Below are 576,716 nucleotides of genomic sequence, written 5' to 3' on the forward strand. Positions count from 1 at the left end.
GCTGATGACACTACCCTTATGGCAGAAAGTGAAGAGGAACTCAAAAGCCTCTTGATGAAAGTGAAAGAGGAAAGTGAAAAGGTTGGCTTGAAGCTCAACATTCAGAAAACAAAGATCATGGCATCTGGTCCCATCACTTCATGGGAAATAGATGGAAAAACAGTGGAAACAGTGTCAGACTTTATTTTTGGGGGCTCCAAAATCACTGCAGATGCTGATTGCAGCCAGGAAATTAAAAGACGCTTACTCCTTGGAAGGAAAGTTATGACCAACCTTGATAATATATTAAAAAGCAGAGACATTACTTTGCCAATCAAGGTCCGTCTAGTCAAGGCTATGGTTTTTCCTGTGGTCATGTATGGATGTGAGAGTTGGACTGTGAAGAAAGCTGATCGCCAAAGAATTGATGCTTTTGAACTGTGGTGTTGGAGAAGACTCTTGAGAGTCCCTTGTACCGCCAGGAGATCCAACCAGTCCATTCTAAGGGAGATCGATCCTGGGTGTTCATTGGAAGGACTGATGCTAAAGTTGAAACTGCAATACTTTGGCCACCTCATGCGACGAGTTGACTCACTGGAAAAGACTCTGATGCTGGGAAAGGTTGGGGGCGGGAGGAGAAGGGGACGACAGAGAATGAGATGGCTGGATGGCATCACCGACTCTGTGGACATGAGTTTGAGTGTACTCCGGGAGTTGGTGATGGACAGGGAGGCCTGGCGTGCTGTGATTCATGGGGTCGCGGAGAGTCGGACACGACTGAGCGACTGAACTGAACTGAACTGATGTATTATAAAAATAAGTCATCTATCGGCAAAAGAACCTTGTGAGATAAACGCTGTTTTCCCTATATTACACACAAGAAAACTAAAAAGTAAAGTAAAGATCACATAGCAGGAAGTAGTGAAGCCTGGATTTAAACTCAACTCTGATATTCAAATCTCTGGTCCTTTCACAAAGCAATAATGTTGCTCTCTTTGTTAGCCTTCACTGAGGTCTCACCCAATATAGAAAATTATACTTATGTCTTGAATACACCATCATTCCAGGTGGCCTCTTCATTTAACACCTCCACTGAATTAGTCAAAGCAATCAACCTTAATTGTGGGAGCAAACCACTCTTAAAACCTCAGTGGTACAACACAATAAAGGCTTATTTCTCACTCTATTTAGTTGACTTCAGTTGGGCAATTCTCCAAGCAGTCACTCAGGAATCCAAGTGACTTCCAGCAGGAGACAGTCTAACAAGTAGCTTTCAATATCACCTTGCGAGAAGAAGAGGATGGGGACAATTGCACAGGAGTTTATGGCCAGACTTGGAAGCAACTTCCCTGGTGGCTCAGATGGTAAAAGTGTCTGCCTACAATGTGGGAGACCCGGGTTTGATTCCTGGGTTGGGAAGATCCCCTGAAGAAGGAAATGGCAACCCACTCCAGTACTCTTGCCTGGAAAATCCCATGGATGGAGAAACCTGGTAGGCTACAATCCATGGGGTCACAAAGAGTCGGACACGACTGAGCGACTTTACTTTCTTTCTTTCTTTGGAAGTGTCACACATGATCCAGTGCAAGTAAGATTGGAAAATGTAGGCTTCCTATGTGTTCAGGAAAAGGAAATAGGATGGGCAGGCCTTAGTCAGTCTCTGACACATCCACTGTATCAGTCAGGTTTCTTGTAGGAAACAGATGGCACACCTAACTGGGATTTTGAATTTAATGAAGGTGCTATTTTACAGAGGTGTGAATGGGGTGAACAGAATCTTTGAGGGATTTTGACACATCCAGGGACTAGCAAAAACAGGAAGTTTATACCTCCCTTGTTTATGAAGTTTATAGTCCAAGGGCAAGGAGAAGAAAGCATATTATTAGAGCTGAAAAGAGCTGGAGCCATGGAAGGAGGGCTTCCTGGCAGAAGCTATGGTTGTAGAAGGATGCTACCAGTGCCAGAAGTGCAATACCTAAACAGGAAGAGAATGGAGGAGGAAATAACCCAATCCCTCTCTCCTTCAACCCGCAGACCTCCAGTCAAAGCCAGTTGCGAGCCAAAGGGCAAGAGAGCCTGGGTGATGCAGTCCACAGAGGTCATCTTCCCAGGGCGCAGATTCACGAGAATAGCCCACATCCTAGCCACTGCACCTGAAATCTGCTGTCCCTAGGAGGTGTCTCTCGCAGATCCTGCCCTGTGTGCCCTCCCCCCATAATCCTGCCTGTCCAGATTCATCCACCCCAGCCGGGCACACTGAACCACACACCCCACATGCTTCCCTGCCCCCACCACGTCCTCATCAGTGGGATGGGCGAGGATGTAGACTACCGAGAAAACTCAGTTTTCTTCCAATATGACTTGCAGAACCCAGGAGAAAGAAGGCTTTATAACAAATTACATTTCACCCTGTAAGTCAGCTATTCTCTGTGAGGAGAGGGGAGAGGGCCAGAGTGGAGAGAACCCTCTCCTGAGCGACTTGACCCTCCGGGCCCTGAATGACACAGGCCTTCACTGCTCCCCCGGCCACTCCCCTCCCTCATCCTGTCCCTGTGTCTGTCCGTCTCCACCTTCAGTAACCGCCACCACCCCGAACCTGCATCAGACCCGGCTCAGGGCTGATTGTGATGAACTGTGCAGATACGTTCACAGGAACTCAGTGCTCTGGCAGGGCCTGGAGAAGCAGCTGCAGTAATTACAGGGTCTTTCTGAAATGGAAACTAATGATGCAGGTTCAGATCTAAAATACTTTTGATCCTCTTCATCATTAAAAGACCATTAAAGCTACAACACATATATTATTGGACATCAAATCTATATTGATATAAAAAGAAATTAGGCTGATAATTGTTCCCAAGGCCATTATCTCCAGTGAGTGAGGGCACATTGTACCTGGTGTGGCTCTGCAGAAGGGCTTTCACTGACCCTGATCAGTTCAGTTTAGACAACATTGATTACACACATTCTCCATGCCATCCTAGTCAGAGGTCTGCTTCTGTGACTGCCCTGATTGAAACTGACTTTCAAGGACTTACACTCTGCTTTCATAGCCCCAGAGGAAAAATAAACTCATAGGCCTTGAAAGACCACAAAAGTTCATGGCAACACGAAGGAAAGGGGTGGCAAGGCCTAGTGACTCCAGCAAAAGAGGAAAAATCACAACGTGTACAATGAAAACCAAAACAGAAGAGAACTGAGGCTGCAGAACCATCTGATAGGCTGCTTTGCACACAATAGACATTCAATCAATATGAGTGTAATTAAGAAATTCACCAATGACCTAAAAGATCTTTTTTTTTAAATAGACTTCACGTAAGGATGGGGATTAAACCATTCTTACTGGCTTTTAGATCCTAACTACTTCCCCTGAAGCCCCACCAAAGGAATTCTCATTCAGAAGCCCGACCATAGGCTAAACCCTCCTCACTTAACCCCATGGGTCCACATTCCTAATTATCTGACAGGGCTCATAGATTCAGCTACAAACCCCTTGAGTCACCACGGCACTCCTGGCCTGGCTCCTCATTGTCCCCATGCTCCATTTGTCATCCAGGGTGTGAGGTTAGGTGGCAACACCGCAGTCCTATTTCCAGGTCCTCAATAAAGAGGACGAGGGATATAATGATGTGGGAGAGTGGGTGGGCCACTGACTTCTCCAGAAGTAAGCCTGAGAGTGGGAGATGGGGTGGAAATCAACAGGCTTGTTGTTGTTCAGTCACTCAGTCATGTCCGACTCTTTGTGACCCCATGGACTGCACCACGCCGGGCTTCACTGTCCTCATTATCTCCCGGAGTTTGCTCAAACTCATGTCCGTTTGAGTCAGTGGTGCCATCCAACCATCTCATCCTCTGTCACCGCCTTCTCCTCTTGCCCTCAATCTTTCCCAGCATCAGGGTCTCTTCCAGAGAGTCAGCTGTTCCCATTCGGTGGCCAAAGTATTGGAGCTTCAGCTTCTTCAGCACCAGTCCTTCTAGTGGGTATTCAGGGTTGATTTCCTGAAATAAGAGTGAGTGTGGGAGACGGTGTGGAAGTCAAGAGTGCTACAGAGAGAGACCAGGTCATTTAAAACATGGCACATGGCTTATCATTTCTTAGATCCTGGACAAGAATATCTTCAGTACCATGCCTGATCCAGTCACAGCCAAAAAAGAAATAGGTAACAAGATTGTGACCAGTACAGGGTCTCCTGAAGCCCCTCAGAAGCTGGGACCAAGAAGCGACAGGAACTTAGGGAGATGATGATGATTGCAAGGGCAGAAGAGACCAGGGGCGTGAAGGTCATTCTTAAGGTGCGGGCTGTTCTATCCAAGGCCACCTTCAGAAGGCATCACCAAGTTTAATATTAACCACTGGGGAACTGGTTAAATCAAGGATACCTCAGTTGCCAATTATTGTATTGTCTGTATATTTGATATAGAAAGGTCATCAATAAATGGAAAATAAAAACACAAAGGGGCATAAAATTGTATAATCTACTATTTGTATAAATAAGGAGAGAAAAAATGGATAATTTTATATGTTTGCTTATAAAGCATACATTTTCTCTAAAAGATATGGAAAAAACCAAATAATGTTGATTTCCCATAGGAAAAGGAAGTGAGTGGCTGCATTGAATGAGGGAGAATTTACATTTTTGGATGTGACTATTAATATATTCAAAATATAAAAGTAACACCATTCTTAAGTGAATGGGAGAGGGAACTATCCTTTGTTGAAAGTGTGTCAGGAACTCTGCAAGTATTGTCTAATTTATTTCTCTCACTCATTTTGAATCCTACTTTTTATTTTTATATGTATTTTTAATTATAAAAGTAATACATACTCAATGCAGAAAATATGAGAAACTTACACACATATGAAAAACAAACAAAAAATCCCTACTTGTATTCCCAACTACATTCAGAGAAAAGTACTGTTAAAACTCTGGTGCAAAGTCTTTCACTGCTATAGCTGTTTTTTATAAAAATGGAATCCTATTGAGGAGAGTCCTGAGTGTACGGTAGAAACTAGCACAACACTGTAAAGCAAGTATACTCCAATAAAAAATTTAAAAATGTACTGTCATAGAGAACAAACTTGTGATTGTCAAGGAAAGGAAGGTGTCGGGGAGGGAATGACTAGGAGTTTGGGATAAGCGATGCAAACTAATATATACAGGGTAGATAAACAACAAGGTCCTACTGGATACCACAGGGCACATACTCAGTATCCTGTGATAAACCACAATGGGAGAGTATGCACATATACAGTTGCTGTTGTTCAGTTGCTCAGTGGTGCCTGACTCTTCGCAACCCATGGACTGCAGCTCGCCAGGCCTCCCTGTCCTTTACCATCTCCCGGAGCTTGCTCAAACTCATGTGCATTGAGTCAGTGATGCTGTCCAACCATCTCATCCTCTGTCATCCCCTTCTCCTCCTGCCTTCAATCTTTCCCAGCATCAGGGTCTTTTCTAATGACTTAGCTCTTTGCATCAGGTGGCCAGGGTATTGGAGTTTCAGCTTCAGCATCAGTCCTTCCAATGAATATTCAGGATTGATTTCCTATAGGATTGATTGGTTTGATCTCCTTGCAGTCCAAGGGACTCTCAAGAGTCTTCTCCAACATGACAGTTCAAAAGCATCAGTTCTTTGGTGCTCAGCCTTCTTTATGGCCCAACTCTCACATCCACACATGACTACTGGAAAACCATAGCTTTGACTAGACTGACCTTTGTCGGCAAAGTAATGTCTCTGCTTTTTAATATGCTATCTAGGTTGGACTGTGAAGAAAGCTGATCGCCAAGGAATTGATGCTTTTGAACTGTGGTGTTAGAGAAGACTCTTGAGAGTCCCTTGGACTGCAAGGAGATCCAACCAGTCCATTCTAAAGGAGATCAATCCTGGGTGTTCATTGGAAGGACTGATGCTAAAGCTGAAACTCCAATACTTTGGCCACCTCATGTGAAGAGTTGACTCATTGGAAAAGACTCTGATGCTGGGAGGGATTGGGGGCAGGAGGAGAAGGGGACGACAGAGAATGAGATGGCTGGATGGCATCACCGACTCGATGGACATGAGTTTGAGTGAACTCCAAGAGTTCATGATGGACAGGGAGGCCTGGTGTGCTGTGATTCATGGGGTCGTAAAGAGTCGGTCACGACTGAGTGACTGAACTGAACTGAACTAGGTTGGTCATAGCTTTTCTTCCAAGGAGAAAGCATCTTTTAATTTCATGGCTACAATCACCATCTGCAGAGATTTTGGAGCCCGAGAAAAGATAGTCTGTCACTGTTTCCATTGTTTCCCTTTCTATTTGCCATAAAGTGATGGGACCAGATCCCGTGAACTTCAGTTTTTTAATACTGAGTTTTAAGCCAGCTTTTTCACTCTCCTCTTTCACCCTCATGAAGAGGCTCTTTAGTTCCTCTTCACTTTCTGCTGGTATCATCTGCACATCTGAGGTTATTGATATTTCTCCCAGCAATCTTGATTCCAGTTTGTGCTTCACCCAGCCCAGTATTTCACATGAGGTTCTCTGCATATAAGTTAAATAAGCAGGGTGACAACATACAGCCTTGATGTACACCTTTCCCTGTTTGAAACCAGTCTGTTGTTCCATGTCTGGTTCTAACTGTTGCTTCTTGACCTACATACAGGTTTTGCAGGAGGCAGGTAAGGTGACCTGGTATGCTCATCTCTTTAAGATTTTTTATACACACATATATGTATAATTGAGTCACTACACTGTATGGCAAAAATTAACACAACAGTGTAAATCAACTATGCTTCAACACAATTTTTAAAAATGCAAAAAAAGGAATCCCAGTGTTCACTGTTTTGTAACTTGCTTTTCTCACTTCTCACCATAACATAAATATTTTCTCATGTCAACATTATTCTTGTATAAGATAATTTCAAGTGGATGCATGATACTATTTAATATGGGGATATCATACTTTATTTAACAAATTCTCCAAAAATACTGTTGTAAACATTCTTTTATATGTATTTTTATACATGGCTCTGATTATTTTATAATCCTCATTTTTTTTTTCCAGAAGAACTAAACAACTCTTTAAATTCACATGGCAAATAAACAGTACATCTGAGATTAGCATTTGGTATATCTGCTTCCAAAACTGGAGTCTTTTCTGCCGCTTGACACTGCCTGGGTCTGCTTACTACACAGCAGAGTTTCATGAGCTGGTTGTATGGAAATGTTTTAAGTGTTGTACTGTTCCAGGAGGAAGACATTTGAATCAAACACGACAGCTTTCGAGAGGTAGGGAAAGTAAAACTAGATGTTACCAGAGCTGTGCAAGCCTCTGTTCTCAAAGGTGAGACACGGGAAGCCATCTGTGCTGTGCTGCCTGCTGCCGCGCTGTACTATGTCAGAGCAGCATAGTCACTGCCTTCTGAAATCTCCTCTTCAGTGCAGGAGGGAAGTCTGGGCCTACATTGCTGAGGATCCTCCTTCCTAAAAGGTTCTGGCTTATATGCTGCCAATGAGAAGCGATTATGAGAGATTAAGAGAAGTAATTTTTGTCTGGTGGCAACTGGGGGCAAATATATAGGCAGACGGCAGAACTTAAGTTTGCACTGATTTCTGGGCAAGTTTCTGCAAATCACCTGCTTTGGTAGTGCGAGCAGTGGCGATGGGAAGTGGCTTCTTTGAGAGCCTGGCACATTTTGATCTTGTAACCTCCAGCAGTGTTCTCCCTGACCTTCACTTCTCGAGCTTATCCAAAGTTACTCTAAGTCTCTAATTCCTCATTTTAAACCCTTCCTACTTGGAATAGCAAGAGTGGTTTCTGTCTCCTGACCATCCATCAGCAAGGCTTTAGATTATAAAGCTAGTGTGTGTTTTCATTTGCCACTTCAGGTCACTTTTTAAATGTATTCTGCTTCTTTTTTCCTGATAAAAATTAAAAGAGCAGTTAACATGTATCGGGGGCTTCCCTGGTCTCTCAGGGGTAAAGAATCTGACTGCCAATACAGGAGTACGACTCCTGGGTTGGGAAGATCCCCTGGAGTAGGAAATGGCAAACCACTCCAGTTCTTGCCTGGATAATTCCATGGACAGAGGAGACTGGTGGGCTACAATCCATAGGATCGCAAAGAGCTGGACACAACTGAAGTAACTCAGCACTTTGTTGTACATCTGAAATTAATACAACACTGTAAATCAAGTATACTCCAATAAAAATTAAAAAAAAACTTTTCTTGTTTTCTGTTCTATCTCTAAGGCTTAGAACAGATGTCGAGCACATAGTATGCATTCAATAAATATTTGTTCAATTGTTTCCAAAGTCCTTCCAAATACCACCATGTTCTTGGTCACATTTAAAGTAACCAGTGAGCACTGTTTTGCTGCTCTCTAGGTACACACACAGGCGGTGGGGACTGTCAATCACTACCTTATTTGTGTGGGACTAAGATAGCATATTAAAAAGCAGAGACATTACTTTGCCAACCAAGGTCCATCTAGTCAAGGCTATGGTTTTTCCAGTGGTCATGTATGGATGTGAGAGTTGGACTGTGAAGAAGGCTGATCGCCGAAGAATTGATGCTTTTGAACTGTGGTGTTGGAGAAGACTCTTGAGAGTCCCTTGGACTGCAAGGAGATCCAACCTGTCCATTCTAAAGGAGATCAGTCCTGGGTGTTCATTGGAAGGACTGATGCTAAAGCTGAAACTCCAATACTTTGGCCACCTCATGCGAAGAGTTGACTCACTGGAAGAGACTCTGATGCTGGGAGGGATTGGGGGCAGGAGAAGAAGGGGACAACAGAGAATGAGATGGCTAGATGGCATCACCGACTCGATGGAGGTGAGTTTGAGTGAACTCCGGGAGTTGGTGATGGACAGGGAGGCCTGGTGTGCTATGATTCATGGGGTCTCAAAGAGTCGGACACAACTGAGCGACTGAATTGAACTGAACTGAAAGGGAACAAGGAAGGGGAGGATAGGGAAGGTAAGGTGAGGTGTGAAGAGCTCTGGGCCATCAAGCATACCCAGTCTTCCCTAGAGGTACCAAGACCTGCCTTATTAATACTTCCGTTCCGTTCCGTTCCGTCGCTCAGTCGTGTCCGACTCTATGTGACCCCGTGGACTGTAGCCTCCCAGGCTTCTCCGTCCATGGGATTCTCCAGGCAAGAATACCGGAGTGGGTTACCATTTCCTTCTCCAGGGGATCTTCCCGACCCAAAGTCCTGCATTATTAATCACATCAGTGTCATAAGAATATATTTCAAGATTGAAAACAAAACAACCAATTGTTCCATCAAAGCTTATTACTTTTTTGTTAGTGGCTTCTTCCACAAAAAGGCTTGGGATTGACTTTTCTGGGCTACGTGGCATAGCCTTAGTCTGTGAATTGGAGGAGTGCTGGGTTCTAGGAGACCTTTGGAGGGTAGGATCAAATCCAGGATAACTAATAAAATCTCAGATAGCCTGGTTTTCTTAAAATTGGTTTTGTGTCATGACTCAGAGGGAACTATCTTGGAACAGTTGACTTTCCACTTTGACTTTCCAACAGTTGTCTTGGAACCCCTTGCTGGAGGGGTTCCAGGTGGGCTTGGAAGGCTTGGACCCAGGAAACCATGAGACTGGAGAAAGGGATGAAATAAGTTAAAAAGTTGGGCAAAAACCACCAGAAATGAATAGTTTTGGGGCAGAACAATCAATCAGCTGGGCAGGTATCTTTTCTGAGGGACCCTGAGGTATCTTGGATGTAAACTGCCTTAGTACGGGAAGCATGAAGCATGATGGACTTGATAAGATAAAGTCCTCCTGGCCCCTGAACAACTTCTTCCAGTTGCGCAGCCTCCCTGGAAAGCCAGGATGAAATCACATCATCAGCGTTCAGGGCTGAACATCCTTCTTCCCCAGGTAGGCCGTGAGGTGAGCAGACAGGGGCGCTCAGCTGCCCTGCCAGGGCACTGGCCCAAAGAGACGCAGCCTTGAGAGGCCAACTCTGTTGGTCAGTTGTCCCTCACCCCAGCTTCTCTTAATTTTTAGGTCTTTCTGCCCTTTTCCCTTTTTCTGCTACTGCTAGCTCTATGAGTCTGAACAAGTTACTTACATTCCTTCTCTGAGCTACAGCTCCCTCATCTATGCAACAGTGTATAAATATACAGCTCATGGATTGTTGTGTGGATCAAATGAGGGGTATGTAAAGCACACAGTAGGTACTCAATAAATGAGTGGCGGCTGATGGTGATGGTGATACCAGGCATAGAAATAAGACAGAAGGGGGCTGTTTGGCAGAAATGACCTTAGGGTCTTCCTGGAGGCTCACAGCCTCAGGTCACAAGCAGGTCTTTGCATGTAGGCTGAGGCCACAGAGGTGCCTGTTTGTGCCACCATCACGATGCCCACCCCCTTCCTCCTCTGCCATGCGTGTGCTGTGCCCTGCCTTGTCTCACAGCCTTTCCTCTCTACCCCATTTCCCTATGAAAGCAGCTGAAGACGCAGATGTTATGGCCCCTCTGAGCTCAGTCTAATTGCCAAGCTCATAAGTGCTCAGCACCGTGCTGGCAAACGAGGCAGTGGGGATGCATAATGTTTAAGCTCTGGTATATTAATAAGGAGACACGGCCAAGTGATAAATAAGCCAACTCAAGAAGAAAAATAATATTAGGGAGGATAATATGGGAGAATAAAGGAAAGACTGTGGTAGAGAAGGAGGGAGGAGCGGAGGAGGGGGTGGGAGGCAGTGCCGAGCTCAGCTTGCTTCAGCACGGACAGTGGAAAGGGCGCAAACTCAGGAGTCAGACTGTTTCAATTCTGCCTCAGACATGTCAGCTATGTGACCCTGGAAAAGTTGCTTAAATTCAGTTTTCTCACCTAAGGAAATAGGACTAATCAGAATATACCTCCACTAGATGGCTATGGGAATTAAGTGTTGTAAAGAGCCCTGCAGGTTCCAGGAACATGGTAGGTGCTCAGCACATGTTATTTTCCTCTGCATGCTCTGAATTCCCATAGCCTCACAGTCAAGCCCAGAAGAGGTACCCCAGATGCTTAACCTCAACCCTATCTTGGGATGGAGAGAGGAGCTCAGCCTCTGGGAAATGAGGTAGGTAAGAAAGCCAGGAGGCAGTGGTCAGGGCTACTGCCAAGTCAAGACAGAACCAAGGCTGCTCATCCTTTCAAGCAACCCCCAGCCCTTGCTTACAAAGATGGATAAAAATGTGGACTCTATCCCAGAGAAGCCAGAGGGAGGGAGGAAGAGACAGATACATAGACACAATAGCTATGGAGGGAGTAAGGGTTTCGCTTATTTACGTATCCTGACTTCAAAGAATCTGCTTTATTGTCCCTACCATCTAATGTGATTCAGAGTTTGGAAAAAAAATCCTGACAGTTTCCCCAGAGATCTGAGCAAAGTGCTTCGAAAGTGCAGAGGATACTGAATTCTGCGTAGGAGAATCGGGAGGCATTTGATCAGAGTAACAACAATGATGAGAGCTCATGTCTACCAATGTTCACTGAGCACTAACGTGTCGGGTGCCGAGTGCTTTACACATACTAACTCATTTAAGCCTCATAACAGCCTAACGAGGGGAATAGTATTCCTATTTTACAAGGATAAGGCCGCACAGTTTCAAAGTGGCAAGATTTAAAGCCAGGGGATCTTATTTTGCTTCCCAGGTGTCACTAGTGGTAAAGAGACTGCTTGCCAATGCAATACAGGAGATGCAGGTTCGATTTCTGGGTCAGGAAGATCCCCTGGAGGAGGGTATGGCAACCCACTCTAGTACTCTTGCCTGGAGAATCTCATAGACAGAGGAGCCTGGCGGGCTACATTCCACAGGTCACAAAGAGTCAGTAGGACACGACTGAAGTGACTTAGCACATGGTCTTATTTTAGATCCTACATTCTTAATGTCTATGCCAAATCGCCCCTCTGAATCTTGCAGAATAAATATTGTGACCATTCTGAGATCAAGACCAGTTTCCTATCCTCCCACTGGAACTACACCCTGACCAACAGAGATCAAACCATCCATCTATTCTTCTCACTAAGCACCTCCTGTATGCAAGGCGTTGTAAGACTCAGAACTGTGGGACTTGCAGGGGGAGCAGCAACCCGTGGCCCCATTCTCCACCCATGCTCTGTTCTGCTGTAATCTCCCTTGGATCCAGAGCCTAGAGGGTGGAACTAGGACAGTCAGCTGGGCTTCTTTCCACTTCCGTTCCTGGTGGGCAGGAATGGTGCGACCTGAGAGGCACAAGATGAAAGACGGGCTCAAAGGTTTGGCCACTCAAAGGAACTTCCAGGGATTTTTTTTTTTTTTTTCCTATTTCCAGAGTGGAACAGTTCTCTCCACGCAATCTCACATGAGCAGACAAAGTGAAATTGCTGCGACAGAAGCTGAGTTAGGGTTTTAGATACCCACTCATTCAATATTCTCTGTATCTTCTCCCATGTTTTCAGGTGACTTCTAAAGCCTCTCCATAGAATGCAGTTTAAAACCCCTGTCCTGGGTAGCTTGACGGTGCCCCCTTCTCAGGTCTGCTGGCTGTTGAGGACTGGCAGCATCTGCGGCAGGCAGCTGAGGTCAGGAAGCAAGGCAGTTATCAGTTACTACTGTCATTTGGAGGTTTAATGAGCATTAACATGATTCTCTGCCCCAACATATGCCCTGAACAGCTTGGGAAGGAGGAGAGACATAGGTTCTGGGTTGGGACCAAGGAGAGAGAGGGTCACAAAGGGTGGGCCAGGTGGGGCCTGTGGGCAAGTAGGGCTTATGGGTGGAGCAAATGGCAGACATGTTCTCCTTGTGGCAGATACAGGAGAGGTGAAGGTTGAGAGGAGACGAAAGAGAATTATCTCAGAGAGCAATTCAGAGTGAATGAAACCCTCACACTTGGTTTTATCCCAGATGATCAAGGATCCCATCATTAAATTCTGTCCATCAGGACACCATTTACAAGGGCAGGGGAAGAGCAGACTTTGGTTCTTTTCTGTTCTGCATACTCTTTCCCAGAATGAGGGTCTGGCACTGCTTCTATTGGTGATACATCATGCTGCTCAGAAATGATTAATACTTCATGCCAGTATTCATTCCCCATGGGGAGGTCCAAACTATTTAGGCAGTATTACAGGCCGGTACAGAGACAGAGCTTGAGAGTCAGACCTGAATTTGAATCTTGGCTTTGTTACATAATTTGTTTGATGTAGGCAAGTTACTTATTCTTTCAGTTCCCTCCTCTACAAATGCAAATACTAGTTTCTCCTTTATAGGGTTGTTCTGTGGAATAAATGAGTTAACACATATAAAGCACTTAAAACAATACCTGGCATATAACAGTAAATGTTATCATCAAAGCTAAAAGGCCAAATAACTAAAAGCCCTCCTTCTATGTCTAAAATAGCTAACCTGGCTGGCCAGATTAATGGCAATTCAAAGCTGTATATATATATATTTTAAAGCACGATAAAGGCTTATCTCTCAGTCACATCACAGTCTACTACAGGTTCATCAGCAGAGTGTGGGATGTGGTTTTGTTCCATGAAGTCACTCAGAGGTCCAGGCTCACTCACCTAGACTCCATCATTGCTTAGGAGCCAGAGGTCTTCACTAACTTGCATCCAGCCTGGAGGCTAGGGATGACAGAGAGCTTAGAGGATGGGGCAGGATTAGGTTCACACTTGGAAGGGCCTTTACATTCTATTGGCCAGAACCTACAAAGTGGAATCTAGCACAGAAAGCAAGCTAGGCTTGGAAAAAGATGAGATGTTAGGAGAGCACTGGGCCAGTCTTTGCTTCATTTTTCAACAATTTTTATATTAAATTCAGATATTCATAAAAAGTTTCCATATGGAAAACACTGAACAAAACTGGAGAGAATAGTATAACAAAGCCCCATGACCTACCACTCAGCTTAAACAGCTTTCATCTCATGACCAGTCTTGTTTTATCTATACTCCCACCCAATTCTCCTTTCCTCCTGTATTACTTTAAAGCAAATTCAGGATAGTGCATCAGTAAATCTATGATAACTTCAGCACAGAACGTTTTTAAGCACTTACTACATGCCAGTCACCATGCATGCACTAGGAATATGATAATGAATCAGATACAATTTTTGCCTTTAAGGAGCTGCAGCTGAGTGAGGAGCTTATAGACTAAAGCTTACTGAGATAAGCTGCACTGAATCACAACAATAGAAAACAGAACTCTTTACTTGGGAGGATACATCCTCTAGCATGGGCTCAAAAAAAAAAAAAAATCACCCTTGAAACAGGCAAAGTGACCACAATAATTAATACGCTTATTTCCCCTGACCTCCTTGCCTCACCAGTGGTTTTCCATAAGCATCTTCCCTCTTCCTTGAGAAGCTGCTCCTCGGAGAGCCATTGTCGCTCAGGAGCTCTGTAAATCACAGGGCATGAGCTCACCTGTCAGTAGGGGAGTCTGATGATGGAGCGGCTGCTGAGAGTGGCTAAGAGAGGCCCTTTCTGGCCACATCAGCTCCTGGGGCTTACACTAAGCAATGACCTCAGGCTTTAACTCTGTCTTTTCTTGGAGGTGGGAAGGATAAGCGGCCTCCAGGGGTTAAGAGGCAGAATCTTAATCAAAAAGATACTGAGTGTTGACAGCTCTGCTGGCTCCAAGCTCTCTCTAATCGGAGCTCAGGACACCTTAATGGGTCACTAACCTTGCCCCAGATGTCCTGCCACATATCATTGCCTGTACACCAGTCATTTAGCATGCCAGACAAAGCCAGGAATAAAATACCATCCTTATCTTCCACCTCCTTCAGCTTTCCTACTGTGCAGAAGGCTGAAGAATGAAGTTCAAAAGCAAGTAGGCTTGGAAATTAGACAAACCATCATTAGGTAAAACCTACATTCAATATCAAGGGCATCCCTGGTGGCTCAGACAGTAAAGAATCCACCTGCAATGCAGGAGACCTGGGTTCGATCCCTGGGTTGGGAAGATCCCCTGGAGAAGGACATGGCTACCCACTCCAGTATTCTTGCCTGGAGAATTCCATGGACAGAGGAGCTTGGCAGGCTACAGTTAATGGGGTTGCAGAGAGTCGGACACAACTGAGTGACTAACACACACACATGCAATATCAAGCTTCGCAGTAAAACAACGTTTCTATATGTATATGTAAATTCCAACATCAGCTTCAGCCACAGAACAGTCATCTGCATGAGACTGTGAAGCACACCTGAGAAGACTGTTTCTGCTCAGAGGTGTATCTTGTGAAGCACAGAAGGCAGACAGAATCACATCCAGAGTTCTTTCTGCATGGAGATGCTGAGTAAGTAAGAGTTAAAACAGTCTTCTATTATAATCCAGCATCTCCGTGTGAGCGCAGAAGGCTGAGCTGGGAATCCCACTCTGCAAGGACTTGCCCTCCCGTGGGCGCAGATAAGCAAAGGCAAAAGCGAGAGTGAAGCCCGCAGGAACCTCGAGAGTACAGGGGCAGTCTGCTGCCTGTCACCTCTCAGCATCTTCACTGTGTCACATGCCCATCTATTTCCTGTTTGGGATATGAGTAGAGATATGGACTTCCCTGTAGCTCAAACGGTAAAGAATCTGCCTGCCATGAAGGAGACCAGGGTTTGATCCCTGGGTCGGGAGATCCTCTGGAGAAGGGAACGGCAATCCACTGCAGTTTCTTGCCTGGGGAATCCCATGGACAGAGGAGCCTGGCGGGCTACAGTTCCTGAGGTTATGAAGAGTCAGACACGGAGAGAGTGACGAGAGACGAGGACGAAACGCTGGTTCCAAACCGTCAGGAAGAGCTTGGCGGGGGAGGTTTAGCTTAATTGAGGACCATGGTTAATGATAAGCTTCCCCTTAGTGCAAGCCTGGACGACCAGACTATCCAAAAATCGATATGCTAAGGATAAATGGGGTCTGGGTCTCATAGTCTGGCTCCTCACAGAAGAAGGGCAAGATTTCACAGAGACAAGAAGAACAGACTGAGGACTCAGTCCTGGATTCAAGACTTGGTTCTACCTAGCCACCACCAGCCATTTACTTTGTAAAGAAAACAAAACGAAACAAAAATCTCAGAGTTTGCCAGGTGGGAGGAGTACCGCAAAATGCTGTCAGTTTTAATTTTCTTATAATCATAAAATGCTTAAAGCATTTTTAAAAACTAGTCAACAATTTATAACAGTTGAAGTTATACTTAAGCAATATTCCTACAGCTCCTTGTGATATTTCTTGAACACGGCAATTGTTATTTTACTGCACACTACTTATACCTAGTACCCACTGCCAGTGAGCAATGAATTACTACATCATGTATACCTTTCCCGATCCTCCACTAAATATCTTATCAAATTTTTAATATAGATGTATTGAAGTTTTCATCTAACCCATATAGATGCTCTAAAATGCCTCAAATGCCAAACAAATATTTTTTTATGTGTGCCATCTTGTGAAAAATATTGGAAAACATTGATTTCATCTCTGAATAAGTTTCCTCATATGGGAATAATAGTACATATAGGGCAGTGTAAGGATGAAATAAAATACATAAAGTACTAGAATAGTGTCTGGAACACAGTAAATGAAAAATAAATGCTAGTTCTTATTTTTCCTTTACTTTAAAGATGAGGATAATAACACCAACCACTCATGGCTAATGTGAAGATCATACATGTAAGATAAAGCATGCTAAGGGCTTAGTCCAACACATGGGACATAGTAGGAGATCAGTAAATGCCAAGGATCACTAAGTTACTTGTGCTCTAATTATTCAAATGTACATAACTTTTTATGTTAGGTTGTAACTTTCCAGTGCAGTTCATATGTGTACAGCTTTCCAGGTATGACTGTAAGTTCTTTAAAGTAATTTCATTCTAGTCAGGACCTATCATAGTTCTAGAACTATCGTAGCTGTCCAAAAAAAAAAAAAAAAATTACTAGAGATTGATTTTGCAGAGCTGTAAGCCTTTACAAAGCAAATTCATGTCTACTCGTCTTATTTTCTCGAAACAACTAACAGCTAACTAACTTACCTACATTTTAAAGTTAAGAAAATCGAGGCCTAGACAGACTATGCAGCTGGCCTAAGGGATCAGCAGGTTAGGTCCTGAGCTAGGGGCAGAACCCAGGTCTATTGACTACACGCAGAGTTTCCTTTCCATTCTGGCACTGGGACTGCTGCTGCTGCTGCTGCTGCTAAGTCACTTCAGTCGTGTCCGACTCTGTGTGACCCCATAGACGGAAGCCCACCAGGCTCCCCTGTCCCTGGGATTCTCCAGGCAAGAACACTGGAGTGGGTTGCCATTTCCTTCTCCAATGTGTGAAAGTGGAAAGTGAAAAGTGAAAGTGAAGTTGCTCAGTCATGTCCGACCCTTAGCGACCCCATGGACTGCAGCCTACCAGCCTCCTCCATCCACAGGATTTTCTAGGCAAGAGTACTGGAGTGGCTTGCCATTGCCTTCTCCACTGGGACTGCTACATATGGCTATATAGGGGGAGTGCGATACATGTTGCAGACATTGCAGATTTGTAGCCTTACGTAATTTTCCTGGTATATAGCGGTTAAGAGTTTTGTTATACAAATAAATATATTACAATAACTGTCTACAGATGCACCTTCATCTAATTTTCACAAGGGTTTCCCAGGTGGTGCTAGTGGTAAAGAATCCGTCTGCAATGCAGGAGACGTAAGGGACTCAGGTTCAATCCCTGGATCAGGGAGATACTCTGGAGGAGGCATGGCAACCCACTCCAGTATTCTTGCCTAGAGAATCCCTATGGACAGAGGAGCCTGGTGGGCTACCGTCCATGGGGTCACAAAGAGTCGGACACAACGGAAGTGACTTAGCACACATCTTATAGATTATTGGAGGGCCTAATACACTACTCCCACAGCTTCCCAGGTAGTGCAGTGGTAAAGAACCCACCTGCCAATGCAGGAGACGCAGGAGACGTGGGTTTGATCCCTGGGTTGGGAAGATCTCCCGGAGGAGGAAATGGCAATCTGCACCAGTGTTTTGCCTGGAAAATTCCATGGGCAGAGGAGCCTGGTGGGCTACAGTCCACGGAGTTGCCAAGAGTCAGATACAACTGAGCACACATACACACACACTATACTGCTTCTGCAACCAGATTTTCCTCTGATGGCTCAAACAGTATTTTGGAATATTGAGCTCCTCTGGATGATCAACTTGAAGCTAAAAGACAGGACTGCTTAGAGCACGGGTCAACAAACTTTTTCTGTAAAAGGTCAGACAGGAACTATTTTAGCCTTGTGGGCCACACAATCGGTCTTTGTCAGAACTACTAAACTTTGCTCTTGTAGTCTTTGAAAGCAGACATAAACAATATGTAAATAAACAGGTGTGTCTGGGTTACAGTAAAATTCTACTTACAAAAAAAGGGCCTTAGGCTATACCTTGCCAATTACTGACTTATAGAACTCTGGTTATCTGAATTATCAGTGAGAATATCTTGAAAGCGCATTACCTCAGTCAAATTGAACCTGAACAGATCAACAGATGTGTCCTCAACACATGTGAAGCCAGGACGTGAAACTAGAGTTATCTGATTTCAAACTCCTTCTTCTTTAACTTGAACACACATATGTCCTTACCCTTGGTGTGGTCACCCACCTGTATATGGTGATCAATTGTGAGATATGTCTGCAAATAGTTACCAATGTTTATGGATATTACTTTAAAATAATAAGGTAGGTCAGAAGGGACTCACACTCGTTTTCTTGAATGGAAGGAAAAGTCAGGTCTAGTCCAGAGGGGCATGTCACCTCCACTCTTGGCCTCCAAGGAAACTCCTGACTTCTCAGTTCTTTTGCCTTTCGTTTCTACAAAATCCTCTTCCCTTGACTTAGATGAAAATAAAGCTGTGATTCTATGAAAGAAGGTTTACCAGCAAACAAAGGCAGGTAAGAAAACAAACAAAAGAGGAGTTTCTAAATTTAAACAGATTGATTTACAAACCCTGTTGTGTTACATAAGAAGTTAAGTCTCTTGATTGTAACTGATATCCAGAAAAAGACCCAGTCAGCTGGTCTAGCAAATAGATAGGCCCTTGTTCTTCTTTGCTACCAGATTAAGCTGTCCAGTCTTCTAACCAGGCAACTTCAGGCTGGCACCACTTATGACCCAGATGGAATTTCAGTCTCCACAATGTGACCATAAATCAATGACCATTTTAGAAATTTAAGGGCCGGAAGGAACTTGGAGATTATCTAACCTGTTATATGCTTGAAGTTCCCTTTAGCATCCAGTTTTGCTTGGACGCCCCTGAAAGGAGAGGGAACTATCATCTAAATTAGCTTGTGTCATGATCAACAACACAATTTATTACAAAGTTCTTTCATGTGTTGAACTACTGTAATATTGTTGCTTCTGTACTTTGCAGTCACATAAAATAAGTCTACTTGCTGCTTCACACAGCAGCCTCACCAGTACCTAAACATGCTACCACGGAGTACCCAGCACAGGATTCAAAGTGACATTCAAGATTCCAATACCTTCCGTCTGGAGACTTCTGTTTTTGAGGGGTACGGTAGAGTGGGAGGTGATGTCACGGCACTTCTATTGGCAACTAAATTCTCTAAGTCTTTAGTTAGACTAAAGCTGACCTGAAGCACAACTGACCTTCTAGATATAAGCATAAACTATGTTTGTAAGTTGTACACTATGTTAAAAGTGAAAGTGTTAGTTGCTCTGCTGTTGCTGCTAAGTCACATCAGTTGTGTCCAACTCTGTGCGACTCCATAGATGGCAGCCCAACAGGCTCCTCTGTCCCTGGGATTCTCCAGGCAAGAACACTGGAGTGGGCTGCCATTTCCTGCTCCAATGCATGAAAGTGAAAAGTGAAAGTGAAGTCACTCAGTCATGTCTGACTCCTAGCGACCCCATGGACTGCAGCCCACCAGGCTCCTCCACCCATGGGAGTTTTCAGGCAAGACTACTGGAGAGGCTCAGTTGTGTCCAATCGTTGCGACTTGCTGGGCTGCTCTGTCTATGAATTCTCCTGGCAAGAATAGTGGAATGGGTACCCATTCCCTTCTCCAGGGGATCTTCCAGACCCAGGGACTCCTGCACTGCAGGCAGATTCTTTACTATCTAAGCCACCAGGGAAGCCCATGCAGTATGTTAAGTGCTCTAGTACTTTATTATTCAATGCAGTGATTCTCAGCCCTGAGTATATGCTAGATTTACCTTTTAATTTCATTTTTTTTTTCAAATTCTTATTTTTTTTAAATACTGAAACATGATTAAAACGTCACATGAACACAAGTTACACACACATTTTTACTCATTAACAATGGTGACACAGCACCTGGCATTAATTTGAAATGAATGAATTAATCAGTACCAGAAAAAGCAATCCACATTTCTGGATGAAGACAGCAAACTGAACATATGGGCCTAATATTGCTCCACCCCAAGACTCTCTGTAACTGCAGTGAAGGAACCTTTTTAAAAGTATAAACCCTCAGGGCAGGGAGGACAGGAGGGGAGATGACAAGGCGCTGGAAGGTGGAAAGCACGTGGTCCGGGTGGGACCGCGAGAGCCCGGGGCCGTCCACCTCTGCTCCAGCCAGGGACCACCATGCTGGACAGAGTGGGTCCACATCACCCTCAAGAGTCAGGAAGGGAATCACCACGGAGGGTCCGGACACACACAGTCACGGGCAGCGTGAGGGACACTGGAGATCTGGCACAGCATCGCTTCCAGGAGCGTCTGTGAGGTGTCTCAGGGAGAGATGAGCAGTCAGGACCGAGCAGAGTATTTTCAATTTTTAAGCAACTTTTAGGGACCTTAATTTTCCCAAACAATAGAATTTTCTATTATCTCAGGTTTTAGTCACTAAAACTTATGATTAATAATGCGAAAAGAATAGCTCACATTTGTTGAGCTTTGTGCAGGCACAAGCTAAGAGATTTTCATGTGTTAACTTGTTTAAACCTCACAAAAACTTTATGAAGTAGCTATGTACTAGTACTATTTTCATTTAATAGATGGTTAAGCAAAGGCGCAGAAAAGTTACTTGCTCAAGGTCACAGTGCCAATAGGTAGAGGACCCAGGATTTGAACCCAACAAAACTGACAGAACTCATACTTTTAACTACTACATCACATTGTTCCCATCACTGTCCTTTCTCAAAACATTAATAAACTATGTGAACAAGTCAGCCTAGAGCTCTATGATAAACCAGAAGACACTGAGTTAATCAAACCTTTTGAATAAATGCTCATGTAGCCTCAGCTGCTCTGTTTTGTCCACAATAACAGTTATTGCCAAGCTGAAATACTAGAGACAGTATGCCGCAACACAGCATTCCTTGAGTGTTCCAGGCATTCTGCATTTGCATCCTGGCTCTGTCACAGCCAAAGCTTCAGTTTCCTAGTTAATAAAATGGAGTAATAATAGTACCTGCTGCTGCTGCTAAGTCACTTCAGTCGTGTCCGACTCTGTGTGACCCCATAGACGGAAGCCCAACAGGCTCCCCCGTCCCTGGGATTCTCCAGGCAAGAACACTGGAGTGGGTTGCCATTTCCTGCTCCAATGCATGAAAGTGAAAAGTGAAAGTGAAGTCGCTCAGTCATGTCCGACTCCTAGCGACCCCATGGACTGCAGCCCACCAGGCTCCTCCACCCATGGGGGTTTCCAGGCAAGACTACTGGAGAGGCTCAGTTGTGTCCAATTCGTTACGATTTGCTGGGCTGCTCTGTCTATGAATTCTCCTGGCAAGAATAGTGGAATGGGTACCTATTCCCTTCTCCAGGGGATCTTCCAGACCCCTAGCGACCCCATGGACTGCAGCCCACCAGGCTCCTCCATCCATGGGATTTTCCAGCCAAGAGTACTGGAGTGGTTTGCCATTGCCTTCTCCGATGACAGTACCTACTTCATGATTATGGTGATCATAAGTTAAGTACCTGGACAAACCCCAGGTACACAGAAAGTGCTCAATAAACGATAGCTATTATTGCAATGCTCATTACTCTAAAGTGTATGAAAGTAAGAAATAGCATTAGTCTATGTCTGTTTTTTATAATAGTTATCACTGTTAACTTTTTAATAATCTAGTTTGAAACCTTACTTGCTGCTGCTGCTGCTGCTGCTAAGTCACTTAGGACTTGTCAAATTTATCAATATATATGGTGGTAGTCTCTCTTCTTCTTGTTTTTAAAAATAAAAAATATCTGCTCATTTTCAAGCATTTAACACCTCTTAGTGCATCATACTTTCTTAAAGACTACCAAAAATCCCCGTAAATATTCCCCAGAGTCTGCATCTGGCATAAATTAGGGTATTATCGACAAGTTCCCAACCTCTCTACACTGTGAACCAGAGACTTGAGGCATACTCTGATATCCTGGTATTTGGATGTAATGGAGAAGAAGAGCAGGGACTTCCTGAGGTGACAGCTCAGTTTATGGGCTGTAGAGTCTTCACTAGTCTGTGAACCTGACTGCAGGAAAGCAAGACTGGTGGTCAGGGTGGCTGGAACACAGCCACTGAGGATCCTCAAGACCAAGTCTGAGAGGGACTCAGGGTTTGAGCTATCACAGCAACAGCTGTCTTCAGCATGTTTAGTTACTTCTGAGCCCAGGATGAGAGCCAGCTGAGTAGATACTGCCCAGGAATTGGGACATACATAGCAATTGAACCTGAAAGCACTGTACAGCTGTTAGCCATCTGACCAATCCTTTCCAGAGACAGAGTCTTGACATTAGTGCTTTCCAGATCTAGCCCAGAGGTTGTAAACTAATGGACCTGGGACTGAAAGTAGCCACTGATGTCTCTTCTTTAGTGTCTTACATTTTTTAAATTAGATACTAGTATTTAAAATTTTGTATAAAAATAGATTTGGCTTCTCTCGAAAAACAAGGATCTGGCTACATTATGCCTTAGCACAATAATCTGCTGAGGCTGAGTAGTAGCTACCCAATTTAGACACATGGAACCCAAACAGACAGTAACATTTACAAACTCTGATTAAATCCAAACAATTCAGTTCACAGATGAAGAAAATGGAACTCTGAGAATGATGTGACGTTCAATGGCAGAGACAAAATGGAAGGCCAGTTGTTTTCAACCCCAGTTCAGAGATTTTTAGTATTACTGATCTTTCCTCTAGAGAATCTGGGGCACAGGAACGTGTCAGCTTGTGGGCACTATGATAAGGGGAAACAAAATGGAGAACTGGTCTTCTGACTTTGCACACACTTAACTTCCCTTCATGAGTTTGAGTGAACTCCGGGAGTTGGTGATGGACAGGGAGGCTTGGCGTGCTGTGATTCATGGGGTCGCAGAGAGTCAGACACAACTGAGCGACTGAACTGAACTTCCCTTCATTTTCTATGCTGGGCCAGAAAATTCTTACGGGCTGCAATGCACTAGGGAGCTTAAGACTAGCCAGAAACCCCAAGTCCCAGCATTGCTCAGACTGCTGACCACACCCGCAGTCCAAACTATCTGTACTCTCTGCACAAAGCAGCGCACATTCCCAGCCTCCACCAGATGCTCTCATGCCCCGCTGGGTGATAAACAAACATGCTGCTTTTTCTTGCTTAATGGCCTTTTCTCTACCCACACAGGCAGTTAGGGAACAATAGCCTCCACAGGACACTGACTCAAAAAAGGAGGAGAGGTTACAGTTACAGATGACAGGTCAGTAGGAGCTCTGAACTCTCTTCCTGGCTCTCTTCCCAAAACATCAAATGGTTATGGCCATGACCTTTGATACACTGCTTTTTAAAAAAGTGCAGGTTCTGTTCTGATTGACATAGTTTTTAAGCAAAGGATGCCCTGACCACATTCCCCTTGAGTATAAGGACACTGATTTGTTAAAAACCTTTGAAGTGTTTAGCTTAAGTTAAATGGCCACAAATACACAGTATTAACAGCACCATTATATCTCAGATTCAGGCCTATATTACCCCAAACTGGCCAAGGGGGCTGATGTTTCCTTGTTATCTGGGAGATGCCAATGACAAAACTATAGTCTAAGTAATTAGCATAGGAACTGCATGAACAATGGAACAATAACAACGGAACCATTCACATGAGATCATTTTCTGTAGACAGACAAACTCAAGATTGTCTTAAGAATAAGGAGAGGAAAAAGCAGGTGGCAACTTAACTGGACTGCAGATGGCAAGGCTGAACAGTTGATTAGGTACTCAGAGATTCTGACTTGTATGAAGGAAACAAAAGTGAATGTACTGTTGAAGGGCAACTTCAAACATGCATTAACGTCAGTGAAAGTTGAAGCCAAAGAACTTGCTGTGGCCTGCGTCTGCCCTGCCAAGGATCCTGGAACAGCTTCTCCCTGTTTCCAAGACAGAAACTGCTGTCAGGAACCAGTAATCGCAGAGGCAACTTCTCCTTCGTGCTTCCTTTTGGGCACTGCATTTAAAAAATTACCCAGAGTCTGCATCTGGCATAAATTAGGATGTTACTGCCAAGTTCCCAAGCCATGCAACTATTCTGTACAGACTATTGATCCTGGCTATTGTACAGCCTCCCAGGAGAACAAATGAAGTATCAGGCAGTTGGCTGTGGTCAAAGAGGACATGTCTGCTGCACCTCAAGTAAAAGAGAGTTATTTTCACTGAGACAGAGGACATTCTTCTAAAGGCACCATTTAGACTCCAATACTTTTCCTGCTTAAAGAATACACAGTGATTACATTCTAACTAAAAGATGACACAATAGTCACTCCGTGAGATAGCTTTTTAGATGTGCTCTTTTTCTTATAAACTCTCAAGCCCCTCAGAAGCTGAGGCTATTCATGTTCTCAACAGGCTACACTCTATATGATAGGAAAAAACCTAAAGATCAGAGAGGGAAGCAACAAGTCTCATTCACTTGGGACACAAAGAAATCCTGGAAGAGGGCTGACAGCACTTTGACAACAGGCATGAGCTCTTTAAGTTCAGCTCAGCACTAAATCAGACTTGAGTGGCAGGACCAGGAAGAACTTTTGTAACTGTTTTGTCTTTAGCGTGCAGGATGCTGGTATCCAAATTCAATGAGACCAGGCTAATAACTTTGTTCTAGGTAAGGCTCTTTGAGAAATGGGTCTAGTAACAAGGAAAATACCCAAATCTTCTTAATTTTGCCTTGGCCACTTGATTCAAAACCATGCAAACTTTTAAAGTACCAGATTTTCATGGAGAAATTACAACAGTGGTGAAGAAATGTCTGTCCTCCCAACAGGGCAGCCTGTATGACATGTACTTGATGATTTGCAAAAACATGGCTCAGAAAAGCTTTTCAGAAGGCAGGGGTCAGCGGTATTCATTAGCCATTCACACCTGCAGGTTGAACAATTTGGTAGTTTTGCTTTGCTTCCTGCTTAAAGCTATTGGCTGCTTAGCTATTAAGGTAAGAATCTAAACAGAGACTCTTCCCTCCCCCACCATACTTCTTCATTTAAATCTCTGCTTCAGAGTTTCACTTCCTGTGTGACAGAGTTTTAGCACCTACTGAACAGATCTTCCAATGGATAACAATGATCAACATTTGACAAAATACGAAAAAGCTATTCAAAGCCACTGAAGTAGCAGATGAACTCTGGAAAGAGGCTGAAACTTGGAAGAAGGAAAGGTACAAGATGAGTTTTCCATTTTTATGGCTTTCAGGTGGATAGAAAACTGCCATCTTTCTGGAGGAAGAAGCAGGGGACGTCACAGAATCAGAGCAATGCCAGCTGCTGGAAAGTGAGGATGGAAATCTCAGAATCCAGAAAGCCAAAGAAAGGGCTTCAAATTCTATGTGTAAAATGTACCCTCATCTCTAGTTGACTCCTAAACCATATATGTGTGGGGCAGACTCCAGGTAAAGATAAAATAATTTAGATTTTGTGCTGTTGTCCTAGACACAGTTTACGGTTTGAGTCCAATGAAGTTAAATGTCTGCACAAACAAAACTATCAGTGCTTTTCAGAGGAATATAACAGAATCCACAACATAAACACTGATAATATTCAAGATACAATCTAAATTTAGTTAATATTTGAATAACCATAAAAATGTGATTCTTTCTCTAGAGAAAAGACAAATAGAGACCGATTTTGAGATTAATTAGGTATTAGACTTAGCAGAAAAGGGTTTTAAAGCAATTATTATAACTATGTTCAAAGAAGGGGAAGAAAATGAGCTAATAATGAATAAAAACAAGAGATCTCAGCAGAGGAAATAAAAACCCATAGTTACTGATGCTCTGATGACAAGTGAGATGAGAATTAAAAAATAACTTATATTTCAAAGTACCTCTGCTCAGTTGGAAATTTTTGTCTCAAATGACTTACTTGTACCAAAACTAAATTGAAAATTGCTTACTGATACTGGACAGTTAGATCTGGGAGACTTGACTAGAAAAGTAGGAAGAATTTAGGGAAGTTTGGTGGGGATATTTTATATACAGGAATTTTCATTTAGAGATGATGTGAAGGACAGGATTTTTTTTTTGTCTAGGATTTCTAAAATTTAATCCCAGGCCTGCTACTGGTTCCTACATGGATCAAAATTTTCTTTCAGAAGGTAAAACAATGCTATGAAATACTCCTACCAGGCATCTAAAAAGAGGCAGGCCGCTGAAAAGAGGAAGTGATCTTATAAGGAGGAAAGTGACGTTCAGAGAGAAAGCATAGGGGGCATCAAAGTCTTGTCTTTTGAAGTGATTCTGATGTAGAATTACTAAAAAGAAATACGTGGATGAGATAATGCCAAATTCATTTTTGGTCTCATACTGGTTCCCCTCTACTTTGTTCACCAAACTCTATACACTGTTGGACACGCATTTCAGAAACAGAGCCAGCTTCCCAACACCACAGATTCCTGGTACTCTCAAAAGCAGGACATGATAGCAAAGGGCACAAAATCATTTCTTGGGTGAAATAACAGGACTCAACTCACAAAAAGTGACAATAAGAAAGAACAAGCCTGAAATTATTAGTTTGGAAATGGAGGGGAGAGTTCCTCTGACAGCAAGGGGTTTGATTATTTGATTAATTAAAACGAATAATGTCAAAAATATTCATAATAAAACAAAAACTCCCAAAGAATGTTCTGAGCAACTCTATAACGTGCACCAACTAAACTCAGTGTTCAGTGTTAAAATGGACCAATGACTCTCTGAGCTAAGTCATTCAATCCAAAACAGAAAAATAAAAAAGTAAAGCAGAACAACTGTAAAACTCCTCTTTTTATCATCATCTTCCATTATAATGCCTACTACATCATCATCTGATATAAAATTCTAGAAACTCCACAAAATTCCTCTTTTTAAAATTTATTTTTTGTTATCAAAGAGAATGTCCAGAAACACTGAGTACTAAAGAATCTGTTCATGGCATTGTTTTACAAAAGTTCCTAATGGAGTGTGAATATTTTATTTTCTGTTGTATCCTTCACTTATTAATGATGAGGTGGATGAACCGGTGCAATTACTTAAAAAAAAAAAAATTCCAGACAAAAACATCCATTCTCATTCTGAATCTGTTGACTGGAGTGAATTCAGTGGTTATAATACCACCACTGGCTAAGAATCAAGCTCCCCACAAGAGGGAACTATTCAAGTCATCTCATTTGGTCACACAGGTCTCTCAGGTATAGGCACCATGTTTGAAGTCTCAAACAAAATGTCTGTGTCACTTAAATTACACAATGTGGCAGTGTTTGTTTCATGGGGACATAGTCTTGAAAGAAGGGGTAACGTAGAAAACAATCTGTTTGTATGTTATACGTGAGTACATTATTGGACTGTGCATGGGTTTAAGGGCACTATAGCCCCTATTAAAGAGCAATTCCACCAATGAAGCATCTTGTCAGATCCCAGCTGCTCCTGATGCTGAAGATGTTGACTCATTTTAACCATGGGCTGTTAGGTTGGGGCCTTCTTCATCTACCGTTTGGTTCAAATGGTTTGAACTGAGTTTGGTGGTCTTTCTGGTCCATCTAAGCTTTATTTCTCAGCCTCAGGGTATGTAGGGTACTTGACCGTTTCTATCTTCTCTCGAACTTTGTAGGAGGGATACAGGCCCGTCCTTCCCAGTTTTCTGTTGACACCTTTAGAATAGCCATCCCAATGATTTCCAGCCACACCAATGATATCTCCAGGTTCCATGGGGATTTCATCCGCAGTTCGAGGTTCGTGAGGATAAATGGCAATCTGGTTGTGGGCATTTTGGCCTCCAAAATAGTAGATGTCATCCAAAGAATGGAAGTTTGCAGAGGCATCGGGATGCAGTGTCTGCATGATCTCATAAGCAACTCGACAGACCTTGGGAAAGCATGAAAAAAAAATCTGTTAGTATGTGTAAGATCGCCTTCGTAGCAATCTGAGAGCCCTTGCCAAAGAGACGAGGACTAAACGAGGACCGGGACTGAGAGAATGAGTAGTAGATTCTAGTCACAGGTTTTCAGTCCATTTGCTCTCAGGAATGACGGTACAAAGTCATTCTTCATTTCTTTGCCTTTATCTTTTTTTTTTAAACATAAAAGATAATTACAATTAGGATCTCGCAGAGAAAAAAAAGTATGTGTATATATAGTGTAAAGTATTTTGAGAATAAACACTTATTAAGAGCCACAGAGTGCTGTGCCCTTGGTGAACTTTAAGGTTCAGGATTATAAATACTTTACACAAATGCTGCAGGTCCCTTTCCTTCATTCAGTGTTAATAAATCACATACTCTTTTCTGCTAATTTAGATCTGGTCTGAGAACTCGATCTCAACAGAAACTCATGCAATTACTGAAAATCAACTATTGCCAAATGAGCTAAAACATATCTGCCACTTCTGTTCTGAAGAGTTTTATGTGTGATGTGTAGATAGCAGCAGTCTAGATTGAAACAAGATGAACTAGCCTTTGGGGAAGGTGCATCTACCTGATGCATTTAAGGCTACTTAAAGATTCCTCTGTCCAAAGAACACCTACCATTCTCATTGGATGGCAGCTGAAATTTCACAGTCCTTGACCTTCAGACTTTCTAATAAAGGTAAACTATCTTAATGGAAGGACTGATGCTAAAGCTGAAACTGCAATACTTTGGCTACCTCATGCGACGAGTTGACTCACTGGAAAAGACTCTGATGCTGGGAAAGGTTGGGGGCGGGAGGAGAAGGGGACGACGGAGAATGAGATGGCTGGATGGCATCACCGACTCTGTGGACATGAGTTTGAGTGAACTCCGGGAGTTGGTGATGGACAGGGAGGCCTGGCATGTGGTGATTCATGGGATAGCGGAGAGTTGGATACGACTGAGCGATTGAACTGAACTGATCTTAATGGAGGTATAACATTTTAAACAACTAACAAATACATTCATTACATAGTAAATGTGTTTCAGAAACTTTTTTAAGAATAAGTGAAAAGAAAAGAGAATACTATCATTTTGCTTAGAAAATTCTTCCATTATATACTATAAACACAGGACACAACTGCGGTCAAATTTTTCTACATCTCCAGTTGTAGTTATCTCAGTTAATGAAGTTTTATTGTCCCTATATCAATACTTTTGTACATATTTAAAATGATGCTAATAATAACTCTTAATCTTCTCAGTGGAGCAATTTAAGATACCCAGTAGTTCTTAAAAACTTAGGCATTCACAATACCAAAACTGAATTCTTAAGTGTTATGAGTAAATGGAATCTGATTAGGTTAATCATCAACTTAAGTCTTTTAAAAAATCTGAATTTCAGGAACTGGAGGGGCACTTTTTAAATGCCATATGTAATTTGCAAATAAAACTAAGTTTAGATAGTATTTTTAATTTTGCAGATAGGGACTAATTCTAGTGCTAGGATTTCAACTAGACATAGAACCAAGAGAATACGTTTGCTTTCAAATCTGCTACTTTGTCAACAAACTAATTTTATATTGAGAATGTCACAGTATGATTGACATCACTGATAGAATACTGAAACTATAACAAAATGAGGCTAAAAAAAGATTTTGAACTTGAACTTCATATTTAGTGAGAGGCCCATACAGGGCACGCAAAATCAAGTCAAGACTTTGGAAAGAATCTAGATAATTAAAACAAAGCAGCTCCAATAATAGCAAAGTACAATAACAATGACAGAGGTTAATATTTACTGAGTTTTACTTAGTTTTTTCTGTCGGACATTGCTTCCAAGGTCTAATTTAATTGTCTCATAATATTCTATCATGTTTGTTTTATAGATGTCAAAGATCAGTTAAGGAAAATGGCCGGAGTTATACTATTATTAAGTGGCATATTCAGGTTTTGAACGTAGGCAGAACGTGTATACTTGTTAACTGCTAAGCATATTTTTTCTTGCAGATCCTATTCTCCACGCTCACATTTTAGATAGCATAAGGCCAAGGCAGGCCTTGGGAAAACCTGAGTTGTATTTTCAGGGCCCCTCCACCCCCTTTTCAATTATCCCTAGTCAGGGGTGCTAGACCTTGTACTGCCTTGGGATGACCACAATGTCCACCATGGCAATGGACCCTGATGTGTCTTCTCCTTTCACTAATTAACTTCTCATTCTCATAAAAGCAACACTGCCTTCAGTCCCACAACCTTGGGAACGTGCTTTCTTTTGACAGTATTCCTAATGATCAGTTTATGTTTGGTAGCAATAGTTGCTCCGATACTTTGGCCACCTGATGCAGAGAGCCAACTCACTGGAAAAGACCCTGATGCTGGGAAAGACTGAAAAGGAGAAGGGGGTGGCAGAGGAATGAGATGGTCAGACAGCATCATTAAACTCAATGGACATGAATTTGAGCAGACTCCAGGAGATAGTGGAGGACAGAGGAGCCTGGCATAATGCAGTCCACAGAGTTGCAGAGTCGGTCCTGACTTAGTGTCCGAACAACAACAATCAATAGCTGCTGATGTATCAACCTGATGGATAACATACATACTTTCTTAAGCCAAAGAAATTACGAATGGTAGAGCTTTCAGTTACAGAGGTGGGCCAATAAAAGGCTCCTTCTTATAATAATGGCAATAATGAGAGCAGCTGAGCCTACCGGCCACTGTTCTAATAGCTGGGCTTGTACACACACTTTTTCTCAAATCATTTAACTCTCACAACAGCCTTATGAGTTGGTTACTATTATTATTTATATTTTATAGCTGAAGAAACTATACCAAAGAAAGGTTAATTTTCAAAAATTAAACAAAATGAATAAAGGGGGTTAGTAAATGGCAGAATACTGTGGCCACCTGATGTGAAGAACTGACTCATTGGAAAAGACCCTGATGCTGGGGAAGATTGAAGGCGGGAGGAGAAGGGGACAATAGAGAATGAGATGGTTGGATGGCATCACCGACTCAACGGACATGAGTTTGTGTAAGCTCTGGGAGTTGGTGATGGACAGGGAAGCCTGGCGTGCTGCGGTTAATGGGGTCACAAAGAGTCGGACACGACTGAGCGACTGAACTGAACTGACCGAAATGGCAGAAGTGTAATCAGGACTCTGTCTCAGTGTGTGGTTTAACACACTGAGCCGCCTTAGAGTGCTAGGATAAGAACCTAGAATAGCGTCTGCCTCAAAGTAGCCATTCAATAAATACCTTCTGAGTGAATGCTGCTCCATGTATAATACCAGTCCAGCAGCTGAGATGCAAGTCTACTGGTGACATTAATCCTTAAGATCCACATATAACATTCTGAGTAATTAAATTTTTTCTCTATGTTAACCAGGGGGCAATTTACTGTAAAGAGTTAGAAAGCTGACTATAGTGTCAATGTGTGCATTTAATCACTCCAGTTGTCCTCTCTGGGTTTTACAAATCCAAATCACATAGCAGGTAAATGACGCCTTCCAGCTGATGTCAATACTTTTCTTTGATACTTGACAGGTAGCATGATTGAGAGAAGCAGTCTCTGTGGTCTGCAGAGCAGTGGATGGCCACACGTAGTATGCTTTATTTCACTCACTGTTGACATGTCACTGTATTGTTTTTAGAACACTACTGAGCACACAGTTATGAGTAAGAGCAAAAATCCTGCCAAAGGATAAAACATAGATATGACTGCATTAAGGAAAAAAAAATTTTAAAGGAACGAAAGTCCAAGGAAAGTCTGAATTTTGTCACTAACAACCAGCTGAGCTTTGCATGAACCTCCAAAGCTTTCTGAGAGCAGATGGGATATTGGTTTTTTGTCAAAATAGACAGGGCCAGAAAGATCTCCCAAGTGTGAAAAATTGGAAGTGGGTTTGTGTCTCTCTGTGTGAGGCTGGGGTATCTGTGCATTTTTACTGTAAACTGCTCTATTTTGCTCTTCAGTGAGAGGACAGTATCCACTGCTGTTTCATAACCACACCTCCATGGAGATCCCTATCCAGAGCTGTCTGTCTGGAAATAAAATAAATTAGTGTCTGGCTTCTCCTTCTGGGCTTTCCAAAATCTGATGCAAAGTGTTACCAAGCCAGTTGTGTTGTGTGTGATTTGGAATGAGACAACAGAAAATGCCACAAGAATGTTGCATTAAGTGCCACCCAGGAAGTGTCGCAGGGGGAAAAAAATTTGTCCTATGGTGATTTTAATGACTGAGAAACTACTGAACAAATATTGACTGCTTCTTAAAAAACATCAATTACCTATAGTCTTTAAAATGGACATCTACAACCATTTTTGTAAATGAGATTCCAAGTGATAAAACCTGATTCTAAAACTTGATAGGCAGTATTAAAAAAAAAAAAACTTCTGATATTTTGCCCATCTGCAACTGAGTGAGCTGTCAACTGCTGTTATTTCTCCAAATGTAATTTCTTTGCTTCAGATCTGAGATGGATTCGTTAAATATGAAAATAAATGACATAGTAGATGCTTAGGGCATACACAACTTCCAGTAACACAGGACAAGGTTAGAGTATTTGGTAGAACAGTCTGGAATGTGACTCACTGCATAGCTTTCAAAACTTAGTTGATGTTCTTGAAAAATACTGCCTTTAAATTTCAGACTAAATCCTAAAGCTTGTTTTCTTCAATTTATGAAGCTTTTAGGACAAACCTGGCTTTGAGAAACAGTTTGATGAAGGAGTTCAGAAAACTAAGCGTAACAAACTTAGAGAGCAGAGTCATATTCTTGACTTTTAAAAACTTTTCACTTACGGAGAGAGAATTCCCAGATCTTATTTGTGGATATAAATCCAAGGATGTTTAGAAGCCCTCAGGCTGAGAAGAATGGATCCGAAACCTTATGAAGAATCCTGGAGTCATGGCATTTCTGCCTTTAGTTTCTCAAACATCAACCAGGCCTTGCAATTTCCTTCCAACAATGCCTTTTATTCTTCCAGGATTTTCTACAATAGCACACCGTCAACAGGTAAACTCTCACTAGTTAAATAGCATAAACGCTCTCAAAGGGTAGTAGTTTACAGGAGACAGAAAGTTTACATGACTGAAACTGCAGGATTGCCAAAGCATTATGAAGAAGAGTCTAAACTTTTATTCCTTTTCACCATCTCTTGAATTGAGACTATCATCAAGGAAAATTTGAAAGTTGGTTGTCCATATTTTATTCTGAGCTGAGATTTGGTTCTCATTGTTTTATTTTCTTGTCCCTCTTCCCACTTTCCAGTATGCCTGTGGCATATATAAGAAAGCCTGCAGATTAATTTCCCTAAAGTTAAAACTATACATAAGTTCACCTACATTTGCTATAGCAAATACTGTTACTTACCACTCACCCTTTGGGAATGAAGAGTTTTTGTTTTTTAAAATTCATTGTATGGTGATGCTGTCCTTGAATAAGCTAAAGAAAGTTAAGATGGTGTCTTGGCATAGAAATTAACATGCTGAATGTTACTGTTTGTTCTTCTTTATGAAGAACTGTTACATGCATCAACGCACACAGTGACTATGTGGATCCCACACGTTACCTGTGACCATAAGCAGAGGTAATGGTGTCCTTGAATAGCACGCTTCATGTTCCTTCTAAAATATGAGAACATACTGAAATGGGGCCATGTGAAAGCGCTGCTTAAATAAACACTGTAGATCTAATGGGCAAAGATAATCCTATACCCATTCCTATATAAACAAGAGCAGCTAACATTGCGTTTAATATATTGCTAGGTACTATTCTCAGTGCTTTTTACCTACAATAACTCTTTAATCCTCACAAAAACTTTATGCAGTAGGTATTATTATTGCTATTTTTACAGGGAGGGGAAAAAAAAGTCAGTGATAGTCTAAGTAAATTGTTCAAATGCCACAGTCACTAAGTGGTCAAGTTCAGTTCAGTTCAGTTCAGTCGCTCAGTCGTGTCCGACTCTTTGTGACCCCATGAATCACAGCACGCCAGGCATCCCTGTCCATCACCAACTCCTGGAGTTCACTCAAACTCATGTCCATAGAGTCGGTGATGCCATCCAGCCATCTCATTCTCTGTCGTCCCCTTCTCCTCCTGCCCCCAATCCCTCCCAGTATCAGACTCTTTTCCAATGAGTCAACTCGTCGCATGAGGTGGCCAAAGTATTGGAGTTTCAACTTTAGCATCAGTCCTTCCAATGAACACCCAGGATTGATCTCCTTTAGAATGGACTGGTTGGATCTCCTTGCAGTACAAGGGACTCTCCAGAGTCTTCTCCAGCACCACAGTTCAAAAGCATCAATTCTTCGGCGATCAGCTTTCTTCACAGTCCAACTCTCACATCCATACATGACCACTGGAAAAACCATAGACTTGACTAGATGGACCTTTGTTGGCAAAGTAATGTCTCAAAGTAAAGTAAAGTAAAATGCTTTTTAATATACTATCTAGGTTAGTCATAACTTTCCTTCCAAGGAGTAAGCGTCTTTTAATTTCATGGCTGAAATCAGCATCCACAGTGATTGGATTTAAAACCCAGGCAGTGTAACCCCAGAACCTACAATGCCTCATTCTTATTCCCTGCCTTGTAAAGTTAAAGGCTCAACACTTATGCCGTCAGTGAGTTTTTCTCAAACTCCACTGCTGCTGCTGTTGAGACATTTTGGAGGCATTTTTCAAAAAAAAATCCCGATTTTAATTTATGGCGAGAAACTATGAGTGAGCAACCAACGTCATTCACATCATAAAAATATTAAACTGTATCAAATGCCTTTATACTAAAAATATTTTCAAAAAATACTGAAGTGCAACTAAGCTCAAAGATTTATCACCAAGTGTGGAATTATTCCACAATATCAAATGCTAGAGTCATTAGTCATCAAGAAAGGAGGTGATCACATTTAGCAAACTGCTACTTATTATATAAATATAAGGTATTTTTACTATTAAACTTTTATTCTGAACCCTAACATAAAATGTCTGAGATATTCAAATCTATTTTGGGACACAAAGTATTGGTTCAAATTAGAGTTCTTTTGGATGAACTTTGACTTGCCAAGAGTCTTAACGAACAATATAATATATAATCACGAATCTTATTCCTTTGGACACAATCAAACCTCTCAGTACTGTTTCTTCAAGTAAACTGTCTTTCTGGATCTGAGGTCTGAAGAACACGCTGAGGTTGACATTATGCATAAAATAGAACAAAAAAGTATGAACAATATGCTCTTCAAATCTGGACAGGTTTCCATTATTATGAAGTAACAGAGCTCCTGACTTTTGGGTCAAAAGAGTTGTGAGGCTATAAGGATCAAAAATTCTACAGCACCATCACTGAAAAGGAAAAAAAAATTTTTTTTTTTTTTCCCCAGAATGAACCTAATGGCCTAATTAAGGAGAGCTGGAAGAAAGGAAGCAAAACACAGAGCACTTACAAGTCTCACTGTCTACCTGTATCTAAGATTTGCCAATGTTTAGACATGCTTATATTTAATTTTGAGTGTGTGTGTGTATGTGTTCAGTTGCTCAGTGTGTTAAACTCTTTGCGACCCCATGGGATTATCTAGGCAAAGATAAACTCCTCTGTCCATGGGGTTATCTAGGCAAAAATACTGGAGTAGGTTGCCATTTCCTCCTTCGGGGGGTCTTTCCCATCCAGGTATTGAACTGGCATCTCCTGCATCAGCAGGTGGATTCTTTTACCACTGAGCCACCTGGAAAACCCTTTATTTAATTTTAGAGCTTTATAATTAGAGCAGTGGTTCTCATAAGGACCATTTTGCGCTCCCACTTCCCCCACCTGGGACATTTGGCAATGGTCTGGAAACATTGTTGACAGTTACAGCTTGAGATGGGTCTACTGGCCAAGGATGCTGCTAACCATGCTATAGTGCACAATACAATGGCCGACAACAACTTATCCAGCCCCCAAAGTCAATGGCGCCAGATTGAGAAACCCTGGACTGAAGGAACAGACTTTAGGCCTAAAATTTATGCCTAAGGAGGAGGTGGTGCATCTGGAAATTCTTGATTCAATCGCTCTAACAACAACTATTCGAAAATGTGTTATTTGCACCTGTTGGTCACACAGGCACACAGCCAGATTATCAACAGCAGTTGAGAGGGACTGCTACTGCTGCTGCTGCTAAGTCACTTCAGTCGTGTCCGACTCTGTGTGACCCCATAGATGGAAGCCCACCAGGCTCCCCCGTCCCTGGGATTCTCCAGGCAAGAACACTGGAGTGGGTTGCCATTTCCTTCTCCAATGTGTGGAAATGAAAAGTGAAAGTGAAGTCGCTCAGTCTTGTCCGACCCTTAGCAACCCCATGGACTGCAGCCTACCAGGGTAAGAATAGAAAAGGGACCTTCTCAACAATAGGATCCTAACCCCACTTAGGGAGAAATATCAGCTATGGATGCCTTCATGTTTCGCTTCTGATGAGGACTGCTGCTTTGTGACTCCTGTTTTGGGTAGCTGTCTTTGAGTCTTAAGTTGTAGACTTATTCCACACTGAAGGAACTCATACAGCCTTTGTTGGGCTAAGTATCTTTCCAACAATCATAACACCACACCATTGTGATAAAGTGCATTGTCACATAAGAAAAACTGGCTATTTTCTTTATACTCTCTGCAGTATATTCCCATGTAAATGATGTGACTTTCCTTTTCATGTTTTCTTTTCTCTGCTTCTTCAAGCTTTCAGGCATATATTTATCTTACATGGTTTATATTTCTTGATAATTATTCTCTAGTTATTTCATGTGAATATTTTTCTCACTAGATTCTGGAGCAGGCTAAGATCTGTATCTTCAATCCCATGAAATTCCCTCTACCCCAGCATAAATCTGAGCACAAACAACCATTTAATAGCTTGTTGAATAAACTAACCAATAATATGCACATAAATAGGAGAGCTGAATAAAATCCACAACAAATATTTCTATGTTGATATGCCACCGGGCAAATAATAAGGCTGATTGGACACTCATAAAAACACATACACCAAACCAATAACATATAATTTTCTGTAACAGTTAAAGAATGATTATAATATGGTATTGCTTAAATATATTGTACTGTTTCTTGCTAGGTAGAAATGTAAAAGGACTTGAAAAGGAATTACATTTCCTCTTTCTTATTTTCTACAAAGCAATGAAGTAAGGCAAAATGCTGAGCATTTAAGTCTCTCAGTATCTGCACTGATGTGTAGAAATGGATGGATTCTGGTTACATATTGATTGTATGCAAAATCAGAAAGTATTAAGTAAACGTACTTGCTGTTTCTGTTAAATGCTGTGAATAAGCCAAATACTTTACAACAACCCCAGTAGCTGGCTTCATTAGAGATGTATTCAACAATTGCCTGCAAACAACTAAATGTTCAATGTAATCAAAAAGCTATGCTTTCTGGAATCTTCTCATCTTTTCACAAAAGAGATCATTTCCCAATATTAAAACACTGCACTATCATGTTAGAATCATGATAACTAACATTTTTAAAAAAGATCCAAGAACTTCCTGACCTAATATAACCACAGAGTATTGACCATTTAAAAATGCTTACCTGGGATGAAAAAGTACACACCAGGAAGTCTGCCTGGGAGAGAAAGTGTATATCCAGGATCACACCTCGAAGTGAATTTTCTGTGTATCGATTATGCAGTCCAGCTGACCAAGAGATAGAGTTATCACTAATAAATTCATAATTGGGGTACCTGGAAAAAGAAACAAGATCACTGAAATCATAGGATTCTATCAAGAAGTAGTATCCTATCAACAGGAGGTGGACTTCCTTAACACGGGTGTGCCTCTCTTTCCAACAGTAGGGAGAGCTTTAACTCTGGCACTCAATAGAGGAGCTGACAAAGCATCTTTGTATCCACTGATGGGGCAGGAATCATTCTGGGGTGTCCTGTATGTTAAAAGTTATTGGCATGTCATATAAAGTACACATATGCATCAGAATGTCCCTTTTAGTTCATGAAATAATTGAACACAGAAAGCTCTTTCTTTTTAATGGGTGACCTTGAAGAGCCTTTTCAACCTGCTTTCCTTTTTTTTTTCACATCGACACATTTTCATTTAATGGATTCTTCTCCCACTTTTATCCTTAAACTATCCTTTGCATCTTTTTTAAAGTGCAATGTATGCATTGTCTTTTTCTTCCAGTTTTATTGATATATAATTGACATACAGTACCATATAAGTGTAAGGCACAATGAACTGACTTACATACATCACGAAATGGTTATCACAATGAGTTCAGTCACTATCCCTTATCTCCTAAAGAGACAACATTTTTTAAAAAGGAAAAAAAAAATTTTTTTTCCTTGTGATGAAAACTCTCGGGAAATAATGTCTTAACTTTCAATTGCTGTGGCAATTAAATACTATGTTGAATAAAAGTGGTGAGAGTGGCCATCTTTGTCTTCTTCCTGATCTTAGAGGAAAAAATTTCTGCTTTTCACTGCTGAATATTATGCTAGCTGTAGGACTGTCACATATTACAGCCTTTGTTATGTTGAGGTACATTTCTTTTATACCCACTTAGAGTTTTATTTAAATAAATGTAGAATTTTGTCAAATGCTTTTTCTGCACCTATTGAGATGATCATATGATTTTTATCCTTTGTTTTGTTAATGTGGTGTGTTGCACTGATGGATTTGCAAATATTGAACTATCCTTGTATCCAGACGATCATGGTGTTTGATCCTTTTAATGTATTGTTGGATTCAGCTTGCTAACATTCTGTTAAGGGTTTTTTAATCTTATCAATGATATTGGTCTGTAAGTTTCAATTTTTGTGGCATCTTCATCTGATTTTTGAATCAGGGTGACCTTTGCCTTGTAGAATGACTTCAGAAGTCTTCATTCTTCAATTTTTTGAAAGTACACATTAATTCTTCTTTAAATATTTCATAAAATTCAGCCACGGGGCCATCTGGTCCTGGACTTTTGTTTGTTGGAAGTTTTTTTGATAAATCTTGATTCAGTTCCATTACTGGTAATTGATTTGTTCATATTTTCTATTTCTTCCTAATTTAGTCTTGGAAAACCAAAAATTTCTAGGAATTTATCCATTTCTTCTAGGTTGTCCATTTATTCACATATAGTTGTTTGCAGTAATCTCTTCTGATCCTTTGATTTCTGTGGTGTTGGTGTGGATAGACTGCTCATCTATGTTTTGCTTAGTTCTTTTGGGATTTGTTCGTCTGAAACACATTATTTGTCACTTCATTTTTGCTTAATTCTCTGTGTTTATTTTTATATATTAGGCAGGCCAGTTATGTTTTCTGTTCTTGGAGAAGTAGCTTATGTAGGAGATGTCCTATGGGGTCCAGCTACATACTCCCCTCTGGTCAACAGAGGTTGTATGTGGGCTGAGGGGGCACTTCAGTTGTGGTGGGGCCAACTACTGTGGGCAGACTGGGACAGAAGGCTAGCTCTCAGCTTGGTTGGCTGTCATGTCCTGGCTTATGCTGGGGGCTGCTGGCGGCTGGGTCCTGACACAGCTGGCTACATGGTCTGAGGAACCCTAAGGCTGGTGCCAGCCCACTGCCGGATGGGCTGGGTTCTGGTGCTCCTGACTGCGGTCTGCAGGTCCTAAGGCTGGTCTGGTCTTGTTGATGGGCAATGCTAGGTCCCAGCACAGCTGGCTTTGGGGCCTGGGGATCCCAGTACTGGAAGCAATCACCTCAGTTCAGTTCAGTCACTTAGTCGTGTCTGACTCTTTGCGACCCCATGAATCACAGCACGCCAGGCCTCCCTGTCCATCACCAACTCCCAGAATTCACTCAAACTCATGTCCATCGAGTCGGTGATGCCATCCAGCCATCTCATTCTCGGTCGTCCCCTTCTCCTCCTGCCCCCAATCCCTCGCAGCATCAAAGTCTTTTCCAGTGAGTCAACTCGTCGCATGAGGTGGCCAAATGATTGGAATTTCAGCTTCAGCATCAGTCCTTCCAATGAATACCCAGGACTCATCTCCTTTAGAATGGACTGGTTGGATCTCCTTGCAGTCCAAGGGACTCTCAAGAGTCTTCTCCAACACCACAGTTCAAAAACATCAATCATTTGGCGATCAGCTTTCTTCACAGTCCAACTCTCACATCCATACATGACCACTGGAGAAACCACAGCCTTGACTAGACGGACCTTTGTTGGCAAAGTAATGTCTCTGCTTTTTAATATGCTATCTAGGTTGGTCATAACTTTCCTTCCAAGGAGTAAGTGTCTTTTAATTTCATGGCTGCAGTCAGCATCCACAGTGATTTTGGAGTCCCAAAAATAAAGTCTGACACTGTTTCCACTGTTTCCCCATCTATTTCCCATGAAGTGATGGGACCAGATGCCATGATCTTCGCTTTCTGAATGTTGAGCTTTAAGCCAACTTTTTCACTCTCCTCTTTTACCTTCATTAAGAGGCCTTTTAGTTCCTCTTCACTTTCTGCTATAAGGGTGGTGTCATCTGCATATCTGAGGTTATTGATATTTCTCCCAGCAATCTTGATTCCAGCTTGTGCTTCTTCCAGCCCAGCGTTCCTCATGATGTACTCTGCATATAAGTTAAATAAGCAGGGTGACAATATACAGCCTTGATGTACTCCTTTTCCTATTTGGAACCAGTCTGTTGTTCCATGTCCAGTTCTAACTGTTGCTTCCTGACCTGCATACAGGTTTCTCAAGAGGCAGGTCAGGTGGTCTGGTATTCCCGTCTCTTTCAGAATTCTCCACAGTTTATTGTGATTCACACAGTCAAAGGTTTTGGCATAGTCAATGAAGCAGAAATAGACGTTTTTCTGGAACTCTCTTGCTTTCTCCATGATCCACTGGATGTTGGCAATTGGATCTCTGCTGCCTCTGCCTTTTCTAAAACCTGCTTGAACATCTGGGAGTTCACGGTTCACATATTGCTGAAGCCTGGCTTGGAGAATTTTGAGCATGACTTTACTAGCGTGTGAGATGAGTGCAATTGTGCGGTAGTTTGAGCATTCTTTGGCATTCCCTTTCTTTGGGATTGGAATGAAGACTGACCTTTTCCAGTCCTGTGGCCACTGCTGAGTTTTCCAAATTTGCTGGCATATTGAGTGCAGCACTTTCACAGCATCATCTTTCAGGATTTGAAATAGCTCCACTGGAATTCCATCACCTCCACTAGCTTTGTTCGTAGTGATGCTTTCTAAGGCCCACTTGACTTCACATTCCAAGATGTCTGGCTCTAGGTGAGTGATCACACCATCGTTATTATCTTGGTCGTGAAGATCTTTTTTGTACAGTTCTTCTGTGTATTCTTGCCACCTCTTCTTAATATCTTCTGCTTCTGTTAGGTCCATACCATTTCTGTCCTTTATCGAGCCCATCTTTGCATGAAATGTTCCCTTGCTGCTGCTGCTAAGTCACTTCAGTCGTGTCCGACTCTGTGTGACCCCATAGATGGAAGCCCACCAGGCTCCCCCGTCCCTGGGATTCTCCAAGCAAGAACACTGGAGTGGGTTGCCATTTCCTTCTCCAATGTGTGAAAGTGAAAAGTGAAAGTGAAGTCGCTCAGTCGTGTCCGACCCTTAGCGACCCCACGGACTGCAACCAGGCTGCTCCATCTATGGGATTTTCTAGGCAAGAGTACTGGAGTGGCTTGCCATTGCCTTCTCCTAATGTTCCCTTGGTTATCTCTAATTTTCTTGAAGAGATCTCTTGTTTTTCCTATTCTGTTGTTTTCATCTATTTCTTTGCATTGATCGCTGAGGAAGGCTTTCTTATCTCTCCTTGCTATTCTTTGGAACTCTGCATTCAGATGTTTATATCTTTCTTTTCTCCTTTGCTTTTCGCTTCTCTTTTCACAGCTATTTGTAAGGCCTCCTCAGACAGCCATTTTGCTTTTTTGCATTTCTTTTCCATGGGGATGGTCTTGGTCCCTTGTCTCCTGTACAATGTCATGAACCTCCACCCATAGTTCATCAGGAACTCTATCAGATCTAGTCCCTTAAATCTATTTCTCACTTCCACTGTACAATCATAAGAGATTTGATTTAAGTCATATCTGAATGGTCTAGTGGTTTTCCCTACTTTCTTCAGTTTAAGTCTGAATTTGGCAATAAGGATTTCATGATGTGAGCCACAGTCAGCTCCCAGTCTTGTTTTTGCTAACTGTATAGAGCTTCTCCATCTTTGGCTGCAAGGAATATAATCAATCTGATTTTGGTGTTGATCACCTGGTGATGTACATGTATAGAGTCTTCTCTTGTGTTGTTGAAAGAAGAAGCTTCGCAGAAGGGACGCTGGCAAAGAGTGTGCAGAAGTGACGCTGGTTCCGCGACCGACCACGTGCAAAAGCATGGCTGAGAGGAGCTACCCCCCATCAGAGGCCAGGGGTGGCGGCCAAGAGGAGCTACCCCTCGCCCGAGGTCAGGGCCGGCGGCCGAGAGGAGCTACCCCACGCCTGAGGTCTGGGCTGGTGGCCGAGAGGAGCTACCCCATGTCCAAGTGGCAGTGGCTGCGCGGGTGCAGGAGGGCCGAGAGGACCTACTCCATGTTCAAGGTCAGGAGGGGCAGCCGTGAGGAGATAGATACCCCTCGTCCAATGTAAGTTGCAGCAGCTGCGCTTTGATGGAGCAGCTGTGAAGAGATACCCCACGACCAAGGTAAGAGAAACCCAAATAAGACGGTAGATATTGCGAGAGGGCATCAGAGGGTGAACACACTGAAATCATAATCACAGAAAACTAGTCAATCTGATCACATGGACCGCAACTTTGTCTAACTCAATGAAACTAAGCCATGCCGTGTGGGGCCACCCAAGACGGGCGGGTCATGGTGGAGAGGTCTGACAGAATGTGGCAATCACCTAGTGGGCACATAATCCCCAGTGCTAATAGGCTAGATGGAGGACTCAAAAATGGAGCTTGCTAGCATCAGGGGCTCTGCCGTAGAATGAGCTCCCTCCCCACTGCCTGTGGCCAGGGTCTGTAACATCAGGGGGAGTCCCAGTTGCCTTCTGCCTCTCTTCTGCCTGCTTTCAAATTTGGCTATTGAGCTTTTCCCTTAGAATATAAATATCATGATTAAATCTCATTTAAATTTTTAGTTTAGAATTTGTGATACTTCAGACTTGTCTTCTTTAACTTCCATATGTAGGTCTGGCACGCATGCATGCTCAGTCACTTCAGTTGTGTCCGACTCTTTGCAACCCCAGGGACTCTAGTCCGCCAGGTTCCTCTGTCCATGGATTTCCCAGGCAAGAATACTGGAGTAGATAGCCATTTCCTCCCCAACCCAGGGATCAATTCCGTGTCTCGGGAATTGCATGTAGATTCTTTACTGCCAAGTCACTGGTGAAGCCCTAATCCCCATTAGCACCATCTTAACAAATAATGGTGATAAAGAAACCATTTTAATAAATTTATGTTAGTAAATTCCATGTAGGTGTCCAGCAACTAATATTGTGGCAGTCCTGAGAGGATATGTGTTAAAAAAAATTGAAATAGGATGTCTTTAAAAAGTCTACCATACATTCAAATGATTCTACTCTGAATTAGAGGTTTAATTAGAGTGAATAAATTTTCTCAGTACATGTAATAGATCAGAGTTAAGTTGTAAACTTTGAGAAGTTACATGCAAAAGGGATAATCATTGTACTTACTTTATATAATTTTTAAATAATTAAGTACTGTAAACGGTTTAGAAGAGTACCTGGTATACAGTCAATGCTCAATAAATTTAGCTAATCAACTAGCTGTGACTGTCAAACATTCTTTCTTCAGATATCCACTTGGTTTTATCTCTTACTTCCTCCTTGTATCTCTGCTCAAATGCTAGCTCTTAGTGAGGAGTTTGGCAAACCTTAACCCTTCTACTTGTTTAATTTTTCTCCATGGCTCTTATTATCACTGGACATAATATTTATTTACAGTTTATTTTGGGCTTCCCTGGTGGCTCAGTGGTAAAGAACCTGCCTGCTAAGCAGGAGATCTGGGTTCAATCCCTGGGTCAGGAAGATCCCTTGGAGAAGGAAATGGCAACCCACTCCAGTATTTTTGCTTGGAGAATCCCACGGACAGGGGAGGCTGGCAGGCTACAGTCCATGGGTTCACAGAAGAGTCAGACATGACTTAGCAACTAAATAACAACTGTTTACAGTCTGCATTCATTCCCACCTCCGCTGCCGCCGCCGCCAAGTCACCTCAGTAGTGTCCAACTCTGTGTGACCCCATAGACGGCAGCCGACTAGGCTCCGCCGTCCCCGGGATTCTCCAGGCAAGAACACTGGAGTGGGCTGCCATTTCCTTCTCCAATGTGTGAAAGTGAAAACTGAAAGTGTAGTCGCTTAGTCGTGTCCGACTAGTAGCGACCCCATGGACTGCAGCCCACCAGGCTCCCCCGTCCATGCGATTCTCCAGGCAAGAGTACTGGAGTGGCTTGCCATTGCTGCTGTCCCTTAGAATGTAAACTCTATAAAAAGAGAGGTATTTCTTCTGCTCTGTTTACTCTGTTATTCTCAACACCTAAAAGTGAATCTAGAATGTAACAGAAGATCAATAAATATTTGTTGAATGAACAACAGTTCCTATTCGTAAGCCCTGAGACAGCAAGCATCAGTTTACATGGCTTTTTCCACACAGTATTTCCCAAAGGTTAGAACTATACCTTATTTTCCTCTGCATCACAGCATCTAGAACTCCACATAAAGTCACAGTGATAAACACATGAACAAGAGAGTGCTACCCACGACTGGGACGTTTTCCTAATTCCCTAACAGCTGCTTCAGATTTCTCTTCATTCCACAGCCTCCAAGGAGTTTTCTCTCACTGCCTCTAATAATGACTGGAAGAAAAAGTCTCTGAGCACTGTTTCAGACTGGTATTCAGTGATCAGATCTGTTTGGCCTCATTATTTTTGACATTTTGCCCTCCCAGCTCTGAATCAGGGAGATGAAGGAAATGTCACATTTGTTCTATAAAGAAAACAACCAAAGAGACTTTTAATGTGATTCCTGTGAAGATGCATATATCCAGGTATGGGGCAAAAACAGAAACAAATAAATATGAAAAGGCTGGAGGGTGAAGGAGGAGGGAAATTGTTAAAACACACCAGTACAGATTGTTTCCTAAAGACTAACTCTGTCAGCATGGTATGGGTACTCAGTGGAACAAACAGAGTGATCCTTTTATTGAGAAGTGACACCAACATTATGCCCTTCCGAACTTAAAGGCCTCTTCCTGGCACCAAACCAAAAGGGCACCTAAGTTCCTCAGGCCTTATCTCTATATGCAAAAGAGCTTGATGAAGGATACTAAGTGCTGAAAGAAACAGAAACAATGGAAATAATGAAGGAAGGAGATTCTGTACTTCCAACAATGAACATGGAAAACTCCACACAAACATGCTTCTTTCTTGTCTTATGCCCACAAGTACACAGCAGAAGAAGTCTTCCACTGTGAGGTTGCAGAGACTGGCAATGATTTAAAAAAGTATCTTTTCTTCTTCCATGTTGTAAACATTTATTTTTTATATCACCCACAAAGAACTAACTTGAAATTAAAAATAGTATCAAATTTTCTTTAGTGAAGTCTTCCTTCAGACTGAGGGAAAGACTACTCTTGACTTCACTACCTAGTATACAACTCCTTCAGGACAAGTACTAATATATGATGACACTGTGATTAAAGGTTACATGTATACTGCCTATCAGTTAGACAGATACTCCCTGAGAGGAGAAGCTACATATTATTTTTGGTTTCTTTGTGTATTCCTAATGTGAGGAATGCCAGGCTGGACGAAGGTGCAAACTGGAACCAAGACTGCCGGGAGAAATATCAATAATCTCAGATCTGCAGATGACACCACCCTTATGGCAGAAAGTGAAGAGGAACTAAAGAACCTCTTGATGCAAGTGAAAGAGGAGTGAAAAAGTTGGCTTAAAACTCAACATTCAGAAAAAAGGAGATCATGGCATCCGGTCCCATCATTTCATTGCAAATAGATGGGGAAACAATGGAAACAGTGACAGATTTCATTTTCTTGGGCTCCAAAATCACTGCAGATGGTGATTGCAGCCATGAAATTAAAAGACACTTACTCCTTGGAAGAAAAGCTATGACCAACTTAGACAGCATATTAAAAAGAAGAGATCACTTTGCCAACAAAGGTCCATCTAGTCAAAGCTATGGTTGTTCCAGTGGTCATATACGGATGTGAGAGTTGGACTATAAAGAAAGCTGAGCGGCAAAGAACTGATGCTTTTGTACTGTGGTGCTGGAGAAGACTCTTGAGAGTCCCTTGGACTGCAAGGAGGTCCAACCAGTCCATCCTAAAGGAAATCAGTACTGAATATGCACTGGAAGGACTGATGCTGAAGCTGAAACTCCAATACTTTGGCTACCTGACTCACTGGAAAAGACCTTGATGCTGGGAAGGAGGAGAAGGGGACAACAGAGGATGAGATGGTTGGATGGCATCACAGATTCGATGGACATGAGTTTGAGCAAGCTCGGGGAGTTGGTGATGGACAGGGAAGCCTGGCATGCTGCAGTGCATGGGGTGCAAACAGTCGGACACGACTGAGCGACCGAACTGAACTGAAATGAATGCCCTGTAACTGTGTCTAGTAAATAGTATGTAGTTTGATAAAATAGCGAAGACATTTACCACTATGGCTGATTCTTCATTTGACATGGCAACCAAATGCTTTAGAAAACCTTTTTAACAGATTTCTCTTGCTTCTATTCATTTAAATAAACTAAATTTTAGGAAGAGCTCATCCAGCATTTTTCATAAAGAGCAAAATAAATATGTAAATATTTTATCTGAGAGATTTTTAATGGCTTATTTTTTTCTCCTGTTTCACTCCTACCCTCAGTCTCCATTATCTCAGAATACAATATTGGATAGACAATTTTAACAGTTCTTATTTCTTTGACTGCCAAAGATTTTTAGATTTAAACACTCTAATACTGAATTACCTGAGGAGATCTCCATGTTAGCAATAGCTGTCATGGTCACTGGGATGCTGGTGCTAAAATCTTGTGAATGAAAGAGAAACCTGAGGTGTAATATAAGCAACAAAGCATTAACTACCGGAGTCACAAACTAATCTTGACCCCTTTTACAAAGAATAAGTTACTCAGAAAAAAGGTTTCTTCTCTGTATGAATCCTATGCATCACTTAAGTTTAAATTTCCATCTCTTCACCCTCTTGAGGCAGAAAAGTCTTATAATCACCTTGGATACTATATACCTTGTTGAGAAATTAATTCATGTTTTTGGTCTTCTGAAACAATAACAGAGGTTTTATGATTTGTTTAGGATCAAAACCAGTCATGAGAGGTCAAAAGAAGAGTTAATTCAGAGTGGAAAAAAACATTTAAGTAAAATAATGAAGGCGAGACACAGCATTTAAGATTCCTGAGAAAATCTTTAAATTGAGTCAGAAAAACCAAAGGATTTCCAAAGAGGAACAAATATATATAAAATGCTATTGCTACATTTCTTACAGGAATATGGAGGAAAATGCTGCCTGAACTACCATGGGGAGAGGAGTTACTAGCTACTAACCAAAAAAAAAAAAAATCAAGTGTTTCTATTCCCACAATCCAAGTAGATATACTACTGCCAACTGTACTATAAGGATTGTTTGGTGTAAGAATATCATGCTGTGCTATGGATCACAGCTGTAAAATGTTCATATTCTTTTATCTAAATACTTTCAAACCCAGAAATCTAGATTAAGGAAATCATATGGATAATTTTCAGCACACCTCATAGCACTGGAAACAACCTGTCAAATATTAGGAGGATGGTCAAGTAAGCAACGGAATTTCCATTCACTGGATATTTAATCACTAAAAAAAAAAAGAGAGACTGACAATGGCTTTTTTTAAGCAACCTGTGAGAAGGGATCTATTGCTGTATTAAGAAAAGGAAGAGTTCAAATTATATAGAATATGATCAACTATTAAAATGTATAGCTATATAAATATCTGAAGGAAATATGTTGATATTTAAATAGTTGTTATGACTGAGTAATGAGATTATGAGTAATATTTTTTCCTTGTTTGTATACTCACCAACTCCATATTTTCTAATGAACATGAACTATTTTGTTTATCAAGGGGAAAATTTATGATGCATTCAAGAACAAGTAAAAGAGTAAATAAAGTTTTAATATTTTAATATTTTTTCAACTAAGCTACAAATTCAGTTATTTTAAAATGAAGGACTAAGATGAACTATTTCTACTTTGTTTCTAATAGATCTGCATATCAAACTGGAATAGTATCTGTGGAATTTTTTTCTTATGTTTTGTGTTCAAATGTTCATTTAATCCCTAACTCTTATATAAGAATTATAAGTATAATATATAACTTGGCTTATAACTGCCTGATGAATTTCTTGCCCTTTTGGCTTGTATGTGTGTATATGTGTGTGTGAGAGAGTGTGTGTCTGTGTGTATAATCCATAGAGGGAGCCTAAAGAAAAAGCAATTTATATCAGGTTAATTTGCATTCTTATAAGGTAGAAATAGGGTTTAAAGGATTATCCAGTGATTTGTATAAATACTTGCATTATAGTATTCATTCCAGATTTGTTTTTCTTCTCAAAATTTGTTTTTCTTTGTGACATAAAAAGGATTGAGAAACAAATTAATTAAAAGTCAAATAGGTCAAATGACTAACTGCTAATAAAATGTTTTCAAAGTGACTGGACTGAAATGAAAATAACTCAGGACTTATTGAACACTTACTAGAACTAGGTACAGTTTCAAAGTGCTTATAATGTAAGGGAACCAGAAATAAGCAAGTGCTAAATACTAAGATAAATGCACTTAGGTGAGGAACACTTAGTCAAGGGTTCAGGGATGATTTCTGGAGTAGGTGGTATTACTGAAATGCAAGGAAACTAAACCTGTCAATCCTAAAGGAAATCAATCTTGATTATTCATTGGAAGGACTGATGCTGAAGTTGAAGCTCCAATACTTTGGCCACCTGATACAAAGAGCCAACTCATTGGAAAAGGCCGTCATGCTAGGAAACATTGAGGGTAGAAGGGAATGACAGAGGATGAGATAGCTGGATGGCATCACCGACTCAATGAACCTAAGTCTGAGCAAACTCTGGGAGACAGTGAAGGATAGGGAAGCCTGGCGTGCTGCAGTCCACAGGGTGGCAAAGAGTCAGACACAACTCAGTGACCGAACAACAAAAGCACTACTCATACTGTCCATTCCCCTATGAGATTAGGAATTCCTTGAGAGCAGAGAGTGTCCTGCGTATCATGGACTCCCCAGCACCTAGAACAGTGCCTGAAATACAGGCGGGAGGGCTCAGTAACGATGGTGTTGCTCAGTACAAGCTAGCAGTCCTTATTCTTTCACTGACAAAACTCCTCTTTTGATTCTCTTTTTAAAAAATATAATCTCCAAATTCCAGAAGTTTTTACAAGGTGAAAACTTGTATCTTACACATGGTTTCGGTTGCCTTTGATTCTTAGTAAAGGCTGTAACAGCAAAAGGACAAGTACGTGGTGTGCTTTAACAGTCTTTTGAATTGGTTAGTGTTATGGACTGAATGTTTGTGTCCCCCCAGAATTCACATGTGTAAGCCCTAACTCCCAATGTCAGAGATGGGGGCCTTTGGGAAATCCTTAGTGTGGGGCCCTCATGATGGAATGAGCGTCCTTACAAGAGACACCAGAAAGCTTGCCCTCTGCCTTCCAAGCACACAAAGGTCGTGTGAGTATATTACGAGATGACTGCTGCCTACAAGTCAAGAGGAAGGGTTTCAGAATGAAGTCTACACCTTGCTGGCACCATAAATATGCTTCAATCATAATAACAGTTGCATGAGCACAGAGTTGTTTGAATTTAAAACCCCTAATAATCAGTAATAACATTCAATGTAACAAGAATCACCAGTCATGGGAATTAAGGATTCATTTTGACTGAAAAGAGATGGTCTACTGTAGAATCATTAGTTCATCTAACTTACTTTGTTTTTGCCTCCTTTAATAAAGAAGGGTCATCTGTGGCCAAATAAACTCTTTTTTTATCCACTTGCATTCGGCGAGCAAGAAGCTGAAAATGTTCTTCAACATGCACCATGTATTCTTCAATGGGATGGAAGGCTGCTTCTGTTCCCACTTTGTCTGTGCGTCTGACATGAACTCTGCAGGGACAAAGAGATAAAGTAAGATTCCGCTGAAAATGCTCCAATCCACAGGGTACTTTTAGGGTATTCAGTTTAATACCTCTATTCATGGTGGCATTATGGACATTTCATTTTCTTTTAAAAAAAATTATTTGTTTTAATTGGAAGATAATTACTTTACAATATTGTGATGGTTTTTGCCATACGTCAATATAAATCAGCCCTTCTCTCACATCCCTTCCCACCCTATCCCTCCAGGGGGGTCACAGAGCACTGGCTTTGGGTGCCCTGAATCATACATCAAACTCGCACTGGTTATGTTTTACACCCAATCATCCCACCCTCTCCTCCCACTGAGTCCAAGTCTGTTCTTTATGTCTGTGTCTCCTTTGCTGCCCTGCATGTAGGATTGTCAGTACCATTTTTCTAGATTCCATATATATGTGTTAATATACAGTATTTGTTTGACTTATTTCATTCTGTATAGTAGGCTGCAGGTTCATCCACATCACAAGAACTGACTCAAATGTGTTCCTTTCTATAGCCGAATAATATTCCACTGTGTATATACACCACAACTTTATTCTGTGGATGGACATCTAGGTTGCTTCCATGTCCTAGCTATTGCAAACGGTGCTGCAGTGAACATGGGTACATGTGTCTTTTTCAATTCTGGTTTCCCTATTTGTGTACATTTAAACTAACTTTTATTTCATTTTCAACATTAGAAAAAATAGAACCAATATTAAAAAATTCAAACACATGTATTCCAAATATATTTACATATTAATACAAGTGGGATTAGAAAATAAGTCTTTGAAAAATGCTTTAAAGAGAAAGTAATTGGCAAATCAGAAGTAAATGGGAGATTCTAGAGTTAGACTGTATATAAGGCAGCAAATAACAACCAAAAACCTAGAAATAATGTTTAATATTTTTGACAATAAAGGATGCCAAGATTCACAGTTATTATTATAGAACTTTAAATATATCATTTGTAATGTTTTGATGCCAAGTTTTCTTTTTCTTCATTTTATCCTGCATCATCACTGTAACACCAGCTTGTGGAGTTTAAAGCTAAGGAAAACACAGACCTGCAAGGATACTCCCTATAGCACAATCAAGGCAAGGCAAACCTTTCAAGAGTTCTTACTATTTTAAGTTCATGGAACCATTCCAACCTTTTTTTGTTGTAGGTATAATGAATTTCCTTTCTCTGCTGTTTTACCCTACCAAATACAAGCAGATAATAATCTCATCTGTCCTATTTAAGAAAAGCTCAAGAACTGTGAAATTGTAGAACTGGGGACACAGAGTTACACTGTCTTGCACTGAATAAGGCCTCAACTTTCAACAGTATTTTAATCAAAATAAAAATAATAGTAATCATAGTTGGTTTTCATAAGTTAAAACACTCCTTACATTTGCCCTTTCTACAACCCCTCTCTTCCCAAGTTACTAAACCACTGCTCATAAAAAGAAAAGAAAAGGCAGATTTGTTTTCTTTTAGGTCATAATATATGAGCAAGTCTTAAGTCAAGCCTGGGTGTCCCTGGTGGCTCAGATGGTAAAGGATCTGCCTGCAATGAAGGAGACCCAGGTTTGATCCCTGGGTTGGGAAGATCCCCTGGAGAAAAGAATGGCAACCCACTCCAGTATTCTTGCCTGGAGAATTTTATGGACAAAGGAGCCTGGCGGGCTGTAGCCCACGAGGTCACAAAGAGTCAGGCATGACTGAGCAACTAACATTTTCACAGTAAGTCAAGCCTAGGGCCAGCCATTTATTATGAATCTGGAGTGAGGATTCAGTTTCACTGGAGTTACTCTGTCATCTTCATGGCTGTTCTTTCCTTTGCATTTCAGATGACAGTCCAGATTGAATACTAGCATATGAGCACCTATTGTATCACATCTTTTCCTTTTCACAGTCATCTTATCACTGGTTCTCTCAGGAAATTTGGAATTGTTCACTGTGCTCCGGAGATGAAATGGGACAGAAAGAACAATTCCACTGAATTTCAATGAGAAGTTTCATAAGAAGAAACACTACTTGAAATTCTGATTTTTACCATGCATTTGTTTTAGTACCATTTAGAACAGGGGTCAGTAACTTATATACATATGAAGACGAAGACACAAGAGGAAAAATGGGAGGGAGATATGAAGTTAAAAAAAAAAACAAAGGACATCTATAACAAAAAGGAACAATCGAAGAGGAGCAGAGTACTACTAAGCAATTCTCTCAATTCTCCAAGTATTCCTAACACTAGGCCTGACCAGTAATTTGAGAGAGGACCTTAAATGGAATTTAATGAAAGAATTAGAATGTTAGATCTGTGTAGAATATTAGAATGTAACTCTTTCATCTAACAGTTAAAGAAACTGATGTCTCTGAAGACATTTCAGGAAACAAAATGACAACACAAGGCAAAAATGAATGTTGGTTTCTTTCACTTGCATTTCAGCCCAGACTTGTAAAGTACAAGTTATTTGTGTACTAGCCTGATCTTCATTATCACAGCTCCTCTAGGACAAGGAATCTGATTTTATTTATTCCCAATTCCACCAAACACAACAAATGAATGAATGAATGAATGATTCAGTTCAGTTCAGTCGCTCAGTCGTGTCTGACGCTTTGCGACCCCATGAATCACAGCACGCCAGGCCTCCCTGTCCATCACCAACTCCAGCAGTTCACTCAAACTCATGTCCATCGAGTCGGTGATGCCATCCAGCCATCTCATTCTCGGTCGTCCCCTTCTCCTCCTGCCCCCAATCCCTCCCAGCATCAGAGTCTTTTCCAGTGAGTCAACTCTTCACATGAGGTGGCCAAATGATTGGAGCTTCAGCTTTAGCATCAGTCCTTCCAATGAACACCCAGGACTGATCTCCTCTAGAATGGACTGGTTGGATCTCCTTGCAGTCCAAGGGACTCTCAAGAGTCTTCTCCAACACCGCAGTTCAAAAGCATCAATTCTTCGGTGATCAGCCTTCTTCACAGTCCAACTCTCACATCCATACATGACCACTGGAAAAACCATAGCCTAGAGGGACCTTTGTTGACAAAGTAATGTCTCTGCTTTTTAATATACTATCTAGGTTGGTCATAACTTTCAAAGAGTAAGCGTCTTTTAATTCCATGGCAGAAATCAGCATCTGCAGTGATTTTGGAGCCCAGAAAAATAAAGTCTGACACTCCTTTCCTGTTTCTCCATCTATTTGCCATGAAGTGATGGGACCAGATGCCATGATCTTAGTTTTCTGAATGTTGAGCTTTAAGCCAACTTTTTCACTCTCCTCTTTCACTTTCATCAAGAGGTTTTTCAGTTCCTCTTCACTTTCTGCCATAAGGGTGGTGTCATCTGCATATCTGAGGTTATTGATATTTCTCCTGGCAATCTTGGTTCCAGTTTGTGCTTCCTCAAGCCCAGCATTCCTCATGATGTACTCTGCATATAAGTTAAATAAGCAGGGTGACAATAGACAGCCTTGAAGTACTCCTTTTCCTATATGGAACCAGTCTGTTGTTCCAGGTCCAGTTCTAACTGTTGCTTCTTGACCTGCATATAGGTTTCTCAAGAGGCAGGTCAGGTGGTCTGGTATTCCCATCTCTTTCAGAATGTTACACAGTTTATTGTGATCCACACAGTCAAAGGCTTTGGCATAGTCAATAAAGCAGAAATAGATGTTTTTCTGGAACTCTCTTGCTTTTTCCATGATCCAGCGGATGTTGGCAATTTGATCTCTAGTTTCTCTGCCTTTTCTAAAACCAGCTTGAGCATCTGGAAGTTCACGGTTCATGTATTGGTGAAGCCTGGCTTGGAGAATTTTGAGCATGACTTTACTAGTGTGTGAGATGAGTGCACTTGTGCGGTAGTTTGAGCATTCTTTGGCATTGCCTTTCTTAGGGATTAGAATGAAAACTGACCTTTTCCAGTCCTGTGGCCACTACTGAGTTTTCCAAATTTGCTGGCATATTGAGTGCAGCACTTTCACAGCATCATCCTTCAGGATTTGAAATAGCTCAACTGGAATTCCATCACCTCCACTAGCTTTGTTCATAGTGATGCTTCCTAAGGCCCACTTGACTTCACATTCCAGGATGTCTGGCTCTAGGTGTGTGATCACACCATTGTGATTATCTGGGTCCTGAAGCTCTTTTTTGACAGTTCTCCTGTGTATTCTTACCACCTCTTCTTAATATCATCTGTTTCTGTTAGGTCCATACCATTTCTGTCTTTATCAAGCCCATCTTTACATGAAATGTTCCCTTGGTATCTCTAATTTTCTTGAAGAGATCTCTGGTTTTTCCTATTCTGTTGTTTTCCTCTATTTCTTTGTATTGATCGCTGAGGAAGGCTTTCTTATCTCTCGTTGCTCTTCTTTGGAACTCTGCCTTCAGATGCTTATATCTTTCCTTTTCTCCTTTGCTTTTCGCTTCTCTTCTTTTCACAGCTATTTGTAAGACCTCCCCAGACAGCCATTTTGCTTTTTTGCATTTCTTTTTCACGGGGATGGTCTTGGTCCCTGTCTCCTGTACAATGTTATGAACCTCCATTCACAGTTCATCAGGCACTCGGTCTATCAGATCTAGTCCCTTAAATCTATTTCTCACTTCTACTGTATAATCATAAGGGATTTGATTTAGGTCATATCTGAATGGTCTAGTGGTTTTCCCTACTTTCTTCAATTTAAGTCTGAATTTGGCAATAAGGAGTTCATGATCTGAGCCACAGTCAGCTCCTGGTTTGTTTTTGCTAACTGTATAGAGCTTCTCCATCTTTGGCTGCAAAGAATATAATCAATCTGATTTTGGTGTTGATCATCTGGTGATGTCCATGTGTAGAGTCTTCGCTTGTGTTGTTGGAAGATGGTGTTTGCTATGACCAGTGCGTTCTCTTGGCAAAACTCTATTAGCCTTTGCCCTGCTTCATTCCATACTCCAAGGCCAAATTTGCCTGTTACTCCAGGTGTTTCTTGACTTTCTACTTTTGCATACTGGAGATCAGTGGAGAAATAAATCCAGAAAGAATGAAGGGATGGAGCCAAAATAAAAACAATACCCAGTTGTGGATGTGACTGGTGATAGAAGCAAGGTCCAATGCTGTAAAGAGCAATATTGCATAGGAACCTGGAATGTTAGGTCCAAAAATCAAGGCAAATTGGAAGTGGTCAAATAGGAGATGGCAAGAGTCAACGTCAACATTCTAGGAATCAGAGAACTAAAATGGACTGGAATGGGTGAATTTAACTCCAATGACCATTATATTTACTACTGTGGGCAGGAATCCCTTAGAAGAAATGGAGTAGCCATCATGGTCAACAAAAGAGTCTGAAATGCAATACTTGGATGCAATCTCAAAAACGACAGAGTGATCTCTGTTCATTTCCAAGGCAAACTATTCAATATTACAGTAATCCAAGCCTATGCCCCAACCAGTAATGCTGAAGAAGCTGAAGTTGAATGGTTCTATGAAGACCTACAAGACCTTTTAGAACTAACACCCAAAAATGATGTCCTTTTCATTATAGGGGACTGGAATGCAAAAGTAGGAAGTCAAGAAACACCTGGAGTAACAGGCAAATTTGGCCTTGGAGTATGGAATGAATGATGGGTAGACACAAAAGTCTATTCTTGTGTTAAATAGATACTTATCTAACCCGGTGCTTTTTTTTTTTTTTTAATACATAAAGAAAGAGTGACAATTAACGAAGGCCAAGAATGACCAAGTAAGTTGTCCAAAGTCACATAACTTGCTAAGTGGTAGAAACTAGTCTAGACTCCTAGATTCTTGAATTCTAGTGCACCCCTCTTTCAGACAACACACTACCTCAGTGTGCAAATAACGTAGTTGTCTGCAGAACTTCAAGTTTCTATATTTGGCCAGTTCTCAATGTGGGGGATGCTCCATGAAAAATTAATAAAGGTAGCTTTCTGCTATGTAAAACTACAGCTTATCCAAACAAAGTTAAGAAGCTTTAAGTCCTGGTTTTGCCTTTATAAACTCTGGAACTTTGGGAAGAGATTTTCTGTAAAATGGTTATCTCTGCCTACTTCACTGGACTGTGTTAGAGGATCACTGAGATAATGCAGTTGAAGTTATCTTAGTAATGTAACTACTATCCTGCATCTTTCTCCACCTTGAAAATTCTGTTCTAACACTGTGGTTCTGAAGGGTTTCTTGGTCCAGAAAGTACATTTCCCCTTCCCTGACTTCTCATAAGACTTTTATGCTTTTCCTCAGGGCATTAATCACATTCTCCCAGTATAATGTTAGTTGTTAAGTCTCTTTTCCCATGGACTGTAATGAGTTGAAAGGAGTCATTAAAAAAAAATTAATCTTGGTCCCCCACAGTAGCAGGTATTCAATAAATGTTCTGCAGATAGGTGAATGAATCAACACATGTATTAATATTAATCAACAGCTGACTTTATTACAAACAATAGAAGCTGCAGAATGCCATAGTCTAGCCTACAAATCTGTTTTCAGGAATTACTTAAGCATCAGTCTCTCTGAAAGGTAATAACATTTTACAGTGCATTTTTTCCCTATAGAACCAAAATCCTTTTTTCATTCTTATATTATCACATCATCATTTTTAGGGGAGGTATTACCTTCCTTATTTTACAAATGGAAAAAAATCAAAGCTCAATAATACTATAATTAAGTAACTTGACCCAGAATTAGGCAACGGGCAGTAGTATTACCAAGGTCACTTAACTCTCATATTCTTTCCTTTAGGCAAAGAACATTTCCTGTGGTGTGAAACCTGGCATCAGAACACAGAAAAACTCCTTATTCATAACTTTTTATGTATGGGTATAGGACAGAGCACATGCTTGTGAGTGAAGGTGTTCTTTTGGATTTTTTTTTTGCTTCCAGGATTTCCTGATAGATTTCCTGATACATTTCCCTTAACATAAGCATGAGACTGAATACACACACACACAGCAATTACTAAGTGGGCTAAGAGACAACTTTAAATAACAATTTTAACATTAGATTACAAATGAAATCTTTATTCTCAAAATGGCTTCCAAAACAAAAAAGAAAACAGAATATCAAAAACGCAAAATAATCACCAGTGGCAATGAAAGCAACCTAAGAATAAGGTGTGAAAGAAAAGCTATAAATGTGAGAGCCCCATCTCATGGCCCTCTTAGAGTAAGATAGGAAGCATGTATAGTATCTAAAATACTCCCAATAAAATAAAATTTTGCTCTTTTCCCCAGGAGAGACAGCTAATTTCAGAAATATGTTTTAATATATTTGCTGAACGAATAAATGAACCAATTATTAAGTGACTAAATTATAATGACTCAGCTGTTCTAAGTGAAGAAAGGAAGAATGATCTCCCTGTGGCCTACGGTAAACACTGGAACCTCTGTTTTGGGGTGTGGCTGTGAAAATTATACTAAACCTTGTAACGTTCATACTGTACTCTAAAGTTATGCACCCCTGTCACTACATATCAGTTTAGGAGGAACAAATCAGGTTCTTACCCAATAACTGGATGTTTGAAGCCTAGCTTCTTGGTGGCCTCTTCTATTTCCTTTTCTAGCCAAGGTTGTGGGCGGATCAAGTATTTGACGAACTGGGACACCCACCACACTGCAGGATCACCATGGACTCGTACAAGTCGATCTGCAAGGTCTTCTGGTACAGCCAGGGGTAAATATGGAGGACGAGGATGAAGACTGTCCACAATGGGGAGCTCGACTACCTGTACATTTTTGTCCTTTACTTCACCTGAGGGAATATCAAAGCATATCATCACATTGTATTGCGTCTACAACTACCATTTGACAAGAACTCACTCTGGGTGCTTTTATTGTCATAGAAACTCCAAAGTATTATAATTTTCATTTTATAGAGGAAGTTAAGTAATTTGCCCTTGGTACCAGAGTAAAAGTGACAGAGCTGAATTTCACATTCAGGTTGGTCTGCCTCTCAAGTATGTGGCCTTTTCTTTTTTACCATAATGGGCTGCCATATCAATACCTCATAACCCAAATAAAGATGGTTTCCAGAACTCCAAGCATCTAATCAGGGAATAAGCATATTGTCAGTGGACATGTTCCCCTAGGCAAAGACCTATTTTTCATAACTGTTTTTCTTTTTTAAATTTGTATTGCAGTACAGTTGACTTACAATACTGTGTTACTTTCTGCTGTATGGAGGACAAATATTAAATGATAGCGCTTACATATGGAATCTATAATTGTTTGTTTTGAATTAAACAAAGAGTTCTCAAAACTTCCAGCATGTCATGACAGCAAATGGCTCTTGCATACTTTCATGACAGAGCACAATGACTCTAGAGATATCTAAAGATTACAATTTTAAGACAAGCATCTCTCTTTTAAAGAAACAAAATAACGATAGTTCTAAAATCTTTTTGGCCTGGCCAAAATTAGACCTATTATATTTTCAATGGTGACCATAATAGAATCTGTGTTGACTGTATACCTGAATAATTTTAATTTCAAGTTAGAAAAGAGATAATTGCTGTAAATTATGATTAGTTTTGAAATTCAACTTCTATGTACCATTAATGTTACTGCAGTTCTATCAACTTTATAATGCATTGAGAACAAACCAAGATGTTATAACCAGCATCCTCAGAGTTTATGTCACATTTTAAAGACCACATAGTATTAATAATAACTAGAAAACACAAACATACTAGGCAGAAAGATTTCACAAATATAAAATATAGTGACTTCAATTTTCAGTAACAAAACATATTAACCTAAACATACAAAATATCTCCAGTTAAGATGATGTCATTGTGCATAATAAATTAGAATCACAGTTAATCACTGGGCCATTAAAAAAAGAATGTACTTGTAGTGAGCAGACCTAGAATATGTTTGAAATATATTCACTGAAATGAAACACAGTCCTTAAATTTTGTTTTTCTATATATGGAAAAAGTGTTTTAAAATAAATTACATGATCTGGGTATGCTACTCAAACCAACTGCATGATTATTAGAAAGTCAGTTGTAAAACTAAGGATTAGAAGCATCTGGTTAATATTCTCACTGATATGTAAAACTCAGGAGTCTTAGAACAAAACATTTGACACATAATAAATGTTGAGCGAATAAATTAGAATAGACAAATTTACCACCAGCATTGCAGCACACGTCGTATGCCAGTTCAGAAAGAGCTGGGCACCTTTATCAGATGAGAAACTGTAATTAAGAGTGCTTAGGGAAACAGTGAGCGGTATTTTAAATTAAGCTCTAATATCTCCCTAAGGCAAGGAAAATTAGGGTGCTTTCCCCAAGGTGGAGATGATAAGTAGTATGTGTATGAGAAAGAAAAAAGGTAAGGTAGAAAGCTAGCCTTTTCTTATAAAAAACAAAGAGAAAAAAGAAAGGAAAATCCTAGCTTCTCCTATATGACCATAAACAAAAGCAAAATTAGCAGAGCTACTTTCTTTTTGTAATTTCTTCCTGAAAAGGTTATGTTAAATTTCCCATGTAACTAGCTCCACACTTCACTCAAGAGAAAGTATTACCTTCTATAAATAATTGTCCCAAGGCCTTAATTTCTGTGTAGCTAGCTCTATTGACTATTTCATTTCAGAAGTGAAAACTATGCTTGTACCTTCAAGACACAGAACTCAGTATATTTGTATTGACTTATTTGTTCATTCACTTGTTCAAATATTTACCGAATACTACACTATGCCAACGGAGAAGGCAATGGCAACCCACTCCAGTACTCTTGCCTGGAAAATCCCATGCGCGGAGGAGCCTGGTAGGCTGCAATCCTTGGGGTCGCGAAGAGTCGGACAGGACTGAGCGACTTCACTTTCACTTTTCACTTTCATGCATTGGAGAAGGAAATGGCAACCCACTCTAGTGTTCTTGCCTGGAGAATCCCAGGGACGGGGGAGCCTGGTGGGCTGCCGTCTATGGGGTCGCACAGAGTCGAACACGACTGAAGTGACTCAGCAGCAGCAGCAACACCATGCCAAACACTGTACTAGTCAGAGCACAGCCTATAGAGTGACGACATGGTTACTGACTTTCATGATTTCCAGTTCAAACACCTCACTCAGAACCAGACTGCTTTTGGTGAAACAAAGGAACAATACAACAACATCATCACCAACAAACATGCTATCCAAAACATATCAATACTCGGTTATCCTGTAAAGTATTAAGAAAGGGGTATTCATATTTATAAATGAAAAAAACTGTCATAGAATAAAATTTTAGCCTCCTCAATAATGACATATTTCTAAATGAAAGAAAATTACATAGTACATGCTAAGTTGGAAGTTCTTTTCTTTTACTTGGTTTGCCATAAAACATTTTTATTCTATTGGAATACACATTCAAAAGAATTTAAACCTGGAACAGATCCTAGAGATAATCTTATTCAGTTTTCTAAACTTCAGTCATTTATGTACCACCTTTGTAATTTCTGCCATATCCGTAAGTACCATGTGTACTATTTAATGTTTAAAAATTCACTTTTTAAAACTTAAATTGATTTATTTTATATATGGCAACTGAAACTATAACTTTGCTACAAACAAAACTATGTTATTAAATTCTATACAAATTCTCTTGCTTATAAAGGGCTCCAAGTTCAAGCCAGACTTCTATTTTTTAAGAAATTTATTTGGCTTCAGTGGCACACAGGATCATGGTTGGATCATGTAAGATCTTTTGTTGCAGTGCCTAAACTCTCTAGTTGCGGCGGGTGGGCTCCAGAGGGTGCAGGCTTCAGTAGTTGGCATGTGAGCTCTCTAGCTGTGGCATGCAGGCTCTGGGGTGTGGGCTCAGCAGTGGTGTGTGGGGTTAGCTACTCTGCAGCATAAGGGATCCTAGTTCCCTGACCAGGGATCAACCTGCATAACTCTGTACTGTAAGGCAGATTCTTAACCACTGGATCACCAGGGAAGTCCTCAGATTCTATTAAAAGACTGAAAAAGGAATAACTCAGCTATGTGAGTCAAGTGAGTCAATGTTTAATTTTTTTTTTTTTTCATAAAACTGCCTGACAGTATCTCACATGCCACCTAAAGTCACCTCTAGTAATCTGTGGTAGGTTTCAGAATTTTGGGAAACACACATTTATTTAAACGCCCTCATTTTCCAATTTTTCAGAGGAAACTGATTAAGAGTAGTTAAGAGAATTTCTCAAAGGTGAGCTAACTATCAGACTCTAGTGCTTACTCTACTATACTGCATTCTGCTTTCTGGAACACACATTTTTTAAAAAAGCATTTAAGTACATCCCTGTTTACCAATGAAGAGTGCTCTGCCATTCTATTAAGACTGCTATTTAGCTGCTAAATTGTGTCTGACTCTGCGACCCCACAGACTGTAACCCGTCAGGCTCATTTGTTCATGGGGTTTCCCAGGCAAGAATACTGGAGTGGGTTGCCATTTCCCTCTCCAAGGAATCTTCTTGACCCAGGGACTGAACTCTCATCTCCTGCACTGCAGGCAGATTCTTTACCAGTGAGCCATGACAGAAGCCCAGATTAAGACTTCAGCGTTGGTTTAAAAAAAAAAGACAGTGCTGCATCAGTCTTCTAGCAAGAGAATATTTTAGATATACAAATTATATGTTAAGTTAGCACCATTCATCTGTAAAGAACCAGTGCAAACTAGCCTGGGTGTTACACAACTGACTGCCCAGTTCAACCTGAATTGATACGGTCCTTATTAATTATCTCATATTTCAGATGACCTCTTTTATCAGGTCATTCTCTTTGCCAAGGGCAGATTAAGACTCAAAAATCTTGTTTAGTACACAACAAGCCTGTTCTCTGTCAGGAGCATAGATAGTTCTTGTAAGGGATGATCTTCACAGCTACAAGCAAGTACCTCTAGAAGAGCCCTCCTCTCTGCTAGTCAATTCATAACAGCTCCGTTTAAAAGCATTACTCTGCTACTATTTTATGTAACATAAGTCAGAGACACTAGCCCTGCAGATAGTCAATTAGAATTATTGGTTTTCAAAAGAAAGGGCTTTAGAAGCTTAATATCCACCTTAGCTAGACAACATATTAAAAAGTAGAGAAATTACTTTGCCAACAAAGGTCCGTCTAGTCAAGGCTATGGTTTTTCCAGTAGTCATGCAAGGATGTGAGAGTTGAACTATAAAGAAAGCTGAGTGCCGAAGAATTGATGTTTTTGAACTGTGGTGTTGGAGAAGACACTTGAGAGTCCCTTGGACTGCAAGGAGATCAAACCAGTCCATCCTAAAGGAAATCAGTCCTGAAAATTCATTGGAAGGACTGATGCTGAAGCTGAAACGCCAATACTTTGGCCACCTGATGCGAAGAACTGACTCACTGGAAAAGACCTTTATGCTGGGAATGATTGAAGGCAGGAGGAGAAGGGGACAACAGAAGATGAGATGACTAGATGGCATCACTGACTCGATGGACATGAGTTTGAGTAAACTCTGGGAGTTGGTGATGGACAGGGAAGCCTGGCATGCTGTAGTCCATGTGGTCGCAAAGAGTTGGACACGACTGAGTGACTGAACTGAACTGAGAAATTAATGGGCTTTGCTGTAATGAAAGATGTTTCAAGGATGGAAAGATTTTGGGCTCCAGTCCATAAGACTTCTTCTGTAATTACTGTCTTGTTGTGAAAGAAGCAGAACTCAGGAAGGGGGACTCTCCTAAAAACAGAATTCATAGAGCTCAGACTGGTCAAAGCAAAGAGGACTGGAATAGGGTTGTCAGTTGAGAAAAATCTTCAATAAGACATCACTATCTAGAACTTAAATTCACTTGGGGGGAGAAGGGAGTTGCTGCTGCTGCTGCTAAGTCACTTCAGTCGTGTCCGACTCTGTGTGACCCCATAGACGGAAGCCCACCAGGCTCCCCCTTCCCTGGGATTCTCCAGGCAAGAACACTGGAGTGGGTTGCCATTTCCTTCTCCAATGTGTGAAAGTAAAAAGTGAAAGTGAAGTCGCTCAGTCGTGTCTGACCCTTAGCGACCCCATGGACTACAGCCTACCAGGCTCCTCCATCCATGGGATTTTCTAGGCAATAGTACTGGAGTGGCTTGCCATTAGTAACTTTTTGGTGATTCTGAACCAGAAAACCTGTCTACTTTTTGAACTCAAGCTTCCTAAAGAGATTTCCCTCAGTACCCGCATAGGTTCTAGCTTCCTCCAAATAAGTACAGAGAGATAGAATAAGGTTTTAATTCCCCTAAGTGTGGTCTTGAATGGGTCTAGCAGCTAGGTGCCACCCCATTCAACAGCCATTCCAAAAACAGTGTCAACAGCTGGGATTCATGACTCCACTGGAGGCTAGAGCAGGGAGCAACATCAAACAAAATATAGCAAAACAAATGCCTATTCATACAGTACCATGAATGTGTGCATAGTGATTAAGAGTATAGGCTCTGGAGTCATAAAAATTGGAGTTCATATTCTCTATCACCTAACTGTTGTGTGATCTTGGATAGGTTATATTTAACTTCATCCCTTTTACTTCATCTGGAAAATGGCATTGATAACAGCAATTTTCTCATGCGTAAAATAGGGTTAATAATAGTATCTTACTCATCAAGTTATTCTGTGGATGAGATATTGCATGGAGAAAGCTGAATACAATGCCTGATTCACAGTAATTCTCAAAAAATGTTAGCTCTTATCCTGGGACCAATTCTGCTGAACAATTCTCAAGAACCTGGCTATTGTTAGGTCTAGGAAGAGATTATTTGCCAAAATATCATATTCTTTGAAAAATATATCAAAGAGCCCCATTTCAGTGAGCCAAAGATATGCTCCCAATTACAGCAGATACGGACATATAAGATATACACCCAAAGTAAATCTTGTTCATACTGTTTACCACAGGCAAAAACAACTGAACACAGAGTGAACAGCAATTCTGATCTATGTGAAAATTCTGATGTTCTATCATCACTATCTTGATCAAAATTCTGTGCTATACTGAAAGCTCAGAATAGCAGTAAGTTGTCTAAACTGGTAATACTTCCTGCTCACGTCACAGGAAGGAATTTATATGCTCAAATTACATCCACAAAGACTATCAGGACTTTGGGGATTTACATTTTCTTTGCTACAGTGTGGCCAAATATGACTGATTAAATTCTTACTCAACTCTCTGAGACTTGTTAGAGAAGGCATGAGTAAAAAGACCAAAAGTTAACCACCTGTGTTGATACCTCCAGAGGCACGGGGAAGGGGGGGCGGTGGTTTCTTTGATTTTCTTTAATTTATAGGTGGCCGTTTAAAAAAAAAAAATTACATAAATGTGTGAGCTCTGTTCTTTGGGATTTTAACATGACATTAATATTTATATCCTCATTTAATGGATGAGCTCTGTTCTCATTTAAAATATGAAGGAAAGATATACTATTAAAAAGTGAACATCTGGGCCACTTTCCTTTTGTTTTTCAACCACAGTGGCTGATAGAGATCTCTTCCTGAACTTGAATGAACAACTGTCACCTGTCAAATGAATTCCGTCACTGCTCTACTTAAGCAACAACTCAAAAGACTGTTATTACTGCCAGTCTGAATGCTTGGACCAGTTGAGTGAAAAGTTCCAAAATCAATCATATGAAACACACTGCAGTGTTAGCAACATTCTTAAGAATTAGCATATCACTATGTGAACGACTATGCAGCATTCTTATGAGGTGTTTGCTGCTTTTACTAGCAACAGAAATGCCTTGCAAAAGCAATCAGGCTCATGGTTCACTGACCTCAGTGATATTCTGACAGACTTAACTCTGAATTGAGGACTAAAAGAACAGTTAATGGAAAATATGTAATATCTTAGTGAATTATGCAGTGCAGGATAAGGTAGGCAGGACAGTGTCAAAAGAAAAAAGTCCAAAGATATTTGTTTGCTTTGTGGCACTAAACAGGACTCCTGAAGTCGTTCTTAATGTTTCTGAAACAAATTTAGTCATTTAACTTTTATATACATATATGTTACTTTTGCAAGAGGTTTCAGACAGTCCACAGACGGTATGTTCATAAAGGGGATGCTGACTACAGTTTTTTTTTTTTTTGATGATTCACATTGCGCAGGTCCTATAACTCCATGACTAGAGGTTTGGGGGAGTTTTTGGTTTTTCAGGAAGACTTTCTTCTAACTTAGAACCTCTTTCTAACACAAAGGATCCCAGAGAATCCTAGAACCGCTTTTCTCATTGGTAAGAAACAAAAGAACAGAGAAGAGAAAAGCAGTAGAAACAAAGACAAACCTTAATTTCATCAAATTTAGTAAAGAGCCAAACCCCAACCTCTCTTTCCCCCATGACTGAAAAAACAAAACAAAAAAAATCGCGATTCCACTCTCATATTCCTCTTATTCTTTCATCACATGTCATGTCTCCTTGAAAGAAAGAGCCAGGAGGAAGGACCTCAAGGTAATAATAGCCTTTCATTTCTTGAGAATCCCTAGAAGAAGTGAAGGGGTGAGCAGGTGTGCTGTCAGGATCTTGCAGAATAGAGCTGTCAGTTGGCACGCTGTGCTCCCTTTTGCTGTGGGGGAGTTTTATAGCTCTGTGGTCAGCACAGAGTTGAAGAGTTAGGAATGCGATGTTTCATGTTGGCTTTACAGCTACTTGTAATTTTACACGAAGTTATCATCCAATTATGTTACATCAGAAAAGCCTAATTAAGGTTCCCTGGTGATAGGATAACGGTCCATCCTAAAACCCTAAGTTGCAAGAATTATAACAAGAAATTTTGGTTATTTCATGAGAGAAGAAAATGAAAATACACCCATGTTGGAAGAAGGAAATAATAACAAAACAGTTAAGACTTTTGTAGGATGTGAGGAAAAAAGACAACTTAATCAAGTATGGTGCTGTGTTAAAGTACTACAAATTACTGATAAAACAGACAAATATCTTACTAAAACAGGAACAATAAACCTTCCTTACAGTGTATGCTGTGTGCTTAGTCGCTCAGTCGTGCTGGACTCTTTGTAACCCAATGGACTGTAGCCCACTTCCTTGGTGGCTCATATGGTAAAGAATCTACCCACAGTGCAGGATACCTGGAGTTTGCTCAAACTCACGTCTACTGAGTTGGTGATACGGTCCAACCATCTCATCCTTTTTCATCCCCTTCTCCTCCTGCCTTCAATCTTTTCCAGCATCAGGGTCTTTTCCAATGAGATGATCCCTACTGTTTCCTATTATATGCAACATATTTTGCAACCTGTAGACAGTTATCTATCAATAGGCCACAAAGTCTTAATCTGGTATATCTCTAAATCAGAGGCCGCTATTTATCATAATCCTATCTTCATTTCAACTGATAAAGAGTTTGGCAGGGATGAAGGTCCAGAGTCTGTTCTTCCCATATGCTTTGCTCCTTCTCAATGACCTCTGCCATAAGCCATTTCTAAAATAGCTCCCACATCCAGCCCCTTCCCCATGGGACTTCTCCATCAGCACCCTGAATCAAGAGGTGACACCTGCTGAACACCAACCATATGTCATAGGTTCTACACTAAACATTTTCCATAACATTATCCTAATTAGTCTACAAAGTCCTTATGTGGTGAGTACTCACTTATCCCCATTTTATAGATGAAGTTAAGTAACCTGTTTAAGGTCATTTAGCAAGCACTCAGAAGTTGAACTTAAGACATTCTGATTCCAGAGTTTAAAGTCTTACTCCATTCCTATTCCACTCCCTTAAAGTTTCAGAGAAGGCCAAAATACCTCTCATGGAATGAAAGAGAGAGAGGGGAGAGGGCCAGGTGTGAGTTTAAATAGCAAGACAAAGGAAGAGGTAAGACAACTCCCATGGGTAAGATCTAGATCTATCTCTGCAGAGTGCACTGGATCTAGAAATTTAATGTTAGGTGAAGGACATAAAACACTGATCATGTGTACTCATAAAACTATCAGAAGATGTGAGTTGTGGCTTAAGAAAACGATAACATTCACTGTCATTTTGGGTTTATACTTGGGATCTCCCAAGAAATGAAACAGTAACTAAAGACAGCTGATCTCAACTTTTAATTATTCATATGAAACAAAGTGCATGTTCATCAATTTAAAGCTCGTGGTTAAGAGTTAATATCTTCACAATTTGACTGTAAAAAGAAAATATGAATCAGCCAACCAATGAAAGTCTTATTTCCTAAAAATGATAAAATAAGCTTTCCATGAAGAAGAAATAGCCTACTTCATAACATAGAATATGGAAGCAAAGTTGTTATAAAAGATTTATTAAACTTATAAATCATTCTCATTATTTACATACTTTCAACGATTAAACATTAAAGCAAAAAATATTCTGCAATCTAAAATACTTCTGTCCTTAAAAAAGCTTCTACTTTTAATTTCTTAAGTGGTATATTAGGGATAAATAGAAGTAAACAAATTTCAACTTATTCACGAAAACCTTATAAACTGAAGTATCTACTATTGATGATATGATCCAAGAATTATGGTATAATAACTGATGGCATCCAAAATAAATCATAAAATAAATACAAGTATTTGTATTTTCAGAAACATTTCCAGCCTTGATTATTATAAAAATTAACTTTATTCATGTCAGTGGAATCTCTGAAAAATTAAAAAATATCACAAAAAGAACTTCTAGAGATGATACAAAGTAATTTTTACTAGGCTGAACATACATGAAAGAGGAAATCACAATTATGTTTGTATGTGAATAAATCTGTGAAGTTCAACTACTCCATCTTATGAATAAGGAGAAATAATGTTTTTTTAAGAGGATAGAGATCTTCCAAATGACAAGAGGAGAAGAAGAGAATCATTCTCTTCTACCTGACAAAATGAGAGCTAAGAGGGGACATGTTCAAAGCCTATAAAAATATGAAAGATTTAGATAATGTGTTCAAGATGTACTCCCCAAATCTTAGAATTAGGAATGCTTCACTGGTGCTTGAAAAAATAACTTCAAGAATAAATAAAGTCTAATTTCACACAATAGGTGAAATTCTTACAGAACTCATTACCCCAAGAGAAGATAAAGCCAGAAATAGTATGTTTGGGGAAAAATAAAAATGTTCAGACCTTGATATCGTGGATGGCAACTATATCTCTTATGAAATGTCAGTGAGAACTGCTGCTAAATCAGAGTTCTGAATTGGATGAATCAATAATATGATCCCAAATGCCCTTTTTAGGCTTCAATGCACTGGAAACAATATATACAAGATAATAAGACTACATTACATTTTGGTTCTAAAGGATGCTTTTTCTTTGTGTACTAACAAACTTATTTCTTTTCCTTTCAGTTGGAGATAAGGGGTAGATATACCATTGAAACAGAAGAAGATAAAAGGAGGAAGAATATAATATTACTTATGCCTGCTGATACTGCTTGCTTGGTTAGAAAAGATTATAAAATTCATAAAATAAAGGATATTGGAATTCTGACCTTGGTACCTCATAGTTAAGTTTTGTAGGACAAAACTTGTACATGATAATTTCCTTTCGTCAGTATCAAAAAACCAGAAAAAGGATTCACTGAGAGGTCACTGGTAGCAGGACTAGAAACCTGGTCAAACTAGCTCAAGTGAAAAGGAAAGAATACAAGGGAATTGCAAAAACAAAACAAAACAAAACAAGAAGTACAACTGTATTTTACAGAAACCGAGAAACCTGAAATTGTTTTCACCGTGGTCTATGCAGGTCAGCTACACTCTTTGCTAAGCGACTTCTCTCTTGCTCAGTGACCCATCTCGTAGCCATCAGCTTGAGTCTACAGGATTTTATAACTTAGTCTCACCCTCAGATAAGCAGAGTCTCTTGTAACGATACTAACGTTTGCTGAGATCATGTGCTGAATACTGTGCTAAATGCCTATGAATATTATTTCTCTTAATTACAAAAATTACCCTACAGGGCAAGTACACTTACACATGACCAGTGAAGGAGTTAGCAGACAGATCCATCAGACTCCAGAGCTGGTTTGCTCAAGTGCAAGATTAGATTACCGGCCAACAGGTAACTTGTTGGCACAGCCCAGCCTAAAGGGTTAGTTTCTCAGAGTCAGATACTCATTCTGGCCTCTACATCTGTGAATATACCTGTGTGCATGTGTGTGTATGGGTGTATGCAGGAGGGGAGGAGTGGTTACACGATATCCGTAAAACAGTAAACGGCTGTATTGCCCAAACAGATGTTTTCAGATGAAGTGTGGGGACATAATAACTGATGTATAGTAAATCTTTGACTTTTAGGAATTTATTATTTTTTTCTGTTTCAAAAATTTTATTTTTTTCTCAGAGAAAAAATGTATTATAGGCATGAATCACATTATCATCTCAACAGTGTTCATGTAGATTTGTTCCTATTATCATAATTATAGTAAAAATATGACTATAAATGTCTAGTCACAAGTTGCTCTCCTAACCTAAACTGAAGATCAGTAAAGAGGAAAAATATCTACCTTCCAGAAAAACATCTACTTCTGCTTCACTGACTATGCAAAAGCTTTTGACTGTGTGGATCACAACAAACTGTGAAAAATTCTTAAAGAGATGGGAATACCAGACCCAGATTAGGGACAGGAGGAGACAGGGTGACAGAGGAAGAGATAGCTGGATGGTATCAGAGACTCAATGGACATGAATTTGGACAAACTCTGGGAGATAGTGAAGGGCAGGGAAACCTGGTGTGCTGCAGTCCATGGGGTCACAAAGAGTTGGACACGACTTAAGAGACTGAACCAACAACAGCAGCTAAGAAAACTGCCTATTTAAGGAGTGTCTAAGAAAACCTACAAACAAGGGAGACAAAAAAACAAGGATACTAGAGGAAAATTTAACATTGGATACCACAGCTACCACAGTTTAATACAAAACACAGCCTAAATCCTAGCCAGATTAACATAAAACCTCACACTAAAGGCCTATGTATTTCAGTTCTATATTTACATAATTCATTATGTTCAGTTTTCAACACAAAATTGTAAGATATGCTAAAAGGCAAAAAAAAAAAAAAAGAAAAAAAATCAGACTGAAGGAACAAAGCAACCACTAGATCCAGATTTATATATGGCAGACATTTTAGAATTATCAGACCAGGAATTTTAAATAACTATGATTAACATGTTAAGAATTCTAACGAAAAAAGTGAACAATTTGCAAGAAGAGATAAGTAACATAAGCAAAGAGATAAAGACTCTAAGAAAGAACCAAAAGAAAATGCTAGAAATGAAAAACACGAACAGAAATGAATGTGTTTGATGGGCTCATCAGTAAACTGGACATGACTGAATGAAAGAATCAGTGAGCTTGAAGATAATGACAATATAAACTTACTGGAAAGAGAAAAAAGATGAAAAGAATGAAACAGAATATCCCCAAACTGAGACAATTACAAAAGGAGAATATACATGCAATGGGAATGCCAGAGGAGAAAAAAGAGAGAAAGAAAGAGAAGAAATATTTGAAGTAATAATGCCATAGAAATTCCCAAAATTAATGATAACAACAATCCACAGATCTTGAAAGTTCAGAGAACATACTAAGCAGGATAAATAAATAAAAAACCTATATCACGAATGTTATATTCAAACTATAGAAAATCAAAGAAAAAGTCTTACAAGAAGTCGAGGAGGTGGGGGGAATCTTATCAATAAAGGAACAAGAATAAGAATTACATAGGCCTTCTTTTCAAAAACCATGCAAGCAAGAAGGGACTAGAGTAAAAGACTTTGCTTTTAAAGAATGAAAAATCAGCTGCTTAGAATTCTGTATTCAGTAAAATTGCCTTCAAAAGTCAAAAAGAGACTTTCTCAGACAAAAATTGAGGGAAACTGTCACTAGGTTCAGAGAGAAGATAATATGTCAAAAACTCATATATACATACATACATATATAGCAAAGAGTGTTAAAGAAGGAATAAATGAAAGTAAAATAGAATCTTTTCTTTTTCTTATTCTTTATTAATCTAACAGATAACAGTTTGTTTAAAGTAATAACAACTAAAAAATATTTCATGATCATAACTTATGGATAAGTTATGCTTCAAAAAACTAAGATCATGGCATTCGGTTCCATCACTTCATGGTATATAGATGAGGAAAAAAATGGAAACATTGACAGACTTTATTTTCTTGGGTTTCAAAATCACTGAAGGTGACCGCAGTCATAAAATTGAAAGATGCTTGCTCCTTAGAAGAAAGGCTATGATAAACCTAGGCAGTGTACTCAAAAGCAGATATATCACTTTGCTGACAAAGGTCCACATAGTTGAAGTTATGATTTTTCCAGTAGTCATGTACAGATGTGAGAGTTGGATCATAAAGAAGGCGAAGCACTGAAGAACTGATGCTTTTGAAGCCTGATGTTGGAGAAGACTCTTGAGAGTCTCTTCGACAGCAAGGAGATTAAACTAGTTAATCCTAAGGTAAATCTATCCTGAATATTCATTGGAAGGACTGATGCTGAAGCTCCAATACTTTGGCCACCTGACATGAAGAGTCCACTCATTGGAAAAGACCCTGATGCTGGGAAAGACTGAAGGCTAGAGGAGAAGGGGACGACAGAGGATGAGATGGTTGCATGGCATCACCAATTCAATGGACATGAGTTTGAGCAAACTCCAGGAGATAGTGAAGGAAAGGGAAGCCTGGCGTGCTGCCTTCCATGGGATCGCACAGACTCGGACATGACTGGGTGATTGCACAACAACAAGCTTATGGATAAGTGAAATAAATGATAATAGTGTTTTAAGGAATGGGAGGGAAGATTTGGGACTACTCTGTTATAAGGTATTTGAAGTGCCCATGCAGTGGTGGTATACTGTTATTTGAAAGTAGACTTGTAGTAGTTATAAATGTGTGTTATAATCTTTAGGGTAACTACTTAAAAGAGAAGTTGTAATTTATATGCTAAGATAAAAGAGAAAATGGGGTCATTATAACGATCAATTAAAACCAGAGAAGGTAGATGAATAGAGGAAAGTAATAAACAAACAAGGTCAACAAATATAAAAGTCACAAGTATGGTTTATATTAATCCAACTTTATCAATAATCACTTTAAATGTATGTGGCCTAAATACACAAATTAAAAGATAAGAACTGTCAGAGTGGATCAAAAAAAAAGGTCCAACTACATGCTGTCTACAAGAAACCTACTTTAGGTATGAAGACACAGAAACATTAAAAGTGAAGGTATACAGAAATATATACTGTGCCAGTAGTAATCAAAAGAGCTGGAGTATCTCTGAGTTTCAGACAAAGCAATGAAAACTATAAGTGATAGAGAAGTGCTGTGTAACGCTGTTCAGGCACACAGTCGTGTCCGACTCTTTGCGACCCCAAAATGACAGAGGGTCCATTCTCCAGAAACACATTATGATCCTTAAAATGTATGTGCCTAATAAACAGGTATAAGATTATATGAGGCAAAATCTGTTAGGACTGCAAGAATTCGTTATTTATTTTAATTCAAAGATTACTCACAAGTTCACTATTATAGTCAGAGACTTTAACATCACTCATTCAGTTACTGACAGAACCAGGAGGCAGAAAATCAGTAAAGATATAATTGAACAGGACGGTATCATCCATCAACTGGATCTAACTGACTTTCATGGAATACTTCATCAAGTAACAGTAGAATGCATGATCTTCTTAAGCTCAAAGGGAAGATTCACCAAGTTAGAGCACACTCTAGGCCATAAAACAGAATAGCTACAGCAATCTTGAGAAAGAAGAATAGAACTGGGGGAATCAACCTGCCGGACTTCAGGCTCTACTACAAAGCCACAGTCATCAAGACAGTATGGTACTGGCATAAAGACAGAAATATAGATCAATGGAACAAAATAGAAAGCCCAGAGATAAATCCATGCACCTATGGACACCTTATCTTTGACAAAGGAGGCAAGAATATTCAATGGAGAAAAGACAATCTCTTTAACTAGTGGTGCTGGGAAAACTGGTCAACCACTTGTAAAAGAATGAAACGAGAACACTCCCTAACACCATACACAAAAATAAACTCAAAATGGATTAAAGATCTAAATGTAAGACCAGAAACTATAAAACTCCTAGAGGAGAACATAGGCAAAACACTCTCCGACACAAATCACAGCAGAATCTTCCATGACCCACCTCCCAGAATATTGGAAATAAAAGCAAAAGTAAACAAATGGGACCTAATTAAAATTAAAAGCTTCTGCACAACAAAGGAAACTATAAGCAAGGTGAAAAGACAGCCGTCAGAATGGGAGAAAATAATAGCAAATGAAGTAACTGACAAAGGATCAATCTCAAAAATATACAAGCAACTTCTGCAGCTCAATTCCAGAAAAATAAATGACCCAATCAAAAAAATGGGCCAAAGAACTAAACAGACATTTATCCAAAGAAGACATACAGATGGCTAACAAACACATGAAAAGATGCTCAACATCACTCATAATCAGAGAAATGCAAATCAAAGCCACAATGAGGTACCATTTCACGCCAGTCCAAATGGCTGCTATCCAAACGTCTACAAGCAATAAATTCTGGACAGGGTGTGGAGAAAAGGAACTCTCTTACACTGTTGGTGGGAAAGGAAACTAGTACAATCACTATGGAAAATAGTGTGGAGATTCCTTAAAAAACTGGAAATAGAACTGCCATACGACCCAGCAATCGCACTCCTGGGCATACACACCAAGGAAACCAGAATTGAAAGAGACACATGTACTCCAATGTTCATCGCAGCACTGTTTATAATAGCCAGGACATGGAAGCATCCTAGATGTCCATCTGCAGACGAATGGATAAGAAACTGTGGTACATATACACAATGGAGTATTCAGTTCAGTTCAGTCGCTCAGTCATGTCCGACTCTCCGCGACCCCATGAATCACAGCACACCAGGCCTCCCTCTCCATCACCAACTCCCAGAGTTCACTCAAACTCATGTCCATAGAGTCGGTGATGCCATCCAGCCATCTCATTCTCGGTCGTCCCCTTCTCCTCCCACCCCCAACCTTTCCCAGCATCAGAGTCTTTTCCAGTGAGTCAACTCGTCGCATGAGGTGGCCAAAGTATTGCAGTTTCAGCTTTAGCATCAGACCTTCCAATGAACACCCAGGATTGATCTCCTTTAGAATGAATTGGTTGGATATCCTTGCAGTACAAGGGATTCTCAAGAATCTTCTCCAGCACCACAGTTCAAAAGCATCAATTCTTCGGCGATCAGCTTTCTTCACAGTCCAACTCTCACATCCATACATGACCACGGGAAAAACCATAGCCTTGACTAGACGGACCTTGGTTGGCAAAGTAATGTCTCTGCTTTTTAATATACTATCAAGGTTGGTCATAACTTTCCTTCCAAGGAGTAAGCGTCTTTTAATTTCATGGCTGCAATCAGCATCTGCAGTGATTTTGGAGCCCAAAAAAATAAAGTCTGACACTGTTTCCACTGTTTCCCCATCTATCTGCCATGAAGTGATGGGACCAGATGCCATGATTTTCGTTTTCTGAATGTTGAGCTTCAAGCCAACCTTTTCACTCTCCTCTTTCACTTTCATCAAGAGGCTTTTCAGTTCCTCTTCACTTTCTGCCATAAGGGTGGTGTCATCTGCATATCTGAGGTTATTGATATTTCTCCCAGCAATCTTGATTCCAGCTTGTGCTTCTTCCAGCCCAGCGTTCCTCATGATGTACTCTGCATATAAGTTAAATAAGCAAGGTGACAATATACAGCCTTGACATACTCCTTTTCCTATTTGGAACGAGTCTGTTGTTCCATGTACAGTTCTGACTGTTGCTTCCTGACCTGCATACAGGTTTCTCAAGAGGCAGGTCAGGTGGTCTGGTATTCCCATCTCTTTCAGTATTTTCCACAGTTTATTGTGATCCACACAGTCAAAGGGTTTGGCATAGTCAATGAAGGAGAAATAGATGTTTTTCTGGAACTCTCTTGCTTTCTCCATGATCCAGCGGATGTTGGCAATTTGATCTCTGGTGCCTCTGCCTTTTCTAAAACCTGCTTGAACATCTGGGAGTTCTCGGTTCGCATATTGCTGAAGCCTGGCTTGGAGAATTTTGAGCATGACTTTACTAGCATGTGAGATACTCAGCAATGAAAAAGAATACATTTGAATCAGTTCTAATGAGGTGGATGAAACTGGAGCCTGTTATACAGAGTGAAGTAAGCCAGAAAGAAAAACACCAATACAGTATACTAACGCATATATATGGAATTTAGAAAGATGATAACGATAATCCTGTATACGAGACAGCAAAAGAGACACAGATGTATAGAACAGTCTTTTGGACTCTATGGGAGAGGGCGAGGGTGGGATGATTTGGGAGAATGGCATTGAAACATGTGTATTATCATACGTGAAACAAATTGCCAGTCCAGGTTCGATGCATGACACAGGATGCTCGGGGCTGGTGCACTGGGATGAACCAGAGGGATGGGATGGGGAGGGAGGTGGGAGGGCGGTTCAAGATGGGGAATACATGTACACCCGGGGCAGATTCATGTCAATGTATGGCAAAACCAATACAATAATGTAAAGTAATTAGCCTCCAATTAAAATAAATAAATTTTTTTAAAAAAAAGGGAAAAAAAGAAATGAGGGGAGAATGAATATAGGTATATATACATATAAAACTGAGTTCCTTCACTGTCCACCTAAAACTACCACAACATTGTTAATCAGCTATACCCCAATACAAAATGTTTTTTTGATGTTAAAAACAAATTTTAAAGAAATATATCAGAAGTTGCTTGTATATTATATAATTTGAATGTGAATGTCAAGAAAACCTTCTGAAACATCAAACAAAAAAAACACAACAAATTTAAAAGAATAGACATCATAAGAAGTATGCTCTCAGACAACAATAAAATTAGATGAGAGATCATTAACAGAAACATAGCTAGAAAATACTGAGTTATTTGGAGATTAAACAGCACACATAAATAATACAAAAATCAAAGAAGAAATCTCTGGAAATTAAAAAACTTTTTGAACTAAATGAAAAAAAAAAGACATCAAAATTTGAGGGATGCAGCAAGAGCAAGACTTAGAGAAAAATGTATAGGATTAAATGCATTAAAAATAAAAAAGAAGAGCCAAAATCAATCATCCAACTTAGGAAACTGGAAAAAGAAGAATTAAGTCCAAAGTAAGAAGAAAAAATATCAGAGAAATTGAAAGCAGGAGAAAATAGAGAAAAATCAACAAAATTAAAAGTTCATTCTTTGAAAAGGGCAAAGAAATGGATAAACCTCTAGTCAGGGTACAAAGAACAAAAGAAGAGAAGACACAAATAATATCAGTAATGAAAGAGGGACCATTTACTACTGAACCCATGGACAGTCAAAGGATAATAAAGGAATATTATGAACAACTCGATATCCACAAATTTGGTAACTTACGTAAAATGAAGCAATTCTTTGAAAGACACATTTACCAAAATTCATACAAGGAGAATAGGCCTATATTGATCAAAGAAGTTGAATAAATAGTTGATAACTTTCCAAGACAGAAAGCACCAAACCCAGATAGTTTCACTGGTGAATAATACCAAATATTTAAGGAACAAATGATATCAGATTCTCTACAATTTGCTCCAAAAAACAGACACAGAGTGAACACTTCCTAACTCATTTTATGAGGCCATCATTATACTAACACCAAAACTGCACAAATACATTATAAAAAGAAAGAGACCAATATTTCTCATTAACATAGATGCAAAATTCTCAAGAAAACATTAGCAAATCAAATCTAACAATATGTAAAAAGTATTATACCACATGACTTAGTGGGATATACTCAGGTTATTCAAGGCTGGTTCAACATTTGAAAATCAACTAATGTAATCCATCAAATCAACATATTAATATATAAAAATCATATATAATATCAACAGATATAGAAAACGTATTCCACAAAATCCAAAATCTATTCATGATAAAACTCTTCACATGGGGAATTTTCTCAACTTGGTAAAGAATACCTAAAAACAACCTACAGCTACATTCATACATAATGGTGAGAAACGTGATGTCTTTTCCCTAAGAAAGGAACAAGGCAAAATGTCTCATCTCACCACTTCTATGCAACACTATACTGCAAGTCCTAGCTAATGCAATAACACAAGAAAAGGAAACAGATTGAGAATGAAGATACAGAAAGATCTTTTTTCATAGATGATATGATCATTATGCAAAAAATTCCAAGGAATCACCAAAAGAACTGCTGGACCAAATAAGTGATTAAGTCAAGGCTGCAGGATGCAAGGTTAATATATGAAAGTCAATAGCTTTCTTATATACCACCAACAAGCAACTGGAATTTGGAATTAAAAATATACTACCATTTACAAATGGAGAGAGGAAGGGAGTGAAAGAGTGTTGGGGGAGGAAGAAAGAAGGGAAGATGGAAGGGAGGAAGGAAAAAAATCTAAGTCAACCAAAATGTATGCGATCCATAGGAAGAAAACTATGAAACTCTGAATAGGAAACCAAAGAATATGTAAATGAATGAAAATCATAGATAGGAAGATGAAATATTGTTATGATGTCAATTCTTCCAACTCAATCTGTAGATTTAGCACAATCCCAATAAAAACCCCAGCATACTACTTTCTGAATAGCAACAAAATAATTCTAAAGTTTATATGGAGAGGCAAGACTCAAAATAGCCATCACTGCTGAAGAAACAGGACAAAAAGGACTGATACTACTTGACTCACTAAAAACTGACAGTGATCAAGACTGTGCTACCAGTGAAAGAATACACAGACAGATGAATGGAACACAACAAAGAGCCCAGAAACAGACCCACACAAATAAAGTCAACTGATCTTTGACAAAGGAGCAGAGGTAATCCAACAGAGAAAGGAGTCTTTTCAACAAATGGTGCTGGAACAACTGCATACCCACATGAAAAAAAAAAAAATCTAGACCCTGACGTTATATCTTTCACAAAAAATAACTCAACATAGATCATAGACCTAATGTAAAATGCAAAACAGTTTGAGAAGAAAAAAATCCAAGTGGTCTCTGGTTTGTCAATGAGTTTTCAGATGTAACATGAAGAGCATAATCCATAAAAGAAAAAATTGAAAAGCTGGACTTCATTAAAATTAAAAATTTCTACTCTTTGAAAGACACTGTTAAAAGAATAAAATGAAACCTACAAATGGAAGAAAATATCTGATAAAGAACTTATATCCAAAAATTTAAAAGAGCTCTTAAAACTCGACAATAAGAAAACAATCCTATGATAAAATGGATAAAGAACTGAACAGATATCTCAACAAAGAAGATATATAGATGGTGAATTAGCATATGAACTGATGTTCGACATTAGAGGTCATTAGACATTGCAAATCAAAACGGGATACCACTACATGCCTATTCAGTTCAGTTCAGTTCAGTCGCTCAGTCGTGTCCGACTCTCCACGACCCCATGAATCACAGCACGCCAGGCCTCCCTGTCCATCACCAACTCCCGGAGTACACTCAAACTCATGTCCACAGAGTCGGTGATGCCATCCAGCCATCTCATTCTCCGTCGTCCCCTTCTCCTCCCGCCCCCAACCTTTCCCAGCATCAGAGTCTTTTCCAGTGAGTCAACTCGTCGCATGAGGTGGCCAAAGTATTACAGTTTCAGCTTTAGCATCAGTCCCTCCAATGAACACCCAGGATTGATCTCCTTTAGAATGGACTGGTTGGATTTCCTTGCAGTATAAGGGACTCTCAAGAGTCTTCTCCGAATGGCTAAAATCTAAAACAGTGACAAATACCGGGGACAATGTGGAGCAACAGAAACTCTCATTCATTGTTCAGCTGGGAATGTAAGATGGTACAGCTACTGTTACGGACTCAGTGCTGTGTCCCCTCGAAATTGATACATTGAAGCTCTAACTCCCAGTGTGATGATATTAGGAAGTAAGGTCTTTGGGTGGTCATGATGTTTAAATGAGGTAATGATTCAGGGCCCCAATGATGGGATTAGTGCCCTTAAGAAGAACAAGAGACAACAGAGATTTCTATCACTAAAGACACAGCAAGAAGGCAACTGCCCACAAGACAGGAAGAGGACCCTTAAGAAGAACCAAATTTGCTGGCATTTTCATTCTGGACTTCCCAGCCTTCAGAATTGCAAAAAATAATGTTTTGATTAAGCCACCCAGTCTGTGGAATTTTGTCAGAGCAGCCTAAGGAGACTAATACTGCCACTTTGGAAAACAATCTGGCAGTTCCTTACAAAGCTAAATATAGGCTTACTATACAAATCAGCAATCCCTCTCTTAGGTCTTTACCCAAATTAGTTAAAATTTACGCCAACCCAAAAACCTGCACATGAGTGTTTATACCAGCTTTATTCATGATTGCCAAAACTGAAAGCAGCAAAGTCGTCCCTCAACAGGTGAATGGATAAACAAACTGTGGTACTTCCACACAATTCAGTGTTATCAGCAATAAAAACAAATGAGCTGTCAAGCCACAAAAACGCAGAGGAATCGTTTATTTTTTTAAAAAGCAATCAGAAAAGACTTCATAACATATGATTCCAACTACTTGACATTCTAGGAAGCAAAATCATAAAGACAGAAAAATCAGTGATTGGCAGAGATGGTAGGTAAAGACAGGAGTGAACAGGTGGAACATGGAATTTTTAGGGCAGTAAAACTATTCTGTATGATTATGTAATGGTTGATTCAAGACATTATGCATTTAGCAAAACTCACAGAACTATACTACACAAAGACTGAACCCCAAGGTAAGTTATGGACTTTAGTTAATAATACATACCAATATTGGTTCATCAATTGTAACAGATGTACTGCATCAGAGCAAAGGTTAATAACAGGAGAACTGGACCACGGAGGGAGAAAAGGTGAGGAAACAGAGCAAACACTGTACTTTCTAATAAATATTTTTATAAACCTAAAACTGCTCTAAGAAATCTTCAAAGTCTATAAATTAAAAAATACAGGTTCAAAACAGACTAAAAGAATACACATACTATATTTTAAAAATTATTTAAAAATAATTATGTCAAGTAGAATGAATAAATTTAGCATTAAGAGAACAACAATATGATCCAGATGAAATTATATCCAGAAAATTCTAATTGCTGGCACTTTATCCAGTTAACACAATCTCTAACCCTTCTTTTTTGTTGTTTTATATTAATTAAAAATCATGCTACCTCCCCTTGGTATTGTTTTCTAGAGAGAACAAATGAAGAAAATGCGTTAAAAATTTAAAAAGAGGTATCCTAGAAACTATTAAAGATTATTAATGATGAGAAAAGATAAGATGTTTCCTTTGAATGAAGAGGGAATTAGGCTTGGGAAGGATTCAATGAAACCTCTAACTAACTAATGAAGGCTAAACTTATCACAAATTACAAGCACAAAGAGAGTGTTCTATTAAATCAAAGGCTTTTTCAGTTGAACTGGAAGGCTACGTGGAGAAGCAGCTTAAATTCAATAAAGTATGAGTCACAGGTTACCCGAAACTTCTCCCCGGGGAAGAAAATTGTTCTATCTAGAGGTATTTAATTTCTACGTCAATGTAGGTACTTTTAAGTTCATGACTTTAAGAATTTTCTGGTCAATATTGATATGAAAGCTATAATTTGATTCAAGTGGAAAAACAGCTTTCTCTTTCTTCTATGGCAAACAGACACAAAAAAATTGCCCTTACATATAATAGTTCCTTTTTGCTAACTGATAGAACTGGAGAAGGAAATGGCAACCCACTCCAGTGTTCTTGCCTGGAGAATCCCAGGGACAGGGGAGCCTCGTGGGCTTCCGTCTATGGGGTCACACAGAGTCGGATACGACTGAAGTGACTTAGCAGAATTTTAAGGCTGAAAAGAAATCAAAGAGATAATCAAGCCCCTTTATTTACTGTCTCCAGACTCTTGTTAATAAAACAACTCTTAAAATTAACAACACTAATCCTTTATTGAAATGGATTTCATGTAATAATGTCATACCCATTAATAGACCTCAGCCATTCACTTAAGCCCATATAAGTAGCTTGATCAGATTCCATTAAAATAATGTATGATTTCTTTAATTCCAGCGTGACTTAGCTACAGATTTGTTTCATACTGAACTTTAAAAAAAAAATGGATTCAAGAACAGGTGTCTCAGGCTAGATTTGGGGCTGCATAAATAAGCTTTGTGTTAGGGGATGATAAGAATACATTTAAAATTTTAATTGAAGAATGCCAGGCACCAGAGGCAAAGAGCGTGCAATTTTTTTAAATGCTAAATAAAGCCAGCTGCCAAAAAGGGCAAGCTCACTGAGATTACAGCTGTTCACTATCATGAAACAATAATACAAAAGCTCTCTACTTCTTGAGGTATGTCTTATCCAATTGGTAAACTATGGCCTCTGCACATCATTTCTGTACCCTGGGGTTAGGTTACCATAGCATGGCATAAAACTATTCAAAGTGAAGGAAAAATGACTTTTTGCATATCTACCATTTAATATTATCTATATTCATATCTTTTCTAATTAATTTAGGAGATTGAAAATATGTGTTGTCTCTCATTCCTATAACAGGAGACTGTAAAATAACAAGTAAGGGGGAAAAAAAAAGAACCTGAGTTTTTCACTTTCTCCTTATTTCTGGTAGTCACTAATCAAACCACAGAAAAGAGAAAGGGGAGGAGAACAAGAAATGGCCTTTCAAAAATTTCACAAATCAAAGTCTTTTTCTGTAAGTAGCTCTTACCTGTGGTCTCTGTTACAAATTAAACTAATTAAACATGGAATTGAATAACAATATATTACGTTTTATACTAAAAAGGCAGTAACTTTAAAATGTTAGTTTGCTCTTGACAACAGATAATTTTCTCAAAATACAGCTTGCAGAATCATTTATTTCCAAAGAATGACATAACAAGATAGAGGGTTCAGGCTGTTTCTTAGCCACAATGCAAAGATTTCATTCAAAATTTTCCCAAAGGATTCTTTTCCCTCCTTCTTCCTTTAATTTGCTCTGCATACTCTAAAGACCCAGGCAATTCATCTCAATGAGACAGAACTGCAAGGCAGTCTATAAGAAATGGTATGGCAAATGCATCAATTTACGTAAGAATTTTCTTATACATCTTTGGCCACTCCTGATTTTATTCAAATACATAGATAATTCTGCTGCTAAAACAGAGAGAAACATGTTTAAATAGTTAAGGACATATTACAGTTGTTATATTAAAACATGTTATTAGTCTTTTTGTTAAACAACTGAAAATGCCATTGAATATACAGCTTTATATAAAACCAATTCTAAACATTTATATCAACATAGAACATAGAAACCACAATCGCTATTTATCACTAACATATATTTCTTTTCAGGCTAAAAAAAAAGTTCAAACAGATTTCGTTTAATCAAACGAGAAACATTTAAATTATCCACAGCAGACCAGGGAACAGTGATTTGTCCATATATACATTAATTAGTTCAATACTAACATATTAACATTAATGACCCAGAAAAAGAAGGAGTTTAAAGCTATTATCAGATTTTTAAAATGTCACAAATATAGACATAATATTTACTATTCATATAATGGATGCCTATCTGCACATACTACAAAATTAGGGAATCTTTATGCCTCTCTTGCCTTTATTTTTGGTGTCTGAAATAGTGTTCAACTGACATGGAGCAATTTATCCTTTTTTCTCTTTGAAAAAATTCCCCCATATCCAACCATTTGATTAATAATTTAACGTCATATTCTAAATTACATTAGCAGAAAATGCACCTCTTGATGTAGTTTAATACTTTCATGTGTATTTAATTTAAAAAGTACAAATCTTTCAGGATGACATTCATTGTTTATATTTTTGGCGCTATTTGTAACACACAGTTGAGTAATAATAACAATGTCAATCCTATGTCATATCCTCAATTTAATCAAAACATTTCCTAATAAGCAATTCTATATTAACTTACTTTTGCTGATATTCTTCAAAAGCATGGTTACATTTATTTACTGTTTGCCATAAACTGTTGCTAATAAGTGATAAAATTATATGTTGAATTCCTATAAATACAAAACCTATCACAAAAATTGCAATTATTCTGAATGTAAACATTGCTTTTCAGTTTTACCTATTCAATGACAGTAGTGAATAAATGTAAAATGTATTATGTAAGGTTTAATTTAACTAAAGCACAAACATTTTCATACCTTTATAGCTGAAAAAATACCTGCATCTAAGCATCTTCTATCAAATTTGTTTTGGAGTCCCTTGAGAAACACAACATAATTAGCTGTCCGACTGATTTTTCAGTCATATTCTAATAAACTGAGAAGCAGATGGTTTAGTGCTCTCTTCCACATAACTCAGCAAATCACGGGCAGAAGGGGAAACGATGCTCAGGAGTTCTGATACTTTGGCACTGCTCTAAGTAAGATACAATAGGCACATAGCATTTAAAAAAAAAAAAAACACAAACACATCATTCCAAGGACTTCAAGTGTGCAGAATTCTATATATAAGATTTCTGGTCATTTTATAGCTTTTCCAAGACCAGTTCAAATGCCTTTTTTCCATTATTTTGGCTGGACTGACTGTACCTCCCAGTCTTGGGAAGGTTTGTACCCTGGTTTCTTGTTTGTACCTTTATAAATTACCTGTTCATTGGAAGGACTGATGCTAAAGCTGAAACTCTAATACTTTGGCCACCTCATGTGATGAGTTGACTCACTGGAGAAGACTCTGATGCTGGGAAGGATTGGGGGCGGGAGAAGGGGACAACAGAGAATGAGATGGCTGGATGGCATCACCGACTTGATGGACATGAGTCTGAGTGAACTGCGGGAGTTGGTGATGGACAGGGAGGCCTAGCGTGCTGTGATTCATGGGGTAGCAAAGAGTCGGACACGACTGAGCGACTGAACTGAACTGAACTGAACCACATGTTGCCTCATGAAATAAATTTTGAAAAATGTTTGTGTTAATCTGTTATTTAGACCGAAAGCTTCTTGAGAACAGGGACTCTGTCTTAAGTATTTACACTGAGATTGGCAAAATTTTCAGGTTCTGAGGTCAGACTGGGGATTTCTTATTATTTCTGGCAAATGATTAGTCTATATAAAATGCGAATAATGATGGCACCTATCATAAAGGTTTATTGTGAATATTAAATAACATATTCAAAGTTCTTAAGCACTTTTATGTAGTAAAGTTCACTGAATGTTAGCGATTGCTGTATATAATATTGCTTTCATAATACCTGAACTGAGGAAGTAGTCCATAAATATTTACTGAATCAAAGATATCCAAAGAGACAGACATATACACATATAGCTGAGATCTCATATATGAAAATGCTTTAGTTCATAAAGTACTTTTAAACTTTGTTATTTTTAAAATTAGCATTTTTTCAGTATAACAACAATTAGGCCATCATATTTTAAAAACATTTTCCAAACATTACCATGCCTGTGATCTCATGTGCTCTGCATCAAGAGCCTGTGAATCATATAGATTAAGCTATATTTCCTTTAGTTGATATAACTGGAAATGGAAAGCAAAAACTTTCAAGGATCATTTTGCTTAGTAGAAGTAGTTTAGTTGCTAAGTTGTGTCTGACTCTTTCGACCCCACAGACTGTAGCCTGCCAGGCTCCTTTGTCCATGTAATTCTCCAGGCAAGAATACTGGAGTGGGTTGCCACTCCAGGGGATCTTCCTGACCCAGGAATCGAACCCGGGTTTCCTGCATTACAGGCAGATTCTTTACCAACTGAGCTATGATGGAAGCTACCTCATTTTGCTTAGAGGTGATTTAATAAAAAAAAAAAAAAAAAAAAGGCTCCACAACAACTGAGTAACAATTATTGGCTAGGCATTATTATGTAAAAAGGGGACACAATAAATCAGACAAGAATCTCAAAAAAGTCACAATATACTTAAATAGACAAGTAAACAAGCTATTTAAAGACTATATTCTTAAGTGAGAACATGAGGTCAAATGGATAGAAAGGTCACAAAGGAAGTGATACTAAAAGACAAACAGGATTTCATGGGATGAAACAGAGGAAAGAGTTTCTAGAAAGAATAAGTATGCTCCCAGCATAAAATACAAGTACACAGAAGTTTGAAGGAATAAATTTGTTGTTGGGCTGGTGAGACCAGGAATCCAGGGCAAATTCTGATAAGTGGGCAGTACAGAATGTTTTCTAAGTAAGGAGTTAATATGCATCTCTCTGGAAACTGTTCAGTCATGTTTAATTTTGGAACTATCACTCTGTTGGCAGGGTGGAGAATGGGTTAAAAGGGGATAGCTTCTGAAAGCAAAGGGGACAGTTAGGAGACAGAGAGAGATTAGGGATATGACGATAACTTAAAGATAAATATATTTCACTATGACCGAGCAACACACTTCTAGGCACATGTACAGCTTTCCAATCAATACGCTGCAAAATATTTGATGGAAGATAAAAACTTAAGCAGTAAAGACAGATATAAAAAGAACAGAAGAGAGAAAGCGCAGAAATGGATCCATACATTGTCAATAGATTTTTGACAAAGGCACCAAGATGATTTGATATTGAAAGGTCAGTTTTTCAACACGTAAGTCTGGAACAACTGGATGAACATATAGAAAACAATAAACCTCAACCCTTACCTCACACTTCACACAAAAATCAATATGAAAGGGATCACAGACATAAACATAAAAGCTAAAAGCATAAGGCTTCTGGAAGAAAAAACAATATCTTTGCAACCTTAATATAGGCAAAGATTTTTCTTAGGACACAAAAAGCACTAATTTATATAGTCACAGAAAAAAAATCAATTAAGTGGATTCTAGTAAAGTTAAAAATTTTGATCTTCTAAAGATACTATTATGAAAATGAACACTGAGAGAAAATATTTGTAAATTATGTTTCTGATAAAGAATTTGTATCTAGAGTACACACGCCCCTCCTATAAATTAAAAAATAAAAAGTAAAAAATAACCCAATTTTAAGAATTAAAAAAGACTTGAACAGACTGAGGTGTTGGTTACATTATCAAAATGCATTGAATTATACATTTAAGATCTGTTTACTATAAATTGATTTCATCTCAAATTAGTAAGTACACGAAAAAGACCAAAAAAGAAAAATGATTCACAAATTTACAATAACTGAAACTATATATTTGGTAATTATTATCGTAGAGTAGGAGTCAGCAAAAAGCTACAGAGTAAACACTTAGGCTTTGCAGTCAGATGGTCTCCACTGCAACTATTCGACTCTGCCACTGTAGTATGAAAGCGGTCATAGACAATATGTGGACAAATGGACGTGGCTGTGTTCCAGAGAAACTTTATTTGCAAAACAGGTGGAGGGCTGAGTTTGGCTGAGGACGACTGCTTCCTAGCCTCATTTTCAGAGTATAACATTTTATTTGTAACACTCCGCCATAGAGAACTCTGTGGCTTTGCCATATGTCACCATCTCCCAGGTGATAACACAAGCAGGAAAAATATCTTCTACATACAGTATGATGTGGAAAAGTTTGATAAGCACTGACCTAGAGAAACTAACACATGTGAACAAAGAGACATACACAAAGGTATTCAAAGATATATCTGTTTATAATGGCAAAAACGTGAATAATTTAAATGTCCATCAATGTGGGAATCATGATACAAAGGTACAATAGACACAGTAGGTGAATGAACTAAATGTCCACTTATTAACATATATATAATACAAATGGGTGCTTCTAAAATGGTCATTCATGACAAGGCATAAGATCATCTTTCCTCTGAAACAGATCTACCACATCCCTTTAAAACACAGATATCATATTCTTAAAAGACTATCTGACCTTCTAGAGTCAATCCAGGTACTACTGGCTAGACATTTCCAAAGGATGCTGCATATGGGCTGCTCTATATATTTTAACATCTCAATTTGTATGTTAGTCACTCAATTTGGGTGGCACCATGGTTGGTACTGAATATACTCTAGAAAAACAGGGGACAAAGAATGCAATGTCTACTTTTGTCAACCCTATTGTTAGGTATTCTGAACTGCATGGATCAAGACTGACAAGATGTGGCCATAGAAGCAGTATTCTTAATATTAAAAGAATCAATTCTTGATTCCCTTAGTATTACCTCCATATTGGAGCTCCAAACAGCATGTTTTAATCCACATCCCCTTCTTCCCTCCCCGAATCATCATCTATCAGCTTGGAGAGCTAAAGAACTAATAGAAGACTAATGTTTTGTCAGGAAGGTTGTGACTGGGGTCAGCGACGGCTTCAGCTAAGAAGGTAACACAGTCCCCCAAACTAAAAGGAAAAAGGTTAGGTCTCCTTGACAGGATCATATTCCTAGCCCCTAATCAGCCCAGACACTGGGATTTCATTGGGCCAATGAAATAAAACCCAGATGAACAGAGGAATGACGTTCAGTTGGGCTGGGACTGCAGTGGAGCTAACCTGATTCTCAGTGAGAGGCTGAGTAAAGTGTGTGGATGTCTTCACCGTGCTCCTCTATCATAATGTCCTCTTCTCTTTTCACTCACATTTCTGAATGAGCTTCACAAGAAGCCATCAAATACTTCTAAGTTTCATTAACGTCGGTTGTTATGCCCTTCTCCACTTCCTTAAAGGTCCAGCTTACGCTCCCAGTTCAGTCCAGTTCAGTCGCTCAGTCGAGTTCAACCCTTTGCGACCCCCTGAACCGCAGCATGCCAGGCCTCCCTGTCCATCACCAACTCCCGGAGTTTACTCAAACTCATGTCCATCGAGGCGGTGATACCATCCATCTCATCCTCTATTGTCCCCTTCTCCTCCTGACCTCAATCTTTCCCAGCATCAGGGTCTTTTCCAATGAGTCAGCTCTTCACATCAGGTGGCCAAAGTATTGGAGTTTCAGCTTCAACATCAGTCCTTCCAATGAATACCCAGGACTGAACTCCTTTAGGATGGACTGGTTGGACCTCCTTGCAGTCCAAGGGACTCTCAAGAGTCTTCTCCAACACCACAGTTCAAAAGCATCAATTCTTCTGTGCTCAGCTTTCTTTATAGTCCAACTCTTCACATCCATACATGACTACTGGAAAAACCATAGCCTTGACTAGACAGACCTTTGTTGACAAACATGCTGTCTAGGTTGGTCATAACTTTCACTCCCAGAGATGTCTTTAATACTTCAGCCAGAAAGTTTCTCTGATTTCTGATGACCCAAAAAATTCCAAACCTTTTTTATGACACTTAACATATCCTACCTTTGTCACACTTACAGATCTCTCTGTTTTAACATATTCAATGCAAGTTCCTAAAAGGCAGAGGCTGGATCTTATTTCCTTTAGCATCTGTTCTGTTCTGTGCAGTAGCTCAGTCGTGTCCGACTCTTTGCGACCCCATGGACTGTAGCCTACCAGGCTTCTCCGTCCATGGGATTCTCTAGGCGAGAATACTAGAGTGGGTTACCATTTCCTTCTCCAGGGGATCTTCCCAACCCAGGGATAGAACCCGGGTCTCCCGCATTGGAGGCAGAAGCTTTAACCTCTGAGCCACCAGGGGAGCCCCTTTAGCATCTAGAAACACTCAAATTTTTACATGATGACTAATGCACTTCCCTGCTTTTGAAGGTGACTCACATATATATAATTCTACTAAAGGCGATGGCCTATTACTATTTCTGACTCCATGGAATTAGTCTACAATCTATAAAAACCAATGGGAGAGAGAGAAATAAATTATAGATTTTTATCATACCCAGAGCTCTGGCACATAAAACTTGCCAAAAGGGTTAGGTGGCATTTAGCTTTCTTTAGCATTTCAACAATTATCTTAATTATTGAATCACTCTAAACTTGAATGTGATCTAGACTGTAAACAAATAAGACTCTTATCACAATGTAATCGATTGCATTTTAAAGAGAATATGAGAAGGAGAAGAAGGGAGAAAGATCAACGAACCAGGAGACTAAGAGTTCATATTAGAAAAAAGTCTTTATGAAAAGATTTCCTTTGGAATTCTTTACATAGTCCCACTGGAAAACATAATTATAACAATTCAATTTACAGCAAATTTTAAGAACACACTTTTCACATAAAAGGTGTATGAGTACTTAGAAAAACACTGATAATTTCTGATACAGGTATCAAGGTATCAAGGTCAGAGCCCAGACATTCCCACAGGAAATTGAGAGAGCCTGGATTCTATTTCTAGAAAACTTGGGTAGGTGCTAAAGAGACATAAGAGGATTTTTCAAAAACTTTTCCAATGAAATTATTTCCACTCCACAATGACTTCTTATGCTAATTATGCTGCTTCCTCAATCATACCTCTTTTCATCTCTGAACTCATTCTGCCAGATCTTTGTACAAAAGGGGCAGGATATATTGCTAAAAAAATTCATTCTTAGCAACAGACCATTTAAAAAAAATGACAATTTAGTAAAAGTGACTCACACAGCTTGCAGGGTAATAGTCAAATTGGACCAGGATACAGAAGAGATGCCTGCAATGCAGGAGACCTGGGTTCGATTCCTGGGTCAGGAAGATCGCTGGAGAATGAAATGGCAACCCACTCCAGTATTCTTGCCTGGAGAATCCCATGGACAGAGGAGCCTGGCAGGCTACAGTCCATGGGGTCGCAAAAGTCAGACGTGACTTAACAAATAAACCACCACCACCACCACAAGAGATGGGTTTTGTTTTTTTATTACATTTATTGTGTGTTGGTCAAGTGCTTGACATTGTGTAAATAACCCAGAAGACCTAGGCCCTGCTGTCGTATGTATTCGCCTTCAAGATAAAATAAATAGCTAAAAAAATGCAAATATATTGGGTTGGCCAAAAAGTTCATTTGGGTTTTTCTGCAAGATGTTAGGGAAAATGTGAACAAACCTTTTGGCCAACCCAACAGAACGGTACTGCTTAAAGTTTTCCTCAAAATGCTCCCAACAGCAAAGGAGGGTAAACTTCTACTACTAAGGATATGAAGGCTGAACTAAACCTATGGATTGAATTTGATGTTTTATCAAAATTTTCATTTTACACCATTATATATTCTGTTTGTTTTATCATCTGAAAATGATTTAGCTTACATACCAGCAAATAAAATTGACAGTCCAGAAATATGTACCGTGTTTATCCCGGCAGTTTGCAAACCTCTGACTCACTTTCTCCACATTTACTCATATCTCAACATAAGAAGCATATGTAAGACAAATATGGAAATAAACATCAACAGCCATGTTTAAGATGTGGCCGCACTCTGGGCAAAACTGTTGTGTGGACAAAGCTTCAGCTCTCTACTCCCATATTTCGTAACTATAAACAAGATACCATAGACTCCTTTCTCTCCACAGGTGGGAAGCTAAAGATAAGAAGTTATCAGAGGGAAAGGTAATTTGAGTTCTTCTGAGATACACATATATTCTAACTGGTATTTTATATTCCTGAGACAAAAATCTTTCTTTTACGGACCATGAACAGCAAAACACTCTTGCAAAGGCTGAAATGAAAGTCTTTATGTACCTGTAAATGACATGTGTTTAAGTCAGTAGTTCTCAAAGAGTAGGGTATAGGGCAGAGAGACCTATTAGAGTCTTGAAGTAGGGATAGCTAGCTCAGTCTTCAGATCATCTCCCTGTACCACCATCCCACTCCCACAGTCATAGCCAATTTTAAAATCACTAATTATAGTGAGCCACTGTTATAGGTAGGAGTATAGAGATCCAACCAGTCCATTCTAGAGGAGATCAATCCTGGGTGTTCATTGGAAAGACTTATGCTAAAGCTGAAACTCCAGTACTTTGGCCACCTCATGCAACGAGTTGACTCACTGGAAAAGACTCTGATGCTGGGAGCGATTGGGGGTAGGAGGAGACGGGGACGACAGAGAATGAGGTGGCTGGATGGCATCACCGACTCTGTGGACATGAGTTTGAGTGAACTCCGGGAGTTGGTGATGGACAGGGAGGCCTGGCTTGCTGTGGTTCATGGGGTCGCGGAGAGTCGGACACGACTGAGCGACTGAACTGAACTGATACCTTCTATCTCAGGTATACTGGTATAGAAAAAAATATTAAGGCAGCTGCAGAGAGACTATCTGACTGGTCCAGAATTTTACTATGTTTAATTGGTGGGTTTATTAAGCAGAGCGAGTCTAGTGCTTAGAGGTGATTCTCAGAAGTTATTTCTCCTCTCTGGATCTCTTTCAATTTTTCCCTGTAAGTTTATAATTTTAAAAGGGAAAACTGTCTATGAAGTCCTTATAAAGGTCTAGTTTTCATCTCAGAATAAAGGATAACTTTTCTATTTCTGCAAATTATAATCTAATAATATATTCCATGACAACATTTTTGTTTTAAAACTTGGGGACCAAACACAGACAATGAAAAGAAACTGTATGAAAATCATCTTAATACCTAACACAGCTTTTAATCTATTTTTTTTATGATCAGTTCAGTCGCTCAGTTGTGTCTGACTCTCTGTGACCACAAGAACCACAGCACGCCAGGCTTCCCTGTACATCACCAACTCCTGGAGTTCACTCAAAATCATGTCCATCGAGTTGGAGATGCCATCCAACCATCTCATCCTCTGTCATCCCCTTCTCCTCCTGCCCCCAATCCCTCCCAGAATCAGGGTCTTTTCCAGAGAGTCAACTCTTCGCATGAGGTGGCCAAAGAACTGGAGTTTCAGCTTTAGCATCAGTCCTTTCAATGAACACCCAGGATTGATCTCCTTTAGAATGGACTGGTTGGACCTCCTTGCAGTACAAGGGACTCTCAAGAGTCTTCTCCAGCACCACAGTTCAAAAGCATCAATTCTTTGGTGCTCAGCGTCCTTCACAGTCCAACTCTCATCCATACAAGACCACGGGAAAAACCACAGCCTTGACGAGCTGGACCTTTGTTGGCAAAGTAATGTCTCTGCTTTTTAATATCCTATCTAGGTTGGTCATAACTTTCCTTCCAAGGAGTAAGCATCTTTTAATTTCATAGCTGCAATTAGCATCTGCAGTGATTTTGGAGCCCCAAAAAATAAAGTCTGACACTGTTTCCACTGTTTCCCCATCTATTTCCCATGAAGTGATGGGACCAGATGCCATGATCTTAGTTTTCTGAATGTTGAGCTTTAAGCCAACTTTTTCACTCTCCTCTTTCACTTTCATCAAGAGGCCTTTTAGTTCTTCTTCACTTTCTGCCATAAGGGTGGTGTCATCTGCATATCTCAGGTTATTGATATTTCTCCCGGCAATCTTGATTCCAGCTTGTGCTTTCTCCAGCCCAGCATTTCTCATGATGTACTCTGCATAGAAGTAAAATAATCAGGGTGACAATATACAGCCTTGACATACTCCTTTTCTTATTTGGAACCAGTCTGTTGTTCCATGTCCAGTTCTAACTGTTGCTTCCTGACCTGCATATAGGTTTCTCAAGAGGCAGGTCAGGTGGTCTGGTATTCCCATCTCTTTCAGAATGTTCCACAGTTTATTGTGATCCACACAGTCAAAGGCTTTGGCATAGTCAATAAAGCAGAAATAGATGTTTTTCTGGAACTCTCTTGCTTTTTCCATGATCCAGCTGATGTCGGCAATTTGATCTCTGGTTCCTCTGCCTTTTCTAAAACTAGCTTGAATATCTGGAAGTTCACGGTTCACATATTGCTGAAGCCTGGCTTGGAGAATTTTGAGCATGACTTCACTAGCGTGTGAGATGAGTGCAATTGGGCGATAGTTTGAGCATTCTTTTGCATTGTCTTTCTTTGGGACTGGAATGAAAACTGACCTTTTCTAGTCCTGGGGCCACTGCTGAGTTTTCCAAATTTGCTGGCATAGAGTGCAGCACTTTCACAGCATCATCTTTCAGGATTTGAAATAGCTCAACTGGAATTCCATCACCTCCACTAGCTTTGTTCGTAGTGATGCTTTCTAAGGCCCACTTGACTTAACAATCCAGGATGTCTGGCTCTAGGTGAGTGATCACACCATCGTGATTATCTGGGTCGAGAAGCTCTTTTTTGACAGTTCTCCTGTGTATTCTTGCCACCTCTTCTTAATATCCATACCATATCTGTCCTTTATTGAGCCCATCTCTGCATGAAATGTTCCCTTGGTATCTCTAATTTTCTTGAAGAAATCTCTAGTCTTTCCCATTCTGTTGTTTTCCTCTATTTCTTTGCATTGATTGCTGAGGAAGGCTTTCTTATCTCTCCTTGCTCTTCTTTGGAACTCTGCATTCAGATGCTTATATCTTTCCTTTTCTCCTTTGCTTTTCACTTCTCTTCTTTTCACAGCTATTTGAAAGGCCTCCTCTCCTCAGACAGACATTTTGATTTTTTGCATTTCTTTTCCAAGGGGATGGTCTTGATCTCTGTCTCCTGTACAATGTCACAAACCTCCGTCCATAGGTCTTCAGGCACTCTATCAGATCTAGTCCCTTAAATCTATTTCTCACTTCTACTGTATAATCATAAGGGATTTGATTTAGGTTACACCTGAATGGTCTAGTGGTTTTCCCTGCTTTCTTCAATTTGCAGTCTGAATTTGGCAATAAGGAGTTCATGATCTGAGCCACAGTCAGCTCCTGGTCTTGTGTTTGCTGACTGTACAGAGCTTCTCCATCTTTGGCTGCAAAGACTACAGTCCCATAAATGTGGGTAGGGAGATAAGTATTGAATATCATGGGCTCTATTAAAGCAAATCTGAGGTTCAGAAGCGATAATTAACTGCTTACGTTCAGAAGGCTAAAAACAACACAACTGAGATCAGACACAGTTAAAACTCAAAGACCGGTATCCTTTCCTTTCCCTCACATTACCTAAACAGTAATAAAGATTTTTTTGCAGCACAAGGGATCTAAAATATTAAGTGCACTTATTTCATATTCTACTTAATTAATCACCAAAGGCTGCAAATACTACTGTAAAAATACTATGTAGAAGCAGGTCCATAGTCTATCTTAACAGGTTATGTCTATAGATTATCAAACATATTATTACTTTATCAATCGGTCCATCTGAGATCAGCCATTGTTAAGGATACGAGCTTGTTAGATTATTTGGATGACTTCAATAGACATCTGAGTAGTTTTGTAAATGTCACAAATATTAGTTTCACAGAAAGAAGTTAAAGTATAATTTAATTTGTCTAAGCTTGCTAAAAATTTTCCTTTTAACTTTAGTGAGGTATTTGCTTAAAGAGTTTAATGATAGAATAACATATTCCAGCAATCTCATCTCTGGGTATGTATACAAAGGAAATGAAATCACTATCTTGAAGAGATATCTGCACCCTCATGTTCACTGCAGCATTATTTATAACAACTCAGCCATAGAAACCACTCAAACGTCCATTGGTGAATGAAAGGATAAAGAAAATAATACATATATACTCACACATGTATATGTATACATATACCCACAATGCCATACTATTCAGCCATGAGAAAGAAAGAAACCTTGTCATTTGCAACAACACGGACAGGCCTTAAGGATATTATACTAAGTGAAATAAGCCAGTCGGAGAAACACATGCACTGTATGATCTCCTTTATACGTGGAATCTAAAAAAAAACCAAACTCATTGGAAAAGAGAATGGATTGGTGGTTGCCAGAGGTAAAGAGAGGTGAAGGCAGGGAAAGTTGGGAGAAAGGGGTGATGGTGGTCAAAAGTATAAATTTCCAAAAGAAAAGGATATATAAATTCTGAGGGTGTGCTGACTTTATTTTTCTGGGCTCCAAAATCACTACAGATGGTGACTGCAGCCATGAAATTAAAAGACGCTTACTCCTTGGAAGGAAAGTTATGACTAACCTAGACAGCATATTAAAAAGCAGAGACATTACTTTGCTAACAAAGGTCCGTCTAGTCAAGGCTATCGGAGAAGGCAATGGCAAGCCACTCCAGTACTATTGCCTAGAAAATCCCATGGACGGAGGAGCCTGGTACGCTGCAGTCCGTGGGGTTGCTAAGGGTCGGACACAACTAAGCGACTTCACTTTCACTTTTCATTTTCACACATCGGAGAAGGAAATGGCAACCCACTCCAGTGTTCTTGCCTGGAGAATCCCAGGGACGGGGGAGCCTGGTGGGCTTCCGTCAATGGGGTCACACAGAGTCGGACACGACTGAAGTGACTTAGCAGCAGCAGTAGCAGCAGCAGTCAAGGCTATGGTTTTTCTAGTGGTCATGTATGGATATGAGAGTTGGACTATAAAGAAAGCTGAGCGCCAAAGAATTGATGCTTTTGAACTGTGGTGTTGGAGTAGACTCTTGAGAGTCCCTTGGACTGCAAGGAGATCCAACCAGTCCATCCTAAAGGAAGTCAGTCCTGGGTGTTCATTGGAAGGACTGATACTGAAGCTGAAACTCCAATACTTTGGCCACCTGATATGAAGAGCTGACTCATTTGAAAAGACCCTGATGCTGGGAAAGATGGACGGCAGGAGGAGATGGGGATGACAGAGGATGAGATGGTTGGATGGCATCACCGACTCAATGGACATGGGTTTGGGTGAATTCCGGGAGTTGGTGATGGATAGTGAGGCCTGGCGTGCTGTGTTTCATGGGGTCGCAAAGAGTCGGACACAACTGAGTGACTGAACTGAACTGAACATACAGCATGGTGACTATAGTTAACAATACTATATTGTAGAGTTGAAGGTAACTAAGAGAGTAAATCTTATAAGTTCTCATTACGAGAAAAAACATTTGTAACCATGTGAGAAGATGGATTTTTACTAAACTCATGCTGTATATCTTAAACCAATAAAATGTTATATGTCAATTACATCTCTAATATAACTGGAAAAAAACTACTCAACCAAGGCAGAAAACTAAATTACCTTCCTATTCTCTCTACATAAAATGGTAATGCAAAATTGTCGTCCTACAGACAACAATTATGCAAATTTTAAATAAAATGCAGGAAACATAGCATTATGTAAATGGTCAGGCTTCCCAGGTGGCCCAGTGGTAAAGAATCTGCCTGCTAAGGCAGGAGACCCAAGAGACGCTGGTTAGACCCCTGGGTTAGGAAGATCCCCTGGAGCAGGAAATGGCAATCCACTCCAGTGTTCTTGCCTGGAAAATACAGTGGAGCCTGACGGGCTACCGTTCGTGGGGTCACAGAGTCGGACATGACTGAGTATAAGGTAAGGGGCCTTAGACAGAAGAACCCCAAACACATGATAGATATATACTTTACAGTACTATGGACTTACCCATGTCACAATAAATTTTAATTGTTCGTTTTAGTTGTCTGCCTTTCCCCCAGGCTGACCAGATAGTATGTAGTCCAGCATGGTGCCTAGCACAAAGCAAGTGCTTTTATTAAATTAGTTTAAGCTTGCCTCCATGAAGGATGCCAAATAAAACCTTTTGACCAAATCTTTTTTGAAATAAGGCATGGAGAGAAGGTAACAATCCAATTTAGGTAATTAAATAAAGCAAGCAGATCAGTTCAGTTCAGTTCAGTCGCTCAGTCGTGTCCAACTCTTTGCACCCCATGAACCGCAGCATGCCAGGCCTCCTGGTCCATCACTAACTCCCGGAGTTTACCCAAACCCATGTCCATTGAGTTGGTGATGCCCTCCAACCATCTCATCCTTTGTAGTCCCCTTCTCCTCCTGCCCTTCATCTTTCCCAGGAGTCAGCTCTTCACATCAGGTGGCCAAAGTATTGGAGTTTCAGCTTCAATATCAGTCCTTCCAATGAATACTCAGGACTGATCTCCTTTAGGATGGACTGGTTGGATCTCCTTGCTATCCAAGGGACTCTCAAGAGTCTTCTCCAACACTACAGTTCAAAAGTATCAATTCTTCGGCACTCAGATTTCTTTATAGTCCAACTCTCACATCCATACAGGACCAACAGCCTTGACTCGACGGATCTTTGTTGGCAAAGTAATGTCTCTGCTTTTTAACATGTTGTCTAGGTTGGTCATAACTTTCCTTCCAAGGAGTAAGCAGCTTTTAATTTCATGGCTGCAGTCACCATCTGCAGTGATTTTGGAGCCCCCAAAATCAGCCACTGTTTTCACTGTTTCCCCATCTATTTGCCGTGAGGCGATGGGCCCAGATGCCATGATCTTAGTTTTCTGAATGTTGAGCTTTAAGCCAACTTTTTCAAGCAAGCAGCAATCTATTTAAACATACACTTAAATCAGATACCTCTAGGGCATTAATTTTTTTCATATTTATAAGCACTGTTTCTTACTAGTCATTATTTTCATTAAGTTTTTCAATTAGATTTATCAAATTAAGTAATTCAGTTAAATTTATGACAATGAAACACAAGAGATGGAAATGCAAAACACCCAAATGGTTTAATTGCTAATCTGAATATGATGGGTTCCCTACTGCTAAATCAATGTATTGGAGAGTAAACAGCAACCAGAAAAGTATCTTGGAAACTAGTAGTCATACATAGCCTAAAACAGTCAACAAAATTTAACAAATCAATTACTGTTGAAAGATACTTCAAACTATTAAATGCCAAGATTCCCATTCTAAATTTTCATAAGGAATCTATTTGGAAGAATCAAGCCTATTACATGTAGTTAGTTCAGGTTTAGGAAACATTTTGAGATACAGAAAAATAACTGACCATTTTATCAACAACTTTAGAACCGACATGACAGCTGTAGGTAACAAGATTACTATTTACAATTGGAAACATAATTTTTATAATTTGCTTCACTAAACCAAATTTTTGGAGATAGAAATGGCAACCCACTCCAGTATCTTGCCTGGGAAATCTCACAGACAGAGGAGCTTGGCAGGCTATAGTCCACGGGGTCACAAAGAGTCAGAAACAACTTAGCAACTAAACAGCAGCATTTTACTACAAAGGGTGGTTTCATACACAAATATTAAAAAATGAAAGAGAAAAACAAAGTATTCAACTTACAACAAGCTATGATTTGGCTATTCAAATGATCAAATGTGCATACCAATTCCTATACTGGTGACAGATTTGCACAGAAATCACTAAATTCCACCTTCAGGCACATCGTGTCAAGTGAGTACAAACAGTAATAATTTCATGGCAGTCGTGTCATAATATCCTAAAAATCTTTGTACAAGTCAGAACAATAACAGATTTAGTTGACTTATGGTTAACTGAAGGATTAATGTCAAAGAGCTTATTAAAATTCATTCTGATTTCTCTAATTCTAGAAATAGGTTTCTCCGAAAGGTACATATACAGATAGTGTATATAAACAGACACAGAAGTGGATGGCAATCATACTTTTCATAAAAATTAAAGTATTCCAAGTTCTAAAATAAACCTCTTCCTTTGGATATAAGATTAGCATCTAAATTATTTTACTTATAATGAATTCTGAAAGAACACTGAAAATAACTACTAGTTTAATTAAAGGTGTCCAACAGGCATAGGTTAATTCATTTGCATGAAGAAAGATGTATGACTTTATACAGTATCTGTAGTGAAAAAGCAAAGATATATTTAATTAAAATTATAATTCTATGATACCATGATAAAATGATTTCTTTAATCAGGGACAGAAAATGACTAAGAAGAAAATATCACTGGTAACTCTTCAGTACCTAAAATTATATAAAAGATTCAGGAAAAGTTACAGGACAGAGGGAGGAAAGAGGATGGAGTTATTAAATTCATCATATTATTTAGTTCCCAGACATTACAGACCTTTCTATGCTTCTAATCATTATTCTGGTAGGTAAGGCATTTGACAATAGTGAACTAGGAAGGACTGAGATTGGAGGTAGGTAGAGTGAATGTATTAACCAGAGTTCTGTCATTTATAAGCTGTGTGATTGTGGATAAGCCACTTAGTATCTACCAGGTCTTAGAGTCCACATAAAAAAAAGTAAGGATGATTTTGAGAGTCTGTTTAACTGTAACATGAAGAAATTCTGAATGTTTCACATTCAAGCCTTTTCATAAAAATATTTTAGTGGCATATAGTTGCTTTACAATATTATTTTCTGCTATACAGCAAAGTGAATCAGCCATATGTGGATATATAACCCCCTTTTGTGGATTTCCTTCCCATTTACATCACCAGAAAGCATTAAGTAGATTTCCATATGCTATACAGTAGGTTCTCATTAGTTGTCTATCTGATATATATATATATTTTTTCCATTTATTTTGGTCATCTTTATTGGCTGTCTATAGCACGTTATAATTTCCAGCCTAACAGTCATCCTTAGCTTTTGTTAATTATTATTCCTAAGAATATTATATTTTTTGTGCAAAAGTAATTACATTTTCTAACTGTTGTTTTTTAGATGTATAAAAATACAATTGACTCTTTTCCAATAATATCATGTCTACTACAACAGGTATTGTTCAAAGTAAAGTGAAAGTCTCAATTACTCAGTCATGTCCAATTTTTTGTGACCCCATGGACTGTAGCCCACCAGGCACTTCTGTCCATGGAATTCTCCAGGCAATAATACTGGAGTGGGTTGCCATTCCCTTCTCCATATTTTATATTTTTAACCTTCATGTTCTATAGTTGCTACTACATAATACAAAATATATAAGGAAGGAGTACAATCAAACAAACCAAATAACTACTTGTAGCATATTGGCATGGCCAACCTATATACAAAATTGGTAAGTCTAGTGTGGCTAACTTTTCACTTTTTTATTAACTGACTCATAAAGTTACCTCTCCTTTGAAACACTGAAACTTATTATTTGCAGGCTTTATGTTTCCACAATCAAAGAAGCTTGAAACTGAATTAAGTACACAAAATGAAAAAGTCAGCCACAGTGAGACTGATAAGAGTTGCTTTTCCTGTATCTCCCTAACCTTGACACCTAATCTGTTTGTACCAGCTATAAACCACAGAGCAGATCAATGGAAGTGTGTGTGTGTTAAGTCGCTCAGTCATGTCCGACTCTTTGTGGCTCCATGGACTGAAGCCTGCCAGGCTCCTCTGTCATGGGATTTTCCAAGCAAGAATACTGGAGTGGGTTGCCATCTCTTCCTCCAGGGGATTGAACGTCTCCTGTGTCTCCTGCACTGGCAGGCAGATTCTTTATCACTGAGCGACCTGAGAAGCCGGATCAATGGAAGAGGAAACCTCAAAACTAAAGCTCAGCTAAGCTTTAGATTAAGAGGTTCATTTTAAATTTGAAGTGAGCTACAAAGAAAAAACAAATGCTGATATACAGAATAAGGTTCCTAAAGAAGACAAAATTCATATCACAAGATGATACTTTAAAACCATAAAGGACATTTTATAGAGCAACTTAAAGCATTTTACAGAAGAAATTACCCAATTAACTTTCTTGACATTTCTGTGAAGTATTACCTGTATTTCCCAAAGGAGGCAAAAAGAAACAAAGGAACTGAAGTTACTCCCTTTGTCAATGACATAGCTCCTTATTTCACATCTAGTGTTTTAATGTGTGAAAAACGGTGCTCAGCTCCATAAGAAATTACATTAACTGAAATGCCTCAGCATTTTGAAAAATACTGGACTTCTCATAAGATGTGAGTATAGAGATAGCATACTGACTTACTACGCATTTCACCTACTCACTTAGTTCCATATATGTCACACTGTTGGCACTCAATGAATACAGGTATTAAAGTCATCTAACAATTACTTGAGCTTATATGTAAGGTACTGTGCTAAGTGCGTTATACATATCAGTGCATTTAATCCTATCAACAACTCAAAGAGGTAAGTAAATTGTTACTCTTCATTTTACAGATGAGGAAATGAAGGCCAAGTTAAGTTTACTTGCCCAAGATTACAAAAAGATACAGCAAAGACTTTAACAAAGGCAGCCCAACTTTGGACCTTATTTAAAGATCATCACTGGAGAGAAAATGAGAGACTAGTGGTAAGAAACTCGATCTATACTCTATCCCTTCTATCCCCAAGTCCTTAGAGAGAAATTTCTTGCTCAACTTTGCATCTCTTTTCATGCCTAGCATTGTACCTTAAACACACTGTTCCTCATTAAATGTTTCTGGAATAAAATTAAAATCCCATAAACAAATTAGGCTTCATTGTCCTCAAGTATAAAATGGAGATAAAGTAACCTGCACTGTCTAGGTGGTTCTCATGGTCCCTGAACCTGGAAACTTTGTCAGAAACACAAATTTCAGGCCCTGTCTCAGGCTTACTGAATCAGAAAATAGTATTTTAATAAGCTTTCCAGATAATTCTCATGCATGCTGAAGTCTGAGAACCAGCAATCTATGTTATAATTATGAGGATCAAATGAGTACAATAATGTGAAAGCACCCCAAAAAGAGAAGGTACATCATCATCATTGAAAGAATAAATTATGTTCCTTGAAAAACTTAGTGGTTTTGATAGATCCAGATAAAAATGAACATTAGAAATGAAACTGATCTTGAGGGAATTCCCTGGCAGTCCAGTTATTAGGACTCTGCACTTCCATGGCAGAGGGCACAGGTTCAATTCCTGGTTGGGGAACTAAGATTCCTGCATGCTGTGTGGTGTGGCCAAAAAATAAGACATTTATCATAAAACACTTTGTGAATAAAATATTACTATTCCAGATTTTATCTGAATAATGTATAGTATTCACAATGCAGAGAAAAATACTATGATCCATAAGGTTGTAAGTAGAGATCCAATAACTTGGTTATGCAGTAGTTCAACCCAGAGAGATGACAAGTTGCACAGGCTTCTTACCTGACCAGTGTCCAGTGGAGACACCAGATCTGTCTGTGCAGGTCTCACTTACAGGTCTAAACACCGTTTCCCATCCTCCAGTAGCATAGCGCCAATTGTGAGATTCCAGGATGAGTGTTCGCTGGGTGCCATATGCAATCATGAAGCAGTAGACCACATGATGGAGTTGACAGCCATAGCCACAGCCTTTGTTGATGTTACACACCAGCTTTTTGGCTTTGCTGCAGTCCTTGGGATTCTGTCAGTAAGGAAGAGAAACAAAAGGAGACAATAAACTATATGGAGAGGTTAACTTCTCTTTATAGGTGGCAAATGTCAAAAATCAATATAATAAGCCAGGACCAGTCTAGTATATCTTATTAAGCAAGGAATTTAGTTTTCAGGATTAGATTTCAAAGAATCCACTGAAAATTTTATGTGCATACTTTGGGAGATGGCAATGAAAAAGACCAGTTACTTCAGAAACATCACCAACAAATGTGAAATTAAGCAGTTACATAAAAACAAAATACTAATAATACTCTTTCACTTCTCTATCACTCAGAACATGTAAGTATGATCCTCTTTGAATTCAAAGTTGCACACATTGAAATCTTTATAAAACGAGCAAAATAGTTCATTTACTCCAGCTGCACTTCAGCATTCTGAGCTTATTACCTTCACAGATGAAACTCAAATTATCTTAAATGAAAAACTATAATTTATCTAATAATTCTATCTATTCCAGGTTTCGAGATGTCACCAACAAAATGGACTTTTTCATTATGGAAGTCAAGCTACTGAATACTGTAAAAGGATACGAGTTCAAAAGTTAAGAAATATCAGTCATAGGACTTTAAGAAAACAAAATTGATGCTAATGGTAATTTTCAAAATAAAATGTAGAACATGCTTTATATCAGATATATTGAGAGTGTGTTATGCCAATTTTTAATCAGGTTATCCATTTTTTTCTTATTTACATACTTTGATATAAGATGACTAGCAATTGGTTAAAACACTTTAATATTATTTGTATTATCTAACAACGGGTCCAGTGGGGTTAAGCAAATGTGAAAAATTCTTTTTTCCCATTCCAAGGTTTCAGCCCTATCGTATTCATTTGGGTTATTTGTAAATACCCTAGGCAGCTTAGTTCTTCAAATAAAAATCTGTTTTGACAAGAACTCCTTAGCCTGAGAAAATTTTCAAGCTGTTCTGTCTGCAGGTCCGGGAGAGAATGAACGGGTACTTTTAGGAATAGCATCTTTTCTTCCACATAGCAATAAGAAAGGTAATTAGTTCTCAATTTATGTCAGCCTTTAATAAAGCAGTTGCCAAACCACAAATCTACAACTATTTTCTAGGGACATCATCTTGTCATGTCATCATCATACTTGTCATGTCAAGTAGAGCCCTAGAAACAAAAGCTAGGATGATAAGGCTATAAAATGATTCGGGGGGAAAAAAAAGATGAGAAGGGAAATTACAACACACAATTACTTTCAGAATTATCTTTCATATTCAGATGTGCCACTGCAGGCTAGTCCTTTCAGATCAAAGAAGAACCTATATCGTCAAGAGTCTTGTAAAGAGTTAGAGCCCTTAAGAATTCAAGAAAGCCCAGATAAAATTCAGCAAGATGTGGTCAATGCTGTTTCCTCAATCAAGTTCTAGAGTTGCTGATTCTCTTTGCTTGAGACTGAACTCATGGACAGACTCCTCAGGCTATAAAGATTCCCACTTCAGCCACGGAAGATCTAAGAAGAACAGAGCGGGTCTGATGTCCAGAGACCAATTCATCATTAAGTTTCTTACAATATTATACAAGGATCTGGGAGTAAATAATGTTCTCAAACTGATTCAAAGCTTTATTATTATTATTAATTCATAGTTAAGAGAGCAAAGAGTATTGACATTTGTTAGATTTTTCATGATTTGTAAGAAATAAAACACTCTGAATAATTCTGAAATTCATACGAATCAAAATGTCCTTCACATATTTTTCAATAAACATTTTCTTTTAGAACTGCTTTGAGATGTACAGAGCTATTGCAAAGTTAGTCCAGAGATCCCACATACCTCACAACCAGTTTTTCATATTATATCTTACATTAGTTTTAATATTTTTTAAGGAAAAAAGACAGTAAAGGAATATAATTAAAACATCTGACCTTTAGTTTTCAAACTGTAGATTTTTTTGCTGAAAAGAAGACTCACATCTACATTAAAAAATATATCTGTATTTCTTGAGAAAAGAGTTTAATTAGAACCCAATGTTTCAAGAACTGAAGTCTAAGGAAAAGAGGATAATTTATGAAATGAAGCATAATTCAAGAGTCTTAATGTGTCTTCAAGTAAGTTGGTGACAGAATATATTAAATCTTTCTGTAATGTCAAAGATAACACAGAGAAAGGGAAAAAAGTCTATTATGTTTGCTTCTGGAATGAGAAAGGTCTACATATACGCGTAACCAATGGAAGACTCTAAGGCAGAGAGTGATAAGAGAAAATGAATGGCTGTTTGGAATGATAATAGTTAGACAAAACACTGAAAAGACTCAGAGCTATAGCCCATTTTTTTTTTTAAACTAAAATGATATTTAAAAGTCCGCAAAATTCAAAGGGTCTTGTTCATAAAATATTCAGAAAAAAGAGAGAGATAGCAAGAAACAGAAAAAGTTATTTTCTAACACAAGATTAGGCTCATCAGAATAAATATCTAGGAAAAAAAAAGCAGATATATAATAGGTAAACAAAGCAACAACTCTGAGATGGATAGGAACTTATTCTGATGGAAAGGAACCTTACATAAGAAAACCCCTTATCAGAGCTGAGTCTTCGTTATCCACCACTGTTACAAAGTAGCAACAAATAAAGAGATTTATGGAATTCTATTAACGTGAAACAGAGCCATTGTTATACATACATACATTCACATACATAATCTCCGAATTTCTTACCAAACAGACTTTGTCAGTTACCACTGATCCTGGTTTTAGACTTTTCTGTTGATGTCTGCAAAAAACTTGAAATGTGTATGTATCATTCGTAAGCAAGAATATAGAGAAGGGCTTCATTACTAAAAGCTTTACTTTAATCATGTTATCATTCTATCAGGGTAGCTATTTCTGATGATAAAATCTGGTTTTGTTTGCTTCTTGAGTGCCTAATGCACTCTCTTCTATATTTCTCTACTAGAAATGCCAAAATGCAGGCAGGATAATTCTGTTCTGCGCTCTAATTCTTTTGCTTTTTCCCCTCCTTATGGTTTTACGCTGCTCCCTCCACTCATCTCTTCCTTTCTCATTCCCTCCCTATCTCCCCTTCTCTCTCTCACACACACATCACGTACACACACTTGGAATATGATACACTTCCAACAGATGGAGGCTCACTAAGAAGCAATTCTTGTTGGTGAGTGGGAGACGGGGAAATATAGAATGAAAATGTTCCCCCATAAGTCCCCTGGGAGAGAGTCTTACTTCTCCCTCCTTTGGCCTTGATTATCACTGAGTGATCAAGTATAGGTGAAACTTTTTTCATTTAATAAATATTTACTAAGCACTTAATGTATACAAGGAAACATGGGATATCACAATAGAATAAGAAATTCTACACATAAATAACCACAATAGTAGACAATTTAAATGTTTTAAGATCGTGGTAAACAAGGAATTAAGGAACAGAAGAGGGAAAAATCACTTTCAGTTGGACTGAAAGGGTTATGAATAAAACTGCATTTAAAATAAACCTTTAACATATAATTTATTGTGTTTTTGAAATGCTAAGTAAATGTACTTTTTCCATTATTCAATGGAAGTCCATAATGCAAAGAATAATTGTGAAGGGCAAAGTGAAATTACTTTACAAACTCTATAAATTATATTTATAATGTAGGGTTTTGTATACCAGGTCTTCTTAAAGTCAGACTCATCAATAGACACATGTATTCTTGCTCCTTTCAATGATGATGTTATTTAAGTTTTAGAATAGGAGGTAAATTTGTCAAAATTACTTAAGACATTCTGTTCTACTTGAAGAACTGCAGAGAGGTTTAAGATACAAGTTTTTTTTTCTAATTCAAGCTCTGTTATGAATTCAATTTTGTGATTTTGCTTCAATTTGGTAATTATAATTGATATAAAAATTACCTCTCTCCATAACCTCTCCCTGCTCACCCATCCTTTTATCTCAGAGATAATATGAGACTAAAATACATGTATACGCTCAAAGCTAATTCAAACACACTATCTCATTTATCCTCATAATCTCAAGAGACATTACTTCGCACTGGATTAATGTTGTACTATCTGTATTTAGTGCTATGAGGTGGCCCAATCACAGGCCCTTATAAGCTAACAATGTTATGTAACAATTTTACAGTTATAATTCTGCAGTAAAGCTGTCACCATAGTACATATAAGAAGGACTTCAGATAAAACAGACTTAAGAGTCCTTTTGTTCAGTTCTTTTTTAAAAAAACACTACCTGACACTGTTAGTTTCTGAGAATGACTCTATCTCAACAGAACTGAAATATGCATTTGCTTTCACTGTCCTGTAAATAAACACTGGGAAGCATATTTAAATCAATATTCCTCTAACTAATACAGTGTATTAAAGGAAGCAGCATCTGTTAAGCCTAAATGATTACTAATTCACTAAAGGCACCACAAAATGCTAAAATACTTATTTTACTTGGGTTACAACACAAAAATAGTCACTCTGGGATGTGAAGAGCCAGTTTAATTAGGAAGCCAGTTCAATTTCTATTTTGCTAAAAAAAAAAAAATAATAATAATAATAATTTTGAATCAGTTAGTAAACCATAAGCATTATTATATAACTTAGGCACTGCTAGGATTGAGAGATTTCTACTTCCTTCACTTAGTAAATTAGTACTAATTGAGAATTGATGTAATATTACAAAATAGTATCAATTCTGTGGCTTTTAAATCACAGATAAAACCTTTGCTGGGAAAGGTTGGGGGCGGGAGGAGAAGGGGACAACGGAGAATGAGATGGCTGGATGGCATCACCGACTCTGTGGACATGAGTTTGAGTGAACTCCGGGAGTTGGTGATGGACAGGGAGGCCTGACGTGCTGTGATTCATGGGGTCGCGGAGAGTCGGACACGACTGAGCGACTGAACTGAACTGAACTGAAAACCTTTTGCCAAGATTATTTAGATTTTCCATACAAATAAAAGCATCTTCAGAGGAAAATTTTCCACAGTGTGACTTCCTAGATGAAAACACTGAAGAAAACGGCTAAATCAACAACAAACAAAAACATTTAGTCAATATAAACTGGATATAAAATCTCCAGGCATCTCTTGCAAAGAATAAGTGCTCACTAACTGTTAGTTCAACAGGACTGCACGTACAAGACAAAGGTGATGTCAGATCCATTGTCGCAAAAATACACTAATCGGCGGCAAGCCAAAATTCAGAATTCAGGTCTTGATCCATTGCTCAGTGCTCTTATTTGCCCCCTCCCCATGAAGTCTTCAACAAAAGATGCAGTGGAAAGTGTGGGCTCACAGCAATGAGCTGGTCAGTGTTTTCTCAGCTTTATGAATGTCTACTTGAGAAATAAGAACTAAGTACATTTAAGGTGTACAATAGGATGCTTTAAAATATGTAAAAACTGAAATGATCACCAAAGTTAAACTAATTAACATATCCATCATCTCACACAGTTATAATTTAGTTTTTGGTGAGGAGAACAGTTAAGATCAACTCTCTTAGCAAATTTCAAGTACACAAAACAGTGTTATTATTAACAACTACAGTTACCAAGCTGTACATTAACTTTTTAGAACTTATACATCCCACGTAACTTAACCTTTGTACCGTCTGATCAACATCTCCATTTTCCCCACCTTCCTGACTTTGGTAACTACTGTTCCACTCTCTGCTTTCATGCATTTGAGTTTTTCAGACTGCACATATATGTGAGTATTTGTAGTATTTGTCTTTATGTGTCATATTTCATTTACCATAGTGTCCTCCAGGTTCATCCATATTGTTGTAAATAGCAGGATTTCCTCTTTTCTACTATGGCTGAATAACATTCCATTGCTGTTTGTATATACACATACTTTCTCTATCCCTTCATCCACTGACAGAACCATAGGTTGTTGCCATATCTTGGCTACTGTGAATAATGATGAAATGAACATGTGTGTACACATATCTCTTTGAGACACTGATTTTATTTTCTTCAGATACATATTCAGAAGTGGGCTTGCTGGAGTTATATGGTAGTATTTTTAATTTTTTGAGGAACATCTTGTTTTCCATAGTGGCTATACCAATTTACATTTCCACCAACCGGAATGGGTATAAAGGTTTTCTTTTCTCCACATACTCCACAACATTTACTATCTTTTGTCTTTCTTGATGGTAGCCATTCTAACGATTTTAAGGTGATCTGGCTTATCGTGGTTTTCACTTGCATTTTCCTAATGATTAGGAATATTGAGCACCTTTGCATATACCTGTAGACTCCTCGTATGTCTTCTGATGTGCAGAAGTTTAGTTTTATATAGTCTCATTATTGATTTGTTGTTGTTGTTTCTTAGGCTTATGGTGTCATAGCTAAAAAAAAAAATCACTGCCAAGTCCAATGTCAAAGAGCTTTCCCCTCTGTTTTCTTCTATTAGTTTTACAGTTTCAAGTCTTACAGTTAAGAATCAAAACCCTATGAATCCTTCCAGCTTCTCTCTAATAACATTACTTCTATAGGGAGGAATTAAAAGACAAATAGCTATTTCCAATAAAGAAAGGTCAGTAAAAACTAGAGGACTGAGTCAGGTAAGTTAAGTTTTATTGTGCTCTTTGTTTACTATAATCACAAGACTAAATAGTTTTTAATTTGCTTATTTAAAAACATTTGCAACATCTAGGTTTGTGGTGGTAATGAAGAAAAGATTCATTAATAGTGTGGAGAAGACACTTCATTGTACTGGAAACAATTTGGTTTTATTTCTCTAAAATTATTTTCAGAAACCAAAGCAGAGAACGTAATGAAGCTAACAGCGGAATTAAAGTACTGCATAGTGGTAATTAAAATAAAGACTCTGGGCATAGTTAACCATGAAAGAGCAAGTTAAAAAGCATTCTCATTTTCAAAAGCCAACACCGGAAATCACTGTCTTTTAACATATCACGAATATTTTCATAGCAAAGTTACAGTAGTATTCAGGTGTGTTTTTCACACCTCTAGACACCTGCCAATGCAGGAGACATGGGTTTGATCCCTGGGTTGGGAAGATCCCCTGGAGTAGGAAATGGCAACCCTCTCCAGTATTCTTGCCTGGAAAATTCCACGGACAGAAGATCCTGGAGAGCTACAGTCTATAAGGCTGAAAAGAGCTGGAAAGGACTGAGTGCACACACACAGCGAAGAACAATCTGTTGTAAATATTAATAGTAAGGAAAAAACTAGCTTACCCACCAGTAGACCACCCAGTGCTTCAGGAAATCAATTTCCCTGTGGGTATTTTGTAACATTTTAAGAGTAAGAGATCAAGATACATAGTTTACAGACTGTTATCCTGATGGATTGAAGCAAAAGGTAGGTAGCTATTACATGGTTATAGAAGAGAAAAGCTCTTCTTCGTAAGTAAAGCCAGTAACTGGCTTACTTTAAATGCATTTTTTAAACTTTTGCCCTTTGCCTAGAAATCTCTACTGAATGTCTGAAAATCATCTTTAAAAAGATGGAAATTCTACAGACCCAGTAGAAAGCAACAAACAAAGTGGAGAATTTCTTCCACTGATAGTCTCTGAGACAGTGTTCTGTCACCTCTGGGTATTCCAGATAGTCCCTAAAAGACCTCTGTGTCAAGTTCAGTACACCAGAGCAACCTCAGGAACACTGTCTGCTTCCATAAGGGCCACAGAGAAAAGACAGAGAAAGAATGAGATGCATCCAAGCTTAATTCTCTCATTCAAAATCACAACTCCCTCCAAGGCTAGAGAGGAAAAGTTGTTACCTGAGGAGCCTGATTCTGCCAATCCTACATGAATGCACAAAAAATGACTTCCTCAAGTACCTTCAATATTTCTTCCTAAGTTGACAGCTTGATTCCCAGGTCTCAGAACCAACTGAACTGGTCAGGTTAAAACTAGCATGCTTTACAAAATTAAGGTCGAATTTCGGAAAGCCTTTCCATCTACCATTATTTTACTTAACAAGACTTATGGGGCTTTCCTCCTCAAAATTAAAATACAGGAATGATACTGGCAGATAGTCTCTACAAAAAAAAAAAAAGAGAGGGAGAGGGGAAAAAGGGGGAGAAGGCAGTAGTATGTGAAAGGGGGACGAGAAAAGGAGAAGGGAAGAGAGAGGAGAGAGAGGGAGGGAAGACAGAGGGTGAGGGAACAGGGTGGGAGTGGGAAAAGAGGAGGGAAGAAGCGGAAAGAAGGATAAAAATAAGGCAAGCTCCAGAAAGGTTAGCTGTGTCTTATATAGGATTCACAACTAAAATAGATTAGCAGACACAAAAGAGAAACAGTAGCTGGAATTTTGTTCTTGTGCAAAGGCTTTGTTTTGTTTTAAATAAAAGAATAACAACACTGTTAAGCCAGCTCTTACATTCTGCAAAATGCCATTCTTCGGGGTAGAAACGATACTTATAGCTCTTGTCCCTCACTGATTTTTAATCAAACCATCAACAATAATTAAACCACACGTCAAATCTTGCTACTACTTCTCCTGGATAGAGGCTTTGTCCCACTTTTCCATGTAGCTGGCCAAGCACTGAGAATCCACTATAAGGAAAATAGAAATTTCTTTGAAATCCTTAGCTATTATTATTTTAATTAAAAAACCTCTTTAGATCACTTTTCTCACTGCCTCCGTATAACAGTGCTCTAAACAATTCACGTTATTTTCTTTACTTTTGAAAATCTTAAATTCTACATTTTTTGATGTTTATTTGTAAATAAATTAAGACCCACAATAGATTGCAAAAACAGTAGTTACTGTGTACCTTCCATACAGCTTTCTTCAATGAACACATCTTACTTAACCACAATGCCGAATTCCTGATTATCAACATCAGGAAATTGATATTAAACAACATTATTAACTACAAAACAGATTTTTAAGAGAGATAGGAATACCAGATCAACTTACCTGCCTCCTGAGAAACCTGTATGAAGGTCAAGAAACAACAGTTAGAACCAGACATGAACAACAGACTGGTTCCAAATTGGGAAAGGAGTACATCAAGGCTGTATATTGTCACCCTGCTTATTTAACTTATATGCAGAGTATGTCATGGAAAATACCAGGCTGGATGAAGCATAAGCTGGAATCAAGATTGCTGGGAGAAATATCAATAACCTCAGATATCAGATGACACCACCCTACTGGCAGAAAGAAAAGAGGAACTAAAAGAGCCTCTTAATGAAGGTGAAAGAGGAGAGTGAAAAAGTTGGCTTAAAACTCAACATTCAAAAAAACTAAGATCATGGTATCTGGTCCCATCACTTCATGGCAAATCGATGGGGGAAAAATGGGAAAAATGGAAACAGTGACAGACTTTATTTACTTGGCCTCCCAAATCACTGCAGATGGTACCTGAAATTAAAATATGCTTGCTCCTTGGAAGAAAAGCTATGACAAACCTAGATAGCACATTAAAAAGCAGAGACATAACTTTGTCAACAAAGGTCCATAAAGTTAAAGCTATGGTTTTTCCCATATATGGATGTGAGAGCTGGACCATAAAGAAGGCTGAGCGCTGAAGAACTGATGCTTTCGAACTGTGGTACCAGAGAAGATTCTTGAGAGTCCTTTGGACAGCAAGGTCAAACTAGTCAATCCTAAAGGAAATCGAACTTAATATTCACTGGAAGGACTCACAGTGAAACTCCAATACTTGGCCACCTGATGTGAAAAGCCAGCTCACTGAAAAAGACCCTGATGCTGGGAAAGATTGAGGGCAGTAGCAGAAGAGGGTGACAGAGGATGAGATGGTTGGATGGCATCACTGGCTCAATGGACATGAGTTTGAGCATATTGTGGGAGATAGTGAGACATGGAAGCCTGACATGCTGCAGTCCACGGGGTTGCAAAGAGTCAGACACAACTGAGCGACTGAATAATAACAAAAATAGATCTTATTTGGATTCACTGGTTTTTACATGCACACTTTTTTTTTTTTGGTGTAGTACTTTTAAAACCTATACAGACTCACGTAACTACTACCATAATCAATACACAAACTGTTTCATCAACACAAAAAAATCCTTGTACACTATCCCCTTTAGAGTCACACCCTTCTTCAAACCTTAATCTCCAGAATCAATGATCTCTTTTTATCACTTGGCATAATGCTCTTGGGATCCATCTAAGTTACTGTGTGTATCAATAATTCATTCTTTTTTATTGCTGAGTAGTATTCTGTTATATGGAATGTACCACAGTTAATTTACCCATTGAAAGACATTTGGGTTGTTTTCAAAGTTTGATCATTACAATTAAGTTGCCATGTATGTGAGTATATACATTTTTGTGTGTCCATGAGTTTTCATTTCTCTAGGATGAGTGTACAGCAGTATGATTGCTGAATCACACGATAAGGACAAGTTTAAGTTTATAGCAAACTGCCAAACTGTTTCCCAGAATGGCTGTACCATTTTACATTCTCATGAAGAATCTATGGGAGGGCTAGCTGCTCAACATTATTTTAGCCATTCTGATAGGTAGGTAGTGATATCTCATTGTGTTGTCAAGTTGCATTTTTTAAAATAGTTAATGATTTAAACACATTTTCATGTGCTTATCATTCATATTTACTCTTTGGTAAAGTTGTCCAAAACTTTTACCCATTTTTTAAACTGAACTATTTCTGATTATTGAGATTAGAAAGTTCTTAATACATTCTGGATACAAGACCTTTCTTGGACATGTGATTTGCAGACTTCCTTCTAGTCTATGGCCTGCCTTTTCATCTTCTTTAAAGGGTCACATTCCCAGATCAAAAGTTTTTAATTTTTATAAAGTCCATTTATTTATTTTTCTTTTGGTGAACCATTTTGGTGTCATGTTTAAGAACTTTTTGCTGCTGCTGCTAAGTCACTTCAGTCGTGTCCGACTCTATGTGACCCCATAGACGGAAGCCCATCAGGCTCCCCCGTTCCTGGGATTCTCCAGGCAAGAACACTGGAGTGGGTTGGCATTTCCTTCTCCAATGTGTGAAAGTGGAAAGTGAAAAGTGAAAGTGAAGTCGCTCAGTCGTGTCCGACCCTTAGCGACCCTACGGACTGCAGCCTACCAGGCTCCTCCATCCATGGGATTTTCTAGGCAATAGTACTGGAGTGGCTTGCCATTGCCTTCTCCGTTAAGAACTTTTTAGCCTAAGTTATAAAGATTTATACTAAGTTTTTCTTTATAGTTTCACATATAGAAAGCTTTATAGCTTGACACATCACATTTATCTGTCAGATTTACTATCCATTTTGAGTTAAGTAATTCTAAGTAGAGTGTGAGGTTTAGGTCAAGGGTGATTTTTTGCTTATGAGGTGTACAATTATTCCAACATCATTCATTGAAAAGACTATGCTTCCTTCCTTGAATTCCTTCTGCTTTCTTCTCAAAAATCAATTCCCATTCATAAGTATATACTCAAAGGAAATGAAAACTCAAACAAATACATGTAGAAGCATATCTTAGCAGTACTCAAATAACAAAAGGCAGAAACAGCCCAAATGTCCATCAACAAATGAATGGACAAATACTGGAATATCAATACAAGGCGTGAAGTACTAAAACAAGCTACAGCATGTATGCAACTTGAAAATATTATGCCAAGTGAAAGAAGCAGTCAGGTCACATATTGTATGATTCCACTTACATTAAATATTCATATATCAAAATATTTTTTATCATTTATACACACACACACATATATCATGACCAAGTAGGGTTATTCTAGGAAAGCAAAGCTGGTTAAGTATTCCAAATTGATTCAATGTAACCATTAACAGTTTAATTAACACTAATTAATAAGAACCAGCACTTGACAAAATCCAACACCCATTTCTGCTTTCCTGTGCATGCTCTGAACCTCTTTTAGTATTCAACACTGACTCGTCTATAGTGGTTTTTGTTTTTTTTTTTCCCTAAAGTACATCTTGTCATAGAGTATTTTAAATAGCAGCACTGGGTATTATAGTTTCTGTACACAGAGTTTATTACAGTCTACTCATACCAACATTTTACTCTTTCAAGTAGAATGTAGAAATCCTACTAACTTTCAGCTCCCGTTATTGCTCTCTTTTATGATATCGTTGTCTTAAAAATTACCTTTGTATCTCAGGAAAAACTGAGAATGAAAAAAAGTTACCTTTATATACATTGAAAACTATATCAGACAATGTTATAAATTTTGATTTTCACCATCAAACATTTTAAAAATATAAGGGGAGAAAACCAGTCATTTACCCTGCATATACTCTCTCATTTGTACTTTTTTTTTTTTATTCCTGACAGTCCAAGTTTCTTTCTGTTATCATTTTCTGTCTGAAGAATTTCCTTTTCTAGAGCAAGTCTGCTGGCAAAAAACTCTCTTAGTTTTCCTTCATCTGAAAATGTCTTTACATCATCTTATATTTTCACTGCATGAAGAATTCCGGGTTGTTAGTTCTTTCATTTTGACACTTTAAAAATATCTTACCACTTCTTCTGGCTTCCATGTCTTCTGATTCAGAAGCATTGTAGCTAATAAAATGCTTTTCTCTAGTTGCTCTGAAGAATTTTCTCTTTGTCTTAGTTTTTAGCAAATTACTTATGAAGTGTCTGGGAATATATTACTTTGGGTCTTTCCCTTTAGGGATTTACCAAATTAAGGAAGTTTTCAAATCACTGCTTCAATCCTAAGATACAAACGTACAATTTTTGTTGTTGCTGTTATTGCCACAGGTCCCTGAGGCCCTCTTTACTTTCTAAAAAATCTTTATTCTCTCTGTTGTTATAATGGATAATTTCTATTGATCTGACTTTAAGTGCAGTCATTCTTCCCTGTTATAGCTATTCTACTATGAGCCAGTTTTTTACTTAGGTTATTATATTTTTCAGTTCTAAAATTTCCACTTGATTTTTTTATATATAGTCTATTTCTTTACTGAGACTTTAAATGTTTTCACTTGTTTCAAGCCTGTAATAGCTTTTTGGAGCATTTTCATTACTATAGCATCTTTAAAATCCTTGTCAGGTAGTTCCAACATCTGTGTCAACTCAGTGTGATGTCTGCTGATTACCTTCTGTCATGTGAATTATGGTTTTCCTGGTTCTTGGTATGATGATGAGTGTTATGTTCTGAGACTCTGCTTTCTATTTAAATTACCTAGTTTAGTAGGCAAACTGTTTTGGACTCCAGGCTCAATTTATGAGCTGTGGCTCAAATGTCAATTGAATTGTTAATGCCTTTCAGAAGTTTTGTTCTGCTCCACCTGTGGACTACCCAAAGGTCAGTTTGAAGTCTGATGGATACCACACCAAGCTCAGTTCTCAAACCTTTTTCTCTATTGATTCTGATCACTTTCAGAGGTCTGCCCAGGGTTTTAAACACAGATTGTAGGAAATCTCTTTATCTAACTCCCTTCTCTTCATAACCTCTCCTCTACCCTAGACGGGAGGGAAACAGGAACTGCCCCAATACTGCAGTGTGGTGACGGTGAACAAGCCTTTGTCCAAAGTCTCTGCAATTGTACCACCAGTTGAGAGAGGCAGGGGTGCCCTTCTTATCGCATGGAGGACATCACTGTGTGTGCAGTCTCTACAACTACGACACCTGATGAGAGCAGTGAGGAAATCCTTCTCATGATGTTCACCTGGAATAGGGTAGATATAATAAAAATTGGGACTTCCTTGGTGGCTCAGTGGTAGAGAATCTGCCTGCCAGTACAGGAGTTGTGGGTTCTGTCCCTGAGTGCAAACGATCCTCTGAAGAAGGAGACAGTACCTCACTCCAGTATTCTTGCTGGAAAATCCCATGGATATAGAAGCCTGGTGGGCTACAGTCCATGGGGTCACAAAGAGTCGGACACAACTGAAGTGACTTAGCATGCATGCATGTTCCAACAAAACTTTATTAACAAAAACAGTTGAGCTGAATTTGGCTGGAGGGTAGTTTTGCTGACCTCTAGTCTAGGGCTGCAAAATCTGTAAAAATAGTGTGGCTAAAGGAAAAGCAACATCGGACACAATGGGTAGGAATACATGTTCCATAAAGATATAAGAAATTATATCTTGCTCTATTTTGTATTCTACTTTGATAAAACTTTGGAGACTTTCTACCATTAGTGAGTCACATGGATTTAGACTTTCAATAAACCTAAGGAGATTTTTGGCTCAGATGGTAAAGCGTCTGTCTACAACGCGGGAGACCTGGGTTTGAGCCTTGGGTTGGGAAGATACCCTGGAGAAGGAAATGGCAAACCACTCCAGTACTATTGCCTGGAAAATCCCATGGACAGAGGAGCCTGGTAGGCTACAGTATGGGGTCACAAAGAATCGGACACGACTGAGCGACTTCACTAAGGAGATTTTCTAATGCATCATTATTTTTCTAATGTCTGAGTAGCTACAATTCAGACTCATCTTTCTGATAACTAGTTTTACCTAGTCAAACTGAGTGCCCCTACAACCAAGTGTCCCTGCTAAGGTATGATTAACTTCTCTATCTAAAACTGTATTCTTTTCTTGTCCCGCTCATGTTTCCCTTGGGATTAAGGAATTATCAAATAAAAGGGGGACTGAAATTGAGTAGGACCCTGCAGAGTCCTCCTGGGTACCAAAGCCCCTCTCTGTCTCCCATTTGTTTGTAGAAAAAGGCTTTGGTCTCCTAGGCCTTGGGGCTGCTGCTGCTGCTGCTAATTCACTTCACTCATGTCCGACTCTGTGTGACCCCATAGACGGCAGTCCACCAGGCTCCGCCATCCCTGGGATTCTCCACAAGAACACTGGAGTGGCTTGCCATTTCCTTCTCCAATGCATGAAAGTGAAAGTGAAGTCGCTCAGTCGTGTCCAACTCCTAGCGACCCCATGGACTGCAGCCTACCAGGCTCCTCCATCAGTGGGATTTTCCAGGCAAGAGTACTGGAGTGGTTGCCACTGCCTTCTCCAGGCCTTGGGGCTAGTGGTAAAGAATCTGCTTGGCAATGCAGGAGATGCAGGTTTGACCCCTGGGTGGGAAGATCCCCTGGAGAAGGAAATGGCCACTCCAGTATTCTTGCCTGGGAGAATTCCATGAACAGAGGAGTCTGGCGGGCTGCAGACCATGGGATTGCAAAACAGTTGGAGATGACTTAGCAACTAAACAACAACAACTCCTAGGCTTTCTGAGTCCCAAAGAACAGACTTAAATCAGTTACTAAGTAGGGAAGTGAGGGAATGCAGAAATAAAGCAAAAGCAACAAGTAAAGTAATGATTATTAAACAGAGCCCTAGTTCCTCCTCAAGGGATATACATAACAATCTGATGCATATCTTTGAGCTGTTTGGCAAAAACTAAGACCCTCACCCAGGTAGAGGATGGTGACCACAAGCACACAGACCCTAGATTAACTAGAATCATTGAAGAGTCCTGAAACATCAGCCCATCACCTCACCACCAACCAAAAGAAGCAAGTCCACAAACTGCAACCATCACCCAAATGTTGCCTTTAAAAATGTTCCCTAATGATGTAGTATGATTTCCCAAAGAAGGAAGTCTTTTTGGTTTCCCTACCCATTTCTCTATTCAAATGACACAGAAACTTGATCAGTAAGGATTTTACTTTCATTTGTAACTGAAACTACCATGTGTCAGTCATGACATTCTTTTTCTCCTTCCTGAAAAATAAAGTATGAGAAGAGACCAGAAAAAAAAATAAATAAAAAATAAAAATGCTCCCTAGAAAACCATTGGTGGGTTCGGGTCTTTTGAGCATGACGTGACTGTCATCCTTGTTTAGTGTCCTGTAATGAACGCTGTGCTTTCCTTCACCAGAGTCCAGCGTCCCTAGATGGATTTGCTACAAGTCAGGTGAGCAGATTCATGTTTAGTTTGGTAACAACAATCCATAAATGTACTTGGAATATTGAAAGACTTGTTCTATTATGTATAGAATAAAATGGAAAACTGGATGGAATGGAAAAGATATTCGTCTTTTATCAGATGGAAAGAAAGATTCATGATGGATATAATGGGCAGCTCAGGGTGCTTGTCACTTCCACTGTATAATCATAAGAGATTTGATTAAGGTCCCATTTGAATGACCTAGCAGTTTTCCCTACTTTCTTCAATTTAAGTCTGAATTTTGCTAGCAAGGTAGTGCTCAAAATCCTTCAAGCTAGGTTTCAACAGTATGTGAACCAAGAAATTCCAGATGGACAAGCTGGTTTTAGAAAAGGGAGAGGAACCAGAGATCAAATTGCCAATATCCGTTGGATCATAGTAAAAGCAAGAGAATTCCAGAAAAACATCTATTTCAGCTTCACTGACTATGCTAAAGCCATTGACAGTGTGGATGACAATGAACTGTGGAAAATTCTTAAAGAGATGGGAATACCAGACCACCTTACCTGCCTCTTGAGAAACCTGTATGCAGGTCAAGAAGCAACAGTTAGTACTGGACGTGGAACAACGGACTGGTTCAAAACTGGGAAAGGAGTACATCAAGGCTGTATATTGCAACCTTGCTTATTTAACTTCTGTGCAGAGTATATCATGTGAATTGCTGGGTTGGATGAATAACAAGCTGGAAATAAGACTGTCAGGAAAAGTATCAAAAACCTCAGATGTGCAGATGATACCACTTTAATGGCAGAAAGGGAAGAGGAACTAAAGAACCTCTTGATGAAGGTGAAACAAGAGAGTGGAAGAGCTGGCTTAAAACTGAACATTCAAAAAAACTAGATTATGGAATCTGGTCTTACCACCTCAGGGCAAATAGATGGGGAAAAAATGGAAATGATGACATATTTTATTTTCTTGGGCTCCAAAATCACTGGGGATGGTAACTGAAGACATGGAATTAAAAGACACTTGCTCTTTGGAAGTAAACCTAAGATAAAACCTAGACAGTGCATTAAAAAGCAGAGACATTACTTTGCTGACAGAGGTCCATAGAGTCAAAGCTATGGTTTTTTCCAGTAGTCATGTATGGATATGAGAGTTGGACCATAAAGAAGGCTGAGCACCAAAGAATTGATGCTTTCGAATTGCGGGGCTGGAGAAGACTCTTGAGAATCCCCTGGACAGCAAGGAGATCAAACCAGTCCATTCTAAAGGAAATCAGTCCTGAATATTCATTGGAAGGATTGATGCTGAAGCTAAAGCTCCAATACTCTGGCCACCTGATGTGAAGAGCGGATTCATGGGGAAAGACCCTAATGCTGGGAAAGACTGAGGGCAGGAGAAGTGGGCAACAGGGGATAAGATGGTTGGATGGCATCATCAATTCAATGGACATGAGTTTGAGCAAATTCTGGGAGAAAGTAAAGGACAGAGAAGCCTGGCATGCTGCAGTGCATGGGGTCACAAAGAGTCAGGCATGACTTAATGACTGAATAACAACAAGATGTGTTTAACATTTCTTCTGTGAAAAAATCAGGGTTTCTCCTTGTACCTCTGAGTTTTAATCTACTTATCACATTAGTTTATATTCTGCCACCACTGAGAAACATTTTATAATCCAGAGAAAGAAAATCACCTCTTAAGACAACTTCTATGATTAAAGACAGTGTCATATCTTTTTGCCTTTTTATACTGTACTTGGGGTTCGCAAGGTAAGCATGCTAAAGTGGTTTGCCATTCCCTTCTCCAGTGGACCACATTTTGTCAGTTGACTCATTGGAAAAGACCCTGATGCTGGGAAAGATTGAAGGCAGGAGGAGAAGGGGACAACAGAGGATGAGATGGTTGGATGGCATCACTGACTTGATGGATATGAGTCTGAGCAAGCTCCGGGAGATGGTGAAGGACAGGGAAGCCTGGCGTGCCACAGTCCATAGGGTCACAAAGAGTCGGACACGATTAGAGCAACTGAACAACAACAACTACAGTACCATATGGATGTGAGAAAACAATTATGCTCATTTTAAGGATGAGCGCATACCTACACATCAGGAGGAACGCGGGGCTGGCTGGAATCAAGACTGCCGGGAGAAATGTCAATAACCTCAGATATGCAGATGACACCACCCTTATGGCAGAAAGTGAAGAAGAACTAAAAAGCCTCTTGATGAAAGTGAAAGAGGAGAGTGAAAAGGTTGGCTTGAAGATCAACATTCAGAAAACAAAGATCATGGCATCTGGTCCCATCACTTCATGGGAAATAGATGGGGAAACAGTGGAAACAGTGTCAGACTTTATTTTTTGGGCTCCAAAATCACTGCGGATGCTGATTGCAGCCATGAAATTAAAAGACGCTTACTCCTTGGAAGGAAAGGTATGACCAACCTAGATAGCATATTAAAAAGCAGAGACATTACTTTGCCAACAAAAGTCCGTCTAGTCAAGGCCATGGTTTTTTCAGTGGCCATGTATGGATGTGACAGTTGGACTGTGAAGAAAGCTGAGCGCTGAAGAATTGATGCTTTTGAAGTGTGGTGTTGGAGAAGACTCTTGAGAGTCCCTTGGACTGCAAGGAGATCCAACCAGTCCATTCTAAAGGAGATCAATCCTGGGTGTTCACTGGAAGGATTGATGCTAAAGCTGAAACTCCAATACTCTGGCCACCTCATGCGATGAGCTGACTCACTGGAAAAGACTCTGATGCTGGGAGGGACTGGGGGTGGGAGGAGAAGGGGAAAACAGAATGAGATGGCTGGATGGCATCACCGACTTGATGGACATGAGTGTGAGTGAACTCCGGGAGTTGGTGATGGACAGGGAGGCCTGGCGTGCTGTGATTCATGGGGTCGCAAAGAGTTGGACACGACTGAGTGACTGAATTGAACTGAATTGATATAGGTATTTTAATTGATTACACAGACATGTAGTTTTATGTTCTTATGACATCACTGAGCCATATTTACGACTTATTTGATCTTAGATTCTTAGTCAACACTCTATCCTGAGCTAAGCAATTACGAGAAGGGAGAATGAGAAGGGGCAGTAAGGCTTACTGGACATACACAAAAATGTCAGGGGAAAAGTTGCTCAGTTTTGGTCTGAAATAACCAGGACTCACACCAAGAGCACAGCTACCCTTCACAAACATTGTGAGCAGTCAGTGAACAGAGAGACTGATAATTCTGGAGTGGTCAATAAGAGAAAGTGCTGCATACTCTAGGGAGTCCTGGAGATGAAAGTGAATGTTCTAGTCAGCAGTTACAGCTCTTTAATGGAAAGCTGCTGTTCTAATATCAAATTAAAGCAAAATTTTAATTGCAAGCAACCCAGATTTTACTGTATTTATGTGCTTGAGACAGAACCCATTGAATCTTAAAGGTTGGCATTTATGACTTTTCATCTAATTTTGCAATGCCTTTCTCTATTTCAGGCTGCTTACCACTAAGTGTTCTTGAGTAATCTCACGTCTGGAGCAGGACTGAAAACCGCTAAGTGACTTCAGGTTCCTTCCTGGTTCAATGAGAAGGACTTCCTGTGGGTGTAGTGGATTTACTGAAATGTATGCTTCAGGAAGCCTCATTTATACAGACCCTTTCAAAGGCCCTGGGAGGAGGGGGACTTGTGCAGTATGTTCAGCTGGTCAAAATTGGCAAAATCTGTCCACAGGGAGAAAGACAGCTGTCTCTTCCCACTTGAAACTCCCTCCCATTCACTTTACTTCCCCAGTGTTGGTATCAATGTTGGGAGGAAATAAAGTGGTCTTCAACATTCCTGAGTTCCTGTTATGGGAAAATTAAGCAAGGAATTAATTTAGTTTAGATTTAGAGGTATATATTTATGTGCTCACGGTTGCTTTAGCACAGTTATTTTTGTGACATAAATATAGGTACAGGGCAGAAGGTTGCATTGTGATATGAATGTACCCCATGGAGAAGCTGAATCAGTTCTCAGTGACGCCTAATCAACACAAAAGTTCTCTTCTATTATTAACAACCTCAAAAATGCAACATATACAATTAAAATTGTAGCATAAAACAACTATATGCTCCATTCTTTTTTATTGGATGAGAATAACATGAAATAACTTATGCAAATTCCCTTTTATGTAGGGCACTAGTTTACAGCAGTACTACAAACACGAGGTATGTCTGTATTTGAAGCTGCAAAGGTTATGTATCACAAATATGAATAATTAAAAACAAAATTTTGTTGATCAAAAATCTGATTTAATCTTCCCATTCTCTTTATAAAAAATATTACAAAATCATTGTCAATTCACTTTATAGAAAATATGACAAACTGTAATCAAAGAGTATGCAGATAAGAAATGTTACGAAACAGTATTATAAAGTGTCAGGATGATAATAAAAATTTTTAATGTTTCTGGAATTTTGTGTTTGTGGTATTTGTAAACTTCATAAAATTTGTAATTTGTTGGGATTTTTTTTATATACATAGTTGATCCTTACTATCACCGATTCACATTTGCAAATTTGCCTACTACCTAAAATTTATTTGTAACTGCAAAATCAATACTTGATGTGCTTTCAGGTCACTTGTGGACAAGCGTAATATAGTGAAAAATGGGAGCCTCCTAAACAAACTCTCTGCTGAGGTCAAATAAGGTGCCATATACCTTCTTGTTTCAGTTCTCATACAATGAACAAGGGTCCTTTTTACGGTATATTTAGTGCCTTTTTTTTTTTTTCCTTTCTTTTCATTTTGGTGCTTTTTGTTGGCAATTTCACTGTTTAAAATGGCACATAAGTGTGGTGCTGAAGTGGAAGTTCCTAAGCTGTCCAGGGTTTCTAAGTACTAGAAAGCTACGAGATGCCTTCCAGAGAAAAATATGTTTTAGGCAAGTTCTATTCAAGTGTGAGTTATTTGCTATAAGCTATGAAAGTGAAAGCGAAGGAGCTCAGTCGTGTTTGACTCTTTGCAACCCCATGGACTGTAGCCTACCAGGGTCCTCTGTCCATGGGATTTTCCAGGCAAGAGTACTGGAGTGGGTTGCCATTTCCTTCTGCAGAAGATATTCCCAACCCAGGGATCAAACCCAGGTCTCTCTCATTGCAGGTCTCCCTCATTGCTTTACCATCTGTGGCACCAGAGAAGCCCATAAAGCTATGAGTTCAATGCTAATGAGTCAACAATACATATTTGGTGTTTTCAAACAGAGAAACACATAGAACAAGTTTATATACTGATTAACTTATCAGATTTAAAGGTATTTAGGATGAATGTTTCAGTATTCACTAATTCTGTGTGACTCCACAGAACACAACTGAAGCAAATAATGAGAATCAAGTGTATTTATTCTAATATCTAACTTTATATTTGAATTGCTTTACATAAAAGAGAGTACTAAAAACTAGAGGCTTCAAGCCCATTCCCTAAATCTGGATTCGTGTCTGGTCAAGAGCCTTCATTTGCCCTCATGAGAGTTTGCTACTTAACAGTTATTGCCTCACTGGAAATGAGACCAGGATTCTAGAAGAGGAATCTACAGCCTGAGACTTTGTGCTGCTGCTGCTGCTAAGTCACTTCAGTCGTATCCGACTCTGTGTGACCCCATAGATGGCAGCCCACCAGGCTCTCCCGTCCCTGGGATTCTCCAGGCAAGAACACTGGAGTGGGTTGCCATTTCCTTCTCCATGGGACTTCATAGTCAGGGCCAAAATCCCCAATTATTGCACTGTAAAAAGCAGAGACATTACTTTGCCAACAAAGGTCTGCCTAGTTAAGGCTATGGTTTTTCCCGTGGTCATGTATGGATGTGAGAGTTGGACTGTGAAGAAAGCTGATCACCGAAGAATTGATGCTTTTGAACTGTGGTGCTGGAGAAGACTCTTGATAGTCCCTTGGACTGCAAGGAGATCCAACCAGGCCATTCTAGAGGAGATCAATCCTGGGTGTTCATTGGAAGGACTGATGCTAAAACTGAAACTCCAATACTTTGGCCATCTCATGCGAAGAGCTGACTCACTAGAAAAGACTCTGATGCTGGGAGGGATTGGGGCGAGAGGAGACGGGGATGACAGAGAATGAGATTGCTGGATGGCTTCACCAGCTCGATGGACATGAGTTTGAGTGAACTCCGGGAGTTGGTGATGGACAGGGAGGCCTGGTGTGCTGTGATTCATGGGGTCGCAAACAGTCGGACACAACTAAGCGACTGAACTGAACTGAACACTATGTGGTTTGCTCTTGCTGCTGCTAAGTCACTTCAGTCGTGTCCAACTCTGTGTGACCCCATAGACAGCAGCCCATCAGGCTCCCCCGTCTCTGGGATTCTCCAGGCAAGAACACTGGAGTGGGTTGCCATTTCCTTCTCCAATGCATGCAAGTGAAAACTGAAAGTGAAGCTGCTCATTCGTGTCTGACTCTTAGCGATCCCATGGACTGCAGCCTACCAGGCTCCTCCGTGCATGGGATTTTCCAGGCAAGAGTACTGGAGTGGGGTTCCATTGCCTTCTCCGGGTTTGCTAGTAACAGATTATACTAATTAAGGTGAATGACTATTAAGTAACTACAGCAAAATGGCATCCAGATTGGGAATGAAGAGATAAAGATGTTAATTAGCATATGACGTGATAATTTATATAGGAAATCTAATGTGATATACACAAAAAAAGCTATTAGAATATATGAGTTTAGTAAAGCTGCAGGATATAAGATCAACATTAAAAAATTAGGCTTTTATTATGTAGAAGCAGTTTCCTTTTATTCCTATTTTGTTGAGTGTTTTTATCATGAAGGGTACTGAATTTTGTCAAATGCTTTTTATGCATCAGTTGAGATGATCATGTGTTTTTTTACTTTATTTGTTGAGGTGGCAGACTACAATGATCAAATTTCACATGTTGAACCATCTATGCATGTCAGGATGAGGTGCACTGTTGTCTACCACAGATCTGGGGCTGGGAATGGATAGCTTCTACTGTGCTAAGAGCTGAAACTGACCAAAATTAACTACAATTTATGGTTCAAACTTTCCCCTGGAGCTGTATGCCTTCAACAGACTTCAAAGTTCCAAAGTAGTTATATCAGATGGTTTCTGCCAATGCAACAGTCTAGGTAGGGAGACAAATTCCTGGTGCTTCCTAGTCCACCATCTTTTTGGAATCCCTTTGCAGATAATCAGTTTTTAAATAGCACATTAAAATGTGTTTGACAATCAGGGGTATATGATCACTACTTGATTATTTTGATGATATTAAAGAACTACTGTTAGTAATCTTAGACATGATTAGCATCTGGCTATTTTTTTTTAAAATATCTTTGACTTTCAGAAATTCATTCTGAAATATTTACAAATGAAATGATAAAATGTCTGGGATTTGCTTCATGGATAAAATGATCCTGGATATGCAAGGGGTGTGGTAGAAGTACACATGAAACAAATTTGACCAGGAATTGGTAACTAAAAAGCTTGGTTATGGGTACTAGGGGTTTAATGGTCTCTCACTTTTACATAAGTTGAAGTTTTCCACAACAAAAGCTTTTTTTTTTTTTAAGGAGTGATAAAGGTGGCTGGTGGCTCAGTCAGTAAAGAATCTGCCTGCAGTAAAGGAGACCTGGGTTCAATCCCTGGGTTGGGAAGATCCCCTGGAGAAGGGCATGGCAACTCACTCCAGTATTCTTTGCCTGGAGAATCCTATGGACAGAGGAGCCCGGCAAGGGGCAGTCCATGGGGTCGCAAAAGTTGGACACGACTGAGTGACCACGTACACAGGAAAAACGTGTGTAATAGCAATAGGGGAAGTAGTAAAATATCCAAATGATGAGTCAGAGATATAAATATCAAAACGACAAAATGGAAGGATAAAATAAATTGTGTGTGTGTGTGTTTGAAGATAATTAATTCAGAGATACACTCAGAATGTTACCAGACTTTAAGCTTTCTGAAGGCAGACACCATACCATGTCCATTTGGTTTATCCTAAATCCTTAAAAATGTACCTAATGCCTAGGATATCCAGTACATCCAAATACTTCTTGAATAAATGAAAAAATAAACAATTCTATGAGACCTACACACCCACATGCACGGGTTCCATAAAATCTGTAAGATTCCACATACTGTAGCTTTTAATAATGCTTAGTAAACTTCCTTTAATAAATCTTTTTTACTTCCTATCACCACCTTTGTCCTCAGCTGACTACCAGTAGAGTAATCCCCTCTTTCATTTAATGAAAGCTACCCCTGCCACCATATGCATTTACCACTTGTTTTTCTTTCCTCATTGAACCTGTTTATACTTTTTATCTTGGCAAAGATATTCTTTGTCAGTATATTCTTAGGTCTTAATTCTGAAAAACTCTTTCCTCTTCCCTAACTGATCTCACCTCAAACTAATATCTTTCAAACAGGGAAAAGTCCTGAAAGTTTCTCTTTATTCCAATTGTTTTAAGCATTTAATGAATATCCTAATATAGCTAAGTTAATGACATTTTCGAGTGATTTATAATTATTACCACTTCTGGCTTTATTTCGGTTCTCATTTGGGCAGAAATACACTGAATTACTCAGTAGAACACACAACTCTGAGGGCACCAGATGAAAGATTAGATCTCATGGTGAACATACTAGCACACGAATGAAGTTTATATAGTCTGGCCTTAAATCTATTTTAAAAAATTGTCCTGTTGAAGAGAAAGGGGGTTAGACACATCCTGTGTTATAGTGGAGGGTTTCCCCATAATCTGAAAAATATGGTAACAGCCTCAGTAATGCATTCTTAGTGTGACTTGGCCACTTTCCATTCCAAAGACCATCCACAATCACTATAATCCACAGAGGAAAAGAGAAATCTGCATTATCTCCAACTAGTCTACCTTTGAATGGAAAAACAAAGCTCTATTCTCTTTTAAAAAGTAAAATATTCTCTATTTTCACAGCTTTTAGTTTTCTCGCAAAAAATGGAAAATTATCAACCTACCAATTACCAAGAAAAGTCCTATTCAAAACACAAATAAACAAACAAAGCAAAGCCCCCAAAGGAAGCCACAAAAAGAAAAAAACAAAAACCCACTTTCAACTATTGCTACTTTCTATATACTTAGATTCTATCTGAAATGGGTTCAATTCTGCCTAAAACGTCAACTCTGGAGCTGGGTAGAAAAAACAAAAGAAGAACCTTTAAGTACCAAAACATAGATAATTTCCAGTTAAACTGGGAAACGCCTTTTGTTATAAGTTATGTGCCCTAGCTAGCTGCTCTCTTCACCAGAGTCACCAAATTACAACTTGTTTCAAGCAAGTTAAGGAAAAACAAGGCATTGTGATCTCTTCCAGTGGGCTTAATATGAGTGAATTAGAAACTGCAAAGTATATTCTAATAACCACAATGAAAGAAGAACTTCCTCCATGTCATTCGAAAGTCTAGGAAAATGACCTGCATTACAGTAAAATGTACACACATAACAAACATATTAGCAGTGTGGATTTTTTTTTCAATTTTTATTTAATAAATGGTACAAAGCACAATGCCATAAACATTAACAGTTAAAATTTCACCAAATGAAAAAAATACTATAGAATACACAGTTGCAAAAAGCTACATTATTTTACAACTGCCTCAAGCTGCAAAAAGAAAAAAAACCCAATGCCATACCTAAATTATCCCTCTCTCAAAATAATGCCATTTATATTATAAACCACGAGCTCCCATCAAAAGACGGGAACTGCTTTTGTTAATTCATATATATATATATGACTGTATCACTTTGCTATACACCTGAAACAAACACAACAGCAGTGTGGATTTTAAAGTGAGCCTGAAGTTAATATCAGAAACTAGAGAAATATACTCAACAAAACTTTTCAATTTGTTATGATTCATGCAGCACAAGATTAAAGACCAGCACAAAACAGTATTTTAAACAACCCAATACTACCTGTTCACTGTATGGCTGAAGGACATTTTAGATAAACATACAAAAGATTAAGACCTTAAGAGAATTACTTGGTCCATTCTACTTGAGACTAACACAGCACACCTGGGGTTGTCTTCAAAAAGATTATTATAGCTTTTAGTAAGTTTAGTCCTTTAATGCCATGCCTTAGGGCCTTCAACTCTAAAGAGAAGATAATTTTAATTAAGACAACTATAGAACTCTGTCCCACTGAAGTCCACTTGCCCTAGTACCTTCTTATTTTCCAGTGTATGGTAAAATTACTTCTCCCAAGTAAAATCCAGGTATATGACAATAAGGGCTTCCCAGGCAGCACAGTGGTAAAGAACTCGCTTGCCAGCGCAGGAGACACAAGAAATGTGGGTTTGATCCCTGGGTTGGGAAGATGCCCTGGAGGAGGAAATGGCAACCCACTCCAGTATTCTTGCCTGGAAAATTCCACAAACAGAGAAGCCTGATGGACTACATACACTCCATGGGGTCACAAAGAGTCGGACACAACTGAGCACAGCAAACCTGAGAGACATGACACATATGATAATAATTGAATGGAAATCTAATATTGAAACCAAACTTCATTGTACTATATGACTGTAAGTCAAGCAGGATTTTCATGAGACATAATGGATATTTGCTCAATTCAGAGGGCTGGAGAACTGCAGAAAGAAAGGCTTAGATTTTAAAATGAAACCAAATATGGATTAAGATAGGGTTTTTTTTTTTAAGATAGGGGTTTAATCTAGGTTTTTTTCCTTTTACTAGGTCTTGCATTATACCTAGATATATCAGGATTTTATAGAAATGTTTGCTGTGTTAACGAGAAGTCACAAGTTTCAGAAGTAAAAACCTAGTAAAACTGAAAATGTTTTCACCTATTCAAACAAACCATTAAAAGTAAATTATAAAAGTATCTGAATTATTTATGACTACAGTAAAACTATGGTTTCAGTGTGTCTACCCTTTGATGCCCTCTCGCAACACCTAAAAGAAGCAGAAGATAATAAGAAGAGGTGGCAAGAACACAGAACTGTACAAAAAAGATCCTCACGACCCAGATAATCACAATGCTGTGATCACTCAGAGTCAGACATCTTGGAATGTGAAGTCAAGTGGGCCTTAGAAAGCATCACTACGAACAAAGCTCGTGGAGGTGATGGAATTCCAGTTGAGCTATTTCAAATCTTGAACGATGATGCTGTGAAAGTGCTGCACTCAATATGCCAGCAAATTTGGAAAACTCAGCAGTGGCCACAGGACTGGAAAAGATCAGTTTTCATTCCAATCCCAAAGAAAGGCAATCCCAGAGAATGCTCAAACTACTGCACAATTGCACTAATCTCACACTCTAGTAAAGTGATGCCTAAAATTCTCCAAGCCAGGCTTCGGCAATATGTGAACCGTGAACTTCCAGATGTTCAAGCTGGATTTAGAAAAGGCAGAGGCACCAGAGATCAAATTGCCAACATCCGCTAGATCATGGAAAAAGCAAGAGTTCCAGAAAAACATCTATTTCTACTTTATTGACTATGCCAAAGCCTTTGACTGTGTGGATCACAATAAACTGTGGAACATTCTGAAAGAGATGGGAATCCCAGACCACCTGACCTGCCTTTTGAGAAACCTGTATGCAGGTCCGGAAGCAACAGTTAGAACTGGACATGGAACAACAGACTGGTTCCAAATAGGAAAAGGAGTATGTCAAGGCTGTATATTGTCACCCTGCTTATTTAACTTTTATGCAGAGTACATCATGAGGAACACTGGGCTGGAAGAAGCACAAGCTGGAATCAAGACTGCTGGAAGAAATATCAATAACCTCAGATATGCAGATGACACCACCCTTATGGCAGAAAGTGAAGAGGAACTCAAATGCCTCTTGATGAAAGTGAAAGAGGAGAGTGAAAAGGTTGGCTTGAAGCTCAACATTCAAAAACTAAGATCATGACATCTAGTTCCATCATTTCATGGAAAATAGATGGGGAAACAGTGGAAACAGTGTCAGACTTTATTTTTCTGGGCTCCAAAATCACTGCAGATGGTGATTACAGTGATGAAATTAAAAGACGCTTACTCCTTGGAAGGAAAGTTATGACCAACTTAGACAGTATATTAAAAAGCAGAGATATTACACTTTGCCAACAAAGGTCCATCTAATCAATGCTATGGTTTTTCCCGTGGTCATGTATGGATGTGAGAGTTGGACTGTGAAGAAAGCTGATCGCCGAAGAATTGATGCTTTTGAACTGTGGTGCTGGAGAAGACTCTTGAGAGTCCCTTGGACTGCAAGGAGATCCAACCAGTCCATTCTAAAGGAGATCAGTCCTGGGTGTTTATTGGAAGGACTGATGCTAAAACTGAAACTCCAATATTTTGGCCACCTTGTGAGAAGAGTTGACTCATTGGAAAAGACCCTGATGCTGGGAGGGATCTGTCCATGGGATCTGTAGCCTGCTGGAGTCTTCTGTCCATGGGATTTCCTAGGCAAGAATACTGGAGTGGGTTGCCATTTCCTTCTTCAGGGGATCTCCCCAACCCAGTGATGAAACTGGCATCTCCTGCATTGCAGGTGGATTCTTTGCTGCTGAGTCACTGGGCAAATCCTCCTTACAAATACATATCTTTAATTTTGCTGGAATGGGAGAGAGGACGCTTATTCACCTATTTTCAAAGAAGCTGAAGACTGAGTGGCAACTTTAACCTCTAAAAAATAATATGTTAAAAATACAGTTCTTTAAAAATGGAAAAAAAATTATCATAAATACATTAAATAATTAAAATACATTTTTTCCTATTGAGATTTTCCCCATCTCCTTGAACATTAAAAGAAAAATCACATTTTCTTTTCCAATAGAAAAAAATAAAAGAAAAGCAAAAAAGCAAGAATTTTTAAAATAGGTAATATCTGAATACCTATTCAAGGTTAGGTCCATGTGAAATGATGTTTTGCTATAAGTGATTTACAAGTGAAATTCTCTAAAACAGAACCAGTGAAAACAGCACACTGAAGATGAAGTTCATGCTATTGGTGAGAGCACTTGGCCACTTAAAAACCAAGAGGAAAAAAGAAACTAGAACAAGTGGTAGGTACTCATTACAGTGAGGGGAGCTAAAGTATGGCCAAATCACAGTTTAAATATAACTTTCATGGGGTGAAAACTTAATGGAAGAAACTCAGAAACCATAGTTATTTCCATTTTAAATGAGAAAGATAGTTCTGCACCACCAGCTGTTTATAGTTCATTGAATGAGGTTCTAGTTGATAGGAGATAATTACCTCTTCCCTACAGGAGGCAAGTGTTGCTCATTCTACAGACACCTCTGATGAATGGCCATGGGGGCATGAAACAAGAGAGCATGCCAAGATCAGTTTTGTTTTTAATGATCTCTTGAAGCACTTGATTTTCCACTTTTTTCCTATTTAAGTGTAGGAAAATGTGTATCTTAAAATATACAAAATAAAGTCACTGGCTATTATTTTGCTTTTATAAGACACCTTAATTTTCAAAGGGAAACAGTGAGTGTACACAGAAAGCATACCATCACTAGAAATGGATAGGGATGATCATCTCAACTTCAAGCATTTGGGAGTGTTACAGAATTCTATTTACTAATTCATTGTTTTCCCCTGATAATCGCATTCTAACTTTAAGTTTCTTTTCAGTTAATAATACCCCATTACCCCAGTCATTCCAGCTCCTTCAGCCTCTTGGAAAGGCTTATCTATTTGATCTTCCCAAACTCTCTGAAATTCCTTTCCTCCCTTCCAATGCAAACTGCCACACACCTCAATATTTCTCACCTATAATATTGTCCTTATATCCTAACCAGTGGTCCCCAACCTTTCTGGCACCAGGGACTGGTTCAGTGGAAGAAAATTCTTCCATGGATCCGGGGGAAGGACAGATGGTTTCAGAATGATTCAAGCACATTACATTCATTGTGCACTTTATTTCTAAGCTAATGACAAGAGGTACTGCTTGGGATTGCTGTTGTTTTAGTTGCTAAGTTGTGTCCAACTCTTTGTGACCCTGTGGACTGTAGCCTGCTACGCTCCTCTGTCCATGGGATTTCCCAGGCAAGAATACTGAAGTAGGTTTTCATTTCCTCCTCCAGGGAACTTTCCGACCCAGGGATTGAACCTGTGTCTCCTGCTTTGGCAGGTGAATTCTTTACTGCTGAGCCACCAGGGGAGCCCATGGAGGTTGAGGACTCCTGTCCTAAACAGTCTCCTTCCAGTCTCTGCCAATGAATCCAGTTCAAGCAAAATTCTACCTTTCAGATTAGTATAACTAAAGCCCACTCTTATCATGATACTCTTATGTACCCAAATTTTTCAAAAGTAGGTTGTGACTCTAAAATAGAAAAGGTTTATGGTATATTAAGCAGAAAAAAAAAAAAATTCAAAAGTAAATCAATTCTGTCTTTACAAACGTTTTAAGCATGTAAGAACTACAAGAAAACACATACACAAAATAAATGAAGAGAGAACATTTAAAAGGGCCTGGGACTTGGAGTTTACCCTTGATTTATATTTCCTGTTTGTTGTTATAATGATGTTCAGTTCAGTTCAGTCGCTCAGTCGTGTCCGACTCTCCGCGACCCCATGAATCACAGCACGCCAGGCCTCCCTGTCCATCACCAACTCCCGGAGTTCAGTCAAACTCATGTCCATCGAGTCGGTGATGCCATCCAGCCATCTCATTCTCTGTCGTCCCCTTCTCCTCCCGCCCCCAATCCTTCCCAGCATCAGAGACTTTTCCAGTGAGTCAGCTCTTCGCATCAGGTGGCCAAAGTATTAGAGTTTCAGCTTTAGCATCAGTCCTTCCAATGAACACCCAGGATTGATCTCCGTTAGAATGGACTGGTTGGATCTCCTTGCAGTCCAAGGGAGGCAATAAATAAAATCTTTCGGCAACCATTTGCCGCTTATGCACCATAAAGCTTAACCTGTACACAAGGACCCCCGGCAGTCTGGCTCCCAAACCTGCCTTTACCAACTTTTCACACAACCAAAACTCCAGTTTCTCACTGAGTTCCTGGACTGCTCTTTCCCAGGTAGGAGCTTTACTCACATCATCTGAACTGGGACACAACTGAGCGTGTGAGCACAGCAAACATCTGTGTAGCTCGTACACTCTTCTCCATTTCTGGACGTCAAATCCTACATGATTATCCTTTACAGCTCAGTCAAATAATATCTTTTCCACAAAGCTATCTGTGACATCTTCCTCCAATGAGCATTTCATCATATCTCATATATGCAGAACTTCCTATCTTGCACTATAGTTTTTGTGTATGCATGTGTCAGAAGTAGCCCCTGTTAGGGCAGGGATCTTGTTTTAGCCGTCTTTATATTCCATTCAAGGCGTGACATAGTGTCTTTTTGAATAAATGTGTAAAATTAATGGACAAATACTTTCAAAAAGCAAGGGCTAGGAAGACTAAAAACCAGCAGCAGCTCTTAGTTTTAATGTTTCTCCTCCTATTTTTCACTCGAATTTATTTATTAACCTAACCTTCTTACCTGAAGATACGTTATTCTCCGCTGCACCAGCTCTGTCAGATCTTTGGCCTCTTTTTCCCGCCAATCACCTGCTCCATCTGTTTGACTGAGGTAGTATAAATCCGTCATTATAGACCTATAAAAACCAAACAACAATGGGGGTCTAACTTATTTGTACTTCATTTGTACAGGATTATGCAAAATCATAAGATGAGTCAAATTCTTCATAAAGATTGATGCTCACGCTGATGCTGGTACTTATCTTTTATTTTCTATCAAGATTGTGAAGTTCAACAATTTAGTTTCTAGCATCCAAGATTCATTCCTACGGTAAATCTTTACTATTGAGAAAAACAATTTTTTTTTTTTTTCTAGGCCGGTTATGTGTACTTGTATCTCAACACAGAGCACCTCAGAGATTGGGGAGAAGTGGATATCCACAGCAAAGAAACAGGCAGATTAACATAAGGGGGAGAAATACGCTGGTGCCAGTATTTGAATATTACCTTTTTGTTAGCTCTATTGTCACTTTCTGTCCCCACTTAAATTTCCTCTTCGTACTTGGAAAAAGATGAGAGGAAAAATCTTGGCACAACTCTGACACAATAGTTGAAATCAAAGGTCAGCAAACATTTTTCTATAAAGGGCCAGACAGTAAATATTTTAGGCTTCCTGGGTCTCCTCTGCGTTTGAAGCAGGAAAACTGCCATGAACAATAAGCAGGGAAAAAAAAAATGTGTGTATCTTCCAATAAAACTTTATTCACAAAACCAGGCTATGAGCCAGATTTAGCCCTTGGCCCATAATTTGACAATTCCTGGTCTAAATTAATAAAATGATTGTAAGATACTTTGTCATTCTGCACAGAATTGGTAGTGTCAATTAAAACATGCTGAATTTCCTGCAAAGTAAACTAATATGCTCAGTATACTAGGTAAGAGAAACTTGATGGCTGGTACAGATGGTTTTACTTACATTACATTAAATACAAGCTATGACTTACCTTTACCAATAAAGAAAAGTAAAAAGCAAATCTCCTCTTTCTCTAACAACCCCCAACAACCTATCAGCAAATACTGAAACAGGTTCTCATCAAGCATTACCATTGGCACTGCTATCATCTGAGCCACCATCTTCTCTCTGAATTGTTACAGTAACCTCTGAACAGGTCTCCCTGCTTCCACCCTTGCCAATCTCTACAGTCTATTCTCAACACAGCAAGCAGATCCTGTCAAGATGCCAGTCAAATGATGTTATACCTTTGCTCTTATGAATTAGCTCTTCATCTCACTTAGTCAAACTCGAAGTTATTACTTTGAACTACAAGGCCCCAGACAATATGGCTTCCTTTACCTCTCTGATCTCATTCCTACTACTGTCCTCACTGTGGACTCTATTTCAGCCACATAATCTTGTTATTAACCCCAGAATATGTCAGCCTTGTTCCTATTTCAGGGCCGTTGCATTTGCTCTTCTCGCCCCTCGAATGCTGCTTTCCCGGATATCCATCCACATGACTCATCCAAATGTCCTTTAAATCTGTGCTCACTTTCTGTTTTAAAAAGCTTTCCAGACTCTCACTTAAAAATTGAACACCCAGTTACCATCACATCCCTTAATTTTCCTTCTTTTCCTTCCATACTTTATTTTTCTCCAAGCAATTATCATCTGTTAATATACATCATTTACTTATTATCTTCCTCCACCTTCTAGAACTTAAGCTCCATGGTAGCAGAGTACTTTTTAAACCTGCCAACCACCACAAATCAGCCTACAGAAGAGTGCTGATCACATAGAAAATGTCCAGTAGACATTTTTTAATAGATAATTAAATTAAAGAGTAGCAAAAAAATTCTTCAAGAATTTTATTTTTTTTCTGCTCTGATTGCTGTAGCCAAAACTTTCAAAACTATGTTGAATAGTAGTGGTGAGAGTGGGCACCCTTGTCTTGTTCCTGACTTTAGGGGATACGCTTTCAATTTTTTACCACTGAGGATAATGTTTGCTATGGGTTTGTCATATATAGCTTTTATGTTGAGGAATGTTCCTTCTATTCCCGCCTTCTGGAGGGTTTTTATCATAAATGGATGTTGGATTTTGTCAAAGGCTTTCTCTGCATCTATTGAGATAATCATATGGTTTTTATTTTTCATTTTGTTAATGTGGTGTATTACATTGATTGATTTGCGGATATTGAAGAATCCTTGCATCCCTGGGATAAAGCCCACTTGGTCATGATGTATGATCTTTTTAATGTGTTGTGGGAAGGATTTTAGATGAGATATATTGATAATTTTTATCTTTCACAAATCCAATTTTGTGCTAGAGAACTTCTGGCAATAATCCTTAACTAGTTATAACTCCTGGAGAAGGCAATGGCAAACCATTCCAGTACTCTTGCCTGGAAAATCCCATGGACGGAGGAGCCTGGTAGGCTGCAGTCCATGGGGTCGCGAAGAGTCGGACACGACTGAGCGACCTCACTTTCACTTTTCACTTTCATGCATTGGAGAAGGACATGGCAACCCACTCCAGTGTTCTTGCCTGGAGAATCCTAGAGATAGAGGAGCCTGGTGGGCTGCCATCTATGGGGTCGCACAAAGTCGGACATGACTAAAGCGACTTAGCAGCAGCAGCAGCAGTTATAACTCCAGCTTTACTCCTTCACCATATTTTGTATTAATTCTTCCATTTAGAGAATGCTTAAGTATGTACTATTGGTTTCTGAAAATTATAAAATTAGACATTCATTTCTATTTATCAGAAAAGTATACAGTTGGTCCTTGAGAAACTCAGAGATTGGGGTACCCACGCCACACACGGTTGAAAATGCATATAACTTTCTGATTCGCCCAAAGCTTAACTACCAATAGCACTATTGTTGATCAGAAGCCTTACTGAGTACATAAACAATATTAACACGTATTTTGTATGTTACACATACAACAAATATCAAAGTAAGGGGTCCAGAGTACAAAAATGTGGACACCATTCATTGTAAATGTGCAAATCAGAAAGATTCCAAATCAGAGGAGAAAAAGCTTTGAGAGTCAGATAGGTCTCTCAGTTTGGGGTCTACCTCTTACTTGTTTTTTTTTTTTTTTTTGACATCTTTGAGATATAGTTACTTCATTTTAAAATAAGTATTATAATACCGGCCATATAGTTTTTTAAAGGATTAATGATAATATAAACAAAGTGGTAATATATGTGGTGGTTGCTTGCTATAGACTGAACATCTGCGGTCCCCTTAAATGCACACATTGAAACAATGCCCAGTATGATGGTATTCAAGAGTCGGGCCTGAGATTAGTGCTCTTATAAAACAGACCCAACAGAACTCTCTAGCCTCTCTGGCACATTGACAGCATGGTGAGAAGGCACTCCCTATGAAGCAGAAAGAGGTCACTCATCAGACACCAAATCAGCCGGTATCTTGACCTAGGACTTCTCAGCCTCCGGAATTGTGGGAAATAAATCTCTGTTGTTCATAAGCGATGCATCTGTGGTATTTTTGTCACAGTAACCCAAACATACTAAGACACTGCTATTTATGCTAGAATGACTCAGAGAGTTGCTTTAGAGCTTTTACCTGTGTCTGCGGAGGACCTACTAATGATTCTACAACTCAGAGGAAGGATCCACTGAGTATGAGGATGACAGCATATGTGGGCTAATGGCCAGTCAGAAAAATGGCCCAACAGTCAGTACGTTATAGCACCCTGAAGGAAGGGACTGATCAGTAAAGACTCATTTAACAGTTCATGAAACCAGCCCTTAACAACTGTGACTTCTGGAGCAGTATATGACAGCCTCAGTTCTCTTTTATTCCTGGTTCTTAACTAAATGATAAACCATTTAGGAACAAATAAATGGCAGCCCACTGGAAAAATTAAAGTTTTATTTACCGTCATAGAAAACCATCAGAACCACATACAATAAACAGAGAATATCTGGTAATAGACCCTTTGAATAATGTAAAACTATTAATAATATACACATAAAACTTCAAAATCATAGCTACAGTTTAGAATATTCACCCAACTAAGAGTGGAACAGTTTTATACAATGCTTTGGAATAACAGGGTCATTTTAGAACCATTTCAGGCATTTGTTCAATATGTCAACATTATTCAAGCACAGGATACTTCACAGCTTGACTATTTCCATGTTTACCCTTTTAAAATAGGGCAAGAATCTAATACGTGATGCTTTATCTATTTTTATACTTATTATTCCAACCTAAGATTCAAAACACTTATTTTCATTGAAGAGCAATTTTAGTTGGAAAAACTATATCTACAACTTAGTGCTTTCCTCAGCGATCAATGCAAAGAAATAGAGGAAAACAACAGAATGGGAAAAACAAGAGATCTTTTCAAGAAATTAGAGATATCAAGGGAACATTTCATGCAAAGATGGGCTCAATAAAGGACAGAAATGGTATGGACCTAACAGAAGCAGAAGATATTAAGAAGAGGTGGTAAGAATACACAGAAGAACTGTACAAAAAAGATGTTCATGACGAAGATAATCACAATGGCGTGATCACTCACCTGGAACCAGACATCTTGGAATGTGAAGTCAAGTGGGCCTTAGAGAGCATCACTATAAACAAAGCTAGTGGAGGTGATGGAATTCCAGTTGAGCTATTTCAAATCCTGTGAAAGTGCTGCACTCAATATGCCAGCAAATTTGGAAAACTCAGCAGTGGCCCCAGGACTGGAAAAGGTCAGTCTTCATTCCAATCCCAAAGAAAGGCAATGCCAAAGAATGCTCAAATTACTGCACAATTGCACTCATCTCACACGCTAGTAAAGTCATGCTCAAAATTCTCCAAGTCAGGCTACAGCAATATGTGAACCGTGAACTTCCAGATGTTTAAGTTGGTTTTAGAAAAGGCAGAGGCACCAGAGATCAAATTGCCAACATCCGCTGGATCATGGAGAAAGCAAGAGAGTTGCAGAAAAACATCTATTTCTGCTTCAATGACTATGCCAAAGCTTTTGACTGTGTGGATCACAATAAACTGTGGAACATTCTGAAAGAGATGGGAATACCAGACCACCTGACCTGCCTCTTGAGAAACCTGTATGCAGGTCAGGAAGCAACAGTCAGAACTGTACATGGAACAACAGACTGGTTCCAAATAGGAAAAGGAGTACGTCAAGGCTGTATATTGTCACCTTGCTTATTTAACTTCTATGCAGAGTACATCATGAGGAACGCTGGGCTGGAAGAAGCACAAGCTGGAATCAAGATTGCTGGGAGAAATATCAATAACCTCAGATATGCAGATGACACCACCCTTATGGCAGAAAGTGAAGAGGAACTCAAAGGCCTCTTGATGAAAGTGAAAGAGGAGAGTGAAAAAGTTTGGCTTGAAGCGCAACATTCAGAAAACGAAGATCATGGCATCTGGTCCCATCACTTCATGGGAAATAGATGGGGAAACAGTGGAAACGGTGTCAGACTTTATTTTTGGGGGCTCCAAAAATCACTGAAGATGCTGATTGCAGCCATGAAATTAAAAGACGCTTACTCCTTGGAAGGAAAGTTATGACCAACCTAGATAGCATATTAAAAAGCAGAGACATTACTTTGCCAACCAAGGTCCGTCTAGTCAAGGCCATGGTTTTTCCCGTGGTCATGTATGGATGTGAGAGTTGGACTGTGAAGAAAGCTGATTGCCGAAGAATTGATGCTTTTGAAGTGTGGTGTTGGAGAAGACTCTTGAGAGTCCCTTGGACTGCAAGGAGATCGAACAAGTCCATTCTAAAGGAGAACGATCCTGGGTGTTCATTGGAAGGACTGATGCTAAAGCTGAAACTCCAATACTTTGGCCATCTCATGCGACGAGCTGACTCACTGGAAAAGAATCTGATGCTAGGAGGGATTGGGGGTGGGAGGAGATGGGGACGACAGAGAATGAGATGGCTGGATGGCATCACCGACTCGATGGACATGAGTTTGAGTGAACTCTGGGAGTTGGTGATGGATAGGGAGGCCTGGCGTGCTGTGATTCATGGGATCGCAGAGTCAGACACGACTGAGCGACTGAACTGAACTGAAGAAATTGACTTACAGTCTTGTACACTGAACAGAGGTTCGGGTTTTCTTCAGATTACAAAACTGATGCCCCTATGGACTATCATGTAGCCTACAATATCATTTTATAGTTGCTAGGGGAAAAGTCACCACTCGTATGAAATTGTGTGACTTGATCATGGAAACAGGAGATGTCTTTAACTAAGGTGTTATAGGGTTCCTGAATTTTAATTAAATTATTTTCTCGGTTTTATAAGGTCTTTTTTTCATTACTCTCTTATTATATTTTACATTTCATAGGTTTCATCATATCCAAACATGGTCATTTGCTTTTTCCTACCCATTAAATAGGAGTAATCACAATTTTTATTGCAAATCTCAACTATAAATAACAGTGTTGTTTCTGGAGAGGTAATAATACAGCAGGATAAATAAGCAGTCTATCAGCAAATGTCGAAGGAATAAAGGAAATTCACATACACACAGACAAATAGCAATACATTCCATGACAATCACTATACAGTCTCAAGCAGGTAAAAACTATATTAGGTATAATTTAGAGGGGAAAATTCTTTGAAATATAAAAATTGGCATGGTTTATGCTTTCATGTCATAGTAATCTAATCATTACTTTACCACTGGGAATGAAAGCTGATCTCTGTATTTTTTAATAAATTAGAAAACATAAAAGTTAATGTTTTTACCAAGCAACATCAGTACTAAGTCTTAGCAATCAATTATTCATATTTATCTCAATCTCTGTCAAGAAAGTGGAATAACCAATCTGATAACTAGAAGACCAAAGACCAAAAAAAAAGGACACTAATTTTTTACGACGATGCAGTCAGAATCACAAAATAAGTCACTCTATTTCTATAGTCAACTAAGTTGAGCTTGCTTTGTAAAATCATTTTTTCTTGGCCTCCCCACGCATATCACATAAAGAAGACAAGTCCAGGAAATGATTTTAAATTCAACCTACAGTTGGCCCTTGAACAACACAATTTGAACTGTTCAAGTAGTCTAGTTATATGCAGGTTTTTTAAAATAAATATTCATAATCTGAAAAAATTTTTCCAACAAACCACATACTATGGAAACAGCAAAAAAAAAATTTGAGAAAAAGATGTATCATAAATGTGTAAAATATATGCTGGTACTCATCCATGCTTACATAGGCATAAAGTGAATGATATTTAATATAAAATTAATAATGTGCTAGTTTTCTTACTGTTTTACAACTTTGCTTTCAAAGAATTATAATAGAGTATTCCGTCTTCATAATTAGAGAAACTGCATGTTAGCTTATTATCATAGGTTTTTTAAAAAAGTAATATTTCTAATACTGTGTTATGTATATGACTGTAAAACTCTTTGCTATAAAAATTTTATAACAATTCATTTATTAGTGTATAGTCTAGGCTACCACAAAGCAATTATATTGATTATATTCCTCCTTTAAAGCAATCATTGTTGATACAGGTATAATACATGTATTGTTATAGCTGTAAATAAATGAATTTTTATGCTATCTTTTCATTTTTGCTTTCTACTATAATATGTATAATACCTATAGTGTTTTGTATCTTATAAAACAGTATAGATGAAGCTGCTGCCGCTGCTGCTGCTAAATCACTTCAGAAGCTACTGAGAGACAATTCATCTTATAAACAGAGGACATAAACTTCTGGTATCAATATTACAGAATATTGATAGTACAGTACAATAGTACAGTACTGTAAATGTATTTTCTTTATGATTTCCTTAATAACATTTCCTTTTCTCTAGTTTACTTAATTGTAAGACTACAGTACGTAATATTGATACACAACATACAAAGCATGGGTTAATCAACAGTTTACGTTATCAGTAAGGGTTCTGGTCAATAGAAGGCTATTTATTAGTGACATTTTAGGGAAGTCAAAATATGAATTTTTGACTGTGCAGTGGATTGATGTCCCAAACCTCCACATTTTTTAAAGGGTCAACTGTAGTTCTTTGCTAATCCAACAATGTTTAGAAGTTACCATCTTGCAAAATTTGTCACCTGTTATCCAAAGACATGAGGACAATCAAATAGAAAGATTCAGTTTCTCAGACCATTACTGGGAAACATGGTGCCTGAAAACCATTCCACAGACATTCTGGATTTTCAGTGACTCGATCCTAAAATCAAATATCCTGGAAGTGTCCCAAAAGCTGGGATAATCTGGCTGACTTGGTTTTGACTATGAAGATTACCAAAAATCTAGGAGGTGGATGGTGAATCTAAAGTCCTGAGGTATTAAAGCCTGGGAAATATCAATACAAATCCAAGCAAAGAACCAGAAGAACAGCACTGGTCATTTGAGGGTAGAATACACATGTCTGAAGATAAGTGATAGACCAGACAAACATTTGTGACTCTAAGAGCAAGAGTTTGATATTTGTCAGCTATGACAAATATCAAACACTTCTTCCAAAGCTGGCCTACATTTATATTCTTTATGTTTGCTGTTAATTTTCCTATTTTTATACATATTAATATTCACAAGACTGTTTTAAAATGTTCAAGTCTCTCTCAATTATGCCAGTGAAGAACCACAAGCAGAGTACTGTTTATACCTGATTCAAAATGCTGAAGAGGGAAACTCCCCCAGACAGCTGGCACAGAAGATGTAATTCAAGCAAGAAAAGACCAAGGTGAAGGAACTGGCATTTATTAAAAGGAGATCAGTCCTGGGTGTTCATTGGAAGGACTGATATTGACACTGAACTCCAATACTTTGGCCACCTGATGCGAAGAGCTGACTCACTGGAAAAGACCCTGATGCTGTGAAAGACTGAGGGCAGGAGGAGAAGGGGATGACAGAGGATGAGATGGTTGGATGGCATCACCGACTCAATGGACATGGGTTTGGGTGTACTCCGGGAGTTGGTGAGGGGCAGGGAGGCCTGGCGTGCTGTGGTTCATGGGGTCGCAAAGAGTTGGACACGACTGAGTGACTGAACTGAACTGAAAGCAAATGTGACTAAGGGAGGGTACACCATGAAACCTAATCCACAGGTCAAGATGCATCAGGGGCAATACTTTGGTTTGCTCCTGGGGCAGAAGCAAACAGTGCAAAGGATAAAACTGTGACCAGTAGACAAAAAGGCAGACAGTGCTCCCAATGCCTCCCATGTTGTCTCAGGAGGAATTTTAGAATACTGCCATTCTGACACCCCAACACGGGCAGAGGGGAGTCCAGAAGGGCAGCAATAACAACAGCTCATACTACCACATAAGGCAATAATTATGCTATTTGGTGAGTGAGCTCCACTAGGCTTATGTTTAGGTTTCAGACCCTAAAATTCTTCCTGTTGAGCACTGTGACAATCTCCCCTTAATAGTGCCTTCCTTGCAGGATCTAGGAATTTTCTATATATATCCTCTATGGGACTTTCCTTGGGCAGGTCTGACTACAGTCTACCAGATTCTACAATGTGTCAGTGACTGTGGAAAGTATTTTATATATTTTCCCACATTTAATCATCACAATGCTACTATTGCAGGAATTATATATCCATGTGTGGAAGAGAAAAATAAAGCTCAGAGAAGTATTTAGCAATTAAGAGAAAGAAATTTAGATAGAACAGCTCTGCTACTTAATTGCATAAGCTATCTAAATTCTCTAGGCCTGAGTATAGCTTTTTTTATAAAATAAGGAGGTTCGCCACACAGTATTGCTCATAAAATAGGGAGGTTTGCCATATAGTATTGCTCGTGCATGCTCAGTCGTGTCTGACTCTTTGCAACCCCTTGGACTGTAGCCCGCCAGGTTCCTTGTCCATGGAATTTTCCAGGCAAGAATACTGGAGTGGGTTGCCGTTTCCTTCTCCAGGGTAACTTCCTGACCCAGGGATCGAACCTGTGTCTTTTGTGTCTCCTGTTATGTTGATAAAACAAGAAAATGAATAGAGAGCCTTTATCACAGTGACTGGCACATAGGATATCCTTAGTAAGTTTTTTTAATGTAAAAAAATTTTTTTGAGCTTGGAAACCACATCCAAGGAGATGTAAGGTGGGGACAGGCAAAACAAGAGTTAGGGCCATTAGACGAGACACACTTTTCCACCAGATTCTCCTTCCAATGCAAATTTTATTTCAGGACAGAATGTTCCCTTAAAGAAGATGGAGAATCACAATCTGGCTGATAGAAATTCAGTAACAAGCCGAATAAGAGTAACTTCATATGACAATGTCTCCCTTTGTCCAAGGACATTAAGAGGAATGTTCTAGTATCACTAGATAGTATCCAGTGATATCTAGTATCACTAAATTCCTTAGTAGGAAAACAGTCATACAAAAAGATTTTGCCTAAAGATACTAAAAACTGGAGAAAGAATTACATACTGGAATTATATTCCAGCTTCATGTAAGGATCAAAACACAAGTGAAAAAAATTAAGTGTATGTATATAATAAAATAAAGCACAAAGAATGACAGATTTGAAGGTTCACAAAACTTAACTATTCAAGAATGAAAATTTCAGTTCTTGGACCTTTCAAAGACAGTTGAGGAGAGTCTACTTTATAAAGAGAGGAAAAAAACAAGCTATTGGACCATAATGGTTATGACTAGCAATTCTAATCAAATAAACCTGTGAGATATTAACCTACCAATAATACCCTATAGGAGAAGGCAATGGCAAGCCACTCCAGTACTATTGCCTAGAAAATCCCATGGATGGAGGAACCTGGTGGGCTGCAGTCCATGGGGTCGCTGGGGGTCGGACATGACTGAGCGACTTCACTTTTCACTTTCACACATTGGAGAAGGAAATGGCAACCCACTCCCATGTTCTTGCCTGGAGAATCCCAGGGACGGGGGAGCCTGGTGGGCTGCCGTCTATGGGGTCACACAGAGTCGGACACGACTGAAGTGACTTAGCAGCAGCAGCAGCAGCAGCAATCCCCTATAACCAGTCAGATATTGCACCCCTTGCCTGATTTGAAGTATTTTTGTTACATATTCCCCTACAGTAGCAAAAAGCTAATCAGCTTAATCAGTCGTAAGTATCATTCATCATTTGGGAAAAGTAGCTGTTCTCAGTCTTTAGCAAAGCTGCTTTACAAATTACTGGTAATGAGATGATACAAACCAGGCAGGAGCAATGAGACTGCTACTTTACTAGGCTGCTTCTCGATAGTTTCAGTCAACTTAATTCAGAAATAGCTCATCAGTTCTGTGAGTCCTCCTGTCCTTTAACAATTGGTATGGTTTAAAATAAAAAAGAAGCAACTCCAGTTAACTATTTCATAAACTGGTTTCTGGCGCCATAAAGATGACAAAAAGAGCCAAAGCAACAATGATTAAGTGAAATGTATTTCTGAACAAGCAAAAAGGGTGGTAAGATAAAACTTTCCATGATATCCTCAGAAACTAAGGGCCAAATCTAAAAAATCATAAATCCAAGCACTGAACTTAAAACTACTACATAAATAATCAAGTCTAATGACAAAAATAACCATTCCAAACTGCTGATTTCCCTCTTGCTATTTCAAAGAGGCCAGGGTCAATTCATGATCAATGATATCAGAAGCATCAAGTAAATGTGATGGTATTACTATGAAGCCTGGTCACATACAATCATCAGAATGATCATCAACTGAAAGATCAAATGATATTAATGCTTGAGATCAATATACCATGTAATAATAATATTCTACTCTGTATTTATTATACCATCAGCCCCTCTAAATTCTTAAAAAACAAAAACTCCTCAAAGTCAAACAATATTAATTAACTAGCTCCCAAGTAATAGGCTAATCAGGTCAACAGTATTTCGCTAAAAATCTCAGGAGAGCTGAAACCCACATGGTATTTGGAATCCAGGCTGCATTAATGGTAGGTATTTTGAGTAATGAACAATGAGAGCCACATTCTAGAAAAGAAATATGGTCCCCTCACTAAAAGAAACAGCATCAAGTGGGGAGCAAAAGAAAAGAGCTTTTTTCCCCCCACAGTTTACTGATAAGGCGTACCAACCTATAGATATGTGATATTTTCCAAGAAACTTAACATAGCCTCTATCAGTGGCGAACCAATAAAGAGAACCAGGGATTCTGTAAAGCCTTTGTTCTCAAAGACCAATAGTATCGCTTAGGAAGATGTTAGAAATACAAATTCTCAGGCCCCACTCCAGACCTACTGAATCAGGAACTCTGAGGATGGAAGATAGTAATTCGTGTTTTAAGACGCCCTCCAGGTGCTCTTGATACCTTGCTGAAGCTTGAAAAAGACTAGGGTAATGCGATACACAAAAATTCTTAACAACTGGCACAGAGCATTTTTGACTTCCCCACTGACTTTCTAATTTACCTATATGTTGAGAAGAGACTGTTGTGAGATATGCCTCTGTTTATCAGATGATAAGTACTGAATTTCAAATATCTCCATAATATCTATGACATGATTTTACGAGGTAAAAATGTTTAGAAATTAAAATTTTTCTACTTAGTATGACAATTGAAGACATTTGCAATATCTGTGATTTACTCAACATTTAGTGTTTTATATTAGGGTTCTAGGAAATTTATTCACTGAATAAGGAGTTCTGCTCTTAGAAATGACTTATTTAAAATATACTTTCCATAATAACATTGCTATAAACCATTCATATTGTTCACACAAATAAAAAGAAATCTAATATACACTAATAAACATATACAAAAGGACTTCTGATTTATATACTTTCAGTATGGTATATTATTTTTTTAAGAATTAAAATGAAAGATGTGCAATTTCACTTATCATATTAAACTATAAGGCCTAAGAGACAACAAAAGCTGAGTATGAAAAAATGTGTAAAAACAACAAAGGATACATATTTTTTCCTTTTCAATATTAAACTGAATTTCCAGTTCTGTCTGTAAAATAAATAGACTGGAACCAAGAGCTCACAGTCATCAAAAGAAAATAATGTTCCATATTCATTTTACTTTTTCTCCTCTTCTTTCAAGGAAGAGTAGCACTATAGAATAAAACATAAAATCTAAACTAGTTCTCTGACTCTAACAACCCTAATAAGTTGATGATGAGGCAAAGTGGGTTTTCTTCCCCCCTCAATTTCAACATATTTTTGGATGCAAAATTACTGAGCACAGGGTCCATGAAATATAAACAAATGATCAGATATATCTGGTAAGCAACATTATTTTTTATCATTCACATTCAAAGAAAGGTCATACTTCATTGCTTAGAATCAGAATTACACTCCAAATTGGAAACACTATATTTTTAGTGATTCATGGATAACTGAAGTCTCATGACTACTTTTAGGTACAGGGATCACTTAAATCCTCCAAAGTAAATCAAACATGAAGTCAAGGGCACTGAGTACAAAAATACAAAATGTCAGGTTTTCTTCTGGTCCCATAGGCTTCCTTTCAACATGACTCTGATAACACTTTAGATCCCCACCTCCAATTCCTCTCCTATATACTCCATGATTTCTAACAGATACTCTGTTTTGCAGCATCCACTGTTAAAATCAATTGGGGCTTCTAGATTTATACTTAGAAGTAAATGACTTTTCTCCCGTAACTCACCCTTCATACTTTTTGCGATCCTCAATTACAAGAGAATATTTTGACCTCAGTTATATAATTTTCTTTAGTTGCACAAAATTAATAAATCTTTCGATGGAATAGGATTTTGTTTTTGCACAGGGTGCAAAGTAGAGTGTGAAATAAAGAATGCACATACTAAATAAAAAAGACATAACTTACTGAATGCAAACTAAATAACGAGTGCTTAGCACTGCAGGGTAGAAAAGGTATTGAATTTAGAGTTCTAGTCTTCAGGAGACTACACTTTGTCAGGGAAAAAAAATCAAATTACTACACAAGAAACAATGATCTCCATTCATGAAAGCTATCCTTCCAGAAAAATACAAAGTCCTCAATTACTTTTGAGTCCCCCATCTCCCTACCCTGGATCAGTCTCCAAGTTCTGCGACTTCTATTTTTCTTACAACATGTGTGAATCCCACACGTATTATGCCAAGGGAAAGAAACAACATTCAAAAATCTACATAGTATGATTCCATTTACATAAAATTCTGGAAATGGCAAAATTATAGGAACAGGATACTGATTTGGTGACTGTAAGGGACTGGAGTTGGGGGTGGGAAGGTGCTGACTATAAAGGAGCAGAAGGAATTTTCTAGGGTAGTAGCAATTCTGTATCTTGATTGCAGTGATCGTTATAAAACTAGGAGCATTCGTCAAAACCCACAGAACTATAGACTACATTATGTATCTCTCATTGTAAGTAAATTATGACACAATAAAGTTGATTTAGAAAGTGAAAAAAAAAGGAGATCAGAGTTTCTATGAGAACAAAATTTTAAAACATAAAGAAAGTTCTTCTGAAAAAACAAAAGACTATAAGTAATTTCACTATAACTGATGTCTTTCTGAACAAAAAATGATGAGTGATTCAAAGGGAAATCTGAACAAGAAAACTGATAGACTCAACCTCTAATTTTTCAGAGAACATAGACTTTCAGTCCAGAGACCACTTGTATACTTTGGGCCAGCATAAAAAGAAAATGGGGATTTTGTGTCATGTAAAAATCACCAGAGACAAAGGTCTATTTTAATTCTTATACTTAAACATCTTGGAAATTAACAGTAGGATGGCATATGCTACATACATACAAATCTTCTCTATTTGTACATTCATTACTTTAAAGGTAATTTCTCTAATTTTTGGTTGTCCTTTGTTCATTATTTGTAATATGGCATTCTAATCTGGCTGCCTGGAGTTAAATTACTACCCTGTGAAGTTGTATCCCAAGTTCATTATAAGCTCTGCTTAAGACAGCAAAAGAAACTGGGTATTTTGGGTCTCTTTCCTTTTTTCCTTTCAGCAAAATATTATTACTTAACATTTACTAAAAGGCAGTGTCAAGAAACAAAATGTATTTAAGACTGAACTCAATTCACAAAAAAATTAACATTGATTTACATAAACTTTTCAGGGTCCATCATTTTTTATTTCCACATATTTTTTCAATTCCTACATACAGTCACAAAATAATTTTTAAATAATCACTTTAATTTGGAAAAGGCAAAAAAATAAAATAGCATCTCCGACTCGATGGATATGAGTTTCAGCAAGCTCTGGGAGTTGGTGATGGACAGGAAAGCCTGGCATGCTACAGTCCATGGGGTCACAAAGAGTCAGACATGACTGAGCTACTGAACTGAACTGAAAAAATGAAATTTTCAAGTAATTAAATCACTCAAACTTTAAAATTAAATATTCTATCAGAAGAGCCAAAATTTATCCTTTAAAATACCATATAGTCTGCCCAACTCAAATCCTCTTCAGATCTGCATTTTCCCAAAAAAACTGCAATAAGCAAAGCACACAAGCACAAAGCTCCAATTAACAGAATCTTGGTGCCCAGAATCAGCTTAGGGTGAATAAGCATTAAGGACAGAATCAGTCCATATTTGGTTTAAAGGTCTAAGTATGGCCTGACTGCAAGTTAGGCAAAAATTTCAAAGGGACCGCTGAATCTGTGGCCTAGTAAATCAATGCCCCTTGAAATTTATGCTATCTTAAACTGCTACAGATTCACTAATACTAAAATGATTCCAATAAACTGACAGATTTTATTTGTAATTTCACTTAAAACAGCAAAGCAATATTTCAAAATAACTACAATATTGCTGATATGTTAATATATATGAATCTCTAGGTTGTGGGGTAATTCTTTTCCTCTTCACAGTGGTAGGCTGTGTTAATACAACAATTTTTCTTTTGTTGTTCACTAATGAGACAGTAATTGCCATCAGAATCCTACTGGGAATATAGACTTGCAAATATAATAGGCCTACGGACAGGTTTTACATATCTAAACAGATTCTCAGATACATTTTGTTTTGCATGAATACACCAGACCAAAATGTGTCCTTTGCCATGGAAGATAAACTTCACATTTTCAGAAATGTGCAACCAGGTGAAACAAACTTAACTAGGCAGATTTTAGGTTCTTCTTTCTAGCAACTAAATGGAAGCAATTAACAGAACGCTCCTTTTTATCAAAAACTTATTAACCTTTCACTAGAAATCTTAAAAAGTTGCTAAAGTTTTCAGTGTTTCAATTCAAAACATAACTGCCAGCCTCGGTATGTGTTCCAATGAATGTACTGTAAACTGCACACTCCACTTCAAATGTCAGTGGTAAAACAAGGAGATTTAAAGGAAGATATTTTAATGTATTGCTAGCTGACTGAGCACTACCTTCGGAGTTTATTCAAGGCATAAAGATTTCTAGAAATTCATTTAAAATAATATTTTCTGGTGATGAACTACATTCGGAGATTACCATCCATTGAGCCCTCAGGCACTCTATTGCTTCTAAACATTCAGTTCAGTTCAGTCGCTCAGTTGTGTCCGACTCTTTGGGACCCCATGAACTGCAGCATGCCAGGCCTCCCTGTTCATCACCAATTCCTGGAGTTTACCCAAACTCATGTCCATTGAGTCAGTGATGCCATCCAACCATCTCACCCTCTGTTGTCCCCTTCTCCTCCTGCCCTCAATCTTTCCCAGCATGGAAGGTATCATTTACCTTTCAGCAGGGAGATTAACAAAGGTTTCCATTTCCCATTCTTAGATTATAATCTTTACTAAATCCCAAAAGAAATGTAAAGGAAGTACCTTTCATGATGTCCCAAATCTGACAGAAATTCATCTGCATGTCTTTGGAGTTCATTTCCTTCTAAATTCTTTAATTTCTTCAACTCACTTTGTAAAAAAAACCAAAGCTCTTTAGCTCCATTTTCAATCCTCCTCCTTAGGATTTCATGATCCTTCCCCAAACCTGCTGTCAAGCAATGGAAAGTATTAGCATTTCCAACATTCTGATGAAAGGAAACGTTCAATTATTTGTACTAATATCAGTATATTGAAAAGGAGAAACAACGTATGATTACCTACCATTTCTAGTTTGTTTCTTATAATTTTCAATCTGTTCTTTGGCCTTCACAAGCTGCTCTTCTAAAGCACGAATCCTTCCTGAAGCTGGCCCCTGATCAATGGGGCCTTCTGGTATTCTGCAGTTCAAGGAAGAAAACATAAACATTTAGTTTATACATTATGCAAGAAAACACACGCTTACTTTGCTAAAACATATTTATTGGTAACTCTAGAAATCACTGGACCATAACGCATATTAGAAGTACCAAATGAAATTTTTTCTCCAAAGGTAAGGGTAAGACATAAACACTGGAATGATACTGAACACAGAAAAAAATAATCTAGTTCAGAGATGTATGATCTTTGAAGAATTAAGGAAACTTTAGAACTGTCTCCTAAAAACTCATCATACTACTCTGAATAACACCATTAGTGCCAAAGTGATCAATTCTTTCACTAGTGTTGAAAAAAACAAAGTTGATGGAGAGGGTGAAAAAAAGGCTTAAAAGGAGTATGAAAGCATGTAATTGAAAATGTGTCTATGTTCAAATATCAAATACAAATTATTTCTAAATTAATCACAATATCAGGCCATGTAAACCTGTGCTCCAGTTCATGAACTTATAACCTTAGATTACTAAGCATTGGTTTTGGAAAGACAAGAATTGAAGATGAAGAATACCAGAAAAAACACCTCATGGTTAATGTCCTGTTTATGTCGGGAATGAAAACTACCAGTCAACCATATAAAATGTTGGAACATAGCAGAGGAACTCCAGGATTTCTTGCTTATATTATCAACCTATACAACTTTTTTCCAAACTATACATATTTTGCTTTTATGTGACTTTTGACAGTATTCTATACTCCAATTTTGCCATAAAAGATATTCACATCCTAATCCTAGAATCTGTAATGCTATCTTAGGTGACAGAAAACTATATGTGTGATTAAGAATACTGTGAAGGGGAAATAGGCTTGGATTACCCAAGAGAGCCATAAATTGTAACCACAAGTGTTCTTATAAGAGGGGAGTAGAGGAAATTTTATTACAAAAGAGGGGAAGGTCATGCCTATTGCTTTGAAGATGGAGGAATGGGTCATGAGCAACAAATGCAAGAAAGGCATCTTTAGGAGCTGGTAAAGGCAAGGATCAAAGGGCAAAATGATAGGCTACTGAATGAGGAATTCCCCAGGTCAGTAGGTGCCCAGTATGCTACTGGAGATCAGTGGAGAAATAACTCTAGAAGGAATAAAGGGATGGAGCAAAAGCAAAACCAATACCCAGTTGTGGATGTGACCGGTGATAGAAGCAAGGTCCGGTGCTGTAAAGAGCAATATTGCATAGGAACCTGGAATGTTAGGTCCATGAATCAAGGCAAATTGGAAGTGGTCAAACAGGAGATGGCAAGAGTGAACATCGACATTCTAGGAATCAGTGAATTAAAATGGACTGGAATGGGTGAATTTAACTCAGATGACCATTATATCTACTACTGTGGGCAGGAATCCCTTAGAAGAAATGGAGTAGCCATCATGGTCAACAAAAGAGTCCGAAATGCAGTACTTGGAGGCAATCTTAAAAACGACAGAATGATTTCTGTTTGTTTCCAAGGCAAACCATTCAATATTATAGTAATCCAGGCCTATGCCCCAACCAGTAATGCTGAAGAAGCCGAAGTTGAATGGTTCTATGAAGACTTATAAGACCTTTTAGAACTAACACCCAAAAAAGATGTCCTTTTCATTATAGGGGACTGGAATGCAAAAGTAGGAAGTCAAGAAACACCTGGAGTAACAGGCAAATTTGGCCTTGGAGCACGGAATGAAGCAGGGCAAAGGCTAATAGAGTTTGGCCAAGAGAATGCACTGGTCATAGTAAAAACCCTCTTCCAACAACACAAGAGAAGACTCTACACATGGACATCACCAGATGGTCAACACCAAAATCAGACTGATTATATTCTTTGCAACCAAAGATGGAGAAGCTGTATACAGTTAGCAAAAACAAGACCAGGAGCTGACTGTGGCTCAGATCATGAACTCCTTATTGCCAAATTCAGACTGAAATTGACCAAAGTAGGGAAAACCACTAGACCATTCAGATATGACCTCAATCAAATCCCTTATGATTATACAGTGGAAGTGAGAAATAGATTTAAGGGACTAGATCTGATAGAGTGCCTGATGAACTCTGGACGGAGGTTCGTGACACTGTACAGGAGACAGGGATCAAGACCATCCCCAAGGAAAAGAAATGCAAAAAATCAAAATGTCTGTCTGAGGAGAGGAGGCCTTACAAATAGCTGTGAAAAGAAGAGAAGCAAAAAGCAAAGGAGAAAAGGAAAGATATAAGCATCTGAATGCAGAGTTCCAAAGAATAGCAAGGAGAGATAAGAAAGCCTTCCTCAGTGATCAATGCAAAGATATAGAGGAAAACAACAGAAAAGGAAAAACAATAGATGTCTTCAAGAAAATTAGAGATTCCATGGGAACATTTCATGCAAAGATGGGCTCGATAAAGGACAGAAATGGTTTGGACCTAACAGAAGCAGAAGATATTAAGAAGAGGTGGCAAGAATACACAGAAAAACTGTACAAAAAAGATCTTCACGACCAAGATAGTCACGATAATGTGATCACTGACCTAGAGCCAGACCTCTTGGAATGTGAAGTCAAGTGGGCCTTAGAAAGCATCACTACGAACAAAGCTAGTGGAGGTGATGGAATTCCAGTTAAGCTATTTCAAATCTTGAAAGATGATGCTGTGAAAGTGCTGCACTCAATATGCCAGCAAATTTGGAAAACTCAGCAGTGGCCCCAGGACTGGAAAAGGTCAGTCTTCATTCCAATCCCAAAGAAAGGCAATGCCAAAGAATGCTCAAACTACCGCACAATTGTACTCATCTCACATGCTAGTAAAGTCATGCTCAAAATTCTCCAAGCCAGGCTTCAGCAATATGTGAACCGTGAACTCCCAGATGTTCAAGCAGGTTTTACAAAAGGCAGAGAAACCAGAGATCAAATTGTCAACATCCACTGGATCATGGAGAAAGCAAGAGAGTTCCAGAAAAACATCTATTTCTGCTTCATTGACTATGCCAAAGCCTTTGACTGTGTGGATCACAATAAACTGTGGAAAATTCTGAAAGAGATGGGAATACCAGACCACCTGACCTGTCTCTTAAGAAACCAATATACAGGTCAGGAAGCAACAGTCAGAACTGTACATGGAACAACAGACTGGTTCCAAATAGGAAAAGGAGTACGTCAAGGCTGTATATTGTCACCTTGCTTATTTAACTTATATGCAGAGTACATCACGAGGAACGCTGGGCTGGAAGAAGCACAAGCTGGAATCAAGATTGCTAGGAGAAATATCAATAACCTCAGTTATGCAGATGACACTACCCTTATGGCAGAAAGTGAAGAGGAACTCAAAAGCCTCTTGATGAAAGTGAAAGAGGAGAGTGAAAAGGTTGGCTTGAAGCGCAACATTCAGCAAACAAAGATCATGGCATCTGGTCCCATCACTTCATGGGAAATAGATGGAAAAACAGTGGAAACAGTGTCAGACTTTATTTTTTTGGGCTCCAAAATCACTGCAGATGCTGATTGCAGCCATGAAATTAAAAGACACTTACTCCTTGGAAGGAAAGTTATGACCAACCTTGATAGTATATTAAAAAGCAGAGACATTACTTTGTCAACAAAGGTCCGTCTAGTCAAGGCTATGGTTTTTCCCGTGGTCATGTATGGATGTGAGAGTTGGACTGTGAAGAAAGCTGATCGCCGAAGAATTGATACTTTTGAACTGTGGTGTTGGAGAAGACTCTCGAGAGTCCCTTGGACTGCTAGGAGATCCAACCAGTCCATTCTAAAGGAGATCAATCCTGGGTGTTCATTGGAAGGACTGATGCTGAAGCTGAAACTGCAATACTTTGGCCACCTCATGCGACAAGTTGACTCACTGGAAAAGAGTCTGATGCTAGGAAAGGTTGGGGGCGGGAGGAGAAGGGGACGACCAAAAATGAGATGGCTGGATGGCATCACCGACTCTGTGGACATGAGTTTGAGTGTACTCCGGGAGTTGGTGATGGGCAGGGAGGCCTGGCGTGCTGTGATTCATGGGGTCGCGGAGAGTCGGACACAACTGAGCGACTGAAGTGAACTGAACTGAACTGAAAGGCAAGGATTCTCCCCTGGAGTTTCTCTAGTGAATGTGGCCCCACAGACACCTAGGTTTTGGTTCCATGTAACTCATTTCTGACTTCCCAAACTGTAAGATAATAAATTTATATTATTTTAGGCCAAAAAGTTTATGGTTACATGTTACAGCAGCAATAGTAAACTAATACACACATATTTACATACATATATATAAATATGCATATATACTTTTGGAAAAATATTGAGAAAATTTAAAAAATGGCTGATTTTTTTTTCCATAATCTATTTAAATGATAAAATGTCTCTAAATAGCTAGCACAGTGTCCGTCAATAAACCTTACCAGGACTACTGTATCTGGGCTCAGTCATTTTAGAGATGAGCTGTAACCTTGAAATGCCTGGGATATCTATTTGTACCATCCCAATCATTCTAGGAAAACAATTTTTAAACTATACTTGTCAGAACTTAAATTTAGATATCAACCTGATGAAAAAGTAATATAAAACTTTAGTATGTTTTCTAGCATTTTTATATAACAGATAAAGCCAAATTAACTTCAGAATGAATGCTTAGTAAAGAAGCTCTTGTTACAGTTATAAAGAAAGAAAGAAAGTGAAGTTTCTCAGTCATGTCCAACTCTTTGCGACCCCATGGACTGTAGTCTACCAGTCTCCTTCGCCCATGGGATTTTCCAGGCAACAGTACTAGAGTGGGCTGCCATTTCCTTCTCCAGGGGATCTTCCAACCCAGGGATCGAACCCGGGTCTCCCGCATTGCAGGCAGACACTTTACCATCTGAGCCACCAAGGAAACTACAGTTATACCAGAGTAAATAAAATATTCTATAATTTCACATGAAATTGTATGCATTAACACTGAACAGAAGCAGAAATGATAGTCATCCACTAATCATGAATGTTCCAGGCTACAGAATTTGAATTTAAAAAAGCTTCATTTGTATACAAACAACAGAATAATGGTAAAATGAAGAGAGTTGTTAGGTGCACAATTACCCAGTTTATGAGCACAAATACATATACATTCATAAATGAGGCATTTCCTGGTACATAATTTTTAAAACTTGGCTCTTAATCGCTTTCTGAATTAGATGGCTGGTTTGTAGGAAATAATTTGAAAACAAAATAAAATTACCACCTCTTGTAATTTATTATGGCAGCAATAAACCATAGGATTCGGATGTCCTTTTCCAGAATACATTTTAGTGATACAAAATTTCAGTCAACAAAAAGATATGTTCAGGTTCTCCTTTTTATCTCATTTCTTCATACTTTGATGGAATAATGTTAGGGGAAAACAGGCATGAAAAAACAGCATAAGGTCTTTTCAGCAGAGTTCCATTAAGTAATAAATCCAATCTAATTCTAATAGAACAGAAAATTAGTGATTTATATTACATTATTATATGCAATAATGTAATCCAACTATGGATAAACTATAGATAAAGAAAAGTAATAGAGAAGTCAATGCAAAAGATGAAAACAATAAGGGTTTTTCTTTCCAAATCCCATACAGAAAGGAGTAAATCTGTAAGAACAATCTCTTTACCTGAATATTTAGGTAACTGAATGTTTTATTACATCCACTGTACAAAAAGATATATGGAATATCTTCTGGTCAAGATGAAGTAACAGAGGTCAGATTTATCATTAGGCCTGGAACAAGTGAAAACCTGGGACAGGGAGGCCTTGTGTGCTGCAGTCCATGGGGTCGCAAAGAGTCAGACATGACTTGGTGACTGAACGACAACAACAAAAACAAGTGAAAACTCCGATAAAACATATGAAACAATGGTTTAATAAAACTGGAATCTGGAGAAAGATGGAGGGCAAAATAGGTGATTCTTGGCTTCAGTACTCCTCGAGAAAGAGTAACTAGCAACTATTCACAGACTAGATACCTTTTTGAAGATCCCAGAATGAAAAAGGTGAGTATGAAGTATCCCCTTCAACCATAAAAGCTGAGAAAAAGAGCATTAGAAGAGCAAGAGAACGGTTTCACTTTGACCATCTACCTGACCCCAAGCCCCACCAGCTGCACTGAAGAGATCCCCTGGGCCTAAAGTTTCTCCCGTAGGAAAAGAAGAGTGTAAGAGGACACGAAGCTTCCCCAGAATTCCAGATGCTTCCTGGGAGACCCACTTAAGTACTTCATGGGGACTACTAGGAGAATCAGCTAGAGACAGAGAAGGAGGAAGGGGCTCACAGCAGTCAGTGTGCAGATCTTGGCAGACAGCATTCCTACTAGTAGTTAGTTGGGCCTGAACTGAGATCCTGACCAAGCGACTCTGACCTCTTGCAGAGATGTGCTCATGACCCCAGCTGGTTTGGGAATTTGGCTGGCAGTTCTGCCTGGTTGGTTCCTCAGCCAGAGGGCTGTCTTGGAGAAGAAGTAAATCCTAGGGCTCTGCTGATACAGGGAAGTAAGTCAGCAGCCCTGCTCAACAGATGAGCATAGCCTTCAACCCCACCTTGAGCAGGATGCCTGGCCTGAGATGTTAGGCAGTCACTCGGCACATCCTATGGCCACCCAAGCAGGGAAGAAAGACACTGACCACATGCAACCACTAAGCACAGCCTCCAATCCCATCCAACAGTGAAGACTGGCAAAAGATGCCACACAGTTGTGGGCAGCCATGAAGAACATCCTATGGCCTACTTAGAAGGAAAGCAAGTCAGCAGGCCCACCCAACTGTGAAGCCCAGCGTACTGCCAACCTGACGAGGAAGCCTGGCCAGGGACCTCAGGTAGCCACAGAGCCCATTCTGTAGGTCTGTTCACGCAGAAGAGCTGAGAGCTGAAAATAGTCTCCAGCCTCACAGTTGACCGGAAACCCTGGTCTCTGAAGCCTGTTCTATAAGCCCACTCAAGCAAACAGCCAAGCCAGCAGCCCTGCCCAACTGGAGAGCATGACCACTGGTCCTATCTGACTGAGGAAGTCCAAACAGTGTCCCTCGACAGCTTTGAAGCCTAGCCTCTGGTACTGACTATGTGGAGACCAGCCCTTGGTGCTGTACAGCAGCACAGCATAACCTACAACCCATTCATTTGCTGAGCATGACCTGAAAATCCACCCAGTTTGAATGCCCAAGTAGCCACCTCACTTAATCACAAAGCATAGCCTATGGCTCCACCCAACCAGTGAGCCCAAAAAGCAACCCCTCAACCACTGAGCATAGCCTCCAGCTCCACCCAACTGTGGGGTACAACTGGCAGCCTACCTGGCCTAGAAGCCCAGCAAGAGACTGTCAAACAGCAAAGCCTTCTAAATTACAAAACCCAGCCTAAAGGCCCGCCCAGTTTTGGGGCACAGTGTATGTCCCAATCTGATCTAGGAGTACACCCTGAGTTCCCATCTGATCATAGAGCTCTGTGTATGGCTTTAACTGAATACAGAGTCTTGCCAATGGTGTCATCAAGTCAGGGGGCACAGCTTGAGGCCCCATCCAACCATGGATGAATGTGGAGCTCAGTGTATGCCCCTGCTCATTCCCAGAATGCAACCAACAGCACTCCCTGGACAGCAGGCCAGAGAACATGGCCCACAACCTTGCCTGACTAGGTGACTACAGAGCCCAGTAAGTAGCCCCACCTGAATGCAGATCTCAGCCAGCAGTTCAGTCTGAAAATGCGAAGCCCAGCTCTGAGACCTAGCCAAATGCAGAAAAATAACAGTTGCTATGTCCCTCAACCTCAGAGCACACGCAGTAGCCTTTTCTAACTCAAGACCCTGAATGTAAGCACTCCTTGTCCAAGGCTGCTAACAGCCGCCCATCCAGAACCCTAAGCTAAGCTGACTGGTAAAGGTCTCTCCCTGCTTAAGTAATTCAGTAAAGGCTGGAAAAGTGGCCACTTTCCCAAAGGAGAATATATCCACACAAGGAAAGAAGGATCATGAGGAATCAGGTAAATATAAAACCACCAAGTGAAACTAATAAAGCTCCAATCACTATACCCAAAGAAATGAAGATCTATCAACTGTCTAACAAAGAATTGAAAGCAATCCTCTTAAAAAAATTCAGTGAACTGTGAAAAAACATAGATAGCTAATAAAAATTAGGAAAGCAATGCATATAACAAAATTGTGAATTCAATAAGAAAACAGAAACCATAACAACAACAACAAAAAAAACCCAGGAAACCTAGACCTGAAAAATACAATGACTAAAGAATTCAACAAAAAGCTTCAACAACAGACTTGATCAAGCAAAGAATTAGTGAACCTGAAGACAGCTCATTTGAAATTATCTAGTCAGAGGAGCAAAAAGAAACAAAAAGAGTGAAGAAAGATTAAAGAAATTATATATTCCCCAAATCAAATTATAAATTCCATAAGCAAAGTAATCTATGATTACTGGAGTTCTAGCAGGAAAAGAAAGAGAGAAAGGGGCAGAAGGCTTATTTTTTAAAATAATATCCAACTCTGGTGAGTTATTTGAACATCTAAATTCATGAAACTTGTAAGTCCCCAAGTAGAAAATCTGAGGGAGTTTAATAAGGCTGCAGAATTAAAAATCAACATATAAAGTTCAATGTATTTCTATATTTAGGAAAAAACAATGGGAAACTGATATTTCAAAACACATTACTTCTTATAGTAACAAAGTCATGAAAAAAATTAAATATGCTTCAGTAAAAGAGAGAGAAAATCTGCAAAGTAAAAATAATGAACTTTACTTAGACACTGACAGGCCAATTCTAAAATTCATATGGAATGGCAAACACCTAAAACAAATCTGTGAAAGACTAAGAAAATGGAAAGACCAACACTATCTGATCTCAAGATTGTAAAGTTACAATAATCAATATAGCGAGGCAGTGGCATAAAGATAAATGAAGAAATGCATGAAACAGAATAGAGTCGGGGAACAGGACCACACATAGTACGCAAAACTGATTTATTATAAAGTCACAGTGATTCAGTGGAGAAAGAATAGCTTTTACAACAACAAAACTCATAGAAGAAAACAAAAAATGTACCTTTATGATCATCAGTTAGGCAAAGTTTTCTTAGATATGACACCAAAGCATGGTTCATAAAAGAAAGAAATGATAAATCAGACTTCACTGAAATTAAAAACTCTTCATTTAAAAAGACACTTTTAAGACAATGGTGAGACATGACACAGACTAGAAGAAAATATCTGCAAATCCTATATCTGTCTAAATTATATAAAGGATCCAATCTTCAGAACACAACCCAAGTGGGGGGAAAAAATGGGAAAAGATTTGAACAGATACTTCACACACACACAAAAAAAATAAATTAAAAAAACATAAGCATATTAAAAGATTAAACATCATTAGTCATCAGAGAATGAAAGGAAAGCAGACTGTGTGGCTGGCCTATTTCACTGATTATATTTAATGTCATGGAATATGAAACAGGGTTTCCTGTAGATAATCTTCATTTCCTATTAAAGATGCCAACATGTTCAGGTTTTCTAATACTGTTCATATTTCAAAAATTATGAAATTCTCTGAAATAAAACATTTGAAGAAAATCTTTCAAACATGATGTCCGTCTAATACACAAATATAAGCCACTTTTTAGGGAATTCAATGGCTCTGTTCAAAAACACAAAAATCAGTAAATTCCTGCTTTGTGGTCAGAATACGAAAAACAGTGACTCTGTAGCTTAAGTGTTACGATTATACAGCTCTCTCAGATAAATTAAAATTTTCTCATCAGAAATACATTTAATAGTCCATTTTAAATAGGTTGCCTTTCTTAAATATTAATACTTCCAATGATTTTCCATGAATGCTGAAACAATAAAGATCTTTATTAAGAAAAAGAACCAAGGCACAAATAAACAATATTAGGAATGAAAAGAGCAGATAAAGAAAATACTACATTTTCAGGCATTTAATGCTAAGATATGGAAAAAAATAACTTCTAGAGGAAACTGAAATATCAAAATAGATTCAAGAAGAAACAGAATTTTAATCAGTAATCAAACAGCTATTTAAGTAAAAAAACTCTAGGACCAGGCATTTTTATATATGAGTTTCACAAATATTCATAAAATAGTTATATAAATTTTTTCCTACAGAATATAAAAAGAGAAGAAGTTCCAAATTCCCACTCCTGAAATTAATATAAAATTGACAGAAAAGTGGTATAAAGGTCAAGAAAAGGAAAATTAAAGGCCAACTAAATATTTGTTTTCAAAATCCTAAGTGATATATTACCATAGCAATGTTTTAAAAAATACACCATGACTAGACTTTATCAAGAATATCTAGTTGGTTTATAACTAGAAAAGTTACTAACGTAAATTCAATGAAATAACAAGTTAAAGGCAACAAAAAAATTACCATCTCAAAAGAAACAGGAAAAAAATCATTTGACAAAAGTTAAAATTTATCCATTATAAAATTCTTAAGGAATAAAAGGTAAACTCCCTAACTTGATAAGGCGTATGTATCAAAAAATTCACAGTAAAAATCACATTCCATGGATCAAAATTAACAGTATTCCTTTTAAAGTTAGAAACAGCAGAAGAAATGTCTGCCATCATTGCTCTGTTGGTCGCTGTTTTGGAAGTATTAGTCAATGCAGTAAGAAAGAGTAAGACTTACAATACAGGAAAGGAAGAAACAACGGTTGATATTCACAGATGATACGATCTTTAATGTAGAAAATCCAATGTAATCTACAAACTAACTGCACTAAGACAGTTCAAGGAAATTTCTAGATACAGTATTAATATATAAAAAATTAGTTTAATGCCCCTAAACAATAACCACAAATTACAAAATGTATCTTTTAAATACATCACATTTAAAATAGCAAACAAAATGATAAGGAATAAATCTAAACAAATAGTAAGATACGCATGAGAAATATCATATATTTTCTGAAGAAGTAATCACAGTCCAAATTGACTGGATATAATTCTAATGAAAATTATAAAAGGATCTTTTAATTGAATGACAAGGTGATTCTAATACTCATGAATCACAAAAATCCTCAAACAGACTAGAAATTTTGCAAAATAGTAAATGGGGGGAAGATTTACTCAATTAGATTAACTTCCCTGGTGGCTCAGAGGTTAAAGCGTCTGCCTCCAATGCAGGAGACCCGGGTTCTATCCCTGGGTCGGGAAGATCCCCTGGAGAAGGAAATGGTAACCCACTCCAGTATTGTTGCCTTTAGAATCCCATGGACGGAGAAGCCTGGTAGGCTACAGTCCACGGGGTCGCATAGAGTCGGACACGACTGAGCGACGGAACAGAACTGAAACATAATACAAAAGAGTATGATACTGGCAAAAGATCAGATAAATTAATGCAACTGAAGAATAAAGTTCCTGGAGACAGATCCCAACATATATGACAGAGGTATCATTCTAAATTACTAGGGAAAGATAAATTATTCAATAAATGATTGCTTAGAGAGCTGGGTTCCTACTTGAAAAATGTGAGAATTAAATAATCAGACAATCAAAACTTTAAAAATTTAGAAGAAATTTTATATTCTTCATGACCGTGGGTCAGAGATGGATTTCTCAAACAAGATATTAAAAGCCAAAACCTTGAAAAGAGAGACTGATAAACCTAACTGCCTTAAATAGGAATAGAAAAATGTATGCAATAAAGTTTATAGGATGCAGAGAGGATAATGGAAAGTATCTAAATTATTATCTAGATTACGTAAAGAACTCTGTCAAATCTATAAGAAAAGACAAAACGATAGAAAAAATGTACAAAATAGATGACCAAGCAATCCACAGCTGAGAACTTTAATGATTAATAATTCTCAGTATCAACCTCAAAATTTAAGTCACCAGGATATTCAAATTAAAACAGGTATCTTTTCTCACCTATTAGAATGATAATAATTAAGAGTGTAAGATTCAATGTTGGTGAGATGTAGAGTAATTAGAACTCTCATATGCTGTATTAGTTTGCGAGGGCTACCATAACAAAATACCATAAACTAGTAGCTCATACAAAACTATTTTCCCATAGTTAGGAAGGCTGAAAGCTCAAAATCAAGGTGTTGACAGGTGTAGTTTCATCTGAGGCCTCTCTCTTTGGCTTGCAGATGTTCAACAGGCAAATAAAAAGATGCTCCAAAATCATTAATTATTAGAGAATACAAATCAAAACTACAATGAGGTATATATCACCTCACACAGGTCAGAATGGACACTATCAAAAAGCCTACAAATAATAAATGCTGGGAAGGATGTGGAGAAAAAGGAAGCCTCACATACTATTGGTGGGAATGTAAACCAGTGCAGATACTATGGAAAACAATATAGAGGTTCCTTGAAAAACTACAAATAGAGGTACCATGTGATCCAGCAATCCCACTCTTGGGCATTTATCCAGAGAAAATTCTAATTCTAAAAGATACATGCACCCCAATGTTCACAGCAGCACTATTAACTAAAGCCAGCACATGGAAACAACCTAAATGTCCACAGACGGATGGATAAAGAAGATGTGGTATATATATACAAAGGAATATTACTCAGTCAAAAAAGAAATGAAATTATGCCATTTGTAGAAATGTGGATGGACCTAGAGACTGTCATGCAGAGTGAAGTAAGTAAAATGAAGACAAATATATGATATCATTTATATATGGAATCTAAAAAAATGATATAAATGAACTTAGTTACAAAACAGAAAAAGACAGACATAGAAAACCAATTTATGGCTCTCAAAGGGGAGCAGGAGGTAGAGATAAATTGAGAGTTTGGGATTAACATATACCAACTATGTTAAAGAAAACTGAGAAACAATAAGGGTTTACTTTATAGCACAGGGAATTATACTCAATATTGTGTAATAACCTATAATGGAAAAGAATCTGAAAAAGAATATATATATTATATACATATTATATATTATATATGGCATTTGTAGAAATGTGGATGGACCTAGAGACTGTCATGCAGAGTGAAATAAGTAAAATGAAGACAAATATATGATATCACTTATATGTGGAATCTACAAAAATGATATAAATGAATATATTATATACATACATATATATGCATATAATATACGTATATATGTTTTTGTGTGTGTGTCGGTTGCTCAGTCTTGTCCGACTCTTTATGATCCCATGGACTGTAGCCCACCAGGCTCCTCTGTCCATGGCATTCTCCAGGCAAGAATCCTGGAGCGGGGTGCCATTTTCTTCTCCATATATATACATACACACACACACATATATATAACTGAATCACTTTGCTATATACCGGAAATTAACACAACTTTGTAAATCAACTATACTAAACTATATATACAAATATATAATTAAAATTTTAAAAAGAAAAAAAAAGAATATTGCTGTAAAAATATCAAGTAAAATATCTTTTATTTAGACAAGATTAACCAACATAGTTGTTCATCATCTGCCTAAACTTTGTCATTGCCATGGAAGACTAGAACTGCTAAGATAAGATCATTTCACCCAATAAAAAGAATTCTTTTAAAAAGCAATCTATGATCTATATTATTGGCATCTTGTCAATAAACTACTAGGACTACCGTAAAGTTGGACCATTTATAAACATGGACTAAACTGGCTGAAAACTAGAATTATACTCAGTAATTCACAGATGCTCATTTTTTTTATTTGTCTGATGGTTTTTTCAGTTAGAATTTTAAATGGGCATTCATGGACTAAAATATTTCCAGCAAAACCACAAAATATAAATACACTTATTCAAATGTCAAGCTTTGTCAAATTAGATGGATGGAAGAGATCTACCTATTGGGAGAAAATACCACTTTATTCAAATAAACTGCTTATTGTGGTTATGATTATTCATTTTACAGAGTATGTAAAAATGTAAATGGAACCCAAGGATTGGTAGAAGGGTCAAGCAACAACATCAGTTTTAACAGAATAATCACATGGGAAAATCTGGATTGAAATTCAGCTCTAAGATACTGTGATATCAACATTAAGTAGGTCTCAGGCTCAATTCTCCAAGGAAATCTGTGTCGATGTTTATTTTGACAAGTGAAATAGAAAGTGTAAACCAGACCATAGTTTCATTATCCAGCAGCCAAAAACAGAACAATCTAGATTGACAGTTGTCCCTGATCACTTCAAATATGAGAAAAGCATCCTTGTTAACAGAAAGAATTTTGGGCAAGATTTACAAATCAGGTTAAACTGAGGGGGTGGAAAAGATATTCCATGCAAAAGGAAATCAGAAGAAAGTGGAGCAGCAATATTTGTATCAGAAAAAAATAGATTTTAAAATAATGACTCTTACAAAAGACAAGAAAGGATGCTACATAATGATCAAAGGATAAATCCAAGAAAATAACATAACAATAGCAAATATATATGCACCCAACATAGGACTTCCCTGGTGGCTGAGATGGTAAAGAATCTGCCTACAATGCAAGAGACCTCAGTTTGATTCCTGGATGGGGAAGATCCCTGGAGAAAGGAATGGCAACCCACTCCAGTATTCTTGCCTGGAGAATTCCATGGACAGAGAAGCCTGGCAGCTACAGTCCATGAGGTCACAAAGAGTCAGACACGACTGAGTGACTTAATACTTCCACACTATGCACCCAACAGAGGTGTACCTTAATATATAAGGCAAGTGCTAACAGCCATAAAAGGGGAAACTGACAGTGACACAATAATAGTGGGGGACTTTAACACCTTACCTACACCAATAGACAAATCAGACAGAAAATTAACATGAAAACACAAGCCTTAAATGACATATTAGACCAGAGAGACTTAACTAATATTTATAGGACATTCCATAGGAAAGAAGCAGAATACACTTTCTTCTCAAATACACATGGAACATTCTCCAGGATAGATCACATTTTGGGTCATAAATCAAGCCTCAGTAAATTTAAGAGAACTGAAACCATATCAAGCATCTTTTCTGACCATAGCACTATGAAATCAGAAATCAGTTACAGGGGAAAAAAAAACACACATGGAGACTAAATAATATGCTACCAAATAATCAAGAGATCATAGAAGAAATCAAAGAGGAAATAAAAACTACCTAGAAACAAATGACAATGAAAACACAATTCAAAAATCTATGAAGTGAAGTCCCTCAGTCGTGTCTGACTCTTTGTGGCCCCATGGACTGTAGCCTACCAGGCTCCTCCATCCATGGGATTTTCCAGGCAAGAGAACTAGAGTGGGTTGCCATTTTCTTCTCCAGAGGATCTTCCCCACCCAGGAATTGAACCCGGGTCTCCTGCATTGTAGGCAGATGCTTTACTGTCTGAGCCACCAGGGAAGTCAAATCCATGGGACACAGCAAAAGCAATTCTAAAGGCGAAGTTTATACCAATATAATCCTACCTCAAGAAACAAGAAAAATCTCAAATAAACAACCTATCCTTACACCTAAAGCAACTAAAGAAAGAAAACAAACAAAACCCAAAGTTAGTAAAAAGAAAGAAATCATAAAGATCATAGCAGAAATAAATGAAATAGAGATAAAGAAAACAATAGCAAAGATCAATGAAACTAAAAGTTAGTTCTTTGAGAAGATAAACAAAATTGATAAATGTTTAGTCAGACTTATCAAGAAAAAAAAAAGGAGAGGATCCAAATCCATAAAATTAGAAACGAAAAAGGAGAAGTTACAATGGACAGACACTATGCAAATACAAAGGATCACATGAGATGAAAATAAAATGAACAACCTAGAAGAAATAGATAAATGCTAAAAAGAACAACCTTCCAAGATTGAACCAGGAAGAAACAGAAAATATGAACAGACCATGGTTCTAGCCACAGTTATCAGTTATCAAATTATTCTACTTTTAATGCTTATTGAGTTTTGGAGAAATTTCTACATTTCAACAACGTTTCTCAATAATAACAGCTAATTTACCTCATAGTCTCAAAAGGGTAAGGGTCTGGTGAGAATATTTTCTGGGCACTGCATTTATAGCAGATTATTGAATTTTTGTCAGAGTTTATGTACCAAGTAGGCCCACTAAAATAAACTATTGTTGGAAAGCTCTTATTACCAATTAATAAAGCAGTGAATGACAATGTTAAGAAATGCAAAGACTTTGGTGGTCTCCCAGTTCAAATCTACTACAAATCTTTTAGATTTGTCAGATTCAAAGGATAAAATGATAATACTGTTATTACTAGCTCAGTATGTGAAACAGAATCCATACAACAAAACACTGAAAACCATACAAACCACAGAGTATCTCTGGATGTCTGGCCCAGGAATGTCAGGGAATGTTTAACAGGAGGATTCCTACGTGCTGTTTCTCATAAATCCTCTGTTACTTATCAGTTTCTGGCAACAGAAACTGAGGAGAACAGCACGCCGCTCCCAGGACTGAGGTCATAGGATGAGGCACGCGTGGATCTCCTTCAGGAAACATTCTCCTTACGACAAAACTGCTTAGTCTCGATCCTCTTTCTTGAGATATGGATTGTCTCCTGACCTTATGACCATTGTTAATGCTTTGGTCCCTTGGTAACAGTTGCTGTACGTTTGGTTTTCTGATCTATACATACATACAGCCTATACATACTCACAGAAAGATCATTAAAGCACCTTTGCTCCATCAGAGCTTGGGTCCCCGTGTCTTTCTCTCTCTCTCCCCCTCCCTCCAGCTGGCTCTCTTTCACTTTCTTTTCGTCAACTCCAGACCACCAGACCACCAGGTCCATTAAAGGACCGCAACACAGGAACATATCCCCAAATCCTTCTAGGCAGATGCTCCCTGTAACACAGCAGTAAGGTCATTATATTACCAGGGCACAAACTTGAATAGCATGCTGACGACTGAGCGACTGAACTGAACTGAACTGAACCCATTACCAGCCATTTCTGAGGATGAGTAAAAATTTAGAGCATCTTAGAAAACACTCATTTTGGAAAACACATTTCCCAAAGAATACTTTTGTCTCCTTTTCAGGCATACCTTCAATTTTTAAGAAATGTTTTAAGATAAGGCAGAGTTGAACCACTTAACAGTATGCAAGGAAAGGAGGGTAAAAACACAAATAATTCTCAGTGAGTTTAGGTTTTCTCTTTTCTCCTCTCCTCCAACTTTTTCAGAAAAATTATCTTATTTATATTCCTGATATAGAGTGGATACCATATTCTGAAAACATATATTTTTCTCTTTTTCCTGATGACTGGTTCTGTTTTTGCTTATTTCCCACTTATAAGGTAGGAAATTGGGCTTAGGCAAAACTTAAGTTTTCATATTAAATGGCTTGTTTAAAAAAAGTTCAAAAATTACAAAAATTCTTAAGATACCTGTAAATTTTTACTAAAATTTTAAGTAAACAAAGGATAAGATCCCTAACCAAACTAGTCTAGATTTAAACAAATGCATACACATACTCTTTTTCAAACACACACACATACATGCACACAGACACATCTAAAGATATAAACATGTATACTTAGAAGTCTTTTAAATTAAACAAATTGACAGATTGCAAGGACTATAATATTTGGGGGGTTCTGCTTGTTTATTTGCTTATTTGGGCAGAGAAAGGCTTATTGCAAACACCAAGCAAGGAGAATAGGCAGCACTAAAAAACCCTGATCTCCAGGACTATAATGTTTTTAAAGTAAGGGTAGGTCTCATTATTGGAGAAGGAAATGGCAACCCACTCCAGTGTTCTTGCCTGGAGAATCCCAGGGATGGCGGAGCCTGGTCGGCTGCCATCTATGAGGTCGCACAGAGTCGGACACGACTGAAGCGACTTAGCAATAGCAGCAGGTCTCATTAGTCCATCTTAATGCTTATCACCAAACTGCTGGCTTCCAAAACACTCAACTTTGCAAAGCAAGTTCTGTTGTTGTTTTTTTTTAATTTACTCCCTGTTCTTATTCTACATCAATAATGAAAATAATGGCTATTATCATATATGGTACTCTCATTATCTTCAAGGTACTAAGATTAATATTTAAGATAACTATTTCATTTACAACAACTCAGAACAATCAAGAAAAAGAGGTATCCTTATAGCTATGAAAGTGAGGTTCAGAGAGTTTAAGCAACTTTGTTCAAGGTTTCAAAGCTAGTAAGTGGTGGAGCCAGAATCGGAACCCAGGCTTCTGTTATTCTTCCCTTCTGCTAGTTAACAGAAGCAATCAAAATACATGAAGGACAAATTCACTGTGAGATGGCATAAGCTATAAATATCCATCTCAATGTTACCAGGATATATTTGTCCATGTGGGGCAGTGATGGTAGAGCTAATTATCCTCAGTTGCTTTAAGATATATACATAAAGAGTCTCTAGGCCTCCAAAGAAAACTTTTGCTACACTAACATGTCCTTTACTCCAAGCCAAGCCACTCTGGGATATAGAACAGTCTAATAAGTGTGAATAATTTAGATTAATTCATCACCCTTACTGTAAAGATCATCTGTATCAGTGCCTTCTTAACTGCTGGTTAGGGTAGCTGTACAAAGGTTAAAACCATACGTTCTAGAGGAAGATGGACTCTGATCAGGGTACTACTAGCTGTGTGACTCTAAACAAGTTATTTAACCTTCAGTTCAGTTCAGTTCAGTCGCTCAGTCATGTCCGACTCTCTGCGACCCCATGAACCACAGCATGCCAGGCCTCCTTGTCCATCACCAACTCCCAAGTTCACTCAAACTCATGGCCATCGAGTCAGTGATGCCATCCAGCCATCTCATTCTCTGTCATCCCCGTCTCCTCCCACCCTCAATCCCTCCTAGCATCAGACTCTTTTCCAGTGAGTCAACTCGTCGCATAAGGTGGCCAAAGTATTGGAGTTTCAGCTTTAGCATCAGTCCTTAGAATGGTTATTAACACATTTATAATAATTTCCTTTCAAAGGTTAAATAACCATAATATTTATAATAATTTCCCTATCTGCACTATGAAAATAACAATCACACCACAAAGACTCATGCTGAAGAAGAAATGCTTCAAAATAGTGGGGGCTCAATAAATGTTACCTATTAACATTTTTACCATGTTCTATTGTAGAACAGCTCATACTATTATGGAATATCTTTATAGTACCTTCCTAAAATTTTATAAAGAATATGAAGCTTTGTCATACAAATTCAGCTGCTGAGATAACTAGAAAGACTGATCTTTAAAAAAAAAGTGGTAATAAAATTCTCCATATCAAACTAAGTGTTTACACAGGACCCTGCCTGGAAACGGAGAAGGCAATGGCACCCTACTCCAGTATTCTTGCCTGGAAAATCCCATGGACGGAGGAGCCTGGAAGGCTGCAGTCCATGGGGTCGCTGAGAGTCGGACACCATTGAGGGACTTCACTTTCACTTTTCACTTTCATGCATTGGAGAAGGAAATGGCAACCTACTCCAGTGTTCTTTCCTGGAGAATCCCAGAGAGGGGGAGCCTGTTGCGCTGCTGTCTATGAGGTCGCACAGAGTCGGACACGACTGAAGTGACTTAGCAGCAGTAGCAGCTGCTTGGAAAACTCAATAAACTAGAATATAATAAGTCCTATGAGAGAAATCTTCACAAATTTTAAGCTATGATCTACTTTTTTAAAAAGAATATCATAAGTTTTCAAAGAATTGTGTAGTTTCTTATCTGGTTTCTTAATATGCTATCTTAGAGACATTAGCTGAAAACTATCAAGATAATAAGTAAGATTTAGTAACTTCCCTAGCTATTCTGCACAGTCACACCATTGTCTCCAAGGAAAATCTGAAGGAATATGAAAGAAGGGTGGCTTTTAAAAATTTTGGTCACATTAAAATAGCCTATCATATGAAGAAAGGAATACAATCCTTCCCCAGAACACCAGCCTTGATAGCTGCTGCAAGTGAATTAATAGCTTTGGAAAGAATTCTATAAAAATTATATACCAGTATCAAGAATTCTGATTGAACAATGCTGCTGTCAAAGCAATGACTAATAAGTACATTTAATCTTCATGCATACTCACACCAAGTAAAAACTGTGATTTTTCTAATATAGATGTATAGTTAAAAATCATACCACATCAAAATTATACCATCTGCATATATATTTACATGGAATCATCTCTGTGTGTATTTATTTAAGCTAACCTTGATAGTATATTAAAAAGCAGAGACATTACTTTGCCAACCAAGGTCCGTCTAGTCAAGGCAATGGTTTTTCCCGTGGTCATGTATGGATGTGAGAGTTAGACTGTGAAGAAAGCTGATCGCCGAAGAATCGATGCTTTTGAACTGTGGTGTTGGAGAAGACTCTTGAGAGTCCCTTATACTGCAAGGAGATCCAACCAGTCCATTCTAAAGGAGATCAGTCCTGGGTGTTCATTGGAAGGACTGATGCTGAAGCTGAAACTGCAATACTTTGGCCACCTCATGCGATGAGTTGACTCACTGGAAAAGACTCTGATGCTGGGAGGGATTGGGGGTAGGAGCAGACAGGGATGACAGAGAATGAGATGGCTGGATGGCATCACCGACTCGATGGACATGAGTTTGAGTGTACTCCGGGAGTTGGTGATGGACAGGGAGGCCTGGCGTGCTGTGATTCATGGGGTCGTGGAGAGTCGGACACGACTGAGCGACTGAACTGAACTGAACTGAACTTAAAATATAATCATTCCAAAGGTCAAAAAATATGAACACAATCTAAGTGGAATAGAAATTAATTTCAATTCTACTGACAAACATTAGATTCGAGATCAGCAATTTGTCAGTTTATTTTACAAATTTCATTTCCATTGTTTGTTACTGATGTTCAGTTGCTCAGTCATATCCAGCTTTTTGTGACCTCATGGACAGTAGCATGTCAGGCTTCCCTGTCCTTCAACATATCCCAGAGTTTGTGCAAACTCATGTCCATTGAGTTGATGATGCCATCCAAACATCTCATCCTTTATCACCCCCTTCTCCTCTTGTCCTCAGTCTTTCCCAGAATCAGGGTCTTTTCCAAGAGCTGGCTCTTTGCATCAGCTGGCCAAGGATTGGAGCTTCAGCTTCAAAATCAGTCCTTCAAGTGACTATTCAGGGTTGATTTCCTTCAGGATTGACTGGTTTGATCTCCTCGCAGTCCAAGGGACTCTCAAGAGTCTTCTCCAACACCACAGTTTGAAAGCTTCAATTCTTCAGGACTCAGCCTTCTTTATGGTCCAGCTCTCACATATGTACATGACTCCTGGGAAAACCATAGCTCTGACTACATGGACCTTTGTAGGCAAAATGATGGCTCTGCTTTTTAATATGCTGTCTAGGTTTACCATAGCTTTTCTTCCAAGGAGCAAGTATCTTTTAATTTCATGGCTGCAGTCACCATCCACAGTGATTTTGGAGTCCAAGGAAATAAAGTCTGTCACTGTTTTCATTGTTTCCCCATCTATTTGTCATGAAGTGATGGACTGGATGCCCTGATCTTAGTTTTTTGAATGTCGAGTTTTAAGCCAGCTTTTTCACTCTCCTCTTTCACCTTCAACAAGAGGTTCTTTAATTCCTCTTTGCTTTCTGCCATTAGAGTGGTGTCATCTGCATATCTGAGGTTACTGCTATTTCTCCCAGCAATATAAATCTTCATTCCATCTTGTGATTCACGCAGCCCTGCATTTCATATGATGCACTCTACATATAAGTTAAATAAGCAGGGTGACAATACATAGCCTTGACGTACTCCTTTCCCAATTTTGAACCAGTCCAGGGTTCCATGTCTGGTTCTAACTCCTGTTTCTTGACATGCATATATGTTCCTGCATTCAGGTAAGGTGGGTTTCCCTTGTGGCTCAGCTGGTAAAGAATCTGTCTGCAATGTGGGAGACCTGGGTTCGATCCCTGGGTTGGGAAGATCCCTTGGGAAAGGGAAAGGTTACCCACTTCAATATTCTGGCCTAGAGAATTTCATGGACTGTATAGTCCATGGGGTCGCAAAGAGTTGGACACGACTGAACGACTTATACTTTCACAGGTAAGGTGGCCGGTCCATTGTTATTAGTTAAGTTTATATAGCCCAGATGATATTACAGTACACTGATACTTTAAGACACATAGAAGGACAAAGTAAATATGTTGTTTGAAAACAAAAAGCACTTTATAAAACAGTAACCATCTTATCACTGCTAAGGAATTTCTGGTAGACTCAGTGAAGATATGCTATAGTATCAGGTGAAACATATTAATAAAATAACCACAAATATTATCTGTTGCTTTGAAAGAAAAAGGAAGGGAGGTGGAGAAGGGAGGGATCTTGGGAAGGAATGACTGCAAAACACCCAATACATCCACAAATGATAATTCTCCACTCAGACAGCAGCTACCATACCATATTCATATCATATCAATAAACATGTCATGACTCAGCCCAAGTGCTGACCTATAGTAAATGCTCAAGAAATGGCTATCAAATGAATGATGCATTAAAGAATGACTGGATATAGTTTCCAAACAAGTTTCCACCCCTCCCCCCCAAAAAAAAGACAGAAATACATAAAATGTGTTATTTCCATTGCTAATAACCCACTCAGGTTCAAACAAAATCACTGGACGGTAGGTCCACAGGGATTATTTTAGAGGAAAAGGTGATTAACATGTCTGCAAACTTCCACTAGTATCATTAGAAACTGTTGGTGTTAAGTCACTAAGTCAGTCGTGTCTCTTTTTGCAACCCCATGAACTGGAGTCTGCCACGATCCTTTGTCCATGGGATTTCCCAGGCATGAATACTGGAGTGGGTTGCCATTTCCTCCTCCAGGGGATATTGCCAAACCAGGGATAGAACTTGAATCTCCTGCATTGGTAGACATATTCTTTACTACTGAGCCACCAAGTAAGCTCTCATTATTAAGACAGAACTAGGCTACCTGCATGAGAGAATGACATTTCCCAAATGCAAGTCCATCCTCTAGCAGAGTCCTTCTGTGCTTTCCACCAAAGGCTGAAGTTTGAACAGATCTTTGTCTTTGATAATTAATGAAGACCTCATCACTTGTGTATTCATTCTCTAAAAGAAAACAATCACATTCCCTATCAGAAGCCATTGCTAGAATAAAGGGAACCCAATCATTCTTCTGTCCATAAATTATAAATGCATACTTTACTTCAAGTCACACTCACACAATCATTTTTTGTGAATTATTTTTCAGCAAAGGAACAATGATGATACAAAACCAAAGTGAAAATTCTTCATATATATCCAAAGGCATTCAGTGCCTATTTTAAGAATGGAGCTGGCAAAACATCAACTGCACATATGGCTGCAAATGCACAAAGCTGCAGAAAAGCTCTCATAATTAATCCCTCAGTTAATAAGCAACTGGAAATTTCCTGAAGAACTAGGAGGTGAGATCTAGAAGCAATGACCTTTGCTTATTCCCAGTTAAAATTTTTTTATTATTATCTTGCAATAGATTTTACACATTTTTAGTCACAACCAAGTCATGTAAAGAACTGTTCTAATTAATCTAAGACTTGTTTGCACTGTTAACTGTATCTGTAAGGTACACTGCTACTGGGTTACACAACCCCCCTCCCTGCAACACACACACCAAAAGAGTCCACTTTAAAAGTACACATTTGTCTTGGCTACACACCAGAACAGTTCAAGAGAAAGGCAACAACTGATTTCCAGCTGATATATTAAAGATGAGACCTACTTCATAAACCATTCTAGATTCAAACCACACTATATCTCAGCTTCCCTCCATGTCACCAATGAAAAACTGATCACTGGTTTGCAACATCACCATCATAACAGCACTACCAAACCTTTAATAACTTAACTGTCTTTCATCGAGCAGTATTAAGTTGCTTTGCCAGTGCTAAGCAACACCCCAGTGAGGTAAACATTATCAACAACCGAGTGCTAATCCTTTCAGAGCTTTTGTTATTCTTGTATACCGTCCTGCCTTGTCAGAACAAGGAAGCTGAAGTTAAAAGACATAATGTATTTTAAGCTTTCAGAGGTAGAATCTTATGCCACTTTCATGTTCTTAAATACTTCAATCTAAACCTGAACTACATATAAACTTTTTTTGGCCTTTCATCAAAGACAGTGATAGGCCACAGACTGCTAATATCAAGTTCAAAGGTAAAAGAAATGTGAATTTCTTCATACTGACATGGGAAATTTTAAACTAATACTACACTCAATGTATTCACACAACTAACCTTATGAAGGAACGACTCATCTTATGCCCTGGGCTTTGTTTTCAGGTATCAACAAAGCGTTTCTATTTCCGTTCATTATTCATTGTACTACACTATGTGATAAATTGTGTGTGTGAGTGCTAAATAGTGTGCGCACTCACCTAGAGCCAGACATCATGGAGTGTAAAGTCAAGACAGTGGAGGTGATGGAATCCCAGTTGAGCTAATTCAAATCCTAAAAGATGATGCTGTGAAGCAGGATCTTCCAAGACCCACCTCCCAGAATATTGGAAATAAAAGCAAAAATAAACAAATGGGACCTAATTAAAATCAAAAGCTTCTGCACAGCAAAGGAAACTATAAGCAAGGTGAAAAGATAGCCTTCAGAATGGGAGAAAATAATAGCAAATGAAGCAACTGATAAAGGATTAATCTCCAAAATATACAAGCAGCTCCTGCAGCTCAATTCCAGAAAAATAAATGACCCAATCAAAAAATGGGCCAAAGAACTAAACAGACATTTCTCCAAAGAAGACATAAAGATGGCTAACAAACACATGAAAAAATGCTCAACATCCCTCATCATCAGAGAAATGCAAATCAAAACCACAATGAGATACCATTTCACACCAGTCAGAATGGCTGCTATCCAAAAGTCTACATGCAATAAATGCTGGAGAGGGTGTGGAGAGAAGGGAACCCTCTTACACTGTTGGTGGGAATGCAAACTAGTACAGCCACTATGGAGAACAGTGTGGAGATTCCTCAAAAACCTGGAAATAGAACTGCCATATGATCTAACAATCGCACTCCTGGGCATACACACCGAGGAAACCAGAACTGAAAGAGACACATGTACTCCAATGTTCATTGCAGCACTGTTTAGAATAGCCAGGACATGGAAGCAACCTAGATGTCCATCTGCAGACGAATGGATAAGAAAGCTTTGGTACATACACACAATGGAATATTACTCAGCCATTAAAAAGAATGCATTTGAACCAGTTCTAATGAGGTGGATGAAACTGGAGCCTATTATACAGAGTGAAGTAAGCCAGAAAGAAAAACACCAATACAATATACTAACGCATATATATGGAATTTAGAAAGATGCAAATGATAACACTCTATATGAGACAACAAAAGACACACAGGTGCATAGAACAGTCTTTGGGACTCTGTGGGAGAGGGTGAAGGTGGGATGGTTTGGGAGAATGGCATTGAAACATGTATATTATCATATGTGAAACGAATCGCCAGTTCAGGGTCAATGCATATTACAGGATGCTCAAGGCTGGTATGCGGGGATGACCCAGAGGGAGGATAAGGGGAGGAGGGAGGTGGGTTCGGGAGGGGGAACTCATGTACACCCGGGGCGGATTCATGTCAATGTATGGCAAAACCAACCAATATAATATTGTAAAATAATTAGCCTTCAATAAAAAAAAAAAAAAGATGCTGTGAAAGTGTGCTGTACTCAATATGCCAGCAAATTTGGAAAACTCAGCAGTGGCCACAGGACTGGAAAAGGTCAGTTTTCATTCCAATCACAAAGAAAGGCAATGCCAAAGAATGCTCAAACTACTGCACAATTGTACTCATCTCATACGCGAGTAAAGTGATGCTTAAAATTCTCCAAGCCAGGCTTCAGCAATACCGTGATCTTCCAGATGTTCAAGCTGGTTTTGGAAAAGGCAGAGGAACCAGAGATCAAATTGCCAACATCCGCTGGGTCATCAAAAAAGCAAGAGAGTTCCAGAAAAACATCTATTTCTGCTTTACTGACTGTGCCAAAGACTTTGACTGTGTGGATCACAATAAACTGTGGAACATTCTGGAAGAGATGGGCATACCAGGCCACCTGACCAGCCTCTTGAGAAACCTGTATGCAGGTCAGGAAGCAAGAGTTAGAACTGGACATGGAATAACAGACTGGTTCCAAATAGGAAAAGGAGTACGTCAAGGCTGTATATTGTCACCCTGCTTATTTAACTTATATGCAGAGTACATCAGGAGAAACGCTGGGCTGGAGGAAGCACAAGCTGGAATCAAGATTGCCGGGAGAAATATCAATAACCTCAGATATGCAGACAACACCACCCTTACGGCAGAAAGTGAAGAAGAACTAAAGAGCCTCTTGATGAAAGTGAAAGAGGAGAGTGAAAAGGTTGGCTTAAAGCTCAACATTCAGAAAACTAAGATCATGGCATCTGGTCCCATCACTTCATGGGAAATAGATGGAGAAACAGTGGAAACAGTGGCTAAGTTTATTTTTCTGGGCTCCAAAATCACTGAAGATGGTGATTGCAGTCATGAAATTAAAAGATGCTAACTCCTTGGAAGGAAAGTTATGACCAACATAGATAGCATATTAAAAAGCAGAGACATTACTTTGCCAACAAAGGTCCGTCTAGTCAAGGCTATGGTTTTTCCCGTGGTCATGTATGGATGTGAGAGTTGGACTATAAAGAAAGCTGAGCACCGAAGAACTGATGCTTTTGAACTGTGGTGTTGGAGAAGACTCTTGGGAGTCCCTTGGACTGCAAGGAGATACAAACAGTCCATCCTAAAGGAGATCAGTCTTGGGTGTTCATTGGAAGGACTGATGTTGAAGCTGAAACTTCAATACTTTGGCTACCTGATGCGAAGATCTGACTCATTGGAAAAGACCCTGATGCTGGGAAAGATTGAGGGCAGGAGGAAAAGGGGATAACAGAAGATAAGATGGATGATGGTTGGATGGCATCACCGAATCTATGGACATAGGTTTGGGTAGACTCCAGGAGTTGGTGATGGACAGGGAGGCCTGGCGTGCTGTGGTTCATGGGGTCGCAAAGAGTCAGATTCAACTGAGCAACTGAACTGATGTGCTAAATGTGTGTGTGTGTGTGTGTGTATGGGCGCATGTGTTATTAACAAAACATAGATAAAATAACCCAAGCTGCAGGATGTAACATTTTCCCAAGTCAATACTGAAATGCTTTTGTTTGTTTTTCCCCTTCAATGAAATTACAAATGTGTCAAATTCCCAAAATATAGAACTAACAACACTTCTTCCCACAGAGATTTTTATCAAGGCAGATGGAGTGGCAGAAGGAGGTGAAAGATTATTATCCTTTGCCCTCAGGCATATAAATTCCAACCTGATGTATGAAATCTATTTCCAACAAATACCAGGAAACTAGGAAAACAACATCTTAAGTAGGATTTCACTGAGGTATTGAACCCTATAGTTACATGGTAGGATCTTGAAACCTTTTCTCCGGAGGAAAAATTACAGGTTTCACAAAAGAAGTTTAAGTTCCTCATATGCCTAATATATTCTGGACACCAATCTACACTTAAGAAATAGACAAGTGAGCATACTGGATGCCAGTATGCTGCTATCTAGGTAATGAAACCATTTCAATTGTAAGTATTCCCCAGTGTTTGCTTAAGAGGAAAGAGAGAGACATTTCAAGGGATTTTCCCAATGGCATCTATTTTTTGGCCCCACGAAGCAAAGACATAAGAACAACTCTTTAGTTAGGTCAAGGTGTTCAGACTTCAGCAAAGGCAAAAACTCTGCCCCCTTCCTGTCTGTTTTTATCCCATGTGAAAAACGAATTGGCTTTGTTGGGTTGAAGAGACTCACTGCAAATTCATTCCCAATTCCAGAGTCTTAGAATTAATGTTTTTCATGTTTTAAGTGGCTTTTAAAATATCACATTTTCTACCTGTGAACTCATGGTCAACAATAGTCATAAAGAAAAAAAAAAAACGAACTCATAAGGACAAAATCAAGTAGGCAGAGCTCTCAAACACCAAACACACAGCTAGGAGATCATTCGAACCAGAGAAGTAATGCATTGGTATGTCACGTATTTGCTTCTTTCCTCCCAGACAGGGAGATATCCCTGAACGGATACACAAAGGGAAGGGGAATCCAGGAGTTGGAGACTGAGTTGGTGTGGGAAATTATTTGCCAGTGTATACCCCTTTGTAGTATTTGAACGTTTTACTGTGTCTATGGATCATCTTTTAAAAATCTGGACTCTCTTCTGTCTGGCAAACACCTACTATTTAAATTTCTTGTCTTCTATATGTCATTCATGAAGAAAAAAAAAAGAGAATGAGGGAAAGAGGAAGAGAGTGAAAGAAATGTTGGAGAAAGACAAAAAGGAGGGAAAGAAAGGAAAGAAAGAAAATCTGATAATGTGATCTCTGTAGGAGCAAGAATCATAGTTTAATCAAAAAACAATTTAGTGCTTGTTATGTGACAGAAGGACACAAACACGAATTAGCAACATCTATTATACTTAAGTTCATAACCAGGTGGAAGAGTCAGACACAAATTCTGAAATATGAATTATATAATAACAGTTATGATTTGGATATTAGAGTTTGGACTAGAACAAGGAGAGATAACATCTGATGTAGCTGAGAACTTAAAAACAGCAGTCACATCCAACCCATTCTAAACATTAAGGATTTTGGATGATGAAGGAAGGGAAGGTTACCTCAAGCAGAAGGAAGAGCTGTAGGAAAGAGCACATTTTATTCAAGAAAATGTGGAAATGATTTTATACGGCTGGAGTATATGGCACATAGGAGAACAGAAACTACTGGATGGGGCAAAAAGTTTGCTTGGGTTTTTAGATCTGAACAAACTTTTTGGCCAAAGGAATAGTAGGAAATTAAGCTAAATGAGTGAGAAGGGTCAGTTTTCTTAAACCATATAGGAATATTTATTTTAAAAGTTAATTGTATAAAAGTTCACTGGGGCAAAGGTTGGTGTTAGAATTTTAAAGAAAAAACAAATTTCTTCAGAACACAACTACAGTAATAATTGATGTATAAATAGATGGTACTATATATCAGGTTCAGAGGGCTTTCTAATTAGAAACAGTTTTTAGACTTCTGGCTCACATGAACTCAACAGCAGTATAGCTGTATTTATCTTCGTTATATAATTCACAGTTGTCATTAATTCAGATTGATTACCTTTCCCCCAAACAAGCAAATCAGTAATGTTACCACACAACTAATATTGGTACATTTGCTTTTGTAAAATTAGGCAAGCATACACCAAGTAACTGTGCAATCTAAGTCCCAGTAATACTGATATTTAGCAATATTTTAACAGTCCAAGAATGCATGAGATTCAGTGTTAAGATTGTGCTGCCACCTTTTATGCCTAATTTGTAATGGCTTCTAAACACTACCTAAATAATACAATTTTATTCAGAAAATATACATAGCACATGTACTAAAATAGGTAAATTTGCCTAAATAAAAAAAAATCCAGCATACACAGACACACATACATGGATATGCAATGCGCACAGACACAGTGCCTATGATTTGTTCTTTTTGTAACACACTGTGGCTCTATATTCCACTATCTCAAAAACATCATAATTCCATCCATTATTACTTGTATAAGATAGTGAAAAGAGCAGCAGACAAAGAGAAGACTTGGGCGTTCTCCTAGCTATAAAACAAACTAAATATTTGACTTACATCATTTCTGGGCACCAGCTTTTTTTTTTTTTCTAATCTGTTAGTCGTAACTTTTTCCTAAATAAGTAAATATTTACTTTAATAATTTTTATAAAAGTTAGTACACACTCTTTGAAAGAATTAAAGTGATTTAAAAACAAGTATGAAGATAGATACCTTAAATACAATCACACAGAAAGTTAAAATAGGCTAACGTTTACATTAACATAATTCTAGCCAAAAAATGCCCATATGAAAACAGATTTTAAACGCTTTCATAAAAATTGGATGATACTGTCTGTGCTTTAAAAATATAATACATTTAATCTTCCCTGAATTTAACAGAAACATGTCAGTGAAAATATATGAATTTCTCAATTTCAAATGGATATTTTCTAAAAGCTTTAAGGTTAAGAAAATATGAAAATATTTGTAGACTAATATCTTTCTAAGTATATTTAAAATTTTAGATGTTATTAACTAAAATACGAGAACATTCACATATTCTATCAAAAAAAATTTTGTTGGCATGTTATTTTTCACAGTCAAACTTTATAACATATCAGATCCATAATCATAAACTGCATAAATGTCTTATATTTCATATTAAATAGAGTCAGTGCCAATCTTGTTACCGTTTTACCTTTTAATTTGCTGGATTTCATTATTAAGTGATTTTTTTTTTCAAGAGGGACTCATGAGTATTTGGGAATGTCTGCCTGCTGATTTTATAAATGAATGGTATCTTGGCTAGGAACAATATCTCTGGATCACATCCTCTTTATTTCAGAAGTGTTTAGCTATTGCTACATTGATCTCCAGCACTGGCTGTCCCTGAGAAGAGGTTTACCAAGAGTCTTATTCTGCCCTTCTCCTCCGAAATGATATGCCCTTTTTTTCTGAATACCTGGAGAAATATCAAAGTTCTATCAATTAACCTAGGTATGCCAAGCACTCAAAATCCCTAGGACTCAAAATATCATTTTGACTTAAGAATTCAATTGTTAACTCTTCTCAGAGAAAACGTTATTATATCTTTGAATAATTTTTCTCCTTCACATTTTCCATTCTCTACTTCATGCAGTTATCTTAATGTTGGATCTTTGCTGGACCTCCATTATCTATTACATTCTCTGTTTTAATTTCTTGCTTTTCCTTCTTCCCTCTCTGTGACAGGAGTCAAGCTTTACTTCAGTGTCAGTAATTTAATTTTTAGCTACTATTTCTATCCCCTGCTATTTCCACTTTATTTATTTCAGTAATTATGTTTTAAGATACCACAAAGCACATTATCTTTCTGAGGCAAGGCAGTCTGACTTCCATACGCTGAGTCTTGTCAGTTTTGAGGAAATCAGGAGCCATTATTTCCAAAGGGAACTATGGTAACTAGACATGCCACGCCTCAGTCTTCATTGTTATGTAACAACTTTTTAAATCCCTTTAATAATATTTACTCTTTGTTTTTTGCTTCTAGTATGAAGTTTTAATAAAAAATATAAATAATTATAAAGGGGAGCAGCTTAAATTATCCAGATTTACAACTGCATGTTTATGCTATTTCCTACTATTTCATATTATTTACAGCTAGACTCTTACTTTGGCTATCATTTCAAAGTAACCATTACTCAGGTCAGGAAACCATAAAACTGAGAGAGGAAGATGGAATGAAAGAGGGAGAATATTCTATGAGCTGATGTGGAATGAAAATGAAACAGAAGTGCTTTTAAATAAGTAAATTAAGAAATATAAGAACAAGTAGGAATATTAATACCTATTAAATAGTTTCCATATATCCTCTAATTGCAAAACATTACTACAGGAAATGGTGACATTATAAAGTCTAAAAGAACAAAGTGAAGAAGAACTAAAGAGCCTCTTGATGAAAGTGAAAGAAGAGAGTGAAAAAGTTGGCTTAAAGTTCAACATTCAGAAAACTAAGATCATGGCATCCAGTCCCATCACTTCATGGCAGATAGATGGGAAAACAATGGAAGCAGTGACAGAAGTTATTTTGGAGGGCTCCAAAATCACTACAGATGGTGGTGACTGCAGCCATGAAATTAAAAGATGCTTTCTCTTGGAAGAAAAGCTATGACCAACCTAGACAGCACATTAAAAAGCAGGGACATTACTTTGCTGACAAAGGTCCATCTAGTCAAAGCTATGCTTTTTCCAGTAGTCAGGTATGGATATGAGAGTTGGACTATAAAGAAAGCTGAGTGCTGAAGAATTGATGGTTTTAAACTGTGGTGTTGGAGAAGACTCGAGAGTCCCTTGAACTGCAAGGAGATACAACCAGTCCATCGTAAAGGAAATCAGTCCTGAATATTCATTGGAAGGACTGAGGTTGAAGCTGAAACTCCAATACTTTGGCCACCTGATGCGAAGAACTGACTCATTTGAAAAGACCCTGATCCTGGGAAACATTGAAGGCAGGAGGAGAAGGGGACGACAGAGGATGAGATGGCTGGATGGCATCACCGACTCAATGGACATGAGTTTGAGTAAGCTCCGGGAGCTGGTGATGGACAGGGAGGCCTGGAGAGCTGCAGTCCATGGGATCACAAAGAGTCAGACACGAGGTATGGTAGGCAGACTACAACATGGCCCCAAGAGCCTCGCCTCCTGGTGTGCACTCCCTTGCACACGTCCCCTCTCACAGTGAACAGCGATGATCTGTGTAGTAACTGACACAATACTGCATAGTGATGAAGTGTGACTTCTAATGCAGCTTCCAATTTACTCTTTTCTCCTTGTTCTGGGGGAATCCAGATGTCATGACATTAAAACACCTAAATATAATTCCAGTGTAAAAATAGATAACTAAAGAACTAGGCCAATGGAAAAATACATGCTTTGAGCAGTTTATTCTCTTTTCTTGCCTGAAAAATTTAACCCACCTCTCAAATAGGCACTGTTCAAAGACAGAGAAAGGAATCAATAAGACAGGTACTTAAAGCTTTACAGGATGAAGAATGCTATCTCTAATCATAAAAGAGAATTTGCTATATAAATCTAACAGTTAGGGGCATGGATTCAACTTGTGGCTGCTTTCATTAAAATCACGGTCTTTGACACCAACTAGGCCAAATGACTCAAACTCTGTATCATTATGGTAAACAGCCTGAATTAAAAGGTAATATGCCATTCTAACAGCTGTTTCAGAAGTAAACTTTGGTGGTTATTTTTGTAGGAAATAATGTTGGATTGTTTTGTATTCTGCAAGTTATAGGAATTTATATGAGACTGAATTAAATACCTAAGCGTGGTTTACAAAAACTGTCAGGAGAGGCTCTTTATACCTCAGATGATGGCTGTAATTTGGGGCAGAGGTCTGCAATTTAAGAAATTCTAAAAGATTACTTGGCAAGGAATTTTGCACTTGTCTTCTCTGATGGAAAACTGCCTTAAAGCCTCTCCTCATTTCAAAGCTAAGGCAGTTTGTTAGTAAAAGTTTAAAGGGATATTTCTCATAAAATGATATACTGCAGTTGAGTCATAACCCTCAACTAACTGATGCTGTTGCTATACTTTGTCAACATTAATGTCTTTATCAGCCAGAGGCACAGTCACAGAGTCACTGGGCTCATATTACTGTAGCTGATAGATTTGCAGTTAACTATATGATCCCTAAAACCATAAATACGCCTTTAACTTCAGGGAGGGCTACCTGTTTTATAAACTTGGTGGAATTATATTTGCCTTTTATGCAGAAGGTAATGAATGGTTTATTAATAATTACTCACAAACCAACTAAACTTTTGAGCTTCAATAGAGAAGGAAAAGTGCTATAAGCAGCATGCTTACTCCAGCCTCCAAATTCCCATTTTCTTTACATATTCTGATTTCCTTCATACAAATATCCAATTAACAAATTTTTATTTAAGTCATTTCTATATTAATTCCTTCATCAATAAACTTTATCATGGTCAAAACTGCATATGATATGTCACATGCAACATATATTTTGAAGGTATGTAACATCCAAAGACTCCCAAAATACCATCTCAGTTCAGTTCAGTTCAGTCGCTCAGTCGTGTCCGACTCTTTGTGACCCCATCACAGCACGCCAGGCCTCCCTGTCCATCACCAACTCCTGGAGTTCACTCAAACTCATGTCCATAGAGTCGGTGATGCCATCCAGCCATCTCATTCTCTGTCGTCCCCTTCTCCTCCCACCCCCAATCCTTCCCAGCATCAGGGTCTTTTCCAGTGAGTCAACTCTTTGCATGAGGTGGCCAAAGTATTGGAGTTTCAGCTTTAGCATCAGTCCTTCCAATGAACACCCAGGAGGAAAAAAAAAATCTGTGATTGATAATCTATTCAAAAACATAAAGAATTTTTTCTAAAGCTTTAAACATTAATTTTAGATAATGAATCTGTATCTTCTATTCTGTTTTAATATGGGGCTAAACTTCTATTTTAATCACATCTAAAACTTAGAACTTCTTTATACTAATATATAAGCTCTTTTGAAGTCTTATATAAGTGAAAGTGAAAGTCACTCAGTCAGATCCGACTCTTTGTGACCCTATGGACTATACAGTCCATAGAATTCTCCAGGCCAGAATACTGGAGTGGGTGGCCTTTCCCTTCTCTGGGGGATCTTCACAACCCAGGGATCAAACCCAGGTCTCCTGCATTGCACTTGGATTCTTTACCAGCTGAGCCACAAGGGAAGCCCAAGAATACTGGAGTGGGTAGCCTATCCCTTCTCCAGAGAATCTTCCCAACCCAGGAATCGAACTGGGGTCTCCTGCATTGCAGGCAGATTCTTTACCAACTGAGCTATCAGGGAAGCCTACATAAAATGACAGATCTTCAATTAAAAAGAATTAGCCTTTACATCAGACTTTATTATTTCCAGGGATAGAAGCCATATACCTTTATGCAGATTTACCTTAGATTTGCTGCATATACAATAGCAACACATAAGCTAATGAAATAATCTGCCTCCTGTTGTGTAAGTTGGTCACTTTTAGACCTGCTACACAAACATCTGAAAACTGTTTCATAAAACTCAAGCACAGCAAACCATTTTTGTGAATTCATCAAGATTGCTTCAACTTTCCATCTGATTAAAGAAATCACTTGATGTTATTTTCTTAATATTTCTGAACAAAGAGGATAATATTCTCGTATATCTTGAAAAAAGTCTCTAACTAGTCCTTTTAGAGTGCCAGAAAACTCTTTAAAGGAATTTGACTCCAATGTCGCATGCATGTTTTGAGAATGACAGATGATTTATACTCTGCCACCACAAATGCCAAAAATACCTTCAAGGTTAGGTTTCCACCAATTACACAATTAATACATACAAACTAACTGACACTATCTTAATGACTAAAAACAATGACAGTGCCTACATATGACTTATTAGTTCAATGAGTTTATTACTCCACTTTCATATTGTTAAAGCAGACACGGACAGCATGAGCAACGCAACTAATACTCCACTAGGCCCATCTCTTCATCTTCCTTCCCTTCAAAGACTGCCTAGCAATGAAGCAGATAAGAAATTCCACAGCCTTTGGTTACTAACTTATGTTTTGCAATTTTAAATAATCACTCATGTTTTGAATCTGATATGTGTGTGTGTGTGTGTGTGTGTGGTCTGTGTGTACGCGCCATTAAGTGACAGCCACCACTGTCACCCCTTTAACACTAACCCCTGCCACCATCTACAGAGTAGCTGTGTTTGTATTATGGAACCCTCCCCTCCTTACTCCACAGTGGCCTGGACAGGGTACACACCCCCGACACAAGCTGGATCAATTAGCTTCTTTCTCCCGGAGATGTGGTATACGAACTAAGGCCACCATTTAGTCTCAGTTGGTCACTCAAACTGAAGTTAGACAAATTTAGGAGCTGTCAGGCTCCTCAGTTCAGTTCAGTCGTTCAGTCATGTCCGACTCTTTGCTGTGTTTGGTTAAATGCACACTAAAACAATGAAAGCTGATCTGCAGGGGAAGAGAGAGAAGAGTAAGGCAGATGCACAAAGAGAGTCAGAAATCAGAGATAAGGAGAAAATAAAGAAGGAAAAGACAGAGAGAGACACAAAGAGAGAGACAGAGAGAGAAATTAGGAGTCTGGGTTTCTACCGGCTTTCCAATTCCATTTCTAGAGTCTAGAGGTCTTGACTTGCTTCCTGATTTTACTGTGAGTTCCAAAAGATATCCATGTATTCCTACAAAATAATTCCATTCTGTGGTTAAGTGGAATTCTGGAGCCTGAAACCAAAATAAACTTTAACCAAGAAATTCAATGTATTGGTTTATGAAACTAAGAAGAAGAAACTAAGGCTCAGAGGATAAGTAATGCACCCAGCTAAAAACTGAACAATAGAGATGAAATATAAGTTCAGAATTCTCTGACTGCAAAGGCTAAGTGTATATATAAATGAATAAAATTTTACCAACCAATATGTCAAATGCAAACATATATACACTAAAAAGTTAAGCACTGAAATGATGTAAAAGAAGAGCCTATGGCAAAATAAACTACAATTTTCACTTGAGTTTAAATAAAAGTAACATAAATGAAAGTACCTAGATGATGGCAAAGATAATACATTAAAATATTAGAATGTTACTTTGAATTAACATATCTTCAAAATCTTGACTTGTTCTCTCTACTTGCTCTTTGTTAACACCCTAATCTACCACCTTTCCATCTTAGTTTCAGTTTTGAAAAGTAAATGTTCTTGGTAAGCAAATAGTAACAGTTATAGATAGCAATTCACTTCCTTGAATAAGAAGTTTCAAGGTTTGGTATTAAGAAGAAAACAAAAACTCCTAGCTGCTAATTCAGATCTAATCCAAAAAGTTTAACAGAAATAAATATGAAACATGTCTTCCTATTCTTACACAACAAAGGAGATGATTAATATACAAATAAGGAGTTGGAAGAAAAAACAAAATCTCTATGTGCTCTCTGATTAATCATTAAAAATCAAAGTATTGTAATATGCTGAGTGAATTACATTTGACTCTGGGTTCCCCCTTTTCTTTTTACACTTCTTGTGTTCAACAATCCAAATCAATTCAGTATTGCTTAAGTTGCTAGAGATTATAAGTCACTTATTAGGTCTTCCTGTTGGTTATGGATAACAGGGTATATGTTTATATTTTATAACATTGATAACCATCATGGTTAACTGAACTACAAAACTATTAAGTCTAATGTCTACCATAATGATATGAGAACACAGAATTTCAGAAGAAACTACTATATGATATTAACAAGAATCTTCTATCAGGTCACAAAAGAATCCACAATGCAATGGAACCCATAACTCCAAACAGAACCCAAATATGCAAGAGGAATACTTAGTCCAATGGGGTATAAGGCAGATAAACAAATCTTTAAAAGAAAGAGGCCTCTAAGAAGATTAGACTTTAATTATAAAATGCTGGAAGAAGCACAAGCTGGAGTCAAGATTGCTGGGAGAAATATCAATAACCTCAGATATGCAGATGACACTACCCTTATGGCAGAAAGTGAAGAGGAACTCAAAAGCCTCTTGATGAAAGTGAAAGAAGAGAGTGAAAAGGTTGGTTTGAAGCTCAACATTCAGAAAACAAAGATCATGGCATCTGGTCCCATCACTTCATGGGAAATAGATGGAAAAACAGTGGAAACAGTGTCAGACTTTGTTTTTTTGGGCTCCAAAATCACTGCAGATGCTGATTGCAGCCATGAAATTAAAAGACGCTTGCTCCTTGGAAGGAAAGTTATGACCAACCTTGATAGTATATTAAAAAGCAGAGACATTACTTTGCCAACCAAGGTCCGTCTAGTCAAGGCAATGGTTTTTCCCGTGGTCATGTATGGTTGTGAGAGTTGGACTGTGAAGAAGGCTGCTCGCCGAAGAATCGATGCTTTTGAACTGTGGTGTTGGAGAAGACTCTTGAGAGTCCCTTATACTGCAAGGAGATCCAACCAGTCCATTCTAAAGGAGATCAATCCTGGATGTTCATTGGAGGGACTGATGCTAAAGCTGAAACTGCAATACTTTGGCCACCTCATGCGACGAGTTGACTCGCTGGAAAAGACTCTGATGCTGGGAAAGGTTGGGGGCGGGAGGAGAAGGGGACGACGGAGAATGAGATGGCTGGATGGCATCACCGACTCTGTGGACATGAGTTTGAGTGTACTCCGGGAGTTGGTGATGGACAGGGAGGCCTGGCGTGCTGTGATTCATGGGGTCGCGGAGAGTCGGACACGACTGAGCGACTGAACTGAACTGAACTGAAATCTAAACATGTCATTGTATGATTTTACACAAAATATAGTCCTAAAGTCCAATTCACTTATGTAACAACATTCACCAGGTCCAAGGTATGGGATCAAAGATATAACAGGCATGGATTAGCACATCTAAAATGACAAATATCAACTGATAATACAGGAATGAGTTTCAGTCAAATACAAACGCCCCCCCCCCCAAATCAATCAGTATTATGCATTCATGTATTTGTTCCTCATTCATCTGATGGGCATTTTATTAAATGTACTGGGTTCTGAGCTCACACTGTAATACAACAATGGATTAAGATATGATCCATTACTTCAAAAGACTGAAGATTCAAAGAGAAAACTGTATAAAGTTTTCACACTGTGGTAAGTACAGTGACAGTAGTTAGCCAAGGGCAGGAACAGACAGAAAGAGTACCTTATCCAGATAAGGAGGATCAAGAATGGATTCTCAGACAAACATGGTTGGGCTGAGTCCTAAAAACTAGTTGCTGGTGTTGTTCAGTCACGCAGTTGTGTCAAACTCTTTGAAACCCCATGGACTCTGATCTTTCACCTTCAAGGCTGTATATCGTCACCCTGCTTATTTAACTTATACGCAGAGTACATCATGCAAAATGCCAGGCTGGATGAAGCACAGGTTGGAGTTCGGATTGCTGAGAGAGGTGTCAATGGCCTCAGATATGCAGATGACACCACCCTTATGGCAGAGAGTGAGGAAGAACTAAGGAGCCTCTTGATGAGGGTGAAAGAGGAGAGTGAAGAAGCTGGCTTAAAGCTCAACATTCAGAAAACTAAGATCATGGCATCTGGTCCCATCACTTCAGGGCAGATAGACGGGGAAACAATGACAGATTTTATTTTCTTGGGCTCCAAAATCACTGCAGATGGTGACTGCAGCCATGAAATTAAAAGATGCCTGCTCCTTGGAAGAAAAGCTATGACCTACCTAGACAGCATATTAAAAAGCAGAGGCCAACAAAGGTCCATCTAGTCAAAGCTATGGTTTTTCCAGTAGCCATATATGGATGTGAGAGTTGGACTATAAAGAAAATAGAGCGCTGAAGAACTGATGCTTTTGAACTGTAGTGTTGGATAAGACTCTTGACAGTCCCTTGGACTGCAAGGGATGCAACCAGTTAATCCTAAAGGAAATCAGTCCTGAATATTCATTGGAAGGACTGAGGCTGAAACTGAAACTCCAATACTTTGGCCACCTGATGCGAAGAACTGACTCATTGGAAAAGATCCTGATGCTGGGAAAGATTGAAGGCAGGAGAAGAAGGGGATGACAGAGGACGAGATGGTTGGATGGCATCACCAACTTGAATATGAGTTTGAGTAAGCTCTGGGAGTTGGTGATGGACAGGGAAGCCTGGCGTGCTGCAGTCCATGGGGTCACAAAGAGTTGGACACGACTGAGGAACTAAACTGAACTGAACTTTCACCTTCATCAAGAGGCTCTTTAGTTCCTTTTTGCTTTCTGCCATAAGGGTGGTGTCATCTGCATATCTGAGGTTACTAATATTTCTCCTGGCAACCTTGATGCTAGCCTGTGCTTTATCCAGCCTGAAATTTCGCATGATAGACTCTGCATAGAAGTGACAACCAGGTGACAATCAACCAGGGTGACAATATACAGACTTGATGTACTCCTTTCCCAATTTGGAACCAGTCCATTATTTCATGTCTGGTTCTATGACATACTAAAAATACTCAGGAGAGATGAGAGTGGGGGCTGAATCAGCAAAGTAGTAAAATGTAAAAGGGAACAGAGTCAGAAAGTATAGTGTTTTTGAAGAACTACTAATTGCTCAACAAAGCAGAAGTTTAGCATGCAAACTAGCAAGTATTAAGAGTAAAGGTTAGTGAGGTAAGCAGGGATCATGAAATGGCAACATTACTAAAATATCTAAAAATATCAAGGTAAATACATTTTATATTAAAATATCTCAGGATAGCATAAAATTTCCAGGAAAAGTTACATAAATTTAAATGAAATAAATACTACGAAGAAAAAGCTGGTTATATTTACCACATTAACACTTATGCTCCTTTTAGGCTACACCCCTTTGAGGCAAAGTGCACTCAATATACGGTTCTATTTTCTATATCTCAAAGGGAAATTTAACACAATGACTTATAGTTTCAGCAACAAGACACTAATGGTCTCAGTCAGATGTAACAGACAAAATAAGCTGTAGTCAGCCAAGACTGAGAAAATAAAAATGTCAAAACTGTCAAAGCACAGGCAGCTACTTTAACTATAATTTTTATGTAAATATGCAAAAGTCCTATTAGAAAACAGAGAAATCATAAATAAATATATCCTTGATGATTTGGAAATAAAGACATTATTCAAGGAAGGAAAAATGGGTAGAACAAAAATGTAAAAATAGTTGGTATCTATATATTTATTACTATTAATAGTAACACATACCAACCCACATATGGACGAATTATGGAAAGAAAAAGATCTTAGTAGGTTTTAACTGAAAAACAAGGCTGGAATGGGTAAGCTAAAATTTGCACATGTCGGTTTATATTTTTTGACACAAATATATACAACAATAATCAATTTACACTCTTCTTTCAAAGCTGGTGCTATTATATAACAGCTCTGGCTATATAAATGAGTCAATACAGATCTTAACAAAATCTGTCCTCTTAAGGTGAATAAATAGAAACTGCCAAATAGTAATTTTGAACTGATCTGAGCATCACTTCTATCATATTACATGAAGCGCTACACTTAACAGGAAACAAGATGTCCATGTTTTATTGCATTAGTAAATTCTTGCAGACGCCCAAGACTAACGCTGTCGTGATAAATTCCCAAAGATGACTCACTCATTGGTTATATTTGTTCCTTTTTCTGTTATGAAGTTTCATAAATTTAAATACCAAATTTTTATACTTCAGGGCAGTGGTTGAAAACTTGACTATGTATCAGATCCACCTAGAGAGCTTGCTAAAAATAAAGAACACTGAGCCACATCTCCACGGTATATGATACAATAACTTTGGGATGGGGCTTAAACATGTTGTAGTTATAAGAATTTTAAAGAAATGCTGATGCTATTTTCAAATGATCACACTGAAAGCCACTACTTTGGGGTGTTCCATGAAAACAAAAGTCTAGTTATAAATCATTCTAGCATTATTCTCCTTCCAAATTTTATATTTAAAAAACTGCTCTATTAAAGAACAAAATTACAGAGTATGAAGTTATTTTCAAGTTTTTTTTTAAACACTAAACACACAAAGCATCCATTTCTCATTTATAAATGTGGAATCAATATTTATCTATATTTATAAATTTACCCTGGTTTGATTCCTGGGTCAGGAAGATCTGTGAGAAGGAACAGGCTACCCACTCCACTATTCTTGGGCTTCCCTGGTGGCTCAGATGATAAAAAATCTGCCTGCAATGCGGGAGACCCGGGTTCAAACACTGGGTCAGAAAGATCCCCTGGAGAAGGAAATGGCAACCCACTCCAATATTCTCGCCTGGAAAATCCTATGGTCAGAGGAGTCTGGAGGGCTACAGTCCATGGGGTCACAAATAGTCAGACACAACTGAGCAACTAACACTTTCACTTTCAAACATAACATGCAAAGCATCCATTTCTCATTTATAAATGTGGAATCTAAAAAAATAAAGGCTATAAATGCACTTATTTACAAAAACAGAAACAGACTTATAGATGTAGAAAATAAACTCATAGTTATCAGGGAGTAAGGAGAGGAGGAGAGGGATAAATTGGAAGATTGGAACTGACATATACATACTACTATATAAAAATAGATAATTAATAAGGACCTACTATATAACACGGGGAACTCTACTCAATACTCTGTGATGGCCTATGTGGGAAAAGAATCTAAAAAAGAGTGGATGTATGTGTGTGTGTAAAACAGATTCACTTCGCTGTACACCTGAAACTAATACAACAGTGTAAATCAACTATACCCCAATGAAAAAATTTTAATTACTCTGTTAAAGAAAATACAGAGTATGAAATTATTTTTAATTTTTCTTTTACATTACACATAACATGTAAACCATCCTGTTTCTCATTTATAAAGTAACAAAAGCAGTCATCAACTGGAAGTACAGATCATAGTCTTATAAAGTTTTTAAACACCATTGATAATCTTAGCAGTTAATGTCAAAGAAACAACTCCAGGCCTACTCTTTCCTAGTGATTGAATATGTGGAAAGGAGAAAGGTAGAATTCAGTAAAGAGAGGAGAGGCAAAATGGTCACCTATATGGTATACACTTTAAAAACCCATCTTCCTATAGCTACCATTAATTCTTCTCAATTTTTACACTTTGATGTAAAGATACATATATTTTATTTTCTGAAGTTCACATATTATTCATAGAAAATGTCAGGGTGCTTCCCAAACTAATTAGTTTCAGGAATTTTGCCTTGAAGCAGTTTGGATTCAGCAAAAGAAAAATAAAGAACAGGTAGAACAATTAGTGAAAACAACAACAACAACAACATAATAATCCTTACAGTGAATTTCTCTGGATATTTCGGTATTAGAACTCTGAATAAATGCTTTCCTAAAAATATATTCAAAGTTACTGTGAAGGAGGTGCTATGTTTAATACTGCAGAATATACAGAGGTGAATGAAACAGTCCCTTCTTTAAGGGAGTTACAAAGGAAAGGGTTAATATAAAACAGTCCATAATGTTTTTAATACAGTGTCTAGTAACTCAGAGCAGGGGAGAAAAGTATTAATGTATGGACATTTAGACATGCATAGATACATTTAATATGTACAGAAACTTCATTCTCTTGAAGTTTGAACCTTGAAAGCAAAATGCACTTTTTAGTTTGTTTGGTTCTCTAAATATAGAAGCTTAAAATACTATTAAGTCTGTTTTATCTTTGCACATTAATACAACCCATAATTCAATTCAGCAAATACTTGCTTTCACTTACTAGACTAGTAAGAATGGCTGACTTTATTTTTCTGGGCTCCAAAATCACTGCAGATGGTGACTGTAGCCATGAAATTAAAACACGCTTACTCCTTGGAAGGAAAGTTATGACCAACCTAGGCAGCATATTAAAAAGCAGAGACGTTACTTTGCCAACAAAGGTACATCTAGTCAAATCTATGGTTTTTCCAGTGGTCATGTATGGATGTGAGAGTTGGACTATAAAGAAAGCTGACAGCCTAAGAATTGATGTTTTTGAACTGTGGTGTTGGAGAAGACTCTTGGGAGTCCCTTGGACTGCAAGGAGATCCAACCAGTCCATCCTAAAGGAGATCAGTCCTGGGTGTTCATTGGAAGGACTGATGTTGAAGCTGAAACTCCAATATTTTGACCACCTGATGTGAAGAGCTGACTCACCGGAAAAGACCCTGATGTTGGGAAAGATTGAGGGCAGGAGGAGAAGGGGACGACAGAGGATGAGATGGCTGGATGGCATCACCAACTCAATGGACATGGGTTTTGGTGGACTCCAGGAGTTGGTGATGGAGAGGGAAGCCTGGCGTGCTGCGGTTCATGGGGTCGCAAAGAGTAGGACATGACTGAGCAACTGAACTGAACTGAACTGAAGAATTATTCCTGTAATTTAATATTTCTTACCTCACTACAGATATTCACTTTACAAACAACTACAGGTGTAACAATTTCATACTCTAGTGGAACTAAAGTGGTCATTAAAAAAAAATTTATATAGTTTATGATTTCTGCAAAACATTTTATTTCTTTTAGATGAGTAGATCAGGCAAACACACATCTGATCTAAAACAGAAGTTCTATGTATACAAATGGTATTAGAAACATAACAGAAACAAGATAAAAACCATAATTTACACAGGACTATTGTAATAATAGTCAGTCTCTATACAACTATGCCACTTGGTCAGAAAAATACTTTAAAATACCTTAGCACATAGTACATGTGGTGTATGCGTTTGTGTATACCGGTGTATGCTCTAACTTACACTCTAGGAATAGTGATTTCACTCTTTATTAGGCAAATATCTCACTCTTTATTAGGGAATAAATACTTAAAGATATGCTTTGTTGTTGTCGAGAATTTTTACACATTCATCAGAGACAGCAGTCAGTAGTTTTCTGCTTTGCTTCATTTATCTGGCTTTAATATCAGGGTAATGCTGACTTCACAAAATGAGTCTGGGAGTATCTGTTCTTCTCCAATATTTTGGCCCATACAGATATTAAGATGGCATTAGTAAATCCTTACATATCGATAACTGTTCTAATTGTAAACATACTGAATTCTTCAATCAAAAGAAACAGAATGACTAGATTCAAGTTGTTTTTAAGCCTGCTAACAAAGTTTTTTTAATTTCATGGCTGCAGTCAGCATCCGCAATGATTTTGGAGCCCAGAAAAATAAAGTCTGACACTATTTCCACTGTTTCCCCATCTATTTCCCATGAAGTGATGGGACCAGATGCCATGATCTTAGTTTTCTGAATGTTGAGCTTCAAGCCAACCTTTTCACTCTTCTCTTTCACTTTCATCAAGAGGCTTTTTAGTTCCTCTTCACTTTCTGCCATAAGGGTGGTGTCATCTGCATATCTCAGGTTATTGATATTTCTCCCAGCAATCTTGATTCCAGCTTGTGCTTCTTCCAGCCCAGCATTCCTCATGATGTACTCTGCATATAAGTTAAATAAGCAGGGTGACAATACTCCTTGGAAGGAAAGTTATGACCAACCTAGATAGCATATTAAAAAGCAGAGACATTACTTTGCCAACAAAGGTCCATCTAGTCAAGGCTATGGTTTTTCCTGTGGTCATGTATGGATGTGAGAGTTGGACTGTGAAGAAAGCTTAGTGCTAAAGAATTGATGCTTTTGAACTGTGGTGCTAGAGAAGACTCTTGAGAGTCCCTTGGACTGCAAGGAGATCCAACCGGTCCATTCTAAAGGAGATCAATCCTGGGTGTTCATTGGAAGGACTGATGCTAAAGCTGAAACTCCAATACTCTGGCCAACTCATGCGACGAGTTGACTCACTGGAAAAGACTGATGCTGGGAAGGACTGGGGTGGGAGGAGAAGGGGACGACAGAGAATGAGATGGCTGGATGGCATCACCGACTCGATGGACATGAGTTTGAGTGGACTCCGGGAGTTGGTGATGGACAGGGAGGCCTGGCGTGCTGTGATTCATGGGGTTGCAAAGAGTCGGACATGAATGAGCAACTGAACTGAACTGAACAAAGTTTTACTCTTTAAGAAATACATTTTATAGAGCTATGGATGCCACAGACAGTGATTCCTCTGAGGGATCTGGGCAGTCAACTGAAAACCTTCTGAAAAGTATTCACCAATCTAGATGCCATTAAGAACATTCATGATTCATGGTGATGGTGGTGGTTTATTCGCTGAGTCGTGTCCGACTCTTGCGACCCCATGGACTATAGCCCTCCAGGTTCCTCTGTCCATGGGAAGAAGTAAAAATATCAACATTAACAGGAGTCTGGAAAAAGCTGATTCAAACCTTCATGGGTGACTTTGAGGGGTTCACGACTCCAATAGAAGAAGTCCCTGCAGATGTGGCAGAAATAGCAAGAGAACTACAATCAGAAGGGGAGCCTGAAGATGTGACTGAATTGCTGCAATCTCATGAAAATCCCGAGTGGACGAGGAGTTGCTTCTTACGAATGAGTAAAGAAAGTGGTTTCCTGAGATGGAATCTACTTCTGGTGAAGATGCTATAAACTTCATTAATGACTTATTTTAAGAAACTGTCACAGTCACCTCAACCTTCAGCAACCACCACCCTGATCAGTCAGCAACCATCAATATCGAGAGAAGACTTTCCACTGGCAAAAAGATTACAATTTGCTGAAGGCTCTGATGATGGTTAGGGGTTTTTATAAATAAGGTACTTTTAAATTAAGGTATATACATATTTTTTTAGATATAATGCTATTGTATACTTAATGGACTACCACACAGTATAAACTTTATAACTGGGAAACCAAAAAATTTGTGTGATTGCTTTACTGCCTTATTTGCTTTCTTGTGGTGGTCTAGAACTGAACCTGAGATTCTTAAGGTATACCTAAATATGCTGCCTACAAGAGACTCATTTCAGTTTTAGGGACACACACTGGCTCAAAGTGAAGAAATGGAAAGGATATTGCATCTAAAGATTTGATGCAATACCCATCAAAATGTCAGTGATATTTTCCACAGAAGTAGCAAAAACGATCTGAAAAGTTGTATGGAACCACAAGATATCCTTAACAGCCAAAGCTACCCTAAGAAAGAAAAACAAAGTGGGAGGCATCACATTTCATGATTTCAAACTATATTACAAAGCTATAGCTATCCTAACAGCATGTGTTTGCATAAAAACAAACACATAGATCAATGGAAAAGAATCAAGAGCCCAGAAATAAACCCTTGAATATGTAGCCAACTAACATTTAACAAGAGAGCTGATAATACTCAATGAGGAGAGGGTAATTTCTTCAATAAATATTGTCAGAAAACTGGATAGCCACATGCAGTGGGTTAATAGTAAAAAATTGATAACAAGCTCATGAAATCGATAACAAAAATCAAAAAAATCTGATTCAAAAATGGGCAGAGGCACATGGAACTCTGCTCAATGTTATATGCCAGCCTGGATGGGAGAGGGATTTGGGAGAGAATGGATACATGTACATGTGTACCTGTTCACCTGAAACTACCACACATTGTTAATCGGCTATACCCCAATAGAAAATGCTTTTGGTGTTAAAAAAAAAATTAAAAAAATTAAGATTGAAAATAAATTAAAATAGGTAGAGAAACTGAATATAGACATTTTTCAAAACACATAAAAATTGACAAATACATGAAAAAGTGCTCAACATTACTAATTATCATATCAAAAACATGAAATCAACATCTGTAAAAGATATCTGAATTCCCATGTTCACTGCATCATTGTTCACAATACCCAAGACATGGAACCAACCTAAGTGAGTGTCAACAGATGAATAAATAAAGAATATGTTATGTATATACATACAATCAAATATTATTCAGCCATGATAAAATATGGAAATTCTACCATTTGTGACAACACAGATAAGCCTTGAAAGCATGGCTCCAGGGTCAAATAGTCCAGAGAAAAAAAGACAAATATTGTATGATCTCACTTATGTATAGACTCTAAAAATGTTGAACTCATAGTGAAGTGAAGTGAAGTCACTCAGTCGTGTCCGACTCTTTGCGACCCCATGGACTGCAGCCTACAAGGCTCCTCTGTCCACGGAATTTTCAAGGCAAGAGTACTGGAGTGGGTCCCCATTTCCTTCTCCAGGGGATCTTCCCGACCCAGGGATCAAACCCAGGTCTCCCGCATTGCAGGCAGATGCTTTACCGTCTGAGCCACTAGTACAAAGAGTATATATTGGTGGTTTCCAGGATCAGGGATAGGGGAGGGAGGGTGAGGTGATGGACGAGGGTGATCAAAGAGAACAAACTTCAAGTTATAAGATGAGTAAGTTCTGGGGATCTAATGTACAATATGATGGCTGTGATGAAGAATACTGTATTATATATATACCTGAAAGCTAATAGAGTAGATCTTGAAAATCTTACAGTACACACACAGACACAAAAGATAACTCTGTTGTGAGGTGATGAAAGTGTAACAAAAATTTCACAATATATACACATACCAAATCATCACGTTGGGGACTTCCCTGGTGGTCCAGTGGTTAAGAATTCACCTTCCAATGCGGAGGAGGTAGGTTCAATCCCAGATCAGGAAACTAAGATCCCACATGCTGTGGGCCAATTAAGCCTGCACACAACTACGGAGCTCACAACCACAACTAGGGAAGAGCCTGTGTGCCACAACAAAGACCCCACGTGCGACAACAAAGACCCCATGCAGTCTTTCCCATTCCCCCAGAACTCACCTCGCTGCACATCTTAAATTTACACAATGAAAGGTGTCAACTGTACTCAGGAAAGCTGGGGAAAAGTTCATACTACCAGGGCAGTGATGGATACTAAGTTCTTCAGCCAGCTCTATTTCTAATCAAGGGCTTCCCAGGTGGTGCAGTGGGAACAAATCTGCCTGTCAACGCAGGAGACACAGGTCTGATTCCTGGGTTGGGAAGATCCCGTGGGCAAGGAAATGCAACCCGCTCCAATATTCTTGCCTGGAAAATCCCATGGACAGAGTAGTCTGGCAGGCTATACAGTCCATGGGGCTGCAGAGTTGGACGTGACTGAGCATACATGCATGTCGTGTCATGCATTTACAATCAAAGGTAGTTTGTTATTAGCTAGGTAGATACTACAAATATTATTTTACTGGTAAAATTAATTCAATATATATGAAAATGGGAACCTGGAAATGTTGTAGAAGAATTTTGTGAACAATTTTGTGAACAATATGTACAAACATAATAACTCCAGTAGATCACAACCTTTGGAATTACATGTTAGGTCTAGGTTTCAAAACCATATGTTGTCCCAGGGCTCTTTCGGACATTCTCTAACAACAGAACAGAAAATATACCAAAACATGTTATCAGAACAACTATCACAACTGCCTCAAGAGAGCCCTTCACAAAAGACACTATCAGTTCAGTTCAGTTCAGTTCAGTCACTCAGTTGTGTCCGACTCTTTGTGACCCCATGAATCTCAGCATGCCAGGCCTCCCTGTCCATCACCAACTCCCGGAGCTTACTCAAACTCATATCCATCGAGTTGGTGATGCCATCCAGCCATCTCTATCCATTCCGTTCCATCGCTTAGTCGTGTCCGACTCTTAGGGACCCTGTGGACTGTAGCCTACCAGGCTTCTCCGTCCATGGGATTCTCCAGGCAAGAATACTGGAGTGGGTTACCGTTTCCTTCTCCAGAGGATCTTCCTGACCCAGGGATCGAACCCAGGTCTCCCGCATTGGAGGCAGATGCTTTAACCTCTGAGCCACCAGGGAAGCTCTATAAAAACAACTAAAAAAGACTAAGAGCATGCCCTCTGACAAAGTTACAGAACAGATTGTGACTGTTTTTGTACCCGCTTAAGGCCTGGCTTGCTGTGATTCATGGGCTCACGGAGAGTCGGACACGACTGAGCGACTGAACTGAACAAACATTTGTGTGTGGCAGGATTCGATCTGAGTCTTGCCAACACTGTAACATATTAAAGAGAGCAAAATTATGGGGGAGAGGTTTATCTTCCTCACTGACCTCTGCTTTTTGAAAGCTACCAATAGCTCTAAAGAAAAAAAAAATCAAATAACGACTTGGCTTGTTTACAACAAACTTCTATGCACACACACGTGTGTGTGTGTATGCACGCAGGCACAGGCACAGTACATACCACTATCAGTATGTGGAGAAATGTACTATGCATAATGCTAGGAAGTACACTGATGATTGAGATACAGTAAAATGACTTTTATATTCTTCTCAAGGATCAGAATAAGGACTGATGCTAGGTTTGGCTCAAAAACTAATAAATCTCAGTTTGTACACATCTCCTTAAAAGAAAACACACATAGTTTGTGTACAGTCTTCCAAAAAAGGTGACACTGGCCCCAACTATAAGGATTATTATAGCATAACAAGAAATGAAACCAGATATGGCAAGATATTACCTAATGTGGACAACTGCACTAGCAGTTTATGACTCTATCAGGAACTCTAAAGGGCCAAGGGAAGCTACATTTAGATGCATTACACCTATTCCCACTCCATACAGTCATACCACTTCTAAAAAATTCATGTATCGTTGACCAAGTAACTTTAGAACTTAAATTACAGGATGTGGTTTCTTCCCACAGATTCTATGACCCTCATTAAACACTGCAGTACTGTGATCATAGCAAACTGTGTCAAATGTGCCATCTGCATTTCTTTATACAGATTATAAACTATTACTACAGTTAAGTTCAATAAACATGAAACACCATCCCTATGGATTACACAGGTGCATTTATATAACTAAAAGATGTAACAATTCTCTAATACTGGTATATGAACATCTTTGATCACATTTAACAATTATCGAAAGTAATCGTAATAATAAATAGGATAGTTTTGCATTATCTGTAGGCTAGTAAAACATATTTTCCTGAAGATAATATTTAACAGAAGAGGAACATGAGAAAGTATTAAAAAATGACCAATAGGAAGTGTACTGAAAATTAGATACAAACTCCTAATTCCTCAGAAGATTCTGCTTTTACTTCTGTCACCGACTTACAGAAAAATGACTAAGTCATTTTAGTTTCTGTACATATCATTCTGTAACAGATAATATTTTTGAAGTGTTATTGAATATAAATGCAAATTAACATTAAACTATACTTTTGAGTGTCCTTTTGTCTTTATTGAAGATACAGTATTCTATATTTATTAAGTGCACCTCGGCTTCTCTCCAAACATTATACTCTCTTATGAATTTCTGATGTACAATTATCTCTGCCAAACAATCGCATTTGCATACATTTTAAAAGAACAAAAAGACTGTATTAAGATCAAATTTATGCTATTTGAACCAGCAACAAGATAAGCATAGTGTGCCATTTTACACTATACCGCTTTCTAGCTACTGTAATTCGTAAGTTAACTAATACATTGAAGACTTTTTTTACGTTCATTCTCTTTCAGACAGCTTTGTCTAGAATCCTGATCAAGCTAAACAACCACTTTGTTTCATGATTTTACCTAAATGAATTATAAAATGGCAACATGATACCTCAAAAATATTAAAAGAAACTTCCCCAGTGAAATAAAAGTACACCTAAAGAAATGAGAGAAACAGCTCAGGAAAGTTTTTTTCCTTGTACACTGTTTATAGCATATCATACATCATCCATAAATGAAGTAACACTGAAACTGATGAACCACTATGGCCATATTTCCTATTATTATTTACCTTTAATTATCAGTAATATGTGTTTGAAACCATTATCAGTTCAGTAATACTAACATAAAAGAATAAAGAATAAAAGATTTTAAAAATGTTTAATCAAGGCCCCTAAATTCAAATATTCAAACATTATAAAATATTTAATGCATACTCACTTTTTCTATATGACAAAACTAAATCACAAAGATTAAATAATTTCAACTTGGTTATTTAAGATTTTAATATCTTTATTCATGTGACACCTTTCTCAAAGAACAGCCTAATCTTCCCTAAATGCCTGAATATTTATAATGAATAATTAAAATTTCTGTATTTTAAATAAAGCTCATGGTCAGTTCCGTTCAATTGCTCAGTCGTGTCTGACTCTTTACCCCATGGACTGCAGCATGCCAGGCTTCCTTGTCCATCACCAACTCCCAGAGCTTGCTCAAACTCATGTCCATCAAGTCGGTGATGCCATTCAACCATCTCATCCTCTGTCATCCCCTTCTCCTCCTGCCTTCAATCTTTCCCAGCATCAGGGTCTTTTCAAATGCATCAGTACTTTGCATCACATGGCCAAAGTACTGGAGTTTCAGCTTCAGCATCAGTTCTTCCAATTAATATTCAGGATTTTAATATGTTTATTCATGTAACACCTTTCTCAAAGAATGGTGCAGTCTTCCCTAAAGGCCTTTCTGAGTAGTTATAATGAATAATTAAAATTTCTGTATTTCAAATAAACCTCAAAGTGGGCAAATATAATTCCCACATGTAAAAGCAACAATCATCTTTTAAAAATTCATATAATTCAGTTATGAAAGACAAATCCTAAGGAACAAAACCTATTCTATACTCCTTCATGACCTAGTATATTATGCAATTATTTTGTCTCTGTAAAGACTTACAAATTTATTGAATATGATCAATCATCTATCCCAATCAACCTTCTCTTCTTTTGTACTCAAGGCCAAAAAACTCAACTGATTTTCTCAGGGTAAATAGTCACTCTGAGGAACATGTACATTTTATGAAATCTAATGTATTATGCTAAATATTTAATATGAATTTTTTTCCTTTCTAACAAAGAGAAACAAGTATTCTGAGTTCTAGGAAAGTATTTAAATTATGTTTTCTTTTAATTATTAACTATCATTAGCTAAAGAGCTATTTATTGACAAACTACTAATAGAAAGGAGTTCTTCCAGATATGCTTTAAAATCTCCTTTAAAACGATTCCCACACTTCCTTCCCTCCAAACCTATGATGATAGTGGGTTACCTGAAATAAACACAGAAATTTTACCTTGTGCAACACATTTTCTGGCAATCACTTCTATACAGATGATTCCCAAAGGTATCTTTCTCTCATCCTGACTTTTTCCCTGACTTCTAGACTAACTTTCCGACCTTCTACTGGATACGTTTAGAAAACACATCAATACTAACGCATATATATGGAATTTAGAAAGATGCAAATGATAACCCTGTATACGAGACAGCAAAAGAGACACAGATGTATAGATCAGTCTTTGGGACTCTGTGGGAGAGGGTGAGGGTGGGATGATTCGGGAGAATGTCATTGAAACACGTATGTTGTCATATGTGAAATGAATCACTAGTTCAGGGTCGATGCATGTTATAGGATGCTCGGGGCGGGCATGCGGGGATGACCCAGAGGGAGGATAAAGGGGGGAGGGAGGTGGGAGGGGGGTTCGGGAGGGGGAGCTTATGTGGACCCGGGGCGAATTCATGTCAATGTATGGCAAAACCAACCAATATAATATTGTAAAATAATTTGCCTCCAATAAAAAATAAATTACAAAAAAAAATTAAAAAATAAAAAAAAAATAAAATCGACTAATGAAAAAAAAAAAAGAAAACACATCAAGCTCAATCTATCTAGATTTCACCTTGAACTCTTTCTCCTAAGAGATACACTATATTGGTCAATGAAGCAGAGATCACTGATATTAGTAAAAAAAAAAAAAAAAAAAACAAGCAAACTTCCAACCTGCCCAAACTCCTACTTTCCTTTACCACACAGCAGGGGGTACAATGGGAGAAAAAATTAAAAGTAAATCAAAGGAAAACCTGAACAATCAGACCTTTAAAATGGGCAAGAAATAGAACAGTTCTAGGGACCTAAATTTAGGAACTATTTGGGAATCTCTTTATAGCAGCTGTATTAAGATAAATGAATTCCAACAATTTTCAATCTAAGTAGTTTTTGTTTCAGGTAGAATATAATAGTTAATGGCAAACCCTACTCTACTCATGGACTGCAGGCTCGACAGACGACTTCATCCATGGAATTCTCCAGGCAAGAATACTGGAGTGTGTAGCCATTCCCTTTTCCAGGAGATCTTCCCAACCCAAGGATCAAACCCAGGTCTGCACAGAAGGCAGATTCTTTACTGTCTGAGCAACCAGGGAAACCCTGTTGTAATAATAACAATAAAAATAATTTAAAAACAAGTAACTTGAAAATATAACCCATTTAAAGCCATTAGAGAGGTATTTTTAAATGCAGGATTAAATTAACTAACAGTCCAGAAAACAGCACTGTATAACTGGCCCATGTTTTTACCCAGGGAGCACTTACTGATTCTAGCTATGAGGTGAAGTACAGGTTTGGATTCTACAAAAGATTTTGAAGATTTGGAAACTATAGGAACAACAAATTTATAGCCAGTTTTGTCCATGGTACAGTAGCTTAATTTGAAGGGATGCTTGTTGTTGTTCAGTAACTAAGTCTTGTCTGACTCTGCGACCCCACGAACTGCAGCACACCACGCTTCCCTGTCCATCACTACCTTCCGAAGTTTACTCAAACTCATGTTCATTGAGTCAGAGATGCCATCCAACCATCTCACCATCTGTTGCCCTCTTCTCCTCTTGCCCTCAATATTTCCCAGCATCAGGGTCTTTTCAAATGAGACAGCTCTTTGAATTAGGTAGCTAAAGTACTGGAGTTTCAGCTTCAGCATCAGTCGTTCCAATGAATGTTCCAGGTTGATTTCATTTAGGATTGACTGGTTTGATCTTGCAGTAACTACTTTTAGACAACATATTTTCAAAATATTTTGTTACACTAACAAAAAATAAAGATCCCCTGATGTGGGAAATGGCAACCCACCCCAGTATTCTTAAAAAAGAGAAAAAAAAAAATTCCTGCACATGTAAAGAGGAAAAAAATCTGACCAATAATCAATAGGAAAAGATGAACAAAAGATGATCCAGATATCATCCAGGTATTAGCAGACAATATAATAGCAATGTTAGAATAATGATGTTAGAAATTATTTAAAAAACATGGACAAAATTGATGAAAAATAGAAAATTTACAAAAAAATTTGAAATCATAAAAAAGAATGAACTAGATATTTTGGAATCAAAATACATAAATTACTAATTGGGTGTGCTTAACATCAGAATGAGTGCAGAAGACAGATCAAATAAATTGGAAGACAGTTCAAAAGAAAACACATAAAATGAAGTACAAAAACAAATTAGATTGTGAAAGACACATAAAAAGCACGTGAGACACCATAAAAGGAAATGTACTAATACATGTAAGTGGAGTTTCAAGAGAAAAGAGAAAGAATAGTCCAGAAGCAGTATTTAAAGAGGTAATAGCTGAGGATTTTCTAAAACCTACGATATCAAATCTCAGAATTGAGCTCAGTGAATTTCAAACTAGATAAAAACAAAGTCATATCTGGGCATCACAGTCAACTTGTATAACACCAAGACAAAAATTAAAATGAAAAAGTAGCCAAAGAAAAAGATAAATTTCAAGTAAAATTGCTGACTTCTCAACAAAAACTATGTAAGTCAGAAAACAATAGAATGACATGTTTAAAGTGCTAAAAAATTAAATTCTAATGTGCCAAATTAAATTCTATACAAGCAAACATTATCTCAACACTGCATATGTTTTAAAAGTTCTCAGAAAAAGAAAATCAAAAAACATTTATTGCCATCAAATTTGTACTACCAAAAATACTAAAGGATATTCTCCAGAATGAAGGGAAATGATCAGCATGGAAGAAATAAACTGCAGGAAGGACTAAACAACATTAGAAAGAATAAATATGTAGTCAATTATAGAGTAATATGATTAATTTAAATCAAAATTATAATAACATAATGTGCACTTTATAACAGACACTGGGTTAAAATACAGCCCTAAATAACTAGCAAGTTAAAAAGAAAAATCACAAAAGAAATTTGAAACTATTTTTGACTGAATATCAATTAAAATAAGTCACTGACAAAATTGGCAAGATGCAACTGTGCTCTCTACAGCTGTGATTAGTGCAAAATTTATAACTCTCCAGGCATATGTTAGGAAAAAAGCAAGGCTTAAAATCAATAATATAAAATTCTTTCTGAAAAAGCTTTAAACAGAAAGAAAAAAAAAAAAACCTCCAAAGATACTACAAGAAGAAAATTAACAAACTAAGAGTAGAAATCAATAAAATACAAACAAACATACAATAGGGGAAAAAAAAAACAGGAGAAATTCTTCGAAAAAATAAATAAAATCAATAAACTGTTTGCAAGATAAAAGGGGGAAATATAAACAAATCAAGAATGAGAAAGGAAACAGTACTACAGATATTATAGGTATAAAGTAGAAAAGTAAAAAGGAATTATGAACAGCTTTATGCTAATACATTTAAAATCTTGATAAAATGGACACGTTTCTTGAAAAATACATTTTACCAAAACTGACATTAAAAAAATAGAAAATATGCATGGTCCAATTTCTATTAAAAAAAACAAATGTAGAATCTGAAGCCTTCCCACATGTCTCCTGTCTCTACGAAAACTAACCTATATTCCTCCCCACCGCCCATCAAAAAAAAGACTTAAGGCCCAGACAGCTTCACTGGTGAAATTCTAACAAAGATATAAAATAGAATGGATTCCACTTTTATACAAACACTTTCTGAGAATAAAACTTTTCTGTATAACCTTAATACTAAAACCCTAAAGACACTGTAAGAAGGAAATATTACAGGTAAGCATAGCAAACAGTCGACTATGGCAATATGTGAAAAGGTTAATACAAATTCCAGGGAGAAAGCATCTGATTGTCAGACTGAGAAGGCTAGGAATATTGACTAAAAATCTCACTAAGATATTCTAACATAGGAAAGGAATATTTTCCATATGGAAAAGTAAGACATTCTTGATAGCACAAGGAATAATGGATGGAGGATTTCAAAAATAAAAGTAAAAATAAAAGGTGGGGCAAAGGTTATAGCTAGATGCTCTATACACTTCAATCCATTCACTTGCTATAAGAATAGAATCAGTATACTCTTTTAATGAAAAGACTCTTGCTCCTTGGCAGAAAAGCTATGACAAACCTAGACAGCAGATTCTAAAGCAGAGACATCACTTTTCTGACAAAGGTCCATATAGTCAAATCTATAGCTTTTCCAGAAGTAATGTATGGATGTGAAAGTTGGACCATAAAGAAGGATGAGCACTAAAGAACTGATGCTTTGGAACTATAGTGCTGTAGAAGACTCTTGAGAGTCCCCTGGACAGCAAGGAGACCAAACCAGTCAATCCTAAAGGAAATCAACCCTTTATTCATTGGAAGGGACTGATGCTAAGGCTAAAGCTCCATACTTTGGCTACCTGATGCGTAAAGCTGACTCACTGGAAAAGACTCTGATGCTGGGAAAGACTGAAGGTGGGAGGAGAAGGGGACAACAGAGGATGAGATGGTTGGATGGCATCACTGACTCAATGAACATGAGTTTGAGCAAACTCCAGGAGATGGTTGACAGACAGGGAAGCCTGGCATGCTACAGTCTATGGGGTCACAAAGAGTCGTACATGACTGAGAGACTCAACACAAGTACACTACAAATGAGACAAGCATTTATGGAGAAGGTTGCCTACAGCAAATCATCCAAACAACCAACAGGAACAAAGGCATCTCCAATTTCTAATACCAGTTTCTCAAACTCAAGTAAGATATGACCTATGAAAAACTGTATCAGTTTCCTTCCTACCCATGGCAGTGTTTCATACTTTTTTTGTATCAGACAACAAATTTTTGTTGTATCAGACAACAAATTTTTCCACTGGAAGATCCATGATTTGGCTCTAATCCAACTGAGGAGACTAGTATGTAGCTCAGAAACACAGGTAATTATACCTTCATGGTCTGTAAAATTTAGCTTATAGCTAATATCTAAATTCCAAAAGAAATCTTTTCTTTCCTAGACCAAAAAAAAAAAAAAGCTACAAATTCACACTGAATTTTTTAAAATTATGCTCCCCAAAATAAATAGAACTAGAATAAGGAATTAAGAGGAAAGCTTTCAATTAAGCACTCCTTAAATTTTACATGTTCTGTCCAGTTCTGACATCCGTCAATGAGGTTCACTGCTCATGGGGTTTCAGAACAAGTTTCAGTAATTTTCCAGGTGTTTTCTGCTAATTTCTATTCTGAGAGGCAGAATGGCAGGTTCAAATCCTAAGAATAAGAAGCAAAGATTCTGTGAACTGATAGCAATTTCACGTTAATAAAAGTTGAGACAAAACAAATATGAAATCTGAAAAGGCATTCCTGTAGGATGGTATGCTAAAAAGTGATGACTTCTAAGCTTTTAAAGAAAGATATTTTATATATACTCAAGATGCTGGCAATCAACAAGTAAGAAAAGGATGATTGGGGAAAGCCAGATAAAAGCATGAAGGAAACATGGAATAATAAGCAGATGTACCTTGGTACCAAAGCCACACAATTTAATCATTAATTAAGGTCAGCAACACCTCATCTCTAGATTAATACTGTATTTCCCAGTTAATTTCACTCCAGTCAAGTACATGACCAAATCTACCTGAAAATCTAAATCTTCCTCAACCATTTTCACAGTGACACTCCTCTGCTGAAAAACCAATCATGATTTCTTATTATCTACCAACCAAGCCTAGACTAAACTCTGGCTGTTCAAGACCACTACTATGTGACCTAATCTATTCAACATTACATCTAGGGATGACAACTGTGGGTCAAAATGGCTACAAATTCTTCGCAGTTCCTACTTCCACTCCCTACATGTGGAAAGTCCCTTTGACTTGCAAAGATTAACAGAATGTGGCAGAAGTGATACTGTGTAACTTTTCATGCTTGGCCTCAAGAGGATTTGCAGTTTCTACTTTTGCCTGCTTAGAATATTGCAAGGTAAGAAACCTGGGCTATCCTTCTAGAGAAGCCAGAAAGAGGGGAACCAGCTGATGGCCCCTTAATCACCGAACACGTGTGAGGTCATCAGACTGCCCAGTCACAATGAAGCCACCAGATGGCTACACCACATCGGTACCCCAGATATAATTGGTAAAACAGTCCGGCTGAGGACAACTGAAATTGAATAATCAGAAGCAAATAAATGTTTATTGGTTTATGCTACTATGTTTTTATTTTATATCTACACACACACATATATATAGAATACATTTTGTTAAGAATTCAATAAGAAAACAACTCAATTTGTAAATAAGCAACAAAACTGAGTAGATGAATAGCAAATAAGCACATAAAAAAATGCTCACCATCATTAATCATTAAAGAAATGCAATCTGAAACTATAATGAGATGACACTACAGATCGATTAAAACAGCTAAAGTAAAAACACCCAACAACAGCATGTGCTAGCAAGGGTGAGAGGTGTAACTCTCAAGCACTGCTGGTGGAAATGGAAAATAGTTCAAGTACTCTGGAAAACATCTGGGTAGCCTCTTATATAAAGTTAAAATGCACTTACACACGACCCAGCAATTCCACTCCTAGGGATTTACCCAAGAGAAATAAAAACTCACACACAGAAACTCAGGACAAATGCTTTTAACAGCTTCATTCATAATAGCCGCCAAAATGGAAATATTAACACCTTTCAACTGGTGAATGCATTTAAAAAAAACAACAACCTTGACACAAACATACTATGGAATACTGCTCAAAAATGAACTACCAATACACAAAGTAGCAGTGATGAATCTCAAATATACCACGCTAAATGGAAAAAAAAAAAAAGACTTAAAGGATACCTATTGCATGACTCTAGTTATATGACATTTTGGAACAGAAAAGAAACACAGAATAGAAAATAGATCAGTAGATGCCAGGGACAGAAGGTAGAATATAATTTTAACTACAAAAGGGAACAACAGAATTCTGGAGCGAGACAGAATTCTTCTATAATTTGATTGTGGTGCTGGTTACATGACTGCAAGGATCTGTCAAAATTCATAGACATTTATGCTAGAAGGAGTGAATTTTACCATATAGAAATTATTCGTCAACAATTCAGAATTAAATATACATATAGATACACACAGAAATACCCAAAGAATAATGCTTTTGAACTGTGGTATTGGAAAAGACTCTTGAAAGTCCCTTGGACTGCAAGGGGATCAAATCAAGTCAATCCTAAAGGAAATAAACCCTGAATATTCATTGGAAGGACTGATGCTTAACATGAAGTTTTAATACTCTGGCTAACTGATGTGAAGAGCCAACTCATTGAAAAAGACCCTGATGCTGGGAAAGACTGAAGTCAACAGGAGAAGTGGGTGGCAGAAAATGAGATGGTTGGACAACATTACTGATTCAATGGACATGAATTTGAGCAAACTGGGAGAGAGTAGAAGACAGAAGAGCCTGGCATGCTGCAGTCCATGGGATTGCAAAGAGTCAGACATGACTTAGTGACTGAAAAACAACAACATACAGCAACCTCCCCACGTTGCTCTAAAGCATTTGTATCCCTCAGAGTAATGATCTTCAAATTATTTTCCTAAATTTGTAGTCCTATCAACAAGATTAGCAAACACAAGCTAGAGGGTTGGGCAATTGCTTTTAAAACATGACTGTCCTGAATGTTTAAAAATTGTAGTTTCAGACTTCTGACTTCCTTTCCAATTTCAAGCCATATACCATATCTAAAAGAAATAATCTAACTTTACAAGACGTCTGAATTAGGTGGTTCCAGTAGTAAACAATCTGCCTGCCAATGTAGGAGACACAGGAGATGCAGATTTGATACCTGGGTCAGGAAGATCCCCTAGAGGAGGAAATGGCAACCTACTCCAGTATTCTTGCAGGGATAATCCCATGGACAAAGGAGCCTGGGGGGCTATATAGTCCATAGGGTTGCAAAGAGTCTGACAAGACTGAGCATGCACACATGCAGGCTTCTGGGTTACTTTCTAATTCCAATCCACATACCATATCTCAAAAAAATAATCTAGCTTTATAGACATCTGAATTAATTCTACACAGTCTACTTTCTGAACATATTTTCTTATTAAAAAAAGACACAGAAAGCTGAGTATGAAATATTACAATAACAGGAGAAAAAGAAACCAATGTCACTAGTACCTCTACTGCTCTTCCTTTGATATCAGGCAGTTTAAAATAAAATCTCTTTGGAGAAAACACAAATGGTCCTATCAATAAAGTTTATGGAAAGGCCTGAGGAAATTTTCTTCCCTAATTAATTACATATTTTCTTAAAATTATTTGTGTGTGTGTATACAGGCTCATTTGCTCCATCTGTGCTTTCAGATTGTATATATGCTATAACATGACATATTAAATGTCTATACTCTTAGAAGTTGTCTCTACATTTGAGAAGCTGAGAACTTAATTCTTCACAACATGAAAGACTACAAAGAAAGTGACAAGAAACTCAGGCTATTTTGCAGAAGGAATAACTCATATTAAGGCAAGTTTTCCTTCATGCAATAGAAACAAATATTGGATTGACCAAAAAGTTCGTTCAGGATTACTCCATGACATCGTAAAGAAAATCCTGAATGAACTTTTTGGCCAACTTAATGCCTGGCAGTTAGAAATAAGCCAACTGAAGTATCAGTATTTAAATTGAAATTAGGGGGGAAATTAGCAATTTTTTATAAGCCTAAATTAAGAGGCAACTCTTTTCAAGGAACAAAATTCTTACAAGGATTCTCCAAAATTAACTACTCTTGCTGATTTGCTACATGAGATGTTTAGTTGAGATTTCTGAATCATTTACTTCTCACTGGTTTCTACTCAAGGGTGAAAGTGAAAGTCACTCAGTTAGTCCATGGCATTCTCCAGGCTAGAATACTGGAAGTGGGTAGCTGTTCCCTTCTCCAGGGAATCTTCCCAACCCAGGGATCGAACCCATGTTTCCCGCGTTGCAGGCGGATTCTTTACCAACTGAGCCACAAGGGAAGCCCCTCTATTCAGAGAGGCAAAACAATTCACCAGTTCCATGGATATCCACTCAAACTGCCAGGATTCAAAGTAAGCACCATCATTTGTGAAAACTGTGATCTTGGGAAAAATTAAATCACTTAGTATTCTGTTGATTCCTTATCTGTAAAATGGTTATAAAATCAGAACCAGCATCCGATCAAAAAGTTGTGGAATTCAATGAGATAATCCATATAAAGTCCTTGGCACAGTACCTGGCACAAAATAAACTCTCAACAAATGACAGCTATTATTACTAACTTCTAATTATCAATCTTTGGTTCCCATAACAAATGAGTAAGACTCTTCTGAAAGACCATCCTTTCCATGATCCTCCCTGGCTCTTCTCAACAAGGAAATAAAATGATACACAAATTTCAATAAGTTATCTGTCTGCTTTCTAATTCCTGATTATCTTGTACTTTGTTGATTGGTACTACTCCTACAAATGATAGGGATGATGTTTCATTCATTGTTGTAAAACTCATTCAACACATATCCCAGCTTTCCAAAGAACATAAAGAGATCAAAAATAGTTATCAGGGTGAAGAAAAGTTATGGAACTAAACAAAAGGGAAGAACTGAGTTCTAAATAAAGAATGAAGGTCAGTGAGGGCAGGGAAGCACCAAAGGTGGATGATGCTGCCACCTACATCTCTTCATAGAATGTAGAAATGTGGAAGGCCATAGAAATGTAGGCGGCTCCTCGGCCTCCACGGCATTGCTCTCTCCAGCTCTCCAATTGCTCTGATAGCTCTATGCACAACAGAATGCTTCCATTTTCAGCTCCTCAGTTTATTTGTTTCTCAAAAAAGAAATGACTTTGTATTCTTTTTCTCTACACTACTTCCCTTAGACTCAATGACCACCTGTAGATGAGTCTCACTTTTTCATCTTCTTAAATCTTCGACTGCTGTCTTGAGAGACAGCAAGCACTAAATATACAATCACCTTCATATTTAAAAGTATGAGGAATGAGAAGATACTAAAGAACTTCTAAATTCAATAACTTTAAAAACAAATATAGAGATTATCTATTTAACACTATGTTCACTTGCTCCCTAAAATACAGAACTTTGTTTTTCCCAAAAGTTGATGACTTCTAACAGATATTTGTCATATTTTTTAAGACTAGAAGTAGCAATTATAATAAATCTCTAGATTCCAGATACAGTTGTTTTAAGAATGAATTTTTTTCATTTCATAATTTACAGTTAGACTTAGTCTCTCAATTATTATAACGTGTTTATTATAGTCCATGATGAACATTTTAATATGGACTAATTCAAATCATACAAAGCTTAATTTATTAAAATTTTCAAAATGCTGAAGATAATTTGAAACAAAATATAAGTACATAAATTGAATAGGTCAGTTTTTCTATACTAAAATTCAAATGTAAAACAAGATCTGCTAGAGTAATTCTCTATGCTAACTACATAGAGAAGTAGTACAGAAAGTACCTTACTATTTAAATTTTTGCAAAAATAGCAGTTTATAGAAATCATTAAGTAATTTTTTAATAGCTGACTGAAGCCCTGCACCTAAAAACAAAGTACAATATTTCACCATTCTTCCCAGTTTCTTAGAACCTACCGGAGAGATTCAGCCATTCGCCTCAAGTCTTCATTTTGCTGTTTTAAGCGTTCAAGCTTTGCCAAAATCTTGGACAGTTCTCGGCTAGAGTGATCAGGGTGGTCATTATCTCGTACCAAGTGACCACCTATATAAAATAGCAAGGTCCCCCAGGCAAAAAGAATGAGCATGATCCAACGCCAGGAACCAGTCCATGGCCGCATTTTCAGAGTTTCAACTCACTCTCCTGGGGTCCTGGAGCTCAAAGAATTAAAAACATCATCAGTCTCTTTCTAACCAGTGCAAAGGCTGTAGCCTTCCGTTGTTTCAACACATGATGCTTCAGAAAAATTAGTCTCTCCTGTAGTCCTATGGTGACTCTTTTCAAGAGATCCTCCTGGTGGTATGAGTAGGAAGTTTTATTTTCCTGTGCTTCATGGACTCTACATGCTGTGGAAAGAGAAAGAAATGTATTTAATTTATTTGGGATGTGTAAAATAGCATAAGCTGAGATTCATGGAGTTAAAAGAAATATATTGGTTTTAAGTAGCCAAAGGCTGGCAAATAATGTAACAAGAAAAAAGGAAAAGCTTTTACATCTCCATATTAAATCAAGGCTCTACAACATAAATTAATTAGCTCTAAGACTGAAAGTCCTCCAAACGCCATTATTACTTTTCCTTCTAACATCACTGTGCAATATAGCACATATACTGAGATTAAAAGACTGTATCTTTGAAAACTCACTCAAAACCAAACAAAATGTACTCAACTACATATTCTGGGCTAATATTTCCATTATCTCAAACTGAAACATGTTCTTTGTATGAGTGAATTCATTTCTACAAAATTTCAGTTCCACCCCCTTCTCACTGCTCAGCTGTCATCACACCATTTCACTCTGCAGGTGATAGGCAATTAGTCAAGTAAAGGTTATCACAGCCATTACACAGCTGGCAAACACTCCAAACATCATAAGCAAAGATTCATATGGATTATGGTAGATTATTCCTTTCTCAAATTTATTTTAAAATATCAACAGTTGCAATAGAAGTCTAATACCAGTTAAATTTTAGTTACTGTGCATCTTACACTACAAAATGGATATGCTTTCTCAGGCTAGGTTATTAGTTTCATTTGTCACTTCTACATCATTAAGCTTTGAATTTTTTGGAAACAAAACAATTTTCCCCCCAAGGAAAAAATTTGTAGGCAAAGATATAACTTTAATACCATTTGATAATTCCAGAGCTATGTAAGCAAAGTCTTATTTCCAGGCAGAGAGGTCCTTGTAAAAGAGAAGAGAGAAAAGAAATAGTTTCTATATACAAAACAATGTGATGGGTGCTTAACCGTTAATTAAATAGTTATGAAAGACTAGACAGAAAAGTTGAAGAAACGATTTCAACAATTAAAGAAAACTATTTTTGTCCTTTTGAATCCCACATCTCAATTTAAAAAATCCACCCTAATGGCCTAAGGGATATATTTAATTCAGTAAGTTGACAAAAGAAGTTTTAACGTTTGTGTTAATAATACTGACAATACATGCACCACTGTAAAATGCCGTGTTACCATATGTTGAACCTATAATACATTCTACTCAATACTAAGCTATACCAATAAGACATTTAAAGTGTTAAATCTTCCCCTTCATAGAAAAAGCTAACCTAGAAAGACAAATGTGATAAACAAAAGCACAGAGTTTTCTAAACAAGAATCACCTCAATAACAAATAATAAAAGATGTGCTGTAACATTTTACTTGAAATTATAACAATTATCATAAATATTCAAAGCCAGCAAAAGTGTAAAATAATTTGAACAGTAACAATGTTACAGAAACATAAATTTTGTCATACCAAGTGCTTTGGGATTTTATAAACCATCAAAAATATTTAAGATATTAAATTACTACATGGAAGAGGAGAAATTGTGCTCAGTTGCTCAGTCATGTCCAACTCTTTATGACCCCATGGACTGTAGCCCGCCAGGCTCCTCTGTGCGTGGAATTTTCCAGGCAAGAATACTGGAGTGGGTTGCCATTTCCTCCTCCAGGGAATATTTCTGACCCAAGGACCAAATCTGTGTCTGCGGCAACTCCTGCAAAAGCAGGCAGATTCTTTATTGCTGAGCCACCTAGGAAACCCATTAAATTACTGCACTTTACAGTAATATTGATATTGCATATGAGAAGCAAGAAATTATTATAGGAGCAAAACATGGTCATTTCTTAATTAATAGCATGATTTTAATTCTGTCTTTAGAGAGAATATTTCCCCAAAGTTTGTTGTCTTAACCAATATTTTAAAATGTGATCAACAAAAAGAAGCTGAAAACCAAGTAGCTTTCTATGTAATTTTCCTTAGTATGGTTTAAAAGAGCACATATGTAATTTTTTTCTTATCTATAAGGAATGGGTGTTTTCTTACCTATCATGTTTGTTTTTGAACTATACCAACCAAAATGTTAACTTAATGATTTTTATCCATGTTCACTGACATATCCAAAGTACTTAGAACAGTATTTAAAACTTAGTTACAAACATTTTTTAATAAATAAATGAATGAGTGAGTGAAGATGTCACAATGGCATGTGCCTCTATGATACATGATATAAAATCTGAGCACATCAACCTCAACTGCATTTTATGCTCCAGAAAGCACATATGAATGCAGAATGCAGAGGACGGTGCCATTATAAGGAAAATAATATCATTCAACAACTTTCAGGTTTATTATTATTAACATATATTTTACAAGATACCCCTTAAGTATTAAACTGGTCTAAAAAGCCAATAAGATCAGCAATCTTATGGTTACCTTTCAGCCATTAAAAGTAATTCTCTATGTCTTAATTTTCCTCATCTAGAAGACTCATTTTGCAAAGACAATGGGATAGCTGAAGGAAGTATGTACAGCCTTTGATATGAAAGCCACTCAGTTTATTGGTGCATGAATTTATTAATGAAAATATTTCAAATTTATTAGCAAAAATATTTCAACACTAACTCATGAGCTAATTTCTGGCTAAAATTTATAAACAGTATTTGCTGAGATTTCTTCTTTTAGTCGGTTGTTTTCTTGTCAAGTATTTATGAATTCATTTCTGTTTGAGATTCACATACTACCCTTCATCTGCAAAACAGTAAATGGATCAAAATGTGTCAGGCTTCCTTCTGAAACTATATTCCTTTATAAAATAAAACATTATTTTATACAAACAATTAAAATATTTTACACAATTTATATACCATGTGTTATTAAGGCAATTTCTAAAATGGCTATTAACGATCCTCGTGTCCTATATCCGTATCTTTTTGTAATCTCCTCCTTCTGAGTGTGGGCAGGACCTAAGGACTTACTTCTTAAATGGAATACAGTGAAAATGACAGAATTTCACTTCTGAGATAAGGTTACAAGAGATATAAGCTACCACACTTTGAGCTGTCCTGTCAAGAGGCCCGTGTGGAAAGGAACTGATTCCTGCCAATAACCATGTGAGTGAACTTGGAAATGGATCCTCCACCAGTCAAGCCTTGATACCACTGCAGCTTGATTGACATTTTAATTTCAGGTTTTTGAAAGATCCTGAGCTAGAAGATCCAGCTAAAGCCATGGCCAGATTCCTGGCCAAGAGATTGAGTGTTTTAAACCACTTAGTCTTAGGGTAATCTGTCATGCAGCAATAGATAATACATAGGTCTACTCTCCCTACCAGACAGTACCTGGTATTCAATTCACATGTTACTTTTTCTGTCCCCAGCAAGATGTACAAAGTCTGAGACACAGAGTAGGCATCCAAGATGCAGGACAGAACTGAATCTTAATCACCGTTTTCTTAATATCCTGTTAATACCTCTTACAAATGCTATAAAAATTAAATTCAATTTACAACAAATAAGATATTTAACAAAAGTATAATTATTAGTTTATAATATATCAAAAGTCTAAAAGTATTTCTATCAATGTTTACTAAACAGACTTCTTAAAAGATACCTGCTTAAAAGCAGAGATATTACTATGCCAACAAAGGTCCGTCTAGTCAAAGCTATGGTTTTTCCAGTAGTCAAGTATGGATGTGACAGTTGGACTACAAAGAAAGTAGAGCACCTAAGAACTGATGCTTTTGAACTGTGGTGTTGAAGAAGACTCTTGAGAGTCCCTTGGATTGCAAGGAGATTAAATCAGTCCATCCTAAAGGAAATCAGCCTTCAATTTTCATTGAAAGAACTGATGCTGAAGCTGAAACTCCAATACTCTGGCCACCTGCTGTGAAGAACTGACTCATTGGAAAAGACCCTGATGCTGGGAAAGATTGAAGGTGAGAGGAGAAGCGGATGACAGAGGATGAGATGGTTGGATGGCAACACCAGTACAACGGACATGAGTTTGAGTAAGCTCTGGGAGTTGGTGATGGACAGGGAGCCCTGGCGTGCTGTGGTCCATGGGGTCACAAAGAGTCGGACACAACTGAGCAACTGAACTGAACTGAAACAGACTTCCACTTCGAACCATGAAAGAATAACTGATACTAGATTTGTCCTCACATATAAACAACTAGAAAACTAAAAGAAAAAAATTTAGGAAAACAGTTTTCAGACACTGGGCAAAGGTCAGACAGGACTGTAATGCCTGAGAGAAGGTCAACAACCAAATGTAAGCCCTATGTTCACTGCAGGTTTCTAACTAACCTTTATTGAACACCAGGGCAAAAATGGATAACTCAAGCAAAGCACAGCTATCTTCTTGAGGTGAAAAGATAAGAGACAAAAAAAAGTTTAGAGAGTATAGCCAATTAACAATGTTTTAATAGTTTCAGGTGCACAAAAGAGTGACTCAGCCATACATAAAAAGTTAAAAACAAAAACAGTATGATACCAGCATAAAAACAGACACCAATGGGATAGAATAGAGAGTCCAGAAATACATGGTCAACTCATTTTTTTAAAACTTAACTTTGGTTAAAAAATATATTGTATTAAAACATTATCTTATTTTAAAATAAATAAAATTTTAAAATGTTAAGGGAATGTAAGGTGGCTGGAATGTGTGAGCCAGTGTACCAAAGTGAAAACAGCTACCCAGAGAAAAGGCTCCAGAAATGTGCAGAGGCGATCCTTAAGAGTCTCCGGCTAGATACTAAGTTCTGCATGCATAGTAAGACCTCATGAGACTTGCAAAGAATACCAAGGAAAGAAAAATTAAATGTAGCTGAAAGCTGTACATCTTTCAAAGATTTTACAAAGGGGAGACATATGAGTTCCAATCAAACAGAATGAAAATATCACAGAAAACCTGGGGTATTCAGTAGAAAGCCAAGAAATAAAACATCTTATAAGTTAGGGTTAAGCAAGTCTTAGAGCAAAGATCAGAAAATGTTTTCTGTAAAGGGCAAGACAGTAAATATCTCAGACTATGTGGGACACATACAGTCTCTACCATATATTCTTAGCTTTCATTCTCGTTTCTTTACAACTGTTTAAAAATGTAAAGTCCATTCTTAGCTCAAGGACTATAGCACAGATCTGCTCATGAGACAAGTCTAATGACTCCAGCCACAGAATAAAGGCTATGCGAACAAGATTCACAACAAAACTTAAAAACAAGCTGTAAAAGCAAGCTCAAAGTGATCCAAAAGGAAATAAATGCCTATCAAAATAAAACTCAATGTTCTTTAAAGAAACACAATAAATATAGACACTTAATGATATAAAGTTCACACTGTCCAGCAACTAACTAAAAATTACAAAGAACATGGAGAGAGATCACCTGTGATGCAGGTATTCAAAAAGCTGTTAAAGGCTATGGCAGTGACTAGAAAAAAGAGCAAACACTCCAGCACTTCAAGCTCCAAACCAAAAATAAGGCAGCAGTAATTCACTACCTTAGGAATTTTAAGTTTCTGCAATTACAAGACACACACAAAAAAATTCTACCCTTGAGGATAATTTTCTACTGGATTTGAATTGCAAATGGCAGTGATGTCACTAAAACAAGCCCCCCAAAAAGCCTCTTCTTGCAGCAATTAACATTCTCATTAATTCAGTAAAAACTGAATATAAACAATATCACCTAATTAATTTCTTAAAAATAGTGTAACCATTCCATTAGAAGGAACAACAACAAAATGTAGTACTATTGCAACACTATCAAATTAACTTTTCTTATAATCGCGTATCTGGAGAAGGAAACAGCAACCCACTCCAGTATTCTTGTCTGGAGAATCCCATCAACAGAGGAATCTGGCGGGCGTCCACAGGGTTGCAAAGAGTCGGACACAACTGAAGCAACTTAGCACACATGCATATTCAAAATATGAGAAAATGACCACAATAGCTACTTCTTTTAGCATCTGACTGTGTGAAAGTTTCCAAGAGTTACATTCAAGCGGCTTTACTAAGGTTAAGGTCAAAAGATGAATTGTGACAATGTGCTACAGAAGCAAATCTCTAGGAGCCTGGCGTGTTCTGCCATGAACCATGTTCATCAGGGAATTTTCTTCTAAACTTAAAAATAATTCAGTACTTATTTAACTAATATAAAATATGTATACCCTATGCAAAGGGAAATATGGCATAATATGTCAAATATTTGCATAAACGTATCCTTTGATGAGAAACTCCACTAGCAGAAATTTATACTAAGATGTATTTTAACATGTGAAAAAAACACAGCAGAACGGTATTCATTAAAACATTGTTTGCAACAATTTTAAACTGGAAATAACATAATTGCTCATCAATAGAAACATGGTTGAAGAAATTATGAATTACTTTTCCAGAAATGTATATTTTTTTCTATGAGGCCAACAAGTAGGAAAAAGTGGCCCACAACCAAGAAGAAAATCAGTCAATTTAAAACAGACTCAGAAGACAAAGTGATGGTAACAGCAGATAAGGACCCTAAAACGATTACTAAAAATATATGCTAGGATTTAAATTTTAGAAAATGAATACATTGATAAAAGAAATAAGAACTAACAAAAAGGCAACATCTATAATTTTTTTAAAAATCTAGAAATTTAAAAAATTCTCTGGTAATGATTAAGAGCATATTAGATACTGCAGAGGAACAGTTAAGTGAATTTGAAGACAGACAGAAAATATCTTCATCACAAGAAAAATATTGTAACTATATATGGCGACAGATGTTAACCAGATTTCATACAGTAATCATTTCACAATATACATGTATCAAATCATTATGTTGTATACCTAAAACTAATACGTTATATGCCAATTTTTTAAAAAAATTACTCAAAGAGAAAATTATACAGAAAGAAAAAAATTGGAAAGTTTGATTTTAAAAAAAAAAGGAAAATTTTCAAGCAGCCACTGTTAACAGCACTTATCTTCGGATACTACAGTGTTTAACAGCTTTCAGCACAGTCATGTCACCTTAAAGTAACTATCACCATGAACTAAAATCTGGTCAGGTGCTAAAACTTTAAAGTCACTCATCATCATTAGCAAGAAAACAATTTACAGTAATCACTTTGGTTGGAAATATACAGGCATTCCCCCCATTTTGGCATTCAGTTCGAAAAAGGACTTCTCAAAACAAAACCTATCATCAAACTTGAAGTAACATGTTGGAAACTAGCTTAGTCATGGGCATATGCAGAATTTCCAACGTATTTTTAAATACAAATAAAACCATAATTTGGAGGAGAAGATTAGTCACACAGGGAAAATAGGTGCTACAAAGAGAATTTCAGGGGGCTTCTTATCAGAAAAAATACAAGTTAGTGGGCAACAGAACAATATCTTTAAAAAGTGTTGAAATAAAAAGAAACGGCAAAATTACCCTTTGTTATCTACTGACAATACCTTCAAACACGAGAGCAAGTTTTTGTAATCTTTCATTTAACTTGGGTAAATACCTAGGATTGAGATTGCTGGGTCATATGAAAAATGTGCATTTATAAGAAAATGCCAAATTGTATTCCAAAGCAACTTCATCATCCTTAATTTACATCCTAAATTGTTACCAGCAAAAAATAAAGTGTTCCTGTACTCTGCAATTTCTCCAGCATTTGGTATTTTCAAATTTTTAAAGCAATTTTGATAGATGTGTAGTGGTATCTCAATGTAGATCTCATTTGCATTCAATTTCTCTCTGATCATCTATTCCTCTGCCTATTTTCCAACCATATAGCTTCTTTGGTGAAATGTCCGTTGAGATGTTTTGTCCATTTATATATTATATTGTTTACATTTGAGATTTAAGAGTTCTTTATATATTCTTGATACATGTGTATAATCAGATATGTAACTTTTCAATTGTTTTCCACCAGTCTGTAACTTGTTTTTGTATTTTACAGTGTCCTGCATGCAGCAAAAATTTAATCTTTTGATTGAATATAATTTTTAATAGACTGTGGTTTGGCTATTATATCTAAAACTTCAATGCCAAATCCAAGGTCAATATATTTTCTCCTATGTTTGCTTTAAGAAGTTTAAGGTTTCAAAGTTAAAAATAGACTTACCCAGGATTACGACTCCTATCTAGGCAGCACCTCAAGAAAAATGAAAGCTCATATTCCCACAAAAACTGATACACAAATGTTTACAGCAGCTTCATATATAAAAAACTGGAGAGAAAATCACCATGGCCTTCAACAAGTGAATAAGAACATTCATTTATCAAAACAAATGATAATCTATCAAAAACAAAGGGTTACTACTTAGCAATAAAAAGGAATAAACCATTGGCCCACTCAACAAAATGGGTGAATCTTAAAAAGACATTTTGCTAGGTGAAGGAAGACAGAACCAAAAGATACATACTGTGTGATTTATTTATCTGATATTATGGAAAAAAGAAAACTAGAGTGAAAAACAGATCAGCTGTTGCCAAGGACAGAAGGTGTAAGGGCTGATTACCAAGGGGTTTCAGGGAAATTTTTTACAGTGATGAAACAACTCTAATTGGTACTGAAGAATGGCACATTATCTCTGTGGTATTCAACCCCCAAACCCAAATTCCAGTCTAAAAATGTGAAAAATACCAAAAAAAACCCAAACTGAGAGGCATCCAACCAAATATTAATACCTGACCCTAAAATACTCTTCAAAATTATCAAGGTCATAAAAAAAAAAAATGAAGCAACTAAGAAACTGTCACTTCTCCTTAGAGAAGTCTAAGGAGACATGGTACTGAGGATTAGATCTTGGAAGAGAAAAGGGACACCATGGAGAAACTGCTAAAATTCAAATACAGTGTGTAGTCTAGCAAATAATATTGCACCTTGTTAATTTATCATTTTTCACAAATGCATTATGACTATGTAAGATGTTAACATTAGGCTAACCTTGACAAAAAGTGTATGAAAACTCTTTCTTTGCAAATTTTCTGTAATTCTAAAATTAAAAGTTTTTAAAAGATAAAAGCAAAATAAATACATTTTCTGGAAACAAAAGCTGAAAGAACTTGTTACCAACAGATACACACTACAAGATATATGTAAAAGGGTGCTTTTCAGACTGAAAGAAAATGATTATGGATGGAAATTTGAATGTAAACAATGAATAAATATATGAATATAAATGAATTTTTTTCTCATTTTTAATCTCTTTTAAAATAAATTTGATTCAAAAGTAAAATAAATTTGATTATTTAAAATTAAAATGACAACTATTATAGGGTTTACAACAAAGTCATAAGATGTATGTATGACAGGCAGGAAAAACAATATAGTTTTAAAGTCTACATTATTCTTCAAGAAATAGGCAAGCATTTGAAAGTTTAGTGAGATAGGTAAAAGCTTCACCCTGCTTATTTAACTTATATGCAGAGTACATCATGGGAAAGGTCGGATTGGATGAAGCACAGCTGGAATCAAGATTGCCTGGAGAAATATCAGTAACCTAAGATATGTAGATGACACCACCCTTACGGCAGAAAGTAAAGAGGAACTAAAGAGTCTCTAGATGAAAGTGAAAAAGGAGAGTGAAAAAGCTGGCTTAAAACTCAACATTAAAAAAACTTAAGATCATGGCATCTGGTTCCATCACTTCATGACAAATAGATGGGGAAAAAATGGAAACAGTGAGAGACTTTATTTTCTTGGGCTCCAAAATCATTGCAGATGGTGACTGCAGCCATGAAATTAAGACATCTGGTCCTTGGAGAAAAACTATAACAAACATAGACAGCATATTAAAAAGCAGAGTCATCACTTTTCCAACAAAAGTCCATTAGTCAAAGCTATGGTTTTTCCAGTAGTCACAAACAGATGTGAGATTTGAACCATAAAGAAGGGTGAGAGCCCAAGAATTGATGCTTTCAAACTGTGGTGCTAGGGAAGACTCTTGAGAGTCTCTTGGACTACAAGGAGATCAAACCAGTTAATCCTAAAGTAAATCAACCCTGAATATTCCTTGAGAGGACAGATGACTGAAACTGAAGCTCCAATACATTGGCACCTGATGCAAAGAGCTGATTCACTGGAAAAGACCTTGATGCTGGGTAAGACTGAGGGCAGGAGGAGAAGGGGGCGACAGAGGATGAGATGGTTGGATGGCATCACCGAGTCAATGGACATGAGTTTGGGTAAACTTCTGGAGTTGGTGATGGACAGGGAGGCTTGGCGTGCTGCGGTCCATGGAGTAGCAAAGAGTCAGACAAGACTGAATGACTGAACAACAAAAAAGCTTTACAATGTAAACTCTATCAATAAAATATGAAACAGTTAAACAATACAAGAAAAAAACTGATGAAAATAAAAACTAGTTCCTTGAAAAGATCAATAAAATTAACAACATTCTAGATGAACTAATCTAGGGGAAAAAAGAAGACATAAGTTGCCAATATAAGGGATGAAAAAGGAAGCATCATTACAGATTCTACAAAAGGATAATAATGAAATACTATGAACAACTTTGGGTCAATATATATGAAACTGGACCCAACATGGATAAAATTCTTAAAATAAACTACCAATGCCAACTGCTATTCAAGAAAGAATAGATAACCTCAATAGGCATACACCTTATATCTATTAAAGATAATGAATGTATATTAGTAAATCTTCCCAGAAACAAAACTCTAGGTCCACATGGCTTTATGTGGGAATTCCACCAAATATTTATAGAAGACACCACAGCCACTTTATCAATGAATCAAACTTTGAAAAAATCTAAGTGTCTAATCAACAGGTAAAAGTTTCATATAAATGGAATATTATTCTGCAGTAAACAGGCATTAGCTTCCCTGGTAGCTCAGATGGTAAAGAATCTGCCTGCAATGCAGGAGACGTGGATTCAATCCCTGGGTTGGAAAGATCCCCTAGAGAAGGGAATTTCTATTCACTTAGTATTTTTGCCTGGAGGATTCCATGGACATGGGAGCCTGGCAGGCTATAGTCTATGGGATGGCAAACAGTTGGACACAACTGAGCGACTAACAAACAGGAACTACTGATTTACATAACAACATGGATGAATCTCAAAAATATGGCTGTTGAAAGATGCCAGGGACAAAAATACACATTTATGAAGTTGTGGAACAGAGAAACTAACATATAGTGACTAAAATCAAATGACTGATTGCCAGGGAGCATGCATACAACTGATTAAAAAGGGGAAGGACAGTTGTATGAAGGTACAGATTTAAGAAAAATCATCTAAGTGCACACTTACTATATGCACATTTTGCTGATGTAAGTAATGCTTCAATAGAGTTGAAAAATCTATTAGAAAAATTTTAACAGAAAATTTAAACTGTCTCTATCTTGTGAATATAACTGAAAATGTCAATAACTGAAGAATGATAATTCAGTAAATGGTTAAATTATGTGTTTGCATTTTGAGTTTCTATGAGATTTTCCTCAGCAAAATCATCAATATACATACTTACTTTTAATGAAAGAAATCAAAAGTAATTATTCTATAGATAGGATCAACTTAACCCAATTGTTAATGTGAAAATTTTATTTTTTACACATTTCAAAGACAATGAGAATCAGCTAAAGTAAGTATAAAACTAACTACAATGAACCTTTTCTGCATCTTCCTAGTAACCTAACTTTTTCTCAATCCAAAAGAAAGGATCATAAGTATTCAAATAATAATGATTCCTTAGATTATAATAAATGTATACTATGGTTTAGAGAGTTATAATCTTTAGGATGATTTTTTGTTAGTAACTGGAAAGAGTAAAAGGCGAATCATTGTTACAGAATGCTTTTTAAAGTAAGTCAATGGAACAGAATAAACCTAAAATGTCAACAGAAAAATAAAATCATTTTCAACAAATTTAAAGAATGACTACTAAAATGTAGCAAAGGTTAAGCTTAACTGTTATATTTTAAAGGCATCAGGTTGATAAAAGGAAATCAAATGAAACTTTTAGAGAAAAGCTAATTATCAATTATAAAGTACAAATATTTAAAAAGTCCTATGTATATATAATTCAATTCCAGAATAATACAAGTCCACAACTATCTATTTAAATATCTTCTCAACTGATCTTAATTCACTTTCAATTAAGTAAAGATTTTACCTAAAATCTTGCTTACTGTCTATTCTCCATGTATGTGAAAAGAGCAGTAATAACATTTTGTTTAATAAGGAAGAAGTAGGAAAAAGCAAGCAAAATGAGAGGCACAAATTAAATTGGTCCTTTAATGATAGCTGAAATCTACATAACTAAACTGATAAGTTGAATGAAGGGAGAGAAGGAGAGGAAGGGAAGACAGAAAGGGGGAGAAGGGAAAAGGGGCGCGTGACAGGAAAGGAAAGAAAAGGGAATTCTCACATAGCAACTACCAAGACTACAAGATTCAGAGTTATCTGTCATGCTTTCACAGTACACTTATCAGTAAGGTCACAGTATATGCACATATGAATTTAAAATACCAGGCATCCTGAATACATGAGGACAAAACACTCTATTAATTCACTAAGACCAGCTAATATCTTAGAAACTAACCTTCCTAGTTATGAAGTGCAAATACATAATCACATTTATATGGTTTCTATCAGGAGCGTGTCACTCACCTTAATTCAACACACCAGGTTGTGTTTACTGATGCAATTAATTTATACTATTCAAGTGGATCCAGAAAACTGGCCTCGGCATCCGTTCCTTCTGCCCTATCAATACTGCCAAAAAGTTGTAACACTAATAAATTCAAATAAAACATATATCTTACCATTTTATCTGGTTATCAAACATATATATAACATATGTATCATTTCAGTCCAGTTCAGTTCAGCCGCTCAGTCGTGTCCAACTCTTTGCAACCCAATGAATCACAGCACGCCAGGCCTCCCTGTCCATCACCAACTCCCGGAGTTCACCCTAACTCACCTTCATCGAGTCAGTGATGCCATCCAGCCATCTCATTCTCTGTCGTCCCCTTCTCCTCCTGCCCCCAATCCCTCCCAGCATCAGAGTCTTTTCCACTGAGTCAACTCATCTCATGAGGTGGCCAAAGTATTGGAGTTTCAGCTTTAGCATCAGTCCTTCCAATGAACACCCAGGATTGATCTCCTTTAGAATGGACTGGTTGGATCTCCTTGCAATCCAAGGGACTCTCAAGAGTCTTCTCCAACACCACAGTTCAAAAGCATCCATTCTTCGGCGATCAGCTTTCTTTATAGTCCAACTCTCACACCCATAAATGACCACTGGAAAAACCATAGCCTTGACTAGTCGGACCTTGGTTGACAAAGTAATGTCTCTGCTTTTTAATATGCTATCTACATTGGTCATAACTTTCCTTCCAAGGAGTAACCGTCTTTTCATTTCATGGCTGCAATCAACATCCGCAGTGATTTTGGAGCCCAAAAAAATAAAGTCTGACACTGTTTCCACTGTTTCCCCATCTATTTCCCATGAAGTGATGGGACCAGATGCCATGATCTTCGCTTTCTGAATGTTGAGCTTCAAGCCAACTTTTTCACTCTCCTCTTTCACTTTCATCAAGAGGCTTTTTAGTTCCTCTTCACTTTCTGCCTTAAGGGTGGTGTCATCTGCATATCTGAGGTTATTGATATTTCTCCCGGCAATCTGGATTCCAGCCTGTGCTTCTTCCAGCCAAGCGTTCCTCATGATGTACTCTGCATAGAAGTTAAATAAGCACGGTGACAATATACAGCCTTGACGTACTCCTTTTCCTATTTGGAACCAGTCTGTTGTTCCTTGTCCAGTTCTAACTGCTGCTTCCTGACCTGCATATAGGTTTCTCAAGAGGCGGGTCAGGTGGTCTGGTATTCCCATCTCTTTCAGAATGTTCCACAGCTTGTTGTGATCCACACAGTCAAAGGCTTTGGCATAGTCAATGAAGCAGAAATAGATGTTTTTCTGGAACTCTCTTGCTTTCTCCATGATCCAGTGGATGTTGGCAATTTGATCTCTGGTTCCTCTGCCTTTTCTAAAACCAGCTTGAACATCTGGAAGTTCGCAATTCATGTATTGTATGCTGTGTGCTAAATCACTTCTGTCGTGTTCAACTCTTTGTGACCCTATGGACTGTATAGCCTGCCAGGTTCCTCTGCCCATGGGATTCTCCAGGCAAGAATACTGGAGTGGGTTTCCATGCCCTTCTTCAGGAGATTTTGGACATAACATATACTCATATGCCAACATGATAAAGTAGAAAGAGCAACCATTTCAATTAAATCACTGGCTATAAATATATGGGGAGTTTACCAAACTATAAAATGGTAATAATAGTATATCCTCATTTAAATGTGAAGATCACATTACATAATACAAGTAAAAATGGTTTAGAAACTGTAATGCAATTTATAAATATTATACTATTATCTTTTCCCTGCTCAATAGAAACTAGGTATTCCAGCCTTCTGTCAGTTTCCAGCATATGTAAAGTTCTTACCTATCATGGGATCTTCACTCTTGCTGTACTTTCTACCTGACCTGCAATCCCTTTGGCTTATTCATCGTAATTCAAACTTCTACTTAAATGTCCCCTCTTTTCAGGGATAGTCCCTGACAACATGTGTCAATTATGACATGTTAGAATAGAAGTAAGAGAAAATACAACTTAAAATGGCTTTAAAAATAAAGAAACCAGGGTTTCCCTGATGTTTCAGTGGTAAAGATTCCGCCCTTGTCAATTCAGGAGACACAAATTCAATCCTTGGTCTGGGAAGATCCCACGTGCTGAAGAGCAACTACACCCATGCACCACCACTACTGAGCCCATGTGCCACAACTACTGAAGCCCACAAGCCTAGAGCCCATGCTGCCGAACCAAAGAAGCCACTGCAATGAGCACCCCTGCCCTGCAACTAGAGAGTAGCACCCACTCCCCACAACTAGAGAAAAGCCCACGCAACAACGAAGACCCAGCACAGCCAAAGAAATAACTTTTAAAAAATAAGGAAATCAATTACTTGATTAAAAAAAGGTTTTAAAGTTAACTAATTAAATTATTCCATGAAATAGTCAAAAAACTCTTTTCATCTTTCTGTTCTTCCCGCTTGGCATATCAGCTTCTGTCCTCGCCCTAGCTCTCTTCATGGTAACAAGGTAGCTATCTTAACTTTAGCCACAAGTAATTATGTGACAAAGAACAATTGTTCTTGTCAGTCGTATTATAAAGGAGAGAAACTACTAAAAGAAGTCTCCCCCAAATCTGCACATCCTATTAACGAACAGGGAGTCAACCCATCCCTTGAAAATTCAACCACTGACAAGTGAAATGGGATTACATTATGCTTAGACTAATAGAATTTATTCCCAAGGGTGGGCTGCAGAACAAAACCAGGACCCTGGCCAGCAAGAGAAAGTGAATGACTATAAAACGCTATAAGAATGATACAACACTTTGTCTTTAAAAAAAAAAAAAGCACTTACCATCCCCCATTATTTTCTATCACACTACCACAATAATTATTGGCTTATTTCTTTTCTATACTAAAAAGTAATGTATCAGAAGAGCAGGGATTTAGAGCAGTGTCTAAAACAAAGCAAGCCCTATAATAATATTTGTAGAACAAAAAAGTGAATGCATGAATATTACACAGTGTGCATGTATTCATTAATATCTATAGTAAAAATCCTAGGCAAAATAAAAATAAAATAAAGACTTTGAAGAATTAGAACTAAGGTTCAAAGTCATTTCATGTTTATCTATCTATATTTACATTCAGAAAATGTAAACCATAGATGCTCAGAAAGAAATATATCCAAATATAATTTCAAATCAAAGACTTACATTTAAGCCAACTCTTGATAACCTCCAACATTACATTTAATAAGGGCCAGGAGACATATGGCAAAAATTCCAAGTCTCATACAACACAACTAATGAATAAAGAGGCACAATCTTTCTACAGAACTCTTTCCAAATAACAATAAAGATTCAAAAATTCAGATTCAAACATATTTAAAGCAGTTTTTACAGAATCAACAGAGATTCAAATGTATAATAAACATATTATGCTACTGAAAATTTTTAGTGGGATACATTTTCATAAAACACATTTCTATCTTCATATAAAAGGCACAAAGCCCTTTAAAGGTCAGTTGTTACTACTGCATTATAAAAAATAATATACTGATATTGGTGAGCATTCATTAATACAAGTGCCAGATGGATGACAGAGAGACAATTTATATTCAAAAATAAGAGAAGGTTAGATAAATTATGGTACAATGATTGGTGAGATGTTACAGCTTGGGTTAAAATGTCAAGTATGAAGAGAAATACACATAATGCTAGGTGAAAATGCAGGATGCAGGGGGATCTGATGATGTTGATGGATAGTTTTTCATACCTTGAAAAGCATACACTGTAAGGTCGGACAGCTCTGGGTGTATATCCTTAGAATACCTATATAGAACTGGGCCAGAAAAGAGCCAGACAAGGCATCTTACTCTTTCTGAGCCTAAATTTTTTATTCTTAAAATGAATGTAATAACGCCCATCATATGGGCCTATTACTCAAAGAATGATGAAGATAACAGCTACATTCATACAGTTCTTCCTGAATGTAAGGTATTTTTTCTCATTACTTCACAATTATAATACCATTTAATCTTCTCAACAACCTTTCAAGTACTATTATCCCCATTTTACAGTGGAGGAAATTAAGGAACATTGAGAGTAAATAACGTTCCCAAAGTCATAAAGTCAATAAATGACAGAACCAAAATCAATGACAGCTATTTTTTTATTATTATTGTTATTAAGAAACTGCTCACTTCCAAGAATTGCAAAGGAAACTAGAGAATCTCCTTTATATGTACTTTTTTAACCCCAGTGATGGGCAACTCTATCACTAGGATATGTCAAGTATAATTCAATCCAGAGAGTTAAAGGCCCCAAGCATTTTCCTCCCAAATAGCACACTATCAGGAAAACCAGATAAAACTCCAGCATAGCCAATTTTCATATATATATATTGAAAGTACAATGAAGTAACTTTCAGTTCCAGACCAAGATGGAAAACATGCACTTCCCCTCCCTCCCACTAAGAACAGCTAAAAACCCTGGACACTATATTAAAAAATATAACTGTGTAAGGTTTGGAAAGCAAAGGCAGACCTGCAAGGATCTAGGGACTAAAGGAACAACACAGTGGTAAGTCCTCTGAGGTTTGTTTTTTTTGCCTCATAAATCCTAAAAGGAAGAAAGAGCATAAAAAGAGCATAAACATGGGTAAATATAATAGACTTAACCTCTATTCTTGAGTTTTCTACACTATGTTTGACAAGTGAAGCAAAAAGTGTAACTGTCTGTTGTGGTTTTAAACATATGTAGAGGAGATATTTTAAGACCATCATATTATAAATGAGAGGAGGGCAAAGGAACTTTAGAGGTAAAGTTTTCTATACTGCATATTGGTAAAACTTCAATAACAGTAGATTGCAACAAGTTACATATATTTTTAATGCAATACTTAAAGTGTGAAAGTGAAAGTCGCTCAGTTGTGTCCGACTGCTTGCAAGCCCATGGACTATACAGTTCATGGAATTCTCCAGGCCAGAATACTGGAGTAGGTAGCCTTTCCCTTCTCCAGGGGATCTTCCCAACCCAGGGACTGAACCCAGGTCTCCCGCATTGTGAACGGATTCTTTACCAGCTGAGCCACAAGGGAAGCCCAAGAATATTGGAGTGGGTAGCCTATCTCTTTTCCAGTGGATCTTCCCAACCAAGGAATCAAACTGGGGTCTCCTGCATTGTAGGCGGATTCCAACTGAGCCATCAGGGAAGCCTTAAAGCTACTACTAAAATATCTATACAAGGAGATACACTCAATAATACATAGCAATGTAATAACTGGAGAATTAATAGAGAGTTTTAGAGTCACTCAGAAGAATTTTTGCCTATTTCCTCCTCAACTTTCTAGCTGTGTGACTGTGGCCAAAATTTAACCTCTTCGTAAATTAGTTAATAACGTTCATTATGGACCAATTAAAATTAAAATATAATAATTACAATTATAGCTATTATTATATTTTGGTTGAGTGAGACTATTAACTCTATTTACTTTTGTTAGTTTAAATGAATATTTAAAGCAGTCTTGAACTAAGATATGTATGTAAGTGCTAGTCATGGTGCTAGCACGTAGTATGGGTTTGATAAATAAAAGCTACAACTAATTATTAGTTCAATAATTAAAGGAGTTACCAGCCTTTCCTTAATTCCACTGAATTTGCACCATAAAATTTTAACACCTCCTTGACATCAGTCTTGGCAATGATTTTTTTAATTTGACACCAAATGAAAAAAAGGCAATGAAAGCAAAAATAATCAAGTGAGACTACGCTGAACTAAAAAGCTTCTGCATAGCAAAGGAAACCATCAACAAAATAAAAAGGCAACCTATAAAATATTTGGAAGCCATATATACATAAGGGATTAACATCCAAAGTATATTAAGAACTCATACAACTCAATAGAAAAAATAAACAATCCATTTTAAAAACAGACATAGGATCTAAATAGACATTTCTCCAAAGACAATATACAAATGGCCAACAGATAAAGGAAGAGGTGCTCAACACCACTAATCAGCAAATGCAAATCAAAACCACAAGCTATCACCTCACATGTTTTTACCAAAAAGAAAAGAAATAACAAGTGCTTGTGACGATGTTGAGAAAAAGGAACCCTCATGGACTGTTACTAGGAGTATAAATTGGTGCAGCCACTATGGAAAATAGTATAGCAGTTCCTCAAAAAATATACATACATTCATACATATACACACTCATTCACACACACAACGGATTTTATACACATACACTCACACACACATATACACACAATGGAATCGTATACAATCATAAAAAGGAAGAAAATCTTGCTATCTGCAGCAATATGGATGAATTGAGGGCATTATGCAAAGTAAACTAAGGCAGACAAAGACAAACATTGCATTATCTCACTTACATGCAGAATCTTAAAAAAAAAACAAACCCAAACTCATAGAGAATAGATTGATGGTTGCTAGAGGCTGCAAATGTGGGAAGTAGGCAAGTTGAATGAAAATGGCCAAATACAAACCTCCAGTTATAACATAAAAAATCTGAAGAAAAAAAAATCTTATAACAATAAAATATTCTTGATTTTTTAAAAACTGAAGATAGATTATTTTAATGTTTTATATTTCTGTAGTGCTATATACGGAGAAGGCAATGGCAAGCCACTCCAGTACTATTGCCTAGAAAATCCCATGGATGGAGGAGCCTAGTGGGCTGCAGTCCGTGGGGTCGCTAAGGGTCGGACACGACTGAGCGACTTCACTTTCACTTTTCACTTTCACACATTGGAGAAGGAAATGGCAACCCACTCCAGTGTTCTTGCCTGGAGAATCCCAGGGACGGGGGAGCCTGGTGGGCTTCCGTCTATGGGGTCACACAGAGTCGGACACAACTGAAGTGACTTAGCAGCAGCAGCAGCAGTGCTATATAGGGGGAACCTGGTGGGCTGCCGTCTATGGGGTCGCACAGAGTTGGACACGACTGAAGCGACTTAGCAGCAGCAGCGCTATATAATTATTTCAATTTATTCCTCAAAAAAAAAAAACAACCCTCTAATTATGATTCACCATCCCTTTACAGATGAGGAACTGTAGCTCACAGCTACTAAGTAATTTGCTTAAAGCATTTACAAAGCTAGTATAAGTGAAGGTCAGAGTCAAGGTCTTTTATCTATAAAAGTATTGCCCTTATCACAACACTATGCTCCCACTCAATCACACAAACATATTTAAGATCACATAATTAGTAACTAGAAGACACAGTATTCAAAATCGAGTAAGTTAAGCTCTTGTGCCTAAGACTGTATTATGCTGTTGATACAAATATAAACAGACAGATGTTCAAGCTCATTAATAAAGATATACTAAAACACATCATATTAGACTCATTAGGTACACCAAATTAGCAAACGTTTACATTAAAGACAGTAAAGTCTGTCTAGGTCTGTAATTCCACACTATCCAATAAAACCAAATCATAAATTAGTCAATATTATTAGAGATCACATTTTCAGCTTCGGCATCTAAACCTTTGTCTAGCCAAAGCTATTAAATTAAATGTCAAACAATTATTTTGGTGTCACACAAACCATTTAAAAGTGAGGGCCCAAGTATTAATACGCAAACAATTTTTTAGAATAATCTTTACGTAAAAGAGTGAATAAATCTTAAACATTTGTTGTGTAGGCTCCAAAATAATCTTTTCTCAACCTATTTTAGAGAAAATTACTAATCCAATGTGTTCTAATTTTTTTTTCATATTTGAAGTTATAAATACCTCATTTAACAATGGCATAATAACCTAGCAATATAAAAGACTATTAATGTTGTAAAGACAAAAATTATCTATGCTCCCCCATCAGTTTTACCATCTTTTCTAACCACGCCCTATAGCCAACAAAATATAATTTAATAAGTAGTTTACAAATGTCACTATTTGAAATACTTTCCCAAAAAGTTTCTTATTTCCCAATAATATAATAAAATTTCACCAGTATAATAAAAATAGATCCACAATCTTCTCAATTCTTTAATCATTTATGCTACTGCCCTTCAATCTCCTTTATGTCTAAGTCCTCTTATACACCCCACCCTATACACCAGTGATTAAATCTCAATAGTGCTTTAATATTTATTTCTTCCCCTCAGTATAATAATATATTCTGCACAATACAGAATACCCAAACACAGCAGTAACTTAAACAACAATGAGATTTATTTTTCTTTTGTAAAAGTTGTCTAGAGACAGGTGATGTAGAGACGGCAGTTGCAAGTATCCTCAGAGACCAAAGTTTCTAACTTCTCTACCATTCTAGGTCCTCGGCTTCCATCATCAAGATCACCTCATGGCCCAAAATGTATGCTAAAGCTCCAGTTATCATGTCTTCGATACAGGTCAAAAAGAAGAAGAGAAACTGAATGGCAAAATGGGGTCTCTTACAGTTGAGTCAGTGCCTTTTCTAAGCACACACATAATGCTTCTGTTTTTACCTCTTTTGCCAGAACTTAGTCACATAGCTGGGAAATAGTCTTTTATTCCAGGCATCAATGTGCCTAGCTAAAAACAAAAAGTCAGAATTCTATTACTATAGAAGAAGGGTAAATTTTAGAATTGACTAGAATATGAGATTTTAGGATTGAGAAGAATATGAGGAGCCTGCATCATGACTCACTTTCTGTTTTTCAAAACTTCTAATAACCTTTCATACTGGGAAAACTTTGATATCGTATCTTTAGTGGCTGATGTAAAAGCTTTTCCCAATAAATGAGTTTACTTTGACAAGATGGACCTTTGTTGGCAAAGTAATGTCTCTGCTTTTTAATACACTGTCTAGGTTAAGGTACATCTAGTCAAAGCTATAGTTCTTCCAGTAGTCATGTATGGATGTGAGAGTTGGACTATAAAGAAAGCTGAGTGCAAAAGAATTGATGCTTTTGAACTGTGGTGTTGGAGAAGACTCTTGAAAGTCCCTTGGACTGCAAGGAGAACAAACCAGTCAATCCTAAAATAAATCAGTCCTGAGTATTCACTGGAAGGACTTTTGCTGAAGCTGAAACTCCAATACTTTGGCCATCTGATGTGAAGAACTGACTCACTGGAAAAGACCCTGATGGTGGGAAAGATTGAAGGCAGGAGGAGAATGGGATGACAGAGGATGAGATGGTTGGATGGCATCACCAACTCAATGCACATGAATTTGAGCAAGCTCTGGCAGTTGGTTGGTGATGGACTAGGAAGCCAGGCGTGCTGCAGTCCATGGGGTCACAAAGTTGGACAAGACTGAGTGACTGAACTGGACTGAGGCTTGTCAAAGCTTTCCTTCCAAGAAGCAAGTGTCTTTTAATTTCATGTCTGCAGTCACCATCTGCAGTGATTTTTGGAGCCCAAGAAAAAAAAGTCTGTCATTGTTTCCATTTTTCCCCATCTATTTGCCGTGAAGTGATGGGACCAGATGCCATGATCTTAATTTTTTTGAATGTTGAGTTTTAAGCCAGCTTTTTCACTTTCCTTTTTCACCTTCACCAAGAGGCTCTTTAGTTCCTCTTTGCTTTCTGCTATAAAGGTGTTGTCATCTGCATATCTGAGGTTATTGATATTTCTTCCAGCAATCTTGATTCCACCTGTGCTTTATCCAGCCCAACACTGGATAGGATTTTTTCATCTGCCCCATCTGTGCACCAGTTGGGATAGAAAAGTTTATTTGTTCTGTACAAGTGACCTAACAGAATGCTGGAACTCACTGTTGTCCTAACCAGTTAGTAATGGAGTTTCAGTGTGGTCTCTTTAATTACAAATCCTGGATCTATGCTTACTCCACAGATATAGCTGCTGCATGACAATATTAATTTCCTTATGTGCATGCATGCTAAATCACTCCAGTCATGTCCGTCTCTGTGCTACCCTATGGACCATAGCTGGCCAGGCTCCTCTGTCCAAGGATTCTCCAGGGAGGAATACTGGAACGGGTTGCCATGCCCTCCTCCAGGGGATCTTCCTAACCCAGGATTCGAACCTGGGTCTCATGCCTCCTACACTGGCAGGTGTGTTCTTTAGCTCTAGCGCCACCAAGGAAGCCCCAATCTCCTTATAGTACCATCATTTACTGAACATTACTAAGTCCCAGTGTGAAGTGCTTTATTTATTTTACCATTCAGGCCTCATAACAGCCTTATGTTATTTCTGTCCTCATTTTTATATAGATAATACTAGTATATATGTATTGAGAGCTTATTACATTCCAGGTAGGTTTAAAAAACTCAGAGTGTTTACAGATAAGTACTATTCTTATCTCTAATTTACAGATATGAAAGAGGAGGCAGAAAGTTAGAAACATATCTGAAGTCACCCAGCTTATAAGCAGCACAACCAGGATTCAAATCCCCACAAACTAGCTCCAGAGTTCACATATTTAAACTAGTAAACTATACTAAAATCAAATGCAACAGCAGAGGTTAAGTAATTCACCTAAGGTAACAAAACCAGGAGGAGCAGAGATTCACAGTCAGATCTATTTCACTACAGAGTCCCTGTTCTCGACTCCAAATGAATCAAAGCAATATGGCTTGGCTGACCAAAACATTGCTGAGGGATTATTACACTTTAGTAGCAAAGTGACAAGGGAACATGCAACCAAAATAACAAACCGAATCCATGTCAGTGGTAAGTCATCTCAGGGGAAGAAAGGAAGTGCAACCATGTGGCCTAGGTCACTCTATGGTAAGACCCTTATGTTATGTTATGTTATTACTTTTAGTAATAACAGACCAAAACCTAAAGCCACTTTGGCAGATGGATCTAGTGACTGTCACATACCAGTTTAAATTTTCTCACAAGTACATAGCCATTAGTGTCTAAAAGATTCTGAATAATTAGATGTCTGCATTTTATATCTGCTATCAAAAAAATTAAAGAGTAAACAGTCTATTGCTATACCAAACTCAATGGCTGTACCTAAAAACAGTAATTTTAAAGGTATTCAGTTCAGTTCAGTTCAGTCGCTCAGTCGTGTCCGACTCTGTGCAACCCCATAGACGGCAGCCCACCAGGCTCCTCCGTCCCTGGGATTCTCAAGGCAAGAACACTGGAGTGGCTCGCCATTTCCTTCTCCAGTGCATGAAAGTGAAAAGCGAAACTGAAGTTGCTCAGTTGTGTCCGACTCTTAGCGACCCATGGACTGCAGCCGACCAGGCTCCTCCGTCCATGAGATTTCCCAGGCAAGAGTACTGGAGTGGGTTGTTTAAGGAGCTACATATTGTCAAATAAAATGATAAACTGGGAATTCTTAACAGTAATTAACACTCTATATGCTACATCATTCCCTAAACTTTGGGAAACGTAAGAAAATAAATTTTACATTCATTTGATTATATGCAAAAGCTGACACAACTGCTAAAGAATATGAAAGCAGTAATATTTTGCTGATGATTTTTATAAAAGTGATTCATATTCAAGTAAATCTAACCGAAATTCATGGATTTATAACATTAAAAATACCAACTTCCCAGTTCATCAATTTGCAACCCTTCAATACAATATACCATACATACGTCAATTTCTACTCTGTGATTATGTCACAGAATTTATATTGATTTAACACACAGCTGAATTCACCAATAATACTGACCTAATTCAAACTCATTTAACATGATTCATTTATGAGTCTTAATTTACCAACTAAAGTTTCTATTAAATTTTAATAACAGTTTATTAGTTCTTTCTTTGGTAATTAACAAGCCAGAAAATTTTCAGTACTTAATAATTTTCCAATCTGTGTAGTTGCTAAGTCATGTCTGACTCTCTACAACCCCATGGACTGTAGCCTGCCAGGCTCCCCTGTCCATGGGATTCTCCAGGCAAGAATACTGGAGTGGGTTGCCATTTCCTCCTCCAGGGGATCGAACCCACATCTCCTACATTGGCAGGCAAGTTCTTTATCAGTGAGCCACCAGTGAAGCTCCTAAACCTGAGTTTGTTTCTGTTTTGCATGTGTATTCATTTGTATTGTTTTTAAATTGCACATAAAATATATCATACAGTATCATTTTCTAGTATCTGCCCACAAAACCATTACTGTATGCTGAAGTCTCATTTCAAAATAATGTCACCTAAGATAAAAACAATGGTCCGTCTAGTCAAGGTTATGGTTTTTCCCATGTGGTCACGTATGGATGTGAGAGTTGGACTGTGAAGAAAGCTGATCGCCGAAGAATTGATGCTTTTGAACTGTGGTGCTGGAGAAGACTCTGGAGAGTCCCTTGTACCGCAAGAAGATCCAACCAGTCCATTCTAAAGGAGATCAATCCTGGGTGGTCATTGGAAGGACTGATGCTAAAGCTGAAACTCCAATACTCTGGCCACCTCATGTGATGAGTTGACTCACTGGAAAAGAGTCTGATGCTAGGAAGGATTGGGGGTGGGAGGAGACGGGGACGACAGAGAATGAGATGGCTGGATGGCATCACCGACTCGATGGACCTGAGTTTAAGTGAACTCCGGGAGTTGGTGATGGACAGGGAGGCCTGGCATGCTGTGTGATTCATGGGGTCGCAAAGAGTCGGACACGACTGAGCGACTGAACTGAACTGAACTGAAGATAAAAAGAACAAAAGCAAAGAAAGAGGTACATTCAAGTGTCTGGACTCCCTAACTTGGTGCCCTATGTACATCTTTTCCAGAAGTAGCTATTTCAAGTGAAAATAAATCCTTCAATCCATAATTTCCCCACTTTCCCAATGAATTATATTAAGCAAAAATTAAGTAAGCTAGCATAGAGTCCTCCTATTAAAAAACAAAACAAAACTAGAGATTTACTTTTCCTTACTATATTCTCCCTACTACATATTCTTTAAAAAAAATGTGAATTTGTTGTCCAAAAGATCTATTCAGTAAAACTCACATATTTATATAAGATTTTAGCAGTTTAACGTGAGATTTAGATTCAATGAAAATCTCCTAGATGATACAAGGAAATGAATTACAACCACAACTTTATAACATGGATATTAATGATCATATACCAAAGGAAAATAAGGCTCGGAGAGACAAAATAATTTGATGTTATAAAGATCTCACGACAATTAACTAGCGAATGCAAGGACTGAAGTCCAGATATTACTACTGATGCTGAAAGGAACTAGGAGGAGAAGTAACCCTGCTGCATGCCCAATATGAGCCGGGCACTGTGCACAAATTTTCTCAATTAATTCTTACCAGTGTTTTGTAAGGCAGGCACTATTTCCATTTTGAAGATGAGGAAACAAGGTAAGAAGTGATTTGACTTAATCAAGGTTTGCACAGATTGTCTTCATACCACTACTTGTGATCCAAAGGGGAAAAGTTCATTTGATGTGTTTTATTTTTGGTTTTGTTTTGTTTTTTATTCTACAGGGATGGGAACAATTGCACTGAATCCATTTTAACAGGTATCTATATCCTTTAGAGAATCCTATGTTATTAATCCTTTCGGTTTCACCATCATAAGTCTACCTGGCAGATAAATGATAATAATAAATATTCTCTTCCTTTTACAAACTCTCCCCTGGCCTTTCTTATCTGCTTCTGCTCTTCCTGCTATATCACTCAAAAGAATCTGGATATTCAGAGGTCTATTATTCAGGAGCAAAAGTCAATAATTATCAAGCACTGGCTAGGTCATGAGGGATTCAGTTTTCAAATTTTGCTATATGGAACCAAAGAGTTGTAGGAGGTATTCCTCCATAACATCAATAAATGAAAAAGTGCCAGATAGGTTTTCTGTGGAAAAGTAATCCCCACAACTCTTTCAATCATTATACCAAATTTGAGGTAAGAAAAATGTTTCAGTATTTTAAAAGATCAAAATTTTAAATTTCATATCCTAAAATATGTAAGAAGTAGAGGAGATGCAGGTGACAGCTTGTTGTATTTTTTAAAATGAGTACCTCGTCTTTCTTCTTTCTGAACATGTATGGATGCAAATCCTATTAAACAAACAATCAAAAACTAAAAAGAACTCTGAATTTTCTCAGAATTCTTTAATTCTATTTTTCTTCTTGAGAAAAATATGTAGTCCTTGCTGTTGCTGGATGATGTGTCAACCATATCCAGTTGACTGATATTGCTGTTGAGTTCAAATATGTCCTTACTGATTTTCTGCTCTAGCTGTCCATTTCTGGCAGAAGTGCTGAAGCATCATCTCCTATAATAGTGAACTGATCATTTGTTTTTGCAATTCTGTTGGCTGCTGCATCACATATTTTGATGACCTGTTGTTAGGTGCACACATATTAAGGATTATTATATCTTCTTGAAGAACTGACCCTTTTATTATTATATAATGCTCCTATTGGGACTTTCCTGGTGGCTCAGATGGTAAAGAATCTGCCTACAATGTGGGAGACCTGGGTTCAATCCCTGGGTCTGGAAGATCACCTGGAGAAGGAAAGGCTATCCACTCCATTATTCTTGCCTGGATAATTCCACTGACAGAGGAGTCTGGGGGCTACAGTCCATGGAGCCGCACAGTGAGATACAACTGAATGACTAACACTTTCACCTTTAATGCTATTTATTACCCTTGAAACTCTTCCATGCTCTGCCGTCTGCTCTGTCAAAACTAATATATTTACTTCAGCTTTATTTTTAATTAGTGTTAGCATGGTGTATCTTTTTCCATCTCTTTATGTCTAATCTATATGTATCTTCACATATAAAGAGTTTCTATACACAACATACCTTGACTTTTACTCCAATCTGACACTCTGTCTTTTAGTGTATTTAAACCGCTGATATTTAAAGCAATTATTGGTAAACTTGGGAAAATATCTACCATATTTATTACCGTTTTCTACTCGTTGCCTTTGTTAAATAAGCAGGGTGACAGTATACAGATGTGATGTACTCCTTTCCCAATTTTGAACTAGTCCATTGTTCCTTGTCTAGTTCTAACTGCTGCTTCTTGACCTGTGTACAGGAGCAGGTAAGGTGGTCTGGTAGTCTCATTTTCTTAAGAACTTTCCAGAGTTTGTTGTGATCCACACTGTCAAAGGCTTTAGCGTAGTCAATGAAGCAAAAGTAGTTTTTCTGGAATTCTCTTGCTTTTTCTATGATCCAATGGATGTTGGCCATTTGATCTCTGGTTCCTCTGCCTTTTCTAAATCCAGCTTGAACATCTAGAAGTTCTCAGTTCACATACTGTTGAAGCCAAGCTTGGAGGATTTTGAGCATTACTTTGCTAGCAATTGAAATGATGCAGCTGTGTGGTAGTTTGAACATTCTTTAGCATTACCCTTCTTTGGGACTAGAATGAAAACTGGCCTTTTCCAGTTCCGTGGCCACTGCTGAGTTTTCCAAATTTGCTGGCATACTAAGAGCAAGTACTTTAAAGCATCATCATTTAGGATTTGAAATAGTTCATCTGAATTCCATCACCTCCACTAGGTTTGTTTGTAGTGATGTTTGCTAAGAGCCACTTGACTTCTCACTCCAGGATGTCCAGCTCTAGGCGGGTGATCACACCACAGTGGTTAACTGGGTCATTAAGATCTTTTTTGTATAGCACAGTTGTTCTAAATCCCTTGTTTCATAATTCCAATATTCCTGTCAAATTTGAGTCTGATTCTGATGCTTGCTCTCTTTAAACTGTGTTTTTTTGCTTTTTAGTCTGCCTTTTAGTTTTTTGCTGAAAGTCAGACATCATGCACAGAATAAAAGGAACTACAGCAAATAGAAATTTACTAATGTTTTAAGGTGTGGCAGGAGTAGAAGTTAGGTTTCAGCCTTTCAGTGGAACTGTGCTCCTCAAGCTGTGAACTTCACAAGTTCTTTGCAGCCTTGTGCTCCCCTCCTAGGTGGAACAGGATGGCTACAGGGGGCAAGAATTGGATACTTCTCTCCTTCCAACATGGAAGGCTAGAATTGAGTATTTCCCTTCTTCTAGGTCAGTTAGTATCTGATAACACTCTAACAGATTCAGTTCAGTTCAGTCGCTCAATCGTGTCCAACTCTCTGTGACCCCACGAACCACAGCACGCCAGGCCTCCCTGTCCATCACCAACTCCCCGGAGTTCACTCAAACCCACCTCCATCGAGTCCGTGATGCCATCCAGCCATCTCATTCTCTGTCGTCCCCTTCTCCTCCTGCCCCCAACCTTTCCCAGCATCAGAGTCTTTTCCAGTGAGTCAACTCGTCGCATGAGATGGCCAAACTATTGGAGTTTCAGCTTTAGCATCAGTCCTTCCAATGAACATCCAGGATTGATCTCCTTTAGAATGGACTGGTTGGATCTCCTTCAGTACAAGGGACTCTCCAGAGTCTTCTCCAGCACCACAATTCAAAAGCATCAATTCTTCGGCGATCAGCTTTCTTCACAGTCCAACTCTCACATCCATACATGACCACAGGAAAAACCATAGCCTTGACTAGACGGACCTTGGTTGGCAAAGTAATGTCTCTGCTTTTTAATATACTATCTAGGTTGGTCATAACTTTCCTTCCAAGGAGTAAGCGTCTTTTAATTTCATGGCTGCAGTCAGCATCTGCAGTGATTTTGGAGCCCAAAAAAATAAAGTCTGACACTGTCTCCACTGTTTTTCCATCTATTTCCCATGAAGTGATAGGACCAGATGCCATGATCTTTGTTTTCTGAATGTTGAGCTTCAAGCCAACCTTTTCACTCTCCTCTTTCACTTTCATCAAGAGGCTTCTGAGTTCCTCTTCACTCTAACAGATTAGGCTCTGGTAAAATACTTTCTCTTGATAGCAGATCTTGTTAAGAAAAGGAAGATGCCTTGGCATATCTCAAAATGGTTATTTTCTCCTCCCCCTGTGGTAAGCACCAGGGGATTTTTCTCAGATAGTCACTGTGAGGACCTGAGAGAGCTCCTAGAAGTAAAATCACGAAAATGTGGGGATTCCCTATGACCAGGTCTCCCTGGAGTTTTGTGTCAAGTTTGTCCACCTAGAACTTCCTGTAATTTGTCAATCACACTTTAGATTTTTCCTACACAGTAGCGGTTTCTTTTGAGGTTTCTGCTAAGCTATCATTCTCTACCTGCCTGTCTCTTCAATTTGACAGCAGTGGTTTGCCCTGTGACCTCACTTCTCTGATGGATCTAAGAAGAGTTTTGATTTTTTAGTTTGTTCACTATTTCACTTGATGTTAAGATAGAATAATGACTTCTAAGCCGCTTACATGCCAGACCAGAAACAAACAAACAAAAATCCATTTTCAGTTGTTACCTTTTAACTAACTGACAGAGTGATAATATAACCCTCTTATGATATAAAGGAGCAAAGAAACAAATGGAGATCTAAATTTATCTCAGTTCAGTTTAGTTCAGTCGCTCAGTCGTGTCCGACTCTCCGCGACCCCATGAATCACAGCACGCCAGGCCTCCCTGTCCATCACCAACTCCCAGAGTTCACTCAAATTCACGTCCATTGAGTTGGTGATGCCATCCAGCCATCTCATTCTCTGTCGTCCCCTTATCCTCCTGCCCCTAATCCCTCCCAGCATCAGAGTCTTTTCCAGTGAGTCAGCTCTTCGCATGAGGTGGCCAAAGTATTGGAGTTTCAGCTTCAACATCAGTCCTTCCAATGAACACCCAGGACTGATCTCCTTTAGGATGGACTGGTTGGATCTCCTTGCAGTCCAAGGGACTCTCAAGAGTCTTCTCCAACACCACAAATTTTGTCTCACTGGCACACAAATTACCTAAGATATGATTACTCATGGTGTTTGCTGCTGCTGCTGCTAAGTCACTTCAGTCGTGTCCGACTCTGTGCGACCCCATAGACAGAAGCCCACCAGGCTCCCCCGTCCCTGGGATTCTCCAGGCAAGAACACTGGAGTGGGTTGCCATTTCCTTCTCCAATGTGTGAAAGTGAAAAGGGAAAGTGAAGTCGCTCAGTCGTGTCCGACCCTTAGCGACCCCACGGACTGCAGCCTACCAGACTCCTCCATCCATGGGATTTTCTAGGCAAGAGTACTGGAGTGGCTTGCCATTGCCTTCTCCGACTCATGGTGTTTACCCTATAAATAATACCAAAAGGCAAACTATTAAACAATCCACTTCATCCTTTCTTTCTGAAACAATGAAAACACATAGGTGAATATCACGAGTTATCATTTAGATCCCACATCATTATGACAAAATAAAATTTTTTCTAAGTAAACACTTGAATATTAAATTTCCATAAGAGCTTTATAAAAACCTATCAAAAAGTACTGTAATGCACTGGTTACCCTTACTGTTAAATTATAGAAATATAAAGCCAGTTTCTTATTTCTAAAACAGCATTATAGTGTCTTCTAAACAAATTATAAGTTTTAAGATTTATCCTCTGAGGGGAAAAGAAAAGTCAGTAGAAAGCTAGGATTTGCATGTGAAATTTGACATTTGGATGCCAATTCCCAACATCTTCTATTGCCGTGAAATTAACCTTTACCAAAATTACTTTATTTAGAAAATCTTAGGTGTGCTATCTGCTGTTCTTATAGCAAGAAGTACAGCTAATTTTTTTCCAAATCACACTGTAGAACAACTCATTACTTTTTATATTACTAACAAATTTTATTCAACTTGAGTTTTAACATACTTAACAAAAAGCAAGCTGATTATAAGATGAACATATCTAATTCATCTTTAAAAATCTGAAAGTACGTTGCAAAATAAGTCTCCAAACATAGCAAGAATATTCGAATGGCCAAACCCAAGGGAATATATTAACACCATCTTTGCTCTACATAAATGTAAATTTCACTTTGTTATTATTTCCACATCCCTCATACATTAGGTATAACAGATACTTCTGAGTCCTTTATACAGTAAACAGATGGTGAACCACTACAAAACTAGAAGCAAGCATAACACTCAAGGAATTATTAAGAATCTTACTCTTCACTTGGAGGATTACCACAGAGTTGGACAAATAATTTTCTTAGGAGGATCATGAGGAATTAGAGTAAGAAATATACTGGAAATGATAATAGAGATGGTCACAAAAAGAACTGAGAAAAGAGATCATAGTAATAAGTGAACAGTAATATAAACACTCCTAGAAAAAAGAAAATCTACACAAAAAAGAACTGTCCAAAGAGAATGAAGATGGATCCTTGTGAAAAAAAAAGAATGCTCTGTAAGCTCCACTCAATTTGCTGAATGTAAAATATATTCCTGACACCCCCACATTCTTCAAACCCTAAAATAAAGTCAATGCCTAAGTAAAACTGATACTTAGTACTTGTTATAGTTTCTAATGAAAGTAATAACCAACAAAATAGATCCAATTATGTCACTTTACAAGAGATAAAGAAATGAAAACATCAAAAGCAAGAAAACAAAAATATGAATACTATCTAGTCATGTCAGTGGTTTTACATGTAAAAACAGAAATTCAGGGGAGAATAGCTATGTAAAAGGGACAAGACAGCCCAGTAGATAGAGCACAGAATGTAGTCCTGCTCCCAAAAGCTGACGCGTGATTTTTAGAAAGCCATCGTATTATCTCTACTGCTGCTGCTAAGTCGCTTCAGTCGTGTCCGACTCTGTGCGACCCCATGGACTGCAGCCTACCAGGCTCCTCCATCCATGGGATTTTCCAGGCAAGAATACTGGAGTGGGTTGCCATTGCCTTCTCTGTCATATTATCTCTAGAGCTGAAATAATGTAGATTCAGTAGAATCTTTTGAGGAATAGTGATATGACGTAAATAAATGACACTGTTTTCTGCATGAGAAAACACTACCTAAAGAGAAAAGCGTTTTTTAACTTTTTTAAAAGAGAAAAATTTGACTTATTTACAAAGTTACTAAATATTAAGTATGAAAAATGGCTTACCTTTTTTCCCCTAGAACGTAAGAAGCTGATGAAATCACATATTTCCAATGGAAGATATTACTGCTTGAAACCAGGTCACTATAATTATCAACTGTTTAAAATGAGACAAAAGAAAGGGGTAACATTAATTATCTACAATTATACATTTCTTTGTTAACAAGAAACTTATGTCACACAAAACCTCAAGCCTTGAAGAGATGTACGTCCTTAGGTTTGAACTCTCCAGGGAAAGTTTCTTTGAGCAAAGATTGGACAAATAGTTGAAAACTATTTAAATAATCGCTGATCACTAAATATAAATAGCTTTAACTAAGAAAAAAAAAATTTAACATTTACTGTTATCACCCTACTTTTTCTCCCAAAAAAGGAAAACATGAAAGTTCAGCTAATATAAACAGGTCCCACTATTTAAAAACAAAAAAGAGAGGGTGATATTCAAACAGCTTCAAGGACAAAAAGTATGTTCCAGACCAGATCGCATTTACAGTTCCTCATCCAGAATTCAACTAACACTCAACTGCAGCAATCAGCTCAGCTTGGCAAATTAAAATAACAGCAATTTCGACAGATTATCTTCTATAAATATTCAAATATGGACGTCTGTGTGCATGCAAGGGTCTCTATATGCCAATCAAAATGCTTTGTTTAGGATCCTAAAATTGAGCATTTTTTCACCCTTCATTTCTGTAGGGGTCCCCTGGATCCTTAACTTTCATTTTAACTCTTTCACCTCAACTGATAAAGCAGCCAATTATTTCAATTCCATGCCCTGAATTATATTACCTATAGCCTGGATTTAAAAATTTTGAGATTAACATTTATACAAATATAAAGTACCAACAGACAATAAGAAACAACCTAGGGTCTTAAAAAAATCTAGGTCTGTAAAGACAGAAAGAAAAATCCAGGAACTGGAGGTAATGGGGATAAGGAAAGCAGGGAGAGGAGCTTGACAGTTAGCAACTGAATAAAAGATTAACTTTTTATTCATGCAATCAGGTATGCCTTGGTAAAGTAAAATCCAAATATAAAGAGCAATTAACAACTTCATAAATTTGGGCTGTATGCAAAGTTCAATTAAGATAGACTATTATTTGGCTCAAGGAAGACCTTATACTTTAAGTATACCAAAGTGTCAAAAGTGAAAAAATGCATTTAGTATGAAACTGAAACCAACATTTTTAAATGCATAGATAGCCCTGTATTTAATCAAGAATAATGGTTTTAAAGAACACAAGCTATCTGATACCTGAATTTTCTAACTGTCCTCCTCTCCTGTCTCCCATTAGTTTAGTTTCCCTTAAACATGTACACAGTTACTGAAAAGCCTCAAATATTCCAGGAAAACTACAAGTGATAAGCATGCTTCTACATCTAGAGGAGCAACAAAATTATGGAAGAAAAGTCAACCTATATGGAGGCACTGCCCTTCTACGCCCACCTGGAAAAAAACAGCTATAAATACCTCTAATAAAATTGCTCAAAACATCTCTGGAAAATAAGCTTGAATGAAACTACTTCATGATCTACTCACCATTCAACCACCCAAAACCAGGCCCAACAGTGGATCCAAGCCAGACCAACGGTTCTCAACGAAGTGAAAAGTGAAAGTCACTCGGTCCTGTCTGACTCTTTGTGACCCGATGGACTATAAGTCCAGGGAATACTCCAGGCCAGAATACTGGGGTGGGTAGCCGTTACCTTCTCCAGGGGATCTTTGCAACCCAGGGATCGAACCCAGGTCTCCCGCATTGCAGGCGGATTCTTTACCAGCTGAGCCACCAGGGAAGGGAAGACAAAAAAAAAGTCTGGTCCAGGGACCAGTAGCTTCAGGCTCCACTGGGAGTTTGTTAGGAAATCAGAATCTCAGGCCCTAACCAATGACATATTGGATCAGAATCTGCATTTTAACAAGATCTCCAAATAATTCATATACATATTAAAATTTGAGAAACTCTGCTGGAAGATTAGAATGAGAAAGAAAGTATAATTCCTCTCTTTAAAGATTGGTTCCCACTATAGACCACAGTTTGGCCAATAAGCAACCAATTTTAATCTCTGGTTTATCATTACTCCTACAATTTTTATATTTTGAATAAGGGATCTTGAAATACAGAATCCCCTTGTGAGTCAAAGTAATGAATAATTATTAAATCTCAGGTAACAAGAAAGGCTATGACAGTTATCAAATCACATTAGCTACACAACTTATTTAAAAATAATAATAACTCCTTTCATTCTAAGTCCTAGACACCAAGAACATGCAGGGTTCCTGTCACTAAGAGGGAGACCAAGAGACCAAAAACTAACTTATAACCAGAAGGGAAAGCTATACATGCTGGTTATTCAGCTATGGTCTCTCAGCAACAAATCCACCCTTTAATACTCAGCTCAGTAATGCTGATAATATTAACAGAACTGTGGAAACTACTTTTCTCTTTTGCCAGCTAGCTTCCTCATGCTTATGCAGAAGCTTGCTTTTTCCACTCAGCATTGATCTAGCACAAGCCTTCCATCCCAACAGCAGCAATTGGTGAGAGCCACAAGTTTTTTCTAACACTCTAAGGTACCAATAGTCAGACAGTACCCCATGTAGAAGTTTTGAGCCCAAACTCTATTCTAAGCTCTTCTTAGTCCCCCTGTCCCCTGGATGATTGATGCTTTCTGCAATTATTGTCTCTGTGTTACTCCAGTATTCCCCTTTGGCCTTTTCAGCCTCTAATACCTGTATAACCTACTCCCCGTATTAAATTTTATGGCAGAAATACAGTGTAGGTTGCTTCCCTGTCTAGATTCTAACTGATACGTAAATGGAATAAAATTTTAGCATGATTTGATCAATCTGGAAAACTACTTTCCCAAAACATGATAATCCATGGGAAAATATGTACTGACTCTGTCCAAATACATACAGGGAAATGGCGGCAAAAAGTACAATTGAAAAAGAAAAAAGAGGGAATATAACCTAAAATAGTAATGTACTAAAACAAAAATCATGGTAGAAAACACATTTTGACTCCCCAAAGCATAAAGAAAAGGCCAATAAAAAGTCTGAAACAAATATGTTTTCCACTTTAATAAAAATTACAGAATGTAAGAAGAAGAAGGAATTTTATTATGCTGCCTCTGCCACTGTTCAGTTTTGTTAATTTTATATTGAGTTTGGATTACTATACTTTCAAGAAGCTGTTGAGAAATTAGGGAGAATCCATAGAAGATTACAAAAATTATGAGAGCACTAGGAAATAAAAGCCATGAAGAAGGAAGGGTTCAAGAAGTCAAACTTTTCAGTCCAGTGTATTGTGAAGAAAACTTCAAGCCAACATTATTAGCTGTCTCCCAGTTAAAGAGTTCTGACCAGTTTATGCTTGATTATCTTTCAGATGCTTAAAATGATAGAAGATATAAAATGGAGTGACCTAGCTTAATAACTCTCCTTCACATTAACAAATTAGCAGCTCTTGACATGAGTTTGAGTGAACTCCGGGAGTTGGTGATGGACAGGGAGGCCTGGCGTGCTGTGATTCATGGGGTCGTGGAGAGTCAGACACGACTGAGCGACTGAACTGAACTGAACTGAATGCTATTCAGGGGGGCCTGGCGTGCTGTGATTCATGGGGTCCCAGAGAGTCAGATGCGACTGAACTGAACTGAACTGAACTGAACTGAAAGCTATTCATATAAGAATGACTTAGAATATTTTTTAAAAAAACAATGATGATGATAATGTCCAGAACACTACAGCCAGAGATCTGACTTAACTGGTCTGAGGGAGAGTCTAAGCATGTTTAAAAAAAAAAAAAACACCCAAGTGTTTATAATGTACTGACAGAGGGATTCGGAACCACTAGTGGGACATTCTATGACGTTAATACTCAAGATATGATCTAAAGACTAGCTACCTCCAGAGCTGGCTTAAAACTGAACATTTAAAAACTAAGATCATGGCATCCAGTCCCTTCACTTCATGGCAAATAGATGGGATAAAAATGGAAACAGTGACAGACTTTATTTTCTTGGGCTCCAAAATCGTTGTGGACGGTGACTGCAGCCATGAAATTAAAAGATGCTTGCTCCTTGCAAGAAAAACTATGACCAACCTAGACAACGTATTAAAAAGCAGAGACATTATTTTGCCAACAAAGGTCTGGATAGTCAAAGTTATGGTTTTTTCCAGTAGTCAGGCATGGATGTGACAGTAGACCATAAAGAAGGCTGAGTGCCAAAGAACTGATGCTTTTGAACTGTGGTGTGGGAGAAGACTCTTGAGAGTCCCTTGGACTGCAAGGAGATCAAACTAGTCCATTCTAAAGGAAATCAGTCCTGAATATTCATTGGCAGGATAAAGGAAATCAGTCCTGAATATTCATTGGCAGGACTGATGATGAAGCTGAAACTCCAATATTTTGGCTATCTGATGCAAAGAATTGACTCAATGGAAAAGACCCTGATGCTGGGAAAGATTGAAGGCAGGAGAAGAAGGAGACGACAGAGGATGAGATGGTTGGATGGCATCACTGACTCGACGGAGTCGAGTTTGAACAAGCTCCAGGAGTTGGTATTAGACAGGGTAGCCTGACGTTCTGCAGTCCAAGGGGTTGCAAAGAGTCAGACACAACTGAGCGACTGAACTGAACTGACTGACCAAAACATTTTGAAATAATTCATAGAAGTGCACTTATTGAAAATAAAAATACTACAAGAATGAAGGAAAAAATCAGTGTGTTTTACTCTGGTTTAAAAAGAAAAGCTGTTACAACAGTAATATAATCATATCAACACTGTTATGGGTCTGTAGCCCACACTTAAAACAGAAAGGAATATGACACTAAAGCAGTAACTCAGATTACTTATAACATCAACGTTGTCAATATTCTAGGGTGAATGATAAATATAACAATACTGCTGATAGGGTTCCTATGAAAGAAAAATTTCTGGGAAGAACCACTTTACTATCTACCTTTGGGAAATAATTAAAGCTCTATGTTAGCAGACATATTTTCCTTGATGTCTCCTTAATTCACCCTATACTCTTCCTATAACCACCACCATCACTCTCTGAAAAGGACAAAAGGTTATGATTACTTTTTACAATGAAACGGCATGATGTATAATTCAGTCTGATTTTTCTCTTCTTCTGTACCCCACTACTACTAACTTCCAAAAAGTTCACTCTCTGCTTCTGTCATTACAGAAGCAAAATCTCCAGCTCCAGAAAGACTCAGATGATTCTTCTGAAAATGCTGAAGACAATTTTAAAGAAGAGGTAAGATAAAAGGTTATCAATAAAAGGCCTACTAGAAAGTTTTAATAATTCATGTGAATTCTAAACTGCACAAAAGAAAAGCCAGAGTTTCCAGAGATAAATGTATTATTGTACTGGCAAATAGATTGAGCTTAAAATAAGCAAAATTATATCCTATGAGTATTTAAAGAGCAACAATGTCTATGTTTTATCTTCATTCAGTCCAAGGATACTCCTAAAAAATAAAGTGTTCAGTTCAGTTCAGTTTAGTCGCTCAGTCGTGTCCGACTCTCCGCGACCCCATGAATCACAGCACACCAGGCCTCCCTGTCCATCACCAACTCCAGGAGTTCACTAAAACTCACCTCCATCGAGTCGGTGATGCCATCCAACCATCTCATTCTCGGTCTTCCCCTTTTCCTCCCGCCCCCAACCTTTCCCAACATCAGAGTCTTTTCCAGTGAGTCAACTCGTCGCATGAGGTGGCCAAAGTATTGGAGTTTCAGCTTTAGCATCAATCCTTCCAATGAACATCCAGGATTGATCTCCTTTAGAATGGACTGGTTGGATCCCTTTTTTCATTTGACAAAGCCCGGTTGACCTAGTTTCTGAGAATGAACAAAACTACAGATACTAAAAATAGCACTGTTTAACCCATAGAGTTATTAAAGTAGATGCTGGAGTCAGAAAGATTTGGGGGCTAAAAATACAAATGCAAAGACTCACTGAAATGGAGTCTTCTAACGCCCTAAGTTTAAAATTATGACTTGAATTCACTGGTTCCTTTGGGTAAGGTTTTACCTGAAGAATCTAAGAAAGCTAGGTGCATATGATGGAGAAGGCAATGGCAAGCCACTCCAGTACCCTTGCCTGGAAAATGCCATGGATGGAGGAGCCTGGTGGGCTGCAGTCCATGGGGTCGCTAAGAGTCGGACACGACTGAGCAACTTCACTTTCACTTTTCACTTTCACACATTGGAGAAGGAAATGGCAAGCCACTCCAGTGTTCTTGCCTGGAGAATCCCAGGGACGGGGGAGCCTGGTTGGCTTCCGTCTAAGGGGTCACACAGAGTCGGACACGACTGAAGTGACCTTGCAGCAGCAGGTGCATGTGAAGCACTGTAGGGACAAGTTCTGATTTCCCAAACTGTGGACCTGGAATAAGACTTCCCAGGAAGCCAACACAGACAAAACCCAAAAGAAGAGTGTTCTTAGGAAAGCAACCGTCAAAAAACAACAGAAGCTGAGCGTTCCTGATATGACTCTGTCATTAACTAATATGACTAATAAAGTAACCCATACCAAAACTCCTTGAAAACTTCCATCAGATTTTAATCATTCATGTTAGTTATATAAATTAGTTATAGCTATTTTTTCCTTTCTAGTTAGCACCAGAAAACACTCTTTGTGTCTCTACCTATCTTCATAATAGTATGTTCTTCATAACAGTATGCATCTCTACCTATCTTTATAATAGGCATAAAAGTATGCCTTACTTTCTTATTCTATTCAAAAAGACTATATTATTTGAATAATAAAGTAAAATATGCAATATTTATTTTAAAAATTAAAATATACCTTAAAGAAGTGATATTTACTAAAAAATAGTTGAATGAACAAATATCATTACCTTCCCACCCTCATAACATGGAAAAATTTTAAGAGAAAAAGTTTACCAGCTCCATTACCAATAAAATAGAAAGCTTATTATATCAAAGAAATACAACTATTTAAAACCACTAGAATCACTTTTTAATCATCAGGAAGAATAAATTAAAAATATGACTCTCAAACTTCATAGTGAATCAGAATTACTTATTAAGCCTGTAAAACTACAGAACCTGAGCTCCATGACCAGAGATTCTGATTCATAAAGTCTGAGTTTCTGAAAATGAACTCCAAACTCTACATTTTAACAGGCTTCTTAAATGATTACCATGTGGATTATCCTTGAACTACAATTTACTATATACTTCACCTTCAATCCACTGTCAACTTAATAAGTCTTTGAGGTCTGATCAGAATGCCCACTGTCAGTCTCATCTTAAAAGCCTCAATTTCTACTTAAACAACATGCTTAGAACTAACACAGAGATAAAATAATAGCAATCAATTATTGGACATATATTACTATGGGCTATAAATTCTGCACAATCTATTATAAGTACATAAGCCTGGTGTGCTATAGTCCATGGGGTTACAAAACAGTTGGATATGACTGAGTGACTAAACAACAAGAATTAAATTATATTTTGCATATAAAATATAGTACAGTATCTGGCTAAAATAAATAAATGCTCAATAAAAGTAGCTGCTAGTTGAAAACTAATGGCCACACAAAAACCTGCACATAGATTTTCAGAGTAGCTTTATTTATAATTGCCAAAGCTAGGAAACAACCAGATATCCTTCAGTAGGTGAATGGATAAGTAAACTTTGGTACTTTCAGATGATGAAATATTATTCAGTACTAAAATGGAATGAGCTATCAAGTCATGAAAAGACATGGGGGGAACCTTAAAGCAAACAAAGTCAATCTGAGACGGCTACATAACTGATTCCAACTAATATGCCATTTTGGAAAACAAAAAACTACGGAGACAGTAAAAAGACTAGAATAGTCCAGGGTTGGAAGTTGGGAAGAAGTGATGAAAAGGCACAGAGGATACGGGGGGAGGGGTAGAGTGAATATATTCTTTATGGTTTTATAATTATACATACATGTCATTATACATTTGTCCAAACCTAAAGTCAATCCTAAGGTAAACTATGGATTTCTGATTACAATGTGTCAATGCAGGTTCATCAACTGTAACAAATGTACCACTCTGGTGGGAACCATTGATAAACGGAGGTGGCTATACATGTGCAGGGGCAAAGGGCACACAGGAAACCTCTATACCTCCCTCTCAGTTTTGTTGTGAACCTAAAACCACTCTAAAAAAAAGTTCATCTTTATTCAAAAACAAACAGTAAAGTGCCATCATCCCTAATAGTAGAGATATTATTTTATGGGGGTCCTCCTAAGAACCCAAAAGGGCAGTCGCTATTATTTTCGAATTGCAGTGGTGGTGAAGGAGAAGAGACAGGATTCATGAGAAACCAAGTAACTCCAAAATCTGAACTCTTTAACCTAAGCTAACTTCCTCAAGAAGCCAGGCAACAACAGACGATACAAAACCATTCCACAGTAATAACCACCCTTCACAAGAATTTTCCTGAGTTATCCCCAGGTCAGTCATGGGGAATGACCTAAGCACACACTCACAAATGTTCCTACAAGGCTAAGAACTAAAAAAGGACAGGCACAGGACTATGACAGACATCTGAGAACAGGTAATTATAGTAACCAAAACTAAGTAGGGGTTGATGAATAAACTACTTTGCATTAGGAAATGTTCAAGTAAGTATATTACTTAAAGAGCGTTTTATGCTTTCACAGCACTTTAGAATTATAATTACTAATAACTCCCTGACAAGGGTCAATATGACTGTTAACCTTCCAGCAGAAAATTTGAAGATACAGATTGATAAAATCTAAACAGCTAACACTGAATGACTTTAGATTCATTAACCTGACAAACTCAGTCTTGGAACTCTCCACACGTAAGGACTATGATCCTGAGTTAAGAGTCTAAGCAGCCACAAGGGGGTCGATTCAAAACAAGACGTCTATATTTCATCCACACAAAATATGAACATAATAAATATGAAATTCAAAGTTCTCTAATGCTCTTTAATGTTTCCTACTCAAATTTTATAAAATTTGATTATGTTCCTAATGATTAAGTTTTGCAGATTTTTTAAAACACTCTAACTTTTCTCAAAATATGTATTTCCCAGTATCTCAAATTGCTCCCATGCGGCTATTGTCTTATCTCTCAGTTCAGTTCAGTCGCTCAGTCGTGTTCGACTCTCCGCGACCCCATGAATCACAGCATGCCAGGCCTCCCTGTCCACCACCAACTCCCAGAGTTCACTCAAACTCATGTCCACAGAGTCGGTGATGCCATCCAGCCATCTCATTCTCTGTCTTCCCCTTCTCCTCAAGTATTCATATATTTCTCGCTTGCTTCTTCCCACAACCCATCCCCGAAATGGTAAGCAATGGTTTCCACAAACATCCCTTACCCTGCTCCCACCTGAACCACAACTACACTCACAAGTAAAACACAATTCACTGATAATGTCAAAAAAAATGAAAGCAAGTATAAGTCACTCAGCCGTGTCTGACTCTGCGATCCCATGGACTGTAATCTGCCAGGATCCTCTGTCTATGGGATTTTCCGGGCAAGAATACTTGCCAGGAGGTTGCCATTTCCTCCTCCAGGGGATCTTTCCTACCAAGGGAGTGAATCCAGGTCTCCCGCACTGTGGGAAGATTCTTTACCATCTGAGCCACCAGGGAAGCCCGATAACATCAGCATACCACAAAAACTACAAACTCAGAAAATGAGAATTACTGATTATGATAACGTGTACACTACTCTGTTCAACTGTACAGAACAGAACTTGTATTTTAACCCGGTATCTCTTAACAAGTTAATGCAACTCTTGTAGTTACTTAGTTTTATAAATCTTAGTTTTACAGATAATTAAGAAGATTTTTCATGAAATGCATTCAAATTAGGTTCTTAGTCAAATAACATATGCTACATAATACAGAACAATATACATATATAACTTAGGCAAAAAGAACACATACTTCTCACTTGTTCACTGTCTCTTTAAAGGAAATAAACTCTTCACTACCTGTCCCATACAGAGAGTCTGATTCACCAGAGAGCTACTGCCCAAAGAATATTACAGCAGGAGGAAGCCAAAGACTGAACACGGACTGAACACTTCCCTGTCCTAGAGATCTCTTCATTAAACATGTAAAAGTAGCTAACTCCATTATCTAGGTTTTTACAAAGAAGGCATATTACACTTTAATAGTTACAAAAGATTGTCTTATTTTTTTAATGTGATAAGTTTATTTAGTGGGAGCTTTTTTCTTTCTTTTTTTTTTTTTTTTTTAAAGGAAAAAGCAGATTTTAGAAATCCCTGCCTGAGGAATCCCAGGGAAGGGGGAGCCTGGTGGGCTTCCGTCTATGGGGTCACAGAGTCGGACATGACTGAAATGACTTAGCAGCAGCAGCAGCAGCAGCCTGAGGAATAATGCAACTTTAAACATATCAAATCCCATAAAAGCACATCAGTGAAATCAGTGATGTTGTGAAGGTTTCTAGATGGTGGCACAGAGTCCCAACAGACACCACGTTTCAAGAACTGTGGGCTTCTCTTCCAGAGCTCTGTCTACAGAAAAAGCACTCTGCTCTTTATAATGGAAACCAGAGCCCAGAACTAATATGACTACAGAAATTATTCGGAACAGCCTAGAAGTCCCTGTAACCGCATAACACCCACACACCTCAAATGATAGGAAACCTAAACATTTGGTAAATGGTAAATCTTTCCCCACTCTCTTCGTATTAAGTATAAAAAATATGTTGCCCGTAATGAGCAGATTCTCTGGACACAACTGAATAGGGATACTTTTAGGCCCCAGACTGCCCTCCACTCTTTCACAGAGGAAGAATAAGCCATCTAGTTGTAATTCAATCTGAAACTTTTTAAAGAACCTAACTTTTAATGGTATAAAAATGCACTGTCCAGTAAGGCAGTCAGTAGCCAAATGTGGCCATGGAGCATGTGAAATATGGCTAGTTTAAACTGAGAAAAGCCCTAAATGTAAAATACACACTGACTTCAAAGACTCAGTAGGAATAAAAGAATGCAAAATATTTCATTGTTTTTTATTAATTATTTTAAATAATATTTAAATAAGATACATTATTAAAACTAAATTAACCTATTTCTTTTTACCTTATTTAATGTGGCTACCAGAAAATTTTAAATTACATGCATGGTTCACATTGTATTTCTATTGTACAGTGTTGATCTACCTAACCAGTGACCATAAGCTCTTACTAAACTTCCTGTATCAAGCTTTCATGCTTCTATAGCATCATAAAATCTGGTCCTCACCAAAATTCCCTTTTCCCCTGATTTGCACAGTAGATTATATTCAGGTTCCTTCCTTTCTGATACCATCATTCAGTCTTAAAATGCTGAATAAATTCTGTAATATTTCACCTCCTCCACCATCATCACCACCCAACCCAAGTTACCAGCCTTAAAATATTCATCTTTTATCTCTAATGGCTACCACATTTAGAGAAGAAAAGGCAGAGAATTTTTCATAAAGGGGCCTCCAGGTTAACCTGTGATAGTGCTAAGGGTTTACTCTCTAGAATCAAAAATCATGAACCCTGCCTTCCACTGGGCAAAGCATTATAGCTCAGTTCCCTTATCTGTAACATGGGGAAATACTATTATGTTTCATTTAACTCATTTCATTATTAATGTAAGAAAAGCACTTAGAACAGCGTCTGGGACTTCGGTGCTAATAAGTATTAGTTATTACTGTAATTATAATTTCCTTTCTTGTCCTGCTTCCTGAACCTATCATTCTCTTTCTACTCCTGGCTGCGCCATCAGCAGATTCTCGCTTCAGCCAAACCTGCAACATATTCAACAAAAGGTAAAGAATACACAACAATGGGAGGGAGGTCACTCGGAGCCAAAAAGAAACAAAGAATACCAAACACAAGAGCCCATAAGAAAGTGTACTATGTGACATAACCAGAAGATTCCTCAGCATGATAAATGGTCAAGCTAATTCTGGGACGCTGTAAAAGGTATACGCAAGGGGATTGAAACAGATGTTCCTAAAGTCCCCTTTTAATCCTTTATGCCTCTATCAAAGTATCCAACCCAGACGTTAAAACCTGGAACATATCTCCTTGAAAATACTCAACAAGACTAAAAATTGTACGTTCTTTGTAACTTTGAGTCAGCTACTGACTCATATCTGTACACCTAAAAATTAACAAGCTGCTATCTGCATCTATGGGAGGGCCTAAATTTAGACCTCTATCACATAGCAACCCACGTTAAAATCTGTCCACTCTTACCTAAAAGCCCAAGAAGCAGAGGACATATACATCAAAGGTCAAAATACTCACTTTGTCACTTGTTGAGTACTGAGTCTCAGGAACCTGGAGTAGATTCAGGTAAGCAGCTCTTTAACTTAAAGCCAAAATTCAGTTCAGCTTAACCTCTCATTACCCTTTTCATATTCTGTCATATACTGTAGAAAACTGCACTATACATTTTATTTCCAACTTTCTCAAATTAGACAAAAAGCATCTTAAAAGTTAGGACGATATCATCCCTAATTCAAAACTACAACCTTAATTCTGACATATTGGACAGACAAATATTTGTCTTGCTAGATTGAATTTATAGTTACAGCATAAAACAATATTATTTACCTTTGTGAAGTCTTTGGTTTTTAGAACAATTTCACATGATTTCACTTGATTATTCCAATGATCCTATAGTCACAGCAAAGACATAGTCTCATTTTCTATGAAGTACCTGAATTTCAAATGTCTGATTAACTAACTAAAGATTATTCACTGTAGTATGTCTTAATAAGCAAATTTCTAGTCCAAGACCACGCTGGTCGTAAGTGACAAGCCAGAACGGCACTGTACTATATCACACCACACTAGGGCCTCTCTCAGATAAAACCAGTAAAGGAAGGGAGAAAGTGAAAGAAGACACTGACAAGTCTTGATAATGAGATAAATGTAAGACCGATCCCTAAATAAAACTGAATTGCTTTTCACATTTCCTTTTTTCCTATCTTATTGAAGTCTCACAGTTTCATTTTCCTTCCTAAAAGTTTCTTTGTGCTGAGTTTCTTCCTTTATTCTCACATAATTAGTTGTACTTTCATCATTAAAATTACATTCCATCTCAAATTTTACCTGCTATATACCCTCATGCCTATAAGCCAAATTATGTTTTAAAAGTTATGCAATTTTATAAATATAGTTTCCTTATTCTGTCTTAATGAATGTTTTATTATCCACTTGAATTTGCCAGTATTCTCTAAAACGGTTTCTGTTCAAAGCTACACTCTCTAAAAATAACCTATCTAAGTCCACATTCCGCTAGTATAGACACTATACTTTTGTGAGAAAAGAATTGGCAACTTCTCTAGAAAAGAACCTACAATGAACAATCAACCAACATTCAGTTCAGTTCAGTTCAGTTGCTCAGTCATGTCCAACTCTTTGCGCCCCCATGAATCATAGCACACCAGGCCTCCCTGTCCATCACCAACTCCAGGAGTTCACTAAAACTCATGTCCACCGAGTCGGTGATGCCATCCAGCCATCTCATTCTCTGTCGTCCCCTTCTCCTCCTGCCCCCAATCCTTCCCAGAATCAGAGTCTTTTCCAGTGAGTCAACTCATCGCATGAGGTGGCCAAAGTATTGGAGTTTCAGCTTTATCATCAGTCCTTCCAATGAGCTGACACTAAAATAACAATAAAAGTATTAACTTGCTACCTATTTCATGACTGAGTTCATAGTTAGAATGTCCTATAAACCCCCCATTTAATCAATGACAATGTAATTCACTCAACTTCTCTGAATCTGTTTTACTGGTGTGATAATAAAAACATTGGCCTAGATCTTTGGAATTTCTTTTAAATTCTAAAGAGTTCCTGAGATTGCGGATTTAAGTCCAAGTTTATTTACCCTATAAAAGTTGATTTATTATTTTAATACACGTATCTGCACCTTTTCTACTTTACTTTAAGGTGAGAACTATACATCTTTGTAGCCTTTTGGGTAAGAGATGCTTATGGTGCTGACATAAGAGGTGCTAACATGGCACTATCCACGTGTAGGCATGTTTCAGTTGTCTTTCTACCTTAAGTGTTAAACTGTTAGCACTGACAGAAGACTCTCAATTCCCTATGTGTGATTCAACAGCAAATCACTTCAATTTCTGAGAAGACACAGTAAAACTGGTTAGAACCCAAGTTAAGTTATTATAGCCCATGAGCAATATTCAGCATAACGAGTATCTGCAAAAGAGATGGTAATTAATTGGGACAGGGAGACTGGCCCCAAACCCTGTGCTTAGCCACAGTTCTTCATAACCCTTAGAGCCATTTCCCAACTGATGACGTGAAAACCAGACCTCAGAATGACAACCACATCCCCAGATCATAAAACTAGAGGAAGGAAGAATAAGGGAAACATTAACATGGATATGTTAGATATCATTCACTATCTAACAGAACTTGCGTCAAGAAATTTACCAAATTTGTTTTCAGACAAGGTGAAAGGCAATTTTATATTACAGTAAAATTTGAGGAAGTAATTTTTTAAAACTCAGACAGTCTTTCAGGTATTTCCAATCATGTAATTATGTCAACATTAGCTTTAATTTAGATTGAAACCTATTATCCCTCTAAATATTCTTAGAAGATGCCTAGCCCTTGATAAAAATCACTAACCTGTGTTTGGAATACTCATGTATCTACAAAATTCAATGCAGAAACAAGCAGAACAGGCAACAATAACATAACTGTGCACAGAGAAGCGGGAAAATGAAAAAGTTTCTGGGAACCTTAATAAAGAGTCACAGAAAATCATCACATCGACACACAGTTAAACACATGGCACTCCAGTTTCGGGAATCCTGAGCTTACCAAAACTTTGACAACTAAATTTGGGTTGCTTGGGGTGAGTGAAAAAGATGCAAAAGGGGAGTGAGGAGCTTTTAAAAACCCCTATTTTGACTAAGACTGCAGCTGTAATTACAGCTGTTCTGAAGCTTTTCTTGAACCTGCTAAATAACAGTTTTTTAAATAATAATAATCAAAAGTAGGTTTAATGAACTGAAGAATTTGATAGGAGGACTTCATAGTTAAAGGTGTTTTTTCTTTTTTACTATATAACTAATTTTCTATTGTTTTTGCTCTGCAACTAGTAGATAAGAATTGTTACAAAATGCAAGAAGCTTTCTCAGTTTTCTTAGATGTCCAAGTTTTCAATGTTTTTTTAACATTAAAAAAAAACACATTAAGAAAGGGTACAGTATCTTTACATAAACTCACATTTAACATTTCTTCTCCCTCACCATGCCACGTACTTGGCATACTTACGAAACAAGTATATGAACCAAACTAGAAATAGGTATGATATCAGTAAACAACATATTGAGTCCTTTTGATAACATTCCAAATATATTCTCAAATAGTGTACCTTCATTAAAAACGGTTACATCACACACAAGCACAAATGAAGTCATGCACCTTGTGGGCTCATTTTTGTATCATATTAAGATACGAACAGCATCTCATTCCTCTGACTCATTATTCATTCAGTATCCAAAAATCACAAATCTCACTCTGGCCAAAAACAGCTCCATAAGAGGCTCTCAAACTCACTGCCTCCCCCTCAGACACACTGAGCCTACATCCAAACATGCAAGTTCTTCTGAAAGAAAATCAGAGACTAGCGAGCGACGACTGTAAAGAGGGTAAGTAAGGAAAAACCTGCATCAGATGAGCGGAAAAGCTGAGAAACATTCTCCTCATAAACTCCAGTCCCAGCATAGCAACACACAACTGGGAAGGAATTCACAGCTACTAGCTTCTCCCTGAAAAAGGAAGAGTTTAGACCCAACATCTAACACTCCAACTTTTAAGACTTCATCTGAGGAACTGGGCCCCAAATCATCTAGCTCTGAAAGCCAATGGGACTCTACACATTACAGGAGTCCCAGAAGGTAAAAAAGAGGCAGAAAGCTTCTTTGAAGAAATAATGGCTGAAAATTTCCCTAACCTGAGAAAAGAAATAGATACCGAGACACAGGGAGTCCATCTGAAGTATTTCAAATAAGATGAGTCTAAACCAAGTCCCATTAAATTAAATTATCAAAAGGTAAAGACGAATACAGAATGTTAAAAGCAGTAAGAGAAAAACCACATGCTAAGTAAAAGAAAACCTCAATAGAATATTCAGCAGATTTTTTCAGCAAAATCTGAAAACTTTTATAGGCCAGAGGAAGTAATATATTCAAATTCGTAAAAGAAAAAAATGCCAACCAAGAATACTCTACCCAGCAAAGTTGTCCTTCAAAATTGAACATGAGATAAAGGGTTTTCGAGGCAAATAAAAGCTCAATGAGTTTAAGGAGAGTTCACTAAGATGGCTGAATAGAAAGACTGAATTCACCTCCTCTCATGGTTTCTATCATTGATAATGGTGCTTCCCTGGTAACTCAGCCATTGTCAAAAAATCCATCTGCCAATTCAGGAGACATGGGTTCAATCCCAGGGTGGGGAAGATCCCCTGGAGAAGAAAAGGGCAACCCACTCCAGTATTCTTGCCTGGAAAATCCCAAGGACAGAGGAACCTGGTTGGCTACAGATCAGGGGGTTGCAGTCAGATACGACTGGGTGATTAAACAACAACAACACTCACTAATAACACTGGATTATATAACTGAAATTTGGTAAGAGAGAATCTAAATGTTCTCACATACACACACACAAAAAAAGATAAACAGATAAAATAGGTGAGGTGACGGATATGTGAATTAACTAGATGGTGGGACTTCTTTCACAATTCACACACAGATCAAGTCACTACAATGTACACTTTAAATATCCTACAATTTTATTTGTCAAGTATGGCTCAGTAAAGTGGGAGGGGGGGTAGTTAAAAAAAATCACACGTCTAATGGAACTTTTAAAATAAACTGACTTGGTAATTTTAAAAATGTCCTGAATGGCTGAGATTTTATATTTGCATATTTTCATTTCTATCTGTGGGTAGCAGGAATTTCTAAAAATACATCAAGAGTAAATGAAGATACTTTCTTGAGAAGAAATAAAAAAGGATGTCTTTCAGAGTTCCCAACATTTAAAGATATAGAGGCTAAAAAAAGTACTTTCCAGAAAATTAAAGAAAGCTAGAACAGTGAACATTTACTTTATAACTATCAAACATTACAAGTGGAGGAAAACGTCATTTAAGGAGCAAAGTACAGTTCATGAGGGAAAGGTTCTTACCAGTGACTGGCAAAATGTAGACAAATTTAAACAAAATTATATAAATGTAGATAAATCTGTTCTCTAACTTCCTCTGAATATCAAAACGAGAAAGCTCCATTATTGAAATTTTCGTGATCTTTTGCAGAACAAAAAATAAAAGTTCTCATAAGTTATGGAAAACTACTTAAGTATATATGATAATACTAAAATACTGATTATATCTGACACATTTACCCTAAAAGAGTTTCACAGTAAATCAAATATATTTTCCACAGTTATGGTAAGCATATCCATGTAGAAATAACAGATATCCTATACTTCATTTTTTTTTTTTTTCATTCAAGCAAGTTTGAAAAGTGCAAGATCTGATTAGGAAAGAGCTTAGAGAGCTTGATTAGGAAAGAATAGGAAATTCAATTCTTTTTCTATATTCTGAAAAGTTAGGAAGAAACACCCCAATAATCCTAAATATGATGGCCAGATAATTATATTTCCCTAAAATCTAAACAGACCAAAGTCTTTCATGGATGCCTGTACTTAAACTAAAAGGTAAACAAGCATTATAAGAACACAGGGAGTCACAAAACAAGAGGCAAACTCACAGATAATAAGATGATTTGCATATTCAAAGAGGACAAGGATAATTTAATTTCAAAGCATAGATTATATTTATAAAAGACTGTATTCACCTGTAGTCAAAAAGTACAAAAGCAAAGAAATCACAGGAAGCACAGACAAGTAACCAAACTCAAAACTGAACAGTGTTAAGTACCAGCTGCTAGAAACCAGTAATGCATTAAAAAGTTACAAGAGAATGGCTGATCCATTCAGTCACAAACCGAGCTCCCCGAAATGCACAAATAGGCTTTGAAAGGTTGCTTGCACATACCGAAGTTTGCAAACTAGCTATTAAAAATTATCTCACTCAACTTCTTATAGTAAAAAAAAAGCTGACACAAAACCCTCCCTTCCAGCCATATGTCTACATTGAAGCTTTTCATTATTACACATTATTGTTTTGTCTACTGCACAGCAGTTATATAACAAGATCCAAACACAATGCAAAGAAGACAGGAAGACTTAGAGGACTTTTTAACACTATAAAATACTTAATTACTTATTCTTAGAAGTTTCATAAAGATATTCCTTCTGAGATCAAGAGCTCAGTTCAGTTCAGTTCAGTTCAGTCGCTCAGTCGTGTCCGACTCTCTGCGACCCCATGAATCACAGCACGCCAGGCCTCCCTGTCCATCACCAACTCCCGGAGTACACTCAAACTCATGTCCACAGAGTCGGTGATGCCATCCAGCCATCTCATTCTCCATCGTCCCCTTCTCCTCCCGCCCCCAACCTTTCCCAGCATCAGAGTCTTTCCCAGTGAGTCAACTCGTCGCATGAGGTGGCCAAAGTATTGCAGTTTCAGCTAGAAAGGCCTAAAATCATGACCAGGGTAAAGGGCCCTCATACTTGGGGTTTGGGGAAGTGGAGTGTGGGGCTGGGAAAAGACTTCAGGAGCCAATGATAGAAAAATATACTATGACGACTCTAAAAATTTGGGAAGTTTCCATTGGCCCTCTCGCTCCGGAGGCTGCTTCTCCCCAACTCTGTTGATAAAATCTAAATTGTCCAATGGCTGCTATCTACAAGATCAACTCTCTGAGAGATATACTTAACCAACTATTCCCCCAAACTAGTTGTACTATGCCTGCACCCATCCTACTAAAGCACTATAAAAAAAATTCTACCATCATTCCCCAAGTCAGAACTTCCTTTCAGAGCCTTCTCAGCTTAGCATTTTCTAATAAGCTTAGTTTTCTTTCAAACTGTGAAAAGTTCCAGAAGCAGGAATTTGCTTTACTTTCTTGATGGGTTCCAAGATAACTTTCATTAGAAACTCAGAAGAAAATAAAAGACAAAAACATTTATTAAGCACCTAACAACATTGCTATGCACTTTTATGCAGTTGATTCTATTTAACCCTCACTATAACCCTTGGAATGAATATTTTTATATTCACTCAACAGATGAGAAATCAGAAAATTAGTTTAAGAAACTTATCAAGTTAGCAAGTGGTAAATACAAGACTTAAACCCAACTATCCCAGGGCAACTCATTCACCAAAAGGCTTAAGTATCCTATAGCTATCTCCCATCAGTAAAGCTGAACATAATGAGTACAATGTTTCAACTGTAAGTTAACAACTACCTCAGTATATGTTTTTCCAAACATTTCTTAATTTTTCTTTCTACTTTTTCACACCATAGTTCAAAATTAGTTTATATTTTAAACAATCAGAAATTATATTTGAAAATAAAATACTTTTTAAAACCTAGGTATTATACATGCAGAATGATTGCTTTCATGAAGGAAGCGTTCTGTGGGGGAAAAAAAAACCTGCCAATACAAAACTGTGCACAGCAGACATTTGCATTAGCTAGGGCTAGAACATAAACTGTAACTCTCATCTCAATAAACACACCGAAAAATTATTTGACAAAAACCCAACATCTGTCCCTGATTTGAAGTCTGCAAATTAGGAATGGAAAGGAAAGCAATCTAATAAAGGGGTCTAGGAAAAAAATCTATAATCAATATCACACTTAATTACAAAAGAAAAGATGCTTTCCCCCTAAGACTAGAAGCAAGACCAGGATATCCACTATCACCAGTTCTATTCAACATTATACTAGAGGGTCCAGCCAGTGAAGTCAAATAAAAAAAAAAAGAAAAGGCATCTGTTTTGGATTGAAAGAAATGAAACTCTCTTTATTCACGGAAGACACGATTGTCCATGTACACAATCCAATGGAATCGACAAAAAGGAAAAAAAAAACTAGAACTGAAAAGTTCACTTAGCAAAGGTTGCAAAATTCAAGGCCAACATACAAAAATAAATTGTATTTTTATATATTAGCAACGAACAAACAGAACTGGAATTTTTTAAAATATCATTTATAAGGCATAAAATACCATTTATTAAAAAATTGAATTTTTAAAAAATACCATTTATAAAAAATTGATTTTTTAAAAAATACCATTTATAAAATATCATTTTAAAATACCTTTTATAAAACACCACACATAAAAGAAAAAAATAGTATACTTAGGGATAAATCTGGCAAAATGTTGGAAAGATGTGTATACTGAAAACTATAAAACACCGCTGAAAGAAATTAAAAATCTAAGAAAATGTTAAAAATCTAAGTAAATGGAGACAGCCTTATTCATGGGTGAAAAGACAACACTGTTAAGATTTCAATTCTGCCCAAATTTATCTATAGATCCTATGCAATTCCCCCAAATTTATCTACAGATTCAACAAAAATCCCAATAACCTTTTTTCAGATAGACATTTATAAATTGCTTCTAAAATTCATTAAGAAACATGAACAAGGTAGTATAGTTGCATCCCTGTGGACTGAATCAGGAGAGTAGCTACAGAGATTTGAAAACTGAAAGTGAAGTATATATAATCATTTACTATAACAAGAGGTTGAAGTAATAGCAGTTAACTAGTGAGAAGTAAACAGAATTCTAAAGAACACAGCAGCAGCCAATACTTCCTAAGGCTCAGACATAGTGGCTAAGCAAGAACCTCTACCAACTCCTCTCAGGAGATTTTAGGGCTGACATTCAGACCTTGGGAGGACACAGGTCTATCTCTCTGAATAGTAGAGAAGGTGCTCTGGTGACATGCCAGCAGAACCTGCTGAAAATCTGCCTGTGGATCTTGCCAGAAATCCAGTCTTTGAAAAAAAAAGCTGTTGACCTGGAAGTGTCCCACCAAGGTAATCTGCTACAAACCATACAAAGGAGAGATACAAAGGGAAGGTGTTAGCCGTGGGCTGATGGCTGCAGTTACCACTGCTCTCTCCACACTTCAGGGAGCCTAGTGCAGGAAAAGCCACACATTCTCAGGAGATGTAGGCTAGGGGAGCTACGTGGGCTGACACTGGAGAAGATGAATATGCTGCTGGAGACCACAAAGCAAGCACACAAGAACCAAGAAGCAAAACTCTCCTGCAATGTCTCTCCAGCATTCTCTATTGACAAAGCTTAACACTGTACAAGCTGGCAAAAGAAAAATATTTAAAGGACCTGATACATTTTCACAGAGCAGGCAAAAAAAAAAAAAGGATAAATCTGGAGCTGAGAGGCAATAAATTGAGAACCAGTACAATAGCCAATATCTTACAGGCCATAAAAGGAAAACAAATTTAGAGGGGTAGCATAACCTGGCTTCATGACTTCTTATAAAGTCACAGTAACCAAAATGAGAGCAGCATCGAGATAGACAGAGTTCAGTGGAACAAATCTGGTAGTCAGAAATAAACCCACATATATATGACAAACTAATTTTTGACAAATAGCAAAAGGACAACCTTTTCAACAAACGATGCTAGCACTGGATATCACTACATAAAAACATGGACCTCCATGCAACTTTTGATCCATATTTTAAAACACAATTCAAAATTCATCATAGAATGAAGCATAAGACCTAAAACCATAAAACATCTAGAAGATAACTTTGTAGAAAATCTTTTTAAGTGTGGATTAGACAAATACACGTTAGATACAAAAAAAAAAATCATCCATATAAAAATATATTGATTGCCTGGGCCTCATCAAAATTAAAAATGTGTGCTCCTCAAAAGACACTGTTAAGAGAATGAAAAGACAAGCCACAATCTAGGAGAAAATGTCTGCAAAGCATAGAATAAAAAATATATAAAGAGTGCTCAAAATTCAGTAATAAGGAATTAAATCAATTAAAATAAAGGGTAAAAGATCTGAACATTTTACCACAGAAAATCTACAAATGGTAAATAAACACATGAATTAATACTCAATATAATTAGTCATTAAAGAAATGCAAATTAAAACCACAAGGAGATACAACCACACAAACACACCAGTTAGAATGGCTAAAATTTAAAAGAATGATCATACCAAATTTTGGTAAGATATAGAAGAACTATACACTGCCAACAAGATCAAAAACAAAAAGAGCTACTTTTTTTTTTTTTTTTTGGTAAAGCTACTTTGGAAAACTATTTGGTAATTTCCTAAAAAGTTATATGCACTCCTACTCTATGACCCAGTCATTCCACACTTAGGTATTTACCAAAGAGAAATGAAAATATGTGTTCATACAAAAACTTGTATAGTAAATGTTCATGGCAGCTTTACTTGTAAGAACCAGTAACTAAAAAAGAACCCAAAATGCCCATCCACAGATGAATGGAAAAACAAACTGTGATATATCCATGTGTGTCACTTATCAATTTATTGCCCCTCAGCTCTGAATGCATCCATCAATATATGCTGTATGACAGACAAGAAAATTCCTTCAGTATGCTCATTCCTTCAATATGCCCCATATTTAGCTCTCTCAGTAGAGGGCACTCAAGAGACACTGAAGTAGGTGCAGATATGAGGACTTCCAATAGAGTACTGTCTTAGCCACCTGCAGAGAAAACAATCCTTCTGTGACCTTGAAGCCTCAGTTCAGTTCAGTTCAGTCGCTCAGTCGTGTCCGACTCTCCGCGACCCCATGAATCACAGCACGCCAGGCCTCCCTGTCCATCACCAACTCCCGGAGTTCACTCAAGCTCATGTCCACAGAGTGGGTGATGCCATCCAGCCATCTCATTCTCCGTCGTCCCCTTCTCCTCCCGCCCCCAACCTTTCCCAGCACCTGGCATAATAAAGTGCCAATGTCCCTTACAGGCTTGGCTCTTACCAGCACCAGCATCTGTACTCCCTCTACAAGCCCTGAGACTGAACATAGTTGCCTGTGGGCCAGATGGATACACACCAAGCTGTCTCTTCTGCAAGCCCCCAAGACAGCCCACCCACTCCAAACATTTCCTGCCCTTGCTGGCACCTGGACTCCCATTACACACCCATTCTGTCAGCTGCTGATCCCCTGCTCTCCTCTTACTCCAATGAGTTGCCTACTGCTTATCCAGCAACTTCAGACCACCTCTGGCCTATACAAACCATGAACTTCTCTGCTATCCAGTGAACTGAACCCCATCTTCTCCAATGACATCTTAACCCCTTCCAAATCTGTCCTCCTTGGGTACTCTCCCAAAGCCCTACAATACTGTATAAAGTTTCCTTATTATCTTATAGTTAACTCTTTAGTCATGGTTAATAATTCTTGATACTAAACTTTCCTTACTTAACTGACTGCATGGTTTCCATCTCCTTACTGGACCCAGATTGCTACACCATTCAAGAGACTAACTAAGTGGTACAAAAAGAAGAGAAATAAGGATGCAACAACATGCATGAATCTCAAAATAATTTTGCTGAGTGAAAAAGCAACTTCTTCCCAAAAGGACAGACTACAGATACCATTTTTTAAAACTTCAGAAAATGTACTAATTTATAGCGACAGAAAGTATATCAGTATTTCCCTGAAAGGGGGGAAGGTCAGGAGGGCGTAAGAGAAGGAATTACAAAGGGACAGGAAGAAATTTTGGAAGGTGATAGATATGTTCATTACTTTAACTGTGGCAATGGATTCACAGATGTATACATATGTCAAAACTTATCACATTGCACAAATGTCAGTCATATATCAATAACTCTGTTCTAAAAAAAAAAAGCCATATTTCCTCATCACCCCCCCAAATATACTATATTGAAGTCTATAAGAAAAATGAAATATACGCCACAGAATTATAAAACACTTAGAAGAGAATGTTTAATTAATGTGGGAATTAATATCCAGATATAGAGAATTAGATTAATATCCAACATGTAAAGAAAATTCCTAAAACAAAAAATGGGCAAAGGATTTGCTTGAATAGACATTTCTCCAGAGAAGATGTACAAATGGCCAATGAGTACATGAAAATATGCTCAATATCACTAGTCATTATGGAAATGAAAAATCAAAACCATAATGAAATACTGCAGCATACTCATTAAGATGGCAATTATTGAAAAACAGAAAATAAGTGTTGGCAAGGATGTAGAGAAATTAGAACCCAGCACACAGCTGGTAAAAATATAAAATGGGGCAGCCAATATTAAAAACACTATGGTGGTTTCTCAAAAATTAAGAACAGTATTACCATCAGTTCAGTTCAGTCGCTCAGCCGTGTCTGACTCTTTGTGACCCCATGAACCTCAGCATGCCAGTCCTCCCTGTCCATCACCAACTCCCGGAGTTTACCCAAACCCATGTCCATTAAGTCGGTGATATCATCCAACCATCTCATCCTCTGTCATCCCCTTCTCCTCCTGCCCTCAATCTTTGCCAGCATCAGGGTCTTTTTAAATGAGTCAGCTCTTCGCATGAGGTGGCCAAAGTATTGGAGTTTCAGCTTCAGCATCAGTCCTTCCAATGAACAGCCAGGACTGATCTCCTTGCAGTCCAAGAGACTCTCAAGAGTCTTCTTCAACACCACAGTTTAAAAGCATCAACTCTTCTGCGCTCAGCTTTCTTTATAGTCCAATTCTCACATCTATACACGAATACTGGAAAAATCACAGCCTTGACTAGACGGACCTTTGTTGACAAAGTAATGTCTCTGCTTTTTAATATGCTTTCTAGGTTGGTCATAACTTTCCTTCCAAGGAGTAAGCCATATGACTCAACAATTCCAGTTCTGGGTTTATATCCAAAAGAATTTAAATGCAGGGTCTCAAAGAGATATCTGTATACCCATGTTCACAGCTGCATTACTCGTGCTAATCAAAAGACAAAAGCAACCCAAGTGTCCACTGACAGAAAAACTGATAAACAGAATACAGTATAACATGCACAATGGAATATTATTTAGGCTTAAATGGAAAGGAAATTCTGACCCTCGCACAACACAGATGAACCTCAAAGACACTACACTAAGTGAAATAAGCTAGTCAGAAAAAGATAAATACTGTATGATTTCACTCATATGAGGAACACAGAGTAGTCAAATTCAGAAACAGAAAGCAGAACGGTGGTTAACAGGGTTGAAGGCAGGGGAATGGGGAGTTGCCACCCAACGGTACTAGCTTTGCAAATGAAAAAAGTTCTGTGGGTGGATGGCAGTGATGAGTGCATTAAGAATGTAAATCTACCCAATGCCGCTGAACTGTACACTTTAAAATGGTTAAAATGCCAAATTTTAAGTTCTATGTGTATTTTATCATGATTTTAAATTTTAAACAAATAATTTTAAGAGAGAAAAGCAGAGATTACTTCTAAACTTGGTTATAGTTTTATTAGTCCCAAAATGGAGATGTTACCATAATAATAAGGTAGAAAGAGCAGATTCAGATAAAAAGGCAATCACATCAACAAGCATTTTTAAACCCCCCCAATCATGGTGTGACATAATAAGAAACATATCCATAGGTCTCTGTCTCTGGTTCCTAATACAGAGCTCTAAAACCCTTATAATTGCTTGAGTGACAGGGGTAGTAGGAGCAATTTTTTTTCCTGATATTTAGTCTTTGACACTAATTTCTGACACAGCACTCCCAAAATTATCTGAGTGATGGGGGTGATAGAAGCATCTTACACAGAACTCCTGAGTCCCTTGGAATTTCTTTTATTTTAATGAGGCTACTCTTGGTGGGCTCCTGGATAGCTTCAGGATGGAGGCTGGTCACAGAAAGACCATGTCATGATTAGAAGCTTGGCACTTTCAGCTTCACCTCCTATCCTCCATGGAGAAGAGAGGGGCTGGATATTGAGTTAATAATCCATCACATCTACATGATGACATCTGCATTAAAAAAATCCATAAACTATAGGCTTGGAGAGCTTCCAAACAGGTGAACACATCCATGTACTGGGAGGGGGCACACCCATCCCAGACCTAGTCCTGTGTACTTCATCATCTGGCTATTCATCTTTATCTTTTACTATATCCTTTAAAATAAACTAGCAAACATGTTTCCCTGAGTCCTGTGAACCGTGACAGCAACTATCAAACTTGAGGAGACTGCAGGAGTCTCGCACCCCCCCGATTTATAGTCAAGTCAAACGAAAGTGCAGGTAACCTGGGCACCCACTACTCACAACTGATACTTGAAGTAAGGGTAGTCTTGTGGGACTGAGCCCTTAATCTGTGGAGTCTGTGCTAACTCTCAGTTGGTGTTCTTACAGAATTATAGAATTTCTTGGTGTGGAAAACCCACATGTCTGGTATCAGAAGTGTAGTGACAAACTAAAACTAAACTAAGTGTAGTGTAGAAAACTAAATGAGTTTTCTCTTAAAGGGCCAGATATTACAAGCCACTAGGGACACAAAGATAAACAGTCCCAAAATTAAGGGGATTCTGTTATAATCATATTTATACATAGGCAAGAAAGTATTTGTCAGATGGCATTATTAAGGGCATGGTTTCAAACTAACTCTGATACCACCCAGAACCAACTGCAATGATCAGTTTTCAATTGATTGTAGCAAAATATCTGATTTCTTCATACTAGAAAATTTGAATCCAATTCCCCAACACTCACACTGAAAATGATCACTCCTGAAACATCATTTATGAGAGAATATACTGAAATATGTAAAAGAATCCTGCAGATACGTGACATATTTAACATCATGGCCATATTTGCATAGTAATCTAAATCACCTCATCTTCCAGATGGCAATTCTTGTTTTTAGGTGTTGCCTTCTAAGCCCTATCATTCAATTTACTGATTACCAAAGCTAAGAATTTTAGGTTTATGAGAGAACAGATATCAAAAACAGACAATTCACCAAAATATATTTTTAAAAAGAAGGAGGAATAAAGATAAATCCATTTCAAAAAAACTTATGAGAAATATTGACTCTCACTCATAGACAAAGAAATAGACTAAAATAAGAGATCCTTTTCATCCACTGAGAAATTTTAAAAGTTCAATAACACCCAGTGTAGAGAAAATGTGAGCCGGCGGCGCAGGCGCAGACGCGGGAGACGCCCGGCTCCGGCGGCGCAGACGCGGGAGACGCCCGGCTCCGGCGGCGCAGACGCGGGAGACGCCCGGCTCCGGCGGCGCAGACGCGGGAGACGCCCGGCTCCGGCGGCGCAGACGCGGGAGACGCCCGGCTCCGGCGGCGCAGACGCGGGAGACGCCCGGCTCCGGCGGCGCAGACGCGGGAGACGCCCGGCTCCGGCGGCGCAGACGCGGGAGACGCCCGGCTCCGGCGGCGCAGACGCGGGAGACGCCCGGCTCCGGCGGCGCAGACGCGGGAGACGCCCGGCTCCGGCGGCGCAGACGCGGGAGACGCCCGGCTCCGGCGGCGCAGACGCGGGAGACGCCCGGCTCCGGCGGCGCAGACGCGGGAGACGCCCGGCTCCGGCGGCGCAGACGCGGGAGACGCCCGGCTCCGGCGCAACCAACCACGTGCAGAATCGGGGCTGAGAGGAGCTGCCCCGCGCCCAGGGTTAGGGCGGTGGCCGAGAGGAGCTGTACCACGTCCAGGAGGCGGTGGCTGCTTGGGCACTGGAGGGCCGAGAGGAGCTGATCTACATTCAAAGCAGGAGGCGCGGCCTTGAGGAGATACCCCTCCTCCAAGGTAAGGTACAGCGGCTGCGCCTTGCTGGAGCAGCTGGGAAGAGATACTCCACGGCCAAGTGGAATATAAGAATCCAGTGTTCTGGGGAGGAAGGAACAAGATGGCAGAGGGATAAGATGGAAAGACCACTTTCTCCCCCACAAATTCATCAAAAGATCATTTGAACGCAGAGTAAAGTCCACAAAACAACTTCTGAATACTGGCAGAGGACATCAGGCTCCCAGAAAAGCAGCCCATTGTCTTCTAAAGGAGAGAGAAGAAATCCAGCTCCACCCACCAGAACACCGACACATGCTTCCCTAACCAGGGAACCCGGACAAGTCACCCGTCCAACCCCACACACAGCGAAGAAACTACGTAATAAAGAGAACTCCACAAACTGCAAGGAGAGGGAAAGGCCACCCCAAGCAAAGCAATATGAGCAAGATGAAGAGGCAGAGAAATACCCAGCAAGTAAAGGAACAAGATAAATGCCCACCAACACAAACAAAAGAAGAAGATATAGGGAATTTACCTGATAAAGGATTTCAAATTTTGATGGTGAAAATGATTCAAAATCTTGAAAGCAAAATGGAGTTACAGATAAATAACCTGGAGAAAAGGATTGAGAAGATGGAAGAAAGATTTAATAAGGACTTAGAAGAAATAAAAAAGAGTCAATATACAATGAATAATGCAATAGATGAGATCAGAAACACTCTGGAGGGAACAAACAGTAGAATAACAGAGGCAGAAGACAGGATAAGCGAACTAGAAGATAGAATTGTAGAAATAAATGAAACAGAGAGGAAAAAAGAAAAACAAATTAAAAGAAATGAGGACAATATTAGAGTCCTCTGGGACAATGTTAAACGCTCCAACATTCGAATCATAGGAGTCCCAGAAGAAGAAGACAAAAAGAAAGACCATGAGAGAATACTTGAGGAGATAATAGTTGAAAACTTCCCTAAAATGGGGAAAGAAATAATCACCCAAGTCCAAGAAACCCAGAGAGTCCCCAACAGGATAAACCCAAGGCGAAATACTCCAAGACACATATTAATCAAATTAACAAAGATCAAACACAAAGAACAAATATTAAAAGCAGCAAGGGAAAAGCAGCAAATAACACACAAGGGGATTCCCATAAGGATAACAGCTGATCTTTCAACAGAAACTCTTCAGGCCAGAAGGGAGTGGCAAGACATACTTAAAGTGATGAAAGAAAATACCCTACAGCCCAGATTACTATACCCAGCAAGGATCTCATTCAAATATGAAGGAGAAATCAAAAGCTTTACAGACAAGCAAAAGCTGAGGGAATTCAGCATCACCAAACCAGCTCTCCAACAAATGCTAAAGGATCTTCTATAGACAGGATACACAGAAAGAGTGTATAAACTTGAACCCAAAGCAATAAAGAAAATGGCTACGGGATCGTACTTATCAATAATTACCTTAAACGTAAATGGGTTGAAATTTTCAAAAAGGCTAGGAAACAATTCTCATAGCCATCAATAGTTCAGTGTTGAGTTCATGAATAGTTTTTAAAGTTTGGGACAAACTGTAGTATTTGCTATTTGAAGTACTATTTGTAATTGGCATATTACGATGTAACATTGGTCTTCATTTCCATCTTAAAACGCCTAAAAATGCCTAACAGGTTTTTAGATTTGTGAATTTTAGTTGAAATGTATTTTACAATGTTACTAAACCTGCAGAAATATTGAAATATTTCAGAGAACTTATTCACTGTACATTTAATTTATTTTATTTATAAAAGTTATGAACTGTAGAAAGTATTACTTGTTGGGTCAAATGCTTGTTGCTTCAAATGCTTGTTGCATTTGAAGTGCTAGTTACAAGAAAATCAAATACCTTCAATGTATAAATGCTATTAAGTTTTTAAAGGACTCTGGAGTATAAGTAAGTTTGTTTAAAGAAATTTAGTCTGTTCAACTTGAAAAAAATAAATAAAATTGGAAAAAAAAAAAAAAGAAAATGTGAGGGAAAGTTTGTAAATTGATACAAACTTTCTGAAGGGATTTGTTTCTGTGAATCAATCTCAAATGATTAAATCATTTGAGCCAACAATTCTCTCTCAAGGAGTTAATGCTAAGGAAAAATTAGACAAAATCCTTCTGTATACTAACACACATGCTATGTATAATACTTAGGCCAAATGTTACGGATATCTGTATTTTTAAAAAGCTTCTCAGGGAAATCTTATGATCATCTGGTTTTGGATCCATGACCCAGTGAATGAATGCATGTATTGAAAGAACTAACACCTAATCAGAAACTTTTGTAAGCCTGGCACTACAGTGAAAAATACATTATCATATTTAACCAAAAGAACAAGAAGTGATTTTTTAAAGTTCCATATTCCTAAAATACTGACAGTAAAAAACCTTAAAAGGAATTTTCACTGTTGTATTCATTACCTTCAGAGAAGGCAATGGCAAGCCACTCCAGTACTCTTGCCTGGAAAATGCCATGGATGGAGGAGCCTGGTAGGCTGCAGTCCATGGGGTCGCTAAGGGTCGGACACGACTGAGCGACTTCACTTTCACTTTTCACTTTCACACATTGGAGAAGGAAATGGCAACCCACTCCAATGTTCTTGCTAGGAGAATCCCAGGGATGGGGGAGCCTGGTGGGCTGCCGTCTATGGGGTCGCACAGAGTCGGACACGACTGAAGCGACTTAGCAGCAGCAGCAGCAGTATTCATTACCTTATTTAACAGAATTGATGCTTTTCGTTGCCTGGAAGGACAAGTTTCAGTTACCATTTCAAATTTTTTCCATTAATTTATATTATAAATGGGAACTATTCTCAAAATTAGATTAAAATAACATTTAAAAATACAAAATAACAATTAAAAATTAGTGGAGTATCCATGATAAAACTGAAAAAATAAATTTCACAGTACAAATATTAAACTAAAAAATCCTAAGAATCTTATCTTAAAAACTATGATTATCTGGATCATCAAAATCTTTGAGAAAATGTCTATATCAGCTATATCTACAATGAGGAAGTGTTCTATATATTTTTTTTTCAATATGGTACTGAATATACATACCACTAGCTTTAGTGGCCACAGAGAACCTGAAATATGGCTAGTGAAACTGAAAAATTAAATTTAAAATTTTCAAACTGTAAACAGACACATATGGCTGTTGGCTACCATATTAGACAGCACTTGTTTATATAATCTCTGGTTCCTGGCAATTAACAGCTCGAATAACCCTCTGTTTCCTGTTCCTCTGTTCCTTCCCGGACATTCTCTGAAATCCCTCTGCTAATAAACTAGCAGTTACTTATCACTCATTATGTACTGACTACCAATAGCAAACCACTTCAGTATACTTGCCTTGAGAACCCCATGAACAGTATCAAAGGGCAAAATGATAGGATACTGAATGAGGATTCCCCAGGTCGGTAGGTGCCCAGTATGCTACTGGAGATCAGTGGAGAAATAACTCTAGAAGGAATAAAGGGATGGAGCAAAAGCAAAACCAATACCCAGTTGTGGATGTGACCGGTGATAGAAGCAAGGTCCGGTGCTGTAAAGAGCAATATTGCATAGGAACCTGGAATGTTAGGTTCATGAATCAAGGCAAATTGGAAGTGGTCAAACAGGAGATGGCAAGAGTGAACAAAGACATTCTAGGAATCAGTGAATTAAAATGGACTGGAATGGGTGAATTTAACTCAGATGACCATTATATCTACTACTGTGGGCAGGAATCCCTTAGAAGAAATGGAGTAGCCATCATGGTCAACAAAAGAGTCCGAAATGCAGTACTTGGAGGCAATCTTAAAAACGAAAGAATGATTTCTGTTCGTTTCCAAGGCAAACCATTCAATATTACAGTAATCCAGGCCTATGCCCCAACCAATAACGCTGAAGAAGCCGAAGTTGAACGGTGCTATGAAGACCTACAAGACCTTTTAGAACTAACACCCAAAAAAGATGTCCTTTTCATTACAGGGGACTGGAATGCAAAAGTAGGAAGTCAAGAAACACCTGGAGTAACAGGCAAATTTGGCCTTGGAGCACGGAATGAAGCAGGGCAAAAGCTAATAGACTTTTGTCAAGAGAACGCACTGGTCATAGCAAACACCCTCTTCCAACAACACAAGAGAAGACTCCACACACGGACATCACCAGATGGTCAACGCTGAAATCAGATTGATTATGTTCTTTGCAGCCAAAGATGGAGAAGCTCTATACAGTTAGCAAAAACAAGACCAGGAGCTGACTGTGGCTCAGATCATGAACTCCTTATTGCCAAATTCAGACTTAAATTGAAGAAAGCAGGGAAAACCACTAGACCATTCAGATATGACCTAAATCAAATCCCTTATGATTATACAGGGGAAGTGAGAAATAGATTTAAGGGACTAGATCTGATAGACAGAGTGCCTGATGAACTCTGGACGGAGGTTCGTGACATTGTACAGGAGACAGGGACCAAGACCATCCCCATGGAGAAGAAATGCAAAAAAGCAAAATGGCTGTCTGAGGAGGCCTTACAAATAGCTGGGAAAAGAAGAGAAGCGAAAAGCAAAGGAGAAAAGGAAAGATATAAGCATCTGAATGCAGAATTCCAAAGAATAGCAAGGAGAGATAAGAAAGCCTTCCTCAGTGATCAATGCAAAGAAATAGAGGAAAACAACAGAATAGGAAAAACAAGAGATCTCTTCAATAAAATTAGAGATTCCAAGGAAACATTTCATGCAAAGATGGGCTCGATAAAGGACAGAAATGGTATGGACCTAACAGAAGCAGAAGATATTAACAAGAGGTGGCAAGAATACACAGAAGAACTGTACAAAAAAGATCTTCACGACCAAGATAGTCACGATAAAGTGATCACTGACCTAGAGCCAGACATCTTGGAATGTGAAGTCAAGTGGGCCTTAGAAAGCATCACTACGAACAGAGTAGTGGAGGTGATGGAATTCCAGTTGAGCTATTTCAAATCTTGAAAGATGATGCTGTGAAAGTGCTGCACTCAATATGCCAGCAAATTCTGAAAAGTCAGCAGTGGCCACAGGACTGGAAAAGGTCAGTCTTCATTCCAATCCCAAAGAAAGGCAATGCCAAAGAATGCTCAAACTACCACACAATTGCACTCATCTCACATGCTAGTAAAGTCATGCTCAAAATTCTTCAAGCCAGGCTTCAGCAATATGTGAATCGTGAACTCCCAGATGTTCAAGTAGGGTTTAGAAAAGGCAGAGGCACCAGAGATCAAATTGCCAACATCCGCTGGATCACGGGGAAAGCAAGAGAGTTCCAGAAAACCATCTATTTCTGCTTCATTGACTATGCCAAAGCCTTTGACTGTGAGGATCACAATAAACTGTGGAACATTCTGAAAGAGATGGGAATACCAGACAACCTGACCTGCCTCTTGAGAAACCTGTATGCAGGTCAGGAAGCAACAGTTAGAACAGGACATGGAACAACAGACTGGTTCCAAATAGGAAAAGGAGTACGTCAAGATTGTATATTATCACCCTGCTTATTTAATTTCTATGCAGAGTACATCATGAGGAACGCTGGGCTGGAAGAAGCACAAGCTGGAATCAAGATTGCCGGGAGAAATATCAATAACCTCAGATATGCAGATGACACCACCCTTATGGAAGAAAGTGAGGAGGAACTCAAAAGCCTCTTGATGAAAGTGAAAGAGGAGAGTGAAAAGGTTGGCTTGAAGCTCAACATTCAGAAAACTAAGATCATGGCATCTGGTCCCATCACTTCATGGCAAATAGAAGGGGAAACAGTGGAAACAGTGTCAGACTTTATTTTTTTGGGCTCCAAAATCACTGCAGATGCTGACTGCAGCCATGAAATTAAAAGACGCTTACTCCTTGGAAGGAAAGTTATGACCAACCTAGATAGCATGTTAAAAAGCAGAGACATTACTTTGCCAACCAAGGTCCGTCTAGTCAAGGCTATGGTTTTTCCTGTGGTCATGTATGGATGTGAGAGTTGGACTGTGAAGAAAGCTGATCGCCGAAGAATTGATGCCTTTGAACTGTGGTGTTGGAAAAGACTCTTGAGAGCCCCTTGGACTGCAAGGAGATCCAACCAGTCCATTCTAAAGGAGATCAATCCTGGGTGTTCATTGGAAGGACTGATGCTAAAGCTGAAACTGCAATACATTGGCCACCTCATGTGACGAGTTGACTCACTGGAAAAGACTCTGATGCTGGGAAAGGTTGGGGGCGGGAGGAGAAGGGGACAACAGAGAATGAGATGGCTGGATGGCATTCCCGACTCTATGGACATGAGTTTGAGTGAACTCCGGAAGTTGGTGATGGACAGGGAGGCCTGGCATGCTGTGATTTATGGGGTCGCAGAGAGTCGGACACGACTGAGCAACTGAACTAACTAACTGAACTAACAACCTCTTACAGGACAAATAATGTGCAGAAAACACATAATCCTCTTATAGCACTCACAGCCTGGACCTTTCAAACAATCCCACCTCTGGCAGTATCTTAGCCTTAACTTATTTTATTCTTCTTGTTCTTGTTAAAATGGTTTAATCTAGTATTTACTATATCTCTTACTAATATGTATAATTTGGTTTTAATTAGCACAAGCATTGATAACAGGATTAATCTCATATTTATTCTTTCATAAGCATAATCACTATGTGGTAAATTTCAAAACTCTCCCTCTCAGGGAAGATTGTTTTAGTTGACATAACATTAAACTATTAATATCATAATATTTGATGCTTTCAAACTGTTGTGTTAGAAGACTCTTGAGAGTCCCGTGGACAGCAAGTAGATCAACCAGTCAATCCCAAAGGAAATTAACTCTGAATATTCATTGGAAGGACTGATGCTAAAATTCCAATACTCTGGCCACCAGATGCAAACAGCCAACTCATTGGAAAAGACCCTGATGCTGGGAAAGGCAGAAGTCAGAAGGAGAAGGGGATGACAGAGGATAGCAATGAGTAAGACACGACTGAGCAACTGAACAACAAATTAATATTATATTCCTGATTAAAAGCACCACACTGATTTAATGTAGCTTTTTGAGTGGAGGGGCACATTAACATATCAAGTATACTCATCGATTTTTAGGATATAATGAAGGGAGTATTTAAAAAAACTGTAAATGAAATAGAAGCCTAGAAGAAAATCAGGACTAAATCCTTTTCTTATTTACACTTGTGAAAGGGCAATTTAATCAACTTCTTTTACTCCATGAAGACACAAACAATTTAAGATTTCAGGTATTTTCTTAGGTTCATCGAGGACTAAGTGATTTTTTCATTGCTACCAACACACACACAAGTTTGAAAACAGTAACTGCAAGAGAAAAGCTTTGATGACTCATTCCTCACCCCTTTATTCAATCGTCGTAACTTTATATAACTAAGTAATACAGATTTATTTAGCAGGGCAATTAAATCCTGTGGAACTTTATTTACTAAGATCTAACAAGCAATTGCAGTCCAACTCTCACATCCATACATGACCACGGGAAAAACCATAGGACTATGCCAAAGCCTTTGACTGTGTGGATCACAATAAACTGTGAAACATTCTGAAAGAGATGGGAATACCAGACCATCTGACCTGCCTCTTGAGAAACCTGTATGCAGGTCAGAAAGCAACAGTTAGAACTGGACATGGAACAACAGACTGGTTCCAAATAGGAAAAGGAGTACGTCAAGGTTGTATATTGTCACCCTGCTTATTTAACTTCTATGCAGAGTACATCATGAGGAACGCTGGGCTGGAAGAAGCACAAGCTGGAATCAAGACTGCCGGGAGAAATATCAATAACCTCAGATATGCAGATGACACCACCCTTATGGCAGAAAGTGAAGAGGAACTCAAAAGCCTCTTGATGAAAGTGAAAGAGGAAAGTGAAAAGGTTGGGTTGAAGCTCAACATTCAGAAAACTAAGATCATGCCATTTGGTCCCATCACTTTGTGGGAAATAGATGGGGAAACAGTGGAAACAGTGTCAGACTTTATTTTTTTGGGCTCCAAAATCACTGTGGATGCTGACTGCAGCCATGAAATTAAAAGATACTTACTCCTTGGAAGGAAAGTTATAACCAACCTAGATAGCATATTAAAAAGCAGAGACATTACTTTGCCAACCAAGGTCCGTCTAGCAAATGGTAGGAAAGGGAAAGGGAAAGTCTCTCAGTTATGTCCAATTCTTTGCGACCCCACGGACTATACTGTCCATGGAATTCTCCAGGCCAGAATGCTGCAGTAGGTAGCCATTCCCTTCTCCAGCGGAATCTTCCCAAAATGGGAGGAAGATGGGTACCAAACAGCAAGTTTCAGAAAAATGAAAAAGCAAAAAAGATAGAAATTATGAAATATCTCCATAAAGTTATACCAAGTGCCTGCCACTCCTGTTCCCCTTCTAACTCCTCCACCTCTGCCTCCCCTGAGACAGCAAGACTAACTTCTTATCTTCCTCTTCCTCATCAGCCTACTCAATGTGAAGACAACAAGGATGAAGACCTTTTTTATGATCCACTTCCACTTAAATAGTAAATGCTAACTAATCATGCTGTACAGTTAACAAACTCATCTAATGCATATGTATGGTCTTCCTTTGAAAATTTTAGTAACTACACAGCAAGAACTGTATGAGATTTTTTTGTATTATCATCACCCAAGTATTCACTGGGTAGAACATCAAATGCAAAACTTGCAACCAAGTGGATAGCCTTGAAGTGGATAGCCTGTTCTTATACAGGCATAAGGTAAGTGGTATTCAAAATTAATAATGTATTTGTTTTCTTACTTTTTTATAACTTTGCTTTCAAAGAATTACATTACCATAGAGCAAAACGCTCTCTCAACATTGGAGAAACTGCTTATCATCACAAGTAAGTGGGGTGTTTTTAATGTAACAATGCTTCTAATACTGTATTATGAATAGGACTGAAACACTGCATGCCATAAAAATTTTATAATGATTCATTCATTAGTGTAAGGTTAGGCTACTACAAAGCAATCATATCAATTATACTAGGCTATAATAAAGCAATCATATTGCTACCTCCTTGTTATCAGTGCATGAACTGTTATAGCTATAAATATGAATTTCTTTTTCATATTATCTTTTCATTTCTGATGTCTAGTCTTAGTATCTGACAGACAATTTAGGTTTATCTTGTAAACAGACAATGTAAATTTACGATATTTACGGGGAGGGAACAGTCAGTGCTGCTGACCCCTGCATTGTTCAAGGGTCAACTGTATTAGCAAGAGCCATAGGCACAAGTTCCAATCCTTTGCCCTAAAATGTTAAAAGAATTTTTTAAAAATTATATATAGCTAAAAATCTACCACAATCTGGCATTAAAGATATTTATAAAATGTCTGAAATCTGCTCTCAGGAATTTACTACCTACATATTAATGCAGTTCTCAGGAAAAATTTATATGCAGAAAATACTAAGTGCCAGACACTGTATTGGACGTAGAAGGTTGCACTGAACAGGAGAGTCCATGATGGATCCAACACAATCTAATTCAACAGCAGCTTGCAGGTTATACTTCTGGGTTCCTCCATCTAACATCTGTTCTAGGGTATTTTTCCTGGCTGACAACATTTAGCCTCAGATTGGCCTGCTCTGGCAATCTTTATCCTATTTAAAGTCTACTTCATACTTCTTTTCTCCTCCAGATTCTAGAATAAAGGTCTGCTTCAGAGATTTTTCCTTTAATTTTTTTTTTAGTGATTTCATGGTATTCAAGTTTTTCTAAAATTTTAATTGTGTTTATAACTTTTATCACAAATGTATTATCACTTCACCAACCAAAATTTCTCTTGAATTCTCAATTTAATGATCACAATTTATATTTTCCTTTAACAGTTACAATGATGAAAATCAGCAAGCCTTAAAACTAAGGAGTTCTTAATTCTTCATTTTTAAATTGCTAAATGTATTCTTTAGTAAGCAGAAATATTTTCCTGGCACAGTCTTTATGAAAATGAATTCAAGTTATTTATATTGCATTCAAATCTGACCCTGCTACTCCTCCCTCAAAAAATAAAAAAGAAAGAGAAAAGAAAATCCTCCATCCACCATCAAATACTTATTGACCACCCACTATGAGTCAGAAGCTATTCAGGTGTTCAGGTTATATCCTAAGGGGTTAACTAGAAAGGATGGCTCAGTGTCCACACCCCAGTATTATTCCACTTCAGCATAATCTTGCTTTGGGATATTTATCTTCTCCTTTGCATGCCATAGGACTGACCCAACTATGAACAATAGACGTTCTGCAAACAGGATAAAGGCCAACAGTTTTCCTGGCATCAGCCAAACACTCAGGCCTTAAACTGCACATACATAGTTCAGGCCATGTGCATTTAGGCACTTAATAAAGGTTTTCATGAAAAAGAAGAAAAGGTTTCTCATTGAATTTTCATTCCAGCATGAAAATAATCACTAAATACAAATACACACACACACACACACATATATACACAAGGGAAACAAGAGTGTTATACATAAGATAATATGACAAAAAGTTACAAGATATTTAGTCTGAGTGATCAGGAAAAGCTTATGTGACGCTGCCTAGACGCTGCCTAATTATACAGTCTCCTTGATAAAGTGTCAGTGTATAACACTATCACTCCACAAATTCTGATTTTTAACAATATGTATGAAAAATGCCACTGTATTAATTTTTTTTGGCTGTACCCCGAAGCATGTAGAACTTTCCCGATTAGGGATCCAATCCATGCCCCCCTGCAGTGGAAGCACAGTCTTAACCACTGGACCACCAGGAAAGTCCACCACTGTACTGACTAACCAGGTGTTTTTGTAAAGCATTCTCTAGAATCTAAAATTAGATCAACTAAAAACCCTTTCAATCACAATAAATCAAACTGTCAAGTAATTTACTGGTGTTTAAAAGAAACTTGTTTTTAAGCCATCTCTTTTCTCATTTAAAAAAGTAGCACTTTCTTAAAACCTCAAAACTACACAGTGTATCAATAAATTAAACTATCACCAAAAGATAACTCTCCTAGGATTTTTAAGACTGTATCTGTATTATGAAGCACTAGTACTATTTGGTGGCACAGGAAGTAATAAATAATTTTTAAGTAAGACTTACCTATTCCATAACTGTCTATACCATATTCCAAGTCAGGAACTCAGAACTTAAAAACTCAGTAACATAATTGTTCTAAAAATATAAGTATCAAAGAAAAACACTATCTGGGTGGACGGTGGAATATTTCTTTTCAGAACATTAATCATACAAAAAAAGTTTTCATGACCCTGAATGCATTTCCAACCTCCACTGTCCAAGAAAGAAAGACAAAGATATCATTGACTATCAGTGGGATCCCTTAGAAGGTCCCTCAATATTTTACAAACCTGGTTCTAGAACCCAGAACTCCTGAATGAAAAGATTATAGGAGATAGAATCTAGATTTGACATTTGTCTCTTGACTTTTCTGCTGCCTTCATCGGGTATCACTGATAACACCTGAAGTAAGGTACTTTTTAAATAAAGAATTTATTTATCTATCTATGGGAGAGGGTGAGGGTGGGATGATTTGGGAGAATGGCATTGAAACACGTATGTTGTCATATGTGAAACGAATCACTAGTTCAGGGTCAATGCATGTTATAGGATGCTCGGGGCTGGCATGCGGGGATGACCCAGAGAGAGGATAAAGGGAGGAGGGAGGTGGGAGGGGGATTCAGGAGGGGGAACTTATGTAAACCCGGGTCAAATTCATATCAATGTATGGCAAAACCAACCAATATAATATTGTAAAATAATTTGCCTCCAATAAAAAATAAATTAATTACCTAAAAAAAAAAAAGAAAAAAAAAAGAATAAAATAAATAAATAAAGAACTTAAAAAAAAAGACCTCTCTCCCTACAGTTTGGCAACACAGTTCAGATTACTCTAACTTATCCCAAATGAGTCAACTTACGTAGACTAGAAGCTGTGAAAAGGTTCTCTCATCAACTCTTGCTATAATACCTACATCACAGGAAGGGGCTCCCCCTATTGGTAAAGAACCCATCTGCCAATGCAGGAGACATAAGAGATGCAAGTTTGATTTCTGGGCTGGGAAGATCCCCCTGGAGGAGGAGATGGCAACCCACTCCAGTATTCTTGCCTGGAGAATCCCATGGATAGAGAAGCCTAGCAGTCTATGGTCCATGGCATCGTGAGAGCTGGACACAACTGAGGCAACTTAGCACATACACACACACATCACAGGGAAACCTATACAACCTGTGGTCCCATCCCATGCCAGAATTTAAACATAAACCAAGAGCCTACTCTTCTGTACTGTGCTAAGTGTTCTGTACTACTGTTTTACAATATTAAGGTTCTCTGAAAATTTTTTGACAAAATCTGTAGACACTAGATTAGCTTCTGGTCAGAAAGGCACATGAGAACTGGTCATTCTATAAGAATCTTCTCTATAAAAATATATATGCAAAGAGAATTATCTTACGAATTTTGCTAAAGTTAAAAAATTCAAAAAAAACACCACTCTTTATGAATAAACAAAAAGACGCTTCCTAAAATTTAGTCTTGGCTTGAAGTGGCCCCAAGATATTAATATTTATATTCTCCAAGGTCCATACATTTGAGGCTTGAAACTTAAGGAATGCCTATTCAGTTAACAATAATAATAGTTAACATTTATTGAGTCATTACTTCATGCATACACCAGGCACTGTGCTAAAGACTGTATTATTATTTATCCACATCTTACAGATTTGGAAACTCAGCATCTAATTAGATAGTTAAATTTAACTATCCAAGCACAGCCAGCAAATCCAAATCAGGAATCAGACCACGCCTGGCTTACTACATAGTTTATACTCTCTACAGAAATTCTAGAACTCACCCTATAAACACCTAGAACTCTCCCTACAAACGCCCTAGAACTAACCTTAGAAATACCCTGATTGACCTGAATGCTCAGAGAAATAATCAGAATCCACAGGAATAACAACAACAAAAGCATACATTTAACTAGAGAAATGCTTCACATTTAGGTTGATTTTTATTTGGAATAAATCTAATCATAAAAGTTCAATCATACTATCATGCATAAAGTAACACTTATCAAGAAACATAAAGAAAGGGGAAACACAGGATAACCATTCATAAGCAGAACTTGAAATTACCAGAATACTTGAAAATGGGGGTAATTTTAAGTTTTTGTGAAAACAATCCCTTTTTTCTCTTGAAAACTGTACCTAAAACATGATCCAATGTCCCATCTTAAAGCTGTAAGGAGCATAACGTTGTCCCTGGTGAGAACAAGTATCACTTGGTAAAACTAGTGGCAGAGGGAGCAGCGGGGCAGCAGTAGAAGGAACGGAGGAGTAAGAGCACGAGCATCAGAAGCAGCGCGGCGCTAACAGCAGGATGACAGCGCCGGGAGAGGCAGCGGCAGCAGCGGCAGTGCAGCAGTCATAGCACCGTCACCGGCAAGCATGATATGCCAAGGGAAACATAATTTGGGTTTCTTGATCCCGAACCACGCCAAATATCAGGGTCCTTACCAGAAGCAGTACTTCTCTTTGTGTAGATCTGTAACTGAATGCTATGGTACACTGTAACTTCACCAGAGAAGGCTAGAGTTGAAGAAATTTTGGAGAATAGATACTTGAATTTTAGCTTTAAAAATATCTCTGCCATAACTCAACTGTCACCTCCTTCAGGTGTCATTCTCAAATTCCTTACTTTTCCACTCTGGGGACAGCATTACTCTCTCCCTATGTTCACAAAGCATCTTTTATATGAGCATAGTTCCCTGTTTGGCATAATTGCAGAGCATTAAGTCTTTCCTTTGGACTTTTGCCTCCTCAAGACTTTAATTCGTATCTTATACATGCAGTTGTCTTGGGTACTCAAGAGAGTAAAAGTTCAATTAACAATTTTCCCATTTAAAAAACACTCAATAATCTAGTGTATAATTTACGATGAAAATTAACTAATGGTTGCTGAGAAGCTGATAAAGATTGTGCATAAAGAACTAGGTAGGTTCAGAATCACCAGACTCAGCAGAAGTTTCTGTAAGTTTCTCTGAGTACTGACTTTCCATTCAAACGACTAGACCCAAATGAGCTCTAAGCACAAATGACAGGACAGAGGAAAAGTCAGAAGACCACAGAAAATCTCATTAAAAATCCTGACACACAAATCATATTAAACCCATAAATATGAGGAAAGAAAAAATGCAATTTGTAAAATATTAAATTATTTGAATAAAGACAATTTATTAATACAACCTAAGGGTGAGAGTCTAGAATACCAAATTTGACATATCTAGGGGATCATTTTATCATCTCGTTGAAAATCTTCAACTTTTTAAAACAAATCTGTGTGAATCACTGTGGCAGTATAAGTCTGAAAGCATTGTTTTCTGACCATATGAGGAAAAAAATCCATTTTTCAAGATCCAGTAAACACCGTGGGAGAGAACATGAAATATATAAAATACTCCTTAAAAGAAAGAAAGAGAAACTGAGACTTCTAAAAATCCAGGCAAGGAAATAGCACAGAGGAAAGCTAAACCATGGAAAACTAAATGCACATACAGTTTATGACAGCGATAGGTACAGTAAACTGTCAGTCTGATCAATTTAATAATACCTTACTCAAGGAAAAAATATTATTTTTGAACACAATGATGCAGAATGAGAGAATATACTAACTGCAAAAAGAAAAGCACACATTTAAAAATAAATTGTGATCACAACTATGTAAAAAAGTCTATATACAAAAAAGTACTAGAAGGCACATACATCCACCTGTAACTACAATCATGTTACACTAGTGAGATTAAAAGTGATTCTCTTACTTTAAGAAAAAGTTGTCTAAATTTTCTCTAACAGAGTGATTTTTTTAATATGAAGGTTTTGTAAAAGAAAATAAACTACATTTTATGTATAATTTAAACCAATTTCTTTTCATATCTCAATTTCTACCAAGATATCTAATACACAAGATGTACATTAAGTTTTTTACCACATCAGAGAAAATTTAAGGATTAACATTACCTTATTCTACTCATAATTAGTGGCAAATCTAATTAAATTAAGACACTCAACATAAATAGGTCATCCAATTAATTGGTTCCATAAATACAAAAATATCAGTACAAGGTTTTAATAACCACTCTTAGAATCATCAGTATAGTTCTCAGAGTGCAAATTGGTGTAACTTGACATGACCTTATTCTGAAACAGACTGTAAAATCAGATATTTTTTGTAAGGTATAAAAATGAAACTCTATCAACACAGGAAACAAAGGCTGCTGTTGCCCCCAAACCACACTAGCAAAGAGAGTTGTTGTTGCCCCCAAACCAAATTTGCAGAGTAACAGTAAATGGGCTCAGAACGAGCCATCTTACCAATAACAAAAATCAGTCCTAATATTAACTTCCCTCAGGAAAAGTTCTTTACTCATCTTTGCAAATTACAATGCATGATCTCAAAATGTGCAAACCTGATTCCAGAAGGAAATCACATTCCAAATGAGTAATACTGCCAAATCAGACAAAGAGTATTGTACCAAGTCTTTACCATTACTAAATTGTCAAAAAGATTCAAAAATAACCTTCAATCAGGTCCAACCTATAAAGAACTTGAAATTCATCACACTTGTCCTTATAGCAATAAGAAAGCTGAAGAGAAAAAAATTAAAATCAACCACTCTTCTTAAATTAATCAGGGAATTGAAGCCAGAGGGCAAACCTCTACCCTGAAAACTACAGAGACAGGTAGATACAGAAAATCACACTGTGCAAGAAGCAAAGCCTGGGAAGATAAATCTTCAGCAGAAGCCAGTATCAGTAGGAACACTTTAAACAGTAAATGACAAACTGCTGGTGACTCAGTGTAGACTAGCTTAGAATGAAAAACTCTAGACTGAGAGAACTGTCTTTGAAAGGCCCCAACAGTTTCTCAAGTTTTAACTCCAGGAGCCCTACCAGGTTCTCAACTGTGATAATCTGAAAAAAATTTCTTTATTTCTAGCAGGGGGAAGGGAGACATAATAATTCTTAAAATATACCCAAAGCTTTCTGTTCTTCTTAAAAAGGACAGTCTGAAAAGAAAATTATTTTAACAGAACCTAGCCTACCAGGAAGTACCTTACCTAACTCCAGCTCCCTCCAGCCTTCAAACAACAGAAGAGATACACAACCAGGTTTAAAAAACTGAGACCTAATCACAATACCAAAGAACTCCCAACCACCTTACCTCCATTATCAATTCAACTCTATATAATAACAGAGCATTACAGGTAAAAAGAACTTCAAAGTCTGAAACCCCATTTAAAGACTCTCTACATAATCCAAAGACAAAAGAGCAAGCCAAGATAAGGACACTACAAGAAATGTTAGCCTCTGACACCAAATACAGGCTTCCCAGGTGGCTCAGTGGTAAAGAATCCACCTGCCAATACAGGAGACAAGGGTTGGATTCCTGGGTCAGGAAGGTTCCAAGAGAAAATGGAAACCCCTTCCAATATTCTTGCCTAGAAAATCTCATGGACAGAGGAGCCTGGCAGGCTACAGTCCATCAGGTTGCAGAGAGTCAGACACAATTAAGAGTCGGACACAACTGAACATATATACATGGCATAGCATCCTGGTCAGATAAACATAAAACCTCACACTAAAGATCTATTTACCTCCTCTTTTTTATCAAATATGCCATGTTTGAACAGCAACAAAAAATTACAAAACACTGTAAAGGCAAAAAAAAAAAAAAACAATCTGAAGAAACAAAGTATACCTCAAAACCAGACTCATACAGCATAGGTTTTAGAATTAGCAATGGGTCAAAAAAAGCTATGGTAAATATGCAAAGGGCTCTAATGGAAAAAGTGAACAACATGTAAGAACAAATGGGTAATTAATAAAAGCAGAACATGGAAACTTTAAGAAAAGATCAATAAGAAATGTTACAAATCAACAACAATGTAACAGAAAACAAAAATGTCTTTAGTAATAAATACCAAATCAGATCCAGGACGCTCAGTGTACACCAAGCAGGACAAATACTAAAATACTTACACTAGGCATATCATTGGAGAAGGAAATGGCAACCCACTCCAGTGTTCTTGCCTGGAGAATCCCAGGGACGGGGGACCCTGGTAGGCTTCTGTCTATGGGGTCACACAGAGTCAGACACGACTGAAGTGGCACCGCAGCAGCAGCAGCAGGCATATCATATTAAAACTAAAGATGAACAGATGAGATAAATCAACAAAAAAAGAAGAGAAAAAAACAAAGAGAGGAAAAAAAATAAACCTTATCTAGAAAGAAGCAAAATAAGAATTACATTGAACTTTCTCTTCAGAAACCATGCAAACAAAAGGAGTGAAATAAACACCAACCTAGAATTCTGTACCCAACAAAATTACCCTTCAAAGGGGAGGGGGGACCTTCTAAGACAAAAATTTGAGAAAATTGAAAACCTACTGACCTGCCTTGAAAGAAATGTAAAAACAAGTTCTTCAGACAGAAAGAAAATTATATACTGGTAAGAAACATGGATTATATAAAGAAATGATTAGCATAAGAAAAGCAATATATAAAGGCAAAATTAAAACTCTTATTCTTAATATAACAAATAATGTGTTCAAAACCATATATTTTGTGACCACAGCTTATAGAAAACTTAAATGAATGACAGAAATGCTATAAAGGATGGGAGAGAGGAACTGAGAATACTCTAAGGTACTTGTGTATCCATGAGGTAGTATAGTATTATTTGAAAATGAACTTGGATTACCTAGACATGTATAAATGTTAACTCTGAGGCAACCATTCAAAAAAGTTTCTTAAGAAATATAATGATATACTATAACAGGATAGAAAATGGAACCATATAAAATGCTCAATTAAAATGAAAGAAAGTAGAAACAGAGGGGAAGTCCAAAAAAAAAATAAAGAAGGAAAAGAAAAAAAGAAAGAAAAAACAGAAATTAAGAACTAAAGCAAGGAATAGAAAACATTTAAGATATGGTAAATACTAACAAGTATATTAATAATTACTTTAAATGTCAGTGATCTACATACACCAATTCAGAGTGACAAGACCCAACTAAATGTTGTCTGCAAAAACCCAATTATAAAGGCATAGATATATTAAAGGAAAAGGGATAAAGTAAGATATACTATGCTAACACTAACCAAAAGAAAACAGAAAGAGCTGACTTCAAAGCAAGGAAGATTTCCAGAATAAGGAGAGACAGTATATAATGACAGAGGGTTGATTCTCCAAGAGGATGTAACTATCCTTATATACATGCATCTAACAACAGAACTAAATACTTGAGATAAAAACGAGTAGAACTGCAAAAGGAAATACATAAATTCACTATTATATCTAAAGATTTCAATACCCCACTATCAGTAAATGAACCAACAGGCTGAAAATCAGTAAGAATATCACAGAACTGAATAGCACCATCAATTAACTGGATCTAATTGACATCCATAGAGGCTTCCCAGGTGGCACAGTGGTAAAGAATGCCCCTGCCAATTCAGGAGACACAGAGACGTGGGTTCAATGCCTGGGTCGGGAAGAACCCCTGGAGCAGTAAATTGCAACGTGCTCCAGTATTCTTTCCTGGAAAATTCCATAGATAGAGGAGCCTGGTGGGCTATAGTCCATGGTCTTGCAAAGAGTTAGACATAACTGAACACAGCACACAATTAACATTTATAGACTACTTCATTCAACAACAGCAGAATATATATTCTTCTCAAGCTCAGAGGGAACATTCACCAAGCAGACTATATTCTGGGCTAGGAAATACACCTTAACAAATTTAAAAGAACAGATATCAAATGAAATGTGGTCTCAGACCACAATGAAATTAAGCTAGAAATTAATAACCGTAGACAGCCAGAAAAACCCCAAGTATGTAGATATTAACAACATATACAAATAGTACATGAATCAAAGTGTTGAGAATTTTTTTCCATTTTTTAACTAAATAAAAATGAAAATAAAGCATAAAAATCTGTGGGATACAGCAAATACCATTCTACATTTTCTCTCTCAGAAAGAAACTTAACACTGGATGCATATATTTAAATTAAAAAAGTAAAGTTGACCACTCAAGTTTCTGCCTTAGGAAACAAGGAAAGGAAAAAATTAAATTCAAAATAAGCAGCAGAAAATAAATAATAAAAATCAGAGCAGAAATTAGTGAAACTGAAAACAGGGTACACAATAAAATCAACAAAACTAAAAGCTGGTTCTTTGAGAAGATTAATAAAATGAATAAACTCCTAGCCAAGCTTCCTAAGGAGAAAATAAGAGAAGAAGTCAATTACTAATATCAGACATGAAAGAGGGGCCATCACTAGCAATCCTACAGATATTAAAAGGATAATAAAGAAATATTTGAATAATTCTATGCCCACAAATTTGCTAACTTAGAATAAATGGACCAGTTAATTCCTTGAAAGACACAATCTGCCAAAGCAAACACAAGGAGAAACAGATCATGTGAATAGGCCTATACTGGTCAAAGAAACTGAATAAACAACTAATCACTTTTCACTAGTACATTGTAAGTCAATTATACTTCAATAAAAAAAAAATAAAGAAAATTTTAAAAAAGGAAAATGTGTTCAACATTGTCTTCCTTCCTTGCTTTTTTCCCTATGGGATTGCAGGAGTAGCTGGGGAGGAGGGGAAAGAAATTTTCTATATTTCCAAGCATCCAAAAATCAAAAAAATAAATGCCACATAGAAAGTAAAGACTGTGAATCAAAAAAGGAATCACATACATCCATAGTCTACATCATGCTTGCTTCAGAAAAGGTTATTTCATTTTCTGAACTCAGCTGAAAGAGTACAGCAACAAAACATTTTTTTAACTTTAAATGAATTAACTCACCTGAAGAATGTCTCTATTCTAATACAACATTCAGACTGAAAAATAAAATACAGTAAGTCAGAGAGAATGGAATGGACTAGAATGGGCTAATTCCATGTTTACCCAATATCTTCATTAATGATTTTAACTCAAGCAAATAAAACATAAATAAGACTATATTCACATGTCAGAATACATCAGATCAGCACTTAAAGCATTCTCTATTTCTTTTTTAAATTTTGTCACTCCAACAAAACTAATACCAATATGGTATACAGTAGACACTCAATAATTACAGAAGTTTAGAACCTGAGAGCTAGAAAGGCCCTCATAGATACATCCCTCTTCTCTTCTTCCAAATGTCCCATTTTACCCATTGAGAAACTAATAGCTGGAGAAGACCTTAACTTTTCCAAGCTATTATAGTTAACAGCAGGACAGAAACTATCTTTTTGCCTTTTCATACTGTTCATGGGGTTCTCAAGGCAAGAATACTGAAGTGGTTTGCCATTCCCTTTTCCAGTGGACCATATCTTGTCAGAAATCTCCACCATCATCTGATGCGAAGAACTGACTCATTTGAAAAGACCCTGATGCTGGGAAAGATTGAAGGTGGCAGGAGAAGGGGATGACAGAGGATGAGATGGTTGGATGGCATCACAGACTCAATGGACATGAGTCTGAGTAAACTCCGGGAGTTGGTGATGGACAGGGAGGCCTGGCATGCTGCAGTCTATGGGGTCGCAAAGAGTGGGACATGACTGAGCAACTGAACTGACTGACTAACTGGACAGAAACTAAAACCAAAGCATCCTGATTTCCATACTGGTATTCCTTCCACAATAGACCATGCTGTTGTCAACAACTCTGATGAGCCTGAGATTTTTATCCTACATGCATGCAAAGCAATGAAACTGTGAGAGTTTCATGGCTTCTGAGAACCAAAAGCATCTAGCCATACAGAGACTGAAAACAGGACTGAAACCATATACTCTGCAATGCATTTAATACTACCCACTCCCAAAATTTATAACCACTGGAACATGTGAATTTGACCTCACTTGGAAAGAGGATCTCTGCAGATGTAATCAAGGTAAAATAAGGTCATACTGGATTAGGGTGGGCTCTAATCCAATGACTGGTATCCTTATAAAAAGAAGGAAATTTGGACACAGATACAGAGGGAAGATTCACTAGAAGAGGGCACAGCAACCCATTCCAGTATTCTTGCCTGGAGGATCCCATGGACAGAGGAGCCCGGCAGGCTACAGTCCATAGAGTAACAAAGAGTCACGCACACATAGAGGGAAGACCGCCATGTGAAGATGGAGGCAGAGATTAAAGGTATGCTGCCACAAGCCAAGAAACACCAAAGATTGCTTAAAAACACCAGAAGCTCGAAGAGAGAAAAGAATTATTCCCCTAGAGGCTATTCTTTTAAGTGACTAATTAGTCACTAATTATACAGCAATTTGTTATAGCATCCCTAGGAAACTAAAACACCTACACGCATACACACACACCCCTTTCTGTGTACATGAGCCTGGCTTTACTAGTCCAATGTCTTCATTAGCATACTCTACTATTCCAGGAGATTCTTGCAGGAACATAACTTGATTGTTCATTACAGAAATTTCACAAAAGACTCATTAAGACCAACAGAAAGCATCAACGTTTTTTTAAATCCTCGCATCGCTGTTTTTGATCAAGTCTAAATTGTTGTATTGATATTCATGATACTTAATATTAATCAAGCTCCATCATCACCATTGCAAGACTCAAAATCAAACTTCAAATTCTAAAATTTTTACCTTGACTTTGCCCTTTCAAGGCATTATCAAAGATCTGTCAAGGTGGTATTCTCCTTTACCACAGTAAGCAATAAACCCAACTTTGTATTATCAATAGGTTGTGTTAGTAATATTTGGTGAGCCAGTATCAGATAACCCTGGCAGAAAATATGACACCCCTGGGTCAGAAACAAAGAGAAGTTTACTACTCAAAACAACAATTGTAGCTAGTGTATCATCTTTTGAACTGGTTCCCCAAGCTCCAGTTCCTAAAGGGCAATACAAGGAAAGCCAGGTGATGCTGCACACACAGTGGATTACATTACAGGAGAAGAAAGCTGAAACCTAGAGACCGTCAATATTTTAAAGTTGCAAGCAAAAATATCCCACCTTTTCCCAAGAGAGATTATCTTGATTATCCTGGACAGTAAGGATATCTGCCCTCTGTTGTTATGGAAATAGTATTTCTATCTTCTCAGGCTGTCTGCGATGTAAATTTCTTTCAAAAGAGGGCCCTCAACAAAAGCTGCCAATGCCTCTGGCTCAGAAGATGTGCTGAAGCATAAGAGACTCATGGAGAATCATCTCTCAATAGGTATTTCCCTTGTCCTAAAGGACTAGAGACTTTAGGAAATCAGGATGAAGTTAGTATAAAGCAATGAGTAGAAAATGTTCCAGGAAGAAAACATTTAGACAAAGAGGTATACTACCTGTATAACCTAAAACCACTTTGTGTGTCTTAAACAGTCTCTCTCAATAAGCCTGTATATCAAATACACAAAAGTAAATAATTATATGTTTGATTCTTACTTTTATTTTAAACTATTACATTTCCAAAAGAGTATACTGAATGAGGGTTTTTGTCTTGTTTGCTAATTTTCTAGGTTTAGTAGTGCTCATGAAAAAAAAGAAGAACAGGGACTTGTCTGGAGGTTCAGTGGTTAATACTCGGCACTTCCACAGCAAGGGGCACAGGTTCAGTCCCTGGTCAGGACACTTAATATCCTCCTGCTGTGCAGTGCAGCCAAAAATTTTAAAAAAAAGAAGAAGAAGAAGAAAGAAAAAAAGAAAACTGTTTACTAGTTCTGAACTTCATAAATTTTACCTGTAAATATTGCCAAAGCCTTTGACTGTGTGGATCACAATAAACTGTGGAACATTCTAAAAGAAATGGGAATACCAGACCACCTGACCTGCCTCTTGAGAAACCTGTATGCAGGTCAGGAAGCAACAGTCAGAACTGTACATGGAACAACAGACTGGTTCCAAATAGGAAAAGGAGTATGTCAAGGCTGTATATTGTCACCTTGCTTATTTAACTTATATGCAGAGTACATCATGAGGAACGCTGGGCTGGAAGAAGCACAAGCTGGAATCAAGAATGCCGGGAGGAATATCAATAACCTCAGATATGCAGATGACACTACCCTTATGGCAGAAAGTGAAGAGGAACTCAAAAGCCTCTTGATGAAAGTGAAAGAGGAGAGTGAAAAGGTTGGCTTGAAGCTCAACATTCAGAAAACGAAGATCATGGCATCTGGTCCCATCACTTCATGGGAAATAGATGGGGAAACAGTGGAAACAGTGTCAGACTTTATTTTTTTGGGCTCCAAAATCACTGCAGATGCTGATTGCAGCCAGGAAATTAAAAGACGCTTACTCCTTGGAAGGAAAGTTATGACCAACCTTGATAGTATATTAAAAAGCAGAGACATTACTTTGCCAACCAAGGTCTGTCTAGTCAAGGCTATGGTTTCTCCTGTGGTCATGTATGGATGTGAGAGTTGGACTGTGAAGAAAGCTGATCGCCGAAGAATTGATGCTTTTGAACTGTGGTGCTGGAGAAGACTCTTGAGAGTCCCTTGGACTGCAAGGAGATCCAACCAGTCCATTCTAAAGGAGATCAATCCTGGGTGTTCATTGGAAGGACTGATGCTGAAGCTGAAACTCCAATACTTTGGCCACCTCATGCGACGAGTTGACTCACTAGAAAAGACTCTGATGCTGGGAAAGGTTGGGGGTGGAAGGAGACGGGGACGACCGAGAATGAGATGGCTGGATGGCATCACCGACTCTGTGGACATGAGTTTGAGTGAACTCCGGGAGTTGGTGATGGACAGGGAGGCCTGGCGTGCTGTGATTCATGGGGTCGCAGAGAGTCGGACACGACTGAGCGACTGAACTGAACTGAACTGATGATTATTAAATGAAATCCTCGACAGCAGAATATAATCCACATTTTAGAGTACTTAGATTTTTAACCCAGAAATCTAAGGTCCAAATTTATCTAAAATTTGTAAAACTTTGGGTCTTATTTAATATTATACATTTTAAATTAATCCACATAAAAATTTTAAGATTGTTGAAAAATAAAAAATACTTTGTTAGATTTTTCTAGCTATATATTTAATATCAGCATATTTTTGCATCTGCTTGAAAATGAAGATCATGTCTCATACCCTTTCAATAGTAACCTGTTTTAACTTAAAATCAGTTGAAAGAGAAATTAAAACTGAGTTTTAAAGCAATTTAACTTTATTTCAACTCTAAGATCAAGCAATGATCCCTGAAGGAAGAGAGGCAGGATGATGAGTAAAATGAGCACTACATAACATGTCTCCAGCTAGCTGTGTGATAAATCATAAGTCACCTCTCCAGGTCTCCATTTTCCTATTTACAAAAAAAAAAAAAAAAAAAAGGTATTAGACTAAATGTTCCTTAAGGTCCATGTCACTTAACAGTTCTACAAGTACAGTTTTCACAGTTCTGATTGATTCTATTTTCTCATGATTTCAGAAAATTAACTTCCTACTTCTTGCCCTGACAAGCTTGAAGAATCCACAGATGCAACGTGCTCTAATGAACTCAAAGAAGTCCACTAATGGGTGGGACTAAGTCATTCATTCAGCAAGTAGTAATACTTGTGGTAGAAATAATTCTTTCAGAAAACACCAAAACCTAAAATGACCCTCCCATCAAGAAGTTCAATCGTCTATTTGAGAATGTAGGTACATGAAATTCTAATAGACTTTAGGAACTATATAATATTTGCCTTAAAATTTCATGCCATGCTCTTCAGCAAATGGTATCAGTATTCCTACAAACTAGTAATTCAGTAATGTTTTTGAAACACTGGAAAAGACCCTGATGCTGGGAAAGATAGAAGGCAGGCGGAGAAGGGGACAACAGAGGACAAGATGGTTGGATGGCATTACTGACTCAATGGACATGAGTTTGAGCAAGCTCTGGGAGATAGTGATGGACAGGGAAGCCTGGACTGCTGCAGTCCATTTGGTCGCAAAGAGTCAGACACAACTGAGCGACTGAACAACAACAAGTGTTTTTTATGTTTATTATAAAGTTATGCCAGATAACTAATATAATTAACAAGACACTCACAAAAGGGCTCAAATCCTGAAGAACTTCTGAGCATAGCATCATCTTTGACTCTGTGCTGAATCTGCCCAATGAACAAATATTCTCTCAGGAACATCTTTTAAATGCTCTGGCTCTGCCTAAAATGTTTTATCTATTTCTGAAATGTTCAGAACATAATATAGCATACCACTTATCCAACAGAGACTATGAAAGTTATATAACTTATCTAAAGATACGCAGAAACAAGAGAACAGTTCAAAGTTGCACTGACTCTTTTTTTAGTGTTCAGGCTTAGGAGTTGAAATTGAAACCAACATTTGCTGAATCTAAGCATGACATTTTTCTCAAAATATTTTTATTTCTGTAGCACATAATGAACTAGATATTCCTTGTAAATATTCAAATAGCTTTTTGATACCACTAAATAAGCTAATCTTTCATATTACTAAATTAACTTCCCCAAGGCAGAATGACAGTTTCCATCATTTTCATCCCAAATATTCATTTAAGAAAGTTTAAATTGACTTTTCATGCCCAACCTTTGTCCTTTTTACATACATTTTTAAGACAGAAGAATTCTTATAAATACTTGACTTTTCTAAACAGGTAACTCTTGGAGCTCCCTGTATGAGGGTTAACTACATAAAAACTTGTACATTTCTGATCTACCACTATACTCAGGAAAGCTACCTGATTTTTCCATAATAAGGATAACACATAAGTTCCAATATATCCCCATCTTATAACTTTGCATCACCTCTCTTTCTATACTCAAAATGATCATTAAAAAAAGATCATAAACTGCAAGTCTCTTCCCATACCATAAGATCTGTTAATTTTTTTCTAGTTAATTTTTAATGACATTTTAAAAAAGAAATGCAACCCCCATCCAAAAAGGCAACAGTTAAATCATTGTGATCTCTTTAAAAACAAGTAACATTGGTTTAATAAAGAATATACAATCACATGTCTATTTTAAACTGTATGACTCCACAGTAAATATATTATATACCATGACAAGTGGAATTTATTCCTGAAACTAAGGAGAGCATAGCATACAAAAATTAATGTAATATGCCACATCAACAAAATGAAGAAAAAACTCACATGATCATCTCAACTAACACATAAAAAGTGTTTTACAAAATTCAATATCCTTTCATGATAAAAACACTCAATTAAATAGGAATAGAAGGAAACTACCTCAACATAATAAAGCCATATATCAATAGCTCACAGCAAACAACATAGTCAGTGGTAAAAGACTAAAAGCTTTTCCTGTAAGATCAGGAACAAGGTAAGAATGCTCACTTTCATCACTTCTACTGGCTATAGTACTGAAAGCTCAAGTTAGAGCAATTAAGAAAAAGAATACAAGGCATTCAAACTGAAAAGGATAAAATAAAATTATCTCTGCTTGCAGATAACGTGGCCTTCTATGTAGAAAACCCTACAGACTACACCAAAACAACTGTTAGAAGTAACAAATGAATTCAGCAAAAAAAGATACAAAGACTAAAGTCAGTTGCATTTCTATATGCAAACAATGAACAAACTGAAAAGAAAATTACAAAAATAACTTAATTGACAATAGCATAAAAAAGAACAAAATACTTCTGAAATAACTTAACCAAGGAGGCGAAAGGCTTGTACAATGAAAACTATAAAACATTGCTGAAAGAAATTAAAGAAGACATAAATAAATGGAAACAAATCTCATGCTAATATTCTAAAAGACTTAATATTGCTAAAATGTCAATACTACCCAAAGCAATCTACAGATTCTATGAAACGCTTATCAAAATCCCAAAGAATTTTGCACAAAGAGAAAAAAAAGTATCCTAAAATTCACATAGACTCTCAAGGGACCTCGAATAGCCAAGAAAATCTTGAAAAAGAACAGAAAAACTGGAGGATTCACCCTTTCTGATTTCAAATTTTCACTGGAATGCTACAGTAATCAAAACAGTGCAGCACTATCATAAAGCCAGACTCACTAGTGAAAGAGAGCTCAGAAATAAACTCGCACATATATGCTCAAATGATTTTTGATAAGGGTGTTAAGACCATTCAACGGGGAAAAATTAGCAGTCTTCTGAACAAATGAGTGCTGGGGAAACTGGTCCACACACCTAATGCCATATACAAAAATTAACTGAAAATGGATCAAGAACCTAAATGTAAGACTTAAATAATAAAACTCTTAGAAGAAACAAAGCACAAAAGCATCAGGACACTGAATTTCACAATGATTTCTTGGACAGGGGGACACCAAAGGCACGTGTAAAAAGAAATTAAAAAACAAATTTGACTTCATGAAAGTTAAAAATTTTGTGCACAAGATACTATGCATAGAATAAAAAGACAACCCACAGAATAGGATAAAATACTTGCAAATCATATATCTGATAAGGAACTGATATCCAGAATATGTAAGAACTACCCTAGAACTCAACAACAACAACAACAAACCAGCATGACTCAAAATTGAGAAAAGGACTTGAAACGACATTTCTCCAAAGGTATGTAAATTACCAACATGAAATGACATGAAAAGATGCTCAATGTTAGCAATCATTAGGGTAACGCAAACAAAAACTAAAGTACAATACCACCTCATAACCATTAAGGTGGCTACTTTAAAAAAAAAGAAAAGAATAAACACTGGCCAGGATGTGAAGAAACTGGAAGCCTTGTGCACTGCTGGCAGAAATATAAAATGGTGTAGCTCCTGTGGAAAACAGTATGGTGGTTTCTCAAAAAAGGAAAAACAGAATTATCTTATGATCGAGCAATTTCGCTTCTGAGTATATACACAAAAAGAAATAAAAGCAGGGCCTTGAAGAGATCACTGTACACCCACGTTCCCAACCACACTATTCACAGTAGCTAAAACATGGAAGCAACCCAACTATATTCATCAGCTGATGAGTAGATAAGCAAAATGTGATATATACACACAATGAAGTATTATTCAAACTTAAAAAGGAAGAAAATTCTGCAATATGCTACAAATGGATATACCTTGAGCACAGTACACTAAGTGAAATGAGTCAATCATATAAAGAAAATTACTGTATAATTCCACTCATATAAAGTACTTAGAGTGGTCAAAATCATAAAGAAGGAAAGTATCGTGCTGGTTGCCAGGGTCTGGGGGACCAGAGAATGTAGAGTTATTATTTAATGGGCATAGAGTTTCAGTTTTACAAGATGAAAAGTTATGAGGATGGATGGTGGTGATGGCTACATAACAATGTGAATATACTTAACATCACTGAGCTGTACATTTAAAAATGGTTAAGGCAAATTTTATGTGCATTTCTTCAGAGGATTAAAAAAGAAGAAAGCGTGACTGCAATAATCACCAAAAACTAGAAACTCCCCACGTGTCCATCATATGGTGAATGAATAAACTAACTGTATATGTACATGGATAGATAGATGGTGTTAGTCGCTCATCATGTCTGACTCTTTGCCACCCCATGGACCCCAGGCTCCTATGTCCAAGGAATTCTCCAGGCAAGAATACTGGAGTGGAAACCCCACTCTCCAGGGGATCTTCTGGACTCAGGGACTCAAACTGGGTCTCCTACCCTGCAGGAGGATTCTTTACTGTCAGAGCCACCAGGGAACTAACTGCAGTATATCCATACAGTAGGACACTTCTCAGTAACAAAAAAGAATGAACTACTGGTACACACAACATGGATAAATCCAAATGCATTATGCTAGGTGAAAGAAGCTAGATTTTAAAAGTTATACATTAAATGATTTCATTTAAATGGTATACTGGAAAAAGTAAACTACAAGGACGAAAAAACAGACCTGTGGTTGCCAGGGATTGAGATGGAGAGAGAGGTTGACTACAAAAAGGCAAAAAGAGTGAATTTAGAAGATTATGGTAATGAACATGTATTTGTCCAGATTCACATACAACAAAAACACAAATAAAAATTTGAATGTATAACTTAAATATGAATAAGAATGAAACTTTTCAAAATAAGTTAATGAAAGCTTCAAACAATTTTAAGATGAGTAGTTTATTTTCAGCACTAAAGATGCCACACGATGAAAAGGTACAGTGTACAATATTCATCCACAACTTACCTAGCACCTTAAAGTAAAAAACTATTAAATAGGAAATAAAACATTTTTCATTTTATGCACTGCAAATTGTACATAACAGGTAGCGTGGTAAGTACATAATTCAGTAAGTTTAAATTGACTTGGCCTTTCTACTTCACTGGTATATACATATGTAACTTTAAATACAAAATTATCTATTTCTAAAAATATTAAGATATAATTGGAAAAGAGAAGTATTGTCCACAAAATCTACTAACCTGAATTTGTTCAGTTAATCAATAACCGCAACGGAACACTTTATCAAAACTGGAAACACCATCAGGGTCATGGGTGCTCTCTTAGAAAAAATAGCAACCTGGAACAAAAAATATATATATATGAACCTCAGTCTTATTCAAACTTCAGTTACCATTATATACTTTTCTAAAGTCCCCTTTTTTCCCCTTATGTAGCTTTTATATACTTTATATACTTTTCTAAAGTCCCCCTTTATATACTTTTCTAAAGTCCCCTTTTTTCCCCTTATGTAGCCACTCATAACTTGTAAAGATTTTGCATATTCACTTATTCTGCAAGCTTCACCTTTCAATATGCCTCAGATATGCAGATGATACCACCCTTAAGGCAGAAAGTGAAAAGGAACTAAAGAGCCTTGATGAAGGTGAAAGAGAAGAGTGAAAAAGCTGACTTAAAACTCAACATTCAAAAAACTAAGATCACGGCATCTGGTCCCATCAGTTCATGGCAAATAAATGGGGAAACAATGCAAGCAGAGACAGATTTTATTTTCTTGGTCTCCAAAATCACTGCGGACGGTGACTGCAGCTGTGAAATTAAAAGATGCTTGCTCCTTGGGGAAAAAAGGTATGACAAACCTAGACGGCATATTAAAAAGTCGAGTGATTACTTTCCCGACAAAAATCCGTATAGTCAAAGCTATGGTTTTTCCAGTAGTCACATATGAGTGTGAGAGTTGGACCATAAAGAAGGCTGAACACCAAAGAATTGATGCTTTTGAACTGTGGTGTCGGAGAAGGCTCTTGAGAGTCCCTTGGACTGCAAGGAGATCAAACCAGTCAATCCTAAAGGAAATCAACTCTGAATATTCATTGGAAGGACTGATGATACTGAAGCTGAAGCTCCAATACCCTGGCCACCTGATGCAAAGAGCCAACTCACTGGAAAAGACCCTGATGCTGGCAAAGATTGAAGGCAAGAGGAGAAAGGGACAACAGAGCACGAAATGGTTTGGATGGCATCACCAACTCAATGGACATGAGTCTGAGCAAACTCCAGGAGAAGGCGAAGCGACAGGGAAACTTGGTGTGCTGCAGTCCATGGGGTCACAGAGTCGGACTCAACTGAGCGACTGAACAATACCAACAATGCCTTTCAAATCCCACTAAGAAACAGCCTTTCATTTTGCAAATTATATTCAAACATAGTAACACTCAGTGTCTTAATTTGCTTCATAGTTCATCTTAAAATAAATCTGCACCTATAAAACTGCTTTGTGAACACAAAATTCTTAATTTTGTCTACATCTTAACACAAGGTCAATCAGAAACATCTCTTTCCAGGCCAAAGCTTGAAATCATCTACATCCCTATACCTCAATTAGCTCTACAGTCTAATTCCTGACTATATTCTACACAAACTTTCATTCAAGTCAATTTGGTTGCTTTCCACAGAACAATTCTGTCATTCTCAGCTGTCACCATGCAAAACACCATTCCTTCTTTTTCAGTTCAGTTCAGCTCAGTTCAGTCACTCAGTCGTGTCCGACTCTTTGCGACCCCATGAATCACAGCACACCAGGCCTCCCTGTCCATCACCAACTCCAGGAGTTCACTCAAACTCATGTCCACAGAGTCGGTGATGCCATCCAGCCATCTCATTCTCTGTCGTCCCCGTCTCCTCCCACCCCCAATCCCTCCCAGTATCAGACTCTTTTCCAGTGAGTCAACTCATCGCATGAGGTGGCCAAAGTATTGGAGTTTCAGCTTTAGCAAGAAGGATTTTTCTCCCTTATCCTCTTTGTTAATCAATGCACATTCATCAACTTTCTCAAAATGCAGCTCCTCATTCCTGCCTAAGAGCTGATAAAATCACTCTGTGCTCCATTAATCTCTGCAAGAATATTTTGTTTCCTTTGATATGTGTCATCTCATACAGTCTTCTGGTTAGCAACACTATCTCCTGCTCCTTTTGTCACCTCTTCTCCATCATCTAGCAACATGTCTGACACACAGAAAGTAATCACTGACTGACCGACAAGTGAAATGGTCTTAATGAAGATTCTCACATCATATGTTCACTGAGTGTGTACATGTGTGCAGCTCACCAAGCAGAAAAACCCAAGAATAACATAAAGACACAAAACACTCTATGGAAACATGTCTTTCTGCCAGTTAATTTACTGTTGTTACAACATGAGATTATTCTCAAATTGTCAGACACAGTCTTTCTCCAATGACAGCAAAGCCTATTGAAACCAATTGCTGATAATTAGAAATAATACAGAAGAATCATTATCACTTCCATCTCCCCAAAAGTAATCCAACTGTTCAATCTAAATTCCAAGAGTCAAAAATTTATTCTGAGACAGAAGAGCCTATAAAAACATTTAATAAATAATTCTAAACCAAAAGCAAGCACATTTGTATATTGTTTCACGATAAAGAATCTGTCAGCAATGCAGGAAACCCAGGTTCGAACCCTGGGTCAGGAATATGCCCTGGAGAAGAAAATGGCAACCCACTCCAGTATTCTTGCCTGTGAAATCCCATGGACAGATGAGCCTGGCAGGGTACATTCCACGGGAGTCCAAAGACTCAGATATAACTGAGTGACTGACACTTTACAATTTATATTATCTCTTCTGAAAATTCTCATTGAAAAGGACAAACCACTCCCAAGTCAACTACCCCCAAAGCCCATAAACTAACAAGTCTTAAATGGCCATTAACTACAAAATCAGTCAAGGCTCATTGTGATTCCTTCACAAAACTTCACCAACCTCCCACAATAATTCAGTATTGTGGGATTTATACTTCGCCATGAAGTAACTGGTACCAGATTTCTGTTTAGTCAGTAAACAACTGCAAAACCAGGCAAAATAGATGACAGAACAGTTTCCAGACACTGGACAACAATTAGTGTAGATCTGCATTCTCTGAGAGAAGAAAACAAGCTAGATAAGCCTACATACACCTTGACTTTCTGCTAAGAGACATGTTACAGACACTACCGCAGGCAGGGAGATTCAAAGTAGAGCACAGCAGGGTCACCAACATGAAAAGACAAACATCAGAGTTCTGAAGGGATATATGGCAATTATTACTGGAATACTATACCAGAGAGGAGGGAGTAATGAAGAAAAAAGTTTCAGACATCTTCTCTTGAGTCTTTGGCTTCATGCTAATTTGCACATACTTAGGATAAAACTCCCGGTGGGCTACGATCTATAGGGTCACAAAAAGTCAGACACGACTGAAGTGACTCAACATGCACAAACACAGGGTAAAACTACATAAGGCAAAAGTGGGGGGGGGCCGGGGAATCTGCTGGGGAGCTAAGAAAAATGACCAATTCGTTCAGAGCTAAGGACATGTGAGTTGCACCGAACCAGAGAAGAGAAACCTTGCATACTCTGGACAATAAGTAGAGGCCTCAGCAGGGCTGAATTAGTCCCAGAATAAAGATTAATCGATGATGATGCCAGCAGAGCTTAAAAACAAACCCTAAAGGAACAACCTGATCCTCAACTTAACATCTGTAAACAGATGGTGAGCTAAATGGAAAACCTCATAATTCACAGGGCATCAGGTAAAGTATTCAAAAAGGTTCTGCCTCAGAAATACAGCAGAATTATATCAAAGTCCTAATAAGGAATACCTTAAAGGATTAAATATTTCCCAAGTAACTTAAATACATTCTAGGAAAAGCTTCGAGAACATTTAGAGGAATACAAAAATATCCAGCACCCAACAAAGCATAATTTACAATGTCTTCTGTTACATACCTAACAAGCATTAACTAATTTGCCAAGCAGGTTTCAAGAAAAAAAGACAAGAAAATAAGAGACAAATGAGGAGAAGCATCAATAAAAACCAACCCAGAAAGGACACAGTTTTTATAAAAGTAGGAAATGGGATTAAAATTTATTATAAATGTAATCTATACGCTGTGAAGCTAGAGAAAAGACTGAGTGCAATTTAAGTTAAAAACATAGAAAAAAGACCCAAATCAAACATCTAAAAATGAAAGCTAGAATGTTAGAGATGCTCTACCTGACACTCGGTGAATTAGGCTCTATTCCTAACGTTGTGTAAGCTCTGAGTACTGTATTCCTTTTGGGTGATTTCCTTTGACCTCACACAGTTTCCTCACAGGCAAATACTGTAAGTACTCAACTGAATTCCTTGAAGGGACTTCCGCAGATCTGTAAAATTCTCTTGCAGCTCTCTTCTCTCTGGCACGCTGCCCTGTGAGCTCTAGCTGCCTTGGCTTCTCAAGCTCCCAGCACCATCTCCTCAATTCAGGCAGGTCTCTAGCCTTCTCTGGGGTTCTGCTGCTCTACTATTCCATACCTAAAAACACTCCCCAGGCTAGACTAAGCATAGGTCTCAGCTGTTTCCTATCTCTCAGGGATCAATGTCTTGGGTTGCCTGATGGCAAATGCCTCAAGAACTGCTGTTTCATGTTTTTTGCCTAGTTATTTCAAGCAAAAGGATACCAATCCATGTCACTCCAACTTGGCTGGAAGCATTATTTTAAAGGAAAGTGAAAGTGAAGTCACTCAGTCGTGTCCAACTCTTTGTGACCCCGTGGACTGTAGCCCACCAGGCTCCTCCGTCCATAGGATTCTCCAGGCAAGAATACTGGAGTGGGTTGCCATTTCCTTCTCCAGGGGATCTTCCTGACCCAGGGATTGAACCCAGGTCTCCCACATTGCAGGCAGATGCTTTAAATTCTGAGCCACCAGGGAAGCCCGAACTATGAGTTAATCTAACTTTGTGATTGCACTGAAAGCTGAAATTTTCCAAAAATTAGATGTATTCAGTTAACACCACTCACCATGTTAATAAGTTATCTTTAACCATATAATAAATGCTGACTATGTGGTTGAATTTCAGAACAGTAACCATGAAAGTGAAATAGGCAATTAGCACACATGCAATATTAAGAGAGAACACACAAAGAGGTAGAAAGTAAGCCCCAAAGGAGAACATACTATGTTGTCTCTCTTTTCCTGTAGCATTAATACATACATCAATGAATCTTGTATAACAAGGGAAGTTGCTGCTTCCAGCATACATGTTATACCAGCAAACAGATATCAGTAAGTAGGTAACAATATGCACCCAGAGGCTCAGGCCACTGCGACAATCAGCTGCTCCACCAGAGATAAGGAAGATCTGGGTTTGCAGTCTTCAAATGGGAATAGACCTTTCCCCAGGTGGCTGCGAGTAGTTCACAGCAAATCTTTTGATTATAGCATGGAGTACGGAAAATAAAAAACTTGAGCTACTGCTTTGGTTTCATCTGAAATTCTACAGGTATGTGTCTTACAAGCAGTATACGGCAGAATTTTAAGCCAATCTGAGAGACTCTGTTTTTCAGTAGAAATTCCAAGTGTTATTTTTGACTACTTCTTACTACTGACTATCCTGTTGGTGGAATTGAAGGTCTTTTGCTCAGAAGGAATAAATCAAGAAGATTAAATGGAGCCACTAGGTTGTGTGGTGTCTAGCAGTCAGAACCTGAGGCTCATGGGCTGCTGAGTGGCTGTAAAGGGCCCCAGTGCTCCATCCTTCTGGGTAGGATGTCACTGAGATCCCTCCAATGGAGCCTCCTGCTGCTGTTGCTCTTCCGTTTCCTAGTGATGTGGCACCTCAGTCTGCCTCACCACCACGTGACAATGTGTGAACTGGATGTACTTCTATGAGTCCATTTACAGACAAGACTTCCACTTCACATTTCAAGAGCATTCAAACTACTCTCATCAAAACCCATTTCCTGTCATCCTAGTGATTTTGCACCCCTCGGATGAGAAGGTCAGACAGGCCATTAGAGTCACTTGGGGTGAAAAGAAGTCTTGGTGGGGATATGAGGTTCTTACATTTTTCTTACTGGGCCAACAGGCTGAAAGTGAAGACAAAGTGTTAGCATTACCTTTAAAGGATATGCACCTCCGTTATGGCAATATAATACAAGAGTTTTTATAGTCACATACAATAACCTGGGGCTTTCCATGTGGCTCAGTGGTAAAGAATCTACCTGCCAAGCAGGAGATGTGGGTTCAATTCCTGGGTCAGGAAGATCCCCTGGAGAAGGAAACAGCAGGCTACAGTTCATGGGGTGGCAGAGTCAGACACAACTTAGTAACTAAACAACAACAACAATAGCCTGATCTTGAAGATGATTATGGCATTTAGGTAGATAACTGAGTTTTGCCCCAGTGCTAGGTACATCATGAAGACAGACACTGATGTCTTCATCAATACTGGCAAGTTAGTGTATTATCTTTTAAATGTAAGCCACTCAGGGAAGTTTTTCACAGGTTATCCTCTAAATGATATTTATCCCTATAGAAGATTTTAACAAAAAGCCCACATTTCATACTCGGAGTATACCTTCAGTGGTAAAGAATCCGCCTGCTAGTAATGCAGGAGACATAAGAGACATAAGATCCCTGGGTCAGAAAGATCCCCTGGAGGAGGACATGGCAACCCACTCCAGTAATCTTGCCGGGAGAATCCCATGGACAGGGGAACCTGGTGGGTTACAGTCTATAGGGTCGCAAAGAGTCAGACACGACTGAAGTGACTTAGCATGTGTACCTTCAAGGTGTTTCCCCCCCAAATGCAGTGGATTGGGTTTATATAATGTTCAGAGATCTGGTGCCAATATAATTTGTAAAATGACAAGGCACATAAAATCCATCAAGTCTTAAGATATTTATGTTCGGATCTGTTTGAATTTATTAAAAGTGGACTTTCATATTCCAGAAAACACCAATCTTTTCTTTTTATATAGGAATCACTTGGATGTCTGTCAACTCAGATGTGTGACTGAAGCCCATGACTTTTCTTCCAAGGAAATTATCACATTTTGGCAGGTATGCTAAGGAACACCACATGGCATTATTACTCTGACATTCTACCCAATGCCTAGAGAAGGAAGGGATACTTTGTGGAAAGTGTAGAAATAAGGACCATGAAATCGCCAATGGAAAAACTTGTGGGCCAGTCACTGTGTTGGACATGGAACAGAAATTCACAAAGAGCCCACAGACTGAAGACAGGAGGGTTGCACTTGACCTATGGTTTATACTGACAACTATCAAGTCAGACCTTTTAAAGATGATATTCAGAGGAATTAAACATCATAGCTCAGTCAGGAAAGAATCTGCCTGCAATGCAAGAGACCCAAGTTCGATTCTTGGGTCAGGAAGATCCCCTGGAGAAGGAAATGGCAACCCACTCTAGCATTCTTGCCAGAGAAATCCCATGGGCAGAGGAGACTGCCGGGCTACAGTTCATGGGATCACAAGAGTTGGACATGATTTAGTAACTAAACCATCGCCACCACCAAGAAGGATGCAAAGTTTTTGTTAATAAAACTAATAGGACCAAATAATTTGAGGACATCATTCTACAGACTAGAACTTCTTAAAAGGGTTTCATGGAATTATAAAGCTCATTTGTCCATAACAACAAAGCACTGTGGAGGAGTATTTATTCACTGAACAATCTAGTCGGTTCAGGATTTTGTATACATCTTACATGGATTACCAGTATTTTTAATATACAGTTCTGTGGAAAAAAACTAAAGTTATACCAAAATTTTATCTGTTTTTGGTCATTCACAAGATACTTTAAGATGTTGCAGTATTTCAAAGCTATCAATCTTCATTTAATACTAGTGTTTTGTACTTTCTGGGTGTTTGAATGCTACGGTTGTTTCAATACTATATACACAGAACAGTGAAAAATCACTCTTTAAATTTTTTCCAATTACTTCACTGATGAGTTTATTATGAATAGCTCTATTAATATGAAGTCATTGGTCACTACTGCATATCAATAATCTCTTGGACTTTGATAAATATCTAATTGTGGTAAAACAGAGAAGAATTAAAGCAAGAAGATCTGAATTACTGTCTTGTTTGTAGAAATATAATCCCATTGTTTTTAGATGTCACCTCATCTGGCTGATTGTTCCACCTGGAAATCAGGGGAAATACAGAATGCCAGGCAGCATATTTCCTTTTGGAAAGGACTCTGACGCCAAAAAGAAAAGAGAGAACATGGTGGCCAGAAAGAATATCATGAAAGGAATGTCATATTTCAATACTTGAGGGAAAGAGAAGACTAAAGATTCAAGTGGCATTGTTAACTGCTCCGTGTTTTTCCTCATTAACAATCATTCTAAGAATAAAAAGGAAAAGAGAACAAAAAAGAAAATATTTTGAACTGATAACCAGTATGAATTTGAAAAATAAAACACTGAAAAGCCTGTTCTATCCATTGTTTCAACAAAAATGAATTCACTATTCTAAGACTGTCAAACTCATAATTATTGGTAAGCAATATTTCCTATAATGATCTTGAAATGTAACATTCCTGTGAAGCAAAATAAAAAACCATGTTAGTAACAAGAAGTCCTTACTACTTCCTCTCCTATTCTGAAGTTGTCTACATTGACAACATAAACTAATAATCCATTAACTTTAATTTTATCTATTTTCTTACCAGTTAATAGGGCCCACTTAAATTTTTATTCCTATTTTGCTCTAGGTAAATTTGTAAGTTCCATTTGACAGTATAATGTAAATTCCCATTTTTTCTTCCTCTTTCTCCAGCCAGCCCTATATGCCAAAAATTATTGGAATAGAAATTTAAGTGACTTCTCTCATCTTAAATTCATAACTTTGTTCAGATAAGCTTTGTAGAATCACAAAAAATGAAAATATTATTTCTGAGAAATTAGAAATAAAAATTATATCTTTATCTATTATAGTCAATATCCTTTTAGTTATCATCCTTTCAGCTAGTCTGAAATCAGAAGACAAAGTACTGAAAGTTCCACTGTCATTCCCTTCACATTCCCATGTCAAAGAACTTGACTTTCTCTTTTTCAATGTGCCTTACGTTAATGCCTTAACAGACCTAATAGAAGCAGAAGAGATCAAGAAGGGATGGCAAGGATAGAACTGTACAGAAAAAGATCTTAATGTCGCGGATAACCACAATGGTGTGGTCAGTCACTGACAGCCAGACATTCTGGAGTATAAAGTTAAGAGGGCCTCAGGAAGCACTGCTGCCAATAAAGCTAGTAGAGGTGATGGAATTCCAGCAGAGGTATTTAAAATCCAAAAAGATGATGCTATTAAATGCTGCATTCACTATGTCGGCAAATTTGGAAAACCCAGCAGTGGCCACAAGACTGGAAAAGATCAGTTTTCATCACAATTCCCAAGAAGGGCAGTACTAAAGAATGTTCAAAATACCAGACAATTGCACTCCTTTCTCATGCAAGTAAGGTTATGCTCAAAATCCTTCAAGCTAGGCTTCAGCATTATGTGAATCAAGATCCTCCACATGTTCAAGTTGGGTTTAGAAAAGGTAGAGGAACCAGAGATCAAACTGCCAACAACCACTGGATCATAGTGAAAGCAAGGGAATTCCAAAAAAACATCAACCTCTGTTTCATTGACTACACTAAAGCCTTTGACTGTGTGGATCATAACAAACTGCAGAAAACTCTTAAAGAGATGGGAATACCAGATCACCTTACCTATCTCCTGAGAAACCTGTATATGGGCCAAGAAACAACAGCTAGAACCACACATGAAACAACTAACTGTTCAAAAGTGGGAAAGGGTACAGCAAGATTGTATATTGTCACCCTGCTTATTTAACTTCTATTCAGAGTACATCATGTGAACTGCCAGGCTGGATGAATCACAAGCTGGAATCAAGACTGCCAGGAGAAATATCAACAACCTCAGATATGCAGATAATACCACTCTAACGCAGAAAGCGAAGAGGAACTAAAGAGCCTCATGATAAGGGTGAAAGAAAAAGCTGGCTGAAACTCAACATTCAAAAAACGAAGATCACGGCATCCAGTCCTATCACTTCATGGCAAGTAGATGGGAAAACAGTGACAGATTTTATTTTCTTGGGCTCCAAAATCACTGCAGATGGTAACTGCAACCATGAAATTAAAAGACGCTTGCTCCTTGGAAAGAAAACTATGACAAATCTAGACAGCACATTAAAAAGCAGAAATATCACATTGCTGACAAGGGTTTGTATAGGTTTTTCCAGTAGTCATGTACAGCTGTGAGAGCTGGACCATAAAGAAGGCTGACTGCCAAAGAATTGATGCCTTCAAACTATAGTGCTGGAGAAGACTTTTGAGAATCCCTTAGACTACAAGGAGATCAAACCAGTCAATCCTAAAGGAAGTCAACCCTGAATATTCATTGGAAGGACTGATGCTGAAGCTAAAGTTCCAATACTTTGGCCAACTGATGCAAAGAGTCAACGCATTGCAGAAGACTCTGAAGCTGGAAAAGACTGAAGACTTAAAGAGAAGGGGGTAGATGAGAATAAGATGGTTCAACAGCATCACTAACTCAATGGACAAGAATCTGAGAAAACTCTAGGAGATAGTGGAGGACAGATGAGCCTGGTGTGCTACAGTCCATGTGGTCGCAAAGAGTCGGACACAACTTAGCAATTAAACAACAACAAACAAAATTCACATAACAAAACTTATAAATACATTCACCTTTTGACTTAGCAATTTCACTTTAGAAATTTACCATGAAAAAAAAAATAATAGTACACAAACATATATGGACAAGATTATTCCCCACATCACTGCTTTCAATTGCAAATTAATGGAAAAACCCCAAATTGCAAAAAATTTTAAATTGGAGTGTGGTTAGCTAAATTATTACAACAACACAAGTAATATGTTGTTCTAGAAGAGAAAGATCTTCCAAGATATAATAAAAGAAAACAAAATACAGGGCAGATTATTTACTGTATACAACTTTTGAGTATGAAATAAGAAATAGGAAATACCCATGAATCAGAATAAAATATTTAACCAAGAAAATAATGACTGGTTACCAACAAGGAGTGTGTAGTGGTTTACTGTGGCTGCTGTAACAAATTACCACCAACCTGGTGGCTTACAACAGAAATTCATTCTCTCATCATTCTGAAGGTCTGAAATCTGAAGTCAGTTTCACTGAACTAAAATTAAGGTGTAAATAAGGCCTCACTTCCTTAGGAGGCTCTAGGAAGGAATTTGTTCCTTGTCTCTTACAACATCTGGTAGTTGTTAAGACTGTGACTTGTGGCTCCAACCCAGCTTCTGCCTTTATGATCACACTGCCTTCTTTCCTACATCTAACCTCTTGTCTGCTTCCCTCTTAAGAAGAATATCCATGACTATATTTAGGTCCCAACCAGAATAACCTATCTTGTGAGTCTTAGTCAAATCTGCAAAAATGCTGTTTTCAAATTAACAGATTTCAGAGATTAGCACTTGAGTATCATCCATGGGACCACCTTTCAGCCTGTTGGCAGTAAGTGAAAAATGGAGTGGAAGAGATGGGAAAATGACTTTCAAACAATATAGTTCTAACTCCTGTTAGGACAGTAATTCCTATAGTTCTGAACCATATGAGTGTTTCACATACCCAAAAAATAAAGAAAATCAACAAGGATACAGGAGGAATAACCCCTAAGGTGCTATACAGACAGAAAGAACTAGACCTAAAAGTATTTCAAATAGTTATACTGAATATATCCACACTGAAAGACAGGTAGAGCCTCTGGCAAGAACTAACTTAAGTTTAACTTTGGAACATGTTATTTTGCCTATATACTATCAAGCTGAAAACAAAAAAGACCACTAGTTAATTTTTACCACTAGTGTGACTGATCAACTTTGAGACTATCTTTTAAACATACTAGAATTGATTTACTAAGTGAATGCATTGTAAATAATCAAAGTCAGGTATATCACTGTTAGCAAAGGGAATTAGAAATGCTGAAAAAGTTATGAATCTTATGGTGCCAGATTGAAATTGAAGGTATCAACTTGAACTATATATGTAGATATACATACACATAGAGAGCTAAGAACATGTGAGTGTGTGTATCTCCTAACTCTATCAACTGAGGGAACTTGGAAGCAATGACACCCCATTAACAATGAATAGGACAACTAGCACCCAGACCTTTTATCTAAATCCTATTCTCTCCCAATAGGAATTGAGACTTCTAGGAAAAACAGTTCATTCCATTCCAAGGGCTGGAACAGTACAAGACAGACCAAGAGCATCTTATGCCAGAAACTAAGGAAATATTCAAAGAAAGATGGAAACATGTCTTAAGGATACAGAAGTCAGTCTGAAGGGACCAAATCTGGGACAACCTGAGAATCAAAATAAATGGTATCAGTTTGACAGTACTAAGTAAAATAAGAATCCATGTGTATGTACATGCTAGAATATCAGCTAATTAAAGGAGAAATTCACCAATCGGCAACCACCATATTAATAATGGGCTTCCCCAATGGCTCAGACAGTAAAGAATCCACCTGCAATGCAGGAGACCTGGGTTCAATCCCTGGGTCAGGAAGATCCCCTCAAGGAGGGCATGGCAACCCACTACAGTATTCTTGGGCTTTCCTGGTGGCCCAGACAATAAAGAATCCACCTTCAATGGATTTGATCCCTGGGTTGGGAAGATCCCCTGGAAGAGGGCATGGCAACCCACTCATTTTAATTTTTGGGCTTCCCTGTAGCTCAGCTGGTAAAGAATCCACCTGCAATGCAGGAGACCCCAGTTCGATCCCTGGGTAGGGAAGATCCATTGTAGAAGGGAGAGGCTACCCACTCCAGTATTATTGGGTTTCCCTGGTGACTCAGCTGGTAAAGAATCCACCTGAAGTGCAGAAGAAGGACTTGGAGAAGGGCATGGCAACCCACTCCAGTATTTTTGCCTGGAGAATCCCATGGACAGAGGAGCCTACAGTCCATAGGGTCGCAAAGAGTCGGACACAACTGAAGTGACAGAGCACACATTAATAATATTGATGCAATCAAACCTCCTCCTTAAGAAGGAAATGGCAACCCACTCCAGTATTTTTGCCTGGAAAATCCCATGGACAAAGGAGCCTAGTGGGCTGCAGTCAAGGGGTTTGCAAAGCGTTGGACACAACTGAGCAACTCAGCAGACACAGCACGCAAACTTCCTCAAAGGAATGCAAAAGTAGTTAATAAAAGTCTGGTGAGAAACAGAATATTCACACAGTCTCAAGTATTTCCTCATAACATACTTATTAATTACAAAGGAAAAACATAGCACTTCTCGAGTGGGGAATAAAAAATAAAACTGGCAGGTGATCAAAACTGGGATCACCAATAATGGGACAAATCAAATCATATGTCTCCAGATAAAACCACCTGAGAAGGACACAACCATAGCCCTGAAAAAATGTATAATCAGATTCTAAGATGAAACATTAGACAAACCCAAACCAAGAGAAACTTTACACAGTAAATGGACTACATTTTTAAAAAGTCAGTGTCATAAAACAAACTTTTCCAAATTAAAGAAAACGAAAGTAACTCATGATTCTGAATTTGATCTTGGACAAGAGAAGCAGTAAATAACTATCCTCTAATCATTAAGATATATCCAAAAATTGGCTTACTGCATACAAAGAATGATCAATGAATCAACTGGTATCCCACAGTCCTTTCAAGGATTCACAAGGCCAAAGCTATCTTCATGGTAACACTGAGATGGTAACTGCCTTTATCATAAAATTAGCATTTGCATGCACGGTGCAAAAACAAAGTTGGATAAAACTGATGGTGTCTTAGAAGGAACAAAGGCCCTGGTATCAAACTGTATTAGTAGTCAGTGTATGTTTTACTGACAAACAACTGGCAAGGAGTTAGGGGGAAGGCAGAAGGGAGTGAGTATTACTGAAGACTATCCTTAATAAAGAGCTAAAATTATTTTTATCTTCTAAAATCTCAAACAGTCACGTCTTTTTACAGTCTGTGTACTGAAAAGAAACTATCAATTCAGCTCAGTTGTGTCCAATCTTTGCAATCCCGTGGACTCTAGCACACCAAGTTTCCCTGTCCTTCACCATCTCCTGAAGTTTGCTCAAACTCATGTCCATTGAGTCAGTGATGCCATCCAACCATCTCATCCTCTGTTGTCCCCTTCTCTTCCTGCTTCAATCTTTCCCAGCATCAGGGTCTTTTCTAATATGTCAGCTCTTCACATCAGGTAACCAAAGTATTGGAGCTTCAGTATCAGTCCTTTCAATGAATATTCAGGACTGATTTCCTTTAGGATGGACTGGTTGGATCTCCTTGCAACCCAAGGGACTCTCCAGAGTATTCTCCAGCACCGCAGTTCAACAGCATCAATTCTTTAGCACTCAACCTTCTTTATGGTCCAATTCTCTCATCCATACATGACTATAGGAAAAACCACAGCTTTTACTACACAGACCTTTGTTGGCAAAGTAATGTCTCTGATTTTTAATACGCTGTCTAGGTTTGTCATAACTTTTTTCCAAGGAGCAAGCGTCTTTTAATTTCATGGTTGCAGTCACCATCTGTAGTGATTTTGGAGCCCAAGAAAATAAAGTCTGTCACTGTTTCCATAAAATAGCCATATTTTATTCATATACTTCAGCCAAAGCAATATATTACAATATAATAAATGCAGAAACAAATATAAAAATCCAGCCATCTTCTACTAAGAGTTTGCAAAACTAAAGAGTTTTGCAAAAATGTAAAACAAAGGCAATCTAAATTTTTTTTTGCTGTTTTGGAAAATATTTTTAATTAAATGTTATTTACATAAACATGTAATGAGTTTACTATTGGTATTTTTAATGAATATTTACATTAAATTTGTTTTACTCTAATGTGGCAAATATCAATTTAATCACCAAAAAAATTTCTTGTAGTCTCTCCCTCAATAATTTTTAATAAAATGGGTCTTAAGAAAAAGTTTGTGAACTACTACTATTAAGCAGCAAACTGATTTGTCAGAAAACTTCCTCTAATCTCTACAGAATTAGAAATAAGAAAAAAACTGTGATTATTATCAACATGTGCCGGTATGCATGCTAAGTCACCTCAGTCATGTCCGACTCTTGGAGACCCTATGGACTTTAAGCTCACCAGGCTCCTCTGTCCATGGGATTCTCCAGGCAAGAATACTGGAGTGGGTTGCCTGCCATCCCCTCCTCCAGGGGATCTTTCCAACCGTGGGATCGAACCAGTGTCTCTAATGTCTCCTGCACTGGCACGGGCCTTCTTTACCACTAGTGCCACCTGGGAAGCCCTACTATCAGCATAAGGTGAAGTAGCTTCAGTCGTGTCCGATTCTTTGTGACCCCATTGACTGTAGCCCACCAGGCTCTTCCATCCATGGGATTTTCCAGGTAACAATACTGGAGTCGGTTGCCATTTCCTTCTCCAGGGGATCTTCTCAACCCAGGGATCAAACTCGGGTCTCCCACATTGCAGACAGACTCTTTACCATCTGAGCTACCAGGAAATCCCAAACGCTAGAGTGGGGTGCCATTTCTTCCCCAGGGGATCTTCCCAAGCCAGGGATAGAACCCGTGTCCCCTGTGGCTCCTGCATTAGCAGACAAATTCTTTACCATTGAACCACTTGGGACGAGCTCCACTCAATTCAGTACAAGTAAAACAAACGTTCCTCAAATACAAAACTGCTATTAATCTTCAAACATTTTCCCTCACCTAATTTTTTCCAACATAAAAGAAGGAAATTTTAGAACTCCTACATATTTTCTCATTCCAAATTTCTCTATTCCTACTGTATCATTAATGTTGAAAAATAGTCAATCGTTTTGGATGGAATGGAATACATTAATTTCAGTGGTGGATAATATCTGCTATCTGATATACTATACCTTTTAATATGTCTGAAGTGTTCCACAGGTTAAAAAAATCTCAGCAAAGACTACAGGAGTAAAGGGAAATGGGGAAAGAATAGGGGAGAAAAAAGGAGGAAGAGGAGGGAAAAGAAAGGAGGAGGGATGAGGAGAAGAAGGCAAGGAGAAGGAGTGAGGAGGGGGGAAATAGGAGGAGAGGAGGAGCATGAATGACCTGCTCACTCTACCTTCCACGAAGCTGGCTGGACATTTTAAGTATATGATACCCATAAACAAACTTCCTCTAGGTATCTCATACTGACTATGGCCTACCCAAAGAGCACTGCTTAAATGAAGCACTTGTTATCTAAGACAAACTTTCTCACAAACCATATTCAATGTCCAAGGCCAAAAACACTATTCTTTTTTGTTAAATTATGCTCAGTTTATTAACCTGAACTGTAAACATTATTATATTAACTAAACTTGCATATTTTTACCATCAGGTTCATGTAAGAACAATTATCAAGTTCATTTACATTTTAAGGTTTCCTCGCTATTTTTTCACCGAAATAGCTTTATAGGTCAGTTCTGGCTTGTTCTTCAGTCACTAAGTCGTGTCCAACTCTTTGCAACCCCATGGACTGCAGCACACCAAGCTTCCCTGTCCTTCACTATCTCCCAGAGTTTGCGCAAGTGCAGGTCCACTGAGTTGGTGATGCTATATCCATCTGCACTGGACAGCAGTTCTGGCTACTAATAAACTAATTTGCATTTCAGAAGCATATATACAATTCAAAAGTTGACTATTTCAAAACAGGAAATAAAAATTCAGTCAACGTCCCTATAAAATAAGACTTCCTGGCAAAGCAAGCATTACTGTATAAAATAATAATCTGAACAAAAAACAGCACACTACTTTATTCACTGTTTTTACTTGCTACTTGAGCTTTCCTTTACAAATAAGTACTTAATAAGTGGTGTTTATGAGCGTTATAAAAATGTGAAAAATTAAAAAGCCATCTTTTATTCAACATAGCCAAAGAAATATCAACATATACTATCACACCTATTTACGATTATGCCTTTTAAACATAATTCCATGCTGTAACTCAGGAAAATGTCCGCTTTTAAACAAGTCTTTATGTGAAAAAAACTTAATGTGAGGAATTAAGGATCTAATGGTATGCTATTGAGTGTTTAATGTGTATCAAGTGCTTTGACTAAGCATTTTACATGGGCTATTGCTAAATCACTTGAAATCTCATAACCACTCTGTAATTATCATCTCCATTTTACAGCTGAGGAAACAAATTCAGTTAGTACCTAGTCGGGTTAAAATTTGAACTCAGATCTGACGCTAAACCACAGTTTTTTCCACTCTACCAAGTTACACAGATTAAAAATTACAGCTTTCAATCATTCATTTAACTATCAGCAACAGTATCATTCAGTCTCAATTACACAAAAATGTATATCATCTGCAGTACATGGCTTAACCCCAAACTCAGATATATAATCCCTAATGATTACAAATTAGTAAATGTACCAAACATTTCATGCTTGGCCCCTGACAAGCAAAAAGGTCCTCATATATAAACAGTCCACTATGAACAAGCTATTCCAAAATCTATTCAGAATTTAGATTGCACTTTCCTTTTATACGGAAACAAGCTAAATGATAACTCTAGTCCCAGGCCAACCCATATTTAAATGGTAATTTATCAACTATACTTAGCCACTATTTATAAATATAGGGAAATATACATATTGGGGTAGGGTGGGCAGTATGGGTGTATTAATATTCGGAATTCCAAGTTGTGATCTCAAGAATTCATTTGTCTCCCTGTTTGTCAGTGAAAGCAGAGACGTCCCTGACACCCAAGGCAGCATGGAGGGCTTGCAGAGAGGCAGGGATTCGGCAGCAGAATCTAGGGTCAGAGAAGATTAATTAATAGTCTCTACTGGAAAACCTAAACAATCACATAAGAGACAGCACTCCCTCTACACAGAGATCACCCACTTCTTCAGGCAATCTCCAGTCTATAGAGCACTTAAATCTAGAGTCTATGTGTAAGTCAAAAACCAACCATGTTACAAACTAATTTGGTGTACTGCAGAAAACACATCTTTACGTTCCTTTTTAATCTATTTCTACTTGAAAGCGTAGGACTATAAACACAATGCTTGATAACCAATTCGGCGAACATTATAGCTTAAATTATTAATACATCAACCATTATAACTACATTCATTTGCGAAAGGAAATCTATATTAACAAATTAATTTTTGTTACCCATATTTCTGTTGGGCTGCTTTCACCCACCATTAGTATATATATATATTTCGTGTATTTGGTTATTTTATTTTGATACTAAATAAAATATAATGAGATGATCAGCTGAAGAAAATATGTAAACCCAAAAACAACAGTCACTAATGACAGCTAAGTTCTGCTAAGCATCTACCATGTAACAGCCATCATGCTGACTATTAAAATTATTGGCCAGCATTAAATTATTTCAATTAAACTTCATAATAACAATGCTAGTTATAAACCCATTTAACAGACAGAAAAATAGAAATTTGGTAAATTTACTTCGCTCTTCAAAATCGTACCATTAATATTTGGTTCTGGAATGAGGTCTGCTATCAAAGTTCAGTTCAGTTCAGTCGCTCAGTCGTGTCCAACTCTCTGCAACCCCATGAACCACAGCACACCAGTCCTCCCTGTCTATCACCAACTCCCGGAGTCCACCCAAACCCATGTCCATTGAGTCAGTGATGCCATCCAACCATCTCATTCTCTATCGTCCCCTTCTCCTCCTGCCCTCAGTCTTTCCCAGACACAGGGTCTTTTCCAATGAGTCAGCTGTTCGCATCAGGTGGCCAAAGTACTGGAGTTTCAGCTTCAACATCAGTGCTTCCAATGAACACCCAGGACTGATCTCCTTTAGAATGGACTGGTTGGATCTCCTTGCAGTCCAAGGGACTCTCAAGAGTCTTCTCCAACACCACAGTTCAAAAGCATCAATTCTTCAGTACTCAGCTCTCTTTATAGTCCAACTCTCACACCCTTACACGACTACTGAAAAAACCATAGCCTTGACTAGACGGACCTTTGTTGACAAAGTAACGTCTCTGCTTCTTAATACGCTATCAAAGGCCATGATCTTATTCATTATTCACTTCACTACATTTACTGAGTATCTCTGAGTCAGCCACTGTGAGGAAAAAAGAAGAGATACAAAATCACAGTGGTAAAGATATTCACATCCTAATATCCATTCAACAAATATTTCTTGAGTTCCTATTATGTTCCAGGCCCTGTTGTTTTTACTGGTAGCTCAGTTGAGGCTCTCTTCAACTAGTATTAACTCTATTATATAGCCATCTCCATCACCAGGGAATTATGGAGAAATGAGTGATTCTACAGAATCAATAGAAAATTACAAAATAAGCCTGGAACAACTATCATATCAACGGCAAGAAAGTTATTAAAGACAATTAGGGACATATAAAAGGATTCAAAACACTCCTAAAGAGGTTCCCACTGGTCAAAAATGGGACAATTAGAGCTTCATTAACCATATTAACTGCAATGTATTAAAATCTAAATATGTGTAAATCCATGAGTTCATAATGATCCTTAAATAACTAAAACACTCAGAAGTTTTTACAGCACATATTCACTATCTTGAAAACGGGTAGTTAAAAATAAAGAATTAGGCATTTATCCTGCCTTTCCTTGTAAACAGCAACCTCCTTCAAAAGGCCCCAAGCACGCACTGCCACACTCAGTACCCCTGACCTTGCAGCAGGCCATCACCAACGCATGCCTCTGCCGGAGACTCGTGGACACTCACAGGCAAGTAGGGGTGCGTCTCCTTTGTGGTCACTGTTCCTTCCTCTTAGGTCCTGGTGCGCAGAAGGTTTTGTTCCAAGTTTTCATTCTAATCCCAAAGAAAGGCAATGCCAAAGGATGTTCAAACTACCGCATAGTTGCACTCATCCCACATGCTAGTAGAATAACACTCAAAATTCTCCAAGTCAGGCTTCAACAGTATGTGAAATGAGAACTTCCAGATGTTCAAGCTGGATTTAGAAAAGGCAGAGGAACCAGAGATCAAACTGCAAACATCCACTGGCTCATTGAAAAAGCAAGAGAGTTCCAGAAAAACATCTACTTCTACTTCGACTACGCCAAAGCCTTTGACTGTGTGGATCACCACAAAATGTGGAAAACTCTTAAAGAGATGGGAGTACATTACTACCTTACCTGCCTCCTAAGAAATCTGTCTGCAGGTCAAGAAGCAAGAGTTAGAACCAGACATGGAATAACAGACTGGTTCCAAATTGGGAAAGGAGTACGTCAAGGCTGTATATTGTCACCCTGCTTATTAAACTTCTATTCAGAGTACATCATGTGAAATGCCAGGCTGGATGAAGCACAAACTGGAATCAAGATTGCCAGGAGAAATATCAATAACCTCAGATATGGAGATGACACCACCATATGGCAGAAAGTGAAGAACTAAAGAGCCTCTGGATGAAAGTGAAAGAGGAGAGTGAAAAAGTTGGCTTAAAACTCAACATTCAAAAAACGAAGATCATGGCATCCGGTCCTATCACTTCATGGCAAATAGATGTGAAAACAATGGAAACAGTGACAGACTTTATTTTCTTGGGCTCAAAAATCACTGGAGATAGCGACTGCAGCCATGAAATTTAAAGATGCATGCTCCTTGAAAGAAAAGCTATGACCAACCTAGATAGCGTATTAAAATGCAGATACATTACTTTGCCTTAAAAGGTCCATCTAGTCAAAGAGCTATGGTTTCTCCAGTAGTCATTTATGGTTGTGAGAGTTGGACAATAAAGAAAGATGAGCGCCAAATAATTGATGCTTTTGAACTGTGGTGTTGGAGAAGGCTCTTGAGAGTCCCTTGGACTGCTAGGAGATCCAATCAGTCAACCCTAAAGAAAATCAGTCCTGAATATTCATTGGAAGGATCTATGCGGAAGCTTAAACTCCAATACTTTGGCCATCTGATGCAAAGAACTGACTCATTGGAAAAGACCCTGATGCTGGGAAAGATTGAAGGCAGGACGAGAAGGGGACGACAGAGGATGAGATAGTTGGATGGCATCACTGACTTAAGGGACATGTGTTTGAGCAAGTTCCAGGAGTTAGTCATGGACAGAGAGGCCTGGCATGCTGCAGTCCATGGGGTCACAAAAAGTCGGACACGACTGACTGACTGAACTTCCTTGTAAATTGTACTAATAACAAAATAACAGTTGAAGATATTATATGGAAGTACCCTAAATCATAAATAAAAATTACTTAGAATATCACCATTTTGCAATCCCCAGTGAATTACTGGATGTACGTATTAAATCGGAGAAGGCAATGGCAAGCCACTCCAGTACTCTTGCCTAGAAAATCCCATGGATGGAGGAGCCTGGTAGGCTGCAGTCTGTGGGGTCGCTAAGGGTCGGACACAACTGAGCGACTTCACTTTCACTTTTCCCTTTCACACATTGGAGAAGGAAATGGCAACCCACTCCAGTGTTCTTGCCTGGAGAATCCCAGGGATGGGGGAGCCTGGTGGGCTTCCATCTATGGGGTCACACAGAGTCGGACACAACTGAAGTGACTTAGCAGCAGCAGGTATTAAATGGGCTTCCCTGATGGCTCAGTAATAAAGACTCTTCCTGCAATGCAAGAGACCTGGGTTCAATCCCTGATCTCCTGGAAGAGGGCATTGCAACCCACTCCAGTACTCTTGCCTAGAGAATCCCTTGGACAGAGAACCCTGGCAGGCTATGGCCCATAGGGTCGCACAGAGTCAGACACAAATGAAGCAACTAAGCAGCAGTATGCAGGTATTAAATATCCATGGCTGGTAACATCACAAAAAAGATTCACACAGATATCAAGTCCCCCTAATGAATATAACCTCATATAGTCTTGTCAGGATCATACCTCTTCCTGATCAAGACTCTAGATCCCACAGAAAACCTGCAGGACACATAAAAAAGTCAAAGGCATGCTGAATTAACCATTAGTATGCAATCAGCAGAACCAAACTGTGGGAAACTCTACAAGTCAGCCAGGGTTCAGCAGCTAAACTGTGCAGAAAAGAGAAATGAGATGGGAACCTACAGATTAAAAGGCTCAAAAGACATACGAAATTCAAAACTGAAATAGGTAAGATTAAAGTGTACTATCTAGAAAAAAACACACACAGGTGATAAAATTATATTACCACAAAAATCAAAATAATTGTTACTACTGGGAGGGAAACAGTTACAAGTTTCCAGGGTGGTGGCTATAACTGTGTTAGTTTATAATACATTAAATTGACTTGTTCTGTGTAGTCTTTTCTTGAATTTGTACTTTATTTTCATAATCATAATAATCTGTACATTTTGTTGTATAATAAATTGTAAAAAAAAAAAAAAAAGAAGAAGAAGAAAGGAATTTTGAGTCTGACACAGTTGAAATTCCAACTCTATCACATTCCAGTTGTGTGATCCTAGGCAAGTCATTTAATAACTCTATGCTTCAGTTTCCTCATGAGTGAAACAGAGAAAATAATAACCATAATACTGAGCAAAATATATACTTAAAATGTTTCGCAAAGTGCTCACTGGACAGTGTTATGATTTCAGTAAATAATTACTACCTATTCAAAAATGTGGCATTGTACTTCTAGGTCAAATTCTTTGGACAGAATGATTATAGTACTAACTCTTTTGATATAAAAAAATTTTTATTATCAGTCACTTCTTGTATAAATCCTTGAAAGTGAAAAAATCTAATAAAGAAAATGTCAAATAACACTTAACATAAGTTTATTTAGCCAGTACTTAGACCAAATGCCTTATAAAGCAGACAGGTATATAATTTGAGGGAACATAAATTCATTCCTCTTGGGCAAATACCTATTGGTGAGATTTCTGGGCCACATGTTAAGTGTATGTTTAATTTTATATAAGAAACTGCCAAGCTATTATCCAAAGTGACTGTACAATTTTGCATTCCTGTCAGCAATGTACAAGAGTTCCAGCTGCTTCACATCCCTGCCAGTTTGGTATTGTCAAAGTTTTGTGTCTTCGTTTTGTTTTGCATTCTAAAAGGTACATAGTAGTATTTCTTTCTGGTTTTAAGTTGTAATTTCCCTAATGGCTAATAATGTTGAAATGCTCAGGGTTTTTTTTTTTAAATATTATATTTAATTCTTCTTATTAAAGGACTATTTTTAATGCTTAGCACTCAGCCTGTTAATGGAATGAAACAGTTTTATAAACTAAACTAAGCTTGATGCAGAATCATTTACAATACTGAAAATTTCAAACTGGCCTCAAGAAAAAACAGAAACCTTACGCAGACATTTTTAATTCATTCAGTAAAAATGTATTCAAATAAAGTCAACTCAAATTTTTGGTAACTTTTTAATCAAAATTAAGAAAATTAAATAGCTTCTTTATCAATTTTCTGCTTCTCATCTTCCCAAAACTCCTTCTACAAAATAACCTAGGGAAACAGTGTCACACAACATTTACTGAGTGCTTATTCTTTATGCATACAAATATTAATATCAAATGACCCTGTTCTCAAGCAGTTATTATTATTCATAATTTTAAAAAATTAACTTTCTCATTGTTTAAATAGTCTCTTTTAGAATAGTTTTAAAGAAAAATTCAGAAGATAACATTGTTCCCATGTACTGCCCCCCCTTTCAGTTTCCCCTAATAGTAACATCTTACATTAGTAGGTCTGTCTGTGAAAGTCGCTCAGTTGTCTCTGATTCTTTGCGACCCCATGGACTATATAGTCCATGGAATTCTCTAGGCCAGAATACTGGAGTGGGTAGCCTTTCCCTTCTCCAGGGGATCCTCCCAACCCAGGGATCGAACCCAGGTCTCCCGCATTGCAGGTAGATTCTTTTACCAGCTGAGCCACAAGGGAAGCCCTGTATAGTACATTTGTTAAAATTAATAAACAAATGCTGATGTATTATTATTAACTAAAGCCCATAGCTTATGCAGATTACCTAAACCTCTATTTCTGTTCCAGGATCCCAGATAATATACCAAATTATATTTAGTTGTCATATCTCTTTAGGTTCCTCCTGGCTATGACAGTTTTTCAAACCTTCCTTCTTTTTAACAACTCAAGAGTTCTGAGATATTTTGTAGGTATGATACCTCTCTCAATTTTATGCCATACTCAGTTTTAAACTTAAAAATGTTTACTTATTAAACAAATTTCATTGTCAACCAAAGCTTGGTTCAATTTTTTGAGTTACTAATAACATATATATTTTTCTGCAAATATATGAATATATTCTAAGGTACAGTACTATAAACTATAATTAAAATGACATCTACGTTTCAACAATCCTGATCTCTAACTGTACCACCCAAGTGTATAACAGGTCTCCATGTATGAAATAAGGAAGTAAATTCCCAAAATTATAATGAAAATTAGTTACCTGTCAATGTACTGAATTGTAAAAAATATCTTGCCACTTATCCAAGATATCATCTTAATAAAAAAGAATCACTTAAAATGTGTGACAATACATTTCTTTCTGTATAACTTGCTCATTACATTCATTCACTTTTTTCTTCTTTTAAAGGCAGATGTGGTTGGATTATAAAATATAGTTCCAGTTTTGTTACCTTGGGTCTAAAATAATTACTACAAGATTCAGTTGTTATAAATTGTTGCACAGATAAGGAAGTTTCTCCTCAATCTCATTTAGGTCAAGGGTACTTCTCATCTACAACAAAAGAGATCACTGGACTATGGTAAAATGTTCCCCTAATATGTATAGTGTCTCACTTCATGCTTTTACTGATTCTTCATGGGCCCTAATGAACTCTTGTTAATACTTGTGACTTACATGCTAGTCACAGATGTCATAAAAAGCTAAGAGTTGGTTGTTTTTTTAAAGGCCTTATATCACCAGGGAAGTTAAGTCTTTCCCAGGGAAAAGGATTCTGGTTAGATGCATGCATGCATGCATCTTAAGGCAGTTGTTCAGAAAATTCAGTGAAGACACAGAAGTCACTTATGGTAACTGACAACCTGGAAAGCTAAGTTTTATCAGGTGGAAGTAATACAGATAAAATGTGTTGCAGCAAGTGCTAATTATTCCAAATCTAACTAAATTCTATCAGGAAAAAAACACCAAAATAAAACTTTTTTTTCAACAAGTCTATAGAATAGGGAAAAATAGAGAGCCAGGATATTCTAGTTTCAAAGAAACAAAACACATTACTCAACCAATTATAGTAAGTAGTTTTTTTTTTTAAGAAATTTAAAACAGATCTTATACAACCAATTATAGTGACTGGACCGTTTTGGGATACTGATTTAAACAAACCAAACGCAAAAGACTTTTTGTACGTAATTGGAGAGTATCGGTTAATTTTAAGAATTAGTTAATTGTTTTTAAGTATAACAATGGCATTGTAATTACACTACGAAAAGAAATTCAAGTTTCATCCTAAAGTATTCATGGATAAAACAGCATGATTTCTGGAATTTTCATCACGATATATCATCAAAAATGGTGTTGAGGGGAGAGACAACAGGCCCAAAATGGAGTCATTTGTGCTAAGACCCATGTCCGCAAACCAAGACTTAATACCTAACCTGAAAACAATTTCAATCTCTCACAGGAATGCAATCTTAAACAAGTCAATCTGGAATTTCCTGGTTAGCAGTAGAGAGAGAATCCACCTGACAGACCTCTTGAATTACCCCAAAGAAGGATGAGGCAACTCTGCTCTTTCTTTGTCCCTGTTCCTGTTCCCTTCTCCCATTTTGCTCAACTCTTCAGAGCTCCTTTCTATTTGCTAGATAGAATGGAATGCTGCCCAATTCATGAATCACTGAATAAAGCCAATCACATTTTCAAATTTACTTAGCTGAATTTTGTTTTCTCACAAAGGATTGAGGTTGAAGTCAGATGATGTTACATGGGAATTCGATGTAATATTTGTTTTTGTAGTTTAAAGTTACAAACAGAATGAAAAAAATAAGTTAAAACTTTAGTATGGATGTGAGAGTTGGAATATGAAGAAAGCTGATCGCCGAAGAATTGATGCTTTTGAACTGTGGTGCTAGAGGAGACTCTTGAGAGTCCCTTGGACTGCAAGGAGATCCAACCAGTCCATTCTAAAGGAGATCAATCCTGGGTGTTCATTGGAAGGACTGATGCTAAAGCTGAAACTGCAATACTTTGGCCACCTCATGCGACGAGTTGACTCACTGGAAAAGACTCTGATGCTGGGAGGGATTGGGGGTGGGAGGAGACGGGGACGACAGAGAATGAGATGGCTGGATGGCATCACCGACTCGATGGACATGAGTTTGAGTGAACTCCAGGAATTGGTGATGGACAGGGAGGCCTGGCGTGCTGTGATTCATGGGGTCGCAAAGAGTCAGACATGACTAAGCAACTGAACTGAACTGAACTGAACAGAGAGATTAAGGTGCCTTCCCTTTGAGCATTTTCGTTTCTGTTGACATAATTGGGGCCTAATACAATGTCTGCCATACAGTACTTTCTCAATAAACAAACATTTGATGAACATACTATTAAACTGCCTAACAAAGAGGAAAACAGACGTCTAAGACAATAAAAGTGTCCCTATTCAAAACAGGTGACATAAATTTCTAAGAAAATGTGCCTCTCTGTCAAGTCTGGGCAGCAATACTGACAAGTTTACAAGGAGGGTATTAGTGAGTTAGACATAATCAGTGGAGGAGCTGCTGGTGGCTAATTAACCACCACTGTCAACCACCACTGGGGGGGCAGAGAAGAGAGGGTGGTGGCAGTACTTGATGGCTCCACATTATTTTGGGGGAATTATATCTTTTCCAGTAGAAAATGAAATACCAGCAACTACATTTACACATTCATTTATATACCAGTTTAAAAATTTTCTTTAAAACTAATTAAAACTTAGGAAACCACATAACTAGCCCTTACAACTGCTTCTGATTGTAATCCTGTGTCGGTGAAAAAATATACCAAAAAATGTTGAAAGTAGAGACTTTGGGAATTTAAGAAATGTAAAAGTGAAATGGTACCAAGAGTTTAACCACAGACGGAGAAGCAGGAGAAGGGGAGCTGCCTTAGGATGGAGGCTGGCGGCAGCAACTGGAGATAGTGCTAAATATCTAGGTTTTGTTAACTTGAAAAAAACAGACAATGTGACATAGTAGATCAAAGGGAAGAAAAGGCAGATAAAAAAGGACATGTGAATGCAAATCTTCCTTCTCTAAGCTACAAAGTGACTAGAATGAAATATCACCTGAGAGAGAAGAAATGGAGAAAGAGAAGGACCTTTAATTCTATTTCTTAAGCTATTTCTTACTCCTCCTCATATTGTTGCTGCTGCTGCTGCTGCTAAGTCACTTCAGTCGTGTCCGACTCTGTGTGACCCCTTAGACGGAACCCCACCCGGCTCCCCTGTCCCTGGGATTCTCCAGGCAAGAACACTGGAGTGGGTCCTCATATTGTTACCCCAAAAAAAAAAAATCACCTGGAAAGTAACAAAACTGTGAGCCCAAACAGTATGACTCAAAGTTGTGAAACCTCCTTACTATACAGAAGTAGAAACCAATGAGTCTAACAGAAAACACCAAGGTAGAGAGATGGCTTAAAACCAAACCAAAAAAACCAGCAAGCAAACAAACAAGATCACACTATGACTCTTCTACAGTTAAGACTTGTAAGTTACTTCCCAGGTCCAGAAACTCAACCTAACCTCCTTTCCATATACTGTTTGGTAAACCTCTCTCTTTGTATCCAGAATCTCCCTGGTTCTGCTGGCCTGCTGCTTTAAGGATTTACTGTAATCACCATGGAATCACAACAAGAAATTATAAAGTTTAGAAAAATCTTATAAAGTTCACTGTTGCCTCAAATATCCTAACTTCACTGAACAGAACTAATGGTATCCAGAAGTATTCAGTCACATATCTTCTTGTCTCAAGTAAAGTACGTTTCTCAGTCCCTAAACAGCTGCTATATTTCAAAGTCTTTTTTTATAACACACTCATGATTACAGAAGGGGACGACAGAGGATGAGATGGTTGGATGGCATCACCAACTCAGTGGACATGAGTTTGAGCAACCTCTGGGAGTTGGTGATGGACAGGGAAGCCTGGCATGCTGCAGTCCATGGGGTTGCAAAGAGTTGGACACGACTGAAACTGAACTGAAATGACCCTGTGCAGGTATTTTGCATGCATTAATAATAACTCTTATAAAAGGGAAATATTATCAATGCTGTTTTGCTGGGAAAAAATGGCTTCAGAGAAGCCAGATAAGATGCCCAAAGTCACTGTAAATGCTGTAAATGGAGGAGCTGAGAATTTGAAATAGGCCTTTCTATCTCCCAAGTCTGATCCATTAGCCATACTGCCTGTAGGGCATTTTTTCAGAACCTGTTCTTGGACAAAATTTCATTTCAGGGAAACCCTGGGAAATTATTTTTAAATGCATCAGTTGATACTACTCAAATTTTCCACGGGAACTAATCACCAATAACTCAAGATAATAGCTGTAAATATATAGCAGGACTGCAGCACTGCACAATTCCACAGAGCACTGTGTGTGTGAGTGTGAGTGAATGGTGTCCTCTGGATTGTGCAATGTAGGAGCAATAACCCAAATGCTCATCAAAGGCCTTGTCAAAGCCATTTACTGTATGATTCTGGGGAAAAATGCAATCATTTTTTAAAAAACAAATACACATTCTCAGAATGTTAAAGAAAAGACTTTTAAAGCACACATATACTCAGCATCATGAGTCATTAGGAAAATACACATTAAAAGCCCAATGACATAAATCTATGAAAAGAATTAAAAAAAAAAAATCTGACAATACCAAGTGCTAGCAAGGATGAAGATCAACTGGAACTCACATACTGAACATGGGAATACAAAACGGTAAAGTCAACTTCAGAAAATATTTTGGCAGTTTCTTATAAAAGTAAACATACACTTACCATATGATTCGGCAATCCCACTCCTAGGTACTTACCGAAAGGAAATGAAAATTCACATTCATACAAAGTTATTCTCAAATGTTTTCAGCAGGTTTATTTATAACTGCCAAGAACTAGAAGCAACACAAACTTCTAAACAGATGAATAAACAAACTCTTTATTTGCTCTTTGCTTTCTGGTATCATCTGCATATCTGAAGTTGTTGATATTTCTCCCAGCAATCTTGATTTTAGCTTGTGACTCATCCAACCAGTTATTTTGCATGATGTACACTACATAAAAGTTAAATAAGCAGGATGACAATATACAGCATTGATGGACTCCTTTCCCAATTTCGAACCAGGCCATTGTTCCATGTTTGGTTCTAACTATTGCTTTTTGACCTGCATACAGGTTTCTCAGGAGACAGATAAGTTTGTCTAGTATCCTATCTCTAAGAATTTTACATAGTTTTTTGTGAGCCACACAGTCAAAACTTTAGAGTAGTCAATGAAGCAGAAGTAGATGTTTTTCTGGAATTCCCTTACTCTCTCCATGATCCAACAAATGTTAACAATTTGATCTCTGGTTCCTCTGCCTTTTCTAAACCCAGCTTGTACATCTGGAAGTTCTTGGTTCAGGTATTGCTGAAGCCTAGCTTGAAGGATTTCGAGTATTACCTTGCTAGCACGTAAAATCAGAGAAGGCAATGGCAAGCCACTCCAGTACTCTTGCCTAGAAAATCCCATGGATGGAGGAGCCTGGTGGGCTGCAGTCCCTGGGGTCGCTAAGGGTCGGACACGACTGAGCGACTTCACTTTCACACATTGGAGAAGGAAATGGCAACCCACTCCAGTGTTCTTGCCTGGAGAATCCCAGGGACGGGGGACCCTGGTGGGCTTCTGTCTATGGGGTCACACAGAGTCGGACACGACTGAAGTGACGCAGCAGCAGCAGCAGCACGTAAAATGAACACAACTGTATGGTATTAATAGTTTGGACTTTCTTTGGCATTGCCCTGGGAATTGAAATGAAAACTGACCTTTTTCAGTCCTCTGGCCATTGCTGGAATCAAGATTGCCGGGAGAGATGACACCACCCTTATGGCAGAAAGTGAAGAAGAACTAAAGAGCCTCTTGATGAAAGTGAAAGAAGAGAGTGAAAAAGTTGGCTTAAAGCTCACCATTTAGAAAACAAAGATCATGGCATCTGGTCCCATCACTTCATGGCAAACAGATGGGGAAACAGTGGAAACAGTGGCTGTCTTTATTATTCTGGGCTCCAAAATCACTATAGATAGTTACGGCAGCCATGAAATGAAGATGCTTACTCCTTGAAAAGAAAGTTATGACCAACCTAGCATATTAAATAGCATATTAAAAAGTAGAAACATTTTTTGCCAACAAAGGTACATCTTGTCAAGGGTATGGTTTTCCCAGTAGTCACGTGTGGATGTGAGAGTTGGATATAAAGAACGCTGAGTGCCAAAGAATTGATGCTTTTGAACTGTGGTGTTGGAGAAGACTCTTGAGAGTCCCTTGGACTGCAAGGAGATCCAACCAGTCCATCCTAAAGGAGATCAGTCCTGGGTGTTCATTGGAAGGACTGATGCTGAAGCTGAAACTCCAATATTTTGGCCACCTGATGCGAAGAACTGACTCATTGGAAAAGACCGTGATGCTGGGAAAGATTAAGAAAAGGAGGAGAAGGATATGACGGAGTGCGAGATGGTTGGATGGCATCACCGACTCAATGGAGATGAGTCTGAGTAAACTCCGGGTGTTGCTGATGGACAGGAAGGCCTGGCGTGCTGTGGTCCATGGGGTCACGAAGAATCGGACACGACTGAGCGACTGAACTGAATTGAACTTGTCATTGCTGAGTTTTCCAAATTTGCTGACATTTGACTGCAGCACTTTAACAGTGTCATTTGGGGGGATTTTAAATAGCTCAGCTGGATTTGACCTCACATTCCAGGATGTCTAGCTCTAGGTGAATGACCACACCGTCATGGTTATCCAAGTCATATAGCCCTCTTTTGTATAGCTCTTCAGTGTTCTTGCTACCTCTTCTTAATCTCTTCTACTTCAGTTAGGTCCTTAAGATTTCTGTCCTTTATCATGCTCATCCTTGCATGAAATGTTCCCTTGATAGCTCCAATTTTTTTGAAGAGATCTCTAGTCTTTCCCATTCTATTGTTTTCCTCTATCCCTTTGCACTGTTCTTTTAAGAAGGGCTTCTTATCTCTTCCTGTTATTCTCTGGAACTCTCCAATCAGTCCTGTATATCTTTCCCTTTGCCCCTTGCCTTTCATGTCTCTTCTTTCCTCAGTTATGTGTAAAGCCTCCTCAGATAACCACTTTGTCTTCTTGCATTTCTTTTTCTTTGGAACGGTTTTGGTCACTGCCTCCTGTACAGTGTGGCAAACCTCTATCCACATTTCTTCAGGCACACTACCTGATCTGTCTACAAGATCTAATCTTTTGAATCTATTCATCACCTCCACTGTATCATCAGAAGGGATTTAATTTAGGTCTTACCCAAATGGCCTGGTGGTTTTCCCTGATTTCTCCAATTTAAGCCTGAATTTTGCAATATGGAGCTCATGATCTGAGTCATAGTCAGCTTCAGGTCTTGTTTTGCTGACTGTATAGAGCTTCTCCATCTTCAGCTGCAAAGAACATTGTTGCTGCTGTTTAGTTGTTAAGTCATGTCCAACTCTTTTGCAGCCCCATGGATGGGAGCCCTCTAGGTTCCTCTGTCCGTGGAATTCCCCAGGCAAGAATACTGGAGTGGGTTGCCATTTCCTTCTTCAAGGTATCTTCCCAACTTAGGGACTGAACCCAAGCCTCCTGCACTGGCAGGTGGGTTCTACACCACTGAGCCACGAGGGAAGTAATCTGATTCCAGTATTGACATCTGGTGATGCCCATGTGTAGCGCTGTCTCTTGCACTATTGGAAAAGGGTGTTTACTATGACCAGCATGTTCTTTTAACAAAACTCTGTTGGCCTTTGCCCTGCTTCATTTGCCAAACCTGCCTGTTATTCCGGGTATCTCTTGACTTCCTACTTTTGCATTCCAATCCCCTATGAGGAAAAGGGAATCTTTTCTTTTGGTATTAGTTCTAGAAGGTGTTGTTATGTAGGTCTTCACAGAACTCATCAACTTCAGCTTTTTCGGCATCAGGGGTTAGGGCATAGACTTGGATTACTGTGATTCTGCCTTGGAAATGAACCGAGATCACTGTGTTGTTTTTGAGGTTTCACCCAAGTACTGCATTTCGGACTCTTTTGTTGACTATGAGGACTACTCCATTTCTTCTAAAGGACTTTGCCCACAGAAGTAGGTATAATGGTCATCTGAATTAAATTTGCCCGTTCTCGTCCATTTTAGTTCACTGATTTCTAAGATGTCGACACTGAATCTTGCCATCTCCTGCTTGACCACGTCTGGTTCACCTTCATTCATAGACCCAGCGTTCCACGTTCCGATGAATACTGTTCTTTACAACATCGGCCCTTTCTCTCACCGACAGGTACAACCACCACTCAGTGTCGTTTCCACTTTGGCACAGCCACTTCCTCCTTTCTGAAGTTATCAGCAATTAACCTCTGCTCTTCCTAAGCGGCATACTGGACACCATCCTTCCTCATCTTCAGCAAGGGTCTCATCTTCAGGGATCATATCATTTTGCCTTTTCATACTGTTCATGGGGTTCTCCAGGCAAGAATCCTGGAACAGATTGTCATTTCCTCCTCCAGTGGACCCCACTGTGTCAGATGCTTCACTATGACTAGTCCGTCTTGGGTGGCCCTGCGTGGCATGGCTCATAGCATCACTGAGGTGTGCAATCCCCTTAGTCACAACAAGGTTGTGATCCATGAAGGGGAACCCAAGGCTTCAGTTCAGTCGCTCAGTCGTGTCCGACTCTCTAGCACCCAGTAAACTCTCAACTAATAATAGTTCCTTTCCCTTAACTTGCTTCTCTCTCCTGTATATTCATTCTCCTTTCCCTGTATTTCCTACTCCCTTCCTTTCCTCCTCCTAATGATTATAGATGGTTTTTGCCTACTTCTCATTCCTTCTCTCACTTCTCTGGTTTATAGTATTCCCATCCTTTGGCGAACTGACCCTCTGCCATTTTATGTGGTTCTGGTGACAATGACAATTCTCTAAGGATGGGTCCAATTATAAGTCTTCCTTCAGAAATTTAAGTCCTCAGTAGTCTGAGTCCATACATTTCTGTCAAAAATAAGCCTTCCAACATAAGCAGAAAATAAGACCAACACAAAGGAAGAAGTCAAGAAATGGAAAAGATCCGGAAGACATTTAAATGTTTGGATCTGGCTGTTCCTAGACTGCTTCTACCTCCATTCTCAGTTCAGTTCAGTCGCTCAGTCATGTCCGACTCTCTGCAACCCCATGAATCACAGCATGCCAGGCCTCCCTGTCCATCGCCAACTCCCAGAGTTTACTCAAACTCATGTCCATTGAGTCGGTGATGCCATCTAACCATCTCATCCTCTGTCATCCCCTTCTCCTGCCTTCAATCTTTCCCAGCATCAGGGTCTTTTCCAATGAGTCAGTTCTTTGTATCAGGTGGCCAAAGTATTGGAGTTTCAGCTTCAGCCTCAGTCCTTCCAATAAATATTCAGGACTGATTTCCGTTAGGATGGATTGGTTGGATCTCCATGCAGTCCAAGGGACTCTCAAGAGTCTTCTCCAACACCACAGTTCCAAAGTATCAATTCTTCGGCACTCAGGTTTATTTTATTTTTTAGTTCTACCAGTTTATTGCTACCAACCCATCTCCCTCCACTGTCATGCACACATGCTCAGTCATGCAACCCCATGGACCGCAGACCGCCAGGCTCCTCTGTCCATGGACTTCCAGGCAAGAATACTGGAGTAGGTTGCCATTTCCTTCTCCTCAGCTTTCTTTATTGTCCAACTCTCACATCTATACACAACTACTGGAAAAAACATAGCTCTGACTACATGGACCTTTGTTGGCAAAGTAAAAGTTTTTTAATATGCTATCTAGGTTATTCTACTTGCAAAGTCAGAAAGTCACATTTTGGTTTAAACATTTTAGGATTGTTGTTATTTTCAGTGTTTCCCATTTGAAAAGCACAAAACATCTTGCTTCTCTAAGGGAACAGAAATAGTAAATCATTTCTTTACATGCTGTGACCCTCAGTTAATTTACTTTTGTTATTAGTGGCTATTAATATAAAGATTTGGAGAAGGAAATGGCAACCCACTCCAGTGTTCTTGCCTGGAGAATCCCAGGGACGGGGGAGCCTGGTGGGCTTCCGTCTATGGGGTCACACAGAGTCGGACATGACTGAAGTGACTTAGCAGCAGCAGGACTTCGTAATATCTTTATATTGCTGCTACTGCTAAGTCACTTCAGTCGTGTCCGACTCTGTGTGACCCCATAGACGGAAGCCCACCAGGCTCCCCCGTCCCTGGGATTCTCCAGGCAAGAACACTGGAGTGGGTTGCCATTTCCTTCTCCAATGTGTGAAAGTGAAAAGTGAAAGTGAAGTCGCTCAGTTGTGTCCGACCCTTAGCGACCCCACAGACTGCAGCCTACTGTAGGGCAATCAAACGTGTGGAAAGAGGCAAAAATAAAAGATAAAGCCATATGGAATTACATTTGACCCTTGAACAACGTGTAGGGGTTAGTCCAAGTGTAATTTATAGTCAGCCCTCCATTAACTGCAGTTCCTCCACATTCACAAATTCAATCAACCAGAGACCTTATAGTACTGCAGTATTTACTACTGAAAAATATAAAGTATAAGTGGACCTGGACAGTTCCAATCTAAGTTGTTTAAGGGTCAATGGCAGACTGAAAACAGCTGCCCACTGAAGATTTACATTCCAAGCGTCGGGGGCCTTCAAGACAGCTTCTAGTCATCGGTGCAAATGGCACTCACTTTTCACCCCTTCACATTTTTACCACTCTGCTCACTCAAAGCTAGGTAATATAAGATATACATTATTCTGTGTCACTCTGGCTTTACATTATTCATTCTCTGGATCTTCAATATCTGAAGAAAGGCAACAGCATGTGCCAATAGGAAAAACACCCACATGCAGTAAGAATTAAAGCAAAAGTCTTATGAGTTGACAACATACAATAAACTTTGAATAAGTCTTTATTCAGTTTGCCTGCCTAGAATTTCCCTACTTATTCTTTGGTGCTAAGATCCAACCAGTCCATTCTAGAGGAGATCAATCCTGGGTGTTCATTGGAAGGACTGATGCTAAAGCTGAAACTCCAATACTTTGGCCACCTCATGCGACGAGCTGACTCACTGGAAAAGATTCTGATGCTGGGAGGGATTGGGGGCGGGAGGAGACGGGGACGACAGAGAATGAGATGGCTGGATGGCATCACCAACTCGATGGACATGAGTTTGAGTGAACTCCGGGAGTTGGTGATGGACAGGGAGGCCCTGAGTGCTATGATTCATGGGGTCGCAAAGAGTCGGACACAACTGAGCGACTGAACTGAACTGAAGCTTAAATGTCACTTTCTTTCCCTACCTATCACACCCTAGTAGAACTGCCTCTTCCTCCTCTCCCTCTATTACAGGAATTACAAAATTATAATTATTTATGTTAGTAGTAATGAGAACTTAAACTTCTGCAGTTAAAAAAAAAAGGAAATAGAATAGAGCAGATGAAGTACAGAAACACTGTAGTGACAGAATTTACAGCTTGACAATGGAAAGGATTTGATGGGGAGGGAATTCAAAGATAACTCAGAATTCAAGTTTGGACAGCGAGAGGGATAAGCCAATAATAGAGAAAGGGAAGTTAGAAAGAATAATAATACATTTTGGATGAGAGAAAATTCAGAACTGAGTACACTGAGCTTGATGGAATAACAAACAGGTGGCGCTCTCAAGCTGGAAACTAAAAGTCAAGCAGCTTCTGTATGGGTGGGAGTTGTCTGAAAGAGGTACACTGAAGCTAAAAAACACTGTAACATTACAAGGAAAAAAGTCTAGATTAAGAAAAATGTATAAGGCCAATAATTAATAAAGAAGTTGACCTTGTGAATGAAGAGTTTCTAGAATATATAGGAGAACCAGGACCACTGAGTTATAAGGAAAATCAGGAGAAGGGATTCACACTGTCTGATCTGAAAAATTAAAAAACTAAAACTAATACTAGAAATGCCTCGGCTTGGCAGTTCAGAAGGTCATTAATAATTAAGACAAGGAGAATAGTTTTACTGAAAAAGAAGGTAGAGAAATTAAAACAAGAGACACACTGCTGTTTCTTTGAGTTGTGGGTAACACCAAAAGGGGGGGCGGGGCAGGGAGCAGAGGATGGAGGAAGTGGTAGAAAGAGTAAGGAGGAGTGGTTTGGGGTTTTGTTGTTGTTTTAGGCCAGTAAAGATGCCGTTAGGAAAAACTGAAATTAAAATGATAAAGGAGTAAACTTAATGAACCTATATATTCTAAAGGTACTTGAACAAGCACAGCTTCATCTTGTTACAGAATGTTCGACACTCAATTTTGTTTTTAATCTCTTGTGTACTCAGTAGCTCAGTTCAGTTCAGTCGCTCAGTCGTGTCTGACTCTTTGCGTCCCCATGAATCACAGCACGCCAGGCCTCCCTGTCCATCACGAACTCCCAGAGTTCACTCAAACTCATGTCCATCAAATCGGTGATGCCATCCAGCCATCTCATTCTCTGTCGTCCCCTTCTCCTCCTGCCCCCAATCCCTCAGTAGCTCAGTCATGCTCAATTCTTTGTGACCCCATGGACAGTAGCCCGCAAGGCTCCTCTGTCCATGGAATTTTCCAGGCAAGAATACTGCTGTAGGTTGCCATTTCCTTCTCCAGGGGATCTTTCCAATCCAGGGATCAAACCCACATCTCCTGCACTGCAAACAGATTTTTCACCACTGAGCCACCAGGGAAGCCCTATTCTAAAGAGTAGCTGGGATACAAGTTGTCATGAAGTAGTCGTGAAAGCCTAACGGACACATCCTGACACCAAGTGGTACAGGGGAGGGGAAATTACACAATTTACTGATAAAGAAAAGCAAAGCTGAGGAAGCCTCTGTTTGATGGTCTTAACTGTCTTACACTTTTCAAAAAAAAAGCAAGTGAAATAACCTGCAAAGTCTGAGAGCAGTATACCGTTACAGGCTAGGAAAGAGGAAGAAAAGGTCTGAAATAGCCCCTGTAGGAAGTCAGTCAGGAAAGACTTGTTAAATAAATGTTAAGTATTTTGCAGCACCCTTTAAGAATTTATTAAAACTTGGAAATTAATCATTTTTATTGCTTTAATTTAGTTCCTAGTCTTGCTTGGTGTTTTGCTAAATATCAAAGTAGTATCTGATTATTCAACAAATCCCTAATAGCTATTTTCTTAAGGACAAGTATTTGAGAGAACTATGCTTTCCTGATGGCTCAGATGGTAAAGAATCTACCTGCAATGCGGGAGACCTCAGTTTGATTCCTGGGTCAGGAAGATTCCCTGGAGAAGGGAATGGCAACCCACTCCAGTTTTCTTGTCTGGAGAATCCCATGGACAGAGAAGCCTCGAGGACTATATTCCGTGGCGTCGCAGAGTCAGACATGACTGAGCAACTAAAACTTTCACTTTCTTTCGTATAAAGAAGAAGAATTCTAAATGTAGAAATGGCTATACCTTCTGACAGCTGTCACTTATTATTATGATTGATAGTTAAAATTCCCTGGGAAAATATGAATGATGATTATCTTTAACATTTTGAAGCTTCACAAGTTATAGAAAGAAGTTTCCCCTTCCTTTACATTGAAATTTTTTCAATTTCATAATTTATATTTAGGTATTTTATATGTGGGCTTCCCTGGTGGCTTAGATGATAAATAATCTGCCTACAATGCAGAAGACCCGGATACGATCCCTGGGTGGGAAAGATTCCCTGGAGAAGGAAATGGCAACCCACTCCAGTACTGTTGCCTGGAGAATCCCATGGACAGAGAAGGCTGGTAGGCTACAGGCTACAGTCCATGAGGTCGAAATTTCAGTGGGACATTTAAAAATACATGGTATAGCATATATTCAAAAGAATATTATTGTCATAAAAACAGTCATTTTAGAAAGCTTTATATTTATTCCTAGGATGCTGCCATTGCACAATAAGCTTTCAGATTCTACTTTTGGAAATTATTTAAACTCTTAACACAACCTTTATAATACTATCAAAAGTGGAAAATCTTCATTTAATACAGGCTTGATTTGCAGATATTTTTGGTTATCATATGATTTATCTAAAATAAAAATACCATTTCAAGCAAAAAGTGTGACTATAAAGCACGAACAAATTTTTTTATACTGCTCTAATGACACCATCAGTAAAATACATTTACAGCTACATTCCCTTCCTCTACAAAGCCTGCTTTGCAGGTCACCACTCATATATTCTACTATGTTGGATAAAAATAAAGGTTCAATCATTTTATAGCCATACTTCCTACTACTGCAGATGATATAAGAAGCTCTGATAGTTTCTAAGAGTCAAAATTACTGAATATTTAAAAGTAGCTACAGCACTCTCATTTTTAAATTTAGTTAGCTGTTTTTCAATGCCCTATCTTTTACTACACTATATTGAAAATTACACCCTTGGCATATACCTGATACCAGCCTACTCAGTCTGGGGTCTATACCTGCTACACATACGTATACACATGCACACCCCTAATTTTCAATTCCCTATATACATATTTTTCCCCTAATTTGTCACCTGAATGTTATCTGTCAGCTTTGCCTCCAGATGAGCCCTAGGACAGTCTTCCCAACAGTAGCCATATATCTCCTTTGGCTCTTCTTCCTAGAGCCCAGCTTGGCTCAAACTTAACTAAAAATGCTCTACTCCACTTTATACTTCCAGAACAAAAAATAACTAAAAAGCGTAATTTTTTCCTATGTTCCTAAGAAGCTTCCATCACTTTTAAAGCCCTACCTCTGACAATTATTCAACTTTGCTTTTATTCTCTTCAAAAGTTTTAATTATTAACTCAGCAATTAATACTATCCCTATTCTCAAAGTTGTACACATGAACTAAAAAATGCCCAAGAAAAGGTTTAATCAGTCATCCTCATGCTTCAAGGCAGTCTGAGATTTGTCCATTGCTGAGTCACCTCTTAAGACCATAAGCCTTGTTTTTGATTCAGAAAAAACGTATATAGACATAAAAGTGTTACGGGAAAGAGTTAAGGTATGTTCCAGGGAAAGGTCAATGAATGTCTACCAAGGTGTGAAAACCAAAATAGAAGAAAATCAAAATAATTCACTTGATGGAGAAAGAAGCAGAGGCCCAGAGAGGACAAATGGCTTACCCAAGTTTATACATTCGGGTGGCAGGGATAATACTCCTATCCAGGTCTCCAGATTCCAAGCTCAAAGCTTTTCTACTTTATCCATTCTTAATCCATACTAAATGAAAAGAGCCAGAAACAAAAGACCATTTACTGTATGACTCCATTTATGTCTAATTTCTATAAATCGCAAAACTACAGAGACAAAATACAGACAAGTGGTTGCCTGGAGCTGAGGGCAGGAATAGGGGTTGGGCAAATAGGCAAGAGGACACTTTCTGGAAGGCAAAAATGTTCTAAAACTGGATTGTAATAACTGTTGTACGACTATATTATTGTTGTTCAGTCACGAAGTCACAACCCCATGGACTGCAGCCCACCAGGCTCCTCTGTCCATGGGATTCTCCAGGCAAGAATACTAGAGTGGGTTGCCATTTCCTTCTCCAGGGGGTCTTCCCGACCCAGGGACTGAACCACATCTCCTACATGGGCAGGCAGATTCTATACCATGGAGACACCAACTATGTAAATTTACTAAAATTTGAATGGTGAATTTTATGATACATAAATTAAACTTCAATCAATTCAGTTCAGTCGCTCAGTCATGTCCAACTCTTTGCGACCCCATGAACCGCAGCATGCCAGGTCTCGCTGTCCAATAAACTTCAATAAAGCAATCCAAAAAATTAAAAGAAAGAACTCAGATTTTAACTTTACAACTGTGGAACTCTCAAAAAATTTTATGTCAAAAAGGAGTACTAAAACATGAAGAAACCAGCCTTTTTCCAAACTTCAGATCCTTTTTCCTTCAGAATTTTCAAATGTTAAATACCTTAGTTTTAACCTTATATTTGACATGGAAAGAGAAGGTGACAGACACTGTGCAAATATACACAGAAAAAACATGCACATTTCCTTCAAAAATACTTTAGTTGTTGATCATTATTTCCTTTTAGGTAGGATTCTGCATGGCTCTAAGTGAACTTCTGCAGTTATAAAACAGAGAATGTGCTCTTATATCTGTTATCTAACAAACTGCTCCAAAACAGAGTTCTTCGCTGATTTCACTTTCACCATTTTAATTTGTGCCATTATAAACACTAATAAGAGGAACCATTCCTAACTGCATATTAGCAAGTTTCTTTATTATTTGTACATCCTTATTAGGTATACAACTCTTTAGCCTACTCAGCACAAGAAGCATAGTCCTCATTTACTTACAAATTAAAAATAACATTATATCATTCATTCTATGAATGCTTCATACTTATAAGTATCAAGCTGGTAATCTACTGCTTGGATCTTAAACAGTTCTAACTGGTGAAGACCCAGATGTCCATAATCATGTCAGAGAAAGCAGTCAGAATTACTCAGTAAATCTACCTTTCTCATGCCACTGAGGCTTATTTCACCAATGCTAAAGAAAGACTTTTTGACTCAAGAGCTTCAATTACCATCTTCTAAACCCTAGAATTTCAATAACTTTCTAAAAGATAAAGAAAAATTTGAAACTTGCAAAAAGAAAACAAAATATTTACCCTGGCTTAAGTTCTAATTTTAAAGAATAGATTTTTCTCAAAATTACAACCTTTTGCCATTTGATGACAGAGAATGAGATGGCTGGATGGTATCACCGACTCTATGGACATGAGTCTGAGTGAACTCCGGGAGTTGGTGATGGACAGGGAAGCCTAGAGTGCTGTGATTCATGGGGTCGCAAAGAGTTGGACACAACTGAGCGACTGAACTGAACTGAACTGACTGAATTAAGTAGCTATTCACAAAACTCAACACACACACAAAAAAATTACAATCTCTACCGAATATATCTCTTTCAGGTACAAGTACAACTCCGTATGTTAGAGAAATTCAGTCAGTCAGATCTCTAATGACCAGGGCCCTAATCATCAAATATGCACTTTCTCCTTGTGAATATTCCACAATAAATGGCTTAAATCTGCTAAAACTACTCCCATGAAAGGAGAACATTACTGTCCATTTTCATTTCAGAGCTGGTTCTCTTCAATGGACATAGGTTCCTATTGTTTGGGTTTGTTAGTTTTTTTGTTTTTGTTTTTTTTAACATTAAATTATTCCAATGAGGCAGACGAAGGAGGTAAAGAGACATTCTAAAAAGCAATTCCGTGTAGTCAAAAACTCCATAGACAAAGACAGAAATAACAGAGAAGGCATAAGACTGCATTTCAAGAAATGGAAGAAGGGACTGCCATGTATTTAATAGTAAGCAGAACAATAATATGACTGACACAGGACTCCTAACAATGAACCAACACCTCCCATATCCCTTTTTATACAAAATCATTAATAAATGATTAATAATGAATTGGGCTTCCCTGGTGGCTCAGCTGGTGAAGAATCCACCTGCAATGCAGGAGACCTGGGTTCCATTCCTGGGTTGGGAAGATCCCCTGGAGAAGGGAACAGCTATCCACTCCGGTATTCTGGCCTGGAGAATTCCACAGACTGTATGGCCCATGGGTGGCAGAGATAATACTCCTATCCAGGTCTCCAGATTCCAAGCAGACACAACTGAGTGACTTTCAATAATTAAAGAGTCGGACACAACTGAGTGACTTTCAATAATTAAACCCCACATCAACCTGAATTTCTTCCAGTCTCTTGCCTACTGCTGCAAAAGAGAATGAAGCCATTATAATAAACGTATTGTTATCATAAAAGCTAATGTTTTACCAGGAAGTATTCTATGAACTCTAAGAAAGAAAAAAAAAAAAATCCTGCAAAGGTGGCAAACTCCCACATTTTTCACCACTGTTGGAAAAGAAGACAGATGATAAACAGGGAGATGAAGGGAGTGGATGGAGTGGAAAAAACTGAAGAAGAAATCTCCCTCACCTCTAAAGAAAGCAGGTTCATCAACCAGTACATCCCCTCTCTCAGTCTCCCACCCTTCACTGGTCCCAAGCTTACCAAGGCTGAGACAATGAATGAAATATAAAAGCTACAAACTACATTTTTTCACCTTTACTATTTATCAAGATATTACAATAAATTAATTTTAAAAACTATAAAAGTGATTTTAAAAGCTAGCTTATGGAATATTAACTCATTTAATAACACTGGGATGCTTTTACAGTTTGATGGCTTGTAAATACCATTTTTACTACAGACAAATTTATTCTAAAGCTCCAGGTATTAAGGCATATTAAATGGCATTTATCTCATCTAAGGGATATAAACAGCCAGCCATAAATTAGTAAAAATTTAAAACTCATTCATGGTTCATTAACAGTCTTAAAAAAGTTAAGATTTACACAGACATAAAACAGGTTCATTTTAGTTATCTATTTGGGGTAAATCAAATAGAACAATCTTCCATTTTCCCTTCACTTTTGTTCATTTACAAACAAAAAGCTACAGCATTTACAATTCACATGATGTAACACTTCTCATAACTGAGATGCTAAAATAAACATGAGCTTAATGTCCCATTTACATCAAAGATTAACATCAATAGTTTATTATTTTCTAATATGAACCTTATTTACACCTACCAGTCACTGAGACTGTGACCAGTAGAAACATTAAGCCTGATCTTCTTAACGTAAATATGTTAAATCATGTTTATTCAGTTTATCCCTGAATTAGTTTAATTTCCAAAAAAAATCCAAGTTCTTAGATACAACAAATAGAGGAGAGCATTTCAGGAGTGATCTTCAAAGCTTTATTACAGTGCTTAAATGAAGAAGTTATACTATAGAACCAATACAAAAGAAAAGAGAATGATAGCAAAGGCAAGTTTGAATTACATCTGTTCTAGCCTTATTTGTCAATTTTTTTAAACTTAAAATTCAACACATTTCCTCTTCACGTGTTCTTTTCTGACAAAAAATTATCACAAAAAGATATTTTTAAAAAGTAGTAAATGAGTGCAATATTGGGGTTTTAGCAATAAAGCCTATATCTTTAAAAATATAAATGAAATTAACTCTATAGCTCTACTTTCTGTAAAGAGCATGAATAACTCTTGTATTGAAATACACGGCATAATCCCATAGGCCCTATTTGCTCTTCTTCCATTAAAAGGAAAATCTACAGTATTGCATAAAGTCCATACGGGCTTTATCTTTAAAATATTATACAGACTGATATAAAATCATTTAATCAAGGAAGAAAAAACTATGCCAAGTGAATGATATGGTTCATTTTATTGGTTTGATTCCTAATTATTCCAAAGAGAAAATTGCAGGACGATGGAGGATGGTTGGTGAAGAGGGGATGTAATCAGGAAAGTAGAATGTAGAGAGAAAGGAAGGATGAGACTTGAGACTAATCTGTTAGAAATATATATACATATATATAAAATACATATATATCCCTCCCTATATAACCTTCTTCTGCTCTGAATTTTAAAAGGTCTTTTTTAAAAGAATCAGTTGTAATTATTCAGTTATCAATTATCAGTTGTAATTATTTTTAGACATGTTTCTTTCATTATAACAAGCTACAACAGTACAATTCAATAGCAATTCAAACTGCAAAACCATAAGCTATATGGTATAGAAATATAAGCCAGAGAATCATCAACAGGAGAACCAAAGGAAACTTGATATTGATCCTCCAAATCCTATACCTAAAATACTACTGTTGACTACAGAAGACTGGAGATTGACATCTCATTTGAAAAGTACCAATAGGACCAGTATTGATGCCTGCGTAGAAAAATTATGCTGGTTTCAGAGTTGCTTAGAATCTCAATTTTGTTTTATTTTTAAGTAAAGAAACTTAATTACATGTTTATTTTTACATTTGCTTTTATGATTATGAAATGAAAATGCTTTTACTTTTATAAGTGTGCTATAATATGAAATGGGTATGTTCACCATTTAATTAAACCAAGAGACACTAAATGTACTGTGCAGTGAATCAGAACCATTAAAGAAATGAAAAAGATATATGAAAATATTCTAGAATATCTTATAAAACTGATTAATTTATAGCATTAACTTTGTAAATACAGTAAACACCTCACTATTCTGTATCTCACAGATATTTTCATTCCTTTCAAAGAATCTACTTTTTTATTTTACCACCACTGAAATTATATTTACACAATGAACAGCAATGGAAAATAGCCCAACTACTACCCTCAGAAAACTAAAATATTCTGATTTTAATATACACACAATCAATCCTAACCTCGAATTTGAAGAATATGTGAACCGTAAGAAGTAAAATCAAAACCGATTGCAGTTCAGAAACCTAAATAAAGTGCCACAGATCAAAAAAATTACTGCTTCATATTCAAAGGCACAAGTTCAATTTCATAGATCAGCTGGACTCACTGCATTATATTGCAGGAGAGAGATGTTAAGAAGTGACCTTGGGATCCTGCTCTCCAGATGTTTAAAGGACCCATTTTTTAATTGCAATTACCTCTACTTTTGATAAATACCTAGCTTACTACACACTTGATATCTTTGCTCTTATAAGACTCTACCTGAAGCTCTTTTGAAATTTTAGAACTGTAGATATTATAAAGAAAAAACTTAAGAAGATACAACAAGCACAAAGGGTTAACAAATACTGCTTCCTTTCTGATGCAATGCATAAGAAGGTTAAGAAACTATCATCATATACCCTAAGTTTGGGGACATACTTTCAGAGGTTTAAAATGAGAAATTCAACAAACCTTATGCATTTATTTTCAGATCATGAAAAAAACTTCTAACTAATTTGTAATATACAATATGTATACTCCACAAGTAACTATGGACAGATAAGATATATATCCATCATCAATTCCCTTACTCTTTTAACTAAAAATTAAATTTCTCTTTCTTCTGGTCATAAAAATCTGGTTTGGGGTGTTTTAAAAAGTTCAAACATACATTAAGCCATGCTTTGCTTTGGCACTAGCTCCCCCTCCAGACCAACCTACTGATAAAAAGGCACTTAAAAAAATAAACAAGGAACACAAGTTTTTCCAAGCCACTAGTAATTTAAAAATTCAACACTTTTAAAGACACCCCAATGCCTTAAAATAACTAGTTAAAACTTGTAACCAAACACTGCAGAATGTAATCTAAGTTACTTTTTTTCAATTCTATGTCTCAAACTGACTTGAAGGAAAACAATTCAAGTGTCTATTTCAATTTAAGAACATCCTAAAATACAATCTATATAATGCTATGTTTTATGGAAATTATTTTTAATCACTGTCTTAATAAACCACAAGATATTCTTCATGTTAACTCACTACTTGATCAAAGACACATTTTTGCATCTGTTTCTGCTATCTATGCAACTTTCATTCCAGCTGTTCAGCAATTCAAGTAGAATTCTCAGTTTATAAAGCAGGGAAAGGAAAATTCACGCCTCCAAACCACCCTTCTATGTTCCTTAAATCCTATTCATTTCTATCTAACACCCTGCATTTTTACATACTAAGCTATAAAATCGTAATTTCAAATCTTTGAATTCCCACCTTATCCTTACTATTGTAGAAGGTATAAATCAAACTAAGATTTATTTACTATGAGCATTTTATGGTATATTTCACAAGGCTAGCAATGTACAAGGCTTTATTATACATCATAGGATTTCAGGTTAATTTTAAGTTACTTTCAAGAAGAGAGAATACAACTTACTCCACTACTTCAGCATAACTCTATAGTGCTGCAAATCTCTCTCCTTAAAAGTTTTCTATATGATGCATTCTTTAAAAGAAATATGCATAAAAACAAAAGTTAATCAAGAAAATAAATATGCACTTATCCCTAAGACTAACAAGGGAGCAAAAAACTGCAATTAAACGTTGCTTGCAGTTTCTAAAGAGAACCAAGCCAAAGTTCAATCAGTTACTTGTGATGAGTTTAACTGTAAACTGAGAGAAAACTTTTGTCGAAATTCAGTCTGCGTTACCTTGAGGTTTGGGGTTTTTCTATAGGAGATTCTGGCTTGCCTAGGTCCACACTCTTGAGCTGGATTAAGTCAACTGCAAACTAACTCAAACATGGGAATAAGAAATAACACCCTGCTGTATCCAAGGCCTCACTCAAACGCTAAAACTCACCAGGGATAAATTCTAACCATGACACTGCCATTTAACTTAAGAAATACACTGCGTCTCTGACGTTATGTGTGGCTGAAGATTGCAATCCCCACTGTGAGGGGGAAAAAAACAGGCGCTGCACACGACAGCCCACTCACTCTTGCAGGACAAACCTCCTTTAACTGGAGGTTAAATAAATATTTATTAACTCATTTAAAATTCCCAAATAAGTTTGGAGCTCTAAAACCGCCAGCTCAACATTTCCACATCAAACGAGGGTGCAGCGGCACTCAAGCCGTGAAACTGCCCTGGCACCGGCTCCTCTCCGGGAGCGGATCTTTGCACGGGTCCACTCCCCGATTCCCTGCCGGAGAACCCCCCAGGAAAGCCCTGAACTCACAAGCACGCTTCTCCCCAGTCTGTGACACCAGGCAGCGAGTTGCTGGCGAAAGGGCAGGTAAGAGCAGAGGAGAAGAGGGACACCTCCCACCCCCGCCCCCATCTCCTTTGCTCGGTTTCGGCCCCTGCCCTAAGCAAGGATGCGCGACGCCGAGGGCAGCAGCCGAGCCGCTCCACGCCCCGGCCGAGGCGGCAGGCGTCCCTAGTCCCCTGCCCGCGGCCGCGCAAAGGCACCCATCAGAGGGTCCCGGGGGCTCCCTCCCCACTTTCCCCGGAGCCGCTGCATAAGCAGCGGCAGTGGCAGCAACAGGCCCGCGGGTCGCCTCCGGGGAAAGAGAGCTGCGACGGCCGGCAGGCACCTCCCCGGAGCCTCCTGAGATCCCGCACTTGCCCACCTCCAGACCCCGGGGCGCGCGGGGCCCGGCTCCCAAACGCCCCCTTACCCGAGGCGGGAGCAGAGGCGGTCTCCGCCGCTCCCCAGCAGCCGCCGCCGCTACAGCCCTCAGCCGCAGCTGCCCCGCGCCGGGGCAGTGGGAGGGGTGGCTGGGTAGAGGATGCTGCTCCCTGCTGAAGGGAGAGGAAGAAACGGAAACAGGAACCGCCGCCGTCGCTGCTTAACGGAGCCTTCGGCGCCACTGGCTGGGGGAAAGCGCGAGGCGGCGCGAGCCAGGCAGTCGCTGACAGCGCGAGACCGAGCGCGAGCCGGGACCCGGGCGCGCGACCCCGAGCAGCGCCGGCCCCATTCCGCGAGGAAAGGAAGGGGTCGGGTCGGCCGGCGGGCGGCGAGGGGAGGGGGCCTGGAGCGAAGAGAACCTGGCTACGCGGGTCTACCGGAGGTGACACGCGCACGCGCCGGAGCGGCTCTGACCGCGAGCGCAGGCGGGGAAGCCGTGGCTAGCGCAAGCGTGCCCGCGCGAATGGGAGCGCGCGCCCCCTCCGCGTCCCAAGCTTCTGGGAGAAGGCGCGCATGCGCTGGCCGCTGCCTCCTACGGCGACCCCCGCCTGGGCCGGGGCTTCTCCCCGCCCCCTTCTCGCCGCGCCCGCGGACCGCGTAGCCGCAGCGTGGGACGGCCGGGCTGAGCCGCGGGCCACAGCTGGACCGGGAGACTTCTAGCAGGGGCAGCAGGGCTGCGCGCACGGGCGCCGACTCCGACACGAGTGTAGGCCGCCCTCTACCGATTGAAGGCCAGAGGCTGAAGGAGGCGCGAGCGGAGCCGGGCTTCCCCACTCCCGGGAGCGCCACCTCCGGGGAATGCCGTATTCTCAACCGCCGGGAAACGGATCGGCCCGTGCCAGTTCAGCCCGCGGCCCTTAAATACCACTGGTACTGGAGATATGAAGCAGGCTCCTTGCTACTTTTTAGGAGTGGTCGCTGCTGCTCAGCCCCCGTAGCGCAGGTCTGGCCGCTCCGCTGCAGCTTGCAAAGCACGACCATAGAATGGCATCGCACTCCCATGCGAATAGCGAAGCCCGGTTTAATCTTGTGAGAGCTGGTCTTCCACATTCGCCAGGACAGAAAGACCCCTCCCCCATGAGAGCCTGGGTTCGGTGCCTGGCCTCTCCCCCGCGACCCGCGGCTGCAACAACCCCTCCAAGGCGGAAGTTTATTCAGTACGGGAAAGAGAACATGGGGCGGAGGAGGGAGCTTTTCCCTAGGATGCTTCCTACCCGGCTCGGACTCGGGAAAATTCCTGGCGCCCGCGATGCAGAGCAATGGGCCGAAGAGCTAGCCCAGTCCAGCCCTGACGGCTAGCTGAGCCGGAGGAGCTGAGCGCGCCGCCCCGGCACACAAAGTAGTCTCGAGCCGAGGCGGGGGTGCTACGGTGGCCAATCAGAGACACGAACAGCGTGAGTGGAGTGCGAGTCAGCCAATCGGAGGGCGGGAGGATGAGCTTCCCGTACCGAACTCTTCCCTGTAGCCTCCGGACCCAGATCCCAAGCCTGTGTGCAATACCTTGAGAAAGCGAAATGGTGCCCATAAAGACAAGAATGACTTCTCTAGACGTGGATATTTTTGAGTAAATGCCTTGGGAACCCATCACAGAGCGAAGATCGGCAGCCTTTTAGATGCCAAGAATGAAAGGATCACAGAAAAGAGATTTAAGAGACAGTGGTGGGCTGCCAAGACTGCAATCTGCCTAATAATATTAATAAATTTACAATATTTGTTGACACTTTTTTAGAGTCCAGAAACTGTATTCAGTTCAGGTCGGTTCAGTTCAGTCGCTCAGTCGTGTCCGACTCTTTGCAACCCCATGAATCACAGCACGCCAGGCCTCCCTGTCCATCACCAACTCCCGGAGTTCACTCAAACTCATGTCCATCGAGTCGGTGACGCCATCCAGCCATCTCATTCTCTGTCGTCCCCTTCTCCTCCCGCCCCCAATCCCTCCCAGCATCAGAGTCTTTTCCAGTGAGTCAGCTCTTCGCATGAGGTGGCCAAAGTATTGGAGCTTCAGCTTCAGCACCAGTCCTTCCAATGAACACCCAGGACTGATCTCCTTTAGAATGGACTGGTTGGATCTCCTTGCAGTGATGCTGCTAATTCAAAAAAAAAAAAAAGTTCCCTGTCCTCGAGAAGTTTAGTTTCCTCTGAAAGAGGTTTGCTGGACCTTGCGACTGGGTTTATCATCAGCCCTTTAAAGAAAAAGCTCTCAGTGAAGTGGTAGTTTCCAGTTATTCTTATGATTGTCTCCCTGTAAGGAGACAAATTTGAGAAAAAAGTAGAGTGACTGATCTAAGGTTACACAAAAATATATACTGGCAGAGCCAGAACTATATACTAGCTTAGCGTTTATATTCCATCATTCAACTATCATTTATCCTATGCAGTTCAGTTCAGTTCAGTTCAGTCGCTCAGTCGTGTCCGACTCTCCGCGACCCCATGAATCACAGCACGCCAGGCCTCCCTGTCCATCACCAACTCTCGGAGCTCACTCAAACTCATGTCCACAGAGTCGGTGATGCCATCCAGCCATCTCATTCTCGGTCGTCCCCTTCTCCTCCCGCCCCCAACCTTTCCCAGCATCAGAGTCTTTTCCAGTGAGGTTTCTGCACTAAGTTAATAAACTGAACAAAAGTCTGCTATAATGGCTACATACTTTAATTGTTGGAATTGAACAGAAATTTTAGACTTATGCCACAGTAAGATAGATTAAAGGCCAAAGTTTTATCAGTCAAATCCTAGGCACTATTTAGAAGTCAGAGGTGAGGTCGATTTCTGCTTTATTAAACAGTGCTTTTTAACAATACTTTAGCAAACATGTTTAACTTTAAGATCTCCAGTTTCAAAGCTTTTCTTTACATTTGCCTCAAAACTCCTGGGTTTTTTAACATTGCCTTCATTTTTCCTTTCCAAAAGCCTAGGAAGTGAAATACTTATATTCTGTACCTCTTTTGGCTCAAAAAATAAAAAATCTGTCCAAAGAATGTTTGTCTGGAATTTCTTGCACATTTATAGGATGGTTCTTGTCTTCTTGTTGTTTAGTAGCTAAATCATGTCCAACTCTTTTGCAACCCCATGGACTACAGCCCACCAGGCTCCTCTTTTCATGGCATTTCCCAGGGAAGAATACTGGAGTGGGTTGCCATTTCCTTCTCCAGGGGATCTTCCTCACCCAGGGACTGAACCCACCTCTCCAGCATTGGCAGGAGTATTCTTTACTGTGGAGCCATCAGGGAAGCCCAAACCAGATAATTTGCTGTATGTAAAACATACTCAGAAACTAGTCCTTTAGCAATTTGGATTGCATTCTGTTGAGTCAATGGACGTCTCAGTCACTGACAGAACACAGCCCTTTCCAGGACGTGCTCAGGATTTAGTGGCCACCTCAGAACTGGAAATATCAGTTAAACAACTGATTTTTGAGAACCAGTCTTTACACATTAAGGTCTGGGCCAATAATGAATTTCAAGAAAATTCCCAACATTTCCAGCTTTTAAAAAACATATTTCTTTTACTCCTATAAAAGAGGTTACTACTGAAACTCTGCCTTCTTGCTGGGTTAAATTTCTGACAGAAAAAAATCCCCAAAAGATTCTAAACATCTCTGGCTACCAGTAGACATCTCTGTCAAAGGCTGATTTCTCCATAAGCTCCAGCCTCCCTCTGTGCTTCTGGACCCTCCATCTCTTCTTACTCCATCCGCCTCTCATCATGCCTGGTGTCTTGATGTTTGCTTGAGCAAGTAGAACTGCTCCACAACCTCCACGGCTCCGTCACCAGTGAGGTGTTAGGCCTATCTTTGCTTATTTGAAAACTTACAGGCAAGTTATGCTCAACAAAACACTGTACAGAACATTCTTTATGATATGTTTTACTAAGAACTAATAGAACCTTGTCAGTACTTTATATTCTTTTTCACAACCTAGATTAAATTCTTTCATCAACCAGAACTTGTGGGGTCTTGCAGGCAGGGTGAGGAGGAGTCAACCATTAGACAATAGAAAAGATCAAAATGAAAGTTAGTGAGTACATGAGAAGCTATTGTATCAAGAGATTAGCTAGATCAAAGTTAATGAACTTGAATACCATCACATTTCCAAAATCCTGAACTTTCATGTAGGAGCTAGTTTGAAATTGACTACTATTTCATTAATGACAATAAAAAAATAAAAAGTCATAATATTGCTGAGTGCCAGGTCTCATGATAAACTGTTTATCTCCATTATTTAATTTTAAAATCAACCCTTTGAGGTGGGCCCTCAAAATTACAGTGGTGGGAAGGATCAGAGAGAAAGGTTGAGGAGACTCTCAGGAGGTTCAGAGCAACTACTTACCAAACAGTTTAGAAAATTTTCCATCTTTACCAATGTGGACCGACTGAGTATCAGTCCTGAAAACTTTCTTATAAATTAAGAAAAAATTTAACCACATTTTTAATCTTGTTTTCTAATTGTTATTCTAGCTACATTTTACTCAGAGGATTCAATTTTACAGCAAATCATCCAAAAGACAGCACTGTTATTGCTACATGCAAAAAGGTGTGACCTTGAGATAATCATTTTACCCATCTGGGCCTAGTTTTCTCATCTGCAAAATAAAAAAGTTGGACTAGATAAACTTTAGTTGTTTGTCAGTTCTAAAACAATACATCTAGCTAGCTTGACACCCCATTGGCAGGAACTACAACAATAAAATATGGAAAAACAGTCCATACTTCCAAATCCAATAAAATTTTAAGTCACTTTTGAGCCATAGAAATTCCAACTACATCCACTCATTAAAGAGCCAAAGTCAATCTTTCCAATCAAAAGAATAAATGAAGCGATTGATTTAAAGACCAATGAAATTAGCCAAAGTATCCTTCCCTATGACTTGCCTCCATGGCTGAAATTTCTGTCTTCTCCATTAAGGTAATATGTCAAATAATTGACGCTGTTGGTTTCTTATTCAGCATCTACTCTTCAGTTCAGTTCAGTTCAGTTCAGTCACTCAGTCGTGTCCGATTCTCCGCGACCCCATGAATCACAGCATGCCAGGCCTCCCTGTCCATCACCAACTCCCGGAGCTCACTCAAACTCATGTCCACAGAGTCGGTGATGCCATCCAGCCATCTCATTCTCCGTCGTCCCCTTCTTCTCCCGCCCCCAACCTTTCCCAGCATCAGAGTCTTTTCCAGTGAGTCAACTCGTCGCATGAGGTGGCCAAAGCTTATTCCTTCCTTATTTATAGAGTTCCATGTTTTTGTTTTTATGTTTGTTTTTTAGATAACCATCTAACCTCCAGCTACAGAAGGGCAATTTAATTAGTCTGAGTTAATCTGTTTTTCTGGGCATATGCAGAGATTACATCCCTGCCACCTACCCCAACTCTTGTAGTTGGCTGGACCATATGACTAATTGAAGTCAATAGTCTATAGTGGGTTGTGGGTAGAAGTGATATGTGTCACTTCCAGGGAGAACACTTGAATTGCAAGTATAAGTCCATCTAGTGTTTACTCTTCCCCAGTCTCAAGACCAGTATTGTTGAAGATGATAAAGCCTTAGTTAACTTAGTTCCCTAAGAAAGGACAGTGTGGAACAGCCCGCTCCTTCCTTCATCAAGTCAGGATGGATATACAGTTTGAGTAAAAGCTACACCTTTGTTGTTTAAGCTACTGAGATTTGGTTTTGTTTTTTGTTCTTTTACTGCATGTGACCTAGACCCTAAGTTATGCCAGATCCTAGACTATTCTAATTATTACACCTGAAAACTGTGTGAAAGTGAAAATGAAGTAGCTCGGTCGTGTCCCACTCTTTGCAACTCTGTGGGCTGTAGCCTACCAGGCTCCTCCCTCCATGGGATTCTCCAGGCAAGAATACTGGAGTGGGTTGCCATTTTCTTCTCCAGGGGATCTTCCCAACCCAGGGATCGAAATTGGGTCTCCTGCATTGCAGGCAGACGCTTTAACCTCTGAGCCACCAGTGGTCCTGGGGTAAACTGACCCAATCAGAAGGATTTTTAGCCCATGCTTTGGAGAGAAGATTGTCTCCTTTCTACCAGGTATGAGCAAGTCAGCTTATAACCCAAATTGCCACTGGCAGCAATCTAACAGCCATTAAGGGGGACTAACTTAGAATGAAGTTGACACACTTAGAACAGCAAACAGAGAGCAGAACCTTGAAGATACAGCTGAGCTGATGGTTATATCACTTTTGAAGGCTAATCTCCGGACTTCTAAATCTGCAAAATAATAATTCTGTTTGTTTGTCCAAAATACTGTAAGCAGAAAATACGTCTTAAATATTTTTAATTTCATCACAACTCCTAACACAGACCTAGCTCAGGAAACACTCAAAAATATTGAATGAAATAAAATTTATAAAAAACATCTCTTGTCTTCAGAAATAAAATATTGCCTGCATTAACAAAGGGGAAAATGTTATTTGAATCAACTCGATCTTTTTACAGGTGAAGAGATTTAGACTCAGATATGTTACAAGACTCATGAAGTTCACATAGCATTGTTATGGCAGAACTGAAGAGGGGAAAAAAGCTAATAATCACTTCATCAAAAATGACCATAGTTTTCAACTCAAGATGGAGAAGTAATAGACAGTAGATTACCCTAGTAGTTAAAAATGTGGAAGTTAAGACAACTGTAGCTTACTTATTAGCTGGATGATCTTGAACATAATACTTAACCTCCTTGAGCCCTGGTTTTCCCATCTATAAAAGACGTTAACAATCTCTAGCTCATAGAGTTGTGAGAAATGAACAACTCAACATGTTAAAAAGCACTGAACAAAATGCCAGACACATAGTAAACTTTATATATATTGCAGTCATATCAAAAGTTGTGTGTGTGTGTGTGTGTGTGTGTGTGTCTATGGGCATGTGTGTTAGTCACTCAGTCGTGTCCAACTCTATGCAGTCTGACCCCACAGACTGCAGCCCTCCAGTCTCCCCGTCCATGGAATTCTCCAGCAAGAATACTGGAGTGGGTTACCATTGTTTATTGACAGCTAAATTAACTTTTGTTTTCCTTAGGATAGATAATATTCTCCTTTATCATTTATTTAATTCAGGCCACTGACCTATGTTTCTCCATCTTGTATAATTATAGTGTAGTCTATACAGTTGTGTAGCCAGCATATCCCTTTCCTAGAGAAATGCTTTTCCCATGTCCACATTTTATCACATGATAGCAGCCAAAGAGGGCTTCCCTGGTGGCTCAGAGGTTAAAGCGTCTGCCTCCAATGAGGGAGACCCGGGTTCAATCCCTGGGTCGGGAAGATCCCCTGGAGAAGGAAACGGTAACCCACTCCAGTATTCTTGCCTGGAGAATCCCATGGACGGAGAAGCCTGGTAGGCTACAGTCCACAATGTCGCATAGAGTCGGACACGACTGAGCGATGAAACGGAACGGAACGGAGCAGCCAAAGAAGTCATATTACTGCTGGACTGTCCCTTCGGCCATAGCTAACTGGTCAAGAGGTGAATTTCTGACACAAGATGAACTGAGGAAGCCATTCCTCCAAGCTTTTTAGACTTTGGAAGAGAGGTCATGTCAGGCCTCACCTAGAATAAAATCTGGGAGATGTCATTGGACAATTTTTTGTCAAGTGGAAAAAAAAAAAAAAACATTCTGCATTGGGGAGATAAAACCAATGGACAGAGGGAAGCAAAGAGTATGAAGAAAATGTCATTGTTACACTGGAATTCCCAGTTCCAGTTTTTCTTGACCAATGGAAGAATGTTGCCTTTCTTCTTCTTAGGCTTGCCTTGTCCAAGGATTTCTCCCATATTCTTCCAATATATTACCCATTTTGCATAAGCTAATTCCAGGTGGATTTATTTTAGATGCAGTTAGTGTAACAATATACTATATGAAATAATAAAGTAAAAATAGTAATAAAAGGAAAAGTCTAGGATTACCTACCTTTATTAACAACTTGAGTGATGCCCTCTAAGAATATGACTGTCAAGTTTATAAAAAATAATAAATTTTTTCAAATGCCAACTATATGAAAAGTACCTGTGGCAGAGACTTCAAATTACCCCCTTTTACATATTCTCTCAGGATAACATGGCGGTGGCAGCCTGAAGAGATGACCAAGAAAAAGAAATGCAAGAAGGCAAAGGGATTATCTGAGGAGGTCTTACAAATAGCGAGAAAGGAAGAGAAGTGAAAGGCAAAGGAGAAAGGGAAAGATACACCCAACTGAATGCAGAGTTCCAGAGAATAACAAGGAGAGATAAGAGAGCCTTCTTTTTTTTTTTTTTTAAATAATTTCTATTTCTAAAAAAGAATTTTATTAAAAAAGCACAAATGCAAAGAAATGAACAGAGCAAAGAAATAGAGGAATCTCTTCAAGAAAATTGGAGATACCAAGGGAACATTTCATGCAAAGATGGGCACAATAAAGGACAGAAATGGCAAGGACCTAACAAAAGCAGAAGAGATTAAGAAGAGGTGGCAAGAATACACAAAAGAATTGTACAAAAACTGTCTTAATGACTTGCTTAACCATGATGGTGTGGTCACTCATCTAGATCCAGACATTTTAGAATATGAAGTCAAGTGGGCCTTAGGAAGCATTACTATAAACAGCTAGTGGAGGTGAAAAAATTCCAGCTGAGCTATTTCAAATCCTAAATGATGGTGCAGCTATACAAATACAATAAAAAAATAAAAACCAATACAAAATGATTTTGGTATTAAAAAAAATTAAAATTAAGCTAAAAAAAAAGATGATGCTATTAAAGAGCTGCACTCAATATGCCAACAAATTTGAAAAACTCAGCAGTGGCCATAGGACTGTATAAGGTCAATTTTCATTCCAATTCCAAAGAAGGTTCAAATTACCTTACAATTGCACTAATTTCACATGCTAGAAAGATTATGTTTAAAATCCTTCAAACTAGACTTCAGCAATATGTTAACTGAGAACTTCCAGATGTACAAGCTGTATTTAGGAAAAGCAGAGGAACCAGAGGTCAAATTGCCAATATCCGTGGATCATAGAAAAAGGAGGGAATTCAAAAAAAATCTACTTCTGCTTTATTGACTATGCTAAGGCCTTTGACTGTGTAGATCACAACAAACTGTGGAAAATTCTTAAAATAGATGGGAATGCCAGAAAACCTTACGTGTCCCCTGAGAAACCTGTATGCAGGTCAGGAAACAACAGTTAGAACCTTACATGGAACAACAGACTGGTTCCAAATTGGGAAAGGAGTACGTCAAGGCTGTATATTGTCACCCTGCTTATTTAACTTATATGCAGAGTGAAATTTCTCACAAGTTGGAATCAAAATTGCCAGGAGAAATATCAACAACCTCAGATATGCAGATGATACCACTTTAATGGCAGAAAATGAAGAGGAACTAAAGAGCCTCTTGATGAAGATGAAAGAGGAAAGTGAAAAAACTGGCTTAAAACTCCACATTCAAAAAACAAAGATTATGTCGTCTGGTCCCATCATTTAATGGCAAATAGATGGAGAAAAAAGTGGAAACAGTGACAGACTATTTTCTTGGGCTCCAAAATCACTGCAGACAATGACTGCAAGCATGAAATTAAAACACTTGCTCATTGGAAGGAGAACTATGACAAATCCAGACAACATATTAAAAAGCAGAGACATTACTTTGCGACAAAGGCCCTACTAGTCAAAGCTATGTTTTTTTCCAGTAGTCATGTACAGATATGAGAGTGGGACCACAAAGAAGGCTGAGCACCAAAGAATTGATGCTTTTTATCTGTGGTCTTGGAGACGACTCCTGAGAGTCCCTTGGACAGCAGGGAGATCAAACCAGTCAACCCAACATGAAATCAACCCAAATATCCATTGGAAGGACTGATGCTTAAGCTGAATCGCCAATACTTTGGCTACCTAATGCAAAGAGCCAATTCACTGGAAAAGACCCTGTTACTGGGAAAGATTGAGGGCAAGAGGAGAAGAGGGTAACAGAGAATGAGATGATTGGATGGCATCACTGACTGAATGGACATGAGTCTGAGCAAGTTCCAGGAGACAGTGAAAGAGAAGCCTGGTGTGCTGCAGTTCATGGGGTTGCAAAGAGTTAAACACAACTTAGCCACTGAACAACAACATATATTTTCTCATTCATTCATGGTCCTATTGCCACTCAAATAAAATCTTACATTTCCTAGTCTCCTTTGCAATGGGTACGACCACATTACTAAATTCTCGCTGTTGAGATCTAAACATTGTATGGGACTTCTTTTTTTTTTTAATTCATAAAAAGAATGGAGATACAGTCTTCTGCCTACTTTCCATCCTATTACCTAGGGTATAATGTGATGATTAGAGCCCTTTCAGCCATCTTGGACCCCAAGGAGGATAGCCATACACAATGGCAACCCACTCCAGCATTCTTGCCTGGAGAATCCCAGGGACGAGGGAGCCTGGTAGGCTGCCGCCTATGGGGTCGCAGAGTCGGACACGATTGACAGTATCTCTTAGCAGCAACAGCAGAGATACTGTAAATGAATAGGAAACAGCCTGGCTCCCTAACAACTTTGTGGAACCACTATGCCAATCCTAGATTGCCTACCTCCAAAATTCTTTTATGTAAAGATATATATATATATAAGTTTCTATCTTATTTAAGCCACTGTCATCTAGATTTTCCTGTCACATGTCACTGAGTCTTATCCTGGTACAATTCCATAGTAGCTTGATAAATGCTATTAAGTTGGTTGTTAATGCTTTACAAAAAGAGAAACAAATCCCCAAAAGTTTGAAAAGATTTGAGAGAAATGTAACAAAGACAAGTACATGCTAGTGTTACATTTTGAATTTTTAAACCAAAACTAACAGTACAGTCTTTGAAAGGATGGGATAGGTGCAAGAGAAAAAAATGTTCAAAGAGAAAAATCCCAACCAAAAAAATAGTTATCCCTGTCAAAATGTTACAAATACTTGCTCTAGTAAAAGTGAGCTTTGCTGAAGTCACCAAGGTTACAATGTTCCACTTTGCAGTAGCAAGAACTCTTTTGAGTTCACCACAGGAAACATTGGGTTCTAAGGGGAAAAACCAACTAGAACCAAACTGACAAAAGTCTGAAATACCAGAAGGCCCCTTCAGGGCAGAGAGCCTGCCTATCTGTCTTGATCACCATTATGTAGCATATTTATCAAATGAGTTAATTAATTTTCATTGCTGTATAACTGCCAAGGGGAAAATCAAGAAACTAATAACCTCTGGTTAGTCAGGATCTTCTTCAGTTTCCATGGGAACAAGGAAGTATAGAGTTGTGGTTCAGAACATAGATTCTAACTATATTTGATACTTGCTCTGACACTTAATAGTGATGAGATGTTGGGAAACTTTTTAAACCTCTCTCTGTCTTGTTTTTTCACTCATGTAAAACGGGAATGACAACATTATCTACCTCATCAGTTTGCTGTGACTGTAAAATGAGTTATTAATATTACATATAAGGCTCTTAAAAGCAGTTCCTGGCACAGGATAAGCATACAATAAATGTTTGCCATTTACAGCTCTACAAAAACCCTAAGCTAAAGCAAGCCTTTGTGAACACTACTGTTATTATCTGATCTAAGTTCAAAGTTAAGATTACATGAAAACAGAATCTCAGGAAGAAAAAAAAAAAAAAAAAAACACATGATTGACAAGATTTCCTGGACCAAAGGCTGAATGTCATTTCAGTTCTGCACTACATATTCCAACACAAGTGCTGGCATTTAAGACAAAGAGTAAAGGTTCTAAAAACAACCCCCTATAAATTGTGTTGGCATGATTACAAGTAGACTTGTAAACTTACACAGACAGGGTCAAGTGGGGCTAACTTACATGTATTTCAAGGCTGATCATTTAAGTTTAAAATATACTCCCAGTCTTCTGGGCTCTTATAATCACAGGTCAAACAGCTGAGAAATCTATCCAACTTCCAAAAAAGAGAAGTCTTGTTGGGTCTTGTCTTTCTTTACTAAGTCACATCATAGGTTTTCTGGCCTTCTGCTGCTGCTGCTGCTGAGTCACTTCAGTCGTGTCCGACTCTGTGTGACCCCATAGACGGAAGCCCACCAGGCTCCCCCGTCCCTGGGATTCTCCAGGCAAGAACACTGGAGTGGGTGGCCATTTCCTTCTCCAATGTGTGAAAGGGAAAAGTGAAAGTGAAGTCGCTCAGTCGTGTCCGACCCCTAGTGACCCCACGGACTGCAGCCTACCAGGCTCCTCCATGGGATTTTCTAGGCAAGAGTACTGGAGTGGCTTGCCATTGCCTTCTCCGTTTCTGGCCTTCAGTAAGGTGTTATTTCCAATTTACTGTGTCAAACTGGTGGCGGCTGCCCTTCTGCAGGGGCTATGAGCATGAACATGGCAGACCCTTGCGTAGAGGCAGGAGGTGAACAGACTCAAGAATTGACATATTGGGTACCCTGCTATACTCCTCTTCCTTGCTTTCTCCTTCAATTTTTCACAACCCTACTAATCCCTCTAATATTCACATATAGATCTCATCACTCTATCCTTCTATTCTCAGTACTTAGCAATTCAACTCAATCTCATCCTTCATAGTGGCCTCTGAAAATTCCCCAGTCCATTGTTTCCACTAAATTTCAGTCTTGGTTTTGTTTATGAAGTCGGGTGGGCTGTGTTGGAGTTTATCTCCATGTGGAACATCGAGCTTCTCACCAACAAAATAACTTGCCCACCTTACAATGGTCTGATTACAACGTGAATTCTGATTATAAGGAGAAACCATGATCTATGTAATGCAACACTCATGGCTCCTCTTAAAAGCAAAAAAGTGAAAGCCCTATGATAATGGGACAAAACTGTCTTCACATACGAAAGACAGACATTTCAAAAGCTAATCTCTAGACAAGTTTTATTAAAGGCTAATGCTATCATGTGTTGATATCAAGCATTTATGAATGTCTAACATATAAATAGTAGAAATGGAAGTCATAAAGGTCTGAATTAACAACAAAAGAGACTGGGACTAATGTCTCTGCCACATGCAACAGAGGACCTACACAATCATACATGCCATGGCTCTGGATACAATGATTTAAGAAATAACCAAGAGATGAGTGGATAGCAGCAGGTGAATTTCAAAAATTTTAAAAGACGTGATAACGGATTAGGTAAAAGTGACTAAAGATAAGTGAGATCTGAGACAAATAAATCATTATTTGATATCATTAATATAACTGATGGCTGAATATTACCACAGTTGGATTCCCAGATGGCACAGTGGTAAAGAATCCACCTGCCAATGCAGGAGATGCAGGAGACATGAGTTCAATCCCTGGATCAGGAAGATGCCCTGGAGTAGAAAATGGCAACCCGCTCCAGTTTTCTTGCCTGGAAAATTCTATGGACAGAGGAGGCTGGCGGGCTATTGTCCATGGGGTCAAAGAGTCATGCACGACTGAGCAACTGAGCACACCCGTAACCACAATTAGAATTCAGATCTTCTGGTTCCAAACCAAATGCTCTCTGCATTCTGTCAGGCTCAATAGTTCATTTACTTAAAAACAAAGTCCTAACAAACCAGCATAGAATCAGATGGATTTATCATTGTTACCTCCAGCACCCAGAATAGTGCCTGGCCTCTAGGGGTGTTCAGCGCACGGTAATTGAATGGATGGATGAGTAAGTGAATGACTGAAGAAAGTGGAATTGTTTCCACAGAAAAGATCTGACTACATGAAAGAACTCTTGTCTTTAAGTGTTGCTGGATCTTGAAAGTGGTTTCCAAGGAAGTTCTAGTAGCTTTTAATAGCTATTTTTAAAGGATCATAGGAAAACCTTACACATACTATGTCCACATCCCTAAGTAATAGAAGAAATCCAATTAACTTTGTCTTTCCTTTTATCGGCGTATTCTTCATTTTAAAAATAAGTGCCTAATAAAATAATCTATGCAGTCTTCTCGCTTTTAATATTCTGTGTGCCTCTAAGAAAAAATGTGCTTGATTAGTTCTCCTCCACAACATACAATGAATGAATTTACCAACTCCTCCCAATAGATATGCAGTGGCCATATTTTTTTCCACCAAATGGAGTGAAACTAAATCTAACAACAAAACCTCATACTTAAAATCTGAATTTTCCTAAAAGGTCTAAAACATATGGATATCATGCTGCTAAGTCACTTCAGTCATGTCCGACTCTGTGTGACCCCATAGACGGCAGCCCACCAGGCTCCCCCGTCCCTGGGATTCTCCAGGCAAGAATACTGGAGTGGGTGGCCATTTCCTTCTCCAATGTGTGAAAGTGAAAAGTGAAAGTGAAGTCGCTCAGTCATGTCTGACTCGTAGCGACCCCATGGACCGCAGCCTACCAGGCTCCTCTGTCCATGGGATTTTCCAGGCAAGAGTACTGGAGTGGCTTGCCATTGCCTTCTCCGATGGATATCATAGGATAAGTCTGAAGTATGTAAAACCTGCATTACAGTTAAGATTCCTCACAATCATGCCGTTAAAGTGTCCTTGGCAGTATATCAGATCTGATGTTTGCCAATACGGCAAAATTCTGATTATTTAGACATCTATTTTGATTGTATGAGCCCATGTAATAGTATTTTGAATATTAAAAGAATATTTTTGCCTTCTATGAGCTTAACTTAGTAACAGGAAGGCTAAGTGAAGCTCTGGTAAATAGGATTGTGTACATATCATTTTGATTTTGTGGTAGGAGAGATTTTCATCTTCCTTCCCTGTCTCCCAATTACCACTTACCACTTTGCTCATCAAAGGACATGGGATTAATTTTACATTCATCATAGCAAATCTAGAATTCCAATATCATGTGCAGATGAAGTAAGGCAAATTTTTTAAAAAAAATTTTATTGGAGTATAGTTTATTTACAATGTTGTATTAGTTTCTGCTGTACAGCAAAGTGAATCAGCTCTCTATATACATATATCCACTCTTTTTGAGATTCTTTTCCTATATAGGCCATTACAGAGCATTGACTAGAGTTCTCTGTGCTATATAATACATCCTTATTAGTTATCTATTTTATAGATAGCAGTGTATATATGTCAGTCCCAATCTTCCTTCCCACCCACCCCCACGTCCCCCCAGTGATAAGTTTGTTTTCTATATCTGTGATTCTACTTCTGTTTTGTAAATAAGTTCATTTGTATCGTTTCTTAGATTCCACACATAAATGATATTATATGATATTCATGAAGACAAATTTTACAAATTTTTACAGAAACTAACCTGTGTAGTTTTGAGGATTTTTTGTTTGTTGGTTGATTGGTTGGTTTTAGGCTTAGATCAGTTGTGCTCTGACAGTATCAAAGACCACATATAATGTCTAAAGATTTCTCTTGTATTTATGACTCATAATTTTCCACATATATAGTTCTAAAAAAAAAAAACCAAACTGTTAGGTATGGATGCTCATTAAACTGCTTTGCACAAGAGAAAGGATATTGCTTTTATTACAGTCAAAATCAAAACTGAATGAAGTGCATCAGATTTCCCCTAATACCCCTACAATCCTCTCCAACTGCTATAATCATCTTCCAAAGCTTTCTAGAGTCAAGCACACCACAAGTTATTGTCCTCCTTTATCTTTCCCATCCTTTTTGGTAGTCAGGTTGAAGCCATGTTCTAGCCAATGGGATGTGGTCAGAACTTAAGTCACTTCCAAGTCTGGTCATAAATGACCCTGTAAGAATCTCCAGTTCTTTCTTCCCCCAACCCCCACCTTGGTGATCTTGGAGGCTCATATTCAACATGGTCTCATTCTCAGATCAAGGTAGGCATCCCAGATCCCTGAGTGTCCATTGGAAGGAAAACCACCCTACAGGCATTGAACTATGACATAAGCACGGAATAAACCTTTATTGCTTTAAGCTGCTGCTGCTGCTGCTGCTGCTGCTGTGTCACTTCAGTCGTGTCCGACTCTGTGTGACCCCATAGACAGAAGCCCACCAGGCTCCACCGTCCCTGGGATTCTCCAGGCAAGAACACTGGAGTGGGTTGCCATTTCCTTCTCCAATGTGTGAAAGTGAAAAGTGAAAGTGAAGTCGCTCAGTCGTGTCCGACCCTTAGCGACCCCAGGGACTGCAGCCTACCAGGCTCCTCCATCCATGGGATTTTCTAGGCAAGAGTACTGGAGTGGCTTGCCATAGTGTTAATTAACCAACTACCATACTATCTGGGAAGATCAGCTCAGTTCAGTTGCTCAGCAGTGTCTGATTCTTTGCAACCCCATGGACTGGAGCACGCCAGGCTTCCCTGTCCATCACCAACTCCCAGAGTTTGTTCAAACTTATGTCCACTGAGTCGGTGATGCCATCCAACCATCTCATCCACTGTCATCCCAGGAAGATAATGGGAAAGCTAAAAATCCACCTCCTGACTTCGTCACCAAACCACGTGTCTTGGCACAGTCTTTTACCAGAATGAGTGCCCCGGTCTACATCTCCTCAGGAGAGGTATCTTTTCTAATTCACTTTTGGATGCCATAGGAAAGAGTGGCCCGACTGAATCCCCTCTCAATTGATAATCCTCCCTCCACGTTCTTCCCTCTACCCATTGCAATCACTCTATAAGAGGCTGCCATATTAATATCTCTAAAGCACAACTCTGATCATGCCAACCCCCAGAGGAGCCCCACTGCTTCATGGATTAAGGCCCTAATCCTTAACATGGTCTGCAAGACCCTCCACTATTCTTTGAACAAATCCATCTGTGCATCCTAATTGCTGCCTCTGTCCTCTCACCACCACCCCGTGTTCTCTGGCTCTGGAAGCCTGCATGACGTGAAGGCTTCTCTCAGCCTGACACGACAGAGTAGGTGTACCCCATCTCATATCCAGCATTCATTTACCTAGTTTGTGGAACTTCCACCTTCACTAACTCCAAGAATTCCGAAGTATAGAATTTCTTCAAGACTTCCAAGCCTTCTGGAGTCAGTTTTTCCTTTAATATCCACATTCAAAAGCTCAACTTTCATCATCTGTGTTATAAGCATGCTTCCATCTGTTTATTTGTGGGGGAAGGGGGAATCTGTCTCATAGTTGTTCTCTAGCTAATTCATATAGCCTTTTCCTCTATTCTGGCTCTGCAGCATAGCAAGAAATCAGCTGTCTTCTTACTCCTGGTTGGCTCCTATTTGCGTGCAGGGTGTCACTAGCAACCCATCCTACCAAAAGGTGAGGAAAAGACAATAATATATAATACATCTAATTTTACTCCACGTAGCAGCTAGGATTGGCAGATGAAATACAAGATGTCCAGTTAAATCTGACTGAGATAATCAGCAAATCATTAGTATCAGCACATCCCAAATATTAAATAACATCCTTATGCTAAAAAATTATTTGTTTGTCTGAAATTCAAATTTAACTGAGCATCCTGAATTTTTACTTGCTAAATCTAGAACCACCTAGTAGAGGGCCCCCCTTTTGTTAAATTCTTGACCTTTGGTTCAGATTGGGGGAGTGGCGGGAAGCAGGACTCTTCCTGCTGATTCATAATCCACCAAAAATACTGCCATTTTGCCTAACATTTGCCTCCTCAATGAATGTTTTATTCCCTGTTATTTATGTCTTATAGCAATTTCTGCACAATAATATTCCACATATGACAAAAATAAGCTTTGTGAAGTCAGGAATCTTATTCTTCCTATTCTTTTATTGACTGACCGGAACTTGGAGGCCTCTTTCTGGCACTGACTGTCTGCTTGCTACACTAGCACTTCAAGAATTCAGAACCAGCAATGGCACCAGAAATTTTAAAGCAGACAATAGTCAGAAGAAAATGCCTTGGGCATCGAAGCACTTTTTCTGACTTACATGATGAGCCATGGATTTTTAATTTTGGATTTCCACATATGTTTCCAAATATCCCTTCATGTCTTTCAGGAAATATTTGGCTGGGTTATGCCTTAGGTGTATCAGACACTCACAGGAACACAGGTTATAACTAGGAGTCATTCTTTTACGATAGTTTGCAGAGATATAACTCTCTCCCTAAAACATAAAATGCTTTTTTTTAATGGTGGATGTTATTGCACACTCTTCTAACCACATTTACACATCACCTAAAGCACTGGAAAGTGGCAAACTAAGGGCTAACATCTTGTGAATCTCATAGCCTCCCTGTCCAGCTCCTGTATCCCATGCTTTCTTGATTGCTCATCTGGAAGCCAGAAAGATGGGTGGGGTAGATTATAAAAGCTAATTAAATACCATAAAATGTATATAGGATCATTAGAAACAAATGGCCTTGTTCTTTCTCTCAAGCACCCCTATTCAAACAGGCATTAAGCTCCACAGTCATTAGGTATCTAGCATGATGATTCTTTAAACAAGGAATGGGAAATTAATCACAGCCATGGAGGTGCCTTGTACTTTCCTGTAGTAATAGTAGAAAGAGTAGGGTGTGCTCTGGTTCCTTTAAACACAAAACCTGGAGATGGGGAAATTTTCCAGACAGCTTTATGGAAATCTAGCCCTTTTAGAGACTTTCAGTCACTTCACTGAAAACACAAAAATGTGTATGTATACATCCAATAGCAACATTTTTTAAACTAGATAACATGCACATGATAAAAAAAAATTAAAGGATGTATGCTGCTGCTGCTAAGTCACTTCAGTCGTGTCTGACTCTGTGTGACCCCATAGACGGAAGCCCACCAGGCTCCCCCGTCCCTGGGATTTTCCAGGCAAGAACACTGGAGTGGGTTGCCATTTCCTTCTCCAAAGGACATAAATTCAAAACATATAAAAAAGTTCCTCTTCATACTGTTTCCTGGTCTTCTTCCCCTAAGATATCAGTGTCACCAGTTTGTGTGTCCTTCTAGATGTCTTCTCTGAATGTATAAGCATGTATGTATACATTGCCTTAAAACATATCTAATTCCTTTTAAAATGTCTTTTATTGTAAGAGTATAAAATACATGGAGTGATCTTGTCTTTTTATTATTTAGGACTATGTCTTTGGAAGCATTCCATATTAGTGCATTGCATTCTGCTTTGTTATTTTTGACTCTTGTGTAATATTTCATAACATGAATGCACCACTAACCAATCCCAATATTGAAAGATTTTTCATTTTTTTCCAACTTTTACTATAATAAAACTTTTCAGTTGCTTTTCCCTGTTAGGAAAATGGCTTGAAATGCCACTGAGTTATTGGACAGATATTTATTGAACACCTACTATGTCCAATACACAGTGCCAGGCCCTGTAAACAGCAATGAAACTAAGAATAATCCTATACATTTCTCCTTCTTCAATTCGTTTGGTCACTTTACGTGTGTATGCGCTGGAATCTGTAATTGTCCCACTCAAGTCTATAACTAAAGACTCCCTCTTCATCTATTAAAATACTAATTTTCTCTTCTAAATTTACTTTACTATTTCAAAAAGGGAGTTCCCCAGTTCTGAATCTTTAAACTATCACATTGGAGACTGTATATCAATTCTCTCTGCAAAAATACACCTGTACTTTATTTTAGAGTTACAGAATTTAAGAGTCTGGGATGAACCTAATGATTATACAGACACCATCCTCTTTATTTTCTGGATGAGGAAAGTAAAGCTAAGAAGAGGATAAATGACTGGGCCATGACCACACTCTAGCTTATTTTTCTGGTACAAATTGGTTCAATATACTCTCCCATCTTCCATTTGAAAATAAAAACTCACTTTCACTGTGGTCATGATAGAGTAACAGGGACCTGATTTACTCTGTCTTAAACAAATAGAAACCAAATAATCTATATATACACAACTGTTTTCAGATATTAGACAGCATACAGTGCAAGACAGTCATTTCTGAAAGAAGAAAAACAAATGAAGTGAAACTATAATTGCCCCTGCTTACTGCCTAGAGAGATTCCAGGCTACAGTGTAGGCAAATTCGGTTCAGTTCAGTCGCTGAGTCATGTCTGACTCTTTGTAACCCCAAGAACCATAGCACACCAGGCCTTCCTGTCCATCACCAACTCCCGGAGTTTACCCAAACTCACGTCCTTTGAGTCAGGATGCCATCCAACCATCTCATCCTCTGTCGTCCCCTTCTCCTCCTGCCCTCAATCTTTCCCAGCATCAGGGTCTTTTCAAATGAGTCAGCTCTTCGTATCAGGTGGCCAAAGTTGGAGTTTCAGCTTCAACATCAGTCCTTCCAATGAACACCCAGGACTGAACATCCTTTAGGATGGACTGGTATGATCTCCTTGCAGTCCAAGGGATTCTCGAGAGTCTTCTCCAACATCATAGTTCAAAAGCATCAATTCTCTGGCACTCAACTTTCTTTATAGTCCAACTCTCACATCCATACATGACTACTGGAAAAACCATAGCCTTGACTAGATGGACCTTTGTTGGCAAAGTAATGTCTCTGCTTTTTAATATGCTTTCTGGGTTGGTCGTAACTTTCCTTCCAAGGAGTAAGCGTCTTTTAATTTCATGTCTGTAGTCACCATCTGCAGTGATTTTGGAGCCCAGAAAAATAAAGTCAGCCACTGTTTCTACTGTTTCCCTATTTGCCATGAAGTGATGGGACCAGATGCCATGATCTTAGTTTTCTGAATGTTGAGCTTTAAGCCAACTTTTTCACTCTCCTCTTTCACTTTCATCAAGAGGCTCTTTAGTTCTTCTTCACTTTCTGCCATAAGGGTGGTGTTATCTGCATATCTGAGGTTATTGATATTTCTCCCAGCAGTCTTGATTCCAGCTTGTGCTTCTTCTAGCCCAGCGTTCCTCATGATGTACTCTGCATATAAGGACAGGCAAGGAAACCCCATAAGTCTTGGCAGTTTTCCTGAAGTTAAGAATTGAGATTGGCTAACGTGGCTAAGGAAATTGAGATTGGCTAAGGTGGAGAAGGAAATGGCAACCCACTCCAGTATTCTTGCCGGGAGAATCCCATGGCCGGAGGAGACTGGTAGGCTACAGTCCATGGGGTCTCAAAGAGTTGGACACAACTGAGTGAATTCACTTTTCACAAGGTGGCTAGAATTCGTAGGGTAGGAAACCTGCATGGAAAGAGAGAGAAAGAGTTCTGGAGATCTGCAGGGGCTTCCCTCCAAGTCTTCTGCTGAATACTGATTAGCACATGTGTATGAAGAAACTACTTGAGGACAGGAAGACAAACGCCTGACAGGAGCAATTACTGGCATTCACGCAGGGCTGGAAATAACCTGCCTTCTCAACAACATGAATGTAAACTTTCTAGCATATAGCATATTGGGCGTCGGGTTGAGTACTCAGAAAGGTACTGCCTCATTAATAGCCTAAAGACAACTCTGCTTCTGCGCATCAGAGTTTAAATGCAAGCCTCGAAAGGATGCAACTATTTCCAAATAGAAGGAAATGGCAACCCAGTCCAATATTCTTGTGGAAAATTCCATGGACAGAGGAGCCTGGCGCGCTACTGTCCATGTGGTCACAAAGAGTCAGACACAACTAAGCAACTAACACACACATTTCCAAGTAACTTCACTGTGTCCCAGAACATAACTCAAAAATATTTAAGGGAATCAATGCCCTCCCTGCAGAAGTTCAGCATCAAAAAATGTGAAATTAATGATGCCTGTAATTCAATTTTTTATTGGTACTTTTTTTTAAATCTGACATATAAATTGAATCAGGAAACCCCAGAATGGGGAAAACGAATAAATCCTTCAAAACAAATAAATCTGAAACAAACCCAGATATGGCACAGGTGATAAAATTCGTAGGCAAAGACATGATAACAGCTATTATAAACAGCTCTTGTAACTGTGCTCCATATGCTTAAGAAAGCAGAAGAAGAAATGAGTATGTTAAGGAGAGAAAAGAAAGATATTTAAAAAAGACCAAAGTCAAACTTCTCAAGATGGAAAATTTAGTATTTTAGATGAAAACTCTGATCTACTATGGGAATTATAATTTTGCCATTATTTCCGCAATTATCAACATCATAGAAAATAATATTTTCGTTGGGTCTAAAAATACTCCTTTTCATATAAAATCTCAATATGCATCAAAACCATCTATGTAGAGTAGTGCTTACACAGTAAAAATATGTTAGCTGCACTCACGATTGGTATTTAGAAAGAATAGGAGCAGCGCATGGCTTTTTCTGTATGCAAAACATGTGAAGCCAAGCATAACTTCCATTCAGAAGTGCTTAAAGTCCAATGAATAGCAAAAAATTGGGTTCTGTGACTTCATTTTTAAGTTTGGTACATGCATAAACTACAGGAAAAAAGTTTTATATGTATCACTTAGGACATGAAATAAAGCTAGAGATTTTTTGATCCCTGCCAGGATCAGTGATGTCAGTATTCCCAAAAATTTATTGATGAGCTGCAGTCTAAAGTACCTAATCTAAGAAACAGGGGTAAAAAAGAGAAACTCAAGGAAGAAGCAGAAGTGGGGCCAAAAAAGGAACTCTTATGAAAAGTGGGGGGAAAATGTAGGACTACAAGTATATATGAATCTCCCTTACAGAGGCTGAGAAGGAGATATCATGGAAATGCAATCCAATTTAACCAATTTGATTGGAGAGCCTGTTATCTGCAAGACACTATACCAAATGAAATATGATCCCTTTCCTCCAGGAGCACAAAGTATGGTGCAAGAGATGGATGCAGATACATAAATAATAGTGTCATAAGTCAGACTGAGAGCTGCAATAATGTCGATATAATAAAGGAGACCAGAGGAATGAACTAACTAGTTCTTAGGGTAGGAAAACAAGGGAAGACTTCACATAATAGGTGACGTTTGAACCAAAAGATACAAAGGATTTTACTATGTACAAATGGGGATTACATGGTCATTCTCCATTTAATTCTCCCCGTACCTCCACCACATACACACCACCACCATCTGTTCTCTGCTTCTCTCTGCTCTGTTTTGTAAATAGTAGATTGCATCGTCTGACCATTCTTGGTGGTTGGCTGGCTTCTAGTTGACTTTGGTCAATTAAAAAACACCTTCAGGAAGGAGATCAGCAGGCAAGGAGGAGAGTTTGAGCTATTTATTTGCTCTGCCCTCGCTGCTTCTGCACTCTGGTTTGGCAGTGACTGTAATCTTACCTGCTTCTACTGATGGCCCCCTTTCCATGGCTCCGGCTCTCACTGAGACATAGTAATAGTATTTCACCCCAGTCCTTTGAGACTAAGGAAAGAAAGAGCATCCAATTCTGCTACACTATGGACGCCTCAACCACTCCTGTAGTTTCCCTTTACCTTGACTGTATCTTTATGAGTCATAACTTTGTTTGAACCATCTGAGTTGAATTCAATCCTAGACAGAGAAAATAGCAAAGGCAAGAAGGGATATATCATGATTCATGGACCATGATTGTATTATGGGGAACCTCATGGGGTGGGAATCTAATATAGAAAAGAGTGGTTTTGGAGAATTGGGGTCAGATTGAGAGGGCCCCTCTAAAGAATTTGGGCTTTATTATTGGGTAAGGATAATCCAATGGTGGTATGGCAGGGGGGCTCCCAATGCTGGTTTTTGAGAGCAAACAATCAGATCTGTGTTCCAGAAAGGCCTTTCTACTAGCATGTGGAGGATGGAAAGAAGAGGAAAGAGACTGAAGGCAAGAATGCCAAGTAAGAAGTTATTGTAACAAGGTCCTAAAATGGGACATAGGATGGTGGCAGGGGAAAATGGATTTTAAACTGGTCAGTGTTAAAAATCTATAAGGAAGGCATGGCAAATAAGTGAATTGAGCAGCAAAGCCAAAGAAATTTTTAAGTGTAACTTCTAGGTCTCCAGCTTGGGAGAATGTGAGGATGGTGGCCCTATAACATAGAGGAAGAGGTTCTTTGAATGAGGAAATGAGTTTGATTCAGTTCACCCAAAAAGTGAAGTGCAAGAGAGCATTCAGGCTGAGACGCTTAGCAAAGAGTTGGAAACGTGGGTCTATATATCAGTGGAATGTAAGAATTGAGGATAAAAATAGATATTCTAGAGCTATGGGTCTCAGTTCTAGCTGTACTTGAGAATCACTTAAGGAGAATTTTAAAAGTAGATGCCAAGGTCCAGAATGGCCATCATCAAAAAGTCTACAAACAATAAATGCTGGAGATGGTGTGGAGAAAAGGGAACATTCTTGCACCGTTGGTGGAAATGTAAATTTATATAGCCACTATGGAAGGTGGTATGGAGATTCCTTAAAAAACTAGGAATAAAACCACCATATGACCCAGCAATCCCACTCCTAGGCATATACCCTGAAGAAACCAGAGTTGAAAAAGACACATGTAACCCATTGTTCACTGCAGCACTATATACAATAGCTAGAACATGGAAGCAACCTAGATGTCCATCAACAGATGAATGGATAAAGAAGTTGTGGTAAATATGCACCATGGAATATTACTCAGCCAGAAAAAGGAACACATTTGAGTCAGTTCTAATGAGGTGGATGAACCTAGAACCTATTGTACAGAGTGAAGTAAGTCAGAAAAGATAAATATTGTATTCTAACACATATATACTGAATTGAGAAAAATGGTTCTGAAGGATTTAATACAGGGCAGCAATGGAGAAACAGACATAGAGAACAGACTTACGGACACGGGGAGAGGGGAGGAGAGGGTGAGACATAAGGAAAGAGTAACATGGAAACTTACATTGCCATATGTAAAATAGATAGTCAATGGGAATTTGCTGTATGGCTCAGGAAACTCAAACAGGGGCTCTGTATCAACCTAGAGGGGTGGGATGGGGAGGGAGATGGAGGGGAGGTTCAAAAGCGGTGGGTGATGTATGTATACCTGCTAAAGCTGAAACTCCAATACTTTGGCCACCTCATGCAATGAGCTGACTCACTGGAAAAGACTCTGATGCTGGGAGGGATTGGGGGCAGGAGGAGACGGGGACGACAGAGAATGAGATGGCTGGATGGCATCACCAACTCGATGGACATGAGTTTGAGTGAACTCCGGGAGTTGGTGATGGACAGGGAGGCCTGGTGTGCTGTGATTCATGGGGTCGCAAAGAGTCGGACATGACTGAGTGACTGAACTGAACTGAACTGATGGCTGATTTATGTTGAGGTTTGACAGAAAACAGCAAAATTCTGTAAAGTAATTATCCCTCAATAAAAAAATAAATAATTTTTTTAAAGTAAAAACAAAAATAGATGCCAGGGTCCAACCCCAGATCAATCAAATCCAATTTCTTGGTGGTATCAGAAATCAGATTTAATTGATATGGAAACTTCAGGAGATGGTGAGGGACAGAGGCCTGGCATGCTGCAGTCCATGGGGTCACCAAGAGTCAAACATGACTGGGTGACTGTACAACAACAATTGGATTTAATCTGGGCTTGCATTCTAAAAGAGTTCCCAGGTAATTCCTGTATGCATCCAGATTGAGAAACCCTGATCCAGAGCATAAGAGAAGCAGCTAAGAATGAGCACTTAAGGACAGAAGCATTTAAGGTACTGACATGGGAGATGATAGAGGCATGCTAAGTCACATTAGTCGTGTCCACCTCTTTGCAACTCTATGGACTGTAGCCCACCAGGCTCCTCTGTCCATGGGATTCTCAAGCAAGAATACTGGAGTGGATTGCCATGCCCTCCTCCAGGGGATTTTCCTGACCCAGAAACTGAACCTATGGCTTTTATGTCTCCTACATTGACAGGCATGTTCTTTACCACTAGTGCCACCTGGGAAGCCCTAAAGAGAGGCAGATAAAAATAAAGACAGTCAGAAGAAGTTAATCAGGAGAGTAGCTGAACACATCATGCCATGCACAGATGAAAGAGGAATGAGAAGAGGTCATTACTGATCTCCAGGAAAGCAATTTTAGTAGCCACAGAAGTCAGGTTGCAATCGGCAAGGGACAGATATTTAGATGAGGAACTGAAGGAAGTATAGACTACTCTTTCAAGGCTGGCTTAACGTAGGAGAAAACAATCAGTAACCTAAGAAGCAAAAGGGTTTAGAGAAAGTTTTGTTGGATTCTAGGTGGAATGTGCTAGTTGACAAAGGTAATGAAGACACATTGTACAGAAGGGATTACTGGAAGAATGGGGCCACAGAGGAGCCTGGAGCAAGGGGCATCAAGATTATCAGGGGAATCAGACCAGGAAAGGAAAACCAAAGAGTTGGTATTGTTCAGTCGCTCAGTCGTGTCCGGTTCTTTGAGACCCCATGGACTACAGCATGTCAGGCTTCCCTGTCCTTCACCATCTCCTGGAGTTTGCACACATTCATATCCATTGAGTGGGTGGCACCAAAGAAAAAGGGCTTCATTTGAGAAAAGTTGAAGTCGTTCAAACCATTATTTTCATAATGAGTTGGAAGGCATGAGTGACTGCCGAAAGCAAGGAAGATAGAAAGGAGAGGGCAAAAAGGTAGAGAAGTGTTATTGAGAGCTTCCCACATGCCAGGCACTATGCTGAAATTCTACCAAGTCTCTTCACTCCGTAATTAAATGTGCTTTTGAAGGACAGCTGTTGTCAGATGGAATAAGAACCAAAAACACTGAGCCTGTTCTGCTCAATTTCAGCCATCTAGTCACCTTGCTCCTCTGGTACCATTACTAATTAATGACCCTTTAAAGCTTGGCCTGCAATTAGTTTTAAGTTAAGTGCTCATTTCTAGCTGAATAGGGAAAGATTTCACTTATGATAACATTTCCTCAGTTTAAAGGGAAAAGTCAGGGAAGAACATTTAAGAAAAAGAAGAGGCCTATTATTGGGAATGTTTCACTAGTGAGTGCAGAGAGAAATGGAGTTTCAAAAAGATAGTGTTTAATGGTCCAAGTTAATGGCAATAAATACTTAGGAAGCAGAATTAACCTGCATATTTTTAAGTTCCTCTTTTAAATATAAAAATGTAAGTTGAGTTTACATATCCATCAAGGGCTAGGAATGTGCCACCTCTTTCTACAATGCCTGAGCAATTGTGTGGACTCAGTGGATTACAACTGAGGATTGAGGTCACAAGCTAGATGGCTTTCAATTTTCCAGATGCAAATGAGGCAGCTACATGGGGAACTTGTGACACCAGTTGTCCTTTTCTCTTAGAAATACTTTCCAAAGTTGGGATCAGCACATTCAGAGGTAGTTGCCAAGGGTTTCCTTCATTGACATCCAGTGAACCAAACATGGTCATAACTACAAGGGGGCTTCCCAGGTGGCGTTAGTGGTAAAGAACTCACCTGCCAATGCAGAACACATAAGAGACACAGGTTTGATCCCTGGGTCAGGAAGATCCCCTGGAGGAGGAAATGGCAATCCACTCCAGTTTTCTTGCCTGGAGAATCCCATGGACAGAGGAGCCTGGTGGGCTACAGTCCATGGGGTTGCAAAGAGTCAGACACGACTGAAGCAACTTAGCATGCACACACATATAGCTACAAGGAAAGGCAGAACACTTGATCGACTATTGGGAGGAGCCCTGGGGAGCCCCCAGAAGGATGATGTTTCAACTGCCAGATATTCAGTGAGAGTGGAGGTAGGGATGAAGTTACCCAAGGCTGGGATGAATTCAGGGTACCACCCCTATCTGCCTCTCCACAGCTTAAATACTTAACGACCATAAAGTATTCCTAAAGCCATCCTTGGACCCACAACCTTGCCTTAAAGGACTATAGGGCCTGGCACATAATGTGGTTGGCACTCACTGGATAGTTACCGAATGTTTGAACTTTGCTCGTAATTCTGCTTTCTCGTGTTCTTGCATATTATTTTCGTCTGCCTAAAATTTTTTCTTGTAAAGTGTTAAGTATCACTATATTTTTTCATAATTGTTTATATGACATAGTAAAAAAAAGTTGATGCTATGAGAAATAGTCACTGCATAGACATGGTAGATGCTTTCTTAATCCTCCTATGGACTTATTTTGTCTATAATCCTGAAAGTTTCCTAACCTAGGTGTACTTAGGGAGTATTAATCTGAAACTCCAGGGTATTCTGTCCTCTGTTTCTGAAATTAATAGCTTTCAAGTAAAATTGTTGTGGCTAGAAGACCTTCAAGGGTTATATCATCTGACATTTAGTTAATGTGTTTCTTAAAAGAACGCATTACTTCTCTCCTAGAGGCTTGATCTATTAAATCCTGGACAAGGTAGAAACAAGACAAACATTTTCATTTCATCTCCATTTGAAAAGGTCAAAAGGATGACAAAATCAGAACTAGAACCCACACCTTTGGTTTTATTGCAGATTTCATCCTATTTAACATTTACCGGGTCGCGGAGAGTCGGACACGACTGAGTGACTGAACTGAACTGAACTGAACATTTATCCACTGGCCTCTGATTCCCGGTGACTGGGGTTATAGACAAACTAGCTTGAAAAAAGAAAACATTAACTTTCTCTCAATCGCTTCCTTAGCAGCTCATCTTCTTAATTCATGACCACACCAGCTTGGTTAAGTGACTCCTGAACTATAATAACCAGAATAGTAAACTTAATTTTGTATAGAATCTTTTGGACAGCTCCGTTACATAATGGTTTGCCAACTTAAGAGTTCTAGAATCACAGAGCAACACTACTGAATTAAATAGTAAGTAACAGCTAATACTAACAATTAGCTTAATTTATGGTCTAGTAGAACTGTCACAACTGAGGCAGCCTTCCTTCCACCCCTCATCTCGGTTTTCTTCTTCCTCCTCCCTCCTCCTTCGGCAGCAGCAACCAAATGAAGTGCAGAGATTGTCATATTAGTCATCCTAAAGTCAAGTCACTCCTTCCTTTACTCCGTAGCTTTATGACTTAATTCTATTAAGGATTCCCAGCCTTTTTGGAGTTGCATCACCCCATCACTGTTTAATCTCACAACTGCTTTTCCTGATGTCTTGCACTCGGTGGGAGGGGCACTAAGAAAGACTGAACTCTCCCGGGAATTTGTAACACCCTCAGAAAGGCTCTTGCTTTTTGCTAAATCAAGGCTGACAAGTACTGTTCTATGTGGTAACCTTGTAAAGAGGTTTCACTTAAACCAACAGACTACAACCCAAACACATCAGCAAGGTCATAGTGGGGTCACATGGCAGAAATTTGGGATGATTCTGTTTTCCCAGGGTCTGTGCTTGGTAGCTTTCCATGGACACTTTGATCTCACTGGTAGTTGGAAAGAATTCCAGAGTGTTCTTATATAAACCTGATCTAAAAACCCATGCAGCATGCATTTAACACAGAAGGCCCATTTTATCACATTTATCAGTCACTTATCTCCCTATCTACTGAAACAGGACTGTGGGCTTTCCCTTCAGTAAAATAATGTCACCTGGTAACTAAACTCTCCAGGGCCACCAAAGTTGCTCCCTCTGTAAGATATGTTCTTGGGGCCAAAAGGAATTAGAACTTGGAGGCTTTCTACATTGTCTGCTGCAACATGAGGGGTAATTGTCAGTGTCCTCTAACTCTGGTAAACTTGCCAGCTTATCGGAATGAAATGGATCTCAATCACACTCCATGCTGGGGAGGGGGCCCTGAGCAGGAAGCAGCACTAACATTTTATGTATATTTTATTATTACATAGAAATGATTAACTGACAATTTGTTATCAGGTTAAGACATCAAAACAATTAAAATGAACATAAAAATCTAACATTGCCAAACTCTTCCAGACTACCTGAGAATCCCTGACATAGCCATCTTTCTCCTTCTTATGTGAAATTTCATAGGAACTCACCTCTCTAACCTTTCCCTACCTAGAGGTGACAGGTGGGCCCAGGTCTGGGTCCCCTCAAGCTTGGAGTTCTTTTTGTGTCAGGGCAAGATGTCTCTTGGCTTTCCTGAAGATAAGCTTATCCAATATCAAATCAAGTCAAATCAAATCAGTGCTTTTTAACAACTACAGAGATTCCCAGTTCTTGTCCCTTGCCACCATATATCCTTCCTGATTCTGTTTGGCTGATATTACCAACAAAACAGAAGACTTCCCTCCAAATCCCACTGCAATTTCTGCTAGAAAAATAATCCATTCTAGAAAACCCTGTTTGCCAAATGGAAGAGAAAACTTCCCTCTGCAGAAAGTTCCTTGGCTTTACCCTTTGCTTTCCCAGAATGAGCACAGGCCTTTTAGCATCTAAAATTCACAGGGTCTAACTCCCTCTCTAAGAATCAGTGTTAGACAGACTTGAATTTATATACCAGTGGAGCCACTTACTTGTTATTAGCCTCTCTGAACCTATTTCATCATCTGTAAAATAAGACCAAGTCTAGTGAGAGTTGGTGGTACTCTTGCTCCATTTTTGCTTTTCACTTCCATCCCTTGACTATGTGTTACTGTCAGCCTGAATTTTACTGCCTACTATATCTGCCACATGTAGCGATTAATTTAATTATGATGATATGAGTTGGTAAAAAAAAATTTTGTTTTTAAGTAATCAGACTAATTTTGAAATTTCCTGGCCTCATTTCAGAGGGTAGTCCCAGGAGCTAGGCAAAGATCAAGATTCTTGGTCCTCATGGAGTCTTGGGACCCCTCACCTTCCAACTTAACAAATGACCCTGGGTGTTTATTTATTAGAGACTGAAGAGCTTTTGTAAACCAATTACCACGAGCAAACAGCATTTATTGTGAAGCAATAAACAACAGCAAACCCTGTCCTTATCTAAATTCATTGCTCTAAGCCACTGATCTATAGGGAATGGTTAGGTTTAAAACTCACAGTTGGTTAAAGCTGAAGATTTATAGGCACTCTAGTCCAACTCTCCTTGGGGAGCCAACAGTGCCACAGTATCCGTACCAAGTCTAGAAGTCCAAATAATCTCTGTCAGTGCCACCATTGGTACTTCATTGGGGGCAGGGGAGAAAATGGAGAAGAAAAAATCCTGGGTTTATTCAAATACCTTTTCCCCAGGACATGTGAGTATGTAATACATTAGAGGTATACACTAATAAAATAAATAGAAAAATCATTGTTGCCTGGTTAAACACGGCAGATTAAACACTCACATTTATCTCTATCCTCACAAAACAAATTCAGCAAAGGAATTTTTAAATGACATAAGCCCACAAAGACTAAAGAACACTAGATAAAGACACAGCAAATGAGAGAAACAATATTCAGAGAAGGCAGAAACCTAAACTTACAGGAGAAACAGTCCCAGAATCCCAGAAAGACCCAGACACTGGGGACAACAGGTACCCCCAAGGTCAGAGGCTGAACAGGCCTAAAAACAGGAGGACTGGCTGAAAGTTAGTATAAAACTCATTCAGATCACTGCTAATTCCCCTCCCTGAACCCTCCCTTCCAGGAAGCTGCCTCTCCCCACTCCTCAAGGAGTCCAGTGTGTTCATAAGCCCAACAAAGTTAGCCTAGGTACCTAACTACTAATAACACAGTTGGCTAATATTGTCTGCACTGTAATAGGCTTATAATACTTTTCACACAAATAATACATAGAAACAAACACAAAAAACAAAAAGATTTTAAATCTTACAGTAAAGAACCTTGACAAGTACAGTATTACAGTACAACAGCTGGCATACAGGGACTGGCACGGAGTGAACAGGCAAGAAGAGTTACTGACAGAACAGGGAGAGGAGGTAGAAGATGGTAGAGCCGAAGAATCCTTAACAATAGGAGATGGAAGGCAAGCTGCAGTTTCACACCTGACATTGATGGCACAGGTTCTGGTTCCTTGCTGGATTCAGTTCTATCTACCCATTTGAAAAACTGTCCAGTGATGTCTGGGTAGTAGTTCTTTTGTTCTCAGCATAGATGACACAGTAGAACTGGGCTGCCCTCTGAACAGCTGCTGCAACCTTCGTATACCGTTCCACTTTCAGGTCCTATGCCTCAAAAACTAACAGTGCCTCCTCAAAGAAGGTCCCCTTGCCATTTCCTGTTCTACTTGTAGAGCATGCACCCATGACAATGACACCAGATATGTGAACTAACTTATGTGATTGAACATGTGAACACATATGTTTGACTCTTTTGCAAACACGTGTTTGAAAAAGTTCACAAGTTGAAGGTTCCTGTGTAGGGGGCTTACTGTAATTAATAGCAATTTAACATTTTTCTGTTTTGTTTTATTTTCTTTTTTGGCTGTGCCTTGTGGCTTGGGGAATCTTAGTTCCCTGATCAGGGTCCAGGCATCATTGCCCCGGGCCCACAGCTATGAAAGTGCAGAGTCTTAACCATTGGACACCCAGGGAAACTCCCATATTTGTATAGTTTTAAATTAACTCCCCACTAAATACTTCTTAATTATGAAATAACTAGTCAATAATTTTCAAAAGCACCACAATCATGTAAGTCAAAGAGACTAAGGAATATAGACTGAAGGATACTGAAGACATAACTGAGATAAATATTATGGTACCTAATTGAGACAACTTGAATGGTACCTAAGGTATTGCATAGTAATACACTGACGTTAAGTTAATTTCCATAACTGTATGTGGTTTTGTAGGTTATTTTGTAGGAAATATGCATTAAAATTGGGAGTTAATAGGGCATCAAATCAACAAGTTCCTTTCAATGTTTCCCTGATGGCTCAGACAGTAAAGAATCTGCCTTCAGTGCAGGAGACCCAGGTTCAATCCCTGAATGGGGAAGATACCCTGGAGGAGGACATGGCAACCCAATCCAGTATTCTTGCCTGGAGAATCCCCATGGACAGAGGAGCCTGGCAGGCTATAATCCATGGGGTCACAAAGAGTCAGACACTTCCGCAAAGAGCAACTTCACTTTCTTTCTTTGTAATGGTTCAAGTAAAAAAGTTTTGTACACTATACCTGCATCTTTTCTGAAAGAAATTGTTTCAAAACATGCAGTGGTCAGGATGATTGAATAGGCTAATGTATAAAAAGACTACGTGGGGAATTCCCTGGTGGTCCAGCTTTCACAGCTGAGGGCCCAGGTTCAATCCCCGGTCAGGGTACTAAGACCCCCAAAAAAGGAGAGACATTACTTTGTCAACAAAGGTCCATCTAGTCAAGGCCATGGTTTTTCCAGTAGTCATGTATGGATGTGAGAGTTGGACTATAAAGAAAACTGAGTGCCGAAGAATTGATGCTTTTGAACTGTGGTGTTGGAGAAGACTCTTGAGAGTCCCTTGGACTACAAGGAGATTCAACCAGTCCATCCTAAAGGAGATCAATCCTGGGTGTTCATTGGAAGGACTGATGTTGAAGCTGGAACTCCAATACTTTGGCCACCTGATGCAAAGAGCTGACTCATTTGAAAAGACCCTGATGCTGGGAAAGATTGAAGGCAGGAGGAGAAGGGGACGACAGAGGATGAGATGGCTGGATGGCATCACCAATTCAATGGATATGGATTTAGGTGGACTCAGGGAGTTGGTGATGGACAGGGAGGCCTGGCGTGCTGCAGTTCATGGGGTCGCAAAGAGTCGGACACGACTGTGACTGAACTGAACTGAAGTAAAACTCAGCACATTGTCCTTATTCTTGTAATTTTGCTGTTGCACCAACATTGAAAACATTTTCATGAACTAGGCCATGTGGTGAGATTTGAAACCCAGTTTTTCCCTCTGTCTGCCCATTCACCTACCCTGTAAGACTGCACTGTTCCATAAGGTCACTAGCCATGTGCAGCTATTAAGCAGTTGGAATGTGGTTAATCCATTTGATTTTTTAATTTTTTAAATTTATTTTTTAGTTGAAGGATAATTGCTTTACAGAATTTTGTTGTTTCCAGTCAAACATCGACAAGAACCAGCCATAGGTATGTAATCCATTTTAAAATGCGCTATCAGTGAAAAATACACACTAGATTTCAAGAACATAGTCTGAAAAAATAGATCTCTCCTGAATTATTTTTATATTTTTTCATGTTGATATAATAGTATTTTCAACATACTGAATTAAACATATTATTATAATTAATTTCACTTTTTTTTTTTTACTTTTTAAATATGACTACTAGAAAATTTTAAATTACATGGGTGGCTCATTTATTTTCCCTGAACAGCACTGCTCTAAGATCAATCCTGTCTTTCCCACATCAGTTTGTAGGCTTTTATGCCAGGTTTGAAGATGAATAGAAATGGGATTGGAGACGTGGGAAGAAAGGGAAGTGGAGGATGAAGAGAGAAATAAGCATGGGTCCAAGGGACAATCTGAGGGGTTCAGTGAGCCTGTCTAATACAGGTTAAGGAGAGAAAAAGGAGTTTAATAAATGTCTCTGGACTATGAATCAGATTCCCTTTAACGTTCTTTTAGATGATGAGATAGTTAGATAACATCACCTACTCAATGGACATGAGTTTGGGCAAACTCCGGGTGATAGTGAAAGACAGGGAAACCTGGTATGCTGCAGTCCATGGGGTCACAAAAACTTAGTACAACTGAGCAACTGAACAACCACAAACAGTCAAGGACCTTGCTGGTAGACTGTCCAATACATCTGAAAGAGAAAGCCCATGTGCTTTAACTGGAAATGACACCCCCCCAAGATGAATATGGCCTCAAAAGATAGCATTCCCTGGAAAAATGCTTTCCAAAGAGATTAGAATAGAGTGGGGGAGAAAAGATTAACGTGACGTTGATCACTCTGAACCTCAAAAGGTACACACTGTACCCGGGAACACAGCCAAAGCACGAGGGATAGTTGTGGACAGCAAACCAAAGAGAAGGCATGTGTGGCCCAGGAAGGATGTGACATTGAAGGAAATGAAATCAGTGGGGTCATTAATGATACAGATGTACCTCAATTTCAAGAAGGACTTGGACCCTATTAGAAGGGTCACTCCAGATGCCTTTTGGGCAAGATTACAGACTGAAATATGGGTGGTCTTGTAACACTCTGCTGGGAAAGGCGTAAACCTAGGTGAGCATGTATGGACCAAGTGGACAAAGGCAGGTCAGTGGAGCTTCTCTCTCTTCAAATGAATACCTGCAAGTGCTTAGTGGGGTGGGGGCAGGATGCTATCAGCTGGGGTTCACTCCCTCAAGGCAAGAGAATGCTAAGGAGGATAAGAGTGCCTTGCACTAGTATGAGCTCTTCACTTTTCAAAATGGTTTCATGTCTCATTTTGGTCCCATTTCAAACTCATCAGGTTGGGAGGGTAGTTGCTGTTTTCCTCACCATGTATAAACATGGAGACTGAGCACAGTATGTTTGTGGCTGGTTTAGAATCAACTTGCTTAAAACGGTGCTTTCTCCTGGAACCTACATCAGAACCACCTGAGGAGTGTATTTTACATGACCCAACTCAGATATTCCTAATCAGAGGACCTCTGGGGCCAGAGTCCAGAAATCTGTGTTTTAATTTTGAATTCCAGGTAATTCTTTTGCATATGAACAATTAAGCCTGGCATGCCATACACAGATCTGAATCATTTTATTATCCCTTGAGCCCTTAGCTGAATTCTGAACTCATCTTATTCCCATATTCTTTTTCTCAAATACTCCCTTTTTGAATTGGAAACACAGAGAGTTCCTTAGAAGACAGGGTGGTGTGGTTATAAACAGTGAACAAATGTTGATAGGGACTATTTGAAGCTCCTGAACACTTTGTTAAACAATCATAATTAAATTGCAGGTTGTAAAACATGGCAAAACCTGGGAAGCTGCTTTCTCTTCAGTGGTTAAAGCAACGTGCAACCCAACTCGCTGATCAAGTGTTCCAGGACTCAAAAGAATTGACAAAGGGCTTTAGAGTCATCACAACTGGCAAAACCATAGCTCCACTGGCAGGCTGGAGTGCTGTTGAAACAAGATATGTTGTGGCAAGTTCTGGAGCAAAATAAAGCAAGCACTTTCTAACAGCTGTTAAAGTTTACAAAGTAGAGTTAAGGCAGGGACCGATATCTACCACAAAATCCAAAGCAATTTAGGAAATACCCAGGACCAACAGAGAATGGATTCTTAGGAAGAAGGGAGTAGGATTTAGAATCTACTTTTTTGGTAAAATGTCGTTAAGTTTATATAAGTGTATCACTAATAGTAGTGTTCTTACTTCTATAATAATTCCTTAACATTTGTAGAGCTCTTTATGGCTAAAAATCCTCCACGCAATCACTCTTATGGGATCCTATAGTACCTTAAAGTTACAAAGCCCTGTCACCAGACTTCATTACTTATAATCTTTATCACTGATCTGCAATGTTCATCATATCCATTTTTCAAGTTAGAAAAGTTAGGCTCATATAATTAAGGGATCTGCTGAAGATTACCCAACTTATGGGGAAAAGCTGGAACTCAACTTCAGGGGTTTCAAATTTCCATAAGTGCCTCCTTATTGTTGATTTCTGCAAATAAAGAAAATGTAGCTCAGGCTATCATAACATTTGAAGGCCATCAATCAACTTTCCATTTGACAGATAAGAAAACCAAGACTCTTAGAGTTGAGACTTGGCCGCAGGTCTCATGGTTGTCAACAGAGCTCAAATACTGTATCCCCATTACCATCATCCAATTCAGAGTTGATTCTACTTTGTCTTGCTTCCTCTTATAGTTTGTTGGTAGCTAGATATAAATCACACATTTTAATTTGGAAACTTGGAATAAATATCTTTAATCAGAAGTGTGTGAGGGGCTTCCTTGTCGACACAGATGGTAAAGAATCTGCCTGCAATGCAGGAGACCTGGGTTCAATCCCTGGGTCCGGGAAGATCCCCCGGGGGAGGGCATGGCAACCCACTCCAATATTCTTGCCTGGAGAATTCCATGGACAGAGGAACCTGGCAAGCTACAGTCCGAGGGATTGCAAAGAGTCAAACATGACTGACACTTTTGTGACGTGACTGAAAGTGACTAACACTTTCACTTTCTGAAGTATAGGAGCCTAACAGATTAAAAATTCATTAAATAGATTTAAAAGGGCATCTCGAACCTTTCCCATTTAGTGGCTTTAAAAGCTTGGAGCTTTCAGCTTCTTACACACCTTGATATTATTATAATCAATATACTTGCCACAGTAAGAAATGTAGAAATATTTGCTTTGAATAGTGTCCAGATTTTTCTTGTACATGGCTATAAGTTCCAGAAAATGGCAACCCTGAAGGAGTAGCTTTATGTTAGACTTCAGTAAAAGGGAGAAAATGATGGAAAAGAAAATTAGATTTAAAACACGTTTTCTAAAATCACCAGTAGTTATAGGCTGCGTGAAGGCTAGCTCCAAGACAAAAGGTAAAAGAGAGTGTACCTTGCAGGGTTGTGAACAGATATTTATTCACCCATGTTCATAGCAGCATTATTCACAATAGCCAAAAGATGAAAGCGACCAAGTGTCCATGTGGTGTGGACAAGCAAAATGCGGCACATCCATACAATGGAATGATATGCAGTCTTTAAAAGGAAGGAAATTCTGACACGTTACAACATGGGTGAACCTTGAAGTCATCATGCTAACTGAAATAAAGCAATCACAAAAGGACAAGCATTGTAAGGTTCCTCTTATATGAGGTTCTTAGTAGTAAAATTCATAGAAAGTAGAATGTGGTTGCTAGGGGCTAGGGGAAAGAAAGAAAAAGAAGTTAGTGTTTAATAGGTTCACAGTTTCAAAAAATGAGTGTGCTTTGTGTTTTGACTTCCTCCCTCATTCCCTAGGGGCAGTAGAATTTTACATCTTTGGGACAGCCCAGGCACCCTAGTTCAACCTCTAGATTGTTTCATTCTTTCCACTGAAAGCCTTACTACAAGGAAACAAGACAAATCAAGAATGGGACATTTTATCAGACAGATGACCTGGCCTCTTCAAAACTCAGTGCACCTAAAAAAGAAAGATGGGGAGATTTGTTGTTGCTTAGTTGCTAAGTTGTGTCCAACTCTTTTGCGACTCCATGGACTGTAGCTCTCCCAGGCTCCTCTGTCCACGGGATTTTCCAAGCAAAAATACTGGAGTGGGTTGCCATTTCCTTCTCCAGGGGATCTTCCTGAGCTGGGGATCAAACCCACATCTCCTGCATTGCAGGCAGATTCTTTACCACTGAGCCACCAGGGAAGCCCATGGGGAGATTACTCTAGATTTAAAGAAATGTAACCAAACACAATTCATGCATGTATTATTGGTTCCTAGCATGTATGGGGTTGCACAGAGTCGGACACGACTGAAGTGACTTAGCAGCAGCAGCAGCAGCTGGAAAAAAGCAACTCTAAAAGACATCGGGCGAACAACAGAAAAAGTATGAGTTGTTGGCTCAATTCTAGAAAACATTTTAGAATCTTTGTCAATTGTTTTAGATGTATTAATGGTATTGTGGCTATGTAGAAGAAACTACTTACTTGGAGGAGCCACATGCTTAAGTATTTAGAGGTGAAGTGTCATGATGCTTGCAACTTACAAATGACTATGGGTTCAATCCCTGGTCTGGGAAGAGCCTACATTCCATGGAGCAACTTAGCCTGCAACTAAGCAAAAACTACAGCCCACACAGCCCATGCTCTGCAACAAGGGAAGTCACCACAATGAAAAGCCTATGCGCTGGAACTGGAGAGTAGCCCCCACTAGCCACAACTAGAGAAAGCCCACATGCAGTAATGAAGATCCACCACAGCCAAACAATAACATAAAATATTTAAAAAACCATACGCACACAACAGCAAAATAACTGCAGAAAAATCATGAATAATAGCAAAAATGGCAACATCATGGATGAAGAAATCATTGAATCTAAATGGTGTACAAAGATGTTCATTGTATTACTTTTTCAACATTTTTGCATACTTACTAATAAAGTCTTTAAAATTGAGTATTTGTGGATTAATAATTATTAAATCAGTAACTGATGCTTTCTCTAGATAAAACCACCATCACCACCAGTCACTGTGTTAACAGGAACTTTGCTAAACTTTTACTCATACTATTTCACTTAATTCCCAAATACTCTATAAAGAGGGTAGTTTCATTAGTCTTACTTTTACAGATGAGCAAACTGAGATGCAGAAATTAAGTAACTTCTGCAGGATTCTCAGCTAGTGAGTACAGAGTCCAGATCCACACAGTTGGCTACAGACTGGGTCACCTCCTCAGAACTCCTGGAAGCACTAAAGACAACGTTACACTTTGGAGCAAGCCTGTGGCAAAGATGTCTTGGAACTGGAAAGCCTTGCAAAGACCCTCAAACCATGGCTATTAAGGAGGCATTTTACCACCTAAAAGTAAGGTCTATTTAAATTGCAGAGACCCAAAGTAAAGGCCTCTGTTACCTGGATTCCAGTGGTAAATCCAGGTATTTTGCCCTTCTCAAGGAAACTCCAAGAGGGTGTAACAAATTTTATTTCATCTGGAGCCCTAGGAAGGCTGGGAACAAGTGTAAATATTTCCAGCTGCAGCTCCACAGACTTACCTGAGGCTGCTGACTCCATGATCCACCTGGCTTTAAATGGCAATAACAGTAACTACAACAGTTAACATCTCTGTAACACTTGCAATGTGCTAGGCACTCTTCTAAGTGCCTTAAATACACGAACAAATCCCCACAACACCCCCATGGAGTAGGTATGTTATTATCCCCATTTTAAGGAGTGGAAAACTGAAGCTCAGAACATAAGTAACAGCCAAGGTTGCATTGATTCCAACAAGAGTCTGCTTGTTGCTCCTGTTACTCCAGATGGGACCCAAAAGCTGCCTAGGGGTTCTTGGCAGTCCTGGGGAGAACTATGTGTCAGAGCTTGCCCCTGACCTTGTGAGTTTAATGAAGTGACTGCCAGCCCTCACAGTAGTGGCCCTAAAGGAGGCCACTGCCCTCAGTGCCTTGCCAGACACTACATGAACCTATGTTCTGATTTCCTCCTCATTCTGAACTTGGTCTTGTTGCTCTTCATTTCATATAAAACAGCAATAACTCCCAGGTGATCTGATATCCAAACTAATCACCCCACCTGGCTACCTCTCCAGGAGGTAGTGACCCAGCCCAAATAAACCACAGGAAAGGCACAAGCTTATCTTCAACAGAAAGAGGAGAGGCTTTCCTAGTCAGCGTTACCTGATACAGCCAACCACAAAGCCAGCCCCTGGACCTGACTGACTATAAGGTGAAGCAGAGCTAGGCCTCCACAAGACACACATTCCCTACCCATTTTTTCCCACCTGCCCCTGGCTGGCATTTAAGGTGTCAAATGAACACCTAATAGTAAGGTGCTTGCCTTACTTTGTCAACTTTCGCAAGAGAACATCTTAGGATCCCTTGGAGACAGCAGTATCCTACATGGAGGACTGACTCTCTGGTGACAGAACTTCAGGCGTGATAATTGAGTGAAACTTATTTTCCTTCCTTCCTTCTATAGTGGAAAAAGAGAAAAACAAATTAAACAATTTTTGTTCTTCTTCACTGGCTCTACAAATCAGCCAAGGTTTTGTGTTCAGTGGTCTCAGCTCCTGTTTTGTCTTGAGAGAATGACAGCAGTTGGCTTATCTACAATTCAAAGGTCAAGCCCAAGAAGGAATTAAGCTGGAGGTGCTCCAGAGGATGGGGTGGGGATGGGTGGAAGGAAGCTGGGTCTCCGTGAATAAGAGAGGGAGTTGAATTCTATGAGCCTGGGGGGACATTAAAGGGGAGGCCTCCTCAGAAGGTGGAGATACTGCTCCTGTGTACAGGGATCTGGGGGTTGGAGGCTCTGGGGAAGCAGGTGGTGCCTGGCAGTCAAGCCTCCAGAGTGTCTGTGTAGGAGGGTCTCAGTGGCAGCAATCTGGAAAGAGGAGAAGGGTGCTCTCAGTTGTTTATGTGGATGTAAACGTGGAAATGAGCAAGGGTTAATTATCTATAGCAAAGATGGGGGGACCCTGACCCAGATTATGGGAGGAGGGTCTAAAATTTCCTCAAAGCTCCTTCCATTCTCCCTGCACCCCAAACTTGGAACAAAACTATCGATTTGGGGACAGTCTCTAATCTATGACCTTGAACACATGGTCGGGGCCCCCCTGTGGCAAAGTAGACATGATGATTAGAAATCTTTTAGTCAGCTAGCTGCATCTCATAAGAAAAGAAGCAATATTAATAATGGTGGCTGTTTTATTGACTGGTTTCTCTGATGGTTCAGTGGTGAAGAACCTGCCGTCAATGCAGGAGACACACGTTTGATCCCTGGGTTGGGAAGATACCCTGGAGAAGGAAATGGCTACCCACTCCAGTATTCTTGCCTGGGAAATCCCATGGACAGAGGAGCCTGGTGGGCTACAGTCCATGGCGTCACAGAGTCACAATTTAGCTACTGACATGCATGCATGCACGCGTTTTATTGACTGTCTCAAACCCTTGTCCTGCTTTCCTGTTCCCAAGTAGACCCCTGCATTCTAGTACTGCTCAGTGCATGGGAAGAGACAATTCCAATAATAATTAAGGCTGAGGACCCCACCAGCCAGGCCAAGAGGGGACTCAGCCTGATTTCAGTTGATTTGGAAAAATAAAGAGATGTGCATTTTCTTGCTCCTTGATGAAGTGGAGCAAATTCATATCAGCTCTTTAGCTGACAGCGGGAGTGGTTAGAATGATCCTCAAATCACCAGGCAGCTGGAGAAGCCACCAAGCTCTGCCCTCCTTCATTTGCCTTTAGTTGGCAAAAGACAAACTAGCCCGGCACCTTCTGAGCCAGAGTTTGCAATGCAGAGTCTGCAGGAATGTTTGCTCAGGGAGCTCCACTGTTCTTTATCTCAGCAGGTGTAATTCCATCACATGATTGTCTTGGATCTGCTTTTCCCTGCTCCAGCCCAAGCTTGCCAACTTAGACAAGCATTGCTGAGAAATAAATAGTCCTTCCCTGTGTCAGCCCAGAAAGCACGGGGGGGTGCCTTTATATAGAGTATAATGAGCATTTCCTGACTTCTGAATTTAGAGGCTTCTCTCTCTGCCCTGAGGCCTACAGCTGAACTTCTTTGCAAGCAATTCACTGGCTTCTTGGGGAAACCTAGGCTGACCCTGCAGCTTCCCCTGCCCTGTCTCAAGCTTTATAGGCTGCTCGCAGAGCAGTCAAATAAGGAAGACTTCAAGGAGAGGCAGAAAGCCCAGTCGAGGGCCTCCACAGGTACACAGCCACAACAGCTGCTTTGCCTTTGCCACTTCCAGAGCAACCTTGCTGTTTCCAGTCCCAAGGGTCATTTCCCTTGTGCTTAATGTTACCTTAAGCCTGTAACTTCCATTGTCTGGGAAACACAAACTAAGGAAATCATTAAAAGGAGCCTCCCCAGCCCAAGTACCAAAGGTTCGGCCACTCGGCCCAGGAGGAGGGGAAGGTAAGCCGTGTCCACAGAGGCTGCCCATCCATTTGTACCTAAAAAGTTTGGAGGGTCCTGTGAAGCCAGTTCAGGGTCTGACCTTCCTCCTTCAGGCCACAGATGTTCCCTCTGGAGTTCCGTCTGCACTGGCTTAGGAAACTCTGGGATACTGAGCAGCCCTGACAAGGACTAAAAGAACTTAGGATGGGTTCCTGGGACTCCTCGGGAGGGACGTCAGGCCCTTGTGGAGACCCAACATTTCACCTTCTCCAAGTTCTCTTAGAAGTGTTTTTAGTTTGATACGCTCTTATATGAACATCATCATGGGAAAAAAACTTCTGAAACTCTGAACGCCCTTACTAACCAGCCTGTTCTTCCACCTGTCCTTGTCCAGGGGCCTTCACACTTTGTATAGAGTTTTCCTCAACATAGGTAACTGTTATCACTTTCCAAACAACGTAACTGCTGCAGCTCAGCCCTCCACGTTGTGAGTCATTTGGAGTGTTTGTTTAAAGTTCAGCTTTCAGGGCCCCTTGTGGGTGAGACTTGACTCTGTACGTCTGAGGGTGGGGCACAGGATTCTGCTCCCCTCCCCTGATACAAGACTTAACACTTACTGATAACATATTTCTTAAAAACTTGCTACAGGGTGATATAAACAAGATGATAGAAGAGGAAGTCGTTTTCTTCAGTGCTTGTGAAGAGAACCAGTAGCCACTCCCACCCCTGAGCCATCTCTGATCAGTGCTGGATCTTCTTTCTCCATTTGCCCCTCAGGATCCACTCTTCAGCCTTCTCCACCGGCCCGTTATCCCCAGACACTGAGCCCCAGGGACTGCATCTGTGGGCTCCCTTGGCTCTCTAGCCTCTGGGAGGGTTGGCCTATGAGGTTGGCATATTTCTTTCCCTGGTTCCTTCCTGCTATGCAGCTCTCTCCACCCACTTTCTTTCTCAGTTCCCTTAACTAGATCAGGGCCTCTTTGCTTTTTCAATTTGTAATTTGAAAAGGTGGTGACGGCTCCTGCATTTACCAACCCAGGAGCGGTGTATCATCCCCTTATTATCCACTTGCCCTTATCGAAGACCAGCCTATCTTTTGCAAATAAAGTCTTTTATTACAATCTTCTCTAATGACTCAATATAAGGTTTTTATTGGGGAGGAGGGGGGATTCAGGTGCCTGACTGATGCAACCTTTAGAACATTTTGCTTTTATTAATATTCCTAAGTTGAAAAGACCCTGATGCTGGGAAAGATTGAAGGCAGGAGGAGAAGGGGATGACAGAGGATGAGATGGTTGGATGGCATCACCGACTCAATGGACATGAGTTTGGGTAAACTCCGGGAGTTGGTGATGGACAGGGAGGCTTGGCGTGCTGCAGTCCACAGGGTCGCAAAGAGTCGGACACGACTGAGTGACTGAATTGAACTGAAGTTAAGAGAGGGAGTTTTATAACTCGGTTTTGCCCTTTGTCAAATTTCTGCAAATGGGGTTTGAGTTTTTCCTTAGAAAAATTTTTTTCCTGATAAAGCTAAAGTAGTTTTTTTTTTTAACATTTTTAAATATAGAAAATAATTTTGGGTATATTGTGAGAAATAAGATCCTTACTATAGTTGCTTTCAAGAGATTATTTTGGATAAATAGGGAAAAAATTCTTATAAATTCTTCATATTGAATAAGCACTGCCAGGTGGTTCTGATGTATGCTGGTTTAAGAAGCACTGGGTAAGTGGGCTCTTTAAGCTCCTCACAAGGCAGCCCTCTTAAGATGTCAGCAGCCCTGCCAAAGTGCCAGGATGTCCCTGATAAGTGTCTAATGTCCGCGTTAGAGCTCTTATCAATGAACTTGAACTAAAACAATTTTATATAAAAGAATGACCTGTATATGAATTTTGGTGAATCTGTCCTCAGTGCTTGTTTTTGAAGTCCAGGAAAGCTGTGCGTATGATTTTTTTGTTTAAACTCAAGGCTTTCCCTTTCTTCACGTTCCCAATTTTTTAACTTACCTTTTTGTCTCCCAAGCTCAAAACAACTTTTCTGTGAAGCTCTTGATCCTTGCACATCTGGAATGAGAACATTACAAGTGGCAGCGCTTTGGCAGATGGAGCTGTGCCAAATAGAAGCCTAAGCCTGCTCTCAGTCCTCCGTCTTCTTTCCCAGCACGAGCGCCTGACTCAACCTCAGAAGTAGGAGAAGGTTCTAGGACGTCATCTTGCCCCAGTCTACCTCCCTCGACTTCAGCCCTACCTGCTTATACTTTCCCTGACCTAACTGATTCCCAAATTCAGTCCCTTCAAAGGTATTCAATAGGAGATTGATTATAAACAGAATATGCTCATTACTGCTCTGAGTTGCTTGTTGCAAACCATTGCTGAATACTGCGAGGTACTAAGCTTTGCTTCCATGATGCACTCTTACCTCCTGGAAAGGTCTTACATGGATTAGGTGAGGAAAAGTTCCAGCACATGAGAACTATAAGAAAATCTGGAACAGAGGCCAAAAGTGACCCAGAAATCAAATCTCCCTTACCTTGATATGTGCCCCACTCTCCTCAATAACTTCAGACAGGCCACTTCTTGACAGCTTGCCTTAGACTTGCCTTTGATTTTCTGACACTTGTCTGCATGAACTTACACCATCTCTGCTTGAGGTTCCAATTGCTAGTTGTCAGGCTGCCCTGGCTTCTGTCCTCTAAGCTCCCTCTGTGAGCTCCGAGCAGCAAGCTGCTCCCTTGCTGACTCCATCATGGCCTGACCCTTTCTCTGATGAAAGGCAGGTCCCACTTGATTGTCAGTTTCATCTGACACAGAATAATGAACAACCAGAGCCACTTACTTCCCAGCAAGCAGGAGCAGTCATCATCAAAAGCTTCCAGGCAGATGAAGATATAATCAAAGCCTTGTTTAGGGAATATATATACATTTTAAAACTGGCCACAGTGAAATATAGACTTGCCCTTAAGGTCTGTGCAGCCCAGGGCATAAGTACAAATGGAAACCCACATGCCACATGTCTAAAAGTTATAAATCAAACCAACAAACTATTAAATAAAATGTTCCATCCCCCTGTACTGACAAACCTTCATAACAAAGTGGACTGCCAAGTTCAAATGCAGAGTTCTTGAGTTTCTCAGAGTTCCATGCTGGGTCAAGGTAGAATGAAGGAAAGTTGGCCCTGACCCCAGGCCACCCTCACTTCTCAGGTCAGACTCCATCCCACATGACCTGGAGCGTTGAGCACATTCAGTGGACATGTCCAAGCTCTCTTCACATTCCTGCTCCCACCTTACCACACCTCTCTGCAACACACCTGCCCCATGAGCACTTTGTAAGCCTAGGAGTAAATACAGCAACAGTGTGATCTGCCCTTAGGAGAATGCTCCTAGGGAAAGTCTGACCCGGGCCCAGGAAAGGGCTCTAGAAAGGGAATGGGGGCTTTGGGTTGGAATATTCACTGGCCCTGTGGATTCCTTTCCTCCTGGAGAACTGCAGCCAAAGTGGACCAGAGGGGGACCCTCTAAAGGAGCGATTCCCAACCTTTTTGGCACCAGTAACTGGTTTTGTAGAAGGCAATTTTTTCCATGCACCAGGGCAAGGGGATGGTTTTGGGATGATTCAAGTACATTACATCTATTGTACGCTTCATTTATATTATTGTTACATCAACTCCACCTCAGATCATCAAGCACTAGATCCCAGAGGCTGGGGACCCTGCTTTAAAATGTGGGACCCAACGCAGAGGGCGGACTGGTGAAACAAGACAGCTTGGATGAAAGATACAACCAAGAGTAGGGAAATTACTAAAGAGGACTTTAGTAATTACATGAAGGCCTCAGGTAAGATGGTGGCCCAGAAACAGACGGCAAAGGTAGAGAAGCATCTAGAAACAGAATGTAAGCAGAACTGCAGAGAGGAAGGGACCAGCTACTGCCTGGCTTCCCGGACACCTACTAGGTTCTGGGTTCACCCCCTTCTGAGACTCACCCTGTCTTCCCCTCTGGGCTCTGTAGACACCTTATAATGGAAACCCTCCTTTTGGCTAAACTAATTACTATTACTTGAAAATAAAAGTCTCAACTAAAATACTACCAAAGGACATTGACATTTTCCCAGAAAAAGGGAGAGTAGAGAAAGAAAAGGACTAAAGACAGAAGTTGGGGGAGTTATAAGCTGAGGATGCAGGAATAAAAGGGACAGGACCGGAGGAAGAGGGAAAGCAGGAGAAGAGTTCGATCACTAGCAGAGCATTGAAGAGAGGGGCTGATCAGTTGGAAGATGAGGCCTGAGGAAAGGCCACTGGATTTGGTGACTTAGAGGTCATTGGTGCCCTTTAAGAAGGCACAACTCAAGACAAACTTTGGCAAATGGACACCCCACGCTGTGCTGGGAAGTTTGTTGGAGTCGCAGCTGTTCACACATGACTGGCGCCTTCCTTTCTCCCTGTATTGGCAGTGAGAATGCCTGTCCTTGCCTGCTTCCCCAGAGCTTCCCTGAGCATACTGGGGAACACTGGCACCCCTGGGGCCAAGGCTGGCTTGAAAAGTATCAGAGAACAGAGAGTGAGGTGCCCAGATCCCAAACGGGATGTCTTAAGGACAGAGTCACTGGAAAGAAATAAAGAAACAAAGAATCACCTGGTTCATAGGGATCCCCCATCTTCATCTAAAACTCTTGGAATTCTCTCTTCCTCCGTCTCAACAATTCAGGGGGAACAACAAACAAGTAAAAATAACTTTTTATTTAAGGAAGCACATCCCTGGCTCCCTATTAATACATCTGACGACAGGAGTACCAGGCTGTGAAGGCTGCAGAGAGTTTTCCAGGGAGAAAGGGAGCAGGCAAGACACTGTGCCCAGCTTGTCCGCTGTGACCGCTGCTCAGAGAGCCACAGAAGAGAGAACTTCTGAGAGTGAGGATGAGCCTCAAGACAGGCCAAGCGCTCAGGTTGGTTTGCTCTGCTTTGAGCTCCCGACCCTGGCCCCATCCCTCTCCTCTCACCTCAGCCCTCAACCACAATGTCCACCCTGAGCGACCTCCAGGACCGGCGACCCCTCCACACCTCCTGAAGGGAGGACAGAGTTCAACGCCAGTCCTCCTTCTGAAGTTTATTCAAAAGGACCACAGTCAGCATCTCTCCCCTCTGGATGCAGCGGTATGTGCTCTCAGCACCTCCAGACAAGCCCTGCTCTCCTGCTCCACAGAGAAAGGAAAAACAGCTGCTCATTGGAGAGCCCTGAACTTTTCCCACTGATTGATTTGTCCCCTTTCTTGATTCAAATGTCTACAGCCGCTGGGTGTTCAGAGCCATCTCTTAAGTTTCTCTGGGGGGCTATTCCTTGAAGTCCTTTTTTCTCTAGTCAGGAGACAAAACTTTCTCAACCATGGGCTCAGTTTGCTTTCCTCCTCTGAAGGATAGAAGGGAGTTTACTAAGCCACACCATATTTTCACATATTGACCTCCTTGATTGCCTCTGGGATAAGTACTGCTGTTGTCTCTGCAAGAGAGAAACAGATGTTCTGAAAGGTCCAGTGACTTGGACTGCTGAGATCATAAGTGCTGGAGCTCAGGACTGAACTCCTGCCTCTGACTCTAAAATCTGTGACTGGCTGACTGAACCTCAGGCTGGGGCCCTGGCTCAGGGCAGGAGTGTGTTATGGGAGGCAGAAATCTTAAAGCCCTGTCTTATCCTTACCCAGACTTTAGGAGCAGAACAATGCAAGCTTCAAAGAGAAAGAGGAAAGAAGATAAACCGATCCTTAGGGCAATGACTTTAAACTGCTTTGACCGTTACCCATAGTGAAAAACATATTATATAATCTTGACCCAGGATATTACATAGATATACATATAAACCAAAAGTTTAACCAAGAGTGATGCACCCTGATATATTTTGTTCTAATCTATTGATATTATATTCTTTTTTCACTTTAAAATGGTTTTGACCCACAAAATTGATTACCCACAAAATGACCTTGACCTGCAGTTTGAAAAATGCTGCTTTAAAGCATACACACATTCAAAGACAAGCTCTCATTCTACTTTTGTATAAAGAGCCAACTGAGACAATGCTCAACATAGAATATGTGTTTAAGAAATATTTGTTGAAATTCTGGACTTTGAAGAAACCAATAATCCACCAGTTAAACAATTTGTTCTGTAAATGTCTATTTGCTGTATTTGGAAAAGATAATCCTAATTCCAAATTTCAACAAGCAAATCATTTACAAACACAAAACTCTAAGTTGATTTCTGTTGTGAATCTAGATTTGAAACTCTAAATAAAATGCTAGCAGACAGATTGTTCAACAAGCATGAGTTGTGTCTGTTCTATCCTGTGCACTGAGATAACAGAAACAAATCAGATGCAGACTCTGCCCCCCCGGGTGCAGGATGTGGTGGGAGACTGGGAGGCAAAGCCAGCATGAGAGTGCTGTGTGCTGAGGGTGGCACAGGCTGCACGGGAATGAAGGGGCCCTGAGGGAGACAAAGCTGGTTTCCTCAGAGCCAACACTGAGCCTATGCTAGAAACATGTGTGGTCGGATATGGAGGGAAGAGCTGTATCAGGCAAAGGGAATAGCACGTGCAGAGTTGTGGCAATCAGTAAACCGTCCGCCTACAGCCAACCTACATGTTTCTTGTTGGCAGTGTCCTAATTACTTTTGGGGGCAGAGGAGTTTCCACTGGTACTCTATAGAATTCAGGAGAAAATGCTGATTAACCTGAGTCATTTACGATGGTCAGTCTTTGTGCCAGTTATTGGTTTAAGAATGGGCATAAAACTCAGGTTTGGCTAATGAGACTCAAGGGCATATCTTCTGAAAGGGCACTTCAGGAACTGTTTCCTTGTTCTTAAAAGAGACTCGTGGTAAGAAACAGCTGTCATCTTCTACGGATGCTGCACGGTCTCTGTGGGATGCCTGACTGTAACGCAGCCATGTTATGACTATGACATATTCTAACTGGAGAGTGGCAGTCAGAAAGATGGAACTTCCCAGGTGGCACTGGTGGTAAAGAACCCATCTGCCAGTGCAGGAGATGTAAGAAATGTGGGTTCGATCCCTGGGTCGGGAAGGTCCCCTGGAGGAGGAAATGGCAACCTGTGCCAGTATTCTTGCCTGGAAAATTCCACGGACAGAGGAGCCTTGCAGGCTACAGTCCATAGGACTACAAAGAGTCAGACATGATTGAGCGACTGAGCACACAATCAGTAAGAGAGAAAGACCAGGGACCTTGGTGACCTTGGTGAGTAGCTGAACTAACCAACCCTAAAGCTGCTCTATACCAAAACACAACGTCATGTAAGATAAAAGACTTTCCTTATTCTGAAAGCCAGTTAAGTCAGAGTTCTATGTTACTTGCAGTCAAGTTGAACCTAAACTGATGCAAAAGCTATGGAGACATAAAAGGCATGTTCTGGGTTCTGCAAGGCAGGATTTGGGATGCAAAGGCCAGATCATACTATGTAACAAACTTCAGCTTCAAAATGAAACGCAAATGACTGTTAAACATATGAGAAACTCAACCTCACTTTTAAAGAGAATGTACTTTAAAACTCCAGTGAGATGTCATTTTTCATCTCCCTACTGACAAAGATCAAAAAGCTTGATAATATCCAAAACTGCTGAGGGGAAACCAACATACCCATTTGTTGCTCATTATAAATGCTATAAATCTATAGAAGGCAATCTGGCTATAACTTTCAAAACTAGAAATGCACTTGACCCAACAACTCTACTGCTAGGCATTCATCCTATAGATACACTTCCATGTGAGCAAAAGGACATGCATATGATACTAGTTACAGCATTATTTATAAATGCAAATTGGCTGAAAACTAGCTAGCTGACCCAGAAGTAGGAAACCAATTAATAAATCACATTACATTCATTCTGAATTATATGCAACCATTAACAAGAAGGAAATAATTATATACATACTGACATTAAAAGACATCAATAAATATTGGTAAGTGAGAAAAACAATATGCAGGATAGAATAGTACAGGCTGGTACACGACTATTTGTGTGTGTGTGTGTGTGTGTTGGATATTTGACAGTGCAAAAACCATGTCTGGAATGATAACAAGAAATTGATAATATCAGGTGCCCTCAAGAGGGAAGTTAAGTAGATAGAAGTCAGAGGAGGAAAGAAGACTGCTTTCATTATATACCTTTTTAAACTTCTGAATTTTATGCCTTGTGCCTATATTAGCTATTCAAAGTGATTCATTAATAGAAGGAGAGGTCAATCTCAATGATAAAAGAATATCTTAACTGAAGCATATCATAAAATTTAAACTAGAAGATTTTTAATTATTTTTATGAATGCAAAATGGTATCTAAATTTCAATATTCATTTAAAAATGCTAATACAGATAGAATGCATCTTCACAAAAGAAAGAGTGCCTAATATTAGACATCATACTGAATGATGGTGTTGTAGAGCTGTTGTCAGTTCTTAAAAATCACAACAAGACATTACCCAAGAAACTGGAAATAAAGTTGATTTCCATATTAAATTGGTAAGATCCTCTCACTACACACGTAATTGGTTATATATAGGGATAAATCTAGAGATTGTAAATATGTGACTGAAAGGTTGAGAAGAGCCGGAATCCAGTCCAGCTGCTCCAGAGTAATTTCAGGGAGGCACAGAAAGAGTGCAACAAAGTGCAGTACAGAGAAATTTACACCTTAGTTGGAAAAAGACCCAGTTCTTAGGAGGGAAACAGTCAGTCAAGTCAGCACACCAGTGCCCCCTAAACTCAGCTAAGAGGAAGGAATCTCTTTACTATGCAGACTCCCACTTATGCTTCCAGCCACAGAGAGCTAGAATCTGCCTTAGCGAGAAACACTTGAGATCAGCTTCCTCCTGGGTCCGAATCCATGTTTCCTAAATTCCCTGATAATCTGGTGGCCCCTGAGGCCAATCTAAGTAAAGAAAATATGAATTGAGCAAGCATTGTGATCCACTCAAAAATATTATTAACACTTCTGCTGATAATAGACCAAAGACTTATAACCACACAATTCACAAAAGAATATTAATAAGCATATGAAGATATATTCAATTTTACTAGTTATCAAAGAGAAGCAGATTAAAAGAAGCGTGGTATTTTCTCACAAGATTAAATAAATTTAAACTGAAGTAAATTAATTCTTTTGCTTAATTAACCTCCCCCCTCCCAAAATTAAAATGCAAATTTCCAAATCAGGAGCTGGTGATATTGGCACCTATATTCATGGTGGGAAGTATCATAAATAGATGTAATCAGTTAGGAAAATAATTAAGAGTCCTAAAAATGTTCATGTCTTTGACCCAACACATCTCTTTTAGAGAATGGATTCAGAGCAGAGCGGCAGAAGCAGGTAGCTATTGCCAAAGTCCAGGGTTTCATACTGACATGGACTTCCTGTTCCAGGTTTTCCCAGAATGCATTCCTATGCCTGCTGCTGCTACTGCTAAGTCACTTCAGTCGTGTCCGACTCTGTGCGACCCCATAGATGGTAGCCCACCAGGCTCCGCCGTCTCTGGGATTCTCCAGGCAAGAACACTGGAGTGGGCTGCCATTTCCTTCTCCAATGCATGTAAGTGAAAAGTGAAAGTGAAGTCACTCAGTCGCATCCGACTCTTCACGACCCCATGGACTACAGCCTACCAGGCTCCTCCACCCATGGCCTATACTGACCAATATCGTATAGTAGCCACGTGGCTACTGAGCAGTTTAAATGCTTCTAGTGTAAACTGAGCTGTGCTGTAAATATGAAATATAGTAAATTTCACACTTAGGGGGAAGAAAAAAAGAAAGAAAAACAGATCACTAAGACCCTGATGCTGGGATAGATTGAGGGCAAGAGAAGAGGGTGGCAGAGGATGAGGTGGTAAGATAACATCACTGACTCAGTGGACATGAGTTTGAGCAGACTCTGGGAGACAGTGAAGGACAGGAGAGCCTGGTGTGCTGCAGTTCATGGGGTTTCAGAGTTGGACACAACATAGTGACTGAACAACCATAATTTTTATGTTGATTATATGTTGAAATGATAATGTTTTGGATATAATGGCTTAAATAAAATATACTATTGAAATTAACTTTATCTTTTTACTTTCTTTTATTTAAAAAAATTTTTTTTGGCCACACTGTGCAGCAATGTGGTATCTTAGTTCCCTGACCAGGGATCAAACCCATGCCCTACTACAGTGGAAATGCAGAGTTTTAACCACCAGACCACCAGGGAATTCCCTACCTTATTTTAGTTCTTAAATGTGGTTTCTAGAAAATGTTAAACTACCTATGTGGCTCATGTGCTATTTCTTTTAAATAGGTAATCACCTCTATTTCAAATCAACACTGTTTTTGGTATTAATATGGGCTTCCCTGGTGGCTCAGATGGTAAAGTATCTGCCTGCAATGCAGGAGACCCGGGTAAGATCCCTGGGTCAGGAAGATCTGCTGGAGAAGGAAATGGCAACCCACTCCAGTACTCTTGCCTGGAAAATTCCACGGATGGAGGAGCCTGGTGGGCTACAGTTCATGGGGTCGCAAAGAACTGGACTTGACTAAGTGACTACACTTTCTTTCTTCTTTCTTTCTATCTAGTGTTGTGGCAAGGCTGACTTATTCTTTAGGAAGAAGGCCAGGTGGATGGCCCAGAAGACAAAAGGGCCTCTACTATAATTATTGCCCCAAGGGCATTGCTCACGTACCTGAAATTCTCAAAGGTGTCTCAATGTTGGGTTGGGTTGTTGAAATGGAAAGAAGCTACTTGACAGTGACTGCTCTCCCAGGTTTATACCTGTCTGTCTCCTACATTTCTCCACTTGGGTCCACCCATGATGTCACCAGGAGATCTACAGAGGTAAAAAGATCATATCACACCCCTACTGGATATCCAGTTACTTCCCTTCTGACTTAGAATAAAATCTACATGACTGCCTCAGCCCCAAAGCCCAAAGGACCTGGCCTTGCTTCCCACTCTTGTCTCCTCCTCTCCCCTCTCTCCTAGGCTTCAGCCACTCCAGGGTCCTTTCACTCTGTCAACATGACTTCTTTCAGTCTCCTGAATGTATTTAATACCATTCCCAACCTCAAGAAGGGCTTCCCTAATAGCTCAGACAGTAAAGCATCCTTCTGCAATTCAGGAGACCCAGATTCTATCCCTGGGTCAGAAAGATCCCCTGGAGAAAGAAATGGAAACCCACTCCAGTTTTCTTACCTGGAGAATCCCATGGACCGAGAAGCCTGGCAGGGCTACAGTCCATGGGGTCACAAAGAATCAGAAACAACGGAGCAACTGACACACAGTAACCTCAGGAAACCCGTCTAGTCCCTTTTAGCATGTCAGTATATTTTATTCCCTTCATCATCCTTACAGCTTCCTGAAATTATTGTATTTCCTATTACCACTTGTCTTTCCTCCACCAAGTAATAAACTCCATGAGAAAAGGGATCCTGTCTACTGTAGCATCCTACATCTTAGACCAGTGTCTGGTGCATAGCAGGGGCTTCACAAATATTTGAACAAGTCTATGAACGAATGCCAAGCTATTACACCTACTCTTTTCCAAATATGCTTTGAGTTTTCTTGTCTCAAAATGTCTTTGTTTTTGCTATGCCTTACTATCTATTGCTTATCTAAAATGATATACTTTCTGCTTCAAGCAAAAACTACCCAACTCAAAAGCATTTGATGATAAGGAGGGTTTGTTTTTTTTTAATCTCACATAATAAGAAGTCCAGAAATGGTGTATTTCTAAGGTTGGGGAACTCAGTGACTCAACAATGTCCTCAAAAAAGCATTCTTTTTCCAACCTTTCCCTCTGCCACTCTCAACTTGTGCACTGTTGACCTCCGCTTCCCACTTTATGTCTGCAAGATGACAACAGCAGCTCGAGTACCATGTCTTTACACAACATCTCAAATACAGAGCATCTCAGACTCAGAAAACTTCCCAGAAGTCCCTCCTTCAGAGTTCCTTTTTATGTTCTGTTGTCCAGAATTGTAGTGCATGCCCATTCCTAAATCAGCCCACTTCTAAACCAGTTACTGGCAAGAGCAAGGAATTTCCATGATTGGCTTCAAGATTCAAGGTGCCCCGTGAGACAAGGGTGAGTCCCTTGTCTCCTGTAGTTGCCTGTAGTTGTGGTACTAAAATTTAACAAAGGAGTGAGTTTGGGGTGGGAAGACAAAATGGTCTCAGAATAAGCCATGGAGAGATTTTACAAGCCACAAAACCATACTTGTCTTTTAAAGTGCAACCCAAATCTTAGGTCCTTCATCAGTCTTTGATTACCTGAGACAGATGCAGTCACACTCTCCGATAAGTGTAAAAACCTTGAATTCAGGCCAAAAACTTTGACGTCATCCCTAATTTCTCCATTTGTGAACACATCCCTTAGCATTTTGTCTGCCTTTAAAGTACATTCAGAATTAACTTCATATCACCAATCCCAGTGATATCACTTCAGTCCAAGCCACCATCATTGCATCATTTCATTATTACAGGAGCCTCCTGACTGGCCTTGGGCTTCTTCTCGTGCACCCCTAAGTCTACCCTCCCACCGAGTGGCTCTTTGACTGTATGACTCAGATCATATCACTGCTCTGCTCAAAACCTCTAACAGCTTCAGGACAAAATTCAAATTCTCCCCACAGCCTCTAGAACACTGTTGATCTAAACTGGCACTTCTCTAATCTTATATCCTGCCCTCTCGCCTACTGCCCTTCAAACACACTGGCTTACTTGTCCTTCTCAGAACCACCAAGCACATTCCCGCCTCAGGGCCTTTGCACCTACTATTCAGCATGCTTGGAAAATTCTTCCAGATATTCTGATGACTTGCTCTCCCTCTTTCTTCAGGTTTTGAGTCAAATGCCTCCTTATCTGAGAGGTGTTCCCTGACATTTTATCTAAAAAACTCACCTTACTCTGCTTCATTTTCCTTCAAGTACTTGTCGCAAGTTGATGTATTATATATTTATTTATTAACACTCTGTCTTGTCTTATTAGAACCTAAGATCCATGAAGCCAGGGACTTTATCTATTCCTCCTCTTACTGGTAAAATGTAACATAGCATGTAATAAGCACTCGGTATATATTTATTGAATAATAGCATCATCCGTTAACCTTTGTTGTCAGATTCACTTGGCATGGTCTGAAGCTAATATCTTTGCATGTGCTCACATCCTGTCTCTTCAGGCTTCTTAAGGGACAGAGCTGCCTCTTGAAGCACAATGTCTGGTACAAAGAGGGCATCCTAAAGTTTATGCTATTGAAAAGATATATTAGGATATTATCAGTTGTTATCATTTTATCTAGCCTGGTCTTGGCAGGATGGTGAGAAGATGAAGTATGGGATAAGACAGCACAATAGGAGAGGGTATGGGACTTGGGATTCTGCCCTTAAAATAGGGTTCAAATTAAGTCCTTGAGGAAAAGAAAGGAAGTAGCATTTCTCTGAAATTAAAAAGAGAATACAGGAGCACTGTTCCTACTCCACAGTTTCCCCTGGAATTGGACTTTCCAAGTTTGTTCAAATTCTAATAATACAGGCATACCTTGGAGATATTGTGAGTTTGGTTCCAGACCCACAATAAAGCAAGACACACATTTTTTTTGGTTTCCTAGTGCATATAAAAGTTATGTTTACACTATACCATAGCCTATTAAGTGTGCGATAGCATTATGTCTTAAGAAAACAATGTACCATACTTGAATTTTAAAACATTTTATTGCAAAAAAATGCTAACCATCATCTGAAATTTTAGTGAGTTGTGATCATTTTGCTGGTGAAGGATCTTATCTCCATGTTGCTGGCTGTTGACTGATCAGAGTAGTGGTCACTGAGGATTAGCGTCAGCTGTGATAATTTCCTAATATAATGCAACAGTGAACTTTGCCACATAGATTGGATCTTTCTTTAATGAATAATTTCTTTGTAGCATGCAACACTGTTTGATAGCATCTTACCCACAGTAGAACTTCTTTCAAAATTAGTCAGTCTTCTCAAACTCTGTCCCTGCTCTATCAACTAAGTTTATGTAATATTCTAAATCCATCGTTGTCATTTCAACAATCCTCATAGCATTCACCAGGAGTAGATTCCATTTCAAGAAACCACTTTCTTTGCTCATCTGTGAGAAATAATTCCTCATCCATTCAAGTTCTGTTATGAAATTGCAGCAATTCAGCCACATATTCAGGCCCCACTTCTAATTCTAGTTCTCTTGCTGTTTCCACCATGTTTGCAGTAGCTTCCCCTACTGAAGTACTGAATCCCTCAAAAATCTTCTTTGAAGATTAGAATCAATTTCTTCCAAACTCTCGTTAATACTGACATTTTGACCTCTTCTCATGAATCATGAATTTTCTTAACGGCCTCTAGAATGGTGAATCCTTTACCGAAGGTTTTCAATTTACTTTGCCCAGATCCATTAGAGCAGCGGTCCCCAACCTTTTTGGCACCAAGAACCAATTTCGTGGATGACAATTTTTCCACGGAATGCGGGTGGGGGTGGTTTGGAGATGATTCAAGTGCATTACACTTCTTGTGCATTTTATTTCTAATCTAATGCTCCTGCTGAGCTGACAGGATATACCAATCCATGGCCAGGAGGTTGGGGACCCCCACATTAGAGGAATTACTGTCTATATCAACTACAGCTTTATGTAATGTATTTCTGAAATAATAAGCCTTGAAATTCAAAATGACTCCTTGACCCACGGACTACAGAATGGATGTTGTGTTAATAGCTGTGAAAATAACATTCATCTTGTGCATCTCCATCAGAGCTCTTGGATGATCAGGTTCATTGTCAATGGGCAGTAATATTTTAAAAGGTGTCTTTTTTCTGAGCAATAGATCTCAACAATGGGCTTAACTATTTAGTAAACCACACTGTAAAGCAGATGTGCTGTCATTCAAGCTTTGACGTTTAATTGATGGAGCACAGGCAGAGTAGGTTGAGCATAGTTCTTAAGGGCTCTAAGATTTTCAGAATGAAAATGAGCATTGGCTTCAACTCAAAGTCACCAGCTGCATTACCCCTCATAAAGTCAGCCTGTCCTTTGAAGCTTTGAAGCCGGACATTGACTTTTCCTCTCCAGCTATTAATACAAAAGTGCTGAATGGCATCTTCTTCCAAGATAAGGCTGTTTTGTCTACATTGAAAATCTTTAGTATTTAGTGTAGCCACCCTCATTAATTATATTAGCTAGATCTCCTGGATAACTTGCTGCAACTTCTACATTAGCACTTGCTGCTTCACTTTGCACTTGTATGTTATGGTAACAGCTTCTTTCCTTAAACTACATGAATTAACCTCTGCTAGCTTCAAACTTTTCTTCTACATTTTCCTTACTTCTCTCATCCTTCCTAGAATCGAAAAGCGTTAGCGCCTTGTTCCGGATTAGGTTTTGGCTTAAGGAAATATTGTGACTGGTTCTATCTTCTATCCAGATCACCAGAACTTTCTCTATATCAGCAATAAGGCTGTTTTGCTTTTGTGTTTACTAGAGCAGTGCTTTACATTTCCCACAAGAACAGTTTTTCCCCATTCACAGCTTGACTAACTGATGCAAGAGTCCTAGCTTTAGGCCTATCTCAGCTTTTGACATGTGTCCTCACTAAGCTTAATCAATTCCAGCTTTGATTTAAAGTGAGAGACATATGACTCTCCCTATCACTTGAACACTTGGATGTCATTGTAGGGTTATTGATTGGCCTAATTTCAATATTATTGTGTCTCAGGGAATAGGAAAGCCCAAGGAGAAGGAGCCAGATGAGAACAGCTAGTCAGCAGAGTAGTCACAACACACACAACGTTTTTCAAATAAGTTCACCATCTTACATGGACATTGTTCATGGCTCCCAAAAACAATGATAATAATAACACCAAAGACAATAGATCACAAGACAAATATAATAATAATTTAAAAGTTTGAATTAGCACAAGAATTATCAAAATGCAACACAGACATGAAGTAAGCAAATGCTGTTGGGAAAATGGCTCTGATAGGCTAGCTGGACACAGGGCTCCCACAAACCTTTGATTTGTTTAAAAAACAAAAAGGGCAATATCTTGGAAGAGAAATAAAGCAAAGTTCAATAAAATGAGGTACACCTGTACCTTGCAACTTAATAGGGCCTCACCGTAATTAATTGATGGCAAAGGTCTCTACTTAAGTTAGAGCAGAGCAAAGCCACAGTGGTTTAAGGTCACATGGAAAGTGTTAGCTGCTCAGTTGTGTTCAACTCTTTGCAATCCCCTGGACTGCAGCCACCAGGGTCCTCTGCCCATGGAGTTCTCCAGGCAATTATTCTGGAGTGGGCTGTCATTCCCTTCTCCAACGGATCTTCCCAACCCAGGGATCGAACATAGGTCTCCTACATTGCAGGCAGATTCTTTATCATCTGAGCCACCAGGGAAGTCACATGGAGCCACTGCTGAAGGAATTTCAGACACTCCAGGTATTGCCTCCCAGAGCCCTGGCACTCCAGCCTCGCAAGTCTGCTGTGGAAGTCCCAAGAGGAGCGTCTGCGCCCCAGGAGAGCAGGTCCTGTTAGCTCAGCTCTACGCTTCTGCACACAGTTCTCTCATGCTAATTCTAGCAGCAGGCCATTTACCAGACTCCAGGGAACCAGGCCACTTTCAAATGTCAATAGCATTACACTTGCCAGAGGAGAAAGGGACAAATGAGAAGACCGAAGACAGTGCTTCAAACAGAAGAAGGAAAAGATATCATTGGCTGTGCCCAAGCCAAAAAAGCTAATGCCAGGAATAACTGTGAGCATTGTGTGAAGCCAAGTCTGTGCAGAAGAGGCCTAGGTGGAGGAGGAGGCAGGGGCTGAGGTGGTCTGAGGACGCAGAGCGAATGCCCTGGGGGGCAGGGCAGGAGGAGAGGGACGTATTTTAAGCAACACTGAAAGACTCGTTTTAGCATTCTGCAGGAAATGTGAAGCAGATGGGTTGGTTTGGAACTTGTTTACGTGTTACTGGTCTCCGTGAAGCTTCCAGGGCAGAGAGAGGATTGTAGAAAAGGAGAGTTTCAGGCAAATATTGACGTGGTCTCCATTCTGAGGAAGTGCAATCTCTCTTAATTGGATCATGTGTCCCTCGGGATGCAGGAATTTGGGCTGCAAGATCCTCATTCCCCTAGACTAGGGCAGGTCTGGCTAGAATAAATATCAATTGGATAAACAGTACTGACCTGTCTAGGCTTCCCTGGTGGCTCAGTGGTAAAGAATCTGCCAGCCAATACAGGAGACGCGGCTTCAATCCCTGGGTCAAGAAGACCCTCTGGAGAAGGAAATGTCAACCCACTCCAGTATTCTTGCTGGGAAATCCCATGGACAGAGGAACCTGGCATGTTACAGTCCATCAGGTCACAAAGAGACACAACTTAGTGACTAAACAACTGACCTGCTTACACCTTCTTAAGGGAACCGAGTTAATGTATCTTCTGTCTTGCTTTTATGTCACACCCTCCTAGGAAGAGAAGCAAAAACAGAGATCTGGACATGGGGAGAACATTGAAATAGTTCACATCAAATGTTCTGAGGTTTATAGAAGGCTTGTTTGAACACAGACTACTGGGTCCCACTCTTAGAATTTCTACTTAGTAGAGCTAAAGCTGGGGTACAATGGCCACACATTAGGTCACTTGGAGATAAAAATATGCTGATGGCTGGGCCCTGTTCCCAAAGAGTCTGATATGAATTGATCTTGGATATGACTTGGGCATTGTTTTAAGCTTTTTCTGTATTTCTAAGTTACAACCGAGGTTGAGAATCATAGATCTAGTTCTCTTTGACCTGCCACTGTCATTACATTTGTGGCTTAATTTCAACTTATCTTCAAAATATGGTCTCCAGATGGTTGGGATGACAGGAGACCATGGGATCCAAATTTGGCATAGCCAAGATTTGGGAAAAGAGGCTAAAAAAAAAAAAAGAAAAGAAAATCACTGCCTGAAACACAGACTATTAAAAATCTATGTAAATGCAGGCAATTATTCTTTTATGTAATCTGTCCAGGAAGCAGAGCTTCTAAAAAGTGTTTTGTAAGTAAGTTGCTGCTAAGAGACAGCAAAAGTAATCATTTTTAATGCTTATCAGGCACTTACTATGTGCCATACACTCTTCCTAGTGCTTTTATTTTAAACTTGTCTATTTCCTATAGTAACTCAAAAGTGGGAGGGACACCATTGCCCACCATTTAACAAATGAGGAAACTGAGGCAGGGGAGGTGAAGTAATTTGTCCCAAACCACACAGGTAACAAGTGACAGAGCCAGCTCTCAAAATTTGGTGTGTGTCTGAATTACCTACAAATTTACCTACTGTTCAAAATGCAGATGACCAGGCCCCATCACAGACCAACTGAATCAGGATCTCCTGTAGCGGGTCTTTATCAGAATTGTTTTTAATGAACTTTCTGAAGAGTCAGTTGTTCACCAAGTTAATGAGACCACTGTTAGGATTTTAAACAAAGGCTTTGATATTAGATTATCCTAGGTTCAATTCTTTCTCCATCACTTATAACTGGGATCTTTGAACAAGCTACCTATCCCCTCTTCGACCTTTATCTCTTCATCTGGAAATGAGAATGACCATACTCAGTTTGGGAGACTATTCTGAGGATCACGTGGGTCTGAGGCACAGCACTCAGTGCAGGTCCATTGTCAGTGCAGCCCAAGGATATTTTGAGATATTAACTAGGTCTTCCTTGCCCATCAACTCTGCACACTCCATCGTCCTTGCCTTCTGTGCCATCCAAGGCATTCCCTGTGCTAGGGGAAAGTGATGCTGCTACAGCTAGAATGCCAAGAAAAATAAAGTCAGTGCTTCATTTTCAAGAGTCAAATGAGAGTACTGAACACAAGACCTAGACTTGGGAGAAAAGATCTTCTGAACTTTCAACAACTATTTGAGCCTAACCAGAAGACAAACAAGACGGATCCGAAAGAACCGTCCAAGATACGCAGTCCTTAGGCACTCAAGTAGGATTACCTGGATGGTAGGGATGTGCGGTCTCCAAGAGAGGCCCCAACCCTTGTCCCCTTCCCAGGGTGAATCCCCTCAGAAGAGAGAGGCCTGTGGTTGGAGGTGGAACACCAGGTGAGCTTTGGGGAAACTGAGAATGGAAGAGACTTGTGTCCACTTCTATGGTGGATGGGCAGCTAACCCCACAGATGAGCTTATACCCCAGTGATACGGGGTCAGCAGAGAAGAGATGGTGTTACAGGTGACAGAGGAAGAGAACTCAGCGACAGTCTTGCTTGCTCTGGCCCCAAAGAGGTGTGGGAGAGGAGCTGAGCCCTATTCATACCTAGAGAATGGCTTAGAAGTTAGCTGAGAGTGACAGTCAATAGCCTGGGGGAAGCATACCGTGGAAGAACAACCATGTGTGGCAGAATGAACTGAGCAAACCAGATGGCATGTAGCCACCTTCGAGGACAACTCTGGATGCCAGAGGGGAGGATTCCATGATCGAAGACAAGATGGGGCAGCTACTCATCTTGGGAGGTACCTACACAGTGTGCATGGTATTATATGGGTTCCCCCTCTCTCACTCCCCTCCCACTGAGATTCCATCTAAAGTAAAGCAAGGGAAATAATGTGAGTGTGAATTAATCTCCTTGGTAGTTACTAGATTAATTTTTTTCCTGCATCACACAGAAAAGGAATCTGAGGTGAAAACTATGTTCTGTTTTGGAAAATCAATGATACATATGTACACATCTGAAGCTATCTTACAAAATTACTATCTGCTACTTAAGACTATTAAGTTTCCTAAACCTCAGCAAGAGATCTAGTAGGACTCCCTCAAAAGCAGCTCCATCAGTATACAAATTGATTTAATCAGCAGAATCAGCAGGTATCTTGGAAATGACGGCATGTCTGTGATGAAGAGTAAGATTTTGGTGACTTGCAAAAGTTTTTGGAAAAATAAATATTGAAGGCTGTCTTTTCACCTTGTTTATAGTTTCCTTCGTTGTGCAAAAGCTTTTAAGTTTAATTAGGTCCTATTTGTTTATTTTTGCTTTCATTTCCATTACTCTGGGAGGTGGGTCATAGAGAAGCCTGCTGTGATTTATGTCAAAGAGTGTTTTGCCTATATTTTCCTCTAGGAGTTTTATAGTTTCTGGTCTTACATTTAGATCTTTAATCCATTTTGAGTTTATTTTTGGATATGATGTTAGAAAATGTTCTAGTTTCATTCTTTTACAAGTGGTTGACCAGTTTTCCCAGCACAACTTGTTAAAGAGATTGTCTTTTCTCCACTGTATATTCTTGCCTTCTTTGTCAAAGATAAGGTGTCCATAGGTGCATGGATTTATCTCTGGGCTTTCTATTTTGTTCCATTGATTTATATTTCTATCTTTGTGCCAGTACCATACTGTCTGGATGACTGTAGCTTTGTAGTATAGTCTGAAGTCAGGCAGGTTGATTCCTCCAGTTCCATTCTTCTTTCTCAAGATTGCTTTGGCTATTCAAGGTTTTTTGTATTTCCATACAAATTGTGAAATTATTTGTTTTAGTTCTCTGAAAAATACCATTGGTAGCTTGATAGGGATTGAAAAGACAGCCTTCAGAATGGGAGAAAATAATAGAAAATGAAACAACTGACAAAGAATTAATCTCAAAAATTTACAAGGAGCCCCTGCAGCTCAATTCCAGAAAAATAAAAGACCCAATAAAAAAATGGGCCAAAGAACTAAACAGACATTTCTCCAAAGAAGACATACAGATGGCTGACAAACATGTGAAAAGATGCTCAACGTCACTCAATATCAGAGAAATGCAAATCAAAACCACAATGAGGTACCATCTCACACCAGTCAGAATGGCTGCTATCAAAAAGTCTACAAGCAATAAATGCTGGAGAGGGTGCGGAGAAAAGGGAACCCTCTTACACTGTTGGTGGGATGCAAACTAGTACAGCCACTATGGAGAACAGTGTGGAGATCCCTTAAAAAACTGGAAATAAAACTTCCATACGACCCAGCAATCCCACTGCTGGGCATACACACCAAGGAAACCAGAACTGAAAGAGACACGTGTACCCCAGTGTTCATCCCAGCACTGTTTACAATAGCCAGGCCATCAACCTAGATGTCCATCAGCAGACGAATGGATAAGAAAGCTGTGGTACATACACACAATAGAATATTATTCAGCCATTAAAAAGAATGCATTTGAATCAGTTCTAATGAGGTGGATGAAACTGGAGCCTATTATACAGAGTGAAGTAAGTCAGAAAGAAAAACACCAATACTGTATACTAACACATATATATGGAATTTAGAAAGATGGTAACAATAACCCTATATGTGAGACAGCAAAAGAGACACAGATACAAAGAACAGTCTTTTGGACTATGTGGGAGAAGGCAAGGGTGTGATGATTTGAGAGGGTAGTGTTGAAATGTGTATATTATTATATGTGAAGCGGATCGCCAGTCCAGGTTCGATGCACGAGACAGTGTGCTCAGGGCTGGTGCACTGGGATGACCCTGGGGGATGGGATGGGGAGGGAGGTGGGAGGGGGGTTCTGTATGGGGAACACATGTGCGCCCATGGCTGATCCATGTCGATGTTTGGCAAAAACCACTACAATAATGTAAAGTAATTAGCCTCCAATTAAAATAAATTAATTAATTTTAAAAAAAGAAAAGTAAATATTGAAAAAGAAGAGTTTAAGCCCAATTTTATTGCAACCCTGCCAGGGCGAGAGAGACACACTGCGTCTAACTGGATTGCTATTCCAGGTTCTGGGCAGTGTCCCTGTAGTCAACACCCGGAGTTCCCCTGGGTGTCTACTGCAGCTTGATGTGTAGCCTGTGAGCCCACTTAACTGCTCTACTACAATGTGACATTCACCGACCAACATGACTAACCAAACACCCAAAGGAGCATGGAATAGACTGTAGGTACCAGGGCACTGATATGTGAAAAGGTGTACCCTGCCCTAAAAGTCCACACTTTGGCATTCTGACTTATAAATAAATCTCTGCTGCTGCTGCTAAGTCGCTTCAGTCGTGTCTGACTCTATGTGACCCCACAGACAGCAGCCCACCAGGCTCCGCCGTCCCTGGGATTCTCCAGGCAAGAACACTGGAGTGGGTTGCCATTTCCTTCTCCAATGTGTGAAAGTGAAAAGTGAAAGTAAAGTCGTTAATTAATTTGGAAGCCTCCTAGATTGGGTTGCCAGATTCAGCAAATACATACACAAATATTGCATGGGACATACTTTTACTAAAAAAAATTTGTTGTTATTTAGAATTCAAATTTAACTGAGTGCCCTGTACTTCTTCTGTCAGCCCTACTAGGGCCTGCCCACTGCCAAGTGGACTGATGACTTGGAGGTCCTGCGTGCCCAGGGCCGAGGGCCAGTGCAGGCTCTGAGAGCACCTTCGTCAACATATGCTACCTAGGAGGACCCACCTGAGGCACCTCCCCAAGGTTAGGGTTAGTCAGCTTCTCTCTCTCTTCTTTATTCACTCAAAACCTCGTCTTCATTTATACACAAAGTAAATAACCTCACTTATTAAGCTTCTCAAATCTTTCACTACCTGTTCATTCCAAGATCAAACTTACAACTTGGACAATAAACACATAAAATTGAATGCCAATTGGTGACATCCAATTAGCATTGTCAAGAATATCTATTCTGTTGCAAGATTAGTTCCTTTCCTGCAGTTACTAGTTAAATATGAAGTCTTATTAACCTCTCAGTGAAAGGTTCCTTGACCTGCATTTTATTTTTTCCCTGATTTTTAACTTAACCACAACCCTAGCCTTTATCATTCATCACATGCTGGCATCGTCAGCCTTCAGATCATCTTATAGAAAACTCGGTTGATGGATCCCTGTAGGGCCGTTGCATTTGTGCCTAGGGAAAGATTAAAGCAGGAGAAGCAACAGAACAAGCATAGGAGCAGATCTGGTTTATGATTCAGTGAGCAAGAAAAGATCTTGCTCTTTTTCCAAGCCAGCTCTCTTTCTCAGCACTAACATATCATAGGATGTCACTATCTTGTACTTGACTATGGCTTCCCTTTGTCATCTTCTAAAGAGGTTTCTGTCCATAGAGAGAAAATATTGATTCGTTATCCCCAGACCAGTTGGAGCTAAGTTCATGCTACTTGACTCAAGTCATCATCAAGTTCCTCTCTTCTAGACATGCTGTGCAACTTTTGCTAAAGAACTAAAGAGTGTCACTGGTAAAGTGTGAGTTAGGTCATTCCTCTATAATTCTGGTTTTAATTCATTGCAGGCACTTCTGAAGTAGTTTAGCATAAACATCTGAGATAAATGAGTCATCTTGGTCCTTCTTTTTCTTCTATTTCCCATTATTTTCTAACTTAAACATTTCAGGACTAAGGATTAATATATCTTCCCCATGCTAGAAACAGGCAAGTCATTCTGTAAAATATATTGGGGAATTAATGGACATCCATTTAGGGAAAAGTAAACAAAAGTAGATAATATATATGCCTGTTTATCTATAGACACACAGTATTGGAAGCTTAAGAATGGTCGAGCAGTTTTAAACCAGGCTTGTCGTTAGGTTAAAAAAAACCCAACCAGTCAACCACCGATTTGGTTTTTCTCAAACTGTCAGCTGGAAGCAGGGGGAAGTGAAATGTTAAACTGAACCAAAAACGGATTTGGAGTGTTTTTGAGGGGTGTTTTAAAGAATTAAAATGATGCTGCATTTGTCCCCACTCCTTGTTCTCCACCAAGTCAAACCTTGTCAGATTCTGGGCTCCCAGGGAGGTTGGGGTGAATCCCTGTCCCCATGGTGGCTGTAGTCTTGTTTGGTGAAATTGATGTGATAAGGAAACCTCCTCTGATCAGTTTGATCTGGTTATACACAGGCTTTATCAAGAAGCGCAACTATCATGAGACATCAGGAAACAGTAGAGGTACGGACGTGCTCTAGAACTGCTGGGTCAGAGAAACCCAGTATTAAGATCTTACAAAAGAAAACAATCTATTTGATAACTGAAAAAAAGCAAATTACAGGATAGCTTGTACACTGTGAGCCCATTTGTGCAAGAGAAATATGGTTATGGCTTTATACACAGATAGCTTTATCTTTTATATCTAAATTCATATACACAAATATACAGACATATGTATATGTCTGTATACTCAAATGTTTATATATACTTTCAACAATTTTATAATATTATTTTTGTTATTTATTTTATGTATAATATTTATATTATATAATATTTTCTAATTTATAAACATTACAATGAAACATTAATATGTTTAAGAAAAAAGCTGTGGCTTCCCTGGTAGCTCAGTCGATAAAGTATCTGTCTGCAATGTAGGAGACCCTGGTTCAATCCCTGGGTTGGGAAGATCCCATGGAGAAGAGAAAGGCTACCCAGTCCAGTATTCTGGCCTGGAGAATTCCATGGACTGTATAAAGAAAAAAGCTAATTAGTGTCAGCATTTCTTTTTCTCACTCTCACTTAAGGGAAGAAAGGTGGTGTTGTTAAAAGTGCAGATTGTGCTGTATTTTGGAAAACAGACCTTAAAAGGGAAGTCTCTGATAGGAAAGCAAGGACCCCACTCCAGGAGTTTTGTCCCCTTGGTCCCATAGGAACCCCATGCTGTGGAAGGCTCACATGACAGCTATGCTGTTGAAGGACATCTTCTGGTCCTGAGAACAACTCAAACCCATCCATGGGTGGTCCAGTCTATGCATGAGTCAGAGGATCAAAAGTGTAAGACAGACTGTACATACCCTTTCTCTGACCAACTAATCATACAGCCATAGGTGTGCACGTGTTAGGGTTAAAAGAGAAAATGATGGCAAGTCCTGCACCAACTTCCAGGAAGGTGAACAGGTGTAGTGGGAAGAACAGGGAATTCCAGCTCTCCTGTTTACTTACTTGTATCCACAGGCATGATCTCAGGCCCTCTGGGCTTTAGATTCCCTCTCTGTTAAATGTGCCCAATAATATCTATGTCACAAGATGATTTCATTGTCCACATCTTGAGTGACACTCTAGAAAGGATGCTGAAAGCTTGGTTGTCAGAGCACATCAGGCGACCAATCAGATCTTGTTGATACCCCACATTCGCTGCATCTGGTAGAATTTCTGCCTCTCTGTGCACACTGCAGGGTTACTCCTATGCATTCCCAAGTATGCGTAAATTGGGTGTGTTTTATTTGCCAGGAAATAATAAGCAGAGTACATCATGAGAAACGCTGGGCTGGAAGAAGCACAAGCTGGAATCAAGACTGCCAGGAGAAATATCAATAACCTCAGATATGCAGATGACACCACCCTTATGGCAGAAAGTGAAGAGGAACTCAAAAGCCTCTTGATGAAAGTGAAAGAGGAGAGTGAAAAGGTTGGCTTGAAGCTCAACATTCAGAAAACTAAGATCATGGCATCTGGTCCCATCACTTCATGGGAAATAGATGGGGAAACAGTGGAAACAGTGTCAGACTTTTTATTTTTGGGGGCTCCAAAATCCGTGCAGATGGTGATTGCAGCCATGAAATTAAAAGACACTTACTCCTTGGAAGGAAAGTTATGACCAACCTAGACAGCATATTAAAAAGCAGAGACATTACTTTGCCAACAAATGTCCGTCTAGTCAAGGCTATGGTTTTTCCCGTGGTCATGTATGGATGTGAGAGTTGGACTGTGAAGAAGGCTGAGCGCCGAAGAATTGATGCATTTGAACTGTGGTGTTGGAGAAGACTCTTGAGAGTCCCTTGGACTGCAAGGAGGTCCAACCAGTTCATCCTAAAGGAGATCAGTCCTGGGTGTTTATTGGAAGGACTGATGCTAAAGCTGAAACTCCAATACTTTGGCCACCTCATGTGACGAGTTGACTCACTGGAAAAGACTCTGATTCTGGGAGGGATTGGGGGTGGGAGGAGAAGGGGACAACAGAGAATGAGATGGCTGGATGGCGTCACCGACTCTGTGGACATGAGTTTGAGTGAACTCTGGGAGTTGGTGATGGACAGGGAGGCCTGGCGTGCCGCGGTTCATGGGGTCGCAAAGAGTTGGACACGACTGAGCGACTGAACTGAACTGAACACCATCAGTCCTTGTACAAACAAATCAGCACACTAGAGGTTGCAGTTCTGTGAACGCTTATTCACAGAACTATGTATTCACAGAACTACATTTCTTTAAGTGAAGGAAGCTTTGAGCAACCGTCAGGCGAAAGAAATGAAAGAGACTCACACCGCCACTCCCTTCTCAAGTCTAATGTAATCTTCCTTGGCAGTCCCCCTCCTGTCCTACCCTTTTACTCCCAAAGGTCAAGAACACCTTATGTAGAGAAGTGGACGCTAAGAGATTGCTTAGAAAAAGAAGATTTGGGGTACAAGAAGATTCAATTTCCAAGATGTCATATAATCTCTTTATTCCTCAATTTCCTCAGCTGTGAAAGAAAGAACTCACTATTCCTAACTCTTCTCTGCTCTATTCCCACTGTTCCATCCCGGTTGGTGCAATCATCAGTTGTTCCCTGGGTTGTTGCCTCCAGTCTTGCTCCCGCAAATTCCTGCTTCGCATGGCTTGCAGAACGATCTTTCTAAAATGCACACCTGCCTCACGTATTCCAGTGACTCTCCATTACCTCCAGTAATTTCAGTTTCTCAGCACAACCCTCAAAACCATGTCTACCTCTCCAGCATCATCTGTCACATCACTACTCATGTAACTGAGCAAACAGAACTCCCGAGCTCCTCTCTCGCCTCCACGCCTTGCTATTCCCTTCGAATGGGAAGGGCTCTCTGCACATCTGCGCAGCCAACTCTTCTTTCAAGTAGGACATTCTGCAAAAGGCAATTAGATGCCTCTTCTCTGCACCCCATTAGGGCTGTTTGAAGTAATTCTATCACAGTAGTTTTCATATAGCATTTAGAGTTGCTGTTTCCTAATGGAGACTGCCTTTCTGCTCTGGCAAAGAACTCAGTACCAGAAGCATCACTGGTGCAGGTGAGACTCATAAAGGGGACAGGTATGCAGGTCCTCTGTTCTCCCTGGATCATGCAGGGAGGCAGGGTCAGGTGGGGCGTGGTTGGATGTGCCCCATAAGGAGCTACGCCCTAAAGGAGGAATCCCTTTGTTTTTTTTCCTTTTTATAGGTCAGCTTGATAGGGGCTGTGATATGGGGGCATAAATATTTGGGGGTTCAGATACTAAGCAGTGTGAATTTAGGGGCCCACTGCTTATGGAAGTGCTTGAAATGCCCAGCTTGAGGTCTCCTGGTCCCACAGGAAGTTGAGGTTGGTATAGCCAGTACTCCTTTTGGAGAAGAAGGTAGCCCATTGCCAACCCAAGGAAAAGCTCCTCAGATAATTCACTGGTCAATCCTACTGGTCATACCACACTTTCTACACACATACCCCTGATATGTGCTACTGCTCAGTCGTGTCTGACTCTTTACGACCCCATAGGCTGTATCCCGCCAGGATCTCTGTCCACGGGATTTTACAGGCAAGAATACTGGAGAGGGTTGCCTTTCCCTTCTCCAAGGGATCTTCCTGATGCAAGAATTGAACCTGTGTCTCTTACATCTCTTGAATTGGCAGGCAGATTCTTTACCACTAACCATATCCCTCTAAACTACTATATAAGGTACCTAGTATTTAAAAAGTACTCAATAAATAATTACATATACCCTTATTGAGAGTTTATTGCATGCCAGTAACTTGACATATTTTATTACTAGTTCTCACAAAGACTATACAAATAGATATTCTTAGCTCCATTTTAGAGATGAGGAAACTGAAGCTTGAGAAGCCCAAGCAACTTGTATAAGATCATATGGCTAGAAGATGGTGAGCTGGAATCTGAACTGACATCTCAATCTCTCCAAAACCAGTGCTTTTCCCCCCAAGTTATGTAGCCTCTTAGTAAGACGTTCTCTCTCCCCTTCTTTTTTGCTCAAGTCCATGCCTTGAGTGCCCTCCTCCTGAAATATTCTCCTCCAGAGAGGCCTCTGGACTCCTTTGCATCGTCACACGCTGACCTGCAATTTTTTCCTTACCCTCACCCAGTCTAATCTGCCCTTTAATCTCCAAACCCAGTGTGTACTTGAACTCGTCTGCTGTTAGCAGATGCTCCAAGCAAGTATGTGCAATGAGAAGTACATCAGGAGAAGGAACAAGGCGGCTAGAGACAGGAGCCAAACTTGAATCCTTGGCAGGGCCCTTGGAGACAGTATGACCTGAGGTCAGCCATGCCTTGGCCCTGAAGTGGGAAAGGCCTCTGACCTTTTCCCTCAGCTTGACGCCCAGGGAACAACCCAGAACATGACGACTCTGGCAGAGGTAGCTGCTCTATTCCTCAGGCACTTGTAAACCTGAACAATCACCGTCTTCCTCCCCCACTCCTCATCAAAAGCTTTTATTAAATAGCCTAATTATTAAACAAGGCAGGTGGAAAAGAAAGGTAGGAAATTGGAGGGTTGAATTGAGCTTTTTCAAAAGCCAGGAAAAAATGACTCAGTGTGTGCAACACCTCATTTGGAGAACAAAGTGGATGTGCCTGATCCAGCCAGGTGCATTGTTAAACCTGTAGGGGAGAGATAGGAAACAGACCATTCTTTTCTCTCCCAGTCACAAATAACTGTGAGCTCAGAGCTGAACTGGCAAGCTTCTAGAATAAATCCTCTGGATTTATTCTCCCAACAAGGGCCAGAGAACTGACAAAATCCCAGGAGAGAAAAATATATCTGTTCAAGTTAGTGTTTAGAATATTCTAAATGGGAAGACATTTTATTAGCAAATTGATCAGTCTATAAACTCCATGAGGTAAGAAACCATGCTGTATTTATTCTTGATTCTCAGATGGAGTCCAGTGCCTGGCACATGGTACTCAATAAATGTTTGTGTATTTTCAGTCGTGTCCTACTCTTTGCCACCCTGTGGATTGTAGCCCACAAGGCTCCTTTCTTTGTCCATGGGATTCTCCAGGCAAGAATACTGGAGTGGGTTGCCATTTCTTCCTCCAGGGGACCCAGGAATCAAATGTTCATCTTTTGTTTCTGCTGCATTGGCAGGTGAATTCTTTACCACTAAGCCATTAGGGAAGCTCCAATACTACCCTTGATCTTAGCCAAAAGGTTTACTACAATAAAATTGAAAGCAGGAGCTGAGTCTTGTACAACTTTGCATCCCTCTCATTGCCCAATTCTAAGTGAATGAATGATGGGGGCATTAATGAATGAGAAATGCAGAGTTTTAGACTTGCCTTTGAAAAAAAGCATATGCCTTTATAGGAAGTGGTATCATCTCCCAGATTATTCAAGAAGTCTGTATTCATTTCCTAATTACATCTTGATTTTACCCCCTTGGAAGGCAGGACTTTCACTAAACTAATTTGGCTGCTAATAAGAAACAGTTCTGCCAGCTTTTTTTTTTTTTTTTTTTCATCCTCATGAAGAGTCAATCAATCCTAAACTTCCAGAGCCATCAAGACACAGACCAGTCTCCTGGGATTCTCCTGGGAGGAGACTTACTTTGCCTCTAGCTTTTCCGGTTCCCTCCTTTCTACTCTTCCTGTCCTCCATGTTCTTGGTTTCACTCCAGCTGAGTTTTGACTCCCTTTGTCAACATCTCTGCTTCTGCTAATCCAATAAAACCTACCTCTCTCAATTTAGCACATTTACAGAGAGAGCACACCAGAATCAAACAGATAGCCAAGAAAGCACATAATGTGTGTTGGAAACTGAGGCAGGAAGAGGGAGAGGCAAGAGCTCTTCCTCAAGAGAATCCCGAGCGAGGGGTAGGGGCCATGCTGGCTTTCTTTCCTTCTCACGGAGACAGGTGCTAGTCACCAATGGGGCTTCGTGTGGGAGCTGAACCTTAGACAACTTTGCATTCTCCTAAGTTGTTGTTCAGTCAATAAATCGTGTCCAACTCGTTGTGACCCATGCATGGTAGCCCTCCGGGGTCCTTTGTCCATGGGATATCCCAGGCAAGAATACTGGAATGGATTGCCATTTCCTACTCCAAGGGATCTTCCTGACCCAGGGATGGAAGCCACATCTCCTGTATTTAGCAGGCAGATTTTTTACCACTGAGCCACCAGGAAGCCCAAACTCCTCAGTGTCCAGCACTAAATGAATGTTAGCTACCCTTGCAAATACGTGAAATCTATTTCAACAGCAGAGGGATGGAAACCCAGAGAGCTTAATAGATCAGCCTCTCCAGGCTGAGCTAGGTTTCCCTTCTCCAGGCGCCCCTCATGGAACCTCTATCTTAGGATTTATCACACTGGGATATAACTATTTGTTTATATACCATTTTCTATTCAGTTTTCTGTGTGCTCCCTGAGGGCAGAAACTGTGTCTTTCATCTTTATACTTGTCAAGGATAAAGCCCTCAATAAAAGTTCCATGAATGAATGACTTGCCCAAGGTCATCTAGCTAATATGTGGCTGAGCTGGGCACCAGAACCAAGCCCTCTGTGCCCCCAAATCCCATATCCTAACTGTCCTACGAGGACATTTTCTGGAAGAAAGTGGACTGCGGATCTACAAAGAAGCTAATTAAGCATTTGGCAGGTTTATGAATTATGTTGAGAGGTTTTCTTTTTAACTCCTTTTCCTTTCTTCTTGATATTTGTGGGGACCCTAGGCAGTTACTCTGAGCTGAGCCGGGGTCACATCCACATCCTCGCTCCTGAAATAGCTGAACTCATCACCTCTTCAGAGGAGGAAGCTTTGCAAATGAGAGTAAAGGCTGAGGATCTCCACAAAAGGCTCTGAAACTCTCTCCCATGCCCTCCTGCCAGGTAAGGACAAACACTTTGAAGTAATTTGGGAATGAATGGGAGAAAATGTCAAAGGCTTTGATGGTTTTAGAAACATTGGAGAGTTTTCTGTTCTTGTTGGTCCTGAACAACTCAGCTGGAAATCTTATGAGAAAAGGTTTGTTTCTCCCCAAATTTAGTCACCCATGTTGATCATGGAGGACCTATTCTGGCCACCACAAGTAGATGCCAGTACCTAGCTTTAATAACATGAAGGTAGCCGTGGTGAAGAAAGAGGAACCCAGCCTCTACTGTGGCTAAACATGGAAGGGACTTCCTGGATCCAGAAGAAAGCCCAGAATAGAAAGATCACAGGCAGTGACTCTAATTGGAGTGGTCTAGAATTCAGGCTCTGGGACTTCCCTGATGGTCCAGTTTGCAATAGATCCACTAAGAATCCACTTTGCAATGCAGATTGACAAGAGTTCGATCCCTAGTCAGGGAATTAAGAGTCCACATGCCACGGTGTAACTAAGCCTGTGCTCCACAACTACTGAGCCCATGTGCTGTAACTGGAGAGTCTGTGCACTGCATCAGAAGATCCACGTGGTACAATGAAGATCCCACATGCCGCAACTAAGACCCAATGGAGCCAAATTAATTAATTAGTTTTAAAAAAAGAGTCCAGGTTCTGGGACTAGATATGCCTAGGTTCCAACCTTAGTTCTACCACCTATTGGTTCTCTTGCATGTGTTCTCAGCCGCTCACTCATGTCGGACTCTTTGCCACCTTATGGACTCTGTAGCTCACCAGGCTCCTCTCTTCATGGGATTCTCCAGGCAAGAATACTGGAATGGGTTGCCATTTCCTCCTCCAGGAGATCTTCCTGACCCAGGGATCAAACCCATGTCTCCTGCATCCCCACCACTGGAAGGTGAATTCTTTACCTCTGAGCCACCTGGGAAGCCCATTGGTTCTCTTACCCTGGGTAGATTATATCACATCGCTATACTTCAGTCCTCATGTACCAAAAATCAATGAACTAATCCATGAGAGCTTATTATTCTCCATTTACCCTTCCAGTTCCATTCTCCACCTCTTTATTCATCCCTGCTTTGGGCCTTAGACACTGACCTCTAAGACTGTGTCACCAAGTAATCTTTGCACTCTGGCTTCTGGTTGAATTCAACCAAAGGGAGATACTAGTAGAATAGCTACTCAAAGAAGTAAGAACTCAGGGTATTTATTTCCCTGACTTTCACCATTTCAGTAGAGGCTATATACCTTTACCTTCATCCCCAGTTCCTGTCAGGCAGTCCTCTCCCATAGCTAAGCTCTCTAAAGCTTCCATTAACTCTGCTTTTTCCCCTTAGACCTTCACACCTAGAGATGCTCATGGCCTCAACATCTCTTGTTGGGAATCCTAACCCTATGCGTACTTCTGAATATAGTTCTGTTGTAAGAGTCTCCCTATTTTACCACTTGAGTGTCCCATTTGTTTCATTTCAGAACCATGACTAATGTGCCTAGCATATATTAAGTGTTTAATAAATGTTTCATGTTTTTCCTCCCCTCCCACCCTCATTCCTTCGTTATCCTCACCATCCTTTTCTTTATCTCAGTATACAGCCGAAGAGCTGCAGGGAGATAGTCTACTGTTGTGTAGCAAGTTACCACAGTCAGCAGCTTAAAACAACGCATGGCTATTATTTCATAGTCTCTGTGGGTCAGGAGTCCAGGGCTAGCCTAGCTAGGTTCTCTACTTCAGGGTCTCACCAGGCTGAAATCTGGGTGTCAGTGGAGGCTCCTATCTCATCAGAAGCTTGACTGGAGCAAGATCCACTTCCAAGCTCCCTCATGTTGTTGGTAGAATTTATCTCTTTGCAGCTCTAGATTTGAGACCCCTGTTTCCTTGCTGGCTGGTGTCAGCTCCTAGCGGCTGCCTGCAGTTCTTTGCAGTGAGATCATTTCTGGTAGCCCTCTCACCCCATGGAACTTATTTCTTCACAGCTAGGAGAGTTTCTGGACTTCAGGAAGGGCCTTGGCCCTCTTTAAAGGGCTTCCACCTGACTGAGTCAGACACACCAAGATAATCTCCCTTTGGATTAACTGTCCAGGAAAAATAATCTACTTCTGCTTCATTTGGGCTTCCCTGGTGGCTCAGCTGATAAAGAATCTGCCTGCAATGCGGGAGACCTGGGTTCAATCCCTGGGTTGGAAAGATCCCCTGGAGAAAGGAACAGCTACCCACTCTAGCATTCTGACCTGGAGAATTCCATGGACTGCATAGTCCATGGGGTCATAAAGAGTCGGACACAACTGAGCAACTTTAAGTAAGTCAGTCAGTCTGCTTCATTGACTACACTAAAGCCTTTGACTGTGTGGATCACAACAAATGGTGGAAAATTCTTAAAGAGATGAGAGTACCAGACCACCTTACCTGCCTCCTGAGAAACAGGAGGAGGTCAAGAACAACAGTTAGAACCAAATATGGAACAATGGACTGGTTCCAAATTGGAAAAGGAGTAAGACAAGGCTGTATATTGTCACCCTGCTGATTTAACTTATATACAGAGTACATCATAAGAAATGCTAGGCTGTAAGAATCACAAGTTGGAATCAAGATTGCCAGGAGAAATATCTACAACCTCAGATATGCAGATGATACCACTCTAATGGCAGAAAGTGAAGAGGAACTAAAGAGCCTCTTAATGAGGGTGAAAGAGGAGGGTGAAAAAGCTGGCTTGAAACTCAACATTCAAAAAGCTAAGATCATGGCATCTGGTCCCATCACCTCATGGCATATAGAATGGAGAAAAGTAGAAACATTGACAGATTTTATTTTCTTGGGCTTCAAAATCACTGCAGACAGTCACTGTAGCTATGAAATTAAAAGATAACTTGCTCCTTGAAAGGAAAACTATGACAAACCTAGATAGCGTATTAAAAAACAGAGACATCACTTTGTCAACAAAGGTCCGTATAGTCAAAGCTATGGTTTATTCAGTCGTCATGTATGGATGTGAGAGTTGGACCACAAAGAAGACTGAGCACTGAAAAATGGATGCTTTCAAATCGTGGTGCTGGAGGAAACTCTCGCGAGTCCCTTGGACAGCAAGGATATCACACCAGTCAATCCTAAAGGAAATCAACCCTGAAAAGACTCTGATGCCGGGAAAGATTGAAGGCAAAAGCAGAAGGAGGTGGCAGAGGATAATAAGGTGGTTAGATAGCATCACCGACTTAATGAACATGAATTTGAGCAAATTGTTGGAGAGAGTGGAAGACAGAGGAGCCTGGTGTGCTGCAATCCACAGAGCCACAAAAAGTCGGATGTGACTTAGTGACTAAACAATAACAACAAATTAACTTAAAAAAAAACTGACTTTGGAACTTAATTACATTACAAATCCCTCCACTTTTCCATATAATGTAAACTAATCAAGGGAGTGACATCCTGTGACCTTTGCAGCTCACAGGCTCTACCTGTGGCTCAGGATCAGGGAATTACAGAAAGGTGGGGACACAGGAGACTGGAAATCACTACAGGTCACCTTAGAGTCTGTCTGACACAGAGATCTCATCAGATGACGGAACAGTATTCATTCACCAGCTACTGTTATACAGGTTTTCACAAGGTTAGGGTGGGTGCAGGGGGAGACAGGTCTTGCCAGTGGGGAAGGACAGGAACTGAAACGAATGGAACATTTGCTCTGTGCTCTGCGCTATGCTTTCCGCTTTCTACCTCTGGTCCTCTATCATGCCTGTAGATGTCTATTCTGCCTTTGAAATAAGAAAGCTGGAAAGCAGAGAGTTTGGAGCAATTCCCCCAGATTACATCAATGCCACCTCTTCAGTAGTTCTTAAGGCTTTAGATAAGAAGTCATAAAAGTTGTGGAGGTCAGTGTTTGGGAGCTAAAATGGGCTTTCTATGTACATTCTTCTTTTTCACATAATCAGTACCTATGATTTCAGGGAAAGGAGATTCAGTTCAGTTTTTTTCCCCAGAAAAGACTTTGCTAACCCCAATAGCATAACCACTTAGCACAAGAATCATGTACCTGGAAAAAAACAATGAAAATTCTCAGGTGGTGAAAGAGCCACTATCTTGTGTATTTGTCAATGAACACTTCACTTCTGTTCAGGATATATATGGAAGAAAAAATATCATAATTCCCTATGCATTAGTGTTTTCAACATTTAAAAGCATATCCACATGTATTCCTAAACTCTGTGCTTTCCCCGCTTTAAAATTAAAAAAAAAAAATCCTCAAAAGTATGAATATTTAACCTCAGAAGCTTTGGGATGGGATGGATATTTCAAGGAAAAAAAAATTACTAACTTTCCACCAATAGCAAGATTTCAGGAGAGGTTCTTGGATCAGCAAGTTTAGTACCTCAGTTGGCAGAGTCTTTACTGGCCACTTTATTCAGTATCTAATCTAATACATGGCTTCACTAGCAACTCAGTGGTAAAGAATCCTCCTGCAATGCAGGAGACGCAGGTTCGACCCCTGGGTTGGGAGATTCCCTGGAGAAGGAAATGGCAACCCACTTCAGTATTCTTGTCTGGGAAATCCCATGGACAGAGGAGCTGTCAGGCGACAGTCCCTGGGGTTAGGAAAGAGTCTAACACGACTTAGTGACTAAACAACAACAATCTAATATACAGCCTGCTACATAGAAGGCATTTAATAAAAATGTGTTGAGTGACTAATTAGTGGATGTATTTTTTGGTCCTAATTCATAGTGTTTTTCAATTTCTTCATCTGTTTCTTGTTTTCTCATGAATGTGTTTCTTAAATTTTCCCTTATTTCTTTTAATTTTAAATGATTCTATAGGCCTGTTGTAGAACAAATGACAGAAATAAAAAATTAAAAGCCATCATTTTCTTTACCCTTTTCTCTTTAGAGGTAACCACTGTGAATTATGTGTATTTTTATTACAAAAGTGAGAACATACTATATATTTACTGGATTGTCCACAAAGTTTGTTTGGGACTTTTGTAACATCTTATGAAAAAACGCAAATGAACTTTTTGGCCAATCCGATATTTGCTACTTACTTTGCCTCTTTCTTTTTAATGGCCTCTTTGCATTTGTTAGCATATGTAGCAGATACTGTCCATGCTCCACTCCTATCCCTTTGGAAACCTTTATCATTTCCACACATCACAGCCTGACTGCCAATGGCCAATACCTCCACCTTTGTTGGATAACTCCCTCCAGCCACTGAAACCAATTTGCCCATAGATGGTTGAGTGGAAGTACTTGGGAATTAAAGTTCCTCCAAGAGAGAGCTTTCAGTTCAGTTCAGTTCAGTCGCTCAGTTGTGTCCGACTCTCCGCGAGCCCATGAACCACAGCACGCCAGGCCTCCCTGTCCATCACCAACTCCCAAAGTACACTCAAACTCATGTCCACAGAGTCGGTGATGCCATCCAGCCATCTCATTCTCCGTCGTCCCCTTCTCCTCCCGCCCCCAACCTTTCCCAGCATCAGAGTCTTTTCCAGTGAATCAACTCGTCGCATGAGGTGGCCAAAGTATTGCAGTTTCAGCTTTAGCATCAGTCCCTCCAATGAACACCCAGGATTGATCTCCTTTAGAATGGACTGGTTGGATCTCCTTGCAGTATAAGGGACTCTCAAGAGTCTTCTCCAACACCACAGTTCAAAAGCATCGATTTTTCGGTGATCAGCTTTCTTCATAGTCCAACTCTCACATCCATACATGACCACAGGAAAAACCATTGCCTTGACTAGACGGACCGTGGTTGGCAAAGTAATGTCTCTGCTTTTTAATATACTATCAAGGTTGGTCATAACTTTCCTTCCAAGGATCAAGCGTCTTTTAATTTCATGGCTGCAATCAGCATCTGCAGTGATTTTGGAGCCCCAAAAAATAAAGTCTGACACTGTTTCCACTGTTTTTCCATCTATTTCCCATGAAGTGATGGGACCAGATGCCATGATCTTTGTTTTCTGAATGTTGAGCTTCAAAATTCTCCAAGCCAGGCTTCAGCAGTATGTAAACCGTGAACTCCCAGATGTTCAAGCAGGTTTTAGAAAAGGCAGAGGCACCAGAGATCAAATTGCCAACATCCGCTGGATCATGGAGAAAGCAAGAGAGTTTCAGAAAAACATCTATTTCTGCTTCATTGACTATGCCAAAGCCTTTGACTGTGTTGATCACAATAAACTGCGGAACATTCTGAAAGAGATGGGAATCCCAGACCACCTGACCTGCCTCTTGAGAAACCTGTGTGCAGGTCAGGAAGCAACAGTTAGAACTGTACATGGAACAACAGACTGGTTCCAAATAGGAAAAGGTGTACGTCAAGGTTGTATATTGTCACCTTGCTTATTTAACTTATATGCAGAGTACATCATGAGGAATGCTGGGCTGGAGGAGGCACAAGCTGGAATCAAGATTGCTGGGAGAAATATCAATAACCTCAGATATGCAGATGACACCACCCTTATGGCAGAAAGTGAAGAGGAACTCAAAAGCCTCTTGATGAAAGTGAAAGAGGAGAGTGAAAAGAGAGAGCTTTAACAATGACTAAAATTTGTAGCAGTATAAATATCCCAGCCCCCTGGACCCTTGGCTAGGATAATTCTGAGATATGTGCTTTGTACTACCTTCTGAGTTTTCCTGAAGGATTAAACTCTGGTCACTCACTGGCTCAATAACACATCCTTCATTATGCTCTTCCCTGCATCGCTTCCCGAGTTCCCTACTTACACTTCCCAGACACCTGACACTTGAATCCCAGTCACAAGATCTGTTTCTGGAAGAATATAAACTAAGCATGAACATGTTCCAGTTTATTTAATCGTTTTCTTATTCATGCCATTTTGCTTCTGATTTTCAATAAAAATAACATTTCAGTAAAATCTTTCTCCATGCGACTTAAGCATAGGCACAAGTTCCTGAATTACAATTGCTAAGTCAAAGGGAAAAATATATTTGGTATTTAAGAGATACTGCCAAACTGACCCCCAAATGGGTTTATTAATAATATCCTTACCAACAGTTGGGCTTCCCAGGTAGTGCTAATGGTAAAGAACTCACCTGCCAATGCAGGAGACATAAGAGACATGGATTCGATCCCTGGGTCAGGAAGACCTCCTGGAGGAAGGCATGGCAACCCTCTCCGGTATTCTTGCCTGGAGAATCCTCATGGACAGAGGAACCTGGTGGGCTACAGTCCATGGGGTCCCAAAGAGTCGGACGTGACTGAAGCGACAATTCCCTTCCATACCAACAGTTGGTTGGAACTGACTTTACCCCACCTCTTGTCAGCACTGGATATCACAGGTATTTTAATTTGCTCTGTTCAGTTAGACAAAAACAGATGTATCATATTTTGCTCTACATTTTTTAGATTAATTAGGATAAACATTGCTGCATTTTAGTTATTTATCAGTTGATAGGAAGGGAACACAAACACACACACACTCAATGTAGAAAAACATCAAGGTCGGGATTTAATTGGAGAATGATATAAAATCTTGTCAGCAGTGGGGTGGCCACATGGAACAAACATGGATGTCTTAGTATAGCTTTCCCTGGCCCCCAGGCCTCAGGGTGGGGCACAGAATGCCTACAAGGGGAAACAAGCCAGATGTGATTATGCCTTCACCTTTCTCTACTCAGAGTTTTCATCACCTTTATACACACAAGCCGTATTTCTGTCTAAGAAATGGTTTATCAAACTTGAACTCTCTTGGTTCTAGAAACAAATTTAACAAGGCCAGGTTTCCCTGAATTACAGCCTGCCCCTAAACCTTTCCAGCTTTCTGGAAAGCCCATTTCCCTGAAGACCATCCCTTGCCTATGATTTAATACTCTTGTTTAGATGGTTCTGAAACCAACTGCAGTCCAAAAACCACAATTGATATCTATTTCCCTAAAACCATCTGTTCATATGCTCCATGACAATTTGTATTTCTTTTGTGACTGGCCAGTTCATGTCCTATGTCCATTTTCTTATAGAATTAATTTTTTTTTGTATTTATTTGTCAAAATGTTTTATATATTCTAGATATTCATCTTTTACTTATAATATATGTTGCAAATATTTCCTCTTAATCTACTGTTTTTTATTTGTCTTTGTTTACAGAGGTTTTTAATTTTTTTTCAATCATATCTGTAGATCTTTTCACTTACATTTTGAGTTCTGTGTCTTGCTTATGAAGATCATTCTTTCCTACCCAAATATCATAGGAAATAGATACTCTCTTATTTTTTGTTCTAGAATTGTCATCATTTTGATTTTTTCTTGACATTTAGATCTTTAATCCATCTAGAATTTATTTTTGTGGGTGAAATGAAGAAGACATCTAATTAGAGAGTTTTATCATTTCTGCTGCTACTGTAAGTGAAATGTTTTTCCCATTGCATTTTCTGAGTGGCTATTGCCAGTGTTTAGACACGGGTTTGCTCTGAAAATTCAATTTCATCATCTCCCACTGTTTCATCTCAGTAGGGACTAGATCTTTGTGTGAAAGGAAGATTTCAGACTGGTTAGCAGGCCTGCCATGTAGCTATTAAGTTATCATTCTTGGCCTTCATTTTCTCATCTGTTAAAACGGGGAATTTGAAGTAAATGCTCTATGTAGTCCCTTCCTGAATTAATAATACTAAGGCTTTAAATAACTGTTTCTTTCTGCCAAAATGTAGTTCAGTTTCAAAGGGGAAAAAACATAGTTTTAGTTGCTAATGGGCATTAAACCTCTTTACACTTGAAACTGATACCAAAGGTGGCATCCTTTTACTCTTGGATTCAATGTTTTGCCTATTTTTAGCTAGATTCGGCACCTTCGGGAGAAGGACACTTGAAATACAGAGCTACAAGCAAGGTAAGACAGTCACTCAGCATTTATCTGTTTTCCATGAAATAATATGGTCCTTTCCAAAAAAGCACAAGGGGAAGCAGCAGTGGTCTCCTGCTTTTAGGATACTCTTTTTCTAAGGACCTGACACGATAGAGTTTGTCAAGCCTGCTCTGGAGGCAGTCCACCCAAGACCAAGGGATTCACAGAATGTGAGCCCGTGGACCTGATGCTATCTCCCAGATGGTTACAACTGTAAATTCAAGAAGTTTGACTCAAGTATTCACTGGTTGCCAGATAATCTACAATTCCTACCAAACTCCTGGGTCAGTCTTGATTTGTGTTATATTGTTATCATTTAATTTAAAACATTTCAGCATAGTTAACATGACAAATGCATCATCTACACTGTAGGAGCAGTTAATTAACATTTGAAGTCCCCTGAAAGAGAGGCATTCTTCAGATATGAATAACATCTGCGAAAAAAAACGCTACGTAGAACTCTAGGCAGAAAAGACTCTAACAAGGGAAGGATACCACAAAACTTCAGCTACCTTTATCCACATTAACACTGGAGGGCTTGTAGTTAGCACAGTAAATGTTAAATATTAGTCTTCACAGGTAAAATGAGTTGTGTTCAAGGCAGGTGCATTGGCTAGAAATACTTTATAGGTATTTTTACATTTGCCTACATGGTTCAATAGCTGATGCCCTTCAGGATGGCCTAAGCCCAGGATTCAGTCTGATTTAGTACAGGCTACCTACAAATGATTCTATTACCTGATCCCAACTAGAAGGTTAGTTTAATCCTGCCAGGTTCGAGTGGCAGAGCTAATAGTGTAATTTTGAAGCAGTGATGAGCATAAAAAAGACTTTAATAAAACAGCCACAACAGTAAAGTGATGAAAATATACATGATTTTTATCAGTGACAACATTACAAGCTCTTCTAAAACTATTGCAGTTTATTGCCTGCATCATTACTGAGTGAAATGCGACATTTCATTCAGAAATTAGTAAAAAAAAATTTTTTAATTTTTTTCTAATTCAAATACATAGAGTTTCTGAATTCTAGTCACTGACCTATTATAAGACATAGACTCAGGGTAAGAACTCCAGAGCCTAGTGTAGTGAATGTTTGACACTAGAGAGGCCCCTCGAAAGGGCCTCCTCATTGCCAAGGGCATCCATATGGGGATGCTAATGTCCTGGCTAAGAGCATCTCTCCTGGAGGCGCCAGAGCAGCCTGTATGGCTGCGCACTAGCAGAGTCTCCCTGACTCTCTGTTGCTTGTGCCCAGGGTACCTATAAAGCCTCGGCAAGGGCAGGTCCATCATCTATGATGAGCTATATGAAAACATAAGCAAGCTTCAATGGAGCATCAGCCTGGCATAGGCCAAATTCTCAGCATATCCAGTTTTACTAAGAAAGCATAGCAGAGACCTGTAACAGACTCCAACACAGATACACTCGTTCACTTTACCACCCAGAGCCCTTTTCCTGTCCAGCTACTGTATCCCCACATTTGCATAATTAAATGGGCCATTACATTGGTTTTCCCAGAACTAAGTAACCATCTGCCCTAAAGTTGTATCCAAGTCTTACCTCTTGCAAAACCCAAGGCTCATTTATGGACTCTTTAAAATCTGAGTTTACTGTGGATTTGCCATATGTGTCTTCTATTTTCTTCACAAAGATTTCAAAGGTCTTCAGGCCAAAATTCAGTCCTCCTGGTTCATGCATCCTGTGCCCCCCTCTCTCTGTGCAATCTCTGAAACACATGGCCCAGCCCTGTAACCACAGCGCTGAGATTTCCTTTCCCATCTGGAATCCCCAACGGATCACCGTTGCCCCCACACCACCCAGTGCCCTGAGTCAGGCTTCACAGACACAGTCACTGACCGGCAGGGCTCTGCCATTCATGGGGAGCAAGCTGCCCAAGGGTGGTAGCAGAGGACAGGTCCAGAGAAGAAGAGAGACAGAAGAATGGCTTTATCCACTTCTAACTCCTTGCTCTCACTTGTTCCCAGGCCAGGAGGGAGTTTAGTGCCCTGAGTGACTTAGTCTGCTCCTGCTGCTGTTGCTAAGTCGTTTCAGTCGTGTCCGACTCTGTGCGACCCCATAGACAGCAGCCCACCAGGCTCCCCCGTCCCTGGGATTCTCCAGGCAAGAACACTGGGGTGGGTTGCCATTTCCTTCTCCAATGCATGAAAGTGAAAAGTGAAAGTGAAGTCACTCAGTCGTGTCCGACTCTTCGCGACCCCATGGACTGCAGCCCACCAGGCTCCTCTATCCATGGGAGTTTCCAGGCAAGAGGACTGGAGTGGGGTGCCATTGCCTTCTCCAGTGAGTGACTTAGTCAACAGGAGACAAATCACAGAGTCACTCTAGATGCAAGTGTGGTCTCTGCTGCACCTCCCTGTGGGAGAGCCCCTTTGAGGTGTAAGGAGCTGGTGGGCGGAAGTCGTGCAGAGGCAGAGGGGGAGGCAAAGGACGGGGGAGCAAATTGGGTGAGGCTTCTGTCTTCCCAGCCTTCAAGAGGCACTCAGCACATCGGAGCGTCACAGTGCTGGGGTCAGGAAGGGTAGAGAAAAAGGCCTGCCCTTTCACGAGCACCTCTGCACTAGGCCAGTACCCGCAGACCCTGTGCACAGGCTGCCTGCCACTCTGAGCATTTCTACTTTGGTTGGCTGGGGGTTGGCAAGGGGAATTTATTTATGACTTGGTCTTATTACCTACACGCGGCATGGAAAGATGACATAGGAGGGGAAACTCTTTGTGGGGAAAATGTCCCTTCTCTCCCAGCTCCACAGGACCCTTACCTTTCTGACTCGATCCCTTAATTTCTCCAGACTCATGACCTTTCTTCTAAGTGGTCCCCTATGGGGTCCTGATAGTGGCCATCCCTCCAGGGGTACCTAATTACTGCCCAAGGGAAGCATTAAAGTGTTAGCCACCCCCACTCCCCACCCCAGGTTACAAAGAGAAGCCACAGCTAACTTCTATTCAAACAAAGGATTCCATCTATAGAAGCTCATTTGTTTCCCTCTCTGCAGCTGGCTGGGCTGGTGGCTGGGAGTGGGAGCCTTCTTGGTCACTTTTTTCTTAAACCTTTCTTTTACATCCAGGAAGTGACCAGTTCTACAGTTAAAGTGTGCATTACGGGCCATCCCATCAACCACCTGCTGCTGCTGCTGCTAAGTCGCTTCAGTCGTGTCCAACTCTTAGCAACCCCATGGACTGCAGCCTACCAGGCTCCTCCGCCCATGGGGTTTTCCAGGCAAGAGTACTGGAGTGGGTTGCCGTTGCCGCCTTCTCTGCAGCGACCAGCTAACTCCTTGTATTTACTGCTTTTTTTTTAACCCCCCCCCCACCCCCATTAAAATAGCAGAAGAGATATTTCCCTTAAGCACTCCTTTTCTGAGGCTTGAAGTGAACCCAGAGGCTGTCTCCAGCCATGGGCCTCCCTGTGAGTGGTGTAAATCCCACCCCATGGCTGCATTAAACTCCCCACCCTCTGCAGTATCAGGAAGCTTACGGCAAGAGCCTCAGACTCCAGTGAGAGGTAGATATCCTACCCACCACCTCTAGCCCCAGACCCCCCACCCCCCTCACCCCCATCAAAAGTATCCAGTGTGGAGTTTGCAGATGGAAGAGCCCGCTGTCTACCTTTCTAGCTGTGTGATCAGAAAAAAGTTAGTTAAACACTCTGAGCCTCAGAAGAAGGATAATGATAAGATGGAACTGACCTGGAAGGTTTGCAGAGATTAAATGTAAATGGTGCTTAATAATAGCTCACCCAGACTCCTCTGTCCATGGGATTTTTCAGGCAAGAGTACTGGAGTGGGTTGCCGTGCCCTCCTCCAGGGGATCTTCCTGACCCAGGGATCAAACCCATGTCTTTTACGTCTCCTGCACTGGTAGGCAGGTTGTTTACCACTGAGCCATCTGGGAAGCCCTGGTAGATTTTAGAAGCCTATTCAAATGTCATCCATACTGTTTCTCAGAATGTGGGGCTAGTGAGAAGCTCTTCAGAATTTTCCATGGGATAGTTACACCTAGAGTGGCTCTCATAACATCCCTAGAGAAGGAGCTCTGAGAAGATAAAGGTGGGGCTTTTGTTCTATCTCTTCCAAGGACAACCGTAAAGGAACTCAATGCTAGACACACAGTAGGCTGTCAGGAAACATGTGTCAGTTTCCCAGTGGTTCTGGGGAATTGGCCAAGAGGCTTAAGGAACTTTGTGAAGCACTTACACCTGCCTCAGATGACCTGAGCGGACAGCGTCACCCACAGCCCCCAAAGTCGGGGTTGCCCAGGGACCACAGAACAAAAAATCACCCCAGGTTCAGTCTGACTGAATCTCATGCCTGGTCCCTCACACCCCATGCCCTTCACCCTCTCTTTAGTAGAAGTGGTGATGAGCCAGTCTGTCCACAAAGAGTTAAACTTCAGGCCGTCACCCAGGTGATTTCTTAACTGGAGGTAGCCCAGACTCCTACTCATTGGCACATAAGTCTTTGCTTTGACAACTGCGCCTGAGTGTTTTAACGCCTGGATGGCCCTGCTGCAGTTTGTTTGACCGTGTTTTGAAAAGTGACTTTGGTGCATGTGGTGGTAATTGGCACAGCACCATGTGCTGGCGACGTGGCAATGTGACGGACTAGAGCGGCTTGAACTCGGCGGCTGATTTATGTTCTGTGGCTTCCTGCTGCTGCTGCTGCTATGTGTCCATAGGCACCAAGTGGCCAAGGAAGACACAGAGCCCAGGACCTTCTGTCTGTTAGGTGTGCACAGGGTGTGGAGGGGTTTTTCTTTTAGATGCTCTTCTAGAAATAGCCAGGATTTTCCAGTGGCTCATGGTGGAAAAGACTCTGATGCAATGTTTTTGCCTGTGACATTCCTTTGGGGTCAGTGTCCATCAGGTTAATTCAAGGACAGAGTGGGCATAAAAGAAGACCACCCAGATGAGAATGTGCAGAGGCTGTTTTTGCCGAGCTTGCTTACGGTAAAGGACTCAGCCAACACCACTTGCTTTTGGCAGAGACAAAGACACGTACAGAAAACGTCATGGTGAAAAATAGGGAAGGGTTCCAGTCTCTGATTGGAGATTGCTGGCGCGAAGAAGGTGAAGGCAGACTGCCTAGAAGCAGAGCACCCTCTGAGGTTGTTTTGGAGAACATATTTGACTTTCTCTGGCTGGTTCTGACTTGGACACAGAGGCAAAATGGGCAGAAGGGAAGTTAGCTATTATGGGCTGATGGCTACAGAGGTTACAGTTTGGCTTCCTGGGCTGGTTACTGCAGAGGTTGTGGGTCAGAATTCTGTTTTCATACATTGTCTGGACACTGTTCATTTGTATAGTCAGGCTTCAAGAGAGATTAAATTTGAGACTGCTAGTTCATCTAGATCACCTAACTTCATTTTGGAATGGTTATGAGATGGGTTGGGACCCGGGGCCCTTCACAGCAATGCTTGCACCAGGATAAACACCTCCTTTAGCAAAAAAAGAAAAGAAAAAATACAAAGGAATTATAAGGAACTAAAAATAACTGCTTGCATGTACTGTTGAGGCAAATTATGGACAAAAAGATACAAAAAGACCAAAAACCCAACTGCCACTTCTGAAGAGCCAGGAGCAAAAAATAGGGTGTTGAAAGCAAAAGCAGCATACTGTATATGCCCCTTGCACACAGCACCACTGGGGTGGACAAGACACATAAACCACCCCTCCAGTCCAACCCCTGGACATCCCCCTACCTTGCCCCATATAAGGAACCAATTTCCCCGCCCTCCACCACCCTGCAGATCAGGGAGCAAGCAAGGGAACCTGTTACTTGTTTTTGTTCCCCACTGTGGCCTTGGGAGCTCCAGTAAAGCCTTGCCTGAATTTCTTGTCTGTCTGCTAGTCAATTTCTTTTGATTGGGGAAGGCCGTGAACCCTAGTTGGTATCAGTTAAACTGCTGCTCAGTAAAAATTTATTCACAAAACACAAAGCTGGAAACAGCCAGAATGCTCAATTTCGCAGAGTTAAGAAAATTAAGATGCACCCATATTGTGCAAAATTTTTTTAAATATGTCTCTGAAGAGATTTTAATGACATTGAAAATATTTACAAATTTGATACAAAATGACAAACAATTCAAAAATCTTATATAAACCATGTGGTTACAGGTATAAATAAACAGAGGTCAGCCAGAGGGCCTTCCTGGTCCTTAATTTTTAGCTAGGATATAGTCAGACAAAGGCTTCCCCAGTGGCTTAGCAGTAAAGAGTCTGTCTGCAGTGCAGGAGATGCAGGTTTGATCCCTGGGTTGGGAAGATCCCCTGGGAGAGGGCATGGCAACCCACTCAAGTATTCTTGTCTGGGAAATTCCATGGACAGAGGAGCCTGGCAGGCTACAGCCCACAAGGTCTCAAAGAGTAGGACATGACTGAGCACACACATAGTCAGACACCCATCACTCAGGTATAGACAGTCCTATGCTCTCAATCCTGCCCCAGAAGGATTTCTGGGGTTGTGAATGGTCTCTCTGTGAGCTCCCACTCCCCCGGTGTTATCTGAATCCTGGAATACAAACACTATCTCGGAACCGTGTCATGCCAATCTAGTTGTGGAGCTCAGCCATTGCCTTAATTTCAATGAAAATTCACTCATCTAAGGCCTTAGCATAACACACAGAGGGATTTATAGCCACTCAAACATACCAAAAAAAATGAATTCCTCTCAGTCTGTCTTTCTCTTCTTCCCTTTTCCTTCTCTGCTTTCATTCTCTAGAGGAAAAACAAGATTCTTCCTATGGTCTTATACAAGCAGTTCATCTGTCTCCACTCCCTACCTGCAAATGCTGCTCTCCCTTAACATGTCCAAGACTTCTGTCAAAGCTTTGAAGTCCCCTGCTGTACTTGTGAGGGCCCCAGATTATACTCACTCTGAGAAACACGGCTCTTTTCCTCCCAGGTCTTATCTGGTGAGTAGGGGAGAGGGAATGGGTGTGGGTGGGTGGTTTTTTCCAGTAACACAGGGTTAAGATAAGAGCATATGGAAAGCTCCTAGCGCTGTGATAGCCTTCAAACAGCCCCAAAAGGGGCCTCCTCCTGGTCTTCTGAGTTTCCCAGCTTCATCAGATTTTGCAGATCACTGAGGTCAGCTGTGCAGATAACTTCCTTGTTACTGGTTTTGGTGCAATTTCACCCATCTGTTTAAAGTTAGGACTTTTGACCTTGCTTTTTTACCAAGTCATCACAATCAATGCTTTTCTAAAGTTTATCAAAGTCTTTATTTTGAAATTTCAGTATGAACATTCTGTTGATCATCTCTGACAGTCCCAGGAAAAGTTGTGCTTTTAACCTTTATGGTTTATTTGTCCCCTTTCAAAAGCAGTGAGGATCTGGGCTGGTTGTTGTTTGTTCAGCCTCTCAGTCGTGTCTGACTCTCTGCGACCCCATAGACTGCACCAGGCCAGGTTTCCCCATCCTTCACCGTCTCCTGGAGTTTGCTCAAACTCGTGTCCATTGAGTTGGTGATGCCATCTCATCCTGTCATCCCCTTGCTCCTCCTGCCCTCAGTCTTTCCCACCATCAGGGTCTTTTATAATGTGTTGGCTCTTCACATCAGGTGGCCAAAGTATTGGAGCTTCAGCTTCAACATCAGTCCTTCCAATGAATATTCAGGGTTGATGTCCTTTAGGATTGACTGGCTTGATCTTGCTGTCCAAGGGACCCTCAAGAATCTTCTCCAGCACCACGTTTTGAAAGCATCAATTCTTTGGCACTCAGCTTTCTTTCGTTTAGGCTGGAGACAGCCATATTTCCGCTGGGGCTCAGATACGTCGGGGCTGGTCTAGAGACAGGCCAGTAGAGAGGCCTGTCAAGAATCTATTTGTCTGAGGAACCCAGGAACCACAAAGGAAGGAGTCTTTCTAAAAGAGACAGAAACCGGTAGAAACAAGCTGCCACAGATGACTTGTGGGGGATGGAGTGGTTTTGAGTAACAGCTGGTGAATGCCTCTTAGACTGTTCCTCACCCAGCACCCTATGGATATGACTAAGTCCGAAGATGGGGTGGGGTGGTGGAGGGCTGAAATAGGCACAGTCACAGAAAATTTCTCTGAGATATTGGGGTACACAAAGAATATTATGGGGATATAGCGTTAAACTACGTTAAAAACTATGTCAAACTGGGATCTTGAGTGTTCATAAAGGAGTATGAGTCAAAAATACTCCCCAATCTGCAGAGCCAGTAGGGACCAGTGGACAGGACCAGCCTAAGAATGCTTCCTGCTTCAGCAGGTGGATTCTTGTCCTAGGAAGCAACAGCCCAGTGAGGTGGCCTAGCAAAGTACACAGTGACTTTAATGGGCAATGGTGGTGCCTTTGGTGAGAGTTTCAGAGGGTGGGAGGAGCAGAGGCCTTGGTGCTGTCGACTCAGTGTTGGCATCATTGGCTTCCAGTAGGAGGCAGTGCATCAGGTCACATATTAAACACTCTACGTGGCGGGCACTGCCAAATGGCAGTGGAGAGCTCAGCATCAGACAAAGGCATCAGATCAGAGGAGGAGAAAGCTGGTGGGGAATCTAAGAGATGTGCGAGATTTTGTAGCCAGGAAGACTCACTAGTGAGTGCCCCTTAGGTACCCCTGCAGACTCCGGAATGTTTGAGGGGAACACTGAATTTCCAGGAATTTCTCTGATAAGGACAAAAGTCACACCAAGCTACCGTACATCGACTCTATGAGATGAATTAACACATTTCACTCTCATAACTAAGAGGCAGGCAATATTAGCTACATTAATCAATGAGGAAGAATGCGGCTAGGGAGAGTAACTTACAAGGGGTCACATGGCTGGTGATATCTGAACCCAGGTCTACTTGATTCTAAAGTCAGGGCTCGACCAGTTCACCACAGTGGCTCCAAAGAGGATTAGAATGTAGCCAACAAATTCACTCAACAAACATTTACTGAATGTCTGTTATATGCCAGGCCCTGCTCTAGATGCTCACCATATGGCAGTGAACAAAATAAACAAAATTTCAGCTCATATTAGGTTTAAAATCTGGATGTAATTGCAATGATGGCCCTAATGTTGCTTCCAGGCTTGTCTGACCTTGGACACATGGGTTACATAAGCAAACCTGAATAAGTCTGAGGGTTGAGATAACTTGGATTCCTAATACATCCATTACTCAGCCATGCTCAGGGCCAGCTGCCAACGTCTCCCCTACCACTTGTCTGTACATAATCTGCTCCATTACATTGATTTAGAAGAAAAATATAGTTCACTTAACTTCTGTTCTACAAAGAATGAGAAGAACTCATGCTGGAGAGCAGTTAAGGACAGGGGAGCCAGAATGCCTCACCCAAGGACAGAAATAGCGGACACAATGCTTTTGACGATTGCTGATGCCTATGCAGGGATGCGTTGCATTGAGAAACAGCATCTACCCATACAATTTATACATAATTAAGTTCTCATCCATATCCCTAAGAACAGATGGCATGCCAACATAGGCAGGTCAACAACGTTGTAAATATATTTATACAACCGATGCTATAGCAATATTGGCAAGGGGACCTGGTGAAAGTCAAGCTTAACATTATTCCTACCCAGTGTGAGAGGTTCAGGGTACATGAGGCCATGATTTGACTCCCATTTTAACTAAATCATTGAAAAGGTAGTATAGCATAATGGTTAAGAGTATGAACTTTGGAGAAAAACTACTTGAGTTGGAATCACTTTTGTGCTACTTACTAGCTCTGGGATCTTGAGTAAGTGATTTAATTTCTCTTTCCTTCACATCTCTCATCTTTAAAATAAAGATAATACTTAAAAAGTTACCTCATTTTTTATTGCTAATCCAATAATAATAGGATTATTATAAGGATTAGCAAATATAACTGCTAGCTATTATCAATAGGGTAAAATTCTTTGCATCAAAGTCATGATGCACATAATGCAGTGTGTGTACTAAATCCTATTTTACTTTTCCTCTTTCAGGGCACAAAGGAAGATGATATATCGCATAGTTCCTTTCACTTATGGTTGGATTTTAGCCAACTGCATGTTGGTAGAAGTAATATAAGCCACCTACAGACTTGAGTCTTAGATCTCTTTCACCTGGAAGCCCTATGATAAGATAGCAACATTCCAAGACTGTGAATCTCCGTCAGCCTAGTCCCTGGGAGATTATATGGAATATAGCTCACCCCACCCCACCGTTACATTTGTTGGATATGTGGCATGAATGAGAAATAAATATTTACTGTATCAAGGCACTGAGATTGAGGTTCCTTGTTACCGGAGCATAACCTTGCCTATCCTGATGGATTTATAAAGCTCTGTTGACCAATAGCTGGTGCTTCTTCCCAGCATGATGGGCTTTCATATGACAGACGGATCTGAGGTTTTAAGTGCCTAAGTGCTAGGTTATCTGCTCAAGTTCTAGGATATGACTGATTCTTCATTTAAGTCCTTTCACTGTCTTCCTTCCTTTCTTTCTTTATGCTGTGCCACGTGGCTTGCAGGATCTTAATTCCCCAACCAGGGATAGAACCCATGTCTCATGCAGTGGAAGTGCTGAGTCCTAACAACTGGACAGGCAGTGAAGTCCCACGTCCTTTAACTTCTTTAGAGCCATGGGTTCTTTTTATATTACTGAAAGCAATTCATGTGTTTCAAGGAATGATGAAACATTTTCCCTTTCTTCTCAAGCTACATCTCAGCAAAATATGTTTCTCCCACTGTCGTATTTACTCATTTGCTATGTCCTGACTCATCAAGCTTCATTCTCTCTTGAGAATGAATCCAGTTCAATGCCTAGCCTCTGTGAAATATAAAGTCTGCTTAAAACATTAATGTTTCCCTTTTCTAGAATTTTTCACACTTAAAACTAACATTAGCATTTACTATTAGGAGGCTTCATTTTGGGGACTTTAGTTTTTTGCTCCAGTAAGATTAAGGGCAGGTACCTTCTTTTAGATCCCCAGAGGGCCTAATGCAGCATTAGGCCTCGAGTAGACGGCCGATACGGTAAGCACTTACTGAATTAAATTTCTTGCCAGTGTATCTAAGCTCAGGCTTACCACATTCCTAACCCTTTCTTCCTGGAACAGGTCTGTGGGTAAAGAATGATGGCTGGAAATACTGCCACACTCTGACCTTTTCTTCATACTCACTGGGAGGGTGGATATGTATACTGTAGGCAAGCGAGCTGGGAAGGGGTGAGAGACACAACATTTATTTCTACTTCCTTAAATATTGGTTAGTAAATATAGTTAAGTTCTTATCATGAGCTTGATATATGTCCTGCTTCTACAGGTAAGCCATAGCATTCTCTGAGGCTAGGGACCACATTTTCTATAGATGTTAACAATTCTTTTATTTCAAATAAGATCTAGTGATATGACCTTGTATTTGTGTAATTATTTAAAATAATTATATACTTTTAAGTATGAAATTAAATGACACAGCTTAAGGTACTTTATAATTTATTGTCTCATTTTCTCCTGGCAGTAACCAAGGTTCCAAATACTTCATTCAGAACTTACTCTGAGAGCTACCAAGTTCAGAAAGAGGTTTGAAAATGGCCTTTAGGATTTTTTTGAATTTCTATGTACTCAGCAATCATTTCCCAAAGTTAGTCCTGGGTTCAACTCAGTGCCCACTGCTAAGAGCCAGCATCTTAGAAATACTGCTAATCTTGGCTGGAGTTGTTTACAAGAGAAGAGGCAGCTTCCTGTTTCCTTAGCCGCAGGGGCTAGGCAAATGTAGTCTTGTTTACCCTCGCAAACTCTACTTCGGGACAAGCAGAAAATGATCACAGACTGAGAACCCCTTACCCAGGGTATCACTTGAGCCCCCAGACACCAGAATTCAAAGGTTAACACTTGTGCCACTTGGTCTGGGGCCCCGGGCCTAGGACTAAACCGATTGCCAGGCTTACCAGGAAGCCATCAAATGTGGCTGGGAGGTGGGGTCGGTGGAAGCTCAAAGGTAACTCAGCCTTCCTGGGCTCAGAAAGGCAGAACCAAACTGGTCTTGGGGGAGGAGAGAGAGGAAGTGTCCTTACTAGAGCCCTCCCTTTCCTTGAGTTCAATGAGGAAGCCCTACCTTTTCCAACCAGTCCTTCCTCTCCCTCTGCCTTAATGGAAGAAGCTTCTTAGGCCCTTCTTGGTTCGCCTGAGCCCCTGGGGGTTTCCAAGCTGGACTTTTAACTTTTAACCCAGGAAAGTGCTCGGTACACCAGGACTAGTTGGTCACCCTGGGCTTTCTCTAGGTCTTTGAGCCCAGGTCTGGTCTGTCTCTACACAGTCTTGGGGATTTAACTGACACTACAGCTTCCGCCAGTCTTTAAGGCTTGATTCCACACTAAATCTCCACCTCTGGGCTCTCCAGTGTGCCAGACAACCAGCACTTCCAACACCAGTCGGGCAGTACCGTCTGCTCATCTAAACTTAAACCCCACGAGCTCTGAGCTGACTCACCGCCTCCCTCCTCCCCTCCACTAGCCCTCTCCTCACTCTCCTCCCATGTTTCTGTTTCTGTCAGTGCCACACCACTGTCCCAGCTCAAGGTTTCTTGATTCATATTTACTGAGTACCTACTTTGCGCCAGATTCTGTTCTACGTTCTAGGGATTCGGCGATGAACAAACTCACTGCCTTTGTGGAGCATGCACTGTAGCCAAGAAAAGCAAAAAAGAAGGGGAAGGATACATTGGAAGTTTGGAATTAACATATACACACTACTATATATAGAATAGATAACTAATAAGAACCTACTGCTACTACTAACCAACCTAGACAGCATATTAAAAAGCAGAGACATTGCTTTACCAACAAAGGTCTGTCTAGTCAAAGCTATGCTTTTTCCAGTAGTCATGTATGGATGTGAGAGTTGGACTATAAAGAAAGCTGAGAGCTGAAGAACTAAATGTGATGTTGGAGAAGACTCTTGAGAGTCCCTTGGACTGCAAGGAGATCTAACCAGTCAACCCTAAAGGAAATCAGTCCTGAATATTCACTGGAAGGACTGAGGCTGAAGCTGAAACTCCAATACTTGGGCCACCTGATGCAAAGAACTGACTCACTGGAAAAGACCCTGATGCTGGGAAAGATTGAAGGCAGGAGGAGAAGGAGACGACAGAGGGTGAGATGGCTGGATGGCATCACCGACACGATGCACGTGAGTGAGTGGGCTCTGGGAGTTGGTGATGGACAGGGAAGCCTGGCGTGCTGCTGTCCATGGGGTCACAAAGAGTTGGACACAACTGAGCAACTGAGCTGAATTGACTGAAGAACCTACTGTTATAACAAAGGGAACTCTGGTCAATATTCTGTAACGGCCTTTATGGGAAAAGAATCTAACAGAAAAAGGGGATATATGTATATGGATAGTTGATTCACTTTGCTGTATACCTGAAACTAATATAACATTGTAAATCAACTATACTCCCATAAGAATTTAAATTAAAAAAATAAAGATAGAAGAGATATATATATATATATAGAGAGAGAGAGACAATGAGGGGCTGAGTACTATGGAGAAGATTCACACAGATATAGGATCGCTAGGATGCGTGTATACGAAGTCTCTTCAGTCATGTCAGACTCTGAGACCCTGTGGACCATAGCCCACTAGGCTCCTCTGTCCATGGGATTCTCCAGGCAACAATCCTAGAGTGGGTTGCCATGCCCTCCTCCAGAGGCTATTCCAGACCCAGGGATTGAATCCACATCTCTAACGTCTCCTGAAATGACAGGCGGGTTCTTTACCATTAGCACCACCTGGGACGCCAGGTTGCAGGGTGAGCTCAGGGAAGCCTTTCTGACGCACTCCCATCTGTGAAGAGGCCCCGAAGAGAGTGAAGAAATGGACCAAGGGCTCTCTGGGGTGACAGTGTCCTGAGCAAAGGGCACAGTGAGCACAAAGGCAGACAGACAAGAGAAAGCGTGCTACAAGGTAAGTCAGGGACAAAGCGGGGGTGGGGGGCACGGTCCCACAGAGCCTGATAGATGAAAACATTTTATTCTGACTCTTCTACCCTCTGACTTACTGCCAGATCACGATAATCCCCCTCCGCAGGGTCTCTGTTTTCCATTTCTGCGGCTACCACCTGGTGAAGATCCTTATCACTTCTTATCTGAATCATACTGGCCTCCCGAGTAGACTTTTTGCTTCTTGCCTCTCCCCACTCTAATCCTACTCATGACTGCTATAATCTTCTTGGAGCGCAGATCCGATTGTCATCAGCATAAGATCATTAGCATACATTGATGTAGCTCTGGATATAAGCATACTCAGAAAGGAGGGGGATGGACCCAGGGGATGTGTTCCTGCATCTTCCCAGCATGTCCTTGTCAGAAAGAGACAGAACCATCAAAAGTATGTTGTCAAACATGTCAGAGTTCTGTTTTTATGCCACACTGTAAAAATTGCAAAATTTTCACCAAAATGAAAAGTAAATAGAAAGATGAATTAGTCAGAACCCCTTTGGCTGCCATTAACAAAAACCCAGTTCAAGCTGTTTTTTTCAAAGGTAATATGTTAGCTGGTATAAACTGAAACCTGAGAGCTTCAGGAATGGCTAGTTTCAGGTGTTCAGCAAGGGTAGAAAGAACTCTATGTGTCTCCATCTCCCAGATCTGCCTTCTCCCTCTGTTGTCTTTATTCTCAGTCAGACTCTGCCCATGCAGTGACAAAGGTGGCCACCACTGGCTTTGGCTTACATCTTCTCAGCTTAGCAACTTCAGTGGAAAAGAGTGCCCCTTTCAGCAACAGTCCCAGTGTGGTTCCTCACTGACGCTCCCTGGACAAAGGATTTACTCCTGAAACAAACACCGTGTCTGTGGTTGGCCAAGTCTGGGTCATACAACCACTCTGGAAGCAGAATAGGGGTGAGGTCATCCCCACCTGAACAAAATGGAAAGAGTGGAAGATGGTTGGTTCCCAAAGGACCATCTGGCATTGAGGAAGGGAGAAGGAATGGTGTGTAGGCAAAAACAAATTTCCACAAAGGCTAGGAGCACCGTTGTTGGTGAGCCCTACCCTCAAACACCTCTGAGTAATCGATAGGCCTCCACCCTCAAATAATCAGTATTTGAACCCAGGGCTCTCTGATCCTCAAGTGCTGTTGCAAACCCACACATCATCCGGTTTCTCTGAAGGGGAGGGAAATGACTTCACACATAAGGCCACCCACAGCTCTCACAGCTCTGGAAACTCCCCAGTGGCCATGACTGCCTCCCAGGAGGCAGTGAGTTCTCAGTCACTAAGTTGTGTCCAACTCTTAACCACTGTAGCCCACCAGGCTCCTCTGTCCATGCGATTTCCCAGGCAAGAATACTAGAGTGAGTTACCATTTCCTTCTTCAGGGGATTTCCCAACCTAGGGATTGAACCCATTATCTCCTGCATTGGCAGGCAGATTCTTTACCACTGAGGCATCAGAGAAGCCCCTCCAAGGCCCCCCCCAGGTGGCCACATTTCACCTCATTCTACTTCTTTAGTGAGTGAAAGTCGCTCAGTTGTATCTGACTCTTTACAACTCCATGGACTACACAGTCCATGGAATTCTCCAGGCCAGAATACTGGAGTGGGTAGCCATTCCCTTCTCCAGGGGATCTTCCCAACCCAGGGATTGAACCCAGGTCTCCTGCATTGCAGATGGATTCGTTACCAGCTGAGCCACCAGGGAAGCCCTCTACTCCTTTAAGGGGCACACAAATTGAGCAGAACCAGAATTAGTGGCTTGACAACAATACACTCGGAAAGGCAGAGGAAGTAGTGGTGCTCGGTCCCCCTGCCACGTTATCATCTCAAAGATTTTTCTGCCAAATAGATACCACCCACCCACCTCCGAAACCTGTAAGTTGTGGTTAGAACAGTGTCCGTGTAAAAATAGCAAGGCCCCTCTTGCTCCACACCGCTCCACTGCTCTGTCCAAAGGCTGTCTGCTGTCCCGATTCACCCAATGTCTGAGCTGTTTCTACCCACCTCTGGCTGATGCCCTGGTCTAATCTGAGCCCTGGTCAGGCTCCTGGGCACCTGGAAAGCAGAGCCTACTGCCCCTCAGAACTCGGGTGGGGAGCTGAGTTTGCAGCCCACTGAGGTCCAGGGGACCAACTTATTAGCCCCTCAAGCAGAGAACGTTCAGTCGCTGAGTGGCCTCCAACTCACAGACCCCTGCTCCTACTACACTTCAACTGACCCCACTTGGACTTCTAGCTGAACTTGCGAGGGGTCCTGACTAAACCAGGGTGGGCCTTGCCAGGACTGGGGGGACTTGAAAGTCAGTCTCAGCAGAGGCATCAGGGAAGCGCATGCACCACAGAGCCTAGAGCATCCTGAGCAGGTGGCCAAGTAAAGCAACAGGTGCCGAATATGGGTGCAGGTGTGGTGTGGTGTGGTGTGTGCTTAAGGGGAGCGGGCTGGTCTGATGTTGTCAGGGCACAAGACTTCTGCAAACAGTCAGCCGGAAGCTAATGGGCTGGGCTCTCCAAGGGATGGGCAAGGCGGCATGGCCCTAATGAATCCACCTCTAAACACACCCCTTGAGCTTAAGGATTAGTGGAGGGGTGCAGAGCTGGGTAGGCCTGCTCCCATTTTAGGAGTGTCTGTCTAATAAAAGATTTGTCTGTTTGAGCTGAACTGAGCTGTAACTTGTCTGCTGTTTAAAACCCTTTAGTCCATCGTTCCAAATTTTTGTTGTGATGGGACAAGATGCGAGGAAGAGAAATAAAATGACCTGAAAATTTCCTTTAGGATGGACTGGTTTAATCTCCTTGCAGTCCAAGGGACTCCAGAAGGTAGGCAGTCCAGGGCTAGTGTGACAGCTCCATGAAGTGTTTAGTGTCCCAAGCGGCTAACCCTCTGCTCTACCAGGTGTGAACATGGTCCTCATTTTCGAGGCCAAGATGGCTAATGGAGACTCTGCTCTCTCATCTGCATTCCAGACAGCTGAATGGAAAAGAAGTGAAGAAGGGAAAACCTCTCTGTATTGGTTTGCTAGGGCTGCCATAACAAAGTGCCACAACCTGAGTGACTTATGCCACAGAAATGTGTTTATCGACTCATAGTTCTGGAAGCTAAAAGTCGGAAATCCAGGTGTCAGCCGGGTTGGTTCCTTCTGAAAGCTATAAAGAAAAACCTATTCCATGTTCTCCCTCCTTTCTGTTGGAAATTTGATGGCAATCTTTATTGTCCTTTACCTTTAGAAGTATCACTGCATTCTCTACCTTGATCTTCACATGGTATTCTCCCTGTGTGTGTATCTGTGTTAAATTTTTCCTTTTTTATAAGGACATCATTCATATTATATTACAATTCACCCTAGTGACCTCATCTTAATAATTATACCTACAAGGACCCTATTTCCAAATAAGGTCACATCCTGAGATATTGGGGCTTCCCTGGTAGCTCAGATGGTAAAAAAAAAATCTGCCTGCAATGCAGGAAATATGGATTTGATGCCTAGGTCAAGAAGATCCCCTGGAGAAGGAAATGGCAACCCATTCCAGTATTCTTGCCTGGAGAATTCCTAGGACAGAGGAGCCTGGTAGGCTACAGTCCATGGAGTCACAAAGAGTTGGATACCATTGAGCGACTCACACTTTCACTGGCTCTGAGATACTGGGATTAGGACTTCAACACACGAATTGCGGGGGGCTGGGGGATGGACACAATTCAACTTATAACACTCTCCCATGAGAAGTCTCTTATACCTCTTTGCTTATCTTTGGCCAGAATTTAGTCTCATAACTACACCTCACTGGGAAGCTAGGATTTAGCTGAGAACATGGCCATGCCCCCAAAAGTCAGTCATCTGTTTTGGAAAAGAAAGGAAAAATGGCTATCAAGGCAACAACTGGCAACCCGCCGTGGAATGTATCCTACCAGACACTTTTCTATGCATTGCAAACACATCTGTGTACTTTTCAGGAGATAGTATTCAAGTCTTCATCCAAACAGCTTTACTTCTCACAGAGCACCCAGGAGGAGCCAGGCACTGCCTTAGGCTTCTTGTTTTTATCTATAATCCTCAGAACACCCTGGAAGCAGAGGCTGGCTTAGTTTAAGCCTCACTAACAAGTCCCTTTCAAGGCCCCACTCCCAATTGAAACTATGGATTCTTCTTTTTGAAAGAGTCCCTAAAGTTGGCTTTTATACAGATTCTGGGTCTGTTCCTGCCTACCATCTGGTATTATTATCTTCACTTTATCCTTGAGGAACTTGAAGCACAAAGAGGAAAAATATTGATAGTTTATCTAGAGGCACAGAGTCAATGGTGAAGTTGGGTTTTAAACCAAGGTCCATCTAACCATAATTCAGACCATTTCCCCAATGCCTTGCCCACAAAGAGATGCTGAAAACATCCCAGGATGCTTCTCCCCTGTGGATCCTCAGCCACAGCCCCTGATGGGGGTTTGGACTTTTGAGAGCTGGCTGCTGACCAGGCCATCTGAGACTGCTCTCAGACAGATCTCCTCATAGAGGGAGAAAATAATCTGTGGAAGAACCTGAGCTGGGGTCCATCCCAGGGAACACACTTGTAGAAGCTTCCTTGAGCTTCTGTAACAAATTATCACAAACTAAAGGAAATGGCAACCCACTCCAGTGTTCTTGCCTGGAGAATCCCAGGGACGGGGGAGCCTGGTGGGCTGCCATCTATGGGGTCACATAGAGTCGGCCACGACTGACGTGACTTAGCAGCAGAAGCAGCAGCAGCAGGCGGCTTAAAACAACATAATTTATTTTCTCACAGTTCTGGAGGCCAAGAGTCTGAAATCAAAGGCTCTGCTGGGTGATCCTCTCCTGTCTCTCAGCTTCTGGTGACTCGAGAATCCCTTGGCTTGTGGCCGCATCACTCTACTTCCATTTCCACACGGACCTCTCCTAGGTGTCTGCATTTTCTCTTCTTGTCTCTCATAAGGACACTTTGTGTTGGAGATTTAGGGCCCACTCAGGTAATCCAGGATGATCTCATCTCAAAAGCCTTCATTTCACTACATCTATGCAGACCCTTTCTGTCTCGTAAGGTCACATTCACAGGTTTCAAGATATGGATATATTTGGTGGAGGTGTGGGGAGTGCACCATCCAACCCACTACACACTCTGTCCCAGGACAGCAGATTTCATTTCCAGAACCAGGGAAAGGGAAATATGGAAATATGACTATGCACACAGTCCTTCTGGTCCATTTTAATCAGTGCTGGCAAAAGGGACCACAGTAGAACCACAGGATAGTACTACTTATTTTGGAAAAGCATTCAAAGCCCAGAATGTTAAAGTCAGAGAAACTCGAAGGTTCTTCCAAGAATGGGCGTGTGGGTGTCAAGCTTTTCTAGTAGAATTTGGTAAGCTATGCTGGCATGTTTTTCTGTGTTTGCTATCCACTTTAGAGAGGGCCCTGTGAAGAGAATTTTCAACCCAGAAACCAAATCAGGTGGGGCTCAGGAAGACAGAAGGATGAGAGAAACACTTCCAATTTATCAAGCTATGAGTTTCATGACGTCACTTCTTACTTAACAGCAAAGTGTTGGCTAAGGATAGTGGTGGAAAATTCCTGATGCCAGATTTTGGAGGTGGGAGAAAGAAATCATTTCAGCCCTACACGTGTTGCCATATCTTTTAACTGATTCAAATTCAGGTTCAGCAACAGACACTCATTTACAGAGAGCAAACCAGGCAGGTATATTTTCTTAGGTATTATTACTTTCTCCTCTTTCCAGGCAAGATGCCGAGATTCAGAGAAATTAAGGGACTTCCCCAAGATCAAGTAGCTGTAAATGGCTAAAGAAGGACTTTAGAACGTGTCTTTTGATTCCTAACTCAGCGCTCTTGTTCAAGTAGTACAAAACTTGAACATTCCTTCCTACTTGCTGGCTCCCGTCCCGGTGAGGCAGTTGAGATGGGAGCAGGGTCTCCCACCCACTAGACCTTGCTGCTCCCTCTCATTTGAAGAGGATGCTACAGAAGGAGGCATGTAATCTGAGTGTCTGTAGGTCTCTGGTAGGAGCACAAGAAACAGCCTGATTAAGGTCTGCAGCATGGCCAGAAGCCTCCACAGCCACTGGAGTTGATTTCTGTGTCTTCTCAGCACCTAATGTTACATATTCTCCATGTTTTTGTGATGCATGCGCTGTGCTCTATGAGCTAAGTATTAGTGAGCCAATTTCTCCATCCACACAGCTCCCGAGCAACCGGAAGCCATCCCTGTTCTAATATATGATGGACCAGCATGTGCAATCAATAGGTGCCCCACAGGTTATTAAAGGAGAGAAAGATGGCCCCAGCGGCCCTGTTTACTAAAAGGAAATGGTCTTCTGGCAGCTTCTGGTATGTGGCCTGTGAGAAGTTTACAGTTTCTTTCCAGCCCAGAAACAGAGGCCGCCCCTTTTCATCTCAGCCTTGAGCCTGAGACAGTGAGCTGGTGGAGGCTTGCGCTGAGAGAACCCTCCCCTGCACTGTCATCGCAGAGTGGGCACAAGGAAAGAGGGGCTTGAGGGTGGGTATCAGCCCAAAGCTTTAATAAAGCCATTGTGTTTTGAGGCCCCAGAGGACAATAGTGTTCCCAGACAGAGCTGAGACTTAACGGATGGGAGTGGTTGGATGGATGTAAGGTTAGGTCAATGGAGCAAAAAGAATAGGTGACTCCTGCCAGACTGCCAGACAGGAGGTGGTCCTTGGTCAGCCTTGCAGGCTCCAAAGAAACACCTTTATTCAGTCCTTTGCCTTCTCTCTGTTTTGGGTCCTTTGGTTTCAAGTATTTGCAATATTTTTGCCGTTGACTTTTTTTTCACAGTTTTGGAGGAAGAGGGCAGGGGTTGGATTTAAAAATAAAACAGTAACAGCACTGGCTTTTTTGGGTAAAGGGGAAGGAAGAACCTCCTCCAACGCACTCTCTGGAAGGCAGAATGGTGCAATATAGAGGCTCTCAAACCTTTCAGTCTCAGAACATTTTTACTTTTAAATTTTATGTAGGCTATATATATTGGTAGAAAATCTAAAGTGTTTAATAATTAAAAACAATAAATCCATCATGTGGGTGTGTGCTCAGTCACGTCCAGCTCTTTTCTACCCCATGTACTGTAGCCCGCAAGGCTCCTCTTTCCATGAAATTCTCAGGCAAGAATACTGGCATGGGTTGCCCCTACCTACTCCAGGGGATCTTCCTAACCAACGTATTGAACCTGCATCTCCTGCATTGGCAGGCAGCTTCTTTACCACCAAGCCATCTGGGAAGCTCCCTAAATCCATTAGGCGTTAACATAAATTACATATTTTTGTTAAAAAAAATAAACTTTCAAGACAAGTAAAATTATAAGAGTGAATTGTTTTACATTTTTGCAAATTTTGTAAATGTCTGGATTAATAGTCAATGTTGCAATATGTTGTTTTGGTTGGAGTATGTGAAGAAAATCTGGCTTTACACAGATATGTAGCTGGAAAAATAGAGTACTCAATCATCTTTTTAGATAATTGGGGATATTCTTTTTTGATACTGCACCAAAACATAACAAGTTTCTCAAAGGTTAATTGCTGTGTGGAATCTTAAAGTATATCAATGAACTTTTTATGTCTGTTACATTAAACTTTGGTTTATTGTGCACCTTGAATCGATTTTTACCCATGTACTATTTTATAATACCATGCATTGGTCATGGGAAAATATTGCTTCACTGAGTTATACAGATATACTAAATGTTGATCCATTTCATTATATACTATCAAAAAAAATCACATTCATTAATATCACCAGAGATCTCTTTGGAAAAATCTTTAAGTTTTGGAATGCTGTCAAGCTCCACAGTGGTGGATACAAGTTTTCCAAAATTCTAATTTTTGCTTGGAAACTCAAATTTTATCATTGGCAATAAATACTATCCGTTGTTTTTCCTTGAAGTGACAGGCCCCCTTTGTTCATTTTCAGAAAATGCCTGCCAAATATCCAGTCTGAAAAAGCATTCTTTGTCATCTAGCCTTTCAAGCAAGGGGGGAAAAAGATGTTGCATGAGAAAGAAAAAAAGGTTAGTTCAACTCACAAACTCAGCTCCCTAGAGATAACCATCACACACTGAAATGCAGTAAAAGTAGTTTATGAATACTGTCCATTTTATTACACAGAATGTTTTGAAAAGTATCAATATTTAGTAAGATTCATCATTTTTACAGCTTCGTCAAGGACATTCTTAAATGAAACCGACATTTGTTTTTATGGCAGGTGTGTGCTGATGATGACTGCTAGTTTGGTGCCTGCTTGATTCATGCTCAAGAGATAGGATTTCTACCCACCACTGCCTTCGTACCTTCAGTGCAAATGTCAACAAGATGAAAAATGCAACAAATGCTGCAATACAATTATGAAGAGGGTTTTAACTTCATGAACACATGGGAAATGACTCAGGGATTCCTCAAGGGTCTATGGACTATACTTTGAGAACAGCAGGTACAGTAGAGCCAATGAATGACTAAAGGTTAGGCGCCTCTTACCCTAACTTTGCCTCAGGCTAGCTCTGTCTCTTGCAAGTCACTTCACTAAAGCACCGCCTATTCACTGCAATATAGACAGGCTGGATTAAATAATCTATCATCTCACTGTCAATTTAGGAGCACCGTGGGACACTGAACAACCTTTGCAATTGACTGATTAGCATTATTGCCTGTTTGTTTCTAGTAAGGCTCGTTCCTTCTGGTGTGCTATTGTCTCTACATATGTATGGGCACATATTCTCTTCCTATCTCTTTACAAGATGGGAGGGCAACTGGCTCTCCCATAGAGAGTTCAGTTGTAGAAGATGGACTGAATACTCCACCTCTACTCTAACTGAACACAATGCCACATGTCCTGAATGATTCTAGAAGGAGCATTTTCTAGAAGGGGTGCTCTTTGTCATGAAATCCAAGCCAGGAAAATCATGTCCATGTCATAAAAATAAAATAAATACATATGTTTTTTATGAAAAATAAAGTAGACCAGACAGGGTGATTTTCTGAAGAAATCTACATTTGGGCGGGTTGATTTGCATTTGCTTCCAGTTGGAAAGAAGCCAGTTTTCCCCTGCCTCTCCTCCTTGACCCTCAACCATGTACCAGAGTTCACCTCTTCACGCTACAGAGGCTGCAGAAGACTGAGCTAAGGTAAATGCAGTGATACTCGATGCCTAGGGACAGGCCTTGTAAGGCAGAAGAAAAGACTGGCGCTGGGGTGCATCATCCTGAAGGAAGAAGCGGTATCTGAGGACGGGCCTGGGACCCCTGATTGGGGAAATAGATGAGAGAGGATTGTGGAGAAAAGAAGGTTCGCTATCATTAGATATCACACAAAGGCAACACAGTTATGTTTTCCCCTTTAGAAATTTTATTTTAAAAAAAACAACGGGAAACAAAATCTAAACAAAAGTACAACTCCTGTCTCCCCCACCTTCATAAAGCTTTGGAATAAATACCTGAGTCATCCAATAAGAGAGTGGCCGATAAGCGACTCTCAAAATTTGATATGCATACAGTCTGGGGGAGGTAGTGAACCTGTGTGGCAGAAGCTCTTAAAACTGACATTCACCTAACAAGTCACCAGGTTAGCAGATGCTATTTCCTCTATAAAGCCCACCAGAGCTCACAGCGCACCAGAAACCCAGGTAGCAGAGGTCCTCTTAGGGACTTCCGGGGCCACAAATTGAGCTGCATGCTGACCAGGGTCAATGCCATCTGTTCCCAAACCTATTTCTGCTCATCATACTTCCTGATTATATAATTCCATCATTGTGAAAACCAATAAAATGTGAGTGCAAAAAGAAGTTTTGTTCTTGTGACAACTGATATTGTATACTTTGGAAAGGCTTGATAAGGACAAGTCATACACATGGAAATTGCTATTGAATCAATGTGGGAACATGTGAAAAAGATTGAGAAAAATAATCATAAACATCTTAGGATATGTCTGTACTCAGATTGCCTTGAAGTTCTTACTCTACTTTAAAGAAACCTGAAATGGAAGATTCTAGTAGAATGTAAGCGCTTTGATTACAGAGACCTTGCATTGTTCACTGAGGTATCTCCAGCACCTAGAATATTCCTGTAGTAGGCATATTCTAGGCATATTATATGTATATTTATTGAGATATTTATAGAGATTAGTGCAGTGGAGACAGACTGGATTGAGAAGTCTTTCCTTTGAAAAGACTTTGAAACTTTGAAATTTCTCTAACCTAAGAAGCTACAGTGAGGACAAGTGAAGGTAACAAACAACTCCTGCATTTCAGACTACGTTATGATTCTTTGGATGTGAATATTCTTCTGTGTATTAACCTTGAGACCTTGGACATTAGCACACTTCTCTAAGGTAGAATTTCCAACTGGTGGGTAAGGAATGGGTTATAGATCTGCTAAGAATTTGATCTTCTCAATGCTTGGATTAGCCGGGTAAGGCCCAGGGCAGACAGAATCTCTGAGCCCATCACTTCTGGCACCAGCAGCCTTATTGCTTTTCCATAGTCAGATATATACAAATTTCCACATACGTTTGTATACATAAGTATATGTGTATGTGTATATACATTTTTTCAATGTTCTATATGTATCATAACATGGAAAATGTTGGAAGCACTGAGAGTCACAACTTCAGAGAAAGACAAATACCGTATAATATCACTTACTTGTGGAAACTAAAATAGGACACAAATGAACTTATCTACGAAACAGAAACAGACTCACAGACATAGAGAACAGACTCATGGTTGCCAAGGAGGAGAGGAGTGGCGGAGGGATAGAGTAGGACTTTGGAGTTAGCAGATGCAAACCATATACATGGATGAGCAACAAGGTCCTACTGTATAGCACAGGGAACTATATTTGATATCCTATGATAAACCATAATGGAAAAGAAAATTAAAAATAATGTTTGTATATGTGTAACTGAATCACTTTGCTGTGAGGCAGAAATTAGCACAACATTGTATATCAGTTATGCTTAAAAATTTTTTTAAAAAGGAGTTGCAGCTTTACTTCCTCAGCTAAACAATCCTGTTCTTTGTCCACAGGTTGTTATGAGCGTCACATGTGTGACATGCTTTGAAAACTGCTGATGGTTGTACAAACAGGCGGCAGTGTGACAGACCAGGTGTCAATCAGTAGCACAAAGAGAGTTCAATTTCACGTCTCCAGCCCTAGTTTCCTCCCCAGATTCCTAAATCAACAAAGAAACAAGAAGAACTAAAAAAGAGAAAAAGATGGCATATAGAGGTCCAAACATTACCCTATTTCTGATAAGTCTGTAACAATAAGCGCAACTGTAGGCAGGGGAGCTTTCCAACACTGAACTTCCAACACTCTAATGACCAGTTCACCCAGCCAGTCACAGGAACCTCTGGACCATACTTCCAGGCCTCACACCAGAGGAAAGCTTGTCCCTGGAATTGCAGAGCAGAAAACATACTCCCTGTGTGCAACTTACTCCCAAAAGACAAGGGAGGACTGGTTCATGCACATCAAGTTTCCTCTCCCACGTTTACCTATTAGCTACGTCACTCCACCTCTCCTAGGAAGGAGGGTGTGAAGGGGAAAAGGGGTTGCAGAAGGATTGCACTAGCTGAGCTCTTCCGTGTGGAAGAATGCACATCAGATGCAGCATCTTGAGATTTGAGAGGAGAGTGTAGTCTGTTTCACTTGCTCTTTCCTGGCAAACACGGTCAGGGAGGCACTGGATTTGTGTTCTACCACCGACGAAAGTCTCAGTGCTCTGCCACCAACTTCCTGCGGACAGAGAAGCAGGAAGTGGGACATTCATCTTGCCCAGACAGATCAAGCAGGGACAGTCTGGCCCTGGCAGTGGTTTTTTAATCCCTGAATACGGGTAAAGGGTGTGATTCTGGAGTCACACTTACTGTGATACCTTCTTGATTCCCCCAGCTTCTCTGCTGTGACACAGATAACAGCCACCCTGGCTAATGTTTCTGCATGGTTCTGCTGGTTACTGTTGGAGCTAGAGCCAAGACCTTCTCCTCTAGCCCATCCATAAAATTTTAAGCACCTAATTATCCCTGCTGGCTCAGAGGTTAAAACGTCTGCCTCCAATGCAGGAGACCTGGGTTCGATCCCTGGGTCGGGAAGATCCCCTGGAGAAGGAAATGGTAACCCACTCTGGTATTCTTGCCTGGAGAATCCCATGGACGGAGAAGCCTGGTAGGCTACAGTCCACGGGGTCGCAAAGAGTCGGACACGACTGAGCAACTGAACAGAATGGAATTTTCTAAATTAAACCCTTTTCTGCTTAGAGCGTTCCAGTGGTGTCTGTTATCTGAAACATAACAGTGGTTGAAGAATATTTTATCAGTATTAGCCTTTCCCAGAAACCTTCCTCCCTCTCCCCTTCCCATCTTCCTGCATTGGTTCTTCTCATTTCTTATTGACCAGCATTGGGTCACATGCCTATAACATAAAACTATCACTAGCCAAGGGAACACAAGTTCCATGCTTGGATTATATGAATCATCAAGTCACCAGACTGGAATGATGAGCATTCCACTTATCTACACCTGTATTTTCCCACTTGGCAGCCCAGCTCTACTTATTCTTTGTCTTGGGGTCCAGTGTGTAGAACTAAAAGAGAAATTGTCAACATACAAAGGCTAATCTTCTTTTAAGCTACCCCTCCGGACTCCTAGGTTCTTCTCTCCTTATAATTTGGCTGTTTGAGAGTTCTCTTGTCTTGAACTACACAATAAATATCCGTTGAATTGAATTGATTTAATTTCTGAGTCTAACAGTTTCATAGGCAGCCCTGGGTTACCTACAAATAAGCTGCTGTTTATAGAGAGCAGACCACAGAGCAATTACACTGAAGTTATAGTCTCTTCAAGTCCATACCTTAGAATGGTGGTAGGAAATTCAGTGGAACTTACTGCCAACCCCTCCCCTCCAACTCATTACTTGAAACACAGACCTCTGGTGCCCTTGACGGAAGGAGACTGCTGACTTTCTCATGGTCACCTGGGCTTTTTTTTCTAGGGTAATCAGATCTTTCCTCCTTTCTTAGTCTGAGACAGTGATATCATTTTTGAGTGTTCTAGTGACTTCGATTAAAAAATCTTTCCTCTTGGAGATTCAGGTCAAATCAGTGAATATATAGAATATTCACTTCATGCAAAGAACACTTGGGGCTGTAGAGTACATACCTCAGTTCTTATCCTCAAATGATTTACAATCCATTGAAGCAGGGGCAAGAAATGCATAGATGATGATTTTTCTTGTTTATTTTTCATTACCCAGCTCACTGTAGTGTTGGAGAAGACTCGAGAGTCCCTTGGACAGCAAGGGGGTCAAACCAGTCAATCCGACAGGAAATCAACACTGAATAGTCACTGGAAGGACTGATGCTGAAGCTCCAATACTTTGGCCACCTAATGTGAAGAGCTAACTCATTGGAAAAGACCCTAATGCTGGGAAAGATTGAGGGCAGGAATAGAAGAAGGCAACAGAGAATGAGGCAGTTGGATGGCATCATCGAAGCAAAGGATATGAGTTTTGAGCAAACTCCAGGAAATAGTGAAGGACAGGGAAGCCTGGCGTGCTTCAGTGCATGGGGTCACAAAGAGTTGGACACGACTGTGTGACTGAACTGAACTGAACAATAGTTGCACATGGCTTTCTAATGGCTCCCATGGCCAAATGGCACAGTTGGACAAGACTTAGCACTTGAACAACAACAATCTAGCTCACTGAAGGATACTTACAATTTGTACTTCTGAATCATCTGAATACGTGTGTTTGGGGGAGCAGGAAAGAATTTTACTTCAACTCATAAAAAATCTACAGAAATCTTATAAGTCTTTTTCTGGGGTTTGAATGAAAACACTATTTCAGGTCCAAGAGAATTGCTGGTCATGATCCCTTTAGGGTACTCTGCATGAAGGGCATGAACTGTGTCTATTTTAACCATTTTTAAAATAGTTATCACAGCTGAATGGTTAATTCATACTGGCAGGGTCTTGATAACCTTTCTCACTTGTCTATCTGCAGTTTCCCATGATTTCATGTTCATCTGCCCTGCCTACCCTGCCCAGTAATCTCTCCTCAGCCACACTCAGCCAGTGCATCTGTTTCCATGTCATCAGTAGCTTCTGCTAATATTGAAAGTCCCTGAGGACATCCCACCTATGAAAATCAATTTCTGGTGAAAACAAAAAGAATTTGAAGGAGAGGTGAAACTTTCAAAATTCTTTAAGTCAAATGAGACTTTTTATAAAGTCATGTCACCTGATGAGTTCTCAACCCAAGGCATGGCAGTCAATTTGTGCAGATGATAAAAGTTCTCAGGGTCAGTGAGGAGGGTCCATTAATATCCAAATATGTGATCTGGGTCCTATGCATGTATACTAGATAAATGGTGCCTAAACATCTGTTATACGCTGAATTGTGTGCCCCCAAAATTCATTTGTTAAAGTTCTAACCTCAGAATATGAATTATTTCAGACATCTGAGTTACCTTACCTCATAACGGCATTTGGAGATAAGCTTTTAGAGAGGCGATCAAGTTAAAATGAGTCTGTTAACAAAAGCCCTAATCCAATCCAGCCATCCTTATAAGGAAATGAAATTCGGAGGTACAGAGACACCAGATGTGTGCACTCTCAGAAGAAAAGCCATGTGAGCACACAGCAAAAAGTTGCCCGCCTACAAAATAAGGAGCAGGGCCTCAGAGGAAACCAGACCTGCCCACACCTCGATCTTCAACTCCAGTCTCTGGAACTGTGAGAAGACAAATGTCTCTTGTTTAAGTCACCCAGCTTGAGCTTTTTCATTATGGCAGCCCTAGCAAACTCAAACCACATTTATTACAGACTTCTTCACTGTGGTGTTATGACAAATATAAGTTTCTGCAACGCTTTCAAGTACTCACTGGTTCTGGGTGATTGGGATTACAAAATAAAGCACAACTGACCGACAGCACAGACAGCCGGTTTTGCTAGAGGGAAGCAATGGGCAAGGCTTTCTACAGTCTCAGGAAATTATACCCCTTGGCACCTGTAGCTGAATTTTCTTACCCCTAAAAATTATTTTTTTAAATGTTTCTTTTTATCTTTTCACTCCATATCCTCTTCTCCCCCACTCCATTCTTCCCTATTAACCGCACCCCCTACCGACCACATCCATTTGCCCTCCAGCAAGCCCTAACGTCCATTTCTAGCTTTGCTGAATAAAAGATAAAATAGTTATTGTTTTGTTTTGTTTTTAAGGCTTTAAGCAGCTTTCCCCTCTGAGAAGGCAATGGCAAGCCACTCCAGTACTCTTGCCTAGAAAATCCCATGGACAGGGGAGCCTGGTGGGCTGCAGTCCATGGGGTCGCTGCTAGTCGGACACGACTGAGCGACTTCACTTTCACTTTTCACTTTCACACATTGGAGAAGGAAATGGCAGCCCACTCCAGTGTTCTTGCCTGGAGAATCCCAGGGACAGGGGAGCCTGGTGGGCTGCCGTCTATGGGGTCGCACAGAGTCGGACACGACTGAAGTGACTTAGCAGCAGTAGCAGCAAGCAGCTTTCCCCAGCCAAAAGTTGGGAGCAAGTTTTAAAACCTGGTTGTAAGGGTAAGATTTTCAACTCGGCTTCTCAACAGTTGAGAAAATGGGCTCAGAAAAGCAGCCAGTCATCCCAAGGTACCAGGAGAGGGTTCATTATGGGAGAAAAACAGCTGAAGGCTCTGCTAAGGGTCCTTCCATTTCCAGGGCAAAGGGCACAGTGGATGAGGCTCTAGGGAGGACACCTATCCGAATGGAGCTGTGAGAATATCTGCTGATAGCTTGTAGGGCTTAGAGCCAGGGAAGCCCCAATTAGTGACAGCGGGAGTCTGTCTCCCACTGTGGCTGCCATGGTGCCAAGTTCCTCATAGAAGGTGGTGGACTTGACTCTGGGAGACCTAAGTCACTTCACTGTTCTGACTCTGAACTATAAAAAGTACTACTTCCTGACTGTTAAGTAAGATTAGACCAGATGAGTCACTTTCCATTCCTTTTAATGAACTTTTGTAAAAAGAACTGTGAAGAGAGCTATAATGTGGAAAGAACTGTCCTTAAAGCTTTACACAAAAGGTCATAGTAAAAACAAGCAAACACATTGCTGGCTTAGCTCAGGACAGAGTTCCATTTGCCCTCACCTTGCCCAGCACTCCCTTCTTCTCCTTCAGGCAACAACCAAGCACTCTCAGTGGATCTCCTTGGCTGAAGGAAGGTGAAAATCACCAGATTTGATTATCTCTAGGGCTAGGATGCTGAGAAATGTTTAACAACAAACTTGGTGGTGGGTGGTGGGTGCTGATTTGTAGTGTTTGCTGACTTCTGTGGTGTAGATACTACTACCATGGCTACTTTCAAGCTACTGATGTCACATCACTGAACTAAAAACCAGCACAGAACTAAAAATAGATAGCCAGCCAATGAATGACACAACGACCCCAAGAGGCAGTGACCCAGCTCACACTCAATAGGCTCTGTACTTGGAGTTATTTGTGGAATCAGTTGTGAGGATTTATACCCATTCAAAGACATTCTGTCATCCAGTCTTCCATGGAGCAGGAGGTACCAACTTTGGCCACAAGCTATCAGCAATGCACTAAGTTAGTGGTGTCTCCTTAGAGACCATGCAACAGAGACTTCATCTGATGGCCCAAGCCAATCATAAGTGAAAACTCAGTCATGCCAAGAGGCCAACATAGGCTCCACCTAGACCTCCAGGCAGCCATGCTCACACTGCCCTGAGGGCATATGATTTCATTGTGTCTTACCACTTCTCCTGGTTACTATTTTCAACAGGTAGAATCAGTGTTTAACTCATACTTTTGTCCTTCCATTGTTTTCTCCAGAGTCTTTGAAAATAGCAAGGGTGTTTAATAGCAAGTAGCTTGGATTCTGAACCAGATTCCTCAGATCAGATCACCAAAAATTTTCATTTTCTAACTTATTAGTTATGTGACCTTGGGCAAACATCCTCAATGAAATATGGATAATAATAGTACCAATTTCACCACATATTTGGGAGGATAATGAGTTTCATACATATAAAGAACTTAGTACAGTGATTTGTACATAGATATGAAATTTAAATATGAGCTATTAAAATATTATTATTTCATGTAGTACATATGTATTATCCATTGCCATTATGTGATAGATGAATGTATGCAGGTGAACAAATCATGGGAAATAAGGGACTGAATGGATGTGTAGTGGGATTCCTCTGAAAAACAAACACCAGGTTTGAGTTTGTAACAATAATTGCAATAATATCAGTAACTGTGGCTAGCATTTATTAGTTGTTTAAAATGTATTTCACAAGCATTATTTCATTAAATCCTCATAAGATCCTAAGAGGAAGGAAGTACCACTAGTTGGATTACACAGATAAGAAAAGGGCTTGAAGCGTAAAAATCTATCCCAAGATCACATAAGGGGATTGGAATGCAAAAGTAGGACATCAAGAAACACCTGGAGTAACAGGCAAATTTGGCCTTGGAGTACAGAATGAAGTAGGGCAAAGGCTCATAGAGTTCTGCCAAGAGAATGCACTGGTCATAGCAAACACCCTCTTCCAGCAACATAAGGGAAGACTCTACACATGGACATCACCAGATGGTTAACACCGAAATCAGATTGATTATATTCTTTGCAGCCAAAGATGCAGAAGCTCTATACAGTCAGCAAAAACAAGACCGGGAGCAGACTGTGGTTCAAATCATTCACTCCTTATTGCCAAATTCAGACTCAAGTTGAAGAAAGTATGGAAAACCACTAGACCATTCAGGTATGACCTAAATCAAAACCCTAATGATTATATAGTGGAAGTGAGAAATAGATTGAAGGGGCTAGATCTGATAGACAGAGTGCCTGATGAACTATGGACGGAGGTTTGTGACATTGTACAGGGGACAGGGATCAAGACCATCCCCAAGAAAAAGAAATGCAAAAAAGCAAAACAGCTGTCTGAGGAGGCCTTACAAATAGCTGTGAAAAGAAGAGAAGCCAAAAGCAAAGGAGAAAAGGAAAAGTATACCCATTTGAATGCAGAGTTCCAAAGAATAGCAAGGAGAGATAAGAAAGCCTTCCTCAGTGATCAGTGCAAAGAAATAGAGGAAAAAAATAGAATGGAAAAGACTAGAGATCTCTTCAAGAAAATTAGAGATATCAAGGGAACATTTCATGCAAAGATGGGCTTGATAAAGGACAGAAAAGATGGGCTTGATAAAGGACCTAACAGAAGCAAAAGATATTAAGAGGTGGCAAGAATACACAGAAGAACTGTACAAAAAAGATCTTCACAACCCAGATAATCATGATGATGTGATCACTCACCTAGAGCCAGACATCCTGGAATGTGAAGTCAAGTGGGCCTTAGGAAGCATCACTACGAACAAAGCTAGTGGAGGTGATGAAATTCCAGTTGAGCTATTTCAAATCCTGGAAGATGATGCTGTGAAAGTGCTGCACTCAATATGTCAGCAAATTTTGAAAAGTCAGCAGTGGCCACAGAACTGGAAAAGGTCAGTTTTCATTCCAATCCCAAAGAAAGGCAATGCCAAAGAATGCTCAAACTATTGCACAATTGCACTCTTCTCACACGCTAGTAAAGTCATGCTCAAAATTCTCCAAGCCAGGCTTCAGCAATACGTGAACCGTGAACTTTCCAGATGTTCAAGCTGGTTTTAGAAAAGGCAGAGGAACTAGAGATCAAATTGCCAACATCCGCTGGATCATCAAAAAAGCAAGAGAGTTCCAGAAAACCATCTATCTCTGATTTATAGACTATACCAAAGCCTTTGACTGTGTGGATCACAATAAACTGTGGAAAATTCTGAAAGAGATGGGAATACCAGACCACCTGACCTGCCTCTTGAGAAATCTGTATGCAGGTCAGGAAGCAACAGTTAGAACTGGACATGGAACTACAAACTGGCTTCAAATCGGGAAAGGAGTACGTCAAGGCTGTATACTGTCACCCTGCTTATTTAACTTATATACAGAGTACATCATGAGAAATGAGGGCTGGATGAAGCACAAGTTGGAATCAAGATTGCCGGGAGAAATATCAATAATCTCAGATATGCAGATGCTACCACCCTTATGGCAGAAAGTGAAGAACTAAAGAGCCTCTTGATGAAAGTGAAAGAGGAGAGTCACAAAGTTGGCTTAAAGCTCAACATTCAGAAAACAAAGATCATGGCATCCGGTCCCATCACTTGATGGCAAATAGATGGAGAAACAGTGGAAACAGTGGCAGACTCTTTTTGAACTGTGGTGCTGGAGAAGACTCTTGAGAGTCCCTTGGACTGCAAGGAGATCCAACCCGTCCATCCTAAAGGAGATCAGTCCTGAATGTTCATTGGAAGGATTGATGATGCTGAAGCTGAAACTCCAATACTTTGGCCACCTGATGCGAAGTACTGATTCATTTGAAAAGACCTTGATGTTGGGAAAGATTAAAGGCAGGAGGAGAAGGGGACGACAAGATTAGATGGTTGAATGGTATCACTGACTCAATGGACATGAGTTTGAGTAGGCTCTGGGAGTTGGTGATGGACAGGGAGGCCTGGCATGCTGCTGTCCATGGGATCTCAAAGAGTCGGACACGACTGAGCGACAGACCTGAACTAAAGATGACACGTTGTTGTTCAGTCGCTAAGTCTTGTCGGAATCTGTGTGCCCCTCCTTCTCTCCTGCCTGGCGCTAGGCTGAGACTCTTTCTGTGTCACACAGGCATTTGGAGTTTTTGCAAGATTGACATTAAATTCATGCTCAGATTAAGACGCTGCCCCCAAGCCCCATGATGCAACCAGTCCCTGCTGAAAACTACCCTGTACATCCAACAGGGTTCCCCAGAAACTGCACTCTGCTGCTAGCCCTGGTATCAGAGGGTAAAATGGGAACAGTAGGAAGTTAAGCAAGTTAAACTAAGCTCTGAAAGTACTCTTGATTCTCAGTCATCTAGGCTCAGGGGTGCAGAAGAGGGTGTACAGCTAAAATCATCTTCTTTCTACAGAAGAGACGATACAGCCTCACATTCAAGGCACCTACAGCCCTCTCATGGATGTAGAATCCCTTTAAGAACATCTATAGGGCGACTCACTAGTGAATGCAATTACAGAGCACAGAGAAAGAGAGGCTGAGGGGGTGGGAAGTTAAAAAGAATGCTCAGAATGCAGTAGAACCTTTCAGGGAAAGGTTTCTAGAAGTAGTGAGTAGATTGCATAAAAATTTAAAATATTTTCTTGGTACAAGTTCAATATATGCCCATGACAAACAAATCAAAGAATGTAGACAAGCAGAGAAAGGGAATTTTTTAAAAAGAACCACCTACAATCTCGCCCACCCAAACACAACTTCTGTTAACACTCTCAACACCTTGACAACCAGATTTTGCAGGAGGCAATGTGCCAAGCTGGAGCACAGGTTGTTTGTGTGGGGCTGGGAAATGGCTGGGGGAAGAAGTGGTCCTGGCATTTTTTAGTCTATGCTAGAAGTGATAAGAAATCTATTTGATGGGATTAGGAGGTAGAAAGTTTTGGAAGAAGACTAAAAGAAGATCTCGCAGACCAGGAAGAGAGGAGAAACAGGCAGTAGTACCAAGGAGCCTAGCTAAACAGTGACAAAATTCAAATACTCGTAACAGCAATAATAGCAAACATTTGTTGAGAGCTTACCACATATGTGACACTGTGCTAAGCACTTTATAGTCCCTCATCTTATTTAATTTTCATTTCATGTAAAGCTTTTCCCAAGCTCATCAATGGATGTTTCTTTTTTTTTTTTTTGGCCATACCGTACATCTTGTGGGATCTTATTTCCCCCACCAGGTATCTAACCACTGGACTGTCAGGCAATTCCTAACATTTCTTACAGAGTATTCTATAGGCTACCTGGGCAGGAGAAGGAGACAACAGAGGATGAGATGGTTGGATAGCATCACCAACTCGATGGACATGAATTTGAGCAAATTCTGGGAGTTGGTGATAGACAGAGAAGCCTGTTATGCTGCAGTCCATGGGGTCACAAAGAGTCGGCACAACACAGCGACTGATATGAACTGAACCAAACTGTCCCGTGGTTAGGCCCCAAGGTGTCTGTTAGATTTGTTTGTGCCATCGTTTGATTGCAGGTCATCTCCAGACTGAAATTTTTAAGTCACGGTCAAGAGTGAGCTTGCCCAGAAAATTATTATAAAATGGGGGATTCCCACAGCTATCTTCTGAGTAACCCACAGTCATTTCCTTCCCAAAGTGCTCTCAGGATGAGACAGACTGAGCAAGAGCCCAGCCTAAGACATGAGGCCTGTGGGCTCTACAGGCCCTCAACGTCCTTGGATTCAGTTCAGTTCAGTCATTCAGTCATGTCCCACTTTGCAGACACACAAAGGACTCTTTGTCCTTGGGTTAATCATCCCATAACCCAACAGCCTAGAAAGAGCCTTTGGCAGGAGGTATGCTGGCCTCAAGGCAATAAGAAGGTAAGTGCAGGACAAACATTCAACAGCACCTGAGAATCCAGGGACAGAATCAAGACTGGGAAAACAGGCTGATAAGGGAAGGTGGGGAGAAAAGAGCCCGCACCCTGGTGTTGGTCCCTTATAACTTCATGTGACTTGAGCCAAGTCCTCTGGCCTCTCTGGGCCCTTATCTCTCACATTAGGGAGTTGGCCTTAATGATCTCAAAGGTCTTTCAGCTCTGGGCGGGAAAACACTATCTCAACCCAAGGGGCATGTGCTGCTGCTCTTGTTTACCTCTGGGACAAGTCCAGAAGCTCCATGCTGCCGGGAGGACTTGGGCAGATACAGGCTGACAGGACCCCCTGGCCACAAAAAGGATGACCACCATGGAGGAGGTGGGGAAGACCAGCAGTTGCTCCAGCCCTGAGTTGGTTACCAGTGCCTCCCAGCTCCAAAATTTTATCTCACTTGATCCTCCCCGTTTTCCAGTGAAGTTAGGGAGCCCCAGGCGTGACCACAAGGCAGAGATGGAAAGAATTCTTATGGGAATGGAAATGTATTTTTAAGAACACCCAGGTAGGAAAGGAGCAGCCGGCTTCCCAGGTTCTCAATTCCAGGCTGTGAGGCAGGTTTCACAAATTACGAAGAAAGTTTTGCAGCAGCTCTAAGGACCCACCTTCTTTCTCCTTGACTCACTCTCATTGGCTGGCTGGCTGCCACTCACCATGGAGTCAGCTCTCCTATTGGACTGAGTTCACCCTTGTCACCTCTGAAGTACCTGTGATAAGAAAATTGTGATATTAATTCACTTGCTGTTTTTTTCCATTGCCTTCTCTTTTCAGGCAGGCATTGCTAATCAGGCTTTTTGTTTTTTCTTGCCTTAAGAATTCTTGCAGAACAGAAAGCAAAAGCTCCTTGAAGCTAATAGATATTCCTGTCTGGATAAAAGCCCTGGTTCATTGAGGAGATGATGCAGATATACAGAAGGAGAAGGGGTTGGGAGTAGGAAGAAGGAGGGCTTTGAAGGAAAAGGAAAGGAAACAAGAGAGATAGGAAACCAGAAAGAAAAAGATAAACAAATAAAAACAAACTCTGATTATGATAACATATTCCAGGGTCCTGGGTAAGGCCTGGATCTCAAAAGCGCATGAGGCCTTAGGTATGAGTTGCCCAGACGTGTCCAACTCTTTTCGACCTCATGGACTGTAGCCTGCCAGGCAAGAATACTAGAATGGGTAGCCGTGCCCTTCAGGGATCTTCCCGACCCAGGGATCCAACAGGGGTCTCCCACACATTGTGGGCAGATTCTTTACCATATGAGCCACCAGACAAGCCCCATTGAATTTCCAGTATCACCAGATTTCTGAGCCGCAAGTGTGACTCAGAAACAACAAAGTCACCAAACTAGAAGACACCTGAGGCATCAGAGAAAACTCACTGTAGACTATGAGCTGATGAGTGGATGGGACACCTCGACACTTACACCCAATTGTGCACAATCTTTCAGGGGCTTGAGCCCCCAAAGTGACAGATTAATCTGCCCTCTGAACAGGATTGGGGGTTCAGAATCTGGTTTACTTTGATTAAAGATTTTTTTTTAAAAAAAAAGCAGAGGAATATACTATCCTTAGCTCAGTTGGGTTGTAAAGTAGGCATCACATCCCGACATGCATAGAAACATGAATGACCCCATTGTCCTGGCAAAGATACCAGTTACATCACCTTAATACTCCAATCTTATTAGCTCTAAGCTCCCATCAGCTAAGGGAGAAATTATAGTCCCATGCTCTGTTGGTTGGGATGCTCTAGTCACAAGTAATAGTATTCTCTTACTGCAAATAAAAGAAAACTCAGATCCAAACATGTAAAGAAATAGACTATATCACTAATGAGAATTAGAAGCTGTGGGTTCCACCTGCAGTACAAGGTGTACTCAAGGTGTAAAGGACTCAGGTTATTTTCATCTCTCTGTTTCCTCCAGCAGGCTCCCTAGGTGGTAATAAGATGACTTCATCAGACACAATAACATCCCAAAGAAGCAAAGTACATTCTTCCCATGGCTGCTTCTCAGGAGCATGGAAATTTTCCAAAGATCCCCTGTAGAATTCCTTTCATGTCTCATTAGGCAGAATTGGGTACATTCCTACACTTACACTGAGCTTTGGCAAGGGGAATGGGATTGCCAGGGTTGGCTTGAAGGGAAGCTCAGGAATCCACCACAAAGAACACTAATCAAGTACTTTCCACCTTCCAAATGCAGGCTTGCCCACTGTGAAGTCAGACAGATATAGTTTATCTGGGATCATTCTTAATTTATGTTAAATGCTTTCTTGGGGACCGTAGCATCCCCCTTTAAAGCCTAGAAGGCACTCAGATTTGCTTATCCATTTCTGAACCCCACATGCAAATGCAGCTCAAGTTTCCTTTCCTGAGAGATTCTTCAGAAGAAACAGCTCCTTAGAGGAACATAATGTCTCAGGAGAGGGGTGACTCATACTCTGTGTGCCAGAGAAATCAAACTTCAGATCTGGCTCAGCCAAAACCTCCAGCTTGGGCTCTACACCTTATGTTACCTTTTACCACCAGGGGAGCATAGAGGTGGCTAGTGGCTGTTGGGCCACCAGCAATACATGCTGCATGAGCCGTGGCAGCCACATTGAGAAGAGACTGGTTGTGCTGTTTTTCTCAGAGAAAGGCTGTGTATTTGGCATCATAGTTTCCCCTTCCAGTTACTTAGAATTTTGATATTAACCCCACTTTATGTAAGAGGAAAACGAGGCACAGACTAGTTGTGCTTAATGTCACTCAGCTAATTAAGTGGCAGTGCTAGGAACATTCTTGTTTGAGTCTTTTTACGGACATATGTTTTCCTTTCTCTTGGGTAAATGCCTAGAAATTTAATTGCTGGTTTGGAGTATGTGCATATCTTACTATGAGAAATTGCTGAGCTGTTTTCCAAAATCACATATGAGTGCTCCAGTTGCTCCACATCCTCATCAACATTTGGTGTTGTCGAGTTTTAATTTTAACTATTCAGTAGGTGTGTATTTGTTTTAATTTGCATTTCCTGCTGACGACACAGGAGTCTGGTGGGCTGCCATCTATGGGGTTGCAAAGAGTCAGACACGACTGAAGCGACTTAGCAGCAGCAGCAGTGATGTTAAGCACTTTTTAATGTTCTTATCAGCCATCTGTACATCTTCTTTTGTGAAGTGTTGGCTATGTTTTTAAAATTGGGTTACTTTTTTTCCATTGTTCAGTTATAAGAAAGTTTTATATTTTGCTAATAACATTTTTTTGTTTTGCAAATACTTTTTCCCGGTCTGTGTTTTGCCTATTCATTTTCTTAAGGGTGAAGAAATTTTAAATTTTGATGCAATCCGATAGGTTTTTTTCTTTTGTTTATTGTTTTCTGTAAGCTGTTTTAAAAATTTTTTTTTGCCTACTCCAAGTTGGCAACCCACTCCAGTAATCTCGCCTGGAAAATCCCATGGACGGAGGAGCCTGGTGGACTGCAGTCCATGGGGTCACTAAGAGTCGGACACGACTGAGCGACTTCACTTTCACTTTTCACTTTCACGCATTGGAGCAGGAAATGGCAACCCACTCCAGTGTTCTTGCCTGGAGAATCCCAGGGACGGGGGAGCCTGGTGGGCTTCCGTCTATGGGGTCACACAGAGTCGGACATGACAGAAGTGACTTAGCAGCAGCAGCAAGGTTGTGAAGATATTTTCTCATGTTCTTTTCCAGAAGATTTATGTAGTTTTTACATTTAGGTCTATGACCTATCTCAAATTAATGCTTGTGTATGGTGTGAAGTAAGGGTCAAGTTCACTTTTTAAATGGAAATCCAGTTCTTTCAGTACTATTTGTTAAAAGACTCATTTTCCCATTGAAGTGAGTTAGCAGCATTGTAAAAAAGTTACTTAGCCATTTTAATGTAGGTCTTTTTCTCTACTCTTTTCAACTTTGGTCTTCATGACTATTCTTACCCCAATATCCTGCTCTCTTGAATGTTGTAGCTTTGTAATAGATTTTTAATTCAGGTAGCTTGCGTTCCCTATCTTTGTTCTTTTTCAGAATTGTTTTAGTTATTCTAGGTCCTTTGCTTTCTCGCATACTTTAGAATTTCTTTTTTCAATTTCTACCAAAAACAAAAACAAAAAAACACCAACAACTCTGCTAGGACTTTGGGATGTATTGAGGTAGGTAAGTGTAAAATGAAAAGCCAACAGTGTTTTCCTTCCTATGTGGAGAAAAACCCAGTTCTTCCTTACAACATCTTTCCTTCCTTTACCTCTCACACAGAACAGGTCCCTTCCAGCCCTGATCTTTTGTAACTCTTCAGTCTACAAAGAGGGTATTGAGGCAGGAGCAATAACAGCCTTCAGCCTGTTAGGCTGAGTGCAGAGACTGAATCCTTAGCCCAAGTTTTGATCCAACCAGTGGGTCAGATTTCTAGGGGCAGAGTGGTCCTCAAAGGTCTAGTTGCCCATGAAGCAGAGGTTTGAGGAAAGACCCAGTGGCCTGTGAAGTAGAGGTTTGAGGAAGATAGAGAACAAGTTTATCCTCCTTCCTCCTGGATGATCTGTGTAGAAATAACAACTTTCTCAAGATTTTGAGTTCATATCCCCAAGGATTCTGTACTCAGTCCCAACATGTGTAAGGTTTTCCCACAAAAGAAGTTCTCTGTGACACCAGCCGGGTGTCCTACAATTCAACTCTGACACTATCTACCTGGAGATAGGGTCAGATTCTATGAGTCAATGGCTCAGTTCTACAAGACTGCCCGCCTCCTTCCCTCCACTGCACCCAGGTTCAAGGTTGTTCACTGGCTTACACTGGAGAAAATAGAACATTAGGTGAATTACTGTAGTTAGATTGGAGGTTCCAATGACCCCCACCTTGGGTTTGATTAATTTCTTAGAGTGGCTCGTTGACCTCAGAGAAACATTTTACTCACTCGATTATCAGTTTATTCTAGAAGGATATAAGAGGAACAGCCAGATGGAAGAGATGATTCGGGCAAAGACCGTGCACTCTCCCTTCTTCTCCAGGTATTCACCAACCCAGAAGTTCTCCAAGCCCCATCCTCACTGAGGTGTTATGGGGGCTTCATTACAAAAGCAAGCTTGATTAAATCTTTGACCACTGGAGACTGAACTCAATCGTCATCCCTTCTCCCCACCCTGGAGATCAGGGAGTACAACTGAAAGTGGCAACCCTGTAATCACTTGGTTGGTTACCCTGGCAACCAGCCCCATCCTAAGGCTATCTGCTGCTGCTAAGTTGCTTCAGTCGTGTCCAACTTTGTGCGACCCCACAGACAGCAGCCGACCAGGCTCCTCCATCCCTGGGATTCTCCAGGCAAGAACACTGGAGTGGGTTGCCATTTCCTTCTCTAATGTGTGAAAGTGAAAAGTGAAAGTGAAGTCGCTCAGTCGTGTCTGACTTCTAGCGACCCCATGGACTGCAGCCCACCAGGCTCCTCTGTCCATGCGATTTTCTAGGCAAGAGTACTGGAGTGGCTTGCCATTGCCTATCTAGGGGCTTTCCAAAAGTCTAACAAAGACTTTTTCGCTCTCTTCACAAAAACTTCAAAGAGTTTTAGGAACTCTGTGCCAGGAACCTGGAGAAAGGCCAAATACATATTTCTTATCACAAATCACAACTCACTTCCACCTTAGAATATTTCTCTGCTGGTATATCAATCCTCTTCAACTTCTCCTCTGTCACAAAAGAGAAGGATCCCTCCATGTTTTAAGAGCTAACTTCTCTCCCAAACTTCTGATCCCATCTCAGTCTGACTTTTCTGTTCCTTCTCCAGCATTTCAAACCTTCCTTCTCCAGTGACCTCTGCCCTGTCTTCAAGTATTCCTGCATTTTTAAAAATCCGGAATCAAGTTCAAATTACCCTTAGCATCCATTTCACTCCTGCCTTCCCCTTCCAGGATTCTCTCTAGTTTTGTGTAACTGCTGCCTTCCTTTCTCACCATCTGTTCATTTCTTAAATCCTTGTAGTAGAAGGCCCACCCTTTATCAAACGTTATGAATCATCTGCAACTGACCAAACCCAGTGCCCCATCAGCCCGCAGTTTCTCCTCTCTGGGACACTGTGTCCAGGATGCTTTCTTTTTCTCCTTCATGGACCTCTCTTTCCCTGTGACTCCCCTCACCCTGATCTGCTTCCTTTATAACCATTCCCATCATTGTTTCTTGGTCATAGAGAGACTACAGGCCACCAGACAAAGAGCCCCAACTTACCATCTGCAAATCTGAAAATTCATCATGTGTCTGATTAAAAAGGAACATTTGTCTCTTCCCCATCCTGCAGCAGATCTGTCCTTTCTCAAAAAATTAGCCTCTCTTGTTCTTGAATCTTAAACTTTGCTGCTATTCTTTCCCAACATCAAGAAAACATTGTTGGACTTCCCTGGTAGTAGTGTGGTTAAGAATATTCCCACCAGTGCAGGGAGCACCAGTTTGGTCCGTGATCTGGGAGGATCCCACATGCCGCGGACCAACTAGGCCCATGCACCTCAGCTACCTGAGCCTGTGATCTAGAGCCCACAAAACACAACTACTGAAGCCCACACTTGTGTTCCGCAACAACGAGAGGCCCACACCCCGAAACTAAAGAGTAGCCCCTGCTCTCCCAGAACTAGAGAAAGGCCCTGCACACAGCAACAAAGACCCAGTGCAGCCAAAAATCAATCATTCTTTTTAAAAAAGAAAGAAAACATTGTCACCACCTCTTTCTCTTTTTTAAAATTGTCTTGTTTTTACTTCCTTTTGTACTTACTTCACTATCGAACTTCTGAGTTATGTGTTCCCACTGTCTCCCCTTAGACCCTTTCTGATCACTCCTCAGTCCTCTGAAACGTGGCTCTTATTTCCAATGTGTCAGTAAAAATAACCTCACCAGAGTTTACCAGCGACCTCTTTGTGGCCACAGCTTTTGGTTCCTTGTAGTCCTCTTAACTTCTTCTTGATGGTCCTGACGTTACTCACCGCTTCCTGCTCTTTTTTGCCTTTCCCTCCCCTCCCCGTGACCACGGCCCCGCTCTGAGGCTCTGAGGGCTGCTTCCCGTCTGCACCTCCACAAACATCTCTCCTGCCACAGGGTGGCAGTGGCCCCCCTCAGGTTCCGTCCTGGGCCCCATCCTTTCCTCACTTACCCTGAGTGATCTTGTCCACTCCTGCACTGCACATGTGTTAATTCAGCACCCACTCTAAGTCAGAACAGTACTGATTTAAGCCCTGAGGGTAAAACAAGTCCTTGTTCTTGTGGATTTGCCATTTGCCAGTGGTGTCAATTCCATCTCTATACCTGCTCTCCCTCTTTTGCCCATTCAGTCTGCTTGGCTATTCCGTGTCACCTCAGACTCAGTATTTCCAAAACTGAATTTTTCATCCTTAGCCTACCTCCAGTTTCTCCTCTTGTCTCAGCTACACAAGTCAGAATGTGCGCGTCTTCTTTGTTCGTCACCATCTTTGAGTCTTCATTTTCCTGGGACTTCCCTGGTGGCTCAGAGGTTAACGCGTCCACCTCCAATGCAGGAGACCCGGGTTCGACCCTCCTGATCTGTAACCAAGTCCTGTCAATTATCCCTTCGGATCCTCCAAAATACCTCTGAAACCCATCTGCTGTTCTCCGTGCCTGACACCATTACTCGCTCTTCCTTGATTCCTAACGGGTCCCTCTAGTCTTGACCACTCTCGTGCCCCATCCCACACCTTCAATACCCTGTCCACATCACGGCCACAGTCATTTCCAATACAACTCTGGTCACGTGACCTCCCTGTTTAAAACTCCTCGTTGCCCTTAAGATAACAGCCAACCCCTTTAACATGGCCCAGAGAGCTCCTGCTTAGCTGTCAATCTCATGTCTCCCCATTATCAGCATCACTCTCAACTCTTCTGTCACATAAGCTTTTTTTTTTCAATGACCTGACTTTTTCTTTCATGGACCTGGATGTGCCACGCTTCCTCATGCCTCCCAGCCTCCCTTAGCCTGAAACACTGCCCCATGCCTGACCTCCACCCCTTCTCCTGGCTGACTCCGACTTACTCCAGTCTTACTTTAAACGTTACTTCTAGAATACTTGCCTTAAAGTCTCCAGTCTGTGGTAGTTCCTCGCCTCTTCACATCAGTGCCATCCTATCCTATTTACCCTATTATGGCTTTCTGATTTTTTTTTTGGCATGTTGATAAAGTTTAATACATGTTTTATTAGAATAAAAAAATTTATAATTACTGATTATAATAATTATTAGTGAAATTAAATTATAATAAGTATTAATATAATTATACTTCCTTTCTCATGGCTTTTGGCAAGAAATACATCAAAGGACAGAATATGCATAAATACCTGCTAGAGATCAGAGCAAAATTCAGAGACAAGAAATGGCAGATTTATGATTACAACGTTGTGTTATTTTGTTGACAGTTGTAACATTGTTATTCAGTCACTAGATTTTCTGATTTGTTTTGTTGTTTTCCATGTCCTTCTTTCCATTAGAATCTAAGCCATGAGATCAAGGCAGGGGTAAGGTCTATGTCACTCATGTTTGTTGTATTCCCAACTTGTAGAAAATACCAGTCAACACATATTTGTCAAATGAACGAATAATTTCTTGCCCTCCTCCTCCTACCATCTAAATACAGACATGCTTAAGAATCATATTGCTGAGCTTTATTCAGTTTCCTTCTTTATATGCCACTGATTCCTATGATTTCAATGACCATGTCAGTGTGAAGTCTCCAAACCACCTGCAGGCTGGTATCACTCAGATCCACATCTGCGTTTCCAACATTATGCTAAACATTTATGCTTGGAGGGTTTTTCAGCATCTCAGATGTGTGCTTAGTTGCTCAGTTATATCTGACTGTTTGGGACCCCATGGACTAAGGCCCGCCAAGTTGGCCCTGGGATGCTCCAGGCAAGAATACTGGCGTGGGTACTTTGCCAACCAAGGTCCGTCTAGTCAAGGCTATGGTTTTTCCCGTGGTCATGTATGGATGTGAGAGTTGGACTGTGAAGAAAGCTGATCACCGAAGACAAATGATACACAACATTAAAAGCATGCAAAGATACATATTCAAGGATGTGTGATGCATCATTGTCTATAATATTGAAAAATTGAAAACAACCCAATGCCTATCAAAAGAGAATTGGTAAACAAATTACAACTGCAGAGCCTTCAGTTCAGTTCAGTCGCTCAGTCATGTCTGACTCTTTGTGACCCCATGGACTGCAGCACACCAGGCTTCTCTGTACATCACCAACTCCCAAAACATACTCAAACTCATATCCATTGCATCAGTGATGCCACCCAACCATCTCATCCTCTGTTGTTCCCTTCTACTCCTGCCTTCAATCTTTCCCAGCATCAGGGTCTTTTCCAATGAGTCTGCTGTTCACATCAGCTGGTCAAGGTATTGGAGCTTCAGCTTCAGCATCAGTCCTTTCAGTGAATATTTAGGGTTGATTTCCTTTAGAATTGACTGGTTTGATCTCTTTGCTGTCTAAGGGACTCTCAAGAGTCTTCTCCAACATCACAGTTAAAAAGCATCAATTCATCAGCACTCAGCTTTCTTTATAGTCCAACTCTCACATCCATACATGACTACTCGAAAAACCATAGCTTTGACTAGACAGACCTTTGTTGGTAATGTCTCTGCTTTTTAGAGCCTTAGAAAGACTAAAAAAGACTCACATATTAATGTGAAAATATGTATCTGATATACTGTTAAGTTAAAAAGGAGGCTTCAGAATAATAAATATGGTTTAGTTTCATCTTATTCAGTTATTCAACATGCATTTATTGAATACCTGCTATGTGCCAGTTTCTGTTCCAAGTGCTGGGGATGCTCAGAGGACAAGACATTTCTTTTTTCTCACAGAGCTTTCTAGACAAATTACGCGCGCACACACATACACACACATATATTTCAGGGCTTCCCAGGTGGCTCAGTGGTAAGGAATCTGCCTTCAATGTAGGAGACATGGCTTTGATCCTGGGTCAAGAAGATCCCCTGGAGAAGGTAATGGCAATCCACTCGATTCTTGCCTGGGAAATCCCATGGACAGAGGAGTCTGGCAGGCTATAATACTTGAGGTCGCAAAGAGTTGAACACAGCTTAGTGGCTGAGCACCCACATATTGTGTCAGGTAATGATGAGTGCTATCAAAAAAACGTGGAAAACTCAGTAGTGGCCACAGGACTGGAAAAGGTCAGTTTTCATTCCAATCCCAAAGAAAGGCAATGCCAAAAATGTTCAACCAACCACACAATTGCATTCATTTCACACGCTAGCAAAGTAATGTTCAAAATCCTTCAAGCTAGGCTTCAACAGTAGGTGAACCAATAATTTTCTGATGTGCAAGCTTGATTTAGAAAAGGCAGTGGAATCCAATAGCAAATTAACAACATCTGTTAGATCATTGAAAAAGCAAGAGAATTCCAGAAAAACATCTACTTCTGCTTCATTGCCTATGGTAAAACCTTTGACTGTGTAGATCATAACAAACTGTGGAAAATTCTCAAAGAAATAGGAATACCAGACCACCTTACTCCTGAGAAATCTGTATGCAGGTCAAAAAGCAACAGTTAGAACCAGACATGAAACAATGCACTGGTTCCAAATTGGGAGAGGAATACATCAAGGCTATATATTGTCATTCTGCTTATTTAACTTATATGGAGAGTACATCATGGAAAATGCCAGGTTGGATGAAGCATAAGCTGGAATCAAGATTTCCAGGAGAAATATCAATAACCTCGGTTATGCAGATGACACCACCTTTATGGCAGAAAGTGAAGAGGAATTAAAGAGCCTCTTGATGAAGGTGAAAGAGGAGAGTGAAAAAGCTGACTTAAAACTCAACATTCAAAAAACAAAGATCATGGCATCTAGTTCTATCACTTCATAGCAAATAGATGGGAAAACAATAGAAACTGTGACAGACTTTATTTTCTTGGGCTCTAAAATCACTGCAGACGGTGACTGCAGCCAGGAGATTAAAAGATGCTTGCTCCTTGGAAGAAAAGGAATGACAAACAGAAGCAGCATATTAAAAGGTAGAGACATCACTTTGCCTACAAAGATCTGCCTAGTCAAAGCTATGGTTTTTCCAGTAATCAAGTACAGATGTGAGAGTGGGACAATAAAAAAGGCCGAGCGCCAAAGAATTGATGCCTTGGAACTGTGGTGTTGGAGAAGACTCTTGAGAGTCCCTAAGACAGCAAAGAGATCAAACCAGTCAATTCTAAAGGAAATCAATCCTGAATATTCACTGAAAGGACTGATGCTGCAGCTGAAGCTCCAATACTTTGACCAGCTGATGTGAACAGCAGACTCATTGGAAAAGACCCTGATGCTGGGAAAGATTGAAGGCAGGAGGCGAAGGGGACAACAGAGGATGAGACGGTTGGATGGCATCATTGACTCAATTGACAGGAGTTTGAGCAAACTCAAGGAAATGGTGAAAGACAGGGAACTCTGGCGTGTTGCAGTCCACGGGGACACAAAGAGTAAGACATGACTGAGGGACTGAATGACAACAACGATGAAAAAAATGTCTGTGTTATTTTAGGTAGAGTGGTCAGTGAAGACCCTCTAGAATGGTAACATTTGACCAGACACCTGAATAAAGTGAGGGCAAGAATCTTGTGAATATTTGGGGAAAGGACATTCCAATCAGGGGGATCAGCCAACATAAAGCCGAGAGTAGTGCAAGTGTAACTGGCTCTAGAAGCAAGAAGGAGCCCTCTGCAACTGGAGCGAAGTGAAGGCACAAGAGAACGGGACCTGGGACCACAGAGGCCACCTGCGGCCAGGCCAGGCAAAGGTTCTGGAATCCATTCTAAGTGTGACAGAAAGTCCATCTTTGGAGGTGTGTATGTTACAACATGTTAGTGTTTCACGTGTTGAAACACTAAAAACATTTTTAAGGTTTTAAAAATATATACCAAACTGTTATCAGAAAATATTTCCAGGACATGGGATTACAGGAGACTTTCATTTTCAAAAACATAGCCTTATGTTGTGTTTTACAGTGTGTTTATAATGAGTATATATAAATTGGGCAATCAGAAAAAAATGATGATTTTAAAAGTTTGTGCAAACTCTTTGACTCATCAACTCCCTTTAAAGAAACACATCCTTTAAAAAAAAATGGTTAAGTGTGTAAAACTGTGTGTATAAGGATGTTCATTATAGTGTTACTTATAATACCAAAAATTGGAAATAGCTTAAATGTCTGACAATAGGGAATTGATTCAATAAATTATGGTAAAATTATACAATGACATCACAGGAGCCCTGACAAGTTATGTCATAGAATATCACCCCACGCTCAAAGCCTAGCTCAATTTTCAACTCTAAGAAACCTTTTCTAGCACCCCTGCCTAAAATGATCTCTTGAAACTTATTTGTGCATGTTGTCTACCACACTCTTGTGACCCTAACTATGTACTGTTCCATTCTGGAACAACTTTGGTTCCCACTTGGCTTGCCACAGGCTGTGCTAATGGAAGCAGAGCAGGGCAGAACAATTCCAAACAATAGATAATTCATTCCTTTGTAAATCCGTCACACCATTTATCTTGCAGTGGATTCACCTTCCTAATTAGCTTTCCTTATGTTGATATCGAAAGCAATGAGCATCTCTAAAGCACACACACAAGTAGCAGAGGGAAGAGATCCAGAAGACTGAAGTTCCCCTGGGTAGCCCCCAGAATTGATGGCATGCACTGGGGGTCCAGAGAATTGCCAGGGCCCTTCCCCTGCACAATCACCTTCTCCCTTTTCACGGAGAAACTGGAGCACTCCCTTCTTCTCAGGCTTCTGGGCTTGTGCCGTTGGCTTGCAAGGCTGGGCTCCCGAGACTGGTTCTGAGCCCCTGTGTGCACACATTTCTCCTTCTGGCACTGTCCTGGGGCAATGAAAAGCTGCCGATGAGTCACAGCGGGCCTTTTTCCTCCAGGCCCATGGCTGACTCAGCTGCTCCCACAGAGTCCAGGATACATTCCTTCCACCCATCCCACAGTTGGAGGTAGGGGCCAATGTCACTGGGGAGAGAGAGGCCATATGAACCTACTTACCCCACAGCCATCCTAAACCAAGCTTCCTTTGCTTACAGGAAGGCTCACTGTGAACATCTCTTCTGTCCCAGCAGCGCTGAGAGGCAGGCAGGGTTTCCTACCTTGTGGGACATTTGAGCAGGCTGGAAAGGAATACCCCTCTTCCCTACAAAGTCCTCTGCCAGCTGAGGACTTACGAGTTACAAATGAGTCAACAAATGGAGACTATGTTTAATACTGATAACTGCTGATTCTGTGACTATGTTTCTGTTTAGGGGCCACCTACTTCTGAAGACTACCTGGATGTCTCTTAAACTTTTCCATATTGATCCTGAAGTGGAATTTTTGGTGTTTCAGTTCAGATTCCTTTGCAGTAGCTCAGCAACTCATGTTAGGAAACAACAAAAAAAAGAAAGAGAGATAGGATATTGAGTTTTGGAGATGGGAGGTGGGGTTGCCTCTGTAAATTTCCCAGGGGAAGAAGATCTATTGTTAAAAATCTATCCTTTCTTCTTTCCCTCTCTCTCACTCCTTTCTTTCCCTCCTCCTGTCCCTACCTCTCTTTCCCCATTTCTCAGTTCAGCCTATAAGCGCTCTCTCTCCACTCTTGGACTCCTATCTCACTTCCCCACCTTAGACAGGAGCTGGGAGTGATTCTTTCTGTTTTGTTTTTAATATTTATTTTTATTTATGTATTTATTTGGCTGTACCAGGTCTTAGTTGCAGCATGCAAAATCTTAGTTGTGGTATGTAGGATCTAGTTCCTTGATTAGGGATCGAACTTAGGTCTCCCTGCATAGGAAGCACAGAGTCTTAGCCACTGGACCAACAGGGAAATCCCTGGGATGGTTCTGAAAGGAGATAAGGTGCTACAATCTCCTGCAGATGTCTCGGCTCTCAGACAGATCCAGGTAGCTAGCACTCTTGTCTCTTGTCACCCAGCTTTGGCACCACCCCATGGCCCCAACAGCTTCTGAATAAAATTCTGGTTTCCTTTAAGAATTTTTGAAGGCCATTTCCATAGCCCTACTGGCTGAGGTGCTCAGGATCAGTCCTTTCCATGAGCAAGATGGTGGCTTTCAAAGTGGAATCTGGGACTCCAGAGCTTAAAAAAGCAAACAGCAACAAAACTCATTCTAGAGTTCCCTTGTTTAGCTAAACAAAGATTTGGGTGCCAGGTTCTGTGGGGAGGTCTTCATCCCTGCTCCTGGGGAGTTCACAGTCTGGCTTCTCACCGCTAGATTTTCTGGCACACTCAGTTACCGGCCAGCAGAATGAAGCCACCTGTTGGAGGTGGTCCCCTTCCTGACTCAGCCTCTAAGAAATATGGCAGTTCTGCTTCCTTTCAGATTCACAAATGTTCTGAATCCATGAACGGTCCTTCAGCACCTCTTTTTCAGAGGTGGAAACGGAGGCCCAGAAAAGAGACTTGTCCTGAGCAGGTCACAAAACTGGTGGCTGTGTTGGGCCTGGGTCTGCTTCCTGCTCCCCCACATCACTGCCTCCCAGGCATTCCTTTGAACTAATGAGCCAGGCAGAATCCATTACAGTTGACTGCTTCTGTGCTTGCCCTGATTGTTCCTCCCTCTTGAGAGGTAACCAAATAAGCTCCACTAGCATGCTGAGAGGCTCTCCTCCCAAGATGGAAGAACAAGAGTTCTCTGTGAGGATTAGAGCCAAAGAAGCTCAATCAAGTTACCACTGATAGCCTCATGATCTCTGCACAAGTTATTAATACAATTGTCTCCTACCCTATGACCAGAGCCCTCTACACACCCAAGGGTCTGAGATGTGCTTAAGAACATGAATTCTTGGTGCTTAAAAATATCCAGTCTAAGGTTTTCAAACTGGTGGTCCTAAGCTATTAGTTGGGTGAAAAAAAGAAAAAAGTCTAATTTTTTAAAGGAAAGAAAAAAGTAAAAAAATACCAGAGTACAACCTATTTGTGGTAGGCAGAATTCTCAGATCACATCCCCAGTGACCTTTTGTCATGCCTTCCCCTTGAGTGTGGGCAGGACCTCTGAATATGATAGGACATCATTCCCAAAATTATGGTAGTCACGTTAGGAGAACCACTGGCTAAAACTGCCCACTGGTCAGGCACCATAGTAACCACTTGCATGAGTTATCTTAAGCAGAAAGTCCTGGTAAGGAATGAGGAACTAACAAACTGCCACCAACCAGAAGAATCCAGAAAAGGTCAAAAGGAGAGAGGAGCCTCTAGTCCATATGTCCCACCAACCTCCCAGAATCCTTCTGGCTGGAATCCATCCTGGTTGATTCGTGCACCACCAGGAAGGACCCTGACTCAGAGTGACTGGCCTGAGACAACTCAAAAACTAACCTCATCACCATAAAATTCAAGGCTGTAAGCCATGTGGCAGAGCAGTTCTCCTCGGTTCCCTTACCCTGCTGCTCTCTGTCCAGGCACCCTTTCCCAATAAAATCTCTTGCTTTGTCAACATGCGTGTCTCATTTCTGAATGTTAGACAAGAGCCTTCTCTCAGGCCCTGGAAGAGATCCCCTTTCCTGCAACAGTTACATGGCAAAGAAGGGATCTTGCAACATAATCAAGATTCATAATGCAGACCCAAAAGCATTGCCTGCCATTTCAGTAAACAATGACTTTTGCCCACCATCAGCACTGCAACATTCTGTGGGGGATTCAGGATGGAAAAAAACACCAATACTGGCCCTAGACTGTTAAGATACATATTGAAGGAGTAATACCAATGATCCCAGGATCTTGTATCTTACCACACATAAAAAGGAACTAAAATCATTAACTTGAGACTTTTGTCTTTTGTGATTAGCAGCGATCTTATCTTCGACTACATGATTTTTGTTTTTTCAGCAAAGTCTTCTATATATCCTGTTTCCTCTCTTACCTCTTCAGAATGATTCCTCAGAGCTATCTTAGAGACTGTCTTTCAGGCTATAGTCTTCAATAATATCTCCAAATAAAACATAACTCAAAATTTTTATATTGTATATTATTCTTCAGTCAACAATAATCAGTTGACTTTGAGATAATCAAAAGAGAGATTATTCTTTTAAGTCAGGATGGGCCTGACTTAATTATATAATCCTTTTAAAAGAGAGGCTCTCCTGCTGGCCCTGAAAAAAATCAAAAAGAACAAGCTGCCAACAATCCCATGAGCTTGGAAGAATATCCCAAGTACAGGTAAGATGGCAGCGCCAGCTGACACTTTGATTACAGGCTTGTGAGAACTTGAGCACAGTATCCAACTAAAGCTCTACTTAAAACTCTAACCTATGAAAACTGAGATAATAAATGTATGTTGTTTTAAACCATTGCATTGGTGGTAATTTGTGGCACAACAATAGAAAACTAATATAATACTCTAAATCATAAAGATGAGCACTATATGTTGCAACCTTTTTTCAGTTTTATATACATATATATATAATCATTAGACCATGGTATAAAATGCATTTTTGTTTTCAGAGGTGGTAAAAACATTGGAAGCCACTGATCTAGTTATCTGTTGTTCAGTTACTAAGTTGTATCTGACTCTTTGTGACTCCATGGACTGCAGCACTCCAAACATATCTGTCCTTCACTATCTCCTGGAGTTTGCTCAGATTCATGTTCATTGAGGCAGTGATGCTACCTAACCATTTCATCCTCTCCCAGCATCAGGGTCTTTTCCAATGAGTCAATTCTTCACATCAGGTGGCCAAATTACAGGACTTTCAGCTTCAGCATCTGTCCTTCCAATGAATATTCAGGACTTATTTCATTTAGCATTGACTGGCTGGATCTCCTTGCAGTCCAAGGTTCTCTCAAGAGTCTTCTAGTCATAGAGTGTCGGCTAAAAAAAGCTGCACAACTTGAGAGTCATGGGTTAAGTTTTACTGGGGGCTAAAAGAGGATTGCAGCCCAGGAGACAGCACCTCTCTGAGACACTGCCCCAAAGAGGCAGTGGGAGAAGGTCAATATATAAGACTTTGGTGAAGGCGAAGTTCAATATATTAATCACTCCTTTCATAAAAGATTATCTGGAAGTAGTCAAACAGGAGATGGCAAGAGTGAACACTGACATTTTAGGAATCAGTGAACCCAAATGGACTGGAAAGGCTGAATTTAATTCAGATGACCATTACATCTATTACTGTGAGCAAAAATCCCTTAGAAGAAATGGAGACACCTTCATAGTCAACAAAAGAGTCCAAAATGCAGTACTTGGGTGCAGTCTCAAAACCAATAAAATGATCTCTGTTCATTTCCAAAGAAAACCATTCAATATCAGAGTAATCCAAGTCGATGCCCCGACCATTAATGTGGAAGAAGCTGAAGTTGAATGATTCTATGAACATCTACAAGACCTTCTAGAACTAACACCAAAATAAATAAATTAATTAATTAAATGTCCTTTCTATCCTGGGGAATGGAATGCAAAAGTAGGAAGTCAAGAGATACCTGGAGTAACAGGCAAGTTTGGCCTTGGAGTGCAGAATGAAGCAGGGCAAAGGCTGACTGAGTTTTGCCAAGAGAACACACTAGTCACAGCAAAAACCCTCTTCCAACAACACAAGACTCTACACATGAACATCACCAGATGGTCAATACCGAAATCAGACTGATTGTATTCTTTGCAGCTGAAGATGGAGAAGCTCTATACAGTCAGCAAAAACAAGACAGGGAGTTGACTGTAGCTCAGATCATGAACTCCTTACTGAAAACTTCAGACAAATTGAAGAAAGTAGGAAAAACCACTAGACCATTCAGGTATGATCTCAATCAAATCCCTATGATTATACAGTGAAAGTGACAAATAGAGTCAAGGGATTAGATCTGATAGAGTGCCTAAAGAACTATGGACAGAGGTTCGTGACATTGTACAGGAGGCTGTGATCAAAACCATCCCCAAGAAAAAGAAAGTCAAAAAGGCAAAATGGTTCTCTGAGGAGGCCTTATAAACAGCAGAGAAAAGAAGAAAAGGGAAAGGCAAAGGAGAAAAGGAAAGATATACCCATCTGAATGCAGAGTTCCAAAGAATAGCAAGGAGAGCTAAGAAAGCCTTCCTAAGTGATCAATGCAAAGACATAGAGGGAAACAATAGAATGGGAAAGACTAGAGATCTCTTCAAGAAAATTAGAGATACCAAGGGAACATTTCATGCAAAGATGGGCACAATAAAGGACAGAAATAGTATGGACCTAACAGAAGCAGAGCATACCAAGAAGACGTGGCAAGAATACACAGAAGAACTATATAAAAAAGACTGTAATGATCCAGATAACCACGATGGTGTTACCTTTGGAAGGACTGTAGCTGAAGCTGAAACTCTAATACTTTGGCCACCTGATGCAAAGAACTGACTCATTGGAAAAGACCCTGATGCTGGGAAAGATTGAAAGCAGGAGGAGAAGGGGATGACAGAGGATGAGATGGTTGGATGGCATGCCCGACTTGATGGACATGAGTTTGAGCAAGTTCTGGGAGTTGGTGATGGACAGGGAATCCTGGCATGCTGCCATCCATGGGGTCAGACATGACTGAAAGACTGAAGTGACTGACTATCTGCTAATCACAAGGATCTGATGTCATCATGAAGGGTTTTAGGTCTTTTCTAGACATGAGAAGTTGCAAGGATGGAGATCATAAAATCTGTTCCTGAAAGTATCCAACTATCTAAAGGCCTGTCCCACCAGATTCCCTGGATCACAGAGTGTCTCACTCCACCCTGAACTCCCTCAGGAGGTGTTGAATGTCAATATCTGCAGCAGCACAGGTTTCAATCTCCACAGAGGCAGATGGCAAATGCCCTTGTTGTTCAGTCGTTGGTAATGCTCTTGGCAAGTGCCAATTTGTAGTTGACAAGAGTAATTTATCTAAGGTCAAGCAGTCATTTATAGACAAATCAAATCTAGAATCCAAGCCTCCCTGTGAAATCAAGTGGGGCCCTATGGGGCTACCAGGCACAGAGGCCTTTCTGTCCCCCATCTCTTGTAGGCAAGACTCCAGCTTCCATGACCTTCTCTGAGTTCCAAAGGGCAGTTTTTCAATACAGAAACCAGTATGTTTCCCTTTGTCTGGCAAAGCAATAAAGCTCTCCTTTTTCACTTTACTCAAAACTCTGCCTCCAGGATCTGATTCAGCACTGGCGTACAGAGTCAGAGATTTAAGTAACACCTGGTCAATACTTTCTCCATCACACGAGACTGCTTAATGTTGTTAGTAAATGAAACAGAGCAGGATCCTGTGAAAGTGAAAGTGTTAGTTGCTCAGTTGTGTCTGACTCTGTGACCCATGGATATAGCCTGCCAGGCTCCTCTGTCCATGGGATTTACCAGGTAAGAATACTGGAGTGGGTTTCCATTCCCTTCTCCAGGGGATATTTTTGACCCAGGAATCTGTCAACTACAAAGTGGCACTTACAAAAGGCACTGCCAATGGCTGAACAACAAAGGCCTTTGCCAGCTGCCTCTACGGAGACTGAACCCTGTGCCGCTGTAGCTGTTGACCTTCAACCACCCCTGCGGGAGTTCAGGGTGGAGTGAGGCACTCTGTGCTCCAGGGAATCTGGTGGGACAGGTCTTTAGATAGTTGGACGCTTTTAGGAACCGATTTTATGATCTCCATCCTTGCATCTCCTCATTTCTAGAGAAGCACTAAATCCCTTCATGGTGACATCAGATCCTCATGACTAACAAAAAACCTTCTGTAAAATGAGTACTTCATGGTATTGAGCTCCCCCTTCACCCAAACATTGTATATTGGCCTTCCCCCACTGCCACTTTGGAGCAGTCTCTCAGAGCTCTCTGAGATGCTGCCTCCTGGGCTGCAGTCCTCATTCAGCCCCAAATAAAACTTAACTCGCAACTCTCAAGTTGTACATCATTTTTTAGTCAACAGTTATGGCGACCACAAAAGGATCCAGAGTGGACATCCTTCCTTCAACTGGACTCCACAAGGAACCAGACCTTTGGTACCAGCAGCAGCCCCTTGCGCCCATCTACCTCCTTAGGGAGTGCAGGCAAATTTGGGTAAGTCTCTCCTGGTTCTTGAATCTGCTGTATTGGTTGAGTTTCTGAGTTTTATTTGGCAGTGGAGCAGGTAACCTGCCCCCTTCCCAGCAGGAAAGATACTGGGTGAAACATCCAGGGCATACCCACTCATGGTCGAGACAGTGAGTGGGGCTCGGTTGAAAAATACCAAGAAATTCCCACCCACTGAAAAGATACTGGGTGGCAGGCTAGCTGAAAGATCCCAGGGGAATTACCCACCCAGTGGAAAGGTACTGGGTAGAGGGGCTCAGTTGGAGGAAAAAAATCAAGGAATACCGGGGGCTCAGCTGAAAGATGCTGAGGTTGCTCTGTTGTAGGGGGCTGGATGCTTTTGGCTGAGTGGTTAAGTAAGAGGCTGATCTGACACGTTTCCTCAATTTGACTGCCATTGTAGAATTTGTCAGTGTAAAAGTGAGGAAAATAAATGAGAGCTTTTCTCTGAAGAAAAGGGACAAGACTTCTGGCTGGTTTCGGTTTTCTCAGGTGACTGAGAAATTTACGGGACTAGTGGAGGCCTAGGCCTCATACCGGAGAAGGCAACGGCAAGCCACTCCAGTACTCTTGCCTAGAAAATCCCATGGACGGAGGAGCCTGGTAGGCTGCAGTCCATGCGGTCGCTACGAGTCAGACATGACTGAGCGACTTCACTTTCCCTTTTCACTTTCACACATTGGAGAAGGAAATGGCAACCCACTCCAGTGTTCTTGCCTGGAGAATCCCAGGGACGGGGGAGCCTGATGGGCTGCCTTCTATGGGGTCACACAGAGTCGGACACGACTGAAGTGACTTAGCAGCAGCAGCAGGCCTCATACCGTGCAGTGGTCCCATAGGGAAACCCACTCGTTAATTAAAATACTTGTTCATCCGGGGGTCGCACATAAGAACTTGCCATTCAGCGACCTGAGCAACCACGGTGGTCTTAGATTGCTGGAGGCGGAATCCGAGACACATAAGATGGAGCTGAAATGACTCTGGGGTAACTCCTGGAGAAGTTAAGCTCACAAGCAGTACATGGGCCCACTACCCAAGTTCACTAGTGATTTTTATCCCTGACAAATTCAGCTTAGAATGGGAAACAGAATCTCTCAAAAACAGAAACATAGGGGTGTCAGAAAGTCAGTCTCTGACTAACACTCAAGCCAGACTCATGTACAATAGGTATGGAGCTCATACTTGCAAGTACTTAGTTAATTGGAGAAATTATACTAAAGGAGAGCTCAACCTAAAATGGCCAAATTAGGGTTCTTTTGATATTTCAAAATTGATATTTTTGTGCGCACAATTAGAAAAGGCTGGCCGCGCTTACTTTGACTGGTATCTAGAAGCTTCTGAAAGAGGAAATGATAGAGTAACTTCTTCACAGAAAACAAACAAGACATTGCTTGAAACTATATCAGAGCTAAAAAAGGATGTTAGCACTGACTCTGCCAGGTCACAGGTCTAGTGTAACTGGGAAGTCACGTTCGGCATTTATGCCATTTGGCTTTTGATTTCTGGGCATCTCTTTGCCTTTTGTTTCAGAGTGTGACTCCTGGCTGGTGAAGTTCTGGTTTGGTTTGGTTTGATTTGAGCGTGCAGACATCTGGTACATACTGCTGCTGCTGCTGCTGCTGCTAAGTCACTTCAGTCGTGTCCGACTCTGTGTGACCCCATAGACAGAAGCCCACCAGGCTCCCCCGTCCCTGGGATTCTCCAGGCAAGAACACTGGGGTGGGTTGCCATTTCCTTCTCCAGTGTGTGAAAGTGAAAAGTGAAAGTGAAGTCGCTCAGTCGTGTCCGACCCTTAGCGACCCCACAGACTGCAGCCTACCAGGCTCCTCCTTCCATGGGATTTTCTAGGCAATAGTACTGGAGTGGCTTGCCATTGCCTTCTCCGCTGGTACATACTGCTCGAGCTAATACGGGAACTGCTAACTCTAAGGTTCCACACTCCACCTGGGAATCCCTTGGAAAAACAAAAAATTTTTTGGACTGGTCCATCTATAGCTATGACAAGAAAAATGGCCTAAAAATATTAGATCTTTTTTGACAATAGGATAGGAAAATGGACTAAAGTTCCCTTATGACCAGGGCTTCCAGCCTGGGGCTGATCAAACTAAGACCCCCACTTCTCCAGAGGGACAATCCCTGCTGAGACCAATCTGTCCTTGTTATAAGCGCCAATTTGAGCACTATCTGGTCTAAATTTTGGCGATAAAACTATGGTCACAGAAATACACTCTTTTTGACAATGTGGTCACAATATTCTTTATACTCCAGAGAAAACTTGAAGAAAAAAATTCTTTTTGAGAATTCTTGCCCTAAAGAAATAACTCCTAATATATCTTTAGACAAGAACTCTCTGGATTCCTTACCTAGACCATCTGTAATTCCTGAAATCAAAAGGAAAAAGGAGGGGGAACAAAGCCTTTTAAAATCTTATTCCAACCATTTTTTTTTTTACAACTAGTATTCATAACTGAGTTTGGAAAACAAAGCTATAGGATCTCTTGTGTTTATTTGGATATATGTATGTCTCTGTATGTCTTTATTTTTTGGATAATGTTGCTGATTTCTGAGATCAGTGTGTAAATGAACTCTAATCTAATTAACTTTAAAACAAGTAAGTGCTTACAAGTAAAATAATTCTAAATACAAGAGGAATTAACCTAAATGAATTTCAGGTTCATGTGAACTGGGAAATATTCAGTATTAAATACCTGGTATTAATGTTTGTTTGATCTAACTAATATAGATACGTCTAAGAGTAATTAACATTAAGCACAATATTTTCATTGTACCTAGGTTTAGTATAAGTTAAATATTATTATATCTGTTACATGTTTGTCAGTAAGGAAATTACCTAGAGTGAAGAAACTTCTAAAAAATGTTAAGAATAATTATGTTTTAGGAATGTCTGTCTAAAATAGTCTCTCCAGATTAGGGTAACTTGAACTTCTAAGGGTTGTGCTAAACTAAGTGTTGGAAATCTATTAAATAGGTAAGTCATTTCCAAATAAAATAAGATTTTTAAACATTTACTACTGAACACTAGTTTCCTCTTACAGACAAACTAGAGATCTGGGATTTAAAATGAATGATGTTTGGTGCCATTCTAAAATGGTCTCTCTGTGGTGCTGGAGAAGACTCTTGAGAGTCCCTTGGACTGCAAGGAGATCAAACCAGTCCATTCTAAAGGAGATCAATCCTGGGTGTTCATTGGAAGGACTTATGCTAAAGCTGAAACTCCAATACCTTGGCCACCTCATGCGACTAGTTGACTCACTGGAAAAGAGTCTGATGCTGGGAGGGATTGGGGTTGGGAGGAGACGGGGACAACAGAGAATGAGATGGCTGGATGCCATCACCGACTTGATGGAAATGAGTTTGAGTGAACTCCGGGAGTTGGTGATGGACAGGGAGGCCTGGCGTGCTGTGATTCATGGGGTCGCAAAGAGTCGGACACGACTGAGCGACTGAACTGAACTGAACTGAACTGAAGAAAGCAAAGGTTTTAGAAATTATCACTGGTATTTATGTCACCAACTATAAAATGCTAATATAAAAGTCAATTCTTGGTTGCTTAAGGGAAGTAGGAAGTGTGTGTTTGGTACAGAAGGTATAAGATACAAGGAATTGCATTTTGTGAAGGGAAAAGGAAGTAAGCCTGACTTACAGGTGGCTTTTTAGAAAAGAAGAACACAGTAACAGGTACACAAAGTGATAAGGTTTGTGAAAAGTGAACCAAGAGGAAAGAGTTTTGTACCTGGTTAGGACTAAGTTTAAAATAAAGTTAATTAAGTTTACCTTTTAAATTAAGCTGGTGCAAAAACTTGAATTTAGCTTTTCTGTCTGTTAAGAGGACATCATTTCTTCAGATATTGAACTGCCTTTCATAATAGATTTAAGTTTCTTTATCTCTCAAATGATCTGCTCTGAAATCCTTTATGATTACTTTGGCTAAATGAATAGTATTGTTTCACAATTATCCATGATCCCATCTGACTAAGTGTTATAAGCCTTTTTGATATTTGTTGACAAAACTTTTTAAATCATTCTAATGAAGAAGATTTCTAGCTAACTTTGGGATGCTTCAGAGGGCCCCTGAAATATCCCAAAGAGAGATATTACACTGATTACGTTCATTTTGTATACAAAATTATATGGGGAATATTGTCAAGTGAGTAATAAGCCTCGGGTTATATTGTATGGTAAATGTTACTAATATAGATATCCTAGAAACTGTGTAGAGGTCCTAAAATTCTTATATATTTGGGTAAAATGTTATCAGACATAATTCTAGTTACTATCTCAAAATATTTTCATAATACTAACCACATTTCGCAAAAATGCTTCCTCTTAACGAAGATTTATAGAAAGGACTTTTGGATAAATACCAGTTTCTGAACTAGGTAAGGATTCTAATGGAAAACCTGATGACTTCACAAAGGTAAACAAAAGGACTGAATGGACTGGCAAATATGCTTATACTTTCATGGTTTCTATCTAAAAAATTACTGGGTTAAATCTGTGTTTTCCGGGTGTAAGAAAAACCTTCCCCTCAAACTAATTATGACAGCAATTTGCCAAAATTATATTTTATAAACAAATTAAAACATTTATCTTTTCTCTCTATCTGAACCCTCAAGAGACTGGAAACTCTCCAATTCAGTCGCTCAGTTGTGTCCGAGTCTTTGTGACCCCATGGACTGCAGCACACCAGGCTTCCCTGTCCATCACCAACTCCCGGAGCTTACTCAAACTCATGTCCATCATGTCAGTGATGGCATCCAACCATCTCATCCTTTCTTGTCACCTTCTCCTCCCGCCTTCAATTTTTCACAGCATAAGGATCTTTTCAAATGAGTCAGTTCATTACATCAGGTGGCCAAATTATTGGAGTTTCAGCTTTAGCATCAGTCCTTCCAATGAACACCCAAGACTGATCTCCTTTAGGATTGACTGGTTTGATCTCCTTGCAGTCCAAGGGACTCTCAAGAGTCTTCTCCAACACCACAGTTCAAAAGCATCAATTTTTCAGGGTTCAGCTCAGTGTCCCCAACCCTGCACCAGGCCACCACTGACCCATGCCTTCGCCAGAGACACCTGGACACTCACAGGCAAGTCTGGGTCAGTCTCTTGTGGGGTCTCTGCTCCTTTCTCCTGGGTCCTGGTGCTCACAGGTTTTGTTTGTGCCCTCCAAGAATTTGTTTCCCTAGTCCTGTGTAAGTTCTGGTGACTCTATGGTGGGATAAATGGCCACCTCCTCCAAGAGGGCTAATGCCATACCCAGGTCTGCTGTACCCAGAGCCCCTGTCCCTGTGGCAAGCCACTGCTGAGCTGTACCTCCACAGGAGACACTCAAACACTCAAAGAGGTCTGGTTCAGTCATTGTGGAGTCTCCTGGCGCACACAAGGTTTTATTTGAGCCCTCCAAGTGTCTCTGGTGGGTTTGGGGTTTGATTCTAAATGCAATTTCGCCCCTCCTACCGTCTTGCTGGGGATTCTCCTTTGCCCTTGGACACAGGGTATGGTTTTTTGGTGGGATCCAACATTCTCTTATTGATGATTGTTCAGCTGCTAGTTGTAATTTTGGAGTTCTCAAAGGATAATATGAGCACACATCCTTCTACTCCACCATTTTCCACTGATTTGGAAACTCTTAGTTTCCAGTAACTTTATTAAATAAGTTAGGAAGGTTATCTCACTAACAGGTACAGAAATTTCAAGGAATTTTGGAGACCTTGAGAAGGGAGGAATTCACTTATATCTGTTAGACAAAGGTTTTGTGATAAACCTTTGGGATGACTTTCCTAGCCCTGAAAGGTTTTATTTTAAAAATTCAGTCTGAGACTCTGTAAAAACTTCAGCAAAGCAAAAGTGTCTTTGATGCATTATAGTTATATAAATCATCAGGCCAAATTTATTGAGACCAGACCTATATTACAAACAAGTCTTAATTTAGTTATAGTTGGCTAAAATGATGGGTGATTTTAGGGAGAAAAAGATGTTTCAATGAATGTTAAATCCCAGTTTGTTAATGAAGGTCTGTATCTACTAAGATTCATTTCCTTGATAGTTCCTTGCTGTTGGATTATATTAATGTAAAATTTAATTAAACTATTAAAGGACACTCTAGGGTTGTTTCTGAAGTTTATCTCAATAATCTGTCTTTGGATAAAGATCAGATGCCTCACACATGACCTACAACCAAGACTGGAAGAAGACATAATTTAAGGAACTGTCTCCAACTTGGATAGAAGGACCTTTCTATCAGGTACTCTTAACTGGTTCATGCCCAGGGAAACTGAAGGGAAATTGACTCTTGGGTTAACTCCCACTTCCAAAGGCTCCTAAGCTGGACTGGTTTATAGAGGGGCCTGCTGACCTCAAACTCACCTTGAAACAATGCTCAAACAGAGGCAACTACACTACCCTAGGAAAAGAAGAAGATGACATCAGAAGTAGACAGCTTGCCCAAGATGCTGATCTGACTTGTATGATCATTTATAATGTTTTCTTGATTCCTTGGACCTATGCCTATCAATCAAATGTTTTCTATCATGGACATAATTCTATGCTAATTTAAAACTCAATCCAATTACTGGGTTGTGGCCAATTACTTGTGTCTAATACTTCTGGGTTACCTTGGTGGATTTCTGTTCTCCAGGGCTCTGATTGGATATCCCCAGGAAATTTATTTTAGATGAATGTTCAGTCCTGTTCTATCTATTCATGATATTACAAGATGGGATCCTCTCACCTGGCCAATTAAAAATACATGCTCTGATGCTGGCCATAGATTTAAGTTTTCTCTTCAAGTCATTTAAACTCAATTGGAGTGACAAGCTAAGTCTCAATAAAAAATTAACCTCTCATCTATTACAAGGAAAGCTCCCATGATTATAGGATGGATCTACATGGTTAGCACCAGGCTATGGTCATTTAAGTTTAAAAGCTCCTTTATGTTGGGAAGGGTTAAATCATACTGAAATTGATCAACCAGGTAATTATGAGAAAAACCTGGGTGCTTTATGAACTATGCCTATTTTTATTTATCCTTAGAGAGAGTAATTGGTATGGAACTCAGTGGTTTTGTGGCATTAATTTATGGTCTTGACATCTACAGGGATGGATATGAAGGTGTAGCCTGGGATTCCCATGAATTTAAGGTCATACATGTTAACAAATTAGAGGTAACCGCAACAAATCTACCATTGGTATGATCTCAGTGAGTCAAATATCTGTATTCTACTGGTATGATCATTTAGCAGCTTTGTGTGTGTGTGTGTGTGTGTGTGTGTGTGTGTGTGTGAGTGCACGCGCACGCCTTCATTAGGGTTCAGTTCAGTTGCTTAGTCCTGTCCAACTCTTTGAGACCCCATGGACTGCAGCACACCAGGCTTCCCTGTCCATCACCAACTCCCGGAGCCTTCTCAAACTCATGTCCATAACGATGGTGATACCATCCAACCATCTCATCCTCTGTTGTCCCCTTCTCCTCCTGCCTTCAATCTTTCCCAGCATCAGGGTCTTTTCCAATGAGTCAATTCTTCATATCAGGTGGCCAAAGTATTGGAGTTTCAGCTTCAGCATCAGTCCTTCCAATGAGTATTTAGTACTCATTTCCTTTAGGATGGACTTGTTGGATCTCCTTTCTGTCCAAGGGACTCTCAAGAGTCTTCTCCAACATCACAGTTAAAAAACATCAGTTTTTCAGTGCTCAGCTTTCTTTATAGTACAAATCTCATATCTATACATGACTACTCGAAAAACCATAGCTTTGACTAGACAGACCTCTGTTGGCAAAGTAATGTTCTCTGCATTTTAATATGCTGTCTAGGTTGGTCATAACTTTTCTTCCAAGGAGCAAGTGTCTTTTAATATCATGGCTGCAGTCACCATCTGCAGTGATTTTGGAGCCCAAGAAAAGAAAGTCTCTCACTGTTTCCATTGTTTCCCAAACTATTTGCCATGAAGAGATGGGACCAGATGTCATGATCTTAGTTTTCTGAATGTTGAGTTTTAAGCCAACTTTTTCACTCTCCTCTTTCACTTTCATCAAGAGGCTCTTTACTTCCTCTTTGCTTTCTGCCATAAGGGTGGTGTCATCTGCATATCTGAGGTTATTGATATTTCTCTGGGCAATCTTGATTCCAGCCTGTGCTTCATCCAGTCCAGCATTTCTCATGATGTACTCTGCATAGAAGTTAAATAAGCAGGGTGACAATATACAGCCTTGACGTACTCCTTTCTCAATTTAGAACTAGCCTGTTGTTCCATGTCCAGTTCTAACTGTTGCTTCCTGACCTGCATACAGATTTCTCAGGAGGCAGGTCAGGTGGTCTGGTATTCTCATGTCTTTAAGAATTTTCCACAGTTCATTGTGATCAATGGGGTCAGAGGATGTAATTGGTCATATCAAAGACTTAACAACTTTCATAAGCTTTAAATGATAGTGACCAGGCTATTAGCCTACTGAATTCTGAGATCTCTATGATGAGAAAGTCAGTGCTACACAACTGTAAGGCCCTTGACAACTTACAGCATCTCAGGGAGATATCTGTGCTATAATTCAAACTGAATGCTATATTTTCTTTTTTTTTTTTTTTGAATGCTATATTTTCATACCTGATAAATCCTTTAATGTAACACATTTTATGAACCACATGAAAAATCTGTGGTTAAAGCAGAAAGATTTCTACTTTAAGTGACCCATTCCCTAGTCTTAATGATCTTTTTAAAAAAACCTGTTTTGGTGTGGGAGGCTCATGGCTAAAATAATTACTATTAATTCCACTAATGTCATTAACTATACCATTTGTATTTTGCTTGTTTCACAAGATTATTATTTCTTGTATTACTAAGTATATGACTGAGTTTCCAGTGAATATCATGATGACTAGACTTAAAGCAGTTGATCAAATGTATAGCTTGCTATATGATTAATGATTGTAATAGTGTTACTCTAGACATGGGAAGATGCAACGAAAGGGAATACTTTCCAGGACCATAACTAAAAGACAGGTGTTCAGAGATCTTTGACAACTAAGACTTAATCCAGTAATAGCACATTGAGTGGGCTATCAACAAAAACCTTCTTTAGAACTGGGAATGAGCCTTCCCAGCAACATGGAACAAAATGGTCATGAAATGCCCCCTACAGTATGGTCAGATTTAAGACCACAAGGGGGCCGTGTCAACTACAAAGTGGCACTTAGCAAAGGCACTGCCAACGGCTGAACAACAAAGGCCTTTGCCAGCTGCCTCTGCGGAGACTGAACCCCGTGCCGCTGTAGCTGTTGACCTTCAACCACCCCTGCGGGAGTTCAGGGTGGAGTGAGGCACTCTGTGCTCCAGGGAATCTGGTGGGACAGGTCTTTAGATAGTTGGATGCTTTTAGGAACCGATTTTATGATCTCCATCCTTGCATCTCCTCATTTCTAGAGAAGCACTAAATCCCTTCATGGTGACATCAGATCCTCATGACTAACAAAAATCCTTCTGTAAAATGAGTACTTCATGGTATTGAGCTCCCCCTTCACCCAAACATTGTATATTGGCCTTCCCCCACTGCCACTTTGGAGCAGTCTCTCAGAGCTCTCTGAGATGCTACCTCCTGGGCTGCAGTCCTCATTTAGCCCCAAATAAAACTTAACTTGCCACTCTCAAGTTGTATATCTTTTTTTAGTCAACAAATCAAACCCAGATCTCCCACATTGTAGGCATTCTTTACTGTCTTAGCCACCACGGAAGCTGGGTCCTCTGGGACCCTCCTAAGTACAAAAATATGTTTGTGTCCTCCATTTCTTATTTGTAAGAAAAGCCTCCCTGAGTTCCATAGGGCAGATTCAAGCAGTTACTAGTTAGGGAAGTTAGGGAAAGCAGAAACAAAAGAAAAACAGTCAGGAAATAATAGTGAAGCAACAAAATAGAATCTTAGTTTCTCCTCAAGGGATATACATAACAATCTGATACAGATCTTTGAGTTGTTCTGTAGGAACTAAGGCTCCTTCCAGGTGGGAGATGGTAACTACATGCTGAGATTCCAGACTGGCTGGAACCAAAAGTCTGATGATTGAGATTCCTATAATACCTCCCTATTACCTCACCACCAGTCAAATCAGAAGAAAGTCATATACCTGCAACCCTCACCCATCAGTCAGTTCAGTTCAGTTCAGTCGCTCAGTCCTGTCTGACTCTGCAACCCCATGGACTGCAGCACGCCAGGCTTCCCTGTCCATCACCAACTCCCAGAGCTTACTCAAACTCCTATCCATCGAGTCGGTGATGCCATCCAACCACCTCATCTTCTGTTGTTCCTTTTTTCTCCCACTTTCAATCTTTCCCAGCATCAGAGTCTTTTCCAATGAGTCGGATCTTTGCATCAGGTAGCCAAAGTATTGGAGTTTCAGCTTAAGCATCAGTCCTTCCAATGAATATTCAGGAATGATTTGCTTTAGGATTGACTGGTTGGATCTCCTTGCAGCCCAAGGGACTCTCAAGAGTCTTCTCCAACACCACAATTCAAAAGCATAAATTCTTTGGTGATCAGCTTTCCTTATGGTCCAACTCTCACATCCATACATGACTACTGGAAAAACTATAGTGAGGACATGTCTCTGGGCACACTTTTATGTATATTTTTGGTTCTTTTGAAGCTTATTAATGTTAAATATAGTAAAAAATAAAGTTTAATAAAGATGGGAGAAAATCTAAATGCTGGAGAAACTCCAGCAAAGATGGAGAAGGTCTATACAGTCAGGAAAAACAAGACCAGGAGCTGACTATGGCTCAGATCATGAACTCCTTATTGCCAAATTCAGACTTAAATTGAAGAAAGTAGGGGAAACCGCTAGACCATTCAGGTATGACCTAAATCAAATCCCTTACGATTATACAGTGGAAGTGACAAATAGATTCAAGAGATTAGATCTGTTAGACAGAGTGCCTGAAGAACTATGGACAGAGGTTCATGACATTGTTCAGGAGGCAGTGATCAAGACCATCCCCAAGAAAAAGAAATGCAAAAAGGAAAAATGGTTGTCTGAGAAGGCCTTACAAATAGCTGTGAAAAGAAGAGAAGTGAAAGACAACAGAGAAAAGGAAGATATACCCATTTGAATGCAAAGTTCCAAAGAATACAAGGAGAGATAAGAAAGCCTTCCTAAGCGATCAATGCAAAGAAATAGAGGAAAACAATAGAATGGGAAAGACTAGAGATCTTTTCAAGAAAATTAGAGATACCAAGGGAACATTCATGCAAAGATGGGCACAATAAAGGACAGAAATAGTATGGACCTAACAGAAGCAGAAGATACTAAGAAGAGATGGCAAGAATACACAGAAGAACTGTACAAAAAAAGATCTTCACGACCCAGATAATCACGATGGTGTGATCACTCAGCTAGAGCCAGACATCCTGGAATGTGAAGTCAAGTGGGTCTTAGGAAGCATCACTACGAACAAAGCTAGTGGAAGTGATGGAATTCCAGTTGAGCTATTTCAAATCCTAAAAGAGGATGCTGTGTAAGTGCCGCATTCAATATGCCAGCAAATTTGGAAAACTCAGCAGTGGCCACAGGACTGGAAAAGGTCAGTTTTCATTCCAATCCCAAAGAAAGGCAATGCCAAAGAATGTTCAAACTGCCACACAATTGCACTCATCTCACATGCTAGCAAAGTAACACTCAAAATTCTCCAAGCTAGGCTTCAACAATATGTGAACTGAGAACTTCCAGATGGATTTAGAAAAGGCAGAGGAACAAGAAATCAAATTGCCAACATCTGTTAAATCATTGAAAAAGTATGAGAATTCCAGAAAAACATCTACTTCTGCTTTATTGACTATGCTAAAGCCTTTGACTGTGTGGATCACAACAAACTGTGGAAAATTCTGAAAGAGATGGGAATATCAGACCAACTGACCTGCCTCCTGAGAAATCTGTTTGCAGGTCAAGAAACAACTGTTAGAATTGGATATGGAACAACAGACTGGTTCCAAATCGGGAAAGGTGTACCTCAAGGCTGTATATTGTCACCCTGCTTATTTACCTTACATGCAGAGTATATCATGAGAAATGCTGGACTGAATGAAGCACAAGCTGGAATCAAGATTGCCGGGAAAAATATCAATAACCTCAGATATGAAGATAACACCACATTTATGGCAGAAAGCAAAGAGGAAGTAAAGAGCCTCTTGATGAAAGTGAAAGAGGAGAGTGAAAAAGTTGGCTTAAAACTCAACATTCAGAAAACTAAGATCATGACATCTGGTCCCATCACTTCATGGCAAATAGATGGGGAAACAGTGGAAACAGTGAGAGACTTTCTTTTCTTGGGCTCCAAAATCACTGCAGATGGTGACTGCAGCCATGAAATTAAAAGACACTTGCTCCTTGGAAGAAAAGTTATGACCAACCTAGATAGCATATTAAAATGCAGAGAACATTACTTTGCCAACAGAGGTCTGTCTAGTCAAAGCTATGGTTTTTCCAGTGGTCATGTATGGATGTGAGAGTTGGATTATAAAGAAAGCTGAGCACCGAATAACTGATGTTTTTTAACTGTGATGTTGGAGAAGACTCCTGAGAGTCCCTTGGACTGCAAGGAGGTCCAACGAGTCCATCCTAAAGGAAATCAGTCCTGAATATTCATTGGAAGGACTGATGCTGAAGCTGAAATTCAAAATCTTTGGCCACCTGATGTGAAGAACTGACTCATTGGAAAAGACCTTCATGCTGGGAAAGATTGAAGGCAGGAAGGAAAGGGGACAACAGAGGATGAGATGGTTGGATGGCACCACCAACTGAACGAACAGGAATTTGAGTAAACTCTGGGCATTGGTGATGGACAGGGAGGCCTGGCATGCTGTAGTCCATGGGGTTGCAAAGAGTCAGACACGACTGAGCAACTGAACTGAACTGAATGCAAACAAGAGCAAATAAGTCCAAATATGCCTGCTAGTGTCTCTAAGTTCCAAGCCCAGCCTTTTGTACTCTGCTTTGTGAGGTTGGAGCAAAGGTTCTGCAAACCACATTTCTACTTTGCCTGCTGCCTCTCTGTTGAGCTCCACCTAGCAGAGCCTAGAGAGGACATGTTTGCCTCTCTGGCGGCAATTCCTGTGAGTCTCACTGCAGCCCTGGCAGCAGAGTTCCTTCTCATAGCAGCAGTGAAATGTAGCTTACTGTTTTTCCAACACTTCAAAAAGTAGCCTCATTGCATCACTTTAGAGACAGCAGCACCAACCAGCAGGCACCCTCTTCTCAGGCTCTTAAGTTTCCAATCCTAAGGGCTCCTTCAAGGAAGTCACAGAAGCCAGCCCCAGACAAGTGTCCCCTTTCCCTCAGAGGAGCTCTGAGTTTCAATTCCACAATTCCTTTCTAAGTTTCTGAGGTTTAAAAATATTGACATATGGACATTACCATGTAAAGCACAGGAAGCTCAGCTTGGTGCTCTGTGATGACGTAGAGGAGAGGGATGGGGAAGTGGTGGGCAGGAGGGAGGTCCAAGAAGGAGGGGATATACGTGTATATATATAGTTGACTCACTTCATTTTGCAACAAAAACTAACACAACATTGTAAAGCCAATTAAAACAATTCAACTTCCCCCTTTTATTCTCTCAGCAGTAGGGGTGGTAACTGCTTTCTATTGTTGCTACTATGAGAACTCAGAGTAGCAGTTCTCAGAGTGTGGTTTGTGGATCCCTGTGGAGGGCCCTTTCAGCGGATCCATGAGGTCAAAAATATTTTCAAAATAATCATAAAACATTCTTTTCCTTTTTCTGTGTTGACATTTGCACTGATGGTGCCTAAGGCATAGTGAAAAAGACTGTTGACCCTTTAGCATGAATAAAGGCAGTGCCACACTAGCAGTCATTGTATTTTTTACCATTATTTACTTTCAGGGGAAAAAATCCAGTTCTAATTAAGAATCACCCTTGACAAAGCAGTAAAATTAGTGACTTTATTAAATCATGATTCTTATGTTCAGATCCTTTTGTTGACTATGAATTGGCACTTCCTGAGTACATCATGAGGAACACTGGGCTGGAAGAAGCACAAGTTGGAATCAAGATTGCCGGGAGAAATATCAATAATCTCAGATATGCAGATGACACCACCCTTATGGCAGAAAGTGAGGAGGAACTCAAAAGCCTCTTGATGAAAATGAAAGAGGAGAGTAAAAAGGTTGGCTTGAAGCTCAACATTCAGAAAACTTAGATCATGGCATCTGGCCCCATCACTTCATGGGGAATAGATGGGGAAACAGTGGAAACAGTGTCAGACTTTATTTTGGGGGGCTCCAAAATCACGGCGGATGCTGATTCTAGCCATAAAATTAAAAGACGCTTACTCTTTAGAAGAAAAGTTGCGACCAACCTAGATAGCATATTAAAAAGCAGAGACATTACTTTGCCAACAAAGGTCCATCTAGTCAAGGCTATGGTTTTTCCAGTGGTCATATATGAATGTTAGAGTTGAACTGTGAAGAAAGCTAAAGGAGATCAGTCCTGGGTGTTCATTGGAAGGACTGATGCTAAAGCTGAAGCTCCAATACTTGGGCTACCTCATGCGAAGATTTGACTCACTGGAAAAGACTCTGATGCTGGGAGGGACTGGGGGTGGGAGGAAACAGGGACGACAGAGAATGAGATGGCTGGATGGCATCACCGACTCTATGGACATGAGTTTGAGTGAACTCCGGGAGTTGGTGATGGACAGGGAGGCCTGGTGTGCTGTGATTCATGGGGTCGCAAAGAGTCGGACACGACTGAGTGACTGAACTGAACTGAACTGAACTGAAGAGCAAACTGGCGCAGCAGGTGTTTAGACAGACATTTTCAGGAACTCATTTCATGATCTTGCATCTCTTCATATCTAGAAAAGCACTAAATCCCTTCATGGTGACATCAGCTCCTCATGACTAGCAGAAAACATTTTGTAAATAAGTGTTGATTGCACTGAACTCCCCCCTTCACCAAAATCTTATCTATTGACCTTCCTCCACTGCCTCTTTGGAGCAGCCTCTTAGAGCTATCTGAGGTACGGTCTGCTTGGCTGTAGTCCTCACTTTGCCCAAAATAAAAGTTAACTAAGAACTCTTATATTGTGCATCTTTTTAGTCAACAACTTCAATATTCTTATGATAACTGAAACATTTGTGCTGTAGAGTAAAATGTGATGTTATGACTGTCTCAAGGAATAGCACTTGCACAATTGTTTGAGTTAGCTGAACTAGCCATATTTTTAATTGCACACCAATTTTTACTTTCAGAAACAATGAACAGGAAAACTATGGTTACTCAGACTTGGGCATTAAGCAAATTTTATCAAAAATGAACAAAGTAAGCCTGTCACTTCAAGGAAAACAACTGACAGTTTTTGTTGCCAATGACAAAATATGAGCTTCCAAACTAAATTTAAAAATTTGGAACATACGCATCTGTCATTGTGAGTTTGATAGTTTCCAATACTTTATAAACTTTTCTGATGAGATTTGTGGTGATATTAACAAATGGGAACTTTTTGAGTGATGTATAATGAAATATGGCAACATTTGAAATATCTGCATCATGAAGTCAACTGATATTTTCCAATGACCAATGCATATGATTACTAAATCATGCATGAGGAAAAGATCCTTTCAAACTGCAAGACAGACCAATGGGTTTTAATATAACAGATTAACAAAATGTTTTTTAGATATAGTTTTATATTCTACATTGCAACCAATCTTTAAGAAACTACTATTTGTCTAGTTTAGGTGTAATATCAAAAAATATAATAATTATTATCTGGAAAGTCTATTAAAATATCCTCACTTTTCTAACTACATATGTATATAGTTAGATATGGATTTTCTTCACATATTTTGACCAAAACAACATATAATAGACTGAATGCAGAAACAGATACAAGTATCCAGCTGACTTCTATTAAGCCAGACATGAAAAGGATTTGCAAAAATGTTAAATAATGCCACTCTCCCCACTAAATTTTTATATAGTTGTTTTTCATAAAAATGTTTTTCTGTTAACATGCAATGAGTTGGAAGGTGAAAGTGAAAATCCCTCAGTCATGTCCAACTCTTTGAGACCCCATGGACTGTAGCCTGCCAGGCTCCTCTGTCCATGGGATTCTCCAGGCAAGAATACTAGAGTGGGTTCAGTTCAGTTCATTCATTCAGCTGTGTCTGACTCTTTGTGACCCCATGGACTGCAGCACACCAGACTGCCCTGTCCATCACCAACTCCTGGAGCTTGCTCAAACTCATGTCCATTGAGTCAGTGATGCCATCCAACCATCTCATCCTCTGTCATCCCCTTTTCCTCCTGCCTTCAATCTTTCCCAACATCAGGGTCTTTTCCAATGAGTCAGTTTTCGCATCAGGTGGCCAAAATATTGGGAGTTTCAGCTTCAGCATCAGTCCTTCCAAAAAATATTCAGGACTGATTTCTTTTAGGATTGCCTGGTTGGATCTCCTTGAAGACCAAGGGACTCTCAAGAGTCTTCTCCAGCACCACAGTTTGAAAGCATCAATTCTTTGGCACTCAGCTTTCTCTATAATCCAACTATCACGTCCATACATGACTACTGGAAAAACCATAGCTTTGACTAGATGGACCTTTGTTGGCAAAGTAATGTTTCTGCTTTTTAATATGCTGTCTAGGTTGGTCATAGATTTTCTTCCAAGGAGTGGGTAGCCGTCCTCTTCTCCAGGGGATCTTCCCAACCCAGGGATCAAACCCAGGTCTCCTGCATTGCAGGCAGATTCTTTACCATCTGAGCCAGATGTTTTTATTTTCAACTTTATTGGGATATAATTGACATATATTGTAAGTTTAAAGGGTATAATGCAATGATCTGATATACATATATCTTGCAAAATGATTACCACGATAAGGTTAATTAACACATCATCACCTCACATAGCCACCATTGTGTGTGTGTGTGTGTGTGTGTGTTGAAAACTTTTAAGATCTACTTTCTTAGCAACTTTCATGTATAGAAAACATCATTGCTAACTGAAGTCACTATGCTATACATTAGATCTCCAGAACATATTCATCATACAACTAGAAGTTTATACCCTATATCCATCTTTTCCCTACACATTTTTCCCACTTACCTTGCCTGTTATTTTTAAATTTTTTAAAAATAAATGTTGTAGAAAAGTTCTCAGTTTTATTTTCTAACATTGGTGATAAATGTGACTGTTGAATGTGCAAGTTGCTCAGTAGTATCCGACTCTTTGAGACCCCATGGACTATACAGCCCATGGAATTCTCCAGGCCAGAATACTGAAGTGGGATTCTTTACCAACTGAGCTTACTGGTGATAAATACCACTGGCTTTAGCCAACATATGAACTCCTTGGGGTCCTCTGTGAGTTTGTAAAAGTATTTTAAAAACTCGTGAAACCAAAAAGTTTGGGAACTGCTGCCTTAAAGTTCTTTTTAAATCTGTTTAGGTACCTACTTATTAATACCTAATTAACAAATACTTATATTAAATTCTCTCTGTTAAAATAACTTTTGTGGTTTCTGCCTCCTGACTGGACCCTGACAGATATACAAATATATTTTAAATGTATAACATAATCTTACTGAAGTGAGGGGGGGAAGAATTAATCCAAAGAATTTTTGAGCACAACATTTTGATTACATACACTCAATCTAGTGAAAACAAAATCTTAAACTCTTTCTTAGTTTATTTTCTACAGTATTATATCCTCCAGTAGTACAGCAAAATTCTGAAACTATGGGCAAATGAACATATATGTCAACGTTGTTGGGAGCCAGGGTTCTTACCTTAGAGAAGTGTTCTTACCATGGAGATACATTTATGGGATGGGCTGGATTGGAATTGAATATGTTACATGAATTCATGACTTCTAAAATCCAAATACACATACTTCCACAACTGCCACCATTACCATTGCTGTCAATGTACAAAATGCTTTATCGGACACGACTGAGTGACAGAAATGAACTGAACTGAACTGAACTGAAAGTCCTTCTTGTTATGTATATCCTGCATGGTTGAATGTCAGCCCAGGAAAGGAGGTTTGGAGTTTATTTGCTGCAGTTCCTTGGCGCTAGTTTACAATGCAAAAAACAAACAAAGAAAAAGAAATTGGAATAATAATTATAATTTTTTTAAAAACCCTGTCAACTTTCAGTCATTTCTTTATATTTTGACAAAACTTTTTTTTTAAAACAAACACAAAATAATCTAAAAGGAGAAAAACTATACATGGATTATTTACACCTCTGATAAATAGACTAATACTGATCCAGGTGCCTCTTTGTCAAGGTAATATTCATGAGAACCCAGGCCAAGGATTCAGATCACCAGAGGGGCTCCAGCACCAACCCAGACTCCCTGGATCCCGGCCGGCCCTGCCTGGCCCTCTCACCCAGAAAGGTCAGGTTACCAGCCTGGACGCTCCTCTGTCACCTTCACTAGCTCCGGCATTAAAACGCCTGAAGCCACTCCAGGGACGACCTACACAAAGGCGGGGCCCAGAAAGCCCCCCCCCCACCACTCCCCTTTACCAAAGCTATTTCCAGAGATGCGAGCCTGCCTGGAAGGAGTCGGAGAAGCCGGGGTCACACGGCCTGGGGGGTTCCTGACGACGACAGCCCGGCTGGCCCTGCTCTGCCCGGACTGGGTGCCGGGCCGGACAAGAGTCCCTGAGAGATCGGCAGGAGAGCGGTGGCCGCGGCTCCTTCCAGCCACGCGTCAGGAGTGGGGGCCAAGCCTTCACCCCCTGGCTCCCCCCGCCCTGGCCCTGCCACGCAGGTGAAGGCCCGCTCCCCTCCGAGGGCCACCACTAAACCCACGGCGTGGTCCAGGTGAGGGCCAGTTCTGAGGCAGAGAAGGCTGAAGCCCTCAGGTGATCGGGTCAGACCTGCTCCTTCCTCTAAAACGAGGAATGGAGTGTAGGGGCAGAAGGAAGAAAAACCAAATAAAAAACAGGTCATCCCAGAACCTCTGATGGGACTGCCTTCCTCACAGTTTTGGTTATTAGGTATGTAGCTCAAGGAAAGATGCTGACTTTCTATTTTAAAGCCAGACAAGAATGAATCCTGAAAGAGAAAGAAGAGCGCAGGCGGCGGGTGGACTCCCTTCTCCCCGCAGTGCTCCCCAGGCACCAGGAAGGAAAAGCACTGATTGGAGTATCTGGCGCTGCCCTGAAGACCCCGAGGCTGTCCTTGATGTGTGGCCCCCTCCACCCTCTCGCCACCCCCTCTCCCACCCAACCAAGCCCCCACAAGCACAGGGAGGCCATCTGCCCAGCCCCTGCCCTGGGCTGACACCTGCACCAGTGGTCCAGAGAGCTTCCTCTCTAGGGAGAAGCTTCTCGAAGCACACGGGATAGAACACATCTGGACAGCTCTACTTTCTCTCTTTCTTTAAAAAACAAAAATATATCTTTGTATATGGTTGAATTTCTTGAATCTGTGAGTCAAAATTAAATTTTTTTCACCCATTATTTTTTCAAAAATATTTTCCTCTTCTCCCCTTGCTTTATTAACTAATTTATTCATTAGTTCTTTTCCTTTTTCGGCTGTGTGGGGTCTTTGCTGCTGCTTGAGCGATTTCTCTGGTTGCGGTGTGTGGGCCTCTCATTGTGGCGGCCTCCCTACGGCGTGCGAGCTTCAGCAGCTGCAGCACATGGGCGCTGGAGCGAGGTCGCAATCCCTGTGACACACAGGCCTAGTTGCCCCGAGGCACGTGAGCTCTTCCTGAACAGGGCTCAAACCCGTTTCCCCTGCATTAGCAGGTGGATTCTTAACCGCTGGATCATCAGGGAAGTCCCTCCCCTTGTTTTGGTACTACCACCGTATGTAAGTCAGACTTTGTGATGTTTTTCCATAGGTCATTGAAACTTCCTTCATTTTTGTTTGTTCTTTTTCCTTGGTGTGCTTCAGTTTGAATAGTTTCTATTGCTGTGTTTCTAATTTCACTAATATTCTTCCTTTGCAGTGTCTAATTTTTCATTTCAGATGTAGCATTTTTTACTTCTAAAAGTTCCGTTTGGTTCCTTTCTATAGTTTCTGTTTCTCTCTTGGCTATGTTTTCCTTCAAATCCTTTAGCATACTTATAATGCTTTAAAAGGGTCTCACCTGCTAATTGCATCGTATCTCTCATTTTTTGACTTCTGTCTCTCTCTTTTTTGTAGGTCAAGTAACTTTTTTAACAAATGCAGGACATTGTAAATGTCACACTGTTGAGGGACCAATTTTTTTTTTCTTCCTTCAAAGAGTTTTGAATTTTGTTTTGGTGGTCAAAGTCTTTTACAGATCATTATGAGTTTGCAAGCTTTGTTGGGGCTGACCTTGAGTGACCTTTACTGCAGGGCTATTTGGGTCTCCTGCCCAAGGTTTTGCTTTTCTAAGGTCTTTACTGAATATTCCAGATGTTCACTGTGGTCTCTTTATTCTAGCTGATTAGAGCTCAGCAACTCCAACCATGTACAAGCTTCTGGAAGTGTTCAGTCTGCAGCTCCCCAGTACTTGTTCTTCCCCCCATAGGTGCTTTTTTCCCAAAATCATGAAAACTATGAATGTGTCCTAGTATTCAGCCAAATCCTTACAAGAACTCCGGTAAAGCTTTCTACAGTTCTTCCTCTGAGTAGTTTTCTTCTTCCTGGCTCTCTGTCTGGCAAATTCCAGTTGACTCAGCCTCTCCTGATCTTTGTCTCCTCCACTCGGTGAGATTCGATTCCTATATCTTGCTTGTCTTCCATCCCTGCACTGTGGTCTGGAATGTGCTTCTAGGCCAAATGCAGAGGCAATCTAAGGATCACCTCAGTTTGCTTCCATTCTCTCAGCAAATGTCTGAAATTTGTGAAAACAGTGGTTTCATACACTTTGTCTAGTTTTCTAAATGTTTATCATTGGAGAGCTAGTCCAAACCAGCCTGCTTGGTTTTTGATCAAGTGCATTGACAGGTACACTTTCTCCTGCTCCTCTTTCTCCATATGCACATAAATGAAAATAAATGCTTAAAACCAAAGGTCCTGGATTTTAGTCCTTTGGGACCAGTCCTGCTGGTATGTGAGCCCTGTTCTATCTTAGCCCCATAAAAGAAATTCTCTGAGGATTACCATAGAGCTAATCATAAACTCTGGTGCTAAAGGATATATCCTTCACACACTTCCAAAAGATTGGATGGCTCCACTGTATTTTTTTAGCATCCATAAATAAAGTTTTATTGGCACATAACCATGCTCATCCATTTACATATTTGTCTCTGGCTGATTTCATGCTGCAACAGCAGAGTTGAGTAGTTGCAACAGAGCTGTATATGGCCTGTACAGCCTAAATTATTTACTATCTGATCCTTCACAGAAAAAGTGTGCTGATTCCTAATCTGGAGTATAGGTAGGGGCTAGCAATCCATGGCATACCATCAAGAAAGCTGGTTAGACTTCAATAGGAGGGTCATGACCCAGGAGGAATTCAGAGCCCAAGGAGGGAGGACCAAGCAAAGACACCCAAGAAGGAATGATGGGGAGGAGAGCTGAGGGTTGGCGGGGGGGTGCCAGCATAGAACAAAACAAAATGTTCTGTGTTCACAAAATGTCTTTGTATTTTTTAATCAAAAGACATTTTTTTTTCATAAGCAGGTATAAAATAGAATAGAAAAAGAAAGGTGGAAGATACACCAAAAGGTTAACAATAATTATCTTAGAGAAATGAAATTTTGAATGTTTTTTTCTTTTGGCTTTTCCTGAGTTTCTAAATTTTTAAATAATGAACACATGCTGCCTTTATAACAAGAAGACGGATGATGCCATATGTGTGTGCACCCTTCCCACATGATGACGTTTCGCTGTGTGTTTTTAAGGTCATGAGAGTAACTGATGTTGAGGATACTCATCCCTCCTGGGTGATGGCCAAGCTCTGCCCTTACTCAATAGAAGAACAGGCCTATTGAATTCTCACACCCTTCTTACCCTCTTCTCCCCAAACAAAAGATTATTTGAAGAGTTTCCTTGTTCTCTAAGCAAATGACATCAGCTCCAAAAAACCTTTTTCTCAAAAGGGTTTCCAGGACATTCTGATAAAGCCAAATCTCCTACAGGTGTGGAGTCCAGGATCCAGGAGAAAGAGGAGATGCTGCCAGGTTCCACATGGGCATCAGCACGACTGTGCACTAGGTTCCTGGGCATTCTCTCAGGCACAGCTGGGAGCTGTGCGCTGTGCCTGGGCATTGCCCTCAGCACAGCTAAGGGCAGAGGAGAGGAGTTTCTGCCGGTGGGACTCACAGGGCCTGCACTCCAAGTCCTACATTCCCAAAGACAGAACAAGAAATCTGCTCCTCAAAACTCCAGACCAGGAACTCTGGAGACATTAGCATATTCTGGCAAGCGGCCAGATGGCTAATAGATAGCAGGTAATTCAGGAAACAATTAGAAGCCTGCGCCCACACAGATCAGTTGCAAAAAATGACCTGTCATTCAGGATATGGCCCTGAAAGAAAAGAACCCTTTCTTCTTTCACTTTCGGAGGTTGGGGAAATGTCAGATCTCTCTCTCTTCTTTGATGCAGTGACAAGTTAACAAGTGCTGAGTCTCCAGTAGGCACTTCTGCCCCCCTAAGCACAGGGCCGGAGAAGGCAATGGCAAGCCACTCCAGTACTCTTGCCTAGAAAATCCCATGGACGAAGAAACCTGGTAGGCTGCAGTCCATGGGGTCGCTATGGGTCGGACACGACTGAGCAACTTCACTTTCACTTTTCACTTTCACACATTGGAGAAGGAAATGGCAACCCACTCCAGTGTTCTCGCCTGGAGAATCCCAGGGACGGGGGAGCCTGGTGAACTTCCGTCTATGGGGTCACACAGAGTCGGACACGACTGAAGTGACTTAGCAGCAACAGCAGCAAGCACAGGGTAGGGAGACCCAGCAGGTCCGCTCCCATGAGGCCTGGTGCCCGGGAGGAGGGAAGCAATCCCTCCGGTGCTGGCCACAAGGTAGGAGGCCCTCACCAGCTTTCTTTTTCACCATTTACTGCCTGTATCTCCAGTCTTCTTGCCCTCCTTGCCCACACTTCTGCCCTGACCTGCTCCTTTGACAGTCCATGCCTGGCTTCGGAGGGAGGTCTTTCTAGCTCTGCTTTCACCTTCCCAAGTCAGTACATTGCATTCCCTCAGCTGGCCCCTGCCCTCTACATGCATACACACACCCTTGGTTTGATTTGGGAGTCAGGAGAGGGAGCGAGATTCAGAAAGAAAAGCTTCTCTTTGCTTATGAGGAGTGCAAGTGTGTTCAGGGTCAGGGATTCTGTCCTTTGTGTATCATTTGTTTCATTATCATTTGATGTATCATTGTTGCTTTCAAAACTATTTTTTATTAAGAACTTTACCCTTTTCTCCAGCATGATGTACAGAATTTGACTGTAAACAGGAATGCAATGACAGATTGAGGCGTTCTCACTTTCTCTTAAGTAGATGGAAACTGCTAATAATTCTCTTCTTATATATTATATAAAATCAGTCAGACTTTGCCTGTCTCTACATGCAGCCCCTATTTTTCTCTCATAAAATCAACAGTAATAAAAGTAATATTAATAACAGTACCTATTGGAGTTTCAGCTTCAACATCAGTCCTTCCAATGAACACCCAGTATTGATCTCCTTTAGGATAGACTGATTGGATTTCCTTGCAGTCCAAGGGACTCTCAAGAATCTTCTCCAACACCACACTTCAAAAGCATCAATTCTTCGGCGATCAGCTTTCTTCACAGTCCAACTCTCACATCCATACATGACCACTGGAAAAACCATAGCCTTGACTAGACAATCCTTTGTTGACAAAGTAATGTCTCTGCTTTTTAATATGCTATCTAGGTTGGTCATAACTTTCCTTCCAAGGAGTAAGCATCTTTTAATTTCATGGCTGCACTCACCATCTGCAGTGATTTTGGAGCCCAGAAAAAGAAAGTCTGACACTGTTTCCACTGTTTCCCCATCTATTTCCCATGAAGTGATGGGACCAGATGCCATGATCTGTTTTCTGAATGTTGAGTTTTAAGCCAACTTTTTCACTCTCCTCTTTCACTTTCATCAAGAGGCTATTTAGTTTTTCTTCACTTTCTGCCATAAGGGTGGTGTCATCTGCATATCTGAGGTTATTGATATTTCTCCTGGCAGTCTTGATTCCAGCTTGTGCTTCATCCAGCCCAGCGTTTGTCATGATGTACTCTGCATACAAGTTAAATAAGCAGGGTGACAATATACAGCCTTGACGTACTCTTTTTCCTATTTGGAACCAGTCTGCTGTTCCATGTACAGTTCTAACAGTTGCTTCTTGACCTGCATACAGGTTTCTCAAGAGGCAGGTCAGGTGGTCTGGTATTTCCATCTCTTTCAGAATTTTCCACAGTTTATTGTGATCCACACAGTCAAAAGCCTTGGCATAGTCAATGAAGCAGAAATAGATGTTTTTCTGGAACTCTCTTGCTTTTTCCATGATCCAGGAGATGTTGGCAATTTGATCTCTAGTTCCTCTGCCTTTTCTAAAACCAGTTTGAATATCTGGAAGTGTTCATTGGAAGGACTGATGTTGAAGCTGAAGCTCCAATATTCTGGCCACCTGATGCAAAGAGCTGACTCATTTCAAAAGACCCTAATGTTGGGAAAGATTGAAGGCAGGAGGAGAAGGGGACGACAGGAGGATGAGATGGTTAGATGGCATCACTGACTCAATGGAAACGAGTCTGAGTAAACTCTAGGAGTTGGTGATAGACAGGGAGGCCTGGCGAGCTGCGGTTCATAGGGTCGCAAAGAGTGGGACACGACTGAATGACTGAACTGAATTGAACTGAACCATGTTTTGAACACTAAAATGTGATGGACTGTGCTAAGTACTTGTATGCATTGCCTTATTTAACCCTTCCCACCGTCCTGTTTTATTATCCCCATTGTATAGATGAGGAAATAGAGGACTGCATGGAGATATTCAATAACTGTCCAGAGTTTTGTTTTTTTAAGATAGAGACAGCAAAGACTATGACATTCAGATCCCTGCCTGCCCGATTCCAAAGTCCTGTCTTCTGTCACCTACATCCTAACTCCTTTAAGGAAGCAGCAGGTGAGAGTCTTGGGCCCTGGGAGCTGAGCTAAAAGGGATAGTGATCTGCAGAGGAGGGAACTGAGAGCCCATGACTGATGCCATAGCATCCAAAATGGTCCATCATGCTTGGAGTTTGCCCAGCGCTCCACAAGCATCGTCTCATTTGATGCTGACTGTAGACCCATGAGTCAGGCATTATTATTCACCAACCTCTGCCACCCCACGCTACACATACGATTTAAACTGAGGGTCAGGGAAGTGATTTGTTCAAGGCCACAATGCTGATAAGTGGAGGTAGAATGTGGTTTTGAATTCTCAAACCTACACTTATCTTACTGTATACTCTGTCTTTCAGCAACCCTTGAGTTAGGCCTTTGAAAACAACATGAGGAATGGAGCCAGGCTCTTTGGCTCTTTGCTTATTCAGTGGCCAACAGTTTGGAAACTACGCTGAGTAGATAAAAGTATGGGCTCTAGAATCAAATTCTCAGAGTTAGAATACCAGCTCTTTCACTTACAAGTTACATGACTTTGGCAAGCCACTTTGAAGAGCAATCACTTTGAAGGTCACTATGATTGAGGTATGGACCTAACAAAAGCAGAAGATATTAAGAAGAGGTGGCAACAATACACAGAAGAACTGTACAAAAAAGATCTTCACGACCCAGATAATCACGATGACGAGATCACTCACCTAGAGCCAGACATCGTGGAATGTGAAGTCAAGTGGGCCTTAGAAAGCATCACTATGAACAAAGCTAGTGGAGGTGATGGAATTCCAGTTGAGCTATTTCAAATCCTGAAAGATGATGCTGTGAAAGTGCTGCACTCAATATGCCAGCAAATTTGGAAAACTCAGCAGTGGCCCCAGGACTGGAAAAGGTCAGTCTTCATTCCAATCCCAAAGAAAGGCAATGCCAAAGAATGCTCAAACTATTGCACAATTGCACTTATCTCACACGCTAGTAAAGTCATGCTCAAAATTCTCCAAGCCAGGCTTCAGCAATATGTGAACCGTGAACTTCCAGATGTTCAGGCTAGTTTTAGAAAAGGCAGAGGCACCAGAGATCAAATTGCCAACATCCGCTGGATCATGGAGAAAGCAAGAGAGTTCCAGAAAAACATCTATTTCTGCTTCATTGACCTTGCCAAAGCCTTTGACGGTGTGGATCACAATTAACTGTGGAAAATTCTGAAAGAGATGGGAATACCAGACCACCTGACCTGCCTTTTGAGAAACCTGTATGCAGGTCAGGAAGCAACTGTTAGAACTGTACATGGAACAACAGACTGGTTCCAAATAGGAAAAGGAGTATGTCAAAGTTGTATATTGTCACCCTGCTTATTTAACTTCTATGCAGAGTACATCATGAGGAACGCTGGGCTGGAAGAAGCACAAGCTGGAATCCAGATTGCTGGGAGAGATATCAATAATCTCAGATATGCAGATGACACCACCCTTATGGCAGAAAGTGAAGAGAAACTCAAAAGCCTCTTGATGAAAGTGAAAGAGGAGAGTGAAAAGGTTGGCTTGAAGCTCAACATTCAGAAAACAAAGATCATGGCATCTGGTCCCATCACTTCATGGGAAATAGATGGGGAAACAGTGGAAACAGTGTCAGACTTTATTTTGGGGTGCTCCAAAATCACTGCGAATGCTTATTGCAGCCATGAAATTAAAAGACGCTTACTCCTTTTGGAATTAAAGTTATGACCAACCTTGATAGTATATTAAAAAGCAGAGACATTACCTTGCCAACCAAGGTTCGTCTAGTCAAGGATATGGTTTTTCCAGTGGTCATGTATGGATGTGAGAGTTGGACTGTGAAGAAAGCTGATCGCCGAAGAATTGATGCTTTTGAAGTGTGGTGTTGGAGAAGACTCTTGAGAGTCCCTTGGACTGCAAGGAGATCCAATCAGTCCATTCTAAAGGAGATCAATCCTGGGTGTTCATTGGAAGGACTGATGCTAAAGCTGAAACTCCAATACTTTGGCCACCTCATGCGACGAGTTGACTCACTGGAGAAGACTCTGATGTTGGGAGGGATTGGAGGCGGGAGGAGAAGGGGACGACTGAGAATGAGATGGCTGGATGGCATCACCAACTCGATGGACATGAATTTGAGTGAACTCTGGGAGTTGGTGATGGACAGGGAGGCCTGGCCTACTGTGATTCATGGGGTCGCGAAGAGTCAGAGATGACTGAGTGACTGAACTGAACTGAACTGATGATTGAGGTATATGAAAGGAGCTTAGGATCATGCCTGGCATGAAGAAAACTATCAGTAAATGGAAGTTATTATTGCTACTTAGCCATTTTGCTTAGCACCCAATAGCTGGATTGACCGAGAAATTTTCAGCTAATATACATTACATTTGCATGCCAAAGGCAAGCCCTCCAGACTTCTCTGCCTTGGCTTGAGTTCTTCCCAAAAGCAGACTCTGGGGCAAAGATTCAAGTTGCAAGTAGTTGAAGGGGGTGGTGAATCCAGAAAATTCTTTGAGAGAGTAGGGAAAGTGAGACAAGAAAGGCAACAAGTCAACAATGGGACACTCACCACTGATGAGGGGAGGTGGGGGCGCTATCCTACTGGGCTCCCCTGAGGACCCTGGTACACAGACCCCAAGGGTCAAGGTTGCTCCTGGGGCGTTCGGTCGCTGTCGACCTCAGGGCTAAGCGTGCCCCGGGTGCCAGGGCATACCTGCAGGCAACAAGCAACAGAAAGCTGTTGTAAGTGAGGAACGCGTTGTAGATGACCCCGGGGCAGGCCAGGAATGTACGGGTGGGGTCATACTTATCAGCTTCACTGTGTTGCTAATACTCTCCGTCTGTTCCGTTCAGTCGCTTAGTCATGTCCGACTCTTTGCGACCCCGTGGACTGTAGCCTACCAGGCTTCTCCGTCCATGGGATTCTCCAGGCAAGAATACTGGAGTGGGTTACCATTTCCTTCTCCAGGGGATCTTCCCGACCCAGGGATCGAACCCAGGTCTCCCGTATTGGAGGCAGACGCTTTAACCTCTGAGCCACCAGGGAAGCCCTGCTAATACTCTAGAGGTATTTTTTTTCCTCAAATACATTTGCCAAACAATCCTATTGTTGGCTCTGGATCTAGTTTTGTAAAGCAAAGTTTACTCTTTGAACTACAAGTGTCTGCTTTGAAGTATCTTTAGAAATTCTAGATAATCAAGGCCCCCTTAAAACTTCCATACTCTTGACAGTCCAGCTCATGTCTGCACATTGTGCCTTCTAGTTTACAAAATATTTTTGCATATATGATCTCATTTAATCCTCACAGTAAGCAGTGAGGTAGATAATAGTCCTCCGAAGCAATCCCAGAGTTGTCAATCCTCCTACCAGGGATTAGGAACAGGTTAGTGGTTTCAGCTGACACACAGTTCTGAGACCCTGAGGCAAGTTTCATAGCATCTCTTCTCTGTCTGAATCATCCCCAATGGACCTAAAAGGTCCACTCTCCTGAGGCTTGAAAACTTTAAGAATATTGATGCTTTGAAAATAATAAGGCAACCTAGTTGCTTTATTCATTTTATATAACAAGATGTTAGAAATTTTGAAGGCAGTAGAGCTCACATTCCAAGGAGAGGTAACAGACTTTGGAAGAAAGAAAGTCAGAGAAAACCAGTTTACTATCGTACCCCTCATTCATAGTGACAAAACAGCCAGGAGCTTGGAAGTGAAAAAAGAGTATTTCTGGGCAAAGTGTTTGCTGTATTGTGAGTCCAGTCCCATCCCTGGGGGAGAGAAGGGAGTATAGGGCCCTTGTCACAAGCCTAGAAAAATGGGGATCAACTTGTCTACTGAGAGAGCTTAATATGTGTCCCTCGAAGCTTAGGGGACCCTGTGCACAGGTACAGAAAATCTAAAGGACAAGTGATGGGCTGACTATGGCTTTGATTGTGGAGTAGAGGGAAGGTCAAGGGGAAGAAGCTATGTCAGCTTGGGCTTCAAAGCTAGCTTTCTGTACACAGCCTTGTGATCTAGAGCTGGGACTCTGCAAATCAGATTTCAGCTTTGCCAACTGGCTCCAGATTCGCTCGTCCAATGGGAGACACTAGAGGGAGACAGCACGGCTGGAGGAGCAAGAAGGGGCTTGTTCCTTGCTGTCTGGGTTTCCTGTTCCCATCTATGTCAGCCTAGTCTCCCCCTTCACCCTGGCAGTGAAGGTGAATCTTGTAGCAAAATTTGCACACAGTTTTTATGCAGGATGTGTACGCAGTTCGCCATTTCCCCAACACTTCCAGCCTCATCACACTCCCCCCTCCCAGGAGACACCGGGTTCCCACACCCTCCCTCCCCTAATCTCCCCCCCAAACCACCTGGACCCCTCTGTAGCTCAGAGATTCCAGCTCAGCTGAGCAGAACCTCCTCCTCAACATCTGATTTGGGGTTTCTAAGTTTTAACAGTTCCTACCTCTTCCCACACCTGGTCCTAGGGGTGGGGGCTGCTCCTGCAGTTGCTAACTCTGTGATACCTTAGTGCACTCTTTTTGCCTTTTCTGTTACCTAGTTAACAACTTTACACTTAGTTCCAATCATTAGATGACCCTCTCTGTTTAAATAACTGATATTTCTGTCTCTGCCAATCCCTGATACCCCTCTTAATGACAACTGGAGAACTGGAGTATCTTAGGGGACAGAGTGGGGTCCATGAGGCCTCTGGGGAGAAAGGCTGGAAGATTTTCAGAGTAGTTTCTTTTTTTGAATCATGGAGCTCTGTGAAAAACTGATGAAAACAATGTACTTTCTTCTCTAGAAACTGTAAGTATCTGTCAACACACCCCCCACCACCAACCCTCACACCAATCCTTGTAGGGATTTTGTGTGCTTGTGTGTGTGCATGCCGAGTCCCTTCAGTCGTGTCCGACTCTTTGCGACCCCATGGACTGTAGCCCACCAGGATCCTCTGTCCATGGGATTCTCCAGGCAAGAATACTGGAGTGGGTAGCCATTTCCTCCTCCAGGGGATCTTCCCAACCCAGAGATGGAACCCGGGTCTCCTACATTGGTAGACAGGTTCTTTACCCCTAGCGCCACCTTATAGGGGTTGTGTGTTAGTCACTCAGTTTTATCCGACTCTTTGTGACCCCATGTGGACCCCAAATCTCAGGTTCATAATTCCTGTGGTAGAATGCTGGCCAGGTTGCATCTCTCTCATGGAGAAAATCTGGTTGGCTCTGAGAGGCTGTTGCCTCAGAAAAGTCTAACAAAAGGACCATCAGTACTGGGTTGCCAAGGAGCTGTCCTAGATTTTCAAACTCCCTGAATTTGAGATAAATATCCCAACTGTGGACCTGCCAACCATCCCGGATCTGTAGTTCTTTTGCATCTGAAGCTTTAAAACTGTATCTTTTTCAGTAGCAATTATTTTGCTTACGGGGGTTTAGCCAACAAGAATGAAGCATTCTGAGGCAGAGCCTTGTTTGGGGGCTCTCCTGCCTAGAGGCCCTGCCTGACTGATCCAGCCAGCTGACCTGGCCGGGTCCCAGTAGCTCTGTGCCCTTCAGTGACCTGCTACTGTGGAGACCTCCTGGAGAGAAAGGCGAGTCGCCACCTCCTGGGAGGCTCTATTATTGCATGTCAAGTTTCCGAAAAGCAATTGTTCAATCACTCAGTCATGTCCGACTCTTTGTGACCCCGTGGACTGTAGCAGGTCAGGCTTTCCTGTCCTTCACTGTCTCCCAGAGTTTGCTCAAACTATGTACAGTGAGTCAGTGATGCCATCCAACCATCTCGTCCTCTGTCGCCCCTTCTCCTTTTCAGTTCAGTTCAGTCGCTCAGTCGTGTCCGACTCTCTGCGACCCCATGAACCACAGCACGCCAGGCCTCCCTGTCCATCACCAACTCCCAGAGTTCACTCAAACTCACGTCCATCGAGTTGGTGATGCCATCCAGCCATCTCATCCTCTGTCGTCCCCTTCTCCTCCTGCCCCCAGTCCCTCCCAGGATCAGTCTTTTCCAGTGATTCAACTCGTCGCATGAGGTGGCCAAAGTATTGGAGTTTCAGCTTTAGCATCAGTCCTTCCAATGAACACACAGGACTGATCTCCCTTAGAATGGACTGGCTGGATCTCCTTGCAGTCCAAGGGACTCTCAAGAGTCTTCTCCAGCACCACAGTTCAAAAGCATCAATTCTTCGGCGATCAGCTTTCTTCACAGTCCAACTCTCACATCCATACATGACCACTGGAAAAACCATAGCCTTGACTAGACGAACCTTGGTTGGCAAAGTAATGTCTCTGCTTTTTAATAGGCTATCTGCTGCTGCTGCTGCAAAGTTGCTTCAGTCATGTCCAACTCTGTGTGACCCCATAGACGGAAGCCCACCAGGGTCCCCCGTCCCTGGGATTCTCCAGGCAAGAACACTGGAGTGGGTTGCCATTTCCTTCTCCAATGCATGAAAGTAAAAAGCAAAAGTGAAGGCGCTCAGTTGTGTCCGCCTCTTCGCGACCCCGTGGACTGCAGCCTACCAGGCTCCTCCGTCCATGGGATTTTCCAGGCACGAGTACTGGAGTGGGGTGCCATTGCCTTCTCCGTAATACGCTATCTAGGTTGGTCATAACTTTCCTTCCAAGGAGTAAGCATCTTATAATTTCATGGCTGCAATCACCATCTGCAGTGATTTTTACCTTCAACTTTTCCCAGCATCAGGGTCTTTTCCAACAAGTTGCCTCTTCGTATCAGGTGGCCAAAGTATTGGAGCTTCAGCTTCAGCATCAGTCCTTCCAATGAATATTCAGGGTTGATTTCCTTTAAGATTGACTGGTTTGATCTTTTTGCTGTCCAAGAGACTCTCAAGAGTCTTTTCCAGCACCACAGTTCAAAAGCATTACTTCTTTGGCACTCAGCCTTAAAAAGCAATTGGTGGTATTAAATTTCTAAGGACAACAACTTCCCTTTTACTGTGAGTTAGTTATCTGGATGTGTTTTATAGATAATTATGTCCTAGGCCATTAAAGGGGAGAACGCAGAGACTGAGAAAAATTACTACCTTTGGGCCTCAGTTTTTCATCTCTAAGACAAGGCTGCCTGTTATCTTAATGCTCAGAAGCCTGTCACTGGTTTTTCCTTTCTCCATTAAACTGCCTTGTTGAGCTTTCCACATTAGAAGGCAGTACCTCAGAGTGGGATAAAATTCTTCCCCACATCACTGACACAATTAGATAGCTACCACGTACCCCTGCAAATCTTTCTTATGTATATTCCTTATTAGTTGAATGTTATCTTTTAAGTTATCTAGACATTGCTCAAGATATAGACTGATATTTTTCTCTACTGATTAAGAAAGTCTCTTTTGTTTTATACATTCATTCATGCTTCAAAATGATTCATACATTCACCACATTTTTACTGAGTCACTACTATTTTCCAGGCATTAGAGATGCAGCCACAGGCAGACACAAATCTCCCTTGTGGAGATTCTCAACTAATGCAGGAGACAGACAACAAATACAACAAATGAAATATGTAGTGTGTCAACTGAAAAGGGATGTGGGTTAAGAGCAGTTGTTTGTTTTGCTTTGTTTCTTCTTTTAAGTAGGAGAAATTACATTGTGTTTGTCTGTTGATGGGAATGGTCCTAATAGTGACGATGGTGATAGAGAGGAGAGGCAGGAGGGTTAGTGGCACAATGCCCTTGAGGAGGTGAGAGGGGATGGGATCCAGTGCAGAAGTGGAAAGGATGCATCAAAAACTGATTGAGCCCCTGTCGGGTGTCAGAACCTGGACCGGTGCTAGAGACAACAGCAAAGAAAACAGACTTCCTGGAGAATTCATCCCAGCCTTCCTGGAGATTTCTTTCTAATTAGAGCAATGGATAATAAAAAGGCAAACTAATGAATGGATCTATGGTACCCATGGAGTGGGATAAGTGCCATATGACATAAGCACAGTGGTTATGGAGGTCCCCTTTGAGATGTGAGAGTTAAGCTGAGTCCTAGTTCCCTGTTGGCTCAGTGATAAAGAATCTTCCTGTAATGCGGGAGACATGGGTTTGATCCCTGGGTCAGGATCAAGATACCCTGGAAAAGCAAATTCCAACCTAATCCCATATTCTTGCCTGGAGAATCCCATGGATAGAGGATCATGGCGGGCTACAGTCCATGGGGTCTCAAAGAATCAGACACAACTTAGCAACTAAAAAAACAACGAACCATCATAGGGCACTATCCACATGAAAAAGCTGAGGGACGAGGATTCCACACAGAAAAGAGAACAAGCACAAGAGCTTGAGAGGGAAGAGCTTGGCTGTCTGTGCACTTGTAGGCGGTGAGGCCGCAGGAGGGTAATTATCAAGAATGAAGCCTGAGATGAGGTTACAGAGGTTGGTTATTGATGGTTTTTTGCGAACAGCCAATAAGTTTTATGATCAAATTTATAGGTTACTCAAGGCTAGGAAGGAGAGATAATACTGTTAGATGACATAATCAGAAATTAAAAAGAAAAAAATTTCAATAGATGGCTTGTGACAAATTCCCGTGCCAGCTCTTGCACTGAGGTTCCAAAAATCAAGTGCAAAAAAATAGTAAAAAGATCAAGTGCACCACTGGCTCCTGTACAAAAGGATTTGGGGGCCGCAGAGAGCAGAGCGTAAAGCAGAGACCTGAGTGCAAGCTCTCTGGGGAGAAGGAGGGGAATCAAAGGAGGGGAAGTAAGGGAGGAGGGAATTGACGCAGGGAGAGAAAAGAGCTAAGACAGAGCTGTGTCTGGAGGCGGCCATGCCTCCAGTCTTCGGCTTGTACTGTCCAAGGAGACCAGAGAGTCACTGTCTGAAAAGTGCCTCAGCAACAACCAAAAGGGGAAGTGGGGGGTCAGCAGCTCTCCACTGCCACCCAGACCACTGGGAAAGATTCTCCCCATGGACGTCTGCGGTCACCCACGTGTGAGTGCTAAGCACGTTACCGTGTGGCCCCACCCACAGCATCCCTCAGAGGCCTGAAGGCAGAAAGTGGCAGAAAGTGAGACCGTACAGGGCCGATCTGAGGTCAGTCATGGTCAGCTGTGCCTGTGGGAACTAGCGGCACCCCACAGAACTGGACACAGCAGGAATAAGGGACAAGTGAGGCCCAGACCTTGGAAATGAGTCACAAGATTTGTGACACACACACACATTAGGGAGAGGGGACAATTCTCCTTTCACCATTTTGCAATTTTATCTCCATCTTTTTAGGTTTTTCATGAATATATGTGTCTAACTAAATCTCATTGGCAATGCTTTCAGGACATTTAGGCCCTTAGAGGTAAAAGGTTCCCCACAAATACTGTCCCAAAAGCCATAATAATCCCTTCCTTAAAATCTCCCTAATTCAAAAAAGGGATCTTTATTAAATATTATCTAAGTCTTCTAAGTCTTTATAAAATGCTGCACTTATGAAACTCCTTATTTCTGCTAGTCCAAGGGCTATCGGGGAGGTGGGTACTATGTTGGGGATACTATTTATCCCAAGTCAACCAAAGGCTTCAGATTTAAAATTTTGATTCATCTCCAAATGAGGTTACACATACAGTCTCAGAGCTACTCCACAGCAACACTGAAAGACGATGATGTTCATCACACAACGGAAACACATTGTCCCCATTATCTAACTCAGACTGCCAGTCATACATTATAAATTCATATATTTTAAAAGCCCTATAATTATCTTGTGAATAACTCAGGGCCTTTGGTGCTAAATTATACCAATTTATTAAATGAAAGTTTCTTTTTTAAAAAAATCACAATTCTTGTGATTCTGTTTTGACATTTCTCCTTTTTTTTAATATACCTGAAAAAAAAATGAAAGTGGCCCATGTCTTTCTTGTTCTGTAAGAGGTCTTACCTAATCCTATCCAACTAGCTGAAAGTACTGCTGATGAAAGTTCCGTTTTTCTCCTATCCCGAGGGCTCATTAGTCCTATCACTTTTGTCTGCACAGGAAAAGCAAAGGAGAACCAGTTAGAGGGTGAGTGAGGGACCGTGCTCCTTTCCCCACTCTGAAGGTGCTGTGAATACCACCCAAGGAACTCTGGTATTGCACGGGAGATTGGTCTATTTTTCATCTCCTGAAGGGTTAGGAGCCCCTTTATGTAACTATTTCTGTGGAGGGCCACTGCTCCTGGATATGCCTCTGTTGGGTCCCCAAAGGGTTATCTTCTCTTACAGTTTCTTCAACCTATTTATTCTCCAGGCTGCTTCAAGTTCACACCTTGATGCTGCACACTCTCCTCATTGCACCCCTGCTCGATCTCTAATGGTGCCTTTCAGGAGGGCTTGCAGAGGTCGGGGGTCACTTACCTCTGCCCTCCAAGCCCTAAACTGGCTGGTTGCTGGCTGTGTTATGCCACTGTCCACCTCCTCAGTGGGCTTCTGGGCCTCCTCTCCTTGCCCTTTGAGTTCCAAGTAAGGGCCTCACATAGTCAAAAAGGACAGCATGAGCTTGCAGAAATATCTACCATATATAGAATAATCACCATGATATTTGGGCCAAAGTGCCTCTCCTTAAAGAAGCAGAGACTTAGGCCAGACTTCAGTTTTATCCTTGCTAACATGACTGGTTGTCCCTAGCCTATGTGTACCTGGCCTTGTGTTGTTGCTGCTTAGTAGCTGAGTCATGTTTGATTCCTTTGCGACCCCATGAACTGTAGCCCACCAGGCTCCTCTGCCTATGGGATTTCCCAAGTAAGAATACTGGAGTTGCCTATGGGATTTCCTGGGTAAGAATGCTGGAATGAGTTGCCATTTCCTTCTCCAGGGGATCTTTCCAACCCAGGGATTGAACCCGCAGCTCCTGTGTTGGCAGGTGGATTCTTTACCACTTAGCCACCAGGAAAGCCGCTTATTTCTGATGTATGTGCTCCCCATTTGGCTTTCATTTCTTTTAAGGGTCCAGAAGCCTCTCTCTCCTCACCTAGCCACATATCTCCATGTTAATCTTCCCTCTAAGCTTAACCGTGGGGGTTAGAGAATAAAACAGGGATGAGAGGAACAGAAACGGTTCCAATAATCTGCTTTCCAGGAGACTGTTGAAAAGCAAGATTCAAAAAAATGATATAGAGGTGCAGGGGAGTCTTCCCAGTCCTAAAGGAAAGCCACAAGAAATGCAAGACGAGGCTGTCATTCCCCAGCCTCCCAGCATAGAACACACTCTGTCTCTGCAGTCAGGCTCGACTGGGACTTACCTTATTAAGACCTATTTGGCCACCTCTCTGGAAACTTTTCTTCCAGCCCAAATAAGCTAGAAATTACACCAAAACCTGGACCCAGAACAGTGGCAACTTCTTCCATTCCAGTCATTCACAGAAACCCAGCCTGGCCAGTGGCACTGTTCCTACCCGGTAGGGCTCCTCACTGGTGAGGCTTAAGCATCCTGAGAAGTTCACAGAGGTCCAGAGCAGAACCCCACAGTGTGTCTGGGGTCCAGGAAGTGAGCATGACTTGGTGAAAAGGAATGGGGGTGGGAGGGGAGAGAGAGCACAGAAACTTCAATCTAGGCAGAGAAGAAAGTCTGTAGCCTCAACAAGTTTCGATCATTCTCCTAAGGTCTGTGGAACACGCACTCTACTAAGTTTCTACTTCTGAGATGCATGCACCTTGTCGGGGAAATGCAACAAAGCCACAAAAGAGATTAACAGGAGTCAACCCCTGTTGATGCCCTGTTCAGCTCCTGTTCATGCCCCTGGAGAGGCATGGGCAATAGGGAAAGAAGGAGCCCGGTGGCCATAGCTGAGGAGCGCGTTCACGAGGAGGGGAGTTCGACTGGGCTCTGGATGGGAGGGGCAGCTAGCCAGGAGGACACTCTGAGTACAAGAAAATAAAGAAATAATTTCATGGAAGTTCTTTCCACTGGATGAAACCAAGCTCAAACTTTGAATATCATTCCCTATGTGCTTTCCTGGGCTTCCCAGGTGGCGCTAGAGGAAAAGAAGTAAAGTGAAGTGAAAGCCACTCAGTTGTGTCTGACTCTTTGCAACCCCATGGCCTATACAGACCATGGAATTCTCCAGGTCAGAATACTGGAGTGGGTAGCCTTCCTCTTCTCCAGGGGATCTTCCCAACCCAGGGATCGAACCCAGGTCTCTCGCATGGCAGCTGATTCTTTACCAGCTGATCCACAAGGGAAGTCCAAGAATATTGGAGTAGGTAGCCTATCCCTTCTCCAGCAGATCTCAACCCAGGAATCAAAGCAGGGTCTCCTGCATTGCAGGCAGCTTCTTTACCAACTGAGCTATCAGAGAAGACAGCGGTAAAGAACTTGCCTGCCAATGCAGAAAAGATCCCTGGGTCAGGAAGATCCCCTGGAGAAGGGAATGGCAACTCCACTCCAGTATTCCTGCCTGGAGAATCCCATGGACAGAGAGGAGCCTGTCAGGCTATAGTCCATAGGGTCACAAAGAGTCAGACATGACTGAAGTGACATTTTACACACACACACACACACACACACACAAGCATGTGCTTTCCCTCCGGACAGAGACAGAATCTCTTCTTACCCTTTTTCCATTTCTCCAAGTAGTCTACTAGGAATCAGAGCACTTGAGAACCTAGTGGTAATAGAATACAATTATTACCACCACTGACAGTAATACTAGTGGTCATGATTTTCATTTACTGAATGTTTTCTCTGCTCCAGGCACTGTGTTCAATGCTTTACAAACATTAGTCTCATTTAATCTTTACAACCACTTTACCTTGTTAGTACTATTATTATCCTCCTTTTATAGTCAAGAAAACTAAAACTTGTAAATGTTCAATTATTTGCCCATATGAATAATAACCAGTAAAATCCAAGGCTGGAACCAAAACTTTAACTTCAGAGCTTTAACATCTAACCAACGTGCACCTTATCCCACAGTCCTTAAGTATTTCTTTGCCCAATTAGACAATGGAAGCCACATTTCTAGAAGATGGATTTACTCATCTGCTCTTCTTAAATTAAGGAGGCCCAGTTCAAGTCTTATCATCTCTCTGAGACCTTTCCCAACCCCTCCAGGCCTCACAGAGTACCCTTTTCCTGAAATGTCTATAGCACTTAGAACGTGTGTCACTGATAGCGTTTCATCATCCAAGGTCTCGGGTCATTATCTCATTCAAGTGGCAACAGCTTGTCTCTCCAACAAGGCTGCAAATAACCTCAGGTAAGGACATGCCTGACTTCTCAAGTTGAAAGAAACACTTGGTAAATTGAATAACTCTACCTGCAAGTCCTTCCTGTTGGCACAAGGGCAAGCCTGCAGAGTGCCCTCCAAACTTCAAGGTAAGGGTGCTGGCCCCTGAGTTATCTTGGCTGGCCACCCCTCTCCCTATACCTCTCCTTCCTTGCCTTTATCAATATCCTCACTCACTTACCCATTGTCACCTGGCAAATAGAAGTCTGACAGGCCTCTGCCACCTTCCTGATGGACTGTCTAGCTCTTTTCTATCCATAGAGGTCACGGCAGCCTATTCCCTGGCTTTGCCCCAGGACTCCCACCTGGGCAAGACGTGGCTCCCAGTGGTGCTGCCCTGGAATGTCACTGAGTAGCATCTGTGTCCCCAGCCCCTCAGTACTTTCTCCGTAAACTGCCATCTCTGAGGAGGAATCAATCCATGCTGTAATCATTGTCAAGGGGGGCCTGGGAGCTGATTGATGGGTCTAGTTGTTTTATTATTAGCCAGTGTAAGTTAAGTAAGTCAATCAATAAACTTTATAGGTCTCCCCAGATGGCTCCAGGGGTGAAACCCAACCGCTCTCCCCTCAATAGATTCAGACCCCTGCCTAAATAAAAAGCAATACTCACCTAGAGAAGCAGTTTGATTTCCTTTCAAGAGAATCTCTTAGTGCCCTTGAGCCTGTCCTGACTTTAATCAATAACTTTAACAGCTTCCAAGAAGAAATCGGTTGCCTTTGGAGAGCCTCTGTGCGCCACCCGTGCTCCCTGGCACGTGACAACGTAAGATTCCTGGACTGAACCAGGCAGAGCGGCCAGCACCAAGATCTCTGCCTGTCCCTGTCCTGGGCACCGGGCCCTCCTCCCAGCGCTGCAGGCCAGACCCCGCCCCTCCGTTCACCATTCTCTCCTCCTGTCCCACTGTCCCAGACCGCTCCCCATCCAAGACCCACCGCCCATAAACCCACCCTGCTCTGCATCCCTGGCCGCCAGGACCCTACATGACCAGGCTGATTACCAAGGAGCTGGTCCTCCTTGTCATTTTCATGGGGATGTGATAATCCCTCCATGTGGCACTTTTGTGTCTTTACAAGTGTATCTAGGAAGCAGAGTGAAGTTGGCAGGGTTAGTAACAGATGCAATGGTAGGACCCCAATGGAGTGACTGCTGTGGTAAGACTTTCAGGTCTTGGGTGGGGGAGTCTATCTCAGAGAAAGGCAGCATCTCTGTCCACCTAGGGCCCCGCCTGGCCCTGTCTGCCAGGACTGGTTTAGGGGTCAGCCTCACTGCCTTGACTGTGTCCCTTCATCAGACTGGTGAGTCTCCACTTCCCATCCTGCAGGGACAACACACTGGAGCCAGCAGGGAAATGTTCTGTCTACCAGCCAGGAGCCAGCAGGAGAGTAAAGGGCCCTCCATACCTCTACCCAACATCAGGGTATTATGCCTGTGAAAGCCCCAAGCTGCCTATCTGGAATGGCGGCTAGAAATTTTCATTCTTAAGTGGGAAGAAGACCCACCACTCCTCAGCCATGGGATCAGACTTTTAAATACTGGGATTTCCATGGATGCTCCAAAGCCCATTCCGTGCTGCCAAGACAGATTCTTCAATCAGGCCATTAAATAGTCAAGACCAGGTTGTGTTAAAACCATCCCTATGTTGGAAAAAGCTTTAAATATTAATAAAATGTTGAATCTTTGTCCTGAAGAGATGCAAGAGTTCCTGCAGCCCAGAGGCCATCTCCACCTGAGAGACTGAGCAGACCTCAGAGCGATGGTGTGTTAGCATTGTGGGCAGATCATTCCACGTGACAATCTTGAGCAACCATCAGGAAATGAAACAAATGATAATAATGGCCAGAAAAGATTCGTCAGAGATCCATAAAGATCCCGTTTCACAATCAATTTCAGAAGTTATAACACTGTCCATATATTTGTTTGTTTAGAATCTACTTTAGCTGCTTTCCAACAGTCGCCACAGTCAAAAAATTCAGCTAAAATATCTTCATCAGAAAACTCACCATAAATTTCTGTTATAGTTGCTAAACTTCTGAAGGTTTTCTTCTGTAAAATAATTCAGAGGAAATGGCTGAGTGACAGTAAATATTGGAACTATTCACTATGTTGCTTTAGAACAAGCATCTAGCTCTCGATGAAAACAATCAAGGCACTTAGACATTGTTCTTTTGAGTTATTCTAACATAGTCACATGGACAGCAAGATGGAACTATCTTGTATTCTGTTCCATCATGTTCATAATCATTTGCTATCATTGTTTATTTTGACTCTATTGTTTAAACACAGGAATATGTAATTCCACAGAGTTTGGAACCAAAGTGTTTTCGATTCATTAGATACTTATTCGGGAAACAAATGCTTGTGGGTGATTCCACGTGAGTTAGGGGTTAATTCTCAAATTAATGTCCATGTAGAGCACAGTATTCATCAATAGATAAGTTATATAAATGTGTTAATTTGAAGCATATAGCTATAGATAGAGATATATTTAAAACTCAACAACAACTGAAGCAATTATTTAGAACTTAGACCAACAGAAGTTTTTTTTCAAGGAGGATATTTTTATCACCAACATTGTTCAAGATTGCCAACACATGTTGATAATAGAAAGCAGACTGAATTTGTTTGTTTTATTACTGTTTAAAGTGTGCTACAATGTAACCCTTATTGCCTGTGCTTGGGATGGATGCATCCCACTGTCTGCTCCACCCCAGGGCCCCACTGCTCAGATGAGTGCCAGGGATAATTGCAGCCCCTGACCATTAGCAGATCAACCTATGAATCTTGCCTTCAAAATCTTACAAGGAAAGGATGGGTGAGAGAACTCACAAACTAGAGGCCTACAACCAGGTTATAAACCTATTTTCCCCCAGTCTATAGTGTTAAAAATTAAATAAAAAATAAAAACAAAACCTAAGGTCTCTCTGGTCAAAGATATGCTTTTTCCAATAGTCATTTGAGGATATGAGAGTTGGACCATAAGGAAGGCTGAGTGCTGAAAAATTGATGCTTTCAAATTGTGGTGCTGGAGAAGACTCTTTAGAGTCCTTTGGTCAGCAAGGAGAGCAAAGCAGTCAGTTCTAAAGGAAATCAACCCAGAATATTCACTGGACAGACTGATGCTGAAACTGAAGTCCCAATACTTTGGCCACCTGATGTGAAAAGTCAACTCACTGAAAAAGACCCTAATGCTGGGAAAGATTGAAGGCAGGAGGAAAAGGGGACGACAGAGGATGAGATGGTTGGATGGCATCATCAACTCAATGGACATGAGTTTGAGGAAACTCCAGGAGACAGTGAAGGACAGGGAAGCCCAGTGCAGTGCAGTCTGTGGGGTCGCAAAGAGTCAGACACACCAACAACAATGATAAAAGAAAAAAGATTCCCAACACAGTTAGTTAGTGACAGTCGCTTAGTTATGTCCGACTCTTTGCCACCCCTTTGGAATTCTCCAGGCCAGAATACTGAAGTGGGTAGACTTTCCCTTCTCCAGGCAATCTTCCCAACACAGGGATCAAACCCAGGTCTCCCACATTAGGGCTTCCCTGGTGGCTCAACAGGTAAAGAATCCTCCTGCAATGCAAGAGACCTGGGTTCGATCTCTGTGTTGAGAAGGTACCCTCGAGAAGGGAAAGGCTACCCACTCCAGTATTCTGGCCTAGAAAAGTCCATGGACTATCCATGGGGTCTCAAAGAATCAGACAAGACTGAGCAACTTTCACTTTCAACAAACAGTACTTCAGTGTCTTCTAGTAGGGCATGTGCTTATAACTGGTCACAGCCCCTACCATGCCCCATTTTATACCCTGTCTAATTTGCCCACCTAAAGTCATCTGCCCGGCCCTTGTATTCCATGACTGTTTCTAGAGCTGTCCCAATAGTAACCAAAATGTTTTTCAGTTAGTTTTATAAGATTTTCTCTGTCCTTCACCCTCATTGATCATAGCTCATGGGCTTCTTCTTAACCCTTTAGCTCCACATTTCAGGGGCCCTCTTTCCTCTTATTTAAACCTGGTGGTTTTCTTCCCTTACACCTCATTTCATGACGGCCACTCTGCTTCAGGAGGAAGGCACTTAGGCAGGCACTAAGTACCACTTCTTGAGCATGACTCAGGCAACTGCCTCCCTGTGAGTGGGAACCTTGGTCTTCAGCTTCATCTGCGACACTCAGAGAGGCCAGCAATGCATGGTAAGCACACGCTCAGCCTCCCCAGAGTCCAGCAAAGGGCTGTCTCCACTGGTTGGCAGGCAGGGAAACAGGGGGAAAACCATTTCCAAGCCCTGAATACACATGCCGAGTCCCATCCATGGTTGATTTAACTGAGTATCATGCAAAACACATTCCTGGCCAAACTATTCCACACAGACTTGAACGATTACTTTCAGCTAGTGGTGTGCTGGAGATTTGTTGTTGTTCAGTTGCCAAGTCATGTCCAACTCATTGTGACCCCATGAATTGCAGCATACCAGGGTTCCCTATCTGTCACCATCTCTTGGAGTTAGCCCAACTTCAGGTCCATTGAATCTGTTATGCCATCCAACCATCACATCCTCTGTCACCCTCTTCTTTGTAGAAGGTGCTAGAGCTAACCTGTGCCAGTTCCTGAGAAGCTATTGCTAAGCACTCTGGAATTTTACCAGCAAGTAGGTACCTTGAAATCAGCCCAGGCAGAAGTACTTACACACAGGAAATTGGCAAATGTTGACCAACAAATCAGTGCTTTTAGCCCATCCCAACCTTTCCTTTGCACCCAGACAAGGACTAGAAACTCTCAGCTCTGTTTGGTTTATTTCCCTGACTGATGCTTTAAGAGGGACTGTAGAGTGCAGTTGAGAGGTGAGACCCACCCGCCAGGTTCAAGTCTACCTCCCACCTGTGCGACCTTGAGCACACCGTGTAATCTCTGTGCTTCACTGTTCCCATCTCTAGGGTCAAAGTAGCATTAGCATCTTCTCACAAGACTTCCATGGGCTTAAACAAGTCAATACATGTAAAGTACCCAGAGCAGTGCTGGCGCATAAAGGGCACTCCACAAATATTAGCTATTATCTTCAAACTGAAATATCCTTTAGTTCTCTTATTTTGGCTGTGTAGTTAGAAGATGCAAATATCTAGTAACAAATTTAAGCCCTGCACAGCTTGCTGAATATAAATATCACTAATACATCACTCTTTCAGGTAGGTGTATATCAAATCAACTTCTGTCCTCTTCCTGTCAAAATGAAAATAGCAATGACACATGGTAAAAAGCCTATTAATAAATTACTCCAAAATATGGGTATTGGTCTTACATCTTAATACCAGAATTAGAAAAGTCTTGTCTAAGTTTTTTTTTTAATTCTGCTTTTTTTAATGTCATTTTTAAGATGCACTGTATTTTTCACATGTTAATAGTCATGGAATCAAGATAGGTGTTTGAACTGTTGTGTACCTATGATGTGACCATGTTTCTTTCCCCCTCAATAAAAGCAGTTATTAAATTGATGATGGATCTTATAATCAGTGGTGTCTGAGAATCTGAGAAATGCAGTAATGATAGTCAATGGCAAAGTTAGGAGAGGACCCAGAACTCTAGCCTCCACATCTTAGTGTCATGTCCCAAAGACACAGTGTTCCAAGGATGAGGTTTGTCATGTGTGTGACTGCTGAGGCCACTTGTCCCTACCCTTAGGCTGTTGTTGGTGGGGGCTTGGCCCTGGCTTGGACTTCTTTAAGTGTGCAAAGATTCATCCTCATTATTCAATTAAAAGCATCGTGCACCCTCCCAGCGGCTGGGTTCTGACTGCCAGCTAGGAACACACTAAGACAACATGAAAGCAGAGAGGAAGTAGGAGCAAGGCTCAGAATAAGGGGCAAGCCCAGCTGCACCTGGCAGAAAACACACACACGCACAGGCACACGACACAGGTGTCCGGTTCTGAGTCACCCACTTCCTGATTTCACATGCTTGGTCTGCGCGCCACACTTTCTCTGTAATTTCAGTTTCATCCACCTGGTTTCCTCCCCAAGCAGCTTGTGGAATTTAAGAAGAAGAAACCAACAGTCAACTCCAAGGGCCGTGAGAGTCATTCTGGCTGTGGCGAATCTCACGTCACTCCACCCCAGCCCACCCAACACTGCCCCTTCCCAGCTTTGGTGGCATGAACAGCCATAACGTTCACCACTCAGCACTCCTCTTACAGGGAACAGGCCCAGCTGGAGGCCCCAGCTGCTGACCCCCAGAATCTAGGCCCACACTCACTCTGAGACCACACTCTCCAGGCCTACTCCCAGCTGATGCTGAGTATGGAGGTGGGGGTGCTCCCCCCAGGTCCCCAGAAGTCCTCCAACAGGCATCTTTGGCTTGAGGACTCCCATCCACCTGCCTGAACCTGTCTCAGAGCTGCATTACTGAGACTCTTCCTACCTGTACAGTAAAAAATCTAACCCCCAAAAGGTCTGGCCTTTGCCCTTGGCTCCCAGGAGATAATCTCTATTTGCCTGGGGCCTTGAGTGACAGTGTGACTTACAGTGAGGGCAGGCCATGCCAGAAAGAACCACAATATGATTTAGGGTGGGGCTTTGGGTCATGCAATACCGATCAATCTGATGACTGAGAACAACTATATGGACAATCAATCAATCATGCCTACGTGATGGAGACCCAATAAAATCTCTGAATACCAGAGTTTCCCTGGTTTGTAATACTTCATGCAAATTGTTACACATTAATGCAAGGACAGTAACACACCCTGTCTCCACGGGGAGAAGACCATGGAAGTTCAGAGTCTGGTAGTGCCCTGGACTCCATTCTATGTATTTGTTCCCTTGCTGATTTTACTCTGTATCCTTTCCCCATAATAAACTGTAAACACCAGAATGATAGCTTTCAGTGAGTTGCATGAATCCTTCTAGCACATTATTGAAATATGAGGGTGGTCTTGGGAGTGTTTAAACCTGCAGCTGGCATCTGGAATGAGAGCCATGTTGTGGGCATTGTTTCCTCTAAACATCACTGTTGCCCTAAGTCTTTTTACTGCCCATCCCTCTCCTTCCCAGGGGCCAGATCTGCACTGGAGCTCAAGTTCACCTCCTCCCTGGGCTCCCACTCAGGCATTTCCCCACCAGAATCTCTTTTGTGTTCCATCCCATCTTGACATCTTTCTCAGGGGACCTGAATGAACATAGGTGGTCTCTGAGCCACCCACACTAGAAATGCAGAATCCTGAACCCTATCTCAGGGTTGCTGAGCCACACTCTCAGAGGTGGGGCTGGGAGGCCACCTGGGGTGAGCTGCCCACATGAGGCAGGGGCCACTGGCCTGGAAGAAGGCCAGTTCCTGACAGCTGCTGCTGTGAAGACTCAGAGAAAAGTCTGCCACCTATGGGAAGTGCCACGTTCTGAAGCACCAGCAGGCTGCAGCCCTCGTTATAACACTAAGTTCTCAGTGGTAGGTAGGATGAGTCCTGTGGTAACCCCAGGGGTGGGGTGAGTGCAATGAGTGTAGGAGCTAGCCCCACATGTTAGGCCCCTCCACTCCTTATCTGACACATCAGCCCATCACCCTCATACTCAGCCTGCTCTTCAGGAACCCATGCTTCAGAACATCTCCCTGCAGCATCTGCCACCACGTCCTTTTCCACCAGGATTCTGGGGCCCCAGCTCCTCTCTAGGGCTTCTTGTAGGCCTGCATCATAAAAACTCAATCATCCAAAGCCTGACAAACTCAGGCCACTTCCTCTTTGCATTTCCTCATACAGATCTCCATTTTTCACAACACTTCCATTTATTCCACAAATATTATAGAACATTTCTTTCATACCAAATACCTACTAGAATAAATGAGCCATAACCCTCAAGTGGAATCAGCCCAGATACAAGGGACCAAAGAACCACAGATCTTGAGACCACAAGGAATAAGATCTCATAACAAGAATAATAAGGCGGTCAGATTAGTCACCTAGATATTGTCCTAGAAATACACTACCGTGAAAGCCAAAATGTGAATGCACTGCTAATGTGATTAAGGTGTCTCCAAAACTCCCCTGGGAGCTTGGTTGGTGTGAATCAGTGCCCCTGACCTTGATGACCACACCTCCAATCCCTTCCTCCAAGACCTGAACCTAGATGGATGGGGGCCATAACCTAGCTCTTCATCTCTCTGATTAGGAAACTTGTTGAAAATACGATGAAAGTTACGGGCCCCTTTCTCCACAAATAGCATTATACATGCAAACTTGTGTATACATTCCAGACAGCTCCATTCCCAGCTCACAGATTTAGCTTCAAGGATGTTTATCACAGCCTTACTAGTATTAGCAATTAAAGGAAAAAACTGTCTCTCTACTCACAACATTTGTGACTCCAAATGTGTTTGGAGACCAGATATTTTTTATTGTGTCACAGTAATAAAAACATGATAAATGACCTAAATGTCTAATAATAGGATTAAAGTATAGAATGCACATATAATAATGTATTCAGAAGCCATTAATATATTTTTAAAATAACCTTGCTGACATGATAAAAGCTAACACATACTGCTTATCCTGTGACAGTCAAGATATAAGTTCTTTAATTATATTAACTCATGTGATTCATACCAATACCCTATCAGGTGTATATATATATACTATATCTGAAATTGTTTATAACAAGATTTGCAGCAGTATACACATATTTTTATACACATTTTTTTGGTTGCACTGGGTCTTTATTGCGTGGGCTTTCTCTAGTTGTGGTGAGCAGGCACCATTCTTCATTGCCATTAGAGGGCCTCTCGCTGTGGTAGCGTCTATTGTGGAGCACAGGCTCTAGACACACAGGCTTCAGCAGCTGTAGTACGCCGGCTCAGTAGTTGCAGCTCCCAGGTGGCTCCCAGATCCTAAAGCACAGGCTCAATAGTTGTGGCGCACAGGCTTAGTTGCTTTGTGATGACTAGAGATCCTCTGTGATATTTTTAATATATGTCCTTTGTTCTTTTTTTAAAAAAAAACAAAAACTCTTCTTCCTTCAAGAGTTGGAAGTTAAATCCTTTCCCCTTGAGTATGGACTTGACTTAGTGATTTTCTTCTAACAAATAAGAGTGTGGCGGAAGGGACAGGGTGTGACTTTTAAGACTAGGTCATAAATGATACTGCTCTTCCTCTTGGATCACTTGTTCGGGCAGAAGCCAGTTGCCATACTGTGAAGATAGTCAAGCAGTCCTACAGAGAGTCCATGTGCTGGGGAACTAAGGCCTCCAGCCAACAGACTGGTGAGTGAGTCACCTTGGAATCAGATCCTCCATCCCCAGGCTAATCTCATTCATATGGTTCCAACCTTATGAGAGCTCCTGAGCCAGAGTCACTCAACTAAACTGCTCCCAAATTCCTGACCCATAAAAACTGCAAAATGATAAGTGCCTTTTGTTTTAAACCACTAAGTTTTGGGGTAATCTATTATGCAGCAACAGATGAGTAATACATCCCTAAAAGGTTAGTCACAGTGAGATTATGGGAATGTTCATTTTTAACTTTTTGTCGTATCTGTATTTTCAAGTAGTTCTTCAATGAACCTATATTAGTTGTATAAACAAGCACACATAAAATAACATATTAAAAAGACTAGAAAGAATAAACAAAAGGACAGCCACCCACCATCCTGGGTTACGGATATCCATCAATTACCACCACTTTGTAATGTTTGACTTGAAACTTCTGAATCACCTTTTGCAATGTGTATTCTAATAACATCACAGGGGATGAATCTGTGATAGGAGACTGTGTCTCTGCAGGCAAATTTCTGGGGAGAGCAGGTCAGCCTGCACTCCTTTCTGACTCCTGACAGAGTAGGGCAGGCTGGAAAGAGCCCTGGATCTGTGCCCGAGAGAACTAAGGTCTCGTCTTCTATGTGGCCTCAGGAAAGTCACAAAGTCAGTAGGTCCATTTCCTCGTCTGTCAAAGGAATGTTACTTATAACAACAGGAATTTATTTCTCACAGTTCTGGAAGCTGGAAACCCAAGATCAGAGTGCCAGCATGGTCAGGTTCTGGTGAGGGCCCACTTCTTGGTTCATAGCCAGTACCTTCTCACTATGTCCTTGCACAGTAGAAAGGGATGTCTCTGGAGTCTCTGATAAGGGCACAAATCCTGTTCATGAGGGTTCCACCCTCATGATCTAAGCACCTCCCAAAAGCCCCACTTCCTCATACAGTATCATCATTTGGGGGTTAAGGATTTCAATACATGAATTTTGGGAAGACAGAAACATTCAGATCATAGCATTTATATAATATATATGACTCTATGCAATTATAAAATAGAAATATACTTCCCTACAAGAATGATTCTTGCAACATATGGTCTTGTGAATGCAATACCATGAACTAACAGTTTTTGTTTTTAAACTTGTTTAATTAATGCTGAAGTATTTTAAAATAAATTATAGATATTATGATATTTTTACTCCCAAATACTCTCTTTAAAAAGTAAAAACATTTTCCCGCATAATTGCCTGACATTTTGGCCAATCAGACAGCAAGAAAATTCATCCAATAAAATTTCAGAAATGACTGCCTTCCCCTCGCATATATCTTGCTTGTAAGCCTAGGTTATCTGGATCCTATAATTTAATGGCAGTTACAGTTGATTGACAGGCCTTTTACAAATAAATTGAAATGGACTGGTTGAAAGGGAGAAATATCCATACCTAGCAACTTTCAATAAAATAGATTTCTACCCAGCTACAAGTAAGGGAGGATCCAGCCTGGAGAGGTTACACAAGAAACAGAAGGGAGCCAGAAAGAGAATTCCAGTCTCTGCCAACCTGGCATACCAGGAGGGCTGCTGGCTCTTTTTCCCAAATCAAGGCCAGAGAAACTACAGAGGAAAACAGGGATTCCAGGAATCAACAACAACAGCAACAATAGTAACAAAGCATGAGAAGCCCCCATGGGGATGGCTCAGACAAGGGCCTGGCCTTGCGCAGTTTCCTGTACACAACACCAGACAAGCAGCCTGTGCTCCTGGGGGATGTGTGCTCCCAAACAGGACACTGTCACACCTGCAGAAGAAAAACAGCAAACCACACATGCTACTATCTGAAGCAGAAGGATTAGAACATGAGCAAACAGACCAGCATTTAAAACAAGACTCAAGTAGAATGAAACATAGAAGATAAAAGTGATCTTAAACAAGAAGTTTAAAGAACCAGTAAAAATGTTAGGTGTGTGCTAAGTCGCTACAGTCATGTCTGACTCTTTGCGACCCCATGGACGGAAGCCCACCAGGCTTCTCTGTCCTTGGGATTCTCCAGACAAGAGTACTGGAGTGGGTTGCCATGCCCTCCTCCAGGGGATCAAGCAATCAGTGTTAGGTATGAAAGCTCTATTATTAAATAATGGCCACAGGTCCAGGGTGGGGTTGAAATAAGACCCAAGGACCAAGCCAAAGAGAAAACCAAGTATTAACAGACCTGGGCAGGCAGACAGTGGGGCTGATTCACCACCTCCAATTCTTCCCCCACCCCAGTCTGGGTTTGCCGTGAGAGCTCTCTCATTAAAGGGCTTGATGGAGAAGCTGGCACCTCCAGTCTCCAGTGCCTTGCTTTGTGGTGCTTGCCTTCATTAGACCTGCACCTTGGTGGTCCCTCTTCCTTCCCATGGGGACTTTTGGTCCAGCAACTTCAGGTGAAATTTCTCTTTTCTGATGCCTTACAGGCGGGACTGGCTATACAATCTGCAGGTCCCAGTGAAAAGTAAAAATGCAAGGCCACTTGTCAAAAAAAATTATTATGAATTTCAAGATGGCAACAACAGAACGATAAACCAATGGTGTGGCTGCTCTGAGGGTGGGTCTATGTGAGACTGCTCAGGTCACGTGACCACAAACTCTACTCAGCCCACAAGGCCCGGGGACCCTGGGGCCTGCCCATCTCCACCCTTGCAGCTGGGGAGGCATGAATTCTACTTTTGTCAACATCCCCCCTGCCTCCCAGGTCATGTCTCCTTGCAGGATTCAGGCCAAACCTTACCAGAAAATGTTGTCTTTTCTCACCAGCGTCTTCCCATCAGATGAATAACCGCAGAGCAGCAGTTTCTTTGGGAACCTCTTGGGGCCCTGAATTGCTCACAGGCAAGCACTCAGACCCACTCAACCCTCAGCCCCCAGCAACAGTGGTCGTGGGCTGACAGCAACCGTTCTTGGGGGATCTCATTACTAAAAAGAAAAAAGAGAAAAAATTAGGATTCATCTCTTCCCCTAGGGCTGTCAGTTCATAAAACTGCATTATCAAAAAATACCACTAGACTTAGAAAAATTTTGAGTCAGTCTAGGAAATTTTATTTATCAGCTGATGAATGATGAGGTAGTTCAGAGTCCTGAACCCCTATGGTAAAAACGTAAGGGTTCTGGCATTTTGTGGGTTCTGATTTGGGCAGATGTGAAAGCCTGTGTGCTAAGGGGGAAGGGAGGGTAAAATTTTTATACAACACAAAGTTTAACCATTTTAAAGTGTACATTCAGTGGCATTATGTACATTCACACTGTTGTGCAACATCACCATTATCCTTTTCCAGAACTTTGTCATCATCCCAAACTGAAATTCCCATTAAACAATCATTTCACATTCCCTCTTCCCCCGGCCCTTGGGCATCTCTAGTCTACTGATGGTCTCTATGAATTTGTCTGTTCTGGGTGTCTCACGTAAGTAGAATCACACAATATTTGTACTTTTGTGTCAGGCTTATTTCACTTAGCATAATGTTTTCACTTAATGTGGCATGCATTAGAATTTCATTCCTCTTTATGAGTAAATAATATTTCATTGTATTTATGCATCCCATTTTGTTTATTCTTTCATCTGTTGATGGACAGGTGAATTGTTTCTACCTTTTGGCTATTGTGAATAATGAATAATACGTGAATATTAGTATACAAGCATATGTTCAAGTCCTGGCTTTTGATTTCTTTGGGTATATGCCTAGAAGTATAATTGCTGGATCATATAGTATTTCTGTGTTTAACTTTTTAAAGAATCACCAAATTACTTTCCACCGCATCTCCATTAGTTTATATTTCCACCAGCACAAGGGTTCCAATTTCTCCACATCCTCACTGACACATTACCTTTGGAGTTTTTGTTTTGTTTTGTTGTTTGTTTGTGTCTATAATAGATGGCCTAATGAGTGAGTGGAAAGTAGCGTCACATTGTGGTTTTGATTTGCATTTCTCTAGTTACTGACATTAAGCATCTTTTTCTGTGCTTATGGGCCATTTACCATTTCTGAATTGCACTTTTATTGTTGTATTTTCAAAGTTTTTTATCTATTCTGGATATTAATCCTTTATCAAATGTATGAGTTGAAAATATCTTCTTCCATTTTATGGACTCCTTTTTCATTCTTTCGTTAGTGCCCTTTGATACATATAGTGGGGAGGTTTTTGAAGCAATAATACTAACATAGCAGACTACTTATGCCTAAAAAGGATGCAAGATATTTTTCATTAGCCTGCCCGCCTCAGATTCACTCTCCAGCCTTTTCCACCCTGTTTCTGTCACCAGGTGACTGGCTTCTAGGTACAGCTCCATTTGACTCCCTTGCCCTCTGATTTCCCAATTGGGTTAAGTCAACAAGAGATACCATCAGGAGTCCTGCAGGACCACAGGCTGGCTGTACCTCTACCAAAGATGACAGCTCCTATCAGGTGGCTTTACTGTCTCTAGGTCTGGTAGCTGGCTCACCCTCTTGCACCTTAAGGTCTTTCACCTTTAGGTGCAGTAATGACTCCCTACTAAACCCTACTATGACTCCCGACTAGCTCACAGAGAGTGAGCCACGCATATTAGTTTTCCTTAGCCCTGTGTAGGGGAAGAAAACCTCCTCTGGGACCCTCTCAGGGTGACTCTGAAAATTAAATTGACAAAGACAGATGAAGAGAAAAAGCATAGAAATTTTATTAAATTTTTACATGTACCTAGGGGTTATCACAAGAGGATGAAGACCTGAAGAAGTGAATAGAGCAGGAAGCTTTTATAACCTCTTAGATCAAGAAACAGTAAATTTGTCAAGATTTGACAAAGCATAGGGATTTGGGCTTGGGGTAGTAAATAGTGAAGAAGTAAGGGCTAGTATAACAAGAGTTTTGGTACATATTTCTCGGCCCCAAATTCCCATCTCGAGTGATAAGAATATCCCTCCTGGTACATGGAGAGTACCTTTCACGTAGGACTTCAAAATGCTAAGGTGCCATATTTTAGGGTAGCTACTGTGGAAAATTCTGAGAGAGATGGGAATACCAGACCACCTGACCTGCCTCTTGAGAAACCTGTATGCAGGTCAGGAAGCAACAGTCAGAACTTTACATGGAACAACAGACTGGTTCCAAATAGGAAAGGGAGTGCATCAAGGCTGTATATTGTCACCCTGCTTATTTAACTTATATGCAGAGTACATCATGAGGAACGCTGGGCTGGAAGAAGCACAAGCTGGAATCAAGATTGCTGGGAGAAATATCAATAACCTCAGATATGCAGATGACACCACCCTTATGGCAGAAAGTGAAGAGGAACTCAAAAGCCTCTTGATGAAAGTGAAAGAGGAGAGTGAAAAGGTTGGTTTGAAGCTCAACATTCAGAAAACAAAGATCATGGCATCTGGTCCCATCACTTCATGGGAAATATATGGAAAAAACAGTGGAAACGGTATCAGACTTTATTTTTTTGGGCTCCAAAATCACTGCAGATGCTGATTGCAGCCATGAAATTAAAAGACGCTTACTCCTTGGAAGGAAAATTATGATCAACCTTGATAATATATTAAAAAGCAGAGACATTACTTTGCCAACCAAGGTCCATCTAGTCAAGGCTATGGTTTTTCCAGTGGTCGTGTATGGATGTGAGAGTTGGACTGTGAAGAAAGCTGATCGCCGAAGAATTGATGCTTTTGAACTGTGGTGTTGGAGAAGACTCTTGAGAGTCCCTTGTACCGCAAGGAGATCCAACCAGTCCATTCTAAGGGAGATCGATCCTGGGTGTTCATTGGAAGGACTGATGCTAAAGCTGAAACTGCAATACTTTGGCCACCTCATGCGACGAGTTGACTCACTGGAAAAGACTCTAATGCTGGGAAGGGTTGGGGGCGGGAGGAGAAGGGGACAACCGAGAATTAGATGGCTGGATGACATCACCGACTCTGTGGACATGAGTTTGAGTGAACTCCGGAAGTTGGTGATGGACAGGGAGGCCTGGCATGCTCTGATTCATGGGGTCGCAGAGAGTCGGACACGACTGAGCGACTGAACTGAACTGAACTGTCCTGAACCCTATCACCTGCCCACAGCTTTATAAGCAGCTCCTTTGTTAAACTCTCCTTAATAATGCCATTTGAATATTTCCTGTTGGAACACTGACTGATAGAAATGAAAACACTTTAGAGACAGGAAGACCAGCATTCAAGTCTTGGCTTTACTGCTCAATAACCAGTAAAGAACCTTGCCTGGAGAATCCCAAGGACAGAGAAGCCTGATAGGCTTCCATCCATGGGGTCACAAAGAGTCAGACATGACTAAAGCGACTTAGCACACACCTAACATTTTTACTGATTCTTTACTGGGCAGGTTCAACTGTCTGAGCCTCCTCTTCTCCAGCTGGCAGGTGGAGGTAATGATCCCTACCAAATAGGGCTGTTGGGAGGATGGAATGAAAGCGCAAACGCAAATACCCAGCATACAGTATATGCTCAGCAAATGTTAATCCCTTTCTTTTGCTGGGTAAAGCTGCTCCTTGTCCACTCTCCCGGCCTCTTTCTGCTTCCCAGTTCTGCTGCCCTTACTTAAAGCTCCCATCTTGGTGCTTCACCACTGGTCTGGTCAGTTCTCTAGGTCTCTTTCCTGTCACCTAAGTAGCCCCACAAACATCCTTACAGACACTTGTTTAAAACAGCACACTCAATTGTGCCATTACTTTAGAAGTCTTCCTGCCTAATGAAGTGGGTGGGAACATGTTACCCGACAAATTCATCCCATTCCTTTACTCATGAAAACTGACAGTCCCAGGTAAGAAACGTGCATAGCTCAATTAAAATTTCCAATTCCTTTAAGTGTATGTAAAGCCAAGAAGAAATGCTCAGGACACTTGGCTAGTAGTAATTCTCCCGTAATCTGGCCTGTAACAACTTCTGAAATCCTGCCAGATCTGTATTGGGGTGGTAGGAGGCAGCATAGGACTGAGAATGCAACCTCTGGAGTCAGTCTACCTGGGTTAAATGCCAGCACCTCCACTCACTAGCTGCGTGACTTAGGCAAAGGACCAATCACTCTGATCCTTCGTTACCTCACCTGTGAAATCAAGGGTATTCATGCCAACTTCATAGGGATGGGGTGATAATTACATAAATAATCCACTATAATAATAAAGTGCTTAGTACAGTTCCAAGTACATGAGTCACACTCAATAAAATTTAGCTAATATTTCAATTCTACTCCACACTAGTGTACCTAGAAGGATTCACAGTGTACAGTGAAGGCAGGCACTAACAGCAAATGTTTTATCATATTGGTCTTAAAATAAGGTTCTCTTTGTTGTAGAAGTAATGACTATTCATTGTGTAAAGTTTGGAAACTGAAAACGTGTAAAGAAAAAAAACAAAAATCACCTGAAATCTTACATATGAATATAACCACGGATTCTTTTCAGTGATTTTCCTTCAGGATCTATATACATTTATTTTCCTTCATGTGTATTTGTATTTACAGTTGGGTAGTTTTATAGACCAAGAATTTTTATACTGATTTATCACTGCCATGACCTTTCCCCCATGTTATTGGTCTTCTAAACCGGGATTTTTAACTTAAACTCTATATTGGTTTAGTTGCACATACATCTTTAAAATCACGTACTGCATAAAACAACACACTAAGGTAGAAATACGACTTTCTTCCGCTCTTACATTTCATGACATAATGTATTCAAAATCTTCGCATGTCTTTTTCACATCAGCGTCTCTATCTCCCCCAGAGCCACCTTTTGAGTCATCTCACAGTTTTCTAGAGTACATTACCTTCTCTTCCATCCAAATTGTTTGAGTTATAGCACTTTTTGAATCTACTTGCTGTCACTGGAAATTTTATCCTAAACCACAAGTAGGACAGTTGCTGCTGCTGCTGCTAAGTCACTTCAGTCATGTCCGACTCTGTGCGACCCCATAGACGGAAGCCCACCAGGCTCCCCTGTCCCTGGGATTCTCCAGGCAAGTAGGACAGTTAGTTCCACCTAAAACAGTTCGGCTTTTCTTTTGAAATACAATGCTAAATAATAGAAGTTAGGTTTTTCATGTGCCATGTAATCTCTACAACATACTTATAATTGTTTTGTTTTTTCAAATGTTACATTTCTAACAAGTATTATGTGGACACAACAGTCAAAAAGAAAGGTGATTTTTCACTGACAAATGATTTTCCTTCTTAAGATAGAATATACTTAATCTGTCCCCTATTAATAGATAGTTAGATTGGTTTCCTTCTTTCATGGAGTTTATTTTTGAAATGGCTTGGAGGAGAACTGGGAGAAAAAGAGAAAAAAATCAAGATATACTTCAAGAGATAACCTCTATTTTTGACTTTTTTCAGCAGCATCCCTCTGACCTCCTCCTACCTTCTTTAGAACTAATGTTCTTTGACTCTCACTAGTGCTCAGGTGGCTGAAGCCCCAGGCCCAGGCATTGTTCAAGGTCATGGAAGAATTGGATGAAGAGCAGGGCAATAGTTTGTCAAGCAGCTCTGCTCAACTCCAAAACCTCAGGAGCTGCCAGCATCAGGGACGCAGCCCAGCAGGGAATCTGGCCATCAGGCAGTTGCTCAAGCCTATACTTCCCCAAGTTTCTGCAGGCCAGTGTCCCACCCCTTTGCCTCTTCATCATTTTATGTAAATCAAGGTCGCAGGCCTCCAGGGAGTCACCAACTGAAGGCAAGTCAGGACTGAAAAGAGAAAGAAAATAGAACAGTCAATAGGGGTGGCCAGAGGCCTCTGGCCCAATAGTGTAACATCTGGGATTGGAATATCCCAACACACAAATACACCATTGACAGGACAATCAGGGACACTGACAGTTGCTAATTTGGGGTCTGGGGATGTATAGAAGGAAACAGGTCATTTCTTTCCCGAAAATTCTACCTAATATCTCTAGAATCTACACAGCCACATACCTAGTGGCACAGTGAGTTTTTCATTGTGATTGAGCAGTTAGAACGTTCAGAACCAAGCAAGAGTTCAGAAGCCGCTGAGAAAGTTGGGTGCTGCCCGGAGGTGTGCCGGTAACGGTTTAACAGCAGGCTCTCATGTGTGCGGAGTTTGGGGAGCAGGAGCCGCAGTCAGTAGCATTTGCCATTTTCTGCGGTGTGCACACTCCCATCTTGGCCAGTTTCAAGCTTCCCAACATGATGTCACTGAATACAGAGTTGTAAAGAGATATGCATTATATAGTGTCTCCACCATACAGATACAATAGATAGAAATAGCTTCAAGAGCAACGATAAAAGTATATGTAGTAAAATAGTTAAGATGTGATGCTTTATGTATTTATTACCATTGCTTTTAATATAACTTATTTAATTGTAAGCCTAATTTAGTTTTTAATAATAAGTGTTTGATGGCTTGCAAAATTTCTGAAAATCTGTCAGCTTTCATTAGCTTGTACAAGACAGCACACCATTTTGCCCTTCACCCTCCCCTGTCATGGGCATATCTTAGTCCCCACTTCACTGTAGACTTGGGAGAGCAGCCGTGGGCAGAGTTAAAAAGCCATGTTGAATTTGAATGGCATTTGGACTGTTCCCTCATATCCCTGTTTCTCTGATGACATAACCTGCGTTAGTCAGGATTCTCCAGAGAAAGAGAAACAATGGGATATACATAGATGACAGACAGACAGACAGAGTGAGAGAAAGAGAGATAAGAGGAGATTTATTAAAAGAATTAGCTCATATAGTGATGGAGGCTAAGAAAATCCCACAATCCTCAGTCTGCAAGCCAGAGAACCAGGAAAGCCAGTGGTATAAGGCAGTCCAAGTTCAAAGACTTGAGAATCAGGGTGGCCAAAGGTATAATTCCCGGTCCTAGGCTAAAGGCTTTAGAGTCAGGGGTCACTCCAGAGTACAAAGGCCCAAGAACCTGGAGCTCTGATGTCAAAGGCAAGAGAAAATGGACATCCCAAATCAGGAAAAGAGTCAGAATTCACCCTTCCTTGGCCTTCTTGCTCATTCAATTCCTCCACAGTTTGGAAGACACCTGCCCAACTAGGTGCAGGCAGAGCCTCTTCACTCAGCCTGCTCAATAAAATGCTAATCTCGAGTGGCGCTGAAGCGGAGGCTTGGGCCTTTTGGACTCTAGCTGGTTGCAATGGCAAGCAAAGGAGGGTACATCCTGCTCGGGCTCCTTTTCTTCCTGGCTGTCCTCTGCCAACTAGGTCACAGCCTGTAAAAAAAAAAAAAAAAAATGCTAATCTCCCCAAGAAACACCCTCACAGACACACAGAAATAAAGTTTACCAGCTAATTGGGCATTCCTTTATCCAGTCAAGTTGACACATAAAATTGACTGTCATACAACAAAACCGCTCTTTAAAATTTAAGTATAAAATATAGCATATGTGCAAATAAAAATGCATAGACCATAATATAATGAGAATTTTCAAATTACACAATTTGCAAAGATAGAACATTGCAAACTCACCAGAAGTTTTCTGTGTATCCTCTTCATCATACGCCCCTCCCTCCTTCTCAGAGGGGACACTGTCCTGAATTTGGTGATTAACATTCTCAGGTTTATTTTCATTATTTTAGTACATAGTATATATATGTACATGTGGATATACAGGTGTGTATACATATGTGCATATAGTATTGTTTCTAGTTTTCTTTTTACAGATAGGAAAACAGAACTCAAAGTCAAACTTGCTTGAATAAAAATATCTTTTATTAACTTTTTCTTAAGTGTCTGAAGAAAAGAGCTCACTTAAAACAGGTTTGGGAGTGAAAAAATGGAAGTGAAAGTCACGCAGTCGTGTCTGACTCTTTGCGACCCCATGGACTGTAGCCTGCCAGGCTCCTCTGTCCATGGAATTCTCCAGGCCAGGATACTGGAGTATATAGCCGTTTCCTTCTCCAGGGGATCTTCCTAACCTAGGGATTGAACCCAGGTCTCCCACATTGCAGGTGAATTTTTTACCGACGGAGCCACCAGGGAAGCTTTATTTCTAGCCTAAGGACAATTTAGAAGGGTAGGTGCACAACCGCCCATTTCCGGACTGGAATAAATGCTAACGAGCAAAGGGAAGTCTTTTTTAAGACTTTCAGATGATGGCCTGTCTTCTGTTTCCCTATGAATGCTATCAGCAGCAGATCATGGCTGTCACTAAAGATTTCACCTTCTGGTTTTTCATGGTCATTCTTTATAAATGTCATTATGAAGATATCTTACTATGAGATCCTTTACTAACAGCATTTTTTTGTCCAAGAGGTAAGAGTTTACACGGTATTTCTATCTCATCCCTTTTAAAAAATGACAAATATTGACAAACATCAAGGCAAGAAGATGTTATGAACAAAGATTGTTGTAAGCTGAAAATCACAAGATGGAGATTTGTGATTCTTTATCGAACCTGATTATAAAAGTTTTTATCGAGCACTGTCAGATTCTAAGCTGGGGAGAGACTTCAGATTTATAACTTGGACCTAAATGGGCAATAACAGATATAAAATCTTGGAATTTAATATCACCTTTGAAATGTTAAATTGAGAGTTCGAGCAGTTTTCACATTATGAGCTGGCACACTGTAGAAAGCAGGGGCTGTATTGATTTCTGATAGAAGAGGCCATCTCTCAAACGGATTTGAGCCTTTTCATATTCCATTTAATTCTAAAGATACATTTTAAGTAATGTCCTCTTCATTCCCATTTAGTGTATGTGACTTAATTGAAGAAGAAAGAAAACAGCTTTTCAGAGAAAGACCTCTTCCTGAGAGCCGGTTGGGGTCACTGCAGGGGTGGAGAATATAACTAAAAAATCTGCTCAATGACATGAAGTTCACATTGTAGATTTTTTCCCAAAATGTTCTAGTTTAAAGCAGATTCAAATCCCTTTCCTTGGGCTGTTTTTGCAGTAGAGAGCCAAGAGGAAAGGGGTCCTTTGTGTCACTCCTTAATTTTTTCACCAATCATCCCTGCCTGGAGAGGCCTCCTGGCCTCCTCTGCCTGCCTCTCTTACTTGCCTTTCTGAAAATGCCATGCTCTCAACTCAAGGTTTGGGGGAAGGGAGGACCCCAACTATCCCCAGCCTGGTGAGCAGTGAAGGACAAGGTCTGGGAACATGATTATCAGAGTGGAAGTTCACTTTAGCATCAATTATGCATGTTATGGGACAGATAACCAAGGTGACCTTTATGCTCAGGATTCCAGTCCATTGGTGTCTGTGTAGAGACCCAACTCTGGTTGGCAAAAAAGCTACCTTAAGAGGTCTTAGTGTAGCCTGTGATCAAAGGATGTTGGAAAGGAACCTCCACCCTCAGATATCCTCTGTGTTAGTTTTCTGATTCTGTTATAAATTACACAGATTTAGTGGCTTAAAACAGCTCCAATTTATTCTCTTACAGTTCTGGAGGTCAGAAGTCTGAAATGGGTTATACGGGGCTAAAATCAAAGGTCATGCTCCTGGAGGTTGTAGGCAAGAAGCTCTGCCTTTCCTGGATTCTAGAGGCCACCTGAATTTCTTGGCTTGTGGACCCTTCCCTTCTGTCTTTCAAGTGCATCAATCCTACCTCTGCTTCTGGCATCACATCTCAGCTCATGACCCTCTAGCCTCCTTTATACATGGACGCTTGTGATTCCATTGGCTCTACATGGATAAGCCGAGCTGATCACCACAGCTCATGATCCTTAATTTAATCCATCTGCAAAGTCCCTGTTCCCATATTGCTGTTGTTCAGTCACTATGTCATGCTCAGCTCTTTGCGACCCCACGCACTGCAGCACGCCAGGCTTCCCTGTCCTTCACTATCTCCCTATGTTTGCTCAAACTCACATCCATTGAGTCGGTGATGCCACCCAACCACCTCATCCTCGTCACCTCTTTCTCCTCCTGTCCTCAATCTTTCCCAGCATCAGACTCTTTTCCAATGAGTTGGCTTTTCACACAGGTGGCCAAAATATTGGAACTTCAGCTTCAGCCTCAGTCCTTTCAATAAATATTCATGGTTGATAGCTTTTAGGATTGATTGGTTTGATCTCCTTGCTGTCCAAGGGACTCACAAGAGTCTTTTCCAGCACCACAGTTTGAAAGCATCAATTCTTCAGCATTCAACCTTCTTTACGGTCCAGTTCTCACATCCATACACGACTACTGGAAAAACCATAGCTTTGACTATACGGGCCTTAGTTGGTAAAATGATGTCTCTGCTTTTTAATATGCTGTCTAGGTTTGTCATAGCTTTCCCTCCAAGGAGCAAGCATCTTTTAGTTTCGCAGCTGCAGTCACTGTCTGCAGTGATTTTGGAGCCCGAGAAAATAAAATCTGTCAGTGTTTACACTTTTCCCCCATCTATTTGCCATGAAGTGATGGGACAGGATGCCATTAGTTTTTTGAACATTCTCATTTGAGGCAACATATTCTGGAGAATGGGATGTGCGTGAACGTCTTTGAGAGACCATCTTCAGTCCACCACACCTTCCTACTGCTTCCCTGGTGGCTCAGCTGGTAAAGAATCCACCTGCAACGCAGGAGACCTGGGTTCAATCCCTGGGTTGGGAAGATCCCCCTGGAGAAGGGAATGGATACTAACTCCAGTATTCTTGGGCTTCCCTGGTGATTCAGATGGTAAGGAATCCACCAGCAATGTGGGAGACCTTGATTCTACTCCTGGGTTGGGAAGATCCCTTGGAGAAGGGGAAGGGCTACCCACTCCAGTATTCTTGCGTGGAAAATTCCATGGACAGAGGAGCCTGGCAGGCTACAATCCATGGGGTGACAAAGAGTCAGACATGACTTTCACTTTCTTTCGTGCCACTTGAGAGACATTGCTTTGGGTCTTAAATTTCATTTGTTTAAGAATCTATTTTAAAACACAAACACTCCTGGTAAAGGTGATGTCAAGAGTACTGGAGAAAGCCCTGGCCTGCTCTTGAGTTCCCTCTGCTCTTAATTCTGCTATCCAATAAGGCTGAATTACATTGGCTTATGCAAGCTCCCACCCTGGCCCTAAAATCCATGAGACAATGAAGAAAATAAGATGATAAGATTATATAAGTGAATTCATCCCTCAACTGATCAGATAGAGATGCCCAGAGTCACCTTAAAGAAAGAAAATGAGCAGGAAGCCCCCTGTGTAGCCAGATCCAAGGAATCACCCTGAAATGTCTCAAGTGGAAGCAAAGTGGTCTGACGAAGAATGGGGATGAAGAGGCACAACGCGCGTAGGCCTTGTACCAGGCTCTCTGTCCACCCATCAGGATCCACTGTCTGCCTCCTCTGCCTCCCTCTGTGATCTAAAGAGCTGGTCTTTGCCGAGCCTTTTGTCTTCCAGCTGTGGTCAGCCAACCGGAGGCCACATGCAGGATCAGAAGGCCATAGGAGAGACAGGCAGGAGTATTTCTTCCCCCAGTTCCCTCCCCACAAGACTGTTTTGGCAGTGACTCTCTTCCTTCATCAAAGGCCATGGATCATGTGGAAATGCTCCCCTTAGAGCTGCAGGTACAACTCTCTCCAGGTTCTGGTAACTGCTTCCGAAAAGGAAGCAGTGGAAAACACCACTGGAGGCGGTCATTACTCCCAGAGTTGCCAGACTGGAGACAGACAAGGGGTGATTCATCATCCCTTGTTGGTTTTGAAATATGCTTGAAAAGAATAATCCCTTCTTCAAACTCTCTGCAATTACTATTCCCTTTTGAGAATGTTGGTTAGTATTTTCTTCCTAGGCCTTGTGTGACACCTACCATGTCCAAGCGCTGCCCCTTCTGATGAGAGGATGTGCCTAGCCATTGTGCCTCAGACTTTCACACTCAATGCCATTGAGCTCTGGTCATTATGTAGTTTCCCCTGTGCAGTTCTAGGAGCCTTGAACAACCAGCCAATATCTTGATTCTCCATGAAGCTTCATACCCTATCCGAGAGAAGGCACTGGTCAGGCTAAAGTCAGCTTAGCAGGTTAGTGTCTTATTATACGTGAATAAATTGGCTTTTCTGGAGGGGGTTATAGTTCTCTTTGAGCTTTGTTACTATAAGTCATCATTGCTGCATCCAATCAAATTTGGGGCATAAGAAGACAAAGTGTCTGGACTGGTAAAGCTGGAAACAGACCACGCCAGACAGCAGGGAATGTACAAAGGTCAGTGCCACCTTGCAAGGCCTCCTGGTAGCCAGGCCCTCCTCCGGGCATCTCCTGTGATGTCTGTCTCAGTACACACTTGCTTTTAGAGTTCCACAGCCTTTAATACCCTCCATTGCTAACAGTGTATGATCCTCCCACAGAGTGTTATCAGCTTACACCTTGCAGGGATTATGACAGCTGGCTCAGAGCAGGAACACACAGAAATGGGACATGGCTCAAAGCCTGGAGGGGAGAGGCGGGGTGAACTTGAGGCAGGATGAAGCTGACGATAAAGGGGCGGTCAATTTGACTTACGTTACTTTTTTGCAGCTGTTCCCTGGAGCTCTTGATCCCTGTTCCCTCTGTGGATCCAGGTGTTAACCTTGGCTCTGCCACTACCTACCTGTGCAATCCTTATCTTCTTCAGATAATGGTTTCTTCAACTGAAAACAGAATGCTGAAAATCCATGAGTCTATTCTACACATATTTAATTTTACATTCAAGTATTTTTTTAAATGTATATTCGAGTAACATCTTGTTGGGAAGCAGAGATTCAGTTTGACATGGGTTATTTAGACTTCGGTTTAGAGCACAGGAGGTCAAATGAGTTCAGGCTTGGAACCCAGCTCCACTACTTACTGGGTGACCCTGAGAAAGTTATTTAACCTCTCTGATCCTTAAGTTCTTCATCTCTAAAGCAAGAAAATGCTTCCCAGCTTGCACAAGTGTGAGGGTTATATGAGATAATGTCTATGCATCCTGGATATAAGCCAGGATCTCACACCCCCCAGAGTCTGCACAGCGTTACAGTTGAAGGCATTTCTAAAACCAAATGTAATTTATAAAGTTTTCTAATCTTACTAGCAGCACTCAAAGAACATAAAAGGGGATCCAATTCACTTGAAGAACATAAAAGGGGATTCAATTTATAAACCACAGCAACACTTCTTAAAATAATAGTTTCCCCTGCTGTCCAATTCCCCTACCTCTCACCCACTACTACTCCAGAATCTCAACTCTAGAAATCTCCCCAAATTCTCCCCAACACTAGACTTCACAGATTTGGCAAAACAAAACAAACAAGAGAAAGGGATGCCCAGTCAAACTTGAATTTCCGATACACAACAAATCACTTTTTCAGTACAGTGATTTCCCATGCAATATTCAGAACATACTTATAGTCAAAGATTATTTGTTATTTATCTGAAATTAAAATGTAACTGGAGTCCTGTACTTATCTAGCAACCCCACCTAACACTCAACCCACAAAGTTTTGTTTTTTTTTTCCCTGCTGCTTTTCATTCCTCCCCATCCCATATTTGTTGCATAGGTTTGTCACAGTTAAAGCTCACTAACAATTCCTAGAAAATAAAAATAGAAAGTGAGTAATAAAGTCTAACATTTTCCCCCCTTTTCCTTGGTGCTTCATTGAGTTTCCCTTGCTCAGGAGGCGCTGTGTGCAGAGGCCTTGCACCCAGCACTTGGGGCCAGAATTCGCGGTGTGACATGGCTGCGCTGACACCTCTGCTCTGCGGACCGTGTGCGGAAGCTGGGCAACTGACGCTTCAAGGTGGTGGCGCAGGCTGTGTACAGACGCTGCTTCCACGCCACAAGCTGTGACCTGAGCCGCCCAGCTGCACGGGATCCCGGGAGAACTTGGCTCCCTCCATACTGATGAGCAGCCCTGCCCAGGGTCTTTGGGGAGCGCATGTGGTCTAGGGCAGCTCAGCCTTTTGGCACCAGGGACCAAAGTTTTCATGCAAGAATTTTTCCACAGACCAGGGCAGATAGGGCAGATGGTTTCAGGATGATTCAAACACATTCCATTTATTGTGCACTTTATTTCTATTACATCCACTCCACCTCAGGCATTAGATCCCAGAGCGCGAGGACCCCTGGTCTAGAGTTCAAGGTTATGTTGCTCCATTCTTGAATTCCAGAATAAGGCTTTCCTTCACTTCTGAACTGAACTGTCCTGTTGGCTCCAGTGACACTGGGCAGAGGGAATCCTTATTGGGTCCCGACTTGCAAAGGTCAGCAACAGGCTGACTTAACCCGCTGTTTCTCTTCCTTCATTTTTTTTTTCCTTCTACACTTTACCCAGTACCAGCCTTCTCCATAGCAAAGGAGAATTTTGGAGCTGACCCAACAAGAAGAATCCTTTCCTTCCCCTCCTGCCTTTCCTGTCCTCCCTCTCCATATCCACTCCCCTGATTCTATGCCTCCCAAAGCTCAGTAGCCAGGAAAACCCTGAGAAGGCAGGAGAGAGTTTGTAGCTAATGACCAAAGACTAAATTTTTGTTGGGGTTAGGAAGTGAAGGCATCGCTCTCAGACATGTCTAAGTAAGGTCCTTAACCCAGGGTCTGGGAGGATAGTAAGCACAGCAAAAACACCTGCCCTTACTCCTGCCCTTCCTCATCACTGTTACTAGCTGGACATCCTTTCCCATCCACCCAGCCCAAATCCATGGCCTGTTCTCTTTAGCAAGGGTCCCCAACATCCAGGATCTAATGCCGGATGATCTGAGGTGGAACTCATGTAATAATAGTAGAAATAAAGCTCACAATAAACGTAATGTGCTTGAATCATCCTGAAACCATCTCCACACCTGCCCCAGTCAGCGGAAAAAAACTTTCTTCCATGAAAACAGTCCCTGGTGCCAAAAACTTTGTGGACCACTGCTTTATAGAACACTCCACGGAGCTTAAAAGCCTCAAGGAGGCCTGTCCACCAAACTGCCCCCAAAGATATATCAGTGATGGTCCCAAGGCCCTGAGGACTGGATCCATACCAGCTCACAGTCTCTCCACTCCAGGAACGGTCTCTGCTCCACCGCTTGGAAGCCCCAGGAAATTGCAGCATCACTCTGTTTGCAGGGTCATGTGACCCACTCTGCTGGCCACCCAGAAAGTTGAAGATTTCCAAAGCACCCAAGGAGCCACGGGACCCCTCCTGGGACAGTGACCTCGGTTCTCTTTCCAGATGCTGAAGCCCCACTGCTGCTAACAGCAGTGATACCGCTGCATTCGGGGCCACCTCAGGGAGTTAAATTCCCATTACGAAAACAAAGCCCACTGAACTGGAAGAGTTGGTCCTGAGCGCCAGCAAGAGCCTTGCCTCATTCCCAAAGGGGTGCTGGGTCCATTAAAGCCTTTCACAGCTGATTGCCCACCTGTTCTTCATTTTCCACTTCACTAGGTGCACTAAACAGTGTCCTGGGGAGAAGGACCCAGCAGAACAAACCAACAAAATTGAGCATTTCCCCCTCAATCCTCTCTGAGGCAGACCCTTCAGGCTGACTGGATGAGAAGATGCAGCTTCATTTCTCTTTCCTTCTAAGATTGGGAATTCAATCTGGGACAGATCAGACATAGGGCTTAAAAAAAAATGCCACCACATTCATTTCCCCTTATAACTACCAAGGGATTGCCCTACTGTTCTTTCTTCCTATATCGTGGCTACTTTCCAAAAAACATACATTAAAAAAAAAAAGAAGAAGGAAAAAAAGACTTTAAAAAAAACTGAGCTGCATGGGACACATTCTAATTTCAGTTCATTTCAGCAAACATATGCTCTGAGGAACCAACCCAACTTGGGGGATACAAACTAGGATAAAGCCAGCACCCACCCTCCTGATCCCCACTGTTCCGTGAGACTCAGATGTAAGTAGAACAAAGCAGGCTGACGCCACCATCACAGGGAGGCCCTGTGTGTGCAGCGGGAAGTGGGTGGGGACAGGGAGTGGATGAGAGCTGATTTAAGGCCTCGAAATAGGAGCATTGTTGCTGTTTCTGCTCTGTTCGTTTTGTGTTTTTGTTTTGTTTGTCTTACTTTCTGTTCCCCCACTCTTTTGTCATCAAGCCCATCCGCCTGGCTATGAGGATGGCTGAGCTTGAACTTCATAATCCTCCACACTCCTCAACATTCCTTCCACCTCTGACTCTAGAAAACAGACCATTTTATCCACCTCTTTCTATAGGTCACTCTGTCCATAAGAGGTGTAATATGCAACATACATATATATTTTTAATTGAGTATTTACTGTGGTAAGCACTGAGAAAGTGGCTCTGGAAAACAGCCATAAGCAAAACACCTAGACCTCACCTTCATGGAGCTTACAGAGCAGAGCAGTGGCTGCACATAGAGTTGGGGTTTTAAACACACACTCTTCGGAGTTGAAAAGAGTTGGTTTGCCTTATCTTGCATAAGACAGCAGGCCAACTCAATTCTCCTTGACTCGGTTTGCTGATGTATAAAGTGGGGACAATAATACCCAACTCAATGGCTTGTTATGAGACTTAAACAAGATGTGCATAAGTACTCAGTGTATGTCAGCATCTACTACTAGTGTTTGTGGGGCTACTATTGTAACACATATTTCAGCACCAAAACAATAATGCTGACAACATTATTGTGCTGTGCTGTTCTCAAATTGTTTCACATGTGTCTGTTTCATTTCACCAAGAACATCGTAAGTTTCTTGAGGGCATGACAGCACTCAGCATACGGTAAATATTCAGCAAAGAGCTGTTGGTTTTAGGTTGCAGGAGAATGTGGAATTTTTCTGCAAAATCTCTGAAGTTTCCATTATAGGCGAGAGCAAAGTGGTGTCAGAGAATCTCCATGGCTGAAATGCCAAATGCACACGTTTGCTCAGCGAACAGGGCAGAAGGAAAGATCAAGTGAATTCCAATTGGGCTGTGACAGCCTCCTGTGACAGATAGCCTGCGGAGCAGAGGAGAACACAGCTGAATAAACCCGGGCACAGGGAGAAATGAGTGCAGCCAGGAGGAGGCTCGGCAGGATGAAAGATAGTAGGCCAGTGTGAGGCTGGAGAGGAAGCCTCATTACTGCCCAAAGAGACGCAGAGGCTGCTCTTCAGGTGAAGTGGTGCTCAGGAAATTCCAGAACCTGGATGCATGATCCAATGAAACAGCTACTGACTGGCAATCACCATCTCAGAGGGAGGGGAGGTAGGTGATAATAAATTTCAACACCCACCCCCACCAACCTCCACCTTGGAGACCCGGGTTCCACCAGAGAGAGAAACCTGTGTGATACCAAGAGACTGGCAAATGTTTCTTTTCTGGGAGATCCCACATGTGCCTGGCAGATAAAACCAGGACAATTAATGTTTACCTCCGACTATTTGAGTTCTGAGAATCAGAAACCTATTGGCTGGCCCAAAAGTTCGTTTGGGTTTTTCCATATCAGCTTGTGAAAAACTTGAAAGAATCTTTTGGCCAATCCAGTATGATACAGTGCTATAAGGGGCTTCTCTGGTGGCTCAGAGGTTAAGTAACCCACCTGCCAATGCAGGAGAAGCAGGTTCGATCCCTGGGTCAGGATGATTCCCTGGAGAAGAAAATGGCATCCCACTCCAGTATTTTTAACTGGGAAATCCCATGGACAGGGAAGCCTGGCGGGTGACAGACCATGGGGTCACTAAGAGTCAGACATGAGTTAGCAACTACGCAACAACAACATAAGCAGATTATCTAGGCCTGTCCCTTCACTTTATTGGGTAGAAAACTAGTCCAGAGAAGTCAAGTGGCCTGCTGAAGGCTGGGAAGTATTAGCTGGCAATCGTAGCTCCAGCTGCCTGGGTCTGGGTTCCTTGCTTGTTCTTTAGGCAAACCTATCCACAATCAGCAGCATTTCTGCGTCTCGTGGCTGGAGTCTCAGCAGCACCTTGACCTCCATTCAAGCTAGAGTGGCTTCACCATGGTGCTTTCCTTTCCCCAAATTCTCCTCCAACCTGGATTACACGACTGCTTTGCTTTATTTCCTCCCTCCTGGTTCTAACCATACGTCTTTCAAAGTGTTTGAAGAAACCTTAGTGATGAGCCAGTATTCCTTCCTTCACGGAGCAGAAGCCTCAGTCCAACGTAGCTCTTATGATTAACACTGTCATTATTATTACTATTATTGTTTGGGCACCAACTGCTAGCTAGGCCCAGGCAGTGACAGGCCAACAATTGAGCTGTTTCCCCCAACCAGGCACTCAGAGTTCCCCGGTCCCCTGGCAGACACTGCAGGCCTCCTGCAAGCCTCCCACAGCCAGGAACAGGAAGAAAATAAACAAACCAGTTGATTCTGGCCTGAGCTGAGTCATAAAGACTCAGATGGCAGAGTCTGAAGGAAGGTACCTGGATTGTCTGGGCTTTGTGAGCAAACAACTCTGAGGCTGTAGGAAGATCTCTCCCTGCCCCTCCTGGCGACAGAGCCCTGCAGGTGATCCTCAGGGCCTAGGGTGAGCTGGGACTCCTCAAACTGGCATTTTATTGCTGATTCTAAAAACTGCCCGTCATTGCCAATCCCTGTTTTACATCTTTTAATTGTTTTTAACTCGTGTGCTCTTTGCCCTGAGGTGGTTGAACACCAAGGGCAGCACTTCATAAAATAAACAGATAATGAGCTGTATTTGCTTTCCTGCAGGGTGGAGATGAAGCAAGCAGAAGCCAGGGAGAGGGGACACAGAGGGAAGGCTTCTGAGGGTTTGCAGGCGCAGGGCCTTCCCCTGGCGAGATCTTCCTTCCCTTGTTCCCCCTGTAGTGTCATGCTGGGCTTCCAAGCACTAGCGGGAGCCAGAAAATTGGAGGGCAGGAAGTTGCAGGAGTCATTTGGAAGCATCTATGTGCGACTTCACTTTCACTTTTCACTTTCACACATTGGAGAAGGAAATGGCAACCCACTCCAGTGTTCTTGCCTGGAGAATCCCAGGGATGGGGGAGCCTGGTGGGCTTCCGTCTATGGGGTCACATAGAGTCGGACACGACTGAAGTGACTTAGCAGCAGCAGCAGCAGCAGCATGTGCTTTGTCATTGCCTAGCCAGCCGGGCTGGAGAAGGCAATGGCAAGCCACTCCAGTACTCTTGCCTAGAAAATCTCATGGATGGGGGAGCCTGGTAGGCTGCAGTCCATGGGGTCGCTAAGAGTCGGACACAACTGAGCGACTTCACTTTCACGCATTGGAGAAGGCAATGGCAACCCACTCCAGTGTTCTTGCCTGGAGAATCCCAGGGACGGGGGAACCTGGTGGGCTGCCGTCTGTGGGGTTGCACAGAGTCAGACACGACTGAAGTGACTTAGCAGCAGCAGCAGCAGCAGCCAGCTGGGTAGAGCCAGTATTAGAAGATGAGTGAAAAGGACTGTATCTTTGTGGAATTTCAGACAATGTAGGAGAGAAGATGTAAAATTAAAAAGAAAAATCTAGGCCAGCAATTTCACTCCTTGGTATATATATCTGGAAAATAAACAAAAATACTGATTCAAAGAGATCCATGGACCCCAGTGTTCATAGCAACACTATTTACAATAGGCAAGGTATGGAAGCCAATTAAATGCCCATCAACAGACAAATGAATAAAGAAGATGTGGTATGGCAATTACTCAGGCATTAAAAAGAATGAAATGCTGCCTAGCAATGTATTGATAGATGAACCTGGAGAATATTATGCTTAGGGCAATAAGTCAGAGAAAGACAGAGACTGTGTGATATCACTTACATGTGGAATGTGAAAAATAATACAAACAAATATATATCACAGAGCAGAAGCAGACTTAGAGATATAGAAAACAAACTACTGGTTATCAGAGTGGAGAGAGAAGGAGAGAGGGACAAATTAGGGGTATGGGATTAAGAAATACAAACTACTATGTATAAAATAAATATAGAGATAGCAACAAGGATATATTATATAGCACAGAGAATTCCAGCCACTATCTTGTAATAACTTTTAAAGAAGTATAATCTGTAAAAATACTGAATCATTATGCTGTACACTTGAAATTAATATAATATTGTAAATCAACTATACTTCAATTTTTTTTTAAAGAAAGAAAAAAGAATAATCTAGAATACTGTCCCCAACTCCAACTGAATGGTCAAAAACCAACCAGGAGTTGCTGACAGCCTCAACGTATTCCTTGCAAAGGGGCCACTTCAACCTGGTGACTGAGACAGAGCAGGTCTCTATTCCAGTCCCCTGCTCTGCCACTTACTTGACGTGTCACTTCGGGCCAGTGGCTTTACTGTTCAGAGTTTTAGTTTCTTCATCTTAGTTAAATGGTGGTAAAGAGGGTGTCTGTGTGTGTGTGTGTGAGAGAGTCACTCAGTTGTGTCCAACTCTTTGTGACCTCATGAACTGTAGCCCACCAGGCTCCTCTGTCCATGGAATTCTCCAGACAAGAACATTGGAGTGGGTAGACATTCCCTCCTCCAGGGGATCTTCCCAACCCAGGGAGTCTCCCACATTGCAACCCAGATTCTTTACCATCTGAGCTACCAGGGAAGCCCCACGGTAAAAATACCTTATTCATATCAGTGTTGGGAAAAGCAAGAGAAGATGGATAATCCAAGTAAAGTGCTTACTTTGCCTAATGCTGGGCACGTGGCAAACACTAAATATTAGTTATTATTGTTATTATGTCTTTAGTGCTGTATTAGGCAATCATAGAAGAGGCAAAAAGAGCCGAAATAGCCCCTGTCACTGAGAAATATGTTCCCCAACATCCCACTCTGTCTCTCTCTGCCCACCAAACCTGATTTATGCTCAGAAGCACCTCCAGGCAGTGCAGAGAGCCTGGATTTGTGCCCCAGCTCTGCTTGCTACTCTCCAGCCCTGTGCCTCTGCATACATCACCTAACTTCTCTAAACCTCAGTTTCCTCTTCTGTAAAATGGAAATAATGATAAGGATTTTGCAATTTCATAAGATCATCATGAGGTTCAAATGCGATTAAGTGTGAATATGCTGCAAAAGCTGTAAAATACTGCAAAAATAAAAATTTATGATTCTCCCCAATCTTAGAGGTTTCACTCAGATGCTACCTTCTCCCACTTTTCTTATGAATGAAGTCCAACTCAAACTGTCTTAAGTGGGGAGAAAAAGGATTTTCCTAGCTTTCACAACTAAAAAATTCTGAAGTAGCTGGATCTGATTTGCAAAAGATGACATTTTCAAAAATCTGATTCTTTCCTTCTCTCAGCTCTGCTTTCCTCTGTGTTACCTTTACTCTTAGGTAAGCTTTTCCTGTGAGCCTGTGACAAAGACAGCCACCAGCTGCTCTGGACTTGCCATCTATCACCTCAGCAACCCAAATAGAAACCGTCCACCCATTTCTTGAAAGTTCCAGCAAAAGTCCCAGAATTGAGTCTCTGGGGCCTGACCCGTGTCCCGTGCTTGTCGGTGGCCCTTTCGCCTGTGGCCAGGAGAATGTGTGTGCATTCTCAGTCACTCAGTCATGTCCTTTGCGACCCTATGAATTGTAGCCCTCCAGGCTCCTCTGTCCAGGGGATTCTCCCAGCAAGAATACTAGAGTGGATTGCCATTTCCTCCTCCAGGGGATCTTCCCAATCCAGGGACTGAACCCACATCTCTTAAGTCTCCTGCCAGGAGAACAGAATATGCTAATTGGCCAAACATGGGTCATGTGCCAGGTGATGAGGTTATTCCACCCCCAACCACATAAACAATGGATGGAAGTTGTTCCTTAGAAGCAAAGCAGGGTGCTGTTTCTAACAGAAGGGATAAGGAGACTCTGGACAACACATGTCCACCACATGCAGATTTACTCTTGTATTTTCTTGTAGGACATAGGCAAAAGAAATGAGAGCCAAACAAAAAGTCACAAAGAGCAACCAAACATCTGCTTGGTGGTATGTCATTGAATCAGCAGTTTCTTTCCCTGGAAAGCTCTGCCTAGTAATATGACTTCAGGGAAATGAAGGTGCTGGCGATTTCAGGAAAGGAACCCTCCTCTTGCTGGGAAACACAATGGTGAATGATAAAGGGAAACGGAATCCTACTTCTTAATTCATTAAAGCAAGACAGTGTTTAATAAATAGTGCATGAATGCATGCTCAGTCATTTCAGTCATGTCCGACTCTTTGGGACCCTATGGACTGTAGCCTGCTAAGATCCTCTGTCCTTGGGATTCTCCAGGTAAGAATACTAGAGTGGGTTGCCATGTTCTTCGCCAGGGGATCTTCCTCACCCAGGGATCGAACCTGAGTCTCTTGCATTACAGGTGTATTCTTTACCGACTGAGCCACCAGGAAAACCCTTTAATAAACAGTATTTGATGATAAAGTTTTGGCAAGGTCACTCAATAACCATGATGCTGACTCTGATTCTTATTTCACTTGAGAATCTGTATAAGTCCAGATTTCTGGCTGCTGTTAATATGGGTCATGTTGTGGTCAGGCTGCCTGAAGCAGGTTCTGTGCACAAGAAGGCAAATACTGGGTGGGTATCCCTAAAAAAAACAGTTATTTCAATCTAAGCCACATCATTGCAACCCAATTCCATTTCCCTTAGGGGCCTGGCAGACCTCCTGCCATCCTATCACTACTTCCACCTCCTAAATAAAACTTCTTTTACTGTTTTATCATATTAGAAAAGCTTATTCAGGAAACTCAAATAGAAGCACAAGGTCCCCATATCCTACTCAATCTTGTTACAAGTCTTTACGTCCTTTTCCAGGCATATATAAATACATAAGATTTTTAAGTGAGATCAAATTGCTTCATAATATATACTTGGAATACCTTTCTGTGCTTATGATACCCTTCAGTCAGTTCAGTTCAGTCGCTCAGTCGTGTCCGACTCTTTGTGACCCCATGAATCACAGCACGCCAGGCCTCCCTGTCCATCACCAACTCCCAGAGTTTACCCAAACTCAGATCCATCGAGTCGGTGATGCCATCCAGCCATCTCATCCTCTGTTGTCCCCTTCTCCTCCCACCCCCAATCCCTCCCAGAATCAGGGTCTTTTCCAGTGAGTCAACTCTTTGCATAAGGTGGCCAAAGTATTGGAGTTTCAGCTTCAGCATCAGTCCTTCCAATGAACACCCAGGACTGATCTCCTTTAGGATGGACTGGTTGGATCTCCTTGCAGTCCAAGGGACTCTCAAGAGTCTTCTCCAACACCAGAGTTCAAAAGCATCAATTCTTCGGCAATCAGCTTTCTTCACAGTCCAACTCTCACATCCATACATGACCACTGGCAAAACCATAGCCTTGGCTAGATGGACCTTTGTTGGGAAAGTAATGTCTCTGCTTTATAATATGCTATCTAGGTTGGTCATAACTTTCCTTCCAAGGAGTAAGCATCTTTTAATTTCATGGCTGCAATCACCATCTGCAGTGATTTTGGAGCCCAAAAAATAAAGTCTGACACTGTTTCCACTTATATAGCATCAATTTTAATAAATTCATGCTTTTAATTATATGAATATACCATAAATTGCTTTTGTGATCCCCTACTGTTGGACAGCTAGATTATTTACAAATGTTACTATTATGGTATTCTCTGGAGACATTTAAAAGTAAAATGAATGTACCTCTGGATAATGGGGCTACAGTAGGGAGATATAATGGTCAAACAGGGTAGAAAACATGAGACCCAGTACAGAAGAGGGACTATAAGAAAAAAACAGCTGTTCTCAGAAAAATGTTATTCCTATCTGACATCATGTAGACCACAGCTGGAATCCTGGAGTTTTTCTGGGCTTCACTCCCAGCTCAGTGGAATTTTTTATTTGAATGACATAAAAATTTATCCATCTTGGATCTGTTGTTTCCATGTGGTGATGGTGGATTGGTCACTAATTCCATTAGCTTTAATTGTACATGTTTTAGTTAACTAACTAGATAATAAATCACCCCCCAAAATTACTGGTCTAAATCGACCATCTTATTTGCTTATGATACTGTAAGTCGGCCAACAGGGCTCTGTTAGGTGGTTGTCCTGCTCTATATGCCATTGGCTGGAGTCACTCATCTGGCTTCATTTACTTGGTGATTGGGCTGCTGCTGCTAAGTCACTTCAGTCATGTCCGACTCTGTGCGACCCCACAGGCGGCAGCCCACCAGGCTTCCCCATCCCTGGGATTCTCTAGGCAAGAACACTGGAGTGGGTTGCCATTTCCCTCTCCAGTGCCTGAAAGTGAAAAGGGCTAAAACAATCCCTCACAGGAGTAGCACCTCAGCACTTTACCCCATGGCCTCTCTCTCTCCCCATGGTTAGCGTGGGCTTCCTAACAGCATGGAAGTCTCAGGGTAGCCAGACTTCTTACATTTCCAGTGTACTCTGTCTGTCAATGCCAGTCTTAGGCTCAGTCTAGATTAGAGGACACAGACTCTACTCTTGACGAGAGAAGAGGCAAAGAATTTGCATCCATCTTTAACCTACCATAGTAAACATGATGAAAACAAAAGGTTATAGGGTTTATCTGGCAGGAAGAAAAAATGGAACATTATGATTTTTCAAATTGCCAAGTCCCAAGTGAAGACTCAAGAGGTTAAAAAAGTCTGCCCCAGGGAGACTTCCCTGGTGGTTCAGTGGCTAAGACTCTGCACTCCCGGTGCAGGGAGCCTGGTTTGACCCCTGATCAGGGAGCTAGATCCTACATGCCACAACTGAGCATTTTCATGCAGCAACTAAAGATTCTGTGAATCACAACTGAGACTCAGTGCAGCCAAATAAAGAAGTTTGTTTTTTTTTTAAGTTTAAAAGAAGAGTTTACCCCAGTTCTGAGCAGTAAACCAGAGACTATTACCACGGTGGACTGTGGGAAATGAAATCCTGGCAGAACTCATACTCAGGAGACAACAGTAACATTCATCCTGACCCACAGTGCCACCCACAGTGCTGGAGAAGGGCACTGGGTCTTGGATTTCTCACCCAGCTCCTCCCTCTGCTGTGGAGCTTACTTGTCCCTGGGCTCCAGCAAGGCACCTGCTTCTCCTTTTGCAGATCCCTTCCTCATTCCTTAAGTATAGTTACTCATTCCTTAAACAGAGTAATGTGAGTTCTGAGATCTTAGTGAGAAACTTTCTTGCTGAAATTACAAATACTGGTTCTGAAAGTGTAGATACGCTTCCTTAGATTAGCAAAATAAAAGAAGGTATAAGTTGTCCCATGAAAATAATGAATTTCCTATGTAACAATAATAATATTTTTCCATATGGGAGCCTCAAAGAAAACTAAAATTCCCCTCAGGTCATTGGGTCCTAGAGGTCTAAGTGAATCAACCAGATGGAAGGAGCCTGGCTCTCCCCATAACATTTATTGGGATAGTACAGGGAGTTTCTTGGTCACTCCCACCTCCATCTCAGAGTTGGTTTTACCATTTCTTATAGGTCTGTCTAAGAAGCACAAGCTGGAATCAAGATTGCTGGGAGAAATATCAATAATCTCAGATATGCAGATGACACCACCCTTATGGCAGAAAGTGAAAAGGAACTCAAAGGCCTCTTGATGAAAGTGAAAGAGGAGAGTGAAAAGTTTGGCTTGAAGCTCAACATTCAGAAAACGAAGATCATGGCATCTGGTCCCACCACTTCATGGGAAATAGATGGGGAAACAGTGGAAACAGTGTCAGACTTTATTGTTTTGGGCTCCAAAATCACTGCAGATGCTGATTGCAGCCAGGAAATTAAAAGACGCTTACTCCTTGGAAGGAAAGTTATGACCAACCTAGATAGCATGTTAAAAAGCAGAGACATTACTTTGCCAACCAAGGTCTGTCTAGTCAAGGCTATGGTTTTTCCCGTGGTCATGTATGGATGTGAGAGTTGGACTGTGAAGAAAGCTGATCGCCGAAGAATTGATGCTTTTGAACTGTGGTTCTGGAGAAGACTCTTGAGAGTCCCTTGGACTGCAAGGAGATCCAACCAGTCCATTCTGAAGGAGATCAGTCCTGGGTGTTCATTGGAAGGACTGATGCTGAAGCTGAAACTCCAATACTTTGGCCACCTCATGTGATGAGTTGACTCACTGGAAAAGAGTCTGATGCTGGGAGGGATTGAGAGTGGAAGGAGACGGGGACAATAGAGAATGAGATGGCTGGATGCCATCACCAACTCGATGGACATGAGTTTGAGTGAACTCCGGGGGTTGGTGACGGACAGGGAGGCCTGGCGTGCTGTGATTCATGGGGTCACAAAGAGTTGGACACGACTGAGCAACTGAACTGAACTGAACTGAACTGAGTGCTGGTCTAAATTTTATATCAAGTCATTTATTTCCCGATCCCCACTTGATTGATAAAAAATGCTGCTACTTGTTATGCAGTAACTCTGAAACAAAGCCAGCCATTTGAGGTTAGTATGTGGACGAATGGGCCACGCAATGGCAAGAAGTTGGATCCTCTATAATCTAGGCACAATCTTGGGCTGAGCCATGGAGGTCTAGCTTCTCTGCAGAAACACACAGACTGTGGCCTCTTTAAAAAGGTCTTATACATAGTGTCTTTGCTTTTCACTCTAAATGGATCAGATTAGAGCTGACCAGCTCTTTAATATTTAAAGTTTCTTTTTCACAGTCCAGCCTGAAGCCTTGTGCCTATTTGATTTGTATAACTCTTATCTGGCTCATGGTAGATTGAGACAAATATCATCTTTTCAGAACTGAAAATGACTCCATTTTTTTTCCTTCCCTGTGCCTCCCTTCCACCACAGGGCAGTGTTCTAAGAGCTAGGAGTCGGACAGATGCCCACTTCCAGGGGCATCTATCTCTACCATCTACACTACTTTCACTCTACCCACTTCCATCTCTACCCCACCCATTCCTTAGGCTTTAGATTCTCTAGTTGTTGTCCCTAGACCTCTGGGAAGAAATCAAGACATTATTTCATTTGATCAGGATCATTTAGAAATAGCAGAACCACTTTCTGCTTTGCTGCCGCTCACAGTATTGAGATGAGTGAATTAAAGTAAACGGCTATTAGAGAAAGCAGGGGAGTGAATGTTAATGCAGCCCATGGATGACCTTCCTTTGGTATCTTTCCACATCATGACCATCATGGAGACACTGGGGTATGCGCTTTGGGACTTGTATGCCAGGTTCTTGGCCCTGGATACAAGCTCTGGATGGGCTGGACCAAATGTAGGAAGATGGGGCACGAGGCCTCACGTGGTCCTCCTGTCCACATTGCCACCTTCTAAGCCCAAAGTTAGCAGGTTTCCACACACTGAGCTTCCTTCCATGGCCTGAGGGGAAGAAAGTGCCCCCTTTTGCGGAGAGATGTTCTGTCCCTCAAAGAAAGGGCCGCTTTACCAGTTATCAGAGTGTTCGGAAAGATTCTACGAAATAAGAGGAAAGAGATGGGGAGGGGTGGGGAGGCATGAAAGAGAGAGAGAAAGAACAAGGATTCATTTCTGGGCTTTCTCACGTCATAGGCTGGCTCTCAGCACTCACCGAGCTGGGTCAGTACATCCCGCCCAGGCCACACCCTCCCTTCCCTCAGAAACCTGAGAGGAGACATCAGGGGCCTTTGACTTCATTCCCTAGCCTGATCTGGGCATTGTAAAATGACTTTTTCCTGGCTTCATGTTTGGCCTCTGGTGACACCCTGAGGGAGACATTGCATTTTCCTCAATCACACACAGGCACGTACACACACCCTGCTCACACTCCCTCATTACGGCAAGATTCTCCTGTTTTGTGCAGGAACTGTGAGGACTAAACACTACAGGGCAGGATCAGTGAGGGAAACGGGGGCAAGGAGAATGGGAGGAAATTTTACTTAAAAGGACTTTCAGTCTGAAGATGGGCTATTTTTTAATCTTTATTTTGAAATCATTCCAGACTCACAGAAAAGTACTTTTTATAGAAAAATACAGGGAATTCCTGTAAACCACCTCATTCGCTTATCATTTTCTGTCTATTCATTTATCTTACATACTTTTTCCTGAACTGGTTGAAAGTAAGTTACAGATATGATACCCTTTTATCTCTAAAGACTTGAGTGTGAAATTCCCAGGGGAGAAAATGGACATTTTCTTTTATGACATCAATACATGATCAAAATCAGGAAATTATTCTGATATAATACTAGTACCTAACCTACACATCTTTTCCAAACTTCATCAGTTTTCCTAGCAATGTTCTTTACAGCAATAAACAAAAAAGTATTTGATCCAGAATCCAATCCAAGATCTCCTGTTTTCAGGTATCTTTAAGGTTTTTTCAATTAGGTTAGTTCATCAGTTTTTGTCTTTCATGACACTGATATTTTTAAAGAATAAAAGCTGCTTATTGAATAAACTGTCCCTTACTTTTAGACCTTCTGATGTTCCTTCACAATTAGATTCAGGCTTCACAGCTTTGGCAGGAATATCACAGAGGTGATACTGTGCCTTTCTTAGCGCATCACATCCGGAGAGGCATGATACTGATTTGTCCCTTGTGATGCTAACTTGGACTGTTTGTTTCAGGTGGAGTCTGTCAAGTCTCTCCACTGCAAATTTACTGTATTTCTTTTTGAAATCAATACCTATTTTATGAGGAGGAACTTTGAGATTGTATAAAAATACTGCTTTTCATCAAATTTTTACCCACTGGCTTAGACCTCCGTTGATAGCTCTTGCCTGAACCAATTACTACTATAAATGTTGCCAAATGGCAATTTGGCCAGTGGGAGCACCTTCCAGTTCTCTCCTTTGTCCTTTTGACATGTCCAGGCAGGGCTATTTTTGAGAGAGGATGTTCCAGAACTTGTCCAGAATATTCCTCCAAACTATGAAAATTTCAATATCAATCAGGAATCTCGTTTTTAACATTATGACAAAATAAACATTATGTACCAATGAATTTCAGCGTGCCAATGGAATAACAAAATGTTTGTTAAAGTGCATTGTATTGTCTCTCTCTGTACCAGACTCATATTCTAAGTCAAGGCTTGACTCCTACCATCTCCTGGGCAGTCCATGTCACAGTGGGCCTACTGAGGAAATAGCAGAGGGGAGAGAAGAGGCAGGGAAGTGGGGGAAAGAGAATGCCAGGTGGAGAGGCTAAGGAAAGGAAAAGAGAAGGAAAGAGGCAGACTCCTCCCCTCCTCCATTCAGACCAGCCTAGTACCAACAGCCTCCTCATGTGCCCATCCACACTGACTCCTCCAGGAAGTCAGCCCTCTGCTGCCACAGGGATTCGTGTTGGCAGGATGCAGGATATTTTGTCAGAGGTTAGACACAGTCACCTTCATCTCACAAAAGGCACTGGGAGACAATCTGGGTTGCAATGGAAGGAACTCAGGTTCCTTCACTACAGAAATACCCCGGAAGGGATGGAGGGGAGAAAACACCGGATCAGTGATGTCCCCATCTCTTTCCTCACTGGGACTCCCACCACAGGCTGGAGGGGCTCCTGGAAGAACTGAGTGCTGGGGAAAGCCAGCAATAAATCAGGTCTGTCTTTACTAGCCGGAGGTTGCTATGGCAATAAGAATACACTGTAGGGTTTAAGAGATGTAATTTTCTGTGATTCACTGTATATTTTTAGCCATTTTTCTTCCTGTATTATCTCCCTGTGGCAATTGCCTATTAATGCTGGTCCACACTAAGATTGGACTAAATGGTCCCTTCTCAGAAGTGATGAAAGTCCTGGAGACCAGTAAGTACCAGGGGGTTATGGCCCTTAGACCAAGGGAAACCTAGGAGAACAGCCAGACTGGTTAAGGACCTGGGTTAACAGGCATGGGTCATGCTACATCTAAGGAAGAATCATGGAGAATGAAAGACCCCAGAAATGTGGCGCTGGGTTGCTTGGAATGGGAAACTGAGTCACAGTACTCACGGTAGTCAGGGTGCTTGCAAGGTGTCAAGGGCAAACCTTTACCAGTCAGGAACAAAAAGCCTGAGGAGGGAAGCTAGGACCCCTAGGGAAACTAGCAAGTTCTGAACATGGAACTATAGAAGGTTGGATGGCATCACCAACTCTATGGACATGGGTTTGAGTGAACTCCGGGAGTTGGTGATGGACAGGGAGGCCTGGCGTGCTGTGATTCACGGGGTCGCAAAGAGTCGGACATGACTGAGCGACTGAACTGAACTGAACTGAATCTTCTGTCAGACTAGCTTGAGTCTTATTACTGTGTGTCATTCTTTTCTTCTCTCCTTCTTTTAATGTTCTCACTTTCTCACCAAAAACTATGGAGGAGGGACTGAGAGGAGCTGGAAAACTCCATTGGTCTACTTGGCTATCTGTTAATAGTTATATGAGGAGTCTTTTCATTCCAGGCAACAAAAAATCCAACCTAAACTGTTGAAGCAGAATGAGAACTTACTGTCTCTATAACCAAAAAGTCCTGGGCTTTGAGCTAGCTTCAGGCACAGCCGTCCTCATAGAGCCAGATGACATCATCAACATCTGGGCTCTCTGTCACACCAAGTTCTTCTGATGTTTTGGTGTTTTGGCTGTAATAACGTAAAACTCAGCTAATAGAGCCTTCAAGGAAGTGTGGTTTGTTTTTCTCATATGAGAAATTTGGAGATAGGTTTATTTTTCTCATCTAGTAAGTAGCCCAGAATAGCATAAATGACATCACCAAGCAGCAGTTCAGTAATATTATCAAGAACTCAGCCTCTTTCTTCATTTCTGTTCCACCATCTTTAGAGTCATAGGAGGACAATTCCAGTTCCAGACATTCAAGGTAGAAAGAAAAAACTGCACCTAATTCTTTTATCCAGAGAACAGCAAGAGGAACACAGCCTGGTCAGGAAATGCCTTGGCTCTTGGGCTTCCGATCAGCCTCGACAAGACTTTCTTGGAGCTGAGCTCCAGTCTAAGGTTCTTTCTACCCAAATCCTTTCTCCTGTCCTCTCTCCTTTGGCAAGTCTCAGGCCTGCCTTTTTGCCTGAAGGCTCTTCTCACCAACCTCTGTTCCCCTGCCCTTTATTCTTCAAAGGTGTACTGCCAGGACTTCCCTGATGGTCCAGTCGTTAAGAGTCCATGCTCCCAATGCAGGCGGTCCATGCTCACTCCTTGGTCAGGGAACTAGATCCCACATGCTGCAACTAAGATCCAGCACAGCAAAATAAATAAATCAATGTTTGTTTGTTTTAAAAAACAGTGTCCTGCCCAATTCATCTATTGCATACTTCATTCCATCCTGGTGTCTGTTTCTCAAAGGACCCAAAATGACATGCTTCTTGTGCCAGCTTTGACTCACTGTACGGACTATACCACAGGTATGCATGTTTCCAAAGATTCTTGAGTGTTAAGAAACAAGAAAGGAATGAGAAGAATAATTCAAAGTTAGGGGTGGGGCAGAGCAAATGTAGACCAATGAGGGGGCTCTTGGCCTGACTCTAAAAAGTGGAGACTCCTTCTCTGAGCAAGTTTCTGAATAGAAGGAAGACAACATCCATTCAGTTCAGTTCAGTTCAGTTCAGTCGCTCAGTCGTGTCCGACTCTCCGTGACCCCATGAACTACAGCACGCCAGGCTTCCCTGTCCATCACCAACTCCCGGAGTTCACTCAAACTCATGTCCACAGAGTCAGTGATGCCATCCAGCCATCTCATTCTCCGTCGTCCCCTTCTCCTCCCGCCCCCAACCTTTCCCAGCATCAGAGTCTTTTCCAGTGAGTCAACTCGTCGCATGAGGTGGCCGAAGTATTGCAGTTTCAGCTTTAGCATCAGTCCTTCCAATGAACATCCAGGATTGATCTCCTCTAGAATGGACTGGTTGGATCTCCTTGCAGTATAAGGGACTCTCAAGAGTCTTCTCCAACACCACAGTTCAAAAGCATCGATTCTTCGGCGATCAGCTTTCTTCACAGTCCGACTCTCACATCCATACATGACCATGGGAAAAACCATTGCCTTGACTAGAAAAAGAGTGGAAACTACTGCATTGCCTGTATTGGAGGTGAATAAGGGTCTGAAATTTGCCAGGAGTCACACTGCAGGGCTGCAGATAGATTCTAGTCATTCTAATTTTCATCCAGAAACTTCCAACACTACTTAAGCGAGGAATTGATTCTTTATCGAAAGAGCAAAGACTGCTACTTAACTCAGCCCAAGGGAGAAAATAATCAATTACACGAGATACACTGGCTTTTGACAAAGCTCTCCAAAGGATTGGTCATGGGATTACCCTTGCTGCCCCCAGGAGCATGTGCTACAACCAACCCAGCCCACCCCCCTCACCCACTACCTTAAGGCTTATCCAGTGATTGCTAACTGGTAGTACAGGTGGATGCAGCCTACAAACATGTTTGACTTGGTTTCCACAGTGTTTTGTTTTGTGTTGCTTTTTATAAAACTTAATTCATGTCCATCAGATGGCATCATCGACTCAACGGACATGAGTTTGAGCAAATTTCGAGAGATAGTAAAGGACAGGGAAGCAGTAGGCTGCAGTCCATGGGGTCACAAAGAGTCAGACACAACTTAGCAAGTAACAGCAACATTAGTTGACAAGATTTATCAATTGGGATATTTCACATAAAAATCTGGAGTCCTTGCTTCTCTGAAAAATCAGATGATCTGGTTATACTCATTCTGCACAGCTATTCTTGCTTCAGACAGGGCCAGAATCCCCACTGTTTCTATCTTATTACACCATTAGCCCTGAAGTCTTTTGAGCTTATAGTGCCAGGGTTAAACTGCTCAGGACAGGAAACCTAGCTTGATTTTGAGCACTCAGGTTCAGATCATGAGGCCTGGAGATCTCTGGGCTGAATTTAGCTGTGAGTTCCTCAAGAAAAATGAGTTACTAAGCAAATTAATAGGTAATAAACCACTTGTTACCTGCAAAACAGTCTAAGTGCTTTATAAGTCTCCTCCCATTTCACACCAAGCTTGATTTTCACACCAAGTCAAGCCCCAGAGTTATCCCCAAAGCACAGGAAAACTTCATGACCTGTCCAAAGTCATAAGCAACACAGAATGTGAAGCCCAGATGCTGACTTCAGAGCCCACACAGTATCTACTGCACTGTGATGCTTCCACCTGTATCACAGGGTTGTCCGTGAGAATTATACAAGATGGTATAGACCAGGTGCTTTTTGTAAACTCTAAAGTGCTACAGCAATGTTCACTGTTATCTATCACTTGATCACTGCAATTTTTTTTTTCAAAATTGGTGTTTCACCTAAAATTCACCCAATCAGTTGGGCCCCTTTCTGTTTCTTTCAAATTAATGATTTTACTTTTAAAGAGAATCAGAGGGAACTATAGGTCAAACATCATTAGTCCTATAGTGCCCTCTGCTGACCACAGCCAGGAAAATCGTAAAGTTCTAACAGGTGATAGTGACTCCCTTGGACCCCTTGAACGAATATTTCCAGAGTACGTACTTTGTCTCGGGCTCTGTACTAGCTGCCATGTGGCCTAGAGAGACTAGGAATAGCGGACACAGGAGGTTCCTTCCCAGCCAAGCCTGCCCTCTGTGATTAAGGTATAGGAAAAGGAAAGGCAAGGTCAAGGGTGACCCCATGTCCCACTGTAACATCACAGAGAGAAGCTCAGAGTCAGACATCACTGTCACTGTCTCCCTTAAAAGGCCAAAGCAAGCCCAAAACCATGAGGTAAACGGTACCCCATCCAGGGGAATGCAGGTAAATCAATTCTCTGGCAGGGAGGAACTCTGATTTGTAGCGTTTGTCCATTTTCATGGTGGAAATACTCCCCCAAGACCAATTTCAAGCTGTTATCAACGTGATGATTCACAAGATTCTTGAAAACAGAACAACTGGCCTCTTGAAAGCTGGCAGGAGCTGACTCCAACACACCACTTCTTTCATCTCTTGGAAAAACAGGCCTTCTCATCTTCCTTCCCAATCAACTGGACTTGAGAAATTTTCCCAGCTGGTCCACACTGATGAGCGGGGACAGACCAGCTTCACCCCAGCGAGGCTGACACCCAACAGAGAAGGAAGACTGCCAGCTGCAGTGTTCCCTGAGCACTCTCTGATGACTCTGCCAATGGTCCCATTTACCTTCCCTCTTTCCAGCTCTGAAAGAGAGTCTGCTTCACCCTCCACCTCCCTGTCATCATCTTAAACTCCCTGCCTCAGACAGGAAGCCTCTACTCCATCAGAGGGCACCTCTTGGCTCCTAGAGGAGCCCAGGACTAGGGTGTAAAGAGGCTGGCCAGCCCTGGATTTTGTGCCTCTCACTTTGTCCAACACAAGGAAGAAGCCCTGCCTTGGGCCCAGGAAAGGAGGAAAGTATGGGGCCATGGGTGACTGCAGGGAGCAGTTCCCTAAATGTCTCCAGCTAGAGTGGTGAGCTGGGCAGAGCAAAACCCAGCTGCTGGGAGCTCCAGAGGGCCAATACCCTGAGGGCATGCTTTCCACTCAGCTCAGAAATCATCACCAAATGAAACCAGAAGAATGATGGCCCCAGTTCTCCAAAGAGCAGCCGCCAACCTTCACCTCCCGTGAGGTTAGCATTTCCCTCTGCAGCCTTTCAATCCTCTCATCCCAAGATTCCGGAATCCTAATGGATGAGGGAACCTATAGTAAGAAGACCAGGTTCCACTCTGGCTTGTACGTGTCCTTGAGAAAGTTTTTAAAGCTCCTGAGGCTTGTGTTCTGAAGCTGAAATAGAAATCGTCGTCAGAGTGCTGTTGAGGGGATTAAATTAGAATGTGTGTGAGAAGGACTTTACAAATCAGAGTGTTCTATAAATGTTTGTTATTTTTCTACCTGTGAGAGGTAGTTATGTGGGTTTTTTCCTCTCCTTCTTAAACACACACATATTCTCTGTGGGAATTCTGAAAAAAAAAATTAAGCACTAAAAAAAAATTCAAATCACCTACAGTGAACCACCATGCACATTTGGTGTTTTCCCCAAGTCTCTTTTTTCTACATGGATATAGATACACCTTTGTTAAAAGAAACGATGCGGATATTTATGACTCAGGGGTAGTGATCTCTCCCTTCTCCAGCCCACAGGCCTGACAGCAGTGTTTCTCTCCACCCCTGCAGAAGGGAAGAGGGCAATTAGTCTCTCACTGGAAATAGGGCTTGCTGGGATCCCAAATAAGGAGATCTCGGAAACTGAACCTGTTCTTCCTGACAGAGGCTTTCAGACTTTTTCCCCTGCAAGCCTTTTTGGAAAGACCACATACCCTTAGGGGTCTCCTTGCCTGCTTACCCTGATTTGTAAAGTCAAATTTTAAAAATTATCTACTGTACACGGGTTTGATCCCTGGTCTGGGAAGATCCCACAGGATGAACAACCAAGCCTGTGGTCCACGATTGTTGAGCAAAGGAGCCACAGCTACTGAAGCCGGACTGCCCTGGAACCCGCGCTCTGCAACAAGAGAAGTCACCGCAATGAGAAGCTCGTGTGCTGCCATGAAGAGTAGCCCCTGCCCGCCGGGGCTAGAGGAAGTCCATGTGCAACCTCGAAGACCCGGTGAGGCCAAAAATAGATAACTAACGAATGAATAAAATAATGTATAGAACAGGGAACTCTGCTTTAGTGCTCTGTGCTGACCTAAATGGGAAGGAAATCCAAAAGAGAGGGGATATATGTATATGTATAGCTGATTCCCCTTTCCACACAGAAGAAACTACACAACATTGTAAGGCAACTAGACTCCAGTAAAAAGTTTTTTAAAAAGCTTTTGCTTTTTTTTTTAACCGAGAAGCCTTTCACCTAGTAAAGTATATACTGCTGCAGCTGTGCTGTTCAAATGCTCGTTGTTGGGCACTTTTCAATGTGGAACTGAATTTGCTGTAGGAAATACTTTTGAAAACCTCACACCTTTCTCTGTGGCTGGCCCATGAATCACCAGAGGAACCCATGTAGAACATCAATGCAAATCTGTTCCGCTGGGTTCTTTCTCGGTATCAGACAAAATGTCATGCTTTCATCAACATTACCAAGATCCTATCCCTCACTTCTGCCCTAAAACAGGTATTTCTTTGGCTGTCAGAAACAACCTTGGTCTTTCCCTCTCCGTTATGATAATGCTTGGGGCCCTCTGAGTCCACCTCACCCTGACTTCTCCAACATTACACTGAGAAAACGAAAGTGTTAGTCATTCAGTCATGTCCTGCTCTTTGCAACCCACCAGGCTCCTCTATCCATGGAATTCTCCAGGCAAAAACACTGGAGTAGGTTGCCATTTCCTCCTCCAGGGGATCTTCCCGATCCAGGGAGGGAACCTGGGTCTCCCACATTTCAGGCAGATTCTTTACAATCTGAGCCACCAGGGAAGCTCCACAATCCACTTCGGAGTAGGAGGTAACTTCAGGTCTCCGAACCCTTGGGAGGGACCTCAGATGCTTACACAACTTAAATGCACTGAGATGAAAGACTGTGTCCTAAGAGCCACGTCCCAAATGCCACTTCTCTGTGGCATGCAGGTACCAGAAGAGCTTATGACTAAGTATTTCCAGATGTCTCAGGACAGATGGTGTGAAATCCAGGGCGGGCACTCTTCCCGTGAGTGCCTATGACAAACCCAGAAGCCTCTTGCTGCTGCTCCTCTCCAGACACACATAAATGCAAGGAGCAAAAGACATCTCCTCCACTGGTCCTTTCTGCTGCTGCCACGACAAAAGTCTTGGTGATTTCCGTCTCCTAAGAAAATGTGTAGCCCCACTCAGAGCACAGGTCCTGCCATATTCCTTCAGGGTCCCTCACTGTGTATGAGAGGTCCCCTAGCGTCCATGGTAAAAACCTGGGCTCTGGACCTAGGCATACATCCTGTCCCCACCACTTCCCAGGGAGTTTGGCCTCAGGAGAGGGTCTCTACCTTGTGAGCTTGAAGAAGGGGTTGTGAGTGTGTCCAGCGGTCATTCATGAAAGACTGCTTTGCAGGAAATGGTGATGAGAGAGACAGGGCTCCTGAAACAGGCAGCTCGACACTTAACTCCCAAGCATAGATGTAGCAGCAGGCTCAGCAAGGGTGGTCTCACTGCTCTCACACGCCTGTTGGCACCGGCCTATCTCCACTGAACTTTCACAGTCCCCCCGCAATCCTCCAAAGTCAGCACCGACCAGTCAGGACTTTCCTCTTCTCTCCAGTTGAGCTGTGCTTCTGAGTGGCCAACCCCGAGGCCTTTCCCACCTCTTAACCAGGACTCCCTTCCTCAGCAGGTAAAGGTAAAGGTGGCTATCTCCAGCTCTCAGGAAAGCACATCACCTATTTATGATCTCCTCTTTGTAGGCTCACTTCCCAGTGCCCAAGGACAGCAATTCTCTGATTCCAGTCCGGGGTTCCAGAACCTCCTGCAAAGCAGGGTGAGACCTTTCCAGCTCACCCTCCCCCACCAGCATGTCTGCAGCCTCGCTTCCAGGGGCAGGAGTCAATGTAGACGTGGGAGCTCCAAGCCCTAACACCAACCAGAAAGCTTCATCTGGTCTTCAGCTCTCACCACCAGAACCTGGGACACCTTCCCTGATCCTGACTCTCTTCACTGTAAGACTCAGATGTCACCTGTCACTGAGGCCACCCCTGAAAAAGCACCCCCCACCATCCCCTGTCCCCCATTTCCTGTTGAACGCCAAGCCTAATTTCCCATGTGGAGGAGTTTTAGAAAAGCACTTCTCCTCCCAAATTCTCTCAAGATGTGACTCAGACAGCGTCTCGCTGCCAACTTCTCAGAGTCCTTCCTAACTCTCAGGAAGCCAGACTTCCGGCCCCTCCCCCAGCCCTGGGAGCAGCGGGAGCCCTGTGGGTGCAGTCAGATCACGATGGGAACCAGCCATCACATCTCTGGTGGGTTCACATCTTTGGGGCCAGCACAGAAGTTACGGCAAAGCACACTCCAAACATTCTGATCTGACAAATGGGGAGCCCCGTGGGCCCGTGGAACAGTCACTGGGGTTAAGTCCTTGTTGGTTTCCCCACCCTAAAGAGTCTCTTTCCCCTGATACAGACAGTCCCGCAGGCCTGCTGACAGGAAAGCAGCAGAACCAAGGGAAGCAGCTTCTGACTGGAAAAGTGAAAGGAACCAAAAGCCAAAAGGCTCAGATTACTTGTAGGGGCTGGTCTGAGAGGCCCTCGTCCAAGCTCTCAGCTCAGAGGAGATGACGAAGAGACTGGAGACAAGGAAGGTGAAATCGAACCTATCCTGGCAGTTGCTGATCCAGTCGCCACCCCAAGGAGGAAGTCACTGCTGCATGTGCTTCCAAAACTTCCAGCCAAGACCCAGAATCACAGAGTGGGGCCACAGCTTCTGCCAGGCCGGCCAACAGGCAGCTGGGAACCATGGCCGTCAGCAGGCTGGCCTGGCGTGGGAGGCAGGGTTCCTGCGCCTCAGGGCTGCCAGCAGCACCTGGAGGACTAAACACACTGGTGAGGAGGACCAGCAGGCCCCTCCTCTGCTGGGTTTGCCTGGACAGCCGAGCCAAGCTGAGGACTCTCACTCACATGGGCTGGCGGGTTTAAGGGAGAGGAAGGAGAAGGGGGTTTAACCTGGACATGGACAGAGAGAGGGCAGGGAAGTAGGGGAGGCATGGCGAAAGGATGGAGGAGAGAAGGGAAGAGATGGGAGGGGACCTGGAAGGCAGTGCCTAGTTTTAGTGGAGGGGAATATTTTCCCAGTGTAAGCCACCACACAGCCGCCATCATGTTCACACAGTTATCCTTAAAAGCTGTACAGGAGAAAGTCATTTTTTTTCACATGGCCTGGTAGTTAAAAGTCAGAGATCTGGAGTTAGTCATATAGATTCAAATCCATGCTCTGCTTCTTGTCCCAGGGGTTGACTTGAATAAACATCTTAACTTCTCTAAACCTCCATTTCCCCATCTATAAAATGATGACAGTAGTCCCTACCTTTAGGGTAGTTGTAAGAATTAAGTCAGGTAACGTTTATAAAGCACTTAACACAGTGCCTGGTACACAGAAAACTTTCCCTTGCTACTATTGTCACAAGTGGTAGATAAGCATCTGGATAAACAAGGTTTCCCGAAGCAAAACCTTATGGAAGATGCATGTCTAGCCCCAGGATCACAAAGATACAAAAAAAAACAAATTTCACAATAGCCAGTGGGAGGGCGTTAATGGCTCCATCTGTAGTATTCAGTGGCTATGGCTTGATCTATGAAGTATGTAGC

The 576,716-nt window shown here is 40.2% G+C and overlaps 1 protein-coding gene and 2 pseudogenes across 15 annotated transcripts; 2 read left to right on the forward strand and 1 right to left on the reverse strand.

Annotated features, from left to right (window-relative positions):
• Positions 1-21,968: 21,968 nt before the first annotated feature.
• FUT8 (fucosyltransferase 8) lies at positions 21,969-474,269 on the reverse strand. Of its 15 annotated transcripts, none has more exons than XM_088839528.1 (14): positions 351,345-351,459; positions 303,170-303,267; positions 293,677-293,711; positions 290,834-290,998; positions 246,015-246,105; positions 213,254-213,682; positions 150,525-150,640; positions 150,246-150,411; positions 133,520-133,634; positions 102,019-102,256; positions 57,885-58,131; positions 50,222-50,398; positions 37,805-37,955; positions 21,969-28,214 (listed from the first exon to the last, which is right to left on the reverse strand). In XM_088839528.1, exons 6-14 carry the CDS (start codon positions 213,454-213,456, stop codon positions 27,897-27,899), a joined length of 1,731 nt encoding a protein of 576 aa, XP_088695654.1. In that variant the 5' UTR covers positions 213,457-213,682; positions 246,015-246,105; positions 290,834-290,998; positions 293,677-293,711; positions 303,170-303,267; positions 351,345-351,459; the 3' UTR covers positions 21,969-27,896. The 15 variants fall into 15 exon arrangements, with proteins under 15 accessions (XP_088695654.1, XP_088695653.1, XP_088695656.1 ...); XM_088839527.1 differs by lacking the exon at positions 351,345-351,459 and adding an exon at positions 350,120-351,146; XM_088839530.1 differs by lacking the exon at positions 351,345-351,459 and adding an exon at positions 342,266-342,362.
• LOC148776414 (UDP-GalNAc:beta-1,3-N-acetylgalactosaminyltransferase 1-like) lies at positions 230,116-310,091 on the forward strand (annotated as a pseudogene).
• Positions 350,594-351,429, forward strand: LOC148776415 (uncharacterized; annotated as a pseudogene).
• Positions 474,270-576,716: the final 102,447 nt, after the last annotated feature.

Source organism: Moschus berezovskii, chromosome 9 (genome assembly GCF_049115385.1).
Source record: "Moschus berezovskii isolate FMDL1 chromosome 9, NW_MosBer_1.0, whole genome shotgun sequence".
Lineage (NCBI taxonomy): Eukaryota > Metazoa > Chordata > Mammalia > Artiodactyla > Moschidae > Moschus > Moschus berezovskii.

Excerpts from the sequence above, each read along its gene's own strand:
- FUT8 (XM_088839526.1), bottom strand. The coding sequence starts at position 213,456 with ATGCGGCCATGGACTGGTTCCTGGCGTTGGATCATGCTCATTCTTTTT. Across the intron at positions 133,635-150,245 it reads GATTTGGGACATCATGAAAG|GTCTATAATGACGGATTTAT; the intron begins GTACTTCCTTTA and ends TGGTTTTTATAG. Across the intron at positions 37,956-50,221 it reads TTAAAGGAGGCAAAAACAAA|GTACCCCAATTATGAATTTA; the intron begins GTAAGTTAGATG and ends TTCTTTTTCCAG.